A 576,716-nucleotide genomic window follows, 5' to 3' on the forward strand; every position below is an offset into this window, starting at 1 on the left:
TTTTGCACTTTTTTCAGTTTTTCGCTTATAACTCCTAAATAACGAATCCTAAGGAAAATGTTGTTCAAAGGTGTCTTTTAGTGCATTAAATTCCGCGTCGATTGATGTTAATTACGTCAAAATCGGCCGAGCCGTTTAGCCGCTGTAGCTTTTCAAAGTTGGGATATTTTCAATAACATGGCCAAAAGGTTGATTATTTGACCAGTTTTCGGCTTACAACTCCTAAACGACGCATGCTATACAAAAATGCACCTCTAGTTAGTTTGGAAAACACAAAATTCTGCGTATGATGTTTTTTTTATTAATCAATAACGTCAATTGATTGTTACCTACTTTGTATGGTCGCGATTTCATTAAAAAAGTATTATAGTTAAAGTTGGGAAATTTTACTAAAATTGGTAACAACATAGCTCCTGTCCTTAAATGGATTATGAATGATTAGATAGTGGTTTATTCAATGATGGTCATCCAGAGCTTTATCTAATAAGGTGTGATGAGAATAAGACACCCTATAAAATTTTAAGTCTAATATTTTTGTCTGAGGTTCCGAAAATTCTAGGATTCATATCCCAACCACCCATTATACAGGGTGAATTTTAATTGTCCCCCCCCCAACTTTTTTCTACATTTTTTCGAATATCAATCCCAGACCACTTCCAAACATTGTTGAGTAGTAAGTACTTCATTTTGACAAGGTGGTCATTTCCGGCCGCCATCTTGGATCCGCCATATCGGATGCAAAATATTTTTTTCAAAAGTAAAGGTGGGGTTGTGACCCAATATTTCGAACTAGATTTTTACCCTGATTACAATGCCACAAACAGTTTTTAAAAATCTTGATTCATTCCAAAGTTATGGGGGCTTTTTAAAACTTTATTTTTACCCCATTTTAACATTGTGCATGTACAAACTAAGACCATAATCTCAAAAAATAGTGCTCAAAATGGGCCACAACACCCTCTTCACATTTAAAATAATTTATCACATTTCAAAATGGCGGATCCAAGATGGCGGCCGAAAAAAATACATCAGTCATAACCAAGTGAAAATAGGTCGACAATGTCTGGTAGTGTATACTTCTCTTTATCTAGCACTATTTTGAGATTATGGTCTTAGTTTGTACATGCACAATGTTAAAATGGGGTAAAAATAAAGTTTTAAAAAGCCCCCATAATTTTGGAATGAATCAAGATTTTTAAAAACTGTTTGTGGCATTGTAATCAGGGTAAAAATCTAGTTCGAAATATTGGGTCACAACCCCACCTTTACTTTTAAAAAAAATATTTTGCATCCAATATGGCGGATCCAAGATGGCGGCCGGAAATGACCACCTTGTCAAAATGAAGTACTTACTACTTAACAATGTTTGGAAGTGGTCTGGGATTGATATTCGAAAAAATGTAGAAAAAAGTTGGGGGGGACAATTAAAACTCACCCTGTATAATGGGTGGTTGGGATATGAATCCTAGAATTTTCGGAACCTCAGACAAAAATATTAGACTTAAAATTTTATAGGGTGTCTTATTCTCATCACACCTTATTAGATAAAGCTCTGGATGACCATCATTGAATAAACCACTATCTAATCATTCATAATCCATTTAAGGACAGGAGCTATGTTGTTACCAATTTTAGTAAAATTTCCCAACTTTAACTATAATACTTTTTTTAATGAAATCGCGACCATACAAAGTAGGTAACAATCAATTGACGTTATTGATTAATAAAAAAAACATCATACGCAGAATTTTTTGTTTTCCAAACTAACTAGAGGTGCATTTTTGTATAGCATGCGTCGTTTAGGAGTTGTAAGCCGAAAACTGGTCAAATAATCAACCTTTTGGCCATGTTATTGAAAATATCCCAACTTTGAAAAGCTACAGCGGCTAAACGGCTCGGCCGATTTTGACGTAATTAACATCAATCGACGCGGAATTTAATGCACTAAAAGACACCTTTGAACAACATTTTCCTTAGGATTCGTTATTTAGGAGTTATAAGTGAAAAACTGAAAAAAGTGCAAAATTTTCATAGTTTTTCGACTCCCAAAACTTAAGCAGACGTCAGAATCCGTCGCAAACTCACAGGAGTATTATTTGGGACCCCCAAAAGGTATTAAAACACTTTCCAGCTTTAGACGATTTTTTGGGGAGCATATGTCTAATTTGCCTTGGCTATAGCCTAAATTTGCCTTAAAATAAAAAAGTGTGAAATTTAATGTTTGCTATGTCTATTGTCTACATTGAAGACGGGGATTTAAAATTTCTTTTCATTTTAAGCAATTTTTGGTACCTTTCTTGAGTATTTTCAAAAAATGCATAATGGTAGATTGTAGGAAATTTTATTCTCTTTCGGAATATTACCTTCCACTTTGATCGATTTCCTCACCATTTAAAAGTTATTTGCAAAAACGTCAAGTAACCTCCAAATTTCTAGTGTTAAAAAAAGTTGGAGATTACTTTTTAACTTTGTACAATTAAATCTACAGTTCTGATGGATAGATTTGATTAAATAATGTGTCGTTGGTAGGCATAAACTCTTTGAGTTGCTTTTTCGTTTGATGTGTATTTTATAGCGTTAAGTTTAATAGTATAAAAGTTATAAAGCGTTAAAACCGGGTGAGTCATTTTGAAACACCCGGTACAACAAATATTTTAAAATATAAACACCGGAATTGAGTTTGTGGTAACTAGTGTTTTTAGAGAGTCTGTGAGTAATGCATATAAAAACAGCATATTTTAAGTATATAAAGGATTTTTACCTTTACAATGGTGTGGATGAAACCCAAACTGCAACTTTTAAAAGTTTAGTATCTTTATGATGAATAGATGTATGGCGAAATGCATTACTACATTAGCAATTACGCTGAATGTCCTGAGGAAATGATATGGTAATCGTTCGTTAAACTGCATATACACTTAAAAATTGTTGAACAACAAAGCGGAAACACAACACAGAGCTACAGTAAAGAATTGATGCCAGTAGAAAATGATCATGTAGTAATAATTTCAAAATATGTAAGTCATCAGATTTTTGAGTTGTATTATATTTTAAGTGGAACTTTAAAATCAAGTTTACAAACTATAAACATGTTTTGACTGTTAAGCTACCAAGATAAAACTACCTATTTTAAAACAAACATCAATTAGGTAAAAGTTTCACAAGACCATAACCACATGGTGGAGACTACAAAAATGTAAAAAAAAACCAAGTTCTTTTAATTTAAGGCTTTATTAATGTACAGTAAAAAGTAACAAGTTTTGATATAAACTAAAAAAAGATTTTGTGGCATATGACTGATTCTTATAAATAGAATATTCAACGTTGCACGAATCAGACTCACTTTTTCAATAACAGAGAAATGAAACAACTATGGTGAAATACAATCACAAACTCATCACGTTGTCCATCAATCGTCAGCAATATCGCACGAATGTCAGACACTAGGAGCCATTCATTGTCACCCTTGACACATCAACAATGTGATGGTGAATACCTATAAACGGCAGCCTTAGAAACGTTTGATTTTACAATTAACGATCAATCGCACACAAATCTAAGTACTGTTATTTAATCTTGTCTTATGTATATTAGAACGTGCGGGGTTTTTATATAAAGATGTATAATTAACCATGTGAATGAATTAAGTATTTTCATGATTCTTTTGTTGAAAAGAATAGCTACTTTTGTATTAATAGCGCTAAGTGACTACTTCGTTGCTGCTCGATAACTGTAGACTCAGCTAAAGCTAAAGGTTTGTGTGGCCATAATATGTGAGAGAAGGAAAGACTGTTTGTTATCGTTATACAAACGAGATTTTTACTAATGCCATAATCAACTTATACTAACACACTGATAAACTTTTTAGTTCTCAATAAAATGTTATTTAGGTTATGTTATTTTCACACCACATGTTAGGGTTGAAACGCCATTATTCTAACCAGCTTATTTAGCTAGTGGGAATGAATAAAGCAGAAATGATCTACTTTGCGTGGATTTGCATTTATCCACTCACTTTTACGCATCCAGGCTGCGTAGTTTAATGAACAGTCTGTTAAAAATCGCCAGCCAAAGGTTTGTAGGGTATGAAGACTTTACATTAACAGAATTATTTGACATAAATTACAAATCAAATCTGAAAAAAATCCAAGCGGCTGAAAGGTCTTGTCATTATATGTCCATCACCAAAACGAAAAAAACGAGTACTCTTGGTATTCCGTTAACGTAGCAGTGAGACTGGCGACTCACGGCCGCATATAGAGGCTGGGAGCGATTGTCAGTTGTGCTATTGACAGGTATTCCACAAATAAATCCCCTTGAAAACCCCTTTTTAGGTTTGGGGGGGGGGGAGGAAATGGGAAATATCCACCAAAAACTCCAACTCTGAATCTTTTAAAAAAACAATACGGTACTTATCTATTACTAAACTCCATTACTAAACCCATCACCCCGTTATATATGTGGAGAAAGTAAAAAAATCTAGACCTATAATTATTCTTATTGGCATAAGCTTAGGTTTTACTACCGAGCCGAGGCCGAGCACATAAGAAAAGGTTATGATGTAAAAATGATGTAAACTTAACTGTTTTGTGATTGAATGAAATGGTTGCTATTGCTTCATTTGAGGATTTGTTGTGGGTGGTGTGGCTATAAGGTATAAAATATGACATGAGAAGGCCGTTACGCGACTTTCCTGGCTTGAACCGAAATATAAAATTTTTCTCTAAGACATGATAAGGTAAAAGTACAATTTATCATCTTTTATCATTTGTAAACCTTTACATAAAAGTGTATTTGTATACGTACAATCGTCTTTAATGTAACTTGCAATTTTGAAATCAAAGGAATAGTGTCAATTATTGGGGAAATGAGTACGGTTGCTACATTAACTGGGTTGTAGTGGAGCCAAGACCAACCCATGATAAATAAATTGTTAACTTTTGAGATCCTCTAGGAATCAGTTATTTGTGCTAAGATTATGTTATTGATAGGTCTATCATTAACACATTAACTAATTAAAAATCAATCTCTTATTAACATTAAATTGTGCTAATAAACAATCTCTTTTCACCAATTAATCAATGAATATCAAAACAAAAAACCCTATCATCGTTGTTTAATACCACAAAAAAGTTACATCACACTGTACCGTAGTTTTGTTAACTGTGGAATTACTATTAAATGCATTCTACTTTTACTTTTATTTCTGCCAAACATTAACAGGTAATGACCAAACATAGCATAATCAGTTTGTTTATCGGAACAAACTTTCTACATAAGACGCTCATATAGAATATGTTTAACTAATACATAACTTTATTATAGCTTACCTTGGGAAGCAGTTACTAAGAAGCTCTGATAAACTTTTGCTTGCTCTATCACCCGCTCCAACGAGTTTGTTTGATTCAACCTCCTCTTTTCAAACGATCTTCTGCTTGAATTTAATCACACTTTGTCTTTTACAGTATACCCTTGGCAAAAAATGTATTTAAACTCTAAAATGTTGTTGGATTATATAAATTACAATACATTACGAGAATTCTACCAAAAGCATAAGACACGTCCTATATTGCAGATATAAATGTATAAATGGTTCTTTGATCTGAATTTATGCTATGCAATATTATTTGATCTAAAATCCTGAATGGAATACATGATAACGGGGTTTGTCAAGTATTATGTATTTTATAAAACACAAAATTACAATATATTTATTTTATTCAGAATAATTTTCAATGGCATCCTCTTCTATAGGATATGTTTCACCTTATCACCTTAAACGATGTCCTAATACCAAATAAGATTTAATCTTAGGAAAACCTTTTTATCGGTAGTTTGATAAAATAAAACATGTTAAATTGTTGTTGGATAGGCAAAAGTATTAAATAATTTTGCAACATATGATCATGAATTGCAGTGCTATATTTTCCAAAGGTTTTTACCTTGCAGTCATAAATTGTCTAAATCATAAACCACAATACTGTGTCTTTCGCTACTGTACCTGACACTGAAACTGTATCATATATTCCATTTGCTTCGTGAAAATCTATTAATCTGTAAACAAAATATATTTTAACTGCAAAATTTGATACACTTGTGTTATCAATACCGAAAACCTATGGCAAAAATACACTAGCAGAGGAAAAAAACAACTCCAAACCTTTAAAAAACTTGTGTTTTAGGAACAATACTTATCGTAGTTGTCAGCTGATATGTTTCAATTTGTTAATATCGATATATCAAGAAAAAAATCATCGATAATAATGAATGTCAAGTACCCAATATTTAAATATGCAAAGCAAAACATAATTTATATGCTACTATAATTTAAGTTTGTAAGGACTATTGCAACATGTGTGCAAAACAAATGATATAGACAATTATTTAATGACGTGTTTCGTAGGTTCCGGCTTGTATGCTTTTTGTATGTGTCTTAAATATGTTTTCACGACATTGATGTATGAGATAAAGTGAACTTATTAGTATAAATTATTGATATACAAGATTAACTGGATTTGCTTCTAACTGATATCTATAGAAGTTGAAGGCAAGGGTTATTGTTCATATCGATGCTACCATTGACATAAAATATACAATTTTAATACATCACAGTTAAATAACTTCTTAATAATTATAAAACGTAGCCTACTATCATGGGACATTTGGCATAAATGAAGAAAGATGTTGTGCTTTGTAAGTAGCCTTTACTCTTCATCTCTTTAAACATGAAAGGTTTATTTTCTTACCCATACTGGGGAGATTATAGGGGTAAAAGACAAAACTTTATATTTGAACAACAATAAAAATCTAGTCAACTTAAATTAAATTAAAAACTTAAAGTTATTATTATTGAAATATGATTATTTTAGTACTCTATGTCTGCTCTAAAGGACCTAAAATGTTTCTGTTAAACACCTCGAATCACTGATGACCTTTGGCTATGTCTCGTGAGGTTCACGAACTCCAAACTTTACCAACTCCAATATTAAAACAAAACAGAGCAACACATGATCCCCAGATTTCATCAAGTCCAGTAAATAAAATTTAAATAATCATTTTTTCGTGTACTCCAGATTTCATGAACTCCAACCTATCTGACTTAGTTTTTCGTTTAACTTGCGATTTAACATTACCCTTAAATGAGATATGAAACATTAAAAAAACTAATTTTTCAAACTTGTTTAGACTTACTAACTTTGTTTAGACTTGTTTGTTACTTAGGTATAATAATTGAGGATCTAGTTATTATTGTAGTTTTATATAGCGCCAATACTTGAATAGGGGAAAAGTGTTGTATTAAATAACGTGACCATCCATTCAGATACAAGTTAAAGTGAGAAAAGTTATGTAACAGTTGGATGCTGTAAACAGAAATATATTCATTTATTAAGGCTTGTTTGTCCCAACTCCAACAACGACAATGAATCTTCATTCAAAGCTCGTTATCCGATGACGCAATTAAGCTCATTAGTTGAAATCTGTTTAGGCAGAGATTTTTTTTTAGAGCTACGTTTTCAGGAATACAGTTTTGTTATCTAAGTAAAATATAAGACAACAAATAGTTATAGCATAATTTTTCACCACAATGTTTAAAAGAGGAGAGGTTTATGTAATATGAGAACCTTATTCATTACGTTCCACTCGTAATAAAAAAGTATGTAGAAACATATTTGGCCCAATTAAGTTAATTTCAGTTACATAAAAAGTAAAATGTTATTCACTAAGTATATCTATCTACCAGATATACTATTTAATTCAATTTTTCTTCACTTATGATAATAGAGCTGTCAAATGAAAATAAATAATTGTTAAATCCCATCTTTGAATTCTGTGATTGCTACCAAACAATAAATCCGACAAATATAAGTTAAGCAGCTTAAGTAAATCGGATTTATATAAGTTCTGAAGGTTACCATCTGCCACAACGGATGAGAATTAATTGGATAAAGTTTAATATTATTTGTTTTATTCATATTATTGCTTTTGTATTGCCTTTATTTCATTAATAATATTGATTAGCCTATTTACTGCATTACTTTTTCAATTCAATTTGTTGATTGAATGTATTTCTTCTATGCTATCGTATATAGTTAGATACTCTCACTTTAAAAAAGGTAAAGTTTTTATAAAATGCTAGTCCAACAAAATAATATATACACGGTTAAGAAGAGGTTCTGAACTCTGAAAATATTATAAGCTATTTTGTTACTATAGCTAAGAGTACTGGTGAGAAATTATTCTTCAAAAGAAAAGTGAAAGGAAAGGAAAATAATTTCTAAAGCAGGAAATTTTATGTTAAAAGTCAAGACAGACACTGGACTCACTTGGACCTGTCATTCAGACCAAAGACTTCCCTTACACTAGGAGGGGGGAGTTGATGTATAGCTATATTGACATGTGTTCATTTAATTCATTGTTTATGTTTACTAATTTTGTACATTAGAATGGATTAAGTAAACTAATGTGTATTTCGAGTTGGATTTAATTATTTAATATACAATGTCACTTTGAGATAACAGTTCCGGGAAACCTACGTTAAACAATAGTTTAGGTCCGTGTCATGAGCGAAGTATAGTTCATTGGTGCCGCTTCTAGTCTTGTATTACTGCCACTTGGATGAGGTAAAAAAGACTAGGGAGCCTATTATCGAAGGTAATTTTCTTTTATATTTTTAGTTGATAAAAATATAAGTGAGCAATGTGTAAATCCTTTTTGTCTATGATTCATGTTCTTATGACATAAAATTGTAAACTAACCTTTATATAATTTTATTAAAAAAAAAAAAAACATGTGAGTGTGAATACAATGTGTTAACTTTGACAGATTGAAATGACATTTATTATTAAATTTACCAGGTTTTCAAGAAGATCCATGCATTGTTTTTTTTTAAATTTTTAATATTGAAGGATATTACCTGTTGCTGTTGGGCTCCATAGTCCCGTCCCTTTTAGCGTGAACTTTGTAGAGCGGTAGTAATAAAGGACCAGCCGTCACTACGGCATACAATACACAGCTTAGGACAGGGTTTCAACCCCTTGGTTCAGCAAAGGCTACCGGAACATTATTTACACTTGGTATCACTCTTGGTAACATCATTGTTTAATTACATCCCTATATGTTATTTACCTTTTGCCACTGTTAAGGATCCAATTTGCTTGGGTAAAATTGAAACCATCCAGCATTTAAAACATTAAAACCATTGAAAGCATCTTACTGGCTCCCTCGCCAGCCCGCATCCACATTTATACACCGGATTGCGCTGAGGCATCCGGTGACATCATGTAATGGGTTGCCCGGTATCCGGTTGCCGATTTGCACTCTCTATACCAGGTAAATTAATGGAATTGCCCTAGTAGTGCATTCGGCTAGCTGTGTGCCCATTCTACGCACGGGGATCTTATTGTAGTCAGTTGAAACCTTCTTATTAAGAACAGAAGTTGGTTTGCATATTTTCACTTTACACTTTACACAACCGCAATTGAAGTGCCGTCAATGAGTGGAAACCATGTTTCTAAGCTATTGGCGACGATCATTATTAAATTTAAGTTTCCCAGCCGTATACAACACTGATTCAAGGTCTTCTTTCTGGTTATCAAAACTCAAGAACAATTTATACACAAAGAATCTCTGGTTCCTGAACTGGATGATGCTTAGTTATTTAATTTCATATACGGTTACACTATTACACTATATTATTGCACTTTCGATTAATTAAATCCGTTATGTAAGAAAAACGTTTTTAATCTCACTTGGTTGGGATTTTCATTCAAAACGTGATTGAAAAAGGTTGCGGTATTTGTAAACAACATTTGTAAACATATCAGTGACGGCTAGGAAAAATAATCTTGATCCGAACAGCTGTTCGTTATTTCATTGATGATTATGCAATAAAAATTGGACAAAAACTTAACATAAATCGCACAAAACTACATTTTTGAACGTTCGTAATATTATTTACAAAGTAGTGAGGCCATATTTTAATGGCTAAAGACAATCTCACCAATCCAGTGATATTAAAATTACTTGGATCTTGATAGGTACTCTCGTTTTCCAGGAGAATATAGCGTAAAATGCCATCTTGAGTGTTAAAGACAGAGTGAAAGACGGACAGACAGACAGACAGACAGAAATTGAGATAAGACTCGTTTCTGCTTATTTAATGTACAAGACGTAAACATAACCTAAAAATATATAATTCTGTGCAATGTACAGACAAAACTCAAGTTTTATGGCAACTAAGTGACCTACAGTTTATAGTGGAATCCGAACAAAACTTTACCCTTGGTATATACGAATTATTCTAATTTTCAGGATAGTACTGCGGATAGTCATAGTACTCACTCGTGTGGACGTTAATCCAAACCAGGGAGTATCGCATCCACAGTGCATGCCTATAAATATCAAATCTTTGTCTTTTGCCTAAGTAACATTATATTTGTTCCAGGCCAGGAAATTTTGTTCCAATATGATTCACAAAGGCATAAATCTTCAAGAATCTTAAGTTGTTATTTTACTTCATATGCCTACGAGAACGCTCATTAAGCATAACAATAACGGGGAAATGTTATAATAATTGTGTACAACCGTTGTTTTAACATAAATATTTCTCGTATTCACGATGCAAATCAGGAAAAGACAACAACATAAGAAATAATATTGATCGAAAGAGTAAGATTGCTTTAAGAGTAAGAGGTTATACTATTACATCTTTATAGTTAGAAGTCCAATCAATTAACCACATTCAGGCTATTATGCTAAATCTGAAGATTGAGACTATGCGATTGATATTTTATAAGTAAATTCAGTTCTAAGTTCTGAGTTTCCATTAACGGATTAAATATAATGTATTTCATACCACTGTCATTATTATGAGGAACTAAAGAGGTAACCTAGGCAATAATCATGAGTATGTTGTTGATGTTGAGCTTTCGACATTGAGGTGTCGACATTTTAAATAACGGTTGCAAGATAAGACCGGTTTAAATAACGGTTAAATAACGGTTAAAAGCCAATTTTATCTTCGGTGGACGACCAAATTATCGTTATTATTTCATTCTTAATATACGCAAAAATCTTTTACATAAAGATGTAAAAGATTTTTGCGTAAATTAAGAATGAAATAATGACGATAATTCGGTCGTCCACCGAAGATAAAATTGGCTTTTCAAATTTAATCAAACGTAGCAAAACTTAAATTGAAGATGATTTACAGCTAAAACAAAAAACAAATTATTAGGTTAAGACGTTCCTTATTAGTAATCTTTTAGCATGTATGGTTTATTTAGACTTATATTAAATAGATTGTACAACTGCCCAAGCAAATAAAACACAAATGGGCACTATAATGAATTAATCATCATTCCAATTATACCAACCACTAAACATTTTATTAGAGTGTTATTTTATGATGACGTATTATTATTTATTTATGTTAAATTAAATGCATATAGTACAAATGATCACAGTTCATTTACGTTAGGTAGACTAAACGTCCCTGACTGACGTCTTGTCATGAACAAGCGTTATCGCAATGTTCCAGGCACCATAAATATCGATACACCGTGTAACTCACCTATTTATTAAACTCCAACATTATGCACTATGTCACATACTATAACCGTCATATACATGTTAATCCGGCTCATTTATAATATGTACAATTGATCTGAAATACAGCTATAAAATGTTAAGCGGATATACTTTTGGTAAGTATAACTCTTTTAAAAGTTGAATGTTGGATTGAACAACACAATGTGCAAATAATCAAAATTTTTTATCATCGGTCTACGTATATTTTATGTTGACCGAATGGAAAATTAGCCTTATCTATTTAATTAGGAACCTTTTCCATGTTCATTGCATGTCCAATTGAGTAATCAGTGTTAATTTAGGCTTAGGTATGCCTAACTTAATTTTACGTAACCTAAGTAAAAATGATATAAGGCTGTAAAGCCAGTATGAGAAGATTCATGTACTAAAACAGGGTTTTGGGCGAATGCATAAAACTGAGACCTTACACCTTTTGGCCGCCCATTTCTTTGATGCTGTGTGAGGAACCAAGAGATGTGTTTTACTAAAATAGTTCACTCAATCATATTTGCCCCAACTGTTTGTTTAAAAAAAATTTAACAAATATTTGTATACGTCAATGATATGAATCACAAAATTTGTAAAAAACATACGATATACGGCTATGGTACCAAATAAGCTTACTGTAAAGCTATTACTTAAGGGAAAAGTTATAATTTTTTTTTTGTGATACAGTCTTATTTTACATAAAACTAATATATTTTCTATAACTTTACTTTTACTAAGCACTAACATATTAACATTTTCTTAACTAGGTTTAATTTCCTACACTAGTTTGATCCAGCAATGAAATTTATGAAAATGTGGGTTGCAGATTAAAAATATCTTAATAAAAAAATTTATATAAATGTTTTGTGTTAAATTGTTAAATGCTATGGGTTTAATTAATGTTAAGAGGTAATTAAGAATAATAAAGTAGCTATGATCTTTTGCACTAACACAAGGAGTTTTAAAAGTAAAACATATTGATATTGTAATTTAAATCCACAATTGATAAGAATAATCAGACCCGTCAGAAGTTGATACTGCTGTAATGATTGGCGTATTATATGTGTGTAAAGCCACGAGAGTGGTGTTGTGGCCAGTTTGCAGTATAATTTCACTAAAAAGCCTCAGAGCGGATACCTGTATCTCAATCACTAACCACATTGTTTCATTTGTAATTACTTAAATCGCTCTTGACGTTGGCTTTTGATTAAATCACTCCTATATAAGATAATCAATAGGAATGCCTAATATATTTGAAAATACAGCACTAGAAAATTTGGTAAATTTTACAAATTAATTAAAAACCTATTTCATAAACGTTTTCTGCCATTAGAAATAACAAAAGATGTATTTGTCAAACTTATCTAATTTGTATTAAGTACATTTTACCATATGTGTGGTACAATCGCTAGACAGTTTTGGTCAGATTTGAAAGAGGGGCATTTAATAACAAGGCAAGGGTCTATTACAAACCTGTATGCCGTGGAAGCTCCTATAAGCTACGTCGGCCGGGTTGGTCATCTTATTGAAAATCATTTTATTTAAGGAAGTAAAAGCAAAAAAGCATAAGTTCAGTGGTGGGGCTTAATGTAACTTTTCATACAGTCACAAAGTGGGCTTCCTTGCACTGATTATAGTACAGAGAGCTGCTAATTGCTGCATTTACTTACTTTGTCGCACAGTCTTTACTTTGTCGCACACCATTATTCCAACCAAACAGCACAAAACAGCGTGCTTTTATTATACACGTAATCCGTGTACGCTTGGAAATAGGTTGGCAACACTTAAATATACTAAGACTACGATCAGCTGGTACAGCGTTTCCCATTTCGTCCAATGTTTGTAACCTAAAAACTTGTTGTACAGTGTTTGAAAGACTTATTATTTACATGATTTATAGTGCAAACTGCCTTTGCTGCACTCGATAAACTTTCCACACTCGCCTACGGCTCGTGCGTAAACATTCTCTCGTGTGCAGCAAGGTACCACTTCACCCACTAAATACACAAATAACATTTTTTTACAACAAAATTTTGGTTAAGTAAATTAGTTTTTTCTTAATACCTAATTAGTAATTGAAACTAAATATAAAGTGAAAATATAAATTATAATTCTTATTAGGTTTCTGTTAGTTCCTTGATTAATTAAAACACCAAACCTCTTTAAATTCAATTGATATAATACAGTTTAAATTTAATTGTTTTAATGTGTTATTCTTAAGATATTGTCCGAAAGAATTTTAGGGTGTAGCAATTTATTAAATGTTACGGAGTGAATTTAAGTTAATAAAATGAAGATAAAGCTAAAAGATTATTATCGTTTCTGTTTTTGAACTATGTTTGAGATCAAAAGTCGACGAATTATCCACTGATAAAAGTATTTAAAAGCTGTACAAAATAGAAAATACATTGAGCTGTTCAACAGTCAAGTGGTGGTACTAAATAATTCACAGCCATATATGGAAGTGCATCTTGTTTTCTAAGCTACAGCACCACATTAAACGCCTAAACCAGTATCAGCGATCTGCTTCATGGCAATCAGATTACAGGTCAGCTCTGTCGTGTGATCTCTACACAGCCGGACACTGATAGGCTCAGGTCTTGTTGTACTAATTGCATGGCTTGATATTTAGTACTGTACTTGTGTACTAAAAAACGTAATCCTAATGCAATATGTATTATTTTACTGATAAAACAGCAAGAGTAAGCTCCAACAAATACCTTTGTCAACAAACAATATAAAAGTTGGAATCAAGTATGTAGTCTCTTGAGAGGTCGGACTAAACTTATAAGTTGATATCACTGTAATGTATCTATAGACGAAATACACTGCTCGTAACTTTCCTTAAGAAAATACAAACTAAGTTCGACTTATACCGAACTTGTGTACAAAGATATTTTTAGTTAAGTAAGAAGTCCTATATTAGTCCGGCAGAATTGACCCGAACCTGGTTTTGTCCTATTAAGTTTTTTTATTGTTTATATGTGATATCTAGGGTAAGTAGACCCTAATACCACCGGGTACTTTTTTGGTACCCTTGGGCAACAGCTGCCATCTTGGAAAATGGCGGGAAACGTAAATTACAGTGTAAGCTTTTACTTAAACCAATGTAATAAAAAAACTATTTAAGATGGAACAATGCATGTTATTTTAAAATGTTTATGGTTAAATTCCCTACTCAGAAATACCATATATTAAATATATACAATTTGTTTTAAGGTCAGTATTACTTTTCAAAGTTTATAATTTATAAAAAAATTATGTCATATTTATTTTTATTTCACTTTTGCGCCTTAATTACTCTAAATATGACTATAATATATATTATAAAGTTTGTAGAGCTTTAAATTTGGCATCGAATACATCTATGGGATGTTTTGTTGGATCAAGGGTAACGTTAGAACAAAGCGTTAGAAAATAAATTATTTATTGATTTTCAATGAAAAATATGGATATTTTATATGTTCAATAAAATTGTAACATCTTTCCTGAGACCATCCGGTACTTCTCACTGGCCGTTTTTGGTACTAAAATGTTTGTAAAATTACCAAATTTCATTTTAACTATTACCTTTTTATATTTAAGGACATTAAGGCCAATCTATTCATCTCCACTCCAAAGAAACAATATTTTTTCAAAAAGGAAAGTTTAAATTTTGATCAAACCATTGAGTTATTATTATTAGATGGTGTATGTATTGCAATAAAAACACTCAGTAAACAACTGGCTTCCATTTGCCATAAAGATCACTGAAACTGAACGAGTCGGAGGCGAATTATAAGACTTCAACCACCAAAGATTTTAATGTTTGAATAATTTTCTTTGAATAAAAGATTGTTACTTAGAGTACTGATTGTGGAATATTATATTTTTCGATAATAATATACTCAGCAAACTTTCTGGCTTTCATTTGAGGCATTGGTCATTCAAATCTATCGGGTTTGAGGGGATTTATAGAACTTTAACCAACTAACATTAGAGTTTTTTCCAAGATTTGTCTTTAATTAAAGATATTATCTCCGGTTATAATTACGTTACATGAAATGTTATATACTAGAAATACTCAATGAGTTACTGGCTTTAATTTAAGCCATTGATTATTAAAATCGGTTGAGTTTAATATGGGTTGTGGACCCCAAAACAACAACAAAAATAGATTTTTTTACAATTTATCTTTAGTTATTGATTGTGTTTTGAAATATTTTTACGTGATATTGTATGTTTTGGTATGAAAATACTCAGTGAATTAATGCGGTTCTTTTGAGCTATTGTTTATTGAAATCTGACGTGTTTGGGGTGAGTTATAAGCTTAAACGTAGAATAAAAGTTGTTTTTTCTTAACTTTCTTCTGTATTTAAAGACATATTTCTCAGCTGCTATGTGTACTATGTTATTCGTTCTGGTCTAAAAACACTAGGCCAACTTAGAACTTTCATTTGAGATAATCTTCATTTAAATGATAATTTTCATTTAAATATGTAGACCTCTAACTAACATTAGGTTTTCAATTTTTAAGGACTGTCTTTTATTAAAGATCTATATCTCAAGATCTAAATGTGCTGTGTTATTCATTTTGGTGAAGAAAACCTCAGTAAGCTATGGGTAAACTCAGATATGAACCTAACCTGGTTTATTCCTATCAAGTTTTTTTTTTTTTGTTGCGTTTGATATACACCAGTGAACAGAACTGAAAAATATGTAGTTGCGTGAGCTCAGGCTTACCTTGCACAGTATTTTGTCATTGTGGATATAATACCTGTTTAAATAGAAAAATTCAAACTCAAGACGTCAGTGAAGACTACGACAATGTAGAATAATGAGTTAATACCCCCGCTGCAGCAAACCTGACGAATAAGCAAATTTCCATTTGCCTGGATTGATTTTCAATTAATCTATTAAATTCACATTTATGTTTAACGAGTACCTAGGTTTAAAATCAAATCAATTAAAAAATGCCTTTATTTAGCAAGCGTTCCTCAGTATAACAGTATAATACTATAAATATAAATTTTATAACAGAATAACAGGTTTGCTGCTAAAGGGAAACTAATAAAGTGTATTTTTATTAAAATATTAATAGCTTAGTATAGAATAAATAAATCTGCCAAGTTTGATCAAAATATATCCAAAAACAAGCCAACTAAAACATTTTACAATATTCTCCATAAGAATAACATGGGATTTTAAATGAAATTTTTTTTTAATTTTATATATATATATAAATTTGAGCGAAAGAGTGTTTTTGGCCTCTGGGGACATCAAAACGATGTAAATCGGTCCCGGGCCTAGGTCTTACCATGAGACCTACAGTAATAACTACTTCCCTATAGAGAAATCGCTAATAGTCACTAAGGTTACTAAAACGTTATTTACAAGTTATTTCTACATGTAGGCCTATTATGTAAGTTACAATTTTACATGAATAAAATATTTATGTTACAATACAAAACAATAAAACTCAACTATGCTGAAATCGATTTTATTAATTTTGTTAACTTATTGTATTTTTTCAATGTAACGCAAATACTAACAAGCATAGCCACAAGGGCTACGGGAATTCAGTTAACTTCAAAATCGAGTATTATTATTACATGCCATAATAATGATGTAAAGAATGTGTCTTGCTAGTAACTTATAGAAGCTCAGGTTTAAATTGGTAAAACATATATTTTGTTCGCTTATAGGTAACACTAAAACAAGGTCGTATAACAAGTTTTTTTTTTATTGGGCAAAAAATTCAGTTCTTAAAGATAAAAACCACGTTTTCCGCCGCCAGTTTGAAACAGCTTTGATATGGCTAATATCTGGTAAATGTATGAGTAACATTATAACGAGGTTTCATACTAAATTTCATGATATTCGAACTAAAAACGCATAGTTTATAGCTTAATTACCATGTTTTAAATCAATCGATTTATTTATTAATATGGACAGTTATTATCTCAAATTCTAGAAGTTGCCCAAAGGTACTTTGTAAGTACCCGCTATTTTCTGCATCTATTAAACTACCAAAATAAAATATCATCAGTAAAAAAACGTAATAGAACAAAACAGGGTTTAAGGAAAATTCCCTTTTTGGTTGCCGGACTACTCCCAATTTACAAATCAACAAATTACAAGAAAAGTTATTGATTTATTGATTGATGATCTATACCTAAAATTTTTTGAAACCCAATAATTAATATTTTCCATGAAAAACAGTACGTTACCGACTGTTTTCATATAAATACATAAAACATAACGTAATTACTAAAGATATAGGGCTTTGATGAGACTTTTTTTATAATTAAAATTACTCTTTTTTGGGGGGGCCATAACTAGCTACATCCTATGATTTGAATTATAATTAGCGTAAATTAAAGCCATTGGTTTATTGAGCATTTTTATGCCAAAAACAGTAGAAAAGAACTACAGAATATTCTTAGGAAGAATTATATAAATTATTTTCATTTATTAGATACCCCTCTTTGTCATAGAAAAAATAAATAAAAGTTATTTTTTACACATTGTTGTGACGTTATCATTGATCCAACGAAGATCCCTATAGGTGCATTGGATGCACAATTTTAAGATCTACAACTTTTATTACATGTATCATGGCCTTTTTTCAGAGATTTTAAAACAAAGTTGAAAAAAGTAGGGATAGAACATATTTTTTATCTAAATGATTAACTTTAAAAAGAAATACTGGCTTTAAAACACACAATATATAGTTAAAATATGATATTTTCCTGCATAGAATTTCACTGTGAGTATTTTAAAAGTGTTTGCACTGCTGTAGGTAGCATGGTATTTTCATAACATAGTTTTAAGTAAAAGATTACACTGTAAATTACGTTTTCCGCCATTTTCCAAGATGGCGGCTATTGCCCAAGGGTACCAAAAAAGTACCCGGTGGTTTTATGGTCTACATACCCTATATAACTCAAAACAACAATAAAAAAAACTTAATAGAACAAAACCAGGTTAGGGACAAAATCCTCATTTGGCTGCCGGACTATATAATACCATTTTTTGTTTTGTTGGTTCAAGTTTTGTAAAAGGAGATTTTTAACTTTTAACGACGATGTTTTGATATTTTAGTAGTCATGTTTTCAGTAAACATCATTTATCTTTACAACTATTTGCTGTCAACGTGGTTTAAGATTCAATTCATGTATTGTATTATTGAAAATCTGTTTATTTATTCGAACATACTAAGCGAAGAGTTAGGTGAAATATTTTGACATCAGGAGAGATATTTGATTGAAGAAAGTGTATTCCTTAGTCTATATAGCAGGAGTTGAAACACAATAGGCCTATATAAAATAACGACGACTTTCGGAAAAATCATTTATTCAAAAAATGCATTGTTTACAAAACAATCCATACAACCTTACAACAATGCATTGCAGTTTGGAATCATAGTTAATAAGTAATTTGATATTATTCCAATGTCAGAGTAGGTTGCAATGCTATAAATTTTCGTCTCTCATATTAAAAAAAGTATAATGACAATTCATCATTTTTTTTGGGGATATCTCTTATAGGTTTTAAACATAAGCAATCGATGCAGTTTTGCACTACAGATATGCTTTTTCATTTGAAAATTTAGAAATTTTTAACATATTGTTCTCTAGACACATTAACATTTCAGTTCCACAAAGTTTTGTTCTTGGCATTACCTAACTTGTTTTAAATTAACCTTACATTTGGCTACAGTTGTGAGTTAACTGATCTAATAATGGGAAATATACATACAGGATCTTCAAAAAGGTGGAGACATAATTTACATAGTTATTCCTTTGGTCGAGATATGCAAAAAAGTTTAAGTAAACATAAACTGTCATATCTTGTTCTGTTTAGCGTCTGTCCCAATGGTTGTGTTTTATGAATTTCTTTGGATATTTATATGCATTCTTTTACAAATCCATTCATGAAACCTCAACGATTTAAGATAAGACGTTAAAATCCTGCAAATATGTTATTTTTCCACACCCTATTTAGTCACTAGCTTTGTGCAAAATATTAATAAAACCCCTTCAACCGTTTAAACATGTCTATTTTAAAACGTTTATGCTAAATTCCACGAAAGCCGTTTGTTAAATGAAAAATATTGCAATAATCATATAATTTAGAACATTTTAAGCTGATTTAAACGATATCCTATCAGCTTAGTTTAGACTCAGATGAAAATATACCTACACATTTCTCAATTTAAACAATGTAAAAACAGTTTTGACGTTTGAACATTGTTTACATGGAGAAAACTGTAGGTATAGCAAGTAACTCATTTACCTCTCAGATATTCATCGTTCGAAATAGTTTATAAGACATCGTTGAAATCTGCATAAATATCTTAAATGTTATATTTCATACTACTCATTTGTTAAATTAACAGTTTTCATGGAGTTTGGTATCAACTATTTGAAATAGCCGCCAATTTTAATCGGTTGAATAAGTTATACTCATATTGTGTACAAAGGTAGCGACTGATAACTGAACATAAAACATTTGCAGAATCTCAACGCTGCAGCCCAAACCATTAACAAGTTATGATTGTTTCTGTAAAAAATCACGAACGACATGTTTAAATGCTTAAAGACGTTTTATTCATATCTTGCACAATGATAATATAAACAAAGTAACTATACAAAGCATGCATAAGGTTCATGTTTGCAGAATTTCAACCGTGGTTGTATTCCATGGTTGGTTCATGGTTGTAGCTTAAACCGTTGAGGTATTATGAATGGATTTGTAATAACACATTTAGACAGACGCTAAATAGAACGAGATATAACATATGTTTACACTTTATATATCGCTGTTCAGCGAGTGAAGTAAAAACGCATTTCTTTTTAGTAAAATGTAGATTGCGTTAGTTTTGAATAGCATCTTGTACGTGTACGGGGCCTGCTAGAATACGTTACACTCTCTAGGGTCTAACTTGTCTTTGTGTTGTGATGCCAAAACTCTATTTGTCTTTGTTTGTACTTGCCTCGTAACTGTTTCAATTCATACTGTCCTTATTTGTCACTACACTAAGCATTTAGTCAAATTGTACCCATAATTTACTTAAACAAATTAATAACGTATCGAATATTATAAAACTGTTGTTGAATTGTTGTAAAATTGTTTTATATTTATTTTATATTCGTCCTAAGGCATTGGATTAGGAGAGAATACATTTCAAACTTTAATTTATTATGTCAAATCGGATTAAGCATTCCACAAATTTAATTCATAATTATCGTTGGTTTTCAGAATTATTTTTCAATTGTTTTAAATAAACGTACCATTGGTAAACTGATTCTAAATACTATACGTTCTAGATGATACTACATACCAGTAATTTACGTTTAGTCCGTTTGAAGACGCCTCATTTAACAACTACAACCACCTACCCTAAATTCTTACTTGCTTTTATACGATGGGATCGATGGGGTTTCATAGTCATTTGTATATCCTTAATGGCTAGGTTGACATAATAATAATCGTTAACTTAAAGTTTTTCTCTTTTTTAAAAGACGCTGCTTTAGTTTAAACATTGTTTTCTTGCTTTTCGTGATATCTATACTTTTCGCTTATCTTGCAGTATTGGACCTCTCTATACAGCAGTTCTGCATAATTATTATTATGGAAATTATTATGATATTGAAAAGCCTGTTGTTAATTCTGTAGCATATAATGTAAAATACAGTATAGCAGAATAAAAATATATTTAGGGGTATGCATATGTAGATATTATAATATGGGATTAAATTGTAAACTTACCATTCGTTTTATCGTAAAGAGTAAAAAGTGTTAATCAAGTACCTCATGAGTTCAGTTATAGATTACTGTAAAGTAAGTGTATTATAGTACACATACTGGTTCATCAACAATATTTATAAGGCCTCAATATAAATTGTTGACAAGGGTTTGACAATAATTACCATGCCCATGTGACCTCGATACGCATTACTACACTAAACTGTACTGGTCTCCGGGGTTTCACTGGTCTTGTCGACTCATTTGCCGCTTAGCCGAATATACAGCTGCTTCTAACAATTAGGTAAGGGTAGTTTAACACATTATCGTGATCGTTGATAAGTTTTGAAACTATTTTCTACTTTGAATTTAATGATTGTCAAATAGATACAAACTAAAAATAACTAGTGCTATCCTTCAACTATTCCATGTTTAGTATTTTCAAAAGGAACCTATTAGTTAAATAAAAAAAAAACTGGCATAACGGCAAATGTTGAATACATTTTTTAACCAAAGTTTATTATTAAACCAGTTGTTATAAAGGAATCTAAAGGGTTCCTAAAGCAATACGATTTTAGAAAAAGCTGCGTAAGAATAGTAAAGTGTTTAAATTAATAATAAAGTTTATGGTTTGAATTAACAAAAGTGTTCGTAATTATATACATCCCTGTCATATGGAAAACTAATATCACTCCATGTACTATTTTGCAAAAGTTACAACTTGTACTCATGGAAAAAGATACTGATGATCCGTACAATAACATGACAAAAATGAAAAAAACACTGGCAAACTTTGTATGGTTTTAGTAAATAAAAAATGTCCATATTAAGAAATATTTGGAAAGCATTTGGTTGTTATTAAACTATCGGTGTTTTAGGCAATGGAGCAGTAGTTAAAGTTTATTGAATTTTCTTTTGGCTATTTTATTGCTGTCAGGAGAGGTTCCATGGATCCCAAATTTTAAGAAAAATATAGGACAAAAGTTAAAGCTCATTGTACCAGTCATCATTGCATGATCTGGTTGTATAATCACTGGTTTCTTAATAGTAACTTTTCACTTATTCACTATATGGGGAATTTCCTAACAGATGTTCACATAAAGAACATACTCATGGAGAAATGATTCAATAAAAGAGTTAATAGAATGTTAACATTTCAGGAGTGACTTAATGATTTCGTGCTTATCAATAATATAGTTACGAAAAAAATATATTGAGGGACTTTTGAACACTTAGCCTAGTCTTTTGTGTTTAGTATACTGTGGGAGGGTATTGAAAATATATCGAGGGGGTTATACAATTTTATTTGAGTCATTATACGAATTTGGCCAATGTGGGCCCCGTACACTCTATGCTACACACAGCTGCTGCCCCATCAAATCCTCTTAAGTAGTTTGAGCCAGCTAGTCAATACAACAATGTAGGCCTACATGTACAATGGGCGAGCTAAGTAACTCGGACAATATTAAGTCCTGCTTATCATACTATCAAATTAACATATATGACATATATTATAATGATAGTTTATTTAATAAATATTTTTTTTAAACAAATAAATATATAATTGATTATTACATTTTTGTAACTGATTATTTTTTATGTAAATTGAGATTTGTGGGGAGTATTAGTGAAAATCATACTTAATGTAATACCATTACTGGATTTAGGTCATCTCATACTTGTAAATAACATGATAATCACAAAAAATAATGATTATCATACTGAATTTATTGTAATTTCTATGTTTGAGTTATGTAGGTTATGGGGTATGAAGTTATGAATCGAAGCATGTGATTAAATAATGGAACATTTTCTGTATTATTTTTACCAGAGGTACAATATTACGTCCGATTCTGTAACTTGTTTACTTTTTATAGGAAACTTTTGTGACGTGTAATAAATGAGAACTGTAATACTTATTCACAATTTTTTATGCTGGCTAAAATTTTTCATAAAATAGTTACATGCCTCAGGGCCAAAGTCGACTGAGGCAGATACGCATAAAACGCAAAATAATGCTTCATGTTTGTTTTTCAATATAATAAGCACATGACATTCGAGAGCAAAATAGTTTTTGGAAACTTACTATTGGAATTTACATGTAATATTAGGGTACATTGTCATATATAATTCTCCGTGACAGTGTTAGAACGCATTACTAGGAAAGTTTGAATTTACTCCTCGATATAAAGACAAACTACACCCAGGAGGGTGATGCAGAGTGTAGTAATATGGAGTGTTGTGTTGGAAGTACAAAGTCACTAAAGTGTTCCCACGTTTAGTTTCAATAAACGACTTTTGAATAATTGATTGTTTTTCTGTAACTATCAATTATAATCAGCGGGTACTCTACCTTCTTAGAGGATACTTTCGTTAGGACTGGTTTTATGGTAAGGAACCAATACCGAGATGCAAGGAACTATTTGTGTTTTAATGACTTTAGTACTGGTTATTTCTTATTATAGTACTAATGATTAGGCTAATTCCAAAGAATAAATCAAATGTAAAACATTTCACTTAACTTTATTTACAATTTAATTAATGGCGTGACAGTATCATACAACATTAAGGGGGTTTTCTATAATCTATTTTTTAACTATTTAATCGCATGATAATGTCATTTTAAAGCTTTTGATCTAGATGATAGACTAAAAGTTTATTTTCCTTTAAGGTTTGCAATTTTAGCATTTTAGAGTTAGTTTATAAAGATTCAGTGATGCTGGTTAACTTTTGTTTGGATGTAAATTTAAATAAAGATACACAAGATTCAAATTGTAATAACGATAAAAGCCAGTTTTCAAAACTAGATATTATGGGGTAACTATTTGTACTTAAAGCTTGATTCAGGTAGTTAAACCACTTTTTATGGTGTGTATCTAAAATAAATTAAAAAAATATATTCTAAATTGTTACATACATTCAAAATATTTACCAAATGAATATCTTGAATAGGGTAATGCACTATTGTTTAGCCTACATATTTTTACGGTTTCATTTTAAAATATAATTTTTACCTGCCGTCAAGGATTTTCGTCATCATACAATGTGTAGTTTTGATCTATATATCTCAAATACTTCCGTATAATAAAATTATTTTGTAAATGCAATCAGTGTTAGTCTAAGTTTATCCCATGAACATTTCAACTTATGTTGGTAAATATTGTTTCACTAAACTATGGCTTAATCGTTAAAGTTACAAGTAAATAAGGTCAACGTGTTTATGGTTCTTTTTCTTAATGTTCAAATCTATGTATGTCAACACACCAAATTTTGGCTAGTAATGAAAATGTCAACCGTTGTAATAGGACTCTAGTAAACCGATGAAGTGCCATTTGCACCATACCATACGGAGGATATAAAATAAGAGAGAGTTAAGAGAAGTTTATAAACACCCAGATAAAAATAGCGCTGCCCAAATGTGAATGGCCAAGTGAATGATTAGATGGGCAGGCCATGCATGGAGCGTGGAGTAGAGAAGATACTTCAAGTGCTAACAGTGTATTCGAGGAGAACCATAAGGTAGACCACTTGGGAGATAAAAATGAAGTGGAAAACCCAAGTAATGAAACACATCCACTCTTCGTCATGGTGTTCCAGTCCAGAGAGCTGAAACCTTACTGGACTGAGCACGTTTTAGGAATATGTCCTCTTCGCCCAGGCAAAGGATGGAGCTAATGCAGAAACGTGTAATAACGAATGGAAATTCTGCCGCAGCCGCTGGTCAAGGTAAGGTTGGTTTGATTTCCTTTTTCACTTAGGTTGGTTATTCTGTTCATGGTTTGTCAGGTGGGTTTTTATCGTTGTATTGGGTGGATGTTGTGAGTTTGTTTATTAAATCTTGAGATGGGGCGGGGTTCTTTTGAATGTATGTAACTATTCATACTATATCTAAACTTACAAATCACAGGGTACTATACAAATATATCAATATATGGGCTAAACAGGTTATGCATACACATTTAGTCCTTACAGAAACATACACCATTTTAAATTACAGAGGCAATACATAACATAGGTTGGTTTGAGGCACTGGGCTGTGACAGATACGAAATCTCTAGACTTAAATCTAATTGAGAAGATGCAGGTGATAGAAAAGAGTAGAAGGCCAGAAACATCTTAAGATTTCACTTGCCACAGGGAAAATATAAGGCACGGTAAGTCAAAGTGAATGGAAGGTGGTATCATAGATAAAAGGAGTATAGACATACTATATGTCTATATGTCTATATGTCTATACTCCTTTTATCTATGGTGGTATGTAGCTACTGTCCTTATAATCATTGGGCGAATCAGCCGCCAATCTCACTTCATGACTTCACATAGACAACATTGCGTTTTATTGTAAGATTACCGGAATTATCATTAATTCATATCGCACCTATAATCGGATGAAAAAATAGGGTTTCACGTGACATTTGTTTACAAGATGATGCTGAACATTATAACTGCCACAATGTGTCTTTATGCGTGTAAACTAACTGTTTTTTTTATACAAACTATATACAAATTATATGTAACAAAAAGTCCACAGATCTGACTACTCGAGTACGTAGGACGGGCCTACAGCTCGTAACTAGTAAAATGGTGAATATAAAGAAATACAAAATATTCCTCTTATAAATTACTTAGTTGCATGATTTATCAAACATATCCTTAGTATTTTAACTAAACGCGTCTAACTTTACGCTTGTACTACACTCTATATCCTTTTAAAATTTACTTTTAAAAAGAATCATAGTACTGTACATATTCAATATAATAAGATTTCAATTCATAAACATACGTGCACGAATTAAATAAAAAAATCCCCTATTTGAAGCATTCAAACTTTTAAAAAAAAGCATCGAGACTCTTCATTAAATTGTAAACCTTTTTATCAAGGTTGTTTACATATATACTCTTCGGTTAGGTTGCAACAATGATTTGTCCGCAGGTAAGATAATATTAACTTTTTAAATGATAAACCAGGTTTAACAATTGTTTTTAACTGTACAAATGTAGGAACATACACTTCCATGATAATAATAATTAATATAACAATGGGAAGTAAAATAAAGTGAATCAATGACTATTTTTAGTCAAAAGTCTCAAACCTTTCAAACCGTGGCAAAGTTTGTAAACAAGTGAGTTCCCGAGAGAATCGAATAAACTTAGTTTTAACCTCAGTGATTTGTTACGGACCAATTCAACAGCCATCGATAAATTCGATAGACAATACATTGACAACATTTATAACGTTAGGATCTAGAAGCAAGACTTCTTGAAATGGTATATATCCTCTAAGAATACACTTTAAGAAAATTAAATATTAGGATTGAATTGGTCAAACTGACATATAAAACCAAAATTTACAAAATAGTTTTTATAATTAATTATACCAGCTGGCCCGACAGACGTCGTCCTGTCCTAATGTGGTTTTATGTCAAATGCTCGTTCATTTTCAAGATGAGCTCGTTCGCTGCGCTCACTTGCCTTCAGGTTAGCTCGTTCGCTACGCTAACTCGCCTGCAGGTTGAAGTTCGTTCGCTACGCTCACTCACCTTTTGGTTGCTTTTGGTTGTGTTTAGCTGTTGTCATAAATTAAAAATAAAAATAATGGTGCTGCACCCTGTCGGTAAATTTTTAATGCTATTGAGCATCACAGAATCAATATTTTTTTAGTTGAACCAGCTATTCAAGATTCTTTAATTCCATTTAAATATGAGTTCTCATAGGTTAACATGGGCAACTCCAGAGCCACTGGGACGGAGCCCTTTTGACGGATCTGCACCAAATTTCACACAAACGATCCGTGAATAATGCTTAATAATTCCTGAAAGTTTCTTTACAATCTGTCGAGTGGTTTCGGAGTCCATAAAGGACAAACAAACAAACAAACATATATTGGATTTTATGTATATAGATGTTCGTTGAAGACTGTTGAAGGTGTGGTATGATATTTATTTTCTGTGTCAATATATACCTAGCATGAACTTTGTAAAAATTAACCATAGGTCTTGTAGTTAAAATTGTACATTGGTATCAGTTTTGAGAGAAAATACAAATAATAAAATAATACATCCTCCGTTGTTTTAACCAGTATTTGTAAACAATTTGTATGTTTTAACTTGAAAATAAAAAAACAGTACAATAACGATTATTTTTATTAAAAAAAACTTGAGTAAATTAACCTAGGTTTGTAAACTGCTATAGACTGACGGTATAGTTTTCAACACGAGAGCAATTATTATCTTCAAACAAATATGGCGGCTGTAGTCCTAGGACTTTTGTTTGCTGGCGCGTCTACTTCTGATTACAACAAACATATATTTGAGGAAAGTTTGTTAAAATCCCTGCTTAATACTATTGATTTATAATGAAGTCAAACTACTTTTAAAGCATCATAAAACAAGTAATCGATTGATGAAACTAATATTTTTAGTATAATATGGAAATAATTCCAACAGAGAAAGTTTTATTTAATACAAATTTAATAAATTAACGCATCAAACTAATATACTGCATATTCCATAAACATCCTTTTTGACACTGTTTAGAGTCAATCATTTAAATCAAACATTTGATGTAATTTATTTACATATAATATTACATATTAAATATTGGCTAGAAAAATCCATCCCAAGTTTTAACCCAAAACTAATTGACTAGTGTATGGTCCCAGGGCAACTCATCTTTGAAATGTTTCTCTGGACCAAGTTGTAAAAAAACTATAGATCATAACAATTATAGATCGTTTGATTAGTGATTCATTGACTCTTTTACACAAACAATCCAATACTTTGGTTAGGATAACTGTGACATGGAAGATTTTTAAATATACTCTATAGTGTAAATACAGTCTTAAAACGAGGATGTTTTAACATTAAGTTCCATTTTAGTATCATCCGTTTCATTGCATACATGTAAAGCAAATCCAGTTATTTCAAGTGTTAGGCCTGGATTACTCCGAGAACCACAGCTAGAAGCTCGCAACATTATGTACATTACACTTCAGGCTACTGAGTAATGTATTACCTCTCTGACCACAGAGAATGACATCGCAAACTGTTTATAAACCTAACAGTTGTTTGTACTACTCCGACGCTTACTGTTAAGTTTGCCCAAGCATTCCGATATTATTTAACAAGCTAGCTTTCATTTGAATGATTAAGCTCCATGAACTCAAGTAACGAAAATCTGATGGCAACTAACTAAATAATATAATAAAAAGTAGGCGGATTAAGTATTCAAGTAATCAAGTATTTTATTGGTCGTTGAATAATCAGTGATTACAATATACCTCATCAAAGACACATTATATATGCTACTCAATAGCGATATATTATCACACTCACATTTTTTCATGCACATAAAATAGATATACTATATCACAGACTTTTCAATGAATAAATAGTTGTACAGTTATATGGATAAAATACATGCAAAGAGTTAAAAATTAATAATCCTAATAAATATAATGACTAGACTATCATGTTGGCACTTGCTACAAAAAAACTCATTCAAGTCATAACAGGGATGGTCCATAAGCCATGTGTGAACTTATGCTTGATTTGTTTGCTTGATAGACGTAGCCAGGTGTTAGGAAGGGCGTTTACAAGTTTAATGAAAACACTGCAATAACTCCTCTGGACAGTTGTTAATCTAGTATAGGGCCTATCAAGTGCCATCCTGCCTCTTGTCTGATGAGTATGAAAACGATCGTTTGTTTCTGATCGTTTTATAAAGTAGCCCTAAACCTTAAACACTATTAGTTACAACGTTATTTTCAATTATTTATTATATTATTATGGCCATGCAAGATTGCCAGCTATGGAAAATCTGTTTATAATTAAAAGAATATTTGTTATTTACGAGATATTTGAATATTTAATGAGTTCTGTATTCTGAATAAAAAGGCTCGTATAAATAATAATTATAATAATTTTATTATAATTCAAATATACTGTTTTATTGGAAAGTACAGTTTTTTTCTTTGTGTTCAGCTTACTTAAAAACAGTAAAGAAGGATATGAATGATCACAAAAGTAAATACTTGTTGAAAGGCCTGAAACTATATTTAATTGTTGTTTGATTTACTATGCAGGATGGAAATATGCAATTTTAGACATCGTCAAAACAAACATATATAAATGTTTAAAATTAACAATTTTCACGGAAAAAATTTTAGCAATTACTGAATTCTACATTTAAATAAACCTGTTTATATTCGAAGTGAAATCAAAGGTATTTATTTTGATATAAAAAACACACTTTTTAAATTTGTTTGCGTACTAACACTACTTATTTTATTGCATTTTAAGGTGTACACTTAAATGACAAAAAAATGCTAAAAGCACTAAAAATGGCTGTAGAACAAGTATAAATAATCAACGATTCTCATAAACTATGATTTTAAAACACTTATTTTTTCCCTTAATAAATAATTAAAATTTAATTAATATTTTAATTAATACGATTAATTAGTAATGTAATATAAATAAACCACTACTATGCACGTTTACCTAACTACAAATTCTATTTCTATGATCCTGGGAAATTGAGTGAAATTATTTTATCATGCGTTAGGAATCAATATTAAAAGTTTTATGCAACAAAATATTCTTTGGTGGCTTATGAATAGCATTTTCTTACTATGTAGGTAACTATGCATATTAAAAATGTCTTTCTACCGATTGTGACTCCATATTTAATCTTCATATGTTTTCAAGGTATTATTATAAAACAATTTAATTAGTAGGGATATAAAAATATCATGTGAAGGATTAGAATGCCTTTGACTGATAGATAGGATATCACAACTATAGGAATCCTACTAATTAAATACGTTGAGAGGTGTAACGGACTTACCGTCTCTTCCATCAATTCCCTCCATCCCTAGTGAAAAGGAGAATAATCCTTGATTCAAAACGAAAATGAGATCTTCCTTTTGTACTCAGCAGCCTTATTTCAAGTTTGTGTTTAATCAAAAAGTCATCATGTTTATGAAAATTGAATTAATATTATAACTTTGACGTTCAGAATAATTAATCTTTTGAACAAATGTACACGTGTTTCTTCTATATTCATACCAAATAAGTAATTGTTGCATTTTGTAAATTTAATTAAAAAAGTATCATTCTCAGTACAAAAATACTAGTGAATAAATTTACTAATTTATAATAGTATAGATTACATACACATCATGATATAAAACGGACTTTACCTACTAAACAGCAATACGTTTAATTACTTAAATTCGGTGAAATGCGTAAGTACAACGGTGGTCAGGGGACATCTACGGGTTTAATACCCATAAAATACCCAATATAAACCTCTTCAGGCATAAAATTAAATGAAAGATAATACTAAAGTATATTATGATTCAAAAAATGAAACTCTTTAATGCAATTTTGTTCTGATATGTTCCTATAACTGAAATACTGCTATGTACATTTATTTATTTTTTGGGTGAAGTAGTATGGGGTAGTTCATTGTATGGTTTGTTTTCTAAGTTATGGATAGTGTATCCTAGTAAAGAATAATTTAAAAAACGTAGTTATTAATTTCATGATTTAACTATCCATAAAACGTTTCCACAAAAAGACAACACATTCGGAACATTTCATTTCATCCATACTTTTAACATTCCTAATCCTTGTATTGTATATTTTAAGATCATAATTGCTAGGATCGTATCAACGGTTTGCAGCACAATAGCGTGCCGGGTTCTCAAAGTGATTGATGTCAAGAGGATTATGATTAAACATGGACCAGAATGAAGTTTCAAGCAGAGTTTCGTAGTTGATCAACTTCTTGTACCCATTGTTATTAAATGACGTTTATAGGATAAGTCCACTGAATTGTTCATAACGAACAGATGTCAATAATCGGAGAAAACCTAAATACTCATCAATATAGTTTGGGTATAACAGTTTTACCTTAAGAAGGTGGTTATTTATAAATTTGTTTGTAGAAATTTATTTAGAGATGTAATTATAGGAAAGTAAATCAGTTTCAATATTTTGGGCTTTAATGCTTCGTTATTAGTAGTTAAACTATAACCATCTTATACATGATGTTATTATAACAGGGAATATTTAATCTAAATGACGTTACAGTGAATGATTAAAATAATATCCTTATTCCACATGAAGAATTGACGATTGAATGAATACAATACATAGCCTAAATGCATACAAAACTACAAAATCAACAAAAGAAATTGTATTTACCTACAGTATTAGAGTTGTTGGGTGTGCAATGTGTTAGCGTGAGCTTATTGAAATAATTTAAACTATTGGCCGGTTTTAACATTGCCTTTTCGATGTGCCATTGGTCGTAAATTACCTGATGGCATAACATATGTCAGGTAAGCTTTTCATAGGTATAACTGGATTTGGAATAATAGAATAGACCTAGACTCAATTAGAAATGGTTAACGACAGACAGATGGATATTGGATAGCCACAACGAAAGTAAAGCAAATCTATAATTTTAAGAAAACTTATCACTCTGGAAAAAATATGAATTACAAACTGTAAATTATATCAAAATATTCAACATTCACACGTATGAAACTTCTCTGACCAACAATCAAAAAATATGTTAATACTTTGCAAACTATTAAGATTAATTTTTCTATTAATATTCCCATGACATTTGAGTTAAATGTTTTAAGATTTAAAATTCTTCATAGTTTATATAAAACGTAAATTTATTTTTAAAGCTATATTCAAGCTACAATACATTATAAGCACTGTAAAAAATATGGAAATTTATTTTCATAAATAAAAGGGTGTAAAAATTACATAAATAAATTGTGCACATCCAATTTTGGCGTTTTTAGGCTTAGCATCGGTTTGCGACAAACAAAGATGTCGTCGTTAGCGACTTCTGTTTTGCTCGTTTTAATGATGTCCCTTCAATTACTACCATTCTGTGATCGCTGGTTTATGACTTCCCAGCCTTGTAGCATAATATACTATTTAATATCTAAGATAAGTTTTGTAAAGAAACTGAATGAAAACATCAAATTGGATCTGAAAATAGACAATAATAGTCTGATCTAGCCCATTTATTTTATTTTTTAACTAAGGCTAACTCAATACGACTGTGCAAATTTTGTTTAAGAATAGTTTACAAGTTTTGAGGCAAAATAAAGAAGAATACTATTGAGGACCTACTGAGGGTCACAGATTTATTGACTAAGTAGTGTTGCACGCTAGACCAACTCAACACGAACTGAGTTATTTGTTTACAGTTGAAAACATGTTATGGAAGTGATTATTTGTGCCAAGATTATTGTATGCTATTGACATTAGTAACCCATAAACTCATTGCAAAGTAAGCGATATTTTACTTTAAATTCTGTTTATATACTATTCAATTTTACCAATAAATAGTTCAATAATTTAATGTCACTTGAACCACCTACCAAGTGCTCATAATAGTTTTTAAAGGTAACTACTTGCATTGAACTGCAATGTTGTTTATTACGTTTTACTTTAAACTAAAATTCAATTAAATACCGCTAAATCTTATGATGTTAAAGGTTTATCAAATTCAATTCGTTCCTAAATAAAAATGTTATTATTGTAACAACAACATGGCTATCGTTTAGAATGTTTACATAATAAGTAACTTTATTGATGTAATTTAACTTAGGTAGCTAAGAACTAAGAAGCTGAGATAATTGTATGCCTGCTCTATTATCCGCTTCGACGAGTTTGTTTAAACTTTTTACTTTTTTTGACATATATTTTTCTGACTTCTGCGCATAAACGTAAGAACCATCTCCAGTAGAGAGCAGCCCCTAAGGGACTGAGGATTCCGGTGTAGGAATAACGACTTGATTTGAGGCCACGGGCCTACACGAATATTTTAGTCGTAGGATTGGCATATAGGCCCTACCATCAGACCAATAAGGTCGTTCGTTAAAACTGAACCAAGCTCAGCAAAATCCAGATCAAGATCCCGGAACCAATACCGAAAAGAGTGTCTTAGAACCCAGGATCATAATTGTATATTTAGTATATAGAAAACCTTTTTTAAGGGATGTAGAAAAAGAGTATATAAAAGCAAGTTTTAGCAATTAAAATCTTTCACTTAGTAATCCTTACCACCCTTGACAGGGTCTTATTTCCTGAAGGAAACTTCCTCATAAACCAAACTTTACTTTACGATACACAAACGATTTTATTTTCAATTTTTGAAAAGAAATTTGAAAAATAATCTTAGTCAAGCAAAATTACTTTCATCCGCACACAAATAAATTATATAGGCCTATGGATTAAATAGATTTTTCTTAGTATGGCTAAACAATAAATAGCCTACTTTTATTTTAGTATGTTTTATTCGAAATTCATATATAGGTATGAGTTCCCAATAAATAATACGTGGCTTAAAATACCAACTTTGTATGGTCGCCATTTCAAAGAAAAGTATAAAGTATAAGTATGAATTTGTATGATTGTTTTAGCTGTAGTAATTGGTTGAAGTGATTTCATCAAAATTTTTTGTTTTGTTTTGGGTTTTTATTGGTCGATCGATGGTATATTCGCTTAGTCTGCAGTTTTGATGCGGAGGGGGTTCTTTTAACTTTATCGTTGGCTGGGTAGGTTGGTTTATTTGCAGTGTATTTGAATAGGTTTGGATGAAAAATAACCAGAGATAAATTGGTGGGTGGGTAAACATTTTACCACTAAAAAACTAACACAAACTTATAAAAATACCCAATGGTACTTTACTAAACGGATTACTCCTCATGCTTTTATAAAGACGAGTTAGTTAATTACATCCTTTTGTACACCCGACACCTCTCTTATGTGGGATACCTTGAACCAAACTGAACACAATAGGCTTGTTTTGTAACCTAGGGTGAAATTTGAAGTTTACTACGCTGGAAATAATCTAACAATGTATGGATACAGTAGATTAATAAATAAACAATTAGAGTATAACAATACACTTGTTGTATGTGAACCAGTATTGCTATTGTGAGAATAATAGATGTTTTCTTAACAAGGTTTCGATCCTTGTATAATATTTTTTCATAATTTTTAATATTGTGATAGTAGGCTTTCATTACTATATAGGTACAACATATATAATGTATTTGCAAATTATTACTATGACACTATTTAAAGCTAAAACACCAATAAAAAGCTTGCACGAAAAGCAAAGTTAAGAAAACCAATAATTTCATGGTTCTTTAAATCCACATTATAGTTATAATTAGTATTGTTAATTTATTAACATCGTATAATAATGCTAAATAGGCTAAAGCCAGTTATTAATTACATAAATTATATTCATTTATGTGTAGTGGAGAACTACCGGTTTTACCTCACTTTAGACACGTTTTTCCCATGTTATTCTTATGGGGATTATTTTTGGCCACCAAATCTAAAATCCTGATCTTTGCCTGCAAATCCCTATAAAAATTGTCAAACCTTATTTCTTAGTTATTCCCCATAAATATATTCGATATTAAGCAAAAATAAAAAAAACATTTATTGACCCATGTATGTGTATATGTATAGTAGTATAGGTTGTCGGTGCCGTTTTTTGGGGGTCGACATTTTTGGGCCAACTCCCCCCCCCTCCCCCTCACCATTCCCCTCTGCCCCACGCACAATTGCAAATACATCTACCATTCCCCTTTCCAGTTGATATATTATATTTCTATTTCAAAATCATGTATGTGCGAACTCGGCTCATGGCGCACTCCCTTGGACATCCTTAGTGGAAATCCATGAATTCTGGCTACTTGGGAACCCAAGCCATTTGACATACAATAAATCACCTTTTCTCCTAATTACCTTTTCTACTAAATACATGTCTTTATATTTGGTCTTTAACAACTCCTCTGTATAGAAGCCTCCTCTGATTATATTACCATTTTCATCTTTCAAGATATAAGTCACAGGCTTTGTATTCTTAACTTCTACTATTGTAAATAGTTCCCCTGTCCAATTTGGGGTATATCCTTTACTAAACACATGTTTATATTTGGAAATTCTCACGCTATCACCTACCTTATATCTTGGCTTTTTAACTTGCACTACTTTAGAAGTCAACCTCTCATGCACATATTTACTGTTTTTAATATTCACTTGGTTAGGCTTCATACCTATAGATCTATGCACTTTATTATTATATTTTCGAATTAACTTTGGAAGTAAATCCAACCATTTATAACTCCCCTGAGCACTAAATTCTCTATATAACCAATTCTTTAAAGTTCTCTGAAACCTCTCCACAATTGCAGCCTTAGTTGTAGAAAATGTGTGATAGTGATTAATATTTAATTTTTTCATTAGTTTGCTAAAATATTGATTAAAAAATTCTTTTCCATTGTCGGATTGAATGTTTTTAACCCCCTTTGGTAGAATGGTTTTAATGGCTTCTGTAACCACCAACCCTGTCTTATTCTTTAGTGGAGCAGCATAAGCTTTTTTAGAAAATGTATCTATTAAAGTTAAAATATATTTATTGCCAGAATTCTCTCTAGCATAGTTTTGCATATCAATTAAATCTATTTGTATGGTTTCGTTTATACCCAATACTTTAAAAGACCTTCTAATGAAATTCTTTCTTGCAGGCTTATGAAGTTCGTATGCAATTTCATTCATTTTTTATAACATCATCCTTTCCTGTAACTCTAAATACATCACCATTAGCCCCAATCAATAGATTATCTTCCATTCTTTTAAATACATAGTTTTCTGGTATATATGGTCTATTATCTATATACTTAAATCCACTCAAAGATGTGGGGTCAGCAACTAATAAATCAGGATTATATTCCATCAAATTAAAATTTTTTTCTCCATATACAAATTTTGATCCATCGTAATGCATAGATTGTGACATTAGACAAATATCATCCGAATGTTCCCCCTCTGGTAGATTCCTTATAAATATTTTTTTGGCATCCCAACATTTTTCTTTTTTATCAAAAGTTATAGTCTGTTCTTTTATAACACAGTCAGTTTCATCAATGGCAGGTTTAACACGTACTAACCTTTTATTATAAAAACTCCAATAGCCTGCTTTTATTTTTGGAACTTGTGAAACATTCACAGCATCTTTACTATCTGTACCTTCCATCAAATTGCTAAGTTTCTGTTTCTTAGCATTCCAAACACCATTCTCTGATTCTAAAAATTCATAATTATTATCATCTTGTATAAATTTACCATCTTCTTTTCGTATTAAAGTCTGTTGTAAAGTGGGCACATCATCTAAACTTTCACCCTTTTCTACATTAGTAATTTTCCGTTTCTTAGCATTCCAAACACCATTCTCTGATTCTAAAAATTCATAATTTTTATTGTCTAGTACAAATGTACCACCATCTGTTCGTATTAAAGTCTGTTGTAAAGTGGGCACATCATCTAAACTTTCACCCTTTTTCACATTAGTAATTTTCTGTTTTTTAGCATTCCAATTTTTATTCTTAGATTCTAAAAACTCATATTTAGTTTTACCTTGTAAAAAGACATCACCTTTTCTAGTTAATGTCTGTCCCAAAGTTGATACATCATCTACAAACTCCCCATCTTTAACATTACCAATTTTACGGTGTAAACAATTCCAACTATCAGCTTGTAAATTTAAAGTAGGTTCACTACTAGCCCTGGGTTCTGCAGGCTTATTATATGGATTATATAAACGATAAAATTTATCTATAAACATATTTTTATTTAATAAATAATTCCACTTTCTCTCAATTCCTCAATAATGGAATCTATTTCATTATCCACTCCTGAGTTACCAGCTTGGCGACTTAGCCAAAGAAGTCTTAACCTATCTACAAGCTCATTAGGATCATCCCAATAAATATAGTCTATTTTATTACCAGTCACTTGTCTCAAACCTTCACCAACAGATTTAAATAGAGGTTTAATTATATTAAGATATTTAGTATGTCTATTACTTGAAATTGGTGCACCATCTTTGTAACTCTTTAAATGTCCATTTGTAGCTTCTAAAATCTCTTTATAATTTTGCAAATCAGCCTGAGTATAGTTCTCAGGTTCTTTTAACGTTAACAATTCCCATAAACCTTTTGTCCCCTTGTAGGTTTTATTTGCAACTGTAACATCATCATTGGCAATATCAACTTCCTTATTTCCAATAAAAAATTTATTTGCTTCTCGTCTAATACCATATGTAGTGTCTGTCATACTACTTTTACTGAGGTAATTTCCTAAATAGTCTGATGCTAAAAGACCAAAATCTAATTTCTGTGGAGTGGATGGTTGTAATGGTTGTAATGGTTGTAATCTTGGTATCATTGATATTCTAGATGGAGTCATTGGGAGTATCTCCATTCGAGGCCTCTCTGATGTGATTTTCTTTAATTCTTGTAATGGCTCTAGTAAAGGTTGGAATGTTTGGAACCTCTCTTCAGCCTCTAGAAACTTGCCACGTTTTAAAGCTCTATATTTCTCTCTTATTTGATTTGCAGAGTCAACCAATTCTTGTTGAATATTTTTCATCTTTTATTTACATTTTATTTATCTCATTTGACAAAGGATTGTACTCAAACACTTTATCATGTATTATCAAACAATATGCAGATGTATTTGCTGGTACATTTTCTGCAGTTTCAATCTCTAATTTAATATCAACAATTCCTTCCTTCACTGTTTCGTTCTGTCTAGAACAATCTATTACGATTAGTGGATATTTCTTCATAAACTCGGCCCTACTAATCATAGGATCTGGGATAGTATTATAGTAAGTCTCTCTAAACCTCATAAACATCTCATAAGCTTTAGAGACATCTCCATTTTCAAAGTCGAGATTTAAATCACTGTAAGGATAATATTCAGAGTTTAGAAATACTTTGAGATTTTTTAATTTACAGTGATCAAATTCATCAGTTATTTTTCGTGCACTATTATCCCTAGCTGTTTGGAAACCAAATATAATATACCTAGGCTTCTCCAAACTTGAAGATGTCTTTACTGACCATGTATGTCTTGTGGTATTAGGATATGATGGAAGTTCATGCAGCTCTAAACTTCTAAATGCAATTTGCAAATTTTTATTTTGCAATAACATCTTTTGTAATTGTAACTTCTCCCCATCTGATGGTATCACATGTGGCATAACCCATTGAATTGAGTTAAGTGTAATTTTAGGAATCAAATCAGCAGTGCCACTGGCTGGAGCACTAGCGGTTGTTAATATACAATTCAAATCATTTTTTGATCTTTTCAACACCAATTCTTGTTTGACATTTACTAATACCTTATTAAAATCCTCGAATACACCCATTAACAACTCTAATGGTAAACATGTACTAAACTTGCCACCTTTATGGAACTCTTTTAAATTCGTGTCAGAATCAAATGCTACATTTGACAATTTAGTTGTTTTATTGTAAGAGCTCAATATTTTCATAAGACTAGAAATTCCTGGGTTTCTTATAATGTCTATTTCTTTACCTGCGACTTCGTATCTAATTTCATCAAATAAGAACGCAAATGCATTATTTATAAAATGACCTTTATCATGATTTTCAATTTCTCCCTTAATTTACAGATAACTTCTACATGGGAGAGTTAGCAAATCTTGATTATTAATACATATTCGAATTTCATCAGAATTATTTATTGCTAAAGTATTGTGGGGAACATAGGAGTGATTTGTAATTTTAACTACACTATCGTCGAATTGGGATTTCCCTGTAACATCTAGAAAATCTTCCATTTTTATTAATAGAAAATTTTAACTTTAGTCCTATTGACTTTAGGAACCTAGCATTTTGTACACTTATAGATAAATTCTTATAAATTCTCATATCTTTTTTATATGACAAGTAATTGTAGTTTCTTCTCCGTTAAAGTCAATTGCCTTGTCATGCTGATCGGCAAATGTAATACTGACAACATCTAAACTTCTCTTATTTACAGGAAAATATATAATATTTCTTGGAACTTCAATAATTTTGTAGCCAGGAGGAGCTTCTGGATAAAAGCTATGTATGGTGTGTGATTTGTTGCCATTTAAATAGGACCCGTTTGCAATATTACATTTTACTCTAATCACATTTACATTATTAATGTTTATTTTATTTGTAGATTCAAACTGAACACCAGGAGTAGAAACACCTTTAAATCCCAATAAAACAGACCCTAAACATGGTTTTGTAAAATCAAACACGTGGCTAGAAAGTAGTGTAGCTTTCATAGTTTTATTATTAGCTGTAAGGAAAAAGTCTGGGACTTGCTTTTGAATTTCCTTTGCAAGCTCAACCACCTCATATGTTCCTTCAGAAATTTCTATTGTAACTGGAGCATTGTGGTCATAATAGAAAACATCATCACCTTCACTAATGGTTAATTTTTTGCCTTTAAGTTGATTTAATTTTGGAATAAGCCCTTTGAATAAAAGTTTGGATTTAGTATTAATTAATGCTTCTCCATTTTTATCTATTATAACTTTAAGTTTGCCATTTAATAACTGGTTTAAATCATCAACTGAGATATCTCCTTTTGGTAATGTTATTTTCTCTACTTTGTAATATGTTAAAGTATTTAGAGGTTTTTTCACATTAAATATAGAATTATAACTTTGAAAATCTACTAATCCAATTACATAATCATCATTTAATTCTATGGGAGGGAAGAACACTGACTTTAGCTCTGACTCTGTACCCGAAAATGTTATAGTAAATGAATCCATTTTTATAAAGAAATATTTTTTATGAATGATAAACATAAAATTCCACAAATAGAACTATTTAAATCTTGTATTTGATCAGTTGTATAGTAGATTTTATATCCCTCAAAATATTTAATTACTTCTTTTAGAGGTTGGATTCCAAATGGGTCAAAATAAATTACAATATCTTTATTTTTACGATATGCTGTCCAATGTGTGCCAGATGAACTGTCTAAATTAACTATTCCGCACTCTTTTACTCTTGGTGTTAGATTTTTTAGCTCGCTTTTTAGGTACACCCCTCTGAAGTGAGGCACGTCTTTTGCGGCCTCTAACAGCTGGTAGTTGTCCATCTTTTTTATTAAATTTTAATCCCATTCCCATTTTTGCTTTTGCCTTCATCAAATTTGTCACTGCATAAGCAGCAGCTTTTTCAGCAAGACTTGCATCATTGGCTGTAACTCTAGTCCAAGCTAAGTCTGCTAATCTCATGTCTGCTTTGTTCCGAGCAGCGGTATCGGGATTATTCATGTAGAATATGTCATGCTCTTTACAATAAGAGTCTAGTTTATTTTTTGGAGGTACATTTTTAGCTAGATTCTCACGTATATTCGTTCCAGGTCCACAGTATCGATATGATGGTATGTGAAGTGGGAATGGAAGGTTATTTATAAGAGTATTCAATAACCCTCGACCTTTGTAAGGCTTTAGAAATAAACCTTTGCCCTTTTTACATGTTTTCTTATTATCATTTTTTACCATTTTTATTATATAAAAAATGTCTTTTATTCAACAAAAACACAAATTTAAAATAGTACATACTAAGGAAAATATACCAAAGAAGTTGGGTCTATTTCCTACCAATATTCGATGTGTTATTTGCGGTCCAAGTGGAAGTGGGAAGACGGTTGTAATTTACAATTTAATTGTAAGAAAGGAAGGATTAAAATTTACAAACTTATATTTAATATCTAAATCTTTAGAACAAGAAAAATATAAAAAAATAATTGAAATATTTAGTTTGTGTGATGAAGTGAAATTACACACGTTTACTGACTGTGAAATCACACCAAATGATGTAAAATCACAGTCAGTTGTTGTATTTGATGACATAAATAGTCCAAATATTACACAATTTTTCTCAATGGGTCGACATAAAAATATTAACTGTTTTTACTTGTGTCAATCTTACAGCAAAGTACACAAACATTTACGTGATAATGTAAATTTCCTAATATTATCTAAACAAGATGATTTAAATTTAAAACATGTATATCACAATCATGTTGGTAATGACTTTTCATTTGACCAATTTAAAAATCTCTGCCACCAATGTTGGGATAAAACTAAATATGGCTTTTTCGTAATAGACAAAGAAAGGTCAAAGAATAATGGCAAATATAGATTTATGTTTGACCAATTCTATCAAGAGGATGGTAAGGGTAAATAAATAAAAGACTAGAGTTTTTTAACATTTGTATTTATTATATATCTACACACACAATTTATGTTTGATCAATTTTATAATGACCAAACGCAAGAGTATTGATGCCATCTTCCAGAATAAACCTCTTGTCGTCATCAAAAGATAGTACTTTCTTGTTCATGATCAAGGTTTGAATATGATGATTTGTAGATTTAATTCTTGTCACATTCTCATAGTAATCTTGCCCAGTTGCAAGACAGTTCAAATAATGTTGATGTCTGAGGAGATGTTTAACTGTAGCACCATCAGCTCCTTTAGCTTTCTTCACCTCTAAAGCTTGCTTGTCTTCTTCATATAACCATTTTAGAGGAATATAAGAATATAACTTTGGTCTTAAACCACAATATTCATACATAATATGACCATCTAATTCGTCTTTAAACTTTCCAGTGACTTTTTTATTTTTATCAGAGTATAAGAAATGGTCTTTACTATATCCAGAGGTATCAAAATAGTGTAAGTCACATTCTATTTCCTTGTAAAAGTCCTCTGTAACTATAGCATACATTAAAGAATCTGTATCTGTCATTAGAAATCTTTTATTCTTAAATTTTGACATATAATTATAGTGGAAATCATACATTATTACTTTACTTATATCCAAAATGGTCATTCCTAAATATATTGGTTTATTAAACTTTACAACCAATTTATTTAAATGTATAGCATGTAAATTGTTATCAAACTTTTTACTACAATCAAATCTTGGATTAGTGACATATTTTGTTAATAGTGACTCATCCTTGAGATATATATCACGAAACTTTCGTTGATTCATAATTGTTCGACCAAAGAGACTATTATTTAACAATTTATAAAAGTCTTTTTCGAAATCATTTTTAGCCCATTTTCGTTTTTCAATATTAAAATTAATATAGGGTGCAAGCCATTTTGATTGTCTAAATTTTAAAATTCTATGGTATTTTGTAACAATCAAACCCAATTCCTCATATTTTTGTAATGCTTTATGATGTAAAATATATTTAGTTTTGTCATTTAAATTTGGTATTAATTTGCCATTCATTTTCTCTGGTGCTAATGGATAGTCATTATGTAAATCATGTAAGCTTTTATCATATTTTAAATCAACTTCTAAAATGTATCCAAACTCATCATTTTGATTATATTTGTAGTCCATCTCATTAGTCCAACGGAATTCATCCACAGGCAGTGGCTCGCACATAGCTGTGGAGTATAGCGAGTTACAATCTAAATATATTAAATAGACACTCTCTTGATTGGGATCATAGTGTTCACCCATATATCTATTATTTGCTTTAGCGTAACGTGTAGAAATCATACTGACTCCTCCTCGAATCGCACTTTCTATGAACAAATGCATGTCAATATCTTTGAATAATTGTAATTTTATTCCTGTTATTCTAAGACAGGCCTCCCATGTTAGTCCAGGGAGTGAATACATATGTACGGGGTCAAGTTTGTAATCCTTTAAACATAGGTCTCTAAATGTCTCGAACACATCAGCCAGTAGCAATACATCTGTTTTAAGATATAAATCATGATATTCTTGTAAATTATTTATATTAAAATGGGTCCATACATTTTTAGCATGTTCATATTCATTGGGAGAGATATGTTCTTTAGTTATAGAACTGTAAAATGTTTCAATTGGGGGTAGAGACTCTGCGAACTTATCTGGTCCCGTCATATATTCATAGGGATATACACCTTTACGTTGTAGTAGTTGATTTTGTATGAATTTAAATGTGTTCAAATTGGAAGCCAATTTATATAATGGAAGGGACAGAAAGTTGTATGAATCTAAAAATACTAAATCATCAACAGAGAATGATATATATTTTTCCATATCTTTAGCTATACAATTAATTTTACGATTATTAAATTTTCCCAAATGTTGCATTATTAAGTGTCCATCGTAATTTTTCAAGTAATGGAAGAATACTGGGATTTTCTTTGTTACTTTATAATTTAAATTACAATCATTGTGGGCAGCTCCACGGTATTGGCCAGAAGAATGGCAATGATCTCTCACCCGATCAAAATATAGGGGCTTTTCACAAATATGACAATGTGTTGAGTTTTGGAAAGATACCTCTTGCTCAGGGGTCATTTGAAGAGGAATATATATTGCCATTTGATTTTTAATATAATCATAAGTCTGAAATAATCTTTCAAAAAACACATCCATAACATTTGTGCCACTGTACAACTCTTCAGAAATAATTTTTGAATCTTTTACTACGACAAATGCAAATCCCGATGGAATATGTATATTAGAGTTTATAAAGCATTCAAAATCTGCATAAATTACATATGGGGCTTTAAGTTGATATTTATAGTTTTTAAATTGTAATGTATCTTGTTTAGACATTTCCACTCGTTGAGCATCAAAGTTTTTACAATATGTTGCATGACGTTCTAATATATCATTAGTATAAAAATGTTGCAAACACAACTTACAAAAATGCTTCTTATGGTCATCTTTTGTAGAGTGGAACATTAACTTATCAAAATCACGAATTAAACAGTAATGTGATTTACGACCTTCTTGCAATAATAATAAATCTATATGAGTATTACTAGTATTTAGTTTAGTTGTTCTTAATGGATATATAAATTTATCATATTCAACCCCAAATACATTAATACTTATATCATTCTGTGTTTCAAATTTATCTATATCAGATATTTTCACAGGATACTTTATGTTTGTCATATTCAACTGACTTTCATAGGGTACATAATTAGAAACCCTTTCAGCATTGTTTGCATACCTTGGATGTAAAGCTGCTAAAATCGACCAAAGAAAGCATCTATTGTCAGAATTCTTTATATTTAAAACAGCATGTTTTGATTGAATACTTTTTGGTGTGGGGATATATGACTTTGGAGTTAGGGGTTTATACTTGTAAACATGCAACTGCCAATATTTAGTATGGTCATATATCCATCCACTGCCTTGGGCTTGATATTTGTGTATGGAAGCATCAATCTTTGAAAGTGCATTTTCAATTTGAGGCTTTAAATCTCTCTTCTCAATAGTTAAGGTAGTAAGACTTCGAAAATCTAATATACATTCTTTTTCATTAACTAATTTACCATTTTGATCCATTGAATATTTTATAAATTTGATTCTCCTAACTAAAGTCCATTTTATCGGTAGAGGACAAGACTTGAGATTATTTTCAAGTTCAGCTCTAATCGATTCACCCACAAATTTAATCATTGTGTATGGACATTTCATGCAAGAATTAACATGTCTTTTAAAATGTCCAACAACATTTTTCTTACAAAAATTACAAGTCTTGTGACTTTGTAATATATGGGATTTTAGAGTCATGTTATTTTCACAGATTAAATCACAAACTTTACATACATTCTGTTCCGTATTCAAGCATCTACGCAACCTAGGTGAATCCAGACTTCATTCATATTTTGTTCTGACCCTTGCCCTGTCACGTGATGTCTGGCAATTCCCCCCATTCCCCATGTACTCTTCAACCCGGCATCATGTTCTCGCCATTTTCCCTAGTTTTGTATTATAATATTCCCCTACTCTATTTGTGGCATATAAATTGAACTTATATTATCGTATGTTTATCTTATGTATTTATTTGTGACACACCTAACAAAAAAGTGAACTGAATAGTTAAAAACTGTATTCAAACTGTTCTTGGTGCAACTACCGGTCGCGTACGCGAAAGCTGGCCAGCAAACATCAAGTGCGTCAACGTCAACGGTCTACTAGACATCACTTCAGTAAAAAGGAAGGTACCAAATCACATTTCTTCCTATTTAAAAGTTTATTATTTTGTGCTCACAGTGTGTCTCTAAAACTGATCTTAACATAATATATCTCACATCCCTCATTTTTTATACAGTCCACCATATCGAAGTTTACCCCCCATTCGCTGGTCCTGTCGAGCCGGACTACATTTGCCAATTAAAATATAATTGCTACAGTACAATAATTTATTTCTCAAATGAATGTTTATGATCAGTGTCACATCCCTAACTGGTAATATTTTGTCTTGTGAAACATTATTACGAACAATTTTAATGTCCATTCCTGTTTCATACCAGACAATTATTTTCATGTTCAATTTTGTCACTGCCACCTAAATCACGTCAAGTTAGGCCTACCTAGTTTGTCTTGAAATAAATCAAGCGTAGAAAATTTGTAGGATTGAATATTTATTCACATCTCATTCATAAAATCCTTTTAAATAATAAGGTCTCACAATCAATTCAGTCTTATTATTTGGGTTTATAAATAAAACTGCAAAGTTTGTTAGTAGTTATTTCCCTGAAATATTCTATCCCATTGTCCGCCATTTTGCAACAACGTTCTGTCCTTTGCGATACACCTTGGTAGTTGGTAGTTCTCAACTTCGCCAACAGATCGCTCTGCGCTACATGGCAACCAATAACCTGCAAGATTAGTGAAACGGTGGAACTGAGGACGAACCAATCACCTGTCTGCTATTAAACTGAAAACTCAACTCATCAAAACTCTGTTCATCTACATCAGCTGTTTGTTTAAATATAACCCGATATTGAATTGAAACATATCAACATAACCTGCAAGTTTGTTTATGTTGTTGAAAAATGAAGACATTATTTATTTAATCAAATACTAATTGAAAAGGGTCCTGAACTGGAGAAAACTGGTAATTATTGTTATTGCTATACTCTCTTTATTCATTATTGTAAATATTATTGTCAACAGAGATTATTGGTGATAATAACAAATTGATAATTGACTTCACTTTACTATTGAAGTTGAATTGCAAATTGATTTATGCACTTCAGTAGGCCTAGATTTATGAGATCATTATTAATTTAAGATATTGGGCTATTTTATGAAAACTCATCTATTCTTGTTGTGTGTTATTTAATTTGTTTGTTCATGATGAGATTCACTACCCTACAAAGAAAAGCAAAACTTGTTAAAAACAGGTTTCAGAAAATAAATAAATATTTGTCAAACCAACTTCCTCGAACTGAAGGTCAAGAATTGACTCCTGCTAATATACAGCGTTTACACAATTATAATGAGGAGGTCAGAGATCTATTTACTGACTTTAAAACTTTATTTAATAGAGTTGTGACTGATGACCCTGCTTCTGATTGTGATGAGGAGGAATCATTTTCAATGCATGATGAACTTTCTGACTTGTATGTAGCCCTTATAAGTGACATTAAAGTTCTTTTGCCAGTTGAACCTGTTGTAACACCTACTCCACCTCCAGCTTCTCTGCGCCTGCCTAAATTTGAGTTGCCTAAATTTAGTGGTAACTATGAAGAGTGGGTTAGTTTCTATAATATTTTTGAAGCCTCTGTCAATGCGAATAATTCTGTCTCCCCAGTGAATAAGTTTCAGTATTTGCTTAGTGCCCTGAGTGGTGAGCCCTTAGACTTGGTTAAGAGTCTTAATATTACTCCTGAAAACTATGTGGTAGCCCTTCGACTTCTCAAGGATCGCTATGAAAACAAGAGACGTATTGTCACTCAGCTTGTTACAAAAATTCTGGATTTGTCGCCCATTACTAGTGGTTCGCTTAAGAGCTTACAATCATTTCTCACTGTATATAAGGAAAATACTCAAGCCTTGAAAAACTTAAATCATGACATTACAACTGAAAACACCCTGTTAGTCTTAACACTTTTAAAGAAGATCCCAGCTGATATTAGAAAATCTTTTGAAGACTCTCGCGCCTTAAACAACGAGATCCCTCTTGTTAATGATTTAATGACCTTTCTTGAAATGGAATTCAAACGTTTAGAAGGTGCTAGTATTTGTCTCAGTTCACCATCTACCTCAAAGTATTCCACTGGCCTAAAGTGTCCTACAAACATAACTAGGCCTAATAAGTTTACGCGTGAAAGTAAGCCACATTTCACCAACCATACAAAAACTGCTCTTGTCGCCACAACCAACTCTTGTAGATTTTGTCAAGCTGCAGATCACAACATATACAAGTGTCAAGCTTTCCTAGCTAGAAGTGTGAGTGAAAGATCTGAGTTTATTCGCAAGAATAGGATTTGTACAAACTGCCTCGGTTATCTTCATAACACACTCAACTGCCCCTCAAGTAAAGTGTGTCAGATTTGTTCCAAACATCACCATACTCTATTGCATGAGCCCACACGTAGTTCACTTCAGGCACAGTCAAGCTATCAAACTAAGCTGTCTCCTCAAAATAAGACCTACACACCTAATTCATCTTCAAAGAATACAACAACTATTAATCCTACTGCTTCTACAAACGTTAACGCTTTTGTAGGATTGTCTAGTCAACTCAATCCAACTAAAACCACAATCCTTCTTGGTACATGTTTAGTTCATGTCTCTTCACAACATGGTCAACATACTGTACTCCGTGCTGTGCTCGACTCCGCTGCCCAACTTACCCTTATATCAGAGAAAGCTATTCAACTCATCAACGCCCCACGTACTCGACTCCATGATGAAATAAAAGGAATCTCTGGTGCAGTTATTAATTCTAGAGGTATCGTACATGTCAACATGTCTGCGATCAATGGAAATCCTTTGGCTAAAAACCATCCTTGTATGGTTTTGAGTAGTATCACATCACCCCTGCCTCAGATACCAGTTTCACACCAGGTTAAGGAATCTTTGAAACATTTTATCCTAGCCGATCCCTGTTTCGATCAGCCTGGAGAGATAGATTTACTTATCGGTGCAGACTTATTTGCCCTAACCCTCACAGGCGAACAGCATAGATTAGGACAAAATTTACCTCAAGCTCTTGGAACCATTTTTGGTTTTGTTGTGATGGGCCTCGCTCCTGTAGCCTCTGTAGCAGGAAACTCATCAAACACATTTCCCATCTCACTCTTGACAACTCATGATTTGGATCTTCATAATTCACTTCAAAAATTCTGGACGCTAGAAGAACCCCCAATACGGATCAAGGCTCAGACTGAGGAAGATACCCTCTGTTTACAACATTTTGAAAACACCCATAGACGTGATGACTCAGGTCGTTACATAATCGAGCTGCCCAAGAAACCAAATCATTCCCCTCTTGGTGAATCTTGTACCAAAGCACAATTGAGACTTAGCTCGATGGAAAGGAAATTCTCTAATCAACCCGAGTTACAAAGGCTCTATTCTGAATTTATGGATGACTACATTGAATCAGGTCATATGACTATTTGTAAAGAACCTCCCACCTCTGAATACTATTATTTGCCTCACCACGGTGTCTTCAAGGAGAATCCCCCGAATTCAAAAATACGTGTTGTTTTTGACGGCAGCGCTAAAACTACTAATGGCATATCATTGAACGACATTCTCATGCCTGGTCCCAAACTTCAAAATGATATCAGTGATGTTTTATTGTATTTTAGATGTCATAAAATTGTATTCACCTGTGACATACGTCAAATGTATCGTCAGATCTTGGTTTCTGATAAGGACAAAAGTTATCAAATGATATACTGGCGTGCTAGTCCAGATGATCCACTCCAAACGTACAAACTCAATACAGTTACATATGGGCTTAATTGTTCCCCTTTTATTGCAATCAAAACCTTGCACCAGCTAGTTTTGGACGAAGGTCAACCATACCCACAAGCTTCTGATATCTTGACCAAGTCTATCTTCTATGATGATATTATAGCTGGAGCTGAAGATCTTGATAAAGCTATGTCAGCTCAAAATGAACTGAAAACATTGCTGTCTAAAGGCGGTTTTGAACTCCGTAAGTGGATCAGTAATGCACCCCAACTCTTGGATCAGATTCCAGTCGAACACAAAGAATCACCAGTGGAGTTGACTGATGGTAGTGAGGCCTTCTACAGTGTATTGGGTTTAAGATGGACCCCAGAGACAGACATGCTCTCATACAAAGTAAAGAATGTTGAAGTAGGCCACTTGCTAACCAAGAGAATGATTCTCTCAACAATCGCTAAACTCTATGATCTCCCAGGATTTCTCACACCTGTAATATTTTGGGCTAAAACACTCATTCAATATCTTTGGACCACAGGTCTAAAATGGGATGATCCAATTCAAGATGAGATAAGAACAAAATGGATTTCCTTTTTAGAAGAACTACCCGTGATCCAAAACCTAAGGATCCCACGTTACATCTTTACCTCAACTCATAAGCTTGCAGAACTTCATGGTTTCAGCGATGCTTCGGAGAAAGGATATGCTGCAGTAGTCTACCTCCGTGTGATCAACTTATCGAATGATGTTAAAATTAATCTGATAATGGCCAAATCTAAAGTCGCCCCACTAAAAAGAGTATCTCTGCCTCGTCTCGAACTGTGCGGTGCTCACCTACTTGGAAAGCTCCTGCAATACTGTTCAAATCTTCTTTCGTCCCACATTAAGATTGACTCGATGTATGCATGGTGTGACTCTACCATTGTTCTTACATGGATACGCACTCACCCCTATCGCTTAAAAGTTTATGTGGCCAACCGTGTCTCAGAACTACAAGAATTAATCTCTCCTGAATCATGGCATTACGTCAAGTCCCTAGACAACCCAGCAGATTGTGCAACCCGAGGACTCTCCCCATCTCAACTCTTAAGCCACCAATTGTGGTGGAAGGGACCTGAATGGTTATACTTGTCATCAGATCTTTGACCAAAGCCCGAATTCAGTTTAATCACTGATCAAGACACTCTTGAAGTCAAACCAAATCCCTTGAATGTCCTAGTTAACGTTGAAAAGTTAGAAAATTACAGATTTGATTTACTTGAAAAATTCTCATGCTTTAGAAAACTTGTAAATGTCACTGCTTATGTTCTACGATTCATCCATAATATTTGTGGGAACGCCCGACTAGCTGGACAACTTAGTTATAAAGAGATCTCTTCTGCTAAAATGAATCTCTTCAAACTCATTCAAATTTCATCTTTCAAGGATGACATCACAGCTCTGAAAAAGGGCACTCAGTGCAGCTTAAGACTGGCTCGGTTATCACCTTACATTGACGATAACGGTTTGGTAAGAGTAGGCGGTAGGTTGAAACATTCAAACCTTACTCAAGATGCCAAATACCCAATCCTGTTACCTAAATCTCATAATGTTGTAAAACTGTTGGTCATGCACTATCATCTCAAATATTTACACGCAGGCCCTCAGTTGCTGCAATCGATCCTCACTCAAGAAGTATGGATATTATCTGCTCGTAGTGTAATCAGATCTGTAATCTTTAAATGTCAAAGATGTTTTAAGTTGAAACCTACAAATCAACCTCCACTTATGGGAGACTTACCCGAAACTCGACTACGGCCTGTAAGACCATTCTATCATACTGGCATGGATTATAGCGGTCACTTTGAAGTGAAAGTACACACCACTAGGAATTCTCAAAAGCTTAAGTCATACCTCTGCCTATTTGTTTGCTTTACCACAAAAGCGGTGCACTTGGAAGTTGTAACTGATCTCTCAGTGGACTCATTCATTGCTGCTCTTAAAAGATTTGTTTCTCGTCGTGGACTTTGTGCTCACCTATACTCTGATTGTGGAACGAACTATGTCGGTGCCTCCAAGCAACTGAATAAGACCTTCCAGAATTTCATTGATGAAAGGAATACTCAAGATGCTCTCACTAACTTCGCCCTCGATCATTCAATTAATTTTCATTTCCAACCACCAGCCGCGCCTCACCAAGGAGGCCTTTGGGAGAGTGCCATAAAGAGCTCAAAGTGCCACCTCAAGAGAGTAATTGGAGATCAAATTCTAACACTAATGGAGCTGATAACCCTTGTCACGCAGGTGGAAGCAGTATTGAACTCTCGTCCACTAACAGCTCTATCAGCAGATCCATCTGACATCACAGCACTCACCCCAGGTCATTTTCTCATCGGGACATCTCTTGTTGCAGTACCTGAAGTAAATGTATCCGATATTCCTGACAATCGACTAAAGCATTGGCAAACAGTTCAGGCTCTACATCAACGCTTCTGGAGAAGGTGGCACCAAGAGTATTTGCACCAGCTTCAACAAAGGAAAAAGTGGATAAAGCCAAACAAGAATCTTGAAGTAGGCGATTTAGTCATTATCCATGACCCAAAAACACCACCACTTCTCTGGCCTCTTGGTCGCATTGTGAAGACATCACCTGGAGCAGATGGCATCGTTCGAGTTGTCTCCATCAAGACTTCGAGAGGAATCTTCTGTCGCCCTGCTACCAAGGTGTACCCGCTCCCCTAATCACAAAATATTTCTATTTAATGTCCTATTTCATGTTTATATTTATAATTGTCATATATATCATATCTTATAATTAGGTGTGTCATCATTATCTATTGTGTATATATATCTACATTGTATTACTTGTGCCCATTTATGAGTCAATGAATCAATTTATGAATCTGTTGAACCATGTATGGTTCAAGGCGGGCGGCATGTTCCGTATTCAAGCATCTACGCAACCTAGGTGAATCCAGACTTCATTCATATTTTGTTCTGACCCTTGCCCTGTCACGTGATGTCTGGCAATTCCCCCCATTCCCCATGTACTCTTCAACCCGGCATCATGTTCTCGCCATTTTCCCTAGTTTTGTATTATAATATTCCCCTACTCTATTTGTGGCATATAAATTGAACTTATATTATCGTATGTTTATCTTATGTATTTATTTGTGACACACCTAACAAAAAAGTGAACTGAATAGTTAAAAACTGTATTCAAACTGTTCTTGGTGCAACTACCGGTCGCGTACGCGAAAGCTGGCCAGCAAACATCAAGTGCGTCAACGTCAACGGTCTACTAGACATCACTTCAGTAAAAAGGAAGGTACCAAATCACATTTCTTCCTATTTAAAAGTTTATTATTTTGTGCTCACAGTGTGTCTCTAAAACTGATCTTAACATAATATATCTCACATCCCTCATTTTTTATACAGTCCACCATATCGAAGTTTACCCCCCACATTCATTTGATGAATTACCTTGTAGTGACGAATCATATTACTTTTGGTGGAGAGCGACACGGAGCAGTGTTGACAGGTGGGCCTCATTTTTATATATAACAAAAAAAATTTGTGCCACTTCTATTTATAGACTTTTCGTACATTTCAAAATTTTGGAAATTTTAAAAATTTTCAGCTAGAAATTAAAAATTTATAAAAATTACTTCAACAGATCCAAGACTAGCAAGGAGCAAGCCCAAGTGAGTGACGTTTTCACCACGTCACCACTAGAGGCAAGAAACAACCATGAGTCAGGAGCGCGCCCGCGCCATGAGCCGAGTTCGCACATACATGATTTTGAAATAGAAATATAATATATCAACTGGAAAGGGGAATGGTAGATGTACTAGCAATTGTGCATGGGGCAGAGGGGAGTGGTGAGGGGGGAGGGGGGGGGAGTTGGCCCAAAAATGTCGACCCCCAAAAAACGGCACCGACAACCTATACTACTATACATATACACATACATGGGTCAATAAATGTTTTTTTTTATTTTTGCTTAATATCGAATATATTTATGGGGAATAACTAAGAAATAAGGTTTGACAATTTTTATAGGGATTTGCAGGCAAAGATCAGGATTTTAGATTTGGTGGCCAAAAATAATCCCCATAAGAATAACATGGGAAAAACGTGTCTAAAGTGAGGTAAAACCGGTAGTTCTCCACTACTTTTATGCTCTCCTAATTTGTGTTTGAATAGAAAAAGTATATTTCGTACCAAGGGCCGAAAATGAGGTACTCGAGATTTTTTTAAACGATCGAGAGCTGCGAAACTATTTTGGTCCGCGGTACGAACGCTATTTTTCACCAAACTATACCCTATTGCAACTATTCACCATAATTATAATGCACACTAACAGTCAAAATTACTACAACTTTATATGTGAAGAAAGAAGAAATCATTTGAGGAATCAGCAAAAATAATAATAAATAGTTGCTAGGCAATGGTGACAATAAAACAATTCTATTGCAATGCTATAGATACTGATTGTGTATTTAATTTGAAAAAATGTCTTAAGAAAGTAAGTGGGCAGCTGATTTTTGGCCCTAGGGATGTAAAAACCTGCTCGTTCCCTAAATGACGATGACAGCTGGCAGGGACATTAATACGTAGATTCCGGACTCCAATAAACGTTTGTCAATCGGTTAAAAACATTGTAGTGTAAAAGGGAATATCCATAACAAGCTGCTTTGTGTTTAGTTTGTAGACTTACAAATGTATAAATATACATTATAATATGAGTTTGTATTCTTATTTGTCTACAATTTTGCTAAATTAAAACAATTTAGCAAAAACAAACTAAGCAAAACCAATTTAATTTCAAAACTGATGTATACATATTGTTAGATTTTCAAGTTCAATTTGCAAATAGAAATGTTGATAATTCATCTTACGTGATGCGATTCTCTGTAACATATATTAGTTGTGTTTGGAATTTCTTCAATTTTTTTCCTGCTAGTAATTCGTTGTTATTTCTTCAGTGTGGCAACCCATGAGGCCCATGTTAATTTTCTGTAAAAATGTTTATCCATTTTTTGCTTATTTGCTAGCCTATTTTAACTTTTAGCGATGTAAAAAAAGGGATTCTTTTTTTACGTTGTAAATGCATGTAAATACAATGAAAAAGGGATTCTTCACACCTACAGGACAATATCTAACAATATGCGTAGATTTTTCCTGTGATGTACACGATCTGAGAAAAAAAGGTTTTAATGAAACGTGCTTGCCTATTAATATATATTTAATATTGTAGTCTCTGCAGTCTTGTTAATGTTTTTAATTTATACGTATGATTAAAAAAAAAATATTAAACTGAGAAACCGTTGGGTATAAATGAATACATATAGCCCTAACATTATCAGTTTTTAATTATATTCGGGCACAAAAAATTCTGTAAATACCCTGTAATATTACGGTGGATCTCATCACTGATTGAGGAAAACAGTCTCTTTTAATTAAACACAAAATTTACTTGAACGTTTACATACATGATGAACAAAAGTGTTTAATTAGAGGTGTATTACAAACAAAAGCTATTGAATGAGAAAACCAATTCCCGGCTCATCGAAGTATATTTTAGTGAACAAATTATTAAATTAAAATCAATATTGTGTCTACTATTATTTGTTCAGTTTTGGTCAGTTGTATCCTGTTAAAACCTAACACGCATTAATTGTGCCTTTAAGCTATTAAGGAAATTACTTTTTAAAATTATTTCCTAACATTTCAGGGGAAATATGATAAAAAATATCATGTTAAACAGATTATTTAGGTATAAGCTAAAGAAAATTGCAATTCAGCTGCTAACTAATTATTTAATTTTTTCAGTAATAAGAAGTGTTAATTGAAGTATCTATAGTATCAGATACTAATTTAAAAGATTAATATTTATTTCAAAACAATTTTTAGTCTACTAAGTTTTTGAGGAGGGAGAAGTTCTATAGCGACTAAATCTGGATGTCCAACAAGGTTTTGGGCACAACACTACCATGCCCAAGCAACTCGATACATATACCCACCACTACACCATACTTTACTGGGCTCTAGGGTGTCACTAGTCTTGCTGTTGGCTCATTTCACGCACACCCAAATATTCAATTGTCCCTGGCAGTTATGGGGTAAGCGAGTTTATTTGCGTTTCACCTTGTTGATTATTTTTTATAACATTTAATTTCATTGAATCGAATGATTGTCACACAGATCACATACCCCCGCCACAGCAATTGGTTAACTAACCCCTAACTAACGCAACCTATTGGGTCTAATGATGATTGGCGTGTCCAATCGAAATCGATAACCACTTACCATCTTTTATGTATATTTATCGTCTTGTGAGTTATCAATATACGCGTAAATATACGTTTACAGTGTTATTAGACGTATAACACTTAATGCTGATCAAGAAGTTGTGTAACATGTTTCATTCAGCAGTATTTTAAACTCATCCAAAAACGCAGTTCTCATCTATAATTAGCAACAAACATTGTGATTATTTACGAGCTTTCAATTCAATTTATGGAACGAGTTGAAACCATAGAACCCATAAAGAAAGCTTAAACTAATGGGAATAAAATGTCCTGTTTTTACAGATAATTCCTAAATTATTCAATACCTTTTCTTACCAATCACATAGTTATGATAAAACATGTTAACGATTAACCTGAATACACTTGATGATCGTGAGCTTAGTATAGGCTCTCTACATAGTGACAAAATGAGGATGTCATCAAGTTTTAAGTGAGTCATTTTCTGCCTAGTGTAGTGAGTACTTTGGCTAGTGATGTCCAATTTGACCCTGTACACTTTATGTAGCACACAGGTGCTACCCATCAAATCCTCTTAAGCAGTTTTAGCCACCTGATCCAATGCTACGGTGTACGATGGTTTGGCTAAGTAGCTCAGATAGAAAAATAGACGTCTTATTGAACTATTATACTAGTTATTTCGGATGTATATTTCACTCTTCAGCAGAGTATTAGTATGATATACGTAGTTACATATCTTTTTTTACTATTAATACAAAAGTTAAAAAGCTTTTTTTTTCTTATAACTGCATAATTACATTAAACTGTCAAATTATAACTTTTTTCTGGGAAACAAGGGTACTAATATTATAGTAAATAATTTCTTAAATGTATTTTAACTTGTTCCGTTTTGTGTTTTTTTACTCTTTTGTAATGTGGTTGTTTACTGTTGGACAAAATACGTTTTTGGCAGATATGCACAAAAACGCAGAAAGGCACCACAAAGGCATACATACATGTAAACAAATAAAAACAAAGACATTTAAGAGTAGAACGGTCCTAGGCAACATGCAATTGAGTTTTACATGTAATTGTATGGCACACTTTACTGTATAATTTTCCGTGACAGTGCTGGAATGCATTACTAGGAAAGTTTGAATTTACTCCTCGATATAAAGACAAACTACACCCAGGAGGGTGATGCAGAGTGTAGTAATATGGAGTGTTGTGTTGGAAGTGCCTACACACAAAAGTGTTCCCATGTGCAGTTTCATAAAAAAATTGAATTATTGTATTATATTTTTATTGTTTTTCCTCTTTTTTTTCTTGCACAAGTATCACATAAACTCCGGATTTCATTCGTGAGAGGAACCTTTTTTAAAGCCTGGTTTTATAAAGGGTGTTAAAAAAAGAGACACAATACTACTATCTATAAGTGTTACTTTGGAACTTTTCGTTATCTATCATAACAATGTGATCAATCAACAAGAATGAATATACCGTTTCAAAGTTTGTTTATCCTAATTTTAACTTAATTTAAAATTGTACTAGTAATTATAAAATAAGATGCATAAAGTAATGATCTGGTATATCTAACAATAAGACATATGTATAGTAATATCGCATTACTCAATAAATGTGATGTAATCACATCTGAGACGTCATACATAATGACATGATGCATAGGTAAAAGCATGTGATATATTTCAATGCTAAGTAGCATTAAAGCAATTTTTGAAATTTTAAACCTTTTTAATAATGTTAACAAGTTTCGTTGTTACGGTGGATTACATTAGGTTACATGTGGTTAAATTAGGCTTAGATACCTGAATAGATATCTGTCTGTAGGTAAGATAGTAGGTTGAAACCATTTAAAATGTTAAAACCTGCTGAACAATAATAATTGTTTTTTGACATAGATTTGACATAGAAACAGAATCGAAGTAAAGTTTCGATCACTGTATATTTTTCAGCAGAAAGCATCGAAACATTTCAACCCGTGGCAAAGTTTGTAAACAAGAAGTAAGTTCCAGAGAGAATCAAACAAACTTTGTTTTACATTCGGATCAATGATACAGACCAATTTAACAACTATCAATATATTCTTTACAAATAACGACAGAAATATGCCTCGTTACCTTAAAAGAAAAATCACAAAATATTGTAGAAAGTTATACATTGTTTAACAATAGCTTTGTGCAAAGATTTGCAATTAATCCCTGGTCAGATGAACTTACCATGGCGTAATTTTTATAATGACATAATTATAAACACGATTCAAGCCAAGACTACAGGTTTGGTATGATAACTTTGTTTCGGAGTTGATACTTAATTTCATTAAAAGGTAAGTCAGCTAACATATTACCAGTTTTTAACTAAGACAGTTTTTGGTGATCCATTGGTTACATAATCTTTTGGTAAATAAAATGTATAAATATCGACATTAAAAATTGAGATATATTAGGCTTAGTATTGTGATGTAACTAGTAGCCTTGGAAATGTGTATACTATAATGTTTTATTAAAAAAGAATGATCCAAGAAATAATTATTGTTTTTAAAATCTAAAATGATGAGCCTAAAACATATTTGGGTCTTAGCAAAATATTCTATATGGTAATACTAAAACTTGTGTGTGGGTAAACCAACATTTTGAGAAAACATGTGATGAGGAACTTAATATTACCAGTCAGAAGCTCCTTAACTAAATAAAACCAGGTTTTAATACGAAATTACTATCACATTAGTAATTACTTTTTAATAATTTATAAGGCTTAAAGCTAAGGGGTGGCTCAATACAAAGGATTCCATATTTTCCACAGAAAAAATATTGTATAAATTAAGAGTTTTTTTAGGACACAGGACACGAGCCCGGAATTGTTTTTCACATTAATTCAGGCTAGACTTAGGGGTTGCGGCATTATCATATGGATAAAATCCATTGGTGATTTTCCGGGATTTGAAACCCGGGACCTCTGCGACCGAAGTCCCGCGCTCTAACCACTGGACCAGCTCGCTCCCGGGTATAAATATACACTGGGCCCATATGTTGTTAAGTCTATTGTATGTAAATAGTTTATAATTTAAGTATTTCTATGTTCAAGGTTTATTATTTTGGGTACTAAGGAAGTGATCATATTTCATCATATGTTTGGCAATAAATTACCTAAAAATAGGTTTGTGTAGAATTTGTATATGCTAGCTACGTTCTATATTATTGAATTAGTTATACCATACAATTCGTAATTTTTTCACTTGCCCTTAAAACATTTAGGTAAGTACCTTCACTTTTAGTTATTTGAATATAGGCTACATCTTTTCTTTCTAACATAATTTTTACTAATCAAAGAAATGAAATTTCGTACATATATCTGCTGTTTTATTTCAAAGCAGCTCTCACAAAAGGATTTCAATAAGTATTAGTGCTTTTTAAGTGGTAGACAAAGTTACTTTAATTTGATTGTTGTGATAGATTTAAAGGTTTGTTTGCACATCACTGAATAGGGGCGCTAGGATCTTCTGGTATTGAAATTGTCACTGTACTGATTCAGACCCCCACAATTTTCATCAACAACACTTATCTGGACCTATCTTTTAATTTGCACCATTTTACTAGAAAACAACTATTTAGATTAATATAGTGTTTGTATTTGTTTTTAATCTCAACTAATGATGATTAGGAGTTATGTTACTTCTATCTTTAAGAGAGGACAGCATATTCTTTTACCAACAAAGGTGTCCAGACTTAAGTCCTGAAATGATAAAAAAAAACCGCAACTCGATTGGACAAAGACCTGGTTTTTTTGTTGTCATATTATCATCGGGTCAGATTAACATTTGACCTATCCTGGTCTAGATCGAATCCCGGCTAAGGTCTTCTTGGGGTGGATTCTTCCAGCGGCGAACAGGTCCACTTGTCTTCTCCTTCCACCAATAATGTGATAACAGTGTCTACTGACAGCAGTCGTATGCCGTTGAGCCTCCAGATGAGACCCTAATGCGGGCAAAGGAAATGTGTTCCCGTTGTCTTTAGTGTCCGGCAATAGATTGAATCCGGAGACAATGCTCTGCCCATTCTGAACAGGTACATCAGAATATTATCCTGACATGTCAGTGGTAAATAGTTCACCTCGATACTACAGATTGCCTGCTGGACTTATGGTGAATCGACGGCATTTTTTCTTTGGCATGACCATCGAGATTAAAACTCAATGGAACATGCGCTGTATGCGACAAGTAAGCCAAGACGCAGTTATTGATCTCTATATAATATATAATAAAGCATACATCCTCCACCATAGTACAGTATTGTGAACCAAGTGCCCTGCCGGCGTATATCTATACGGCAGCGAGGTGCAAGGTCTGGACCAACCTTAGGCGGCTTAGTGCTATATAGTTTCTATTTTAATGATTAATTTATTATGTCCTTAAAACATGCCATGTGTGTGTGTGTTCTGCATTTAATTTGTACGAACAGACGATGATATTAAGCACGTTGCAGGCTACACTGAAGAACAAGTGTGTGGGCAACAACGTGCCGTGCCAGAGCACGGCGTGCCAATAAAAAAATGGTACGGCGTGCAATGCACGTGTAGTGTGTAGGCCGCTTTAATGAATCATTTGCCTGGCTCAAGTTCTCCGTATCTCTTGCTATCAGCTCTCCTGCCAGAGCCAGATACTAGGTAAAGTAAGAAAGCGGGGACTATATGAAGTTATAAAAAAATTGATGAAAAATTTAAAAATTAATTAAACGTTTCAATATAGTTTGAAAACAATACTGGCCCACTAAACCAGTTCAAACCTCTTATCAAAAAATTCATATTACTTGTATTTATTTTTTAGAATAATTTATATTATTCTAATCCAAATTTAAAATGTTTTGGAAAAAGCTGTAATAAATAAATGTATTGATAGTATGCTCAATAATAGGCCTTTTAAATAAAGAATACGTTTCTTTGGTAAAGATTATATGCCAATAAAAAAACACACCTTATTTTACTGTTTTTTACCATCCAAAACATTAACTTTAGATTCACTTACGTTATGTTGAATACTGTATACCGTTCACCCTGTTATTTCTAATTTTACTCAGGTAACTACAGCTAGAAGCTCACAAGCTTATGTACATTATACTTCAGTATACTGAGTAGTGTATTACCTCTCTGACCACAGAGGATGACATTGCAAACTGTTCATTACGTTAACTGTTGTTTGGACAATCTGACAGTTTCTCTTTGTACAAGTCTTCCAATTAGTTTACATACAAACTTTTATTTGAGTTGTCAAGTTCCATAAACTGAAGTAACGACTAGCCCAATTGATAACAATAAAACGTAAATGGATTTGTTTGTTGAAAAATATTTTCTAAAGTAAACTCGAAACCTAAACTTCATAAAAGTGTTCTATAATGATTTATTGTATATTTTCTATGAATGATTTATATGTTTAAGAGCTACTGATAGTAAAACAAACCTTTTTATATATTTTTTATTTACCTATTTTGTGTATGGATATTTAACTTTCTTTGAATTTAAATATTAAAATGGAAAGAATAAATACTTATCCATACTATTACATACACATCTAATGGTGTCTGTCAGTATGTGTATTACGAATAGGTTCAAAAACTACTGAACCAACTGGACTTAAATTTTATAAAAATATAGCTACCATACCAAGGACCATTATAGGACTATTCACACTTCGATACTAACCGTGGGCTTTGCCCCTTTGGTCTTAAAAGTTCTGAGGTGAGGATTTTAAAAGTAAATATTGATTGGTCTCCATGGCTGCAATGAGAATACTCACAATGTTAACATTGTTTTTGACATTTCAATGTAAACAAGAAGAACAGCCAAATTGCATATTTCACAATTTAAGACAGCTGATCCAATGAAATTAAATATAATATTTCACACAATTATATGGTTGGTTTATTAAATCTTAAAATCTATCAAAGATAATTTATTTAAAAACTATGTCAATGATTATAGAAATAAAAAATATTCTAAAAGCGTTGCTGTATCAACTCAGGCTCTGCTTTCGATTTCTGTGTCTTAAGTGTTATGAAAATAATGTTATTGATATATTTTCATGGAAACAGTAAGAAAGTTACAATGTATGGATGTTTTGTATGATTTTTGAGGCTACTTTAAATAAATTCGAGCTGCTTAACAGTTTCTAAAATCAATGACATATCTGTTACAACTATGTTTACTTAATGGCAAGTGTGAAAATGTAAAGGCAATGGATGATGGAACTGATTAAAATAACTGGTTTATATATTAAGTTGTTTGTTAATATTTTTGTTGAGTACGGTAGAATCAGAGATGCAATAAAACATATACTATATTTGCTATTAATTGTTTTTCCTTGATGCTTTGATAATAATATTAGTTTTGTCTGCTGTATTTAATGCTTATTTATTTGTTTGAAATTTTTTTTAGTATAGATATAGTTTCTTTAATATTTCAAAAGACTATTTATTGGTAAGGCACACCAATACGCCTTGCACCAATATTTCTAAAGTTTATAACAGCTGATTTAGTTTTGCTAATTGATTTATTGAGTAAAGAAACTGAAGATGGAAGGATTTGTGATTTAATATGAAGAAAAGTGAAATTTAAAAAATGGTCATTTAAAGTTACTAATTAGTATTTTTGGAACTTCAAAATTAAATTTAAAATTTCAAAAATAAAGAAAAAAGATATGCAATTAAGAGAGATATAGGTAAATCGTAAAAGTTTTATTCAAAGAGTTGGTCAGCTTTTCTCAAATCCAGCCTACACAAGATTTAAAATTAATCAAAATCCAAATGGTGGTATCCACTACTTACCAGATTTAATAGTCATATCTTAAACGTTTCTATTAAGGCCATAAAAGTTGAGTTTTGTTTATTAAAGCGTTTGCGGATGTGTAACTATTATATGCAACAGATGTAAAAATTAAAATGTTTCTATTTTGTGTCCTCTTGCCGTCGCAAAGCACGGGTACAAAAGCTAGTTTATAATATTTATAATCAATTAAACTATTGTACTCATGTAGCATTCTACAAAACCTAGTATTCATTTTACTTAAATTACATTATGTAATAATTTATTTTATTGAGTTTTTTAACTACGTGTCATTTACCCACACTGTTGACTATCCAGTCTGGGACTCCTACGGTCTTCAGGCTAACAGATTACCACCTAAAAACCCTCCTATACTCTTTGGGCACAAGCCTAGATATTATTACCGCACTTCATCGGAACAAGCCTGAGTTTGCCTACATCCAGTTTTCATGTCCAGCTGTTCATTTCAAACACAACCCAGACTAAAATCCGATCTATCATTCTTTTGTATTTGTAGAATGTTTCAAAATAAGTGCCACCAGTGGTCCCAGTTGTTCTTACCCTCCAACCATGATGTCATAATTTGATTCAACCTACAGCTAACCAAAGTGTTGAGTGGACTCTAGGGGGGAACATATTACAACATTGACAGCAGTAGAATGCGCAGTAAATGCAGACGGGTAAATACTACTTGGCCATCAAATGCAGGTAAGCATATACATACCACTGTTACACCCTGAATCAGCCTGAGCGTGACCGTCCATTGGCAGACTATTGAGTATTAATAAATATTGTTATTAAAATATTGGGTGTGCACATAAATTTGTCGTAACAAATAAATGGTTTCATTGGTTCTGCCACCAATAAAACATTTGTTTACAGTTTTATCGATAGTTTTTAGTATTTTAATAACCCTTATTTATTACAAAGTGAGATCTTAGTATTGCTTACGAGTAGAAAAATCTATATATTAATTTAAACTGTTTTTCTTTGTCACAGCTAATTTGAGAGAACGGCTGGGCGTAGAAACTCGGTAGAGGTGTCTAAAGAAAGGTCTTGGTCTGTAGATGAGCCATCAAAAGAGAAACATGGTGAATTCCCTTGGGGCTCTGCCCCAGTGGCCTTTAAATTCCCATCCCATGTTATTCTTATGGAGAAAAACGGGGTTTTTGTCACAGCTAATTTGAGAGAACGGCTGGGCGTAGAAACTTGGTAGGGGTCTCTAAAGTGGTCTGTAGATGAGCCATCAAAAGAGGAACTAGGTAAATTACCTTGGGGTTCAGCCCCAGAAGCCTTTAAAGTTGCCTCTTTAGATTTGTTTACATTACGACCATATGCTTAGTTCTACACTACTTTTTAATGAAACAGCTGTTATATTTAAATTGTGATTTATTGAATTTGTTAAAATGAAGTACAGTATTTGCAATGGGGTTTTCTGATTTTAAAATTGATTTTCATCTGCATCGTGTCATGTTTTGCAATATAATGTTCTATTACCAAATCTGTGGAAAATCCTAATATCACAGTAACTCTTAAAATTATTTCTTATGGAGTTCACTTATATCTATTGTAGAGGTTGGATTCTGCCTTTTTTACCACTTCTTGGAGATTAATGTCTGTATCCAATAGGTGATATTCTCTGGAATATTGCATCCGTGAAACTTGGGTTGGTGTAATTATTACAATGGAAAAGAGTGAGATATCCTGGACAATTTGATATAGGCTAAAAATAAAACTGAATTAACAATATGCTACATTTCTTGAGCAATCATTGTAATAACCGCTTTGCAAACAATGGAAACACAGAAAAAGTCATAGAACACAACCAAGTAGAAGAAATAGAAATAAAGTTTTTTTTCATTTATAATCGTTATTATAGACAACCTAATACGGCTATGAGAGGGAACAATTTGTAGAAAACGCTAAAAAACAAGATCAGCTTTTTGAAAAAAGATAAGATATTTACAAGATAAGGTTTTGATTATATCTAACTGTTGTATAGATCGTGAGTATTTCCATAATCTTTGAGTCGCCTGTAATGCTTCGCAATTGCTCGAATTCGAGCAACAGGTACACTAGTGATTAAATTAATGTAACGTACTATTGTGTAAAACTTAAGAATTCACTAATGTGCTAATCATAAGACTATCCTGACTAGTTTTGCATATTTAATCAACTTAAACATAATATTCTGTTTTGAATAAGACCTCTTTATTGTGTTACTTAGTAATGGACCTTATATATTTGTTGTACTTTAACTGTAAAAAGGCTATAATTGCTCAAAATAGTTTTAGACAAGGCCTAATGACGTATCACATATCAAACACTTAACTAAAGATAATACTTAATGTCATATCACTAACTTTTACAATAAAATGGGATTGAAAGAGGTTATAGGTGGAATGGTGGAGTAGTGAGAGTGCATTTCACAATTGCACCTCACAACTCAAAGCCGTGACTAACATTAACTGAGGGTTTTGAGGCCATTAGCGTTCAGTTGAGCCCTTCGTGGCAATGGATCTTTGAAGATTAAAACAGTTTTTTGAAACCTTTTAAATTTATCTTCTGTAACGGTGGTACCTATTCGGTGGTTAGCATAATGGACATTATGACTGAAAACTGTACGGATCTTAAACACACAAAAATGACGTCACTGGCACGATTATGTAACGAATAACCATAACATCAGGTTTTGACATTTTACGGCAGTTCCAATTTTTACATTTTACTTTCAGAGCAATTTTTACTATCCATAACATATTTTGATCTAACACCTGTAGTGTTTAATATTGGAGTATTAATCTATGGATTTTTTTTACCCTATTTAACTTAATAAACCAAATCTGTACTGTGTCGTAAACATAATATGCAAAACAAATTATATAGAACAATAAAAAAGTTCGAGAAAGTGTAAAATAAATCAATTCGTAAGACTGTCAATATGAAAGAATGATAATAAAGTCATGTTGTAGTAAATTAAATATGGTTTTTTAACCAAACTTTAACTGCGTTTATCCTGAAAGTATCGTAACATAATTGCAAAGTATTATTAATGAGTAATAATGGATACCTAATGTAACATAATGTAAGGTAAATCCCTGCTGCATAGCTTACTCTGTAAACGAAAATAATATGGAAGATGCAATATAATTGCCCAACACAGTTGTAATTATTTCATATATCACGTTCTACCTCTACGGTATAACAAATTGTATTTGTTTGACACAGTATATGCGAGTATCAAACGAAAGAAAATAGAAAATTAAAACCATGATATTATAAAACAATAAAAAGATAAAAGTGATACTAAGCTGTAATTATAAAAAAAGGAAACTTATTAAATATCGACCTATGCAACTACAACTTTTATTTTTTCTTTACTGTAGATCTCTGTCCAATGGGTTTCGGTTGAATAGGATGTATATTTCAAATCTCACCTGATCGCAGATTTGAACAAAGCCAACTGTAACGGTTTGTTTTTATGTGTTACTTCTTTTAAATGATGTTTATTACTATATAGTATATTGTGGGGGGTGAGCTCGCTTGGCAGTGAGCACAAAGAAAGGTACTTGAGATTCGATTATACAAAATTCTATATTATATTGTCAACACAAGTATTATTTATAATTACAGAGATAAAATGAAAAATAGAATATAGATATTATATCAAGAACATAGAATGGCAAATACCAAATGACAAAATATGATTTCCAATCAAATATAATAGTTTATGTTATTATTCTCAAAATAACTATTCAACCAAAGAGGCAATAGAAATTGGTAAATATATATATATATATATTATTTCAAATAACTCTGTGTTATTAAAAGGTATGAATTTAATATGACAAGTATTAAGTGTCTTTATTAGTATTTCAAAACTATCTGTGCTCTAAGTGCAAAAATATTAAAAGAGTATAACGGCCTTACCTTGGCCAGCCGGCGCTGGTTCCTAAGGAAGAGTGAATTATTGGTAAAAGGTCTACCACCGATGGTACTTTCAATTTGGCTGCAAAGAGAGAGGGTAAGGCCATAATCAGCAATTTGTTGGGTATTGAACCTACTGAATGCAAGAAGCAGCACAAAACTGCTTACACTCAGCAATCTACTTTACACAACCAACTGCTGTAACTGATACTTCTACAATTGTTTGATTGATTGAAAATCATTTACAATATGAATTTTAAAATTTTTATTGAATTAAAATTTTCCCCAAAACGTCCTACCATTACATGCCCCCTCCTTCGGGAGACATGGTCCCCATGTCTACATATATAAATACAAAATTGCAAAAAAACTTTTAAAAGTTACCAAAATTATAACATTTTTATCTGAGTGGAATACGAATATATGTGTCTAATAGCTGAGTTTAACAAAATATAAATAAAAAATGTCACCATTTTTCACAAAGGATGAATTGTCCGAAAAAGTCCATTAGCTTGAATTAAGTGCCACTGTCCTGGATTCTTCACAAGGTCGTGTCAACAACCTGATGTAGTGAGGAAGTTGAATGAAAAAGCTGACACCTTGCAGAGAATCAGCATTTGGGTCGTGTGTGTGTTGGGTCTGGTGACGTTACACAACCATGTTATATAAAATGAAATAGTATTCCAGGTAAACGACCGCTGCCTTCAACTTAGGATGATACCACATTTTAAAATCATTACTTGCAAAATGTACATGGTATACTAAGAATTTTTCTTTGTTCTTTGTTCTACAAATTATCATTTGCCACTACAATGCATTCTGAACACGGGAGATAAGCCTGGCATGGTTTTATTTAACCTTAAAGACATATTACCATGATAATAAATAACGTACTCAAACATGTTAGCATAGCTAATAATTGATAACTATTATTCACGTTTGTACACACAATTAAAATCGGTAACTTATTTGCTAATCAAGCAGTAAAAGATTTTGGCTAGTCTTTTGGCGCTGACGCGATGGGAGGCAAAAGCTTTGTTTCAACTGTTTGAATATAATGTTAAATTTATTGGCTTGTTTACGCATCACCGGATATTATCACCAATCGAATTATTTCCTCTAATGTCTGTCCTTAATATGCATCATGTTTAAGTATTGATCCAATGGCAAACCAGGTAATTATTTAGGTGAATTAAATATGCACAACCAGATCATTTACAATAGACGCTACAATAAACAGACGCATTTTTCTAAACTGTTAATTTCAAATTACACCTACTTTTCTTTGAATAATTATTTTTCACTTTTATACTATTTTTCAAACAAATTATATCATTGATGTTTACAACAATTACTATTTAAGCCCAACAACATACATAACTGAAAATCACAAGTTGTACCAAAATAAAGTGGTAATTTAAGTGTGCACAAATGCACTGAATAATGTATTCCCTCCCATTTTAAACAACCTATTTGTTTCTGGGGTACATAGGAAATTATTTAATTGTTTATTATAAAGTGAACCACACTTTTTGATGACTTATTTGTGTGTGTACATTTACCCTCTTGCATTTTAAGGTGATTTTTAACACTACATGTCGGTTTAACTAGTATGAGTATGACTAACACATCTGCAAGATCATGCATTCTTAGAGGTCAGCAACTTAATAAAAACTATTCTTTTTTACACTATTTTATATTCTTCAAATATATCTTCTGCACCTTACTTAGATATTATAATATACACTTCACACTGACCTATAGGTTTGATATTTCAGGAAACATTACATGAGAATGATATTCACACATAATATTTAAAACTTTCTTCTAGGAAAATTGGTAACAGTCAATACATTTTCGTAAAGTATGAACCTAAACTAATTTTATTATCTCTGAACAACGGTTACTAACAACGGTTTGTACCCATGTTGACATAGTGACTAGCTATACCCAGTAGGATTTATATGTGCTATAAAGTCCTAAATGATACAATCTGAATCTCATGTTTCACTTTGGAGTTTATTGAGTAATGTATTGCACTCTTCTCTACGCAGGGACAACATCACAAACTATTAATTTAATTAACTGTTGTTCTAACAGCTCTAGCACAAAGTTGTAGGATTCCCAAATGTTTAACTAGTTTATAGGACTGCGGTTGATCAATTGATCATTATTAGCACTGACCTCCTTATAAACATTACAAAAGTATTTTGACCTATCAGATAGTTTCCAACCAAGCCTTTCATGTCTGATTTATGATTTTAATCATGGTAGAGCTGATATAAGGTTTAGATCTATATATTTAATTATTGGACTGAAAAACTGCACTTTATCTTGGTGACGTAAACCGACGGAGTTTTTTAGCAAATTAATTTATTGATTGGACCTTTTGAAAGGTCCATATTACGCATGTTAAAATAATAACTAAGACTGTCCAGAGTCAAACTTCTGTTTACATGCTTGGTTGACAACTTTAAACACTCATGAATGCATGTATGAATTCTGTTTTAATGTTGTATTCGTATTAATTCGGTTTTGGGTTGGTTAAACTATGTAAGATCATTCAATCCAACTTATTCGGTAAATTTTATGCTTCAAGCAGGATTCTAGTTTAAATCTGACATTTTCTGATAGGATTATTTGCAAATTCCTGACCTATTAGAAATCCAAATAACTTTTCACTGTGAATAACAATAACCAATAGACTGTATGGCAGTCTTTCAAACCAAACGTTTTAAGGAAAGATTCTTGTTGAGCTTTAGCTTCCTTTAAGGAGTTAACCAACTGTCTCATTTGTTCAAATGTTCTCTTAAACATAATGTTTGTTATCGTTGGAGTATAAAAATATAAGAATAGTTTTATTCAGTACCGTACTTTGTAAACGTGATGCGTGGTGAGAATTGGCAGAGGGGACGGAGTCTAGCCTCCATCTGCAATGGTGAACAAATAACCTTTAGTTTCTTATGATTTGTTGTGCTAGCATGACTTAACGTGGGCTCTTTTATATATCTGTTTTTGATCATTCCTAGAGGACGTTTGATGTTTGTAAAATAAATATCCCATTCCAAATAAATTACAAATAGTTATACATGAAAATATCTACGGAACTTTAAACGAATATTCATAGTTTTTCCTTAGCAAAGATCATCTGACAAGTGTAATCTATATTTATTATTGCAAGAGTTTACGAGTATTTTATTGTAATCTATACTTATCATTAACACGAAAACAAATTAGTTTTGCTTATTTTAAAATCGTCCGTTTTTTTAGTGACCCTTTGGCCCTTTGTATAGCTTTTGCAACTAGAAAATAATTTTGATTAAATATATACTGTATATGGAGTGAAGGTAGTAACAGACAATTTACCATTTCATCAATTCACTTCATCGCCCGTGAAAAGGCAAATAATCCTTGATTCAATACGATAATGAGATCTGCACCTTGTACTTAGCTGCCTTATCTAATATCACGTTCAATCAAATTACCATAATGTTGATGACAATTCTATAAATAGACTCGTGTCAGTTTACGTCCAGAATAACTGTGGAGACCAACCGTTTATTTCTTTTTTAATAAATTTAAAAATCAAAAGTATTTTGTTTGACAGGTATATTTTGAAATAGGTATCATCTGCTGTCGTCATACATACTAGAAATTATATTACGTTTAATCCATGAAATGGCACGGAAAAAATATAAATATGTGTATCTATATATCCCCTTAAAAGTTAAATTGGGGTGGGGGTGAGTTTCGTTAAATTGTTAAAAGTGACAAGTCTAATATAATTCATAAAACAATTCATATAACAAGTCTAAACATATGTTACATTACTTTTTGGGAGCGTTACATGATAAAATCATAATAACATAATATAAAAATAAGTCAAAGTAAAATCATATAATAATAAATCATAATGTAATATTATGATTTTTAAATAATGAATAGTTTCTTCCAAGAATAAATAGGAGTTTAAAAAATAACTAAATTAAAAAAAATTCTTATACAATACAAAATGTTATGAATTATTATTTCCATAAAACTCGCAATGGATATTGATGTTAAATGTTAATATTGTTAGGCATTGCAATAGTATATTTAATCACTTTAGCGTAAAATTACTCTTAACAAGATATTTTATTATAGGTTAACAAGATAGGTTTCTTATTGTTGCACTATTATATTATAATGCAAACCAAGCTTCTAAACGAAAATATTTTTATATCAAAATAACCTCTCAAAACGACTGCCAGCCAGTTTTTTGCTAATTCAATTTAGCAGCTGTTTAGTAAGTGATTGCAATATTAGTGAACATTACACTATCGATATGTAGAAATATTAACAAGATGCAACAATAAGTTAGAACCAATTAAAAAATCTTTATTTACTTTCGATACATTCAGTTGCTTAAAGTTGTAGTTCACAACTAAGTTAACAACAGCTTAATTTTACTCCCGAGAGTATAAAAACTCTTTTCACTCCCTAGGGTGAAAACCAGCTAAACCAATGGAAACAATTGATATTCACTTTTGATACATTCAGTTACCTACAATCGTAGTTCACAAATAAGTTAACAACTGCTGACTTTACTCCTGAGGGCATAAAAACGCTTTTCGATCCCTAGGGAGAAACCAGCTGCTTTATACCCGCAATGCATGTTTTTAAAACGACTGTGTTTGCTGCAGTATGAAGGAAGAAACAAATATATTTCAGATCTTGAACACGAGGATCGTATCAACGGTTTGTAGCACAATAGCGTGCCCGGTTCTCAAAGTGATTGATGTCAAGAGGATTATGATTAAACATGGACCAGAATGAAGTTTCGAGCAGAGTTTCGTAGTTGATCAAAACTTCTTATACCCATTGTTACCAACTGACGTTTATAGGATAAGTCAACTGAATTGTCTATTCACCTCCCACCTAAGGCAAAAAAACAGTTTTCACTACAGAACGAATTGCACATAATGACGATAATTTGTAAAACACTTATCTTCGGCATGTGCAATTCCTTTTTTCCAAATAAAGCTTTATTTATTAATGATGACGTGGTTTCTCTGGAGATATGCTAACGCAATTTTGTTTAATTACACCCTGTTATAACCATATAAACATACATTTACTAATACTAGGTATGATTTATAGTACTTGATTTGCAATAATTATTATGGATAAGTCATTAAAAGATATAAGTTATGGTACACTATTGGATATATCAGGGATAATTTTGTTGTGAAAATTTAAAAATGGAAAATCCTCATTTTATGTCTGGATGTAGATTCGGGATTATAGAAAATTACTTTTTTTGTTTTAGACAGTTAATTTCTGATTATGTTAGCAATTACATGATATTTAGTAACTATATTAATATGCAAACCAAAAGAAACCTTACTTCATGGCCTAGTTTGAGTTAGGAGTGGTAATTTTGATTTTACAACTGTGTTTATTTTAAAACTTGAAAAAATATTCTGAGATTCATACTGATTGTTATAGATTTAATATTATGTTTTATTTTCTACTGTTTTTAGTCACATGTTTTATTTTGATTAATACTTACTATTAATGATTAATAATTGAAAATGTCATATGGTTAGATAAAATGGGGAGCAAGCTGGTGTAGTGGTTAGAGTGCGGGATTTCAGTCCCTGAGGTCCCGGGTTCGATCCCCGCCAAGTCACCAATGGATTTTATGTAAGTGATAGTGCCGCAACCCCTAGGTCTAGCCTAAAGTAATGTGAAAAACAATCCCAGGCTCGTGCCTAGCGTTCGAGAAAAAAAATGATTAAATAAAATAGAAGTTTTGTTTACGTTCATATAAGAACATGAGTTATTTTATTAGATAAAAATTTAAACTATTAATTTTGAACGCTGATATTTATTGTCAAGGGGATATTATCTAGAACTAAAATACCTATATCAACAACGACTTAACAGCTGTGGGGATGTAGGGTTCAGCTTGTTGTTACGTCGGAATTACAATTACTATTAATTATTGATGAATACAGTTGCATTTCTAGCACAATTAATTTACGTCCATTACTAGAATTAATCATCTATGCTGGTATTATTAATAATGTGACTCTGTAATAGTTCGGCATGTATAATAGGACAACACAATAGCTTAAGTTATATAACAGCGCATTTTAAATACACACCTGTTTTTTGGAGTTAACCTTATATTATTCCATGCAGCCTCTAAGATTTCTAGGCAGAAAATTACTTATAAATAGAACCTAAAATTATTCTGCATCCATCCTTAGACTCTAATTATTCTGACAAGCTTGTTATTTTTTACTATTTTGTGTAATTTGAGGCCATTAAAATTTTTACATTGGTTCTAAGAACCCCAATCCCTGCTCTATATTATCTTCCACCCATCCTTTGTTAGATTTGTCATTAATTATTAGCCAAACGACAAATAATGGCATCTGGGATTTTTTCAAATCAAGCACTTTAAACCCTCCGTAACCCAGTCAAATATCTTATGTAATCGTCCGTCAAAAAATTCCTTGGAAAAAATGTTCTGTGGTATGGAAATAAAACTCTATCATATTTTCAGAAAACAAATGGTTGTGCCAACTGTTAAAATATCTACTTAGATATTGCTCATATATTACTCTTTTAAGTGCTGTATATTTTTAAAAATAAACAAGGGAAATATTTGAAGTTCTTAAAAAGCTACCTGCTGTAAACATACTGTTTGGTATAATTTAAGAAAACTGGTCTCACATCCTTTCGTACAACTTGTATTCAATATATTTTCCATTGAATAGCTTTATAATTCCTTATTTTAAATTTGTAATAAAATCAATCACTTTAAGAAAGGAACAAGGAAGTAAATGATCTAGAACCAGACGGATCCGTCAAACATTGCACAAACAATGGGACCCTAATCTTATTGCTTTATTGAATAGGAAAATTCCTACGTTTTACTTTTGGAGCTTCCTTGTAATTAAACTATTGTTCCTAAAAATTACGTATTGAATGTTTTCTACGAACTATAATGCAGAGCGAGTTTGAGTTGATTGGTAAATTAATCTTTTTAGAACTCTAAAAATATTTAAATAATTACAATTATTCATTGGTAACCTAGTTATTATTGGAAATATTCTTATGAATTAGGAAAATCAAAGTATCGCTGATAAAAGAAATTTTCGCATTATATATTTAAATCTTACGTTATTAGCTTTAAGTATAGTAAATACTTGATCTTCAAATTTTATTTTTCATATTTAAGTATTTATTGGTCGTAATCAAAATCTTGTTTTTTTTGAAAATATTAATGATGCTTCAGTGAGTGTTTCAGAACTCCCTACCAATATTTTAGGGAATTTTTCCCGGGTTAGAATCATATCTAAATATCATACCTATTTAAATTGTCCGGAAGTCCTTAGTTACTCACACAGAAACGACGCAAGCCCTGAGACTAGATAACAATACTTTTTTTATTTCACTTGTTCAATTGTTGTTAAATAAATTATACATATTTCCATTAATAATGAAAATATATAAATGTGTTTTAGTTTTACATTTATATATACAATTTACTTACCGCAACGTTGATTACTCCAATATAACCATACAAATAATTTAAGTACAAGCAGTATAATTTAGTATGCATTGTGCTTTCTCTTTTCAAATACATATTGACTACATACATGTTCTCATAGAGTATAAACTAATATTTTATACATACATATGATGTATGTATTTTTTTGTACATAAATGCCAATGAAAGTGATGAAATCAATTTGTCAAATAACTAACTTGTTGAAGACTTATAAGTATAAAACGATAGTGAGTACTTCCACATTACATGCAATATTGGGATTGTTATTATAAAAAAAGTTTGGATTCAGTCTTCCATGGAGAGTTATTTCACGGTCTACTTGATAATGTAACGAGATATTGAAATAAGCTTTGCATTAAGGAAGCAATTAAACTATTTTTAACCACCGGCAACAACCTTTTGACTTTTAAAAGACATTTTGACATTTAATTAATTATATCAACTAAAATAAGTTATTATTTAATCGTATCCATTTTTTAGAGAAAGCTTTGATCTTTATCATATCCAACAAGCCTTTATTATTGCGCTTGTGATCAAAAATTTTTAGTTAAAGAAAGTTGGACTGATTAAGAAATTCAACTGGTATTTTTAGTAAGGTAAATGTGATATCCAAATAGATTTGTTTAACTTTGTTCTACTTAAAAGAAACTAGTGGAAAAAAATTAAAATATGTTAGAGTATTTTCTTAACATGTGTCCCTGGCGTGTTGATAGTCTAGTGGTTAGCGTCTCATATTTTGGTACGGAAGAGATGGTTTTAATTCTCAGCTAATCCTTAAGAAAATTGGGTTTAGACCACTTCTTTTCATAGGGTTTATACCCTTAGTAGACTGGTAAATTTGCTAAAATATGCCGTGCATTATTTTTCTGAATGATTTTGAGTTTGGTTTTACTTTTCTCGTAGAATATTTTAAAAACAAAATGTGAGTTAATTGCTACTTTATATGTGAAATACTCTTTGATGGCAAACAATAATGATTATTATATAAACGTAATAAAATATAAACGATAAATACCGAACAGTTGTACATTTTGAACCTGGTTCCCAATAACACTACACAAGTTGAGAGTGTTGACTATATTATTACTTTGAAACAATGTAGATAACTTAACTTGAAGAATGTCCTTGCCTACAAAGCTGCCCACGAAGGAACTTTGTTTTGGGCCGTGTATTTGAATACAGAATGAAGGGAAGCATAAATTATTTCTGCTTGAGCCCGTGATCTCTCATGTATATCCAAGAGGACAGCGAAACAAAAATGTAACTCGTGTGTTAAATATGTTGTTACTTCGTGTTTCTATTTAATGCATATTATTTATATAATTGTACAAAATACTTTATAGCCACGTATAAAGTATTGTCAATTATTTTACTTGACAAATACTTGTACATATTTATTTTATGAATAATTAATATTTTTGGAGTTTTTATTTTAAAAAGATAAGAAGTTTTTTTAATTAATAAACATTACATACAACAAACATAGACCAAAAATCCAAACTAAACCTTAATTAACAAGTTATTAAAAACTTAATTTTGCAAATTGGCTTTAATTTCATTCGGATTTTGATTTGTACACTGATAAAAATTTAGATACTAAAATGCTTTTTTAAAACTATAGTTGTTTATTTTGATCGTTGAAAGATAAAAGTACATCCATTATTTGACTGCGATTCAGCTGTAGCTGGTTAGTGAAAATCTTTAGTAATCTTTATATTATTAAAGTGATACAATCAAATTTTATGTAAACTGTTAAGGCCATTTACCGAATAAAAATATAGGCATATGGCACATCTAAATGAAGCTTAGAGTATGTAGATTTGCCGAAAAGTATTGATATGGATGAATTTCTTAAGGGCTCTGCCCCACAGGCTGATTTCCAAAGGGCTACGCCAAAGGACATGCTTCTAAAGTTTAGATAATTGAATTTAATTTAGTTAATGAAACAGCTTATCAGTACAATGAACTGGTGTTTGTTCATTTACTCGAAAAAGATGTTTTTGGCGCTTTATGTAGATTGAGGAGGGTTATGTTTGGTTTTAAAGAAAGGTTGTATACGTTTTTTTAAGTATTGCTCAAAGTTTCATTTTGTATTTTTTTTTTTTTTATAAGCTACGTATAAAGAGGCTTGACTAAAATTTAAGAATTATGGTAAAACATGTCATTCATGAAGCATCAATATGAAGCAATTGTTGCTATTGCTACACTAAGGTATGTAGTCATGTTCTTTTGCATCTATTAACATTAAAAGTAGGGGTTTGAAAGTAAGTAGGTTTACACTTTTGTTAACGATTATTCGATATATCGTTGTTTCGATATATGTTGTTAAGGTTAACCTAACCTAACCAACCAAACGATATATCGAATTAAACAATCGAATGATCAATATTACTCATTCGTTTGTTTGTGCCAACAGATATGGAAGTGTACTCAAATCAGTTTATATTTTCATACTAAATCATAGAGTTGTTGTATTTTAAAACACACATCGGCACCACTTTAATAACTCTTTGGGTCACATTTTCTTCCCGTTGCAACGCACGGGTATAGCAGCTTGTACTTATTTAATACGCAAGCAGGTTTTTTGTGACAATTACTCCTCCGAAACTACAGAACCGATTTTCATGTTTTCGGTGTCATTGGAAATAGCGTAACGTGAAGTTTTGCAGGAAACTTTCTTTTTATGGAAATAATTTGAGAGTGAGGCTTTGGGGCCCTTTAAAGATTCGTATTTCTCCATAAGATTAACATGGGAAACAAACATTGTTATGAAACTCCAGCTGTTGACAGAAATTAAAAGTGAGAAGAAGAACATTTGCTAATTGTAAACAGTCAATGGGCGCGTTCTGAAAACATGTACCGGTGCACCGGTGCAGATTAACCGGTGACTTACTCAACGGTACCGCCCCGGGGCAAGAGTCTTGGTATCCCAGAACGGTTATTCGCCGGTTTACGGTACACATCGGATTATAATTTACACATTCGCCTATTATTTACTTTATAATATTTAAACCAAGCAAACTTGTACTCACAGAATAAATTATTTGAAAATTATTCACTTAATACGTACAATAACCCCCTCATAGAATAAATCATTCACTCATATGCAACATAACCTATAAAACTGATGAACATTATTTGATGGATCCGATTTTATGATACAATGGAATACAATTTATTTTCCAAATTATAATGTAAAGGTGTAATCTGTCATTTCAATATGAGTACTTAAGATAGAGGTACAATATGAGATAGGTTATCACTGGTGATAGACGAGTCCACCTCGTCAAGTGCTCCATTACCACGTGTAGTATCATAGACAAAAGGAGTATGGTAGTATGTTCGGCTTTGTGTTTAAATTCTAGAAATGGCGGGTGCACGTGATACGAGTGAAAGTTCCGAATCCCCTTTAACCATCGTTGAGAAATGTGTCGAGTGTCCGGTGTGTTTGGAAACTACAAAAGTTCCTTTTAAACAGTGCTCTAGAGGTCATATTGTATGTTTGTCATGTAACACCAAGATAAGTAAATGTCCAACATGTGAAGGGCCGTTCACACAAGAAAATTCAATTTGTATGAAAAATATACTGGAAGCTCTGCCTCGCCGGTGTATCTACAGTCAAGATGGATGTGACGAAATTGTGAAATCGGGTAATGATCATGAACAGTTCTGTGGATATAGACCAATTGTTTGTAAAATGTATGGTTGTCATGTTCAAATGCCAGTTGTGAAGGTATTGGATCATTACAAGGAACATCATAGGCACATTGATATCATTACCGAAAGATTTGTTGAAGATTGCCAATTAAAATATTGGTACACTCCAGTGCCGATATGGTTGTTTGACAGTTTATTTTGGGTTCTATGGGTTGTTGATCATAAACCAAACATAGATTTGGAAAAAATATACTTTCTGTCAACGCCAATTGGCAAGCTCGACCATGATTACTATGTTCGTGTTACAATAGAATATGGGGATTTTTTTGTAACGAACTCGCTGAAAGCTACACCTTTGGACGGAAAAATTACATTCACTGAGTTGGCGAGAAATGAAATGTCAGTTGAAAATGAAAGATTTTGTATGAGAACTTCAACCTGGCAAATAACCGATTGGGAATCGAAATCAAAGAAGAAACCAGTATTCAAATTTTCTTTCTTTAATGTGAAAAAAGATTGAAGGTATGCGATAGTTTTTAGTACATTTCAGGTTAGACCTATCATAAAGGAAATTCAGTCTTAATGATTAAATCAATTAATCATCACATTTTATAAGTGAAGCAAGGAGGAACTTAAGATGGAATCAAGTGTAAAATGAGACATTTAACAACTCATCTCCAGTTTAAGGAGCTTAGGGATATTATATGAACAATTATGATTTATTAATCGGCGTAGGTTATTTCTAAACATACAATTTATTACAAGATAAGAAGTAAAATAATAATTTTTGCCTTTGAGTTGTAGCAGCTATGATTTATTTTGCGTTTCAAGCTGCAATATTGAAGTTAGGATTTTGATTTACAGTTCTGTAGTAAACATTGCAAGTATGACCTTCTATGTAGACCAAAATATTATTTTATAAATTTTTCCATGATTATAAATAGGCCAATTGCAATCTAGGATCAAAAATATTTTTTTCAGATTTTCGCAAAATTATTTTTAAACATTATATCAAGAGTATGAATTTTAATTTAAAGACAACATTCCTCTACAGATGTTATAAATCAGTTTCAAGCTTACACACTGTAAGCTATTTTCTATGACAAGTTTTCATTATTTACAAAGGTCTACATATTTTACAGAAGATATTAATGATGCAATGTAGTAAATCTTTTGTATTATTGCTGGATGAATTAAAGGTTTATTTTGTGCAATTATTCATCATCTTATTTTTAACCATCCATTCCAGAAGCTTGTGGAATAAACAAATCTCAAACCTTAAGTTTAAATGCCATATGTTCAACACATCCCCCTAGCACTGAAGTCATATTTTTATGAATGTTTTCAAATTGAATCATAAAGTTTAAGTATTTTTAAACACGCATCAGCGCCATGAACTTGGTTGCATATTCCGCTTATCTGGCTTTAAAGATATGATATTTACTACACTAAGTTATAAGATTAAGTTTTGTTTCTAAAATGAATCATATATGTTTAACTATTCCATGACGCAGATCTGAAGAACATCATTATTCTCTTTCGCGCCCTCTTTCCGTTACAAAATATAGTTATATCAGCTTGTATTTTCTTAAAATGTTATTTCAATCGTATCAATACGTTCGTTAGCTTTGGTAAGATATATAACATGTGTGTTACGTTGAATTTACTTTACTATCACAGAAACTGATTAACGATTCACACAGGCTTAAAATAACAGTAATAGGAGTAATAGTATTGTTATAACGTTTACTAGATTTTACTGTATAACCTCAATTGTATGATAATGCGAAAGAAAACCAGACATGAGGAATTCATGTGAAATTAGTCATATCTGAGGGAAGAAAATTAAAAAGGTTTAAGCAAGGGTTCAGTAGACTCGGAAAAGGTACACCTATCCACTCTTCAATGTCGTGGGACTTAAAATTTTACTGTCTGCATTTATATGTTGGACTAGAATTTATTTAATTGAAGTTGTAATATTTCTTTTATACTGAGTGGACAACGTGCATTCAGATTTCAAGCAGAGACGACAATGGCTTGCCAAGTCTTTACATTGATTGATGTCAAGAGGATTATGATTAAACATGGACCAAAGTTTCGACAAGAGTTTGACTAGTTGCCAAACTTCCCGACCCCTTTCTTATCCGCTGACATTCATTAGAACAAATCATTCCTAGTCAATAGGTAGGCTAACTGTTATGTCAAATTCAAACTATCTGTTAAATTAACTAATATTCAATTGTCTTATCTTCTATTTATTTAATGTTTAATAGTACATCAAAGGATTTCTCCGGTGTTTTAATATAATGATCAACTCTTTGGTAATGTTTTAACCTCTACATTTCTTTAAACCTTTGTATTGCTTGGTGTATAAAAACAATATAGAAGGGAGGGGCTAATGACAGCTCTGCGATACTTTAAAATAAAACAAATAAGGAGCAGATTGACAAATTGAATTTAGTTCACTAGTAAAATGTCACAGTATGCATATTCCCTAAGTTTGTGTCGGTATTAAAGTTATTCTTTAGGTACAGTATTTTAAAATTTAATTATAGCAACCAAGATACATAAACTTGAATTTTATTAATATTTATAAACATAAACCAATTCGTCGAGATATGAAACTCATCTTTATTAATTTTGAAAGAACATAGTTCAGGTAGCCAAGCAATAGCTTTGCTCGTATTTTCCAATAACTCGAGTTCCTTCAAGAGTCTTTATACAACAGAGTTTGCCAAAGAATCTTCTATCTCATTTACTTTGTGTCGTATTTAAATTATACGTCAAATAAAAACATCATGCTAAATATCTTGTATTTTCTATAAAACCAAATAACTACAATTTTATTTCGATAATTCTTTTTTGCTAAAGTTGATTTGGGTAGGATTTGCACAAAATGATAAGGCAGATATTGATTTGTGTTTACTTTTAATCGCTTTATAGAGGCAAAGTATAATTAAAATAAATTGTTGTACATCGGTTACATGAAATAAATCAGTCGGTAGCTTACATATCAGTAAAGTAAGTTCTAAATTAAAAACCTCGTCTTTATTTCATTCAGTTTTCAAAAGTTCCAGTTCTCACATTCAACCACAAGAAAATATATTCACTCTGATAAAATTTACACTGAGATTTTTCGAACATACAATTAAACATTAGGTATATTTACAACACTATAAAACGTCATCATGGTGGCAACAAAGGATTATACCAATAATGTATATTAATAAAAGGACACTTGAATGTATAAAAACAAAATGTATAAAATAACATAGTATATTATTTACATTATCACTAAGTCCTATGTAAAGCTGTGAATTGGTTAACAACTCTTTGATAATTTCTTGGTAATTTATATCGTGGTATTTTATGTTAACGCGAGTTATGTTTTATTCAAACTATTCCAGGATAACTAGAGGAAAACAAATCATTCACAATTATTTAGATCACTATATCACTATGTAGGCCTAATTTAAATCAATGTAGTTGAATAATGTTATATACAGTAATTGTTATTACTTTTAGGTTATTTTTATCTCTACCATTTACCCTTATTATATTTTTATAAATACAATGGTTATTATGTATTTATTTCTTTTTTTATGATGATACTTGTATTTGGGGCAGACTTGGGATAGAATTGAAATAATATGGCATACAAAACGGAAATGAAGCTTTTTATCTAGTATGGCTACGATATAGTGACGAGTGTACATCAGGTTATGAAAAATATACCTGATAGAGTATTTGGCACATCAAGGTATATACAGTATTACAAACCTCCTTCACAGCTTAACACAGGATAATGATCAACTTACGAATATTTATTACAGGTATAAAATGTAGAGTAATAAACTTTCGATATAATACAAAACTCTTAAACTTTGAATGTAATAAATTACAATTCTGTAGATCAATAAACAGGTCAATAATTACATATTTATAGAATCTGACTAATATGTGACACCCTGTAAGTCGGAGATGGTGAGCGATAGCGACTGTTGTAGCGCAAGGCTTACAACTTTGTCATTAGTCAGACGGTACTTTCGCGCTTGGTGACCATAAGGGGCGACTCAGGCGCGGAGGTGGAGCCCTCCTCCTCGTGTGGTGGGGGTCGTAACGATGGCGGGGGCGGAGGCCCGCCATGGTGGTAACCTATCACCGCAGGATGTCTATACCCTGGACCACCACCCCAGTGCGGTCGAGGTAATGTCCCCGCTCCCGCGTACAGCGAGTCCACACTTCCCTGGAATACACAACGGTTTAATATCCAAAATGTCTATTATTGCTTTAATATTATTATTGATTAATGAAAACCACAAATACTCGTATAGTTCGTACGAATGGCAGATATGATACCATCCTGATATACAAAAACCTCTTGCTATTCATGCAAGAGAGCATTCTAAAAATTTTCAACAGTTTTATTCACTAAACGAATAAGAAAATTAACCAAAGACGCATCATACATAAAATTCAGACAGCTTGAGCAAACTAATCAATTGATACTTAAATATAAAACACCATCAGGTCTAAGTTTGGTATAGTATACACACATTTTTCTTTCTTTATTTTTATAAATAAATTGATTTTCTTTATTACTTCCTTATAAATCATGTATTTTTCAGTTGTACAAAGTCATATGATACGAATAATAACCCAATTTTTGTTTCTGCATTGTTGCTGATGAAGGCTTAAGCAGGAAACATAGAAAGTAATTTACTTGTTATGAAAAAGCCGTTTGGTAATACTATAAAGAGACGATATTAATGATTTAAATACTCGATTTATGAATACGTAGTGAATATTCAATTGAAGCTGATCATACTTAGTCACTGTAAACATCCGCAGCAAAAAAGTGTTCACCACTCAACAATCACTTTAGTTTAGGTAGCCTAAAAAACCTTAAACTCCACTGATACTACCTTTACATGAAAAATGTATTGGCATTATTTTTACGTTGCATATATCGTGACATCATACAGCCCTGAATGTGTATTACCTGTACATGTTTAGTAGGCAGGTTGCTGAGGTCATGTAGCGGCAGGCCGCCATTCCTCAGCGTGCAGTAGCCAGGGTAGGCACCCCCAGGCCCGTGCTGCAGAAGGGATCTACTCGGCGAGTTCCTCGTTTCTATTGTAGATATGTGCTGCCGCTTTCTTAGAAAATCTAACTGAGCTTCGTCGCTATCTATACCTGCGCAGTTAAAATTTTTTATGTAAACATATGTATCAGACTATTATGTTGTATTATTGTAATAAATGATACTTAAGCGAAGCAATCCTTAAAACGTTCGCCAACCATATATTTCCCATATGTATTTTTTACATTTCTAAGGTAGCCTAGAAATTTCTTAATTTCCTTCTGATTATTCATTTGTCCTTTACCACGACATACTTCCGGCTGTAGCAAATAATGGTTATTCGATCATATAACATGATCACTACAACACCTTTATTCATTTATCAATAAAATTAATATACATTGAAAAGGACGTATACAATCTAATAATCAATACAATCCAAAGGGTCCTTTTTATAAGCTGTTATCATTTTAATACATAGATATATAATGAGGGAAAACAAATGTTATTATTTTTACACGTTATCTCCCGTTAGGCCTGCCATACACGTTCCGTCCGGGCCTCAAGGCCTGGCCTTGAGGCCGGAACTGCACAGTTTGACCGGAGTCGTGACCTCCCCACACACGCTCAGTCCGGAACTGCACAGTTTGGAGTTTTTCAATTATCAACTCTTTTCTAAAACGCACTTCTTAAATTATTTATTTTTTTAACCACAGTGTCCTTTGTGGCTTTTGGGTCCGCCTTCTTCACAAAATCCAATAATTGTTGATAGGCTGCTTCCCTCATTTCCCTGTTATGGTACTCTTTACTTTTAATTTTCCAGATGCATTCGTGACCTCGGTATTTCTCAATGAATTCCAGTGTGAAGTCTCTTGACCAGGTAGACATGATTAATGTGGAGTACTAACGAAATCACTAAACAACACTACAGCACCAAAATCCAAAAACTATATTAACGAAACAACAAACAACACAGCTCCGATTATGCTTTCACCAGTAGTTGACTCACAATGAAGAAAGGATGCGAATGCGAGTCCAAGACAGTGCTGCTTCCCCCTCCCCCTATAAATTTTAAGCATTATCGCATTCGCATAATGCTTAAAACGGAAAGTGTATGGCAGGCCTAAGGTAGGCCTTACTATGGTGGTTAAAAATCGTTCGATGTATGCATCTTTTCCAAAGTAATTAAACAGTTTTATAACTTACAATTTCTGTAAGTGACATTTGGGCCTGGGTGGATTTTTAATGCGTACCGTATATCTTATAAGGGTTATAATATTGTAAAAAAATAATAATTGCCTGTGGGGAGGAGGGTTGTTCTATACAGTTGACCACAACTTCACTAATATGGAGGAACACGAAGCGCGCAGTTTCAGCTTGACAGATGTGCTTAAGTGTTGGGTTATTCAACAAAACTCCGAGCTTTAGAATTCTAAAGTGCCAACGTCATCTCTTTAGACGGCTGTCTCTTCCACAAACAGTTCCTTTTGAAAGAAAGTATGTTTCTTTAGAAACTTAATTTTTCTACTCTTTACGGTTTTTAGCCATTGCTTTTGGATATTCAGTCATCAACGCCATAACATTGTTCCGCTGCACTTTAGTTTACGTCCTACACTCATACGAATGAAAAATATCGATATATCGATTATTTTTTTCGGTTAGTTAGGTAAGGTTTTAACCTAACTAACCAAACTTGACATATAGAATGAAATAATCGATATATCGATCGATATTGTTCAGTAATAGGTATCAGACAGTGAAATCATCACGTCCAAATATTGAAGTCCTAGAATTGCCATATGCTATACTCTCATACGGTTCTGTTTTGAATACAAAGATTTATTGCAAATTATTTATAATGCGGAGACACTGGAAGTGCAGTATGTAAATTATTGGTTGTACAACACATTGCATAAATAATAAAGACTATAAATGTTTCTTATAATTAAAAACAGTATTCAAGCAAAACTTTTCAATGTAAATTTAACACGTTTTTTGTTCAGTCAAAGCAACTAGCACCTAGAACATTGATGTATATAAAACAAAAACAAGGATACAGTTATGCTTCTTAAATAATACTGAATCTGAAAAATAGCTTATAACTTAAACGTATAAATCTGTGCTCTAACATATATGATGCATCGAACTCTATAACTCCGAAGAATGAAGACGTGTTTGTATTTTGATCTAATGATGACTACCAAAGCCACGAGGTATCAAAAGGTATATAGCCCTTACTGACAAATGTTTGAGCTGTAGAGGTAGAAAAGGTTTGAGCACATGATTAATCAGCTAAAAATAGCTCATAAGGTAACATAACAAATACAAAGTCGAAAAAATTTACAAATCAAATAATTTGTTTGTAAATTCTTTGAGATTATAAGTTTACCATTTTAAACAATTACTAAAATAATTATGTCTAAACCCCCTTAGTTTCCGGGAAAAAATTACAAAATTTATCATATATGTTTTAAATATCTAGTAGAGAACATTTGAAATCACAATATTTTATCTGCAATTTGTTAAAAGCTCTATTTACCTCCGACAGGCTGTGGGATAACGTCAGGGTTTTTCTCGTCACTGTCGCCGCCGCTGTCCTGGCCCGCGTCCAGTTTGCTGGGACTGCCAGGCTTGTCCGCAGCGCCACACAGACTGCCAGAGGCACTGCGGGTCCGCTGGTCCAGCTTGTGGCGTTTCCTACGACCCTCGTTCCTGGAGCACTGCAGCCTCAGCACCACCGCCACCACGCAGGCCACTATAAACAGCGCGGACACCACGCCGGTCACCACGCTCATGACCGGAGTGAAGCGGAACCCGCTCCGAGGGCGACCTGTGGTGGACAAAAATATCTTAGGTTATGAAATATATGGTCCTAACTACAAAATATAAATTTTTCATGACAGCAGTTTAAAGAAAAGTGTAGGTCTACTTACGTCCATTGTAGCTTCAGATAATACTAACCAAACACAACCAATCTTTATCCCAAGGTAGTTAAAGATATGAACACTCATTAAGATTGTTCAAAATCTCTTTTGTGCTGCTCAAAAGAAAATCAGCTTTTTCTCTGTGAGGTCTTAAAGTAGATGCGACCATATATTGTCTCAAGAAACAAAAGTGACGTAAGTCAGATACGGCTTAAACTCTATGTCTAATTGAAATTATTTTTGTTAAACAATAGTTACCATATATGCTGTCGAGACTAGACACTTGAAATGCATGCGTTGCTTCTTTTTTGTCTCTCGTTTTTAAAACCTAGGCATAACTTACCGTTAATTATGTGACATATTCGTCATTAAATGTTTTGTGACTGTGATTTTTAAAACTGTTACGTGACATCATGAGTTGAAAAACCTCAAGTTATGTAAAAAGGATCTGATGATGGTATAACAATATACCGAAGCGAAATCCTGTTGGATGTTCAAGGACCACAGTCTGAAGGTATTGTAACCTTCTTATTTTGATAGTTACCATATAATTACCACCATATACTCGACCATTATATCAGCCATTATATTACCATATACCATATACTTAGTTACCATATAGATACCATATATGAGTAAGGTTTGTTGGTTTATTAAATAAACTTATTTTAGAGTCAAACAAGTGTTCTAGACAGGTTTTATGCCCAGAAAAATACAAATAATTTTAAAATCGTAATATTGGGCTTAGGCCTATGGAGTTAACAGAGAAAATGAAATAATTGTGGTAAAAACCTCCATATACATGCATAAATGCATATAAGCACTAATTCTGATAAAAGCAATATTTTGAAGACCTAATAAAAAAGTTAAATTGTATTTTAAATTACGATAGCCTACTTTATCATTTTTATCATGCTGTACTGTAACATTTAGACAGACAGATAGAATATTTTAAAGGCTCTGAGTGTTGTACGGCTGGCCACCGGACAACTATATCTCTCTCTATTGTTGGATGCGCGCTCCAACCTATTGTTATCAGCTGAGCCTTGCATTCCGTCTGACTATCCTGTCGAAGTTTGTCGAACGTTACGCCAGTATTTTTCCACGATAACTCTGCCTCAGAACAGCCAGAACTACTTGAGGAGTGACATCGCTGACTCGACTACAAGACCCATTCTTTCTACGTATGTCTACGGATTATATGGAAGCATGGTAAGCAGTATGATGGATTTTTATTTTTGTTGAAGGAAACTTTTAACTTAAACCTAGGCAAAATTCAGAACGTAACCTAAAACTCAGAAAAACAATATTTTCTCTCTAGTTTTGAAAATGGAATCTTAGTTCATGAAAGTAAAACCTGTTGTGTTTGTTCAGGAATGATTTAATGGTTTTCATCTTTAAAAACAGTTATTTCGATTTTATAATGTATTGTATCATAGTAGAATGTTTGTAAAAATTTATTGTTTCAACCTTGAAAAGCTTTGGTAAAATATCTATGAAGTCTTAACCATTATTCCAACTTGTGAAACTACTGTAACTAGGGAACAACTTTGTCAAAACCTGTCAATACGAACATGTGCTAAATTGAATTAATTTCCTTGCTGAAACATTTTACGAGGTTAGAAAATGCTTTAAAAACTAATGTAGGCTAGGCTAGTTTCAAATTATGATTTGAAACTATTGAAATCATTATGATGATTTCAATGTCAAGTGTAAATTCTTAGTTTATTTATTTGTGTTCAATTTTTAAATGTGATGTAATTTTGTAAAGTTTCATGTAGGCCTAGCCCATTCATATTCAATCTGTGGAAATTGTAAGTATGTAATTTTATGTCAAAAGGGTTTAAAAGTCATTTATGTTTGCCAAAGAGAGAAATAAAATTTAGGTTAGATTGTTGCTTTGGTAAAAACAATAATCACTTTAAGTCAAAATGTATTTTGCCAGTACTGAAAATAATTTTGTTATGTAAGAATTTAGGCTGAGACAATTTTTCAAGTTTTATAATAATATTTGATACATCTGAACTACTCTAGATTCCTTTATAATATTTCACAGACTATTTGTAAAGCAATTTCCAGTTACCACTCTCATTCAAAGTTCAAGTTACAATTTTATTCTGAACTCTTTTGCTGTCTAGTAATGTATTAAAAATACCATGTGATTTAATTGTCGTTTGCGGTAAACAACCAAATAGTTAAAAATATGCTCTGAATGTTAGAGATTTCATAATTTAAAAGATTGGTTTGGAGATACTGATACTGACTGAGGAATATTTGTGTAATATTGTGATTTTTAAAAGTTGTGTTTGTTTATCAATGTTTTGGAACAAGTATTATTACACTTTTGAATATGCAGGGTTTCTGGTTTGGAGGATGCTAGTCTGGACCCAGAGCCTCACCCTGCTGATGACTGTACCGATCTTGACCCTGCTGAAGAGGTTTACCTACTCGACTTAACCTACCCTAACCGGGACTGCGGAATTGTTTGACGAGGGACCTCCACATCCGTATAACTGACAGATGAGTGTAGCTTTAAGGATCTTAGAAGTTGGTTGGACTTTTTAAAGAACTTTCACTATTCATTACCGCAAGACCTGGATCAAAGCTACTCTAGCCTAGTGGGATACTGTTAAAATCACAATTTGAGGATAGGGTTAACTTAGAAATAGTTAATCGTAACCTGATGATTATTTGTCTGTATGTATATAGTATTTGATAACTTGTAGCTAGTAGGTATATTTGTGTAAAGTAATCTTTCCAATTTTGAAAAGAAATAAGGGCCCTTCTTAAACAAACAAAAAAAAATAAATAAATAAATAAGTAAAAAAAAAAAAAAAAAAAAAAATACAAGAAAATATTGAAAGTGCTTTCTACAAAACAAATTTTATTCAAATCATCTTACAGTTCAGTATATTGACTATGCTACCTACTTGAGTTTAGGCTCTGTTTGGGATAATTAATTAAGTATAGATATTTACGGTTGATTTTCTGTGAGAATATTTTGAAGCGTTAACGCTGAACTAGATTGTGTGTAAGAATTTTCCGAAGCGAAATCGCTGAACTAGCCTACCTTGATATTTATATGAATATTATTTGTGTTTTCAGCTGAACTATTATTAGATTAAGTCATGGTTTCTTATTTGTGTTTGTAATCCTTCAGAATGTGTGAAATGTTATTGATGTAGGTATTGAAATTTGGACAACATTATAGGATTGAAGGATAAACTATTGTTTTCATTGTGGAACCTGGTCCTAGATTAACAAACATCCATCATACTTGCTTACCATTGGTTCCTTGTTACCACTGATACACCAAGCAACTTATAACAAGGTGGCGCCCTCTCAAAAGTTATGGAATATTCTCTCCATCACACTTAGAACTCTAGAGCTCATGTTAGAAATTTTGACCCACCCCTACTCTACCAAGAAGTTCAGAATTATCTTACTGCAGGAAATTTGCAACGAGCTAGTTAGGCTACAGTACGGATACTAACTGTGTTCGTTAGTGAGTTGTTTCTCTGGTAGCCTAAGCGTGGCCGTTTGAACAACGACGGGTTCGCTGCGGCCCTTCACGTTGACTGAGAAGATGCACGCCTGGTACTGCATGCCAGGGGTGAGGCCGCCCACGCTGAACCTCGGCACCGGAGACGTTGTGTTCACCTTGAGTGCCTGACTCTCTGTCTCGCGGACCTCCACGGTGAACGACTGAGGAAGCCCGCCATTGAATCCTTCGCTGCAGCGGACCGAGAACGACGTCATCGACGTGTTGGCTATCGTGCAGTTATGCACTTGGTCAGGCCGACCTAAACATAGAATAGCACAATATATCTTTACAACTGTATAAACCAGATACTCAGTTTGTATTTCAAACATCTGAGATAACTTCATTATTAGGTATTTGGTAAAATTCCGTACTTTGAATGATATAAATAAACATCCAGATAGAGGTAAGAAGTAAATTTCGTTTTTTCAACAAGCAGGCCCTACAAGCAGGTTTGGACTTGTAGGTGGACTTGTAGGTCCTGTAAAAATAAACATACGAATATGGATTGGAATTAAAAGTTATCTTTTCTTTTTACCAAGCAGACCCCTGTAGGTTGATAAATATTGATAAATATTCCGATATTGTCTAAAAGTTATGAAGAAGTCATATTATTTGATACTTAAAATCTTAACAATAATATACAATTTTACGAGATGCATAAAACCTCCGTTATAATGCATAAGACAAATTTAATAAACCAAATCAATTTAATGAAACTTTTAACAACGCCTAATACAAAACACTGAAATGAGAAAGGCTTAACAGGTTAAGTGACAGAAAGATATATTATTATCCACCACGGTATCTATACAAATTTAATTATTTTAACAGATATTCCCTAATTTGCCGTACTAGATTAATAAAATATAATAGGTAAGTCAAATAGAACTAAAACACGTTATAAAAGGTGTTAGCTTTATTAATATCAAGCCGGTTATTTTAATAAAATATTTTTTGAATCGTAATTGTATTGTGTGTAATTAATTAAAGCTATGTTATATTGGTGAATATGTACTTTAGAATTTGATTCGTTAAGAGCCATTATATGTAGCAGTTACAATTGAGAGTCCAATTAGTGTTTAACTAACTATATAAAAATGCAATGATGATCCGACGAGATAGAAAATGTTTAAAATATCCTTACTATGAAAAATATTAATTAAATCCTAATGTCAAAATCCAATATTTTTTCCCAGAAGTTTTGTTTGAGTACAGACTGTAAACTAATTAAAATGGTAGGTAACAAAATCAATTTTTTTTTTCAAAGTGAAGAATCTTGAATCTCGTACATCATAGCTTATACTTGCAAATTTAGGTGTTTAGATACAACTATTTCACATACAGATTTGTGTTTTAATTTAACTTAAAACAATTTTAAAACAATGCAACTGACAACCTATAATTTAAAACTATACGTTGACATCAATATAAAATCTAGTTGAACGAAGAAAAAGAAAAACGAAACAAAATATTGTTATTCCGAAAACTGATGGACGTGAAGAAAGTTATTTCCGACAAAAGCGAGATACATAAAAATGTAATTTTTCCGAAACAAAGCCGTGAATTCTTCTGTGAAGTATGTTGCAGACTATAAAGCTGGCCGCGAAGCAACTTTGTTTTGACGCGAGGGTTTGAATGTAGAATGAAGGGAAGCATAAATTATTTCCGCCCGAATCTGTAAGCCCTCATGTATATCTCAAAGGACAACGCAGTGTATGCGGCACCTGCAGGGGATTGCGTTGATGTTCACTGACGTGAGATATTCCATGTGTGTCATAAGAAGCTTCCTTTATAATAAACAGACAGAATATCACTGGTAGTCTATGTTAATATTGCATGGTTTGGCTCTTATTTTCGAGAACAAAAAGTATTTTAATTTTATATTTTTTTCCGAAAAATTGTTTATCATTATAATAAAGGCTAATGAGAGTTTTCTGAATAGTGGAATTTTTAGACTGTTGGAAAATATAAGTCAAATAATGTTATTAAGTACCTATAAATAAAGATGACTATTATTATTAAAAGCAACCCATTTTAATGAGTTAGGGAGAAAAATAAAAATTATGAAAGAGGTTTCATAAGCCAAACACGATAAAAACAGTATTGGGAGCAAATTTAATTAAAGTTAAGAATCTTTGCTCTGGCATGTTTTTTATTGGTTATTCGAAGCCATATTAAAGTTGGTTTTGGCAAAGAAGTGTAACCCATTAATAATATAAGATTCCATTCTATTAAGAAATTAATACATAAAGGCTTACCAATGATTTTTTTATTGTGGTTCACATACTTAAAAAGGGAAATATTATTTTGCTCTGGATCTTACATTTTCAGGAAGTAAATATCACATCCAAGTAAAGAGTAATTAATAGATAGATAATGTACAGTAAAAAAAATAAAATATGACGGAAATGTTGTTCATGTAGCAAAAACAATGTATGGAATGTAAATGTACTGCTTTCCAACAACTTTTAAAACTTTTCTCCAGCAACAAGGTATACATATATTTTTTAAATAATTTCTACTTTGGAATAAATATTGCTTTTAGTTTTACCTTGTACGAGTGTTGATTTTGTAATATAAATGAAAATATATTACATATATTGTACCACATAACAAAATATTTAATTTAGAATAAGAACATATAGCAATTTTGTTTTGCTATTTTACTTTACTTTACACCTAGTGTTGATGAATGTGTGTATGTTTTGTCTACATCATAGTAATGCGTTCCTTTCGTCCTATCTGAACAGTATCCAAGTAATATTAAATGGTTCCTTTTATTTTAACATTTTATATTTGACATTTTTGTTTTGCTTAACCATTGAACACGGGGGGAGCAAGCTGGTCTAGTGGTTAGAGTGCGGGACTCTGGTTCCTGGGGTCCGGGTTCAAATCCCGCCAAATCACCAATGGATTTTATCTAAGTGATAATGCCGCAACCCCTAGGTCTAGCCTGGAGTAATGTGAAAAATAAGTCTGGGCTCGTGTACTAGGAAAAAAACCATTGAACATAACAGTACAGTACTTTACGTTTCTGACCTGCCGCTATGATATGGAAGACACAAGGCTGTCGCTGGTGACCGATCTTGTTGCTCGCCCAGCACAGCAGCGTGCCGTAGTCGTGCTCCGACACCGGCGTGTAAGTGACCACGCTGGAGGTGCCACTTCGCAGAATGTACTTGCTCTCTACGTCGAGGCTCTCCGCCGAGCTGTTGAACGTCCACTTGAAGTTGACGTCACGAGGATTGGCGTCCACCTCGCAAGAGATGTTGGCCCTCTCCTTCTTGGCGACTCCGTGCACCCTCGTCTGGTTGGGCTTGCACGTCGGGGCGTCTGGACAAAGAGATGGGTTGCAGTTGATATGTATTGTGGAAGTCATAGACCATGAGAGATAAAGAAAGTTGATTCAGCTATATAAAATTCAGAGAAACCCCTTATGCTTAGTAAATTTTAAGGTTGTATTTACTAAGAATGTTCACATTTTAAAAGTTTTAAGAAAACGTTTTTTATCGCTTTACAAAACAAACTACTATTATTTTTATATAGACTAGGCCTACATTTTATCTAATTTTAGTCATTTGAATTATTCAAATTAAAATATACCTATAGTTTATAAGGATATGGTTAAAACACAAAATAAATTCATTTTAAACACGCATATCAAACAACGTTGTTGGTATGCACCACATAAATTCAGCAAAGCATGTCCATAAGAAATGTATTTTAAATGTAAATATACCCTCGATCTACCGACCTCTGCAAAACTTCGACTGTTGCATTGTAGATCAGGTATTCTGATTTAAATATGTTTGCATTTGCATGTCGTATATTCAAATGTTTTAACGATGTTTTTATATGGTATATTTTACTGATTATCACCAATATAGTTTTGATGCTAAAAAGAGTTTAGATGAGTAATCTTGAAAATAGATTATATAGCTAATTATAGCCATACAATACTATATTACGTTTTTGCTCCAATAAACGGGAAATTTAATAGAATAGACAATATTCAATGTGGCCATAACGAATGTGTCTTTGTTAGTTGGTGAGCTGTTTACCAGGACCACTTTGGGTCAGCGTGTCCCGAAACTACCCAGTCACTTAATTCCTACCAACACTGTGTCACCAATAACTTTCAAACACGACACACCTTTCTCGATACTTTTAACGTGATTTCCCCAGATTTAAGCTTTTCAAGGATCATTGTTTAACTCACAAAGTACGTTGAGATAGAAAGGGTCGCTCTCGCCGTCCCCTTCAGTGTTGAACCCTACACAAGTGTAGTTGCCTGCACTGGCTCTGCTGACACCCTGCAGTACCAGACTCTGGTTGCTGATGATGATCCCGTGATTCACATTGTGGTTCAGGATCTTACCCTAGGCATAGTGATCGTAATTATTAGAATCATATTATAACCATGTACATTTTAGCTATAAATACAGTAAGTTGTTTTAAGAGTCCTTGGAGCCTAGACGCTATAGCTCATAAAACAATTACAAAACTAGAAACAGCGCACTAGATATTTAAATTACAATCACTTTGGTATTTGAACAAATGTTTTGAGAACTCTTAAGCGGCTGTTTGAAATTAACAAAATTAACATTAAGATTAACATGGACAACGAAGCAACAGTTAAAAACACTTCAAATCTCCTAACAGTTTTTAGTTTCAGTAAAAAGCAAACCTTGGTGTTGACTTCAGGAAACTATATTTTTTATTGTCAGAAAAGTACGTCCCCACGAGCTGCAAAGAAATATTGGACGCTCGTGACGACCTGGCTGATCCATGTAACACTACTTAATAGCAAATACAAGCAAATAGTTACTTAATAGAAAATATAACTAGGCCTAAATATGTCTCCTAATTCACGGTAGATATAAATCAGTACACAAACAAGAATGTGTTTTTTGGGATGGTTAACAAAAAACCTTGAGAGCTTCAACAAAAATAATCAAAATATTGACTAATATATTATTTTAGTAATATCACAACGAAAGATTTTAATTATAATAAACTGTTGTAACAATCCTTGTGGTAACATGAAATATAAATGTGATATACCAATTCTATAAAAATAAACTCTACTTTGTGCAGTAATATTGAGGAAAATGTTTAAAGCTATTGATAAAGAAGTAGGTCGTTGAAGGTTTAGCACAAGATGTCAAAGGATAAAAAAGGGATAACATTTTTTAAGGTGCCTTTGTCATATAATCGAACCTTTATATCCGTGTAATTTGATTTCGGACAGGAAAGTATCTATAACAATTATTACAAATGTGCCTTAATTACAATATACGAGTACAAAGGTCAAATACACTTACGTTATGTCTCCATTCCACCTTGTAAACCGGTGGTTCCGCTACGACCATACAGTCAAAGTAAACATCAGTCCCTTCTCTAATATTGTCTTTGTTTAACGAGGTACCTAGTGTGAGCTTTGTTTGTGGTATATCTGCAACACAACATTGGTCGATTGTAATACAAAACAAACATTGTCCGGTGATTTACCTTTGCAGTAATCACATTGCAGTAATTTAATTAAGCAGTAATCACATATTAAGTATCTGAAAAAGTTATCACATAAGCACCATACGACATATTATTCTTGCCTAAAACTAACAAAAGAGGTAAATAATACCTATAGAATTGTTTTGAAACATTATAATTTGTAATAATTAGTGCGTGATGTCCAATTGTTTGTATAAAGTATTTGATTTCACTACAATCAGCTATTTGCTTTTATTAAGAGAGAAATGTGAGATATTTCAAATTTAAACAATACAAACAAAGTAAAGTGTCACGTACAATGCACATGCAGCGTCCACGTTGTTTCTAATATTTCCGATGACACGGTGGGGTTTTCAGCCCTGCAGGTTAGGTTTTTACCAGAATCTTCTTTGGTGACGGTAAATGACAGTGTACTTGTGGTGGTGTTGCCGTCATTCGACGTCTGAAACATAGAGTAATACTAATGAGATGGTGGTACTAAAACTAGGAAAATAGCTAGGAAGTTTTTAGAAGATGGACTGTTTTAGTATAAGTTAACAAAACCTTTCAAGTCTATTAATGTGTATAGCATTGGCAAGTTTGGCAATGACAAATATTCTTGTAGGAGTATTACGTTATTTTCACTTTAGCAAGACAAAACTTAGTAGTTTCAGAGAGTATTTTACAGGTCCCTCAATTTAATAATCATATCGTTGTAGTACATCTTTACAAATTTTAAAATAAGTTCACAATGACAATAACCCATGGTCACCGTATGGTCTCAACCATATGGTGTAGGTATTATCACGGCCTTTGCACCTTACCTTTGTTTACATTTTAAAATTGTTTTCTTTTTTACCTGGAATGTTTCTTAGCTTAAACCTACAATGATTAAGTAGTAGTTATCTTAAAACCGGGTTTTTCTAGGCACGGAAGCGGAGAGCGGAGAGAGGAACGTGGAGAGCAGAAAAGAGATTAACATGGTGTTCCGCTCCGCTTCTAGGAAAACAGTTAACATTAAATGACCTAAGACAAGTGGAGTCGGCTCTCCGCGTTCCTCCCTCCGCGCTCCAATTCCGCGCCTAGGAAAACCCGGCATAAGGTTAGTAAGTTAAGTAGAGTGTTTTACCGTTTCCTTTATGCTTTCTAGCCTCTTCCCTCCCTTCCACCACGTCACCTTGGCCTGTGGTCGAGACCCAGAAGACTGGCAGAGAAGGTCATAACGACGACCCGCAGACAGCGGCTGAGAAGATTCTAGGATGTGCACGTCTAGAGGCCGAACTGGAAATTATCAATAATTATTATGGTAAAACAAATAAAAGGTTTAACGAACAGCACTTGTATCTATAGCGTACTGATTGACAAGGGAACTTATTTATTCCTAAGTACGAAAATAAAAGAAAGAGAGAAAACTAAGGTCATGAAACCCGAAAAAGAATTTCTTGAAACCATAAGTAACGAAAGTTAGTTATTTCTAATTTAATTATTGATAATAATTAGATTTTTTACTTAATAACATTTTTTATTATCAGACAGCAACACCAGATATGTACGCACACTAATCTTGAGCAAAAATGTGTAACTTTATTATGCTAAGTTGCTCACCAGTTTTTCCAGCTAGGATAACCTATTAAGAGTGAAATTATTGAGGAAAGCTGCACCCAGTTTGAAACCGTCGAAAAACTATTGTGTTTCTCAGGTGCATACCAGCAAACCTTAGGTATTCGGGCATGCACTATCATAACGCAACTAAGCAGGTATTGGAGCAAGAGGTTACAACTACCGTCATTCGTTTGATGATGCTACCATTGGTTTGGTGATTTCTTATTATAGACAAAAAAATAATATAGACTGTTAGCCGTGCTGCGGTTACCATGGTTAACATAGGTTCTGGCACACACCACTGGGAGCGCCCTGTAGTTACGTAGCACGTACGCTGTAACTACATGGCACTCCCAGTGGTGTGTGCCAGAACCTATGGTAAAAGCAGCACGACTGACGGTCTATATTCAAATCTTTTATTCTATAGTCTTATCCACATGGTAATTACAAATAAAACTCAACCTCCTCGGTGTACTCACAGTTCATGTCGACGTGCACAGTGGAGCTGAGAGGCACAGTTTTATTGTTGTTCCACGCTCTACACGTGAGCTCAGAGTGCAGATCCTCGCGTCCAAGGTCGACCAACACCACCTGGTTGGTGACAGTACCACCCTGGCTAGGCGGAGCCACCATGGTGCGGTTGGTCAGGATGTCATCCCCTCTGTACCACACTACGGCTGGTGGTGGTTTACCTGTAAACGCCGACTCTATGACTTTCTGAATAAATTAGGATAACACGTGATTTTCACAATAATACACTAAAAGAAATGATAGCTTACTAATTGTGCTAAAATTAAAAGAAAACAATTAGTGTGGATATTTTTTGTTAAACTAAGAACGTTTCGTTTGGTAATGAAGTTTTCGTTGTTGATAGTAAAATACCTTAATCAACTAGGGCAGTAACGCATAATGACCTCACCCTTTCCTATTCCTCAACTAAATTAGTGTTTAAATAAAACATAGGTATACAATTTTTTAGCCTAAAGTGTGTTTATTATTCCTTTCGCCTCAATACATAAATAAAGTACTAAGAGTTTTTAATCCACAAAAGAAATGTATACAAAAAACTTGTTTTAACTTTCTTTGCTGCAAATGTGTAAATGGGGTATTATTGTGTAAATTGCCACCCACCCCCCTTAACAAGAGCAGATGGTTAGTAACACTATGTAATTTCAACAAGAATCTTCATTTTGTATGATTCCTATTACCTAACCCAGGTAATATGAAAGTACTAATAAGCTATTTAACATAATTCAAATTTATCAGAAACTAATAAAATTTGACGCTAGGTAATTTTGTTCAGTTCCTGTATTCCAAAAGAATGATGCCCAATTAAGTTTTCCATTTCAATACGTTAAAAAATTCCATTGGTGTAGATAACCTAAATATATATATATAAACTGTATTATTTAAAAATAATACAAGTTACCTCCATATACTTCACAGGTGAGGACGAGATCTGAACCTTCCGTGTACGGACCGACGACGGACGTCCGCTCTATCCGATTTTCATCGAGTATCACCATCTTGTTTGGAGGAACTAAAATAACAAAACACGACAAGTTATATAATATTATAAATAAAGAACCCATTGAATAGAGTGACCTGGTATGCAGGGAACAAATCAAAATATAAAAATACCACGATTCCAAAGTAAACTATATCAAAACGAGACAAACACAAACATCTAAACAAGAAAGACCGTAATCACGTTATTTGTTTCTGCAGCAGACACTTGCTCCACAGGGATGAGATCTTCCTTGCTTTGGGATTTTACTTTGTACCGTTTATTGTACCACTTACCACACTGGTGCCGACCCAAATATATATATAAATACCAAATATATTGGTCGTATAAGTTCTTTAGACTGTTACGTATGCTAAAGTCACGTCTCTAAAATAAAACATTTTAAATTTGTAGTAATAGCACTATTGTTCTAAGCTAAATTCAATCCCCAATAAGGTTTGTTGATGTACATAAACCACACCAGTAGATCGGAGAAGGGGTAATGTATTTGTTTGGGCAACCTAAATGCCTTCAGGTCACTCACTCTCAGTTTGGGTCAACGATGTGTGGAAAATCCATTTGTAGACGGACCCACGATAACAATGTTTGCTGAAAACATATGTGTGAATTTCATTTGGTGTGTTCTGTGTACACATAGTTACCCTACACGGAATGGTTTGAATTATTCATGTTGAATACGTATGTTTTAATTTGAAACCTCTGGTAAGAGAGTTAGAATAAATATTTCATAAAAACTAACTTGTTTGCTTTATGTATGTGTTAATTACCTCAAAGTTTCAGTCAGTGCAATAAAATTGTGATTTAAATATCCTGATATAAAACAAAATCGATTTCCATGTGATATTCATCTGTGTACAAATTACCATTAGGGATAGTAGGATTAATGTTGGTAATCAATATAAAAATGTTCACTGTATTTGTTGTATGATAAGTAAATTTAAATTAAATTAACGAACATCTCTATGGGTTGATACAACTATCTGTATTACATTAAGGAATGTTTTCCGAGAAATTCTATTATGCAGAATGTAATCGTTAAAGTGCCGTATAATTAGGTTAGATGTTTATTTAAAGGTTTTCTCATTATGGCAATTACTGTTGTATTATGTACCTTATCAACTATAATGGACTATTGATCAAGGTACAATGTTTACTTCCAACCAATTAAAGTATGGCTTTATTTGAGCTTTACGCAGTGTATAAAAAAACCGTTCTACTACTTTAACCTTTTAAACATTTCTAAACATAAAGGTAAACTTAAAACTGTACTCGTAAAACGAAATCAAGTTAGTTACATTAACTGTATATTGGAGATACAAGTAAAACACAGAGTAAAACTGCAGACACAACTTGATACAACAAAGCAGCAAGCAAACAATAGGCCCATAATCACATTGCGTTATTGAGTAACAAAACTTGCCAGCTGAGACCTTTTACCTTTGATACTCTGGTAAAACCCTCTCTATAACCTTGTGATATTTCAATGTAAACTAATTATCTTTGTAACTAAATATTGTTATACTAATATTATCCATAATATTTTATGTTGTTTATTTAAATGCATAATTTATGTATACTATATTTTATATAGCCACGTAAAATTTAAGTGTTAATTTTGCCTCAATTCGAATGGCTAAATTAATTAAAATCTCACTACAGTCCATTTCATATGTATCTCAAGTAGAGTTTTAACAAAATAATTGTTTATCGATAGAACATAGTTTGATTCGTTTCAAGTGTAGTGGTATGATAACATCAAGCGGTAATGAATACAATACTTTTTTTGGAAGGTATTTTGTGTGTAGTGTTTGTTTTTCATTACGAGCTAGTATTTCACCACCCCAAAAAAATATTATGAGAATTTTCGTTTTCTGTTAACATTTTATGGATGGAATTGACAATAATTAAATCGAACTATGAATTTCTCACAGCTACTTAGATTATCATATGACTAAAATTTAACTAATGTGTAAAGAAATTTTTGAAAAGAGAATACAATAAATGTAGTTAAAAATAAAACGATACACACAAACTTCGATAATCACGAATTTCGATATGAGAAACTCGTTCTTTGCTCAAATGTATTTATACTTTTATCATTTTGTATTTGACCTGAAACATTTGAAAAGCTAATGAAATCAACACTGGAGGGACACCAAAGGCAACTAGAGGCTTTAGACCAAGACAAACAGGTAACAATGTTAAGTGTTTTGTTGTGTGGAAACTCCGTTTTAACTTGATTGACTCACTTCTGACCTTTCTGTCAGAGTTTGATACATTTACTGACGAAGCTAGTTAGAGGGGAACGATATACTGAGGATGATTGTTTATTCTTTGTTGTATTAACCTCTGAACAAAGCTGTTAGTATCCATGGACTTTCATAAAGGTAAGTTGTAAACGTGTTACCTTTTTACTTTTGTATGCACAGAATGATTATGTAAACTCTGATTTCCTCAGACATTTTGGTTCATTTTATTTTGATAAATTCTACCTGTTTATATATTTTATTTCCTTTAGTCTTTACAGTTACTTTCTAGCTAAATTAAAATTTTTTTTAAAATATCAATTATAATAGTAACTGGATGTTTATTAATTATTACTAGTGTCCCTGTTGTTTGAATTCGAGCAATTGCTAAGTATTACAGGCGTTATTTTAAAACAAATAACATTCATAACTTCTGATGATTTTAAAAGATTCGACTCAAAGATTATGGAAATACTCAAGATGTACCTAACAGATCGATATAATCAACATTTATTGTAAATGTGCTATCAATTTTTCAAAAGCTGGTCTTGTTTTTTAGTGTTTTCTACAAATAGCCCTACTCATAGCCCCATTAGGTTGTCCATAATAACGATAAAAAAAAAACATGTTATCAATTTCTTCTTCTTGGTGGTGGTCTATGACTTTCCTGTGTTTCCATAATCCATAGTTTGCAAATCGGCTCTTTCAATGAATACCAAGAAATGCAGCACAGTGTTAATTGAGTTTTCTTTTTTGTTTATCAATTTATTCATTGTATCCATCCTCTAGCTTTTTTCCATTGTAATATTTACGCCAACCCAAATTCAAAAAGCAATTATTTCATTTCTACCAAGTCAGTAAATGTTTGTAGCAAACTGTTAAATTAGCAAACTTATTGACTGTTTACAATCAACATATGTTCTTCTTATCACTTTTAATTTCTGACAACAGTTTCATAACAATGTTTGTTTCCCATCTTAATCTTATGGAGGAATACGAAACTTTAAAGGGCCCCACTCTCTAATTATTTCCCAAAAAAGAAAGTTTCCTGCACAACTTCAGCTTACGCTCTTTCCAATGACACCATAAACATGTCAATCAGTTCAGTAGTTTCGGAGGAGTAATTGTCACAAAAAAACATGCTTGCGTATTAAATAAGTATAGATATAGAAAATAGTGATTATGCAAAATAGTGGGTTTTCAAATTGGAAACACGTTACATCATTATTCTACGCAAGGCATTTTTTGATACATGTACATGTACATATAGTTAATAAAACTTAAATCTTTCTGTATTTTACAATGATTACTTGATTTACTCACCAATGACAGTGAGGTTGACTTTAGAGTTGCGTGTTTGTGCTGTCTTGAAGTCTACCCTGCAGCGATAGACTCCCTGGTCCCCCTCCCTGATGTGGTCTACCCCTAGCTCAGCAGGCTGCTTCTCAGGCATGAAGTACGCCCTGTTCCCGAACACGTTCTCATCTGACCACCTCTCAGCCTGCTTGAAGTCTCTCTCCCTCGCGTCCACACTATCAACACACAAGTGATGTATGTTAGTTATTTATATAACTATGTTATATAAATAATTTCTTCAGTTCCGACTTTACATTATGCTATGCTTTATTTCTAAACCATTTTTACACATTCCTTCAGACTATGCGTAGATGGTTGCGGAACTATCATTTGAATACATAATCCACGACTACCCCTATGAAAATGTTTGATCAAGATTGATCAAAACTTGGTCAAACTTGATCACTTTGGTTCAAAGTTGACCAAACTTGATCAAGTTTGGTCAGCACAGTTGATCAAGAATAATTTCTTGATCAAATTTTGACCTTGTTGATCAACTCCTCCCCCTGAGACTAACTGGGGTGAGTAGCGTAGGTCAGTCTTGCACCAACGTCCGAACGTCTATGTTGTGCATTTTTTCGTTTTACACATCTTTTTATTCAAACTGTGTACATTATTCGTTCGAGCATTAATTTAATTTTCACTAAAACAGTAGCATTATCAGCAGGTTCGTTTTAGTAAGCAGTGTTTTCTTCATGTGCATTATTACTGACATTAAAGTGTAATCAGTGAAACTCAAGTTCAATTAATTTTCATAGTGCGTCTACAGTTCAGTGCATTTTGGTACATTTAGGTATTACGACATCGGATCGCGCAAACCGTGGATAGTAAGTGTTTACGTTATAAGTGTGAGAATACAGTGACAAGTTTTCGAGCTGAATTTGACGATTTCCACTCATCGACGCGGAGAAAGTTGCAAAGGGATGGCAGTTTATTGCCCTTCAAGACCACTGCCTTTGTCATGCGTCGACTCTGGGCGAGGTCTCCAAACAATAGCCGGGGACCTGCCGGCCACCCGCGCTAATGAAGCGTAAATTGAACTTCACTCTTACAAATTATCTGATAAAAGTAAGTGTAATTTGTAACTTGACGTTAAAGATTTGAATTCGATTAGTAATTTCACGAAAAAGTAGTCCAAACACGGCGGAGTTATATCAACCAGTTATATTTACATTTGCATTGTTCTTTGTTTTAATTTTTTCTAAGTAATATTCAATGGTATTAAATCAAACTAACACAAATAAACTATTTAATAGTTGAATTTGCATAAAGGTTAACTGTAAAGGATCATAATCATTACTATATCGGGTGTTAAAGAATAATTATTAGGTATGCCTACTAAAATACATAAATAAACAGTATTTAAAATAACATAAATTCACAGGATACATTATTTTTTTCATATTAACGTCGTTATTCCCATTATTTTTATTTAAGACAGAGAAACTATACCAAAATACGAAAGGAGTTGTGTTAACAATCTATATAAAAGAATGCAGTTCATCTGATCAGCCTTACCGTGGAACCACTAACCCCACGTGAGTGACTCATGGAATAACTATTCCTGCGTGATTCACTTGAACTAAACAGACTCCATCCACGGTATTCACTGAAGGCATTTGCCGTAGTTTGTAGGTGTAAACATACTTTACCTCTTTCGGAGTCTCAGTGGAAAGCTCAGTGGAATATGAACAAATTTACTTAGGCCTAGTTTGAATATTATCGACAAAGTACTAAAAAGCACGTACTTTCGAAGCTAATAACTCACTAGTAATTAATAATTTTTACTAAAAATATTTATTCCTATTATTTGCAATATTCAATACACATCTTTTAGCACTCATCAATATTAGTTTCAATATTTTGTCAATTTCTCACTCAGTTTTTGAATCACGTTACACATTAGAGATTCACATTACACAGGATTTGATCAACCTTGAACAAAACTTGATCAACCTTGATCAACACTTGATCAAAACATGATCAATAATTGATTAATACTTGATCAACCTTGACCAATACCTGATCACAACCTGATCAACTTTGACCAATACTTGATCAAAACTGATCAACTTTGACCAATACTTGATCAATGTTTGATCTGGAAATGTCCCATAACCGGATCAGACCTGATCAAGTATTGATATTTTTTTGATCAAAATTTGATAAGATATTTTCATAGGGGTAGCGGAATTTGAACCCAGGACCTCAAAATCTTTTGCATACCAGCGATGTTCTTCACTCATTACTATTCATGTACATGGCTTATTTGTAACAAGTAATTTGTGAAATCCAATAAATAAACAAATAAATAAGATATACAACAGAATGACTGATTTTCATATTTCTAACACGTGTATAAGAAATTAAATACATGAGATAAATAAATTTACTTTGGGGGTACCTACCTTAAATTCATATAAGTTCTCACGATTAAAATAGTATACGAGATACTAAAGATTCTTGCCCCTATATATTTGCATCATATGGACATATTTTTGCAACCCCTCACACATTGAGATGTGCTTTAAGTTCGAATTTGGAATAGTAGAATACACATTTTAACCCCCTATATTTGGGTGGGTTTTTATATGAATAAGAATAAAAATAAACTTTCAGAGGCACAGTCCATTTCATGAATGTGAAAATCTCTATAAATAAAACTTATCTAGGTACAGCAATTAACATAATCCTCATTATAAACGATGTTAGGAAGGAGTCACAGATTACAAGTAAAGTGTGATGATGGCTGCATTATGTTTTACACACTTTGTAGAGTGTCGCAGTAATTATCACTATGGAGACAACTCTTCCTTTCCAAACCCTTTACATCACAACGTTGTCACGCAGCTTAGCTTTGTAAACATACGTTGGGTTTTTTAACGCGGTTTTCCCTTTTTGATTAATATTAAACTATTTACGAGCAAATGAGTAGATAAGGGTTTGTCTACTATCCTTAACTATTACTAGAGGTACCTCTTGATTAGTCGTTATACTTTTTAAGACTTATATTAAATCAAACTGACACATCTATAACAACATTCAACTAAAAAAAACATTGAAAGGTACCTACAATTTTTTAGTTTCTTTCAGTTATTTTATGTCTATAACTACGGAGTTAATTGAGGTTTATTTATATCCTAATTAATCCATAAGTAAATTTATTTGACACTTACTATTATCCTAACTAGAATCAATATGCTCTCATAATTATTTGCACTTATATTATTCCGATATATATTTTTCAGCAGATTCCTTTCAAACATTACATTACAAACATTTAGTTCTTTATTGCTCTAGTTAAAATACTCATTTTCCAAATTTATGCTTACTCCCGTTTTTATTACCACTTATACACAATAGAGTATTAGCAATACAAAAGTATACGGCTTTGTACATTTTGAACAGTACATAAAGCGTAGTTTCTAAGGTAAGGCCTCGATTTTAAGGTCAGAAAAATATTGAATTGAAGAGATGAGTAGAGGGAGAGAATACAGAGACCAACGCTTGCGCTCTGGACGTTACTGTATCGACATGGACATAATAACGAAACAACTCGCCACCTAATTCCTTTAAACCAATCTTCTTTTCTTATCTTCTATTCGTTCACAATGTGTTTCATCCAACTAATCGATTCTTGAAAAGGATATGAAGATTTGATTATAGTTCAGTACGCAGTCAATAAAATTTGTGGTTGTTTAATAATATGTTTTAACGTATTAATTTATGATTTAAAAATGTGTATGTATAAATTATAAAAGTGTAATAGTCTTAGGGTTAAATAAAGTAAAACTTGTTAACATACTCATTTGTAGTTTCTCCGTACAAGACAACAATCAAGTGAATTTTAATGTCTGTGAATGTAAAATTAAATATTTCCTAAACATTCTTGGGGACATATTTCAGTACACTTTTGCCTTAAAATCATTTACCAGTACTGATTCAACTGCACATTGACTGTTGATAATGTAAACAAATGTAATTGCTTAGCGTGTACATTTTGTTAAAGTTCCATGTATTTTCTAAAAACGTCTAAAAAGGTTTTTTTATGTTCCTTTTCTGATAAGTTTTTTACATTATCTTACAAACAACAAAAGACCAATTCTACCTCCCGATACGAGACAGACTAATCTTGAAAGATTGATGGTTTGAATTCTAGGTGGAAGGTAGAAATTTATTGTATTGCCTTCCTGTGTTGTTATTCGAGTGGTCTATTAAAGTTTCAGTACACATACAAAACACCTAATTAAATGGAATTTCGGTGAAGAAAAACTTTTTAGAGATTTAATATTGGTAATGAGTCATTTAAAGTATTGAAAGTTGCAAATAATATTAATAACTACATTTCAAACTGCGTGTGCGTTTGTTATATTTCAAATATTACAGCTATCGGAATAAACATTTATTTTCCCAATATCGTTTTATAATTTATATTAAAATGGTATGATATAAAATATCAGTAGCGTTTATATCAATTGAGCTTTACCTGGTTAATGCTAATGTACTCCGAAATTAGTTTAAGATTTTCTAAAATATCAATACAATATATGTACCTAGGCCATTTCCAGACAATAAAATAACAACATTACACAAATAGCTGTTTAAATTCTGTATTATTCAGATTATACGTAAATAAGTTAGATTTATTAAATTTTTCTTTGTTGAGTAATTGTATTTTTTTACACATATTGTGCTATTGTACTACTGCATATGATTATTAAACTTCAAATTTGTCTTTAACTTCTTAGAAGAATAAAATAAATTAAAATAAAACACTAAAATGGTTATACCTGGTGACTAATTTTAAAATAAGATAAATATAAACTATCTATAATTTTTTGTTAACAGTAATATTATTTGTAGACACGTTTACTTTAATGAGATTTATAGGTTAAATCTTCTACTTATTCATCATATGTAAATAGTGGACAGAAAACTATTTTCAATTGTATACCATCATTGACTATATACCATATGGTAAAGAAACACGCATTCAGTGCATTTATTCAAGAAATCCACTGGATCAGGCATACTAAAAGACATATGCATCCCTACAGTTATTAGTTTGCCAGAATCATATGGCAGCCACATAGTCCTAATGACATGGAGATAGCTACCGACACAACTGCCTCCATGGCTCCTCCATTAGTAATGCCTACCAATCCATCTCTAAAACCTCCTTTCATAACCTTTTACTCATTACTTTTACTTTTACAGAATAGTATTGTCTTACATGAGAATGCATTGTTGACATTTCTGACAAACACGATGAAAACAAAAATAATAAGTAAAATTATACATAACAAATGTTAATGTTTGATTTGTATCTGAAGCTCACAGATACAACTGATTAAAATATAAACTGTAACAATCTTTTGTGACACCTAGCTTACGTATTTCCTCTTCAAATAATATTAGCTTAGGGTATTTGAAGTAGGTAAGATAATTGTTTTACACGACTTGGAATTTATCATTTACAAAATGTAGCAGATTTCTTTGTTTTTATTTTTTTGTTTTTTACTTGATTTTTACTTGTTTGAATTTCCACATAAACTCATTTTCTTTAGGCTAAACAAATTGTATGTACTTTATCTCCTAAGCTGATAAATAAGATCAAATCTAAATTTAATAACGAGCACGTGTCATTTTGATGTAGTTCATAACTTACATAACTTAGGTCTAGGTCGAAAGAAAACAATAATGTCCAACCAACTGCAGGTAGTGAAATTATAAAATATCGGTTTGGATAATTAATTTAAAATCTTTTTATACCATAGAAATTGCCTTTTAGAGTTTGTAATTTCACCTTTTAAGCTAAACTAAAATAGGTTTTAATATGAGTATAGTTAATAAAAAATATAAAATAAATAAAATGTAAGTGTACACAGGTTCACATACATTTGATGTGGAATAATACAATAATACAGCAAGAAGAGTTTGATCAGAGGAAGGTTTGACGTTTAGAATGTAATCCGTAACTTTCTGACACCTATGTAAATATAAATTCAAAAGAAAACACTTTTTACCGTGTTCTTTAAAAGCGATCGATCTCCGCTATCCGAGCAGACAGATCGTCCGTCAGAGATGGATGATTCTTAGCCTGAGAAAGTAGTGACTTCATTACATTTAAACTTGTGTTCTTACAACCTAAAATGTATTTTAGCAAATAGTACCTTCTAAGTATTAAAATATCCTTGTAAGAAATTGAAATTAAATTAATGTATACCCTTGAGAATGTTCTCCACAAATTAATCTATTACTTTTCTTCATTGTAAATCATATAGCTTATTTTGTTCACACAGCCTCAGTTAATATTATAATTGTAAATATAACCTGTTCTGGAAGAAATATTTGATCTTACAAAGCATTAATGTTTTTATGAACACAAAGAGAAGTATGATGAAATAAATAAATATATTTGTAGGCTAAACTGTTGATCCTGGTTTTCTAGATTGACGCATACTCCACACCGACTACACTAAAGGCATCTTGTATATTATTATAGAATTCAATGTTGTATGAAAAAAAGACTCAAGGAATAAATAATTAAAAACTTGGTCAAAATAGGTATCCTTTTGTCTGCTGAATATCACAAACTAGTACAATAGAAAAAAGCATAGTAACGAAAATCATAAGAACATCTCACTACCTGCGGAACATTTTCAATAATGGCCTCCGTTTTATAATTTTTTTTTTCTTTTATGTTAATATAGGTTAATTTTCTATGACAGTTTGGGAACAGGTTTGTTTGGATGAAGGTAGTAGATTCATCAGTATGTCTTATGGAAAGTCATTTAAAACAGACTGTCTGAAGCAGTGTTCGATACACTTGTGCAGCGTGATTGAATCAGAAAAGTGACAGAAAGTATCATAAGAGTGTAAACTTATCTCTTAAATATGTTTTTTTTTAGATTTTGAATAACTACGAACTTTCTTCAAACAATAACACATGCAAGAATCCCTATCCTTCTCTTTCTTATAGATAAATTAATGTTGCAGAACATAATTGCTTGACAGTAATGCAAACGTTTATTTATAAAATTGACATCGATAAATTATTGTAAATCAAGATTTTTCTACAATACCAATAAAAGCAGGCTTAAAAATCCAAAAAAGGTTTACGTTATTATACTTAGTTATTCACTTGTGGCGAAAACCAGCGTTGCCCAGGGAAAAGACAATGGATAATAACAGTTATACAAAATGCAATTGAAAGTAAAACTTTCGATGTAGTATTTTGTTTCAACATTTTTCGAGTCTTGTATTACTCCGTACAAATTAGCTGGGCTGGTAGTATGTACATGTAATGATGATAATTTCTCATCAAATTACCTGCAGTTTAGTTTTTAACATTTATTTTGCATTGTACTATTTACATACTGTATTACATTTTTTTCCAATTGTAGTGCTAGGAAGTTCATCGTACTTTTTGGCATGATGCTAAAACGCTTGTTTGAATGCTGTTATTTTGTTATGGTGGCTGTTCGTACACTAATTTGTTAACTTTCATGATCCTTTTGTTTAAATGTCAGATGACGTTGACTATTTAAGCCAATTGCAATAAAAAAATATGTAAACATTGCAAGTATACCTTAGTTACTATGAAAGACTATCAATAGAACGCTGCAGTAAACTTACTTTGGACACTTAGAAGTCCTTTGGATAAAAGCAATTGTTACAGACTCTTACTAGTTTCCCATAATACTTGACACGATCTGATAACAAAATAACCTATTACGTGGTTACAAAATATTAGCTTTTTAATAAGGTGTGTGTAATTAATTGTAAAATAAAGTGTATTTGAGAGTTTTTCTATGCAAATACAAACGTCGTGAGTTTCCTTATGTTTGCTATGGCGAAAATTTTATATTTACTTTTAAAAACCTTTCTGAGAATCTTGAAAGCAACAGGGGAGAGTCCTTGAACAATTTTGAAGCAAAAATATTCTTACTTTTTAGTGCAGACCAAGAACTTTTACCACTAAAATTAGAAGTTTATGATAATGGATGGTCGTCGATAGAAATCTGGACATACCCAGATACACACTCCACCAATTTAAATTTTGCGGTTTGAATACAGACGTTAAATCGTAAGGAAAATATAGTTCAAAACTAAGTGTCTGTGCACAAAGAGCAGTTATTCTAAAGAAAAAAAAACAAGCACATTGCAAAGTTTAATCCAAATCGTATTACGTTCACTTTGTACACAACAATTAATAATATACTCGCACAATTGAAGAGCAGATCCTTTTGGAAACAAATTAATTTCTCTTGATTGCATTTCTGCTGTCTGACCTATGCCACGCTGTTATGACGTATCAAATGTATAACTCTGCCAGCTTAATATGAATTCCTATTGCTCTAGATCTGTTATTTGAATGTTCCTAGACGTTAATAATTAATATATAATTAATATGTTTCATGAATTTAAAATATTTCATAAAATATTTTAAGTATATTTAGTTAATGTTTATATTTAGGTAACGTTTGTGCAAGAAAACAAAGTTACAGTTTATATTGGTTGTGGTATGTTTGTAAATGATACTGCAACCAAATATTTATTAAAACATAAATTGTATCCTTTCATAGTCTATATACGTATTGGGGTTTTTAAATCAGCTATGTGTGTGCAAGAATAGTTTGCTGAAAATTCCATTTGTTTTATTAAACTGATCAAATAAAACATGATATGCTGAAACGAAATTGCTAATAAAATCTTAATAAAGGTAACCACTGGAATATTTCATTTAGTTAACTGAACAGGATCAACTTTTGATCTAATATAATATCGCAAAGGGAGTGCAGAAATAATTCTGCTGCCCTTGGGACTTTGACATGTAAAAGAGCCAATGTGCTAAACAAAAACAAAATTTAATTTCAGGCTTTAGTAAAACATTATTAATATTATTAAACTAACATTATTCAGAAGAGTTTGCTAAAAACTGTAGTTATTTTTGTTAGTACCTAATCATACTCCCCGGAAATACCCCTGCTTTACATCAATTTATTTCATTATAATTATGGTATATTCTACACTCACGGCAATGTGCTTGTAGGTAGTGTTTCATACTCTTGAACGTGTAAAATTAACCCTATAGGTAAATATGAAGCTGCTATCATTAAATTATGTCTATCTTTAAATTTAAAAACTCTGGTTTAGTGAGAAGTCATGGTGTGACATAAATTACAAGTTTTTACCTTGATTACTTTGGTAAACACTTAGAGTACAACACTTATGTCCGATATTAGAGTGGAAAATAATCCAAAACGTTAAAAAATTATAATACGACCGAGTAAAATGTACAAACAGTTTAAATATAAGAATAACCCCGCCGCAGCAAACCTAAAGACTAAGCGAATTATTTCCATTCACCTGGTTGGATTTTCGATAAAATCCATTTCAATAACATTATGTTAAACATGTACCTAGGTTTGCTGCTACAGGGAGTGTAATCAAGTGTGTTTTTTTTATTAAAATATGAATAGCTTAGTATTCATAAACAAGCAAGCTAATGGCAGTTAACTTATTCTCCATTAGAGTAACATGGGAATGAAAAAATACAATTTATTGAATTTTCTCCGTAACCAAATACCGGTCAAAAACACTTCAATATACTACATTATTGGTTTTTATTAACCTCTTTAAAAATGTCTAAAGAGAAATTTGGAAATTTTATGTTTTGAGGGTCAAAAATGAGAAAAAAATGTTGCCCCATAAAAGCCCCATAACACCCCGTTCCCAAGGGCTGATCATGCTGGTTCACAAACTCATTTAGTTTATTTGGCCCTACACTTTCAAGACAAATCTTATTAAAATTGAAAACATTACTCAAGTTTATCGTGTTTACAGACGTATTGTTACTTATGCAAATGTTTTAACGAAGGGTGTTTTTTAGCTTTTAGGGACATCAAATTGAAAAAGTAAATCAGTCCCGGGTCTAGGTTTTACCGTGCCGCCTACGGTAATAGCTACTTCCTCAATGGGAAATTCGCCGAAACAATGAAGGAACAAACTAAATACTATTTCACTTGTTTATAAAGATTGTTGCTTGTAAGGATGGTTATATTTACCTAAATATTGGCGTCCCAAGGTCTTCGCGGTACCACAGGACTAGAATAACCGAATCAGGGTTGCCCTGGGGGTCGTCCACTGTCGCAATATCACAGGGGAGGTAGACTGGGTCGCCGGCGACTGCCTGCACATGGTACACAGGAACTGAAACATAAACAAGTGACTTAGTTACTAGATGACAGCTTCAGGGATGAATAACAATTTAATGACTATAAACATAGTTATTTGTGCAACTAGTGAGCAAAAGGAGCAATTGACTCACTGGAGAGAAATACTTACTCAGAGTGCTGCCAACGTATAACGCGCGCATACGACCTTGTCTGCATGTTACGCTCACTATTTCGTGCCTTCACGTTGAAAATCTGGAGCGAGTGAGGCAAAGTAATTAGAGTGAGACAATGTTAACATTGTCTCACTGATGAGCGAATTGGCCACTTTGCTTTCTCAAATCAGTGAGAGAACATGTACATTGTTAGGTAACTGTAGGAAAAATAAATACTTTACAAAAACCAATTAAGTATTTTACAAAGTACAAAGTAAAAAATATTTAACATTCGTTGGTTATTATTGTGTACTCTCATTTAATTTGTGATGTAAAACTTAGTATATTCTTATTATTCCTTTTCTAAAAACACATGTTCAAAAAATTAAGAACTTCAGTCTACATTGTTATAGTTGAACTTGATTAACAATTAAGTATTATATATTGTGAAACAATAGTGGTATGAGTATTTGCAACAAGCTGAGCAATTCAGACATTCATAAAAAAATTAAGAATCCTTGAAAAACATGAGTTCTCCTAAAGAGGCTTACTTAATGTGAATAAGCATGGAAACGTAACTCAAACTGGACATTTAAATTAAATTACTTGATCCAATGTGAAGAATAAGCATTCACAAAGCCTTAGCTTGGATAATGTATTAATTTATGTGCCAATTTTATTTATTTATACGGTAAAATACAAACAAATATTGTTAAAAATATTGAATTATATTGTAAAAAATAAAAATATCAATGAAAAACTCTTATCATAAATTAACTTGTATTCAGGTTAATTTAAAACTCCAACATGGTTATCCAGATCTAAGACACATAGAATGTAGTTTTTCCCGTCTGAACTACAAAACGAGATGGGTAAAATGAGGCGAAATAGTCTGTGTCAATCAATAATTACCTTTGGGTCATCATAAAATTATTTTTCTGACAAAATTAGCTATTTTTATCTAAGAATGTAGGAAAAGTTCTTGAACATCATTAATTTAAGTTTTTTTTTATTCTGGTGCTTTTTAATTAAATGTCAACTATTGATAATAAAACCAATATCCTACTGAACATTTGAAATTCCACAAATTATATTTTAAGTACAAGTTAAGTGTAATGTATCAACTAAAAAGAATGTAAATATCAATTATAAAAAGGATAACTATTTGAAAAAAAGTTAATACAAGTGCATGTATATTTCATTAAGAATCCCATAAATGTTGCTATTTAAAAAAACTTAAAACTTATTTTTGTGTATTTTCCTTTTTCCATAAATCCATCAAACAGGCATGAATGGGTAAAACGTGAAAACCATCAAGGTATGTGAGACATGAGGTTTGGATCAGATTTGGTAAAACTCTCATTAAACTCAGCAAGAGTATTCTGGTGAGTAAAGGGCTGTAATTAGAAATGCCGTGTGTTATTCTACTTAGAGATTGCGCCGTCTGATTGTTGTTGTATTCATTAGGATATGTTTCTCTTGCTGCCATTAATTATCGTGCTCAGCCTCCATCTGTTACGATCTGTTCTAATAAATCTCGCTCTGTAGTGTACAGCACAAGATGAAACGATCATGGTGTATCCCTTTATAATAGCATTATTGGTATATTTTCCCACATTGATTAATTTTTTCATTTTAATTTTTTTTAATATATTGCAAAAAAGTAAATGCGCTTACACGCTGGTAATTAATAAAGTATTGTGAAAATATTCAGCCGAGAAAGTATTATACTAACTTATCACCGGTATTATTTAGATGAAAAAGCCAACCATTTTACTTTAATGAGCGTTGCTATCGGACACTTTTTGGTAATTTCAATATTCCAGCTTGTATAATAATTACTATATACTTAACATTATTTATTAATTACATAATTCTTTTATTATATAACATATTTTTTCATGGGTTAACTGTAGGAAGACAGTCTGTTACTTTACTGTTCAGAAATATTTCTTACTTAGGATTTGTAAAGAAACAATAATTAAACTGGGTAAATTAAATAAAGAACGTTATTTCTTTTTTCATGTTTGCGTGTACAGGAAAAAAGTATGGATGAACAAACCCCTATTTGTTAAAACATTAATTCGCCGGAGACTGGTTTACCACTTTTCCACACGAGATATCAAGAGATAATCACTGTATAAATGAGTAAATCCTGGGTTAGGCGTATTTGTGGGGAGGGGGTGTGAGAGAGTGAGTGAGGGGTGGGAGAGAGACAAGGACAAGGATGAAGTGTGGGGGGGAATGGAGCAGTAGCAGCAATGTAGTGGGTCGCAGCTATTGATCCATGCGACACAGCCACATCGCGCCGAGCCACCGCCTCTATACACTCATCTCCATATTGTTTTTCTAATTTTTTTTTTTTCAAAATAGAAAAGGTATTGATTTATCAGAGAATCACATCGTGCTTGTATAAAGCCAGATCGTATTATGAATTCCGTAGATGTTAAGAGGATTATTCATGATTTTTTTTATTTATTAACATTTATAGGTTCCTAAATTTAATTTGTATATCTTACAACTTTTCCAAAACATTTTTCTTTTATTTTAATTTAATGCCTTAAACGATACTGAAGAACCATATTAAATCTATATAACGTGGTATTTTGAGTTAATCATTTGAAATTTAAATTATGATATTACTAGTTAGTATGTTGTCCTTTCCTTTGCTAATGCTGCATATGACATTAGATATATTGATGTTAGATTTTATGCAGTCATCGAAGCGGTTTTGTACACTATAGTGAAAATATCCGTATCATTATTTAGCCTACACTTGAAAAATATCCAACTACCTCTGTTGTTTTTACTTAGGTTGTCATACAATTAGTTATTACAGCGTTTGAGAATAAAAAAAATGTTTTTATTCTAGAGTAATAAAATTATACATTGGACTTGTATCTGCTAGACTAAATGTCCCGGAAGATATTTCGCAAATTTAACGAAGAAGAAGAAGTAATTTGCGGTCTCGTAAACAACTCAGCATGGTAAACTATAAGTGTGTGTTTGGTAAACTATATACCAACTACTAAATGTAGATTAAACAAATATCATATTCTGGACTATGTGTTCACTCCCTTTGTTTACTACCATCTTGGTTACATTGTATACGCTTCCATGGCTTTCACTCAATTGAAATGTTTTTCAGTTTCCATATTTTAGGAGCTGTACACATGAAATTTATAACGTATACGTGTTTGAAATTAACGTCGGTCCTAACAGCAAGAATAAAGTAAAAGTATACTAGATGCAGTATTGCCCAAGAGTAATTGAATAAATAATTTATTTATTACAATAGTGTTAAATAAGCAAGCCTGAAACACATTTGATGCTCACGTGTTGTAAAACAATTCCTTTAAAACAATTTATACATTTTGATAGAAAAATATATTTTGTCGTGGTAGGGGGGAATTAATGCTCAGTAGTCAGTAATCAAAACATATTCTCTAATCGTACAGATGATTTAATAATGCTTCAACAAAACTATGTGATCAAATTAGACTCCTCTAATTGTCATTTGTTAAGTCTAGTACAGAAAATGAAATTTTATTTCATTCTTTCATTTAACCATTATGTATTTTTATAAGAACACGTAAATCAGTGGCGCAAAGAAAAGTAAAATAATCTTATTCCTTATTGTAATAATTATAGAAAATGTATACAATATATATCCTGAATATCCTGAAGCTATTTTTGTTTTATTTATATTCAAAAGGTTAAGGTTTGGTTGAAAACTGTTTACGATATTAACTTTCTAAAAGGAGACTTCCTGCCTCCTACATTACAATCATCCGCCCACTAGTCCCCTGTAAACTACCAAGTGGGCCAAATATACCAAGAAATTGCTCTCGAACTTGTTATCAAATTACTCGATTGCTTTAATGTTTTACAACACCTATATCTTTATATTAATTGTTATATTTTATATAATTTTACATTATATTGAGCATTACTATTACAATATATTAAAATATATATAAATCTAATTGTTGCAATTTCAACAGCGTCGATAACAAAATTAAATATGATGTAAGTAAAAATTTATTGAAGCAAGTTGTTGCAACAAAACAACTAAAATATCATTTAACCTAAAGTATTTAAGAAAAATATTTACAACAAAATCAAATAATTGTTCCGCAGGTATATCCTGTATACAGGGTGATTGATATAAGTGTGCCAGCCGTTTTATTCGAAAACTATAAGAGATATAAAAAAAGTTAAATGGTAAGTGCCTTGGATTTTTTATTTAAAAAATTGTAGTCAAGTCAAAAAAAATATTTTAGCCGCCATTTTTCCAATATGGCCACCAACTTTGATTTTTCTTACGGAACACCCTGTAATTTATGATGTATTCTGGTAGAAAATGTAATTTTAAGACGATTTTATTCCTGCGATTATTTTCACAAACCTAACCGTTTCATAGATAATAATGGTTAAAGTTCTGAAATTTCTGCTTGAGAAAGAATTTCGATAAAGGCCTAAGAAAGCATGCCAGCTGTTTTATTCAAAATCCATTCTAAATTTCACAACTTAAACCATTATTATCTTTGAAACGGTTAGGTTTATGAAAAAGATCACAGGAATAAAATCGTCTTAAAATTACATTTTCTACCAGAATACATCATAAAATACAGGGTGTTCCGTAAGAAAAATCAAAGTTGGTGGCCATATTGGAAAAATGGTGGCTAAAATAATTTTTTTGACTTGACTACAATTTTTTAAATAAAAAATCCAAGGCACTTACCATTTAACTTTTTTTGATATCTCTTATGGTTTTCGAATAAAACGGCTGGCACACTTATATCAATCACCCTGTATATACAGGGTGTCCCGGAACTCTCTACCAATATTTTTGGGCATTGATCCTGGGTAACAAACGTACCTAAATATCATATTTAAATTGTCCGGAAGTCCTTAGTTACTCACACAGCCGCCATTTTGTTTTTTTCAGTTATTAATTTTTTCTAAAGAATGGTTAAACATACGAAATGGGAACTTTGCACGAACATTTATGACAACTAGACAAAGCTACAAAAGAATTATGACGATTTTTCAAATTCATAAAACAAAATGGCGGCCATTTGAAATTTTCTTTCTTAAATAACTCAAAAACCATTGATTTTACAAAAATTTTAAATGGCCGCCATTTTGTTTTATGAATTTGAATAATATCGTGATAATTTTTTGGTAGCTTTGTTTAGTTGTCATAAATGTTTGTGCAATGTTTCCATTTCGTATGTTTAACCATTCTTTAGAAAAAAATTAATAACTAAAAAAAACAAAATGGCGGCTGTGTGAGTAACTAAGGACTTCCGGACAGTTTAAAAATGATATTTAGTTATGTTTCTTACCCAGGAGCAATGCCCTAAAATATTGGTAGAGAGTTCCGGGACACCCTGTATATATCCCGTTATGGAATATTTTTCATGCGGTGACATATACTTAATATCTAAAGAAGGTATTTCCTGTCCTGTAAATTATTGGATGAAACACCGCTATTTTATTTAGCACCTAACATTATGAACAAGAAAAGTCTGAAAAAATATAGACTAAATAACAGAGGGCACACGGTTCAGTAGGTATTACAGCGAGCTTAGAGAAATATTAGTACGATAAAGAAACTTTACTGCTTTCCTTCAGGCAAACAATTTGCCTTTTTACCTTATCTGAAAATACATTCCACGAGAAGCGATATAAGGACAACCTGGTGTACAATTTACGCAGTGAAGCTTATCGTTACGTCAAAATATTATAAACATTTCTTAATGCCTTACATTACTACAATATACTTTAACAAAATATTCTTCACTTATAGTTTTGAATGGTTTTAGTAATGTACTAATATTAGTGGTTTTATGTAATAATGGGTAGTTTTAAACTATTGTTTGTGTAAGTTACTAGTTTATTAATAAAATTATTATTTGAAATTATAATTTGAAACTATACAATAAGTTTATAACAATACAATAACTACAAATAAGTGCCCTCTTCATATTGCAGCTAGTTTTATCATACGCCAACACAGCAAATGAACTTAAGACTCACTCAAATTAAGTATGAGTTTAGAATTCACTAAAAGTCCAAAGTAAGATGTAATTACTAAAGCTCACAAAGTACACCGGCAACTCTAATTAAAATCTCGGTCCCATATCTGGCTTAGCGTTGAACAGAGTCAAAATCTCTTAACACGTGTTGTTGTTTGTAATGCCTGGTAATTAAAATGAAACTTCTAAGTCAAAATACTCAGGCACCAAAATTGGATTGAAATTTTTTTTACAACAAGCTTTCACTAGTTAAGCGTGAAAACAAACCTTGATATCCTTGATTATTTAATTCATTGCACATGAGTTAAATCATCGGCTCATCGGCTTTCCCTCTGTCCGATATTCTATTGAACATCTCCCGTATTTATTTTCTAGGTACCAAGTTTCCTTAATGAATGAAAACACCTATCATTTTAGGTGAAACTGTTAAGAAAGTTAGGAACCATAGCCTTATAAGTGTAAGAACAAGTTTTAAATGGTAAGGGATGAACAATTATATTTTATATATCAAAAACACTCATTTAACTAGAACAACTTATCTACAGATGTATATCATTTAATAGTCTTCCACCTCGACTGTAGGCCGAACAAGACCTAAAAAAGTTTGGAACAGGTCAAAATTCCATGTTGTTAGACAGATAATTTTACAGCGCCCGTGAATACTTACTTTAGTGGTCGTTCACAATGTCATGTGCACATGTGTAGTTTATTTAGTTATATATAACTATAGTATTACTATAGTACTATAGTGGGGGAGCGAGCTGGCGTAGTGGTTAGAGCGTGGGACTTCAGTCCCTGAGGTCCCGGGTTCAATCCCCGCCAAGTCACCAATGGATTTTATCTAAGTGATAATGCCGCAACCCCTAGGTCTAGCCTGAAGTAATGTGAAAAACAATCCCAAGCTCGTGCCTAGCGTCCTTAGGACAAAAAAAAAATAATAGTACTATAGTAGTGGTACTACTACTACTAGTGTGGTGGTACTAGTAGTGGTAGTGGTGGTGGTAGTAGTATAGTAGTGGTACTATAGTAGTTATATATGTGTATAGTAAGAAATGTTTGTTGTATTAAGATGTACTAAATTTTTATTTTTTTCTTGTATTGACTTGGCTAGTGCAATTTATTGTCAGTTAGGTAATAAATGATAATTGATTTATTGACTTAGTTCACAGTTATCTGTGCTCAATAAAGATTTGCAACTCACAATGTTACGTTATTTGTAAAAAGATACATAAATTGTACGTATAAAACATTAGTTTTTTATTGTTATATTATACGAACAAGGTAAGGAAATAAAATGCTATCATAAAAAAGTCATAACCACTAACATATTCATAGTGAGTTATATTTAGTTCCAATTAGTTAGATATTTACCTCGCTATTGGCCTACGTATTTGCTCATTGATAAAAGGTAGCCTTTTTGTTTAAGTTCCTTGACCAAGTAATAACAAACTACATGGTTTATTCGCTATTGACATAAGTAATCCTGAAACCTGAATAGGTCTAAAAGTAACATCAGGGCAGAGGTGAGCTATACTGCAGCAACACATCATATTCATAACTTGTAATTTTCAGTTTGATAATGATTTCAATTAAATTGCATATTTAATATAAAACTAATTTGGAATATATTATAGCATTTGACAAAATATGTATTTTTACAACTTTAATCATGTGGGCTTTTAGTCACAAAATAAATGCTATTTTTGTGAAACTCTAGTAATAAACCTTTATACTAAACCCCCACAAGATGGGTTTATCTGCTCACATTATTTACTAATATGTTTGTTTGTGCAATTCCTCACAAACCTATCCATTACCATGTTTTACTTGGCTGAAACATCGTTCCATGTTTATACACTAAGTACTGCTATCAAAAACAGGACATACTTCAATGAATCCAAAATACACTAAATATCTAATTTTCTCCATATAAAAACTGAACTTTGTGTTAAATGAACGCCTTTCCATTCAATTAATACAGCACTTTTGGTATAAAGTGATTTATATAAAAAATCCAGCTTTTAATGTCTGGCAGATATGTCATCTTTTGTATTAGCCACCAAGATAAGTTATAAAACCATTTTGTTACACAATTGTTTAATTTAATACCATTGTATTGCCTTCTATTATAACAATTTAAAGTTAGCAAAATAATTAGATTAAACTAGATTTGTACAACACCACATACCTTAAGTACTTTAAAGGTTAAGATAAGCGATTGACGAGGATGGTATATGAGAGAGCCTATTTGGAATTGACTATGATCAAATGGTTCTTAATTCAAGACCAATAATTAATAGAATACCGATCACAGACAGCTGGGTTAAAAGAAAAGAAATACAGGTTAAGTGTAAGAGAGGGCCTTATGGCCCTAACTTAGTCTGATTAAATTAATAATTTTCGTTTGATTTAATTTCATACCAATTTTTTTTTTCTGAGAATCGACCTTCAACCTTTTATATAAGGTAAGTACTATAAACTTTAAGCTAGGCCTACTAAGCAAAAACATGATAAGAATAGGACAGATCAATAAGCTATGTAACCATTATGCCAACGATTCTTGTAACAAAGTGTCCACAGCAGAAATTACTCTAGAAATTTCACCACACAGTTATAGATAATATTGGTATTTTTATATCACTATCGGTTGTATAATTTTCGGAGTGTTGTAGGAACAAACAAGCTTTGATTTACGGAATCGCCCGTATTGGGTAGTGTTGTTTCATTGACGTAGTTGTAACGTATAACTGCCGTTCCCCTGATTTACTGATGTGGTTATTTCCCAGAACGTGCCTGGGTTAGCAACATGTATTTCCGCTTTGAGGTAGAAATCATTCTTGCTGTGGCATTCAACAAAGTGAAATAAAACTATGGATTCTACAACAGTTTCTAAACACTTATACGCAAAACGTGTAGTCTAATATTTTTTAAATATGATGCCCCTTATGACTTAGGTTAGTAAATCGCTAAGGAAAGTTCAGTTAGTATTTTATAACTCTTTTTATTGATGAGAACACTAAGCCTAAAAGAAATTTTTTTACTAGAATAAATATAAAGAACATTTATGATAAGACTAATAATTAACCTAAAATGAGAAACATTTTATTTAGTCAGTTTTTTTTTTTTTTTACTTTAAGCTATATTAATACTTCATTCATTTAGATGTTTGGAAAAATAATAATATGTGAGTTTGACAATTGCATTATATAAATGTGGAAAGCAAGCTGGTCTAGTGGTTAGAGCGCGGGACTTCAGTCCCTGAGAACCAATGGATTTTATCTAAGTGATAATGCCGCAACACCTAGGTCTAGCCTGAAGTAACGTAAAAACAATCCCAGGCTCGTGCCTAGCGTCTTACAAAAAAATCATTATACAAGGTGGAAAAAGTCCTGGGACAATTTAATATTTCAACAAGTTATAAAGTTAGAGCTTCAAAACATGGTACACAGTTCCTGAACATTAAAATAATTTTAACGTATTGTTCAGTGACCTCCTCAGGGGGACTCTGCTAGGAGTCAGAAGAAAATCATTAACTTATGGATAGGTCAATATGCACATCGAATTAAAGGTCTTTATTAAAAGAATACAAAGCCGCTAATTTGAGCACAAAAGAAATACCAAATAAAAATTGGCAGAAGCTCTAAAGTTGACTGTTTGAGTAAAAATGTTCACGGTGTGTTCTACAACTAGTAAAGGCCGTTAAATTGATATGCATAGCAACTTAGGCTTAAAAGGTGTTAACCATCCCGAGACTTGTTTTTACCCTCTGAAGACAGAAAATGACCAAACGCATATAAATAAGGATTCTCAGCTCGAGTCCTAAGTATGTTTACCGAACAAAATGTATAAACAATAACAAAAACCATAATAATAAACCGTAATGTTTAACGATACTATACCTCGCTATGTATTGCCTGATATAAACTGCACAAAATGCAGCATTTGTTTGATCGTAAATTGTTGTCGTGAAAAATAAATATTGATTGTTTGTAATAAAGAATGACGGAATGTGAAGTAGGTAAGAGCAAACAGGCGCTTGTCGAAAAGTTATCGTTCATCCAACTTGACATTTATTGTTTAAGAGCACGCAAAGCTCCACTGCAGCAGCCTACAACCAGGCTTCTCTTTGTAGCGCTGCGTTGGAATGTAGTAATAGGGGGGGAAAGTGTTGATTCTTTACATTTGGTTTTATTTCACAAATTTATTTAAGAAATATATTGGAAACTTTTGGAATTTGTGGTGATAAAATTAAATAACTTCTTCATAATCATCGTACGTGTTATTAAATTACCTGAAAGCACATAAAATACATCAAACAACACTTATAGTAATATATTTAATCATATACTGTTCAGTGTTCACTCACAAGACAGCAAATACTTATAGTAGATGGTAAGTGGTGATCGATTTCGATTGGACAATCCTATCATTCGTTTATTGGGTCTCATGATGATTAGAGTGTCCAATCGAAATAAATCACCACTTACCATCTTTTATATATATTTACCGTCTTGTGAGAGAACAGTATAAATGTAAATATATTACTATAAGTGTTATTTGAGGTATTTATATGCTTTGAGGTAATACAATTTACAGTACGAATATTAGAGTGTAATTTTTTAGGGTTTGAGCATTTTTTTGGTATTGCATCTTCAGTTAATTTTTTATGCATAATGGTTATATAAAAAAATGCAGATATGTATAATGCCATAAGCTAAACCTGATTACCTGATTACCTTCCTCTTCACCAATACCAGCTTTGCCGGATAGGTTGTGTCATAATAAAATAAAAATAAAATACTAATTGATAATTTCTAATTGCAATATATACATACAATCACTTATGGCGGTGGATCATCCCTATTTATTCACTGATTCAAAAAAACAAGTGTAAGAAAATTCCTAGTGATTTCAAATAAAAAAGTTTAAATCAACACTGAATATTATTTGAAAACGCAAAAAAAATATCAAAAATGCATTATCAATATGTATTAATTTACAAAACACGTCATCCGATTTAAAATTCATATTCATGAGCAAAGATTTTTGATAAATAAAAAAAATGTTACTTTAAGAACGTGATTTAGAATAACAATTGACAGGAAATGGTTTGTATGATAAATTGTTGAAAAAGCTTCACTAAAAAACCAGTTATTGGGATCACGTTTTATTATACAATTATTTTATATTTGTGTGGAGAATCTCAAAAATCACAACGTCAGGGAGCGAGCCCCATTTCCCAGCCAATAGCAGATTGGTAAAACGACCAGCGTTGGTACGTGAGGCAATTCAGTGCTCATGATCAGCCAATAATGTTGTATTTGATTGAAACTCTTTATGAAATGCTGGGACGTATCTTAAAGCGATACCAAATGTATTATTTCTAGTTTTAGAGCTATTGCAAGGTATGTAAAACGTTTTAAGATTTTTCCTCTTTTAAAACTTCGGTTCAACAACAATTATTTTCCTTTTCCCAGTGATACAATATAAATTATTACAATTTTAAGTAAAAAATGTAATTAAAACATAAGATAACATATCATAGTTTATTAGAATTTATTGAAATATATTGGATGAAAACTGGTAATTTATTTTTGACTTAATGTTAGAGAAAAAAATGTCGGTAAATTTACGGTACATGTTACATAACAATACAACTTTTTTAGCATCTGACTATATGGATATATGATTTGTACGATAAGAAGTTTATCACCTGGTTTCAAAGGTATTTTAACTTAAATATTTGTTTTAATAAACATGCTTTCACAACAATAATAATTGTTAGTTTATTTCTGTTGGAGGCGAAGAAGTGTAATAAGATTTTTTAACAATGACGCCTTTTCAACGGTTGCGTGACCAACAAAATAACGTTAAACCATCTAAACACTAACTTTTCTTCTAGTGCTCAGTTTATATAATCATCTGTTAAGGAAAAGTTAGTTGTTTAGTTACCTTTTTACAAAGTATATCTTTATACTCTCATTTAAATTGGCTTGCTTTTAACTATAACTAGAGGCCGTCCAGCGGTCGAAAACTCGACCAAAAATATGTAAATGAAATTAAATTTAAAAAAAAATTAATTAAAAGAAAAAAATCTGTATTTATTCAGGCAAAGTTAGGGCCACATGGCCGTTTCTTACACTATTTAATGCACAGTATTAACCCCACACTGTAAATAAAACATGTGATAGGAATTTGTTTTGATTTTCTGTTTATATTTTGCTGTTATTTCGTCACCATCATGGCAACCCATAACTCCCATGTTATTTTTTTAGGTTTTCAAATTCATTTTTTGTGCTTATTTTTGAGCCTATTTTAATTTATAAAGGTACTCTGCACATCTACAGGAAAATATCTTTCCAACAGTATGCGTAGATTTTCCCTGCGATGCGCACGAGCTGAGAAAAAAGGTTTTAAAGAAACATGCTTGCCTATTAATATATAGATAGATAATTACTGTAGAGACGAATTAATTACATTTAACTAGTGTATACAATTAGTACTTAAAACTATTATAAAAAAGAAATGTTTATTTGGATAAACATTCCTAGCAAAGGAATCTATCCATAGGATAAGGAAGCTCATTTTGTAATAAAAAGAAGTGTTTGATAAAACTTATTGCGATCCAGCTTGTTAAATGTATAGTAATATAATTTTAATTCCGTAGGTTGTTGCAATAAAATAACTTGGTATGAAAGTTTTTGTGGTGTCTTTGTACTATTCAACAACGGTTCAATGTATATAGTTTATGTTGATCAACATACATCTTAATATTAAAATGATGGAATAATTTCATGACCCACAATTTACAAACAGACAAAAGATAATTTAATATGTTACGGTATATAATCTTTAACACATATTATTCAATAATGTAATAATGCTTATACTAAACAAACTAAAGCAATAGCATAAGGTCGTACATTATCAAACAGTTCCTAAATAAAGCTGTTATCGAGTATTATATTGGGGATTTTAGGATTTATGTCAGTCGTTTACGGTCTTATTGCTCGATTGCTGTCCAATTCCCTGCTGACGAAGCGAGTAATGGACGTTATTGAAAATGCTGACAACAGCAGAAGACGCTGTACCGCCCAGTACAATATTTAATGCACTTGCAAAATATTGTTTACTTGATTTTAGTACATGTATTTATCATGTATATCTAGTCGTTTATCGTTCAAAACCCACCGTACAATTCATTTTGAAATATAATTAGAAGTATTAATTTAACAATTTCCTATATTTGTGTAAGTACAAACATTGCATAAGCTCGTAATTAATTTTGCATAGAGTATATAGTATTGTTTTTACACCTATGTCAATTTTAATTTTAACTATAACAATTTAAAATATTTATCAACCGTCGGCTAAGAAAAATATATCACAATCATCAAAATAAAATTAGGTTTTTTGTAAAAGATAGTCACAACTTACGATTTTATAATTTAATAAAGCCAATACATCATTTTCATGATATACCTTTTAATAAGTGTATCAAACAATTTACAATAACTACTGTTAATTGCAATCAATACCGACTTAACTGTTTGATTCCGGCAAATTATGTAATTAAACCCCACCTGTAAGGGCCCAGCATATTATATTTGAGCACTGTTTCATATTTTAGCAACCAAAAAGAAATTCAGTACATTTTTTCTTCCTTAACTAAAAACAATTTCCAAAATCCTGTTACTAACGTTCAAATCCAATGTAAATAGCTAAAGTTTGGGAACAACACTAAAGTGAAAATCAAAAAGAGATTAGTAATTCATAACATAATTGACCAAATCAAACTCGCAAAACGTTGTACTGTAGTACATTAAAACGAAAACACTGTGTCTCCAAACAACAAGATTTACTATACCATTACACATAGCCACGTCATAAAGTTTCACCACTGGCCATAACCAGTGATATACTGGCCACTATAACCAGGAGAAAGCACGAATACATACCACAGTCACAGCTCCGGAGGGATTTGGCCTTAGACTGTTTGTCGATTTGTCGAGAACAATTCGAGTTCTAGTTTTCACCTTGGACTGCCTCACGTGTTTTATTCATGTCATGTATTTATGTAAGTGACATCTAAAATTATAACCATGGTATCCTGCACTTGTACACCTTTCGGTTACCTATTATGCACCTAAATCCTATTAGATACTTTGGTATTGTACCGACCCCACCTAATAATTTGTAACATAACCTTACCTAAGGGTGGGCTATGTTTGAGGTTAGGTTAGGTTTGGAAGATTTTGTTCTTTAAACTAATTAAAAACCTATTTGGAAGACGAAGTATCGGTGTGGTCGGTATAGTTCCGAAGTACCACATCATTACTTTCTTGCAACACCTTTGCTTTTGTGCAAAATAATGTATATGTAAATATTCAAAGATTTTATTGATCTTTAAAATGAAAGAAAGTTTACAGAATTTGACAGAATAAACTGTTCTCTCCTGTACAACAACGTAGATAATATGCATGTATTTAAAATGTCAGTAAGTGTGTTACTTTTTACGTATATTATTTTAGAATGGTGTAATAATTATGATAATATGTCTAGATGTCTCTGAACACAAGATAAGTGAGGACACAGCGTGTAGGCCTTCACAAAAAATCGTCAGTTTAAACTCCGAGGTGTCGTCTGTGAAGCTACAGCGATCTTGTTGTGATTATTCTTCACACAACGCCAAGGCTCGGGTGTATCTCTGGCTGTCTCCATAAAACTCAGTTCAAAGGGTGACACCTGAAGGTAAGCCTACTTGCTCCCTTTGAACCCTTTATGATGGTTTAATCGTCTGATTTTATTCAATGACAGTATTTATGTTTCTTTTAAAAGGGTGTTTGGTGATAAACTATCTACTCTACAGTTTTTACTACTACCTGTGTATACGCGTGGTATATATATTTTTCATTTGCATTCATTTTCATTGCTGGGTTATATACCGTGCATTTTCTGTAGTTATGACTGTTTTTGAACTTCCTTTATTAGTTAATGTACCACTAGACGAAGGTTGAGGATTTAAGAGTTAATAGATGTAAATTATTTAAACACAGATTTTTTTTTTATTTGTTAGCCTAAATGTTTGTTTAGAATGTACTCATGAATGAGTCCTATGCGTATGAGGGGAACTATATTTTGTGATGTGATAATTCAATTTCCTAAGCATAGAACAATAATAATATAACAGATCTGTCCATGTACAAAAATAGTTATCAATAATTTATATAGTGAGACAACAAATATTAATTGTACAACAAGTTTTTCTGAAGCATTAAAGTTGTTTGCAAAGATACGAAATAAAAACATTACGTATAACAATAAGTAAAAAAAATGAGACTACATGTTATTTAGTTTCAAACCCTTTAGATTATTTCTAAAAAAGGTATATTATCGAAGAATAAATCATAGTTGAATGTCAACATTTTTATTAATTAGTATTTCAACTCTACGTTTTTATTTGAGCTAAACTATTGTAAACAAAAACTGTTACATCATTGTAACTAAATTAAAAACACAGATCAACATATCTGACAATGCATAGTTACCACCATTAAGAATTCTGATTGATATACAATTAGATTTGTTGTAATGAAATTCACTTAACCTATATTTAAAAAGACAATTTCATCGTGGAAAATTGAACTATTATTTGTTTCATTTTTCGATTAGATTTGCAAAATGCTCACTGAGTAACCATGCTTAAGGAAACTATTCATATGATTGTTAGGTCGGCGAAATGTGTATTCTGTCAGCCGCGTAATTGGACGATGCTAAGCCTCTTTCAGTGGATCACCGAGTTTGCAGATGCGTAAACCAATCGTCTCCATCGTTATCATTACTTTGAAAATAGTTTATATGCTAATAACTTAAGCGCATAAACGATTATGGTAATTGTAACATATCGTAAGCCTATTGTATGAAAACTGTAAATGTTTGAAGATGATAAACTTAAGACAATGACAACAAGAATTTCCTATTCCTCAGATTTGAATGAGTAATCTATGCAACAATAAATGTTAATAATATATATTAATCTTAGCGTATTCCTTGCTATGCTAAAATAACACGATTACAGGGTGTATAAAAACTCCCTTGTGTCAGAAACATTGTATATGTTCCTTATGTTGAAATAATAATAAGATTTTGTGTTACGTTTAGCTGCCTCCCCCTAAATAGGTATTGAAAAGTAAAGGTTCTAATGAAAGATATAGTTAGTTAAATTGATACACTTAACGTGGTTTTAACATCCTAAATTCAGTGAGCGAAGGAAATCTACAGAACCAAATAACCTATCTAACTAAGAAGCAATGTTATTTTAATGCTTACAACTAGTGTACTGTATTCTGACACATTACGCTTATGATTTACATTATTATACATTCATATTAGTACAATGATTTGATTTTTAAGTGTTTGATTTGTATTACATTTCTGTATTGTTATATAATTAGTGTTTCCACTAATATTAGAAGTTAAATCTTAGTTTTTCATAGCACACAACTCTATAAACCTAATGTTTGTGTGTTTGCTGTTCCTGTACTGGGGCTAGAGTGGACTTTTGGTCTACCCAGAGCACGTTAAATAAAGAAATCGTCATTATTATTATTTATGACTGATTTATTATACAATTCAGCATTATCGGTTTAGAGTTTTAAATCCTATCATACGTAATTGGAGTATTAATTGTAATTATATATCATCTTTACATAACGTGGTCTTAAGTACATTATTTGATAATTTTCATACTATGGTTTGGGATTTAACGAACAAGGTGTTAAGTATAATGGTAAAGTGGTTTTAATTTAATAGTTTGTAATTTCATAGCCATCTGGATTTAAAATAAACCATAGAAAAAAATTTGACAAATACGTTCTTTTTACACCTCTGTGCCGGTTTTGTAATTTTGTACTAGATCAGTAAAAAATCTGTCATTTCACAAACCAATTTATCCAAGTGGCCAGTATAAGCCTCTTTTCGCTGCCGATCCATGGCAAATGTAAAACTTTACAGATTTCCTTATTACATTTTTAAAACAGTATTGGACTTAATAAATTATAATTTTTATCTATTAGACAAAATGCACTTTGTTTATAAGGTTGTATTGTATACCCAAACATTGTTTTAAAAAATGTCTGCTGCTGTACGTAGAGTAATTAAATAAATATAACTCTACGTTTTATTTAAGAAAACATGGAATATTATTTGTTCCATTGCATGTCCTACATTTTACTTAATGGTAATTAACTGGGGTACATTTGATCCATGTGTATCGGGCTTGTGTTTCCATTTTATTTTTCATTCAGTGTTTCGTATTATTCATTTCAAACAAACTGTGAATTGGATGTTAACCTCATACATAATATTGACGGAAACATATTTTTAGCAGAAAATCAATATGTAGTTTTCATTATGCATTGATTAAGAACCATGCCCCATATATAAGTATTTAAGCGTTACAGAATCTATTTGTGAACCAGATACATTCTAGTCCAAATCACAATACATGATTGTAATGAATTCAATATTGTATCAGTTTATAAAATAATAATACATTTAATGAAACAAAATTAGTTTTTCCATATCATTGAATATAAATATACATTAATTCTCAGTAATAGAACAACCTTTGATTGTAAATTTTTTATATAGGCCTACATTAGTGTGTCTGACATAAAAAATCATAATCGCAAAATGTAAAAAAACCTCTATTTATACTGTAATCACTTTGGATAAACAAATTGTTTTGGTAAAATATTACTGGCTCCATTGTTATATTTAGAAATACATTATTTGTATCGTTTCCAGGCATACTGTTGCATCGTAAAATGAAAAATCAATGTCTGCGAGTAGTGGAAACGCCCAGTACGCTTCGCTGACAGAAACGACAAGAAAATAACAATCAGTTGATTTACGAATCAGCTGTTTCTGCCAGTATTGTGCACGTTGCTTTTGTTCCTTTGATAGAGTTACAGGTTTTTGCTTTGTTTACGATGCTAGTAAATTGTGTACAAAAAAATATATTATAAATACATCAACAAATGTACGGATAAAAATAGTAATATTAATCAATTCTTTTACACAAACCTTTATATTTTTTATGTCATCGGAGACTCAAAACACCAATTGTTCGAATGGATATTTATATGTATGTGAATTTGTGTGTCTCGGTTAGCATGATGTTACGAATAAACATCTCATCATTTTGATGAAAACCTACATGCCTAAATTTATTTAAAAAAAGTCACGAACCAGCATGATTGGGCTATGGCAACAGGGTTTTATGAGGTAAAAATATTTTTTCCAAACCCTAACACTCAAAATACGAAAATTCGTTTTACATTATTTTATTAACATTTAAAACAATTGATTTTGTATGTTGAAGTGAAACCATATGCTTAAAAGTTACATAATTTAAAAGGTCTACAAATTTATAATCCTCAATATATTATTCTTTCTAAGAATAAGTAAACTGAGGTGGTTTGCTTGTTTATGGGTAAATATATATTTTAAATAAAGTTGGCAAATTGATTTCTTACTGTCCTATTAAAACTTTACTCAAATACGTATTACCTTTCATGTAGCAATAAACCTAAGTACTCGGTAAACCTAATGTTATTTATGCATGGCATGAATATGATATGCATTCCAGAATTCGTCTGGAGTTAAAATCCAATGAGACAAATCGGAATTTGCTTAGTTTATATGTTAGCTGTGGTGGTGGTATTTACTATTCTTACTAAATACGTGAAAAACCAACACATAGTTACAGCAGTGGGGCCATTATTGCCATCACCTATAAACCTCCTGAAAAGAGGACGAAGGACTTAAAGAATAGTGCATCGAGCGCAGTTATCCAGAGTTTACTAATTGATACTTAGTACTGTACATTGTTTCGTTTACTACTAAAAACCAATGCTTATATTATTAATGGGATTTTAGTTCATTAAACCAAAATAATATACATGGCCTATTTTAAGTAGTTTTAAACTGTATTTTCCTGAACATTAATTACGTCGTTACAACAATATCTTAATAGCAGGTCATCAAGAAGTGCAATCGAGTATGTGTCCATGGTTATATTTGTTTTACATGAACACTATCGAAGGTAGAAAATATGATCTGTAGCGCATTGCACTGAGGATTCTGCAAAATCCTACTACAGTAAAATAATAATAATGACTTGTATGGAACGACAACACCTTTTAGTAATACAGATAGTTTCTGAATACAGTTTATTACTAGGAAAAAATAGGAGTTAAAATAGAGCAATTGATGTAGTCACTTCCGGTATGATTGTATACAAATCTGAAACAGCGGTCGTTAACTTTTATACTCAACGAATACGGAGTTGGAGTCAAATGTACTTCTCAGAGTTTCTCGGATCAATGCAGAATGTATTTGCTGTTGGTGATTTACAACATTTTTAAGGTTTCATTCCCATGTTTATCGTCTGTAGTTGACGACGCATCATTGAATATAAATGTATGTTTCCAATGGAGCCATAACGGCAACTGAGCATCAAATGTTGTTTCAAATATAGTCTTTGTAATCATAAATCCACCCTACAATTTTTGAGTTTTGCTCCTTTTGTTTAGGAAATTCTTGAGCTGGTTTTATCTTTTTTCTTTGTGTTATTTAACTTCTTTGTCTTGCCTCAAAATTAGTGTTAATTTATTTTATTAACCTTTGGTACACAAGAGATCACATTACTTGATATTTCATCTCAAGTTTAGGAGTAAAAACCTGATTTATCAATCATATTGGAAAAATACTCTTATATAATTAATTATTCATTTTCTTATAAATTACGAGGGTTAAATGAGATCCATGGTTTATGGATCTTTATAGTGTAAAATTAGTATTAAATTTCATTAAGGGTTCCCTGGCCATATTATTTGAGGGTTACAGCGTATATTCTTAAACTCGAAAATACAAATTAGCATTTTCTTTAAAACCAAAAAGTTTTAGACATGCCTTTTAAAGGATTCTCGTTTAAATTTTAGCTATATTTAGTAATTGAAAATGTAATTTTTGTAATATTTAGTCTTATGTACTGTCCTTTTTTATAAGGCTTGCCTAATAAAAATGGACAAGTGTAATTTATTAGGGAGGACATACTACCTAGGATGAACAGCGCACAATTAGTTCTGAACAATAAAATTTCATAGGGATGATGAAGTGTATGTTGTCATTTCCCTTATTTAAATAAATTCCTCCCTCCGTACTCCATCGTTGTAAACTCAAAACTTGACATTTTGGGCTGTCACGCTTAATGAGGCCTTTACAAACGACAGTAGCGCAGTTCTGTATTTGGCAGGTCTACACTTTCTTGAAGGATGCAAATTGATGGATAATGCCTAAAGTGCTAAACTGGGGGAAATACTTAAAATTTGATGTAATTATCAAATAATAAAATAGATACAAATAATATTGCAGTTCTAAATATCACTGAATAAACGGTATCTGCAATCTGACTCATAATTTCTCCCATAAGCTTGTAAACAACCTTTGCGGTGGCATTAACTACGGTATTTTTGAGGGAAAAAACACAAAAGTTGCAATAACTTTTGAACCGTAATTGTAACAGCAATGAGGAGTTAAACGATTTTGTTTAGAATTTTAAGGACCAAAACACATAAGTTTTAATAAAACCAAGTTTTTTCCTAAAATCTTATTTGTTGTTATATTATGGGTTTTTTATGGAAAAATAAAAAAGTTACAATAACTTGGGAACCATAAGTTTTAAAAAGATGGGATTTGTACCCTTTCGTTCAAAATTTTGAGGACTATTACATACAATTTTTTTTTTTATCAAAATCGGTTTAGCCATTTTTTTAAATATCCGATTTTTCCGTTATTTTATGGATTTTCATGGGGATATTACTATTAACAATCAATATTTCGAAAATTTAAAAATTGCCTGGATATAACATGGATTAGTACCTACATAAAAATTTTCATCAAAATCAGACAAGTGTGGTCTGTAGCTCTGTAGCTCAGTATACATCTACACACACACACACAAATCACTTCGATCCACTCAAAGCTCAAACTACAAAATTTTGACGAAAACAATAGTTTCTTCGTGTATACTATGTATAGTGGGAGAAAGTAAAAATTACAATACTTTAGCAGAGATTTTTGTTTTTGTTTTTGTAAAATTATAAAGAAAAGTAAATAGAAATACGTCCAGGCCTAATAACACTTGACACAAAATATGTATAAACATTCTTTTTTTAACTGTCTTCCTAAAACAGTAAATATAAATGACAGTTAAAAAGTGGTGATTGAATTAAATTGACTCAATACACTCAATAGGCTAACCAAGAGGTGTTACATGATTGTGGAAGGTATACAGCTATAGATGAGATGAGTGTTACTGCTACTCGGGTAGTGAACAGTCCGGGGTTACGTGATTGTGGAAGGTATAGCGCTATAGTGGAGTGGAATGTCGCTGTTGCTCAGGTAATGAACAGTCCGGGGTTAAGTGATTGTGGAAGGTATAGCGCTATAGTGGAGTGGAATGTCGCTGCTGCTCAGGTAATGAACAGTCCGGGGTTACGTGATTGTGGAAGGTATAGAGCTGTAGTGGAGTGGAATGTCACTGCTGCTCAGGTAATGAACAGTCCGGGGTTACGTGATTTTGAAAGGTATAGAGCTGTAGTGGAGTGGAATGTCGCTGCTGCTCAGGTAATGAACAGTCCAGAGTTACGTGATTGTGGAAGGTATAGAGCTATAGTGGAGTGGAATGTCACTGCTGCTCAGGTAATGAACAGTCCGGGGTTACGTGATTGTGGAAGGTATAGAGCTATAGTGGAGTGGAATGTCGCTGCTGCTCAGGTAATGAACAGTCCGGGGTTACGTGATTGTGGAAGGTATAGAGCTATAGTGGGGTGGAATGTCGCTGCTGCTCAGGTAATGAACAGTCCAGAGTTACGTGATTGTGGAAGGTATAGAGCTATTGTGGAGTGGAATGTCACTGCTGCTCAGGTAATGAACAGTCCGGGGTTACGTGATTGTAGAAGGTATAGAGCTATAGTGAAGTGGAATGTCGCTGCTGCTCGGGTAATGAACAGTCCGGGGTTACGTGATTGTGGAAGGTGTAGGGCTATAGTGGAGTGGAATGTCACTGCTGCTCAGGTAATGAACAGTCCGGGGTTATGTGATTGTGGAAGGTATAGAGCTAAAGTGGAGTGGAATGTCGCTGCTGCTCAGGTAATGAACAGTCTAGAGTAACGTGATTGTGGAAGGTATAGAGCTATAGTGGAGTGGAATGTCACTGCTGCTCAGGTAATGAACAGTCCGGGGTTACGTGATTGTAGAAGGTATAGAGCTATAGTGGAGTGGAATGTCGCTGCTGCTCAGGTAATGAACAGTCCAGAGTTACGTAATTGTAGAAGGTATAGAGCTATAGTGGAGTGGAATGTCACTGCTGCTCAGGTAATGAACAGTCCGGGGTTATGTGATTGTGGAAGGTATAGAGCTATAGTGGAGTGGAATGTCGCTGCTGCTCAGGTAATGAACAGTCCGGGGTTACGTGATTGTAGAAGGTATAGAGCTATAGTGGAGTGGAATGTCACTGCTGCTCAGGTAATGAACAGTCCGGGGTTACGTGATTGTATAAGGTATAGAGCTATAGTGGAGTGGAATGTCGCTGCTGCTCAGGTAATGAACAGTCCGGGGTTACGTGATTGTAGAAGGTATAGAGCTATAGTGGAGTGGAATGTCGCTGCTGCTCAGGTAATGAACAGTCCGGGGTTACGTGATTGTAGAAGGTATAGAGCTATAGTGGAGTGGAATGTCACTGCTGCTCAGGTAATGAACAGTCCGGGGTTATGTGATTGTGGAAGGTATAGAGCTATAGTGGAGTGGAATGTCGCTGCTGCTCAGGTAATGAACAGTCCAGAGTTACGTGATTGTGGAAGGTATAGAGCTATAGTGGAGTGGAATATCACTGCTGCTCAGGTAATGAACAGTCCAGAGTTACGTGATTGTGGAAGGTATAGAGCTATAGTGGAGTGGAATGTCACTGCTGCTCAGGTAATGAACAGTCCGGGGTTACGTGATTGTAGAAGGTATAGAGCTATAGTGGAGTGGAATGTCGCTGCTGCTCAGGTAATGAACAGTCCGGGGTTACGTGATTGTGGAAGGTGTAGGGCTATAGTGGAGTGAAATGTCGCTGCTGCTCAGGTAATGAACAGTCCTGGGTTACGTGATTGTGGGAGGTATAGAGCTATAGTGGAGTGGAATGTCGCTGCTGCTCAGGTAATGAACAGTCCGGGGTTACGTGATTGTAAAAATGTATAGAGCTATAGTGGAGTGGAATGTCGCTGCTGCTCAGGTAATGAACAGTCCGTGGTTACGTGATTGTAAAAATGTATAGAGCTATAGTAAAGAGGAATGTCGCTGCTGCTCAGGTAATGAACAGTCCAGAGTTAATTGATTGTGGAAGGTATAGAGCTGTAGTGGAGTGGAATGTCACTGCTGCTCAGGTAATGAACAGTTCGGGGCTACATGATTGTAGAAGGTATAGAGCTATAGTGGAGTGGAATGTCGCTGCTGCTCAGGTAATGAACAGTCCGGAGTTACGTGATTGTGGAAGGTATAGAACTATAGTGGAGTGGAATGTCGCTGCTGCTCAGGTAATGAACAGTCCAGAGTTACGTGATTGTGGAAGGTATAGTGCTATAGTGGAGTGGAATGTCACTGCTGCTCAGGTAATGAACAGTCCGGGGTTACGTGATTGTAGAAGGTATAGAGCTATAGTGGAGTGGAATGTCACTGCTGCTCAGGTAATGAACAGTCCAGAGTTACGTGATTGTGGAAGGTATAGAGCTATAGTGGAGTGGAATGTCACTGCTGCTCAGGTAATGAACAGTCCGGGGTTACGTGATTGTAAAAATGTATAGAGCTATAGTGAAGAGGAATTTCGCTGCTGCTCAGGGAATGAACAGTCCAGAGTTACGTGATTGTGGAAGGTATAGAGCTATAGTGGAGTGGAATGTCGCTGCTGCTCAGGTAATGAACAGTCCGGGGTTACGTGATTGTGGAAGGTGTAGGGCTATAGTGGAGTGGAATGTCACTGCTGCTCAGGTAATGAACAGTCCGGGGTTATGTGATTGTGGAAGGTATAGAGCTATAGTGGAGTGGAATGTCGCTGCTGCTCAGGTAATGAACAGTCCAGAGTTACGTGATTGTGGAAGGTATAGATCTATAGTGGAGTGGAATGTCACTGCTGCTCAGGTAATGAAGAGTCCGGGGTTACGTGATTGTAGAAGGTATAAAGCTATAGTGGAGTGGAATGTCGCTGCTGCTCAGGTAATGAACAGTCCGGGGTTATGGGATTGTGGAAGGTATAGAGCTATAGTGGAGTGGAATGTCGCTGCTGCTCAGGTAATGAACAGTCCAGAGTTACGTGATTGTAAAAGGTATAGAGCTATAGTGGAGTGGAATGTCACTGCTGCTCAGGTAATGAACAGTCCGGGGTTACGTGATTGTAGAAGGTATAGAGCTATAGTCGAGTGGATTGTCGCTGCTGCTCAGGTAATGAACAGTCCGTGGTTACGTGATTGTAAAAATGTATAGAGCTATAGTGAAGAGGAATGTCGCTGCTGCTCAGGTAATGAACAGTCCAGAGTTACGTGATTGTGGAAGGTATAGAGCTATAGTGGAGTGGAATGTCACTGCTGCTCAGGTAATGAACCGTCCGGGGTTACGTGATTGTAGAAGGTATAGAGCTATAGTGGAGTGGAATGTTGCTGCTGCTCAGGTAATGAACAGTCCGGGGTTATGTGATTGTGGAAGGTATAGAGCTATAGTGGAGTGGAATGTCGCTGCTGCTCAGGTAATGAACAGTCCAGAGTTACGTGATTGTGGAAGGTATAGAGCTATAGTGGAGTGGAATGTCACTGCTGCTCAGGTAATGAACAGTCCGGGGTTACGTGATTGTAGAAGGTATAGAGCTATAGTGGAGTGGAATGTCGCTGCTGCTCAGGTAATGAACAGTCCGGGGTTACGTGATTGTGGGAGGTATAGAGCTATAGTGGAGTGGAATGTCGCTGCTGCTCAGGTAATGAACAGTCCGGGGTTACGTGATTGTAGAAGGTATAGAGCTATAGTGGAGTGGAATGTCGCTGCTGCTCAGGTAATGAACAGTCCGGGGTTACGTGATTGTGGGAGGTATAATACCTCTATATACTATAGCTCTATAATAGAGCTATAGTGGAGTGGAATGTCGCTGCTGCTCAGGTAATGAACAGTCCGGGGCTACGTGATTGTGGAAGGTATAGAGCTATAGTGAAGAGGAATGTCGCTGCTGCTCAGGTAATGAACAGTCCGGGGCTACGTGATTGTGGAAGGTATAGAGCTATAGTGAAGAGGAATGTCGCTGCTGCTCAGGTAATGAACAGTCCGGGGTTACGTGATTGTAAAAATGTATAGAGCTATAGTGGAGTGGAATGTCGCTGCTGCTCAGGTAATGAACAGTCCGTGGTTACGTGATTGTAAAAATGTATAGAGCTATAGTGAAGAGGAATGTCGCTGCTGCTCAGGTAATGAACTGTCCGGGGTTACGTGATTGTGGAAGGTATAGAGCTATATATTGGGGAGGCATGTCGCTGCTTCTCTGCTTTCTCTGACTTGTAATCAGACATCCTGCGGTTTAATTTCCGGAGTTCATTACGTTGACAAGCTTTGCTCCTAATTTATTTCTGTTTATAATCGAAGTTAACATTTAAATCAGTAGAAACGCCTTTTTTCATTTACTGGTATGATCAAACTTACATTTGTTTACTGTAGTATTTTACTTACAGCACTATACCAAGTTCTACTATTAAAACAACTCATTATAAAATAATAATCATATACTGCATCAATATTGCGTAGTATTTATTAAAACATTTTAAATTAAAACGCTTTTGTTTATTACTATGTTTCTCGTACACAATATACCACGAGTCATTACCTGGTATTACAAAGATATATTTAAATAAAAGTAGTTGATAAACTACGTTAGTCATACGGATGTAATACACAAGGACACCCGGGCCTAAATAGCACATTAATGGTAAAACCATATGGTTCAAAACGAATAATCATTCCGTCCCATTTACTTTCTAAATATTATGTTTGTTTAAGTCAGAGTTCATGGAAAAGAACTTTTATTTTTCAATTAAGTTATTTTAAATCTACACCATGAAAATTTATTACACTTCAAACAAGTTACAATTATTAAAATACTTTAGCTATTTTAAATAAATAATCATAAACTGGGTTTTCTATATTTACATTGTATATGTTGATAAAGGTGTAACTAAAAATTACTAATTAAAGTGCAATTTACATTTTGTAAAATCGGTCAAGCATAACTGTTGAAAAAGTGACGTAACAGAGAAATCGCTTACTGTTGTAAGAATATAGAAATGTTAAATTATTAAATAATGTTTACTTGTTTAAATATGTTTAATTTTTTTCGTTCATATTTTACGTCAACGATTGGCATTTTTTACGATTCAATAATTATCTTATTACATTTAAACGTTTATTTTAATTAATTAGTGTTGGACATCATACTAACTAAATATCAAAGCTTTGTAACGATGTTCACTACCAAACTATAAGATTAGCAGTCAACTTAGTTAATTACTAATATGAGTTTAGTTGTTATTAGTTATTGAACCTCTATTAAAGGTGAAGGTTGATCACTTTTTATAAAAATTATATTTTAACAATTCTTGCAGCGATTATTTTATTTACTGGTCATATTAATGCAATAAAATTATTTTTTTGTTGAAACAAAATGCCTCCACATGTTTTTTCCTTCAGCAAAGTTATTGGGCGAGCAATCTTGCAATCAGGTCGTGAACGCCTGACATCAATCCTGGAATCGTTACTATGGGACACTCTAAAACTGTGACTTACCTGGTAAAACTTTTATATCGTACTTCGGAGGGCTTGGTTGTTAATATTTTGCTTGGTTGTCAGTATTAATCCAAAAGCTCGTTTAAGAGAGTTAACTGCATTATTTTTTAGACAAGGAGATAAAATAGTGTTTCTATACATTTCTCAACTATTTGTCAGTATCACACGTTTCGAGTTATCTTACACCAAAGTTTAAATCAAACTATAAAGTGTTAGCTTAGTATTTAGACTCAAAAACGTTAGGTTCAGCTAATCTGAACTTATGCTTTAAATTATTCTAGTTTGTTATATAGATTGTAATATTTTTTTGTTGACTCACAGTCTCTTGTAGCAGCAAGAAACGACGTTTATCCATACTTATTGTGAGGGAAGATTACCTTACCTTTATATGGATGACGGGAAAATAACGTTTCTGTGAATCGGATTATTTCTTTCTGTATATGTGAAATGATGTAGTGACTGGCCATGCTTTTGCCTGTGACAGGCTCATATTACCATTTCCATCCTATTTGGTAGAGAATTTGACTTTCCATAACACATTTTTGGAAACACATTATTTGTAGGACGTTTTTCCAGTTATGCTAAAAGATTAGCACAAACTAATCTTTAATTAGTTTATTAAAGTTTATTATTCATTCCTAATTTTTAATTAAAAAAATCTGAAGAATAGGGATGTCCCTAAGCTAAGGCTAATAAAGGTTTCATTATTGGCAGTAATTAATTGCCGGACATCTAATCGTGTTATGATGGATTCTCCTGATGCAACTCAAGCTTATCATGCAACAAAGGCTCTTGACGCGGTAAATCTCAACTTTCTCGTTTATGGATCTATTTCATCTTCCAGATAAAGAACTTTATGAGCCCAGTTTATTACTTCCTAAAACCAGATTTTCACATTTTTGACCTAAGATATAAAACGCGTTTTTTCAAAAACCTACCGTGATTGCTTGGCTTATAGATTTTTTTTATTTATAAATTTAACTATGAACCTAATAAAAAAATCAGTCAGTACATTGTTACGAAGTGTAAAACCATAGTAAAATAATAGGCCTCAACATCGATCTCTCACCATCTAAACCTACATAATAGATATAGATATATTTTTTTAATACGCGACATGAGAAGTTAGTTTCCACTGCTTTTGTTCTATAGATTTTTTGTTTTAGACTTACTCACACATATCATTCATCAAAACACAAAATTGAGGTGAAATGATTTGCTAACCAAACCCTCACTATTTTACTGCCAATGGAAATTGAGATGGGGTGATACAAAATTTAACCTAAATATGAGTGGAATGTAATAGTTTTTAATAGAGGGGTAACGTATTCCGATTTTGTTTTCTTTTAAAAAATGATGATTTTTTCTGGTCAGATACATCACAAAAAATCCAAAAGAAAGAAATCATTTAAACAACATTTGTGTAGCCCCACCAAGGTGTTTAGGGGACCAAAAAACCCGATAGAAGTACATAATTGACAATGACTCAGTTTGTGAATAGTAGGTAACATTTTATGGGACTAGAATATATGGGTTTCTAGGAATGGCCAACTAATTCTGCCAAAAATCACCGTTTGTTTTTTTTCACATTGGTAGGTAAATCACATTTGATAAGGATGAATACGATTGTTCAGTGATCGTGTGAGATTTTATCTACGTTACTTTGATAGCGAAAGACGATCGAAAATGGACACTTCTGGTTCAATAAAGAGGAGAGAGCTTGGTATGATTAATATTTACCATAAGCAATGCCACACTGTCAACCAGTAAAAGAAAATAATCTGCATCAGTGTTTTTTTTTTTTACGATTGTTTAGCAATCGATCATCAGGCAATGATACATACTTAAGAACAACCTTAGACAATATAAGCAATGCCATTTAAAGAATTACCCTCTTTTCCCAGGCAAAGAAAGGGTGTATTAAGGGATAATTCAGACACCAATTACAGAGTTGAGTAAAGTATGTCTTTAATTCAAACCTTGAAGAGAGTTTTTCATACTTCACCATATAAGTCTTAAGTTTAGTTTCGTCATGCTAATACAAGGTCTTAGAACGATTTAACTTGAATAATTGTCTCTGTACTGTACTCTAAGGCACTACCATTAAGTACACATTTGTATTACGGTTAAGTAAAGGTGAACTAATCATATTTTAGTTCCTAATGTTGGACTTTCATAGTTCGAATCCGTATTTATATCAGGTAAAACTAAAAATATTCCACTTTTCTGTAATTTGACATCTAATAGACATAATATTCAAGTAAAACGTTAACGATGGTTAGTCTACAACTTCCAAAAAATGTGTATGGGCAACGCTTATAAAGGCTTCGATTCCACTAGGAAACTTATTATAGATGATAACAAAAAGCAAAAACCTTAACAACCGATGCATGGTTTTACAACAGAATATGGAACCGTGGTTTTCAGCTTCAAAGTTAAAGTATTTCATTACTTACCTTACATTGATTTCCTTATCAACATAATTGATTTATTAACAAATAAATAAATGTTAATTTTATTTTTACTGCAAAATTGATCCAGTCCCTCCATTTGTTTTAATACAGCAAACTCCCGGATTATATACTTTTTTGCGCTTGAATTAATTTCGCGAAAAATGTGTTTGCTTGTTTCAGTACTCGGTTCTGCTTTAAATTCCACTTGGTTAACTCCATTTATCGTTTATGGACGCCAACAAAGCAAAACAGTTGAAATTTAGATCAAAGTTTTCGCGCATAGTAGTCTAGTTAAGATCTTTGTTATTGTTTACCTGAAACCTGTGCGTTTTATAACAGATTTGTTGATAATAAACAGTTTATTTATATAACACGAGCTTTAATCCCTACGTAACCACTTCATATATGTATCTAATGTGTGTTTACAGTTTCCAGTGTATTTTTCAAATTGCTTGCAGGACGTAGTCACTGAAAACAGCACATAGTTTATTAATAGTTAAAACCAAACTGTTAAGAACCAAAGATATATTAAGAAATGGACTAGAAAATATATTAAGTCTGTGGAAATTACAGCGAACAGTGAACAGTGTTAGTGAGAGACTCGGTTTATCGCAGAATGTCAACAACGCGTTAATCTCGCTTTGACCACTGTAGCGCGCTGACGTTTGATCTACGGTTGAAAAATCCGCAAAACACCTCTTAAGAAACATGTTTATCGTTATTTAAAATTGAAAAGTTATATTCATAATTAAACACCTACGGTGGTAAATCTGTAGTTTGTGTTTCACAGTGTAATGATTTCCTAGTGGGCTAAATATTATTACTAAAACAACGCCATTCCCTTACGGAAACGTCACATTTATTACCGATCGATGATTGAAAGGAGTATTTTTTTTCCGTTGAGCTGTAAGAAAAAAAAATACAAGATGTATGACGAACCCAAGCCTTGATACGATCCATTAGATGCATTGACCTGTAAGATATTGTTTTGCTTCTGCCGGATCGAACAGGCTGTGCAGTGCAATAAAAAACAACTTTTATTAGGTTATCGAGGTTATATTGACCTGTGTTTTGTAAAGATTTTTTATTTTAATGACATGTTTTTACCTCAATTGTATTTCAGACTTTATACAAAACATGTTATAGTAGTTCACGCAACGATTGCGTAAAGATAGTGTTAACGACACGAGTAGAAAACTTAAGGTAAGAGCCATACACTATTTTACGCCAGTTGCGTACACTACTTTACCTACGACAGTGTTTAAGTTGCAAAAAACATTTCTCATAACTTCTAAGAGAGTTTATGTTTTCGTTTATAACCTCTAATTGCCACTGACAGTGATGCAACGAAACATTGTACCAAACACTAATTGCCACTCAACAATTAAATTGGCCTGAACAGCTGATTAGGTGAAGTTAGAATCATTGCAATTAATTGTACTTCTTCTCTCTGAATCCTTTAACCTCATTGGCCCGTTACCCGTGTTGTTATGAGTAAAACTATGCTGTTATGAAAGTAAACAATACCGTTATGAGATTCTAATAACTGTAAAAAAAAAAGGTAAAACAATTAATAGTCCAAACAATACTTGAGAATCTATGGTTTGAATTAAGTCTACCAGCAAGCCAAATTAAACTATATATTATCTCTGGGGGTTTGTAAGATTACTTTGCGCTAACTAAGGAAACGGGTATGTTGTATAAGGCTAGATAGGTATCAGGTAGTAATATCCTGCTCGCTGCAATTAACTTGCCAGGGGATTGCACTGATCCTCCTTACCTCGAGACATGATTATATAGAGGCATATATTGCTTGTTTCTTTAGATGATGTTGCATTTATGCGGTTATCATAGAAACAAAGTGTTTCAATGATCAGGAATTTACTTATAGCCTATAGATAGCTTTATACAAATTTACAAAAAAAGGAGGATAGAAACGTGTTTAAATATTAGTGTATATTATATGAAAATAGTTATTTGTGCAACTAGTGAGCAAAGTGAGCAATTGACTCACTCGAGAGAAATACTAACTAGGAATTATTTCTCGAGTGAGGCAATTGCACTTTGCACTCAAGTTGCACATTATATTTTTCCTACAGTTACCATAAAACAAATAAATTGGTAAAGAAACGTAACATATTTTTACACAGAAGTGAACTTTTAAATGCCATTTAATGATACAACAGTAAAACAGCTGACCAGCTAATTTACAGCCAGTGCTGCCAACGTATTTCGCGTGCATACGACCTTGTCTGCATTTTACGCGCTCACTATTTCGTGCCTTCACGTTGCAAATCTGGAGTGAGACAAAGTAATTAGAGTGAGTCAATGTTAACATTGTCTCACTGATGAGGGAATTGGCCACTTTGCTTTCTCAAAACAGTGAGAGAACATGTAAATTGTTAGGTAACTGTAGGAAAACAAAAGTAACCTTATTTTTCTTCTCTTTTGTCATGTCAAACATACAAAGACGCATTCTTAGTAACGAGATTGCTTGAGAATGATTCCCTCCAGAACAATACGCTGACCGACGCACATGGCTCTCTCTAGATGTGGCATTTATATCCCTCAAAAATGTTACAAGTTTTGAGAAAATGTTGAGATTGACACTTAAAAGCTGGAGTGAAGATATATTTATAAGCATTCAAAGAAATTCACGTGGTGTGTAAGTAGGCCTATATTAAATATGTTCAATGGAATTCCAGTTTCAGTGATGATGATTATATCTGTCTTGAAAAATAGCACAGAATGCATGTCATTTGTATTACATCAAATGAGTCAATGCTTTCCAATTAGCTGTCTGCGAAAAACATTCCACATACATATGTAGAAACGAATAAACACGAATAAGTAGCCATTGTAGCTGAAAACAAAAATAATCTCAAAGTGCCAACAGAAGTATTAATTAAAGAAGCAAGAAAAGTGGGTTTACAAATAAATGAAAACAAAACCAACTACATGAAAATAAGTAGGCAAGATGACGAGGAAGACCACTTAGAAGTATTAAATTATAGGTTCCAGAAAACTAGTATTTGGGAATGATGATCACAAACAATAATAGAGAAGAAATAGAAATTCAGAGCAGACTCACAGCAGCAGAAAGATCATACTGGAGTTTAATAAAATGATTCAAAAGCAAACTGCTATCAAAAACCACTAAAATAAGAATGTATAAAACTATAATGCAACCTGTATTGCTATACGGGTCAGAAACTTGGTCTTTTACCAAAAAATCCCAGAAGCGCCTTATTACTTTTGAAAACAAAATTTTGAGAAGAATTTTTGGACCAGTAAAAGAAAGAAATGCATGGAGGATAAGGAAAAATAGAGAGTTAAAAGAATTATATGGTGAACCAGATATTGTGGGAATATTTAAGAGTAGGAGGTTGAGATGGGATGGGCCATATTAACCGTAGAAGTGAGAGAGAGATGGTAAAGATGGTACTCAGAGGTATACCAGAAGGAAGGAGACCATTAGGTAGACCAAGAATGCGATGGGTTGATGAGGTGACGGAGGACTTGAGAGGAATGGGAGCAGATTTGGAGCTGGCAGAGGATAGAAGAGTTTGGAGGCACATGGTTGGCGAGGCCAAAAACCACCTAGGTTTCCAATGGCCACAGGAGTAAGTAAGAGTAAGTAAGTAAGTAGACACCAACTGCTTACTTACTATTCAATAGTTGTGCAGCATAAATGACTTACGAATAGATATTTGTACTTATACACCAAACAACAGTAGTATCATTTTTTTAATTTGGTACTAGTGTTTGAATACAACTTAATAACAACAATGTCTCGTTTGTAGTACTATCTTGTAAATTGCAGCCTCACTATTTTCTATGGGCCGTAGAGAGCATTCAAAAAGATATCAATAAATTCAAATCGAGCATTATTCAATGTGTAACATCTCCTATCGTTAAGAATGACAACTGGGTTATAAACATGCCCTTTCAATATGTGTATGATTGTTTAAATATACTTCATAAAACATATCTTAAGACGGTAAGAACTTTATTTAGGATTCATAAACGTTATTTAGACCAGAAGGACCTATAATGTTGATGGGTCGTCATATCCGTCTATCCTAACCCGTTATCAAAAAAGGATTACTGCTATTCTATCTCGATTATAAAAAGAGACACTTGTATGGAAATGTGATCAGCATTAGCCTAGCCGTTAGCCTATGAACTGTAAAAGGAAACAAGCTCGCATTGCGATTGTCGAAGAGAGAACTATTATAGCTTGAAAGAATAGTGCTGAACGACTTTATATAAAAAGGAATTTGTAAAATAAATAAAAATCCCTAGTAATATGGCAAAACCAATATCAAAGAGAATTTTCTCAATTTACACAAAAGAAAGTCAAAACAACTAATCATCCAACAACTAATTCTTGATCCTTTAAAACCTCTGGAATTCCGACGTTTAATGTTTGACTCAATAAAATTCCTCTTTAACAAACAAAAGATTCCACAGGGTTTTAATGTTAAATCCAATTAAAAAATCACTACACCAAACATATTAAATTGCAAATTCAAAGGAGAACATTTAACTTTAATGTTTTTTAAGGGTTTTTAATAAAGTCCTTCTTCAATGAGTCGTATTTTCAAAGTGTAGGCCTATTTCAATAATAAAAGTAACTATTTTTAAATAAAACGCTATTTTTATTTTATATGATATCGTTTGCAAAAGTAAATTTTGGATTGACATTTTTGTATCACACATTTGATGATAACTTAAAATCAACGCCTGCAAAATATTTATTTTAAATTAAGTATAACCTGCTGGATTTGGAGTCTATAGCTTTATAGTAAATAGGGAAGTGATGGGAAACCACTATTAACAATTGATTCATTTTATAATTGCGAAAAAGGACAACATAGCCTATAAGGTCAGAGAGGAACCTCAATTTATTGTAAATTGTGTTGTCATCTTACAAAAATATAACATATCTAAGATCACACATTATAAGTATATTATAAGAATATTTTCAACGCAAATGGTCTTAATGACTTGTGAAAACTCATTTAAAATGTGTTTGGATCAAAACAACCTAAAATTTATGTGCAATGCTTAAAACATTGCTGAACAATACAAACCATATTGACCAGACTAATATACGAGTATTTTTGTTTGTATTAATATAAAAAAATATTGAGCTCACAACCATATCATTGTTTTATTCTCTAAAGATTGCTTAAATTTATTTCAGGGTAAAAACAATTATGAAAAATGGAATTAATTGAAATTTCATACTCGTAAAAGTGGCATTGTCGGTAGGCCTAATCCAATCTTACACAGCCACCCCACCGGTAGTGGGTGCTACTTCAATATACTGTTTCCCTAAAAAAAAACTCATGTTAGGAATCAAAACTATAATCCAAGTACCCAACAAGGTGTATAATACGCCAAATACTACTCACCAAGAGATAGCAATGCAGATTAATCCAGGTAATTAACACTAAGAACATACTGGAAAGGTATACATTTATTAATACATCTGTTAATGTTTTCATGTAATAATCTGTAAAACTAAATGTTATTCTTATACCATAACATAAATTGAACCTTACTGTATGCTATTTGAATATTTGTAAACCCTTGATAATCCACAACGTTTTACTTCCCATTTAGCTTTATAATCGACTGTAATCATAACTACTAGCAACAGGCCTGGTGGGATAAACATAAACGAATAATTGGGACGATAACTTTGTCGTAACTGTTCTGATCCGGTTATTATAACATCTTTAAGCCTAATCGGCTAACGAGTTAGTTGCCTTATTTCAAACAGTTTAGAAACTAAAATGTGACAAATTATTACAATTTAGCATGATTTTGAATAACTTTTTTATTGTTACAGAAGGGTAAGTACAGTAAGGCTATTTATTTAACAAAATATTTATTAAATAACCAATAGCTTTCAGTAAATATAATAACTAAACTATTTCAAAGAAAAGGAACATACATATCTACCATCAGCTCAAATAATGCGTTTGACATATTCATCTTATTTTCTAGCAATTGAAGTAGGGCCAGCTAGCAATAAGTTCCTGGCAGAACTTAAACTATTAAATGGTCAGCTATTGATGGAATCTCGACTCTTGGCATGCAGCACTGTAGTGTGTGTGTGGGATCTTTTACATACTATTTAATTTATGCCAGTTTATATTATTCTATACAAGTTTGATATGCAGTGTAAACGTGCACAATTGATGGCTCAAATATATTTAAATCATACATTGCATATTGCGTAAAAAAACCTTTAGGAGTGGATGTAAACTATTTTAGAACTTTGACAAAATAAAATAAAAAAGGTGTTTTCCAATGCTTTAAATAATGAAATGGTTGGTTATATATTCAGCATTAATGTGTAAACTTTGACAGTTTAACTGTTGTTTTAGTAACTCCAGTTCCTTGGGCTCATTCATCAACCTTAAAAGGGAGTTCAAAACGACTTATGTTAAAGCAAATTAGGAATCAATACTGTCAGTATTGTTACAGTAGATAATATCATCTAAGTTTTTCGTATTGTTAAAAAACAATATGAAAAAACAATATGAAACAATGTGAAACAGGTAATCTGCAATTTATGACATGACAGTTTTGATATTGCAAAAATAGAACCATTCCATCACTATATAAAATAAGATAAATACGAAGATAGCATAACCTAAAATCATTAGGGGTTGAAATATACCTCATTACATTCTGGTACATCATGGTAGTATTATGAGATAGTAATATTAAAATTTTTAACAGTTATAAAATTGATCACATACGACCTTAATGGTTTAAAACATATTACATATTTTAACAAATCAGTCGATGTTGCCATCATTTTATAGTGCTACAAAAAACTGCTGTGGTTGTGCTTTTTACTCACTGCAATTTATAGAATTGAAATAAATCTAACATATATCTAAAAATAATCTTTAAAAAGAATCTTGACTTTTCAAATTACATAGATTTACTTTTAATTTCTAATTGTTATACCTTAATACGAATTTATAAACTATTGTACTCATTTATGTATGTATGTCGCTGGCTATTTTAATACTTAAAGTCACTTTCACGATTGATATTTATAATATGATATTTTTTACAGAGCCGAGTTACCCTTCTAATTTAATGGATGACCAAAGGTTGCTCCAAATATAAATTATCATCTCTCTGCTGGATTTGAAAAATGAAACATCTCCTTTAGTGGATAAAATATGATTTAACTTCACAAACAAACAGGATACAAAGGAAGCTAAAGCAAATATTAATCGAAAATGACAGCCGCTTGTAGCAGGCGCTGGAAGGAGATAGATCATCTGTCATGGCAAAACAATAGACCTTCCTATCAATAACGCTACAAAGAACAGTAATCCCGCCACCATGGAATTGTATTGCGATATTTCATTTCTTACTTTGTCAAACGATTACTCATAAATCAACAAAAACTTCGTGGAGTGACAAAAATACCAATTCTTTGAGCAGGTACTGTCAATGAATAAATGTAGAATTTAGTAGAATTATTTTGTACACATTATAACAAGTTATATTAAGCATTTTAAACGTGTAACGCATGTCTAATAGATCTAAGACACGCTTAAAACATATAATAAAATAATAGAAAATGGTTGGTAGGAGAAATCAACAAACATTATTACTAGGTACCATAAAGTATAGTGGATAGGACAAGCCAATAAGTGGTATATATAGTAGAGATAGTGGTACAGTCTTTATACAAGTTTATTTTGTTTATTGTCGTTAATTGCTAATATTGGTTACAAATGCTACATTTGTGATTAAAAAAAAAATACTACCTAAAGAGTTTATGATATAGTTTTACTGAACCGAATCAGTTAAATAATAAATCAAAGTCTGTATTGGTGTTAAGTGTAGAAATATGTAACAATTATGTTTAAAAAAAATCGTCATATGCCTTTTTGTAACACCAAAAAGGGTATAAAATAACGCTCTATTAAAATCACTATACCTGCTTATTTAATATTATCACATGATACTATGGAGTTCATTTAAGTGAATTAGCTTTACTGTATTAAAATTAAGTTTAGGCAAAAGAGATTTGTTGAAGATTACAAAGAGATATTGGTTGATGAAAGATCGCGCTATTCACAGCGAATCACAGGCAAGCCTTTGAGAGGGTCACAATGGATACCCGAGATATGACTCAAGTTATATCGTCCAACAAAGGGCATTGTCCCGGTAAAACCCAACTTTCATATTTATAGACCTTCTTTATCTTTCAGAATAGAGTAACAATGTTACCTTAGTCACGTAAAATTTCTTTATCGCTTAAATTACAACAAAGTCTTTGAGTATAAAAAAATAATGAGTAGCTATCATAACAATTTAGTTACGGTGTTAAAAAAACCAACTACTCTACAATAAAACATATGGAAAAATGGTGTTCGTAAAAATTTTTAACGTTATAAATATATATATTACTCAGAAAGAAAGATGTATATATTCGAGTGTGTGTGTGTGTGTGCGTGTATGCGTCGAACATTTTGGTAGCAGTAATTGTAGTAGTTCTTCACCTTCTGCTACTCCAATGAATTCATAAAATATGGAATATTACATATTTTCTACCTAGGAAACATTTAGATACCATGTTCTAGACTCAGGGTTAAGATTTTTTTATATAGTGTTCAAATAAGATTATGTACTTGCAATAATCATAATTTAAATTAAAAAAGATCATTAAAAACCGTTCGAGAACTAGCATAAACATAATGATATGATAAAGCTATAACACTAAGCTATAGCACTTTTTGTATTCCTGCTACCTTGGGATGAAAAGATATACAATAACCTAATATATCGTAAGTGATATTATCGGTTGAGAAACTTATTTAACCAGCTTAAACAGATCAGCTTTTGCCTTGAAAAACAAAAGCAAACGGTAAATGTATCGTTTAACAATCTATTAAAAGTCAGAGTATCAGTGAATGCGGCTCATTTAATCTTGAAACTGTAGCTATATAAAACTAATATATTTTTTTCCAATTGCCTAGTTTTTATTAAACCTGTAAGTTACCATTTTGATAGCAAAGCATTAAGTAAGACCCAGCTTGATTATAAAAATAGGCACTCAAACAATAAAATTTGATCCGTAGAAAATGTTAACTTTGGTTTGACTCACTTGACGACCTGTGAGAGTTCAGATCAAATAAAACTCCGCTGTGAATCCAAAGTAAAGCGACAAAAGTTGATAGCAATGAGTTACCTGTAAATATTGGCAGACCAAACGGAAATGTAAGTGTGCAGTGGCGGAAGTGCTCTTTGAGTATACTTTTAGCCTCTCGCCGCAAAATATTTTCTATTTACATGTTTAACACCTTAACACATAAAGAAAATCAAACCCAAATTTTTTCCGTAGCATATATAAACAAAATGTTGAATAACATTTTTCAAATATTTAAAGCTTAAAGTTAGTAGAAACCATAAAAAATATTTTAGTTAAACTAACAGTGAAAACGTTAAAACGTGTTAAAGTAACATTTGTAAATCTCACTCTCGTCTAGGTTAATAAAGGGAAGTATAAAATGTAGAAAGGTGTATTTTAAATTTATATTTTGTCTGCTGTTACGTATACAACTATTATTATTTAGTGGGATATTTACTCTTATCGTATTTCCTTTAATATAATATTTCTATCGTTGTTATTTTTTTAGTTTTATGTACAGAAAAGATTCCTTTTCCCCAGGGCAAGACTTGATCCATTTAATTTTTTTTATATAAAGTGTGAGATTATAAAATAAATACCCAAATTAAAGTTATTGTAATTTCAATTAAATACCAGGATAGCCAAGTATAACTTTTTTTCAAATTTAAAGGTAACTAGGGTTTTCAAAGGAGATCGTTTTGAAACTCAAATGTAATTTGTCCTTGAGCCATTGATTAAAATAAGGTTTTCTGTCTATTAAAATATCAACATTAAATACCAATTAGACCAGGTTTTAGAAAGTTCCCTAAAACAAATATCAAAAGTTCTAGAGTCATATAAAAATTAACACATATAAACAATTAAATAGCTACTAAATGAAAATGTAAGCTGCTTAAATGAACTCACTTGATGTTGCTAAATACTTTACAACTAGTGTTCCTTAGTTTTAATTTGTAGTTGTGCTGATTGAATAGCAAAAAAAATTACAGTTGTAACTTTTACCAAATAAAAACATTATTAACAATTTTAAATCTACCTCTGTATTTATTATTATTTAAAGCTTATATTGGAATCATTAGATAAAAAAAAATTAATATACAAACAAACACACATTTATCATCACATCACAGACCTTCAATGCCAATACTTTATAATAGTTTTGGTAGAACATAGTATTAACCTATATACATATTTATATCGCTTTTGAGGATTAAATACCGACCTTTATATAAAATACTACCAGTATATCGTTGGGTAGGGAAGTAAATCGCAATAAAATAAAATCAATAACGAAATGATGTTAGGGAGACATAATCTAGAATTGCAGAAGGCAATAGCCACGTTATAAAGTTTCACCACCGGCCATAACTGTGATAAACGCAGCCACATACTCAGCAACTGGCTATCACCAGGCTACACACCTCTTGTTCTCCTGTATTGGTGAAAATTGGAATTGGATTTTACTGCCGAGGTAGATCTTCAATTTCACCCGTTTGTGCAAAGGACAAGACCATCATTCATATAATTAAACTGGTAGTCTTGTTAGTTTAACACATAATATGTCACGATTGTATAATTTAAAATGTTTGATTAGTAATCCTTGAATAATTGAAATTTCACATTTTACTCAATATTTTTTTAAATGTTAATCAATAAGGTTTAATAGCACAGAAGAAAAGTTGAGTAGATATCAATGTACTTTAAATATCCATTACTTGACGATCAATAGGTTTTGGATTAATTTAATTAAATTCTATTTGACTCGTAACAACCATTAAGAACATAGTTTGACTTTGACCAGTCAATAAATGTCATTTCAGATATGTAAAGAAAATGTGTTTAAAATTATACAAATTGAAAATCACTAATGAAAACTTCAACTGCGTAAATCATGTGTTTGCCTCGCCACAGAAGTGTGTTTAGGTTGTTGGGGTTTGCTATGGGGACAACTATCGGGCATCGGGCTTTCATCAAGAAGTACTGAGTTCAATCTCTAGCTTATACAGCTTATTAAGAAATATGGATTACACATATATCATTAAAAACCTATAAGGTATCAGTTTAATGCTGTTAAAATACATAATTGTATTTAACGGCTATGTAAAACAATGTAATTATTATGTATAAGGTAATAAAGTTATAGTAAAACCGAAGCTACCGGTATTGAAATAACAGTAATTTTAATGATATATGCAAATAATTGAATTAAGTAATTAAACGTTTTAAAGAAGTACTTTAAAGCTAAATACACAACAATAATAGCTCTCTTTTAATCAACTTAGCTTCTTATACTTTTCAGCGGTACATTTGTCCACTTTACCTGATGATATTGTTCATTATATTTACTAGTACTCAATTAGTTCGTAGTTAAGTTTAGTAACTACTGCAAGACGAGTAAATCACAGACGTTGTGGTTTTGTTTCAAGTTATAATGTGCTCAACTTTGGCAGTTCTAACTGATGTTTAGTAACTGTTGGCGACTTTGAAGATGTTTTCACCGAATAAACTGGACAGACATTATTAAAGTTGAACAAACAAATGCTGTATAAATATGAACTTGCGATTCATATAATCTTAAGATGGTATTAAACGACCAAACTCTCAAGTAATTTATAAGGCATTATTATTATAAGTAAATTATAAGGTATTTATAAGGCATTAATTACATATATTAAACCTTAGAATTATTTTAATTGTGTCTTAAGGTTCTGTAGTACAGGAATATCAAGCATAAACTAATTATTCTGGGAGATTTTAAGAGTTAATACGGAATCTTATCATTTCAAAGCAGAAGTCGTTATTATATTATAACTATAAGATATTATTAGTCTGCAATGTGACAACAGACAAATGAATATATTAAAAGTCTGCTAAGGCAATATATTATTGTTAAATTACGTTTATAAAACTTACGATCTCATCAAAAAGATGTTAAGTCTCACCTGAAACATAAAGAAGAATTAGAATAAACATTATATAATGTAATATGAACAGTGAACACACAATATAATAGGAATACCATAAGAAACCTATAGTCTAGGTCATAAACTAAAATGTCATAAAAATTTTGAATTTTTTTACTGGAGTTAAAAGATTTAGGGATCGAGATGGTCTACTAGAGCGTGGTAATTCAGTCTCCGAGGTCACGGGTTTTAATCCCATCAAACACCAATGGATCTTGTCCAGGCTATAAATTGCCACAATCCTGAAGTGAGTTTTAAAATTGTTTCAGACTACAGCCACCCTAGGATGCATAGGTTGAACGATAAAATTTAAAGCTTTAACTGATATACCATAAATTAAACACAAAAGATGCATCTCATATAGTGAAAATTAAAATAAGTACATAAACACGAGTGTTTTATTCATGTAAAGATTTTATGTAGCAACTAAATTAGTCATAAACTGAAGTCATCAATAAAATTTATTTTTAAAATCGATATTTTATAAAAGTATACTGTACAAAAAAATATTTATCGATGTATTGTGAATTTCAGTGTTATGTAAATTTACTTTATAAGGGTAAAACAGCTCTATTAAAGTTTTTTTCTTTTTAATACAAGAAAACTAAATTATTTTTAAAGTAAAAAATACAATGTTTCACTTTAGTTTACTGGATGACTGGTTTACATTGTATTGATATCTCAGTCTTTATTCTAGTACATTCATCGTAAACATACAAGACATAAAAATATAATCTATTAACAAAATATAAAAAACACGATAAGATATTTTTATATTTCAGCAGCAAATGTATAAAAGTAAAACATAACAAAGCAATGCTGTCTCGAGCAATAGTGACGCCGTCATTTACAGATGACATAAATTTGAAGCAGAGAGGGACGGGCCGTCGTAACGGAAAATGACCACATGGCTCATACAACATTTTCAACGCCATTTACATCTCTTTTAGTAAATTAATATAATAATAAACTTTTGCTCATTATAGGACAAAATTTATTATTGTAGTAATACTGTGCTTTCAAAGATAAGTACTAACAATGAAAGGGGTTTTAGTTAACCAATTTTTCTTTGTGATAACCTTAAGCTACAAAGGATAGTTTTAACTGTAAAACAAGTCAATATAAGTGAAGGATGAGTTATTTATATCCATGAATGTATAATCAATATATTTAATAAACCATAACATAAAAAATTTTTGGGATTAATAATAACGAATATTTAGAAATACCTTACCTCTGTCAAATAAATGTGTAATTACTCAATAAAATGATTTCAAATTAATTCTGTAAACTCTGGCTACCAACCTCATTACAGTACATTCAGTCACATACTTTGAGAGAAAGATATATTAGAATGGTTAATATTATGGTTTTATTTTGTCAAAACTTAAATTAATTAATAACACCAAGGTGTTTCTTTCCTTAGCATATATATGTAAATCTTGGTATTATAGATTGTAAAAATCACTCAAATTGATAATTTATTATTATTATTCAGAAAGGTATCACACCACCTAATTGATTTATATGATTAGGGCATCATTAATTTGCAGATTAGGTTATTAAATTACTTTTAGGCATTTGCCTCCCTAAAGCTGTTATTTTATTTCTGGAGAGTGCTTCAAAGGTCTGGTTTTGCTGATTTCCTTTTTATAACAGTTTTAAAATGAAAATTTATTGCAGTTTAACAGCTAGTTACTAGATAAAAAAAAAATTTATGAAAAATTTAAAATGAGTAGCCTATGTTTATTGATTATTGAACACTAAGGTGTGTGAATTCAACTCAATATGGTATCGATATACAATAGACATAGTTTAAATATTAAAAATGACTAGCATTATTTGTTGTAATAGGTCTAATTGTCCAAAAGAATGTAAGATAATATATTAGTTCTCATGTCGTTATTTTGTCTCAGATTTTAACTTTTTCAGCTATAAAATCAATAAAATGTAAAAGATTGTTGCATTTCTCATTATAGCTCGAAGACGAACTTTTTACTCTATTAAAATGCACAATTTCTGCACGTATCCCCTCGTATATAAACTAGAGGTAGTCGAGTGGTAAAAAACTCGACCAAAATATTTAATGTAGAAACTTCTTTTTTTAACCCAAGCTGTAAATAAAACGAGTGATTAGAATTCCTTCAATTTCTTTTGATCTTCTGTTTTCGTCACCATCATGGCAGCCCAAAAGGCCCAAAAGGCCTGTGTTAATTTTTGAAATTTCAAATTATTTTATAGTGCTTATTTTTTAGCCTATTTCGTTATAAAGGGGTTCTGCTCTTCTAAAGGTAAATATCTTTCTAACAGTATGCGTAGATTTTTCATGCGATGCACACGAGCTGAGGAAAAAAGTTTTAAAGAAACATGCTTGCCAATTAATATATAGATCATCTTATCCAGCTGTAAAAACGAATTACCATTTATAACGATGATTTTCACTTTTTTGAAACAAGGCAATAGCTACTGAGATGAGAACGCAAGAAAAATGAGTGTTTTATGTAAAGAGATATCGCCTCACCTCACTGAGCGTGAGATGACAGTTCTGCTGATTTATACCTCTCCCGGGAATCATTTTCTTGTTTATATCCATTCCGACTTTCATTGCAGAAGCTGATCGCCCGTTAAATGTTTACCCTACAGTCATTCAAATATCCTGTAATACATCCCAAAATAACATAAAGTACATAAAATTATTGATAAAATGAATTATTTTAATCGATCCAAACAAAAGTATTATTGACTATTAACTATTTGCAAGCGGGGTACTGGTATGGATTAATAAAGGTGAATTGCATTATACTTCCGGAAAAGAACCCATTATCATGTAGGCATTCATGACTAAAATGTGTTAACAATAATTATCAATATTTGAGATTGCACAGGGCATACGAGAATAACTACCCTTTGAAGCATTTATACTATGTATGCACGATGTACATTTACTATGTAAAACTATGTATGCACATTGCTCAGCTACATAGGTTTAATGTAAAGAATAATTATATAAGGAATTTACATGTTTCTGACTAGTCCATTTTAAAATTTCTTGTGAATACTTAGAAATATATAGAATAGAAATTAATACTACTAGTGTACATGTTGCTCGAATTCGAGCAATTGCAAAGTATTACAGGAGTTATTTCAAAACGAATAACAGTCATATTTACAATGAATTTAAAGAGTCAACTCAAAGATTACCGGTGTGTAACTCAGACCATGTTTATCTTCGTTATTGATAACCCTAAAGCATTCCGGCAGGTTTTCTCCTTCTCAAAATGCCTCGCTGAACAGGCAACACAGGTCATTGATAGAGGGCCAAATGAGAACGAAAAGTTGTTTTGGGGTAGTGTTAGGGCCCATTTTTAACCTAATAGTTGAGCCTATTACGTGTCACTGTTCTGTAGCTGCGGTCGTTATCACGATTACGCCTCCTGTCTATGTTTCGTTGTCGTAGCGTCGGAGGCATTTGAAAGAAAAAACAACAAATAAACAAATTATAGCTACACAGAACAACGTTTAATTCACAAATTTAAGCTACAATCATACTAACACGATATGTCATAGCGACACAAAACAGCGATAAATACACAAATTTAAGATACAACCATACTAACACGATCCGTCTTGGAGGTTATGTTTACACAAACTCAAATAATAAATAAATGTACTCAATGCTTTTCATTTAATTGAAAATAAATAACAGCAATTAAATTATACAGCAGATCAAAATGTAAACAAATATGTTCTTCATAAGGATAACATGTGATCTTTCAAAGCCACTGGGGCAGAGCCCAAGGGACGTTTTCAAAAATGTGAGGTCAGTTTGCAAATCTACGCGATACGCTCTTTCCAATGAGACGTCAATGGATGAAATCGGTTAAGAAATGGTGGAGGAGTTCAACCGACAAAGTTTCATGTAGCGTATTAATTATACAGGGTGGTAAAAAAGTCCCTGGACAGTTAAATATTTTAAAAAAAATGCAGATAGAGCTACAATACTTGGTACAAAGTTACAGGGCATAAAACTCTATTTTACACATATTCAATGATCCAATAACTCTTCAGGGGGACGGCCCACAAGGAGTCGGAAGAAAATCTTAAATGGAAGCATAGGTCAATATGCACATCAAATTAAAGGTCTTTTTTAGTAAAATACAATGAAGCAAACCGCACTTTAAAAGGTTGATCCTGCGCAAAATGACAGTTGTTCAAAGATTCATTTAATTAACATTGCTATTATACGCTTACTCCACAGGGGGCACAACCCTAGGGATCGGAAGAAAATTTTTAACGTAAGCATAGGTCGATATGCACATCAAATTAAAGGTCTTCACTAGTAGATTACGATGCCGTAAGTTCAAGCTCAAAAGAATGCCTGAGTAAAAAATGGCAGTCGTTCAAATATTCAAAATGGCGGATTCAAGAAATCTTTGAACATCTGCCATTTTGCGCAGGATCAACCTTTTAAAGTGCGGTTTATGGCATTGTATTCTACTAAAAAAGACCTTTAATTTGATGTGCATATTGACCTATGCTTCTATTTAAGATTTTCTTTCGACTCCTTGTGGGCCGTCCCCCTGAAGAGTTATTGGATCACTGAATATGTGTTAAAATAGAGTTTTATGCCCTGTAACTTTGTACCAAGTATTGTAGCTCTATCTACATTATTTTTTAAAATATTTAACTGTCCAGGGACTTTTTTACCACCCTGTATAGATAGAGATATATTAATTTCGGGTTCCTCAGTTGTTTTGCATTTAATACCTAAATATACAAGCAGCAGTGTTTCCCGAAATTCAAGTCAATTTATGTAAATTACAGCTGTTAGAGCTTATGAATAGTTTCATTTAGTTATTTGCTTATTTTCTACCAATGCCATTCATTGGTTATACCTCTTTATTGTTAAATCAAATAGTTTTATCGAAAACTGATTCTGGATTCGAAGCTTATGAAAGACTAATGACTAAAAATTAAAATTAATAATGAGAAAATAATATTAAAAGGATTCATGAAATTTATATTTTTTATAAGCTTTTTTAGTTTCTTAGAGTGGACTATTTAATGAATTAAGCTGTGATCCTGGAATAAACTGTAATGGTGAACAGAATAACAAAGCATGATAAATTAGCGAGTTATCTAGATCAGGAAATTTACTATTGGGAGATTGCCTACATAATTGGGTTTCCTTTCCTAAGTTCCGGCAATGGCCCCATTTTGATTAATATGCTTTGCATTGATTAAACGCTTTGTTTCAGTTACTGTTATATTTACTGAACGGTTTTTTAGCTAACCCTTACCTAGTGATTTCGATCTGGTAAGTTAAACAAAAAATGAATGTCTTCTTTAGTTTTTTTCTTTTGTTGAATTTATTTCCTGTTGTATATTAAATAATATTTTTTGTCCTAAAACGTTAGGCATGAACCCGGGATTGTTTTTCACATGACTTCAGGCTAGACCTAAGGGTTGCGGCATTATTACTTAGATATCCACAAGTGATTTGGTAGAATTTGAACCCGGGACCTCAGGGACCAAAGTCTCGCGCTCTAATCAATAGACCAGCTCGCTCCCCCACACAATATATTAGGCATACTATGAATGTAAATTACTGTTCATGACAGTAGATAACTTTAAGACAGCCTATAATATATGGTAAAGTTGTATCAGTACTTAGTTTTTAATTAAGTAAGGTAACATATGTATTTTAACCCAAAGGTATTATCAAGCTTTGGACTAGTATTTTATGCGCATTTTGCAGCAATGCACAATGAGGTAATTTAAAAAAAAACTTGGAAAATATACAGTATAACAAAAGCTGTAGGATTGATAAACCAAGGGTTAAAACAAAATGTGTTAAGGAGGTCCGTAACCGTTATGTCATAAAGAATGAAAAAAAGTAAAGTGGTTATTGTTTAAAGTATTAGGTGCACATACAAATAGTACATGGCCTACTTCAAGGGGTTCAAAGTCGGATATGCCCTTTTTGCGTTTCGTTAAAAGACATAATGTTTTTACTGTGCTAATGATTACAATAATAAAAATGACTAAGTTCAGAATCAATATCGATTCAGAAATCTATAGATCTAAAGGTTGGTTAGCTAACTATACTCAGCTTCTGAAAAGTCTCTGTATAAATAGGTAGAGGAAACCTTACCAGTAATTTACCAAAAAGAAAAAGGAATGATTGACGATCAACACAACAATAAAAGTCAGGATGGATATGAACAGCAAAATGATTCCCTGGAGCAGTATAAATCAAGCCAAACTGTCAACTTTTACTTGGAAAGGTAGGAGCGATTTCGTTCAACTTTTAATGCATTAGTTTGACCTTGAGACACTTAATGCTATTATAAATAAAAAGATTACTTCAACTATTTTAAATTACGTCACTTGGCTGTTGGATCAACGTGTTGTAGTGAATTACCATAATTTTTTACATAATTATTGTAGACTTTAATGAACACTGTACCTTAGTTGAATCTGCATTTCTAAAACATTAAATTTGGATTTACTATCACTGGTTGCCTGACAGACCGATGCATTTGTTTAAATTGGTATTTTTATTTTAACGTTAAATTTGGTTGGCTATAATGACTCCAAAATAATACAAGTTTTTTTAATTATTTGTCTAAATTAAGTTTGAACCATTATACGCTTCCAGATCCATGTTTAGTGCTTTATCAGATAGCATTTCTTAAAGTATATACACATAATAATTCAACTATCAACTATCGCTCATACAATAGAGGTTCCACAACTCCCTATCAATTGCAGTTACTTATCTCGTTTACCATTTCAAAAGCAAACATTATGATACAAATAGTCCTGAATTCCTAGTTACACCGAAATTTACTATTCACTTTTTAGTATATAACATATGTATTACCTCATTCAAACATATACTAACCTCATATTATTCAAAAACATTTCACACTTAAATTATTATTATATAAAATAATAATATCTATACACATTTAAAATACTATATTCCAAAAGTAAAACTTAAGTAACAATAATTTTATAGTATTATTCAATATCAACCAACGTTGTGGTTAACAGAAACTGTGATACAAGCTCAGTAGGCTTTAGGTACTTAGGAACAGATGGGTATTATAATTACCGAGTTGCCATGTCCCTGGGGCGTGTAACGTTGCGCCGTAACTTCCGATGTGGAGAGGGTTATCATCAGTTTTAATTACCTCAATTATTGCGGTATACATGTTAATGTTGATTTAAATAGGTCAAAAATGTTAATAAGATTAACATAGTTATTGTGGTCTAAAATTTGTAATTAGGTTACTAATGGAGGAGTTTTCCTAGAGTTGTACATGACTTAAGTTAACGCATTTTTAGTGAAATATTTTGCATAACAAGTCGTGTTATATTGTTAGGTACAGTCAGCCTGAAACAATCGTTCATCTATTGGATTTTAAGATAGTTTCTTAAGTGATAATAGTACGTTTTAGAATCAAAGATTTGCCCTTATATTAAGGATCCATTTCCTTTTAATGTCCACTAATTATTGATTTTCTATAGACTATAGATTGAAGGAATGTGTACGAGAATATGTAGTGGGCTTAGTTTGATTAATAACTTTAAAAATAGCAAGCAAGAGAGAGAAAAGGATAATTTATTAACACATTTCCTATTTACTGATTATTCCTCTGTACTGCTTTCTTATTAATAGATTCGGTACCAAATGTACTTTTACAGCTTTTCAATCCAATTAGTTTCAAATAACAAGTATGCATAATGTATGATTATATTGTAGTTAATGGATACATAATCAATCGGAGAATCAAATATCCAATTAGAACATTAGAGATACGTTTTGGGGTTTAAAACTCATTTCTGTGAAGCATCCTTGAAACGTAATCCTGAGTAATCCTCAGGCGGATCCACAAGGGATTGATCAGCCCATTTCACTAAGCCACGAGCCAATGAGATTTGGTGTGACCCTTTCAAAATGTAATCCTTGTCAGAAAATATACTCTATAAGATGTAAGAAGTGTGTGCGTATGTGTCTCATAAATTTGTCGGTGGTTGTCCTCAACAAATGTATTCTAATACTCTTATACAAATATTTTCTTAACCTAATTTCTGAAAATTTTGAAGTTTGAGTTTATCTGGTACATAATATAAGATAGGAACTATCAACACAATTAATGGGGAACTATTTTCAAATTATCAAAAAGATCTAGCTATAAAGTACAGCAGCAACGAAAGCTTTCATTTTGCATTTTATTTGATGTATTGAGGAATATACTGTATCTATTGTGCAAAAACAGTAGGTACCTAGTGTAGGAAAAATCTAAATTCCCTTGTAATAAAAAAAGCCAAGAAAGCTCGTTTATAAAAAAATTTAGAATGAACTTTACAGTCCATTAGACTGAGATCCCCGTTATTGTTTATATATTCTGTGCTATATGTTATATTATCAGCGTCGTGTCCTATAAATTTAAAAACACTACAGTGTTCATTTTACATTAAATATCTATTTGTAAGCGAGGCTTGGTGTTTAGTTATACTACAAATCTCCACCTGAATTCCGCAACACTGCTAATAATATTTTGGGTAGTGTTATTACTTTCTCTTTGAACAATAGAGGTTGTTGAATTATTTTGAGAAAATTTATATATATATATATATATATATATATATATATAATTTTAATATGTACGGTAAAATATAATGTCTATTATAGTTGAGAGTATTTCTTTTACTAGTAAAATCAAGTTCTAAATCAGTTTAACGCTCGTAAAAATGTTGAAGCAGTTATGTTTTATGTAAGTCGAAAAGTTTTAAATGTTATTTTTGTATATCTTTTTCACCCTTATATTTTGCGATCTACGACATGACCCAGTTACATTATAATAAAGACTTTCGCTGACCGGAACAAACGACAATATCGCTAGATCAGCCGATTTACGAGTTCGATATTGCCTCCATTATTGGTAAATTTCCTGCCCACAAGTTACAGTAATAGTCTACCGTTGATTAATAGTCTGTCCTCAGCGAATGCCAGCTTTATCAGGCTTTATACAAAATGCTCTATTATTAGCTTTCTTTATGAGGCCTACAGAAATACAGACAGAATCCGTTAAATGGTAAACCGAGGTGTTTTTTTCATAAAATTAGCCGTTTTTTAGTAATCTAAGTTAAAAAATTTAAATGGCCACCAGATATCTGGTTAGCGAAGTGATTTTAGAAAAAAATGTCATGCTTGAAAATGTCTCTTTTTTTTGACCCAAGGAATCACTACGTAAATTATGTCCCCACCTTTTTTGAACACCCTGTGTAAAAAGCAATGACATAAATATACATTATTGCAGATAAAATCGAGCCTAAAAAACTATAACATATTTATGATGACTTGTAGTACGACTGCCTTTGTAGTTCACATAATCTTTTACGCTACAAAAACTATTTTCTAAAAGAAATAATTTAAGTTTACGTTTGAAATCCCTTATATCACTTTCTGACTTAAGTTTTTTGGGCAGTGAGTTGAATAGAATGGTAGCATTATCTATCTATATATTAATAGGCAAGCATGTTTCTTTAAATCCTTTTTTCTCAGCTCGTGTGCATCGCAGGGAAAATCTACGCATACTGTTGGAAAGATATTTTCCTGTAGATGTGCAGAATGCTTTTAAAAATTAAAATAGGCTAACAAATAAGAACAAAAAATGAATTTGAAAACTTCAAAAAATTAACATGGACCATTTGGGTTGTCATGATGGTGACAAAATAACAACAAAATGTAAACAGAAAATCAAAACAAATGGAAGAAATTCCAGTCACATGTTTTATTTACAGTGTGGGGAGAGAATAGAGAAGTCTGTACATTAATTATTTTTGGTCGAGTTTCGACCACAGGACGACCACTAGTTCAATTAAATATAAAGAATTGTGATAAATTAAAATACCATCTTTATAAATGATTTACTAAAGTAGCGTTACTTATTTTCTAGCAAATTTAGAATAATGAAGTATGTATGGAGAAGAAAACGTGAAAAGCTGCTATTGTTTATATCTAAAGAAATGTTTCGAGGGTAAATGAAGCTCTGCGTCGGTCAAAACTGATGCTTGAGACTCGGGCTATGTCGTACCACGAAGCACTTTGATGTGGCAAATCTAAAGTTTCAACTTATCGAACGTCATCGTCCCTCGGGGAAAACAATATTGTTCGTAAACGGTCGTTTCAACAGCATAAAGTGTCCCAATAGTCTGACTGTATTGTTGAATATGCTACTGATCTTTTGTTTTACCATAAATATTTTGTTTGTATATTTCCTCCTTACTAAGCGTCTTGCATTAATTTTCTAATGTTCTTTAGGGGCGTATATATATACATAAGTGATAAACAAAATTAATAGTGTACTGTGAGTAATGGTATGTATTTAAAGCTATTTGGTGGTCAAAAACCTATCTGCGTTTTCGTAATAAGATTTCTTTTATAAGAATTTGAAGTTAAATCAACAGAAATATTTTAAGATATATTTTTTTCTGCAAACATGAACGATTGTGCATTAAGAGTTTGTATTTAATAACAATACACAATCTTAGGTTCCATTCTAATTGAACACGAAGCAAACATCAATCGGAAAATAAAATTAAAACATTGAAAGAAACTTAATCGATACATTAATCTTTAATAAAATTATTGAATGGTGTGTACACCATAAGAACGCATTGACATCAAAAGGGTAAAATAGCTAATCATAATCGTTAAAAAAGCCATTAATTTGCATAATAACCCATCTTAACTTTGGTATTTAGGACAGGTATTTTTAATACATAGTAGGCTTGTCTAAATCACAGAACGTTCTGTATTTATGTGAATTATACGATGGTATTATTTTTTGTCATCCCTACAAATTTATTTGTATGCAGGAATGTTGAATTATATTCATAATAAAAACTATGAATACTTTTTTGTTTTTAAAAGCAGTTACATGTAAACTAACTAACAAAATCTAAGTAAAACCAGCAAAATAAAAAGAAGGTAAGGTTCAGCCAGCCATGAACGGTGGTTTTCCTACTGGAAGTTCGTGTATGTGTAAGAGGAAGAGCTATTATATTACCTACTTCACAAGTTATGCAAGTTTGCTGCTCACTGTACATTATTCGTTTTTTTTAAACCTCTGTACATGCTAATAATAAAAGAGTTATTAAAAAAAGAAAACAATGACACTAAACCATAATAAACTAATTATAAAAGTAAGTATCATTTCACCTTAATTTTGCATGCGTATACATCCTTGAGACACTCTATTTTCTGAAAAATAATATTTATATTTTTACAAGTTCCAGATCATGCCCATATTCTTTCCAGAAAAATCTTAATCTACACATCCCAAAGCATTTAACCACCTTAAAAAAACATTTTTATTATAACGGTATAGTGCTTTTCAATACATTGCCAAACTATCAAAAAATTTACTCAAGCCCTGTTATTAAAAAAAAATACCTTAGAAAGTTACTAGTGTCTAAATAATACTACACCGTGGTTTATTACTGACGGCTAGTCATGGACATATGGTGTACTTGGGTTATAAATTGTTAAATAGTGTTTAGTATACAAGTAATTTTATAATAAGACATTGTTAACTTAAGACACATTTGATTTTTAACTTTACTTTTTGACTTAGCAAATGCATTTATGTAAATCTGGACAAATAAATTACTTATTATTAGTGTCTAACATCGTTAAGGTATTTGATACAATCCGTATTATATTACATTATTTTTATGCATTTATTATTTTACGCCTATGATTATTATTATAGGCCAAAGCTTAACGAATAAAATAGAAATAAATATAATACACAAATGTATAATACTAATAACATATTCGAATACTCGAAGTATCTGTAGTTTAACAGTTTTAACATGTTATAGATGTGATAAATCACAATAGTGGGTGGTTGTAAATACAAATGTTTTGTAAAATGCCAAGCTAAGGTTCAGGAACCAAGTCACGTAATGCTACCAACAACCCTGCGACGATGAGGCTTGACTACCATTAGATGTGGTGTTAGTAATTAGAGTGGTGGTTGTAATAAACCCTCGTCGGTGTTGTTGGTTATAGCCTATGGAAAATAACGTATCATTGTTCATATAATATGGAAAAGGGTACTTACCATTTTGTAACAAATAAACAGTTCCAGTCACTAGATATGAAAGTTTGAGATCAATTAAGATAATTTATGGTTATCTTTGACAAAACATATTTCCTATAAATTAAAATCAAATCAAATCAAATCAAATCAAATTATCTTTATTTACTTCATACATTTTATATACATGGATTGTGTAAAAAACATTCAAAATTGGTTATACAATTTAATATTAAAGACTAAACCATACAACTTGACAATTATTTTAGAATGGATGGCTAATTAATTTTTGATTTTGAAACTCATCTATACTATAGGGAGCCAGATTAGTTAAGAATGATTTAAATTTCTCCAAAAATTGGGTTTGTTTTGATATTTTTTTAGTAAGGCAGGCAAGCTTCTTATGAATAAATTGGCAAAATACGAAGGCTCCACTTTTTTAAGTTTCAGCCAGAGATGACTTTTTACAATGAGATTTTTTAACCTTATATTGTATTTATGGTATACTTCAGTGTTTTTATTTTTATAAACATTCTAAATGGTTTTAAAAATATGCAAACCGTAAACTGTAAAAATTTTCATTTATTTAAAGTACTTTTTTACCGACTTCTTATCCTCAAACCTTTCAATAACTGTAATGGCCTGTTTTTGTAGTTTTAAAACCTTATTTAAATTTTTCAAATTTGTTTTTGCTGTTCCACCATAAATTGTGATTCCGTAGCCAATATGACACTTTATAAGCGAGTGGTATATAAATTTTAACACAACTTTATATATTTTAGGGTACATCGCATATTGACAAGGGAAATTTTATAATATATATTTTGAATGAAATGTGAGCTATCAAATATCATTTCTAGTTAAATTTAGTTGTATTCAAGCTTAAGCACAAAGGCATATACTTAATGTTTTTTTTTTTAGGTGTAAAATGTAAAAAAAAAAACATGTGGAACAATAACTACCTACTGCACTCTATACACTATGACAGTGTACAATTTTCACAATATCTATAAAAATATATGTTTAAAAACAGCCCAGCAGACGCACAGACAACACTTTTTTATATTTGCAGTTTTTTTTTATTTTTTTTTTATTTTTAGTAAATTATTTAGTCTATTATGTATTTGATCAGTTTATGCAGTGTATTACGTTGAATATACATGTAATATCATAGAATATCATAATATCGATGTAGTATTATGTAATATTATGTATATTGATACGTTCGATGACACGGTGTACAGAGGTTTCTGTGCTTATAGTAGTAGGTATTTAGGACAAATTATATACACATATAAATAGATTTATACGTTAGACACACTTCAATCAATATCACTAACTAAAGAAATACATCACACTAATTCAATAGATAGGCAGACTTATATGGCTCTTATTTATTTTTTTACGGATGCACCATTTTAAAGGAAAATACACGTTATCTTTGTGACAAGTAAGTAGTACAGTGCATAAGTAGTTAAAAACTGGAGACAACCAGATTTCAAGAACAAGGCAAAGTAAAGGTAACCCCAAAATAAATCTTCATTATAAATAATTTGCTTGAAAAACTAAAAAGTCCATAGATTATAAGCATCAAGAACAAAATAACATCAGAGAATAAGAATTATAGCAAAATAATAAATACCAAGCAACGTGAGTAAAAACAGGTGGAAAAACGGATACAATAAATTGAGGAACAAGTTTATTGAGCTGGGACAGGCAGGATTTAAAATCTAACTTTTTTCAGAAAGGTTCTAGAATACTTTTTGTTACTAACTATTGTTGCATAAGAATCGAAAAAAAACTTGAAACAAATAAATACTAGCAAAAAAATTCAATTTAATGGACTCTGATACAAATAGGAAATGGGCATTTTTATTGAATAATAAAATATGTATCCAATCTGGATTTTAAACGATACGATTATGTAAATACTATCTAGGAAAAATCGAGTAGTATTTTTACAGTCCCGATATTTGGTCGTAGAGACCGACGTGTTAGAAGGGATTGGATAGTGAGATCGGTCGTCACGTCACCCCGCACAAAGCCTGCCATCAATAAATCAGTAGAGGCGTGCGCGTGTTACTTGGATCATTGTTTTTTTACTTACAAACACTGTTGTTTGTTTTTATGATCAACAGTATCTCTGTTTTGACTTTGAAGAATGAGCTTGACGGCAGCTAGGAAAATACAACATTTTGTCTGTTTCATGATGTTTTACCACCATTCATTTGTTTGTAAATACGTATAACCGGCTTATAAATCGCCCAAAAAATCAATACATTCAAATTTTCATTAACTGTGTTAAAATATTGAAATATTAATATGTAACTTTTAAATAAAGTAATACGTCTTAAAAAGTTTATTTGAAGGTATACAGTGTTAAAATTCTAACATAAATGTCCACAGAATTTGTTTATACACTTTAAACAATATTTATTTGTAAACATACGACAACGACCAAGAACTTTTTCGTATACATTCATTTATAGTGAGGTAAAGTCGTGTTACTCGAATCAGTGTTAAAAATATCTATGAGATCATGAAAGTTTACGAACATGTAATAAAATACAAAAGTCCCAGAAATACTGGGGTGTTTCATTGACTGTTTTTAAAGCATAGTTATTTAAATAAGGAGTATCCTAAGACACATATGTTATTAAAATATATTCATGTTGAATTATCCTTCCCCCACGAAAACACTACTTAAACACAAAATATTGTTTATCAATTGTATATTTATTTTATGAAAACCAGTATTTTTATAGTGATGTAAGAGTGTTTATTTTTGTGTACTTTATTATATTGATTCGTAAAAAAAAGCAAAAAAATGTATCCCAGCATTGCGGGCGTTAGTAACATTAGGCTACTAATAAATTAACTATGACTACTTTTAAGGGCAAAATGTGCTTTGCTCATACCAGAGTAGATTACTAGAAACGTGAAGATCTAATAGTGGTTATAAATTACATAGTAGTTTTCGTATAGCATGTTTTTTTTATTGATACGATTTATAAAATAAAATAAAATATGGTAATGCATTAATTTAAACAGTGTTACACTATTAGTGATTACACTTAATAAGAGCTGGGACGTAAAGTAACTGACTGTAAATGGAGAACACTATTAAACAACTAACCTCTCTCCTCTCTATAAACTAAACAACAACCAACCTCTCTCCTCTCTATAAACAATCGACTATTCCTTATTAAGTCAATTTCTTAATTTTAAGGATTGCCAAACAGCAGACGACTCGATCAAATAATAGCAACGTTTGTTAAAACGTAGTGCCTAGTGTAGAGGTAATGTTGACTGGCGTCCATGATCGTGTGATATCACTTCAACAGATGATTTTCTTGGAGGATTTTTGTTTTAAATTTTATTGAAAAAGTTTAAAGACAAAACCTCCTTACTATGAGTTTTTAGGGTTTAATAACCTATTATGTTGATTTGTTTTAATTGATAACAAAATCTTTTACGTACCAGTACAGGATTATTTTTCAAAATATTAAAAAAGCCAGTTAGGCAACCAAAAAGCAACGTTCCGTCCCTTGGGCGGTTTAAGTTAGTTAAAACAACTTTGAGAAGAGAAGACAGCCATTATAACTCGTCACAGAACCAAAATTCTCTTACTTGACATAACTGAGTTAGCGTATCAACGAACCACGGAAATGTTGAGCTTAAATCAAAATCCAAGCTTCACAGTTCAGTCTTCTTTTGAATAAAATCCCTTTGCAGCCCAAAAGTTAGTATTGACAGAAAATATTTATACAGTATTTTTAAGATTTAAGGCCTGAAGTTCCTTCATTTGATTAGAAAAATATAATAGCCTTAGAAAGTATTGAAAAAATTACTATCAAAATAATGAGAATAGTTAGTTTTACTCTTATAGATTTATTCAATTACTACCTAACAAAACACGTTTTCAATTATTTTAACCAAGCAATGGCATTGGGTGTAAACGTTAGTATTATTTTGTCAGATCATCTAAGTTTAATATATACTTCATGCCTACATAGCAGATATTACTGCATATACCTAAGTAGGCGTCCTTATAAAGTTTTGACTAAACTCAGTCTTTTCGCATATTTCCACTGTTAAAGTATAAGGGAAAGAAAAAAACCGAATCTGATGTCATAGCTTAAAGAATCATAACAATTCGGCATCTCAAAATAAATCATGATTACGTGATTATATTTCATCCTGACAGCCTTTTTTGTACAAATATTCTACTGGTATATATGTATGCTTAACATGTAAATTGCCACACCGACTTTATAATATTTAACATAAAATTAAATCGCTGCAGGCAATTATGAGAGCTACTAAACCTCAGCAGTAATCCGCAGGCAGCAATGTACCACACACCACATTGCCGGTCGCTCATCCAAATCCTCCGGGTTATCGTAATTACTAGGCAAACCACCAGGTCATTTGCGACATTCAATTGTTTAATACAGGTACAATCACTTTTTTAACAGTGTTTTCGCTATATTTATTGATTCTATCATCTAACTCGTACTCAAATGTAATGTCAAATGAAAAAAAGTTGAGCCTAAAAGTAAGTATTTTAAATTTTAGGTTTAGCTAGATAATGTATTTGCTTGAACAACGAAATTTTGCACTGAATGTACCCACTTTGGCTTCGTATTCTTTATTTTATTTCCCTTTCCGATGGTTAAAACTTAAGAAATCACATTAGGTTGTATATGTACAGAATGTTGTAGAAGAAATGACTCATTGTATAGTAATTCATCCATTACATATTTATTTATTCACTGTAAAACTATTTACAACTGGTGTACATTTATATAAACACACAATATTTATGTATACAAATTTATTTGAGGCAAGAAAAACGCTTTAACTTCGCTAATAATCCAGAAATGTATTTTTTTAGTAGACTTAACAAATAAAAAAATCAAAGAAAATGTAGTAAATCTATCTAAAGGAGGGACTTAGGCGAAGATAGTTCCATTTGTGATTACCATCTTAGTTCTATTAAAATGCATTGCTATGGTTAATTGCCATCTTTACCAAATAAAAAAATCCTGCTTCGAAGTTTAAAAAGCCTAAATCCTGCAAACGCAAATATAATACACCGATAATAAGGCACTTTCAAAGAAAACAGCATTTAGGATCACAATAATATTCTTCTTGTTTTTTTACTGTACATATAAGCGATATCAGTAGTAAACTTTTAGTATTCAAATTAAAAAAAGAACAAAGAGTTGTGATATAGCATTGTTCATACACGTATCAAATAAATACAGTATTAAAAATAAATATTTCTTGACATATGTTTTACGATAAAGGCTGCGTTAAAAAAAATATTACAGTAGAAATTTCTTTTTGAACGAAAAGCATAGACACTTTGTTATATAATACAAGCATTAACATCATCGGAGAATTCACAACAAACGAAGGACAGTGATGGATTAACTCTCATAACAAAACAATAGGCTTACCTATCAACACCACGTCACTAGTGACAATAGACGAGGGGTTGGCAAAACACCATCGTAGGGAAGGGGTTTGCCATTTAAAATATTGCCAAGCGAAAATATATATTGAGTTCAAATATAATTTCAGTTACTATGTTTTTTTTTAGTTAATTTGAAAAAAATAAATATTGTTACCTGTCATTATCAAGGTGTTAAAGAGCTTTTGTGCACAAAACAAAATGATTCAACAGTATTTATATGATATATATTATCATAGTTTACACTAACAGTAAGTAAACCTTTTCCAGTAAATGGTTTTTATTCATCGCTGTAGCACATGTACGCATTACCTTACTAATATTATAAATGTAAAAGTTTATGTGTGTGTGTCTGTTTGTTTATTTGTTTGTTTTTTGTTTGTTTGAAGTTAAATCACACATTAACTACTAGTCAGAGTAGGCTGAAATTTGGTATGAAGAAATCTCGCATTCCCGATTAACATATAGACATATTCTTATCTCAAAGACCCTTTCGGGCTTCGGCCCAGTGGCTCTGGGGTTTCCCATGTTAACCTTATGAGTATGCTTGTCCTGACCTATGCAAAGTTTGCGGTATCATTACTTAATGTTAGGCAAAATTTCTGAGGGTGCAGCATCAATAAATATAAGCATTTAACAACATCCACAACTAGTGGAAATAATCACGTAGCCAAAGACAAATAAACGCACTGTATTGTGCCTGTCCGTGCCATCGTAAACCTCACGCCTGGCAAAATAAGGGATTAATTAAACAACACGATTCATAAAGCAGCAATATTTTGTTTTAATTAAAGATTTTATATCCTAAGATTTTCATATGCAAAATCAGGTGTAAAATGAGGTTTATCTCATGATAAATTCTCTTAAACTATATTCTGAAAATATCACAGTTTTTAATTACAAATAATTAACATAGCCATGAGACATCGACACTCACTCATTCCTCTCATCAAAAGGTTTTAAGGAATGAATTCACCGGTGAATTCTATCCATGCAAATCAAGGTGATGCAACAAATCTCCTCGATTGTGATATGCATACAGATAAGCTACGAACAATTCGTATTTATACATCCTTTATCTAAGTTTTTAAATCTACTCACTACGTAACGATGCTTTCCAAGAAGTTGAAAAAAATTCTGAGTTCCTTAAATTATGTAGCGGCCTTTCCTATAGGATTTAAATATCTTAGCTTTACGTAATATGTGTCTCATACTATAACGTTTTATTTGATTTATTACTCGTTATTTTATAGATTTGGACCACTGTTCCGCAAGTTTCAATGTATTGAGTAATGTTTATGTGTAACAATAAAAACATTAATATTCCCAACGCGTTTAAGATAGCTATGGATTATCCATAACATGTTTATCCTTTTACAATGTTGCATTATTTCATATTTCGGTAGAATAAAGACACTAGAAGACATTAAATTTGATGGTTTCATAGAATTAAATAAACATTTTATTTGGCCTAAAGTATATGACCTTTACATTTATGGACTGACAATTATAATTGGTATAATAGCACTTCTAAAAAGTCACTTGTTCATTGTAAATCAATGATGTTACACGTGAATGCAGGTTTACATAAACAGTAATCTGGAAAATCTAACAAAAAGATATCTCAGATATTGTGGCTTAGTGACTGTTTATTGATGGTCAGGCTTTGTATTTCGAGCCAACCAATCCATCAGTTTGACGGGTTAACCCGATTAGAAACTTAATTCAAAGAAGTAGAGAACTTTACTGCTATCTCAACTTTTTACTTGGATATTAAGGATATAACTTACAATTTACCCTAAATATAATTTATGAAACATTTTGTAATAGATGTATAACGTTTTAAAATATGACTTGTACATTTCAGTAGACTATGTCTGTACATAATGTACGGTAGGGTCAGCTGGGCAAGGTTCTGCACACTTGTGTCATAAATGTACAGTTAAGAGTTTACCCTGATGTTGTGGATGTTGAGTAGAGGCCAGGCGATGTTGCGGCGCCGCCCGGCTGCTGTTCTGTGCTCAGCTCTTGGTAACGATTTGTTAACAATGACAAACTGCCGCCTCCACACAAGCCCCTGGCCGTTCTGAGCTCCTTTTAATGTAATGCCCACAAAACAGTCGTACATACGAAATATGTTGCGTCATGAATGGCTTGGATGATTTATCTAAAGCAGAATAAAGGGATTGTAAACGCTAAACAGCGCATTCGTTGATGAATAACAGCCAATGTTCAAATGACTATCTAATAACTAGTAGTCATGTTGGCTCTGATGACACAAATATATATATATATATATATATATATATATATATATATATAGAAATGTTTATTTTTTACAAAATTACGTAGTATTATTGTTTATTAAATGTAGATGATGTGATGAGGACGCTATATGAAATTATCAAAAAGATATTGTATGTTCAGTTCTTTCACCTAATATTTTTTCTTTAGCCTGTTTAGAACAGCTGATGATTTAAAAATGATTAATAATATTGTAAAAATAAATATTCCTTTCTGTTCTTCTTGTCAACATGACTTTTATTTTTTCTCTCTTAATGTTTCATTAATTTACTCAAACACTCCACATTATTTAATGGTCCTTCGATCCAAGATATTACTTAAGCGATTTGGAATTACTTTCACCCACTAAAACTCGTCATACATCAATATTTCCTCATTTTACCCATTGTTTTCTGTGCCTTTGAACTCTTACCTAACTGAACTCTTATTTCTATATTGAAACTGTTAACTCTCTCATTTACATTTTTTGAAATTTTTACATTTATCTCATCATCTTTGTACAATGGCATCTCCAAATAGTGATTTTAAAATTGAAACTTATACACGACTCACATCTTTTATTAAAACTCGTCTCAACGAAATAAGAAACATCGTAGATCAACATGTTGAACAAGAAGAAACATTAACAGTTGTGCAACACGAAGCCTTAAAGACTCTCATGCAAGAAACCCAGAAGAAGAAAGAAGACTTTGATTCTTATTTTTATCGAATTGTAAGTACATCAAGTGAAGATGATTTGTACATTGAAACTTTATCTGAAGATGAAGACCAAAGCAGTGAACTATTCATCCACATCACCAGCTAAATTAAAGTGCTGCTTTCAAAAATTTGTTCTAACCCTTATTTGGCCAAGGTTAATTGCAGTTCAGCTCAACCTCATAAAATTACTGCAGTGCATGTAATCAACCAGAAACTCATCAAGTCCAGCTCAACCTCCGAGAACAACTGCAATGGATGTAACCAACCCGAACTCATCAAGTCCAGCTCAACCTCCGAGAACCATTGCAATGAATGTAACCAAACCAAACCCATCAAGTGAGTTTCAAACCAAAGGCATCCAGCTTATACAACCTGAAACAAAACTCATCACGAGGTTGGTGGCAAACACTATGCCTAAGCTCGCAAACTCGAAAATTAGAAATACCACAGTGTCAGTGACAAAACCTCAACCGATGAATACAGACACAACAGTGAGCTCAACTACATTGACAAGTGACAGTGCTACTATCCATCCTACCAACACTGCTGTCATACCAAGTGACCGTGCTGTTATAAACCCTACTAATAAAACTGTCACCCATCCTACTGACCAGGTTGCTATCCAAACGATAGACAGTGCTGCCGTTAACCCTACCCACAGTGCAACCACTACAGTAAAGACAGTCAAGCAATCCAGTCAAGTGGTTGTATCTTCCGATGGAGCTCTGACCAATAGCTACTCTTCATCACAAACTACAGAGGAAGCGCTCATCCTTCAATCTCAACTTTTTGAATTACTGAAACAAGAGTGCTTTGAATTGAAGAAATGTGTTATGAACTGTCAAGACTTTTTCACTTCTGTTACTCAATCTCATCATAAAACACCTAATTTCCTTCAAAACTCTGATGCTCAACATTTCAAAGAGCTAGGACTTCGGTGGTCTCCAGCAACAGTTTTTAAGGTGTTTCCCAGCAAAGATGGTATAGGTTGAAAATGAGAAGTAGAAAACTGCAAACAGCAGCTATAGCCGGCCTACAACAAATTTTGTGTTAATGTGTTTTGTTCTAAACTAAGCTTACTGTTGAAGTGAGGACACTTCAAGGCCGGGAGTATGTTCAGTTCTTTCACCTAATATTTTTTCTTTAGCCTGTTTAGAACAGCTGATGATTTAAAAATGATTAATAATATTGTAAAAATAAATATTCCTTTCTGTTCTTCTTGTCAACATGACTTTTATTTTTTCTCTCTTAATGTTTCTTTAATTTACTCAAACACTCCACATTGTATTACATCTAACGAGTATAAATGTAATGGCTGTTAGGTAAACAAATTTAGTATGTAGTTTTTTCTGAGAACTTGTACTTTAAATATTGAAATGCATTTTGACTTTTACAATATTGAGGAGCACAGTTTTCAATTGCGATATTTCCAAAAGCAATTACCACAGGAGTCACTTTAGAGTTATTATTATTTATTTTCATCTAGTTACAGATCAATTTGGTCTGGTTCATATTGGTTCTACTTTGTTTTAAACTGGTTTAAATTGGTTCGGTTAAGGAACTTGAGTAAGAATATAACTTTCGTTTGAATAAAATGTTAAAGGTTACAAAGGTTGTGTGATGAGTAAGATGCATTGCTTGAATTTTATCATCATCGTTGATAATGAATATGATGCTTGGTAAAAAAAAATTAAACTCTATGTAGTAACACGACTTGAGTAGTGGGCCGCTCTGTTGCAAAACAAGAAACCTGTAAGGTAAATTAACACACTAAAAAATTAAAAATTAAAATTAATTAATTTTAATTAAAATTAAAATTAGGTAAATTAAAACTCTAAGTAAGGTAAATTAGGTAAAGATTTTATATTACAGACGTGTTTGTCTGTAAACAAATAAAACATCAATATGAATAGTAATATGTATAGTGTTGGCTTAGTTTCAAATGTTAATAAAAATTACATGCACTACATAATAATGAAAATGTAGGGTTGAATGGCAACAGTGTCCATTCGTTAAAACACTCAAATTGATTATCCATACTACTTAAATTGAAGGTAATAGTAAAAACCTTTTAATCAACGATTTAACTATCAAAGCTATTTAGAGGAGACACGAGCTGGATAATTGTTAACGTCAGTGGTTTTGGTCCATGAGATCCTGTATTCAAGTCTTTTTAAACAACATTGAATTTAGTTATATCAACAGGTTATCAGCCAAATTTTAAATTATTTTCAATGTATTCTAGCTAGAGCCTAATGTCCTAGGATGTGAGCCATAAAATAATATATCACGTTTTCAGTCTATTTATGTGTTTCCTATATCACAAATCATTGGAATACAAGATATTTAAATCACGTCCCTTCCTTTTCCTTATCTCCCCTGTAAGGTCCTGCTTGCTCATCTTATGACCGTCACGTCCTAGGAATGGAATCACCCTTACCCGGATAAACGGATAACATGAAATGCAGGTCAGAACGAGTAAATCAAACCCCTCATAAATCTGGTTTGAATCTTTATCGCTGTCGTAGGATAAGTAAATAGGTCTGAGCAGAGACATCCAGAACTTCTTACTGTTTGTCGAAACAACATTTTTTAGAAAAATAATCATATCATATCAGAAAACATCAGGGTGTGTTAATAGGTATACCTTCTTATCAATGCGGTATTTATTACAATGCTAAATACATTAATTGTTAATGTCAAGTCTTTCCGATGACCAGTTGGATAAAATTATGTTTCAAAGTGTTTTCCCTTAACAAATTTTAACATTAGGTTGCTAGCATCAATAGTGCTAACAGTAAATATATTTCATAAACATTTTAGTTTTCTTTATGATCTTTTTGGGTGTAAAATATATACAATTTTACTATAACACGAATAGTAAAAGATTAAGTGATGCATTTGGTAGTGCATATTTTGAGGACAACTAGCTAGTAACAACATTTTTGGAAATACTGTGAATGATTCGTAGAATAAATCCTGCACAAGATAAATCAGTTACTGTCCAAGCTGACAACAATTAAGGTGATATATTTGCATCAATACATTTTCCAACTTTTCAACTTCCAGATTTAAAAATGTTCTTTCTTCTTTCTAGTTTACACGAATTAAACAATTAAAAAATATTGTTATTAATCATATTGACCCTATTAGGACAAAATGTATTAAGAGTAATTGTTTAAAATGTTAAGTAAATTAATTTTGTTATAACATATAATTATCGTTAACATTATATTTAATTAGCAACAGTTATACGTAATTAACATATTACAACCATGCATTCCTTTTAGGACCTAAGTTAAAAGTCCGAATATACTCAAAACCATCAAAACCAACTAACTCATAATAGAAACTAAAGCTTAAAAAAATTGGATAAACTGGTAATAGGCTTACAATAGAATAAAAATAAATAGTTATGGCAAACAAATTACATATAAAATTTATATTTATTTTATAAATAGTTTAAAAAGATAACCACAAATCGGGAAAACGGACGTGTATTGTATAATATAATATACATTTCCTTTACACCTACCTACCTTTACATACCTATAACTTTTTTGATATAATGTTTTACATTGCAAAACAAAACAATAATCTTGAAGAGCAAAATCTAAAAGGGTTAAGGCAAATCTAACCTGAAAATGCACTTTTAAATGACAGGTTTATTACAGATATCATCCGATAAAGGAATCAGATTGCTCATCTCTAGTCGATGAGAAATCGAGCCGAGGCTGAAAGGTAATATATATATCGAAGAGAGATATGATACGAGACAGGTGATGGCAAAGCACTGATGTATGTCAAATGTTTTCCATCTGCGTTTATACTTTAAGCGCATACCACTCATGTTTAGATCTCGACCCTTCTTTATAAGGTACTATTTCCAAGATTCATGTTGTGAGCGTTAAAGAATGGTAACGTGTATTTTATTTAGCATATTACTCTAAGGCATATCAAATTATTTTAGTAAATTTGATTTTTACTGAAGTTATTATTTAAATTTTTTGTGGGCCTAAATAACTTTCAACTTATGGCCTATTTTTAATATATATTGACCTTTTAGAATACTTTTTGACAGTCAACAAAGGAAGAACTAAATCAGTTAACGGAAGGTTATTGCAATTAAAGCCAGAACAAGAATTTGTCCTAAAAAATCAGTATAAGCCGACAAAGTCTATTACACTAGTCTCTCAATACAATTTATTTGGTAGAAATATTCTGTCTTGGGATATCCAGTTTCCTATATTTTCTTTTACATTTCAGGCTATATATTTAAGTGGTTAACAGATCTCCAAACAAAATGAAAAAAAAACAATCTCCCTAACTTCAAATGCGTTACACAATTTTAGGGTATTATATTTAATGGTTACACTCTATCCAGTCGACAGCAATCTCCTCTTAATGTTTATACAAAGGAAGATCCCATGGCCCTAGTAGGCCTATGCAGGCCCAAGGGTTGACTCGATGCAATATGTATGACATTAGTTACGCTCTATATATCCGGTACATTTATAGACTGACGTGATTTACAGTTTATCCCATGATAGAGTGTCCCCACTACCGCTACCGCTCACTGCGACCAGTTAAACGAAACGATTGTTCTAGTTTATTGTTTCATACTACAACAAAAACATTGCACTCATTACTTCTTCTAATACAATAGCTTTTTAAAGATTCGTTATTCTTTTTATCGCGACTTTGAAAATATGAAACTCTGGGATTAATGTGCATTAAAAAAAGGTTGTGCAATGTATTTATTGTTTGATAAACATTTAGCAATACATAAGCTATATATTTGAAAAGTGTTATTATAGATGAATTTTCGCTTATATGGCTTTTACAAAAAAGGTTTTTGCCAACAGCATGCATGATGAAAGTATGCTTTTTAAAGTACAGGATTTAACAAATTTATGTTCAGACTTTTTAGCAAAATGGATATAACCAACTGCATGAACATCCATTTACTTGTTAGCAATACTGAATTATAAATATAGACCAAAATAAGTTTAAAACTAAAATTAACTTATTTATATTTATTGTTAGTGTGATACAATTGTCTGGATACAACTGGCTTGGATACAATTGTCAATAACATTAAATTAAAAATTAAACGAACAAAATCCTACCGTTACCTCTCTACAGTGTTAAACCTATACGTCAATAATATCAAGATAACAATTTACTTTTGCTTAAGTGCTCGTGTATATGACTTGTTAGAATTGACTTACTTTTTAAATATAGCACAAACCTATTTAAAAATAAATACTATTATATAACCAAAGTTTGCTTGAGGTAGCTATAACTGGTGCAATATAACACCACATACTTTACTAAGAATTGGTACTATCGGAATTGGAACAGTTTTGCATTATCAGTGGTAGTGTTTCATAATGGTAGTTATACTCAGTATAGTGAACCATTTTAGTGTTGTGAGTAGTTGAGTGCAGTGTAAGTATTGAGTACTAAGCAGGGGTGTTCCCGTGATGACGATGTTGTATGTTGTTAAGTATAATGCACATTTTTAGTACATGCAGGTGTATTTCCTATGATGGTAGTGTAAGTACTTTAGTGCAGTGTAGAGTTTTAGCGCTAAGCAAGCGTGTTTGTGATATGACGATGATGTATGTTGTTAAGTGCAGTGTAGATGGCAAATGCTAAACAGGCGTGTTTCTGTTATGAGATCTAGTGCAGTGTAGATAATGAGACCAGAAGTGGTTTCGGCCATGATGATGTTGTATGTAGTTTAGTGCAGTCTGGATGTTGAGTAGGGGCAAGGCGGGATGTTGTGGCGTCGCCTGACTGCTGTCCGGACTTGATAACGATTTCTTAACAATGACAAACTGCTAGCTCTCTACCCGACTTTTGATCTAAACTGCTTTAAACATTATTATATTAATACAAAGGTGTTAAATATTAAAAAGTTAGCACATGCCGCACTTAATAGAGACATGTTTTTTTTTCAACTTCAATTTACAAACGGTGTTTTTTTTATTTTTAAATTCTTTAGGATCGGTGAGGCTTTGAATCAAATATAGATCAACATGGAAATTATTGGGTTCTAAAATTTTTCTTTGACATTAATTGTTGTAGATGTAAATTGTTTATTATATTTCAATATCTATTAGTTTTATATAAATTCTACTTTTAATAAAACGTAGGCATGATTATGTAACATTTAAACATTCATATGAAAATATTGCTTTCTATATACTTTACACTGTTTATATATAAAATCTCAAGTTTTTTTATAATAAACGATATTAAACCAGTATGTTTCTGATTACACGTAATAATATCACTAAAATATTTCGTTACTACTTTGCTGCTTGCAACGTTTGCATGGAAATAATAATGGTGATGTACTAGCCACATTATCATTTGTGGAATAGCTCAGTTAATAGAGGTACATGGTTGGCTGAGTCATAAGGGATATTAGGCAGACGTTATTCCATGCATGTGCAACAGGGCCCTTAACGTGAGCGTTATTTTTTCCTTAATGTGCTCAAAACATCTGTGTCTGTTAGTAGCTCAAAACATATGTGTGTAGTATGAATTAAACAAACCCTGTATGAGGACGGTTTTCATAAAGTAGAATCGTTGGATCTTTCTACTTAGGCTAATGATAATTTATTTCATACCATTAACTTAATATATTATTTTGCATTTGTTTTATGTACATTTGAACATATTATACATTTTGTTTTAGTGAGCATTATATCTAAGTGAGGCAGTGTATATCTAAGATACAGAATCTAAACGTACCAGGAAGATATGATTGTACAATATGTATTACCTATTTCTTTAGTTTAACATGTTTGATGCACAGTTGATTGATATAATGTCTTATAACGGTTGGCCTACATATAAATATGTAAATTTTTAATTTATTTCCGGTGTCAACGGGTGCATACAATGTTGTGATAATGCATAATACAGAGGATGCGGCAGTTTCGTGTGATGCATTTTATATAAGTACGCAAACCCCAAAGTCTCAAAATAACATTCTAGATTTAAAGTGTTTACGATGGTTGTGGTTTTACATCAGTAATAATTCAGAAAATATCGAGGTGAAGCAAATAAAAACTGCATTTAGACAAGCCCGTCGTTTGATTATCAACAAAAACAAATTTAACCACGTAATAGTTTTTAGATCAACACCAGACTAACCAACTCTGACTTGTTTGATCAGAGATACAAAGGTTTAGGCTTTGTAAGTAAAAACAGTTGACGCCTTTCAGAATGTAAAAGAGTACAATCTTTCATATTACGAAAAACAGTTTTAAGTTACCAACTCCTTAGTAAGTTTTAGTAATTAGCTAGTTAACAGGATTTACGTTTGACATACTTTTTATGTCTGATTATATTCTTGTCTTACCAATGATTTTATTACAAAAAATATTTCAAAACCGATTATATAACAAATTTAAGCTTTATTTTAAATGCTGAGCTATAATGAAATGTACCACAAAAAATATGTAGGCATATTATTGTAATATTAAAAAACCCACGTATTGCATTAGTATAACTTCATTATAGTTACCACCCAACATCACTGTTAATATCCTTGTTTCAGACCAATGTATTTTTCTCTCTTTTTACAAATCTTGTTATCTTTGTTATTGTTGAATCTAATATATTTATTGTTATTGTTGAAACTCATATATTTATTGTTTGTTGTTATTTTCACTTACTATTCTTGTTTGTTGTTCATGTTTATTGGTTGTTATTTAAAGTTTTTCTTTGTGTACGTCTATTTAATATGCTTGTACCTGATGTAAATGACCTATTTTATTTTGTAAATACTACAGTTTAAGCCCATTTTTCTCCTTTTTGATACTGCTCAAATTGTATTTACTTTACTGCAAGTCATTTTCAAAAGTTACTTTTGTATGTATGTGTTTAAGTTAGATTAAGTCATCTTGTATACCATATTGTAAATTGGTTCTTGAAAGTTGGAAGGCAAAATAAAAAATAAATAATAATAATAAACAACTAGGGATTACTTTCCAGTTTTCAGTTCAAGAATTACTTTGAAATTCCTTGCTAGAATAGTGTCTAGAAAAATTTAATAATCCCTTTAAACTTTATGAACTCCTTTAAAACTGTAGTATACAGTTTAGAGAAATACAGTAAATTACTTGAATAATAAGAAAACATACTTTTTACAGATATTATTCATTGAAATATTTCACTAAAGTATAAGAAAATACTCCAAAAACATGAAAATAGATTTGAAGTAAGTGTAGTACATGTGAATGCGACTGTAAGTGATGTTCTACTGTGGGAGTAAGATAAATGGTATCTAAAGGCGTGCATACATTAGCTCGTGATATTACCCAAGGCAGGTGGTGGCGTGGTGGTGTGATCTATGGTGTAGTGATTTCAGCGGGCTATGAATTGTGTTTTATGTACGTTGGAGTAGCAATATAAACGTCGCTGAGCTCAACAGTTTCTAACATTTACTCTTGTGACTTTTATCTGTTATTTTAGACACTCGATTTTAAATCTTATACTTAAAAACTATTATAGAAGATGTCACCGCTTTTCAAAATACTAAATAATACAAATGTGTACATTCAATCAGGAGCTTAATGACCTTGAGCGAAATTCCCATTTCATTGTTAAATACTTTTGTTAAGGTCAATTGGTTGAATTTTTTAATTAGTTATAGTAAAGTTCTTGTATTTTAGTAAATTTTAATCATACATGATTGGTGAAAACACTCATAACCTGAAACTAGTCGGCTAAATGAACAAATAGTAAATATTGATGAAGTTAAAAGTCCGTGACAGTTATTCAAGATGGGATGGTAGTTAATTGCTATTAATTTAATCAAAAGGCCTAATAAGAACCATGCCAGTAACGTTATTAAATTAGTCATTAACATTTCTTAACATTAATCTGTATTTTGCACCATGCTATCCAGATTTAATAAATTAAAAATAAATAAATAAATGGTCTCAGCATTGGAACTTTATGACGAAGTTAAATGTCTATTATTATGACATGTAGTTTATTTTATGTACATCATGATTCAACTGCATAGAGAAAGAGCAAACTGGGGGGAGAATGTAGGTCATATGGTGGTTATCGTTGAATAGGATTAGTTCCTATATTCTCTTTACCTCGATATTAAAGATGCTAAATATAACCTTATAATGACAAAGGTGTATTTACCTAAAACCTACATTCAACGACAAGTAATACATGAAGTGGGTGACTTTTTAAAGTCTATCATACCTTATTTCAATGTTTGTTTTGTACCAAAATTGTATTACGGTATATTAGGTTTTTTGATGAATTTTGCTTTCTTTTTTTACAACCTTCTGGGTTGAATTGTCCATAAATACGGGTACGTATTTTCAAACCATAAATAAAACTTTGTTTTGTTATACAATAAAGTCCAGTGATATTTGTTTTGCAGTGGTAAACTGCAACAAAAACTAGGCCGTTGTCAGTTCGTGACAGGGAGCGCCCGTGCGGAAAAGACAAACTGCTGCAGACAGGGTATGCCTTTAAAAACCTTGGCCTAAGAGCTGGGATTAATGGATTACTATTTTCAAGTTAATTTGTTAGCTTATAACACAGCCTACTTACGTCCACGGCCGTACAGTGTCATCTTCCTACGTTAGGATTTGTAGTTATCGATATTTTACAAGAATAAAAAAAAAACTAAATACCCCCGCCGCAGCAAACCTGCCGACTAAGCGAATTTCCATTTGTCTGAATTGATTTTCAGTTAAATATATTTTAATATAACATTAGGTTTAACGAGTACCTAGGTTTGCTGCTACAAGGAAACTAATAAAGTGTGTTTTTGAGTAAAATATTGATAGCTTAGTACAAAATAAATAAATTTGCCAAGTTTGATCAAAATATATCCATAAACAAGCAAACTACAACATTTGACAATATTCTCCATAAGAATAACATGGGAATTTTAAATTTACAATTTTTTTAATTTTCTCCGTTACTAATAATCGAACAAAAATACTTTTATATACTAAATTATTTGTTTTTTTAAGCTCTTTAAAAAGGTCAAAAGAGAAATCGGGAAATTTTGTGTTTTGAGGGTCAAAAGTGAGAAAAACCAATTTTTACCCCATAAAACCCCCCGTAAAGCCCCGTTCCCATGGTCCGATCATGCTGGTTCGCGAACTCATTCAAGTTTATCCCGCTTTACACCTTTAAACCAAATTTCATCAAAATCGGACAAAAATTACTCAAGTTATCGCGTTCACGGACGTATATATATATATATATATATAAGTCTATATATATATATATATATATATATACATATATAAAAATTTGAACGAATGGTGTTTTTGGCCTCTGGGGACATCAAAATGAAAAAGTAAATCGGTCCCGGGTCTAGGTCTTACCGTGCCACCTACGGTAATAGCTACTTCCCTATAGGGAAATTCGCTAATAGTAATATTTGTATAGCAATGTCTATCAGATATTATACAATCCCTGACTTTGTAGTTCTACCAGACAAATGAGGACATTGTAAGGTACAAAATTTATCAATTTATGTGATTAATATCCAGAATTAGGAAAATGAATTCTGATGTATAGAATCCTTCAAACCTGCTACAACATAGGTTACGCAATAACTTCCCCACAAAATCCACCACGTGTCCCGCAGATAATAATATTTTTTTTTAAATTTATTAGTATGCAGAGCAACTCTACTAGGATGTCTTTACTTAAAGACACTTTTGCATCTTATGAATAAACACGAGATAGACAAATTGTATCGTTATATAACATGGAGTTTTATTGTGAAAAATACCCAACAGAGTCCGTATGCAAGTTCAAAGAGTGTGACTGTACACTCTGATGTGTAAGTTTTTTTGTTTTCCCTAGATCCGGGTTCCTTAAATTTGTAACAAATCTATAAATCTATACTTATAATATGTTATATATTTTATACTGAAAGGCGACTAGAAACCTAATTTAAACCTTTCTCGGCATGAAACCAATGATTTACTTGTATTCTTGTACACCTTGAGCTTTAAAACATCATGTTGAGTCTAACTCTCAAAAAAATCTCAATAAGACTAATCCTTGTAGACAGCAAAGCAACAATGCATATCAGCTGATCCGCAATGAAGTAAAGACAACAAATAAACTAAATTTCTAAATACTTTTGTCTCTTTAGCTTCTCGTGTTACTTCAAATTAGGTTGGTTGAAAAAAAAAACAGTGGCAAAAAAGCAGTTAAACAGTAATTACAACCAACTGTGAATACTGCTGTTTCCTGTAATAGATTGCCAAATAATCCAAGTCTAGACCAACGCAGTGTATCATTTCCGTGTGGCCGCGGCCTGTCACAGCCTGACAGCACAATTTCGTCCCATAAAATTAGGAAAATTAAGCATTTAAATTTAGTTGTAAGCATTATTACAAAATTTTCTAGCTAAAGCTTCGAATTATTTCAGTTACATTACAGTTCCCTGATGTCGTCACGACGGCAGTTTTTGAGGTTGTATAAAAGGTATTCATATTCTCATCCGATAATACTAATACTTTGTGTGTGTCCGTTGACATCATATGTAAAATTATATTGCTTCTTAGTATTTTTTTCATAAACGTTAGAAAAGCCAACATCTTAATTTTTTGATACGAATTCTCGATCCAGGACAACCAAACGAGGAAAGAGAGCTATACGGTTTTTGTAAGTTTAATGTTTGTTGCTTTTAGAACAATTTCCCTTATAGAATATTTCTTATGTATTAAAAATTCAACACATTAACATGTAATGAATATGTATATTTATAATTCTACCTTTATAACTTATATGTTCAGTGCATTATATCAAAGATACCATTATGGATGATAAGCTAAATAATGTACATAATTTATTGATTGATATCATTATTTGGGGAATTTGGGTTTTTTCCCAATTTTTTTACAAGCTAAGTAAAGATTTGGTTATCCAGCCTATGCGTGTTTCTAGGTTTGAAATGTCTTTTGACATAAGAATGTGAGGTTGGCGCATTTTATAAAACAATGAGTATGGTTCATAACAATCCTAGGGAACCCCTCTATTGCAGTAATACCTGAAACTTTTTAAATTTTATAATAGGTTATATTACACCTGGCACTTAGCACACTTAGCATGTTTAAAAGAAACTAATTTGTGAACCCATTTAAAATATATTCAATATTGCATATGGTTTTATTCACAGAAAATTTAGCTAACATCTATGTAAAAATTTGAATAATCAGTGTGTGGACACAAAAAAGTCTGTATCTTTTTATGAAAAAATCAAGCAATCCTTTTCTTACCTCACTGGTTGGCACATACGCAGACTTATAGTCAAACTATTATGACATTTGTTAAAGTGATCTGTTTTTATCAAACCTTTAATCTTAGCCTCCGGGGACTGACCACCCACAGTCTAACCTTTACTGCAAATAGAATGCGCCATTTAGTACTAAATGTCGTTATATAACGCTTAAAATCAAGGAAAAAATTTGGTTTAACTCCATCCCGGCTTAACTCAATTTAAATTATGATTACACCTAAAATGCAATTGGTTGCCTGTAATTTGTTTAATCAGTATTAATTGTGTACATAAAAAAAATACTAATTAGAACCTGGTAAGGGGTGTATTTAAGAAAAGTGCCGAAAAGATTGTAAAACGTTTGTTTTATGACAAAGCTAATCTTGTAATGCAGTCAATTTGTACGATATCGAATTTGAATATATTGAATTTTTATGTTTTATGTTTTAAATTTTCTTTTTTATTTGTCAAATTTGGTCACTCTGCTCACTTAGTATAGCAAATTTACCAGTCGTTGCACTCAAAAGCTCAGAGTTGCAAATCACAAATAACTTATTTTCATGGAAAGTTGATCGTTTGACTGGATATAACAATGTTTGTTATAATACATTCGTTATATTTTCCTTGTAGTCCAGCCATGCGTCTGCACAAGATAATACGTTAGAGGGCTCTAGCGATTGCTTGAGTCAGTCAAGTGTAAGTGATGGTTCAAGGGAGTGCTTTCATGTATTACCTCTCACATCGTAAAGTTTTATCCTTACACTAAAATAAAATAGATATGTCCAATGTAAGTTATTATGGTTATTATATACATTAATAAAAAATGGTGGATTTTATCTAGACTTTAAACAGCATATGTAGCGTTTTGTTATTTGTTTGAAAAAAATTTAGGTCTACAGGCATAACTTAAACTAACTACATACTAAATTGCATACACGGTGCACAGCTGCTTTACAAAACACATGTTATGCTGCAAATTGTCAATCCGTTCGCTTTTCTTCCGTTAAAACTTTGCGTATTGAACAAAGGTTCATTAAACACCACTATTAAAGTGGGTTCCTTAAACTGGGGTCTAGCTAAAGCCATAAATGCCAGACTAAGTACGGAACAAAACTATTAGAAACTAGAGCAATCAAAACTATAAAATCAGCTAATCAATTTGTTACCATTTAAATGTCAAATCAAAAACGATGACTAAGGTCTAACCACTATTACTAAACTATCTAGTGTTTCATTAGACTGATTAGACAAAAAACTAACTATATCAATTATTTCAGTTATTTAATATGGGGACGCCACTATGTGCGTATTTTAACCCAAATATGAGCGAAGGACGAGTGTAGGATTAGTGGTGTGATCTTGTAGTGTTTTACAAAATCGATTAGAAAGATTTGAACTAACCGATAGTTATACTGGTGTTATATTTAGATTAAAAGATAAGAAATACAGCTATTTAGAACTAATTGTATCATAATAGTGATATGTAAATCGTTCTACGAATCCTAAAGTAGTACTGTATTGTGTATTTATATCAACCAAAAGTATCGCAGTAACTTATCCAAGCTGCTCTATAAAATGTTGGACATTTGGATTTGTTACTGTCCAGTTTTGTGACAAGCGCTCGGGTTTTGTACTGGCGTAACATTCTTATCCCTTTGTGTGTTTAAAATATTTCCTTTTTTTTGTAAATGATAATAATTATACTTGGCATCTTTGGATATCTAAAACTGAATCATTTGATCTGAAAATAGCTACCCATAGTTTAGTAACAAAACGTGTGTTTTCGCTATATTTATTTAGACTACAGCAGCTAAAGCTATGGCATTTACTGTACTATCGTATTTAATATATATTAAGGACTTGTCAGTGCTCGATCAGTGCATAATGCAGTTGACATAGGGCTTGTATTGGACACATCTTACATATACATGAGCCAATAACGTGGCCTGTCATTGAGGGTCGATCAGAGAGAATACACTAGTTATAAATAGACAATCCTATTAACAGAAGACGTCAGTTGAGACCAGAATCCTTATTTGGACTACCCACCTTCTAGATTATAGGTATTATCTAATCTATGACAATTGAATTACGTTATTTACATATTGATGTAAAATTTTCCATTTGTTTCCTGAAAAATAATATGCTGTGACATAGATCACAAGAAATTAACAATCCCGAAAAAAATGATTGCATAGTTTTAAAATGCATTTAATTTTAAAACCCAAATAGCTATAACATCAGTTTTACCAAGCCATCCTAAATATGGACAACAATAAAAAAATAATAAAAAAATCTAAACATACTAAGTCCTTAGATTTGTTTATCATGTATTGTGTATATCGATTTGTTATGTTTGAATACTATCTAGGAGTACTTTGTAAATCACGTATTAGATCAAAGAAGCGATAATATGTGTATAAAAAGAACGAAATAAAAATAAGATTTTTTTACACCTGTTTTCAAACAAGAATATACAAATGAAAGTGAGGTTTTGTTTGTAAGAAAATCAATTATTTCACGTTAGGTTATAATCAAGCAAAATTCAAAATGATAACTCACCCACATGCAGATGTTTGTGCTTGAAATTTGTGTCCTAGACTCAAAGGCAATCACATACACTATTGAAATCCTACTTCCTGGCAATGCTTCCTATGACGTCAACATACATATGTATATCCCTTAATGTGCCCATATATCAATGTCACCATGAAATTAAAAAGAGTGACTACTGATACTCAATGAATGAGTAATAAGCAGATTAAGTTACTTTACGCCTCATACCGTTGTATTTGAATGTATGCAATAATTGGGTATTTATTAATATCCTATACTCTAATACGATCAATGTTTGCTTGTATGTATGCTTGCTTGCTTGCTTGCTTGCTTGCTTGCTTGCAGAAAGATCTCGAAAACGGCTCCGACGATTTTTTCAAATCTTGTAAATAGTTTATTTTTGGCCTAAAAACGAGCTTCATGCAGTTATAACTCCCAACAAAAATCTAATTACGTAGAAAAACGAAACTGAAAGTCACATTTTTTAAACATTAGTCTTATGGGTTGCTAAGTAACCATGTTGGTTGAATTAAATAACAAGGAAAAAGTAAACAAAAGACTTGAAGTTGTAGCACGTGTTCATAATAAGCCAACTACCCACAGTATACTAGCAAATTACAAATACAGTACAAAAGGGAAAGCATCACTTGCTACTATTGAGCAAAGATTATACTGAAGATTGCTCGATACATTGTAGGCATTGTAAGCAGTACGAAGTGTGGGATCTGTTTATGACGATTAGATTAAGGTTATCTGCAATCCTAAAATTCTACAGGAAGGGAAGGTTTGGAAACAGGTCTGTGACGTAGGAAGTGGTGAAGGAAGTAGTAAAGGAAAGTTGTCCGGAGTGTTGGATCTGTTTATGAAAATTAGATTAAGGTATTTGCAATCAAAAAATGCTATGGGAAGGGAGGAAAACAGGTCCGTTCCGTAGGAAGTGATAAAGAAAGTAGTAAAGGCGAGCAGTCCGGAGTGTGGGAACTGTTTATGACGATAAGATTAGGGTATCTGCAATCCTAAAATGCTATGGGAAGGGAGGGAAACAGGTCCGTGACGTAGGAAGTGGTGAAGGAAGTAGTCAAGGCGAGTAGTCCGGAGTATGGGAACCTTTTATGATGATTAGATTAAGGTATATACAATCCTAAAATGCTATGGGATGGGAGGGTAACAGAGCTCCGCGACGTAGGAAGCGGTGAAGGAAGTAGTCAAAGCGATCCGTCTGGAGTGTGGGAACTGTTAATGACGATTAGATTATGGAATTTGCAATCCTAAAATGCCATGGGAAAGGAGGATAACAGGTCCGCGACGTAGGGAGGGGTGAACGAAGTAGTCAAGGCGAGTAGTCCGGAATGTGGGAACTGTTTATGACGATTTGATAAGGATATTGGCAATACTAAAATGTTATGGGAAGGGAAGGAAACAGGTCCGCGACGTAGGAAATGGTGAAGGAAGTAGTAAAGGCAAGTAGTCCGGATTATGGGAACTGTTTATGACGATTAGATTAGGGTATCTGCAATCCTAAAATGCTATGGGAAGGTAGGGAAACAGGTCCGCGACGTAGAAAGTGGTGAAGGGAGTAGTCAAGGCGAGCTGTCTGGAGTGTGGGAACTGTTTACGACGATTAGATTAAGGTATTTGCAATCCTAAAATGATATGGGAAGGGAGGAAAACAGGTCCGCGAAGTAAGAAGTGATGAAGGAAGTAGTCAAAGCGAGCTGTCTGGAGTGTGGGAACTGTTTATGACGATTAGATTAAGGTTACTGCAATCCTAAAATGCTATGGGGAGGGAAGAAACAGGTCCGCGAAGTAGGAAGTGGTGAAGGAAGTAGTCAAGGCGATCTGACCGGAGTGTGGTAACTGTTTATGACGATTAGATTAAGGTATTTCCAATCCTAAAATGCTATGGGAAGGGAGAAAAACAGGCTCGCGACGTAGGATGCGGTGAAGGAAGTAGTCAAGCCGAGCTGTCTGGAGCGTGGGAACTGTTTATGACGATTAGATTAATGTATCTGCAATTTTTATATGCAATGGGAAGGGAGGAAAACGAAAACAGGTCCGCTTCGTAGGAAGTGTTGAAGGAAGTAGTAAAGGCGAGCAGTGTGGAGTTTGGGAATGGATTTATGTATCTGCAATACTAAGACTGCTTTCAGAGCAAACTAATGATTTTCCCGAGCAAAGTTCAGTCCCCAGGTACTTTACTCTTATTTTTATACAGTTGATGTTATAGTTCAAAATGTTAAATCATGGTTATTTAAGAATAAATACACATAAACCCTAAGATTTATAGGCATACGAAGGATATGCTGTTAATTTAAACCTTACGTTTGATGAGGCTAAAAATATGAATGAAATATGAATGGGCTTTTGTAGGATTAAATAGAGGGTCTTTGTCACTAGTTATGCTTTATATCTAAATCCTATGTATGATATGATTATGATTATGATTATATGGTTATGTATGTATATGATTATAATTTAATACAATTGAGTTATTAAGAAATTAAGCATATTTTACTTGCAATAAGGGTTTACTTTCATAACACTTGGAAGAAATTAAATCTAAATGTAGGAATTGCGTTTTATTCATTGACCCCTTTTATTTCTAAGAGGCATAAAAATGCTAATGTCTATATAACCAGCTTCATCACCATAACTGTAGGTAAATGGCATAAACACCCTCAGGCTACGTATAAATAATAGGAAACAAGTTTAAAATGATTTTTAATCCTCAAAATTTTTATACGTAAAGAAATTTTTTCCCTAAGCCATACAGGAAATAAGAGTCCATTTAGTAACCATGTAACCACTAACTATCCTGAACCTTATAGGGCAAACCGTCACAATAATACTTCCTCTTGTAACAGCTTATAGCAGGACCATTCCGCATACATTATTCATGTTATACCATCAATAGTGTGGGGCCGCAACACTACTACCTCGACCTTAGTGTCAATATTTTATGTAAATGTTCTGTTGCAATAACAATGCGTTTCATTAGGCAATGATAATACTATCACTCATTAGTTTAACAGTTCATCAGTTATGGATATAATAGGGAAATATGGGTTATGTCTTAGTTTTCAGTAAAAGTTCACACGTATGCCACCAAAATGGTACGCTTATTTTGTAAACATATATTGCACTACAACTAAATCATGTGGTTCAAAGGTTTATTGCAGACATTGTCCATCACGAATGCAAAAAAAAATACACAACGTTTCGGGATCTGGAATCTGATCCCGTCCTCAGGTGAAAAAACTTAACTAACACATTACAACTAACAATACACAAACGCCCAACCTACTGCGTTCCGACCTGCGATATCTGGTCTGATGCGAGATTCCGGATCCCGAAACGTCGTGTATTATTTTTTACATTCGTGATGGAAAATGCCCGCAATAAACCTTTGAACAACATTAACTCACCATCACCAACAATGAACTTTAAACAAAGAACTAAATCATGATTTATAAATAGTAAACCTACTTTATGTATGTGAGTGCCATAGCTTGATTTAAAAAAAAATTACATAAGAGTAGTATATTGCATACTAAGCCTGTCAATCCTGTAGCCTAAACCACTTTCATCATCTCAAAATGCGTAGCCTTATTTTGGATTATATAATAACTAAGAGGTTTCGTTTTATGGAAGTGTCTTACAAATATTTTACCTGTGTCCTTTCAAATTCATCTAAATTGGCACGATACCTTCCACGTTAATAACATTCGTGCCGTATAGAAGTAACGTTTGATGTATATTTCATGAATATGAATTGGGACAAAGCAGACAATCTTGATAAGATTGTTCTATCTTTATGCATTGAGAAACAAGCCTGGCAATCATCCCGCTATTTTCTTACCGTCTCCCCATATAATTGTTATAAAATGTTTAAGTCCCTAATCTTTTTTAAATCCATACACGACTCTGCATGACCAATGTACTTTCATAAAGCTAATGTTAATAGTTTTAACTTATAGCTTCATATCTAGTGCTTAACATATGCAATAGATTATTTCACTACTCTTTCTTCGTTAACCTTTAGGCATTTCGCAAGCTTTAAGTTTGAATTCTTTACCTTTAAATATCATATGAAAAATATGTTCATTCAAGTAGAACGTAGACATTAAAATTAATTCAAATGTTTAAACGAAAAACATGAAAATGGCCAATTAAATATTTACAACTAACAAATATGTACAACGGTTCACTAATTAACAATTTTAATAACATGGCTATGATAATTTACGAGTTTAATTCGTGTAAAGTAAAAAATTGCTTTGTGTTCGATATTATGATTGTGAATTCCTCATAAGCGATCTACTGACAGTCTATGTTATTGCAATAGCTTCAGATATCTCAAATACAATTCCGTCATTGTATTGGGTCCCAACAGAGTTAGTAATAATATCAGTAGGGACTATCTAGTGTGCTATATTCTGAGCTTAAATTTATGGTCTATCGAAACTGCACTGTCGGTGGTATATATTACTATGTAACGGCCTCCAATTCACAATGACATTATGCCGGTGACTACTAATTTAGTAACTTAGTTAATTCACATATTACAAGTTATTTAAGATTGTTTTTTGTTTGCTTTTATGATACATATTATTTAAACCAAATATAGAACATACACTTTAAACATCTTTGTATAAGCAGTCTTTATAATATTTAAAGACTAAATGTGAGCTTCTTTTCAGGAAGAAGGACTCATGAAAAGTATGATTAATTTTCACATCACTATCAGCGCCGAATCATAACGTTAATTTAGTTAATTTTATTTACAACTTACGGGTATTCGACCAAATTTAGTATCGCACGGTTAGTATTTATCCTTTGGTTTTATTTAAATTCGGATGTTATACTGTATGTGTTACTTGTTTTAGTCCAATAGTTGGATTTTATTTTTTTAAGTGACTGTTTAAGGCACGTTTATTGGTCAAATCTGAATAGAAATGTACAATAAAGAGGTGTAACCGCTTAAAACCAAGTTTATTAGTCATCCTTTCTTTGCTATTAATATTTGGTAAAATTTCTTAAGATTATTTATTTCCAAATGTAACATCTCAGAAAAAACCTAATTATTGGTAATAAGTTCATTTTCTCATTATTGCTTTAACTAACTTTATTTAAATGGGTAAATCATTAAATTTGTCATTACAAATACCAGCAGACTATCTGTTGTACTATACTACTACTTATATATAGTTATTAGTTTACAATACATGATTTGAAGCGTATTCGTAACCATGAAACGGGTCGGATAAGGCCTGTGTATTAAAAAAAATCTTTTAGTATAAAACAGAGAAACAAGTTTGAGATCAAGCTACAAGTCGTGACTTGTCACTTACACTCGAGTGACTTCTGTCGCCAGCTGACAAACTTTAAGTCTTTTGGATTGAGTCAAAACTTTATTGGAGTATTTATTTTCTGAATATAGAAATACATTTTAAGTTGCACAATTTTCTCACTCATTTATCATGTACCCAAAATTGTTTCATATTGTTTAAAACCCTTTAATAAAATAGCACATGTTATCTTAGTAAGATATACAGGGTCAAAATTAGTGTTCAGGCCAGTTTATTTATATAAAAAATATAGCTAAATACATTTCCAAGTAACATTTTAGTTTGAGCCACAAATATAATGGGAAAGCCGTAATATGTAATGTAAAGACATCGTTCCACTTAGGGATTTATAATGTTTATCTACATTTATTTCTTTAAAGAATTTGACAATAAACAATACATTAAAAACTATGATGACGTTCCTTTCCAAATTTCACTTTTATTGGATTGTCATACGATTGTTGTTCTTGAGTCTTCTAAGGCTAAAGGACAGAGGCATTTATTATTATAACTACTATCTTCAACCAAACAAAACAGATGTATTTATTATAATTAAAATATTTTTTGTAATATAGATATGAGGTATTTAATATTATTGGTTTTTGTATTCTCATAGGCAATACCTAAAGCAAAGAATATCTAAAAACTCGAGTCTGGTCTCACTGAGCAAGTAATTTATTCTCAGTCCATTCTTCAAAGCCAAGTTAATCCTCCTCTGATCTCTCTGCCGTGAACCAAGAGGATTATGAATTAAATCTGATTATATAAAGGATGTATTGGTTTTTGAACGATAAAATAATAAAAGTGTAATGTTAAATACCATTTTTTACGAATAGCATAGGCCTATCAACAAGGAAAAATCTACTAAGCTCTTTAAATTATAACACTAGACCGTTCATTCAGATTCAAACCATTTTCAAATCATTTTTTTTTTCAACATGTATAGCCATATTGAAAATCTCATTAACTACAGGGTGTCCATAAAGTATTCATCGGGTTTTTAAATACTTAATTGAACTTTCAGATACATTAATCCTACTACAAATTGCGTGGATTAAAAGATAAAGTTCTCAAGTTTTGTTTGATATAACTAAAGCTGTTCAATGTGCTTTCCGATTTCAGCGAAACATGTTTCCAGGTTAGGCTGCACCTTTGCCCAAACGTTGTTATGCATATACAGGCTTACTGTTTTCACTGCAACGTGGATCCTTTCTCGGAGCTCTGGCAGGGTTTGAGCAAATGACAGGATGTATCTGTCCTCAACATAGCCCAAAAGAACAAAATCGTATACAGGTAGGTCTGGGGAACGGGGTGGCCACCTTAAGGAGAGCTAATTCATCCTCAGCATGATAGCCAATCTAACTACCAGGGTGACTTAATAAAAATTTCAGACATCGCAGTGCCAATGAGGTGGAGCCCCGTCTTGCTGGAACACAAGGTCTTCCAAGACCTATTCAAGTTAGGAAAACAACCCTTGCTCCAACATTTCCAGCTATGCAATACCAGCTACAGTTTGTTAGAAACACTGATATCATATCTTAACGCCCACAAGGTTGTTTTCTTCAATTATAGGCATATTAAAAGAACTAATAAAAGTAAACAAAAAGTAAAACGATGAACAATGAACATTAATGATAAAAAAAACATAGGAAAAATTATCTTTAACCATGTGTGAGTCACAGTGTCGTGGGACTAAGATTATATGATATATGTAATTTAACCCTGTATATATACAGAGTGAGTTTTAATTGTCCCCCCCCCAATTTTTTTCTACATTTTTTCAAATATCAATCCCAGACCACTTCCAAACATTGTTGGGTAGTAAGTACTTCATTTTGACAAGGTGGTCATTTCCGGCCGCCATCTTGGATCCACCATATTGGATGCAAAATTTTTTTTCTAATGTAAAGGTGGGGTTGTGATCCATTATTTCGAATTAGATTTTTACCCTAATTACAATGCCTCAAACGGTTTTGAAAAATATTGAATTATTCTAAAGTTATGAGGGTTTTCTAAAACTTTCTTTTTAGCCCATTATAACATTGTGCATTTACAAACTTAGAACATAATCTCAAAATAGTGCTAGATAAATATAAGTATACACTACCAGTAATTGTCGACCAATTTTCACTTGGTTATGACTGATGTATTTTTTTTTTGGCCGCCATCTTGGATCCGCCATTTTGAAATGTGATAAATTATTTTAAATATGAAGGGGGTGTTGTGACCCATCATTTCTAACTACTTTTTTAAGCTGAACTTAATTCCATTATCCGTTTTTCATTTCCATTTTTTGATTTTTAAATATTGACATTTTTTCCAAAAAAATTGCAATATTTCATAAATAAAACATGATAACAAAAAATGGATTGCGGAATTGAGTTAAGCTTAAAAAAGTAATTCGAAATGATGGGTCACAACACCCCCTTCATATTTAAAATAATTTATCATATTTCAAAATGGCAGATCCAAGATGGCGGCCGAAAAAAATACATCAGTCTTAACCAAGTGAAAATAGGTCGACAATTACTGGTAGTGTACACTTATCTTTATCTAGCACTATTTTGAGATTATGGTCTTAGTTTGTAAATGCACAATGTTAAAATGGGCTAAAAATAAAGTTTTAAAAAGCCCTCATAACTTTAGAATGAATCAAGATTTTCAAAAACAATTTGCAGCATTGTAATCAGGGTAATAATCTAGTTCGAAATAATGGGTCACAACCCCACCTTTATATTAGAAAAAAAATTTTGCATCCAATATGGCGGATCCAAGATGGCGGCCGGAAATGACCACCTTGTCAAAATGAAGTACTTACTACCCAACAATGTTTGGAAGTGGTCTGGGATTGATATTTGAAAAAATGTAGAAAAAAGTTGGGGGGGGGGACAATTAAAACTCACCCTGTATATGGACACCCTGTATAATGGTGTGTAAAGTTGTAGGTATGCACATTATGTGTGTTGTGAAGATAATTAATTCATACTCCTCATTCAAAATGTGCAAACGATAAGAGAATATATCAAATGTAAAATAACTAATTTTTTTTTTCTTTTAAGCCCATTTGAATATTGGGTACTTCAGTATTAAACGGAGGCCACATTTTGTCAGCGCGCTGCGGCGGTTATGTTAGGTTGGGTTATCGTAAATATTATGTGTGTAGGACTTTCCTCGCTTCGTTATGAATCGAACGATACTTTCTATTATGATAACCCAACCTAACATAACCGCCGCAGCGCGCTGACAAAATGTGGCCTCCGTTTAATACTGAAGTACCGAATATTGTTCGTTATAAGAAATGGCTAGTTTAGAATATTAACAATGAATATATAGTATATAACGGACATTTTTATTATTTATATCTACATTATTTCTTATTCTAATCAGTGCAGTTTAGTCCTTTGTCTAAATTAATGATTAGATTATGACTAAATAAACACTAGTGTTAGTATGTAGCTTAGTCCTATCGATATAGACTTAGTGCTAGGTGTACACTCATGCGCACATCCCTAATCAAGTTAGGGCTAAGCACCAAGCACAGTATAACATACAGTACATATATACATATATAGACTTGTTCAATAAACCTCAGTATATAATAAAGCCATCTGTCTACAAACTGATACTTGTATCAGTACTTGTCCACTTTACTGTACTGATACTTGTCCACATCCAGCGTGTATAAGGAAAATGAATCATCTGGTCACTTCAACCAACAATATAAGTTTTTTCTAAACTTTTAAAGTAAAAATCCAAAATTAGTACAAGTTTATTACGTATGTACTAGTAATTGTATATATAACTAAGCCTCTAAATCAAATTTGATCGTTCGATATGTTTTACCTTTGTAAAACATACTGCATTTTTTCCGCTCAAAACATCTCATACCTAAAGCGACCCTAGATACGCTCTTCAGACGACAAGTGTGCTTGAGATTGCACTCCCCTCTTATTACTATCGAATTACCTTTTGAAGGGCGTGTTTTGAGCGTCCTAAGATGGGTGTTGTAGGGGTGTCAAGTAGAAAGGGGTGTAACTACTCTAACATTCAATAGCAAGGAGTCAAACTATATTTTTCATGTTACCTTTGATGTAGGAGTTACAATTTTACAAGGATATTCCTGTTTTAATTGTAGTTTACGTAAACAAAATACAAACATATACGTCATTATTGCATTATTAATCAAATCCCTTTTAACTGTTATCGACCTTATAAATATGACTTTAAAGGTAATTCCAATAGGACATTTGTGTATAAAATTTATGAGTATTTTTAGATATGAAGGCCAATTTATTGTATTTCATCGGGTAACCCCCTTAGTAGTATCGCTTTTAGGTACCTAATAACTATATTATAAAATGAGAAAATAGTTGAACCTGATACAGAACATTCAACTGTTCAAAATAAAATGCCAGTGGGAGTTTATTTGTTTCATTTTACTTCATGTACAGTGAAAGTAAGTCATTAGGTGTAAATATACAGACTGTCCCAAAAGTCCCGGACCGGTTTAATATTTTCTAAACGACAACAGATAAATCAATAAGATTTTGCACATCAACACCACACCTAAAAATCTACTTTTTTAAGGAACTAGAAATTTTCTGTCATATTATGGGGACGTCCCGCAAGGAGTCAGAAGGAAATCTTAAATAGAAGCATAGGTTGATATGCACACCAAATTAAAGACCTCTACTAGCAGAATATAATGCCGCAAATTTGAACTCAAACGGATAACTTAATAAAAAATGGCAGCCGTTCAAAGATTTCTTGAATCCGCCATTTTGAATCTTTGAACGACTGCCATTTTTTACTCAGGCGTTCTTTTGAGCTTGAATTTAAGGCATTGTAATCTACTAGTGAAGACCTTTAATTTGATGTGCATATCGACCTATGCTTACGTTAACAATTTTCTTCCGATTCCTAGGGCTGTGCCCCCCGAGGAGTAAGCGTACAATAGCAATGCAAATTAAATGAATCTTTGAACCACTGTCATTCTTGACTCGGTTGTCCGTTTGAGTTCAAATTTGCGGCATTATACTCTGCTAGTAAAGACCTTTAATTTGATGTACATGTCAACCTATGCTTCTATTTAAGATTTCCTTCTGACTCCTTGTGGGACGTCCCCATGATGTGACAGAAAATTGATATTTCCTTAAAAAAGTAGATTTTTAGGTGTGGTGTTGATGTACCAAATCTTATTGATTTATCTGTTGTCGTTTGGAAAATATTAAACCGGTCCGGGACTTTTGGGACAGTCTGTATATAGTGTTGCGTTAATATGGATTTTATTAAATCCAACACAGGTGATGCACAGCTTTAAAAGCTCGTTTTCGAATAACAGTTCAAAAAGTATTTTATTATGTCTGTGTACATACACGAATAACTAACCACAAAACTATATAACATTGAAGAAGAATAGTATATAACGTACATAAATAAGAGAAGTGTTTTGGGATCAATATATGGAGAAGTGCCCAACACGGCGAGGACAATACATCTATTGTGCTGAACTTTCCCTCCGAGAGAGAAAATGTAGCTCAGAAAAAGGGAGTTTTAGAGGACCCTTCAAAAAGCTTTCAAACAGACCATCTTGAAATATATTCAAAAATATAGCCAGAAATTTAAAAAAAAATAATAAAATCTTTGTTTTAACAGTATAACCTTCCAATCGTGACTGGCCTTAGTGCAGGAGTAAAACATATTTTACCTACGACCGTTTTAAAGTAGCCGTTTCAGTTTAGTTCTCAGAATTGAAAAGTTTCACATAACAGCATTGTTTACTTTCATAACAGCATATAACTCATAACAACACGGGTAACGGACCAATGAGGTTCTAGGATTGAGAGTGAAGAAGTAAAATTTTAATGATTCGAACTTCAACTAATCAGCTGTTCAGGTCAGAGTGGTTCAATTAGTGTTTGGTACAATATTTCGTTGTATCACTGTTGCATCACCCGCCAAGGCTCCTACCTTAAATTTTCTTCTCGTGTCGTTAACCGGATCTTTACGCAATCGGTGTGTATACTACTATTAACAAGTAAAATAAAAATCCAACAACCACGAAAACAAATCATTGCTCAAACTATCAAATTTATTAATATTAGGGGTTTATATATGCTACATATAAATGGGGAAAATCAGTAAAAGTGCGACTTAAGGCATATTTAAAACATCCTTAATAACAAAAACTATTATTTTACCGATATAGTTATAATTTCGGGCAACCTACCTAATAATGTAGTTAAAAATATATATGGAGAGTATATTTGCATCTGAGTTCCTTAATTTTAATGAAACTAGCCATTTAGATCCAACTTAATAATATTTCTCATTATTTCGTTCATTCTACTTTGTTCAGCGATTGGAAATAAAATAAACAGAAAAACTAAACTCAAAGGCTTCAGTTTAAGATAAAAGTTATTTAATTTTCAAATTGCTTCTCAAGATGAAAAATCCTTACAATAAAGATTGTCAGTTAAACGTTCTCCCAGTTGAGTCTGTCCCATTTATCCTAATTAAGCTTCTTGTCTCCTCCGAACACTTATCTTCGTTATGTAGTAACGTCCCAAACATAAGAAACTCACATTGATATGGATCAATCAAACGCATTTAATGACATACAAGCTCTTATATGTATTCAAAATTATAAGTATTCTGAATATCCAATATATGCTAAATCCTATAATCCATCAACAAAATAGGATGTATAGAAAAAATATGAAAAACTATAGATTTTTATGTTGGGTAAGAATGGTACTTTTCTTACACAAGTCTCTTATAACGGTTGTTACTCTAAAACTATTGAAAAACGGTACACATTCTTTATTAGAGAGTCCTTTGTGATAAACTACATATATTGTTTAAGTTAATTAGAAACACAACATTTGCAGATTTCAATATAAGGATACTACAGTATAAACATTATACTGTAGTAATTAATTTAACTTGAAATAAGTCAATTTCGTGTTTTAAATATTTTTCTGAATATACTACTTTTAATGCGCCTACAAGTCAAATAAACCATATAGTTATCATGCATGGAACAGTTGAAATATTATTTAAATAATCTGTTTGTTGCACGAGTTCAACATAGTGAATTTTCCTCAGTTTACTTTTCAATATTGCAGAATAGTATAAATAATTGTTTATAGATGATTCTGTATTATTGATCACGTTCATTAAAAAAAGTATATGTATCTGGGCCTCTCTTTAAATGAATGATTAAGTGTATAACTCAAGTTTTACCAAAGAAAATTGTACTACTACTTTTAACATTTATTTCCTAAGATTATTTTCAACAGTTCAAAATATAAATGGATTTAACGCAATACGCAAAATATCATGGATTGAAAAACACATCATTGTGTAAAAAAAATATTTATTTTTGTTTTGTAAAAGGCAGTGAAGAGGTTCAAGTGATTTGTCAAGCAGTTAGTAATGACCGGCCCAGGTGAAAGTAATTAACCCTTATTTTTCATCTCTAAATTACAGCCTCCGCCGAATATCCAGTGAATGAGCTCCCTTCTGTGCTTCTGAGATTGTTATTCCCCAGTTAATAAACATTTTTATAACATTTTCACAATGCTTATGTTCATTGTCTTTAAGTATGCATTTAACTATTTTCCCTATTAATAAGATAGCTCTGGGTTACGTTTTAAATTCACTTTGCTTTCTTTGCCGTTTACAAATCAGTGTTTTTAGTTATAGTATGTATTTCAATAACCAAGGTACTAGTGCACGTTACATAGCAAACTACAGTTACAGTCGCCATACCTGTATCCCACAGTACTAAGATTTCCCTTCTGTTTAAAATACCATTTGATCATTTGTTACTTAAAAATTACGTATATAATAATAAATTGACAATCAAAATCAACCGTTGTATTACTTTCCAGTGTTTATATTAATAAAAAAAAAAACTGTAATTGCCCATCGACCTTTAAGAAAACCAATACAAACTACACATGGATTTGAGGAGGGCATTTTTTATTATAAACACAAAAGTTGTGTATCTTGTCTATACAACACGACATAGTTTTTAATTATATCATCTGTGCTGATATATTTTCAATACGTTTACCTATAAACATAACTCAGAACAGGATTCTGTTACTTTTATTGCAAAGTTTAATTAATTTTACTCATATGTTTGTCATATACTACAAGAATGAATGCCATAGAAGAATTTATAACTCAACTGTTAGGTCAAATCTTGCTTGTTCTCGCTGGGGAAAACAGGTGTGCTTTAAGATTTACTACAACGATCGTTTAGCCAGTACTGTGATAAATTTCTACAATGTATTGCTTAACAGCTTGCTTCTTAGAAAGATTAAGGTTATTTATTTTATACTAAAATTCTAGACATAAACAAATTAAAATTTATAGGGATAAATTCATGTAATTATATTGGTGGACAGTGTGGTAATCTATGTATTTGTTAGTAAAATCTATTATTTAGTAAAATATAAAAATATTAGTAAGGAATTAATGCACTTGTAAAAATTATATCCATGGACAAGCAAACAGAAACGAATTACTATTATCTAAAAGAAAATCATAAGAATTTCCAATTTGCAGATTTTGACCATGTTCTATACAGATGTTGTTTAATTAGGCGTACAACCAATATTATAAAATATTATTCCATTTTCGAGCTTTACAAAATGGTTTGGAAAATATCGTTAAATGTTTTGAGGGTCAAAATATGAAAAACAGTTTTCTCTTCCATAAACACCTTTTAAACCCCACCCCCATAGTACAATCATGCTGGTTCACAAACCCATTTAAATAAAAGTAGGTCTACGTTGGTATAAAATGTCATATAAATCGAATGAGTTATCGTGCTAAGGGACACAAACACACTCATAAATATAGTGCATTATAACGTATACATTATCGATGGTATATACCTATGATGGTGTTTTGGCCTAAGAAAACCAAAATGAAATATTAAATCGGGCTCTGGTCTTCCTAAGAAAAATCGGGTCTTTCTAAGAGACTTACGGTGATAACGTATTATTAGTTTATCTTCAAAATGTTTATACAGGGTGTTTTTTTTTTTTAACTTGCATCTTTATTTATTTAAAAACCACAATAGATAGAAATATTCAGTTTGCGGGAATCATCTATTGACGTAGGGGGCACAATTTTTTTTGAATTCAATGTTACATTCACATTCCCCCCCCCTTCCCCCCCTGCCCCCAACTTATTTTTTTTAAATAGCAAGGTACCCCTTGTGACATATCAAATGAGACAGCATGAAAAAAGAAAATGTTTGGTGAAAAAAATTGAAAATTGGCTCATGAATTTGTGAGATAATCCCACCCCCCTTTCTCCCTACCCATAACTTTTTTTAAAGCAAGGTGTCCCCTTGTGACATATCAAATGAAAAACAAATTTCACCAAAAATTTTCTTTCTTCATGCTCTTTCATTTGATATGTCACAAGGAGTACCTTGCGATAAAAAAAATAAGTTCTGGGGAGGGGGGAGGATATATCTCGCAAATTTATGAACCGATTTTCAATTTTTTTCATCAAACATTTTTTTTCATGCTCTTTTATTTGATATGTCACAAGGGGTACCTTGCTATTTAAAAAAAATAAGTTGGGGGAAGGGGGGAAAGGGGGGAATGTGAATGTAACGTTGAATTCAAAAAAATTGGGCCCCCTACGTCAATAGATGATTCCCGCAAACTGCATATTTCTATCTATTGCGGTTTTTACATAAATAATGATGCAAGTTTTTAAAAAAACACCCTGTATAAGTAGTCCTAATAGAGATGACGTTTGTCAAAAGATACTTTGAGACAAGATTTCCGCTATTACAAATTTAAAATTAGTTAATACGTATGTAAGTTGACATTTAGAATTCGACGACAATGTATGGATGGTTTATTTATATTATTTTTTATCAGGTAGCCTCTATAAATAATTTTAACTCCAATTTGTTTCTGCTTCAGTATTTACCGAGATAAGGGACCACATTGTAAAGTAATTATTTCATTACTGCCCAGAGAGAGGTGGAGTAGTGTCCCAAATGTGTAAGGATCAACGAAGAGGTTACAGTTGGCAGAACCTCGCCCTTTAAATCCCCTCGCTCTCCCGCCCATCTAATTTATTTGCCAGAAAATATCTCCGAGTGTTTACCAGTAATTGTCCAGTAACACTCTCATAACAGATGAGCTGAATCATTGCAAGTAACCCGCTTTGCATTGAAACGGTTTGTGAGGATTACTAAGCGTGATTGTTTGTCGGTAATATTATAAAATCCGATGATATAAAATATTTACTAACCGGCAAGCTTTATTTGTCTTTTATGACATGTACTTTTTTTGAACACCTAAATTAGCATAAATGTAATAAGGTTTTATTATAAATTAGTTTTACATTTATATGTAAAACATAGAACTTGTTTGTTTAAATTGGCTGTTTTAAATTGGCTGTTTTTTAACACATGGTACTTTTATTTTACTCAGTGAATGTTAAAAACGAGCGGATCCTAACAGTATAACATAATATGATAGATTTTTTAACAGAGACTTAACATTTTGATGATAATATATTCACCACTTATTATTCTCATTTAACAAACATAACTAAAAACAAAATTATATGAGATATGTGTAAGCTTTTAATAACATGTTTATGGTTTAGTCTACCATCAATTGAATACACACTTCCTTCAAAAACTTCTTACACACAATCACTTATTGAAATAACATAACTGTTAGTAGATGACAACGAATATAATAAAAGCCAATTAACGGATGTTTTTAAATCATAAGATTGAATATCAGGAATGCATTTACAATATTTACAATATGAATAATATACAATATTATGATTGGTTGTTATAGGGTGTTCCAGACCACCCGGCCGGCTTCTATAGCTCCAGTATGAAAGGAAATAGAAACCTAATTGCAACTGGGATCCCCTACTTTGACCCCAAGGAATTCAACTAAATTATTTTCAAACCCAAAAAGCACCTATTTTGGCGGTCTATTTTTTATACGTTTTTGAACGTAAATATGGATGAAAATAATGTAAATGTTTTTTTCCACTAAAATACTCAGGACTCAAAGACCTTTAAAATGGGGTATAACAAGACCCCCCTTTACATTTGAATATTTCCCCAAAACGAAACCCCCCCAACCCCCAAAATCTGACCTTTAGGGTTTTTTGGGTTCTAAAATAATTAAGCTTAATTCCTTGAGGTCAAAATAGGGTGTTTCAGTTGCAATTAGGGTTCTATTTGCTTTCATATTGTAGCTATAGAAGCCGGTTGGGTGGTCTGGGACACCCTGTATAAGATAACAAAATGCAAAACAAATGCTCTACATAATGTATAGTATACCAATAAAAAATTATATGTACATACATTGTCTATAAACATACAACTCCAATTAAGAATTTCCATTGATTGTATTATATGTTTAACCATAACAAATCATATTTGACTTAGGTAATTCAGGCAGGTTCTCATATAAATCTTTAGTATTTAATTTAGGGGAGCCTTATTGAATCAAACAGGAAGTTATAATTATTATTCAAGAGGCGTGAGGGCTGGTTGTCAAACGTCGAGATGAGTTGTCTGCGTGACGAGGGTGCTGATAAACTGTTAGTTTACATCATAATGCTACGCTAGCATTTATGTTAAAATCATGCATTCGGTTAGATTAAACGCGGGTAAAATAATTATGACTTATTCAAAACTATTATAATGCCCCAAAACAAACAAATAAGATTAATCTTTATTCGCTAGAACATAATTGCAGAGAAATAGTACCAAATGTTTCAGCAATTTTCTATGAACGTATGCGATGTCCTTGATATTTTGAGATGGCAGCTTAAATTGAATTCGGATGGGTTTTCTTAAACTTGAAAACTATCCTCCGTCATATGCAGTTTAAACAAGTTTTTTGAATTCTGTTTTTTTTTTTTTTTTTTTTTTTTTTTTGTCATTGTTGCCGACCAGCACTGGTAAACAAACGTAGATCAACACGTCCTAAAATGTCATCATAAGAAAAAAGGACTAATAGTTTTTATGAATACAAAATGTAAAAGCATTCCATTCGCTAACTATTAATCCACCCAAATCGTGAACCTTTGGCCCAAATTGGCAACTCAGAGTTGCATTATCTTAAACTTTTTACAGTGTCAAGTATAATCTAAGGAATCTCTGTTGAGCTTACTTAAATGTTTTTAGAAAGTTATTGAGAAGGCATGTGCTTTCCCCTGAAATAGATCAATAAGGAATATGATTGTTTCCGTTAAATTGTAGTTTTGGACCTCAAAATTTTCAGAAAAAGCTACCCTCAGTATAAAAAATTGTAATATAGTAAAATAAAGATTGGTTGATAATCTATCATTAATTTTGAGAGGGGTGGAGGAAGAAGGGCAAAAGTTAAAAAACCTGTAGTTTTATTTTAGTTAAAACGACAAAAAACTAGTTAAAATAAACATTTAGGTGTTGACATACTGAATAAAACCTTACATTTACAAAGTTACATATTCGTTGGAATGATTAGCTAGAATTCAAAAGTACAAATAAATCAGTAGCATGATATTTTACGTCAGCCAATTATGTTCTGTAAAAACTTTCAATGCAATAATAATATAATGTAATAATATAATATACATTACACATTATATAATATAATATAACAAATGTACCCTCAAATAAAAGGTATAATCCTATAGGTATATTTACTAAGAGACAAAATGAAGCGGACGGATGATATAAGTTGCCTCTCATAAAGAGAATGTTTATAACAAAAGGGTTGATAATTATTTATTAGGTCCTAATAAGTCTTCCTATTGTTCCATCCTACTCTTCATGATTTTGCTTACAGCTCTTTACACCGAAAAGGCATTGTTCAGTTTGGCACGCACAAAGAAAAATAAACTGCTTTTACGAGACGAACCCTGCATCATTAGTCCATCATTTTACCTTATATTTCCATTTTATCGTTGATACAAAACGTCTAACACGTTAAGATTTTTTGGGTACTTTCCTGTTAAAGGGAACATTAATTATTATCGATGATTTTTTTCTCGATGTATCGATATTAACAAATTGAAACATATCAGCTGACAACTACGATAAATCTGGTTCAGTACCAACAAACAATAATGAAATGAAACTGTTCTAAAAAAATAACCTAACATAACTAACCAAACTTGCTGTAACATTTAAAAATTCCGTGTTTAACTTTCCTTTTCTGTTATCATCAAACGGAATTTTCAAATGGTACAGCAATTTTGGTTTGTTATGTTAGGTTAGCTTAGAACAGTTTAATTTCTTAATCTATATAATAGACTATTTTAGCCTAAACAAGATCAGTTGTCCATTTGTAATGGATCGGAAATCGGTATCGATATATCGAAAAAATCATCGATAATAATGAATGTTTTCTTTAACAGGAAAGTACCATTTTTTGTTATCCTGTATTTATACCCTACATACTCGCATATTAATTTCCTAACTGACAACGAACAGCAAAATTTCAAGATACTTTAAATCTTTAGAATATATCTCTAGACGTAGTGGTTTTGATTTGGGATTTTTTTTTAGTATGATTGCAATAATTTGATGAAATTTAAATACCTATTCAGGATAGTAACATAATTTCTCTTGATTTTTAATTCTATATTTTAATGCAACTAAATAATGGTTTAGTATAATCTCCGTGTGAAGTTCCAATTAGTATGGATGGTTATGTTATTAGAACAATTGCCTGGCACCAAATTGAAAGCTTCACTTCGTCTCTATACTGTTTTATAGAACTTGGATCGCTTGTTAAGGTTACACAAGGGTGGAATAGTAAGATGTTGTAGTAATTTGATAGTTTTTAAAAAAGACCAATACATTGATAAATAAATGAACTAAAACTAAAAAGAAAGTATTTGTTTGTAATATTCGATATAGCAAGAACCTAAAGTTTAACCTTTGCATCAGTTCTACATGATAGCTACCATGATTAATCCGAGAAATAAAAATCGGTCGTGTAGAAGACCTAAACCGACACGGAAAAGAAACCCCAATAATGTTTGTTGTATTTACATGATATTAAAATAATAATATTTGTATTTCATGGTATGAACATCTTTAATTTTATTTAATATTATATTCTCTTTAATATTTAATGCAATTATTAAATTCATATATTGAATTAAAAAAAATATCTTACACCATTATTATGCTCTATGGTAATTTATTTATTATACATCATGCCAAAGCTTCATTAAACTTACAGTACTATATTGTACTTGTCACAATAACGTGTGAACATCTGGCTACATGTCAAGCATACCTGAAACAAAACAAAAACCATTAATTTCTACTTAACAGTTGTCTAGTGAACCCACAAATTATTCGGGAACCTATAATATGTCTCCTGACTAATGCAGAGGAATTAATATACTACTAAGTACAACGTTGTAAGATGTTATAATGTAACTCACATACAAATGTAAGTATTCAATAACTTTAAACTTACTCATCAGTATATCTTGGACAAATTTTAGTCATTGTGATAGAATGTAATTCTTTTGAAAAATAGTTTGATTAAAATATAAACAAATCTTTATTTACATTAAAGGCTTGTTATGTATAGTTAAAATATGTTAATCATTACATAATGATAAAATGGATTGTACAAGTTACTCAATAAAATAGTTAACTATTAGTGTTTTTTTTTTTTTTTAGAAATAATAATATCTTTCGTTCTTCATAATATAAATCATGGAAATAACTTATACTTTTTAATTCATATAAAGCTACAAACTATAAACAAAATTTATTTTTTTGTTCCTAATTTGATTTATTTTGTAAAAGTCAGAAGATAAGTGTAATTGCTGTCTGTTAGTCTGCTGAGTTGCTATTAGACATTTGAGTAAATCAAATCATAATTTAATAAAAAAATATACAAATCAAAATAAACTGCACCTTAAAAATATTAGTTTGGGGGAAAGAATTGTATATTGGAGCACTTAAAATATTAAATGAAAGTATAGTAACAAAATTAAACTACCCTATAACAGTATTAAAATTGGTTAATGGCCACAGTTTCTTCATTGCAGTATTTGTTTATTTTATTACAAATGTTGGTATTCATATTAAAGAAAACCAACGAATTAAAAAAAAACATGAAAATTGGACCGCCTTTCTTGAGTAGTGAACTTACACGACTTTGTTTGATATATATAGATGTTGGTAAAACTGCTTATCACACAAGTTACCAGCTTACCTGAACGTACCAGTGTGCGTCAGAGCTTACCTCACTTATTATTTTGTAAAACAGGGTGGCCTGCAGTTTAACTACTATATACTATTACAATTATCATTCTCATTTCATAATTGAAATTAAATAAGCAACGGAAGGGGTACACATAAAACAATAAAAAAAACACACTATACACGCCTGAAGAAACCTCCTTAAAATACACTACTTTAACTGTTCTGCAGTAAGGATGAAAGAGAACGCTGCAGACGTTTCGTTATGCGACCTCATTGTTTGAGATCCTTTGTTCCCGAGAGAGATTCAAGATAAATTAATATGCTGTCCTTTATAACAATAGTTGACATTTATTTGTTTTTTAAATAGGTACCTGTTGTAATAATAAAATTAAGAGTAAAACACATGTTTTTAATTGTTTATAGGCGTAGTAACCTTGCTTACCCCTAAAACTAAGCGCCACTTAAAGCTATGTAATAAGGGTCTGACATGTTTTAGATGAAAACCACCATTCTTGACTTAGAACATATTCCTTATAATAAAATTAGTTACGTCATTGAATAGAACTATTTTTAAATGTGTTGAGTAGTTGAGTCAATAAATTTACAATATCAATCCAGTTTGGTCTTATTATATTACCAAAGGTTTCCAGCTATATGTTCAAATTTTAATAATAGCCTACGTTAATAAGAGTCGTAACACAAGACCTAGGTTTTAGTGAGGAAATATGTAAAACAAAAACTATAAAACACGTGAACATCTCAAATGGTCGATATTTAATGGCATGGAGTATTTATGTGTTTTGTGAATACGTTATATTTAGGTGTAATCCATTTTGTCCCTTCATTCTTATAAACATGTAAATAGTGAATTTTAAATGTATCTCTGGAAAGACCCACGAGAAAAAGGCTCAAACGTTATTAAATATTTGATTGTGTTAATTAACCTATTAAAACCTTAAACGTAAATAAAACCGTTAAAATTATGGTGTAATCAATTTATAAAATTGGTCAACTGGATTCTTTTAATATATTAATAAAGAATAACAATGACACGTTTTGAATAGCCAAAATGTATGAAGGTTAACGTACAACACTTAAAAGCCTATACTATTTTATTGTATTTTTTATTTTTTATTTTAGTACACACAATACACAGGTAAAATTTTTAAAGTCTACAAAGGTTTTGAACTAATTAACTTATCGCATAAACTAAGTATCTGATGGTTCACCAATCACGTAATATTCGTAGAATGTGTAAATATGGCAAGGAGATTGCAAGAGGGGAAATCTCCGTGGATTTCAAAAGAGAGAAGCAAAAGCCTGGATTTAAAGCTCCATCCACTGCCCAGCCCTGTGGTACATTTGCGTATCGTATCAGTGGAAGTGGAGCTTTCAATTTTATAAATATAATGTTCATAATATACTTATTTCTTGTTAGTTAAATTGTACCTCGTAAATGTATTCAGTTGATTGTAGTTTAAACAATCTCTTACTTTTAATGACATTATTAATTAGTTTTTAAGGGGTAGGTGAATCATAGATACTACTTACTTACTTACTTAATCCCGTTGACTCCTCCTGGAGCATAGGGCCTCAACTGTTCCCCTCCACCTCACTCTGTTGGCTGCTTCTCTCTTAATCCCCTCCCAGGTCTTTCCTCTCTCCTTCAATTCTTCCAACAACGTCCTTTTCCATGTTTTCCTTGGTCTACCCACTCTCCTGCTCCCGGCGGGGTTCCATTCTAGTGCCTCTTTCGCCACATCATCATGTCCTTTCCGTAGTGTGTGCCCTACCCATCTCCATCTTCTTCTCCTTATTTCTACATCGATTGGCTCTTGGTTTGTTCGTCGCCATAGTTCTTCGTTTGTTATGGTTTCGGGCCACCTTATCTTCAATATTCTTCTCAGGCACTTGTTTATACAGGTTTGCAGCTTGCTTACTATCCCCTTACTCAGTTTCCAGGTTTCGCAGCCATACAGCAACACACTCTTCACATTTGAGTTGAAGATCCTTAACTTGCTCTTTATTGAAAAACTGTTTGACCTCCAGATCTTATTGAGGATGCTGAAAGCTCCAAGGGCTCTATTTATTCTCCTGCCTACATCGGTTTCAGTTCCCCCATTTCTATCTACAACTGAACCTAAATACAGAAAATCTTCAACTTCCTCTACTTCTTCATTTTCAAGTCTAATTACCCCTTGAGTCTCGTCATTGACCCTCATGTACTTGGTCTTCCTTTTGTTAATCTTTAGACCAATTTTTGACGCCTCTTCATTTAGTTTTTCTGTCTTTTGCTGCAGCTGCTGTCTCGTTGCGGATATCAAGCACACATCGTCTGCAAACTCTAGGTCCTCCAACTGCTCAAAAACTTTCCAAGTAATCCCTGTTCTTCTTTTGGTGCTTTCCCTCATTACATGGTCAATCATGATCAAGAACAAGGTCCCAGACAATGAGCATCCCTGCTTCACTCCACTATTACATTCGAACCCCTCCGAGATAATGCCTTGATGTATGATTTTCATTTCAAAGTCATGATAAAGAACTCTTATCATTCTCACTATCTTCTCGGGTATACCGTATTTCTGCAGAAGTCTCCATAATACACGACGATTTGCACTGTCAAATGCCTTCTCAAAATCTATGAAGAGCAGGCGAACTTTGTTTCTCCATTCAATTGACTGCTCAATAATTATCCTGAGCGTTGCTATATGGTCCGTGCAGCTTCTACTTTCTCTGAATCCGGCCTGATTCTTCCTCAGTACCCTATCAACAGGATCTTTAATTCTTCTTTGTAATACTTTAGCCAGTATTTTGCTAGCAGTGCTGAGTAGAGTTATTCCCCGCCAGTTGCCACATTGTGTAAGGTCGCCCTTTTTTGGCAGTTTGACTAGCAATCCTGTTCTCCAGTCCTCAGGTATCTTCTCCTCATCCCATATTTTTCTTAACAATTTATACATGATTTCATCTGAGATTCGTGGGCTATTTTTGAAAAACTCTGCAGGTACTTCATCTATTCCTCCGGCCTTGTGGTTCTTCATTTCTTTGATGGCTGTCTTTATTTCTTGTTTAGTTATTTCTCCGGTCTCTATCCTCAGCTCATGTAAACGCTCATCCGTCAATTCATCCATGCCTCCATCTTGGTCCCGGTTTAAAACACTTTTAAAGTGTTCTACCCATACCTTCATCTTGCTCATCTGTTATCATTTTGCCACTTCTGTCTCTTACGGGTTTATTTCCATTCTGGGATTGTCCAGCTATTCTCCGAGTGCAATTGTACACTGTCTTCATATCATTTTTCCCTGCAGCTTCTTCTGCTCTCCTCATTACATCTTCTTCAAAAATTCTTTTATCTCTTCTCGCACTCCTTTTTACTTGTCTGTTTACCATTCTATGCTGCTCTTTTAGTTCCATTTTTCTCTCATCTCTTTTTTCATTCAATAAGCTTCTCTTCAGTTCCCTTCTTTCATTCACCAAATCCCAAGTTTGCTCTGAGAGCCATTCCTTGTCTCCCCTCTTCCTAAGCCCAACTGTTTCTTCAGCTGCCTTTTTGTATGCTTCCTTTGCCTTCTTCCACATTTCATCTAAGTCAGTACATTCTGTGAAACTAGCCTCTTCCAGATTTTGTTCTAGTTCAGCATTGTATCTCAATCTTACATTTTCATCCTTAAACCTAGCAACATTAAACTTCTTCCTTGAAACTTTGTCGATCTGTCTTTTCAAGATTCTCATTTTGAGAGATGCTACCAACAGCATGTGGTCCGATCCTATGTCCGCCCCTCTGTATGCTCTTACATCTCTTAAAGTTCTTCTCCACTTCTTGGAAATTGTAAAATGGTCAATTTGGTTTCGAGTCCTGCCATCTGGGGAATGCCATGTCTCCTTATGAATCCGTTTGTGTGGGAAGATCATAGAATCATAGATAAGTCAGTTATTTTCATTTGTTCATAGATATGCTTAACTTATATTTAAACCATATTAATAGCCATTTTTCAAATTTTAAATAAATTCGTAAAACCTTTTTAAATCGGTGAATATAAATTAATAATGCTTCAACAAACTGAACTTTACTTGTCTAATAGGATAATTGCTTCGTCATGGAATCGTAGACCATTCAGTGAGTTCACATTTCAATGAAGCTCTTTTAGGTTCACATGCTAGTAGTAGTTCGCCGATGATATTAAGGTATTTGGCTCGGTGTCATTGGCTTCTGACTTTGAGCGCCTCCAACTTTCTCTCACTAACATCGACGCCTGGTGCAAGGAAAACTTCATGGAGTTCAACGTCTTGAAATGTGTCGTCATCTCCTACAAACGTGGTGCAGCCCCAGTCCAATATGACTACGTCCTCAATGGTTCTACACTGAAGAGAGTGGACAGGGTACGAGATCTCGGAGTGACAATGACCCCTTCGCTCAACCCTCACGAGCACATTGCCCACATTACAACCAAAGCTAGCTCCCTGCTTGGTTTCATATTCAGATCAACAAGGAATTTCAACTCACCCTTCACCTTGATCACGCTCTACAAGTCCCTGGTACGCCCGCTGCTGGAGTATGGGTCAATCATCTGGTCTCCCTTCCAGAAGAACCACGTCAGCCAACTGGAGAGCATACAAACCCGCTTCATACGGATGCTTGGACCGAGACTTGGTTTTACCTACCGCACTACCCCGGTTGACGATGTGGAGAAGTCCTTCGATCTTCTGCCTTTGTCATTCCGACGTCATCATGCCGACATATTCATGCTCTACAAGCTGGTTAACGGGTTTGTCGATTGCCCCAACATCCTGAGTGGTATCGACATTACCACGCCCAGAGGCACCCGCTCCAGGACTATATTCAGCAGACGCTTTCTCCCAGCCTACTACTCTTACAACAGCGGAATTAGCCGTCTACTCAAGGCTGGTAGCACGGCGGCTGCTCAACTGGATTTCTTCGGTGAGAAGCCCCTCCGGTTCAAAAAGAAGGTCTCCCTGATCACTTGAGCAACCACACTCCAGCACATCTGCACATTTGTCTTCTCATCGTTAAAACTTGCTGTTCATATTCTTTGTTGATACTCTTTTTAGTTTATTCTTCTGTTATTAATATTTGTTATTACTTTGTTATTACTATTGTTATCACTATTTGTTATTACTATTGTTATCACTATTTGTTATTACTTGCTATTACTATTTATTATCACTTTGTTATTACCATTGTTATTACTTTTCTAGTCAGTAATATTGCAAATGCCATCTAAATTGTATACACATATTTTGTAAAAAGGTGCAATCCGTTGGGAAATAAATAAATAAATAAATAAATAAATAAATAAATACTAGTTAATAAATTAATTAAAAATATAACAATACGACCCTGATTTGCCACTCACGTCGTATATAGAGACTTTTAATTTTTTGTAATTCAGTGAATACAAATTATTAATGCTTCAAGAAAAATAACTACTTCGATACCGCCTGACGTTTATAAGTACTTAACAACTTCGTCCTCTGATTAAAACGTACGACTCACAAACAAATATTTGTGAAAGAAAGTTAAGGAGAATTTCTACCCCCGAGATAAAAAAATTGAATCACTTCAGCAAACATTGTTTCCAAATAATAAATCATAACTCTTTGATGAATCATGGATCATAATCCATTATCATGCACCGTTTTTCATCAATCCTCCTTGTGGTTGGAGATTATTTGATGTTCTATTTACAATTGAATGATTTGGTAATGTTAATAAAGAATGTTGCAACTAGTTTTAAATCTGTGGAATTAGTACCATTAGCATAAAAAAGGTTGTGTCAAAAGTATTTTTAAAGATATGTTGTCATAGCTTGAATCGTAACTAACACGAAAATACAATTTTTATTAATTTACCCTCATCTAGACTCGTATTTTACGAATAATTTAATGTTTATTAACATCTTAGCTATCCAACTTTCTTTGATCTTTCATGTTAATAACTGTCTTCCATGACAGCAATGAAGATAATTGGACATGCATGTATATGAGAGCTAGTAAACAGATCGTTCACGAATATTATGCTACACTCTCTTAATTGTGTAGCATAAATTATTCATTAACACAACTTTATCCTACCTTGTACAAAGAAAATCGCAGTATAATCAAACCTCGTTCTACCACAGAATATAATTAAATAGCATAAGTACATCACACTCTAGTTCCGTTGTGTGACACTCGTGTTGATTAGGAAGTTGAAAGGTGGACTTACAAACCGAGTTCAATTCAAGTTATTAGCAGGGTTCATGCGCCTAAAATAGATCCTTGTTACTATTGTCGGAACCACGTAAGTTTGCAGTTGAAGCCTATTTACCATATGGTTTTGAATGAACCAATGAGAACAGTGTGGTGTTGCCAAATCTAATAATACCAGCTGATTTTAAAATATTACTTTGTATATTTTAATTTGTGTTGTCATTGGCGATGTGGCAACGTCGCATTGGCCTTGTCTTGTGATTGGCTGCCACCAACCGCAAACTTATGTTATCCCGCCTTTTTTTAATATATAAAATTTTCATTTCATAAAGTTACCTTTGAATGTGAGTGGATTCATTTCTCTTAACGGGTTTTGAAAATTCCCTAGTTTCATATAGCAACCTAAAAGTTTTATTTTATCATTGTTGTTTTTTGTTTAAACATGTAACTTTAAATATTTTAAACCGAGTTTTAACTGTTTTAATAGTTAAAGAAAATATCCCAAATGTATTAAATATGTATGGAACCAAACGAATCTAAAACAAATCAAGTTTGAACATTAAAGGGAGGGAAATATCGGAGTGGATTTGTAAAGATCAGCTGCGGGCCATTGTTGGCAGACCCTTGCCCCGAATGCTTCCAATACTCCGACACTTGATTTATTCAGAGACTAAATTTACTGGTTCTTTTCCAATTTGAACCGGCATGTTGAAATAATAGCTTTTGACGGTAATTTATATTGTTATAATACAGCTGCTGTTCTTCTTTGTGCCCATTTAGAACGGTTGATTTTTTACATTTTTGAATTATAATAAATAGCTACTTCTAATTTATTACGAAATCGTAGAAACTCGTTCCTTATTATGTTTGCATTTGTTTAGTAATTCTTAACAAACTTCCATAATAGGAATCCCACTTAGTGTCTATAAGAGAGAACTTAGGTTAGACAAAACGGACATATTTAGAGACTTGAGGAATTCAGGTTTCAGTTATTAGTAAGTTACTTAATATTTTAAGTATACATAAGATTTACAATGGAGTAATATTTGGTATAACTAGTAACAAGTATAGTTTTTGTATTATTACTTGCTCGTTTAAACGAACGACCATAGTTTAGGTTTGATTAGTTAAATATTGTAAGTTAACTTTTTAAGACATATTAAAAAAGTCGTATGACATACTCAATTATATTTGAAATAATTAAATAGCTTCTTGATCAGCATTGTACGTCTTATTAAATTTACGGAAAGTAAATAAAAGAAACGTCTTATAACACTTAAAATTTTAAGTGTTATAGGACGTTTCTTTTATTTACATACCGTTGAAATAATTGTTGTAAAATTAAATTTAGGGGGTTTTCATACTTTTTTTTCTTCTTTTTTTTTACTTTAACACCGTACCCACCTCTCGGTATACCGGTGTAGCAGTTCCTTTTCCATTTGTTTCGTCCAGGCTCAGTTTATTTATTTATTATTTTCATTTTGACTTTTTCCTTCTTTTTTTTATGCTGGGATGCTGGGTTTTCATACTGGGTGTTAAATTATAAGTACCGTAAGACACCTTTTAACGACAAAACAAGCTCAAATATCGGCAACCTGTTTTCCATTTTTCATTGCCAATCATCTGAAATAGATTGCTGCATAGATAAATTTTAGTGTTATTGGGAATTCATTGCGAATAAAACTCAACATGTTAGTTTGTTAATAAAAACAATATAATGTTTGTTTGTTTACATTAACTTCGTAAAATTTGTGTTTTTAACATTACGACACACGATAGTATTACTGTTCTGCTCCATATCTGATAAAATTGTACCATTAATTATAAAATACAATTAGAGATAAATTAAGTTCCTATTTAGATACCATTGTTGCTGTGTAGTTGTTTTCAACAAAACCTAAAATGTCCCACTGGTGTGTTTTATCCTCACCTTAGTGCAAAATATGGGTTGAATAAAAACAGTATAAAAAACAGTATAAATTGACTATACAAAAAGAGTCTTTTACATTTAGCTCTACTTCAAGTTATATATTAAATTAATTTTCATTTGAAGTATGTATTTATGTTCACTCTATTGACTTATGACACCCACATACAAAAAAGCCAACGATTTACGTTCAAATTAAATTCCTAAAGAAAATAAATCGTGATTTAACCCTTTTAGGCAACACATGATTTCTTTGAGCTTTCAACTCGTACATTAATTTATCGGTGGTTATCTTGCTACGGAAATATCTGGGAGCAGTTAAGAGGCACTCAGTCGTTGTTTGTAAACAGCAGTCAATCAACGACCAATTTAGACCTAGGCCAGTTGAAAGGCGGAAAGCAGAATTGAGTAGATGACTCTATATTAAGCCACTCTGAATTCTTTCTCGTTGTTCCGTAGGTCGTTTCAACCCTTGTGTTGTAATTGATAAATATAAAATAGGTACGTTCGCTTCAGTCATGTCACTGTATTCTTTAATGTTGAAAATAGTTATTTTTTTATGATCGTATTATATCGTAGTTAGTGCTTGTAATAATCAACAATATGGACGATGAAAATTTTATAGAGTATTGTGTTTTAATTTACAAATTTTAGCTGTAACATCACTGTAAATAAAGTGACGGAAGACTGACTGAAACCAGATTACTGACAGTTTGACTAAGAAATTGAAGATGCAACTGAGACTTAATTAATTGTAACGGAACTGTGCCGTAACTGTTATGTGTGAAACGACCCTTACACATCCCTCTAGGCTAGACATATTGATTCGCGGCATCATGATACATTGGTGATTGGTAAGAATTGAACCAGGGACTTCGAGGACTGAAGCTTTGACTCTAATACTAGACCAGCTCGCTACCAATATTACTATATTTTAATTGTAGCTTAAAACGCAAGAAAGATTATATAAAAAAATAAACAACAGAGACCATCACAATTTAGTATTATTTGATTTAACTTCACTAATGTTGGCAAATTGTAATGTTTTATGTTGATCCAAAATTAAAATCCAATTGTCAAATAAAAAAAATAAAAAAATTTTACAGGGTGGCGCAGATGGATCGGGTGGTTTTAAAATACTTGTCAAACTGTCAATTTTAAAGGTATTGGATTGAAATAAAGTGCAAAACGTGTAGTTACAATGGAAGTTTATTGACAAAAAATTTGTTAAGTTAGTTTTTAAAAATTACACCTATCAAATGCCTTCCTTCTCGAGTGACGCATTCTTGGAGTCGGTCCTTGAGGTTCCGCATTGCTCGCTCAAGCACATCACCAGGAATTGATGTGATTTCGTTGTGAATTGCAGCCTTCAATTCCTGAAGCAAGGGTCTACATGAACGAACCCCGGACCATTCAGGAGTTGAAGGCTGCAATTCACAACGAAATCACATCAATTCCTGGTGATGTGCTTGAGCGAGCAATGCGGAACCTCAAGGACCGACTCCAAGAATGCGTCACTCGAGAAGGAAGGCATTTGATAGGTGTAATTTTTAAAAACTAACTTAACAAATTTTTTGTCAATAAACTTCCATTGTAACTACACGTTTTGCACTTTATTTCAATCCAATACCTTTAAAATTGACAGTTTGACAAGTATTTTAAAACCACCCGATCCATCTGCGCCACCCTGTACTTATAAAATATAGTAAAAGGTCAAACTATGAATGTGTGGTTATATTGTTCTGTTATTATAATTAATTAGAACCTAGTACTTTACATTTTAAAGATTTTACAAAATGACCTTAGACTGTATTAACTTGCTCGGCTTTGTGTTATAATAGTTTAATAGTTTTTTTTTTTGCGTGGTTAAATGTTATTGTAAATTAAAATGTACTTAAAATAATAATCGTCGAGAAACAAAAACTACAGTTTTGTCACCTTGTTAAAAACAACTATGCTATTCTACTGCAAATTTAATTAATTGACGTAGCAATTGAGGCAGCCCGAGTGCTTGTCATTTCCACTCAACTTCTTACTAACAGCCACGCAAACACCAAGGCTGCCTGGTAATAATAGACGGTACGTTGTAAATAAAGCACGTGACGATGTTTGCTAAATATTGTTGTAAAAAAAAAAACTTCAAACTATATTCTATAAACAATAATATCGGAAAAAAGTAATGTAGCCTAATGCTTATAGTAAATACAGTTTTGATTAACAGTTATGTCAGATTATAGTTTCTTAGCCCATTTGTTTTATTTTAATTTGATGCTAAAAATACACATTATTCTTTTAATTTCTGGTATCTGTAGATTTTTAGTTATTAGCCTAATATCTTAGTGACTTGGTTAGACATAGGTGTGCGATGTAAAAAAAAGATTAACTATGATAAAATAAAGATTTTCTGGGACTAATGATTGTGAAATTATTATACTCAGGTCAACATTAAACAGTTGAAGCGGTGAAATGTGCATTATGCATAAATAAAAAAATCTATTTAAATAAAATGATTATTGGCAGTTGATTGTTTTACAAGATTTGCGTGAGTGTGTGGCTCAGTTGGTAACGTCACAGACTACGGGCCCAAGGCAGTGATGTCGTGTGTTCGAATCCCGGTTACTGCCACAAACATTTTATCAGTACCTTTTATACTGTAGGCCTACCGGCTCGCCCCTTGCTTTGCTGTATACATTCCATGCATAGATCTGTAGTCTATATGGACGGACAAATGCAAGGTTGAAAGAGGCCGCCAATCTCTTCTAAAAAAATGATAGACCGAAGTTTTCTACACACACAACCTTCAAGACTCCCTTTTCACCGTCGGTACTGTCGTTATTCTGTTGTAAAATATTTCAGGAATGAGGATTACTAAGAAAATGGTTCTTAAAAGGTCTTATATAGTTTTATAATGTGATTATTTACCATCTCTGGTTTGGCTTTTGCATTAAATCTATATATAAACATTGCTGTGCAAGACTATTTAAATTAAATAAAATGTGCATTCAAAAATATAATATACAATTCCTGGTATCGCAATCAGATTGCATATCATTCACACATGTTTATTTTATAGCCTAAATTTACTTAATTTATAGCATTGCATATTCGATAATTGCTGAAAAAGTATTAGGAAATATTAGTTTGAATTCGTATTCATCTTTCTGCAAAGATCAATTTCCTATATCACTAGCTGTGAACAGTTGAACCATATCAGAAAAGTGACTGGATTGGCTCATGGAAAAGTGCCAAACACAGCGCCCAACAATGCATCTATTGTGTAGAGGTTTGCACTGAAAGCAGAACATTGTCAATGGCAAAAGGTTATGAACTGTTCAATTTAACCGTAGAATTTACAAACTCAGAGAGGAAAAATAAATTAATATTCTATAAATGAATACCTATGAAGGATATTATTATATTTTATATATTAATAAATGTACCAATTATTAAAACCAGTATTATTAATAGATGGGTAAACATAGATATGGAAGTACACAACATTTTTTAATCACAGGTTACATTAACTTAGTTATCCTCAACATAACATAACAAAACTTATGAAGCAGATTACTGTAATCGGCCTAAAGGAGCTCAGGCTTGAAATGTGTTTATTTTATTAAACAGTACACATTGTTGGAAACGCCCTTTGTTTGATGTTCATTGCAGGTGATGGCGAGCTTATATTGTTTATAGGCATTTTGTCAGAGAAACTGATGAGGCTTGGCTTAGGCTGTCATCGTGGGTTGTGTTGTTTTTCTTTATTATTTATGTGTCTGTGTTTACGTTGTATATTATGTAAAACTATTATCACCCAGGTCGTTAAATTATAATATAATTGGTTGGTTATTATTGTTTTTGAATTTTTAAAACACTGCATTACATCTGTCGCAATAGTTGGGCTTTAGTCTATCTTTTAAGGTGTATGTATTTTTGCATGTTAGACTATTTTTATAACTAGATATTCCATTACAAAATTAAATTTACAACCAGTCATGAATAATATTTTACGTAGTAGAATTGAGGCAATGACAGATTGCGCTGAGGTCAATTGATGATTTCTAACGAAAACACTGACTTTTTACAAAGCATGGTAAAAGAATACCAGATTGTAAGCTGTGGCAAATAATGCTACTTGGTTAGTGTACTTTGTATGACACAGCAACTAACACAGTAACAAATAACCCCACCGCAGCTAACCTGCCGACTAATACATTTGTCTGAATTGGTTTTCAATCAAATCTATTTAAATAACATTAGGTTTAACGATTAGGTACCTAGGTTTGCCACTACAAGGAAACAAACTAGGTTTTTTTGTAAATATTAATAGCTTAGTATAAAATAAAGAAATTGGCCAAGTTTTGTTAAACTATATCTATAAACAAGCAAACTACAACGATTTACAATACAGTATTATCCTTAAGAATAACATGGAGATTTTTATTTATTTTTTCTCCGTAACCAATAACAGTACAAAAACACTTTTTTATACTAAATTATTAGTTGTTTTATTCCTTTAAAAAGGTCTAGAGAAATTGGGAAATTTTATGTTTTAAAGGGCGAAAATGAGAAAACATGTTTTCCCCATAAAACCCCCCGTAAAACCCCGTTCCCATGGTCTGATCATTCTAGTTCGTGAACTCATTCAATTGTATGCAGCCTTACACCTCTAAACCAAATTTAATCAAAATCGGACAAAAATTCCTCAAGTTATCACGTTCAAGGACGTATATATTATAATAAGCGTTGTCATGAGTTACAAATGAATATGATTCGCTATTAAACAGTCCTGATCGGATACGCAATGTTTGAGAGATTCAAGTTGATAGGTAATAATACGAGATCAAAGTGGGCTTATGGATTCTAATTTATATTGACCACCTATTTATCGAATGTTTAAAGAATGTTATGTATATTATACAATTCGGTGAAATATTCATGGAAATGCAGTTATTGTATTTACCGTCATGTAAAACTTGGATAGCAACAACTAAATACTTTTTTTATATTTAGAATTAATAACATTTTGATACCTTATCGATTCAAAGTGTTATGATGAAAACTTCAACTAAACTTTATGTAGTATAAAGTGTGTCATCCCTTACTTCGTGTAATGCACTTCATTATGATGCAAGATAAATCGATGGTGTAAGGGTTTTCCCTCCCACGGTGGATTAGGGAAGTAGCTGTTAACATCGTGTTAAGTATGCTTTTAGGGAATCCGTGAATAATTGTATACCACTAGACAAGTAATAATGTGTAAAAGATATATTTTTGACCTTTAATTATGTTAATGTTACGTATATATTTGTCATTCGGTAAACTTTTTCCGCGACTTACAATATTATTACCATGCATAAATCTGCCAATTTCTAGTTATAAATATCTAGTTAGCATTGTCTGTTTTGTAAAGGCAGGTTAGTTTAATTTATTAAATAGAGAATAAGAAACAGGGTTTCCAAAGATGTTTAAACGTTTGATTTTGTATTTGTTGCCCATTTATCCACCAAAACCGTTGAAACGATGCATAATTTAAAAAACAGTTATAAAAACATTATGGGAAATGAACCATGCCCTCGAGCCTGCCCCCAGACTAACGAAATGGAAGCGTGATCCATGCGCAGGCCCGAGAAGCGGCTCACAAAACATTACTTAACAAAATGAGAACCATGGATGGAGGTTCAAGAACAACACGCCATTTGAGAGAAACGAGCTGTAATTAACCATTAAAAAAAATAAACCACAACAACATTAACAACAATACATGAAGTAAATACTCTCAATTAAAGTTTAAATAAATTTTTGTTACCAATTTGGCCTACTGACTTACAAAGGAACATTAATTTAAAAAATTCAAAATAGGCTAAATTCAGTCAAAGTAAATTTAATCAGTTTTAACCTTAGTAAAATAAAATTTGTAAAATAGCAACAATGAATATATAAAAATCTCTTCCTTTAAATAACTGGTAACAATTTAACATTTAGGGGCCCCAAAAAGAAATTTAATTGGATATGTAAAAAATTATAAAATCTAAAAAATCAACAAGTAGCCTAGGCTAAAGAATTTAAAATTTAAAAAGAATAACAATTAATAAACTATGTATAGGCCTATAACAAATAATAATTTTTAAATAGTCTCTTGGGTTGCCTTTTTTATAAATAAAATCAAAACATAACAACAGTGGGGGTAACTTGCGGTAGGGCGTATTCAGTTCAATGGTTCTGGGCAAGCAGCACCGGAGGGGGAAACGAGCATGACGGAAGAGGGGGGCCATGATCCAGGGGTGGCCAAGAGTAGTAGAATCCACTCCGTCAATGCTGATGCGGCTGCTACATGTTCCTCCTCACGGGCCCCAAAAGGCGCGCGTGGCGCGATAAATTTATTCCATGGTCGACATTTGTCTCCTCTTGAACCAAATAGGGGCAATTAACATTAAAACCATGCCACAAACTTTAAGATGAAATCGGATAACCAAAATGAGCCGACCCGGAGTCGAGCAACGCCACACAACCTATGAGTTGCTGGCGGAAAAAGAGTAATAAGAACAAAACCCACAGCCTTGTTCGTGGGGCCGTGGAGTGACAACGAAACACTGAACTAGCCTACTATAAAAAAAAACTTGAACCATTGATCATGAGTCGTGACACTCGCCCGGTGGAAATAGTCACGGCTCAACCTCCCTCCCCAAAAGAGGACACTCCTCTCCAAAAGGGACAAACAAACAAGCCTCTCCCCCACTTCCTGAAAAGAAATTGACCTGAAAGACAACTCAGATGTCTGTGGTGGGGAACGCCAAGGGACTTCCAAACTGAGGGGAAAACTCACCCCCAGGGTTTGCTCTGGCCAGAGCTGGAAAATTTTGTGAGGGAAATTCCTTCGCAGAACACAGGGGACAGGAGAAGTGATCAGGTTCTCTGGCCCAGTGCACTTCCCACCCAGACACAAGAGGAAAGAAAATTGCCTACGGAAGAGTTCCGCGGAAGGGCTTGAGATGAGAAATGTGCGCCCTCCGGAACACTTTTCCAGTCCGCGGATCTCCAAGCTCCGCCGTGACAGGCGTCAAAAACCTCAGGATGCGGTGGGGACCTGACCACCGATGACACAACTTTGCAGCTCTCTTGTCCACAGCCGAACTGGCTGGATGAGCTTTACAAAACACCAAATCCCCCACCTGGAAAGGGTTGTCTACTCTACCACGATTGTGCTTCCTCCGGACCAATTCCCTAGCTCTGATCAAGTTTCTCCTGGCCGCTTGCCAAGTTGCCTTGACATCAGCCGCACCAGGAGGTGGCAGAAGGTCGCCAATTCCCCACACATTCGCTAACGGGTTGTTAGGCGGATAGCCTAGAAACAGCTCGAAAGGGACCGCCTTGTGACTCTCATGGTGAGCAGTATTGAAAGCAAACTGAAGCCAAGGGAGTTCCTGATCCCAGGTGGTCTGCTTGTCAGCATGGAAAGCTATGAGAGCGGAGCGAAGATTGCGATAGAACCTTTCAGCATGAGAAGGCTGTGGATAGTAAGGGGAAGTAGTCACATGGCGGATTCCGTGCCCAAAGCACATTCTTTTGAACAGATGGGAAACAAACTGTGTTCCGTTGTCGGAAACAATGGTGGCGGGTATTCCAAAATGTTGGAAGAGGTGTGTTCGAAGTACCTGCACGGTGAGCTGTGCAGTGGCATTCCTTAAGGGGAAAAGCCAACAAAACTTGGAGAAGGCATCCACACAAACAAGTAGGAACTTATTTCCTGACTTGCTACGCGGGAGAGGCCCTACATAGTCAATGAAAACCTTCTCCAAAGGTCTTTCCGCCACCTCAGATGACAACAAACCAAACTTAGAGTTTTGAGCGGGCTTGCTCAGTGAGCACGTTTGACAAGAACGCACCCTAGCAGCAAGATCCCGATCCATACCCTTCCAGATGAACATTTCCCTAACCTTCGCAATGGTCTTGTGGATACCTAGATGCCCACCCACAGGAGAAGAATGAAAATACTCAAAGACCATAGGGATTAGAAGACTAGGCAGCACAACTTTAGGTTTACCTCGCTGCCGAGCGCGACAGCAAAGGGCACCCTGGGACAGAAAATATGGGGGGTGGGCTCCCCCATTTTGAAGCTCACCAATGATCTTTGCCAGCTCAGGATCCTTCAGCTGATGGGGAATGAAATCAGAAAAGGCGAGTGGAAACTCCAAGAGCACGGCACAACCCGGTTGCTCTTGGTCAGAAGGAGGATCGTCGGGTGAATGGTACATCCTAGATAGTGTGTCCGCAATCACATTCTGAGTGCCTCGAACGTGTTGCACTTGGAACTTAAGGGACGATATTTGGACAACCCAACGACCAATTTTCCCAAGCTGGCGTGGATGTGCAAGAAGCCACGAGAGTGCCTGGTTGTCGGTTTCCAATAAAAACTCCTTGTGCTCCAAAAAGCGTCTGAATTTATTGACTCCAAACACGACAGCCAAACACTCGAGTTCATACACAGAAGAGCTTTTCTTTTCGCAGGGACTCAAAGTGCGTGAGGCGTACGCAATTGGCTGCCTAACACCATCCACCTCTTGTGACAACACAGCCGCAATAGCGACGGAGGAAGCATCTGTTTGCAAGACAAAGTTTTGATTGAAATGCGGCATCGCCAAAACAGGGGGCTGCATGATAGCCTCCTTGAGAAGATCAAAAGACGTCTGCTGCGCTTCACCCCAGACAAACTTGGCGCCCTTCTTCCGAAGCTCATTGAGAGGAGCCGCCAATTCAGCAACATTGGGTATGAAGCGTCGGTAAAAACCTACCATGCCGATGAACCTAGCAATACCCTTGACATCTCTGGGAGGAGGAAACTCCCTGATAGCCTGGGTTCTAGCGGGGTCGATGCAGACGCCTCTATGAGAGATAAGATGACCAAGGAACGAAATTTCCGGCTTTGCAAAACTAACCTTGTCAGGATTCACGGTAAGGCCAGCCCTATTCAATCTACTCATGACTTCTTCAAGATGAATCAGGTGATCTTCGAAGCTCTCACTGTACACCAAGAGATCGTCGAGGTAATTGAACACAAACTTGAACTTGACATCATGAAAGATGGAATCAAGGAGTCTGGTGAGAGTCTGGGCCCCCACAGCAAGACCCATCGGAACTCTTGTGAACTGATACAAATTCCACGGAACGCAGAAAGCAGTGAGAGGTCGAGACTCAGGTTTCAAAGGAATCTGATGATAGGCCTGATTCAGATCAAAAACAGAAAAATACTTGGCCTTACCGAACCAATCAAACGCAGAATGCAAATCGGGGAGAGGCACAGAGTCGATTTCAATTTGCGCATTCAATTTGCGATAGTCCAAAACCATTCGGGACTTGCCATTGGGTTTTGGGACGAGAAAAGCTGGACTAGCGTAGCTCGAACGGGAAGGTTCAATGACACCATTTTCCAGAAGTTCGTCAATGATTTTTCTGAGAGTTTCCATTTTGGGTGGAGCTAATTTGTATGGGTGAGAGCGAACGGGACGGGTATCTGTTAGACGAATCTCGTACTCTAACAGGTTAGTGACTCCAAGCTTTGACGTCAGCACATCTGGGAAACGAGAACACAAGGTTCTGATGGCTTCAGCCTCGCAAGTAGTCAGATGCCCTAACGGATCAATTGTTGGCTTGCTGGGTATCTCAGGCTCGACTACCGCAGCACCACCACCAATTTCATCAGCAAAAGATATTAATACCCGCCTTGCAAATCGGAAAAAACACTGACCTCTGCCTAAATCCAAAATTAGGCCAGTGTGCTTGATAAAATCCGCTCCCAAAATGACAGGGAAACAAAGGTCCTTAGCCACCCAAAAACTCCAAACCCAAGAAAAATGTTCAATTTTGAACTTGAAACGGGCTTCATAGATGATGGGAAGGGGTGAATTTGACGCAGTCCAGCAGATAGGGGTTTTTCGCTCAACTTGCTTGATAAGCCCAGACGATTCAAGTTTTTCAAAAAGGGACAAGGAAATGAGGCAACGGGCTGACCCAGAATCCACTAGGGCCTTCTGCACCGTGGAACCTATGAAGATGTTGAGACGTGGGCAAGTTGAGCGCGCCGCTTTCACGCCCATGGTAGCAAGGCCCGCAATCCCCCGCAGCAGAGGCTCGGTCACAGGCACAACACTCCCAGAAGGGGAGGCAACAGAAACATTAACTGACTTTAACTTAAACTTTGACTTACTTGAAAAAACATTCAAATTATTGCCCTTTACATTATCACCAATAACCTCACAGGAAGGATTGGGCAATTTTTCCTCCTGTGAGCAAACTAGTTTTTTGGACCACGTCCAAAATTTCCACCTTGACGGCAATGCCGCCGAATGTGACCTGGTTGCCCACAACCAAAACAAACAACAGGTTGCCTCTGCCACTGCGGCGGTTCAGGACCCAACACTCCCACGGGTGCTACGACGGCATGATGACCAGCTAGGGGAAGATGCCCCGCCGCTTGGTCTCTCTGAAAATCAGCGTCCTGGACAGATCTCGAAAGGATGGAAAGTCCGTCCAGATCCGCAAAAGATGAAGGCCGTGGTGCAAAAACCAGACGGGAGCGTTCCTCAGGCTTCAACCCCTGAAGCACAATGTCAATGAGCTCAAGCTCACTGATCCCCAAACGCAAGACCCTTTCCACCGTGCGAATGTCCCCCACGTACTGGCTGAGAGACTCGGCTGGCTGCTGAGGACGAAAAACTCTCTCAACTTTCAGCTTCTCCATGACCCGACGGGGCATGAAAAGCTCCAAAACTTCTTTATGAAAAACATCAAAGGTGACGCCTCTGCGCAAACAATCAAGCAATCTGTCCCCCAACGGTTTCAGACAGTATGGAGCAATGAGTTCCATCAAAGTTGCGTCTGACATGCCAGGGTATTCACGCATGCGCAAAACACTCTCCAGAAAAAAACAAAGACCATTCACATCTAACCCGTCCACCGGCCGGAAACCACTCAGGACAGAGGCAAGGGGATGGGGAAGTTTGCCAAAGGAGTTAGAGATGGAAGGGGAACTATGAACTTGAGAAGGAAAGGTAGATGGGGATTGGACATTCAGCGTAGCCGCAGCCAAGGTGGACGTGTGAGAGGGGGACGGTGTGACATTTGCATTTGACATTTGAACATTTGCAGGCAACTGGAGCAGTGTACTTGGCGTAGGCGGAGCCTGGGGGGTACCCACTGGAGTCACATCAACTGACCTTGGTACTTCGTTTGAAGTTTCCGAAGAACGGTTGTCTTCAAAAATTTCAACTTTCTCTTTGACAGACTTTCCTGCCTTAATACTCTCCAAAATACCTTCCAGCTCAAGGATTCTGGCCTCCACCCAACTCTTGTCTTCATCCTGGATTTCAGGTTGCCCCAAAACCAAGAGTAGACGCTTACGCCAGTGCGTCAGCTGTGTGATAGCCGAACCCTTAGCTGAGCCCATAGGCAAACTACTCCAACTATTAATTTCCCCACTTAGCTCTTCCATCCTCTCTTTACATGCCTCCAGTTCCTCATCCAAACTGAGCGACTCAACCCAAGCTTGAGGCATGCTAGAAATTTGTCTGAACTGTGTACGCAAAGTGCGTACATCAGTTCCAGGAGTCTCCCCCCGGGACCGCACCTCGTACACCAGCTCCGGCTTCCTCAAATATTCTGGCACAATTGACGCCATACCGAGTCTCAACCAGCACTTGACTCAAAACAGACAACAAAATTTTTTCACAAAATAAACACAGAAATTTAATTCCTAAGGCTTCTGGACGTTGATGCCTGCACACCTGATGGGGCCCAAAAGAAGAACCTGCCCATTCATACCGCAAGTACCGCAAGAAAACAACAACAAATGACCCACGAACGTACACACACACAAACATACACCGATACATACACTAGACAACACCTAACACTTGTGTGATGGGGTGTACACACAAACCTTTTTTTTTTTTTTTTTTTTTTTTTTTTTACACATGACCATGCTTTTGACACTCTTGCTCCCGAAGGATGCAAGTCATTACCACCGATTCCACCCGGTGCCTCGGCCAAAGGGCGAGCTCCTAATAAAAAGTGTTTACGCCCCACCACAACACAACAAGGCCCTTTTCCAAAACTGCCAGGCCAGAACATTTCCAAGAAACCAATCCATCCACGGCTCTTCAAACAAAACAAAAAATAGAACGTGGACAGTGATCGCATCCCTAAGTATCCGAGTCGTGAAACCAAGTTTCACGACAAGGCACCCAAGACGCAACCCACTAACCACGCTCTGCTACCAGATGAACCATGCCCTCGAGCCTGCCCCCAGACTAACGAAATGGAAGCGTGATCCATGCGCAGGCCCGAGAAGCGGCTCACAAAACATTACTTAACAAAATGAGAACCATGGATGGAGGTTCAAGAACAACACGCCATTTGAGAGAAACGAGCTGTAATTAACCATTAAAAAAAATAAACCACAACAACATTAACAACAATACATGAAGTAAATACTCTCAATTAAAGTTTAAATAAATTTTTGTTACCAATTTGGCCTACTGACTTACAAAGGAACATTAATTTAAAAAATTCAAAATAGGCTAAATTCAGTCAAAGTAAATTTAATCAGTTTTAACCTTAGTAAAATAAAATTTGTAAAATAGCAACAATGAATATATAAAAATCTCTTCCTTTAAATAACTGGTAACAATTTAACATTTAGGGGCCCCAAAAAGAAATTTAATTGGATATGTAAAAAATTATAAAATCTAAAAAATCAACAAGTAGCCTAGGCTAAAGAATTTAAAATTTAAAAAGAATAACAATTAATAAACTATGTATAGGCCTATAACAAATAATAATTTTTAAATAGTCTCTTGGGTTGCCTTTTTTATAAATAAAATCAAAACATAACAACAGTGGGGGTAACTTGCGGTAGGGCGTATTCAGTTCAATGGTTCTGGGCAAGCAGCACCGGAGGGGGAAACGAGCATGACGGAAGAGGGGGGCCATGATCCAGGGGTGGCCAAGAGTAGTAGAATCCACTCCGTCAATGCTGATGCGGCTGCTACATGTTCCTCCTCACGGGCCCCAAAAGGCGCGCGTGGCGCGATAAATTTATTCCATGGTCGACATTTGTCTCCTCTTGAACCAAATAGGGGCAATTAACATTAAAACCATGCCACAAACTTTAAGATGAAATCGGATAACCAAAATGAGCCGACCCGGAGTCGAGCAACGCCACACAACCTATGAGTTGCTGGCGGAAAAAGAGTAATAAGAACAAAACCCACAGCCTTGTTCGTGGGGCCGTGGAGTGACAACGAAACACTGAACTAGCCTACTATAAAAAAAAACTTGAACCATTGATCATGAGTCGTGACACTCGCCCGGTGGAAATAGTCACGGCTCAGAAAACTTCAGCTCTTTTACCCTTGTAGAAACCAAATTGTGGCATATTGAAAATATGATACAATAAAACGCTTAAATATTGTAGGAATATGTTTTAAATTGAATTGTCTTGCCTCATTTTACGGCTACAGAAATGGCAATTTTCCAACAAGATCCATGTGCCATCGATGTATAATTTTGCATAAATGGATTCCACTTTATTTTGCAAATTATGTCAATCAATTGCTAAATTACAACTATTATGACCATTGGATTGGCCGTATTTTTTTTTAGATTGGTCACCTCGATCCCCAGATTTAACAGTGTGTAACTTCTTTTTTGTGGGTGGTTACTTGAATTAACAAGTTTATACCCATGGCTTCAAGAATGATGAGAAACTAAAACGATCAATTGAAGTGGGACTTCTCCGGGTAATGCAGAATTTCTTTCTAAAGGCTTAAGATTCATTTGTTAAGCGCTGTTATCACAGTTTGAATAAATTTGAACTCTTCTTTTAGGACTTTATTAGGCTATGTTCTAGTTTCCTGATAAAAAATCCTTATTTTCCTAGAATGTGACAAGAAATATATTTGACAATACCAAAAACACTCTTTTTTACATTTTTTATGGGTTTCTTATCAATATGCCACATTTTTTCTATAAGGGTTAGAGAGCTGAAATTGTCATAGAATATTTATACAACCTACTTAATTAATCGTGAAAGGTTTCGAATGATCAGCTTATGGTTGGGCAAGAAATATAAAATCAAATACGTTTAAACCTCTTCGTTGGACACCCTGTATTTAACTACATTATCAATACATCACTTAAGTGTTTTTAATGTTTTCTTTGTACTCTGCTTTGCCGATCCTAATTTACTCGTATCCCATATCTTAAAAAAATTCCTCTTTCAACCATAAGATTTAGATACATATTTAATGATCTAATGTCTAATAAAATAAAACGACATTTTCTTTCATTGACATCTGATCTGAAAATTAATACAAATAAAATTTTAAACTAGAAAGAAATCTAAAACCTAACCCAACGGAGAGGCATGCAATAAGTCAGAAGAAACAGACAGATTGGTTCATTAGAAGTCTACAGCAATTCCTACGAAACACGAGGATCCTTTACTCTTAAGCTCAATACTCTTTATTTTCCATACCTTCAATGGATGAAAAATTTCCTTTTGAGTTATTTTTACTACTTAATGAGAACTAATTACCTTTTAATAGTTAAATTACCGTACTTTATACATTTTATCCATCCTTTTTTCTTTCATTTAGTTAAACAATTTGGAAGTAGCAATTTTCCATCCATTAATAGTAGGATAGTTTAATAGTAGTTAATTAATTAATAGTAGTTAATAGTAGTTAGTTAGTAGTTAATAGTTTTAGTATCTCTAAGACTAAAATATAAATGCTCTTTAAATTATGTTATTAATAAGTATATTGTAATAAATATAGTGTAGTGCTAATAAAAGGACGTGGAACATCATCAAGTGAAATTGTAAATGTATATAGGCCTACAAGCAAGCGTTACAAAATAGAAAATTACATGTGTTATTACTACGGAGTATGAGAAAACAACAATTCGAGAAACGGTTTCCAATAACATTATGTCCGTTTTTGGCAAAGGCAGATACATTCCCTTAGCATTTATCCGCTTTGGAAGGTTTGTCAATGACAATATTTGTACAGAATTCGTTGTTTATGAGTTTGTTCCACAATCGGTGGAACTGTGTGTTCCCTATCATGCTTTCAAACAATTCACTTGTCCCACATACAGGTGCTATACTCGTCCCATTATATCCACACCTTATGTAGTCCTACATGTAATCTGCTGCTATTATCGAATCACAAATTCGAGTTTTTATCAAAATATTTTTGTTTCCAATTATTGTAAGTTAATTTTACAAGGAGCCCGTGCAAAATAGAAGTCAGGAGCTAGCACGATGGTTAGAGAAATTATAACTTGAATCTTGCTTACTTTTTTAACCTCAGAAGGTGTCAAATTAATCAACAGCATATCCTATATAGGAGGTATGGACTTTAGGATACGTCTTAAGATTCTCGTAACTCTTTAAACCATTCTGTAACACTCATATCGTGCATACTGTTACAGAAAGCTAGAATACTTAGTAAAAATGCATTGTGAAAAAATTAACCTAGAACTATTAGAAATATTTAAGCTAACCATTCAATTGAATAGTATTCATACTTTGATACTGTACCATCATACCATTATGTAAAATATACCATATGTCAATCCCTTATTACCCAAGCTTTATTCATCCCAATTTATTACATATCCTACATATTACTTTATGTGTCTACTATTTTAAACCCATTATATTTATGTGGTGCTATATTATTAATAATTATATCAATTTTTATAATCTCACTGTTTGATTTTTTTACAAATCTAGTTAGCATACCATGTTGCATGGAACAAGCAAACAAAACCTTTTCATCGTAAATTTCAACGTGACACCCACTAAAACTACAAAAGTAGTGAGGGGAGGTTTTTCTCTCTCGACCCGTAACGGTGATGGCGGAGCTGGAGAATACATGACTCCTCAATTACCCTCTGCAGCCGGAACATCTACTCTTTCTTCTCTCGGTCTGTCTGATAAATACATTTCTCTGTCTTTAAAAAGCTTTAGTGACTTAATTAGAACACATAAGTTCTTAGATTGTAACATACATTAAAGTAGTGTACTATGATTATACTAGATATGTTATAAGAATAGTACAATTCGCAGCATTACCATATAGTAATTTACTTAATTAAGTAGGAGAAAATGTTCAATTTTTAAAGCCCTACAACAATAAAGTTTACATTTAAATTTATTAAAATTCGAATTACTCTGTAAAAATATAATTATGGCAGTTCAAGGCCTACTGGGTAATATATTGCCCTCGTGTAAATCCAATGGTTAGGTAAAAACTGTTTTAATTATCGATATTAACTGCTAATTTCCGACATAATCTTAGGAAAATATTCTCAATAATAGACATTTAACATGGATTAGGAAGGCAAATAAGTGAACAACATTACTGTCTACATTTATTAATTTGTAAAAATTTAAGATCAGTTAAACATTTTAAAAACTTGTAAATACACCAACGTCTGAAAACCATTTATTACAAACAATAATATCATTTAATAACAAAAACTCTTTTTTCACAATTCAGAGCTCTACATTTTTAGCAGCATCTACTCTACACTTTACTTTGTCTCCGCAACAGTTGGTCATGGCAATATAATAAAGCTAAAAGTCAGAGGTGGTTTGTGGTTTCTTAACCCATGACATCGGTGCTGAACACCCTTAGAGTAGCTACTGGACCTGCCAAGCCATCTTTGTTGACATTGATTTGTCATGAATTTAATATGCTCTAACGTGTTTTGGGATACACCATAATACATCCACATAAAAAAACATCCATTTCTTTCAAGTTATCAGCTTTGTTCTAAATTACGTTAAAAACTGTCTTATGCATGATAACCAAAGATAAAACATACTCCCTTGTGTTGGTTAGTCTATGAAATAACGTAAAGCTACACGATAATAGTAATGCTATATCGCATGGATAGGGGCTGTTCTATTAACATGTTGAGAGACGGTATCAGCTGATCAATTTTGGCGTATTTGTAGACTTTACTACGTCACGACGTAAGCAATACGATACACTTACTAATTACATGTTACTTGACAATTTTCAGCCCAATTTATCTTCAAAGTGCTAATTAATATGAAGGTATTAATGGCTGGCTATTACCAACTAGCTGCTACTGTCATTTAAAAAACAAATGTTCATTCGTCAATCAAATAAGTTCAGATTTTCTGAAAGGTCTTGTGACATTCGTGACAATATTGTAACACTTGTGACTGTTGCGATATTGTATCTGTACAATGAAGAAAACTCAATAAACAAAATTGTATACTGGTACTGTACATTAAATTCAACTTTATTCACTCCTACGACAAAAATCCACTTGTTATATTGCAACTGACTTAAATTTGTATCTTTACATGAAAACAACTATAACTCTTTAATGTTAGTATTGCAGTTTAGATCGTTATTTTAAGACTTTTTGGGTATAATTTCATAATAGCTGTTGTAGACAACTACATTCTCCATGTCTTATTATTTAATCTATTTACATTTTAGTCGTTGTTATTTTCTACGCCAGGGATATTGTCAATGCAATTATCACAAACCCTTTCCTAAAAGGTAATCTAAACCCTCAAAGTTTTATTTAGGGTGTTTTTAAATGTCGCGAATGTTCCAATCTCTCAGACCGAAGTCTAAGATAACAACTAGGTCATTGACACTCTCAGTTCTAGTGTATAATGGTTCACGATTACTTATTTGCTAGACATATAAATTAATTAAGTTTTTGTGTGGTTTTAATATCATGTAAAGGATAGATTTTTAGTAGATAGAGATGGTACACAAAAGTATTACTTATATCATATAGTTTGTATTTAAAATAATTACGTTATAATGAAAGAAGAAGCAAACTAGAAAATATTGACCATCGTTGAATACAATAATTAGTAATGTTTATGTATAGTTATACAATATTTTATTCCTACAGTCATCTGACAAAGTGGGCTTCCTTGCACAGATTACAGTACAGAAAGCCTTACTTTGGTGCATGGTTTTTACTTTGGCTCACAACAGTATTCCACCCACTAGTTACACAAATAATGATTTCAAACGAAGCTCAAATACCATCAATAAAATTGAACAACAGTATTTTTAGTGAGTAAGTGTATCTTCTACGCATTTGTTGTTTAGACGCAGACGTGTTCTACATCTTAAACAAGCAAATCAGTTTAAGTTAAGCCAGGTAATATTTTACAAACGATACATGTGTTTTAATCTTCTTTGTTTCACCTATGTAATGGTTAGAACCCCAATAAAAAGTGTTTTCTTTGTAGAGAGTAGGTTCAAGCGCGAATCGCTAGCGGCAACCACAAGCATTGTGTTGTTCTCAAAGTGCCCTTGTCTTGTGCGCCTGGCTGTACGATCAGAGCCAACTGTGTATTGTCGTGTAATGAATAGGAATACAACAAAGTTGACTCAACCCTTTCATAGTGCTTTTCTAATGCATTAAAAATATGTATCACTTGTTTTTTTGGCCGGCCTAGCAGCATCATAATTTTATGTGTTAGCTCTGATTTTGATTCTGTAGGGGAATTTATCATAAACTCTAACTCTTGATTTTAAGCAATTATAATTTTACACCATCAAAGTATGTGATATTAAACATCAAGGTTTTGGAACTATTTTACCTAATAGAGTTTTTGTATTAAGATCCTAGAGTAAGAAATTGGTAGACTTTACTAATGTATTATAGTGTTTTTAGAGTAATGTATTCCAAACTATATATTAATTTCCAATATAAGTTATCTCCAAATCTCTGAAATTGAATGACCTACAGTACTAAAACTATGAAAAAACTTTTCTTTTAGTTAAATAATTTGTGGTTATGAATTCAAATGGTGTCCATATCAATTACAAAATATGGCTTAAGAGACAGTATTAACTACATTTACTAGCTTAAATTTAACATACTCTGACAATTAGTTTTGTAGAATGAAACGTTTTAATATTACATGTTAATGATATTCAAGGCACTGTCTATCTTTAGTTTTAAGAATACATACTCGTATACTATTATAATTACATTAGCTTTGTATAACAATAACGATGGATGCGTGTAACATGTAAATTTAGAAACTGATATGTCACAGAGGAAGATTAATTAATTATGGTATACTCATTAATAAGTAGTTTAGTTAAAAACTAAAAAAGTGTAAAAGAAATCGGTTTAAGAATGAAAGTAGAGGACTTAGAATGAGCTTAGCAAACTATATAACCTACCCGTCCAGTTTCAAAGTCCGAAATAATGCTTGGCTCAGGTGTTTGAAACAACTGGCCATATTTTAACTCTAACTTAGTATTGTACCAACAACAAGATATATTTCTCTAAACAAGAGTCGCCTTTCTTATGTATTTTCTCTAAAAAAGGCAACTATATTGCCTTTTGAAGTGGGTACAATATTTTACTGTTATATATTTAAAGTGAAGGATATAAAGATGCATTTGAATTATTAACTGAAAGTAAGCTTAAAATTTAATAAAACTAAAAGAATTTAAACCTTAACAGGGTACATAGTCTTATGGTATATAAATGGAACTATTTGCTACATGATATTAAAAGTACGGTATTTAAATGCAATAATAATTTATTAGAAATTAATAAATGACTTAATAACTAAATGACTAATAAAAAAATGAAAGAACCTAAATAATGTATTATTAGTAATAGTAGTAAAATATTTTATTTTAATATAATTTAAAATAGTTTTAGATGGATAAACGTTGGATTGAATTGTTAGGATAAAATCAGTGGTTAAAGTTCAATGTGGTTACAACTACCTATGTTTACAGAAATGTTGTTTCCTGAATATACGACAATACATACGGGTTTTAAAATACTATGTCCAAAATTTAATCGATTCATAGTTTCCATTAACTTACAAGATGTTTTAACTGAGCAAAAATTGCATTATTTGCATCCCCTTACACAAATTTAAATCTTAATTTTGGGTCTAAAGTCAAGAGAGGGAAAATTGTACAGTAGATTTGTAAAGATCAGCTGTGGGCCATTGTTGGCAGATCCTTGGCCTTAAAGCTTCCAATACACAGACTATATTCTTTTTTTCACAAATAACACTGGTAACCTTTACATCCATTATCAAATGTCTACTATCCTTTGTTTTCTTTTGACCAAAATGAACTTATTTTGCATACTTTGTTTAGTAAAAATCTCCAAGTTAGGTGTATCGCTTTTATAACTAACACAAAACGATAAACCACCAACAACGGGATCCTAAGTCCACGAACGATTTTAGATTAATTATAAGTTTTTAAATCACATATTTATTTATAGAATATACTCTACTTTATAATAAATTGGGTATAAATCAGTTGTATGAGGAATACTTTGTTCAAATGTGTTAGAGGAATAAATCGTTTTCTTATTAGGAAGACAAACCATTAAATCAACGTTTAATCCAACTGGCTTATAAAAATTAAACATAAATCTCTCTGGTGAAGACAAGAGCAATTTACAGAACGAATCACAAGTAATAATACAATGCCTTTGAATCTAAAAAGAAGTAAAATACAAGAAACATGCAAAGAAAAATAATGATTGGCTATGGAAATATAATTAAGTATACTTATAAACATTTGCTCATGATAATAGTTTTAATTTGCATGAGTGTTCCCCATACCACAATTTTTATTTAAACACAATAAACATATTTATTCTTTGTGTCTGTACTTGTGATTGAGATGATCTTTAGGTGAAACTAGGTAAGTTATTCACGATAAAGTTTAGACTATTGACCTCTCGATAGCGGTACAGGCATTTTTGTTAGTATTTTCGTAATACCATCATGGTCAGTTTCTTTAACAGCTTCTCCAATAGGCATTGACCCACTTTCACAACAACGGTCTAAAAGCTTTTTGATTGGCGGAGCAATAAACCAGGATAACTGTGAATAAATTGTTTGTGGCTTTCATCAATCTCATCGACCACCAGATATCCAATTCATTTTGACATCAATGCAGCTTTTGTAAGCTATAAAAAATATATTAATGATAGAAAAACTGCTCTAAAACCCCAAAAAAATGTTTTAGAATAAAGCTGCTTACACATTTGTGCATAAAATTATACAAATGCGGGGACTTCCAGAGAACTTAAACTTTAAGGAAACACATAAAGGCTTTATTGATAGTATTAATTGAATTATTGGTGTAACAAGTTAGGTGTATCAATTAAACAGCAATAGAAAATATAGAAAAGGGTTCAAAGGAGTTTGAACTAAAAGCCATGGTCAGAAACAACAATTAATTAATGAGAAAAAAAAGGCATTTCACATGTTTATGAATATGCCATCTTTTCCTAATAAAACTATTGAAAATATTTTTAGAAGTCGTATTTCGTACATTGGGTGTAGTGAGTAGGTGATTTATCGCATGATAAACAATGAAGTAGAGATATACTACTACTAAGAGAAATACAAATATCAGCAGGCTGGTATTGTTCCTTCCATTGGTTCACCCCTTCATTTGACTGAGCCGTCACACGAAGAGCCCGTTTTGAGCAAGCTTAAAAGTCTACCTTCACCTAATAAAGAAAAAAACTACAATCTTGAATCAGCAAAACTATAGTGTTGCACAAACCAGTGCCAGTATGTTATAAGGTTTGATATTACCATACAAACAAACAATAGCAAATCAAAGGTTGGATAACTTGAAATGACCATCGTCATGTGTGTTTGGTTTGCATGATTGTGGTGTAGCGTGTTGCATAGCTTGTGACGTAATCAGGTCTACAATTACGCCCAGATTGATCAGTTGATACCATCTCTCAACATGTCAATAACAGCCTTCGTTCACGCGATCTGGCTTGACTCTGTACTTCCGAATAAGACATTACAAGGTTTGGTTCAGGTGATAATACAGCAGACACCGTCACTATCGTTCATAGCGAAATGGATTCAAAATTAAAAAAGAATAAGGTTTATTTATAATATTACAAATTAATATATTTGTAAATTATAAATGCTATAGCCTACAGATACAAACGTAAAAAAGACTGTATCAGTGTAATTATTTCCTGTGAGACAATTCTGAGATAATACGTCTAAGAAAATTATTGTCCGTTCTCTTTTTTTTTTTTTGCATAAATCGTGTTAGTCGGAGTTAAATGAAGGGAACGGTAATTTATTCATCCTCTTTGAGGTGGTTCTTAGCTGGTAGTAGCCCTTCTCTCTCAGCGTGGGTTGAAAGAGCCCTGCCGCTCCACCTACGCAAGCTACTGTGAGGAATTTCAATTCTTAGATCTAAGCTTTAAGATATTGAAACAACATATGCATTTAAAAGAAATACTTACTGGAAATCCAATCTACTCTATTGAAGACTTTAATGAAAAATGCATTAAAATTTAAAATTGTATTTAATACCATACCTAATTGTACTGTCGATACAATTTTATTGTCAAGACAATAAAGAATTTTTTATTTATTATTTAACTATACTTTATTTATAACATAGACGTAAAATGTTTAAGTAGTTTAGTTTCTCTATTTAGTAAACTATTTGTTTGATAGCATCAATCGAAGATAATAGTAAAATGAAAATAGCATCCTGGAACGGTGATAAAAAAATGCTACGTAGTTTCTGCTTGAGTTATCACTAAACATAATTAAGGTATTGCAAAATATTGTTTATGTCGAATCCAGAAGAATGTTTTAACAAAATATTTTAAGTAGGGGTCTATTAATTTCCATAGAAGAAATAATGTTTGCAGGAACACGTGTTTTCCTACTGGTACAAAAATTAAGATACTTTGAAATGTATCTTACATCGCATCCCTAGTTAAGAAGTGTAAGGAATGGTTTTTGCAGTAAATGTGAAACGGTGCAATCCTTCATAGCAGTGAGAAGGGCTGTGTGTCAAAAGTTAGTTGGTAAGTGACAAAACAGTTCATTAGGAGCCTTGCAGCTCTTCAAGAGAACCAAATGTTTTACCCTTGCTATGTCTTGCAGGCTCTAAACTCTAGTGAGTTTTCTTATACAAATATTTTTGAGACAATTTTTCAGGTCATGAACGTTAAATTAATTCAATTAATTAAATACATCCCGTTAACGTGCATGCGTGTGATAAAATTTAAAACTTTACCCCTAACCTTAATGAGATATGAATTGTTTTGATGTGATAAACAAACAAAAAACATTGCTTTTATTTATCGTTAAACCTTAACCAAGTAATCAAGACAATAGAATCAATATTAAAATTATTAATGATATACCAATATTTACTAAATATATAATTCCATTTACTGCAGTAGATGTGGAATTACTCTCTGAATACTTGAGTACTCTTAACAATGGAATTAGACCTGTGTGTCCCATGCCCTACCACAAACAATGCTAATTGCCTGGGAATGTCATTGTCGGAGGCACAGAGTCCTAACTAGCCTAACCAGCCCAATTAACTCTTGAACCTGATTGTACATTTATGCATTTTCTCTTAAGACTGCCAAACAAGCTTTTAGTTATTCTTATTTAATTAACTAAGATAAAGATGGTTGAATTTTTTAGAGCAGCATAAAGATAACGTTTATTTATACTCTATTTAATCTTTAAATAGGAGTTATAATTATAAATACAAAAATTGTTTATGAATATAAAACTGTTTTGGTTTATATATTTTTTGCCGAATAAATGTAAACGTCAGTTATTTTTATTTGACACTGCATAAGTCGATACTATATTTTATCAAACTTGTTAAGGTCATCAGTTTGTAATTAGGCAGTAATCACTAAAGATGATCCGGATGAAGTTCGGAAATTAATAATTACTCGCCTTAAAGTATGGAACTTCCTTTGTCTAAAATAAGGCTTTGTAATCCAGGTTGAGGATATACTGCCTCGGGAAGTCTGCCGGTGTAATGACACTAGTGGGCAATTAAAACTTATCCACTATCACCAACAATTTGCCATGCGGTGGCGACGCTCAAGCTTATCCTGGCTATGTTATCACTTTGTATATTATAAAAAAATTCTAAAAATAAATTCAAAGAAAAATTTTATTTTTATTGTATTTTTTTATATACTGTAACTGAAAAAAAGCACATTTTATCCGTGTCAATTGACTAATTATCTTTACTTGGGTAGCCTATATAATCAGAAATAATAAGAACATTGATATCAAAACTATATAATTCAATTCGTTATTGTTTATAAAAATGTTATTACATTAGTGATACTATTTTTGATTAGCTTTCAATAAACTGTATAGTATTTTTATTTACAAAGTGATATTCTAAGCCTTTTCAAGTTAAACGCAACGCTTGTTTTAACCCCTCTCTTTTAAACAACCGTGTGTTTCTTCTACTGGTCGACCTTCTTGGTCAATGTGCCATCGATTTGTTAATTATTCATCAATAATAATAATAAATAACAAAATATTATGAAACTATAAGCCGAATAACTAAAGGAAACTGGGAAAACATATTGCTCACGACCATAATATTCATCCCTCTACTAAATACACATATCTTAGATACCGTACCGAAAGGAATAAACAAAATTGAAACCAGAAAATTATTTGTGAAAATAACAGTTACATGTGCGCTATTTCTAAATTGTTCTTTGCATACATATTGAATTTTCAAACTCACGGATACAATTTAATAAATATGTTTATTGCCTCACATCATTTTTAATATCGTTTTGTTAAAGATCATTGTTTTGTTAGCTTAATGTTTAGTGATAAGTGTGTTTATAACACAAAACAGTTTATTTTTAAAGTATGTAATGTGGTATCAAAGTACAATAGTCTTACAAAGCTATCGATTTAAGCTTATAGGATGTATCATATATAACGGGAAAGTATGGTGTAAATTTTTGAAGACATTATTCACTAAAATTGCACCCAAAATACGCAATCCGGACTGTTATATCTGACACCCCTTCCTAGCCATTTTTTATTTTGTGGAATTTCTTGGCCTTTATGATTTATTCTACTATCGGCCCACATAAAGATTGTTTAATTGTTTTTTGTAGAATCAGTGTAAGCCATTCCAACGGCTAAGGTTTTAACCGTAGACTTTTGAACAGTCAAAACCTTAAAATTTTGTAAATTCGAGTTTTATAGCTAATGTGATAATTCTATAAAACAAGTGCCACAACTCGCTTAGGAAATCTTTTACGTCAATCTACAAACGTTTAACAAAATTTTGAGTGGATAAAATCAATATTTTTTTTAATGCACAATGTTGTATATTACTAAATAAAAACATAAATTAGCATTGTAATTACAGCTACATTTAAGAAGAGTAAAAAAATACGTCTTTGTACGTCTTGTTCAAGAGATGCATTTAAATTTAAGCAGTTTGCTCAAATACACTAATAAAATATGGTAAAGGTTTATCAATTTTGATTAGACAAATCATCATGACACCTAATTGGAGAAGGTTAAATTGAAATCAATCCCCACTTACCATATTATATCTTTGTTTACCAACTTTTTAGTAAACAATATAAACGTAAATGGATATTTCAAGTGTATTAGACCTACTTTAACAAGACCTTTCCATAACGTTACTTATTAAGCTATGAGAACATTAGCGTTTTTTATAGCGACTCAATGCTGTATTTTCTATTTTATAGCACAATTAAAGTTACTAGTTGAAAAAATACGCATACAATATGTATCGAATTGATTTATACAAACCAACTTATTTTCAAGCGTAGCCTACACATATTACGTACTCGCTGTTTTGTGTTGTTAAGTTGGAATACTCAAGTGCGAAAAAAATGAGTGTGTCAAAATACAAGTAAGTAAATGCAGCAAATGGCTAATTTCCGAGCTATAATCAGTGCAATGAAGCCCACTTTGTCAGGTAACTGTGGGAAAAAAATGTAACCCAGTTATATGCTACAGTACTGTTTTCTATAAAGCAGATGCCTGAGCTGTCCAAACTCAGCCAACCTTCCAGAAGGGAAGGAGAATCTGTGGAACCGTCTCTATTGTAAGCAGTCCTTTGTTCTAGAGGAAATCAAGATAAATTACTGAGCTTTCATTTGCATTACTACTACAACACTCGCTAAGATTATTTAGGTCACAGAACTGTATATCACAGATAATTTGTCGAGAAATTGTAATATTATTTTACATAATGATGTGTAATTTATATACAAAAATTCAACGTCAGAATCAAATTGATTAAAAAAAAATAATTAAGTTCCATTGATAACAAGTCTTTTAATATTTTAATAACTAAGCAAGGGCATTATCACCTGTCTTTATGTAGCGTATATTTATGCAATTAGTTTTATTATTATACTCGGCCCAGCCTCACTATTTATTTTTTATATTTAAATACATGAAACGTTATGCTAGCTGCACAACCATTAGGATCTTATTAATGGCTCCATCTTAATTCTTTATTCCATAGACAAATTCTGTACAAATCGATATTAATTTAATCAAAAGTATTTATCAAAAGACTTTACAGAATATATTTTCCCGTATTCTTTATCAGCTCGAATATATCAATCTATATAACAATTAGTAAGGGTTGATTGTACAGTAAATAAACATATTTTGAAATATAGTAATTTAGCCTACAGTAAAATACTTTGAAAAGCTATAGGCTAATACGTCACATTGTGTAGTTAGTTAATTTTAATATTCCCTGCGAATTTATTTCAAAGATTATTTTTTTTCGTTACTAAGTCCAAATGATTTTAGATCATTTGCGTATTACTGTAGCTTTTAGAGTATAACATGTAGACTAAAGAACTAAATTGCTTGTTTCCTTTACTCTTTTTTTATTAAACAAATATTTTAGTTTTCAATCTTGTCGAACAGCTACATTTATTAAAACCTCTCATAACATTCAAACTATGATGGAAATCTCCTCTCGCCTGTACACGTTCAAGGGTTTTGAGTATATTGAGCTTCAGTGTAAAGAATTTGTGAGTTCTTTCTTTTAGATATATTAAAAAGCTTAACTGTAATATTCAGATTTGCTATGCTTCATTACGTGCTTGATGTAGTTGACGTAGGACGTAGCAATAAAATACAGAATAAGATTAAATTCTTACTTGCGTAAAGAAATTATCATTTACAATATGGAAATCGTCCATAATATGGCGCACCAACAACATTTACGCCACGAATAATAAAGTGATTTTATTCCGGACGGATGATATCATATTTTATAATTTAAGAAGAACATTTGCCACACATTTATTTATAAATAAATGCTCCAAATCATTGAGTTATCCCAGAATGTAGTATCCATAATTTATTGGTACTATTATACTTTATTGAACCATTTAACAACATGAGATTTAAATCCAACATAACTACTATCTAATAAAAATCTTACATTTTTTGAACTAATTTGTCATATATTAAACTGAGGCTTATTTAAAGGACTTAGGATTAATTTGAACCTGTTTCGAGAGAAATCCCGTCAATGTAGTTTACAATCTCGTTGGAATTCACCCTTTCACGAACGCCTAACGAGCGGCTCATGAAATATTAAAGGGGTAAATTCCTTTCAAATCCAATTCTTTCTAAAAATTCAAATAAGTACGAGCGTTAAGTACTTTTACATTATAAAACTGATTTTCCCAACTCCGTCTTAGTTTTAAATACCATATTTCTCGTGCACGATTATACATTTTGAGGTGTTCACTAATGTATTTAATTTCATTTACCGCTAACCCTTTTTAACATCACAATTGTTACGTCTACTAAACTTCGTAATACGATAAATTATGATCAAGAAACAATTTCCTTTATACATAAAAAAAAAAACTGTCTTCCATCATAAGGGTCGGATAGTTTGTTGTTAGTCATATGTGTTTGACAACATATGGTATTACAATCTTGTTTATTTGGCTTTTGGTAAACATTTTGAATGTTAACTTATATAGAATGTTAGAATAAGGTATTTGTCTTTTTCAAAAATATAATTCATTTAACTCACGATAACACTACATATAGTAGGTGTAAAACAGAAACCACTGTACATGATTCTCATACTATAATGAATGAAACACATGTTTCTATACACCATACAAAGATAAATAAACATCTTAATTTATCTAAATCCCATTCAAAGAAAGGAAATCACTGAATTAGAAAACGTTTAATGATTATCACATGATTAAAGATATCTCTAAGCTAGAACGTTTGCTAGGTTATAACACAAAGCTTTTATGGAAAGGAAGAGCTTCTTTGTTTTCTTCTATTGTTTTGTCGTTTACAAAGAAATATTGAAGGTTACATCTTCGATATAATGTATTGCTGGGTAAAAATGTTATAAATGTACAGTTGCTCACCTTGTGAGTGTCTTGGCTCTATATAGCCTTGTAAAATATTAAAGTATTACAAACTATTGAGGGAGAAGAACACTTACTACTTAGAAACGCCATGGAATAACTAAAGTGACTTATACAACTTTATTTTAACAAGGTTTTGAGTAGCATTTTCAAGGCTCTATTTAATTAAAGAAGGAAGCGGCTAACTTTAATAAAATAATGGCATCAATCTATTTTAAAATATACTAATCCGTTAAAAGTGAATATATTTTGACCCTTAACTTGTCTACATTCTAATTATGTATAGAGCATGGGAATTATTTCAATCGCAGTATAACTATATCCCTTCAGCAAACATTTTTTTATTCTTATTTTTCAATATATTAACAAAACAAATCTCAGCTACCAAATACCCAGCTTCGATAAGACATATTTGTTCGTCATCTAAAAATTATAGTATATATCACACATTATAAATAAATTGCACTCACTTTGGAGTTTTTCTCTTTACATCCACTAATAATTGGTCCATAAGAAAGTCATTTATCAGTCAGTTTACATAGTAAACGAGAGAACGCCTAGGCTTTCAACGTGGCCTCCCGCAACGTCGCAAGAAAATCTAATTCCGTAATGATGTTTGCCTCTGCTCTTATCTCCAGGTAACATTCGATGTTGAAAAAGGGCTATGAAATACTGACAATATTTATACAATAATGTTTATTTACATCACGTACATTTCGTAAATTGATTTGTAAATATACACAAGGACAAGTAATTCAACTAAAAATGCTAATTAAATATTACCTTTCTAAAATAATGATATTCAGAAAATAGTTGTCATTTGAGATCCTATTTTAATTAATACTATAATTTACGTGCAGAGAACGGTACTTCTGTTATTATTTCTAAATTGGTAATACAACTAATGACCAAAATTGTATTTATAAAAAAAATATAACATTTGTATTGTTTTACACTATAATTGTTTTTTTTTTGTAAAAATTAGAAGTATATAAAACTTTATAATTAATAATCATAAGTTCTATGATCACACTAACCTTTGCTACAATATCAATGATAATATTAGAATAATGATTCATCATTCCTTATAAATAATCTAAACACTGCTAGGTTTTGTATCCTATCAAGTTCTAAAAAAAAAAAAAAAAAAAAAAACTCCTAACATATTCTCTTAAAATTCATGTTGGTATTTTTAGTTCCCAAAAATATAATAGTTGTTGTTATGAAATTAGACAATCTTAAAGTTTTGAATCACGCCTCCTGTTGTGAGTTACCATGACTAGTTTGTTTTGTAATTAAGATAAAATACAGTACATGCGACACCATCACACTAATTACCTCAACCTTAACAAGAAAACAAAACAGGTAATTAATGTTCTTAATTGTGTTTAACATGTTTAAGTATATTCCTTAGTGACCCCTATATTTGTTTGAGACTATTTAGGAAGTACCTGGTACAGCTTCCTCAAAAAGGTTTATCAAAAATTGTTAAATAATGAGGTACTAATAAATAGACTTGACTGAAATCGAAAGATTCCGGTAAAAATAGTTTTTTATCTGATGTAGTCAATTTTTAATTACTTTTAGCGAATTTTCCTATATGGAAGTAGCCATTACAGTAGGTTGCACGGTTAAAATATAGACCCGGGCCGATATAGGCATGCTTATAATATGAGGCGTTCAGAAGTCAATCTGACTAAGTCCAATTTTTTTTCAAATCAAGTTTATAACATGGTTAGATTGATTTTATAAAGAATTTTCAGTGGCCAAGACGACTAACTCCATAGTTCATTAGTTTGCCGCTAAAATGCGTTACATGTTTTACCAACTGAAACTTTCCCCAGCTGTTTCGGAGGCTAGTTTGATTAACTCCTGTTTCCATAACAACTGTCAACTAACAGATGTTTCATGTTGAACTGTCATTGTAAAAGGTTATGATTTGCTAAGTTGTTGTGCTAAGAGCTTTAAGCCGGGTTTTCCTAGGCGCGGAGTCGGCGAGCGGAGAGAGGAACGCGGAGAGCGGACTCCACTTGTCTTAGGCAATTTAATGTTACTGTTTTCCTAGAAGCGGAGCGGAATGCCATGTTAATTTCAATTCCGCTCTCCGCGTTCCTCTCTCCGCTCGCCAACTCCGCGACTAGGAAAACCCAGCTTTATAGTGCTTTTGTATGATGAGTTCTTTCATATCTTGCAAGGCGAAGTTGAGAGTGACGACGATTGCATTACCTACGCAGAATTAAGCTGCTTGTATTGGATGGAAACCCATATTTATGTTTTATTAAATGCCAAAATTTGTATTTAAATGATTTGCAATAATACTTTAGTATTTTTTATTTGATTGAGCTTTACTTTTTGTGTATTTGTTAAATAAAGTAATCTTTATACAAACCACTCAGAATGTTTTGTTAAATCTTTTCTGTTGGCAATGCGACTAACTCTATTAAAAGTGACTATTTTTTTAAATTTAAAAGAATTTGAATTTTACAATAATGTAAATATAGGCTAAAAAGTTGGCCATTATTGTAAGACATATGCTGAGCCTAATAAAAATTTGCTAAGAATTACTCAGAATTTTCCATTCAAAAATAACTTTAGTTCTCTATACTGAACATTTTCATTGATAGGACTTAGTCGGATTGACTTCTGAACGCCTCATATATGTTTAGGCCTACTGTATATAGATTTATATCTCCGTGAACGCGATAGCTTGAGTGATTTTGGTGCAGTTTTGATGAAGTTTGGCTTAAAGGTGAAGGGCTGGATAAACTTGAATGAGTTTAAGAGTAAGATGGGGTAATGAAGACGTGGTATTATGGAGTTAAAATATTTGGAAAATTTGATTTTTTCTATTTTTTTCATTTAAAACATTAAAATACAAAATGTTAATAACATCCAACGAGTAGAGCGGGGGACGAAAACATCATACGCAAAAAGATATTTTTTATCCATCTTTTTATTTTGGTTTCAAAGCCTGTTACTTCCTGAACAAAATGAGACGTTATTAATAGTTCAAAAATGTCTAAACTTATAAATTATTGTTTAAATGAAACCTTAGCCGATCGTTTTTGCTTACATTTGAGTAATAAGTAAACTAGCAATCTTGACTTACAAGTCCGTTTCCCCGGAAACGACTTTTTTAATACATATGTCCCTTTTTTCAGGAGCTATAAGAGATTGAACCATGAAACTTTCACAGAATATATTTGAAGCTATTTCACAGAAGTGGTAAAAAAATAAATAATAGAATCCACATAAGAAAAATTCTACTGCTATAAATACACACACAAATGTTAAATTTAAGGTATAAAATTATTTAGACATTAACATTGTATCGTAAGTAAATAATATTGGTACTAGTTTTATGTAAAAGAATGAATTACAACCTAAAAGAAAAATCAGGTTGATAGCTCTTAGATTTATAAGCAAATGGGACATTGAGGTCGCTAATTAAACATTGTTACCATAGGGCGTATGATGCCCTTTTAGTAACAAATAATTTTGTAAATTGAAGTAATGTTGTACAATTATTAAAGAAAACTGAGAAAAAACACTCTACTTTTTTATTCCCATGTTAATCTTGTAGAGAAAAAAAACTGTCGAATTACTTGTTTATGGACAGTGTTGATCAAATTTTGCAAATGTATTTATTTCATCTTATAATATTAACGGTTGGTCAAAAACATTTTTTACCTATCCCAAAGCAGGATGAATATTTAAAACTAAGAGGAAGTTATCTTCAAGATTCAAAAGAACGCGATCAATTGCTTTTACGAAGAAAACTTAAATTTAGAACCATCACGATTATTTTACCTTAATGACTCTGACAAGGAGCCTAGTAAAGTAAGGAACATCATGTGGAACTTTGAGTTAATAAACACTTTGCACGAAAGTGTAAAGCTTGTCTCATCCATCTTAATTATACTCAAAGAGACCGGTACACCCCTTACCATATCATGTTAGACCCACTTAAAACAAAAATAGTATACCTAAAATAAAATGGTGTACACCTTAAATTCGAATATCGCTGGAAGATTTAAGTTTTTTTTTAACCTTATATTTCTAGTAAGTGCTTATAATAACTCTTTTACACGAGGGGATCCTTGCTCGAATTGTGCAGTTTATTACGGTTGAAAACTGGTTTCTGAGGTAAACCGAATTATATGTGATACCCAAAATTCAAAATTATTATGTTGATTTTCAAAATTATTTGTTTTTGTTGATGACAGCAGTTTATTATTTGAATAACATTACTTATGTACAATATTTTAGTTTTCGTAAGTGATTTTTTAAGAGCTTCCTATTAAATAATTTTTTTTTACCTTCAAAACTTTATTTTTAATTATTTTATTTACTAACCCAATAAACCTCTCCAAAACTCATGCAGTACTTCCTAGTTATTATTTATAAAATAGAAAATCGTTTTCAGATTTACTAAAAGGGGAACAAACTACTGTGTTTTGTTTTATTTTAACAGTTTTTAAAATTCTTCTACACATTTAGTAACTCAAATAGACATTATATTCTTCTGTAAAACGATGAAACTTGTTTGTAATCAGTGATAAAACTTGCACAGTTTTAGCAACTTTATTTGTGTATACTTGATACCAGTAATTATCAATATGCCCAAATAAAGTTATTTGGTTTATATTATTGGTTTGGTATTATCTATTTGGTTTTTAGCCTATAGTAGGGGTTCTTAACATTACAAATTACTACCCTATAGGCTTTTAAAAGTATGACAACCACCCTCATTCTTGAGAAATTTAATTGTAATAAACCTTTATAGAATAAAACTTAGGTTTTATTAAGCAAAACTGAATACAAGAATTAAACAGAATAAATAAACAAATCTGACTAAAACATTAAGAATGTCAGCTGACATTTTGTACAGTACTTGGAATATCACCACATTCTTCCGCTCTAGTAAATTTTATACACATCGAATTTCTTAGGTAACACCTTTGGTCTGGTTGACCGACGTGGTGGATGAGGTTGATTGCAAGGAGCGCTGCTGGTTTGATGTTCATCATTTTCAGGAACACCATCTGACGTAGCTGGTGGTAAACATAAATCTGTATAGTTTTGAAGGAGCGGTTGTGACGAAGTAGTGTTCTGTTCCAGAAGGAGCGATTTTGACGAGGTAGTGTTCTGTTCCAACTGTTCATCACCGTCTTCGTTTTCATAAGTAAGATTTGTTGGATTTTGCATTACATTTCCTCTTGGTGCTAAATATCTTAAGGACACAATTGATTCTCTTCCTTCTTTATTGCGGACTAAAGAATATTTTGGGTTTGTCTCAATTACTTCAACCTCTTCGACCAGTGGGTCAAACTTACTGCCTCTTATGTGCTTCTTCATAAGAACTTTTCCAGGAATAGTCAGCCAAGTAGGGATAGTTTCTCCGTTGCTAGATCTTCTTTGATGTTTAAACATTCTTTCGTGCGGTGTACAATTCGTAGCTGTGCATAAGAGGGATCTGATGCAATGAAGGGCTTCATCTAAAACACTTTCCCACTGAGTTATTTTCATCCCTCTCGATTTCAATGCTAGCTGAACAGTATTCCATATTACTCCGTTGAATCGTTCAACTTGCCCATTTCCACGTGGGTTATATGGACTTGCACGACTTGTAGCTATTCCCAAATTATGTAAAAATGATTTTAGTTCTACCGACATAAAACCGCTACCCTGGTCTGTGTGTATATATGATGGTGTACCAAAAATACTGAAGACTTTGTGAAGTTGTTTGATAATAGTTCTTGAGCTCATATCAGGACAGGGGAGTGCAAAAGGATAACGTGAATATTCGTCAACTATAGTTAGAATATAGGTGTTATTTGTTACTGAAGGGATTGGCCCTTTAAAATCCATATTAAGCCTCTCAAATGGGGCCATAGCTTTGATGAGATGTCCACTAGAAGTTTTCAGGAATTTTGGTTTGATCTCTGCACATAGTGGACAGCCTGCAGTCATTTTTCGCACATCTTCGACTGAGTAAGGAAGATTGTGGGTTCGGACCCAGTGCACCATTCGAGTAACGCCTGGATGACATAGTGACTTATGTAAGTCAATTAAACTTTGATTTGGCATCGAACTGCAGAGTCGAGTGAAGGCATCAGCGACTGTATTTTGAATACCAGGCCTGTAGACAGTGTCAAAACTAAAACAAGACAGTTCTAGCCTCCATCGTTGAAGTTTCTCATTCTTTATTTTGCTACTGTGTTTTTGATCAAAAATAAATGACACCGACCTTTGATCTGTCACAATCTTGAAATGCCGTCCAACTAAGAAATGTCTCCATTTCCTGACTGCCTCGACAATAGCTGCTGCTTCCTTTTCTATTATCGAGTGTCTCTTTTCACTGTCTGATAACGATCGTGAAAAAAAAGCAACTGGACGACCCATTTGACTAAGAGTCGCTGCAAGTGCATTCTGTGATGCATCAGTTTCTACTACGAATGGGATAGATTCATCAATAGTATTAATAGCAGACTGAGCTATCTCTTGTTTCAGTTTTTCATAGTCAGAAACAACTTCTGGAGGAATTGGGAATGTTTTGCATTTAACTAATCTGTGTACTTTTTCAGAAAATTGAGGGATCCATCTTGAATAGTGAGCTAGCATTCCAACTGCACGCCTTAATAAATCAAAATTACTAGGAACAGGTAAGTTCAGAAGGGGTTCAAGTCTTTCAGGATCCGGTTTAATAGTGTTATTTTCAATTAGGTATCCCAGAAGTCTGATTGATCTTTGGGAGTATGAACATTTGTCTTGATTCAGAGTCAGCCCGTACTTGTTGGCTGCTGCCAAGAAATTTGCAAGATTTCTATCATGATCTTCTTGATCTTTACCACAAACCGTCAAATCATCTAGATAAGCAAAAACCCCTTCTAACTTTTCTTTATTGATTATACCATTAATTACACGCTGGAAACAAGCAACTCCATTGGTAACTCCAAAAGGTATTCTGTTGAAATGATATAGTTTTCCACCTGCTTCGAAGCCAGTGTATTTTTTCTCATTTTCACAAATAGGGATTTGATGGTAAGCGCTTCGGAGGTCAACTGTACTAAATACCTCATACTTAGAAATTTTTGAAACAAGATCTTCAATATTTGGTAAAGGATAAGCATCAAGGTTAGTGAAACGGTTAATAGTTTGAGAGTAATCAATGACTAACCGTCTTTTGTGATTCTCATTTTTGGTAACCAGGACTTGAGCCCTCCAAGGAGAATTGCTCTCTTCAATTATTCCTTCAGACAACAATTTACCTATTTCATTTTCTATAAATCTTGTTTCATCAAGGGAGAACCTTCGAGATTTTATTTTTATTGGGTGACAATCTGGTGAAAGATTAGCAAATAGTTCAGGAGGTTCAACAATAGCTGTAGGCAAACTGCAAGGGCCCAAAGTTAGTGCTGGCTTAGAACCGCCAAATGATATGCATAGATTTGTATACTTAGAGAGAATATCATGCCCAATTATCATGTCTGCACAGAGATTAGGCAAAACTGAAACCTTAGTTTTTATATGTTGATGCCCTAAAAGCTCAATATCAACGAAGCAGTGCCCACAGATACGGGATTGTAAGTCTACAGATGCCATAGAAATCTGGCCTCCTCCAGGAACAACTAAAAACTTTGTTTTGTCAACGAATGTTTTATTTATGAATGTTTCAGAGCTACCAGTATCTATTAGAGCATCAGCGACAACATTGTTAATCTTAACTGTAACTACAGACTTTGATAAACATCGAGGAGCGGCAGCCAGCAGTCCAGACTCATGACTTTTCTCCATGGCTGAAAGATTAGAAGATTTACCTGATTTTTTACGACGACAAACAATTGAGAAATGACCTTTTATCCCACAGTTTCGACAATCAGCATCCCTGGCTGGACAGACATTTCGAGGATGTTTGGCTTTCCCACAGAAGAAGCATTTTATTGTCCCTGAGGCAGCCAGTGATGATTCCTTATAACATTCTTCTTGATTCATCTCTTGATTTAAAGTACTGTTCAAGAATTGATTTTGATGAGTTTGTTGGTAGATTTCTGAGTGTTTCTGAGCTGATTCTAGAGCTCTTGCTTGAGCAACGGCATCCTCTAATTTCAGAGCATTGTTCTCTAGTAGTCTTTGACGTATTTGAGGAGATAATAGCCCAGTGATGAATGAGTCTCTAATGTAATCGTTTTTACTTTCTTCTGCATTAACATTACTAAAATTACAATCTTTACTCAAAAGTTTCAGTTTTTGTAAGAATTGATCTACAGACTCCCCAGGTTGTTGCTTGGAAATAGCTAATATATGCCTTGAATAAACTTCATTTTGAGGTTTCACATAGAGGGTCTGTAAAACCTTCACAGCATCTTCATAGGTCTTTGCTTCTGAAATAAATTCATATACGTTGTGACTAATGTAATTTATGAGTAGTTTTAACTTTTCTTCGTCACTTACTTTATCAACAGAGGATACAAAATTTTCAAAAGTCCTCAACCAATGTTTGAATTCAAATGCTGCTTTGGTTGTATCAGGTAGACATTCAAATCTTTCTGGTCTTAACAGTTTATCCATTTCTTTCTCTAGTATTAAGTGATTGAATAGAATGGTTTATAGGAAGCCTATAGATACTGATTCTCAGACTAATTATGATAATATTTGCTTAATAAATTGTAATAAACCTTTAGAGAATAAAACTTAGGTTTTATTAAGCAAAACTGAATACAAGAATTAAACAGAATAAATAAACAAATCTGACTAAAACATTAAGAATGTCAGCTGACATTTTGTACAGTACTTGGAATATCACCACATTAATGAAGTGGATACATTTTCAAATGGTTTGTAAATATATGAATGTAATTAATCCTGATCATAATTTTTCACACACAAATTAACCTTGTCTAAGGATATTTCAAATATAAATTTTTTTTTAGCAATTCAGAGCTTATAAAAACTGTGGTCTTATATCAGAAACCACTTATTTATGTAGTTAGTCACTTCATATGAATACCTACAGTCGTTTACATAAAAAAAAAAAAAAAAAAAAAAAAACACTCTACCGCTTTTTTCTACATTAACCGTATGAGTTGTATAACTTAATATTTAATAACGAAGCTGCGTATTATTTCCAACGAAATATGATTTATAATAAGTTGTAACGGAACGAGAGGAGAGAGGACGAGAATATCTTCTGTTCTTAACGCCATTGTAAACAGGCTTTTCTCGTATTATTAATCATTCTCACGTCAACTCTAGTTTCCTTCATCGTTGTTCCTTCCGTTTTATTGTTACATCATATTTGTAACATACAAGTGAATATAAATATATATAGGTTTGTTATCTTGATAAAATTGTTAACTTTAAATCAGCAGAATTGTTCTAATGTACGTAATTTTAGTTCGTTAATGGTAACTTCATCGGATTCAAATTGTGACAACACAATAATGTTTAATATATTCCAAACGAGTAACTGAAGCATTAATTATATTTTACAAACAAAAACACATCTGCTTGAATAAACAAACGTTGAAGGTTTTCACACCAATATTTTTCAAAATGACAATTTCGAAAGGGTTTCATTTCTTAAAAGTTAAATTCTTTTTTATTTAATCTTTACTGTATCTTACTCTTCTAAAAATACTTACTGTTGCCATGAATACAACACAAACCATCCAAGACTTATTAATATGATCCTGCAGAAAATATTTTTAAATACTGTTAATTTGTGACGATGTCAATAATAAATTGATATATTGTATATGTTGCCCTATTTTGCTTTCATTATCTTTTTGAACCCATTAAAACCAGATGTAACAATCAGTTACAGGATTTATGTATTTTCGTATTTTAAAAGCAAAAAGGGGCTAAAGTTTACCAACTTTACAACAAAGTTGATTAAGTTGATAAAGGTAATTAATTTAATTTTAATTACCATTGAAAAGTATCATAAACTATTTTTATAGATAAGTTAAAGACGAGTTTTATAATTTTTAGGCTAATAGTTGTATCTAACATATAATCAAAGAATTATATACCGGACAAACTACCGAACAAATATAAAAAAGTGAATACGACTATACATTTCTAGAATGTCTTTCTTGAAATGTTTTTTATCTATAAAATATAGACAAGCATTTTTATATCTTGTTCCAACATCAGTGATCTAAATTAATATTTAAGCATTTCCATTGAATTATAAGGTTGAAATATCCGTTACAAGGTGTAACCATGTTGGTGGATCCTTGTCAGTTTTCTTGTAAGTTGTATAAAGTGGTGATGAAGATGTTTACTCTCTGTTAATGGAAGAGATCAATTAAGAGCGCTCGCAATGACGCGTCCAAGACTCTTATGATCGTTAATAATTCACGCCACCATTACTGGAGCAGCTACCACTTAGCCGCTGTGTTTTACACCAAGTTGTGAGGCCCGTTATACTGTGTAGGCTAAACTTGACGTAAGACAGCACGGGGGCAAATTGATGGGGTTCTTTCCGTACAGAAATCCAAACACAATTAAAGAAAACTATGTTACGCGCAAGGTTTACGACGAAATTGTAACTATGATTGGTTCTAAAAATGAGGGTAAAACAATAATGACCATTGCGTACGTTACAAAATATGGTTGATTATTTCATTGCGTAGAATATTTATATTACTTCATCGTGGTTAATATAACTAAGATGATTTGTAACTGGTTACATCTCCTTTAAGAAGAAAACCATAAGATAGTATCGGAATCGTAACGGTAGATCGTAATATTTGATGGTGAAGACCTGTGTTAGGTATTCAACGACTATTGATGTTTAAGTGTTGTACAACCTGGTCAACAACTGTGCTTTTTTACTTAAAAAATTTAGTTTCAAGTATTATAATTGAGTTCAAAATATAAAAAAATTAATAATTTTTCCTGCGGGCACCTGACAAAGTGGGCTTCCTTGCATTGATTATAGCACAGCAAGCTGGTAATTGCTGCATTTACTTACTTATGTCGCACTCTTTTCGCTTTTGCCGCACTCTTTTTTCCGAACTTCAGTATTTCAACCAAACAACACAATTATTACTTTTATTGGTGCTCGTAATGAGTGTACTCTTGACAATAAGTTGGCAGCATTTAAAGGTACTACAACTACGATCCGCTGATACAGGGTTTCTCATTTCGTTCAACGCGTGAATTTAACCTAACCTATAGAAATTACTACATTATTACATTATTATTATTACTAATTGTTTTGTATAGTGTTTCTATGCTTTATAGTAACTGTATAAAAATATAATGTGAAAAACCAGCACTAATTGCCTTTGCTGCACTTGATAAACCTTCCACACTCGTGTGCGCCTTGTGCGAAAAACATTTCTCTCATGTGCAGCAAAGTGCCACTTTGCACAATAGTTCCACAACTAACTACAGTATCGTTAATTTTAGCTGTATTATTTGATTAGCTATCTTAAAGAGTTTGAATATACCTACAAAATACACCATTATATAGCATAACATTATAGCTTAGCATAAAAAATCTATAATCCTTAGTTGACATAAACGGGACGGGATTTCGAAAGAAGATTGTGTTTATAAATGATTATGAGCTGTGCTGGAGAAGTTCAATAACGTTCCCTTCCCTGGACACGACGAAACAAAAGACTTCAGACAATAGAAGTTCCTCTTGTAGACAGGCGTCGTATTACTGCCCCACCAACACTTGCTTCCACTCTTCTCTTTCTCTTTGTACAGAGTCAAGTAATTAATTATTACAATCTTCAAAGTGATCATATCTGTCTATTTAAATTGATTAAAAAAGGCTGAACAGGGTTAACACTGATTTTGACTACCTTTACTGAACTATTAATAAACAAACAAATTTACTATTATATGTTAAATATCTAATTTCCAAAATTGTACTCAACATTTTAATACTATATTAGTTATGTGGTACATAATGATTTTTGATTATATTGAAAAGTGGATCAGTTAGAGGATCGTATTCAGCTAGGTCAATAGGGAATTGAAAATAAACTTAAAAGTAATGGTGGGGATAATAATGATTTCTTGTTATTTAAGGAATTGGTTTAAGGCTAAAATATTATTATTACGATATATTATTGTTGCTGGCAATCAATAAAAACTACGTTTGGGAAAGAACAAATGATCAATATGGAAAATAAGCAATTAACATTTAGTGAAACGGTGGCTCAGTCGGTAGCGTCGCAGACTTCAGGCCTAAGGCAGCGATGTCGTGGGTTCGGATCCTGGTCACTGCCGAAAACATTTTATCAGTACAGTTCACCTTTGTACTGTACCGGCTCACTCCTTGCTTTGCTGGATACGATCCACGCACGGGTGGTTAGTCTATGTGGACGGGTAAATGCAAGGTTAAAATAGGCCGCCAACCTCTAAAAAAACTAGATGTTTTTCTGATTTTGCTTTATGATGGTTGTTCTAATCATTGGGCAATAAATACAGGATTAGGATATAAATTGACCTAATATTAGGCATTTCAAATTTGTAAAAGCCTGCTTGATGTTTTTTATCAGCATATTTAAAGCTGATTAATAATATAAACTAAAGCATACAAAAATACCATAAAATACATTCACTCTTTTGGTTATATGCTACTAAGAAAAAGGGGGAAAAATACTGCTCTCTATATGAATTTTCTTTTCAGTACTCCTCAAATGACTAAACAGTTGCAAATTTTCTAAAATCTACTAGTTCAGTGTGAAAAGACATTTCTATCATGTATATTTAATACTGATAATTCTAACAATTCAGATTCGTCTCTAGTCTTGGAGATGAAGCACGAGACTTCTATCCTAAAATTCCAACTTCAAATCTAACCAATGGAATATATAGATTGGGGTTTACATGCAGTTTTTGAATGTAAATCACTTTGAGTCGATGATTTGAATTCCACCTTAAGATATGTGAGTCGTATATAACAAATATGATTTATCTCTCCTTGATGAAGATAATAGTATTTTGAATAATAAATTATAAACATTTTTATTATTTACACGTAATAATACTAAATTTAATTTTAAATTATTCTCGTGGTAGTGTATCTTTTGAACAATTCGTTCTTCTTCAAATTGGACGGCAGCAATAAGCTTTGACACTTTGAGCCGGGACATTCTGGCTGGTTTTAAACTATAAATAAAGGGAAAGAGAATTTCGTTTGGATACAACATTGTAATATATTTCTATTATTTTATTTTATGTAATGTTTTTCGCTGTTGATAGTACAGTTTGTAAGACTACGGAAATATTTAAAAAGTTTTTTTTTTATCAATTCAATATTCATTGAAAAATATGTTTAAAAAGTATACACCTTAAGAAAAAGAATTTACGCGTATAATTATTGATAATGCAGATATTAATCACCCGGCCAAAAAAATACCATCCATAATACTAGAAATATTTGAAAAATGGTTGTACACAAGGTTTGAATACCTTTATAGGTACATACAGTAAATGACTTTTACATAAACAAATTACTGTAATAATTTAATAGTACTGTAATCAACACTAAACTTAACATTTCAAACTATATTTACTATAAAATACTTAGTGGGTCGAAATACCATGTGAATCACACGTTTTTTTAAATATTTTGGAGACACAGCTTGCAAATGTTTTTTTTAGAAAGTCAAGCAAAATACCAAATCAGCAAATGTTTCATGTACACAAACATTAAAATATTGTTACGAAAATGTATTTCTTATTTTACTCAGAGTTTTCAGTAGTTTTAGTAAATAAATAAGACACATTAATGTTATAACAGCTTAGCAATAGATATAACTTAAAGACCAGAAACGTTGCTTAGGAAAAATTTCTAACAGTTTAGTAGATTTCAAAAGTTTAAATGTTGCTAATGGGTATTTACAGAATAATGATAATTACAGAAAAACAGCAGCTCCAAATATTAGGAAGCTTGAAATTGACTTTATATTTTAATTTTCACGATATCTTAACCTTTTATGGTCTTTGAATATGTGACTAATTCTCATTTTCACATCCAATCAAGCCCTGGCGTGGACAACTTGTTGTAGTAAATGACACCTAAAAGCTACTATAGTTTTGAATGAGCTATGCGTTAAACTCCTGTCTCTAAATTACCATTTGACTGGAGTTGAAATAGATAAACGTTACATGTTACTCAGGAATTAAAGCAATAAGTAAGTAATCCTTTAATAATAAACCTTACTTTTGTAGTGAGATTGCTATTTTAATTTATTATTTAGTTTTTATTGCTTTTTCCATTCAGGTTATCAACTCCCTTCCACTTTTCAATCCAATATTATTGAATAAAATAATAATGTTACTCCTAGAAACGGTTACGGATATGCATTTTCGAATATATTAGTTTCAAACGAGATAAACCTTTCGAGTCATGTTATACTCTTGAGTATATTAACTTTGTCCATGTAAAGAGATTATTGACGTATAGAGGACAATGGAAAAGGAGCCAACATTCTTACTATACAGTGAAGAGACACTCGAGACGAACAGGCGACTTCTAGGACATCGCTGCTCTAGATCTGAAGGAGTGTTTGTGATTTTATAGGGCTATAAATAATCGATCAATCCAACATCAATACTTCCTAACATTATGCAGCCCATTTAATGGTTTATTTTGATCTAACAGAATATCTTGAGTACTTTATTTCAATCATAGGAAATTGTGGTACTTTTACTTATTAGAAAAACAAATGTTTCAAGATCCTATAATTTATAATTTATAAAACTGTAAAGGCTGTTTGTAATAGAAACCGATATCTTGGAGCAGCTAGATTAATATAGTTTAGTAAAGAGTTACAAGGTAATGATATTTAAACCTGTACTGTAGGGCCTATGATTGCTAGTAAAGCCCTATATTTTAAGTTGCTTTTATACAAGATAAGTTTCTTGTATAGGTCTTATGATAAATCTAAAGAATATTAGTTCTCTCAAATACAATTCTTTCGAAAAATTATTCAAGTCAAGCTATTTTCAGCTTTGATTGAATATAACAAAAATATCTCACTTTAGGCAAGTGTCAATGCTATGTAACAATGCTATGTTAATGCTATATGCTGCTATGTGTGCTATGTGTGTTATGTATGTTCAAAACGTAATGTGAAGTTCACAATAAAAATATTTAATTCATGATATTATTTTTTTCGAAAATTTTAATACCAAACTATTACTTTTATTCTTGCGTAAGTTTACATTTAATACATTTTTTAATTAAAGAACGCTTATATAATGAAATAAATTGAGGTATCAACACACTTGTTTAAGAACACTGCCGGTCAACTAAAGAGGGATTTAAAGTGTATGTAATATTGAAAGTGGTTGTAGGTTATGGAATATAAATTTAATTACCACCTATTAATTTACAATGTTATACCATGTGGATCCAAATGTGCTAGTATTCAGGTTACCTTTCGTTGGTTGCAATGACGATTATAACAAAAAAATTAATATAGTCTAAAATTAATATAATGAACAAATAAAATGTTTGCGGAATTTCTGAAGCCAACCATAAGATACTGAGCTAAACATAGCCACATCTGACACAGGTGAATTATATAAACCTAGGGCATGTGTTGGTAGTTACCCCTAATTATGGAGACGTTTTGAAAGCAAAGCCAGAATGAGTTGTAGTTCGGAATTCAAACGTCGTTCCCTGTGGATCTACGTGACCTGATAAGTTTCCTACGTGATATTGTTGGGCATAACTCTGCTAGATGTAGACATCAACACTTAGCTTAGAAGATTTTTGGTGTTAGTTTAAGAGTGTTCATTATTTTTTTTTAGCTAATCAGTCAATCGTTGTTATTCATCATACAAAATTGGAAATATGCATCGCATACAGTAGGTGGAAAAAACAAACAAGGTTTCTCTGCACCAACATATTATGAAAAACATTTTTATAATTAGTCAGAATTAGACACAGTTTTTGTTCTTTGAGTGTCTTTATAATTTATGGTTTTTAAAATGCCATTATTAGCATGAAATGGAGATTTGTTGTTTGGTAAACAAATTTCCTGTGATTTTAACATCAATAAAAATAGCTTAAATTTAAAGCCTACCTTTTAAAACATCTTTAGCCTATCTTTCAACAATAGGTGAGTAATTTCCAATTTTAAAATCAGTATTTTAATTAAATGTATATAGCTGTTTGTGATGTTTTGGATATCGCAGTCAATTAAGCTTCTAAAGCTAGTTTTAAATCTTAGCAATGAAAAGTCCCATGCAGGAAAGTAAGTAGCTGACTGTGTACTAAAATCATTTGTTATTGAACCCATTCAGGGTAGAAACAAGAGGAGCGATAATGCCTTATGATACGTTTTATAACGAATATTACTTTAGTGTATTACTAATACTTTATTCTCGTGTAGCATCACAAATATGAGGTAGGGTTTTAATTATATGTAGGTACATAAGAACATTGTGGAGTCATTAATAATGAAATCTACATTATTATTGTTATCAGAATATCATAAAAGTTCCTCCATATATTTCAAAGAGATGAAGCCAGCCAAATTAATGAGGGTTCGTGGGTGAAATTCTGGCAAAGTTAATTAAAAACAGATGGAAGTATAATTGAGGCTCCATGTGTGCGCTGATGAAGCCTTCAAACGAATAATTGGACTGGCCGACACTTAATTGAAACCGGCTACCATATTTAGTAAAATCAGTATTTAAGAGTTTTAAAATTGAAGATAATGCTGTACAAGGTCAGTGAGATAATCGTTTTGGCTGTTTAGCTAATAAATGGGTGAGCGGTTGCTGAGAAGAACGTTTACTTTGTTAAATTAATAATGGTTTTTTTACAATGCTAGTTGTATGCATGCATCCAATTTCAATCCAGTATTTAATATGAGCTATAAATAGTCTTCCAGACAGTAATAAATACGTTTGTTATATAAGACAGTATCGATTGATATAGGACATGTTGGTATTAACTAATGTTTTTCAACACAGTAAATCCACCCCACACTCCCCCCGATGAATGAAGAAATTAGATCTCTATGAGTTAATCTTATAACATTTTAAACCGGTTATAGCTATTTCGTCTATTTAATTCAAAGCAGCAGTACCACTTGCCTGAAATGTGATATTGTTGATACATTCAATCAAATTATATCAAAATTCCTAACTAATTGTCAGAAACAATGTTATCTGTAAAATATTTTGTTTCCATCTATTCAACAGAATATTACAACAATAATTGGATTTACTGAATTTAATGATTATCCAGAAACACATCTGCAAAGCTAAAGTAAAACACAAAGGCTTGATTCTGCTTATTTGCAAAAGTAACATACCACATTCGAAGACCGGACCTGGGCACACTGGATAACTCACCTGAAAAGAAAAAGATAACTACAGATTATTATTTCATAGTGTAAGTCATATACAAGGACACTTTATTAAATAAAATAACCTACTATATCACTCACACCTGAAAAGAAATATTGTGCTCTCATAAAGTTACTCTTATTCGATTTGACAACGCATATCCTTATTGGTTCAAATACATTATAATAAAAATAAAAACCTAAGTTAAAAATACTCTCTTCAAGTCCACAAATAATTACTTATGCGGATATGCAAATCGAAATGGTCTCGAAAAATAATCAATTTGTAGCATACATTTGCATGTAATTATATTTTATAGTTTTTATAAAGATATTATTGCAAATACATAGACTATATCAGTATTAGAAATCAATAAAGCGTATGTAAGAGGAAAACACAGTAAATTACTTACTATTGGCGAGTTTGAAGTGTTATTGATACAGTATGGAAGCCTAGTTGTTGTTGCGTGTAGCAGCTAACGCCGGCGTGTCAGCTGATACGATGTGTCAACATGTCAATAACACGTGGTGTTTGACATGAAGCTTCTATACTTCCCAATTTAAATACTCTTTCCCCTATACTAGCAGACAATAAATTGATCTTTTAAGAAAACTAATATGAATTCATAATAATAATGAAAAATTCATTCTATAAGTACAATTCGTAATTGAAAAATAATCCAGAAAAAAAGTTTACTTCCAGTCACAATTGCTTCACTTCGTTGTTTTAATTTCTTTCAAGAATGAAAGCATACAAAGAAATCGTATGATCTCAATCCAAACCCTATGCTACAATGATCCGACTTTGATCTTTGCAAGAGTCTTTCCTCGTTATTTTGACTTTTGTTGGGATCAAAACGTTAATTGCACAAAGAACAGGGAGCGCGCTGCATATTGTCTGTGTAGTTCTCTACCTTCCAAGTTTGTCAAAGTTAACTTCCTCTCTTACATTCTATTCAGTATGTAATCTTGTACAGATGTTAGGCCTATCAAGTTTCAAATTGTAAATATAAGGTTTGTAAAATTCTTGGCAGTTTTATAATTGATTAAATAAATTGAAGATAAATTTGAGGAGTCTGCAAGGTTTAAAACCAATAAAAAAAATAACCAAACTTCTTTAATTTTGTTATAAGTTATATTTTTGCGTTTTCTTTAGAAGTTTTAAGAAGTTTTGATTGATCTATTCGGGTTCCCATACTGTTTACGTAATTTATGAATTGTATTAGCTATACAAAATTAAGTGTTTTAAAATCACCATTTATGTACAAAGCATTGTATTTTATAGACAAACCATAATAAATAACTTGATGCATGTTTCTCCTGATGATTCAAACAGAGGAAAATGTTATTTAAAAACAGGATTCATAGAGAATTCTATGAATTTACAAGTTACTGCTAATATTATAATCTAATTATTTATTTCGGAAATAATTTTTTTTTTTTTCAAAATAGCCTATACAAGTGTTAAAATATTTTATTAAAGCATGGTCGTCAGGACAGATAATATTGACAGATCAATAGTTATGATGACACAACAACAGCAGTGACTGATAGAGAGGTGTTTAAGTGACAACAGCTGATGTCCAGATATGGTATCTGTGACGTCATGTGTCATGTCCAGCTGTAAGCACCTCGATATCACTCATTAAACTACAATAAGTGGTCGTCAACCCGCTAATGTATCACTCTTTATCTTAATTTATTATCCAGTAACAAAAGCCCGTTTAGTAAAAAAGCAATAAGAGATATCAGTTTCATACAAACATTATTAGTTTGATTTTAATTTTAAAGTTAATATTTAAATGATCAAGTCAATTTTTAAAGTTCGTATTCCTACATAAAATTGTTTTTACAACGATTTGAGTTATCAAAAACTAAATTAGTGAAATCTTTTTTAGACATCATTTAATGTTCAGAAAATACTTATTACAAAATAATTCTAATACATAAAATTGTGTTCGAGATATATTTCTTTCAAAAATAAATAAATTATTATTAGACTACGTTTACAGTTCTAAAAACCTCGGCCCATACAAATGAAACAATAAATCTGATAAACAATGTCTGGATTTTCCTTAGAAAGTATTTCTTTTACATTTTTAGTGATTCTTAAATCTTTTTTTTTCACAGATGGTGCGATAGTTTGTAGCATTTGAAGCAAACCAAAAGCAACCAACATAAACCAAAAGGTATGACGAATAATTTAGTGATCGGTTTATTGAGGTTTTACACTATTATAAGAGATTTGTAAAGATACAAGACATAATGAGTTTAATAATTACAATAAAAGTTATTACAATGCTATAAGAAATGGGTGATTAATGAAAATATTTTCATATAAATAATATGCATACATTCAGGTCCGTAGTCATGGCTTATGAGATAAAAACATTAAAGGCCTAATACATAATATATTTTATAACTATCTACTGTTGGCTTTAGAATATTAACAGGGGCCGGGCATTTCCACTAGGTAAACGTAAAAATTGTGTTAATACTTTTGAACAAAGAATGACGTTAAGGCTAATGTGTATCTATAAAAGAGTGTAATTATAGATAAATATGATGTCTTTTGTAAGGTTGTGCCTGACTAAAAGGATTCGGTTCTTTAGCTAGTGCTGTGCATTAAAGGTTCAATGATCAATGACCACTGTGTAGCACTTCAATTCATCAAATGCTACAGACCTTTCCGTGGAAACATCAAAACATTTCTTTTTTTGAATTGACAACCTAGCTCACTGTACAACGTAAATTTTATAGACATTTCTTATGTCAAGGTTGAGAGTAACTATAAGTTAAGAGTAGAAAAATTTTAATAACAGAAATCATAATCATTGGAGAATTGTCTATTAATTCATTGTCTTCACGGCTTCATGCGATTTAATTTTGCCATTTGTTCTATATTTTCTCCGCAAGAAAGCTCAAAAGTGAACTGCACAATAGTGCTTATCCGTTCATAAATCCTAAAATTCAGTTCAATGTGACGTTAGCATGTTTACAAATCTCACACGCAATGCTTGATGCTATCAAATAACGTTGTAGGTAAAATATTAGTACTGAATAAGCAGAAATATTTACCTAAAGGTTTCAAAAAAACATATTATAAAATAGGTCGTACCATTAAATGCAAACCATTTCAATTCACCAGTAAATACAGGCCTTTATTTTTAAAGTTTATGCTTAACTTCATAAGTTTGTCTTACTATATCGTAAAAATGTTAGTTTCTGTATCTAATAGCTTATATTAATATTATATTTTCATCATGCTTAATGTAAAATGTTATTGGCTCAGAAATCTGTTTAAAACCCCATTTAATTGCATATTTAAAAAGGGTGTGAATGTGTCTAGCCTTTTAGTTTTAAATAAAATTATTATTTGAGCTATAGTCCTCAATAAAAAAAATTATTTACCGTTATACACATGACAAAAACATATAAAATCCTATTGTTACACTAATTGAATTAAATGAAATATTCTCAATTTTCAAAAAAAGTTTTATTTATCAATAATACGAATGAAAAAAAACACATAAAATGCCATTGTTACACCAATTAATTAAGCAAAATAAAATATTCGGAATATTGGTATAATAATTTAGAATAATTGATTTTCCTGTCGTTGGGACATCTCTTTGAGAAATTACAATTCCATAAATTGTTTATCTGAATCCTCTTTGCCACTGACCATCATCCATTCGTCGAAATGAAAATCCTACAACACCTTTATTGGTTAAATACATGGTATATTAGCACCACAGTGAATATGAAATACACGTTTGGTAATCCTTACTTCGTTGCATCATAATTCATGTTTGTATATGGTAGTTGAAACCCCGATACATAATATAGTTCCCATGAAATTTTTTTTTGTAATGATTCAATTTAAATGTTGTTTATATAATGAATCCCTCAGATGTATACAGCGGTGAGGTCTACCAGCTGATCAATACAAGTAGGCCTACTCCCAGTATTGTGAATGGTGTATGGTGTTGCACGACGGGGGTTAGAGTGGTGGACTACTTAGTGTAGAGTCATGAGGGCGTGTGCCGTTCTATGTCAACAACCTCGCTGAATGTTATTTTCCTGTTTTACTACTTTCACATTATGTAATATTATTTTATTCGACCTATCTACTTACTTGTAATCCTAGAAGACTTCATAGACCATGTAATATAAACATCAGCTATTTCAACATATTCTATATATTATATTTCAAAGCATGAAAGCGCACTGTGGGCAGCTCGGTAATAAATCATTCAAGTCAATTTCACAGTAATTACTTAGCCTAAGGCCTAATGTTGTCAAGGATAATAGGGGTTTAGCGTGGGATGTGGGATGAAAAAAATCGTCAGCCATGACTTGAACACGATATCGTAGAATCGATTAGGCGCCGGTCTAAGCCGGAAGTGGCCCCTGCCGCAACATCTCCAGTTTCCTGATAGCATCTGATGTTGCGTGAGCTGCGAACATACAACCCCCCCCCCCCTCACATTTTACCATCTGTACTACGACAGTCGCTTTATTGCTGCTATGGCCAAACTGTCATTAGAAATTAGAGGCCAAATTTGCATGCGGTTTTAACTTACAGTAACGATATTGTAAAAAATAACATTAATCAGTGTGTACGTATACATAACCTGTATCGTATATTTAAATAATATACTAATGAGTTTTAGGAGAGATTTACCATTTTTGCCTGAAAATCGAAATAAATATCAAAACAGTTTGCAGCTAAAACAGACAGCATTCTAGGCTTGACTATTGTTTCGGAAAAATATAGCATATAATTTAGAACATTATCAAATATCCTAAATATATTATTTGCCTTTGTTTTGTCAACCAAATGGTGTTGATAACATAAGTTAAAACGTATTATTCATAGGATAACAATGTCAAAAAGCCTTTTATGTCAGACTACAAAAAGATAGACACTCTGCACCCGATTATTACAAGCAGATAGGGCATAATGTTCTCTGATAAGCGCAGTTATAACAACTACATTTCACACATTAAATGAGTGGTAACAAAAGTGTTTGCACGACCGCTACTGATAAGGTATCTGGTCATCGGGCTTCGTTAGATAGTGCATTTATTATTTCCCTACACTTTTATAAATAATAAAATGGCAGGTAACAATTTATTATAAACTCAACTATTAGGTTTTTTAGCTTGGTAGATATCAAAATAAAATACAGTTTTAAATATAATTTTTACTCTCAAAATGTTCCTGTTGCTGCTATAAACTTCAAATCTGTATTAGCATGAAAATCTGTATCTTGTTAAATGCATGTACACTTATCCTCAATACGTTTTTACGCTTGCAGTGTCAGCCAATTATGATATCCATAAAATTCACCTAATATACCCCCGCCGTAGCAAACCTACAAATTATTGTCTGTACAAATAACATTAATATTTTATGAGTACTTAGGTTTGCTGCTACATGGAAGGTAATAATGTCTGTTATTTATCAAAATGTTGATAGCTTAGTATGAAATAAACAAATTTGCCAAATTATTTCAAAATATATTAACAAACAAGGAAACTACAACAGTTAATTATCTTTGATAAGTATAACGTGGGAACAACCAATTTACTCCCATCCCCCCCCCCCCATAATCCCATGTATGAAATGAATATTCTTTATTTATATAGGCAAAGAATCAAGAATTAATATTTTTATTCCGTTAAACATGTACAAGTTTAACCCGTCGATAAAAATTTTGCTTTTACCATACAATGTATCCTCAAATATATGGAGAAGATTGCGTAAAATGCCATCTTGAGTGTTGCAGACAGACAGACAGACAGACAGACAGAAATTTAGATGAGACTTGTTTCGGCTTCTTTAATGTATAAAACGTAAAAATAACCTAAAAATTTATGATTCTGAGCAATGTACAGACAAAACTCTAATTTTATTTATATAGATGAGGTCGTCGTCGGGAATACACAAATTTTACATTTAACACACAAGGCTTGAAAATGTAACGTCAGTTTCGAAACTAGTTGCCTGAGACTATACTAGGATTGAAGACGTAGTAAGGTACGTAAACCTATTCATATTGTCTTAAATATATGGTATACACTTATCAACCTTTTAATCATTAAAATATAAATGACTTTAGCCGACCAGAAGTATTAACGTAGAAAATTATGTAACGATATATAATACTTTTTAGTGATGGTGTCAAATATTGAAATATTCAATACGAAATACCAAGTACAAACCATGTACCTAGCATACCTGATTGACCAACGCTAATCATCAATTTGTAGCATACATTTGCATGTTAGTTTAGTTTTTATAAAGATAGTATTGCAAATACATAGACTATATCAATATTTGAAATCAATAAAGCGTATGTAAGAGAAAACACAGTAAATGACTTATTATTGGCGAGTTTTAAGTGTTATTGATACAGTATGGAAGCCTAGTTGTTGTTGCGTGTAGCAGCTAACGCCGGCGTGTCAGCCGATACGATGTGTCAACATGTCAATAACACGTGGTGTTTGACATGAAGCTTCTCTACTTCCCAATTTAAATACTCTTTCCCCTATACTAGCAGACAATAAATTGATCTTTTAAGAAAACTAATATGAATTCATAATAATAATGAAAAATTAATTCTAATAATACAATTCGTAATTGGAAAATAATCCATAAAAAATATAACTTTCAGTCACAACTGCTCCACTTTATTGTTTTAATTTCTTTCAAGAATGAAAGCATACAAAGAAATCGTATGATCTCAATCCGAACCCTATGCTACAATGATCCGACTTTGATCTTTGCAAGAGTCTTTCCTCGTTATTTTGACTTTTGTTGGGATCAAAACGTTAATTGCACAAAGAACAGGGAGCGCGCTGCATATTGTCTGTGTAGTTCCCTGCCTTCCAAGTTTGTCAAAGTTAACTTCCTCTCTTACATTCTATTCAGTATGTAATCTTGTACAGATGTTAGGTCTATCAAGTTTCAAATTGTAAATATAAGGTTTGTGAAATTCTTGGCAGTTTTATAATTGATGAAATAAATTGAAGATAAATTTGAGGAGTCTGCAAGGTTTTAAACCAATTAAAAAATAACCAAACTTCATATAAAATTATTAATTTTGTAATAAGTTTTATTTTTGTTTTTTCCTCAGAAACACCCTAAGAAGTTTTGATTCAACTCTTCGGGTTCAAATACTGTTTAGGTATTTTGTGAATTGTATCAGCTATACAACATTTAAGTGTTTTAAAATTACCTTAAGTACAAAGCATTGTATTTTATAGACACCCCATGTTTTAACACTTGACGCATGTTTCTCCCGATGATTCAAACAGAGGAAAATGTTATTTAAAAACAGGATTCATAGATAATTCTATGAATTTACAAGTTACTGCTAATAATTATAATCTAATTATTTATTTAGGAAATAACTTTTTTTTCAAAATAGCCTATACAAGTGTTAAAATATTTCATTAAAGCATGGTCGTCATGACAGGTAATATTGAGAGATCAATAGTTATGATGACACAACAACAGCAGTGACTGATAGAGAGGTGTTTAAGTGACAACAGCTGATGTCCAGATATGGTATCTGTGACGTCATGTGTCATGTCCAGCTGTAAGCACCTCGATATCACTCATTAAACTACAATAACCGGTCGTCAACCCGCTAATGTATCACTCTTTTTCTTAATTAATTTTCCAGTAACAAAAGCCCGTTTAGTAAAAACTCAATAAGAGATATCAGTTCCATACAAACATTATTAGTTTGAATTCAATTTATAAAGTTAATTTTGGAATTATTAAGTTAATTTTTTATGTTGGTATTCCTACATAAAATAGTTTTTATGCCGATTTGAATTATCAAAAACTAAATTAGTGAACGCTTTTTTAGACATCATTTTATAATCAGAAAATACTTATTACAAATTAATTCGATTATACATCAAATTGTGTTCGAAATATATTTCTTTTATAAATAAATAAATTATTATTAGACTACGTTTACAGTTCTGATAACAGCGGCCCATACAAATTAAACAATAAATCTTATATACAATATCTGGATTTTCCTAAGAAGGTATTTCTTTTAAATTTTTAGTGATTCTTAAATCTTTTATTTTCACAGATATGGTGTGATAGTTTGTAGCATTTAAAGTTTATATTAACCAAAAGGTATGACGAATAATTTAGTGATCGATTAATGAGATTTTACACTATTATAAGGGTGTATATTTGTAAAGATACAAGACAATATGAGATTAATAATAACAATAAAAGTTATTACAATGCTATAGGAAATAGGTAATTAATAAAAATATTTTTATATAAATAATATGTATAATTACATTAAAGTCCATAGTCATGGCTTATGAGATAAAAATATTAAATGCCTAACTCATAATATATTTTATAACTATTTACTTTTGGCTCTAGAATATTAACAGGGGCCGGGTATTTCCACTAGGTAAACGTAAAAATGGGTGTTAATACTTTTGAAAAAAGAATGACGTTAAAGCTAATGTGTATCTATAAAAGAGTGTAATGAAAGATAAATATATGATGTCTTTTGTAAGGTTGTGCCTGACTAAAAGGATTCGGTTCTTTAGCTAGTGCCGTGCATTAAAGGTTCAATGATCAATGACCACTGCGTAGCACTTCAATTCATCAAATGCTACGGACCTTTCCGTGGAAACATCAAAACATTTCTTTTCTTGATATGACAACCTAGTTCACTGTACAACGTAAATATTTCTTATGTCAAGGTTGAGAGTAACCATAAGTTAAGTGTTAACAAATTTTAATAACAGAAATCATACTCATTGGAGAATTGACTATTAATTCATTGTTTTCACAGCTTCATGCGATTTAATTTTGCCATTTGTTCTATATTTTCTCCGCAAGAAAGGCTTAAAAGTGAACTGCACAATAGTGCTTATCCGTTCATAAATCCTAAAATTCAGTTCAATGTGACGTTAGCATGTTTACAAATCTCACACGCAATGCTTGATGCTATCAAATAACGTTGTAGGTAAAATATTAGTACTGAATAAGCAGAAATATTTACTTAAAGGTTTCAGAACAACCTATTATAAAATAACCATTTTAATTTTTTCCTCGGTAAACAATTAGGTAAATAATTTTTCGGTTTTAATTTTTTCATCAGTAAATACACACATTTATTTTTAAAGTTTATGGTTAACTTCATAGGTTCGTCTTACTATAGTAATCGCAAAAAAATTTTAGTTTCTGTATCTAATAGCTTATATTAATATTATATTTTCATCACGCTTAACATAAAATGTTATTGGCTCTGAAATCTGTTCAAAACCCCATTTAATTGCATATTAAAAAAAGGCGTGAATGTGTCTAGCCTTTTAGATTAAAATAAAATTATTATATAAGTTATAGTTCTTAATTGAAAAAAAAACAGTTTTATTTACACTGAAAAAACATATAAAACACCATAGTTACACCAATAAAGTTAATTAAAATATTCTCAATTTTCCAAAAAAAAGTTTTATTTACTGATTATACAAATGAAAAACACACATAAAGTGCCATTGTTACACCAATTACGTTAAATAAATATTCGGAAAATTGGTATAATAATTTAAAATAAATGATTTTCCTGTCGTTGGGACATCTCTTTGAGAAATTACAATTCCATAAATTGTTTATCTGAATCCTCTTTGCCACTGACCAACGTTCATTCGTGGAAATGAAAATCCTACAACACCTTTATTGGTTAAATACATGGTATATTAGCACCACAGTGAATATGAAATACGCGTTTTGTAATCCTTACTTCGGTGCGTCATAATTCATGTTTGTATATGGTACTTATAACCCCGATTATCGATTGTATAATCTCGATACCTACATAATATAGTTACCGTGAAAGTTTTTTTTTTTTGTAATGATTCAATTTAAATGTTGTTTATATAATGAATCTCTCAGATGTATACAGAGGTGGGGTCTACCAGCTGATCAATACAAGTAGGTCTACTCCCTGTATTGTGAATGGTGTATGGTGTTGCACGACGGGGGTTTGAGTGGTGGACTACTTTGTGTGGAGTCATGAGGGCGTGTGCCGTTCTATGTCAACAACCTCGCTGAATCTTATTTTCCTGTTTTACTACTTTCACATTATGTAATATTATTTGATTCGACCTATCTACTTACTTGCAACCCTAGAAGACTCCTTAGACCATATATTATAAAATTCAGCTATTTCAACATATTCGATAGATATTTATTTTAATTCCATGAAAGCGCACGGTGGGCAGCTCGGTAATAAATCATTCAAGTCAATTTCACAGTAATTACTTAGCCTAAGGCCTAATGTTGTCAAGGATAATAGGGGTTTAGCGTGGGATGTGGGATGAAAAAAATCGTCAGCCATGACTTGAACACGATATCGTAGAATCGATTAGGCGCCGGTCTAAGCCGGAAGTGGCCCCTGCCGCAACATCTCCAGTTTCCTGATAGCATCTGATGTTGCGTGAGCTGCGAACATACAACCCCCCCCCCCTCACATTTTACCATCTGTACTACGACAGTCGCTTTATTGCTGCTATGGCCAAACTGTCATTAGAAATTAGAGGCCAAATTTGCATGCGGTTTTAACTTACAGTAACGATATTGTAAAAAATAACATTAATCAGTGTGTACGTATACATAACCTGTATCGTATATTTAAATAATATACTAATGAGTTTTAGGAGAGATTTACCATTTTTGCCTGAAAATCGAAATAAATATCAAAACAGTTTGCAGCTAAAACAGACAGCATTCTAGGCTTGACTATTGTTTCGGAAAAATATAGCATATAATTTAGAACATTATCAAATATCCTAAATATATTATTTGCCTTTGTTTTGTCAACCAAATGGTGTTGATAACATAAGTTAAAACGTATTATTCATAGGATAACAATGTCAAAAAGCCTTTTATGTCAGACTACAAAAAGATAGACACTCTGCACCCGATTATTACAAGCAGATAGGGCATAATGTTCTCTGATAAGCGCAGTTATAACAACTACATTTCACACATTAAATGAGTGGTAACAAAAGTGTTTGCACGACCGCTACTGATAAGGTATCTGGTCATCGGGCTTCGTTAGATAGTGCATTTATTATTTCCCTACACTTTTATAAATAATAAAATGGCAGGTAACAATTTATTATAAACTCAACTATTAGGTTTTTTAGCTTGGTAGATATCAAAATAAAATACAGTTTTAAATATAATTTTTACTCTCAAAATGTTCCTGTTGCTGCTATAAACTTCAAATCTGTATTAGCATGAAAATCTGTATCTTGTTAAATGCATGTACACTTATCCTCAATACGTTTTTACGCTTGCAGTGTCAGCCAATTATGATATCCATAAAATTCACCTAATATACCCCCGCCGTAGCAAACCTACAAATTATTGTCTGTACAAATAACATTAATATTTTATGAGTACTTAGGTTTGCTGCTACATGGAAGGTAATAATGTCTGTTATTTATCAAAATGTTGATAGCTTAGTATGAAATAAACAAATTTGCCAAATTATTTCAAAATATATTAACAAACAAGGAAACTACAACAGTTAATTATCTTTGATAAGTATAACGTGGGAACAACCAATTTACTCCCATCCCCCCCCCCATAATCCCATGTATGAAATGAATATTCTTTATTTATATAGGCAAAGAATCAAGAATCAAGAATTAATATTTTTATTCCGTTAAACATGTACAAGTTTAACCCGTCGATAAAAATTTTGCTTTTACCATACAATGTATCCTCAAATATATGGAGAAGATTGCGTAAAATGCCATCTTGAGTGTTGCAGACAGACAGAAATTTAGATGAGACTTGTTTCGGCTTCTTTAATGTATAAAACGTAAAAATAACCTAAAAATTTATGATTCTGAGCAATGTACAGACAAAACTCTAATTTTATTTATATAGATGAGGTCGTCGTCGGGAATACACAAATTTTACATTTAACACACAAGGCTTGAAAATGTAACGTCAGTTTCGAAACTAGTTGCCTGAGACTATACTAGGATTGAAGACGTAGTAAGGTACGTAAACCTATTCATATTGTCTTAAATATATGGTATACACTTATCAACCTTTTAATCATTAAAATATAAATGACTTTAGCCGACCAGAAGTATTAACGTAGAAAATTATGTAACGATATATAATACTTTTTAGTGATGGTGTCAAATATTGAAATATTCAATACGAAATACCAAGTACAAACCATGTACCTAGCATACCTGATTGACCAACGCTAATCATCATAAAACCACTCTTGACCCCAACTAGTCTGTTAAAAGGATTTCTGGGTAGGGACCAAGCTATATATCAATCTCCTTGTTCGATGGTCCCCACCTAAAAATAAAACCTCACATTTTATATACAGCCACTGTTTTGTTAATCTGGTTAAAAGTACAGTGCTCTTAATATGTTAAAATAAAAAGATTTATATGATCGATAAATGAAATAACTTCCATAGTTCCGACTTTGCGTGTGCTATAATGTCTTAATTGCATTGAGTTATGACTAGCCCCTATGTATGCACATGAAATATTAACATATACAATATTCTAATTAAAATGCAAACTTAGGCTATAGGCTACCTGGTCGGTTTTTACAAATTGTGTGTATAAAGCTTTGAGCTATAGTTAATTGTGTATGTATGTTATTTTTTGTTGTGTGAATATGAAGAAACTAGGCTTAGAAGACTCATAAATATGTATTTAAATATTCTATTTGCCTTCATTTCTACTTTCTTCATACCCAACGGTGCTGACGATGCACCAATGAGATGCTGATAAATTAGAATAATGATTATCTAAAAAAAAATTAAACTATAATTTTATTAAAACTCATTTAGATACTCAAGATATTGATTTTCATTACTATAAATTTGGTTACCTTTACCATGTCCTTGTTTGTCGTTAATTAAATACTTGTTTTGTGGCAACTGCCATCTCCTCAGGATCATCTTCTTTTAAGATTTGTCATACATTTAAAATTGAGAACAAAAACACGTTGACATGACGCACCGTAACGGTTATGAAGGATAATGTATTAATTATGTACAGTTTGTGTTAAATGTGTCGTGTCAACGTGTTTTGAGTTCTCAATTTTAAATGTATAACAAATCTTAGAAGAAGATGAACCTGAGGATGTGGCTATTGCCACGAAACACGTGGTTCATTAACTACAAACAAGGATATTGTAAAGGTAACAAAATATCTCTATAATATAATTTTATACAGATGTTTAGTTATTTCTGTGTTTTATCAACCAAAATACAAATATGACCTGTGCAGTTTGTGTTATAACTATAATGTACTCTACATAATATTTTATTTTACTGTTTGTGAAATAAGCTTTAAGTTTTACATTGTTCAGGCGAATGGTCTCATGAAACCGAGAACTGGATCTGTTGATGGATGTGAAAAGCTGAGAACTTTGGTGAAATGTTTTTGCTGGATGATGAAGTAAAAGCTTTCGATTAAAAGCTTTCGGGGCTTTTAAAGAGTTGAATAACCGTTAAGTTGTGTTTTGCGAAACGACTTTTCTCCAAAAAATAGCGAATAGATCTTACTGAGAAACCAACCCATCCAAAGTTACATTTGTAAAGCAATCGCCATTAAAGCACGCTCCTGGGAATTTTTATTGACATACTCTACATAATACATTTCATTGTGTACACTTCATGGTACTACACATGGACGGTTGGCATTTAATAACACGCTTCATCAAATTTATGTTTTTGGTGAAAAATAAACTGAAAAATGTTTTAATTTTACGAACTGATTGACTTGTGCGTATACTTTTTAGTAAACATAGACCAGAATCCTCCAAGTGTATAGTCATTATTATTTTCTTTCAATAAATTTATCATATTATATCCTGTAATATTTGTATAAAATTCTTTTGATTGAACAGGATAAATTGCTTGGAGCTTATAAAGTAATTTGGCGTCTGAGAAATAGCCATCACGCCTGAGGACGAGGCGTTATCAAACAGTTTTCGTCAGAGTAAAATAAACCTCTGTCAGTTATATTATAAGGTAAAATTTCCTAATAATGATACTGTAATTGTAAACTCGCCTTTTTATAGAAAAAAGCGTGTACATTACTTTTATGCAGCAAACCTAAAAAAACAGCTTCCCTTCAAAGTAGGGAATGAAGAACAAGGGGCAAAATACTTAAAGTTCAAAAAGAAATCTATTATGACAACTTTACAGAATTTAAAAATATTTATTGGTCAAAAAATTCATATTTTCATTTAGGTGGCTCGGTCAAGTTATGTACCTAGTTAAAATTTAGGTAAACCTCAACATTTATAAGTCCTATTCGATTACATCATTTTACAGTGTTAATATTTGTAAAGTTAAACTAATCTTACTCAGTAGGTATCTTAATAGGAATACTAAAATATCTTTATTTACTATGTTGTATTATTCTACACGTGGTTTGGTAAGTATAATCAAACATGCACGGAAAACCTAATTTCCATCGTTCATTACGGTAAATTAAAATAGATATTTGTTTTAATATTTTTCGTAGGTCAGTGCAATACAATTAACTTTGTTTGGATATTTTTACAAGGTTTTTATGTACTACTTATGTATTTTTAGTAACGATTAATGATTTATTTTTATTTTTAACAGTTAACACTTTAACAGTGTCTAATTATTAATCAGGGGCGTCCTTGGAAGCACCTGCTGACTACGCCTTCGTGCAGGGTGCGTCACAAGCGCCGTCGGTTAGCACTAATTAATAAAGCCGATGGCGTGATCGGAGAAGGCTGAGCCGTATTAGCAGACACGCGAGCCGAGACAGATCATCAGCTGACATTCACACCGACGATATTGAGTGTTGAGGTACCTAATCGTGGTTAGTTTGCAGTGTTTATGTATAAGTTATATAAACATGGTGCCCTGGAACTCTACCTACATTTAGGGCGTTGTTATTAGGTAAGAAACATATCTAAATAAATATCATATTTTAATTGTCCGGAAGTCCGCATCGATCTCTATTAATACAACAATATGGTTGTATTAATAGAGATCGATGGAAGTCCGTAGTTACTCACACAGCTGCCATTTTGTTCACTTATAAATTTGTTTTTGTTTGACATATAAAATTTAAACTATGTGGAAACATTGAGGACAACTAGACAAGTCTACGAAAAATTAAGAACATTTTTCAAACTCATAAAACAAAATGGCAGGCACAAATTAAAATTCGTGTAAAATCAATGGTTTTTTAGTTATTTAAGAAACTAAATTGTAAATAACTGCCATTTTCTTGCTGTCATAAATGTTTTTGCAAAGTTTCAATTTCATACGTTTAATTTTTTTTAAGTGCATCAAAATATGGTTGGTGTCTGAGTAACCAAGGACTATCGAAAAAATTCAATATGATATTTAGATATATTTCTTACCCAGAACAATGCCCAAAAATATTAGTAGAGAGTTCTGGGACAACCTGTATAAAACTATACGAATTAACAAAAAATCCAGGTTATTTTATAATATATCCAATGACAATTGTATATCATTAGGAAAAATGTATAACCGTTTTACTAGTTTCTTGCTTATATGATTTATGAAGAGTTATTTTATGCTGAAGTATTATACATTTTGTAAACTTTCACCGTGGTAACAAGTTATGGATTGTCATCGAATCATTGTAAATTTGAGAAACCTCAAAAGTAATTAGAAATATAAATGAAAATAATGCATTATTCATTGGCAATGGTTTCGTTCTGGCCTCAGCTTCATCACGATTACAACAATTGTCCCAGCAAGGGCATGTGGAATGCAATAGTTAGGTCAATACCGTTAACCCCAATTCCGATCAACCACATCCATGCCCGGTCATTCATTGTAATTACTTATTGATCAATGGAAAGGTTGTTTCAACAATGCTCATTGGAAAAAGAATTACCAAAAATATTTTGCGAACAGTGGTTGAATTAATTCACTAGTATTTAGTTTAAACTTCCTAATATGGGTCCCTTGTTAACCCTATCACTTTAAATAGTAGAAATATAGGTCTATAATGAGTATTTTTTTAGTTTTGATTTTGAAATGAACCATGCTGGCTAACCTATTCTTTATTCTAAATTGTAACATGTTTATGATCAGATAGAAAGTCATTTTGAAGCTACCCTAAAAGCTTGATTATAGTAAAGTACTATTAATTTTTTGTTGTTCTTTGAGTAGCAGTTTTCTATCTCTTATGCTCATTTCGCCATCTTGTGTGGCATATTCAAAGCGTCTTCTTAAGTTTTCACACTAACAAGAACACATTAATCAATATATTTATAAATATTCACTTCATCGATACGCGTTTAATACGGTCGTTTTCTGTTTTCGTGATTGTATTACTTACGATTACAGGTATTTTCTGCGATTATAACACTATAATAATTATATGAGTTTATATGTGTATATTAAAGTGTATTATGCTAAACCTTATTCAATAATACATTTAAGATTGGATACATGTAATGGATTGTTAATTAGCTTCAATTGTACAATTACAGTTGCCTAGACTAATAGAAACACTACCTCAATGCAGGGAAAAATCGGGATACCTCAGAAAATAATTGTTAGAAAAATGCGGTAAAATCTAGCTCTATGAATTGCAATTGAATAAATTATACTACTTTTAACCGTTAAGTACGGATATTATCTACGGATTGATATGCCTACTGTTGTAGTCTGTACAAATGGATATGTAATAACTAGATGCGGTAAATGTATTAAAGTTATATAATATCTCAGAGCTTGGTACATAAACTCGGTGATTTTTTAACTGACTGCAGATAACCGGTTTGATCCTAAGAAAACTCAAGAGTTTTGATAGACCAAAACTGATAAGCTTTATTATTTTGTTTTTCATAAATACGCTGACTATAGAACCATCTGATCTATATAAAATCAACCAACACAGATCACCTTACTCCAGTTTTTACTAGCCGTACTTTCGAATTCAGTAAAATGCAAATATATTGCTGTCTTTTAAAGCGAAGTGACTATTTTGAGATTTTATTTATGTTTTTGTTCATGGTAGTAGTGACCTACTATGCTGTATGTAGCTTAAAATGGTAATGCAAAATTTGCTTTCCCCAAATCAGTAAAACAAACGTCAGCCTAATAATCCCGTTTCGTTATTCCAATTTTCGTTCGATTGCTTAGTTTTAACCGCAACTTAAGGGAAATATAATATATTTGTACTAAAAGGACTAAATCAGAAAAATTGATATTAATCCCTTTCTACTCATGATTCTCTAAAATAGCCTTAATGTTAGTCAAACAAGATACATGGAAATGATATTACATTTCTATATCATTTAAAATCATCACAAGATGGATAGCAAAAGCTGCTTTATTTTTTTTTTACATTTGTTTGATAAGTGTTATTTAATTTCTCCGGTTAAATTACAATAATAAGACTATTTCTTCTTTGAATGAAAATACAAGTTTAGCATATTCAATTAGTGTTATTGTTGAAAACGTTAAAATTAATATATATTTTGTGCCGAACTTTTTCCCTTTATGAGTTCATCGTCGTGTCGATGGGTTCATTTCATTCTTAGGTTGTTGTACCAAGGAAACCCCTCTTTAGGTTGATCTTTGTAAATTTGTGTGGTTTTTGTTGTATTATTATTTCTTAATCAAACGAACGGGTATTTATCGTGTTTGTTAAAAGTATCCATGTACTAATAGATTAAGATTATATTTAATGGACGAGACACCAGTTATTAGTATTAGCATTTCATGTAACGTTTATTTGTCTCAAAAAATATTCATTCTTACATTGTATTTCATTATAACGCGGATCATTTTCTTCACTTTAAGTTGGTAAATACGTTTTATGAAAATACTAGCTGTACCCGCGGGCTTTGCCCCGTTTAACTTCATAAGTGAGCTCGTTCGCATGACTCAATCACGTCCTGGTTGAAGTTAGTTCGCTACGCTCACTCACTTTTAGGTTGGAGCTCGTTCGCTGCGCTCACTTGCCTTCAGGTTGGCTCGTTCGCTACGCTAACTTGCCTCCAGATTGAAGTTCGTTCGCTACGCTACTCACCTTTTGGTTGCAGATTAGCTGTTGTCATAAATGTAAAAGAAATAATAAATGCTGCTACCTGTTGGTAATCCTTGTAACTTTAATGCTATTGCACATCATAGAACAGAAACAACATGTTTAATTGAAACAGCTGTTAAGATTCATTAATTCCATTTAAATATGAGTAGGTACTCATTAGGTTAGCATGGGAAACTCCAGAGCCACTGGGGCGGAGCCCGAGAGTCCGATCAGAATAAAAATAGCTTAGTTTTCCTATTTAATGCCTAAAGAATCAGTGTACCAAATTTCAGCCTCCTAGGTAAATGGGAAGTGGGAGAATTAGTGATGAGTGAGCCAGTCAGTGAGGGCTTTGCCTTATATATATATAGATAATATCATATTTTAAACTTCCTTTCTCATTGGGAAATATACAAATAACATGTTTTTACAATAAACGAAATTTTTAGGTAAATTTTTGTAAAAATTCTAACAATATTATTCCTTGTGACATTTTATTACATCCTACGGAACAAACACGTAAAGATGAGTGTGTTAAGTATTATATTACGGCGTTAAAACTAAATTTATTTCGTTATTCAACCAATTACAACGATTTGCGTATTTAACAAGGACATTTTCTTGTTCATGGCTTTAGCAGATCTGGAATACACCAATGAAATAAAGAAATGCTATTCCTTACACAAGTTTGATCAATAAGAGAGCATGAGGATGTCTCTAAGCTAAGGACAAGTGACAGGCCTCTTCCTGTGCTGCCTCCTTCTCGGCGCGACGTCGTCAGTCACGCATCACGCACATAGCACATAGCACATAGCACATAGCACATAGCACATAGCACATAGCACATAGCACATAGCACATAGCACATAGCATATAGCACATAGCACATAGCACATAGCACATAGCACATAGCACATAGCACATAGCACATAGCACACAGCACACAGCACATAGCACATAGCACATAGCACATAGCACATAGCACATAGCACATAGCACATAGCACATAGCACATAGCACATAGCACACAGCACACAGCACATAACACATAGCACATAGCACATAGCACATAGTACATATCACATAACACATAGCACATAGCACATAGCACATAGCACATAGCGCATATCACATAGAACATATCACATAGCACAAAGCACATAGCACATAGCACATAGCACATAGCACTTAGCTCATAGCACATAGCACACCGCAAACAATCACCTAACCAACAACACCTATGTGCAGTTGTATAGAAATGTTAATTTATTATTCTTACATCTAATAACTTTCGGTCATATCGAAATGCTAAGTAATTTAGGGAGCATAAAACTATAAGGCAATTTTAGGTCACAGGGCAAGGTATAAAAGGAAATATTACGGATAAATATTTGAATACAATAGCTACAAGTAAGGTGTACAATAGCATCGTTATTAACCTAATAGGTTATAAGACCCCCTTGAAATATTAATTTGAACCTGCTCAGCAATAACACTAATTGAATATAATAAGCTTGTATTTTCATAACAAAATCTAATTATTGTAATAGGTTAAAGCATGAATTAATCAATGCTACGAAAACATCCTAACGATACAATATACGTAGTATATGTGAACTTAGTATACAGGGTGAGTTTTAATTGTCCCCCCCCCCAATTTTTTTCTACATTTTTTCAAATATCAATCCCAGACCACTTGCAAACATTGTTGGGTAGTAAGTACTTCATTTTGACAAGGTGGTCATTTCCGGCCGCCATCTTGGATCTGCCATATTGGATGCAAAATTTTTTTTTCAAATGTAAAGGTGGGGTTGTGACCCATTATTTCGAACTATATTTTTACCCTGATTACAATGCCGCAAACTGTTTTTATAAATCTTGATTCATTCTAAAGTTATGAGGGGTTTTTAAAACTTTATTTTTAGCCCATTTTAACATTGTGCATTTACAAACTAAGACCATAATCTCAAAATAGTGCCAGATAAAGATAAGTATACACTACCAGTAATTATCGACCTATTTTCACTTGGTTATGACTGATGTATTTTTTTCGGCCGCCATCTTGGATCCGCCATTTTGAAATGTGATAAATTATTTTAAATATGAAGAGGGTGTTGTGACCCATCATTTCTAACTACTTTTTTAAGCTAAACTTAATTACATGATCCGTTTTTCATTTTCATTTTTTGATTTTTAAATATTGACATTTTTTACAAAATAATTGCAATATTTCATAAATAAAACTTGATAACAAGAAATGGATTGCGGCATTGAGTTAAGCTTAAGAAAGTAGTTCGAAATGATGGGTCACAACACCCCCTTCATATTTAAAATAATTTATCACATTTCAAAATGGCGGATCCAAGATGGCGGCCGAAAAAATACATCAGTCATAACCAAGTGAAAATATGTCGATAATTACTGGTAGTGTATACTTATCTTTATCTGGCACTATTTTGAGATTATGGTCTTAGTTTGTAAATGCACAATGTTAAAATGGGCTAAAAATAAAGTTTTAAAAAGCCCTCATAACTTTAGAATGAATCAAGATTTTTAAAAACAGTCTGCGGCATTGTAATCAAGGTAAAAATTTAGTTCGGAATAATGGGTCACAACCCCACCTTTACTTTTGAAAAAAAAATTTTGCATCCAATATGGCGGATCCAAGATGGCGGCCGGAAATGACCACCTTGTCAAAATGAAGTACTTACTACCCAACAATGTTTGGAAGTGGTCTGGGATTGATATTTGAAAAAATGTAGAAAAACATTGGGGGGGGACAATTAAAACTCACCCTGTATAAGTAATCATATTGTTAGAAATTTCCAAACCTTTAATTGATTGTTTTTGGTAATGGCTAGTTTATATTAGATAGAAATAAAAGTCTGTAGCTTAGCCTGACAGGGTAACATTTAATCCTTTAAGAGAAATTTAAGAGAAATATTACATTAGGTGTACGTCTTTCCATCAATGAAATATGAGCTAGCTGAAGTTAATCAAAATTATTATCATGTGAATGCCATCACATTAATGAATTAGATGACTGAGCATCAAATAAAGGCATCCGAGTTCTCAAAATGGTGTATAAATGGATTTCATCAGGATGATCTGATTTGGAGAGGTTTTGTCTTCAAATGCAGACAAAGCATCGACTTAGTTAACTGTAAAGTTTTGAATCATTAATTTAACAAAGGCCGACAAATGAAAGGGCTGAAAACAATATAACCCCTCCCTAGATGCTTTGTCACAAAACCGTTGGTGTCAGTGTTTTGGATTTCATCGATACCTCGCTTGGTTACAACACTTTTTGTATTTAATTCATCATAAAATAGCTTTGTGGGAAAACTCTTTCCATTTATTCACTTAATTACATTTTTAGACATTTACGGTTTTGTTATGTGCATTTTAAGCTGAATACGAGTCCAGGGTATAGATCAGTTAGCTAAGGGTGTACCCATATCGGGATCAAACCCGCTAGCTCCTATTCACCTGTATAGTACATCACTGAAGTAAATTGTCAGCAACTAAGTGAAAAATGGTCTGGCAATTGTTTACTTGTCAAAGATAATTTCTGGCCTATTTAACTTAATAATGAGTGGGTAGGAAAAATTTTACACAAATAAACATAGAAGAAAAAATAAACTAAGAGCAATATTTATTTCAACCGATTATTTTATTGCACGTTACAGAACCTGTTAATTACATTACTCAGGTCCCTATACAGTTATTTAGCAGCAATAATCGTACTTAAACTCATTAAAACTCATGCAAGTAAATAACTGCTATAGCAGACTATCTACGACTACCCAATGGTTCATGTGTTTGCACGCCTATGGTGCTTTAATCTGAATACTAGTGGTTGCCACCTTATTTAGCCTAGGATCTTCTACAGCCCTTTTACCCTCTTGTCTACAGCCTCAGGCATTTCACCTGAATCGGTTGTACGTTTCTTTAATAATGATATGTAACACGGTTCATTCTCGTGACACTTGTTTCCAGGCTTCTCTTGTCCGTCAAACCTTATTTACGTGGTTGTACGTTTCTTAGACCAGGATTCGTAGTAAATTACGTAACGCCTGCCTTCACTCACCAGACTTTGGATCCGTGAAACCTAAAAAATGTGGAGTAAGTGCTCTATACATGGATCTAGTATAATAACGTACGCATACTGGATGCGTTTCCCTTACATCAAAATTTATTATGACCGAACAGAGTGATAATGCTGTCTAAAGTGAGTTACAACTCAAGTACATACACGTACACGTATGTACGACCTAGATTCAGTCGCTACAATTGTTTACGTGATAAACATTTACCAATAAAAGCTTTAAAGCCGGGTTTTCCTAGACACGGAAGAGGAGCGCGGAGAGTGGAAAAGCGATTAACATGACATTCCGCTCCACTTCTAGGAAAACAGTAAAATTAAATTGCCAAAAACATTAAAACACAACATTTAAACTACAAGAGGAGTCCGCTCTCCGCGTTCTTCTCCCCGCGCTCCGCTTCCGCGCCCCTGAAAACCCATCATAACTTAACATGTGTTACAATTACAGCCCAATTATTAGGTACTGGTCACCCGACCCAAGCCAGGTACAACCCAAACACGAGATAAGATTGGACGTGGATGTGTCACAACCCAATTACGTGGTGTGTGTCCCTTGGCTAGGGATCAGTCATGGCACAATTACGTGATGCAGTTCCTCGCAATGTCAATTTGTTCCTGGCTTGCGTGATCGGGCGTTTCAGATATTTACGTTTTATCACGCACACAGTTATTACTTTCACATAAAATAGATCATATTTTGACATTTCAATCAATCGAATCCAAGTAATTGATTGGTTTTCGAAAATAATTGGACTAGTGATTTCACTTTGGCAAAAGCTATTGTTATTATTTCATGCAAATTCTTTGACATTCTGTTGTGCTATGTCCTGCCTGAAAATGTCAAACAATTATTTTATAAATATACTATGAACTTAAATTAAAACCAGACTTTTTAAAACCTTTTTAAACTTTTTAAAACCAGATAATTGCTGTATCATATGATGTTTCAATTCACACCAGTTAAATTTTTAATGGCCCTAAGGATATTTTTACACTGTGATCAACTACAGTTATAGTGAATTTCATCAAAGGGTTTATTTTTTCTCTCAGAAAGATAAATTATTGTTCAAAAAATAAATTACGACTCCCATTGATAACAACAGTTACATTCTTCACACGTACAATAACGTGACTGTACTGTGAAAACATTACCAAAATTGAACTGCGTTATTCGATTTCCTATTCAACCGAAGAAAACATAAAATTTTTGGCCTTACAAATATGAATATATTATAAATAAATCGTGACAAAAATCTATATTTATATATATTCCCCATGATACTACATTTTATCATTTATATTAGGTTTACCTGAGGATTGTATAATCTTCTATAATATTTTCGGAAATAAAATAAAAAAAACGTCTTATATCACTTAAAACATATATTTACGCTTATACTGTTACTGACAAGATGGAAAGTATACAAAAAAAGATGGTAAATGGTGATTTTGATTAGACACTCCAATCATAATCAGACCCAATAGGCGAATTACAATATTTTCGGAACTTTGTAATGGTAGTAATTGAAAATCCATCCGTCGGTTACATAGGGTATTTTAACTTGTAATTAACTTAAACTACCAAACCACCTGCATTTTTCGCAAAGTAAATTTTCAATTTAATTAGTTACTTTGTTTTAGACTGGAATGTTCAACAATGTGATGGATAAATAGCATAAATATTGGGGCATTTTGTCTGGATACACATGGTTAAATAATGTTTGTAATTACAAAGTCTAATATGCAGCAAGCACTTGGGTGCTTATTTACATGTGACCCGTTTTCCACAACAGGACGTTCACATTACAAGGAACACTTAGACGTGGTAACTGCACCTCCATTGCACTTTATGAATACTAACTCTAGTGCTGGTTATGAATGGTAAAAACGATTGCGCAACTCCCCCCTTTGAAATCAACGGAGATAAATGCCAATGTAACTGTAATGCAGGGTATTATTTTAGTGAACTAAATGCTACGTATATAAAAATATGCAGATTTCTTATACCTATTTAAACTATTTTTGTAGTGTTATAATTTTAATGTTACAAATATCAAAAGGAGCCCCCTCAAATGTGATACAATGGTTGAAATAAATTGTTTCAATAATATTGGAACTTTATTGTGTTCATATAGCTTACTTTTTGGAATAATTTTAATAATAAAATTGTAATGTATTATCGTAACAATTATTCATTTATGTATTTGAAATACTATTATTTTAATACTATTAATGCTCTCTTTGAGAACACTAAGAGAAAGATAAACGTGAACACTTGAATCGTGAAATTGTATAATTTTATTCAATAAATTTACTGTATCATGGGGACGATATATACGTTGCCATGTGATTTCATACTGGGGAAATACTCTTTGGTCAAACTTTGCATATATATCAGTCCGACTTTATACATTTAGTTTAAATGCAAAATGTCTGGTAAAGTATAACAAACGATCGGCAACACTGGTTAAATGCCAACAAAAATATTAAATACAAAATCTACTTTAATTCTGATTAAGGGCTTTATTGGTTAATAATTTAGTGTAGCGGTCAGGCAAAATATCTTTGTTATACGAGTAAGTTGTGTATTTTTTTATTGATATTAGAAGTAGTCATAAATACTGTTTTTGTCAGCATTTCACACTTTTACAGGTATAGACTTGACGTAATTTATTATAAGATTAGTTAGTAGCATATTAACTCTGTAAGGTAAAGTATTTAAAAGTAAAATGTATTTATTAAACGTTAAACATTAACCTTGAACTCAAAGACTGTAAATCATTTTAGTAACACTCAACGACCTGCGTGCTTGTTTCATCTTGGAAGTGATCACGCAAAACACGGCAATTATGCCGTATATATTTCTGTAGGTGATACCACAATCAGTGGAATAACACGAAATGGGCTATACCCTTACAACGAGTGATATCAGTGACTAGTAATAGGATTTCTCAACGTATAATATCCGCCCATACATTTTATTTCAAATGTTACATGTTAAGTGGTTATGTTTGTTGTCTATTTATTTGGTGATTCGTTTTCATTATTTATTTATTAATTTACCGTCCCAACTTTCCATTCTAGGACGCTATGCTCAAGCCCGGAACTGTTTTCACATTACTTCAGGTGGGTATTTTTTCGGAAATGGTCGCAGCATTATACCATTAATAAAATCATTTGGCAATTGGTGGGGTTCAAACCCCGAGACCTTAGGCTCTGAATCCCCAAGCCTTACTACTAGTCCAGCTCACTCCCTAATAAAAAGGAATCATTTTTTTAATATACGTACAGGGTTTCCATAAAGTAATGTTGGGGTTTTAACTCTCTTAAAAACTACTATACGAATAATTAAATATTCCATACCTCTGCATCCGGTAGCTCAAACAACTTTTTTGGGTTAATTAAAACAGCTGTGTTCATTGTTGTGCTAAACAACAACTTACTTATTCTTTTTATTAAGACTTCAAGTTGTATTTCTTTATAAACTTGTTTGTCGTCAAGAAAAGGCTAAGTGTGAAACTATGAGTGAACATGAGTCAGTGACTCTAGTATAACGACCATTTAGGATGTAAAAATATATGTTACTAGCTGTACCCGCGGGCTTTGCCCCGTTTAACTTCTTAATTTTCAAGATGAGCTTGTTCGCATGGCTCAATCACATCCTGATTGACGTTCGTTCGCTACGCTCACTCACCTTTACGTTGGAGCTCGTTCGCTGCGCTCACTTGCCTTCAGGTTAGCTCGTTCGCTACGCTAACTCGCCTCCAGGTTGAAATTCGTTTGCTACGCTCACTCACCTTTTGGTTGCAAATTAGCTGTGTCATAAATAAAAAAAAAAAATAGTGCTGAGCCCTGTTGGTAATCCTTGTAACTTTAATGCTATTGAACATCATAGAACAGAACCAACTTTGTTTAATTGAAACAGCTGTGTTCTTTAATTCCATTCAAATATGAGTACTCATAATGTTAACTTGGGAAACTCCAGAGCCACTGGGGCGGAGCCCGAAAGCCCGATCAGAATATAAACTACTTAGTTTTCCTATTTAATGCCCAAAGAATCGGTGTACCGAATTTCAGCCTCCTAGGTAAATGGGAAGTGGGAGAATTAGTGATGAGTGAGTGAGTGAGTCAGTCAGTCAGTCAGTGAGTCAGTGAGGCAAAGCGCCTTTTATATATATAGATTCAGAAATTTAGCCCATCTACTAGAAAACCCCAGAGATTCAGTCTCCGTTGTAACAAGAGAAATGTGCACATGTGGGCTGAAATATATCATCATTTTGACGTCTGTAGAGCACGAAATGATTGTCATGTTTAAGCATATTAGCTATGTATAGAATCCTTTTTATGTCTGGAATTCAAAACATAAATAGTTTTTTTTTATCTTTTCTCGTTTTCTTTTTATTTTATAACTAAGTCCCACCATTACTTTATGAAAACCCTCTATAAGAGTCTAAAAGCTCTGTTCAATTTCCAATTACTGGCGTATTGTGTTTTTATTATAGGTGTTTACCACAGATTAGATAAATAATATCATAATTTGTTATTTAAAAGTAATAGAATAGTATAAATGGTTTATCCTAGAAACAAGAGAGGTGTTCGCTAAGGCGTCTAAGGTGGGCAATTTCGTTTCCCGCCATTACCAATAAACTACTTTCCTTGGTCACAACCTTTAATGGAATATCGACTCGTCTCCTTTGTCCGCATTTACCAACCCAAGAAAATCCAAGTCAGGTGAAATGTCTGTGAAAGATTTACAAACGTGTTTGTTGCAGTCCTGTTATGTCGTTATTTTTAACTCGTTCAGTTAAGTATGTCTTTAATATTAACAAGAAATTTTTCTGACTATTTACTATAACATGGGATGAAAACTCATTTATTGACTGGTCTGTGTGTACAATGTTATATGCAATTTGTATTGAGAGATGGACTTAAGAATTGTTCCAATTAATGTTTTTTACATGGGAGATAGGCTATTTAAACACTTGGAAGAACCCTTATTTGTTTTTAAGTAATAAGTATAACTTTTGTTGTGACAAAATATCACGTCTAAATCCACCCCAATGTTTAAAACAACATTTTTTTTTTAATTTTCAACCGACCATTATGAAACTTGGTAGGTGTTTAAGGGTAGAATAAATCAATGCTAGAAAATAAATTAACTCGGGCTTAAAAATTGTGTAGTTTGATAGGATTGTTTTATTTTGTCATTTTTATTTTAGCACTTCGAGCTATTATAAATTTCTAGGGGATTGGCTGTTTACATGGGGTAAATTATAGATGTAATGTCAAAAAGTTGTATTCTACTTAAGGTATCCTGCCTTAACGAAACGATATAAAACAGTTGATATCTGTTTAAGTATACAGTTAAATTAACTTCAAAGGCATTGTTCAATTAAAGCATTTGTGATTTTACTATTTTATTTTGTTGTGATGTTTATGGTGAATTGATTTACTTTACCATGGAATAATGTCAGTTAATAAACTGGTAAGAAAAATCATAACGAACTTATAACTTTATATAAATACCATCAAAACATACAATTTTATATTTTTGGTTTACACAATACAAAAGAAAGATAATGATTATCAAGAAAAAAATCACATTATTTATTTATTAATTTTTAAATAAATGTAAACTGTTTTCTAAGCAAACCACATTTTACAAACTAATTTAGAGTTTGAGCAACCACACAGTTTCATTACAGACACGTTTAAAATGACAAAACTAGAGTTTGTATCACCTCTCTGCGAGGGAACTTTAACACGAAGACAACTTCAACAAGTTTAATTTAACTCATGCAACCATGTAACGTTGTAAACTAAATTAAATACCTTTGTTCTACAACAAGTGCTGTTAAAGCTATACTTTGATGGTGGGTTTGTGGGTATATCTGTAGATGAAATGGTAAGAAAATATTATTTGTGATATAAATTTACACAAATATTTTTATCCACTATATGAGCCTATATATTACTTTTAAGCATGACTTTTTCATATATGTTATTGTAATAAAGCTTACCATATTTTATCTACAAATATAGTATCATAGCTAAATTAACGTAAATTAACATAAATTAACGTTTCTTTACGCCCCCAAAGCTATGATACGATTTATATGATTCCATTGAGATTCGCGAGATCATCGGCATGCATGTAGCAAAGCTGGTAAGATCTCTACAAAGAAGGGGTTACGTTTTTATGTCACCTGTAAAAAAAAAGTTTCTGGAGCGGTTTAGGAAAATTAGGGTGTCCTAAAAAACTGTCCAATAACAGAATCAAATAATCTCACATTAATTATTTGATTGTTTAAATTCATCCATTCGTTCTTCAATTATTCTATTGTTGTGTAAAAAATTAAATTTGTGAAATGTTTTCCAAATCAACAACTATAGCATTAGCTCATTCTGTTGGTTTAAAATTAGTTTTATAGACACTAGGCTGCTATCGCACTGTTTCACGACTTACTTACAATAATAACCTGACTTGGTCTTACAATAATCAAATAACAGGAAAATTTGATGAAATCTAGAAATTTAAAAAATTCTTACATTTATTATCCGAAAGGATTTCTTGAACTCGACATTTTTGCTGCATTCTATTGGCAAATATATCCCATAACACCTGGAAGATTTGTATTGTGGAGGAAAAACAATATGTTTATTAGACATAATGCTACGTAAAATAACAATATCGTTACTTAAGATAGCTTACGCCCTCTATAAACTTATACAATAAAAAAATATTTCATAAGATTTTAAATTAATTTTGTTTAGAAATTAATTTATTTTTGAAATAACAATTGGTGAAATTATACTGAATATATTTTTTGCCTGCTGCCCGATCTTCATCTTATGTATTAAAATGTAATGGCTGATAGATGGCAGAACGTTCAAATTTTATTTGTAATCGTTAGGGTTTGCTACTATATAAGCAACTACAAGTCTACACATAATATGCATAATCATTGTTCACATAACCATACATGGAACCTACATTACCATATTCATGTAGTTGTTTGTCTTCCCTTCCTTAGGCAAGAGATATACGGAATAATTTCACTGGATTTTATCTCTTGTGTCATAAGATTGATGATACGTTTTAAACCATGCTAATCTGAAGTACTTAAATAAGCTTTGCGTTATAGAGTTTTTCATGCATACATTTAGTATATAAACAAAATATACTTAATAGTTTATTGTTTTTATGGAACGTTGTTCCCATCAGTTCTTGCCAATATTAAGGAGGAAAAAAACTGGATCATGTTAATGGGGTTTTCCAACATACATGTATTTTACCTTAACATGCGTACTAAGTTTGAAAAAGATCGACTTGAAAAATACAAAACAGTGGATATCTGGTTACCAAAGTGATGGAAAATGTTATTATTGATTTTCTCTTTATTTTGATATCTTGGAACCATTTCCGAAGTTTAACTGTTCACTCTAAATGCAGGGTATTTTTCTGAGAATCGCAACCTAAATTAAAAGTACCATCAGAAACTTTTACTGAGACAAAACAAGCTCATATGTGGGATCTCTGTTTTTTTTTTTTTTTTTTTTTTTTACTTTATGCCAATTAGATAATATTTATTTTGCATATTTATCTAAGAATGTTAGTCATATTGGGAATTTATTGTGAATAAGACTCTACATGTTGCTGTCGCAATCTTGATGACTATGTTTTGTTCACTAAAAGTAAATCATTAAGTTTTTATGCTAAGATAGGTTTAAAATAAATTTGCATGTGTGATTCCAGTACAAAAATATATACTATTTATAGAATTTTCCATAGGTTGAGGAAATTGGAGCTGTAGAAACAAAAAGAATTCAGATATACACAACAAAGACCTACTATATTAGAGCTTTGCCATAATACCAAGTTGAGTATTATCAATGAAACCAAACCTAATACATATATATGCAAAAATTAATATTTGTTTATCAAAAATGTTGTAAGAAACCCAGATACTGACGTATGAGCTGTTTTTTTTTCGTGTTGTACTTATTTGGGTTGCATTAAAAAACACTCTATACTGTATAACTTTATACATCAAAAATATGTCATTGAAATTATAAATATTGTAAGTAGTGAGAGCATTACAAATATTAAATAAAAACTGACACACACTACTTACTACATGATTTAATATAATAATTTAAAGCAAATAAGGAATCTAGTGTCACAGAACACTCTTTAAACAACCTAAACGTTTTTGTAAATACTCTAGACAGCAAATGTAATTTCATTGATGTTTTGAGTATCACTATCATTTAGTGCAGTATAATCGATTGTTTTCTAAAAAAAAAAAAAAAAAAAATTGCTAGCACATAATATCATTATAATCCATATTAAGAGTTGCAGGCCATTTTAATACAGCAGCAATTGTTGTTTGCATAAAAAATGATAAGTAAAACAACTCGCTACTTAAGTAAAACATTGATTTTGAATATAAACAATATTAGTTATTAAATGCATGCGAATGATTAATTAACCTTAACTATTAAAACAACTACTATTCATAAATAGAACAAATAATCATACAATTAATATTGCATTATAGTTTTGATTAATATTGTATAGAATGTTTAATCGGTTGTCTCAATTGCAGCCTGATATAATCGAGGAGTATTTTCAGCTATGAAACACACTATTCCAGTAATAACATAATTATATAGTGCAGATGCAAATGAAATGCGTTGATGGTATTCCCCTTATTGCTTTTGTGTTTAATAAATAAATCACATTAAGTTGTATAAAGCGTAGCTGCAGTGTTCGATACATGTGTGATATTGATTGTTGTCTGAGTGTTCTGATATGTTAGTTGTTTTGTTGAACACAGGTTTAAATTACTGTTTCTATTTTGGTTAGGGTATAGACTCGGAACACATCACATGTTTCCAAAAAGTGAGTGGCTAAGGCCTAGGACTAAGGCCTTTACGGTAACCTTAAAGGTTTTTGCTACCTAAAACTAGTTGTTCTTGCATTATTAAAGTTGAGAAGCGCTAGGAAATGTAGGTCATAATTATTAATCTTGAAATGTACAAGTTTACCGATGTCTAGTATCCAGTAGCATTATATTTAAACTGTAATTTTTTTTCAATTTCTAAAAATGTTGCCTTAAAAATTCAAGTCTTTTGACAAAAGAACTTTTTTCCATTTATATTCAAAAGTCTGCAAAAGTGCATTTTAGACATCGTACGGATGTATTAAAAACTGTTATATAAACTTACAACGGTCTTTTTCTCCTGTGGTTTAAAATATAAGAACCTTCCGAAACCGAAATGTAGAGTCCACATGGGATTTGGACATGAATGAGGGAATTTTTATATTTGAACAGAAGGGGACCATCATTTCAAAATAACTTGTCATGCGTATGTCTAGGTAAAAAAATCAATGATTGTTTTATTTGCACTTTTCATGTTAAAAATTAAATAATTCAATTACAACAAAAAAATTACCAAAACATCATAAAAAAATACTAAAACTATTAAAATATAGTTATTAGTTTTAGAAAAACGTCACTATAGGTACCTTGTAAATAAATGTAAGAAATCTACATGCAGTAAAGAACATTAGTAAATGTTTTTAAAACTTGCAAATAATATTTCTTTTTAGTTAATATCACGAATTGTAACGTGAATGTTTATAAAATCAAACAATATCCAAATCAGCATGAGCCTAAAGGTAACGTACACTATTACGCTGCGATTTACCTAGGTTGAATTATTAAAATGATAACTCTAAAGACACGTAGCAGGCTAATTTGGATTAGCCAAGTCAGTTGAGAACTTCCGGGGGAGTAAGTTAGCTCCTTCAAGCTTAAGTAGTTTGGTTTATGAATAGCTAATAGTCCTAATTCCCTTCCCTAAAGCGTTATGTTTAGAGATCGGCTTGAAATAGTTAACTTCAATAATCCATAAAATACTTCTTGAACAAAAATTAATATTTGGTTTTTATAAAAAGACTTAATTTATTAAAAATATTATTGTATTTAGCATAACCTTTTTTGTTTTCTTATCAATAGGAAACTCCTACTCCTACCTATCTCTCTATACATCTACTATTTAAAAAAAAATCTTGAACTATGATTATTTGTAAATATTCCGTGCCAAAAAAATTTCTGTAGCTTATACGATTAAATCAAACACCGGTAGGAAAAAACGTCTGTTGAGTGACAATACACACAAGGATTTTTTTGTTTCTACACCAGTGGTATTTTACAAGAGGTCGACGTGAGAATACAAAGTTTTGTGGATGTGATAGGAATAGAACCTGCTCCGTGTACTATTGTAATTATTTTAATATGGTTTTGTTCCAAGTTAGCCAAAAGTAAGCCCTGTGCAGAAAACAATCTTCACTCAAACATTTACAAATGATTTAAGGATAGTGTGGACATGACCAGGACCAGATATTGTCGTACCACCTATGACTATACTGTGAGTGGGCTGTTACAGTACCATCGTATGGGTGAATAATTATCTAACACAATTGATCAGTACAGGAAATAATACAACTAACAACTTTCACATACTTCTTTTCTATCAACGGAGAAACCGTAAGCAAAAATTCTTCAAAATAGTGTATTGACAAAGGAGTCAAATAGCATAGTAAATATCTTAAAATCTGCTTGCAAACCTCATGATTTGTGTAGGAGTTTACAATTTATAGTTCATAGTAAAGTTGCATTATGATAAGATAAATAATTCATTTATTTCAGAAAATGTTTAACAGGTACAGAATACAAACATTCCCTTGGCCAATGAATAGGTGGTAACTGATGCATCCGATTTTAGGGTAAACATCATAGGCCATAATTATACTTTTTTAGTTTCTCTAGGTATACTCAAAACTCCTTCTTGCCATCCGTCAGAGTAATTTTTAGATTCTGAGGGTATTAGTTTTGAATAAATCGAATTCCTCTAAAATTATAATTAAATTTTTAGTAACTAATTACCCTTGGATTTAGGCCTCTATCCATCGTCTAACCTAATACATAAATAAAATAAAGGTTACCCCATTCATTGACTTTACATATATCTCTCCTGGAAAGGTGTAAAGTCAATGCTTTAATCTTCCTTCGGTTAGGATTTAATTCCCAGTTTCCAAAATTGGGTATCCAACAATTTAAGACGCTATCCCCGGTGAGAGGTCTTATGTTTAAGTAGACGCTTTCCAATCTAACCCTTCGTTTTAAGCTCCTAGCTCAATTATGTCTGGGTATAATAGAAGATTTGATATTGAACGTATAAAGAAAATCCATATTGCTTTCGTCTATGAGCAAAATAGGCCTACATTTAGGGATCACACGTAGTATTTTAAATTATCAATCTGTATCGCTTTACTAAAAAAAATAGTGTTATTATACAGGTGTTCATCTGCAATGCCCTTGTTTTGAAAATTTTTTAGTAAAGTTTTTTCAAGATAGTGTTTTTTCTGTTTTAAAATTGTTATTTTATCATATTTGTCAATTTGTTAAAGTAATACACATTTTTACCAACACTTTTTTATGCAGTATTGTTAACTGATGATTCCAAGATTTTCACCAGTCACTATAATTGAAAATGATTCTTTAGGCAGTTCAAACTGGTGAAAACAAATAACATTGAGTAAATACATATACATATTTAGAATTCCAACTAAACCAGATAGAACTTACCCCTTTAAGTCACTAACACGATAACCGACTAATCAGTCATAGGGTTCCACCACAAATTCGAATGGCATCCCTTGGGATTTCAACCACTTCATTGTTATGTGACATTGCGCATCAGGTGAAGTCAATTGATGTCATACTCGCATTCGCAATTGTTGGCTTTGGGGATTGTTGGTGGGGCTGGAGTGGCTATACATGAGTGTCATAGTATGAGTTACCACAATGAAAGTTCTATAGGTGTATTCTATATAAAATAAATAATGTTTGAACTGTATTCATATTTTGGAGAACAATATTAGATCATGGATTGAAGTATAATACAGCTATTTGATACTTACAGTTGGCCAATGTTCAATTAATTATCTGCCTTTGGTATTTGGCTGGCCATTAACGTTTTAAACAACAGTTATCGCAGTTAACGCACGTAACACACTCATTTTATAAAAAAAAAAAAATCGTGTAATTAAGTGTTTTAGCTATGAAAACAATTACTAATCTACTCTGTTTCAGAGCGTACTGCTCTGAAGCCCACTCAAAATTAAGTACTCAGGAAATAAAGTCAGATTTTATACATCACATTGATATTTAGCGTAAATATCATTATCGAAATATAATAGTTTGTTAAGTACTTATCTCTAATCAAAGAGATTATTGAAACAAGCAAATAACATTGCTGAGAACCCATCACCATACGTGGAATGTGATCAACTGTATCGTATTTCATATTGTTTATTAATCATTTAAAATTTTACGATAACTAGCTATAACAAAAGTTTCCCTGGAGTGGCGAGACCAATTTTCACAGAATCACACATTTGTATTTTTTATGTGAAATTATGCATAAATATTATACCTAATGTAAAACAAAAACTAAAACGCGCATAACTCTGTAAAATTACGTATTAAACTCACACTTTGTCTTGTTATAGGACAAAAACCCACGACGACGCCGCCATTTTAGGTTAGACGATAGCAAGTGTTCTGCTCCTTCAGCTTTGAAAAATCCAAAGCATTAATATTTGTAACCAGCCTGACAACATTGAATTCTACTTTCTATAAGAGCATATATTAAACAAAGTTTTGGTACTTTTCAAATTATTTATTGTATGCGTTTCAGAGATCGAACACTTTTGTCGATTTGCCACACTAGCCCACGTAAAAATGGCTATTAAAAAATTTTTGTACCACATCAGGTTTTTTTCACCAGCTATAAACGGTTAGCTTTGTCATTATTGGTGGGTATCGATAGTAATAGAACAGTTTTAACACAGTAGATGGATTCCCACGATCAATACATTCAGAAGTAAACATACACCTTGCTTCCTGCTCTATTACAACTACATTCCAAAAACAAATATGTTTTTGTGACCTATCTTAAGTCTGTAGTTTCCTAATAGGATGAATATATATTGATTATTTGCAGGAATAAGTTAAATTAAGTACGACTTGTCTACCCATATACCGAAACGTATATTTCAGTGCACTATACTTTTGTGAGAATTAACAAGACATGAAACGTATTATAACTCAGGATAAAAATTATTTAATCAACCAATGCAATTTTTAAATATTGATAGACAATAGATATTATTGTAATATAATTAAGAATCCCAAAACAAATAATGGTAAATAAAATTGTGGTAATTAACAACGTTGGATTCAAATATAATAATGATAAATATTGTAGTTAGACATGGAAGTTAACAGTTAACTGCGTAGGTACGTACTTTGACTACCGTTCGAGTTTATTCAGTCCTGGAGTTTGTCCTAAACTGTTCCCAACAGTTGTAGGGACGAGGAACACGGGATTGGTAATTGTGAAACAGGTCTCTGGAGGCCATCGCAGAAACATCTTACTTTCAAACTTCGCTTACCGCATTACAACGTGCGCGTTAGCAAACATGTCCTCTATGTATTTAAACCAACAGTTAAGCTCAGTTTGTTTCGTTAACTAAGACGAATAAAACAGCATAATTGATTACAATACCTTTCCTGCATTAGTTTGAGATCATAGTTTTGCAGGAATGGTTTGAAATAGTTAACGATTAATCTGACAGCTTTCTGTCTGATATGACCAATTGTATTTGGTTATAGTTATATTGTATGATTTTTAAATTGAATATGCTAAATATATGGTTATATTTAAACAGAATAATTTGAATGCATTAATACATATCTATACTGTTATAAAATTGCGGTATTGCTTGTCTGTCTGTACGTCTGGACAGCTGTCACAAATAAAATACTAAACCGATACAGCCAAAATAAAGCACAAGTATGGTCCACATATCTAGGAATGTCATGGTATTATTCACTTCCCTGAGTTCCTCTCGGGCTACGCCCCTTGGATGTCCAAAGTTTCGAGGAGAGGTTTTCAAAATTAAATATTAATTGGTCTCCCTCCAGAGAAGCACGATAAAATTCCAAATGTTTTTCCTTTGCGTTGATATTTTAATGTTAACATCAGAAGTGCCAAATGCTCCATTCACAATTTCAGCCAGCTAATCCAAACTAATTAAATATATTTTACACAACTATATGGTAGGTTTATTTAGGACTATTATACAGATTTGTAATAATTTATTTACTGTAAAACATGTAATTGATTATGGAAATAAAAAAAATCTATGATTGTTAGTGTATCAACCCAGGCGCTTGTGATTTATTTAAGTGTCCAAAGCTATAAAAAAATGTTATGGGTATATGTTCATGTAAACAGTAGGACAATTACAATGTAGGCTATACTTTTTTGTATAAATTTCGTTTTTTTATATTTTTTTATTAGAACTATTTAACAAGAGTTCGGATTAGGCGGTATTAATAGTACATCTTCCCGTTGTAGTTTTTTTCATACAATCAAGGCTTTTGAAAATTCTTAGTCTTTTAATGACTATCTAAAGCTACATAACATTTTATTACACATAATAAAAGTGTTTAACAACAGTAAACGTAACATTCCCAGTAAACAAACTAAATTAATCGTGAAACCACTTAATGGCAGTACACACAGGATGTAAAAAACAATTGACAAAACTGTGAACCAATGTAATGTCGAGTAAGCGGATGATGTAACGGAGGTGGGTTAAACTAACAATTCTCGCGGGAGCATACAACAATACCCCTCAGTGTTCCATCAGGCCGGCCTTGTCGAACATGAGCGTAATAAAAGCATACATGCGCCGCTGACCACTGTCTACCCTACATCACACGCGTCACACTAATACACTACCTACACTACTCGGTACTCATGTCAACCATGTCTCATTACCGAATGGAAAACACACTCCTTGATGGATCATGGTCATTATTATGGTAGTGAAATAAATAAACAAACAACGTCTTAGCTAGCGTTCATCAGATACAAAGTTATGTTTCTATAAAAACGGTTGTTAAATAGTAGACCTACAAGTTAAAGTAGATCAGTTAATGTAAAAATCTGTATATGTATGGCCACTAGTAGGTTTGGCAGCACATTATTCTATGCAGGTAACCTTAAAAAATATTTTACCTTGTATAAGAGTCAAATTGCAAAATTTCTTAAAAATAACATTTTAGGTTGGCGCCTAGGAAAACCCGGCTTTAGGCGCGGAATCGGCGAGCGGAGAGAGGAACGCGGAGAGCGGACTCCACTTGTCTTAGGCAATTTAATGTTACTGTTTTCCTAGAAGCGGAGCGGAATGCCATTTTAATTTCAATTCCGCTCTCCGTGTTCCTCTCTCCGCTCGCCGATTCCGCGCCTAGGAAAACCCAGCTTTTTAGTTAATTGAAAAGTTGTTGCTTTATGATAAGAGAGTTATTCCATATTACAAATTCATTTATATCAGAAAACGTTTTACAGGTACAGAATACAATACTCCCTTTTCCATTCAATAGATGGTAACTGATGCATTCGATTTTAGGGCAACCTTGTGGGCCATAATATTGTATTTTTTTTTAGTTTTTTCTAGGTTTACTCAAAACTCCCTCTTGCCATCCGACAGGAAATTTTTTAGATTCTGAGGGTGTTAGTTTTGAATAAATCGAATGCCTCTAAAATTATCATTCAGTTTTTTGACTTAAGGCCTCTATCTATCGTCTAACCTAATAAATAAATGAATAAAAGTTACGCAAATCATTGAATTTACATACATCTCTCTCCTAAAAAGGTGGAAAGCCAATGCTCTAATCTTCCTTCGGTTAGGATTTAATTCCCAGTTTTAGTTATCCAGCAGTTTTAGACGCTATCCCCGGTGAGAGGTCTTGTGTTTAAGTAGACGCTTTCCAATCTAACCCTTCGTTTTAAGCTCCTAGCTCAATTACGTCTGGGTATAATAGACGATTTGAAATTGAACGTATAAAGAAAATCCATATTGATTTCGTCTGTGAGCAAAATACATTTAGGGATTACATGTAGTATTTTAAATTATCAATCTGTATCGCTTTACAAAACAAATAGTGTTTTTATACAGGTGTTCATTTGCAATGCATTTGTTTTGACCATTTTGTAGTAGAGTTTTTTTCAAGATAGTGTTTTTTGCTGTTTTAAAAATGTTTTTTTATCTTTATTCATATTAGTTTATTTACGTACGCTACATGATCATTGAGCGTTATATGTTTTTCCAGATATAAATTTTGCTGAAGTAATACACTTGTTAATTAAAACTTTATCTGCAGTATTGTTTACAGCTGGTTGAAAATTATCACCAGTCACTTTGATAGAAAATGATTATTTAGGAAGTTCATTGTGGTGAAAACAAAAAAAAAACATTGAGTAAACATTGAGTTTCTACATATACATATTTAGAATTCCAACTAAACCAAATGGAACCTACCCCTTTAAGTCACTAACACGATAACCGACTAATCAGTCATAGGGTTCCAACACAAATTCGAATGGCATCCCTTGGGATTTCAACCACTTCATTGTTATGTGACATTGCGCATCAGGTGAAGTCAATTGATGTCATACTCGCATTGGCAATTGTTGGCTTTGGGGCTTTGTTGGTGGGGCCGGAGTGGCTATACAAGTGAGTGTCATAGTATGAGTTACCACAATGAAAGCTCTATAGGTATATTCTATACACAATAAATAATTATTGAACTGTATTCATATTTTGGAGAACAATATTAGACCATGGATTGAAGTATAATACTGCAATTTGATACTTACAGTTAGCCAATTTTCAATTAATTATCTGCCTTTGGTATTTGGCTGGCCATTAACGTTGTAAACAACAGTTATATTAACACACGTAACACACTTACTTTACTTAAAAAATATATATTGTGTAATTTAGTGTTTTAGCTATGAAAACAATTACTAATCTATTCTGCTTTAAGAGCGCACTACTCTGAAGCCCACTCAAAATGAAGTACTCAGGAAATAAATTCAGTTTTCATACATTTCATTGATATTTAGCGTAAATATCATTAACGAAATAATAGTTTGTTTAGTACTTATCTTTGATCAAAGAGATTATTGGAACAAACAAATCACATGCTGAGAACCCATCACCATACGTGGAATGTGATCAACTGTATCGTATTTCATATTGTTTATTAATAATCTACATTTTACGATAACTGCAACAATAGTTTCCCTAGAAGTGGCGAGACCAATTTTCAGTATGAGCTTTGTGGAGTGACATGCTTACAGTATTTTATTGAATTTGTAAGGGGGTTATTCAAAAATCTGTATAAAATTAGTAAGTAGAGATCAACTACTGATTTCGTATATTCATTTTGTTCGTAAGGGATTCGTAGTAGAATTCAAAAATAAAAATGTAATAAACGTGAAGCGTAATGAAAATTAATTAGATATATCATTATTTACAAAAAAGGATTATGTTTCTAGATTTACCAGCAATAATACGAAAATAATTGAAAACGTCAATTTCTCCAACTACACTTTGATATATAAAAACAATCCCCCTAATAATAAATCAATATAATAAAACCATACATTTTTTAACCAATAATATGATTCTAAATAAGAATAACTAAATTAGATAAGTAAGAGAATAGTTTGTTTTCACAATAACTAAAATTTAAACATAACGACTGATCAGCTGTTGTAAGCCACAAAATTTCACAGAATCACAGATTTGTAAATTTTTATGCGAAATTATGCATAAATATTATACCTAATGTAAAACACTAAACTAAAACGCACATTACACTGTAAAATTGCGTATTAAACTCACACTTCGTCTTGTTATCGGACAAAAACTCACGGTGACACCGCCATTTTAGGTTAGACGATAGCAAGTGTTCTGCTCCTTCAGCTTTGAAAAATCCAAAGCTTTAATTTTTGTAACCAGCCTGACAACATTGAATTCTACTTTCTATCAGAGCATGTATTAAACAAAGTTTTTGTACTTTTAAAATCATTTATTGTATGCGTTTCAGAGATCGAACACTTTTGTCGATTTGCCACACTAGCCCACGTAAAGAATGGCTATTACAGAAAAACTTGATTAGCAGTTGGAATTATGACATTACACTTTATACAAAATAAAAGTTTACTTCCCCCTTGTTGGTATCACTTGGCTTTACTAGAAATAAAAATTACGTCTGCTAAGATTTTTGAAATCACTCATATTTCACGATTTCACCTTTTTACCTTTATTCAGTAAATATTCGGACTCACAAAGAGGTGCTTAATGGATCATACAGCACGTCTATAACCCACTCATAATTTCCACAGAAAACAGACGAGTATGAAGGGTACTTCACATGATAAAATCTTTTCAATCACAAAATTAAACGGATAGTCGAGTTTTGTGTGACTGCACAAGCTAAAGTTTTTTAACCTTTACGCAACAAGCCTTTATAAACCTTTACCACGGACCCATTTCTCTCCCTAGAGCTAATTGATCTGAAAGATTCTGTAGGCTGTAAGATATGACGCCAAGAGTATTTTATCGTTCCACATAATACCATATATCAGCTATCAAGAGAGTAAGACACTTAGCATCTTTTGAGGTCTGCACTTGGTCCGTTAATCCTGTATGAAGCTGTTGATGATGTTGATGTTGTAGCTTTTATCCAGGTTCAGTTTGAACCTATTAACAATTGACTAATTAAGGATATTCTGCAAGCCAGTGTAGATTTTTTCAAATGATTTTTTTCAAATGATTAGTTAAAATACTCATGAGTTGTTTAAGTTCAGAGGTTTAACTCATCAGATTTTTATCAGCTATAAACATGTAGCTTTGTCATTATTTGTGGGTATCGATAGTAATAGAATCGTTTTAACACAGTATATGGATTCCACGATCAAGACATTCTAAAGTAAAGCTCAGCTTAAGTATGTTGCTCTACATACTCCTTGCTTCCTGCTGTACTAAAACTACATTCCTAGAACAAATATGTTGTTTGTAACCTTTGTAAAGTCTGTAGTTTCATAATAGGATGAGTGAATATTTATTATTTGTAGGAATAATTTAAAATAAGTAAAATTATTTTCTACCCATATACTAAAACGCATTTATATGTATATCAATGCACTTTGCTTTTGTGACAATAATTAATAATATATGAAACGTATAATTACTCAGGATGAAAATAATTTATTCATCCAATACACCTTTTTTAAATATTGAAAGTATATATTATTGTAATATAATTATGTAACAAATAAATAAAATTGTTGTGCTTAACAACGTTGGATTCAAATATAATAATTATGGATACTGTAGTGAGACATGGAAGTTAACAGTAAACTGCGTAGGTACGTACTTTGACTACCGTTCGAGTTTATTCAGTCCTGGAGTTTGTCCTAAACTGTTCCCAACAGTTGTAGGGACGAGGAACACGGGATTGGTAATTGTGAAATAGGTCTCTGGAGGCCATCGCAGAAACATCTTACTTTCAAACTTCGCTTACCGCATTACAACGTGCGCGTTAGCAAACATGTCCTCTATGTATTTAAACCAAGAGTTAAGCTCAGTTTGTTTCGTTAACTAAGACGAATAAAACAGCATAATTGATTACAATACCTTTCCTGCATTAGTTTGAGATCATAGTTTTGCAGGAATGGTTTGAAATAGTTAACGATTAATCTGACAGCTTTCTGTTTGATATGACCAATTGTATTTGGTTATAGTTATATTGTATGATTTTTAAATTGAATATGCTAAATATATGGTTGTATTTAAACAGAATAATTTGAACTCATTAATACATATCCATACTATTATAAAATTGCGGTAGTGCTTGTCAGTCTGTACGTCTGGACAGCTGTCAAAAATAAAATACTAAACCGATACAGCAAAAATTAGGCACAAGGATGGTCCACATATATAGGGATGTCATGGTATTATTCACTTCCCTGAGTTCCTCTTGGGCTACGCCCCTTGGATGTCCAGAGAGGTTTTAAAAATTAAGTATTGATTGGTCTCGCTCCATTGAAGCACGATAAAATTCACAATGTTTTTCCTTTGCGTTGATATTTTAATGTTAACATCAGAACTGTCTAATTCACTATTTCAGCTAGTTAATCCAAACAAGTTAAATATAATATTTGACATAACTATGTGGTAGGTTTATTTAGGACTATTATACAGATTTGTAATGAATTATTTATTCTAAAACATATCATTGATTATGGAAATAGAAACAAATCGATGACCGTTGCTGTATCAACCCAGGCGCTTTCGATTTATTTAAGTGTCCTAAGCTATAAAAAAATGTTATGTGTATATGTTCATGTAAACAGTAGGACAATTACAATGTAGGCTATACTTTTTTGTATAAATTTAGTTTTTTTATATTTTTTTATTAGAACTATTTAACAAGAGTTCGGATTAGGCGGTATTAATCGTACATCTTCCCGTTGTAGTTTTTTTCATACAATCAAGGCTTTTGAACAGTCTTATTCTTTTAATGACTATCTAAAGCTACATAACATTTTATTACACATAATAAAAGTGTTTAACAACCGTAAACGTAACATTCCCAGTAAACAAACTAAATTAAACATGAAACTACCTAATGGCAGTACACACAGGATGTAAAAAACAATTGACAAAACTGTGAACCAATGTAATGTCGAGTAAGCGGATGATGTAACGGAGGTGGGTTAAACTAACAATTCCCGCGGGAGCATACAACAATATCCCTCAGTGTTCCATCAGGCCGGCCTTGTCGAACATGAGCGTAATAAAAGCATACATGTGCCGCTGACCGCTGTCTACCCTACATCACACGCGTCACACTAATACACTACCTACACTACTCTGTACTCATGTCAACCATGTCTCATTACCGAATGGAAAACACACTCCTTGATGGATCATGGTCATCATTATGGTAGTGAAATAAATAAACAACGTCTTTATTAGCTAGCGTTCATCAGATACAAAGTTATGTTTCTATAATAACTCTATCATTTCAGCCTCTGGATTGCTTATATAATCAAATAAATAAATAGTAAAGTCTTACCTTAGCAATCCTTGTTTGTTTGTTCTTACCTTAGCAACAAGGATTGCAAAGGTAAGACTTTACTATTTATTTATTTGACTATAATAACTGTTGTTAATAGTAGACCTACAAGTTAAAGTAGATCAGTTAATGTAAAAATCAGTATGTGTATGGCCACTAGTAGGTTTGGCAGCACAACATTCTATGCAGGTAACCTTTAAAAATATTATACCTTGTACAAGAGTCAAATTGAAAAATTTCCTAAAAATAACATTTTAGGTTGGCTACATAAATTTAGACATCCAAGCAAATGTTTGTAAATGTAATTGCAGCTACGATTATGAATATCAGGCCTTTTGTAATTCTACAATGATAATTTTTGTTTGAGTATAATAATAAGAATATTAAAATAAAAGGCTAGACGTAAATGCGGCTTTTTATCCTAGCCCTCTGTCGTTTCGCAGGCCATTAAGCTCTTACGATCTGGCACATATCCTTGCAGTTTTAAAGAATTAGAATTTTTTGTTTTACTAAGAGTTTATTTTTGTTAGAGATATTATAACTAGGTTTTATTTTATGTTATTATAATGCTTAAGCTACAATTAGTGAAGTTCCATGTAATTTCAATAAATACTAATAGCAATACAACAATTTATTGCATTTAAGCAATTATAGGTTATTTACAAAAATATAAATATTTGGCTTAGACCTATTGTGTTGCAACGTGAAACACCGTATAATAACAATTATTACCTTTTCATCAGGGGTTGGCAACGGTATAATTGCTGTTATTTCTACATAACAACTAAATAGATAGTGTGGTACTATCGGAGAGTCTGATCCTTAAATTTATTCCAATTTAGATCCATAGAACCGGTGACTTTAATATTGTGGTCTGAGCACTTTAACTACTCAGCCATCTAGTGATATAGAGGCTTTAAAACTTGTATTGTCGATATTTTAACTGGTTACAGACTTCTCAAATATTTTACAGTTCTGGAGAGCTGTAAGGCCGGATAGTTATAGATAATATGTTTCATGCCCTCAACTAATAGTTTTATTTCCGCAAATGTTCTACAATCACACGAATAATTATTCTGAAATGGTACCATGTTGTGAAAGTGTTAATACACACGTTTAAAAAAAATTACCGTAGTGTATATAGAAATTCAATAACAAAGATTAATAAGAAAAAAACATTTTAAGCAGTTCATTAACCTAAAATGTGTTCTTATCTAAGCCAAATATCATCATTACAAAGGATCAATGTGATCAAGGTCCGAGTAATGGGTTTAGACAGTGTTAATTGCTCATTAGATATTACTGATCCGACACATGTGATTGGATAATGAAGATGTTATACATAGGTTTAGTAACAGCTTGATGACAAACGAGTGATTAACGATACTTAACACGTTTTGAACTCTGGGATTTACATAAAAAGCGCGTATGCGTAGTGTTTACAGAAGAAGTATGTTTCCCGTTCATGCAGAACATGGAATGTGAAATATCGTTACGCATATAGTATTGTCGGGTAAAATACAACCAGTAAAGAAAAGGATGAATGCACCAAAAAAGGTCGGAGCGTGAAAAAAAGATCACCACCAAGTGAAAAGCAACAGTTTTTAATCGAGATTAAAAGTGAGGTGTGGTTTAATTAGTGTGTGATAACATGTTCCAACGCGGGCAGAATGGAGTGGAGTGGACTGGGTCAGCACAAACATTTTAATCACGGACCTCATCTCACTTGATTGCGACGACACACAGCACGCTTACCTGCATAGCTAAACACCCGTCCCCTCCCTACAGTAAATAGCATGTCATACAAGGTGAGAGTGGAGTGGTGAGTAAACAATTACAACACGATCAACAACAAGAGTAGTAGAGTATGTACAGGAGGATATAGAACATAGCGTAAATACAGTACAGTACACTGCGATGACATAGCACGCTTACCTAGCTAAATACCTGTCCCCTCCTACAGTAAATAACATGTCATACAAGCTGAGAGTGGGGTGGTGAGTAAACAATTACAGAACGATCAACAACAACAGTAGTAGAGTATGTACAGGAGGATATAGCACATTGCGTAAATACAGTACAGTACACTGCGATGACATAGCAGGCTTACCTAGCTAAACACCCGTCCCCTCCCTACAGTAAATAACATGTCATACAACCTGGGAGTGGGGTGGTAAATAAACAATTACAACACGATCAACAACAAGAGTAGTAGAGTATGTACAGGAGGATATAGCACATAGTGTAAATACAATACAGTACACTGCAATGACATAGCAGGCTTACCTAGCTAAACACCCGTCCCCTCCCTACAGTAAATAACATGTCATACAACCTGGGAGTGGGGTGGTGAGTAAACAATTACAACACGATCAACAAACAAGAGTAGTAGAGTATGTAAAGGAAGATATAACACATAGTGTAAATACAGTACAGTACACTGCAATGACATAGCACGCTTACTTAGCTAAACACCCGTTCCCTCCTACAGTAAATAACATGTCATACAACCTGGGAGTGGGGTGGTGAGTAAACAATTACAACACGATCAACAAATGAGAGTAGTAGAGTATGTACAGGAGGATATAGCACATAGCGTAGATACAGTACAGTACACTGCAATGACATAGCACGCTTACTTAGCTAAACACCCGTTCCCTCCTACAGTAAATAACATGTCATACAACCTGAGAGTGAGGTGGTGAGTAAACAATTACAACACGATCAACAAACAAGAGTAGTATAGTATGTACAGGAGGATATAGCACATAGCGTAGATACAGTACAGTACACTGCGATGACATAGCACGCTTACCTGCATAGCTAAACACCCGTCCCCTCCCTACAGTAAATAACATGTCATACAACCTGAGAGTGAGGTGGTGAGTAAACAATTACAACACGATCAACAAACAAGAGTAGTATAGTATGTACAGGAGGATATAGCACATAGCGTAGATACAGTACAGTACACTGCGATGACATAGCACGCTTACCTGCATAGCTAAACACCCGTCCCCTCCCTACAGTAAATAACATGTCATACAACCTGAGAGTGAGGTGGTGAGTAAACAATTACAACACGATCAACAAACAAGAGTAGTATAGTATGTACAGGAGGATATAGCACATAGCGTAGATACAGTACAGTACACTGCGATGACATAGCACGCTTACCTGCATAGCTAAACACCCGTCCCCTCCCTACAGTAAATAACATGTCATACAACCTGAGAGTGAGGTGGTGAGTAAACAATTACAACACGATCAACAAACAAGAGTAGTAGAGTATGTACAGGAGGATATAGCACATAGCGTAGATACAGTACAGTACACTGCGATGACATAGCACGCTTACCTGCATAGCTAAACACCCGTCCCCTCCCTACAGTAAATAACATGTCATACAACCTGAGAGTGAGGTGGTGAGTAAACAATTACAACACGATCAACAAACAAGAGTAGTAGATGTGTATCGCAGTTATGTGTATGTACAGGAGGATATAGCACATAGCGTAGATACAGTACAGTACACTGCGATGACATAGCACGCTTACCTAGCTAAACACCCGTCCTCTCCCTACAGTAAATAACATGTCATACAAACTTTGAGTGGGGTGGTGAGTAAACAATTACAAAACGATCCACAAACAATAGTAGTAGAGTATGTCAAGGAGGATATAGCACATAGCGTAGATACAGTACAGTACACTGCGATGACATAGCACGCTTACCTAGCTAAACACCCGTCCTCTCCCTACAGTAAATAACATGTCATACAAACTTTGAGTGAGGTGGTGAGTAAACAATTACAAAACGATCCACAAACAATAGTAGTAGAGTATGTCAAGGAGGATATAGTACATAGCGTAAATACAGTAGAGTACACTGCGATGACATAGCACGCTTACCTAGCTAAACACCCGTCCTCTCCCTACAGTAAATAACATGTCATACAAGCTGAGAGTGAGGTGGTGAGTAAATGGTTCCAAAAGATAAACAAGAGTAGTAGAGTATATACAGGAGGATATAGCACATAGCGTAAATACAATACAGTACACTGCGATGACATAGCACGTTTACCTAGCTAAACACATGTCCCCTCCCTACAGTAAATAACATGTCATACAAGCAGAGAGTGAGGTGGTGAGTAAACAATTACAACACGATCAACAAACAAGAGTAGTAGAGTATGTACAGGAGGATATAGCACATAGCGTAGATACAGTACAGTACACTGCGATGACATAGCACGCTTACCTGCATAGCTAAACACCCGTCCCCTCCCTACAGTAAATAACATGTCATACAACCTGAGAGTGGGGTGGTGAGTAAACAATTACAACACGATCAACAAACAAGAGTAGTAGATGTGTATCGCAGTTATGTGTATGTACAGGAGGATATAGCACATAGCGTAGATACAGTACAGTACACTGCGATGACATAGCACGCTTACCTAGCTAAACACCCGTCCCCTGCCTACAGTAAATAGCATGTCATACAAACTTTGAGTGGGGTGGTGAGTAAACAATTACAAAACTATCAACAAACAAGAGTAGTAGAGTATGTACAGGAGGATATAGCACATTGCGTAAATACAATACAGTACACTGCGATGACATAGCACGTTTACCTAGCTAAACACCCGTCCCCTGCCTACAGTAAATAACATGTCATACAAACTGTGAGTAAGGTAGTGAGTAAATAGTTCCAAAAGATAAACAAGAGTAGAGTGTGAATAACATGATGCAGTACATAGCGTAGGGAAAGTGCATTACAACGTCACTACACGTTTACCTACATAACTAAACACCCGTCATTGAATGTTGAGAGTGGAGTAGTGAGTAAACAATATCAAAACGATAGTCTACACAACCGGACATATCCCATAGCGTAGGTAAAGTACGTTATTACGTCACACCACGTTTACCTGCATAACGTAACACCAGTCATAGAATGTAGGGAGTCTGGTATTGAGTATTCAATAACAAAACAATACAAATATTATTACTCTAACTTAGTAGATGAAGTACGCGCAATATCTAAAACACCATAATAAGTCGACTTTTTAAGAATCGTATTTCTTGGTTTTAACATATTACTGATTACTTTGTTTTACTTTAGGATTGAAGTTCACTTTTAAATTATATTTTAAAAGGGGTTCTTGGATTTGGACTAAATGTCACATAGATAGGTATTCATGAACGTAAACCATAGATAGGCTAATACGAACCAAGATACCATAGTGAGTACAATACTCAGTCCAATTCGTTTCACATAGTCTTTCTTACGTTAATATTGTCACAATAATTGATATTCGGCGAGTTAATATTTGTAAAAAATGTGATTATAAATGTGATTATAAATGTTGCTAATATAATTTTTTATAACTATTAGCACACATGTGTATAGCTATTTAAAGCTGGATTGCTAATACGACCATATTTTTCTTTAAATAACTTCAGCTATTTGTTTTTAAAAATACCGGTAGTGATAAATTGATTAGGCCTGCGTGTTTGTGCATTTTTAAAGACAGTATCACAACCTAAATAAACATTGATTCGCTTACACTCTTCTTTGAATATAACACGAGTTTGAATGGGTTGTAGCCTTGTGTTTGTAGGTTGTAATGGATATGATTCAATCGTTATTCGGTTATTTAGATAAACATACTGCAAAACAAGATGGTTTTGTTCAACGGCAATACGACCGCAGTGAAACGGCCACGCCTAGTCAAGCCATTGTTGTTATTGTATTGTTTTGCATTCTTTTTGGACAGTTAAAATATACGTAAAGAACCTTAAAACTTCCCTTCATCATTGCACTTTTTTAGCTATATTAAAAACATAATTATTGCGCTAATTGAAAGACTTAAGCTACTGAAGTTGACTGTGTTGATGCTCTAGTCAACGGTATGTACGTTATATATTAATGTCAGCATTCTATACTGTGACCAATCTCAATACCCTTGAATATAAAGATATCATACCCAACTTTTTTGTAACTACTGTACATGACAAGCTTAAAACTCATTTAATATTTTTCAAATGCATGGTAAAATAGCAATCCTTATCAATTAGTTTGGTCTCTGTTTTCAGTAGGATGAAATAGTCATAAATAAAATATATTGTGTGGTATTTTTTCAAATATATCTTGCTTACTTTTGTTTTACTTAAAGGGTTTCATTATTTTAAAATGTATAAGTAAAATTGACGGACACACTAGGTATTATTTTGTTCTATCCTTATATTAATACACAAATTATTGTTTTACAGGGCCTATATTCGCCTATTTGTGTTTCGCACTGTTTAATAACTCAAAATTTTCTATTGTTACGACCACAGAGTGTTCTGTTGTGATAGTTACCATCTCTAGCGGAGTGGACAGCTCCAGCCAGTGTTGCCAACACTCCCCAGCAGACGAACAGTGTCCCCAGCCTCCACCTGGACGCGGCGACCCCGGTCCCCATGGTCCACATCCACATCTCACTACCGGTCCATCCCTACATCCTTGTCAACAACATCACACAACAACAGCATGACATGACACCCTCCACTCACTGCCACCGTTCACATGATCGCAGACGACGTAGTATCACATTTGCAGGTAGTTTCTGGCCACAGCGATTGCCACACTTTGTAAACAGTACGATCTGTCGCCGCCCCGTCGCACCGACGTGACGCCCGTCGCCTCGACACTGCCGGGGAGCCCGGTCCCAAGCTGCGCCGCGCCGCCGCGCTTGCGCCCACCCCTTAGCTACCGGGTCTATGCTGATAATAGCGTAGCCTGCCGTTAGTCTAATGAACCAATTTTGTACCCGGCCCCTCCTGAAATATTTGCACACTAGAAGAATATAATGAGATTAACAAGCTTTATAAGCTCCTAAACGGAGACAGGATTGTTTTACGTTCGATTTTGTTTATCATTAAATGTAGGCTTATATATTTTGTGCTTTGTTTATTCGTTTCTCTCTGTTTTAATACTTTTTAATGCATGCATGTGATTATGTTGGTATATAGGTTCCCCTGTAGATTGGTTGTATATTGGTACTTGCAATATATTTTTTTATTGTTTTGAAATGCTACTCTATATAAAATATCTATGTTTAAAGTATTTATTATAGCATCTGTCGTAAAATGTAATTTAAAAATTCTAATCCTACTCAGTAAATAGATGGATTCCAATTACACCAAAATTTAAAGCTATGCACTTAAACATGATCTATGATTATTAACAGCCATTGAAAAAACCTAACCGAGTACACGTAATGCAAAATTTCAAATATTTTCAAATTTACATAGTTTTTATTAATTATTCAATTTCCAATTATGATGATTTACAACAACCTCAAAACATAAGAAGTAGTTTGGTCACTTCACCTTAGAACATGTCCTTGGTACATAAACTCCCACAGTGAAACTAAATACTTGTATTTTGGTCGATTATGATTCCTAATTAGAAGTAAAATTAAATGGGATAGGGTTCTCACACTTAGATTTACACTGTGTTGGTAATTGAGCAAGGAATAATGGATAAAAATGAACAAATTAGCCCTGCTGTTTATTATTATTTAAGTTCAGTATTACCTATAGTATCCAATAGTCAATGGTAACATTAAAACGCTGCTTAGTAATTTAAAAAAGATATCAGAGTTATATGGCATGTTTAACTAGTTCGATGTGTTAAATGCTTAAAGTAGTACTTACACGAAGAAAGTTATAAAATAGTTACAATAATTACAACATCCCCAAGTAAATAATACGATAACTGATTTTAAAATGAATTGTTTTTATATTCCTGTTTACTTTATGTATGTAACCATACTGTAACTTTTGAACCATACAATATATAAGTTTGATGATATCATGTAAGACGTGTACACGTTTCCCACATGAAAGGCTTCTTGTCTGAGAGGTGTTGTCTGACACAAGGATATCACATTTCAAACGTTCTTTGTTTCCAAAATATCACTAATAGACAGAAAACTATCAATTAATTAAAAACCCACTAAAATATCAACAAATTTATAATTGTTTAGTTTCTGTGACAATAAATGTAACACACACTCTACGGACTTTGAACATAAAAAAACTATTTTCCAGTATTAAAATTGCACTACCTAGAACAACTGGACCAATAAATGGCTTTTAAGCAAGTGTGAACAATATTTAATAGTGCTGTAGCGATAAAGACTGTTTACATCTTTATATTTTTAATTGTTGCCTTATGATTGTTTCATTCATATTGCATTATCAATAAGTATAATCTGAACAGGTGTATAGTGTTATCGTATGATTTTACTAATAAAATGTATGGTATTACCCTTCCATTGATCTTCTTTACTTTTTCTGATCATTAGTCAATAGTAAACTTGAAATTTAACTTGCTCGAGCCTGTATTAGTAAGAACCTGTAATATGATTCCCCAATTAATTTACTTGTTAGTAATTTTAATGCTTATATTTTTGCATATGAAAATTTTCTGTATACACATATGTGCACTAAACTATTCTTTATTTAACAAATATAATGTTTTTAAAACAATATTAGCTTTAAAAAGTGTTACCCCCCATTTTATGCATTAAAAATATTTTAAAGTAAACAACGTATATTTTTTCCAACAGAAAATCATTATGTGTATTTTGTTAATGTGTATTTTTCGCCCATTACACCTTAACGACCCAAATGGAATATATGATTTTTGTAATAACGTTATCGGTCACACATCGGAAGGATGGACTGCGTTGTTGAAGGCAATCGTTGGCTATAATTGGATGTTGATTGTGTGTTCGGAACACAAAGACGGAGACTGACATGATATTAAAACATCGACCATCACTATCGCTTCTGCTCGTTAATTTATTGTGTTTGCCAAAATCAATAGCCTTATCAATACAAAGACAGACAGAAAATATAGCTAAACAAGCTAAATATTTTTACATTAATAGCTTTAAGTCATGTTTGCCGATTTATAATCTGTATAAATCTGTGATCAAGGCAGAAAGATGTCAATGTTAATTTGAGATCGGACCAATATAGTGATCAGCTTAGTAACAGTGAACATTTAAATAATTTAATCTATTTATCTGCACCAGTAAATATTTACTGCCGAAGAAATACCTTTCTTATATATCAATTGTAAATACTTATCGGCTTGTAAATAAGCCGTTCAATTATATGCATTATTGTAAGTGTTTATTTATTGGCGTATTTTATTTGAGGATAAGGCAATGATGTTTTAAAATTGACGTTAAACAAATATATATATTTCTTATGTTTAAAGATCCGTTCCTGCAAAAGTATAAATTATAATCCATAATATAGAAATGTATATGAACAAGATTCAAGAAATCCAACAAAAAATCTGAGTTTTAGTAACAATTTTCAACGTGGAAGAACGGTATTATAAAATATTTAGTTATACAACTTAGAAACTAATATTCAAATTAAATCGGAGTATTTATGACGTTAAAAAGAATCAATGGTTAGATAATAACTTTATTGTTTGAGAAGAAATATGACCCTCTCTGTACTGAAATAATAGTGTTTGGATCGTCTATTGAATTGGCAGCTTTAAAATACAGCGTCTAGTGTTTCGAGTCTTGATGTATAAATTCTAGAAAAACCCATATAAATATTTAATTGTTTCTGTCAGGGGTTCCTAGTTAAAAATTAATATTTATTTTGTAATATAATGAGTTAAATAATATATGTAATATATTATATGATTAGTTTTTATATAATAATATAATGATTTTGTGATATAGGTAGCTAAAGATTATATCAACTTAGCAAACCACTATATATTTCTTAAATACATAATCGTAATGCAATAAACAATCAATTTACACCGTACTGAGAAAATGGGTATCATGTGTGAGAAATTATGTTTGGTATATGTTGATCTTTAATTATTTTTAATCATAGAAAAAGTTCCTTTCTGATTTATGTTGAAGGTAAACACTAAATTTGAAGTGAATTGAATCAATTAAGGAGAAGCTAGGAAAGAGGGGACGAGTCCTTCAATTCTAATTTGGCATTCTATTAGTAAACAGAAGAGCATCGTCCTTTAATGAATCAAAAAGTCAATATAACTCACTCTTGGGAAGTTTCAAAAAGCAAACTTCACATTAAAAACACTTAGTCAAATTAAAGCAAACGAAAATATTCTCTGTGCTTAAGATATGTTCTTAAGAAGAAACGGACGATTATTCAGGCTTCTTGAAGAAAATAGTGGTTTTGAAAGCAAAGACCCAATCCATACTTTTTATAATATTCACAAATGTTATCTAGTAAATTATTACACTCAATAATTTATCCAATAATATTTAAATAACTCTTTATTCAGATATTACGCATTAATACTAGCAATTTAACCTAGTGAGATATTTACGTGTCTCCTCTGTTCTATCTCTTGTGTTATTTGCAAAAAGCACAGCAAAAAAAGTACAACAGTAGGAAAAGTACGAACCAGGAAGAACATTCTACAGTAGACTTCCCTCTTTACCGATCCTTTAATTTTAACACTTTAATCTGAAATAACGACCATACGATTTCCAAAGGGATATTGGAGACCTAGGTCGGATAATTCAAAAGCTCAGATAAATCTTTATTCTGAAGTGGTGCGTGCATTATTTACAAAATTAACTACCCTTAACTCCTATTTTTCCTATGTATTGACGATAGAAAAGTCACAAATAAACCCAAAATATGGTCAAGTCAATACATTCAGTGGAAAAATGTTTGGTTGTAGGCAATCAATAAAAATTCTAATTTAATACCATTAGTAATTGATGATTTCCAAATGTATCTCAATTCGCGGAACATTTCGTCGGAATTATCGATACGGCAACCATGATAACTGGCAATATGTGACATATTTTTTTGAATAATTAAAAAATAACGTATTGTTAATAACATTATGTCGAGTGTAGAGTATTGTTCCAATCGCCTGGCGTGGGAGCGGAAATGCCGAGATTCCTAGAAAACGTTAGTTATACCGAACTGCTCTCAAAAAAAGATCGGTTAAAACAAACCGTAATATTTTTCGAGTGATTGTGGATAATCCGATTATCGATAATGCTAGGTTTGTTAAGAGAAATTGTATTTAGGTTCACTATTTTACGTATTACAGTGTCTACATGGGTGACAAACGCACCTGTTATAAAACTCCAATATTTACACACATGGATACAGTAGTTTTTTTAACCAAGATATTATTTTCGCATTACAAATCGTTGTCGCTATTGAACATTAAAATGGTGGATATTAGACAATTAGTGAGGTGTGTTGGATTGAGTTCTGGAACACAATTATCGTAGTAACATAAAAGTGACAGGGCCTCTATTACTCACCTTGGATTAAAGTAAGTGATGAGAGATACTTTTCAAATTATTGTCCATTTATATTCTTAATTATTAACTATTAATTATTAATTTATATTATTATTAGGTCAGTATCTTCAACTGATGCTGCAAATACAGCAAAATGTCGTAAAAAACTAAGTAGTATCAATTGAAATAATTGTTTTTTATTTTTTTTATTTAGCTTAACATGATCTCCATAATTTACATTTTAACGAACTTATACAGGGTGTTTGGTACTCAGTGTGAAACAAATTTTTTGGTGTAAGTACAAAGTAAATGCAGTATGATGATGCAAATAAAATGTCCCAAGTCTAAAAATTAGCTTCCCAAAGAATTATTTTATGTTTTTAAAAAATGACTATGTTTTTAAACTTAATACAGCTATTTCTCAATTACCTGTAAATGGATTTGAGTAGACAATGTCATTTTCGTGTTCTACATTAAATTTTGAATAAGAATAATACAAAATGAAAGAGGATCAGTTGTAAAAACTCCATCGTAAATAGATTCAAAGATAAAAATTAAGATGTTTGGTAAAAATTCAAAAAACATTGGTCAATTGCAATTTGTTCACACCCTGTATACAAGAAAGTGTCGGAATATGTTAAAAACTGCGCCATTTTATAAGCTTTCCAACCATATGCTACACCATTGAGCTTTCTGTCTGCTTATGTACGCTTTCGTGGTTTGAAGACTACAAAGCATGGCGTCTTTATCATTTAAAACATAGAAAGTCAGCATGTATTAAGCAAAAGTTGTATTTTTGTTTCAGCTTGAACAGTAAAAACAGTAAAAAAGTTCCCTGTTTTCTGGCATTCAAACCACTAAAATAAACAAAAAAATATCTAAACCTCAATAGTGTAGCATATGGTTGGAAAGCTTATAAAATGGCGCAGTTTTTAACATATTCCGACACTTTCCTGTATACAGGGTGTGAACAAATGCAATTGACCAATGTTTTTTGCATTTTTATCAGACATCTTAATTTTTATCTTTGAATCTATTTACGATGGAGTTTTTACAACTGATCCTCTGTCATTTTGTATTATTCTTATTCAAAGTTTAAGGTAGAACACGAAAATGACATTGTCTACTCAAATCCATTTACAGGTAATTGAGAAATAGCTGTATTAAGTTTAAAAACATAGTTATTTTTGAAAAACATAACATAATTCTTTGGGAAGCTAATTTTTAGACTTGGGACATTTTATATGCATCATCATACTGCATTTACTTTGTACTTACAGCAAACAATTTTTTTCACACTGAGTACCAAACACCCTGTATAATGCTGTTCAGGATTTTACCGTAATTATTATTTAGATAAACAGATATGATTTTTTATCCGTATTTGTACATCCAGGCTACAATAAATCCATTATTATTATTGAGAATCCACCTTGCACCTTCACAATAACTATTGGAAACGTTCATTTATCTTACTTTTTAAAAAAAGTAGTGTCAAAATCATGTACAGTAAACAAGGTTTTATTCGTAAGTAGGAGTTGTGTTTTTAATCCTGTATACCTGTTTTAAGCGGTGTAACGAAATATATCATCCACAACTGTCCAGGGAAGGTTTTAACACACGTGAAATCACAAGAATGGCAAACCTTGTACAAACCTTGTTATGATTATGTTATCACCCGCTTCCCACCCTAGTAGCGTAATAAGCCAATAATGATGTTATCATCTTGTAAATACAATATGTGTGAAAAGTTTTTCACATATATATATATATATATATATATACTAAGGTTTTCCAAAAATGGGAATTACATGGACCATACGGCTAGTTAGTAGGCTACTTTACATACAGCATCCACAGAGGATAGCTATAGAGTAACCCTGACAGATGAGACATGTCTAAATGGTCTATAAATAATACAAATCTACTTTCCATAAACTTCAACCATATGTCTTCTCCATGTTCTATCGTAAAAAAATAATAATAAAAACACACCTCCACATGAAAAGTCAGTATTTTTAAAGGACACTACTAGACTACTACAGTTTTCTTGCGATCATACACATACACATATCAACGTGGGATAAACGTGTAACAAATTGATTTAAATAGTTATTATATAGCTGATAATAGAGGGATCTATATCCTCTATCTATTAACGAAATCTAGCTTTCATTCATATTTCCAAAAGATATCACTGACCGGTGCATGGAAAAATCTTAGTAACCAGAGTTGTTTTGAAAAGGTTCTCGCTAAATGATGGCTGTAAAATTAAAATCAAGATTGTATAAAGTAATTAAGCTAGAAGTCGGAAGTGACAATCACAACGCATGATAAATCCATCCCGATGTAATCAACCTCAAGGTACTACTGGCACTTAGCCCTTGATTGTGCTGGTTGGCCCGACACATACCTAGCTCACAGTCAATCTCTGATACTGATTGTCTACAACCGCCCAGGGATAGCATCAAACTGCTACGCTGCTCGCATCGCCTTGCTTAATTTACTGAGAGAAGTATAATGATTCAGGTATTCGATATTTCAAAGCAATTGTTTGGGATGTTTAGAAATAATAATTAAATTCAGAAAGGGACGGATAAAAACAGGGTTACAATTATTAATCATGCATTTATCGGAAGACTTTTCAAAGGTTGATTTAACAAACAAATTTGTTTAACCTGCATTCACGGAAATTTACAGCTAGCTTTCAGAACTTTCGTGATTCCTTTTCTCTTAAGTCTATATAAGTGACTATGACTGAGTGAATGATGTATTGAATTATTTGCAATAGGTGTATTTCAATAAGGAAAGTCGTAATAATTTTTCTTTCTTTTTGAGTTTGAATTTAAGTGTGGCTATGTTATTTTACTCTTGAAGGCAATACTAAACTTTGATGGTAAAACTGTAATTGAAATAATGAAATTAAAAATCAAAGTTGTCACGTAAATTGGTTGAACACATCCAGCACAGAGCTAACTGCAAAGTACAATTAAATGCATGCGGGTCTAAAATGCACGCATGCAATAATTGTGTGATTGAGGCGCTGGTAATGAGGTTCTCCATGATGCAGATTGTCCTGCCATTTAGTGATTTGCGATCAGGCACATGCAGTTTATGACCAAACTGTACCAACATATGCTTTGTACAATTTGTCTTTATTGTTTATATAAAATTTTAGTTGCAGCTCCTTACTACCTATGTTCATTTGCATTTGTAGACAAATGTTATTTTCCCATAAAAACGAAAAAAAATATTTTAGATTAAGGTCAGTTTTTATTAAAATTAATGTTGTGATCCTTAAAATGTTGAACAAAATGGTAAAGATTCCATTTCCCTAAAAAGTACGATTCAAAAGTTATTGTAATTTATGTTATTTCCCAAGAAACCCAATAAAAAGCTACATATCAGATTTTAGGAAAAAGCTGGTTTTGATAAAAATTAATTTGTTAAAAATAACACATCAACACAAAAAAACTAACAACCCCCCTATTTTTGTTTGTATAGTTCTAAAAAAATAGTGCCATTGCTGTAACTATTACCGTTCAAAAGTTATTGCAAGTTTTATGATCCATCTCTATAAAATAAAATCGTTTCTCCCACCGCTTCCCCATGACAAAGGTTGTTTACAAGCTTACGGGAGAAAGTATGTGTCAGTTTGCTGATACCGTTTATTCGTTTTATGTTGATTTTAGTTTGTGGTTTGGTGTGTTTTGTGTTGTAATTTAATAGAATACTTCGTACTTAGGACCGAAAATGAGGGTTTGCCGGCTCAAGATTAGGTTCGAGACAAAGTCGAGAGCTGCAAAACCATTTTGGACCGTGGTACGAACGCTATTTTTCATCACACTATACCCTATTACCACTATTCACTACAATAATAATGCAAACTGATAGTCAACACAACTACAATTTTAAGCCCCCCCCCCCCCTGTGAAGAAATAATTTGAGGAATCTGCAAAAAATAATAATAAATAGTTGTTAGGCAGCGGTGACGATTAAACAATTCTATTGCAATGCTATGGATACTGATTGTGTATTTAATATGCATTTATGTTTAAGAAAGTAAGCGGGCAGCTGATTTTGCGGCCCTAGGGATGTAAAAACCTGCTTGTTCACCAAATAATTATGATGACAGCTGGCATGGTCAGTAAAACGTAACTTTCAGCCACCAATTAACGTATGTAAAACGGCTAAAAGCATCATAGTATAGTGAACAATGTTTTTACCTACTTTTCTTACAAGGTTTAAATAACCAACCAACAGTTTGTGTGTTTTGATGTAAAATAACCTATGCATAAATTATATCGTGTGACAAATCGTTGGAGACATGAAAAAGTTAATTACGATCAATATGTTTTGTTTGCGTGCTATAAAGTTAACCACGCAACGACGCCTGGTTTACAGGTTACTTGTCTCGCACCCATGACGGCACCTTTATACAACGCTATGTGACGTATGAAATTGTAGTGACTTAAAAATAAATTATTTCGTTCAGAAAAATCTGCAAAAGAGCGCAGCTGGAAACAAAATTCCGATTCAATTGGTGTTCAAGGCTGAATATTATAACATTATACTTAACGGGCCTGACATGATTAGAATCCGCCTACCAGTCAGTTCTAAGAAAAGCTTATAGTTTAGTGTTATTCAGGCATTGATAACAAGCCCGGTGACGGTTATGTCAAGGTGGGTCCGTGGCACGTAACGGTTTTCAGCATTTATGTCTTCCTCAATAACCCAGGTGTAGAATACAAGGAGAAGCAAGTCACCAAATCCTTAAAATGTACCGAGGAGTATCCTAATGGTAGACAAAAAAAGCAAGAGCTGTCAATTGAAGCATCCATCAACAAGGTAGGAGTGTCACACTTTTTTGTTGCCAACAGATGGTTTAAACGGACGTTTTGGGGACCTGGGTTTTTGCAAGTAGGTACCAGATATTAACTCTCATATAGGCTAGGTTGTTATATCCAGTAGTAGAGTGATAGGAATTTTTGCAAATTCATCTAGCAAAATCAGCCTTCTCAACTTTGCGGTACACGCAACATGGCTATTTGATAAAAAGTAAAAATGGATCGGAGAAAAGATTTTCAAACCAAATTTGTCTATTGTATTTTCACGGATAAGGCCAGATTCTTCCGCTAGTTTTATGATGAGTTAGTTGTAAAATTTGATTCGTAGGTGGATCAAATTCTTTTATAATATTATACATTTATGAAAACTACATTCCGAAATTTTGCGTGAAATTATGCAAGAGAATCCAATAAGAATCAGAGCAGCTTTTATTGAGTTGTACACATTGCACCCTATATTAACAATAAGAAGAAGATAACAAAAATATTACTTTACAGGGACATGGATGCGTCAAATTAATTGTTGGAATGTACTGTAACTTATTTTTTATGTACGGTTTTGGTTATTTTGTATACTATCTAAATTTTGATATACACGCAGAATATGTTTCCTCAATCATAGTTACGATAAGGTGTTCCACATTTTGTAGTGTTAGGTCAACATTGAATGGACACTTACTCCCTGGTATACTAAATTGTCGATGATAACCACATGACTGTAGAACCCTGGGCAGATTACAAGCAAGAGGCCAATCTACACTGAATTGTCCATTTGTGTTTGAGACACTTGGCCTATAAACCCATGTTTATCCCCTTCTGCATCTATACACACTCGTATCTCTAAATATAGACATAATAGTAATGCATTGTGCTTCAAATTTTAAACATAATATTAACATACGTTATTAGTTTTAAATAGTATCACTTAAAAATACCTTTAATCTCGTATATATATACGTAAAGTTTTGTTATTTTTGTTAGCGGAATATATAAAATTACATAAAAACCACAACAGTATTTCACGATAAGTGTCCAGCTCAGTTAACTAGTAACATTGACTATTAGTAACTAGCTTCTTCAGTTCACTATCGTTTGATTCTGAAATTTAAAAGCCTACTTCTGCTAATATTTATGTAATGTTCTATTTTTGTTATATCAGATTAATGCTACTCAGTCCCACCACAGAGAATGTGATCCCATACTATTATTTTATTCAAAAGTTTACTTTGAGAAATTTACGTAACTGCGATGCTCCGTATTAATTTTGCGTTTTTAAAAAGAGGTTTCTACTCACAAAATGAATTTGTTATTTTTATTTTGTAATCTAATGTTTTCATTTAAGCCATACAATTAAGTTTTGTTTAATAGATACAATTAAATTTGAAATACATTCAAAATCATTACAGTTTGATCTATTAATACAAAATTTAAATGCTATTAGGGTTACGGTAGGTATGGAGGGTGAGACAACTCTAACATTAGCCAATGTTATAGTAAGCATATTGTAATGAGGTAATGTATTTGTAGGGAAATAAAGTGTGTACCGATACTCTAAAAGTGAATATGTTATTCTAAGTTATAAAGTTGTACTGTAAACTACCAACCCAAATGGAAAGAATATTGAATGAGTTGGGTTGAAAGACATGTAGAAGGCTTTAGGGCGTTAATGTTTATTAGATGCAGAATTTCTGCCCATACACACGGGTCACTGTTTACCTAATATGATAACAAGTCGAGCCATTAAACTTGTATTGCACTCTTTTGAGTGTGGTTTATTATTTCCCATTTACAAAGATATCAAAAGAGTTGCGATGAATAGATTTTCCAAAAACAACTTGTTTACAACAAACCTCTTCTTAGTGTAGTACATTGCTCAGTTTTACACTGGAAAATCCAGGTTTTGCTGGTGTTTAACAAATTGGAGAATTGTATAAGGTCGCAAATTGCAACGTCATTAGGAAAACATTCACAAATGCAAAGGCATCACAAACGCGTCCAACTAGCTCTGTAGCGTTGAGTTAGATATTAATCTCTTGTACGATGTTGTGTATCGGCATGTGAGATTTAACTGGTATTATTTTTATATGTATATATATATTTTCTTTGTCCTAGGATGCTAGGCACGAGCCTGGGATTGTTTTTCACATTACTTCAGGCTAGACCCAGGGGTTTCAGCATTATCACAATTTGTTAAATCCATTGGTGACTTGGCGGGGATCGAACCCGGGACCTTAGGGACTGAAGTCCCGCGCTCTAACCACTACGCCAGCTCGCTTCCCATTGTTATATATTAAGGACTTACAAACGTGTATTTATTTATTTATGAACAATATAAACTTCTTTGCAAATTTATAGTTAGTACTATTTTATTACACACCAGTGAATCACTAAATTTGAAATTTAAAATATGACTTTAAGATTTTTATTGGTTGAAATATTGAGCTAACGGTGGTAATTTAAATGATTCGGGGTATATATAAATAAAGTGCAACAGACCTTTAACATGTAATAATTGAATCATTGCCTTCCTAAAACTTTATTTTCAGTAATTTTTGAATAGGTTGAGCAAGAAAACAGTAATGGTCCTTTAAATAAAAGCAATTGCGTACTTATTTGGCACTTTTACAAACCATATAGAAAGATAAAACGAACAATTTACAGAATTTACTTTTAACTATAAGTATAGCGAACAATGACAAGAATTTCGTATATGAAAAATTATTACTCATAATCAAATACCTATGATTTCAATTGTATTTTTTCTATCCAAATAAAGTCTTTTCGAATGTTTTAAACTCTGAAAACCCCATGCTGATCAATAAATACACAATAGCCTATTCAAAACCGATATATTCATGCTCTGCGTCTCCGAAAGGAGAATTATTCACTCACTAGAAGGGGTCAGATTTCCCAGAGGATTCTACAGCTCTGAATGAAATAACATATACATTAACACGCCAATAGACTTTGAACGCGTTACAATTTTATATTCTGGTCTCAAACGGTTTTAGAATTACTAGCACAGGTGTGGTTTATTTATTATTCTTAAGTTACTTTACAATTACGCACTGCAATCATGTTTTTATATTTATTACAAAATTAAAACAACAATATTCTTTGAAATTATTTCACACGGGCAAAACAATGGATGTCTTGAAATAAACAGGAAAAGAACATCAGTCGTCTAAAACATCAGCGTCCAAAATAAATTCGAATTTATTTAAATTTGATGTCCAATAATATTGAATTAGGCCTAAATAAGAGAATTTTACTATTTTTATAATATTAACTTTCATTTACAATTCTGAATATAATTGTCAAAAAATAATAATATAAAATAATAAAAATAAATTAACAATTGTAAAAAGTAAGTTATGAATATGAATGCTGCATTTGTTAATTTGTAACAAATGACATTAACTCAAGTCTGAAAAGTTATTAGATTTACAATTATACAAAATTAACAATAAGACAAACATGTTGAAATATGAGTAGTTATAAAATGTAATTGAATTTTTTCAGATGCATGTGAGTGAGGTGGTATTTGTTGATGTTAGTGTGCACTGAGGTGGATGGGGGGAGGGGGAATATGAGAGAATGAAAAAGTATAGCTTGAATAACAGAAAAATTAACAAGAAAAAACCTTAATATTAATCTAAATATGAAAATACTGCCTATAAAACTACGATATATTTTGACTGTCTACAATATATATATACAGGGTGATTGGTACTCAGTGTGACAAAACTTTTTTGGTGTAAGTACAAAGTAAATGCAGTATGATGATGCATATAAAATGTTCCAAGTCTAACAATTAGCTTCCCAAAGAATTATTTTATGTTTTTCAAAAATAACTATGTTTTTAAACTTAATACAGCTATTTCTCAATTACCTGTAAATGGATTTGAGTAGATAATGTAATTTTCGTGTTCTACATTAAATTTTGAATAAAAATAATACAAAATGACAGAGGATCAGATGTAAAAACTCCATTGTAAATAGATCCAAAGATAAAAATTAAGATATTTGATAAAAATTTTAAAAAATAATGGTCCTGTATATGAAAAAAAACGTTTGGAGTTTTGAGGTTAAGTTAGTTTATTAACCTTACTTTTCCTCTCGAAACGTGAACCTTGTGACGGACGAGATTATCGTTTGTCGACGTTGTTCAGTCATAACTCACGTGACAATGGGAGCCGTCGTTATTGTCAACAAACTCTGACTATAAATCCCGAGTGCAGCACCCTACACTTCTTTTTGAAACTTTCAAAAACAAGGTAAAAGGTTTGACAACTTGAAAGTACATACTTTTCAGAGTAGTAATAAACAAAACTTGTATGTAATACAAAAGACTTTATTGATTTTGGTAATTGTTTTAATCTAGTTCTTTTGTAATGTAAATTATTACTTAACTTCTTGTATTTTAATATATTCTGGTAAACGAAAAAAAACGGATGACTAAGCTGTACAGTTTCACGTTACGTCGCTATTGACGATAATCGATCCAGTAATAAACAGATAAAGGTCAGTTTTTTTCTCATTATTTTCCACTTTATGTATAATGTGTAAATTAATTAAAAAAATCCAAAAAAAAGCGAATTCAAGGATGAGTATTGTACAATTAAATATTATTTAGTCATCAATAATCATACGTATCTGAACTGCACTTGGGTTAGGTAATCACTTAATGGTTAGTAACTATCCAAATCTCAATCGATAATATCGCCAGAGTCAATCAATCAATGTCATTCACACACCTCACCACCACATCTCGTGTGATGATAATGAATAATTATGGGAGATGATGTCATTCCACTGATACTTTAGTTTGTTCTTCATCTCGCTGTTGCAACATTCATTTATATTTTATTGTAAAAAAATATTAAAACACAACACGACTTTTGTTATTTAAATTTAAAAAATAATTTAATGTCGTTATAAATTCGCCCTGCCAAAAGGTTTACTCTATGTTTTCTGGATTAATATTTTATAGAATATTAACACCCTTTTAGTTTTATATTACAAACTCAATAGCACTATCCTTTAGAACTCTCTAGGTTTCTGTTATGTAAATTTTTAAACTATTATGAGAAAGCGAAATAATTCCTAGCCCAAAGATACATGAAACAGTGTACGATTAACACTTCTCAAAAAAAGGTTGTTGACTGAAGTTTAATACTCAGATAGTTTTGGCATGGGATACACATATCCTTATTCAAGGTTTTTAAAAGAAAAATAAAAAGATCTAAAAGATATTATAACATTTAAGAGTTTTCATGATTGGAGTGTCTAAGAAAGTATTTAATGGCATATTTTTAATAAGGTATTTTAGAGGTCCTGTCACAAAGCTTTACTGACTACAAACGCCAACTCAACTTATTGTTGTGTTTTTTAAAACCCCCATAGTCATTTGTATGGCTAGTAAAAAGAACATTGAATACTACTTTAGTGTTAAATTTATTACCTGACAAGGAAGGTCAACCTTTTGGTTATTTCTTGGCTCATTCTGTAATATTATGTATTATTTATACCTTGGGAAATGTCAGCTTTGCAAACTTGTTCAATGGCGGCTTGGTCAAACATTCCATTGTTAACATACCAGTTTTGCCTTGGTGCATGGAAAAGTGAACAGCTTAAAAAGAACGTGACAGGCCTTTCATGATGACGAGGTTATGAATAATAATCTTAATCGTTGTCGTGAAAACGTTGTAAATTGTTACAATACAAACCTGATTATCATCAATAGATTTTAATCAAATAAACAAATTAGGCCGATAATTTAGAATTCAACCATATTCTTCTTTAATTTTTTATATCAAAGAATAAACTAATAAGTTAATTTACTAAGTTATTTCATGGACTATATGTTACTTCGCAACCAATCTGGATCGAAAGAAAAGCGTTTTCATCCTGACAAATATTGAATACTTACTGTTTCCCTTTAAAAAATTACATGTTTTTTCAATACATTTATAGCCTACGTAATTTAAAGATAAGCATTTATTCTACCTAAATAACAATTTAGCATACGTTAAAACGATGAACATAGAATACTTTTAAGTAATGTCAAGATTGAGGATGAAACATAATAACCATAGACGATTTTTAGCCTAAAGATGTAGAGAGTTGGGTCCAGTAGTATCCAATTACCAGAGGATTAATAAAGTGGAGTTCTATATAATCACAGTTTGTGCTAAATTCAAAAATCTGAATTCATAACGCAAAAGGGCTGTACTAAACATCTACAAGCGGCAAAAGCTCGAGCTTTTATACCATGAAAAGCTTTGATTTATATTCTCAAAATGTAATTTAGGTTTTGGTGGTATAGTTTTGATAGAGAATTAATACATTTCGTGTAAACAGCGCAAGATAGTACGCTAGTTTCAACCACAAACTAACCAAAATGCAAATATGTTAGTATTAAACTGAAATCGATCTATACATTTTTCATGATAGCAAGTAAACATTCAGTTTTCAAAGTAATAATATTAAAACATAGAATATTTCCAAGTGCACACAACCAAATCCAAAGCCTTATTTCACAAATAGAAAGATTTTTATACTATTCATGACTGTATTTTCAGCTTTACAACTGCGAAATTTCTAAGAGGTTGTCACGAGCAAGCTTGAACACGTTTCCAATAAGTTCACAACCAAATATTAGTCTAGTGTGAGCCAAACCCGTTTCGCAAATACGTCAAGAACATTCCTTCCACTGTTATTGTTGGGACAATCGCTTTGCAATTATATCGAACTTAAAACATTTTAATATATATGATCATCTTCTATTTTACACCAGTTATTTTTGTGTCTTAAATTAAACAGAAATTTGTGTAGTAATTTATTAGTTGTCACGTTTCGAGTATGGTCCCAATATTGTGTTATACTGTTACTCTTTATGCCAACCTGGTATCAAGAAAACCAAGAATACCAACTTGTTCAATTTTACATCTTTATTTCGTGTCAATTTTATCTTGCTAATATTTTATATTGTTTTAGTGTTACAGTCAAACTTGTGGTCATGGTGTAAGCCCTTTTACGTAATACAAATATAGCCTTACAGGTTAAAGGTAATGCAAACAAATTAACTAATATAATCTTGGTATATTTCATGTTTAAATTAGTTTAGCTGGAGAAAAAATAATTTTCTTTATACCTGTATACGACTGTCAACTTTACTAAGGTGCAAACTTAGTCCAGTGAATACAAACTGCTAACCAGCAGTGTTTTAATTGTCCTGCATTCACTGAGCTTTTGACAGATCCAAAAATATTCAATTAAATAAATGTGCTGATAATCAACCGTATACAGAATTCACAGCGTGTTAAAATAAACATTTGTTAACTACCAAAACATAAACAACATAAACAAACATAAACTTTGTGATTTACGACTATTGCGTCTTATGATGAATTGAGTATCTAATATTAAAATCGATCACTACTTATCGTCTTAAAACTACTTACTTCTACTACTTACTTATTATAAACGCATAATAAGAATACCACTAACAAAACACACCTACAAAATATACAGTTTCCCCATTCTACTATTAAGTATATTTCTTTAGGAAAGATGTTAAATTAAATGTACAATTACATCCACACATGATATGTTAATTACATATGCAAAAGCTCAAACATGATTCCTACAGCAGATACACCTCAGCATTACACGAGATACTCACACAAATGTTTGAATATCTGTTCCTCAGCTACGAGATACAGTTCTGACTAGAAACCGTTTTTATGTTGCTCAGATTCTGTCTCGCCAATTGAATTCACAATGTAAGATATTCGACCGAATTGTTGTTAACCCTCATTGCAGAAATTCAAATCAGATACTTGTCCCACTGCACAATATATTACCAAAGAGGAGGCCAAGACTATGATTAGACTAACCAAACTAGATTTTAATTAAAAATCCTCAACCCTTCCGCCCCTTACCCTCAATATGCCTTCTTTTGATTGCAACGGCCTTGGTTGTTGACGCCGACATTCTCTCAGCCACATTAAGGTTTTCGTTTAAATAATTAGGGCTTATGAAGATTTTTCCCATATTCAGTTTGTATCCTTAAAATTAGACTGCTAACAACCAGGCTTACGCACAGCCACCTGCCCACGTAAGCCTATCCTATAATCATGGCAGATGGAATCCTAAAATTGAGCCGTGACACACCCACATGAATACCACGCTATGTCACGTCTCTCTTTTTTTTGTGCTACAGTTGGTTCGTTGCCGGATTTGGTTTGGTTTTGTGTCTCGCAGCAGAATGTCACCCGGTGATTCACTGTCCGCTGTTCTGTCACATGATTTGTCAGGAGGCCCATGGCTGTCACCGTGTAACCATGTTTGTATCTCTGCGCATATTTTTATAATTATGATCGTTCTTAAAAGTGTCATAGTTTTTGAACCCATTGTTTAGTTTTGAGCCAAAAGCGTCAGATAAGTAAGTTGATTGATTTATTCTGTTTTGTATAATTTCTGATGTAGCTTTTGCCTTCAGCCACATCGTTGCGAAGACTTTGAGTGGGTCTTGGCTTGTGAAAACAAGTATTAAGCACCTTATGAGCATAGAAATTACTTTTAATAACCAATTACTTATTTTTCAAGGCGCTAGGCCCTTTCTTGGGCTTAGACTGTTCAGGGTTTTTGTAGACTTTTGCCCGGCATTGTGTGTGGTCAAACCACAAGCATTTCTGGTAGTAGTTCTTCTTTCTTGTAGATTTTTTATAACTTTGCCCGAGGCTCTATGCCAGATATTACCCAAGAAAACTGCCTGTCAGATTTTAAGTATGGATGTTGGGTGACCACTCGCACTGTGATTATTGGAGGGGGGCATGCTTCCACTAGCTGCTCGAGTGGGGGTGGTCCGAGGGGTTCGCTCAGATGAATGTTCTTCTAGTTATTAACCTTGCTCTCTGTTTTACTAACCATTCTGTAATGTAATTGGGATAAAATTGACATAATTCATTTATTTCATTTTGTTTTACTGTATACTGACTAAAAAAGGTTTGGGGCTCTAAAAAACATTGACACTGTGGAATGAAATAAATATGGAAGCCAAAAAGAAAAAAGTGAGAAGTTAAATATACAAACAGGATAAAAAGGAAATTTGATGAATATGTATTCAATTATCAAAATTGATGTATCATATACAGAATGACTCACATCCCAGTAGCTTTTGCTTTTGAGTGTTGTCACCACTCAACAGTTATTTACAAGTTCACTTAGTATCATCATAGATTAAACATACTCTCTTGGGTATCATACAAGAGTACTGTCTAATGACTCTAAACCTTTACTGACTATAACGTACCACCTATAACTCACATGACAATGGGTCCCGTCATTACTGTCAACAAACTTTGACCATAAATACAACGGCTCTGTCAACACTGCCTCTTGCACCTTGATTAGCTCTAGTCACATATGGGTAGGAAAAAAAACCAAACTGCGAACAGCAAAGCTGTACCTAAAACCAAAGAAGAACGTATAAATACGTAAACAATTGAATTTTTTTGAATAATATTTTGTAAAGGTGTTGAATAACTTAACCAAAATCATTGTCAACTAGTTTAAAATCACTGACAAAATTTCTGTTTTATTTCAATTTGAAATCATTAATTTAATACATTTTAAGAATTAATGGTAGAGGAAAATCTGTGTTAGCAGGTTTTAATTATGTAAAACAAGTAATTTGATGTATTAATTTTATCATGAACTGTAATTCCATTACATTTTCAAGGTTTAATTTGTTAAAAGCAAAATTAACAATACACAAGGAGATGTGAGTTGATTTAGTTTGATTTTTAACACATTCAAGAGAATCTAAATAAATGTAGTTTGTTTGCATTTAGTGATTCAAATATTATAATTAATATAATGTAATTTTATTTTAATGATAATTAACTCAGCACAATTTACAAAATTTATCTTCCTTAGAATAAGTAGTCAAACAGTTTTTCACTTTTTTTAACAGCTCTTCCTCTGCTGTTACTAAGTTACTGTTGATGTTTGCAAGAAGAACTCAGCTGATGTAATTTTCACAATCCAGCGAGCAGCGGACAGTTCTACAGTGAGCTATTGTCATTGAAGTTTACTTAATAAATGGAGAGTCTTTTATTTTGTATCTTCTGTGCCTAGTGAGAAATATTTGTTTTATTTACACAAGTAAAGAGATCATCACTGCGAGACGAAAATTAATATGGCAAAAAACTTCTACTCTGCTAAGTTTAGCACTAAAACCGGGCCCTATACGGCCCGAAATTGGCCTACGATATGTGGTACTTACGTCAGCATTAACGGGGTGAGCCTTGACCAGCTGATTGAACAACAATCTATATATATAAAAGGCAAAGCCCTCACTGACTCACTCACTCACTGACTGACTCACTCACTCATCACTAATTCTCCCACATCCCATTTACCTAGGAGGCTGAAATTCGGTACACCGATGCTTTGGGTATTAAATAGGACAACTAAGTAGTTTTTATTCTGATCGGGCTTTCGGGCTCCGCCCCAGTGGCTCTGGAGTTGCCCATGTTAACCTTATGATTTTTCATATTTAAACGGAATTAATGAATCTTTACAGCTGTTTCAATTAAACAAGTTGGTTCTGTTCAATGATGTCCAATAGCATTTAAGTTACAAGGATTACCAACAGGGTGCAGCACTATTATTTTTTTTAGTTTATGACAACAGCTAATTTGCAACCAAAAGGTGAGTGTGCGTACACAAACAAACTTCAACCTGGAGGCGAGTTAGCGTAGCGAACGAGCTAACCTGAAGGCAAGTGAGCGCAGCTAACGAGCTCATCTTGAAAATTAAGAAGTTAAACGGGGCAAAGCCCGCGGGTACAGCCAGTGTAGTATAAACCTGTTATCACCTTAAAGCAGATAAGACAGTACAATAAAAATAATGCCTAAAGAAATATCAATTCCACTGTTCAATATTGGCCGCAATCTTTCTAATATGGTGCCTCACTTTAAAATTTGAATAATCTTTATTTTATAGTATTTTAAGACTGTAAATTCAGCTTGAAGACTTATTTATATTTGGCATTTTATCACCAAACCTACTCGTTTATGAGCTACAGAATGCAGAATTTACATATCAAACAGTTTTTCGTAGGTGTTACGCGCAAGAACTTGTAAACGAGTTGCTTTGGAGAAAACGTGTAAAGAATAAACACTTTTGTAAATTTGCAATTACATTCTAAAACAATCATCAAATATAGGATGTCCCACAACAAGTAGCCACCATAGTGGAAATGTACGTCAATAAAACAAATGGATATAATATTGTTTAACAACAACAAATTATTATATAAATATAATAGATTATCGGGCATAAAAGGTGACACAGTTCTGCTGCTTACTCTGTGTACATTTATACATTCAAGTTGTGTGTGAATTCTCCAATAGAGCCCCAGTTTATGTAAAGGGGTTAGACATGCTCTTATCCGCTACCCCTCGGCCAATTTCCATCGTTTCGCATATGTTACAATGTACGCTAAACACCTGCATTGCAGTATACATATTCATCATCATCCTCAACAGAAAACTATGAAAGGGACACATCATGATCAGGTTTTAATACGCTTCATTTGCAATCACGTGTATGTTTAGTACACTCATAGATACAGCCACAAGTAAACGTTTGTACCAATGAAATCTTTTATATATTTAGCAACATGAAAATATAAACTCAGCAAATGGTGCAACAATTTTAAATTATAACTATTTTTTATTGTGTAAAAAAATATGTGTAATACAGCTTAGGATGATAAGTGAAAATGAAATATTTAAGAAATTGATTTTCCTGTAGCCTTGGTTTTCACTTTCTTTGGTAATATTTGTAAACTGTTTTGTTTTTAATTTTATTTAAAATCCCATAGTAATAAATCAGTACAACCATAATGAAAGGTATTTTCAACACGTTGCCATGGACTTACATTAAATCCAGTTTTATACAGAAACCAGCAATATAATCTCTCTGGAACCGTTTTGTATATTTGTTCCTTATCGCAGCACGATGTAAGAGAACATGCAAACATGGGAATAATATGCCTGTTTTTCTGCCTGTGTGCCTGTATGTAATTTTAAAAATGTTTCTAAATAAATTGTGTCTAAATTGTAGTGAAAGGGTTCAAAAGTTATGGCAATAACTTATAAAAGTCACATACAATATGTGCACAAAACTAGTCATTTTAAGCCCACGTTTTTATTGTATTATTTCTTTCGTAGTTTTGGCCCAAGAAAAATATACAACAGGGCCCCAGAGAGTTGACATGTATACATCCTGTAAATAAATGAAATTATATAAGTTAAGTTTAATACTGAAAGACGAAGAAATTTTAAAGAGAAGTTAGCAATAATACTGTATGTAGATTGATTTTAATTGGTAGGTACAGTAGCAAATAGTATCCATCAAACTAGTTTGTACGATTTGTTAAGAAATAGTACAATGACCTCCCAATATTACCTATATAAACAATTAACATGGAAACTTCTATAGGGTCCCTGGATTTTAGGATCCATTGAAAACTCGAAAGTAAGAACTGCCAAATTAACCCTCAAATAAAGACAATTTAGTGCTGCAAATAAACTGAAATCACTGATTCCTCACGCTTGTAGTTTCATAACAGTAATTCATTTGTAGTGCAATAATTAGAAAAAAAACTGCCTAACCTAAACATACAAAGTGAAAACTAACTTTTAAACCATTAACTCTAAACGGTTCAATATAGTCCCCGTATTGTATGTTAAAATGTTACATCATTTTGAGCGTCGGGTTTTGGTGGGAAGTAGGATTACAATTATTGAAAAATTTGTAGTTTTTTGTTATTAAATATTTTGAAAAACAACTCGGTTAAGTGCAAAATACGTTATTTTAATAAATAATCTACAATACATGTCAAACGAAAATGGTCCTCTTCATAATCTATGCTCATAATTTTCAATATTAAGCCCCCCTAGAAATCAAAATCAAATTATAAATGTATAGCGTAATATGCATGTAAAATTTAAGGTACTTATTAGCAGAATACAATACCACTAATCTGAACACAAGCAGTCAAATGAGTCAAAAATGGTAGCCGTTAAAAGATGCATAAATATTGCATATTCAAGAAACCTTTCAACGACTGTAATTATTTATACGGTTGTCCATTCGAGTTCAGGTTTGCGGCAGGTTAAGCTGTTGTTAATATGTAACCATTCACTTTAATTTAAACTATAACCTAATACACACTCCCCCAAAACACGACTCTCCAAATGGTGTAAGTTTTACCATGAAATACGGGAAAAATATTGCACAACTTTTAACAACGTTGATTGCGGATACTTATACGATAGTCATTTACTCATCTTTAGAAAACACAACATGCTATTAGTTATTTTCGACGGATAATTGTTGTATTTCTTGTATCCTTACATAGTAGTTGATATAGTTTTTAGTATGCTAAAGATTTTTTAAAACCTCCTAGGTCGGTATGAGATAAAATATTTATATTAATATTAAGTCCAAGAGGTCGGTTATCTATGTGGGTTTAACATTTTGTAATAAGGAGGTAATGTCAAACCAAATAAATAGGTTTACTAAAAAATTCCACGGATATTTATAGTTTGAGTCGTAAATGACTAATTTACACCATCCGCATTTTACCATTTTACAGTTTTATATATGGAGCCACTTTGATTATTATAGCAAAAACCAAACAAAAACTAGATAAAGATTATACTAGTTGTAATTGAAATTTGTGGCAATGTTTCCCCCAAACCGAATTGACATCGTGCATTTGCGGTTGTAATTAATTAAGTCCGGCCACGTTGTAATGACAGTGCTTGTAATGTATCTATCGATTCCACGGATAAATACAATATCTATCTATGATATACGTATATTAAAAATAGTCTAAACAGAATATTTAAATACAATATTATCTATGATATACGTATATTAAAAATAGTCTAAACGGAAGATTTAAACACAATATTATCTTTGATATACGTATATTAAAAATAGTCTAAACGGAAGATTTAAATACAATATTATCTATGATATACGTATATTAAAAATAGTCTAAACGGAAGATTTAAATACAATATTATCTATGATATACGTATATTAAAAATAGTCTAAACGGAAGATTTAAACACAATATTATCTTTGATATACGTATATTAAAAATAGTCTAAACGGAAAATTTAAATACAATATTATCTATGATATACGTATATTAAAAATAGTCTAAACGGAAGATTTAAATACAATATTATCTATGATATACGTATATTAAAAATAGTCTAAACGGAATATTTAAATACAATATTATCTATGATATACGTATATTAAAAATAGTCTAAACGAAAGATTTAAATACAAGGAAGTCCTAACTTTGACAAATCAAAAGCCATAGAGAGAAGAAGATACTCATTACTTAATCTCATTCTTAAGCTTTAAAGAAATAGGTTTCTTATAAAAAAAACTTTATCATTTCCTAACAGATAAGAAATATAACTATTGATACTTATTGAACCAATGATGCCAATCAAGTTACACAAAAAGATAGTTAAAACCAGTGTGTTGTGTGTGTTTGGTTCAACCAGTGTTTTAACATAATTTTATGTCACAACTCGAAAACAATTTTATGCCGTAGTTATACAATTTATATTTTATATAATATACAGGGAGTGGCAGAAATATCTGACGGTTTTCAAGCGAGTACAGTCCGGCAGCCAAGTGGAGGAGGGAGGTGGTCAGCGGATCATTCTCTAGGCCAAGTTACCCCATTTCAGTTGCCATGGAGCAGTGGACCTGTATACATCGCGCGTTTGTCGTTGAGGCATATTTTAAAAGTGGCGATTCTGTTGTTGATACGCAACGTAAGTTTCGTAGGCATTTTAATGTGGCTCGTGGGGAACCTATCCCATCACGAAACACCATCAAATTGTGGGTGGATACCTTAAGATCCACAGGATCAACTGCAAAACGTAGGCCTACAGGCCGTCCAAGGTCAGTGAGGACGTCGAGAACGTGGAGCGAGTGCGACAAGCTGTGCTAACGAGCCCGCATCGCCCGGCGCGTAGACAAGCTGCTGCTCTTGGCATGTCTGAGCCTGAGCGCTCTATTCGACGAATTTTGCACTCAGACCTTCACTTTCACCTATAGAAAATAGCAATCGTCCAAAAACTTCAGCAAACTTCGTCGAATAGAGCGAAGGTATCCACTCACAATTTGATGGTGTTTCGGGATGGGATAGGTTCCCCACGAGCCACATTAAAATGCCTACGAAACTTACGTTGCGTATCAACAACAGAATCGCCACTTTTAAAATATGCCTCAACGACAAACGCGCGATGTATACTGGTCCACTGCTCCATGGCGACTGAAATGGGGTCACTTGGCCTAGAGAATGATCCGCTCACCACCTCCCTCCTCCACTCGGCTGCCGGACTGTACTCGCTTGAAAACCGTCAGATATTTCTGCCGCTCCCTGTATTACGTTTTAAATTTCAGATTTCCATGTAATGCCTTTTGTTTTCATTTTATAAACTTTATTTATCTTTCGTTTATATAATTTACTGTGCAAAATAATGTTATTCAATCATATTTCTATAACTCTAAAGACCTTAAAATACCCAATGATATAAACTTAATTGTACTTTGGCTACATTGAAATTGTTTTATGTTTTTACAACATGTATTTAGTTCAAGAGTGATAGGAAACAAAATTTCCGACCTGAAGTTTTTCAAAAGTTAGTTGAAAGAAAAAGTCCAGCTGATATAAGCCAAGTAGGTCAGCAATCATCATAACTAGTCGTTGTAACAAAACTGATTAAACTTTTGTATCTGTTTTTAGACTATTGAAGAATATCGTATTTTGTGAGATACTAAGGTAGGTTAACCCTAACTTTATACACCACAATATAGGTAAATAAAGACTGAATTTCCAAACTAAGTTTTTTCACAACTTATAATAAGTCCCGCTCGTAATGTGCCAATTTAACTAACCTATATCCATTTTTTTACATCGGTTACCTCCTCACTCAACTGTCCAATCCCTGATTGGATTGTAGTTTTGAGGATAAACTGTAATTCGTTTAAATAACCAATGTAACATGTAATTCCATCACCAGTTAAATAATAATGAGAGCAATTTAGACGATAAATTTAACAAGATGTTTGTGTAAATTTATACATTTTTTGGCCAGATAAACAATTCCGTATTTTATATATTAAGTTGGCCTATGGTGCAGAAAGATAATGAGGGACGAGGTGGATATAGTCTTTAATGTCATAAATAATTGGCTCTCTCATTGAGCCCTGGCGTGTATCAAAACTCTTATGATTCAATTATGACTCAATACATTCAATGCTAAATTCATAATACCCTGATTTAGTAAATCAAACCAAATCCATTCGTAAGCTTAAGTAACAAAACACGTAAATGGATTAGTTTATCATTTTATTTTTGTAGACAAACTAAAACTAGCTTCAATCAGTTATGACTATTTTCCATTTAATAAATTATGAGGTTTTTTAAATATTATCTTATCACTATTTTAACTTGTACCCACTTTGACCTTTTTTAAGGCTGGAACCAATACTCAAGAAACAATTATTTCAAGAGGCTAAATTACCTTATTTCCCACAAAGTAATCCCGATGTCGTCTGGAAGGTGATCGGTTTCGATGTCTATGGCATCTTTGTTAAACTAGACTTAGGCATCGAACGCGGTCGGTCCATCGGGATTACCTTGACGGAAATAAGGTAATTTAACATCTTACGATATTATTTAAGAAGTAATCTGGAAGGCAACACACAAAATGAAGAAACAATTATTGTCAAATTTTCGATTGAGTTTATTTTCATTAGAATGTTGCTGTTCAATCAGTCACTATAATTAATAAACTAATTATCAATGACAACAAGTAGTAATAGTTAATTAATCTGCTTTGATCTGAGTGGCCAGACCAGAGGTTATATATAAACTAACAAAAATAATGTATCTATTTCCAATGCAAACATAGTTTCAATTACTGTTGTTTCCGGGACAGTTTAGTAATCAAGGTCTGATTGATTTCTTGCATGTGATGTGTTGTGTCTCGGTGTTTAGTGTAGCCGTAGGTTGCTTTGACCACAACAATGTATAAAGCGGGTTAACCTATGAGAACTAATACGAGGTATCAATTTTTGAAAACATGATTTATGTATACCCGTTGCTTTAAGTCAAGCAATAGCTTGAATTGAAAGAGTGAATTCCAAAAAAACAACTTTACAATAATGTTAGGCTGTATCAATTTGTTAGGTTATACTTATCAAAGATAAAAGTAACTACTCGAAGTACTCACACTGTTAGTAAAAGCTTCTACTCATTATGAAGTATGCATTATACATTTGTTATAATTTTCCATTGGGTGGCATTATTTTTTATGTTTCATACTTAAATGGTCTGTGCCCTTTAATTGAATTTACTCGTCTTTCTGCCAAATATAATTGTCCATTGGAAAATGTGAAGAAAATGAATCCAGCTAGTAATATCCAACCTTTCCTACGGACCCTGTCATAGCTTAATTGTGAATTTCCGAAAATTGTGTTCTTTGAATGTTAAATAGCAGCACTTTGTCCGATAGCCTATTTTTTTCTAAAATTCTTTTCCTTCATAAGGAACCAGTCTCAACCTCACAGTCTATTCTGAAATCATGCAAAAATTTCAGACGATTTACGTTAATCATTCAAATCCTTTACTGGAATTTTGTCAAAAACTCTTTTTTTCCGTAGCAGCAAACATAAGTGTAGGTTTAATCCGATATTTGTATTTAATTGGGAATAAATATGACACGTTTAAGGGATTATTTTAGTTCATATACAATCAGGCATATTATTAGTCTGCATTTTTGCTGTGGTAGTGGTATTATTCAGCAATGATGTGTTTTTTTCTAAATGTGTGTCCTTGTTGGAGTTATAATGTAAAATCTAAATATACGTAACTGCGTAGGGTTAGAATAGCTAAAAAAGAACGAATATATATTTATTTGGATTTTTTCATATTGAGTCAAATGTTTGTATTTAAAATCATAAGCAAAATGTATATGCAAATTGACAGGGCAATATTTTGCATTCAACTAAAGTTTTTCTTGTGTCTTACTTTTCGTTTTATAGATAAACACACATAAAATTTCTCCAACGTTGATCTATTTAGATACGAAGGTGGATTACGTACATTATCAGAATGCAGAATGCATCTAGCGACCGCTCCTCCACCACAGAGCTTTTAGTGTATTTACATGTCAATATGACAATATTAACTCCGTGTTTATCGTTATCTCAAGGGACCAATTCGTATAGTACTCTAAAGAGACTTAGGTTTCAAGCACCTCAGTTGAAACGTTTATCAAAATACACTCTCCTCAGTATTTAATGTATATTTCCTAATTTGATGGATACTTCTTTAAACAAAAATATTTTTATAATCATAGGTTTAAAGAACTACAAGTACTTCGGCAAGTGCACCTATTACAAGTTAAAACTTGTTCAAAATTGTATGAATAGTGGAGCAAACTTTAAATGGCTCTCCTGAATTCAACGAATTAAAATTTCTTTGGCCAAGATAGTATTACTCTATGATTCTATTCTAAACGGAAATTGTATCTTTGTAGCCTCACTTGTATAGCTACATTATTTTATTACATTCTATAATTATATGTCAGTGAAAACGATGTTCGCGTTGTATTGGTTATATTTGTGTGTTAGCAGACATAAGACTAAACAATATTTAATGTTAGTTTTTTTGTTTTGTTTTTACTTAAATCACTGTTTATATTTTGACCAACGTAAACCGCAAAACAATATTGCCGTTCTATCACAGAAATGGAATACACTAACCACTTTGATATTGGTAGTAGGAAGTAGTATTATAGAATTGAGTTATGGGTCTTGAACACTGAAGTAAACTTATATCTCTTCTCAATTTTTTTAGCCTCCTAAAGTTGAAATTCTAAATTACTGCACTAGATTAAAGAATGTCTGCACTAATATTAACCTCTATGTATGTGCTTCGCAAAGAGAACAGGACGAGAGAAATATGCTTCGTATTTAGTGTATAAAGCAGTTATATCCATAGTTATATAACTATAGTGTAGATGTAGAATATAACTAGAGTAAGTTTCCGATATCTAAAAATGGGTATATTCATAGTTTCCTGCACATCTCCTACATTTCCTTAACTTGTATTTTATGCTTTTAGCTGCTTCATAATAAGTATATGTCTTAAATTTGGATACTATTCTACGCAAATGTAATAAAGAAACAAAAGTTTGAAATACATAAGCTTTGCGTAATTTTAGATGCATTATAATTAAGACTTAGGCCTATAATTATAACTTCCAGCATAGGTTAGAAAACATGGTTTTTAAAAACTGGAAAAAATTGGTTAGAATAAAGTTTTGAAAACTTGTATCCGAAGATATTTTTTTTTATTTTCTTAACATCCTTTTTGTTTAAAATTTCGAAAATTGTTTTCCTACACTATTAGTAAAAAGTATATTTATATAGAATAATCATTGGGACTATAGAAACAGTAATTATAAAAAAAAAGACTAAAGATTGACAATTTGTACTAAAATAAAACATAAAGCACCAATTGTAAGGAAAATATACAGTACTACACTTAATCTCTGGATATATCGTACCAATACATGCACATGTATCTTATTTTTTTAATTTACATTCCATCGGGCAGCTCTATTTTGATATTTGGTACAATTCAGTGTAATAACAAACAAGACTTGCTTAAAGCTAGTTACAATAATGTTGAGTGAAAAACAAAGAATCAGAATCAAATTATAACAAAACAAAAAAGCGAAACGGCAACAAGATGGAAAAAAAGACAAGCGGCAAGCAACAAAACGAGTGAAAAAAAAAATAGTTACAACAAAACAAATCTTAAGCGTTACAATATAAACAATAATAAATTTGATTTGAGTAGATCACAATATTTGTTAACAAAAAATAATGTTTAAATTCATTAACAAAGAAAAAAACAATAGATTAACAAATAAAAACGGTGTAAAACTAACAATGAAATAAATGTTTTCAAGAAAGACAACAATCATAGACCTATATATTAAAACGTGACAAGGTTTTTATTTCACGATCCTGAATCAGCTACTTGACGGCTTTTCATCATTTTTGTGTTGAAAGAAAAATAATTTTGAGAAATAGGGAATATCGAAGACATAATTTTAGTTTAGGGTTTCAGTCTTTTTAGAAAATAAGTTTTAAAATTTAACCAGTCTAGCAGCCGACGCTAAAATTCTACATAAGGTTTTGGTTTATTACCATTTTCTTAACAAGCGTGTGTGACACAAATTCAGCATTTGGATAATAATGACATAAATAGGGTTGACTTATTTATACTATGTGTAATGTTATACTCATTGATACGTTCATTTAATTGGTAACAGGATGACAGATTATTTAAATATGCATGGTAAAATACTAGATGTTCTAATTTATTTTTTGGAGCAGTCTAGAGAAAAAGTTACAAGCAACATCAGGACAGTACCAAACATCATCGAAATACCTGTAAGTCCACTGTTTACCATCAAAAACCATAACGTCTATTTTTCCTGACCCCAAGGCCTGAATATGAACACCTTGGCGAGCACTGTCCATCTTTTTAGGAGTATCAAATGGTTTGTAAGTGGCGAACCAGTCCCTGCGGTTTGTCACATGGTGAGAAGCACCACTGTCAACAAGCCAGTTAACTTTAAGTTTGTTTTAGTGCAATATAATTTGTTTTAACTAACAGCTGGTTGAATATAAAAATATTCTACAGAACCACGGCCGCTTTTTACTCCACGTCGCAAGTGGTGTTGTAACAGCTGTTTTGTTTGGAAGCAGCTAATGGTATTTGTGTATTTAAGAAAGATGAGAATATTGACTCCGCTTTATACCCCTACCATGTAGCCAATTAGGTAGTATACTTTAATTTAGGAAGAATCTAATTTAAGCTGGTAGTAGAAGTGAGATGAATTAAAAGACTAAGTAGGCCAAAAAAATATTATATTTTACAGTTCTCAAATTTCACAAAATACACTTTCCCAATAAAATCAATTATGCTCTTATTCTTTCCAAATATTGTACTAAATAATAAAATACTGGAAAGATCTTACTTTAATCCGAGACACTGGGTTAAATGGTCAGAACAGGCACTAGCAGATACCATGCAAACTAGAAGTGGTACAAAGAAGCTACTGGACCAAGAAGTGGTAGTACCAATCATAAGAAGAAGTGGTTGATTTCTGTCTGAAATCATCACACAAACCCGATAAAAACTATTCTCTACAAATTCTAATAATTAAAAGTGGATTTAAGATCCTTATAACACCTTGTGAAAATGTCCTTCTTATTTATAGACCATTATTTCCAGTGAACTTAACTGACAAACTTGAATTTGTTATCTAAGACCATTACCAACCCTACAAAACTAAATCTTTTAAACTGCTGGACACTATTTCTTAATCTTACTCTAGCCAATGATTTAATAATTTGATTTTGTTTTAGTTACATCAATTAAACTAATTTCCATCGGTACAGCTTAAAAATGTACAGATATTATATAGAATTTTAATTAATATTGTTTCGGTTTTCAATTATGTATGTTTTATTTTAATAAATTTATGTTCATATATTTCAATTTAAATGGATAAAGTGCGTATTAATGAGATGATGTCACCTGTGTGCCATGTTATCTTATGGGACGTCTGTCACTAAACAACACTACGTGTGACATTGCCAATTCTACCAGGCCGTGGCCTGTAGTTAAAGGTGGCCGTGATAAAAATATCAGGTTAGTTTATTATTCTGTGATTTTGCCATTGATTATAGTAGGCCTAAATAACTAAATAAGTAAGATTCTATAACCACTGATGTATAAAAATTAAGGCTCTGCCCTCGAGTCTTCAAAGGAAAGGTTATGCAAATTATTTGTATGTTCAACTTTTTGAGGAAAGAATAGGAAAATAACAATGTTTACATGTTTTAATTCATCTTGGCAGCTTTTTGTTTACAGTAAATGTTTAACTGCTTAATCTTTGCTTGGGTTAGTAATGGAAATATTGACATAACTTCAGTTATAGTTGACTACTCAATTCCCGTACGTAGGACGGGCCAACAGCTCGTATAAAGATAACAATGATAACTGAAAAATTTTAAAAATCAAACTGTGAAACTATGAAAAAAAGGAATGGACTTCATAAACATTCTTCTAATCCTTCGCTTAAATAAGGCAACACCATCCAGGAAGAAGTCAGCACCCTTAGACATGCCGTTTCCTGCTCGTTGCATGCGAGCCACAGCCCCATTTGCCTCGTAGTTCGTGCAGTGGTGTGGTCTCGCAAAGAGGTCCCTTGAACGGGTGCACGAAGGAGTTTTGAGCTGTATCTGACGTATGATTGCAGGACAGTAAATACTATTTATTATTTTATAATTTATGAAGGACTGTCAGCGATAGTCCTACGATCCTCCAGAGGCTGTAGGCCAAGGTCCCGGGACAGGTCTTCAACTGGAACCTGGTGATATGGAACTCAATCTCTGACCCCAACCATCCTGACGAATCTGCGTTGGATTCACTCTAGTTCATCACAAAGGTACTTCTGATGAGGGCTTCATACGGTTGAACAATATTCCAGGATCTGCCGCACTAATGCGCAGTACAACGTTTTCAACGCAGTCGTGTCCCTAAGATGTTTAGAGAAGCGGAGGATGAAACCAATCATTCTGTTTGCCCTTCTACTGATGGTGTGTGTGTGAGTCTCAGGGCTTAGTGTTAATGTGAAAATTATACCAAGATCCTTTATTTCCTGAACTCTGGAAAGAACCTCCCCTCGAACCCGATAATTGAAGATCAGAGGTGAAGCACAGCGATGGATAGTTATAACTTGGCATTTCAAAGTATTGAGATTCATTAGATTTTCGATGCACCAATGATCCAAGTCCTCGAGGCTCCTTTTAGTTATCAAGCAATTGTCTTGATTTGAAACAGTTGAAAACCCCTTAACATCGTCAGCAAACATGAGGGAGTAGGCATGCAGGGCTTCTGGTTCATTAATAAATAAAGAGGATAGATAAGGTCCAAGAAGAGAGCCTTGGGGCACCCCTGAGGTAGACTAAAATTTAGAGGACTGTGCACCAGCAAATTTTACGAATAGGTGACGATATGATAAATAACTGGCCAACCATCGTAACACAGAGTTTTCAAACCCAAGGGTGATTAATTATTCAAGAAACAGTACATGTTCCACCCTATCAAACGCCTTAGAAAAATCTAAGTACACCGCATCTAACTGTTTGTTCAAGGCGAAGGATTTGAGGATTTCAGACTGAAGGAGTATCAAGTTGGCCACAGTTGATCGACCCATTGTAAATCCATGCTGCTGAGGGCAGGTAATACTAGCCACTTTATGTTCAATACGGACGACGAAAAGATCTTCAAACACTTTGGCTAAAGTGGACAGAATTTGGATTGGTCTGTCGTTGGAGTCGATGTCAAGTGGACCTGATTTATGGACTGGCATAACGTAGGCCTTTTTCAAAACGTCTGGGAAAACACCAGTAGTCAGTGATCCATTGAGTAGCTTGCATATTGGATCAGCCAATATGTTCCTGCTGTACTTAAGGACCTTTGGTGGGATATCATCAGGACCCCAGCCTTTTGTCTCGTCAAGTTTAATTAGTTTTTCCCTTATCTCTCATCTTTTTCTCCCTTATCTTTTGTGGGTTGAATCTCATAGCATATGTCAAGTCACCGAGACGATCGAACCTATCGATATTGAAGAATTCAGTTGGTCGAGTGAAAATGGAGGATAAAAAGCTCTTGAACGATTTACACATATCTTGAGACACATATATTGAAAAATAATACAATATATTGATACATAAAGTGATGAAAAATAAATACAAAATGTGCACATAAATAGGCAATATAAAAACAGTGATGATAATAGTAAAAAAGAGTGAATACAAGGTAGTAAAATTGGACAAACGTTTTTGAAAATTTTACTTCTTTTGGCTGCAAATTTAAATGGATGATTACATTACGTATGCAAAGCATTTATCTTAAATTTAAACTGCTTAATAGTGTCAGAAAAAACATCTATTTTACCTTTGTGGGCATTAAATAAATGTAAGCTTGTAAAAAGTGAAAAACTGTAAAATTGAACAATGTTACAACGAGGGATAAAAAATATGACGATCTTGAATTATTACGAAGAACATAAAAAGCAATCTTACTCAACAAAAACAAACTATCGACTTGGTTATTCAGGATTTTAAACAGAAAATTCAATAATGAAACTTCCCTTCTCAATATGGTGAGAATTCGACTGAATTTTCCTCAAATTATGAATATTTCGCTACCTGATGTAACGGTTAATAAACACATTTTCCAGTGAACCCGTAGCAATGTACAATTACTTTGTATGAATAGATAGAGAATACATTGTGCTATAATGTTATCTTAATTACGCATTGTTTGTAGAGTCATAATCATTGGTTTGCAATATTTTGATTAGGCTGTATAAATGAAAAACTCTGTAGTATTTTTCTTGGATCTTATTAGTGTAAAAATTTCATGATTATATCATAGCAACTCACCTTATAATATAATAAGTGATTGTTTTTTTTTTCAAAATAGGACTTATCTGTGTAAATAATTAATTGTATGTGTATAAATGTATAATAAATAAAGGAGGAGATTGTGATAAATGTAAAAACATATTATAATCTGAGCTTGTAATACCACGGTTTAAAATGTAAATACTGTAGGCATATCACTTAACCTTGACGTATATGCAGATTTTTGTTTTAGAATGAGTACAGTGTAATTTAATGTTAGTTTGTAGCCTAAAAATAATTAGTACCAAAAATCATAAATAACATTATAATCCATTAAACTACAAAAGTGTATTAGAATTAAGTTATAATTGCATTACGTGTATTTAATATTTCAACATTAACTCTAATTCTCAGTCTCTTAATAACTAAGCTCTAATAAGCCTATCAATAAATTAATCCTTAAATAGTATTTGTAAACACAATGCGTTACCAATGTGTTTTAAGTTCACGCTAACCTAATGTTTTAACTAAAACAAAAACATTTACATTTGTTAAGAGAACACTTAGCAGTAACCATTAGTCTAAAAGGAAACATGTACTACTCTGTACGTATAATCCCTTGAGAAATCTTACCAAAACATGCACATGCATCGGATAAGAAACGCCATATGTTACTTACAAACCTCATGTGTGTGGGTTTATTGTTATTGCAATCTAAAATGGTTCCATGTTTTATTAAATGTTTGCACTTATTCATCTTAAAATAGTTTTATGTGATATAAATTTTTGCACTTTTTTGGGTATGCTGTAGTATAAAATTAAAAGGAATTACCTTAGTCACCGATTACTTTATGTTAAGCACAATAACAATAACGCTAAGTGTTTCCTTATTTTAACCGCAATAGTTACTAATTTATTATTTTCATATATATTTTACATCTTAGATGAAACAGGCTCAAACATTATACGTGCTAGGATTTTGACACAAATACTAAAATAATATTCTATTAAACGCCCATCTTGCTGATCACTTCGAAGTAATCACTACTGATGTGATTGGTATTATTATTAAATAGTATTGGTGAGGAAGTTAATTATTAAATAATAGACTTTTGGTCACAATATCAAGTAAAAGTATAGATGCAATTTAAAGGGTTAGGTAATCTAGTTTTTTGCGAATGTCCTTCCTTCAAATACCATGACGGTAAGTTCTAGAGTGAAATTGTTTTATACTTTACTCAGGGTAGGCAAAAGGTCCGTATCATTATCAAATAGGTAAAATCTATAATGTGAAAGCGGGAATCAGGTAGTAATAAAAAAGTTGTGCCTAGTTCAAAGACCATTACTTTAAATTAAAACATTTAAATAGTCACTTTTTACTGATATTTGAATTTTATCAAATGTAAGTAAATATGAATGATGTACTTACTCTTAAGTCATCAACTCAAACGAATGATTTCCCGTTAAAGAATCAATTTTCTTCCGAACTATGCTTAGCCTTTATTAACAAATATAGGTTTTTTTTTATTTACAAATAATGACATTTTTGTCAGGGGTATAATGCAAGACTACGGAAGAGTTCTGTAAGATGACGCAGTGCAGTTGTTTTGCAGATCGCGTCACCTCTGAGAAGCGATACAAACTTGATCCCAGTGGGAACTGATAACGACTTGCTTCACAATATGTTGCGAACTCATGACGGCGTCGCGAGAACATTATTAAAGCAACTGTTTTGTGCGTTGAAACGAAGTGGTATCAATAGTGAGGAGAGTTGAAAAAAATATTTACACCATTGTTTTTTACCCATGCAATATTTGAGCTGATTTGAAATTGAAAATTGTTTAGGCTACCACAAATAACATGTAAATACAAATAAGAAACATTACTTTGAATTAAAACATCGCGATGTTTGTTATTTTTAACTCACAAAATGAAATACCAAAATGCCCGATTTTAAAGATAAGTTACTGCACTATTAACAAGGCTTTATTCCTTAATAGATGTTAAAATGGTGAGATTGGTAGTTATAATTTCTTTTTAAGTTGTTAAGATGTTTTGTTTTAGATAATTCCAGATAGCAAAGTCATTAGTGGATAATGCAAAGTTTATTATATTCAAGAAATTGATAATATATATTTCCATATTGCACAGTTTGTCAATTCTGGTTTAAAATTATTTGAAGGATGGATCTACGTTTATTTGGGTTTTACTGTTGCAAAACTTGAATAAAATAAATCTAAGGGTGCACACTGGAGAAACCCGTTTCAGGAAACTGATTTCATCAAATTGGTTCCAAGGAACAAATGCACACAGAAGAAACGGGATTCCATCAGTTTCATGATATTAATTCGGATGACGATGATGTGACTATATTGGTGGAGGCTAAAGAAAACGAAAAGAAGGAAGTATTGGGTTGGCCCGTTGATTAGGGATGGTCAACACGGTAATTATATTGTAGCTCGATAATTATGCAGTGATCCTATCAAATTTTTTGATTTTTTTGAATGTCAAAGCCTCTTTTTGATCGTTTGGTGGAATTACTTAGCCCACTAATAACAAAGAAGGACACCAACTGGAGATTAGCTCTGAGTGCTGAGGAAAAATAACAATACACTGAGGTAAGTCAATAAAACCAATGGAAACGTGAAACCGAAGACTATACGAAATCTGTTTTTTGGATTTCATTTAAACCAGTTGCAAGAAACAAATGAAATTATAGTTTCATGCAACGCAGTGTGCACTGCCCTGTGTTAAACTAATCTATCTGTTGCGAGCAACTCAAGTTTCTCGTTTCATAAAAATCGGTTTCCTGAAACGGATTTCTCCAGTGTGCACCCTGCCTAACCAATAGAGTTTTAAAAACCTCAAAGAACAAAGAATTAAATTATCCTAAATCAGTAGCCAGCTACAAGAATCTTATTACTTAACGTGACTAATTTAGTCATTGCCTGTAAATTGAATTGTAAATTGAGATATTAGGCAGAGTAAGCCTATTGTGCTACCATGTTCGTTATAGCAATGACGAAACTATTTAGACACATTCAGCAACGAGAAGTATTAATTTAGGTTTTGCTATAAATCGTTGACACTAAGTAATTTTTTTGTAGTGGTACGTAAGATTACGTTGTATAGTTCATAATAACAGCTATAGATTTCTGGTGATCCCAATTTCAAGCTTGAATAATCAAAATTGAAAGTCAAACACACATTTTTATTTGTATACGAATCGATTCTTCTCTTTTTTTAACATAGATCAGTTGGTCGGTAAAGTGGCTATTCTGGTCTACATTCTATCCAACTGAATCACACTTCTATGGAACTGCATTCACTTAAAGGGTAATTTGAAACTCAATCCACAGTAAATGCCGTAGTGTCGAGAATACATGTACTTATAAAACCTTATTTGTAGAATACTTGAGAATGGGGAGATTGAGGTTTAACTTAATGTTTGTTTTTTTCAGTAATTTAATATTTAGTTGTTATGTTACAGTATTTAAATTTTGTACTCTTGAGTTATGATATTTACTCTGACAATAATTTATTTCTTATCCAAAATATACGTAAGGGACTCAGTGACTCTTGTAAATACCTCATAGCTTTGAGTTATTTCTCAAACCGTCATATTTATGTTCAGACTAATTGATCATCAAGGAGATTGATTCTTTCAATCATCCCTTCGCCTCTGGTTCAATTATCCTCTTTTGTTGCTAAAACCAAACCTAGCACATATTATTTATATAAATGAAATTAGAGTTTTATTTTTTATTTTTGGCTGTAAACGAGTGATCTAATGCACTTGCATTAAAAATATTATAGCCATTTTATTGTACTATGACCCTTGCTAATAATGACAAAGACATGTTATGTCCGACATTATTATAAATTTTAAAAATGTAAACTTTTTATTTTTGTTTTGGAGCCTCAACCGTACACGTCAGAGCTTCGAAAAAAGGTTTACAATTATTAAAATTTATTAAATGAAGAATGGTCCTATATTTATTTAAACGTTGTCTTTACTTTTTTTATCTCCTAAACCAGTTTCATATAGCAATACTATCCAAAAAATTATATATGTTACACTCAATCTCCGAATTCGGACAATGTCCGAAATTTCTACTCACTCCGCGATGTGGATAGTGTGAAATACCCACGTCGCGGAGTGAGCATTTTATTCGGACATTGGCCGAAGTAAAATGCCCAGACCGCGTTGTGGGTAAATTGATTTACTCAAATGCCGAAGTCATTACGTTCTTCGGCGATTGAGCAAATCTTAAATACCCACAACGCGATGTGTGCAAGAGGGATTGCCCACGTCGGGTTGTGGGTATTTCTAGTTTGTGCAAACGCCGAATTTACGTTTAGACATGGCACCCCCATCATTTGCACTATCTGCGATTAGGATGGACGGATCTGCACCTGCATTGTGTTTTCATTACCGTTTATGTTTTTTGTTTAGGTTGTCCTGTAGTGATACGCACGTGATCAAGTTAATATACGTTCAGTGATTACCTCTTTAGATATTGTTTTGGCCTGTCGAACGAGCCAATAAAGACGACAGAGGCCAATGTGGACGGGCAAAAAAGAGGTTAAAAGAGGTCGACAACCTCTTTAAAAAACAAAGTTTTATTAGATGTGTTTGTAAGAAGAACTTTTTGAGTAAATCATGTCAATGTATTACCGTAAGTAAAACGTAAAATGCAATTCTAAATTCCATGGCAGCACCATCTTGTGCCAATAACTAAAAGAAAGATTTAACAAGAACTGTGTGATAATCGGCGTTTTAAGGCTACTCCAAATTTTGTAAAGTGGAAAAACATAATTTCAATGTATGTGTAATGGACCTTTTTATATTTGTTTCTATTCGGTATTTTGCTGTTTTCTGGTATTTTATAAAATGCTATTTATACATTAAATAATTATAAACACAAACATAAATTTTATTTATTTTACCTAGTGATTGTGGATTTCATGTAGATTTATGGGTATACGGTGGTTGATAGAATACTAGTCGGCGTTTGCGCAAACTAGAAATACCCACTAACCGACGTGGGCAATCACTTTTGCTCACATCGCGTTGTGGGTATTTTGAATTTGCTCAATCGCCGAAGAAGGTTTTGACTTCGGCGTTTGAGTAAATGAGTTTACCCACAACGCGGTCTGGGCATTTCGTTTCGGCCAATGTCCGAAATAAAATGCTCACTCCGCGACGTGGGTATTTCACACTGTCCACATCGCGGAGTGGGTAGAAATTTCGGACATTGTCCGAATTCGGAGATTGAGTGTAACATATATATTTGCTCTTATGATTTGTGTACAAAAAAAATAGAAAATATGGACAAAATATAACGACCTGAGTTGATAATAATAATTAGATATTGTTAGATATAAATATCTAAAACCGATATTACGAGTCTTCGCATTGAACTTGGCTCTCTTGATGTTCTCACCTCACTACATTCTATCCGTTGATATCCTGTCTTTTAGAGTAACATATTACGGATAAGCCACTCCCAGAGATATGGCTATGTCACAGTTAACAACTGGTTAAGTTTTCCAATTCATCTATCAATAAATACCTTCGCCGCTGTAAACCTGCAGACTTTGCGAATTTCCATTTGTCTGGTTGGATTTCCACTGAAATATTTCCTTAAAATTGTCATATTTGTTTCATATATTAATAACATTAATTTGAACGATTGCTTAGGTTTGATGCTACAGGGAAGGTAGTAAGGTAGTTTATTTTTTATTGAAATGTTGATAGCTTAGAATAAAATAAACAAATTTGCAAAATTCATTTGATTTTGCTTAGCTAAAATCTGCATTTTAACGTCTTTAGTTAGAACTTGTTTTACGTTAATAGTTCGTTGTAATCTTATCAAAGCTCCGTATCCGATCCACTTTTCCTTTACACATCCCTTAAAAAACTAATAACAAGAAATTATTATATAAGATAGCTTGTAGCGTTGTGATCTCAAATCGGCCGGAAAAATAGAGGGGTTAGTTGGCAATATTGGCCACAACAAGCTCTCTCCAGTTTCTTTGCTCCGAAGCAATAACGTCTATCTAAACAGACATGACCCAACATATCAACAACAATACAGTAAGCATTTTAGTTTTGCTGAATACTAATAAATAATATATTTGTAGCATTAACTAGTTGTTATTCTGATTTAACTATCAATAAATATAATGTTTATAGGAGTCTTTAGATAGCTATGTCCAACGCACAGTATAAAACGTAACTTGTTAGAATTAAATGGACATAACTATCAACACAATTCTAACGTGGCAACATTAAAACAGATCGGTTTCATTCTCTTGAAATGCCGAGTACTCTTGAAACATGTAAACAAGTATGTAAGAACACAATTGTATATACACAGACAAAATTAGTTATTCAAACTCGTACAAAAAATACTATAACAAAAACTGTTTTGGAAGGTTTTCATGTATAAGAATTGGAGTTTGTGTACAAAAAGAAGTGTGTCTCAACTTACCACTCAGCCAAGGACTTGTACCTAAATAGCAAGTGGAGTGAAAAGCTCGCGTCAGGCACATTTGGTCTAGTTCTCGTATAATACTGTTTTTGTAGCTCAGTGATGTTACACTTAATTAGTAAAGGAAGCATTGGAAATGTGTTTAATGTATTAAACGGCAGGTGGAATTCTTTGAAACCTTTTGATCGTCGTAATCTTTAATAAACAAGTTAAACAAGGTTGTGTTAAAACGTAATTCAATCTTTATGATCTCTTAGTCAGATAAGGAATAAAAAAATGCTCATGAACTGTTTCAACTTTTCGGATTATACTCGTATTTTTGGTTATTGCAGTTGATCATTGAGATTATTATTTTTGTTCAGTCATTTGCTTTGGCGATCACGAAATCTTCCAGAAGGATAAGAGTTATCATAATGTTAACCCTTAAATTGTTCTGTTTTTTGCATTTTGCTACAACTTTGATTAAAAGTGTATATCCATATATCAAAATCGACCAGCCATCGATAAAAATGGATCAATTTACATAAGGAAAATACCAATAGGATTCCAATTACTTTCACCACTAAAGTGTGACCATTGAATAAACAAGTTTAAAATCATGGCTCTTACAGAAATTAGGCATTTCGCATATTTAAAACACAACCATAATTTACTAAATACTATCATGTTAATTCTAAACCGTTATTACTGTCACAAAAAACAGGATTGTAATAAATCAAAAGGTATGGAAGAAAAGACCAGTTTTTTACCGGAGTCAGATTCTGAATAGTTATAAGTATCTGACATACACCTTTATGATTTCATATGATTAATGTCTTTATATGAAGGATCATTCATATTTAAACTTATCATATATACTAGCTGGGTTTACCAAGCTAACACAGAAACAAATTTAGGGGAAGTGCTTAAAATGCTAAATTGGAAAATTTCAAAGCGATTAGAGTTCAAGAGTCATCTCGGGCGAAAAACAATGTTATGTTGATAAATTTTGTTATGATAGAGTATGAAATATGTAAAGTTTCAAATGACTAATGAATATTGCTTGAAATTCAAATGTTTTACTTTTAGGATACTTCGAGGAATTGTCTTCGTAAAACACAGTATTAGATTCAGCAACCCAGTTAACATACGGTGCATGTAATTTCCTTGTGGTGCCAGATCCATTTTGTTTATTACATTTTATCTCAAGTCCAAGTCCAAGTGTATATGATTGTGGCGACTAGCGCCACGTCTTGGGGAAGTGCCTGCTCGCTGGGAGCATATACTTCCGGTCTGCTGTGGGTCCAAGCCCTGGTAGCTCAGCTACCTGTAGACGTCAACGTCGTTCTGGGAGTTAGTCGTCGATCCGGGGGCGAAGCTGGGGAACATCCTCAGCGACCAGGTCCCTGATGTGTTCCCACGGAGAGTCATCCGCCGTCTCTTCAAGTCTCGCTCGAAGGCCGTCGACGAAGTCTCGGAGAGTTGTCACTGCTGTGGAGTCCCTGATGACGGAGTTCCTCACGTACCAGGGTGAGTCTGTCGCCTGCCGAAGAGCCTTGCTCTGGACGACGAGCAGCCTCCGTCTAGCGGTTCTGCAGGTGAGGTGGTACCATGCAGGGGCTGCGTACGTGAGGACAGGCCGGAGCAGGGCCGTGTAGAGTCGGACTCTTGCAGCCGTCGACAACTTCCGTGACCTGAGCAGCGGGCGGATGGCGCCAAGACCTTTCCTGGCGAGGTCGCAGACCCTCTCGACGTGGGGAGTCAGGGTGAGTCGCTGATCCAGCAGGACGCCGAGGTACTTCACCCGGCGCTTCCATGGGATGTCGGCCCCGTCTAGGTGGAGGTGTTGACCATCGTCCTGCCTCCTCGACCTCGTGAAGGAGATGGCCTCACTCTTGTCAGCGTTGACCTTGACTCGCCACTTCGTCAGCCACGGCAGCAACAGGTCCAGCTGTCGCTGGACATACACCCTGGACATCCTCAGGTTGGCGGAGGTGGCAGTGAAGAGCGCGTCATCTGCATAGAGCGAGAGCTGCACTCTCGGCGCCAGGGGTATGTCGTTGGTGTACCACAGGTAGAGTATCGGCCCGAGAACCGACCCCTGTGGCACACCCGAAGAGACTGGCCGTGGTGTGGAAGTCGCCCGTCCAACGGAGACCTTGAAGCGGCGAGCGGTCAGGTAGCTCTTGACGAGCCTGTAGATCGAGCCGGGTAGAGGGGAGGACGCCAGCTTGTAGAGAAGCCCCTCGTGCCAGACCCGGTCGAAGGCTTTGCTCACGTCGATCAGGACCGAGGTCGAGTGGTGCTTCCGCTCCATCGCTCCAGCGATGGTGTTGAGGACCCGCCGCAGCTGGAGGGTGGTGGAGTGGCCCCGCCTGAAGCCGTACTGCTCGGTCCTGATCGAAGTGAAGAACTCCTCGGGGAATCTCGCCAGGATGATTCGCTCCAGCATCTTGGAGAGCACAGGCAGGAGGGAGATCGGCCTGTGGTTCTCGGGGAAGATGTGGTCCTTGCCGGGCTTGGGGATGAGTATGACATTCGCCAGCTTCCAGGTGTCAGGGAAGTGGGCCAGCCTCACGCAGGAGTTGAAGAGGCAGGTGATGACAACAACCACCCAAGCCGGCAGGTTCTTCAGTGCTGGAGTCCCGAGGGAGTCCGGTCCAGGGGCCTTCTTCGGACGGAGTCGAGCGATGTGGCCCTTCACCTCGCTGACGGTCACGTGGGGGATGTCCTCGTCGTCGGAGTCCGGCTCGTAGGTCTCTACGAAGTCGTCAACAACCTCGCAGAAGTCCTCGTCGTAGACGTCCGGGTGTGGGGAAAACTGGTCTTCCAGCGAGTCTGCGAAGGTCTCTGCACGGTCTTCGGGCGAGTAGACGAGCCCGCGTCCCCCATGCAGCGGCCTGTTGTGGGTCTTCGTGCCGCGCAGAGCCTTGGCGATCTTCCAGATCCCGTCGTTGGTGTCAGCTTGTCCCTCGACGAAGTCCTCCCACTCCTGGGACCGATGCTCAGCCAGCAGTCGGGAGCACCTCCTGGCCTGCCGGTTGAAGTCCGCCTTCGCTCGAGGGCAGCGGGACTGTTGGTACGCCCTCCTCAGGCGACGTCGCAGGGCGATCTCCTCCCGCAGCCCCTGGGGAAGTGGTGGGGGGGCCCTCGGGTCAACGTCAGAGCTGGCGGCAACCACAGTGTCCTGCAGCAGCGTTGACAGGTCCAGGACTTGCTGGTCGAGCTCCTCTGCCGTCTCAGGTGGCGGGGGAGGCGGTCGAGGGGCGTTGGCCAGGAGGTTGGCGAACTTCGCCCAGTTCACCCTCTTCCTGCGGACCGGAGGGCGGTCGGGGACTCCTCCCTGCGGCAGGTCGAAGATCACCGGGACGTGGTCAGAAGAGAGGTCGGAGACGACGAAGACTTCAATCGGGCCATCGAACGAGCCAGCCAGTCCGATGTCCAGAATGTCGGGCGGGTGTCCAGCACGGGAGTAGTGCGTGGGGTCGGCCGGGGCAACCACGTTGATGTGAGGGTGGGCGGTGAGGTAGCGCCTGAGAGCAGCTCCAGTGAAGTTTCCTCTCCTGCAACCCCAGTCCAGGTGTTTGGCATTGAGGTCGCCTGCCAGAAGCGCCGGGGTGTCGGGGGGCAGCAGCAAGTCCAGGAGTCCGGGATCAAGGCGTCTCCCTGGGGGGTTGTAGGCAGAGGAGATTTCCAGCTCTGCACCGTCGTGCTGGAGGGCGATGGTCGTCACCTCGATGCCAGGCGGGAGGTTCCTGACGATCGGTCTGTGGGTGACCCGACGATGAACCAGTATCGCCGAGCCACCACTGGCACGTTGTTGCAGAGGCCTGTCTGTCCGGTGAGTGTAGTAGTTTCGGACGTTGAACCTGTCCCCACCGCGCAGATGCGTCTCCTGGATGAGGGCAACGTCAACGTCCATGTCAGTGAGGAGTTGTGTCAGCTCATGGCGTCTGTCGGCAAGCCCGTCGGCGTTCCACGTGAGGATGCGAAGTCTACGCATGATGTTGGGTCAACTGGTCAACAAGTCGCTCGACGACGACCAACATGCTCCTCAGCGTGGAGATGAGTTGAGCCAGCTCAGACTGCTGCGACGGGCTCTTGGACGACTGGGCCGGGGTTGAGGCCGGCTCGATAGGCTGGGCAGGGCGGCTGGGCTGCGGGGCAGGGCTGCTGGGCTGCGAGGCTGGGCTGCTGGGCTGCGGGGCTGGGCTGCTTGGCTGCGGGGCTGGGCTGCTGGGCTGCCGGGCAGGGCCGCTGGGCTGGCGAGGTGGGACTTCCAGGCGAGGGCGGGGAGTTCGCCTCACTCGAGGGTTCGGGGTCTCGGCCGGGGCGGCGGACTGCTCCACAGGAGGGGTGGGTGTTCGGGGTCTCGGGCCGGAAGCTCTGCCGCGGTTGTCCGGGTTTCGAGGAGCTCGACGACGTCTTCTCCGCTGAGTCCGGAAGCCCTCATCATCGACCTCAGGAGCCCCAGGCGCCTCTTCGTCCACTGGGTCAGGTCTCGGAGCCGGCGGGTCGACCCGGCGCGGTTGACGGCCCGACGGTGCCGTGGACGATTTCGCCGCAGCCGCGTACGAAGCCCGTTGCAGAGTCTTGTAGCAAGTGCAGCCCCTGTAGTTGGCAGTGTGGGCCTCACCACAGTTGCAGCACTTCGCCTGGGCTGCTGGCTCCTTGGGGCACTCGGTCGCTGGATGGGTGTCCCCGCAGCGGACACAGCGGACCTGGCGGTGGCACTGGCCCGATCCGTGGCCGAAGCCCTGGCAGCGGTGGCATTGAATGGGTCCGTTGGGCCGCTTGTACTGCCGTACCTCCACCTTGCAGTAAAAGGCTCGCCTTATTTCATACACAGTGGACGGCAGGGAGTATCCTTCCGTCCTGCGGATCGTGAGGAGCCAGAGACCAGTCGGCATTCCCCGGCGAGTCTTCATCATTTTCACTTCGGATATGTCGAAGTCGTGAAATTCCGCCATAATCTCATTTGGTGCTAGCGTTGGCGGCAGGCCCTTTACCACCACCTTGAGCAGCCGCTCGGTGCGTAGGGCGAAGGTGTGGAACGGTACTCTCTCTTGCTGCAGATACCGCTGGACGGCACGGAAGTGGGGCACAGTGTCCACCCTGATCCGCAGATTTTTCCCCGTGCATGAGGCGTCGAATTGGCCACCAACCAGTTGGCCGATGGCGACGGCGTGGGCAGGCCAGCTCCGCGGCATGTCCAGGAGGATAGGCGGAGGCCGTGGCTCGTTCCTCGTCGGGGCCGGATCATCCTCCATGTCGGAGTCAGCGGGCGTCTGGAAGGTGTCTTGGCCGGTTTTGCGGGCCTTCCGCTCGGCAGGAGGAGTCGGAGACGCTCGCCTCTTGTTGGTGGTCTGGTGGCCTTGAGAAACGCCGTTTTCTCCAGACGACGGGCAGGGGTTCGCCTGGCAACTGTTCCCCTCGCCGCCAGTGAAGACGAACGGGCCTCCGCCAGGGGTGGCAGTGGCGCACCGTTGGTCGACACCCGCTCGGGTCACCGCAGCAGCGGTCTTCCCCCAGGCACTGATCTCCGTCCCCGTGAGGGGAAGTCCCGGGGGGGTGGAGTTGCTGGGCCGGGCGGCGACAGAGTTAGAGGGCCGGGCGGCGGCTAGGCCGGGGTGAGCTCCGCCGGGGGCTTGAGACATCTGGTGGCCTTTACTAAGGCCGTTTTTCTGGTCCGCGGGTGGTTGTGAATCAAAGCTCCACACAGAAGCTGGGGGTCGGTCCGTGTCCGAAGTCGAGTCCGTGGGCGATTGCAGGGTCGTAGTCGGGCCCGACGCGCGAGGCAGGGCTGCAGAGCCAGAAGGCAAAGCAGCGGGCGCATCGGGGTGGCCTTGTAAAAGGCCGTTTTGCGGCAGGTCGCAGCTCACAGTGAGAAAAGTCACCGGAGGGGTCCCTGAAGTTCCGCCTGTATCCTCTTCTTCCATCACGAGTTAGAGATGTCCAATCTGTGCTGCGCTCCGAGGTGTTGCTCCTTCGAAGGTTGGCGATCGAATATTACATTTTATCTCCGGGGATGTATTGAATACGAAAACTGTAATAAATCCCAGAGCGGAGATTAGACACGTCCACCTCTTAGTTTGGCTGTCAGCTTAAATAAACATGGAGAGCTGTTGCTGAGAGAAGAACATTGGCCTTTAAATAATATCTCATAATGCAACGTAATGCCGTAAACCACCCACTTAAAAATTGTGTAAAGGTCTCGTTTGAAAATAATACCGTATTGTAAATACACTACAACTACACTAATAATTTATAGTTTTTATCTGTATGGCTACACTGTTGCTACTTGTTGGCATGGTTAAACAGCGATTGATTGTAAAGTATTGACATTTCCACCAGACTTAATATAGCCTTTAACTTTATAATAACGTTATAATAGGTTACAAACAAAACTAAAGTATAAATATATTGTAAATCACCTTCTCCTTATCTAATAAATAAATGCATATGTTACGCTCAAACTCCGAATTCTTACCCACTTCGCGATGTGGACCATATCTTTTCGGACATTGGCCGAAGCGAAATGCCCAGACCGTGTTGAAATAATACCTAGCATTATTGACAAAATGGCATAATCATATTTTTTTATCAAGATTTTCTGAATTAATGTGCAGACATATCTGTGTAAAAAAAGATTATTGGTTTGTTTTATTTACGTTTACTACGTAATGTTTCTGTATCAGTAATTCTGCGACAACTATTTTTTTTTTAGAATGTCTATTTTTAGTTTACAACAAAAAGTATTATATAATTATTAATGGTTTACTCTTGTCCAACCGGTCGACATGTAGAACTAATATGTTGTGACCTCACAAAATATATCTATTGATTGTATACTGTAGATGTGATTATTTATGGGTATTCTCAATAGATTTACATAAAACTTCTTAAGTACTATTAAAATGCCCGATGTATATTACTAAAATGACTGTAATCACTTTCATACATGAAGTGTTATATTCATAATTTCGTTTATGTAGTTTTATATCATTAAGTAGTTTCAAACCATTTGTTTACAGTTGAGGTTGCTTATACCACTTGAAGTAAATTAAAATAAAATATTTTAAATAAAAACACAATGCATCAAATTTAATAATTCTAGTATTTATTTAAATACTTTTCTGGTCTAGTTGGACGCTATCCAAGAAACTGTTTCAAAAAACCACTTTTACGCTCAGCAGAAATTTGCATGACGGTTGTACCTATTAACGTTTGTATTGTGGCTGAGAATTGGCGTTGAGTGAAATGTATGTTGAATGTGAATGGCCTTCTTCATTTTAAGGGAACATTTTATGTACGCAAATTGCCTTATTGTTTTTTATACTAATGGTTATAGCTTTTTGACGGGAAAAACTGATAAAATTATAAGCCTATAATTATAAACCTAATAATTAAAGAATTTTTTACAATCTTTTATATAGCCAAAAAAGGCAATTCTAATAACATTTTCCTTCTAGCCTATAAGAGAAAAACATCGTTTCCACCCCGAAATGTTGCCGAATATTGTTGCCGAAAACGTAATTATTTTGTTCATTTTACTATGTACAGTCATATGAGTATTTAAATAATAATATAATTCTAAGTGCCATTTAAAGCGAAACCAAGCAACCTAACCAAGGCTAATCCTGTAAAACGACATATTCGGGTGTGCTTAGGTTAGGTTAGAGTAGGCTAGGTTTAATTATCTGTTTACTAGTACTATTTAAAGTACTAGTATTTACTTGTAAGTACTACAACAACTTTTAGGGGAGCGAGCTGATCTAGTGGTTCCAAATCACCAATGGATTTATCTAAGTGATAATGCCGTGGGGATCGTGTTTAGTGTGCTAGGACAAAAAAAGAAAAGTATTTATAGTAATATTTATTACCGTTTTTTTTAGTGCTACTGTAAGTTCACTTAACGGGCGAAGAAGCCTACGAAGTATTTAATGGATGTAGGTGCCTTCACACGAAAGATTCACTTTGATGCCTTATCTAATATACAACATTTGGAGGTCATCAACGGTATGTCTAATGGCGTCACTCCACTATAGTAGACTTCTATTACTGTTTTGCAAAGTAAGTGAAGATGGTGAGAAGTTAAAGGATATCGTTAATAAAAAAAAAAATTTAAAAAAATCTGTTGATTACTGAAACACTTCTAAGTGATTCTATTAAAAATAATGTTTCCTTTAAATGAATTTAGTATCATTATGTGGTTATAGAGGGACTGCCAGACTAATAATGACGAAAAACGGCCTATGAGTAAATAACTATCTTCAAAATGTTAAATTTAGCTTCAGTACATTGGTTTACAAACTCCTCATAAGGAGTTCCACCATCCATAGTAGTTTCCCCACCGTAGCTGATTGACCTGTTTTATGGGCATAATGGTAGTTTGTGTGATACCATTATAAAAATAACGCTATGTTCGTAAAATAATACAGAAGTATGTGTCTTTATTTCACCGATTGATCGAGGTAATAGATCTTCATTTCTAATGGTAATTCTTGTAGGTTAAACTACTAAAATTAATGTTCAAAATATATTTTACACCACATTACACTGTTTTAATGAGTTTCCACGAAAGGATTTAGTCCATAAAACAGCTATTTGCCACCATCCTAATCAAATACGGTTTCATTACGTACTACCCTTGTACTACTGTACTATAACGTGTTTTTACCGGACACTTACCAGCTGATTATATTTGGCAATGAGTGGTTATTTTTTGGTATAAACAAAAAACATAACAACTCTTAAAGGTTATGAGTAGTAATATGGGTTCTAGTAGTTTTGTGTGTAAACAATTCAAAATTAAATACCTAATTTGGTTAATCACTTATCACTGGGAAGAATGATTTAGATGTGAATATCGATCTAACGTTTCAAGCAGTGACAGGAGGGAAATGGAAATGTAAATAAGATCAATTCTGATGCAAATACGTTTGGCCAATTTTAAACCCGGCTCCACCGTTTTACAGCCGTAGTTGTTGTCGTATTATTTTATTGAAATGTTTCCAATATTCTACACACTAGAAGCTATCAGTTATCTAAGGTGTTCTTTGTAGACCAGGAGATCGTTATTTGTAGAAATAGATCAGTAAAATCTACCAGGAAGAAAACAGATACAATGAGTTAGTTACTTCAGTAGGCTTTAATTACAGATTTGGATCTGAATCGTTTCAGTTATGGTTGCGATGTATATTTAGTAAATGCTAATCGATAAATAAGATAGTTATTTTTATATGAGAACGAAAACTATGGGTTGAAACTAAAATATTTATGATGCCTGCAGCCTATGTGAGATGAGTTACCAAATCGAATACCTCCTGCTGTAAAGATCTCAAATGACTTACCTACTGATGGGAATCGAGATATACTAAAGAAAACCTTTAAAGAATTTGTCGAGTTGTAGTCAATGGTAGGGAATGTATTTGTTTGTATTTAGACTACCTAACTACTATGTTTTACGCGTATTTAGCCTACGTTTTTGCATTTTATGTCTGCGAATGAAGAAAATAAATAAATCAATGCCACGTTATAGAATAAAGATCAAAAGGTATCATCTTCATTAGAGCAAGAAGAAAACCATAAGAACACTTCGTTTACTTATGTTATATATACATCTTCATTATGCTTAACTGTACGAGACTTCACTTTAGTTTTTTTTTAACCCCTATGTACAAATATGTTCAGTAAATTTATAATTTATGTGATCTTGGATTGAGATAAGTTTGTTTTTACCATTACAAGAGGTGTTACAATGTGTTTAATATAACTCTGCCTAAATAACATGAAATTTTATCATTGAACACATCTTTTACATCGTTTTTGTCCGTCTCGTGTTGATTTTGGCTTCAATGAAATTTTAGTTCAGTATCACCAAGCAAAACAGTTTATACCACGTATAAAATCTAGTAATTAACCTGGGATGAAGAATGTAATTTTTTTTTAATTTGGGTTGCTTGTGCGATCTTGTAATCTTTTCGAATTTATGCGAAAAAATCTTCTGTAAACATCTTGAGTAAAACATTAGATGTATTGACATAACACAATATTTCATGCTAGTACGTATCTTTTGTTTTATCAGTCGGTAATTGATCCTTAAGTAACACATTTGTCAAGGATATCTTTCAAAGAAATAATTGTAAAAATGGAAGAGCGCTGGCATAACAGTTTGTGTTCAGTTTGCCAAAACCAATTAGAAGGGAGTCGCTACGAGTAGAGGAACAATGATTGACGAGAAATTGGTTTACACGTTGTGAATGCCAAAGTGACGTAGTAACCGAACACACCAGAACAAATATTTTTTGATAGCACACAAACAATCTCCCAGACTATGATTTAAATACTCTCGCCAAGGACCCCTGCAAACTAAAAGAATTGCAATTTGTCTGATTGGATTTTTACAAATATATTTCTATTAACAAATCAAATACATTCCTGGTTTAAAATTTGTTATATTTGACAAGTGCTTAGGTTTACTGCACAATAAGCATAGCCTTGCTTGAATATTAATAAATTGTTGTTACATCGTCAGTTTTCCGTAATTCATTTGCTTGAATTTGTATAACTTATAAAAATCCCAATTGATAAATATAATAGTTCTAATTTCACTGAGGTATGACGTAATTATTTGACGTCATGATGAAAATTACTGTTAATAGCTTGTACAGGAAATGATTTTCCGACACTTTCTCCAATTAATCATTCCAGCCCTCAGCATTGCATGGTACGTGAAATTGGTGTTCCTTTGTTCATGCTTCACACACGAAGCTTGGCACGCATCGGAAAATGCCACCTATGGTACTTGTAATGAAACATAATATTCTCTTTGTTCAACATTCTTTTCAACCATTTCGGTAGCTTTTCCGAATTAACTTTGACAACCGCTTTATGTTTTACCCCAGAGGATCTTCACTAAGTGACAAGATTTGATTCAGCTGGTTAGAGAGTTCCAAGGCGATGTAAATCATGAAGACTCGTGACACCTCGAGCTATAACTTGATGACATTCAAAATCTGAAGTAATAGCCTCGAGGTAAGGTCTGTACATGATAATTTTGGATCTCGAACACATTACTATTGTAAGCAGTATGAATCCATAGCTACATTTACTAATGCGTCATCTAGATGGTTAAACCCACAGATATTTTGGAAAGTTAATTTTGACAACCACACATTTGGCCTATATGGTGTTGTAGGGATTTTCATATTGTAATCCTAAAATATACTCAAGTTAAAATTAATTAATTTATCAAAACATTGGTAACATACATCTATACATAGTAATACTGGGTTCGCAATTATATTGAAATGATGGTATATTTCATGATTTATTTATACACTTTTCCTTTAATCACGTGAATAGCCTAATACAGCGTAAAAAACTGTAGCTATTGCCGAGTGATCCTGTTTTCTGAAACCACTCTTCTACCCCCTCTATGCAATAACCTCTATAAAGAGTTCCGTATTCATTAACAACATTGGTACTCTGCTTAGGCCCTGTTGGCGTGTGCTCCCACTATCTCCGCGTTCCGCCACCTCCGAACCCAAATCTGTCCCGCCACCTCCGAAGCCTTGATGGGGCTGCGAAGCCCCGTGGATGGAAGATTTAATGAAAATATAACCCGTGGGTTAGGTTAGGTTAGGTCAGGTTAGGTTAGGTTAGGTAAGGCTAGGTTAGGTTAGGTTAGGTTAGGTTAAGTTAGGTTAGGTTAGGTTTGGACGGAAAGTCTTAACGCAGGAAGTAACCGAGGATTATAGGGGTCACTCTGAAATTCGGAGGTAGCGGTACACGGAGGTGGCGGGACGCGGAGATAGCGGGAGGTAACCCCTGTTGGAACCCTTAGGCTTGAAACTACGGTCGTTAATTGAAAAAAATATTCACTCAAAATGTATAACAGGTACTAATTTTATTTAACTAAAAAAAATATAATTATACGTAGTAATTTTGCATAAGTGTACGACGCACTACCATATATTACAATTAATACATCTATATTAGTTATACAATCTGTCAGGGTCAACAACCATAGTTTAAATCTGCAACAATTTTAAACTTTACATCAACGCATAACTATCATAAACGGCTAAGGAAGTCAATTAAAAAAAATAATAACTACTCAAATGTGTCCATCCAGAAATGCACCATCTAACTTACAAAGTTCATTTTTACACATCCATTTTTACAAAACTATATGGGTGAATTTCCCATTGTGTATTCTAGGTAGTGAGGCGTGAAATTAGAGCGGTTTGGTTTCAGAGAGCAATGACGCGTGAGGCCCTTGTTATTCTGGCCCATCGAGACTACCTTTGCTGCGGTTATGTGATAAACTGGTAATAACAAGAATATTTGAAATCTATCGTTACTTCATTTTAGATTTCAAATGAGTAGGGCCCTTATGTGATTTATTTTCCTATAACAAAATCCTTTTAGTTTATCGCTGTTACAATAATAAAAAATAAAAAAAAAAATAAAAAATTACTGTTGAAAGTTTTTTTACTAATTTAAAGTGTATTTTTTATAAGGAAAATACATGCTAAAAACAGACACGCGTTGTATATTATCGTATATTTCGTACCAAGGGCCAAAAATTAGGTTTTGCCGGCTCTAGATCACTTGTTATGCTCAAAAGGAAATCGAGAACTTCAAACAATTGAGAGTTGCAAAACGCTTTCGGTCCGTGGTACGAACGATATTCTTCGCTATACAACACTATTCAAAATTGAGAAAGTATATACAATAAGCACACTAACAGTCAACTCAACTGCAACCTTAAGGTTATTTAAAGCAATATTTAGAAGAATCACTAAAAATAATTTTAAATAATTGCTAAGAAGTGGAGACAATAAAAAGTCTATTACGATGAATATGGATAAAGCTTGTGTAATATATATACTAGAGGTCCTCCAGTGGTCGGAAACTCACCAAAAAATGCACAGACTTCTCAATTTTCACCCCACGTTGTATATAAAACATTTGATTGGAATCTCTTCTACTTGTTTTGATTTGCTGTTTATATTTCGTTGTTATTTCGTTACCAGCATGGCATCCCATAAGGACCATAAAAGTGTTGTTAATTTTTTTCCATATTTTTGAGCCTATATTAATTCATAAAGGGATTCTGCACATGTAAAGGAAAATATCTTTCTAGCCGTATGCGTATATTTTCTATGCGACGCACACGAGCTGAGAAAAAAGGTTTTCAAGAAACAAGCTTGCCTATTAATATATAGGATTATTTTTTTAAGTAAATAAGCGAACAGCTGATTTTCGGTCCTTGAGCCGCGAAAGCCTGTTCTGTCCCAACAACAAAATAGAATGAGGTATTATTTGGATTTGCCAACATTGATTCAATTAATGTCGTACACAAAGTATTTAAATAAAAATTTCGTCAATGGTTATTTCTAGTTCATGTTTGTAATGTTTGTACACCTTTAACATGTCAAATATAAGCACACACGGGATGGTCACCACTTTTACGTTTGTGTGTAGCCCAGAGTAAACCTATCATTTTTGTTTATCGTTTGCTTGACAAAGCTAACACTCAGCACGCCCGTTGATAACACTTGTATTTAAATACTTGTGCTAACTGTTCATATCAGTACTTAAAATTCATTAAGTAAATAGCTTAAACATATTTAGAATGTAGTATAATAAATAGCAAATTTGTTTGTGTGTCACATTGAGATTGTAGCGAAAACTGCTTGACTAATTGAGCTTAAATTCAGAATTAATAGTGTCAATATACCACATTATAGACAAAGGCATATTTTTATTTTCAACTCACCCACAGTAAATAGGGCACTGCTCTAACTTCCCAAGTGTTTTTCATTTCATTTTATTCTTAGAATACACTACTATAGAATAAGTTTATTAAATCAGGTACTTTGTTATGAATTTGTTTTTTGTTTTATTTACTTTGACATAATTTGTGATCTATTTATATATCACTAGGGTTATGTTTGTTCAAAAAAGGTAGAACATGTGTTGTAGATTTATATTATTTTTCTGTGAAATTTGCATAATGAGCTACGGATTGAGTGGATTGGCCAAAAATTAAAGAGTTATGGTAAACACCCTTTACATTATAAAACATTGATGTCATTGCCACACTACGGTTTGTATTTAGATTTAACAACTTATTGTTTTATTAAGTAAGTAGGTTTACAACAAAATTAATAAATATTAATTAAAATGTACTTAAAATATATTGAATAATATTTTAAAATGAAATCATACAGTTACGATACTTGTAAGCATGCTTTTGCACGACTTTTACACCACTCTAGGTTGAATAGGAAACTTATACCGATTATTCATATTTATATAGTTTTAGAGGTTTTTTCTAGCACTGTCATCCTTTGACGACGTTTGAGACTGTTTGTGACTTTTTCTTATTAAAAGGTCACTATGTCGTCATCTTTCTTTCTCTCTGATTGACTTGATATTATTCATAGAGATTGCAAACAATAGTTAAGGAGGCAACTTGATCGAATCAAACGTTTTAAAACGTTGTTTTATTCTCCTGTGCTTATGTGTGTGTACCTCAATCACATGAAACTACCTCCAAGGGGGGGAAATATAAATGTTATAGTTACGTTACTAAGTACGTCAGCATGGTATTTAATAGTACAACTCAATTAAGTATGCACCAATTTTTTGGGATAAATTATTATGGCTGTAAAAAAATGTTGTTATTTTTGATAAAGTTTATGAAAGTATTTAAGTAATTGTTCACGTAATTTAATGTTTTTAAATGCCAAAGTATTTTCTACAAACTAGAATTAAAATTAAAATTCAACTTTTATAACAAATCAGATTACAAAACAATTCCACATGGAGAAACAGAAAGTGACACCTCGTGTTTGAGGTAGCATTAAACAAATTCTATGTAATCATATTTTAAAATCAACTAAAACAATTAGGTAGGTACGCAAATTGATAAACTAAACTTTATGTAAAATATTTAATCCACGACTGTAGCTTAAGCACTTTAAACTAGGAAGTTGCTAAGAGGTTGTCACAAGCACATTTTACACATGGAAGGAACACGTTCCCAATAAGTTCACAACCAAATATTAGTCTAGTGTGACAGAAACTCGATTTGAAAATACTTCAAGGACATTCTTTCTACTGTTACTGTCGGGACAATTGCTTCAGAAGTCTAGGAAACTTTAGAATCTTCATAAAACAACATGAATACTTACTAAAGTTCGAGGTTTTAAACTTAAGAAGGATTTACGAACTTAATGAATGGTGTAGGACTATATGGTCATTTTATACAATTAACAATAAAATAATCTTCTAAATACAGATTACTACTTTTTTAGCAAAATCGGTAAGTTCTTACAGGAAAATTATGAAAACAAACAGTCAAATTATATAAATTTCTGATTAAACAAATCTATTGTTTTATTCAAGTTTATTTCATTAACTGCAGTATTTGTTTTTTTTTCTTTTATACACTTTTAACCGATATTAAATCTGGGAACAGCGAGACAGAAAAAAATCTTTATTTCTCTTAAAGCCTTAACATGATCATATTATTTAAACTTAATATGTTTACGACCTTGCCAAAAAGTGTTTTAGTATTTTTAATAAACGTTTCTGTAGTTTTGAATATAATTTTCACTAGGTGCAACACTAATCATTTATTATTATTATTACTATCATTATGAGATGGGAATGCCAATAAGGTGCGTATTTTAACCCAAATATGAGTGAAGGATGAGTGTAGAATGTTGTGAGAGGATCTGTGTAGCTTTGTTAGTGACTAAGATCAACTTTTTCACTAACCATAATCATTTATTTAAAGGCCAATTATTAAGGACAGCTGGGTCTAGTTTCGAACCATCAAAAAGCTACAACTCAGGATCGAAACGGTGACCTGTTGAATATTTGCAAACAACAATCGTCGATGACTCCTTTGTGAGTCGAAACCGGTTGCAATTTAGCAACACATTGATCATATAAATGCAGGTATTTACACCAATTATTTATGTAAATGTGATCGGATGCTAAAACTCAATAAAATGAACTCATATATAAGTTTAAAATAATTCAATAATTTAAATGAGAATGACAAAGGGACCTACCTCCCAATAAGCATAGCCTTGCTTGACCATTAATAAATTGTTAAGTCAGTTTTCCGTAACTCATTTGCTTGAATGTTTATAACTTATAAACATCCAAATTGATAAATATAATAGTTCTAATTTGACTGAGGTATGTTATTCTGTATGACGTAATTATTTGACTTCACGATGAAAATTACAGTTAATAGCTTGTACAGGAAATGATTTTCCGATACTTTCTCCAATTAATTATTCCAGCCCTCAGCATTGCATGGTACGTGAAATTGGTGTTCCTTTGTTCATGCTTCACACACGAAGCTTGGCACGCATCGGAAAATGCCATGGTACTTGTAATGAAACATAATATTCTCTTTGTACAACATTCTTTTCAACCATTTCGGTAGCTTTTCCGAATCAACTTTGACAACCGCCTTATGTTTTACCCCTGAGGATCCTCACTACGTGACAAGATTTCATTCAGCTGGTTAGAGAGTTCCAAGGCGATGTAAATCATGAAGACTCGTGACACCTCGAGCTATAACTTGATGACATTCAAAATCTGAAGTAATAGCCTCGAGGTAAGATATGTAAATGACAATTTTGGATCTCGTACACATTACTATTGTAAGCAGTATGATTCTATAGCTACACAATTTACTAATGCGTCGGCTAGATAGTTAAACCCACAGTTATTTTGGAATGTTAATTTTGACAACCACAGTGGCGTTGTTGGAATTTTCATATTGTAATCCTAAAATATACTTAAGTTAAAATTAATTAATTTATCAAAATATTGGTACCATACATCTGTACACAGTAATACTGAGATCGTAATTATATTGAAATGATGGTATATTTCATGATTTATTTATACACTTTTCCTTTAATCTCTTGAGTAGCCTAATACAGGGTAAAAAACTGTAGCTATTGCAGAGTGATCCTGTTTTCTGAAACCACCCTCCTACCCCCTCTATGCAATAACCTCTATAAAGAGTTCCGTATTCATTAACAACATTGGTACACTGCTTAGGCCCTGTTGGAGCCCTTAGGCTTGAAACCATGGTCGTTAATTGGAAAAAAATATTCACTCAAAATGTATAACAGGTACTAATTTTATAAAAAAAATATAATTATTCGTAGTAATTTTGCATTAGTGTACGACGCACTGCCACATATTACAATTAATACATCTATACTAGTGCACCTGTTGCTCAAATTCGAGTAATTGCAAAGTATTACAGGCATTCAAAACTTATAACAGTCGCGATTTCCGACTAAGAGCCAACTCAAAGATGATGTAACCATTCACTCCACTCCAGTTATCGAAACTGAAAACTAACTCACTCTGAATACGAAAGCTCTTGTGTGTATCATGTGTTTACTATGAACAGCTGTAATTAACACAAATAATTCGTCTGTTTACGTAAACAAATTCTTGTTTTCATAAGAAATACATTGGGATTTTTATGGCCTGTGGGGCTTGAGGACTTTTATTACAGGAATTGGTGAAAGGGGGCGTGTACACAAAAAATACTTCATTTTGACACATCGTTTGTAAAAATATGTCCATTATTAACGGAGGTGTAGTGTTTCGTAGAAATCGCCTTCAAGCAATATATATATGGATGGATGGATGGATTAGTTATACAATTTGTCAGGGCCAATAACCATAGTTTAAATCTGCAACAAATTTAAACTTTACATCAACGCATAACTATCATAAACGGCTAAGGAAGTCAATTAAAAAAAAAAAAAATAATAACTACTCAAATGTGTCCATCCAGAAATGCATCATCTAACTTTCAAAGTTTATTTTTACACATCCATTTTTACAAAACTATATGGGTGAATTTCCCATTGTGTATTCTAGGTAGTGGGGCGTGAAATTAGAGCGGTTTGGTTTCAGAGAGCAATGACGCGTGAGGCCCTGGTTATTTTGGCCCATCGAGACTACCTTTGCTGTGGTTATGTGATAAACTGGTAATAACAAGAATATTTGAACTCTATCGTAACTTCATTTTAGATTTCAAATAAGTAGTGCCCTAATGTGATTTATTTTCCTATAACAAAATTCTTATAGTTTATCGCTGTTACAATAATAAAATACCCCCGCCGCAGCAAACCTGCCAACTAAGCGAATTTCCATTTGTCTGAATTGATTTTCAGTTAAATATATTTTAATAACATTAGGTTTAACGAGTACCTAGGTTTGCTGCTACAAGGAACCTAATAAAGTGTGTTTTTGAGTAAAATATTGATAGCTTAGTACAAAATAAATAAATTTGCCAAGTTTGATCAAAATATATCCATAAACAAGCAAATTACAACATTTGACAATATTCTCCATAAGAATAACATGGGAATTTTAAATGTACAATTTTTTTACTTTTCTCCGTTACTAATAATCGAACAAAAATACTTTTATATACTAAATTATTTGTTTTTTAAGCTCTTTAAAAAGGTCTAAAGAGAAATTGGGAAATTTTGTGTTTTGAGGGTCAAAAGCGAGAAAAAACAATTTTTACCCCATAAAACCCCTCCTAAAGCCCCGTTCCCATGGTCCGATCATGCTGGTTCGCGAACTCATTTAAGTTTATCTCGCTTTACACCTTTAAACCAAATTTCATCAAAATCGGACCGAAATTACTCAAGTTATCGCGTTCACGGACGTATATATATATATATATATGTATATATATATATATATATATATATATATATATATATAAATTTGAACGAATGGTGTTTTTGGCCTCTAGGGACATCAAAATGAAAAAGTAAATCGGTCCCGGGTCTAGGTCTTACCGTGCCACCTACGGTAATAGCTACTTCCCTATAGGGAAATTCGCTAAAATCCAAACAAACAAAAAATTTTACTGTTTAAAGTTTTTTTACTAATTTAAAGTGTATTTTTTATAAGGAAAATACATGCTAAAAACAGACACACGTTGTATATTATCGTATATTTCGTACCGTGGGCCAAAAATGGGGTTTTGACGGCTCCAGCTCACATTTCAAGCTCAAAAGGAAATCGAGAACTTAAAACAATCGAGAGTTGCAAAACGCTTTCGATCCGTGGTACGAACGATATTCCTCTCTATACAACACTATTTAACTTTGAGAAAATGTATACAACTAGCAGAGTACCCGTCCTTCGTACGGGGTTGACATATAAGTTTAAATTGCTTATTGCAGTTATACTCAAGCTTTGCGTTTGCATTGGGGGAGGACAAAGTTTGATAAAATTTGCTTCTTTAAATTGACGGTATACTATGGTATTACACATCTACCATAGCTATAATGTTCTACCTCTTCACCTAAACAATAAAGAAAAATAAAGTATTACAAATTTAAAAAATCACAAATATTCATCCTACTTTGACAGTTCTCATTGCGTATCACAGCTGTTTGTTGCTGCTTAGTTCAAATAAGCTGTTTACATAAATGCAAAAAAAATATAGTGCTGCACCCTGTTGGTAAATCTTATAACTTTTTAATGATTTTGTATATCATAGAACCAACTTTTTTAGTTGAAACAGCTGACTAAATTCTTTAATTCCCTTTAAATATGAATACTCATAAGGTTATCATGGGGAACTACAGAGCCACTGGGGAGGAGCCCGAAGGGGTTTTTGAGATAAGAATATGCCTATATGTTAATCGGGAATGTAAACTATCATCATGCCAAATTTCAGCCCAATCCATCCAGTGGTTTATGCGTGATTGACCTTCAAACACACAAACAAACAAACACACAAACTTTCACATTTATAATATTAGTAAGATAAGCACACCAACAGTCAACTCAATTGCAACTTTAAGGTAATTTAAAGTAATATTTAGAAGAATGACTAAAAATAATAATAAATAATTGCTAAGAAGGGGGGAAAATAAAAAGTCTATTACAATGAATATGGATATAGCTTGTGTATTAAATATACTAGAGGTCGTCCAGTGGTCGGAAACTCACCAAAAAATGCACAGACTTAATTTTCACCCCAAGCTGTATATAAAACATTTGATTGGAATCTCTTCTACTTGTTTTGATTTACTGTTTATACTTCGTTGTTATTTTTTTACCACCATGGCATCCCATAGGGACCATAAAAGTTTTGTTAATTATTTGTTTCAATATTTTTGAGCCTATATTAATTCATAAAGGGATTCTGCACATCTAGAGGAAAATATCTTTCCAACAGTATGCATAGATTTTCTATGTGATGCACACGAGCTGAGAAAAAAGGTTTTCAAGAAACATGCTTTCCTATTAATATATAGGATTTATGTTTCAAGTAAATAAGCGAACAGCTGATTTTCGGCCCTAGAGCCGCAAAAGCCTGTTCGGTCCCAACACCAAAATAGAATGAGGAAATAGAATGTTTGGATTTGCCAACATCAATTCAATTAATGTCGTACACAAAGTATTTAAATAAAAATGTGGTCAATGGTAATTTCTAGTTCATGTGTGTAATGTTTGTACACCTTTAACATGTCAAATATAAGCACACGCGGGATGGTCACCACTTTTACGTTTGTTTGTAGCCCAGTGTAAACCTATCATTTTTGTTTATCGTTTGCTTTTAAAAGCTAACACTCAGCACACCCGTTGATAACACTTGTATTTAAATACTTGTGCAAACTGTACATATCAGTAACTAAAAATCATTAAGTAAATAGCTTAAACATATTCAGAATCTAGTATAATAAATAGCAAATTTGTTTGTCACATTGAGATTGTAGCGAAAACTACTTGAAGACTAATTGAGCTGAAATACAGAACTAATAGTGTCAATATACCACATACAGACATAGGCATGTTTTTATTTTCAACTCACCCACAGTAAATAGGGCACTGCTCTAACTTCCCAAGTTTTCTTCATTTCATGTTATTGTTACGAATACAATACTATTAGAATAAGTATATAAATCAGGTACTTTGTGATGGCTTTGTTCTTTGTTTTATTTACGTTGACATAATTTGTGATCTATTTATATATAACTAGGGTTTAATGCTGGAAGCTCTAGAGAACACCTTCCACGACCCGGCATACCTCATGCGTATCATAGAGGATTATCTCCGGTTCCGCCTCCTCATGTATGACCCTACAGAGGGCCCACGGACGATGAGTGTCACTTCCGGAGCTGCCCAAGGTTCCATACTCGGCCCGGACCTCTGAAATGACGCGTATGACAGCCTCCTGAGGTCTGAAATGCCTGAGGAAACTGTTTTGGTTGGGTACGCGGACGACGTTGTAGTTTTGATAGCTGCACGTAGCGTTGAGCTGGCTCAGCTAAAACTGAACCGAGTTATACGTACTATAAACGCATGGATGACAGACCACGGGCTCTCGCTTGCTTTGAGCAAAACTGAGATCGTGATATTAACAAAAAAACTAATTGACACCATCGTGCCGTTGAGGGTAGGGGCCGTCGAAGTCCAGACCGTTCGTTCTGCCAAGTACCTTGGGATTATGGTGGACAGCAAGCTTAGCTGGCGGGATCAGATTTTCCGTACGGCGGACAAGGCTGCTAGGGTGGTCTCCTCTCTTAGCCGGTTGATGGCCAATGTCGGAGGGCCTCGGTCCAGCCGTAGAAGGCTGTTAATGTCTTCTGTCCAGTCCGTACTCTTGTACGGTGCTGAGGTGTGGGCAGACGCTCTAAATAAGGAGGTATATAGGATGCGGCTCGCCCGAGTGCAGTGTCAGGCAGCACTAAGAGTTGTATCCGCCTACCGAACAGTGTCCGAACCCGCCGTCCTGGTGGTTGCTGGAGTCATCCCCGTCAAACTTTTGGCGGCGGAGAGAAAAGCAATTTATCAGCGCCGTCGGGAGGACCAGGCACGAACAGAGGAACGCACTCGCACCTACCAGCTGTGGCAGGAGAGCTGGGAACAGGAGACTCGGGGACGCTTTACCAGGCAACTGATAAAGCAAGTCCAACCTTAGGTTAATCGGCGGTGCGGAGAGGTGGACTTCTAGCTCACCCAATGTCTGATGGGTCACGGCTTTTTCAGGTCGTACCTGTTCAGGATGGGCAAAGCCGTGTCACCCGATTGCATATACTGCCCAGGCATTCCCGATGACGTGGAACACACCTTTTTCCACTGCCAGCGTTGGGAAAGGCCCCGCCTGGAGGCTCAACATTTAGTAGGACTGCTGTCGGTGGACAAGGCCATACCGATGATGACGGAGGGTGAGGATAATTGGACCTGTGTGTCACATTACATCCAGGGTATTCTCCGCGCCAAGAAGCTCGACCTTGACCGAGATGCGGTGTAGGTCATGAAGTATCCAAATGCCATAAACGGTGAGAGCCCTGGGGGTTTAGGTAACATGTTGGCCTGTCTTGAAGTAATGTGACAAACAATTCCAGGTCTGGGTCAAACAGAGTAGAGGGGGTTTTTTAGTGAGTAGTCTGCGATAGATTCAGGAGTCTCACACTACAGGCTGGCACCTGTGTGCGTAAAAGCATTTTCCCTCCTCTCCCTAAAAAAAAAAAACTAGGGTTATGTTTGTTTAATAAAGGTAGAAAATGTGTTGTAGATTTCTTTTAGTTTTCTGTGAAATTTACATAATAAGCTACGGATTAAGTGGATTGGCAAAATATTGAAGAATTATGATAAACACCCTTTACATTTTAAAACATTGATGTCATTGCCACACTACGGTTTGTATTTGGATTTAACAACTTATTGTTTGATTCAGTAAGTAGTGTGAGGAAGTTTCCTCCAGAGCACTAGGCCTTATCAAGGGTGGTAAGGGTCGATAAGTGAAAGACTCTGGGTATCTCAAACTTCCATTTTATTCCCTGATATCCTTATCCTAACACATATGTTTATATATACAATATTATATACAGTCTTGATCCTGGGTCCGTAGTCCTCCTACCAGGCAGTGTCTCCGGGCTCGTATTCAGGGGTTGGGCAGAGGTTGGATCAAGTCTTGCTTGCGCCCTTACTGGCCCGGTGGTCTACGACACTCCTAAAAGATATCCGTGTGGGTCCGCGGTCTAGATCCTTGGCACCTTCACCCCGGAATCCTCGGTCCCCTAGCTGCTGCTCTCCACTGGAGACGGTTCTGGCTTTCCAAGCACAGAAGTCAAGCTGGGCCGGTTTAATGTGCTACTGCTCTCCACTGGAGACGGTTCTGGCGTCACTTGCTCAGAAGTTAGCACTCTCTAGGCAGTCTACTCGGTCTGCAGTCCGACGTAAACTCCTTCAACACTTAGCGTATACCTATGTATATGCTTTAAAGGTGGTGGGGGACTCCAAAGTCCTCCCCTCCACCTACGACTACGGACCCGCGGGCTCAACACGCCCATGCGAGGGTGTCGGTGGCTCAACACGCCCGTCCGACAGTGCTGGTGGCTCAACACGCCCGTTCAGCGGTACCCGTGGCTCAACACGCCCATCAGGTGTCCCGCGGGCTCAACACGCCCATGCGGGGTGTCGGGGGCTCAACACGCCCATCCGACGGTGCTGGTGGCTCAACACGCCCATCCAGCGGTACCCGTGGCTCAACACGCCCATCAGGTAACTCGCGGGCTCAACACGCCCATGCGAGGGTGCCGGGGGCTCAACACGCCCGTCCGACGGTGCCGGGGGCTCAACACGCCCGTCCAGCGTACCTGTGGCTCAGCACGCCCATCAGGTGTCTCGCGGGCTCAACACGCCCATGCGAGGGTGCCGGGGGCTCAACACGCCCGTCCGACGGTGCCGGGGGCTCAACACGCCCGTCCAGCGTACCTGTGGCTCAACACGCCCATCAGGTAACTCGCGGGCTCAACACGCCCATGCCGACGGTGCCGGGGGCTCAACACGCCCGTCCAGCGTACCCGGGGCTCAGCACGCCCATCAGGTAACTCGCGGGCTCAACACGCCCATGCGAGGGTGCCGGGGGCTCAACACGCCCGTCCGACGGTGCCGGGGGCTCAACACGCCCGTCCAGCGTACCTGTGGCTCAGCACGCCCATCAGGTGTCTCGCGGGCTCAACACGCCCATGCGAGGGTGCCGGGGGCTCAACACGCCCGTCCGACGGTGCCGGGGGCTCAACACGCCCGTCCAGCGTACCTGGGGCTCAGCACGCCCATCAGGTGTCTCGCGGGCTCAACACGCCCTTGCGAGGGTGCCGGGGGCTCAACACGCCCGTCCGACGGTGCCGGGGGCTCAACACGCCCTTCCAGCGTACCTGTGGCTCAACACGCCCGTCAGGTGACTCGCGGGCTCAACACGCCCATGCGAGGGTGTCGGGGGCTCAACACGCCCGTCCGACGGTGCCGGGGGCTCAACACGCCCGTCCAGCGTACCTGTGGCTCAGCACGCCCATCAGGTGTCTCGCGGGCTCAACACGCCCATGCGAGGGTGTCGGGGGCTCAACACGCCCGTCCGACGGTGCCGGGGGCTCAACACGCCCGTCCAGCGTACCCGGGGCTCAGCACGCCCATCAGGTAACTCGCGGGCTCAACACGCCCATGCGAGGGTGCCGGGGGCTCAACACGCCCGTCCGACGGTGCCGGGGGCTCAACACGCCCGTCCAGCGTACCTGTGGCTCAGCACGCCCATCAGGTGTCTCGCGGGCTCAACACGCCCATGCGAGGGTGCCGGGGGCTCAACACGCCCGTCCGACGGTGCCCGGGGCTCAACACGCCCATCGGCCCCACACCGGTGGCTCAGCACGCCCATCCGGCGGGGTTGGGCCCGGAGGCCCAACTGACTTCTCGGTGCCAAACACCCTGGTTAAGTACCCGCCGAATGGTACCCAAGTGGTGGGGGTAGAGTACCTTACCTCCCCTTCGGAGCATCTTTCCCCTCCTTAGGAGTCATTTTCGTGTCTCCGAGTACTTTTGTACCTTTAACCTCAAAAGTCTCTAGGGAGTCAAAAACACTTCTTTACACTCTCCCTTTTCTTCCCAATGAGGAAAAAAATATCCATCTTTTCTTTTTACATCACACTGTCATAATCAAAATTAGATTTTTCAAAATAGCATCCATCTAAAAAAAAAATCTTCGGCATTAGCCACAAAATTAGGGAGTGTCCACAAAAATAAAAAGTAACACTGAAGTAACTAACTCTTGAAACGAAATGAAGATTCTTCTAACAAAACTTAAAACTGTCTCTTAGTTTTTAACAGATGAATAACAAATAAAAAATCCTTCTTCGTGACTGGTCTCACATATGACCTATTGTCGAGAACTGGGTGGCCCTTGTCTCTCTGGATCTCTTCTGTAGTTTATTCCTTTAGAACAGCTACAGTTCCCTGATCTACCCTCGGCTCCACAAAACCTACACGAGGACGGTTTCTTAGGGAGATGACAATCCCTGAATAAGTGACCTGGCTTATCGCAATTATAGCACCTAAGCTTTGAATCTCGTTGTCCATAGCCATGGCGGTTGTCTCTGTGCTCATAACTTTGAGGACGGTACCCGTCACCCTGTTTTTGAGGTCGACTGATCGTGGGCCATGGTAGTTTGTCTCTTCTCTTATATGCTATGTCCGGATACATGGATTGTGCAGCGTTCATGGGAGGGTGAAAATTGTTGGCTGATTGTTTGATGGACTCGTACTCCTTTGCAGCTGTCATTAGTTCCTCCATAGTTTTTATGTCCCATCCGAGACCATATAGCTTATACTCTGGGAGCATGTTTTCGTAAATCTGATTAAATTGTTGCTCAGAAGAATACTTTCCATATCGCCGCATCAGGGTTTGAACACTGATTGCGTAGTCATTAAATAGTTCGTTTTGACCTTGAGTACGAGCTCTTATTTCGGAGTCCAGTTTTTCCCTGTAACGCTGGGGCAGAAATTGATTTTCTAGATGGACGAGAAATTCACCCCAAGTGTTCCAATAAGACTTGTAGTTCCGGTACCAGAGAAGCGATGATCCTGGAAGATCCTGGTGGTGAGGTAGCTAACGCTGGTCTGTATTCTCCTCTGATGAAACTGCTAAACATACGACGATCAGCTCTCACTGTTCCTGAAGACTGAAGTCCAAATTTCCTTAACTCCTCGACTAATTCCGCCTTCTTGAGGGTATATATCCAACCTGTCCTCGGGTTCCTCTTTTCTTCCTCGACTATGCTTCCGTTGTCCGATTCACTGTCAGACGGCATTTTTCTATTCTTCAATAACGGAGTATTATTTACAATATTTACAGTGTCCGGGTCGTTCTTATCCTTTTCACAATTTCACTAAAGTCTTCACTTTAGTCCCTGTTCGGGCGCCAAAATCTTGTGAGGAAGTTTCCTCCAGAGCACTAGGCCTTATCAAGGGTGGTAAGGGTCGATAAGTGAAAGACTCTGGGTATCTCAAACTTCCATTTTATTCCCTGATATCCTTATCCTAACACATATGTTTATATATACAATATTATATACAGTCTTGATCCTGGGTCCGTAGTCCTCCTACCAGGCAGTGTCTCCGGGCTCGTATTCAGGGGTTGGGCAGAGGTTGGATCAAGTCTTGCTTGCGCCCTTACTGGCCCGGTGGTCTACGACACTCCTAAAAGATATCCGTGTGGGTCCGCGGTCTAGATCCTTGGCACCTTCACCCCGGAATCCTCGGTCCCCTAGCTGCTGCTCTCCACTGGAGACGGTTCTGGCTTTCCAAGCACAGAAGTCAAGCTGGGCCGGTTTAATGTGCTACTGCTCTCCACTGGAGACGGTTCTGGCGTCACTTGCTCAGAAGTTAGCACTCTCTAGGCAGTCTACTCGGTCTGCAGTCCGACGTAAACTCCTTCAACACTTAGCGTATACCTATGTATATGCTTTAAAGGTGGTGGGGGACTCCAAAGTCCTCCCCTCCACCTACGACTACGGACCCGCGGGCTCAACACGCCCATGCGAGGGTGTCGGTGGCTCAACACGCCCGTCCGACAGTGCTGGTGGCTCAACACGCCCGTTCAGCGGTACCCGTGGCTCAACACGCCCATCAGGTGTCCCGCGGGCTCAACACGCCCATGCGGGGTGTCGGGGGCTCAACACGCCCATCCGACGGTGCTGGTGGCTCAACACGCCCATCCAGCGGTACCCGTGGCTCAACACGCCCATCAGGTAACTCGCGGGCTCAACACGCCCATGCGAGGGTGCCGGGGGCTCAACACGCCCGTCCGACGGTGCCGGGGGCTCAACACGCCCGTCCAGCGTACCTGTGGCTCAGCACGCCCATCAGGTGTCTCGCGGGCTCAACACGCCCATGCGAGGGTGCCGGGGGCTCAACACGCCCGTCCGACGGTGCCGGGGGCTCAACACGCCCGTCCAGCGTACCTGTGGCTCAACACGCCCATCAGGTAACTCGCGGGCTCAACACGCCCATGCGAGGGTGCCGGGGGCTCAACACGCCCGTCCGACGGTGCCGGGGGCTCAACACGCCCGTCCAGCGTACCCGGGGCTCAGCACGCCCATCAGGTAACTCGCGGGCTCAACACGCCCATGCGAGGGTGCCGGGGGCTCAACACGCCCGTCCGACGGTGCCGGGGGCTCAACACGCCCGTCCAGCGTACCTGTGGCTCAGCACGCCCATCAGGTGTCTCGCGGGCTCAACACGCCCATGCGAGGGTGCCGGGGGCTCAACACGCCCGTCCGACGGTGCCGGGGGCTCAACACGCCCGTCCAGCGTACCTGGGGCTCAGCACGCCCATCAGGTGTCTCGCGGGCTCAACACGCCCATGCGAGGGTGCCGGGGGCTCAACACGCCCGTCCGACGGTGCCGGGGGCTCAACACGCCCGTCCAGCGTACCTGTGGCTCAACACGCCCGTCAGGTGACTCGCGGGCTCAACACGCCCATGCGAGGGTGCCGGGGGCTCAACACGCCCGTCCAGCGTACCTGTGGCTCAGCACGCCCATCAGGTGTCTCGCGGGCTCAACACGCCCATGCGAGGGTGTCGGGGGCTCAACACGCCCGTCCGACGGTGCCGGGGGCTCAACACGCCCGTCCAGCGTACCCGGGGCTCAGCACGCCCATCAGGTAACTCGCGGGCTCAACACGCCCATGCGAGGGTGCCGGGGGCTCAACACGCCCGTCCGACGGTGCCGGGGGCTCAACACGCCCGTCCAGCGTACCTGTGGCTCAGCACGCCCATCAGGTGTCTCGCGGGCTCAACACGCCCATGCGAGGGTGCCGGGGGCTCAACACGCCCGTCCGACGGTGCCCGGGGCTCAACACGCCCATCGGCCCCACACCGGTGGCTCAGCACGCCCATCCGGCGGGGTTGGGCCCGGAGGCCCAACTGACTTCTCGGTGCCAAACACCCTGGTTAAGTACCCGCCGAATGGTACCCAAGTGGTGGGGGTAGAGTACCTTACCTCCCCTTCGGAGCATCTTTCCCCTCCTTAGGAGTCATTTTCGTGTCTCCGAGTACTTTTGTACCTTTAACCTCAAAATTCTCTAGGGAGTCAAAAACACTTCTTTACAGTAGGTTTACAAAGTTAATAAAATATATTTTAATATAATATTTTAAAATGAAATCATACAGTTACGTTACTTGTAAGCATCCTTTTGCACGACTTATACACCGTTCTAGGTTTAATAGGAAACTTATACCGATTAATCATATTTATATAGTTTTAGAGGTTTTTCTAGCACTGTCATCCTTTGACAAAGTTTGAGACGGATTGTGACTTTTTGTTATTAAAAGGTCAAGATTTCCTCTTTTTTCTCTCTTATTGACTTTATATTATTCATAGAGATTGCAAACAAAGGTAGCAACTTAATCGAATCAAAAGTGTTTAAACCATTATTTTATTCTCCTGTGCTTATGTGTGTGTATCTCAATCACCTAAAACTACCTCCAAGGGGGAAAATAAAAAAGTTGTATTTATGTTATTGGTAAGTACGTCAGCATGGTGTAAAGGACAACTCACCTAAGTATGCATAATTTTTTTGAGCTAAATAATTATGGCTTTAAAAAATATAGTTGTATTTCTGTTTTGTTATTTTTGATCAAATTTAGGTGATAATATTTAGGTGATAATATTTATTTCATAGTTTTTTATATACACAAAAATCAAAATACCAAATATATTTTTATAAGAAATCAGATTTCAATATAATTCTACATGGAGAAACAGAAAGTTACAACCCATTATTGTGGTTGCATAATACAAATTCAATTTAATCATATTTTAAAAACAACTTAAACAATTAGGTACACAAATTTATTGACGAAACTATGTGTAAAACGTTTAATCCACGACTGTAGTTTAAGCATTTTAAACTGGGAAATTGCTAAGAGGTTGTCACAAGCACATTTCTACACATGGAAGGAACACGTTCCCAATAAGTTCACAACCAAATATTAGTCTAGTGTGACAGAAACTCGATTTGAAAATACTTCAGGGACATTCTTTCCACTGTTACTGTCGGGACAATTGCCTCAGAAGTATAGTAAACTTTAAAATCTCCATAAAACAACATGAATACTTACTACAAGTTGAGGTTTTGAACTCAAGAAAGATTTATGAACTAGTGTATACGGTGTATATGGTCATTGTATAAAATTCTCAACAATAAAATAATCATCTAAATGCAGATTACTATTGTATTTTTAGTAAAATCGGTATATTCTTATAGGAAACGTATGAAAGCAAACATAGTCATATTATAACACTTGCTGATAAAACAAATAGACCTACAGGGTGATCAACTCAAGGAGGCCACCATTGGGATATCGGAAACGGTAAGAATTAGAGAAAACTTTAAATAGATTTAATAATAATATTTTGAATAATATTTTTTGTGGCAGTTAAAAATAGGATTTTATTTTTAAAAATTCAGCCACCATTTACCAAAATGGTGGCCAACTTTGACATTTCTTATGGCACACCCTATATTTTATCATGTTTTCGAATATAAAAGGCAATTTAAAAACTTTTTTATTCCTGACATTTTGTCGATAAACCCACTCGTTTAGGAGTTACAGCCTATGGAAAAATGACTTCCGATGTACATTTTACATCATGTAGCTCCTAAACAAGTAGGTTTATAGCGAAAATAAGAGGAGTAAATAAGTCAAAGAAGTCTTAATATTGCATCCACATTCCATAAAGACCATAAAATACACAGTTTTCCACTTTTCTAGTTTGCCGCCATTTTGGAAAATGGCCGTCATTTTCAAAATAATAGAATTAATAGTTATAAAAAATGTTATGGTCTTTTTGGAATGTGGATGCAATTAATAACCAAGTTGACTTTATTCAAATTCATTAAAACTCTACAACACAGCTTTTAATAACTACGACATTTGATTTATTTCATACGGAAGCACCATTATTACAATAATATACATTGGCAGACTGCACTGTTTTGCATGAAAATATAATAACAATAACAAAATAATTGGAAAAAATAGCACTATACAAAAATAACAAGAATAGCAATAACAAACATAACGAGAATCAACAAGAACCACAATAACACATTGTACTAAACATAAGAACATAAGAAGTATAAAAACCAAGTTTGTCATTTTGAATAATGTAATTAGGAATAAGGATAGTATTCCTTAGTAAAATTCAATAATATAATTTTGTATAAATTTATGAAAATGGACTTTAAATAGCCTATGATAATTTTGGTGATAATTGTAGCTTCATTGAGGTAGGCCAATCACTATATGGTACAGATATACAAACAATAAACGTAATTCTTGAAAATTAGTAGATCTTTTTACACTTAATACCTGTTTAAAACATAAATAATGTTGAAAGATTAAAGGGTATTGGATTATTCTTTTGGCCTTGGAAAAAGTATTTCAACTCCGTAAAATTCTGAAATTTGCGCAGGGTGGGTCCCCTCGTTTTTTTATTTCCATTAAAGAATCAAACAATTAATTAATACCAAAATGTAAATTTTTGATCACCTTTTAAAAGTAACCGTGCCATTACCTAAAAAAGAATTATATTATATATACAGGATAATTAAATTTATGTAAATATTTAATTCTATGTGGTTTTTTGGTTGTAAGGGGGTCTTGTACAGACAAAGATTCTTTCACCTGAAGGATTTTTTGTTATTTTTAACGGACTTACGCAATTAAAGGTCGACGAGCCTTGAACTGCTGCTACATTTCAGAAATTATTCGACTTCACAACCCATGGATCAGCGTAATCTTACAACACCCTGTATAATAATTATACCCCTTACCCCTTTAACTGTCCTAGTTCTTAAAATAGCCCAAATATTAATATATATAAATATTGGTTCTTTGCGTATTCGTTCTTTCCTTATATGTGTAGATTTCCGAGTTAACATCGTGAACTTGTATACAATAGCGAACACTTAAGGAAGCAATTCACTAACCAATTTACTTAGAAACTTTTTCCGATACAACACAAGTCTATTCGAAAACTAATTACAACTTTACTTGTCTCGTTTCGTTCCGGTATGATGTGAAGAGGCTATGTTGCACTTTAAACTTTTAAATGATGCCCTTCCTATACCCTACTCAGTAACTGTAGAGGTAGAATGTATCCTCAACGATATACAAATAAAAGAAACTTTATAACTGCCGCCGCTAAGAAATACAGTTACGTTGTAAGATTTGAACAAGTATGAGACATAGTATTGGTGTATTATAGTCGACGCTTTACTTGAGTTGCCACGGATTTTTATATGTAAAAATAATTTGTCATAAACACAACACCGATAAAATATATCAAAATCCTATCCTATCCTATATCCTATATTCTAATACGAGCTATGTCTGTTTGTCTGTCAGTCTGTCTGTCTTTCTGCCTATCTAACCGTCTGTATGTCTGTACATTGGCCTTATGGGTTGCTAAGTTGCTATGTTGGTCAAATAAAATAACAAGAAAAAAGTAATCAATATACTTGTATGGTAACATGTGCTTATAACAAGACATCTACAGTACTAGCCAAACTACATAATACAGTAATAGGGGAAAAATAATCAGTTGTAAATGGTTGTAACTATTAAGCAAAGATTACATTGAATATTACTCGATATAGGGGAAAATAGAGCGAGTGTCAACGAGTGTTTCGTGTTGGTGATGTTTGAGTGCACTGGCGTCAACTCTATGTTTCACTCTTATTTAAGGGTAGATTTTGTAATTTGTATGAATCTTTTTATAGTGTATATAATTTGGATAGCTGTGTATTTAGGAAAATTTCCATAATAAATTGAAATTCCACTAAAACCTAAATAATCAATGTCAAAATTAGTTGTACAGATGACGTAAGTTTCCTTTATATTGTGTTTACAATAGAAATCAACTATAACGAGCCATAGCTTGGTCTCCTGGTACTATTACTGCTATTTACTACGTTATATACAATAAATCCAATTTTACCAGAATCAACCATTATTACGTATCACTACTGTTATTTAACCACAAATAAGCTATTTATTATCATTATCGTCATTATTATTATTATTATTATTATTATTATTATTATTATTATTATTATTATTATTATTATTATTATTATTATTATTATTATTATTATTATTATTATTATTATTATTATTATTATTATTATTATTATTATTATTATTATTATTATTATTATTATTATTATTATTATTATTATTATTATTATTATTATTATTATTATTATTATTATTATTATTATTATTATTATTATTATTATTATTATTATTATTATTATTATTATTATTATTTAAACGAATAAACATACAAACGAGCAATTTACTCTAATATCATCTGAACACAACTTAATACAAATTAACATTCAGATCGATATTCTCTTCTACCCGTCGTATTCCAGTAAAAGTCTGTACACAGAAATAGCAGCTCAGCGGCGATTTACCGCCAGCCGCCGAGGACCGGTAACGATTTCACCAGTTACAAAACATAATAGCTTCTATAAAGAGGAGATGCCGTAGACCAGCTAGGGTAGGAATTAAATATAGTCTGTAAACCTAAAACGTCTACAGTTTTACTGGTTTAGTTGGAGAGCAGTGTGAAACAATCAACTGGATTTTAAAATATCGATTAGTTTTCCCTTATAATATTATAAATCATAATATCAATTTTGTACATAATTCATTTTAAATATTTGACAATCATTATTAATTAAAGCTCTTCAATAATTCCTGCAACCAGATTGGAGCAGTGTGTATGCAGAGCTAAAAAAGGTATACCCAGTTTGAGATGACAATTAATTATTTTTATAAACATAGTTTCAATTACTATTGTTTCCGGGTACATTGCAGCAATCGAGGTCTTATTGATTTCTTGCATACGATGTGTTATGTATCGGTGTTTATGATATTTGTAAGATGCTTTAACCACTTCAATGTATAAATAAGTTATTTAATCAACAAAAAGATCCTGTTAAATGTATTCCTGTGCAAATGTCCTTTTTGCGTATAGCATTATAAATAAATATAAAAAATCGTTCAACGGTTAGTTTTGCATATTGAAAAATTATTGGAATCGCAAGTATTTGAAAAGTAGTGTATAATGTGTCTTTCTTATGGAAATAACACAATTTCTCATGAAATGCTTATTATTTAGAATACATAGAGGTTTAATAGCTGGGGTGTGTAACCAACGATCATGTCACTGTATAACACAGCTTTGACAATTTAACTTAAACCGAGATCACCGACGTGACATAGTAAGCATTTCCTTGAAGGGAAAGTAATAATAATATAATGTTGAACGATTACCCTATGTAACGGTAGGTACCTCTTGGTGAAGGTACACACTGTTACTTTGGGTGACGTAGCTCAGGAATAAAACTCAGCACTCACTTACAAAACCCAACTTTAATAAAACCCAAAACAACACAAAGAAAACAAAGATAAAAACTTCACAATTACGACATTCGAGCGTTTCACTGCTGCCCCAAACCACACTGCAATGCCAAGTAAAACTGATCAGAAAATGCACCAAACTGGTTGTTACAAATAATTTAAAAAATCATCTTTAGAATACAACTAATTGTTCCTACAGTCAACTAAAAAAGTGGGTCTCCTTGCTCGGATTATAGTACAGAAAGCCCTACTTTGTTGCACAGTTTTTACTTTGGCACTCACCAGTTTTCCAACTATACAACACAAAACAGCGTGCTTTTATTATGCAAGTAATTCGTGTAGACTTGAAAATAAGCTGGCAACACTAAGTAAAGATATTGCGACTACGATCAGCCGGTGCAGCGTTTCACATTTCGTTCAATGTTTGTATTTAACCTAACCTAAAAACGTGTTGTACAGTGTTTGAAAGACTAATTATTTATATGATTTATAGTAACTGTAGGAAAAATATATTGTGTAACGTGAGTGCAAACTGTAACTAGTTACACAAATTACTATTGTTAACACTACTAGAACACCAAAAACTAAAGCAAATTTTATGTCAAAAGGGTACCAGGATCGAAGTTTTGTAAAAAAATTACAAAACCCCTTCAAGCCTCTGCCACTTGTCACGGTGGGTAGGATTGTGGAGGTACCCTCTGTTACTTTGGGTGACGTAGCTCAGAAATAAAATTCAGCACTCGCTTACGAAACCCAACTTTAATATAACCCCAAAGAACACAAAGATTAATATCAAACAAAAAGGTGGAGTAGAATGGAACTGTATAAATAATTAACTTAAAAACTGAAACCCCAATTTGTCTTACCTGGACCCTGTCCTCCGGTGCACCACACTCACCACTACACACCAAATCTCCGCCAAAATCAAGTGCACTGGCCTACTTAAAGCAACAACCTTCTGTAGGTCAGCACAACAAGTTATTGTTTAACAACAGTACCAGCCTACTCACACAACTATGCTAAACACTTCCTCTTCAAAATATCTGACCCCTCAACCTAAAAATAACCTAAAATACCTGGAGACCTAAAAAGCATTTTAAAAGATTAACTTCAGATCAACATTTGAAATACATGTACAAAATTGTGTTTCTATTATCAGAAAACTCCTTAATTAATTAATTTATTTAATTATAAATACTTGTAGAGCGGTGTGTTCTTGGATTACTTCTTTACTGTGGTTACAGACTGTTCTAAGGAGTAGGTTTACGATACCTTAAATGGTAGCCTTCCATGGTTGTCATTCAAGCAGGAAAATATTATGTTTTAAACTAACGTTGTTTTAATTTGTTATAATCACTAATAAATCCCTAAGTACTCGTATGCTTATTAAACCTGAAAAATTTTCAAGGTAACCCGTTAAATTACACGTGTTTTTGAGTGCTTGTAAACATTGATATTTTTAAACTAGTAATTTAGCCTATATTTTTACTTATAACTTTTGTTATTAGACCACACTAATTTTAGAAAAATGTGTATACAAATTTAGAGGCATAGTAGTTGATTTTTTAAGCCTTTGAACAATGACCAAATGACTTGAGCAGATATATTTGACTTTATACTTGATGCTATCATACGACAGGTTCTGTAGACATTTATAACACAAAATGTATTGCAATATTGTTGTCAACTATAGAGCGAATGACCCTTCAACCTGTAAAGAAATATACATGAACATGAAAAAGGAGGAGCTCAACTCGTGGTCAGCATGTGAAATGTCACCGTAAACCCAAAACATTTCTGCACAGAGAAAATGTAAGCATATAAGTTATATAAAAAATGTACCTAGCCTGTGTATGAACAATACAATTTGATACCCATCACAATCATATAAACGAATTTTTGAAATACATTTTTAAATCAAATTATTGGTCCATATTGCTTATATTGACTGAATATTGTGCTGCTAAGGAGTATGTGTGTGTATATATAGTACTACTTTAGTGTATACTTTAAAAACGTATGAATAAATCGCAAACGATTATCGTGATGTATAATTCAGTTTGCTTTTGTGACTTAAACTACATATTTCAAAGGATGTTTGGCACAAAGCAATCGTGAGAAAAGCCGATTGATCTAATCATTTAGATTCAAGATAGAAGCCCCGAAGCTCCTCTTCGGCTTTGACATAATGACAAGTTGGGAAATCTAGCCCAGGGCATCAGTTGTATTTATGAGTAGCCAAGTATTTTGTTATCATCGAAATGTTCAAACACTCGTATTGTAGCCTAATTCCTATTTGCAGTGCTATTAATAAATGTAACGTAAGGAAAAAAACATTTACAACCAAATAATTTCATTTTACGGTATCGTTTCTATTTTTTATATTTCTAGTTCATGATACCTACACTTGTATCTGTTTTAGTTAATAAACAAATGTAAAAACACCAGAATATGCTGATGGCACTTTTGAATGGGATACAACTTTGGAAATCTTTTTACCAGTTCCTTGTACAACACGAGTCCAAAATAAAATTACCTTTTTCATAGACATTACTTGGCCTAAATCTAACATTAAAATAATATTGTGTCCTCAATGGGTGTTTAGTAATTCATGACGCCGTCATTGTGAAAACGATCTGTATCATAAAAACCATAAACTTATCAGATAAGTAGGCCTAATGCTTGGTCTTTCAAACACGTATAATCTTTCCGTGAAGCAAAGGGTAACACGGTATACAACTATGTTTTTTTTGTATAATTTTGTAATCTGTTATTTTATTTGTATCTTATTGTGTTATGTATCTGTATTACTATCCTCTTAGACTCCGTTCAAACCATTTTCTAGACTAGCTAGTTTTAAAGTTATTCAAAACCCTATAATTGAATTATATCTAAATTGACTATACCTAAGTAATATTTTATTATTTATTTACATACTTAAACGGTCGCACGTATTTGATTTTTTCCGACATTCTTCTTAAAAAACTAATCAGTCTTGTAAGATATTTTGTTTAAAAAAGAATAGCATGTAAAACATCCAGGCTAGAGGTAGGCTATACATCAATAAAAGAGTTTGCTTGAAAGTTGAATAACAACATTTTATATATTTAGTATACTTCAATTGTATTTTTTGTAATGTGTTTTTACGAACCTCAGTAAAATGAAGTAGCTTGGGCCAGCTGCTGCACTCTGTGGCCAGACAACTAATAATGACCACCATCACTCCTGTCTACCTTTATTGAGACATCAGTATCCCTGCTGGGTACACTCACTTACCAACCTTCTAGGAACTTTATGTCGAATTCAGGTATTGGTAGCTACCCCAAACTTTATGTATAACCTTAGATAAAACATATTCCCTTGTGTTGGTTAGTCTATGGTATAACTGAATGATTCATGTATCTAACTAATTCATATACCTAAAAAAAAAATATTTGGATAACTAGGTAAATATCAAATCAAATCAAACAATTTAGTAAGCAACTTCCCTGAAGTTGTCATAATTGATTGTATTCATTATAGAAAAAGGATGGAGAAAGGATACAGCCAAAAGTTAAATAATATCTTTGGTTAATAGAATGTTTGGTATAACTTATATATGACGTATGCTAAATAATGAGCAAACTACGTGACTTCTTGTATTATGTTTCACATCATTACATTTAATTTAGACTCATTAAATTATTGTTTAAATAATTACTACGTGTTAACATTGCTTATAACCTTCTTAGTTAATAATTGTCTATATATTTAAGGAGTTTTTATTGAAGTTTGTTTACCCATACACTACAACATAACTAGATCTTTTTATGGCTGAAAACTGTCCGACACCTCCATAACAGATTAATAAGAGATTTTTTCGTAACAAATCATCTAACCTATCAGCAACTAATCAGCAACTATCATGAGTTGCTTCTTTTAGTAAACATGCCAGAACGGTGTTTTTTACTTGTAGTCTGAGGTTTTTCTATTAACTCGTTTTAATACTGTGTAAGTTAACGATTAATTACGTTTTCATTGTGTTTACGTAGGCCGGAAACTACATTGGCTTTGTAATACAAGATTTTCCTAAAGATTAATGGCAAATAAATTAGGAACATTCGATTAACAAAATTTAAGAAATAATTAAATATTAAAAAATGTGTTTATAATCTTATTGCTTCCTACAATATACAATTTGAAAACCACGTGGTCAACATCAAATAGTTTACACTACCGTGTGCGACAATCGCTGAATTTTACATTTGTATCTATCTACTGCCAATAAGTTAATTTTAATATAATTATTTTCTATATATTGCAACATATAAAATATCTATCATATAGTTTAAAGTTATCATGAGCATTTCAAAAGTTTTACCTAAGGTGTTTTATTAACTAGCTGTTTCAGTTCAGTTCTTAGAAATTAAAAGATTCACATGATTATATTTTCTAATTATTTAACACCATTGTTGTTTTACTGTACAACACGAGTAACGGACCAATAAGGTTCAAGAATTGAGAGAAAAAAAGTAAAATTGTTATACTTCGAACGTCAACTTATCAGCTGTTAAGACCAATTTGATTTCTTAAACAATGAGTGAGTCAATGGTTGGGATAATAAGTCGTTGCATCACAATCAGTGGCTGGGAGAGGTTATAAACAAATACATAACCTCTCTTGGAAGTTATGAGTAGTGATAACTAGTAAAGTAGCGGTCTCGTAGGTAAAGTAGTGTATGCAACTAGTGTAATTAGCCTTAACGACATTCGTAGAATATTTAAAGCCACTCACCAAGGTTCGTACAGTACCTTAAATTTTCTACTCGTGTCGTTATGACTATCCTAACGCTATAGTTGCTTAAACTACTATGAACGAATCGGCGAAACGTGTTAAGTTTGGCTACTTTCTTTTGATCTTATTGATGTATATAATATGTTAACAAGGTTATGCAATATTAAACTAAACTAATTAAAATGGTATTGCAGTGACTTAAGAATATTTATCAAAATTAAATTGTATCCTTAAAAAGAAAAACACGTCAATTTTGTAAACAACGTCCTGGTGGCAAGTCCATTACACACCTTTCTTCTAGGAGTTATTTAGAAATATGGTCTTGCCCTTAGATTATTTGACATATTAAATAATCATAGAATAGGTAATTTATTTGTTATTTGACTACACCTGGAAAATTAAATTCGGATAACCCGGTATGCTTCATGTTAATTTAAAAACTAAATAAAATCAAATGAATACAACTTAATGAAGGTAATTTGAAATTACTTAGTATACGAAATAAAATCTGTGAATTCTTATTGTTCGAGTATTTATAATATTGATATGATACAGGGTGATTGATATAAGTGTGCCAGCCGTTTTATTCGAAAACTATAAGAGATATCAAAAAAAGTTAAATAGTAAGTGCCTTGGATTTGTTATTTAAAAAATTGTAGTCAAGTCAAACAAATTATTTAAGCCGCCATTTTTCCAATATGGCCGCCAACTTTGATTTTTCTTATAGAACAGCCTGTATTTTATGATATATTCTGGTAGAAAATGTGATTTTAAGACGATTTTATTCATGTAATTTTTTTCATAAACCTAACCGTTTCAAAGATAATAATGGTTAAAGTTTTGAAATTTCTGCATGAGAAAGAGTTTCGATAAAGGCCTAAGCAAGCATGCCAGCTGTTTTATTCGAAAACCATTCAAAATTTTACAACTTAAACCATTATTATCTTTGAAACGGTTAGGTTTATGAAAAAAAATCACAAGAGTAAAATCGTCTTAAAATTACATTTTCTACCAGAATACATCATAAAATACAGGGTGTTAAATAATAAAAATCAAAGTTGGTGGCCATATTGGAAAAATGGCGGCTAAAATATTTTTTTTCGACTTTACTACAATTTTTTAAATAAAAAGTCCAAGGCACTTACCATTTAACTTTTTTTGATATCTCTTATGGTTTTCGAATAAAACGGCTGGCACACTTTTATATCAATCACCCTGTATACAATATTTTTGATATCTCCTTACCATATGAGCAATGGTGTTTGCCGGTGATATTTCATAAACGTCTTATAGTAGTTACGTTTGGTTACGCAATATATATTCATTTAACTATACGTCTTCCCTCTGCATAGTTTCCCAAACTGCACTACAGTCCATACATATTCCTAAACACACTTTGATAATTACATAATGACAGTATATAGGCAAACCTCAATCAATAATATGGCCAAATCCAATCGCTCAACGTCATATGCACACCTTAGCATCATATCCAGGGTGATGAATAATTACTTTGTGACAAACCAGAAGAAGCTTTCAGAGTATACGTTGACCATTTCAAAGGTAAAGGTTCATTGTATAAAGTCATGTTATTTTTTATTATAAAGTATCATTCAACCATGTATAATTGATACAAGCTCATAATTCCAATGAATAGTGAAAAAAATTGGTCGAACCAGTTTATGTAAAACCTAAATGAGGTTTGGGTTAAAGTTAATCTACGTAACTAGAATCTTAAGTACTAAAGAGTAACTATTCAATACAAACGCAACACAACTATTAAAATCGGCAAATAACACATTTTTGAACTAAAGATTAATTTTTACCCGGGAAAAATACATACTGTGACTTATCGCTTAAGGAAAATGTAATGGGTGATGTTTTTGTAGAAGAAAGTTGAAGTTGAACCGTCAAAACATCGTGTGTGACGGAGTTGACTACAGCAGCTCATAGTATAGGTATTGGCCGTCTGTTTGTGCATTCACATTCCACAGTTCAGTCTCCTAAATCTAAGCTTATAAGCAGCCAGGGTAATTCGGTGGCCCTATTTGTCCCGTCATTCGAGGATTGCGAATGATAATTCGGATAACCAGGAAATTGTTAGAGGATAGGAGTAGGCAGCTTACAATTTTGTACTTAAACGCAAGAGCTGGCCTTGAATATCTAGAAGGGCTTTAGCGTGAGTTATGCTCCCTACTCAATCTGACATTATCCTACCCTGCTGTTATATGTAACGTGCGTATATAATACCTAATGTATATGACATTATTAAGTCCAGTTTTTTTTTACTTTTTGAAAATACATAAGAATATTACTTGAGGGCCAGTTTGTCTATTCGTGGATTGATAAAAAGGTTCGAGTGTCTTATACCGTAAGTATTTGTACATTTGTTTTGGTTTGAACAATTATCATCAGGGGATTAAATTAAGCATAAATTAATGTAGGCTACATTTGATTTCGATCCATACTTATTCCTTAATTTTATATTGAAAGTGCAGAACGCATTGCGCCACAAATCATGCTATCTCTATGTTCATAAAACGTGTTTACGAAATTGTTTTAACGAAATAGATAAATTAGCTTTTAACCGAGAAGGCTCGGTCCCGGGTCCTCGATACTAATACTGCCCATTGATTTCTTGTTAATTTCCTAATGTGAAGCATTATTTCAGTAAACTCTACAAACTAATATTATAAATACGCTTAGTTTTCTGGCGTATAACTGAGGTATATTCCTACAATGTGATTTGTATGATGGTCAATGATTCAGCAAGCCATCGCTATCTAGCATCACCACGCAGACGCTTATGTCGTAAATCTTGCTTCGTTACTTTATCGTGAACACCTATAACCGCTTGGCACTTTAGTGTCTTACACCTTAGTTAAGATTTTTAGTTGCAGATTTGCTATTCTTTCCGCTCTGTGAATATATAGTTTGGGTTAGTTTTAATTTTTTTTTATTTGCTCTAATTGAACTATGATACGTGATTTAAACACGCTTGTATATTTTATAGTTTTTTTTTATATATATAATTAAGAATGTTAACTAAAAATTTCATTTTAATACGTTTTGGAATGTATCTCATATGTTGCAAATACAAATCAAAATCTAAAGTCAATATATATTCTACAAAATTGATAATACAGTTTTTAAAATATATTGTATTCAGTAAAATGTTTTCTTTATATTTATTTTATATACGTCTGAGTATTTTTAGAAAAAAGGCATTTAGTATAACAATCACGACATATGTTTAGGTTTAAATACCCTTGCATACTCTTAAGTATAATTTTCACTAATAGATCCATGAGAATATCGCAAAACATTGCTGCTAGCTTGCTTTTGCATTGTATAGGCTGTTAAATGTTTATAACCTGTTGATAAAGTTTTCATTCTTCAAATAGATGCCTAATAAATAAAGTATTTTTTTAAAGGAAACAACTACCATGTGCATTATACATAAAAATAAATTTTTACTTTTGTTTTGTCGTCAACCAAGTCAAACAAAACTATATTTTTTTACTTGTATTCAATCCATGATTCAAACATTTACAACGGTTGACACAACTCTCCGTGGCGGGCATGAAACTACAGACAATCAGATTAAGTAGGCACAGTGATTACTTTTGTAAAAATACAAACTTTAAAGATTACTACACTTATTTCAAATCATTTCACATAAATTATGTATAGTCATGTAACTCATACAAATATTATACTCAAACCGAATGGAACGCCATTTTTAAGTAATAGTATTTTTATTTACAGGACTATTAAATAATCTAAAGAAAAACAATTATAATAGACTAAGTAACAAAAATGTAACTAATGTATAAAAAAGTATGTTTGACAGGACTTTTACGATTACCTCGATCTTAGCAAATAAATTGTTAGAAAATTAATTATGGCATTTATAGTCTCATTTTTCGTATGTACCACAATATATTGAAAGCAAAATTTGGTATATTGCCTAAGTTCTTGGAAAAAATATCCATTCAATTAATAGTTTATTCCCATCTTTCGATTATGTTTGCTAAGATTTACAACAATATTTTACGAATGATGCATTTATTTTACAATACAAAAAATTGCTGGAGTGCAGAGAATATAAAACAGCTATTATGACATAATTAGTTACAAGTTGTAACTAGGCATTTTTGAATAAACAAATTACTGTATTTATATACCTGTTAATAACCTGTTTAAATATCTTCAGGCCAAAATACTCCTTTGGAAAGCCTTTTAATAATAATTACTATTACCAGATAGGACTCTTACTTAACTTCACATTATAAACCAAACGCAAAAAGCTATAAAACATTACGAGGAGGATAATGTAAACACGCAATGTTCAAACGCATGTTTTTAGTAATTTATAATCATTTTTATTAAATAAAGAATATAATTATACTAACCTCTTATGGCAGATATTTGCGAATTAATGTGATAACCTATTCACCTGTTCCTCCAGACGATCGTCCCTACGTGACAAGACTTGATTCAGATAGTTTGAAAGTTCCAAAGCTATGTAAATCATGAAGACTTGTAACATCTCAAGCCATAACCTTATAACACTGTAAAACTGAAGGAATAGCCTCAAGGTACGAGTTTGCATGATCAAGTGATTACTGTCGGCATTTATATGCTAAGTTAGCTATATGTTGATATAACTATTAATATAGACATTGAATTGGATCTTAAATAATTAGCTATAATTTAAATTTATTGATTTCTGATTTACATTTATATATTTAATGGCACAAAGAAATCTTAACCTAACCTTAACCAACTTGTAAGGATATTATAAACATACTAGTTGGTCTGCCCGTGCTTCGCTACGGGTTGAGAATGCAGAAAAGAATACCGGTTTTACTTTAAGATAGGTACTATAATATACTCTAAGAAACATCTACAACACACTTACCAGGTAACATATAGGCAGAGACTTGATCGCGCTTATTGATTATTTAAATGAAGATCTCTTAATGTATTACAGTACTATCATTTTATATAGTGTATAGCATTTAAAGTATATACAAAAGTATAATTCATTGACTACATGGCACCAAGAAACAATTCTCCTTGTATACAAATAAAATTTAATAGCAGAACAGCATTTCTGACAACAGCTGGTGTTTTATAACAATGTCTGTTTCCCATGTTAATCTTATGGAGAAATACGAAACTTTAAAGTGCCCCATAGGGCCTCACTCTCTAATTATTTCCCTAAAAAGAAGGTTTCCTGCACAACTTCACGATACGCTCTTTCCAATGACACCAAAAACATGTCAATCAGTTCAGTAGTTTCGGAGGAGTAATTGTCACAAAAAACCTGCTTGCGTATTAAATAAGTATAGATATATAATAATAAATAACCAGCCATTGATACTTAACATTAACGTTAGCACTATAATTTTAAACGTACCTATAATTACACTGTCCCCAATATAAGGCTATATTTAAATAAGATAATATGCAAGTGTATGGTATATCCAAACTAATGGTCGCTTTGGATTTTAGTTTTGAGCTCGTAATTTCAACATAAAAGTTTCGTTATTAAGTAATAGTTATTTGTGTAACTAGTTTGTGAAGTGGCACTTTGCTACACACGAGAGAAATGTTTACGCACGAGTTGCAGGCGAAAGTTAAAAATGGTGTTAAGTTTTTAGAGTGCAGCAAATGCACTTTGCACTCGCATTACACATTATATTTTTCCTACAGTTACTATAAGGCATATAAATAACTAGTCTTTCAAACACTATACAACACGTTTTTAGGTTAGGTTAAATCCAGGCGTTGAACGAAATGGGAAACGATGCACCAGCTAATCGTAGTCGTAGTATATTTAGTTGCAAACTTATTTCAAAGCGTACACGCATTAAGTGTCCAATAAATTACACTGTTTTAATGTTGTTTGATTGGAATACTGGAGTGCGGTAAACAAATTGTGTGGCAAAAACAGAAATAAGTGAGGAAAAAGTAAGTAGCCTAACTGCAGAGATTACCGTAGCTACTTTGCGTGCTACAATCAATGCAAAGAAGCCTACTTTGTCAGATCTGTAGGAAAAACTTTGTTGTATTCGTTTAATGTTAAAATGCCAAATATAAGCACACACATGGATGTTCCACCACTTTTACGTGTGATTGTGGCCTCTTGTAAACCTATCCCTTTTGTTAATCGTTTACCTTTACCAAAGTCAACACTCAGCACAAACGTTGATTACACGCGTGAAACAATCGTAGAAACAATAAGCAACTTCTTAATCAGCATTGTTTGAGTTATTTTTATCACACAAAGTAAATAAAAAAGTATAATTACACAATCATAAATTACACTTGGTACTACTTACCACATTTCATGTGTATTTACCGTTATCCTAAAACAGTATAAGAGTAAATACATGTTTTAGTGTTATCAGAAAAATTTGTATATGCTTCTTCACTTAAAATACAACAGCACTGTTTGAAATCAAACCGCTGAATAATTTAGCAATACGCAATCACCTCCTACTTAATTGTAAACTTACACTATAAATTAACCAACCAAACCTCAGCTACAGTAGCTATAAAACTGCGTCATCTATGGTCAAAATAAAACATTTATGGTACTAAACATTGAGTTCAAATATATTTGTTAACATTTAACAACATTACAACAATAAAATCACTTAAGCAAGTATTGTGTAAAATGTATATTATTAATTGAATTCTATAATAGAATTTAATCTTTTATGGTGTATTTGTTAAACGATGAACTGTTCGTTATACGTATACCTACTCGTAAAAAAGCGAATTGAATTGCAAATTAATCCTGTTGATCGACTATGTAGCAGTAATTAAATTTGATTGACATTTTTTTGATAAATGATTCACCAACTCTATTATAGGAAAGCGGACCAACCGCCCAAATGATTGTAGATATGCAAGGATCGAATAAGTCACTCTTACATCCCGGAGGTCAACACGAACTCCCAGGCTACCAAAATAATTCGTTTTAAAATACTCTTTAGGTTCAACCATTCAATAATCTGCATAATATATAAACATAATAGTGTCCTTTTTACTTTACTGACAATTTGTTCAAGTTACAAGATAAGTAGTGAGCCAATACAGAAACATTTGAAATATTTAATATTTTTTTACTATGAAAATGTAATCTATGAACTATTATTAACCTTCCCATTTAGAACTCAACTGATTTTGTAGTCCATCATTAAATAAAAAAAGTTTTTTTGCTACCTAAATCAACTAAAACTATACAGCTTTCGAATAAATGAACTGTTTAAACATTCATAACACAGCTGTACTTCTGTACTTTTTTTCAAACCAAAAAGTTGCTAAGAAGCTGTCACGAACACACTTTTCCACATGGAAGGAACACGTTTCCAATAAGTTCACAACCAAATATTAGTCTAGTGTGAGCCAAACTCGTTTCGCAAATACGTCAAGAACATTCCTCCCACTGTTATTGTTGGGACAATCGCTTCGCAACTTCATCGAACTTAAAATGTATTAACATTTTTATCGTATATGTGAATATTGTATATGAGAGTTAAAATGGATAACATAGAAATTAATACATATTAATTTAATAAGCCATATTTAGGCTACCTAGGATACAAAACCAATGATATATTTAAGGTATAATAAAAGAACTTGTATAATGGTTTGGACTGTAAACGAAAATCTATCACAATAGTTCCAAACCTGTCAATAGGGTAGTTTTCTAACATATTTAAGGGAAATTTAAATCAGGCAAATGGAAATTCGCTTAGTATAGGTTTGCTGCAGCAGGGATATTAAATTACTGTTTACACAAAAATAAATATAAAACATTATTCTCATACAACTAAGGATAAGGGCCTAGGTTGATACGGCAATGATTATAGAATCTTAATTATTTCATATATCCATGAATAATTTCTTTTTACAATGAAATATTCCCTGAAAAATATTATTACAGCATTTCACAAATATTAGAACATTGAGCCTAATATTCAAGAACCAATTTTCTAACTAACTAACTTACTAACTTACTAACTAACTAACTTAACAGAATGTCCTAACTCCCAGTACAATGAGATGTTAAGTGTCAACGCCACTCCGTGACATGTTCACTTAATATTGGAAACGAGTGTTGCTTCGTATATCTCAACCTTCATTGGCTTTAATCAACAAATCGTACATCATACATAACGGGACAATGGGTCCTGTCGTTTTTGTCAACAAAAACATACATACTAATGTTTGAAAGCTCCATTTAAGTAATGTTAAATAATGTTTACATTTGGGCTAGTGACATCATCATTTTAAATTCATAATCCTTACCCTTTCTGTTCTAATATTCGTGCAGTGTTAAATATGTTTAAACCAGCTGTGTGGTATTGTGAAATCAAAATTTTATTCATTTGACGGTTAGTTCTGCTTGTTTATATTTTTAAACTTTGTAGGTTTGTTCGTTGTTACCATGGATACCATCAATCAATGTTTACTTTTAAATCTCTCACATTTTTCAAAGCCCAGGACAATATCGAAGCGGGAATAGTTCTATATGTATCCTCGGAGCTGTAGCTTCATTTGTGTGCAATTTGAGCCCAGTTGGTTCAGTAGTTTTTGAGATTATCTCATACAAACACACAGACACACACACAGACACCACCTTTTCTTTATAATAGTATATATATATTTCTATTGAAAACAAGCAGCTGTTCAGTAACATTTTAATTTCGTCTATTGCCATTTCATTTGTGTTCATTGTAATATATATATATCGATATGTCAAGCTATTGATTCATCAGTAGAATTTATGAATACAGTATCTGAGGCTTTTAGTACAAACTGTTTCCCCGTGTATCTTATTCTTGTTATTATTGTTATATATTGCATCGTCTTAGATTCAACGTAAACAAGTTTGAATCCAGTCAAAAACAAGGCAACAATCAACTAAAATCGATTGAAACAAAGTTACCAAGGGAGTAAAATGTACTGCTGACGTCATTGACTCCAGCTTTTTTTTATACAGAACTGGTTTAGATCCATAATTTTCCAAAGAATGGGTTGAAACATCTGTTTTTGCTTAACAATTAAATTTTTACTACAATAATATTTCGTTTCTCATAAAACCTACATTATACCTGATAACTGTTACCATACCACCGTAATAAAAACACATCATATATTCATTTATTTTCGTTTACTGTTTGTAACTTAACGATGTATTTACAGTAAATGCATCAGAAAAGATCGAAACATGAGAGACATGATCGTCTCAAATTAGTTTTGACTTTGTCATTGTGACCTATTTGTGTACACAATTTAGCAAAAAGATAACAGAAAATAAATTGTTATAATAGAAACACGTTATAAAGGCATTATGCTGTCATGACAATCCATATCAATAATTTTCTGTAGGTCTTATGATAATAACAAGTTTGACTAACTTTTGCTAAATATTTTTAGGTACAACTGGATTAAAGGACAAAAACATTAAAACTGCAGTGCAGATGGTGGATACATTTTTCCCATCAAAGTTTCTCCTACGTTTTTGTTTAATATGTACATTACGATGAAACATGTCCTGTAACCACCGAGCATGACAGTTTTGATGTTGAAGTACCTCATTTGCTTGCAAACTCCATTTTTAACGTAAAGTTCAGTAGATATTAAACTACTCTATTACCAAACTGCATTATAACTGTCAAGAAATGATGTATAAGTATTTTTAACAGGAAATAATGTAAGTATGGTACATTTTTACGACCTTTCTACAGCGTTAGCTGTAACCATATACTATTTAGATGAAAATATGTCTCAGAGGATAGTTTAAGGTTGACGGAACGCAGCAATAAACCTTGATACCCAGGGAAGGTTTTGGTAATTATGCATAGTAAGTTTACCATGGGAACCTATAGTAATGTATAAAGATGTCTCAGAACCCCTTTACATTTGAAAATTTCCCGAAAACTACCCCCAATCCCATAAATCTGCCCTTTTGGGTGCTTCTTTGTGTTTTAAATTAATTAATTATTTAATCTTTTTTTTATGTTACACTTAGGAACAATCTGCACTTCACTATTTTTTTACGAGTTCGCGAGCCAGCATGATCGGACTATGGGAACAGTGGTTTATGGGGTTTCTATGGGGTAAAACTAGTTTTTCCTATTTTTGGCAGAAAAAAAAAGCAATTTCTTTCCAAACCCTTTTGTAAAGCTCAAAAAACAAATGATTTAGTATAATGAAGCGTTATTATGCACCGAATGGTTACTGAGAAAGTTCCAAAAATGTTTTAATTAAAAATTCTCACGCTATTCTAAAGGAGGGTAAGAAAGCTGAAGTTTGCTCGCTTATGAACATATAGTATATCGAATTTGGAAAATGCATTTGTTTCTTACTAAACTATTAACATTTTACAAAAAAAAAACACCTTTTTACCCTCCCTGTTGCAGCGAACCTGAGTACTCGTTAAGGTAATTAGTTTTAAATAGGGAATAAATGTGATATTTTAAGTTTGACAAGTTTTGTGTAAATCCAATCAGGCAAATCGAAATTCTCTTAATCTGCAGGCTTGCTGCGACGGGGATACTTTATTGTCTTAGGGTTGTTCTCATTTTCTAAACGAACCATTAATCCTAAGTTTGTCTTTTATTTACAAATCACAGTAAAGACAACAGGGACAGACATACAAGAATTATTAAGTTTTCAACTTAGTATTATGAAAGTATTTAGCACTAACAAAGTTTAATGCAATATAAAAAGAATATTTTAAATCATGGTATATATTAAAAACAATTAACTCTAAGAGATTTTTTTCTCTAATAGACTTATACTATTGGAGAGTCTTTTATGCTTATGGTTAACTGTAAAACGAACCGAATTTTAAAATGAAAAACTTATCAGAATGTCCTAACTCTCAGTACACTGAGATGTTAAGTGTCAACGCCACTCCATGACATGATCACATAATATTGGAAACGAGTGTTGCTTCGTATATCTCAACCTTCATTGGCTATAATCAACAAATCGTACATCATACATAACGGGACAATGGGTCCTGTCGTTTTTGTCAACAAACTTTGGTCATAGATCTATCGGCTTCTACAGCACTTCCTGTAACATCTCGAGAGCGTTTTTCAAATGACTGTAACGACCTCAAGCCAGAAATGGCAAGAATAGTTTTTTTTATAATCCAAAAATTCAAATAAAACTTAAGCTCAAACTATACAGGGTTGGGCAAATGTGTGGATACCCCTAGTTAACTTTTTAATGGGTGACACCAGGAAAACTAAGCTCCACATACCTTCATAAAAAATTAAACTGCACTTTTTGGACGGTATCCCAATTTTTCCCGGGACCCAAAAATGGGGTATTTTGGGGTAGCTCCAAAATGTTAAACGTAAAGCCCCATCGAGTGACACCTCATTTTAAAGGCCTTTATTAAAGAAGAATATCAGCGAAAACTAGAGGTGTCTATCTCAAGCCAGTACGACATGGCGGTCATTTGAAAATTCATCGTACAATTTAACCTCATTAAAAGTTTCTCTCAGACTGATGAAAATTTAAAATGACCGCCATGTCATACTGGGATGAGATAGAGACCTCTAGTTTTCGCTGATATTCTTCTATAATAAAGGCCTTTAAAATGAGATGTCACTCGATGGGGCATTACCTTAAAATTTTTGGAGCTACCCCCCCAAAATACCCCATTTTGGAGTCCCGGGAAAAATTGGGATAGCGTCCAAAAAGTGCAGTTTAATTTTTTTATGATGGTATAAGGAGTTTAGTTTTCCTGGTGTCACCCATTAAAAAGTTAACTAGGGGTATCTACACATTTGCCCAACCCTATATAGGCCACTAAGGTTTATTGTTTATTTCAAACGTCATCTAAGCAACTGAATAAGATATATGCCTACTATTGGACGAAAAATAAATACAACGAGGGGAGCAGTTTGCGCATTATATTAGGGGTTGGAATTCGATGCGGGGTAAACGAATAATCAAATACATTTACTTTGTGATGATCATGTTGGTTTGATTCAAGATAAGCTGATAAAACTACTAATTAAGAATAATTTATTTTACTGTTAAGATCCATACCATAAAGAGTGATCGACCTGTCTCAATCTGGTTAAAATTATCAAAACAAGTAGCCTATCTAGAATCAATTTTCATTAACTTGTTGACTCTTTATCACAATTTGACAGTTCACACAAGTTCGTTCATAGCCGTTGTAAAAATGTTAGTCAGCAACACTGAAGATTTGAATGCGAATTTTAGAAATAAATAAAACGCTTGGGGAGTAAGGTCCTACAGGAACTTCAATATTGTTTTGTTACCATTCATCATTTCGCTAGACTATAAGCTATAAAATGACACCTTAATCGCATAAAAATGTATGTTAGAGATAAAAACCTTAGCCTTGTATAGATGTTATTGAGCGGAGCGAAGCTCTTATACTACACTCCTACTTTTGTTTTACAAATACTCCTCCTGAACGGCTCAAGCGGTCTGCACGAAATTTAGCACAGTCATAGTAACTAACCATGGGAAAGTATAAATCTGAAATGGTACAAATCGGACAACAGGGGTTTTCCTTACATAAGTTTAAGCTTTTAGAAATATAACATGGGCCTTATGGGTTATTAGTTACCGTGACATTATTTGCGATATAACAATAAAAAGGTAAACAAGAGTGCCGCAACAAATGTTAGGCGACGAATAATCTAAAATAGCACATTACAAATACAATACAGAGAAAAAGGGAAGAACAATTTGACTGACAGCATTGAGCATAATTTTACTACAAAATCAATAACCAATAATTAGGGTCGCCGGAATTAGGCTGATGGGAGATTGACTTTAAATACCCTAAGTAGGCATTCCATTTCTGTGAACCAAATTTATGCCAACCATTGAGTTTGGATACACTCAATTTATGGAATCAAATAAAACATTGATTTAGTATACTGCAAGTAGACAATCACGATAATTTACGTGAACCAAGTAAACCAAATACATCATTGACATTGGATGCTGCAAATAGACATTTATTTTTGAGAATCAGATGAAACATAAGACTTTGGTTCCTGCAAGTAGACAATTCATTCACTTGAACTAGGCTTACAATTAACTTGGGATACTGCAAATAGACATTCCATTTATGTGAACCAAATATACCATTGACATTGGATACTGCAAGTATATATATTCTCATTTACGAGAAACATATGTAGCATTGACTTAAGAAAAGTATTTTATTAATATGCTAGCTCCACTCAATATTGTGTTGATTAGCACGATAATTAGAGCGATGATTATGGCTTGATTTAAACATATATTTAACAGGAACATGTAGGGCTAGAATATGTCATGAGTTCAGGACAGAAAGATTTAATTATAGAGGTGTCTTTAAATTTTGAAAAATGTTACTCTTAAAATAGAATTTTCCCAATTAAATGTTAATGTGCACATCAAATACTTAGAGTGTTAACATAATTATTTTGAAGCGTTGTTGTAAGCTTTTTGATATTATTACGGAACAAACTAGGCCTACATTTTACATTTTCTTTTGATTTTAAGTGGTAATAGGCAAACTGTAGTAGTTTGCTTGTTTATGGATATAATTTGATCAAATTCGGCAAACTTATTTATTGCATTCTGTATACTAAACTGATGATAAAACAAAGCTCTTCTTTCCTTCCTTGCTGTAACTAGCTTAAGTTCTCTTTAAAGCTAATGAAAAGGGAATTGTTATGAAATGTTTAAGGAAATATTTTGGTAAAATCCAATTATGTTGGCAAATGATGATTCTCCGTTATTCTGCATGTTTGAAATGAAATGAAATGAAATGAAAATCCTTTATTTCAACAGGCAAAGTTAGGGCCACATAGCCCTTTCTTACACTTAACCTGCATACATAATTATAAATAGAAAATAGAAAATACAATTTAACACATTATTTACACAAAAACAATACTTTTTTGATAAAACGAAAACAAAATGCCTAACAACAACAAAAAAAGTCTCACACACTCAGTCAGCAATTACGCAAGTGCCAAAACAGTCCTAGGACGCACCAGCCGAGGCCATACGCTCAAAATACATTTTTTCAGTGCCGCCACGAACCGAGGACGACTATCAAGCATTTTGATGGATAAAGGTAAGTTGTTCCAAAGACGGCAGGCAGTTACAACAAAGGCCCTGTCATATGCTGTACTCCTATGATGAGGTATGCGTAGATGCAGTGCGTGAATTCCTCAAGCTACCTTCGGCTACAAAGCTAAAGTCCCCATGTTTGCTGCAGCATATACTATTGCATTGCAGCAATTATTTGAAAATCTTTGTTGGATTATGAATAATGGTAAATAAATAAAATTCCCTTTCCTAAATTCTTGAATTCCTAAATTTTTAAAGGTGTAATCATTTAAGTATAAAAATAGTAGTATTAGTACAGTTTTATTACAGTTACAATTAATGGCAATATTTATCCAAACTTGAACTAACATCATTAGTTTGTGGTTGAATCTAATTAAGTCTAGCCACGTTATACTGTAATGTCATTGACTGCAGTTCATACTGATTTCATCAATAAATTAAACTAGCGATGACCAATCAAATTAAGATCAAATAAAATAAATACAGATTCTTTACAAATGTAATGTTAGTAGGGTTCAAATGTTGTATATTATATTTTAACATTCAATACTGATAGCATAGTATTGTGAATTTTACAATTTAAATGGTTATGAATTTGTTTATCTAATATATGTATCGTTTCACTTTTAAATCTAATTAGGTTTTAAATGGCTTAAATTACTAATGTAGACAATGTTACAATGTTATTATTGTGACAATTTAGGTAAATAATCTCCAAAGTCCAAACAAAAAGATATTTTCACAATAAGCATCAAGCTAATTTATATATATTTTTCATCAATAAACGAGCCATAAAGAAATTTGTAGAGCTGTGGTTTTTAGTTAAATTCTTTACGACTCTGCAATGCAGCCTTCAATAACCACGACAATGTACTGCACTTTCATATGACACAATATCACGCAAACAAAATATGAAAACAAATCTGTGAATAAGGTCGTGCATGTAAACTTGATATAAAAAGGATAGTAGAAGTAACTAATAGCTAAAGAACACATGAGAATTGCCCTTTAGATTTTCTTCGACAATGTTACTGACAATAAAACATAATAATAACATTACATAATATTATTAACATTCCTTTTTTGATCATTCATTTGTCACGAATTATTGCAATTAAATAATCAGTAACAAAAAAATGTTCAAAATCATGTCTAGTTTTATTGTAAATCATCTGTAAAATCTAAATTATATTGACACATAAAAAACTATATAATAATAACGGTTAAAAATAACTCCATGGTTTGATGTTTGAAAATTTACTCCATTCGAACATGTAACTTTTACAAAATATAATAATTATTTCAGGGTGCTCAGTTGTGCTTTATTTACTACTTTATTATATCAGCAGCCCTATTTCGCGAAACCCTAAACTAAAATATTAATATTCCATATAAAAAACTTAATAACCAGATAACAAATTTGCATTTTTAATGAGAGTTCCTCCTTTTTAACCAAACTGCAGACATAATAGAAATGTCTAAATCACATATTGAAACAATAATATCATTAATTATTAACGTACGACTTTTAGAGGAGAAAAATCATCCAATTAATTATAAAAACGTACTCTTTAGATGCAAGACCTGCCATATTGAGTTTTGTGTATATTTAACACTATGAGATAGCTGACATAGCAGCTTAAGATCAGTGGGCTAAATATATAGTGCCTTTCGAGCCTAAGCGAAAGGCACTGGTTTTAAATTAAACGTGTTTTAATGTGTGCTTTGGGACCTTCCTGATGTATACAACTTTAAAAAGTTAACATAGTGAACTTCTATAGAATACAGGCAATTCAGAAAGCAATTTGCAAACCAATTTACTTAGAAACTTTTCCGATACAACACAAATCTATGTGAAAAACTAATTACAACTTTACTTGCTTCGTTTCGTTCCAGTATTATGAGAAGAAGCCGTCTTGTATTTAAAACTTTCAAATGCTCCTCTTTGACCTACTTTATAACTGTAAAGTTAGGATGTTTCCTCATTGCATTCCAAGTACTCTTATTAAGGTTGTTCAGGTTGGAATTAAAATCAAACTCGCAATGAGGTTTTTAAAAACACATATTACTGTATCTGTAATATTGAAATATTTTAACGATTTGGGTTCAGCTATTGTTTTTTTTTATTACTGTTATCACTTTTCCATGATATAAACTATCACGAATTCAAAATATTCCCTACAAAAACGTTATCTGCTCGCAATCCTAAATCGTATTTAACTGTGTCTACTTTATACAGGGTGAATTAGACCACCCGTACACATACTTTTACGGGAGTATATTTTCTCCTGGAAAATATAATCAAAATTATTCTCCCCTAAACCACATATGAAAAATCCATTTAAAATACTTATAAGATGATCCCAGGGTATACCAGAAATGAAGGTCACGGGTTTGAATCTCGAAATTTGCTTATGTCAACCTGTGTGTTGCTTAAGTCACGTGAACATTTTTAGAAAGGGTTTGTTTAGAGCAACATTTTGGTGAAAAAAGAAATGGCGGCCATGTTTGGGATTTTTTCGTATTGACGGAATAACCTGTTTTTTACCGCTAAAAGTCTTTCGTCCTGATTAAAATTTTGTAATCCTGGATTTTTTGAAAAAATCATTTTTGTGATGTTGGTAACCCTGTAAATAAAAAAGTTTGCAACATATGTCAAATAGCATATCATTTTAAGCGTCTTAGTAAGATAAAGAACTTTCGAATTTACACCTACAGTACTGTTAATTTTTTTTAGTATTTGAGTAGGCCTAATAAACCAAAAACTAAATTTTCTCAAATAAAATGAATGTTACTTTCAAAAGCCTAAAACTAAAAATAAAATAAGTGGTATTGTTTGGTAATGCTATTACATGCATTTATGTTATATGGGTAGTGTGTGTACGGGTGGTTTGCCTCACCCCATATTAATTCTGCAGCAAGCTAAAACATTTAAAATTATGTGGACATCGGAGATACTGCACTTTGTAGGTACGACCACATTAGACCACTGGTCGTGCACTTGTGATATTGCCAGTTAAGGTAAGGTTGTTTTAGGTTGGTTCGGTTGGGGTTTGATTAGTTATACCAACCTAAATATACACATAATTAACTTAAAACAACATCATCATACACTTCTTCTTTTAGAGACATGAGAGCAATGCAAGTAACAAAACGTTTATTTCAATGAACGGGACACACGCAGCTATTTATTCATTCAATGAACACGTGTCAAAAGCCAATTTTATATGCTGTTTTAATATTTAATGTTTAAAATATTTAATGGCTTTCAGAGAAAAGTGAGAATAGTTAGTTACTTCTGAACACTATATTTTTATTGAGTTGTCTAAGGTTATAGGCAAAGAATAAATTTTTTCATTTCAAGTTCGAATTGCCTTCTCATTGTTGTATTCACTATTCATTTTTTAGGGCGCATTTACCACAAACATAAGAGGACAATAAATATAAATCAATTAATTTTATCTCAATGCTCTGAGGGTTGCAGTATATATGCAACTTAAAGATACACAATTGTCAATGCAATCATAGTTTCAATTACTGTTGTTTCCAGGTACATTGCAGTAATCAAGGCCTGATTGATTTCTTGCATGTGATGTGTTGTGTCTCGGTGTTTAGTGTAGCCGTAGGTTGCTTTGACCACAACAATCTATAAAGCGGTTGTTCAACCGATAAGAAAGAGGAAATCATTCAATGAAATCCAGTGCAAAGGTCCTATCGTGGTGAGATTTTCTCGTGTTGAACTGTGCCTTTGGGCACGTTTCTTCATAAATAGTAATTGTATTCGTGATAGCCCGTTTAATGATATCAAGCTGCTCAGTTAGGCTTAGAATGGTAGATAATGCATATAAAAAATGTTTATCCCCACGAAATGCGTTTTAAAATTTTGTAGAGTAATTGCAGATAGAATCTCTTCCATTGAGCTGCTCTCGGGGTCATTTATGTCATAGCGTCTATATCCCCAACATAACCAAACATAAATCTAAATTTCCCACACCAGAAACGATTGAATCGAAATCCTAAGATCTTTCAAAACCCTTACTTAAAATTTGAGTTTAATACATATTATAGACCATATTTGCGTTCATACACTAAGGTGTTTACACGCAATCAAGCAGATAAAAAAATAAAATTGTATTATTTATCGTTCATATTTTTTTAACAATCTTTACTGAGCCTTAACGAGTAATTTTTAAGAGTAAATTATTCTTCGTTAAAATAATATCAAAATCTAGCGAAAATACGTTTTCCTTGCAGGATAATGTTTTTAACTATATCATAACATTTTCGAGTGCACTAGAGAAAATATTTCACTTAATCAACGGCCTAAAGTAGATTTACAGACTATGTGATATCGGTTTGACTCAGTCAGCAATTCAGATGACCCAGTGTCTACATGAGCACAGTTTTCTGGATCTGCTGAGCAATCACAAACTGATTGATTTCCTACTTGTGATGTGTCCTTGCAAGCTTGAGCCAACTACATCCCGTTAATCACTGTAGACTGCTAATATGTACGAGTATCAATGTTATTCAGGTTTTATTGTACTATAACTTCTCCCATTTTTTTAGTTTTAATAATGTTAGGTATGATCATCCAATTTAAAACCTCATTTTTTCGGTAGTCTAAATCCAACACTTGATGGTTGTGCATGGATATTTATATTGGAGGCAATATAATTTTAGGAGGAAACTAAACAATTATGAGAGGAATTGAATTTCAAAGCCACGAATTGTATGTGTATTTTTTTTTTTTCAGAAACTTGATTTTAGTTTTTAAAAGGTCTAGTAGACAGTGTTAGGCTTTTTGAAGTGAGTTTTCTGATGCAAGAGGGTGACACACAGGCTGGCGACCTGTTTCCGTAAAATAATTTTCCCCCCTGTCCCTTGAAAAAGTAGTCGACGTTGACATGTATATTTGTTTTCAATATGATAAACAACTGCGAACATTTAGCACTTGGGACGCAAGAACAGAATTTTGAAAATATTACACGTGTAGTGTTAATTAATTTATAAAATGACTATTGACATAAACCCAATGCCATGAAATTAGTTGTTCGACTGGTATCAGGATGTAGCAACATGCATATGCCTGGTTTAATAAGCAGCATATATAACGCAATTGACTGAAAGGATAAGTATGATCACACATTGCAAATAAAAGGAAAAACATGCTTTAGGATAATCTGCGGACTACAAATCTTATAAATAAAGATAAAACTGTTGTTAAACAATTAAACTTGTCGTTATCAAATCTTAGTTTCAATTAGTTCAAAATTTAATAGCTTAAGAGATAGTTAAGGTAGGTTCTAGTAATCAATTAAACTAAGGTAAAAGTCTATTGACGCATGTTTAACCCTAACTATAAAACCAGTGACGCTCTGACGCTGTTTAGAAAATACTGAAACATGAAAAAGGAGGAGTTCAACTCGTGGTCAGCATATGGATTGTCATCATAAACTCTAAGCGTGGCTGCAACAGAAAGGACAAATGCAGTCATAACGTTTGAGCAATAAAAATTTATATTTTAGCTGAGTTTGAAAAAATCATAAATGTAGAGTGCCACAACTTGCATTATTGTAATACTTGTGAATTATTGTAAATAATTGATTTGGTCATATTATTTACTATACTTAATTAGAATGTTATTATCGGTTTCGGTATATGACCAATGAAAACATTATCTACTGGTATACATACTAAACGTTTGAAGTAATGTTCTTTGAATATCTTTTAAATAAACCTTTATAGGTAATGCATTTGAACCTAATTTAGTTTGCAATTTGTAAAATATGTAGCCTAATCTAAAGTCAGTAACAGCAGTGTCACAACATTACAGGGTAGATATATTGTTTGTAAACATTCCGAAAAATAAATTCACAAGACAAAGACGACAAACCATTCTCACAAAGGTGAACCTATCCCAGTCTTGTCATATTTAACTTGGTCAACAGCTGAAAATATCTTTTATGAAGTTAAATTTATAATTCATAGAAGGTTTTTGGGGTTAGTTTAACATATCGTAAGAAATAGCACTCGAAAATGAACCTGTTAAGTAACTAGCATATGTATAGCAGTATACACCTATTTGCAAGCTTAACTATTTAATAATTTCTATGTATCAATTTAATAAATATCACGCACTAAAGAGTACCCCGTATGCCTCAAATATATCAATAACATACTTGGATGTAAGCAAAATTCATTTTACTGGCTCCTGGACTATGTTGTTAAGTCAATAATAGGTTTTACGTACCTCCGTCAAATAGTCCAACGATTAAGATTGCTCAGTAGCCTACATGTTTTGTTGTAAATACAAAATTTTCAATCTTGAAACTTGTCAAAAACACAACTAAATGCTAACTTACTATGACAAGTTTGTTGTATGGTTATATGAGATAAGAACCATAGTAGTATAAGAAATACTAGTGAATAATCACAATGAGATCTTTCTCACCCTGTTGCAAGGCATTGGCAGAGTAACTAGTAATATATAACTAATTATATGTTAACTGCAATGTGTATGTCTTTCACTTCAATAGAAAGCATGCATAAATGTCATCATTATATTTACACCACTACGGTACTTCCAGATACTACAGCCGAACTATTGTTTGGTCCTTAAAGGCGAGTAAGTTGTTGAGTAAATAATTACCAGGCCTATAGTTTAAAAAGTAATACCCTTAGGAATTAACTGCAATTCGTATTATCACCTAGATTTCGTTGTGTTTTTTATCCGCAATTGTTTTTGCATCTGTACACATTAAGTAATGCAATCAAGTAGAGAAACAGTTTATGCTAAAGATTTATAACAACCGGCTTAGCGGGCGGCTGCGCTTGGATAATGTTCCTGAAATATAATTACATTACAGAGCTGAGAATAAGGTCTGTAAAATGTTTTATTGCAGCGTTTGCAGGAAACATTCTCTCGTTATTATTCCTTTTCGTAAATGTTCAAATAAAATAATAAAGGAAGACGACTGCTTATAATATTTAAGTATTTTTTCTTCCTGCAAATCAACAATGGACGATATTGTAAAACAAAAGTTGACAACTGTATTTGCTGTAATTTAGTTCTAGGTTATAGTTTTAGAAACAGTTCAACTGAGATAAAATAATTGTCTATTAATTAGGTCTTAACATGGTATTTAAAATTTATACACTTTATCATTTTATATAGCTTTAGATAAAATCTCCCTTTGACTAAAAACTAAAAATATATGTTATATTTTAAAAAAATAAGTATAAAGTTCTAGTTTTTAATTTACTTGCAAATAGACATGAACAGAACCACACGGGACATTTCCTCCTGTTAACAAATTGAATGCCAAATCACATCTGAAGGACCTTTGTATTCTTCTCCTCCAACCTCGCACTTCCTCATTTCATCAGTCTAAAATGAAGACCAAAAATGTCAAAATCCTTAATATAATACATTAAACATAATTTATATGTGTACGCATATTTTATATAGACTCTTAGTTTAATTTATAGTCAATTTTCTACTTTAAAACATATTGTTTGTTTATCCACACCATAGCATTCAACCTACTTTTTGTAGGTTTCTAACTACTGAGTTAAGTTTTTCCTAAAATGTGAACAGCCCCAAATCACAGAAAACGTACTACTATAACCCCAAATATATGCTTAATACGATCTGCTAAGATAGATAGCTCATTTAATAAAGGGTGCGCCAAAATAACCTGACGGTTTTTAATATTAAATAATTTAAGAACAAAATACAATTTTATGTATTAAATAATATTATATTGTACACACTACTATGCCATTTTCATTTATGCACAATTATATCACTTAGAACCTTCTCCTAATCGCAGGCTTCCCCCTTTTTTTTTGCATATTTGCAGTCACCTTAGCCCGATGAATAGAAGCAATCTCTTCCCGGATACACTGCTTGAGTTCATGGATGGTTCGAAATGTTGAAACAAACATTTTGCTTTTTAAGTATACCGATAGCCAACAGTAACACGAAATTAAGTCTGGGGATCAAGCTGACCACGCACATTACCAAACCGTGAGATCACTTTACCGGGGAAAAATTCACGCAAAACTGTCATTGAATAATTGGCTGTATGATAAGTTACACCGTCCTGTTGAAACCACGCGTTGGTCATGTCTATTCCTCCTAACATTCGCAGTTGTGGAACCAAAAACCCCCTCAGGATGTCCACATAGCGTTCCGAGTTTACAGTGACAGTGGGTGTTCCCCCTTTTTCGTCCTCAAAAACATATGGTTCGATGACTCCAAGCCGTGCCACACCACACTAGACAGTAACTTTCTTTCAATGAAGTGATGTTTCACCAAACATAAACTAAAATGGCATAACATAAGCAATCGTTCACTACAACAATGAGGCCTGTAGCTTGTATAACAGCTGACTTATTACAAAACATAAACCGTCAGGTTTTTTTGGCGCACCCTTTACCTCATTCTAGATCTTCCGGTAAGAAGTTGAGTCATATTGGTACTGGATTTAGGTTATGTACACATTTACAATACCAGACGTTTCGCTCATTATACTATGTGGCACCATCAGTGCTTCACCAGACCTAGGATATATCACTGTTCACTTATAAAGTTCATTCTATCATTTAGATTATTTGTTTCTTTTGTTTTTGCTGGCTAACTAGTATTATTAAGTTATACATTAAGTTGGGTCGGCGTATTCGTAGAAAACATAATTTAAAACACTCTGAATTATTTAAATGTGGTTTACTTTTTTTTGGTAGAGTACTTACATTAATAAAATAAAAGACTACATTATAAGTTTCAATTTTAATAGACGATTACAAATGGAACTGTGCGTATTTAAATGGAAAGGCGCATTTAAAAAGGGTTCAAAACCTGTTTCGTTGAAACAAATTAGTAAACACCCTTTTACCTTTAAGAGAAAATTTATTTTTGATAAATATTATGTACATAATGCTTGTAAATTCGGTAAAACTTTCATTTATGATCCACACTTTAAAGAGTGATTTATCTAACCAAATAAGGTTACAGTATTATAAAGAAAATCCTATTTATCAATAGTTTTCATAAAATTCTTTGTTTACAGTTTCATTTGGATGAGCTGTTAAACTACAATTTACATTTAAACAGTATTATAGTCAACATCATCGAATCTTTAAAAGAAAACTGTTGAAAGAAATCAAATTCTAAGGGGCAATCCTAATGGAAATTATCTTTACACTTACCATTTGTCACTCCACGAGAAACTATCATAGGATTTTTAATCCTAACAATATTTTTGTAGTCGTAACAGAGTGCTAACCAATTAAAAATCCCTTTAAGTATTTTATTTACAAAAAATACTTCATTGAAAAGTAGCATATTCGCTATTTCAAAAATTATATTTGGCCTAAGGATAACGATAAATGTGACCCAGCTTGTACTCCTTTCGTCCTAACTGTTGATTAAGACTTTTCCAATAATATAGGTCTAATAGACGGATATTTCCTGTGAAATGTTTGATAGGCTTAGTAATTTAATTAAACTTAGCATAGCCTTGTGGGTGATTTTATAAAATAAGAAAGCAGTTGCTGGTTGTTTTGTTTGCTTGTAAATTAGTTAACTTGACAGCCAGAATGCTGTCGAAGGCGAGGTACATGAATTGTTACTGACTGTTGATTTCCCTTGGCATTAGTATACAAACTAACACTTCGTATCTTGCTTGTGTTAATAAAAAAAAATTTAAAGAAATGCGAGGGCCTTTAAACTAACTTCTACGATTGGTGTTTTAATAATCTTAAATAATTTATACATAAAGATAAGATTTTTTAACGTTCAATATTCGTATATAAAAATAGAGTATTTAACAAATAGTGTACCAAAGTTAACTGAAGAGCTCCAGGCGAAAACAAATTTGTTGATCAGTTTCTTATTCCTCCACAGACAAGTTTTCAACATTTTTACCAAATCCATTAAAAATTAAAATTGCGGGTACTTATATTTTTCCTAAGGTATATTTTCGTTGACCACGGGGATAGCTTTTCAGTATATCTAAAACTTGGTATCAGAAATTTTTAACAATTTATCGGTGTATAACATTACATAGTCTTAAAAATAAAGAATTAGCAGCATATAGTATAAAAGGCAAATAATCCAAGTATAAGAGATCGAAGTAAAATATTTGCAGTGCAAATACTACCGTGTAGTATGTAGAAGTAGTAATATGTATGTAGTTGTATGTAGTTGTGCGATATGTGGAAAGCTTATATGATTTCATTGAAACTACTCGTACAAAATGAAATGTGATTAAGGGGGGGGGGGGGGAGTATGTAAGTTTCTTATACCGTATATAATGATAATACATATAATATTGTTAATGTTGATATTTAACATATGTTGTTGTTGTATTATTAGTTTAATGTAGGTTATAAGACAATTTTGTAGACTACAAACATGTACAGTTAATGCCAAGTAATGGTTCTATAGTATTAAGTGTTGAGTGGTATTTAAATATTTTAATTTTCATACCAGAATCCAGATTTTCTTTTGTTTTGATAACATTCCAAGGCAACAGCATTCGTGTAATTATCTCCGCACAGTTCAGATGAGAAACAGCTTAATACAAGAGATTTACTGCAACGGCTTAGCGGGCATCTAGATTATCCATTGTTAACTAGAAAGCATTTTATATTCCATTTCATGCGATTGTAGAGTAAGTTTTTATGTCAAGTAATATCAGACAATAAGAAAATTGTAGTAGTACGATAATAGCTTCACGTAAACTGTCCACTATAACAACAGTTAATAATAATAATAAAATGCCTTTATATAAAACGGTCTTTAGTCAAAACTGGTTTTCAAGACAACTTAAGTCACAAACAGAACATTTTAGTTATAATGTTCACCTTCACATCCTAGGACGCTAGATTCTAGCAAATAACTATTATTGAACATCAATTTAGTCCATTCATGTAGGGTGTTGGCATTTTCACAAACAGTAGTTAAAATCCATTGGAAACAGGCATATTTTGAACCCGAGACATCAGGCTCCGAAGCCCCTTCATCTACTTCTAAACCAGATCATTCTCTAATTATCTATACTATTATAAAATAAAGGTGGTGTCCGTCTGTCTGCCTGTCTGTGTGGCTCTCACGACTAAAATACTAAAACGATACACCTATAATTAAGCATAAAGATGGTCCACATAACTAGGAATTTCTTAGGCCTATTCCCTGAGTTCTCTTGGATGTCCACAGTTTTAAGGCGAGGTTTTCAAAAGTAAATATTAATTAGCTCCCATGGAAGCATGAGAAAATTAACAATGTTTACTTTTGTGTTGACATTTCAATGTTAACAACCAGAACTGTAAAATTCTTACCTATTACACAATTTCAGACAGCTGATCCAAATTAATTAAAACTATGTAGTAAAATTAACCTAAAAAGTTATCATAGACTATTTATTTTAAATCCATGTCAATGATTATCAAACTTATTTATATTCTCATTGCGAAGCAGGGGTGCAGCAGCAAAATGAATCAAATATTTAATTGATCTATTTATTTTTTAAAGATGAATGATTTTGGTGTTTCTAACAATGGTATAAGGGAGGTGCTGTAAAAGCCAAATTTCTTTCATGTTAAAATAAAACGACAAAAAAATTTGCAATCTCATTAAACTAGTATTGAGAAATATCATTTGGTGTTTGATTGTGTGGTACCTATTGTTCCACCGCCCATCTTACGACTTCCAGACAGTAAATTTTAAACATCATCAAGTTTTGCCTAAATGAACAAATTAAGTGAGCAATTTTCTATACTCAAAACTTTTTTTTTGAAAGGTAATATTAATGTTACAACAACTTTAAAAGTTGTTCAACAAACTTGAACTGATGATTATATTTTATTGTTTGGGACGATGAGATTTTCAGGTGGATGATTGATTCTTATGGAATAGGCAAGTCACTTAATAACACATGAGCTTAACTATGATAAGTGAAGCCTGTCAGTGATGTCGTTCACCTCTGAGAGACCAACGCTTGATAGAATGGTGTATGAATATTTATGTGCTGTTTGAAAGCAATCTCTATGCAGAAGTCATCAAACACACGTGGTTTACTGAGAATGGCCAATGTGATTTACACCTAATGTTGTTGAATAGCTTGTACATGTCTAAAAACTATAGAAAACTGATATTTAAAAGATTATGTCAAGGTCCATTATTTTTATAGTTTAATTTGATTAAGGGTGGTTGGTAATATAAATTTACGTTTTATTTTTATGACGTTTAAATAATGTTATTATCGCTCAAAATATTTATATGGTTATTTTCTTTCGACACTACATTTGGCCAAAAGCACGTGACACAACAGGAAGTAATGTGGAACGACGTCTGAAAGACAAACGAAAATATATTTATAAATGCTGATATAAACAGTTGTTGTTTGTTTTGACATCTACATCGCTTTATACATAATTTAATCTGTATATCTCAGGACTACATGAAACTATCATCCACAGATAACCAATTACTGCACTAACAATAGCACAAACGTAAATCCTATCAATATGGGTACTGGGTAGGCTAGCGTAATCTTAGACTACATGAATGACTTAGTAAATCTGTGTTGCCTATGAATCTGCAGTATTGTAACCAACATAATTGTTTATTGAACTTCCAAAAAGTAACATTTAAATTTATAATAATGAAAATTTCTGGTAGTATTACTAAAAAGTTGTACCTTACCTAGGACCAAATTTGTATACTTCTCTCTATGTTGAAGCATAATGCTATTATAATTGAGGTAATACTTAATTGACACTTTTTATTTAATTCTTCAATAATTAATTGAGATCCATAATTGTTTCGATAATGAACCTCATCGTGAGCTGTGTTCTCTTTACACTTGGTAACGATATAAAATCTGGTCCAATTGGTAATAGTATTTGAATGGGTTGGTACGAACAAATCTGTTCGTAGTGTCATAATTCTTTCGAGTGAGGATTAACGTTAAAACCTGGTTGTGGATTAAAATTATTGTTTTGATGTTTCAACAAGCAGAACAATTGCGCTTGGTTGAGATTTACTTTATGAATTACGTTTTAAAGAAATTTATCCATGTACCTCTTAAGCTGATTTTACAAAATTATACTTTGGGATTTTCAATACATATATTTTAGTGAAAATGTATTAAAAAAACTAATAATTATTAATTATAACTTGAACTTATAAGACTAAAATGGGAAATAGTTTATTTATAAGCTATGATAGATTATAAAAAGAAAGATAAACATTCTATGATTATTTTAAATGTTATAAATGATTACTTTGGTAGTTGTGATAATAATATCCCATTTGAATAAATTTTTGTTATAATTAAACAATTTAAAACATTAAGGTATGTCTTAAAGTTTTGTGAACTTTCCATGAGCACGAGAAACAAGATACATAATTCCAATATCATAATTGTATGTATTTCCATACGATAAATATTTACTTTTTCTTTTTACACGGTTATAAGTAAAACCTTAGATCTCGAAACTAAACAAAAATTGTTTTGCTATCATAAACATAAAAATGCTCAGTGTACATTATATGTTGGCGACAAAGCTTAAAATATCACTATCAACACCTGGGACTTTCGGGGTGTGAAAATAGCATAAGTTAGTCGTGCACTAACGGTAAAGCTTCTAGCATAGTAATTAATTTGATATTCTTTCATTTTACACATTATTTTATTGTATTTATAAGTCTTACATTTAATAATTTTATTAATTAATTTAACTAGATGACTTCTTGATCATCATCATACGTGTTAATAAATTACCTGAAAGCACAAAAAATAAGTTAAATAACTCCTATAATAATATATCTACCCTTATACTGTTTACTCACAAGACGGGAAGTACATATAAAGATACAGGGTGGCTGAAAAGTAACTTGCACCCCCCATTAAATTTTCAACCATTTGAGATATTTGAAATTGGTTTGCGGCAACCTTCTTAAATATGAGGGGCCACAATATTTATGGTCAATTTTGAAAATTTTGCCCTAAGGGGTAGCGGGGGTAGGGGGTAGCTCAAAATTTTCAAATGACAAGTATAGTCAAGTTTGGCATCATTTTACAGTTCTTGACGAAACATGAACATTGACATAAAGAAAACCAAAATCGGCACACTAACAACAAAATGGCGACCTAAAAGATTTCAAATCCAAATAACCATGAGGGTGGCAAAAAATTAAATTGCACCCTCTTTAACTTTTTAACTATTTGAGATATTTGAAATCGGTTCACGGCAAATTGTTTTAAAATAAAAGGCTACAATAATTATGGTCAGTTTTGAAAATTGTGCCCTTAGGGGAAGCGGTGGTAGGGGGTAGCTCAAAATTTTCAAATAGCAAGTATAGTCGAGTTTGGTATAATTTTGTAGGTCCTAACAAAACATAACAATTAACATAAAGATAATAGAAATCGGACCATTAATAACAAAATGGCAGCTCAAAATTACTTTAAATAACCATTGTCTCAATCATTTTTAGCTGCCATTTTATTATTAATGGTCCGATTTCTATTTTCTTTATGTTAATTGTTATGTTTCGTCAAGACCTACAAAATGATACCAAACTCGACTATAGTTGCTATTTGAAAATTTTGAGCTACCTCCTACCCCCACTACCCGTAAGGGCAACATTTGTAAAACTGACCATAATTATTGTAGCCCTTCATTTCCAAAGAAGTTGCCGCAAACCGATTTCAAACATCTCAAATATCTAAAAAGTTAAAGAGAGTACAAGTTATTTTTTTGCCACCCTCATGGTTATTTGGATTTGAAACGTTTTAGGGCGCCATTTTGTTATTGAGTTTATTGTGAGCCGATTTTGGTTTTCTTTATGTCAATGTTCATGTTTTGTCCATACCTAAAAAATGATACCAAACTCGACTATACTGGTCATTTGAAAATTTTGAGCTACCCCCTACCCTTGCTACCCATAAGGGCAAAATTTTCAATATTGACCATAATTATTGTAGCCCCGTTGCCACAAACCGATTTCAAATATCTCAATATGGTTGAAAAGTTAAGTGGGGGTGCAAGTTACTTTTCAGCCACCCTGTATATAACACACATAATACACATCCAAGAGACATACACACATACACACATACACATACATATAAGAGAGGTTTTTATGGTGAGTGGCTGGACACTCCAATTATCACCAAACCCAATAGGTGAATGTTGGTGTGTGTATGTTTGTGCTTTCAGATTAATTTAATTAGATTTCAAACACCTATGTTTGTACTTTTAATTGTTTGTTGAATTAGACGTTCCTTCTAAGAGTGCATTGAAAATTTAGATTGAATCTTTTTTTAAGATTCTTTATTTTTTTTATAAACGTAATCTACTTCTGGTTATCAGCGTGCACCTGCATTTATTTTAAAAATTAAATACACTACTACCATTGGATAAACTACTCACATTTTTGTGAGTTTTATATTTTGTTTGACATTCCAATTTGTTTCTTATTAAATTATTAGTGTGCATATGATCTCTTATTACCACTAGACTAATTTGACTACTACCTTACCACTAGACTTACCACAAGACTAAGTTGATTAATCTTATTATATTTTTTTCTAAGTGTAATCAACAACGTAATGAGGTTCGCAACAGTTCATAAAGTAACTACTTTCAAACCATGTGATTTTACCAGTTCGTCTGTATTTTCCAGTAATTATAATTTAAATAGTTTAGTATTTATTTCAACCTATTTTAAACTTACTTTTCAATTAGTTAATTACTATAAATTTTAATAGTACATTAAGTGGTTCTTTCTGGAGGATTTTTAGTTAAATTGCCAATGATACGAACAAAGCAAATAATGTCACAAAATAAAAAATAATATTGAAAGGAATTCATCCCATTTAAAAAAATGAAAACATCGTTTATTATTAACATCCAATTTATTTTCTCCTGGCTTCGTTACCATCTGCTTTATTGTAATGTTGATGTACAAACAAGAAAACACTGTAGACTAATGGATTGCAGTCCAACTAACTACTTCTTGCTCAGCATCGTCTGACTGTATTGTCTTAACATTGTATCACATGTTGCAAGATATTATGTCAACATCAAATAAATTGTTTGACAAGCTTGATGTCTCGGGACCAGTTAAACCATTCGTTCATTCAAATAAATCGGTAAGTGTGATGACCGATCGATGTTGCTGTTTGTAAGCAATATATTTTCCTCACTGAAGTCTTATGAATAGTTTGTGGAAGGAAAGAACACTCATGATTCGTGCCTATTTTTTTAATACTTGTATATCTGTGTTGTTTGATTAATTAAATTAATATAAAGTAAATTAAGAAAAAAGAAAAACATCAAGTAAAATAATAAAATCATTCGCCTAGTCTGAGGATGGTGCAGGGTGTTTGGTAGTCAGTGGGAAAATTCAAGGCAATATTATGCACGCTAATATATGTATCGTTTCGCTTTTAAATCTAATTAGATTTAAATGGCTTAAATTACTAATGTAGACTATGTTACATTGTTATTATTATGACTATTTAGGTAAACAATGGCCTAAATTAATACAAGAAGATATTTTCAAAATAAGCATCGTACTAATTTACATGTATATATTTTTTCAATAAGCCAGCTATGAAGAAATTTTTAGAGTTGTGGTTTTTAGTTAAACTCTTTACGACTCTGCAATGCAGCCTTCAATAACCACGACAATGTACTGCACTTTCATATGACACAATATCACGCAAACGAAATATGAAAACAAATCTGTGAATAAGGTCGTGCATGTAAACTTGGTATAAAAAGGATGGTAGAAGTAACTAATAACTAAAGAACACATGAGAAACGCCCTTTAGATTTTCTTCAACAATGTTACTGACAATAAAACATAGTAGTAAAATTGCATAACCGTATTAACATTACTTTTTTTGTCATGAACTTTTTACCAAATTTTACAGATAATCAGTTACCAACATATTTTCCAAATCTTGTCTAGTTTTATAAATTATGTGTATAACCTAAATTATATTTACATTTAACAAACAATGTAAACCAAGGTTAAGTATTTATTGTTCTTTGAAGTTTGAAAAAGTACTCTAACCGAAACATATCACTTCTACAAAATATAATCATTATTTCAGGGTGCTCAGTTGTGCTTTATTGCCTACTTTAATACTACCAGCCCCTTTAAAATACCTCGTGACATCTAAATTAAAATATTAACATAAAAAACTTAACAATTGGGGAAAAAATTGGCATTTTAAATGAGAGTTCTTTATTTTTAACCAAACTGCAGACATAATACAAATGTCTAAATCACATATCAAAATAATAACATCATTAATAATTAACGTAACATTTTTAATGGAGAAAATCCTCCAATTAATTATAAAAAAGTACTTTTTAGATGCAAGACCTGCTATATTGAGTTTTTTTGTATATTTAACACTATGAGATAGCTAACATTTTAGCTTAAGATCAGTGGCCTTAATATATCTTGGCTTTTCGAACCTAAGGGAAAAGCAATTAAATATGGTTTAATGTGTGCTTTTGGACCTTCCTAATGTATACAACTTTGCAAAGTTAACATAGTGAACTTATATAGAATACAGGCAATTCAGAAAGCAATTTGCAAACCAATTTACTTAGAAACTTTTCCGATACAACACAAATCTATGTGAAAAACTAATTACAACTTTACTTGCTTCGTTTCGTTCCAGTATTATGAGAAGAAGCCGTATTGTATTTAAAACTTTCAAATGCTCTTCTTTGACCTACTTTATAACTGTAAAGTTAGGATGTTTCCTCAATTCATTCCAAGTACTCTTATTAAGGTTGTTCAGGTTGGAATTAAAATCAAACTCGCAATGGGGTTTTAAAAAACACATAAATTACTCTATCTGTTATATTTATATACTTTAATGACTTGGGTACAGTTATGGTTTTTTACTGTTATCACTTTTTCATCACAAATTCAAAATATCCCCATCAAAAACGTAATCTGCTCGCAATCTTAAATCGTATTTAACTGTGTCTACTTTATACAGGGTGAATCAGACCACCCGTACACATACTTTTACGGGAGTATATTTTCTCATAGAAAACAGAATCAAAATGATTCTCCCCTAAACCACATATGAAGAATCCATTTAAAATACTTAGAACATTATCCCAGGGTGTAGCAGAAATGAAGGCCACGGGTTTGAATCTCGAAATTTGCTTATGTCAACCTGTATCACATTGTACATTTTTAGAAAGGGTTTGTTTAGAGCAACATTTTGGTGAAAAAATAAATGGTGGCCATGTTTGGGATTTTTTGCGTATTGACGGGATAACCTGTTTTTTTACCGCTAAAATTTGTTCTTTCTGATTGATATTTCGTAATCCTGGTAAACACAACTTCACATGTAGTGTTTTTCAAAAAAACTCTTTTTTTTCGAAAAAAAACTTTTTGGTGATTTTGGTAACCCTGTAAATAAAAAGTCAAATGGCAACATATGTCAAATAGCATATCATTTTATGCGTCTTAGTAAGATAAAGAACTTTCGAATTTACACCTACTGTCCATTTTAGTTGGCCTAATATATCAAAAACCAAATTTTCTCAAATAAAATGCTTGTTACTTTCAAAAGCCTAAAACTAAAAATAGAATAAATGGTATTGTTTGGTAATGCTATTACATGCATTTATTGTATATGGGTAGTGTGTGTACGGGTGGTTTGCTTCACCCTGTATTAATTCTGCAGCGAGCGAAAACATATAAAATTATGTGGACATCGGACATACTGAACTTTTTAGGTACGAAGACCAAATGAGACCACTGGTCGTGCACTGGTGAAATGGCCAGTTAAGCTTAGTCTATTAGGTTGGTAAGGTTATGGTTTGATTACTTATACTTATACCAACCTAAATATAAACATAAATAAACTTAAAATAGCATCATCATACAGTTCTTACTTTAGAGACATGAGAGCAATGCAAGTAACAAGAAACGGGACACGCGCAGTTATTCATTCATTCAAAGAACACGTGTTAAAAGCCAATTTTAAACGCTGTTTTAAAATGAATAGAATTTGATTGAATTTTACTTTTCATATCTTCATTTTACAAGGTATACAGTCACCACACTCGTGCTCGTAACTGAAAATAAATTCGACGGTATGAAATCACATTATTACAAATAAATTTAAGTATCGGACAATCACGATGGTTGTTGTTATCATTGTGTATTTAATGGCTTTAAGAGAAAAGTGAGAATATTTAGTTACTTCTGAACACTATATTTTTATTGAGTTGTCTAAGGTTATAGGCTAAGAATAAATTGTATAATTTCAAGTTCGAATTGCCTTCTCATTGTTGTATTTACTATTCATTTTTGGGGTGCATTTACCACAAACATAAGAGGACAATAAATATAAATCAATTTATTGAATCTCAATGCTCTGAGCGTAGCAGTGTGTATGCAACTTAAAGATACACAATTGTCAGGGCAAACATAGTTTCAATTACTGTTGTTTCCGGGCACAGTGGAGTAATCAAGGTCTGATTGATTCTTGCATGTGATGTGTTGTGTCTTGGTGTTTAGTGTAGCCGTAGGTTGCTTTGACCACAACAATATATAAAGCGGTTGTTCAACCGATAAGAAAGAGGAAATCATTTAATGAAATCCAGTGCAAAGGCTCTATCGTGGATGTGATTTTATCGCGTTGAACTCTGCTTTTGGACAAGTTTCTTCATAAATAATAATCGTATTCGTGATAGCCCGTTTAAAGATATCAATCTGTTAAGTTAGGCTTAGAATGGTAGATAATGCATATAAAAAATGTTTATCCCCACGAAATGCGTTTTAAAATTTTGTAGAGTAATTGCAGATAGAAGCCCTTCCATTGGGCTGCTCTCGGTGTCATTTATGTAATAGCGTCTATATCATTAACATAACCAAACATAAATCTAAATTTCCCACACCAGAAACGATTGAATTGAAATTCTAAGATCTTCCAAAAAACTTATTTAAAATTTGAGTTTAATACATATTATAGACCCTATTTGCGTTCATACACTAAGGTGTTCACACGCAATCGAGCAGATTAAAGAAGGAAATTGTATTATTTATCGTTCATATTTTTTAATAATTTTTACTAAACCTAAACGAGTAATTTTTTAGAGTAAATTATTCTTCGTTAGAATCATATCAGAGTCTAGCAAACATACGTTTTCCTTGCAGGATAGTGTGTTTAACTATATCATCACGTTTTCGAGTGCACTAGAGAAAATATTTTACTTAATCAACGGCCTAAAGTAGATTTGCAGACTATGTGATATTGGTTTGAGTCAGTCAGCAGTTCGGATGACCCAGAGTCTACATGAGCACAGTTTCCTGGATCTGCTGAGCAACCACAGACTGATTGATTTCCTACTTGTGATGTGTCCTTGCAAGCTTGAGCCAACTACATCCCATTAATCACTGTAATAATAAGTACGAGTTACAATGTTATTCAGGTTTTATTGTACTATAACTTCTCCCATTTTTTTTTTTTTTTTTTTTTATAATGTTAGGTATGCTCATGATCCTCCTATTTAAAACCTCATGTTTTTTTTCCATATATACTAAATCCAACACTTGATGGGTGTGCATGGATATTCTATTGGAGGAAAGATTATGAGAGGGAATTAAATAATTACGAGAGGAATTGAATTTCAAAGCCACGAATTTTATGTGTATTGAAGTTTTTTCAGAAACTTGATGTTGGTTTTTAAAAAGGTCTAGTAGACGGAGTTAGGCTTTTTGTAGTAAGTTTTCTGATGCAAGAGTCTGACACACAGGCTGGTCACCTACTTCCGTAAAAGAATTTTCCCGCCTGTCTCTTGAAAAAAGTAGTCGACGTTGACATTTATATTCATTTTCAATATGATACCATTTATTAACTGAATCACTGTGAACATTTAGCACTTGGGACACAAGAATTTCGAAAAATATTTTACGTGTAGTGTTAATTAGTTTATAAAATTGCTATTGGCATAAACCCGATGCCATAAATTAGTTGTTGTTCGATTGGTATCAGAATGGGGCAACATGCATATGTCTCGTTTATTAAGCAACATATATAACGCAATTAGTATATATTACGAAAGAATAAGTATTTTTTTATTAAAAAATCACACAATGAAAACAAAAGGAAAAACGTGCATTAGGATAATATGCGGACTACAAATCTTATAAATAAAGGAAAAACTGTTGTTAAACAATTTAACTTTGTGTTATCAAATCTAAGTTTCAATCATTTCGAAATTTGATAGGTGAAGAGATAGGTTAAGATAGGTTCTAGTGATCAATTAAACTAAGGCAAAAGTCTATTGACGCATGTTGAACCCTAACTATAAAACCAGTGATGCTCTGACGCTGTTTAGAAAATACTGAAACATGAAAAAGGAGGAGTTCAACTCGTGGTCAACATATGGATTGTCATCATAAACTCTAAGCGTGGCTGCAACAGAAAGGACCAGTGCAGTCATAACGTTTGAGCAATCAAAAAGTCTATTTTAGCAGAGTTTGAAAACATCATAGCTGTAGAGTCCCACAATCAACTTACATTATTGTAATACTTGTGCATTATTGTAAATAATTGGTTGGGTCATATTATTTACTATACCTAAGCAGAATATTATTATCGGTTTCGGTATATGACCAATTAAAACATTATCTACTGGTATACATACTAAACGTTTGAAGTAATGTTTTTTGACAATAAACCTTTATAGGTAATACATTTGAACCTACTTTAGTTTTCTATTTGTAAAATATGTAGCCTAATCTACAGTCAGTAATGGCAGTGTCACAACATTACAGAGTAGATATATTATTTGTAAACATTCCGAAAAATAAATTCACTCGACGAAGACGACAAATCATTCTCACAAAGGTGAACCTATCCCAGTCTTGTCATATTTAACTCGGTCAACAGCTGAAAATATCTTTTATGAAGTTAAATTTATAACTCATAGAAGGTTTTTAGGGTTAGTTTTACGTATCGTAAGAAATATCACTCAAAAATGAACTTGTTAAGTCACTATCAATATGTATAGCAGTATACACCTATTTGCAAGCTTAACTATTTAATAATTTCTATGTATCAATTTAATAAATATCACGCACTAAAGAGTACCCCGTATGCCTAAAATATATCAATAACATACTTGAATATAAGCAAAATTCATTTTTTGGCCCCTGGACTATGTCGTTAAGTCAATAATAGGTTTTACGTACCTCCGTCAAATAGTCCAACGATTAGGATTGCTCAGTTGCCTTCATTTTTTGTTGTGAATACAAAATGTTCAATCTTGAAACTCGTCAAAAACACAACTAAATGCTAACTTACTATGACAAGTTTGTTGTATGGTTATATGAGATAAGAACCATAGTAGTATAAGAAATACTAGTGAATAATCACAATGATATCTTTCTCACCCTGTTGCAAGGCATTGGCAGAGTAACTAGTATATAACTATTATTATATGTTCACTGCAATGTGTATGTCTTTCACTTCAATAGAAAACATACATAAATGTCATCATCATATTTACACCACATCGGTACTTCCAGATACTACATCCGTACTATTATTTGGCCCTTAAAGGTGAGTAAGTTCTTGAGTAAATAATTACCAGGCCTATAGTTTGAAAAGTAATATCGTCAAATGAAATGAAGGAATTAACTGCCATTCATATTATCACCTATATCGTTGTGTGTTTTTTTATCCGCACTTGTTTTTAGATTTGTACACTTTAAGTAATGCAATCAAGTAGAGAAACGGTTTATGCTAAAGATTTATAACGACCAGCTTAGCGGGCGGCTGCGCTTGGATAACGTTCCTGAAATATAATTACATTACAGAGCTGAGAATAAGGTCTGTAAAATGTTTTATTGCAGCGTTTGCAGGAAACATTCTCTCGTTATTATTCCTTTTCGTAAATGCTCAAATAAAATAATAAAGGAAGACAACTGCTTTAAGTATTTTTTATTCCTGTAAGTTAACAATAGACGATATTGTAAAACAAAAGTTGACAACTGTATTTACTGTCATTTAGTGCTGGGTGGATTTTAGAAATACTTAAACTGAGTGATAATAATGGTTTTATTAATAAATACACCTAGTTTCAAATTTACATACTTGCTCATGTTGTACATCATTGTTTTATTGTTGGCACCATTTCTATGCATGTACCATTTCTCTCTCTCTCTCTCTCTCTCTCTCTCTATATATATATATATATATATATATATATATATATATATTTAGTTAACATCTCCCTTTGACTAAAAACTAAAAATATATGTTATATTTCAAAAAATATGTATAAAGTTCTATTTATTAATTTACTTGCAAATAGACATGAACAGAACCACAAGGGACATTTCCTCCTGTTAACAAATTGAATGTCAAATCACATCTGAAGGACCTTTGTATTCCTCTCCTCCAACCTCGCACTTCCTCATTTCATCAGTCTAAAATGAAGACCAAAAATTTCAAAATCCTTAATATAATACATTAAACATAGTTTATATTTGTACAAATATTTTGTATAGACTCTTAATTAAATGTAGAGTCCATTTTCTACTCTTATCTATATATATATATTTTGTATCCACACCATAGCATTCAAACTACTTTTTGTATGCTTTTAACTACTGAGTAAAGTTTTTTCTAAAATGTGAACATCCATAAATTTATGCTTAATAAGTTCTGATAAAATAGATATATCATTCAATACTACATTATAGATCTTCTGGTGAGATGCTGCGTCTAATCATTGGTATTTAGGTTATGAACTTTATTTACAATACCATAAATTTCGCTTGTTCTACGATGTGGCATCCTCATTGCTTCACTACTAAAACCTAAAATATATCACTGGCCACTTAAGCCAACAAAATAGTTTTTATTCTATCATTTACATTTTACCTTTTTGTTTTTTGTTTTTGCTAGCTAAAAAGTATTTTTTATCTTATAAATTTTAGTTGGGTCGGCGTATTCGTAGAAAACCTAATCTAAAAAACTCAGAATTATTCAAACGTGGTTTACTTGTCATTAAGTTGAGTACTATCATCCATAAAATAACTTAAGACTATATGATAAGTTCCAATTGTATTAGACGATAACGACAGAAAACGACAGAACGATGCTCTGCTCGAATTTGCATTAAAAAGGGTTCAAAACTTGTTTTGATCATAAATATAAATCAATACTCTCAACACCTTTCAAAGTTGAAGTTTATTTGTGACAATCATTAGGTAAAAAAATGCTACTAATTTAAAATACATTATATTTTTTTAATTTAAGATCCACACCATAAAGAGTAATTTATATAATCAAAGAAGGTTACAATATAAAAAAAAAATCCTATTTATAAATCATTTTCATAAAATTGTTTGTTTACAGTTTCATTTGGTTAAACATTTAGCTAAAAGGATGAGCTGTTGAATTACAATTTACATTTAAACCGTTTTAAAGAAATATGGTCAGCATCATTGAATCTTTAAAAGAAAACTCTTGAAAGAAATCAAATGCTATCAATCCTAATGTAAATTATCTTTACTTTTACCATTTGTCCCTTCACGAGAAAATCTCAAATGGTTATAAATCCTAACAATATTTTTCAAATCTTAACAGGTTGCAAACAATTTAAAAATCACTATAAATCTTTTATAAAAAATACACTTCTTTGAAAGCGCCCTAAGTATCATATTTGCTATTTAAAAAAAATAAATTGGGCCTAAGCATAAAGATAAATGTGTTCCAGCTTGTACTCCTTTCGTCCTAACTTTTGATTAAGACTTTTCCAATAATATGGGTCGAATAAACGGATATTTCCTGTGAAAAATTTGATAGATTAAGTAATTTAATTAAACTTAGCCTTGTGAGTGGTTTTGTGAAAAAATAAAGCAGTTGCTGGTTGTTTTGTCGGCTTGTAAATTAGTTAACTTGACAGCCTGAATGCTGTCGAAGGCGAGGTACATGAATTGTTACTGACTGTTGATTTCCCTTGGCATTAGTATACAAACTAACACTTCGTATCTTACTTGTGTTAATAAAAAAAAAATATTTAAAGAAATGTGAGCTAGGGCCTTGAAACTAACTTCTACGATTGGTGTTTTAATAATCTTAAATAATTTATACATAAATTATAAGATTTTTTAACGTTCAATATTCCAATGAAAAAAATTGAGTATTTAACAAATAATGTACCAAAGTTAACTTAAGAGCTCCAAGCGAAAACAAATTTGTTGATCAGTTTTCTATTTCTCCACGGACAAGTTTTCAAAATTTTAACCAATCCATCAAAAATAAAAATGGCGGGTACTTATATTTTTCCTAAGGTATATTTTTGTTGACCACGGGGATAGCTTTTCAATATATATAAAATTTGGTATCAGCAATTTTTAACAATTTATTGGTGTATAACATTACATAGTCAAAAAAATTAATAATTAGCAATATATAGTACTAGCTGTAACCCGCGGGCTTTGCCCCGTTTAACTCCTTAATTTTCAAGATGATCTCGTTCGCATGGCTCAATCACGTCCTGGTTGAAGTTCGTTCGCTACGCTCACTCACCTTTAGGTTGGAGCTCGTTCGCTGCGCTCACTTGCCTTCAGGTTAGCTCGTTCGCTACGCTCACTTGCCTTCAGGTTAGCTCGTTCGCTACGCTCACTTGCCTTCAGGTTAGCTCGTTCACTACGCTAACTCGCCTCCAGGTTGAAGGTCGTTCGCTATGCTCACCCACTTTTTGGTTTTAAATTAGCTGTTGTCATAAATGTAAAAGAAATAATAGTGATGTACCCTGTTGGTAATCCTTGTAACTTTGATGCTATTGAACATCATAGAACAGAACCAACTTGTTTAATTGAAACAGCTGTTAAGATTCATTAATTCCATTTCTCTTAAGGTTAACATGGGAAACCCTAGAGCCACTGGGGCGGAGCCGATTGGACGGATCACGAAATTGATGGTGTATAAACCTATTCCATGAAATTCTACACGTATATACCAAGTTTCGTGGCAATCGGCTCAGCGGTGTCTGAGTTTATGACTGCCAAATATATATATATATATATATATATATATATACAAACATCCTCTTTTATACTTATAGATGAAAGGGAAATAATCCAAGTAAAAGAGATCGAAGTAAAATATTTGCAGTGCAACTTACGATCGATAAGTTACTCTAATATACTATTGCTGACTACCGTGTAGTATGTAGATGTAGTAAGTAGTTTTGCGATATGTGGAAAGCTTATTTGATTTCGTTGATACTACGAGATTGAGTGGGGGGAATGTGTAAGTTTCTTATACTATATATAATGACAATACAAATAATATTTATGATGTTGATATTTAACATTTGTTGTTGTTGTATTATTATTTTAATGTAGGTTAAGACAATTTTGGTAGACTACAAACATGTACAGTTAATGTCAAGTAATGGTTCTAAAGTATTAAGTGTTGAGTGGTATTTAAATATTTTAAGACAATATAAAATAGTTTACGTACCTTTACGTCTTCAATCCTAGGTTAGTCTTTTTAGCGACTAGTTTCGAAACTGACGTTTTATTTTCAAGCCTTGTCAAACATAAAATTACTTGAACATAATTTCGTCGTCAAAGTACACCAATATAACATGTTTGACAAGGCTTGAAAATGAAACGTCAGTTTCGAAACTAGTCGCTAAAAAGACTAACCTAGGATTGACGACGTAAAGGTACGTAACCTATTTTATATTGTCTTACATCAATCCTGGAGGCAATTAATTCTTAATAAATATTTTAATTTTCATACCAAAATCCAGATTTTCTTTTGTTTTAATAACATTTCAAGGCAACAGCATTTGTGTAATTAACTCCGCACAGTTCAGATGAGAAACAGCTTAATACAACAGATTTACTGCAACGGCTTGGCGGGCATCTAGATTATCCATTGTTAACTAGTTTAAAGTATTTTATATTCAATTTTATGCGATTGTAGGGTAAGTTTTTATGTCAAGTAATATCAGACAATAAGATTATTGTAGTAGTACGATAATAGCTTTACGTACACTGTACACTATAAACCCAGTTAATAATAATAATAATAAAATGCCTTTATTTAAAACGGTCTTTAGTCAAAACTGGTTTTCAAGACAACTTAAGTCACATAAAGTACATTTTAGTTATAATGTTCACCTTCACATCCTAGGATTCTAAGAAGGAACTATTATTGAACATAAGTTTAGTCCAATCGTCTTGGCATTTTCACAAACAGTTGTTAAAATCCACTGTAGACCGGCATATTTTCAACCCGATACATCAAGCTCCGGAGCCCCTTCCTCTATTTCTAAACCAGATCATTCTCTAATTATCTATACCTACTATAATAAAATTAAGGTGGTGTCCGTGTGTATGTCTGTCTCTGCGGCTCTCACGACTAAAATACTAAAACGATACACATTTAATAAAGCACAAAGATGGTCCACATAACTAGGAATTTCTTAGGCCTATTCACTTCCCAGAGTTCTCTTGGATGTCCACAGTTTTGAGGCGAGGTTTTAAAAAGTAAATTTTAATTAGTTCCTATGGAAGCATGAGAAAATTCACAATGTTTACTTTTGTGTTGACATTTCATCGTAAACAACCAGAACTGTAAAATGCTTACCTATTCCACGATTTCAGACAGCTGATCCAAATTAATTAAAACTATGTGGTAGAATTAACCTTAAAAGTTATCATAGATTATTTATTCTAAATCCATGTCAATGATTATCAAACTGATTTATATTCTCCTTGCGAAGCAAGGGTGCAGCAGCAAAATGAATCATATATTTAATTGATCTATTTGATTTTGGTGTTTCTAACAATGGTATAAGGGAGGTGCCGTAAAAGCAAAATTTCTTTCATGTAAAAAAAACCACACATAAAATGTGCAATCTCATTAAACTAGTATTGAGGAATATCATTTGGTGTTTGATTGTGTGGTACCTATTGTTCGACCGCCCATCGTATGACTTTCAGACAGTAAATTTTAAACAGTATCAAGTTTTGCCTAAATGAACAAATTAAGTGAGCAATTTGCTATACTAAAAACTTTTGATTTGAAAGGTAATATTAATGTTACAACAACTTTAAACGTTGTTCAACAAACTTGATCTAATGATTATATTTTAGCGTTTGGCACGGTGAGATGTTCAGGTTGATGATCGATTCTTATGTGATATTAAGTCACTTAATAATACATGAGCTTAAGTATGATAAGTGAAGCCTGACAGTGATGTCGTTCACCTCTGAGAGACCAACGCTTGATAGAATGGCGTATGAATATTTATGTGCTGTTTGAAAGCAATCTCTATGCAGAAGTCATCAAACACACGTGGTTTACTGAAAATGGCCAATGTGATTTACACATAATGTTGTTGAAGCGCTTGTACATGTCTAAAAACTATAGAAGAAGCTAGCTTGACTGATATTTAAAAGATTATGTCAAGGTCCATTATTTTCAAAGTTTAATTTGATTAAGGGTGGTTGGTAATATAAATTTACGTTTTATTTTTATAACGTTTAAATAATGTTATTATCGTTTAAAATATTTAAGTGGTAATTTCTTTTTCAACACTACATTTGGCCAAAAGCACGTGACACAACAGGAAGTAATGTGGAACGACGTCTGAAAGACAAACGAAAATATATTTATAAATGCTGATATAAACAGTTGTTGTTTGTTTTGACATCTACATCGTTCTATACATTATGTAATCTGTATATCTCAGGACTACATTGGACTATCATCCACAGATAACCTATTACTGAACTAACAATAGCACAAACGTAAATCCTATCAATATGGGTACTGGGTAAGCTAGCGTAATCTTAGACTACATGAATGACTTAGTAAATCTGTGTAGCCAATGTATCTGCAGTATTGTAACCAACATAATTGTTTATTGAGCTTTCAAAAAGTAACATTTAAATTTATAATAATGAAAATTTCTGGTAATATAACTAAACACTTGAACCTTACCTAGGACCAAATTCGTATACTTCTCTCTTTGTTGAATCATAATGCTATTATAATTGAGCTAATACTCAATTAACAGTTTTTATTTTATTCTTCAATAATTAATTGAGATCCATAATTGTTTCGAAAATGAACCTCATCGTGAGCTGCGTTCTCTTTACACTAGGTAACGATATAAAATCTGGTCCAATTGGTAATAGTGTTTTAATGGGTTGGTACGAACAAATCTGTCCGTAGTGTCATAATTCTTTCGAGTGAGGATTAACGTTAAAACCTGGTTGTGGATTAAAATTATTGTTTTTTTGTTTAAACAAGCAGAACAATTGCGCTTGGTTGAGATTTACTTTACGAATCACATTGTAAAAAAAATATCCATGTACCTCTTAAGTTTATTTTAATAAATTATACTTTGGGATTTTCAATAGATAGATTTTAGTTAAAATGTATTAAAACAACTAATAATATTTAATTATAACTTGAACTTATATGACTAAATGTGAATCAATTTTTATTATAATTAAAAAATTTAAAACATTAAGGTATGTCTTAAAGTTTTGTGAACTTTCCATGAGCATAAGAAACAAGATACCTAATTCCAATATCATAAATATATGTATTTCCATACGATAAGTATTTACTTTTTTCTGCTTACACGGTTATAAGTAAAACCTTAGATCTCGCAACTAAACAAAAATAGTTTTTCAATCATAAACATAAAAATGCTCAGTGTACATTATATGTAAGCGACAAAACTTAAAATATCACTCTCAAAACCTCTGGGACTTTCGGGGGTGATAATGGCATAAGTTAGTCGTGCACTAACGGTAAAGCTTCTATCATAGTAATTAATTTGATATTCTTTCATTTTACACATTATTTTATTGTATTTATAAGTCTTACATTTAATAATTTTATTAATTAATATAACTAGATGACTTCTTGATCATCATCATACGTGTTATTAAATTACCTGAAGCACAAAAAACGTTAAATAACCCTTATAATAATATATCTACCCTTATACTGTTTACTCACAAGACGGGAAGTACATATAAAAGATGGTGAGTGGCTGGACACTCCAATTATCACCAAACCCAATAGGTGAATGTTGGTTTGTGTATGTTTGTGCTTTTAGGTTAATTTGATTAGATTTTAAACACGTATATTTGTACTTTTAATTGCTTGTTGAATTAGACGTTTTTACTTAGAATGCATTAAAAATGTAGATTAAATCGTTTGTTAAGATTCTTAATTTTTTGTATAAACGTAATCTACTTCTGGTCATATCAGCGTGTTCTGCATGTATTTTTAAAATTAAATAGACTACCACCATTGGATAAACAACTCACATTTTGTTTAAGTTTAATATTTTGTTTGATCTTCTAATTTGGCTCTTATTAGTGTGCATATGGTCTCTTATTACCAGTTGATAAACGTTATTATTTTTATTTCTTTATGTAATCAACAATGTAATGAGGTTCGCAACAGTTCATAAAGTAACTAATTTCAAACCATGTGATATGACCAGTTTGTCTGCATTTTCCAGTAATTATAATTTATATAGTGTTTATTTCAACCTATTTTAAACTTACTTTTCAATTAGTTAATTACTATAAGTTTTAATAATAGAACATTTCTTTCTGGAGGATATTTAGTTAAATTGCCAATGATACAAACAAAGCGAATAATGTCACAAAATAAGAAATAATATTGAAAGGAATTCATCCCATTTAGAAAAATGAAAACATCGTTTATTATTAACATCCAATTTATTTTCTCCTGGCTTCGTTACCATCTGCTTTATTGTAATGTTGATGTACAAACAAGAAAACACTGTAGACTAATGGATTGCAACAAACTACTTCTTGCTCAGCATCATCTGACTGTAATGTCTTAACATTTTATTACATGCTGCAAGATATTATGTCAACATCAAATAAATTGTTGACAAGCTTGATGTCTCGGGATCAGTTAAACCATTCGTTCATTCACATAAATCGGTAAGTGTGAGGACCGATCGATGTTGCTGTTTGACTACGTAAGCAACAGATTTTCCTCACTGAAGTCTTATGAATAGTTTGTGGAAGGAAAGAACACTCATGATTTGTGTATATTTTTTAAATACTTGTATATCTGTGTTGTTTAAGTAATTAAATTTATATAAAGTAAATTACGAAAAAAGAAAAACATTAAGTAAAATAATAAAATCATTCGCCTAGTCTGAGGATGGTGCAGGTGTTTGAGTCTGTGTTTGTGTCTGAGGTGTTTGGTAGTCAGTGGGAAAATTCAAGGCATTATTATGCACGCTAATTAATAAAAATACGTAATTTGGATAGTTATATCGCTATGCTACACCGTTTTTAAAATTTCCACAATTGCTTTATATTTTCTAATAAAATAAGCTTTTCAACTGTTCTTATTTAAATGGCCTTTTGTAAAATCTGCATTAAATATTCTATCAGAAAACGTAAAGTATGTTACAGGAAAATCAATATAATCCATTCATATTCAACTTGAATAACAAATAATTTGGAAAAATCAATAAAAAGTGCACCACAACTTTCTCAGGATTTGTGTATACGTCTGTGTATCCTCAACATATTTACATTTTAAGTCCACATAAGGGGGTGCATATTACATTAAACATCAAATCAATCACTTTTCAATAACTACCATTAATTTCATGAACACATTTAGTGAAGGTCGTGAATAGAGTTGTTGTATCGCTAAGTAAACTTGTTAAATCTAATATTTTAGTACAGCTCAAACTATGCGTAGTGCTTTATAAATATGCTGTTGGTCATTAAAAACTATTTTACCAAACAAATTTTTAAATACAAGTATCATTTAATTGAATTGAAAACATATAAAACTCGTGGGACAACTGCTCCTTAAAAATCCTAAATATGTGGTTAAAACTAACTGCATCAATATCTGATGAATGTTCTTGATGCAAATATTTACTGCGCTCTTACGGTTCCACTGGACTAATACCATAGCTATAACTGTGCATCTCAAGCACACAGCAGTAATTATTTTATTAAAACATAACTTTTATGATTTGTTAAAAGAAAGCAAACTACAAGTCAAGTTTTAACTATACATGAATAAGGAAAAAGTCCCTTATGAAGTATATGGTATGTTTCAATACTTTATGGCCTTACAACATATTATTTTTAGTACTAACAATTAATTATTGTAATTTTAAAGGTTTGATATCATCCTTCTTGTCTAACAGTTGTAACGAATCCTCAAAACTTGAACAGAAAACTATAAAATGGATTTCGATTAGAATTTTGCCTGACACTCACAACGGGAATCAACAAAATAGCAATGCAAAATATCCATCGTACGTGTGGTGATAAAGAGAAGAAATATTATAAGTTATAAGTTGATTGGATCAAAACCGTCAAACTCATGAGATGAGGCTAAAATGTATCATTTCATGTATAACTAATTGGTAATGCTTCTGAGGTTTCCTTAGTTAATGATTAACTGTAATACAACAAAGTAGTGGCAATATGATGGTCCTATGACACTTTAGGCACGTTTTCCCCATAAGAATAACATGGTGAGCTTTTTTTGACCACTTTTTTAAAAATCCAGCTCTCGGCCTATACAAGCCTATATAAATGTTCAATACCATTGTACAACACTATTATTATTTCAAATCCACATGCATTCACATGTATATTCTCAAAATCATCAACTTGACAGTGCGAGGTTTGTATGCGAACTTGGGCGCGCTCCCGGCTCATGGCATGCTCCCTTGGACATCCTTAGTGGAAATCCATGAGTTCTGGCTACTTGGGAACCCAAGCCATTTGACATATAATAAATCACCTTTTCTCCTAATAACCTTTTCTATCAAATACATGTCTTTATATTTGGTCTTTAACAATTCCTCTGTATAGAAGCCTCCCCTGATTATATTACCATTTTCATCTTTCAAGATATAAGTCACAGGCTTTGTATTCTTTACTTCTGCTATTGTAAATAGCTCCCCTGTCCAATTCGGGGTATATCCTTTACTAAAAACATGTTTATACTTGGAAATTCTCACACTATCACCTACCTTATATCTTGGCTTTTTAACTTGCACTACTTTAGAAGTCAACCTCTCATGCACATATTTACTGTTCTTAATATTCACTTGGTTAGGCTTCATTCCTATAGATCTATGCACCTTATTATTATATTTTCGAATTAACTTTGGAAGTAAATCCAACCATTTATAACTCCCCTGAGCACTAAATTCCCTATATAACCAATTCTTTAAAGTTCTCTGAAACCTCTCCACAATTGCAGCCTTAGTTGTAGAAAATGTGTGATAGTGATTAATATTTAATTGTTTCATTAGTTTGCTAAAATATTGATTAAAAAATTCTTTTCCATTGTCAGATTGAATGTTTTTAACCCCCTTTGGTAGAATGGTTTTAATGGCTTCTGTAACCACCAAACCCGTCTTATTCTTTAGCGGAGCAGCATAAGCTTTTTTAGAAAATGTATCTATTAAAGTTAAAATATATTTATTGCCAGAATTCTCTCTAGCATAGTTTTGCATATCAATTAAATCTATTTGTACAGTTTCGTTTATACCTAATACTTTAAAAGACCTTCTAATGAAATTCTTTCTTGCAGGCTTATGAAGTTCGTATGCAATTTCATTCATTTTTTATAACATCACTCTTTCCTTGTACTGTAAATATATTACCATTAGCCCCAATCAATAGATTATCTTCCATTCTTTTAAATACATAGTTTTCTGGTATATATGGTCTATTATCTATATACTTAAATCCACTCAAAGATGTGGGGTCGGCAACTAATAAATCAGGATTGTATTCCATCAAATTAAATTTTCTTCCTCCATATACAAATTTTGATCCATCATAATACATAGCTTGTGACATTAAACAAATATCATCTAAATATTCCCCCATTGGCAGATTTCTTATATATTGTTTTTTGGCATCCCAACATTTTTCTTTTTTATCAAAAGTTATAGTCTGTTCTTTTGTAACACAGTCAGTGTCATCAACGGCAGGTTTAACACGTACTAACCTTTTATTATTAAAATCCCAATAGCCTGCTTCCATTTTTGGAACTTGTGAAACATTCACAGCATCCTTACTATCTGTACCTTCTATCAAATTGCTAAGTTTCTGTTTCTTAGCATTCCAAACACCATTCTCTGATTCTAAAAATTCATAATTATTATCGTCTTGTACAAATTTACCATCTTCTTTTCGTATTAAAGTCTGTTGTAAAGTGGGCACATCATTTAAACTTTCACCCTTTTCTACATTAGTAATTTTCCGTTTCTTAGCATTCCAAACACCATTCTCTAATTCTAAAAATTCATAATTTTTATTGTCTTGTACAAATGTACCACCATCTGTTCGTATTAAAGTCTGTTGTAAAGTGGGCACATCATCTAAACTTTCACCCTTTTCCACATTAGTAATTTTCTGTTTTTTAGCATTCCAATTTTTATTCTTAGATTCTAAAAACTCATATTTAGTTTTACCTTGTAAAAATACATCACCTTTTCTAGTTAATGTCTGACCCAAAGTTGATACATCATCTACAAACTCCCCATCTTTAACATTACCAATTTTACGGTTTAAACAATTCCAACTATCGTCTTGTAAATTTAAAGTAGGTTCATTACTAGCCCTGGGTTCTGTAGGCTTATTATATGGATTATATAAACGATAAAATTTATCTATAAACATATTTTTATTTAATAAATAATTCCACTTTCTCTTAATTCCTCAATAATGGAATCTATTTCATTATCCACTCCTGAGTTACCGGCTTGGCGACTTAGCCAAAGAAGTCTTAACCTATCTACAAGCTCATTAGGATCATCCCAATAAATATAGTCTATTTTATTACCAGTCACTTGTCTCAAACCTTCACCAACAGATTTAAAAAGAGGTTTAATTATATTAAGATATTTAGTATGTCTATTACTTGAAATTGGTGCACCATCTTTGTAACTCTTTAAATGTCCATTTGTGGCTTCCAAAATCTCTTTATAATTTTGCAAATCAACCTGAGTATAATCCTCAGGTTCTTTTAAAGTTAACAACTGCCACAAGCCTTTTGTCCCCTTGTAGGTTTTATTTGCAACTGTGACATCATCATTGGCAATATCAACTTCCTTATTTCCAATAAAAAATTTATTTGCTTCTCGTCTAATACCATATGTAGTGTCTGTCATACTACTTTTACTGAGGTAATTTCCTAAATAGTCTGATGCTAAAAGACCAAAATCTAATTTCTGTGGAGTGGATTGCTGTAATGGTTGTAATGGTTGTAATCTTGGTATCATTGATATTCTAGATGGAGTCATTGGGAGTATCTCCATTTGAGGCCTCTCTGTTTTGCCAATAGCTGTGATTTTTTTTAATTCTTGTAATGGCTCTATTAAAGGTTGGAATGTTTGGAACCTCTCTTCAGCCTCTAGAAACTTGCCACGTTTTAAAGCTCTATATTTCTCTCGTATTTGATTTGCAGAGTCAATCAATTCTTGTTGAATGTTTTTCATCTTTTATTTACATTTTATTTATCTCATTTGACAAAGGATTGTACTCAAACACTTTATCATGTATTATCAAACAATATGCAGATGTATTTGCTGGCACATTGTCTGCAGTTTCAATCTCTAATTTAATATCAACAATTCCTTCCTTCACTGTTTCATTCTGTCTAGAACAGTCTATTATAATTAGTGGATATTTCTTCATAAACTCAGCCCTACTAATCATAGGATCTGGGATAGTATTATAGTAAGTCTCTCTAAACCTCATAAACATCTCATAAGCTTTAGAGACATCTCCATTTTCAAAGTCAAGATTTAAATCACTATAAGGATAATATTCAGAGTTTAGAAATACTTTGAGATTTTTTAATTTACAGTGATCAAATTCGTCAGTTCTTTTTCGTGCACTATTATCCCTAGCTGTTTGGAAACCAAATATAATATACCTAGGCTTCTCCAAACTTGAAGATGTCTTTACTGACCATGTATGTCTTGTGGTATTGGGATATGATGGAAGTTCATGCAACTCTAAACTTCTAAATGCAATTTGCAAATTTTTATTTTGCAATAACATCTTTTGTAATTGTAACTTCTCCCCATCTGATGGTATCACATGTGGCATGACCCATTGAATAGAGTTAAGTGTAATTTTGGGAATTGTATCAGCAGTGCCACTGGCTGGAGCACTAGTGGTTGTTAATATACAATTCAAATCATTTTTGGATCTTTTCAACACCAATTCTTGTTTGACATTTACTAATACCTTATTAAAATCCTCGAATACACCCATTAACAACTCTAATGGCAAACAAGTACTGAACTTGCCACCTTTATGGAACTCTTTTAAATTCGTGTCAGAATCAAATGCTACATTTGACAATTTAGTAGTTTTATTGTAAGAGCTCAATATTTTCATAAGACTAGAAATTCCTGGGTTTCTTACAATGTCTATTTCTTTACCTGCAACTTCGTATCTAATTTCATCAAATAAGAACGCAAATGCATTATTTATAAAATGACCTTTATCATGACTTTCAATTTCTCCCTTAATATACAGATAACTCCTACATGGGAGAGTTAGCAAATCTTGATTATTAATACATATTCGAATTTCATCAGAATTATTTATTGCCAAAGTGTTGTGGGGAACATAGGAGTGATTTGTAATTTTAACCACACTATCGTCGAATTGGGATTTCCCTGTAACGTCTAGAAAATCTTCCATTTTTATTAATAGAAAATTTTAAATTTAGTCCTATTGACTTTAGGAACCTAGCATTTTGTACACTTATAGATAAATTCTTATAAATTCTCATATCTTTTTTATATGACAAGTAATTGTAGTTTCTTCTCCGTTAAAGTCAATTGCCTTGTCATGTTGATCGGCAAATGTAATACTGACAACATCTAAACTTCTCTTATTTACAGGAAAATATATAATATTTCTTGGAACTTCAATAATTTTGTAGCTAGGAGGAGCTTCTGGATAAAAGCTATGTATGGTGTGTGATTTGTTGCCATTTAAATAGGACCCGTTTGCAATATTACATTTTACTCTAATCACATTTACATTATTAATGTTTATTTTATTTGTAGATTCAAACTGAACACCAGGAGTAGAAACACCTTTAAATCCCAATAAGACAGACCCTAAACATGGTTTTGTAAAATCAAACACAAGGCTAGAAAGTAATGTCGCTTTCATAGTTTTATTATTAGCTGTAAGGAAAAAGTCTGGGATTTGCTTTTGAATTTCCTTTGCAAGCTCAACCACCTCATATGTTCCTTCAGAAATTTCTATTGTAACTGGAGCATTGTGATCATAATAGAAAACATCATCACCTTCTCCAATGGTTAATTTGTTGCCTTTAAGTTGATTTAATTTTGGAATAAGCCCTTTGAATAAAAGTTTGGATTTAGTATTAATTAATGCGTCTCCATTTTTATCTATTATAACTTTAAGTTTACCATCTAATAACTGGTTTAAATCATCAACTGAGATATCTCCTTTTGGTAATGTTTTTTTCTCTACTTTATAATATGTTAAAGTATTTAGAGGTTTTTTAACATTAAATATAGAATTATAACTTTGAAAATCTACTAATCCAATTACATAATCATCATTTAATTCTATGGGAGGAAAGAACACTGACTTAAGCTCTGGCTCTGTACCCGAAAATGTTATAGTAAATGAATCCATTTTTATAAACAAAAATTTTTTATGAATGATAAACATAAAATTCCACAAATAGAACTATTTAAATCTTGTATTTGATCGGTTGTATAGAAGATTTTATATCCCTCAAAATATTTAATTACTTCTTTTGGAGGTTGGATTCCAAATGGGTCAAAATAAATTACAATATCTTTCTTTTTACGATATGCTGTCCAATGTGTGCCAGATGAGCTATCTAAATTAACTATTCCGCATTCTTTTACTCTTGGTTTTAGATTTTTTAGCTCGTTTTTTAGGTACACCCCCCTGAAGTGAGGCACGTCTTTTGCGGCCTCTAACAGCTGGTAGTTGTCCATCTTTTTTATTAAATTTTAATCCCATTCCCATTTTTGCTTTTGCCTTCATCAAATTTGTCACGGCATAAGCAGCAGCTTTTTCAGCAAGACTTGCGTCCTTGGCCGTAACTCTAGTCCAAGCTAAGTCTGCTAATCTCATGTCTGCTTTGTTCCGAGCAGCGGTATCGGGATTATTCATGTAGAATATGTCATGCTCTTTACAATAAGAGTCTAGTTTATTTTTTGGAGGTACATTTTTGGCTAGATTCCCACGTATATTCGTTCCAGGTCCACAGTACTGATATGATGGTATGTGAAGTGGGAATGGAAGGTTATTTATAAGAGTATTCAATAACCCTCGACCCCTGTAAGGCTTTAGGAATAAACCTTTGCCCTTTTTACATGTTTTCTTATTATCATTTTTTACCATTTTTATTATATAAAAATGTCTTTTATTCAACAAAAACATAAATTTAAAATAGTACATACTAAGGAAAATATACCAAAGAAGTTGGGTCTATTTCCTACCAATATTCGATGTGTTATTTGTGGTCCAAGTGGAAGTGGGAAGACGGTTGTAATTTACAATTTAATTGTAAGAAAGGAAGGATTAAAATTTACAAACTTATATTTAATATCTAAATCTTTAGAACAAGAAAAATATAAAAAAATAATTGAAATATTTAGTTTGTGTGACGAAGTCAAATTACACACGTTTACTGACTGTGAAATCACACCAAATGATGTAAAATCACAGTCAGTTGTTGTATTTGATGACATAAATAGTCCAAATATTACACAATTTTTCTCAATGGGTCGACACAAAAATATTAACTGTTTTTACTTGTGTCAATCTTACAGCAAAGTACACAAACATTTACGTGATAATGTAAATTTCCTAATATTATTCAAACAAGATGATTTAAATTTAAAACATGTATATCACAATCATGTTGGTAATGACTTTTCATTTGACCAATTTAAAAATCTCTGTCATCAATGTTGGGATAAAACTAAATATGGCTTTTTTGTAATAGACAAAGAAAGGTCAAAGAATAATGGCAAATATAGATTTATGTTTGACCAATTCTATCAAGAGGATGGTAAGGGTAAATAAATAAAAGACTTTTATCTATGAAAGTTTTTTTAACATTTGTATTTATTATATATCTACATACATTTGAACATAACTATGTTTGATCAATTTTATAATGACCAAGCGCAAGAGTATTGATACCATCTTCCAGAATAAACCTCTTGTCATCATCAAAGGATAGTACTTTCTTATTCATGGTCAAGGTTTGAAGATGATGATTTGTAGATTTAATTCTTGTCACATTCTCATAGTAATCTTGCCCAGTTGCAAGACAGTTCAAATAATGTTGATGTCTGAGGAGATGTTTTACTGTAGCACCATCAGCTCCCTTAGCTTTCTTCACCTCTAAAGCTTGCTTGTCTTCTTCATATAACCATTTTAGAGGAATGTAAGAGTATAACTTTGGTCTTAAACCACAATATTCATACATAATATGACCATCCAATTCGTCTTTAAACTTTCCAGTGACTTTTTTATTTTTATCAGAGTATAAGAAATGGTCTTTACTATATCCAGAGGTATCAAAATAGTGCAAGTCACATTCTATTTCCTTGTAAAAGTCCTCTGTAACTATAGCATACATTAAAGAATCTGTATCTGTCATTAGAAATCTTTTATTCTTAAATTTTGACATATAATTATAGTGGAAATCATACATTATTACTTTACTAATATCCAAAATGGTCATTCCCAAATATATTGGTTTATTAAACTTTACAACTAATTTATTTAAATGTATAGCATGTAAATTGTTATCAAACTTTTTGCTACAATCAAACCTTGGATTAGTGACATATTTTGTTAATAGTGACTCATCCTTGAGATATATATCACGAAACTTTCGTTGATTCATAATTGTTCGACCAAAGAGACTATTATTTAACAATTTGTAAAAGTCTTTTTCGAAATCATTATTAGCACTTTTTCGTTTTTCAATATTAAAATTAATATAGGGTGCAAGCCATTTTGATTGTCTAAATTTTAAAATTCTATGGTATTTTGTAACAACCAACCCCAATTCCTCATATTTTTGTAATGCTTTATAATGTAAAATATATTTAGTTTTGTCATTTAAATTTGGTATTAATTTCCCATTCATTTTCTCTGGTGCCAATGGATAGTCATTATGTAAATCATGTAAGCTTTTATCATATTTTAAATCAACTTCTAAAATGTAACCAAACTCATAATTTTGATTGTATTTGTAGTCTATCTCATTAGTCCAACGGAATTCATCCACAGGCAGTGGCTCGCACATTGCTGTAGAGTATAGCGAGTTACAATCTAAATATATTAAATACACACTCTCTTGATTGGGATCATAGTGTTCACCCATATATCTATTATTGGCTTTAGCATAACGTGTGGAAATCATACTGACTCCTCCTCTGATTGCACTTTCTATGAACAAATGCATGTCAATATCTTGAAATAATTGTAATTTTATACCAGTCATTCTAAGACAGGCCTCCCATGTTAATCCAGGAAGTGAATACATATGTACGGGGTCAAGTTTATAATCCTTTAAACACAGGTCTCTAAAAGTCTCAAAGACATCAGCCAGTAGCAATACATCTGTTTTAAGATATAAATCATGATATTCTTGTAAATTATTTATATTAAAATGGGTCCAGACATTTTTAGCATGTTCATATTCAATGGGAGAGATATGTTCTTTAGTTAGAGTACTGTAAAATGCTTCAATTGGGGGTAGAGACTCTGCAAACTTATCTGGTCCCGTCATATATTCATAGGGAAATACACCTTTACGCTGTAGTAGAGGATTGTCTATGAATCTAAATGTATTTAAATTGGAAGCCAATTTATATAATGAAAGTGACAGAAAGTTATAGGAATCTAAAAATATTAAATCATCAACAGAGAATGAAATGTACTTTTCCATATCTTTGGCTATGCAATTTAATTTACGATCATATTTTCCCAAGTGTTGCATTATTAAATGTCCATCGTAATTTTTCAAGTTATGGAAGAATACTGGGATTTTCTTTGTTACTTTATAGTTTAAATTACAATCATTGTGGGCAGCTCCACGGTATCGGCCAGATGAATGACAATGATCTCGCACCCTATCAAAATATAGGGGTTTTTCACAAATATGACAATGCGTTGAGTTTTGGAAAGATGCCTCTTGTTCAGGAGTCATTACAAGAGGAATATATATCGACATTTGACGTTTAATGAAGTCATAAGTCTCAAATAACCTTTTGAAAAATACATCCATAACATTTGCACCACTATATAACTCTTCAGAAATAATCTTAGAATCTCTCACTACAACAAATGCAAATCCAGATGGAATATGGTTGTTAGAGTTTATAAAGCACTCAAAATCAGCATAAATTACAAATGGGGCTTTAAGTTGATATTTATAATTTTTAAATTGTAATGTATCTTGTTTCGACATTTCCACTCGTTGGGCATCAAAGTTTTTACAATATGTTATATGACGTTCTAATTTATCATTAGTGTAAAAATGTTGCAAACACAACTTGCAAAAATGTTTCTTATTCATATGTTTTGTAGAGTGGAACATTAACTTATTAAAATCACAAATTAAACAGTAATGTGATTTACGACCTTCTTGTAATAATAATAAATCTACATGAGTATTACTATTTAGTTTGGTCGTTCTTAATGGATATATACATTTCTGGTCTTCAACTCCAAATACATTAACACTTATATTATTCTGTCTTTCGAATTTATCTATATCAGATATTTTTACGGGATATTTTATATTTGTCATATTCAACTGTGTTTCATAGGGTGCATAGCTAGAGACTCTTTTAACATTTTGATGTGTATTATTCATTGGATATAAAGCTGCTAAAATTGACCAAAGGAAGCATTTATTGTCTGAATTTTTTATATTTAGAACTGCTTTTGTCAATTTAATACTTTCTGGTGTGGGGATATATGACTTTGGAGTTAGGGGCTTATACTTATAAACATGCAGTTGCCAATATTTAGTATGATCATATATCCATCCACTGCCTTGGGCTTGATATTTGTGCATGGATGCATCAATCTTTAAAAGTGCATTTTCAATTTGGTGTATTAAATCTCTTTTCTCAATAGTTAAGGTGGTAAGGCTTCTAAAATCTGCAATACATTCTTTTTCATTAACTAATTGCCCATTTTGATCCATTGAATATTTTATAAATTTAATTCTCCTTACTAAAGTCCATTTTATCGGAAGAGGACAAGACTGAAGAGTATTTTTAAGTTCAGTTCTAATCGATTCACCAACAAATTCAATCATTGTATATGGACAATTATTGCAAGAATTGACATGTCTTTTAAAATGACCAACCACATTTTTCTTACAAAAATTACAATTCTTATGACTTTGTAATATATGCGATTTTAGAACCACATTATCATCACAGATTAAATCACATACCTTGCACAGTTTCACCTTCATTTGATGTACTAGCTTGTAGTGGCGGACCAAATTGCTCTTCTTGGACAGCGAGGCGGAGCAGTGTTGACAGGTCGGCATCACGCACGAGAATGAAATATCACCCGGATGCCACTTCTATATATAGGCTCGTCCCCGGTGACGTCACACGCCTGGGGATTCCCCAGTCGCATGACCGCTTCACTTGGCCCTTGTGACAGTGCCCATAAAACTATCTAAAAACGCTTATATCTCGAAAACGGCTTGAGATACGGCAAAACGGTTGAAATTCTGGCAAACGTAGTGGGTGTCAACTTTTGATTATAAACAATATTACAACATAAAAAAATCAAAAAGTAAGAAAAAATTTAACATTATTTTATATGGGTAGCATGCATTTTATATGTGGGAGCACGCACGAGTTCGCGTGCAAACCTCGCTCGATTTTGTGAATGGATGTGGATTTGAAATAGTAATAGTGTTGTACAATGGTATTGAACATTTATATAGGCTTGTATAGGCCGAGAGCTGGATTTTTAAAAAAGTGGTCAAAAAAAGCTCACCATGTTATTCTTATGGGGAAAACGTGCCTAAAGTGTCATAGGACCATCATATTGCCACTACTCAACAATTACTATTTTAGATACAATCAAAGCCCACAAGGTTGCATTATTAATAAATTCAAAACAATATTTCTTGTTTAGGTGACCTAATTTTTTATAATAACACTTTTTACGTCCATTTAGCAAATTTACCACCCATGAAGCGTATTTGATTTGAATATCTTTATCATGTCTAGCATTGTTGTTACTTTACAGTAATTTGTGTTAGGAAAAGACCATGTGTTTGACCATTTACGTTTTATTTTTTCTCTAACATTAAATTCAAAGAAGGTGTTAAATTTATGAATGACGCCTTACTGTATTGACTTATCACTAATGTATTTCTAATATTCCTAATAGACCGTTATGATAAAACAAGCTAACTTGTAATTCAGACACAATGCAATGAGTTAGTATTTTTTCACTCAATGACAAGAAACATAATCACAATCTACAGTAACATTACGGAAGCAATATTTTTAATATATTTTCATATATTATTGATGATATTAAGCTTGTTTAGTTGCATTATAGCATTATCAGTAAGTATCATCATCGACTATTGCATACTGAAGTTGTACATAGTCAAAAGCATCATAGAGGATGAAGATACGTGACATAACATTTTATATTAATTGGAGTTGTAAAAGAAAAGAATATATTTTAATAATTTCAAAGGCATTATTTGTATATTGTTATATTTAAACTTGTAACAACACATGTTTATATTCTTATGTAACTGTGGTTACAGAATGCTTTTAAGTTAACAAAGTAAGATATTGTTTCTCCGTGCTGAAGTTGTTTCCAAGACCAGTGTAGAAGTGGAATGGAATGGTACGCAATAAATGTAAATGAAAGTGGCCTCGGGCTCTTCACTCGGCCACGCTTTATCGTTGAATCATTTATTTGCTTGCCTATCGTTTTACTACTCATAAATGTGTTTGTAAGAATTCAATACTAGGTCTATTATATCCTCCTATCAGACCCTGAACAGTTATTACAGTTATAATTGCATTAAACGTAGTTGACATAAGTAAAATAATACCATACCTTTCCATAAAGGTGGTCAGTGTTATGCAATATCAAAACCTTAAGCTAAGTAGAAAATGAATCATAAATATACAAATTTACAACAAATAAATTGTCAAACCGATTCTTTAAACCGGATGGAGCTATTAAAACGACGATACAAGTTAATAAATGTCTAGCATAATAAAATTAACCATCATTTGACATATAATGACTCTTTGTAATTTAGTAGATAAGTTATAACGCCTCTATCAGTCAAAAACTAGTGAATTTTGGTTGATTTTATTTCATGATACCAGTATCGTATTATCTTGTTAAAGAATTCATCGATGGGAATACAATACAAAATATTTATAACTGACAGTCACTTTTTTGGTTGGCACTGTTCAGAAGGAAAATATATTATTATTTATGATGTTATACATGAACATCAATGTCTTTTTACAAACTTATAGTAGATAACATAGTTGGTCAAAGCCTATTCCCTCAAAATTTCACATTCAGTTCAATTTTTGTACAAAAAAATCTGAGAGATAATTTCTCTTTGCAAAGAACGGAACTCAATGTTTACATTTACTGTAGTATTTATTTCCGATTTAAATGTGGATTAAAAACGGATAGGATGTGTAACAATTTTACATTATAACAGATATAATCACTAAACAATTATAAGAGTGTTTAGTATTGGGGTAAATGCAATCATAAGTTAACCGTGTCAACTAATTGACTTCGATGTCAGAGTGCCATTAACCTAAACTTGGGTAAGGACCCATAACTTTGTCATTAGGCTGTACCTCTTAGGCCAGTATAGCATTGTTTGTTATGTCCTCCTGTTTTACGCTGGAGTAAGAAACAAATAAAATGTTTAGCCTGTCTACGAACTAAAATAAAAATACTCCAAGGAAAGATAGTTTTGTTAATTAATAATGATCCTTAATACCTATTCTTATTTTCGAACATAAAAAAAACTCATGGTTAATTTTTAATCACGAAATGCTAGATTAGTATAAGTAGTTAACTTATTGTATTCTCAACCTATAAAATATGTCTTTCTGCAATAATATTCTTATTCAAATAAAATGAGTAGTATCAGCATTCTGTCCGACACATACCTACTTTCTCCCATTATCCTGTCAACAACTAACTCTCTTTATGAAAAAGAAGTGGACTAGCCATATTTCATGGGGGAAATCACAACATTTGCAATAACATTTAAACAGTTATTTTGATAGCATTGGGGTTTGTACGGGTTTGTTTAAAATTGAAAGGACCATAACATACTAAGTTTTAATCAAAATCATTTAGACAGTTTCTAACGGGTCGGGTTTTCCGTTATTTATGGGTTCTAAACTCCCCAATTAAAATCTAAATTTACAAAAGAATTAAAACCTTTGGACACAAATGGCATCTTACACATACCACAGGTGCACTCTCTAGCTCTGCACACATCCACACACACATTCAAACACACACACACACAGCCACAATTTAGGAAACCAGAGTTTCAGATTAAGAAGGACCTAAAAATCTAACTCGAAGATTTTGACAAAAACAATTCTTTCTCCATACACTATGTATAGGTAGAGTAAGTAAAAGTTTGTTGCGTTGTAAGGCAGTTTGACACTAGTTGTGTTCGCGTTTTTGATTGTGGTGATGTTTTGGTGATTAGTGTCGCTTCAGTTCGATGTTATGGATCCCTTACAAGCAAATTGAATGTAACCACACATCTGCATTGCTAACGGTCTATTTGTGCCGTTCTCTACCTACACACTAGCTTGTAATAAATTGAAAGTACACTACACAAGTCATTGTTTGTCAAGTTCATTATTGGGATTACGTACTAAAACTTTGGATATTAAATGATTGGTAAGTCATAGGAGATTGAACCACAGAGTGCTAACCTAGTTAACAGATGGTTAAAATATAGTAATGTGACATGTTCTGTGTTGACAGAATATCATTACAAAATTGCATTTTCTAGACTAAGCTCTTTTATTTGAACTATTTTCTAAATTATACAAATACAGTTTAAATACGCGTAAAACTAATGATCGTCATATTACCGATAAAGGGAAATATCAATGATTAATGGAAGTATAAACTTAATGCTTAAGAGTGCAGTTCAATGTCCGTATAATTTATACCCAGAGGAAGGCCTACATACCTCAACATACACAGATATAGTATTTCCCTATTTGAATCACAGGCCACAAAACTAAAAGATGCTTTTGATTTAATTGTTTGAAGAAACAGTGATAACATTTTTCTACTTTTTGATTGGAAGACAATGACAACCAAGGATAGGTAGAATAATTTTCACTTAGTATGCTCTCTTCCGATCAAAAAATTATTAATTTCTCGAGTCACCCAATACGTTTCCTAAGGTGTGCTAAATTCAAAGATGTACAAAAATATAATATAACTCCCCACCACAGCGAACCTGGATTTCCATTTTCGTGATTGGATTAAAGTAAAATAGTTTTTTAAACATGTCCGATTTGCTCATTTTTTAAATACTATTCCATTTAAGGAGTACTTAAGTTTGCTCCATGTATGAAACATGTATTGCTTTTAACATTATGACAGTTTCCAAAAAAATAAAAATTTTCCTTATTTTATACAATTCAATTTATTATTTTCCATAAGTTTAAGACATACAGTTTTTTTTTGGAATTTCTCCGTAACCATCAACCATCCAACAACACTTCAATATACAATGTATATTTGTTTTATTAAGCTGTTTAAAGTGGTCTTAAAAGAAATAGTAACATTTTATACTTAAAGGCTTAGGAAGCCCTATTACCACCTATATTTCCCCATAAAACCTAGTTCGCTTGTTAGAATCATGTTTGAATAGTCGTAGAATGTGTTACCTAATTCCATATTTTTGGCTTCTAGAGACGTCAAATAGAGAACAGCGACTTCGAGGATAGGTCTCACCTAGAAACCTGCAAGAACATCTTCTTCTTCCCTATAGGGAGAATTCATTAAAAAAACAGTTTTATTTACTTAAATTTTCACTATATGAATTATATAACTTATGTATATAGATAACTTCAAAATCTCCATATTGAACAATGAAGTTATTAAAAGATTACTAGGATCATATTATAAATACTTTTCTAAGAATATTATACCAAGAAATATTAAAAGAATGCAGTGGTTAAGGGGAGTTGTGAGTAGTATAGACGGCTAGACGAGAATGGTGTCATCGCTCTTATCTTAGATTGAATCATGGTTTTCGAGAGTTTATTTCTCTGATTTATTACGAATAATAATAAATAACTTTCAACGGATAGTAACACAAAATTATATTTTAAACAGTGAAATTTGTCTCCTAAGTGGGCTAAATGATGACCAATAAATCAACAAAAGTGTTTGAGGTACGCCAACTGAAACTGACACAAAGATTCAAATGATGACACAAAGAGCGGCGTTTTCCGAGTTCGACTTGTCTGCAATGCAGCTTCTATTGTTTAACATGTTTGAACCGCACAAGTTTGTTCAGTAAGGAATAACTGAATTCCTCAGAGGCTTTGTAGGATCGTAGGATACAATTTAAAAAAAAAATTTGAAACTCATTAGCATAATATACCAGTTGCTTGATTGGGAGTTCTGTTTTAGAGTGCAATTTCTTTTTGTACTGACTTCAATAAATGTGTTTTTAGTATTCAAAGAAAATCTTCTCCAGTGACCAAATACTTTAAGAACCAGGCCTATGTCTATATTAATTTCTTGTACAAGGTAAAATGTATAACCGAAATCAAAGCACTTTACAAGAACCACCTATAAAAAATACCTTATATCCTATTGGAAACTTATAATAAGGAATATCCGTTATGTGAGATTTGGTGATAACAAAACAAAAACACTCAAAGCAAAACCATTTTAACTAGGTTTATTTCAATAACATTGTATAAGTTTACACTGATTTTATCGTGCATATCTAGCTGTGCAATTAGCATTTTATTATGTAATGGGTCAAAATTATAGAGGGATTAATTTTTTGTATTTATTATTTAATTATCAGAAGGCCTATTCCCTACCTGGTTGGTGATAGTGGTAAACCTATCATGGTAAGGTAAATAGGCTGTTTTAGGCCTATCCTAGGGTTGAAGTAGGGATAACCTCACTTTTGGCAAAATCCCTAAAGACACTACTTTTGAGATTCACAAGTCACATTATCGCATCGTTGTGTACAAAACGAGTGATAAACCGTTTCCGTGTAACCCCCATGCCTAATATACACCTTTTGGAAGTACGGTTAAAGTTGTTGTTTAGGCTAGGGTGGTGAACCGCGATCACGAATTCAATATCACGTACGTAACATGCAAACACTTTGTCGCACACTAAGCTACACGTCACGGGTGGAAATTATACCTTTTGTTTAAACCAGCAACGATATTAAAGTTCTGCCGTATAATTTCACAGTCGGCGCAGGTGAATAACAACATTAACAACATAACCTGTACTACTAGTCGGCTGTCTTGGCGTATTGTTGTGACAGCGCCAAGTTTGAACTCGTGACGTCACCGATCAGCTGGTAATTGAATCAGCTGATTCCCCATCCCTAGAGGATTAGGGAGGGGGAAGTAGTGGAGATCCCTTGTGGGCTAGGGATGCGACGACTTTCTAATTCTGCGATTTACAGCGTTAGGACGTGACTTAGAGTGATTGTAGTGATTTTTGCTAAACGTGTGCTTGAGTGTGTCTTAGTGGAGATTCCTGGAGTATACAGGTAATTCACCGTTTGTTTTAATAGTGTTTACTATTGTTCATAGTTATTACTTAGCAATTAACCCTCATTTTATTCTTTTGGACATAAAACACACGGTAGGGTCTTTGTCGGGTGTTCGAACCTGTATAAGTCCGCTTTAGCGTATGCTAGGGCACCCGTGGGTGGCGATAGCCTAAAGATTTTGGCGATAAATATTTCGTTTAATATTGTGTTTACAATATATATTGAGGGTGATGGGGTTGGCCGAATATTTTGCCGGGATATTCAGTAGGTGTTGAACTGCTGCGGCAAAGCGGGCACAGTTGAACCCGTCTCTGCAGGTCGTGCAAACACGAGGTCGGGTGGAGCACGCTAAGTATATTCACTATTTAGCTAGTAATAATATTCTAAGTGTTGAGGTTGACGAAACTGCAACATTAAGTTGTTACAAAATTTCGTTGAATCGTTTTTCATTATTTTTAAATTTAATTTAATTAGCTGTTCCCAGGTGTGAACGATGATGATGGTACAGTAGCGTTGTTGGTTACCGGTACTGAGTTCACACCTGATTCACACTACATTTTTTCGTGAATACAAATCTGTACCTGTGCTAGGTTGTTGAGTTAATTAAATAAATTATTTTTATCTGAACCCTGGAAACTTCCCAGCACGCCGACTTGAGCGATCCGCTGGCGAGAGTTGGTGACGTCTTTCCCGCTTTAACTACGGAATAGCGCATATATTCCGAGCGGGAAAAACGGCACGTTACAATTAGGCCTGACTTTTTTGTAGGGAAACAGTCCAACTACTAATATTGTAACTACATAACGTCAACCTGTTGGTATAAATGATAATAAATTTTATATCTCAACGACATCTGGGTCTGGTAACAATATTGCTTGTAATCTAACTAGCGACCTTCAGATTTGATGGTAGCAATTAATACAGCCCAACCCCTTGGCTAACCTATGAATTAAGCACACTTTTGTTAAATGTTTAAATAACTAATAAACACTCTATAGCCTATTGTATGATGTTACAACGACAAAACGCACTTTATCGAATCTCTCCCTGTCCAGCTGGCTGAACAGCTGTGAACAGCGATCGGTTATGGTGGTTATATGTGAATACGTTGATTTACAATCCTTTACTAAACATACGTGTTCGTCCTTAAGTCTGAGTTTGATTTTAGGGCTCTTTTATACTGTTTAAAAACATCATTGATTTATATACATAAAACATCTAAGAGGCTAACAGCACATTACTTTGTAGTAACATTGTAATAATTTACTATCATTATTAGAATAAAAATATTAGTTCGTGTTAAATGTTAAGCATTTATTCAAACACATTTTGCAGTTATAAGTTTTACAAAGAAAGTTTTAAGTTTAAATGCATATTTTGGTAATGAATAAGAAAAACATATTGCAGACATAATACATAGAACCTAGCCAGAATGGGGACATATAGAACTATTTTGCAAACATATAAGTTGGTAAGCTTTTGTTTTCAGGACATTTTATAAGGTTTGATTTGTTGAGCAGTTTTTGTTTTTTTTGTACCGTGGTAATCCATTCTTTAGTTTTGCAAAACAGCTCAACTCAAAAATAAAATAAAATAGGTATATTATCTATTGAAATGTTAAAAGTACTCTTCCATAATACTAGTATTGAAATTAAAGGTACGGTATACGTAACGGCAAACGAATATTGTCAATTACAAAACTTGATATTTATAATGAGTGGCTTAAATTAAACTAGCTTACGTAATAATCTTACCTGAGTACATTAGCAGCTTGGTGAAATCAGCAAAACGCTAATGCTTTAATTATGAATACGAATTAGAATTTCCTTACAGCTGAATTAATATGCACTGCTTGTTTATTTTATTTTCCTTGTTTCTGGTCGTTGCATCAACACACTTTCATCATAGAATTCAATACTTCTGACAAATTACGTTCTCTGATATTTTTTTAGTCTTTTTACAGAGACATATGTATGGATAGATATTGTTAGCACTTTTTATGAAAAAATACTGATTAAATATTATCACTGGTTCTGTTAAATAGCAATATAAATATTCAGGGTGGTTGAAAAGTAACTTGCACCCCCTTAACATTTTAACTATCCGAGATATATGAAATCAGTTTGTAGCACGATTACTAGAAAAATACCGGTATGGATCATAAACATAAACAAATGACGATTTTAGCCCGAAAATAAACATAGCCTAATTTACATTGCTTAAATGGAACTGACAAAACATATGTTCAATGCTATTAGTATAGGATTCGGGCCAACAACGTCATTTTGTTTATGTTTATGATCCATACCGGTTTGTAGCAACCTTCTTAGATATAATGGGGCACAATAATCATTGTTTATTTGAAAAATTTAACCTAGTGGGGGTAGGGGTTGCTCAAAATTTTCAAGTGGAAAGTATAGTTGAATTCGGAAGGATTTTACAGGTCTTGATAAAAATAAACAGTTGACAAAAGAAACATATAAATCGGACTTTTCAAGAATTTATCCTTTTAAATCCTTATCAAGAATAAAAAGGTTGGCTCATAAGAAACATTAAATAAGCAGATAAGAAAATATATTCATAAAAATAACAATTAACTACGCGAAAACTGCTGTGACCACAGGTGCGCACTGCTCCAAAGGATACTGGAAATTTAAAATATACTATTTTAAATCATTTTAGTGTACATATATTACTGAAACTGTCCACTATATCTGATGATCCGCGCTCTAATATAGTTTTATGGTCCCTCCATGTGTCTGTACATGGAAAGTGCATAGAACCATAAGTTCAGTTTACAGGGTAATCGACTACTATGTTGGTTTAATCTGAAGTAGGATTTAAGAGCCTATAACTTGACTATCAGTTCAATCTTTACGAGGAACAATGAATTACTCTTCAATTAATAATCGTAGTTGGACATTAAAATAATATCAGAATGCAAGTGTTGCTGTTAAATTAGGTAAAGTTACAGAAGAAATAAAAACCCACTATAATTTTTACTTCTATATATACATATTTATGAATATATAACACATTTAGCATAGTATTTAAATTAGGATCGGTAAAGATTTAACCACACAAACTTTCCTGAGATTAAACTTTCTCTAAACCATTTAACACGGTATAAATTTAATTTAAAATGTATCTATTAATTGTTTAAGTGTGAACATCTGTTTGATAGTATAATAAAACGAAATATATTTTTTCACACAACATTGGCAGGTTAGTTTAAATTAAACGTTATATATTTGTTGATGATTGCTCATTCACATTATATTTCATTAAAGTATCTGATCGTAGTTTATTTGTAAATCTATGATTACGACCTATAGCAATAATGAATAGTTAGGAAACCCCACATTATTCCATAGGCTACAAAAACCATTGAAGCCAACAGTTGTTTTTGTTTTAACTATCTCAATCAAAATTGTTTAATAATGGTAACAGATTAAAAACTCTTACTTTTTATTTTTGTTTATAAAATTCAAAATATTCATATTGCAAAAACGGCAGGATGTTTAGCTGTCTTCATCTTTGTTAAAATCCCACTTACTGGAGATAAGGCAATTTCTCCAACACTCAAAGTAAATCGCTCTCATCTACATAAGAACTCAACTGTAACACGCTGTTGGATTGAATTTTCATTGCTTTTATGGAATGAATCAAGAGTTAAGATTTCTATTGCCTCTGTTTTTATATTACCTTTCAGCCATGATTACAATAATTAAAGTGAATATATTTGTTTATTTTATATTTATTAATAGTTTTTCCGAAACAATCGACGAGGAATTAACAAAGTTTTTGAGAAAATTTTATCGATTATATTCTTCAAATATTTTGAAATTTCATAAAGTGTGATAAATTCATCTGAACTATAAAGTTAATAAAAACAAACGCTGATAATATTTCACTTTTTATTTTTCAAGTTATTAGAATCAGGGCTGACACATATTGCTGTTTACCTTGCAATAAAAAACAACGGAAAATGTCATTACTAATGTTTTACAACTACATTCTTTTTTTGGTAAAAATTGGCAACAGCTGGGTCATATAGATGGGATGTCTAATTCTTTATCCAATAGTCAATGTAGCTACTGCCAGCACTATTAATTAATTAATGAACTTGTTATTTATTAGTGCATTAGTTAAATTATATTAAATGAAAAAAATCAAAATATAGAATATGCAATTTACAATAACGATAAAAATATACAATAAATTGGCTTATAACAACGCATAATATACTGAAGTACTCTTTACAGGCTAGAAAGTCGTTTACAGAAATGGATCAGTATATCAGTCATATATCAGTCATAGACATAGTTATATATCAGTCATCTCGAGTGTCAACGTACAGTATATTCATAGTCTTATTATTGTATGTGTAGTTTGTATTTTACTTACCCTGTACCCTTGCTGTACAGGGTACAGGGGTGGGGGGGGGGGTTTGCTTACTCTGTGCACTTACGATACTCTTGGTGGTATTTCGGCGAAAAGTATCGTACGCGACTCATTCAGGAAACTTTTTACGAATTCCCGTACTCAGCAAATCTCGCACGGAACCGCAGTGCAATCCTATTCGTACTGTAAACACTTACTCCTCGTGTCATTGTAGTGAAACATACTATGTCGTCACACCATACAGTAAACAGATTTGTTGTACTCTTTGTAGACCAGTAAACCAGAAACCCATTGTTTACAGAAAGGTTCTGTTATAAAGTGAGCTAAAGGACGGAAAAATAAGCTGCAGGACAGTAAATTTACCCTTGACTCTTACATTCACATGACACATTAAAAAAAAGTTTCTTCATCGGCTCTGAACAAAGCTAGACAATAAGTAATATAGGCTACGTGTTTAGTATTGGATTTCTCATTGTGCTTTCCCATATGGGAATAACGATTGATGACACGGTACACTTTTTCGTTAGAATTATTAAGTGTGTGAACATGATAACAGGAGGAAGATCGGTCAAATTTATTGAAAACTTGAAAACTTTAAAAATTCTTACTGACTAGAGTTCAAAAATACTGGATGAAAAGTAAAATGAAGTAGTTAACCTGTTATGGATATATTTATTTTCAAAAATGGGGAAATAAATTATTTATTTTTTTATATACTATTAACATAAAAAAACGTTGTTCCTGCAAACCTTCTACAGGTTAAAGGCATACTACTCCTTAAGCCCACAGCTTTTAAAATATTTAATAAATTTAACATATTCAACACGTTTAAAACGACAAATTTGAGGTATTATACAGATTTATAATCATAATTAGAACTTAGCTCAGTTTGTAGTTTTGCAGCAGAGTGGATTCAATTCGAATACCGAGGGGTAGTAATTTTTGTGTACGTTTATCTCTTAGTAAAAAATATAATTTCTTTAAAAATCTTAAGCTTGACAGACTTAAGCTGAACAGTTCCATTGTTTCTGTGAAGTTCAACGTTATGTTTTACTTTCCGACGTACTTTAGTTGCTTTTTCAGTCTTACACAAATATTTTAAAACACAACATATCTATGTCAAGTGAAAGTGCTACATTGTCAGTTAAAACCTTTTATCTCAGTGCTAAAATATAAAATAAAATAACAAAAAACAATAATGGAAAACATCCTTAGGGGAGATCCAAAATCTGCAACGGATGAAGTGCCTTCTTCTCCAGGGAAGGGGAAGAATACTGCTTAGTGCTCGTGGTCCTTGAGGGGTTGCTTTTAGAGTATCTAATTTATAAGATTATAAGATTTAAAAAACACGGAAAATATTTGTATTGCTGTTTTTGACATTGACAGCTGATCACCTGTTCTAAATGGCAAGATAGTATTTCATTCCATCGGTTTGTTTTCCCCCTAAAGTTTTAATATTTAGGATTATATGGAAATATAACACAGTTCTACATGAAGATAATTGATACCAGACGTAAAGGTTATAAATTGAAACCTAACCACAAGATCGCTTGCAGCAGAGATTAATATTAATCTATCACCTCTAAAGTGTAAGCTGGCACACAATACTTACTTACCTTTATTCAAAGGTAATTAATGCATTCTCAGATTAAATCATTATGATGTTAGATTCTAAATTTTGAAACAACCTGTATGAACTAATAAGCCACTCTGACTCTAACCGGTGCGACGGTAGGTTGACCAGAGTTGCATTTTTATCAATTTGCACACTTAAACTATTGATTATGTAATGTTTCGTTATTTGATTTGAAATTTTTAGATAACTCAGTTTTATTAAGTTTTCTCTAACTAAAACATAAAACTAAGCTTCACAAAACCATTCAAGGCACATTGAGATATTTATACAGATATTGTGACATTTTGATTACCAAACATTATGTGAAATACATCAAAAGAGCGAGAACTAATAAGTTCGACTATTAAGTAATTGATTGATTGTTTATTTTACGCTTGAGCTAGATTGTACAGAAAAGCTGAAAAAACGTATCAATATCAATTTTTGGTAGTTTTAACACCAGAAGAAGGTGCAAATAACAGGTGGGGTGTGGGTATTTAGTCTGTTTCGTATTTCGCATGGATGGATCCATGTATGTATACTCAGATGAGCCTGGAGCAGTCCAATTGGTCAGTAAACCTCCATAGAGGCATTATTTACCTACAGTATAGTTTTAGTCTGAAAAGCAAATTGGAAAGACACGCTTACTTAAGTAATGTGACTTCAGATTAAGTGGTCGACATCGTTAAAGATTTCAGGCCTAAAATCAACAATTTTGATACAATAAATGTAACGAACCAAAGTACATTTCATACTTTATTTACAAGTATAACATATTAAATAGCAAGTACAGGGTGACACAAAAGAAAACCGTAAGTTTTTTAATTAAGTAGTACACAGTAGTTAAAAGGTATAAAATTGTTTTAATACTGTACATAGAGAGGTAAACATTTGCCATTTGTTACAAAACAGTCATTTTATGAAAATGACGTCATGCATATGGCGGCCATGTACTTATCTACAAATGTTCATTCTGGTCTAAAAATCATCTGAAACTCGGGTCAGGAGGTCATGTTCATTGCCATTGATATCTTTTGTGATTGCAAACTTCAAATCCTCTAGAGTGCGTGGTTTGTGAGCATGAATACGCTCCTTAAGAAACCCCTAAAGGATATAATCACGAGTGGACAATCCAGGTGATCTTGGTGGCCACGGTATGTCACCAAAGCGAGATCACCTTGTTACGAAACATTCATTCAACACTCTGAAGCATTTCTGCTCTCACTCTGGCGATGTTTTCGGGTGTTCTTGAAGATCTAACAAGGTCTGGTGGTTTCTTTCTTTTTATATTACCAGTTGTTTGGAACCCTGAAACCCATCTTAATAGCGTGTTCCGGCTTGGGACCGTTCCATGGCGTTCAATATTAAAATGTCGACTAAATTCCCGCTGGATTTGACGACGGATTCACCATTTCGGACCAAAGTATCGTATGCGAAAACGCGATGGTCTAGACTCCACTGAGCCATTTCAACAAAAATGGCAATCCTCACTGAAGGTAATGACACAACTTCAATCTTCCTACCACGTGCGGCAACAATGGAACAGCTGTTTAAAAACGTCCGGTTCCTTTGTGTGACCCATATTGCTAGCGTATCTTACCAATATGTGATTGTGGGTTGTATGAAGTAGGCTGGATGACACTGTCATTCTTATTCTTCAATGTCATTATTGAAAAACATGTAAAAAAAACTCTGATACCGTCGTAATTTATTCCAAATCAGGGTGTAAAATTTTTGATAACATATTCATAAGTTTCTTTACAATAAGACCTGTATGTACCAGTCCATTGCCTAATTATACTCCATGTCGGTTTTAATATTTTTTACCCATATTGTAATCCAATATCCATTTATCTAAAAAAAAACATTGGACAGCTTTTGAATATAACCTCGATTTATTAAATATGTAAAGTGGATAAAACCAGACATTCTGGAATTTGTTTATATGATAACTAAAAATAACATATAGCGATTTCATTGGACATAGTTCTGCATAATTTTAAAACTTCCATAGTGTCCTTTATAATATAATCTGTAAAAACCAACTTTAAACTAACTTTTTAATGACGCTTTCAAAAGATTCACCTCGTAATGTGGTTTTAATCCAAGTAATGAGATATTGACAAGACGCAGGAATACTGTAACAGCAGATGAAAGTTGTATCAAAGGTAAATCCAAAAGATTGGGTTTATATACAGGATGTCCATAAAAATGTTTCAGGGCTTTGGAAAATAAATCCCCATACTAAAAGGAAGAAAAAAGTTTATGGGAAGGTATGTCCGAAAATGCATATTAACTCAGATATCCGCCATTTTGTTTTTTATACAAAAATATTATTATCTGTGAAGTCTTTTATTCGATGATTATGCAATTTGGTAAAAATGTTAATATACACAAGAACTATAATAGAAAAAAAATAAAGTTGTTCCGATTGTAAATTTCAAAATGGCGGCCGTTTGAATTTTTCTAACTTAAATAACTCAAAAACGGCTAATTCTATGAAAAAATGACTAAGAAACCTTTTAGTATAATTTTTAATTTTCTATCAAACTATACCAAGATCAAAATGATCGAACGAAAGATAACTGAGATATAACGTTTTTGTGTAAAAATAAGGCAAAAAACGGCCGCCATTTTTAAATTATAATCGGAACAACTTTATTATTTTTTCTATTATAGGTCTTGTGTATGAGTAGACGTCGCGCCCCGCTGGCAGAAATTGACCTTGAGATGATCTAGGTGTAGATAGGGTACTCTCAGCTGATTAGTTGACCGCAGCTGACCATGTGACGTCAGTAGGTGTTTGTATTTTGTGGATAAAAAGTGTTGGCTTGACCGGGTTTCGAACTCGGTTCTTTTTATTGGTAGTCGGAGTCGTTACTATTTGAGCTACAACAGCAGTGTTATGGGTATAGGTTTTATATCGGTAAATGACACCTTAACTTATAGAGTGTGTCAACTTACAGGGTGTGTAAATATTGGAGGTTTAATCCTAGCCTATGCTAGAGGTTCATGCGTTCAATCCTAACCTATCATTTGGAGATTCATGGGTTCAATCCTAACCTATGCTAGAGGTTCACGGGTTCGAATCTAACCTAACATAAAATATGTTATTAGAGGTTTATGGGTTCAATCCTGGATGTAATCTAATCACAGCTGTTTATTAGCTGATCATGTGACGTCACCTGGTTTAGAGGTTCATGGGTTCAAACCTATCCCAGTAGGATTTGTAAAAAAAAACACTTTATATAGTGTATAATGTTTAAACCTTACCATTGAGCATAAAAGACTAGTATACCAAATCTGTAGTAGCATTGGAGGTTGGCATGCTGTAGTGTATAATAAATATAAAACAGCTGAAAGAAGGCTTAACTTTACCATTAAAGGCTACTAAATATCATATGTTAAATGAGTTATTTTGGGTTGTTTTTTTTTGTAGTGAGAGGTTCATGGGTTCGATTCCTAGTTGGTTATATGACTTTCATGACCTTGTATTGTATATGCATTCCACCAATTAACATATTCTCACTCTATGTACTGTGTATGTATGTTGTCTGTTTTCCCGCTAACGGTTTCTGCTATAACCTTATTTAAGTACATAGGAGTTATCATCTGATAATGTAACCCTTCCGCCAAATGATATTACCTAGGAGCTGTTATCTGCTTTAGTAACATAATCATACCTATGTACGTAAATTAAATATTAAATTATGAATAGAAGTGTGTACCTTGATCGGGTATCAAACCTTAATATTTAAGGTAATGGTCAAATTTTCTTAGCTATTGAGCTATGATCGCAACTAATAGCTTATGTTATTATGGATGAGGTAACGATTATGGGTAAAAAGTGGCCTCATGTCTCATGCCTGGGGCAAGATGGCCTCTAACTAATAGAGTTTAAATGAATGGAAATAGCTAGCTAGCGGTATCCACAAGAAATAATGTGTAACCTATGTATCCTGTTATCCCAAAGGAAAGATAACAAAACCGAGGAAAACGTTGTGATTCAAATATCCTTATCTAACCATATCCTGTGCAGCGATAAGTTACTTGTCATCAAGAAGTTGCTCTCTGTGTTATAAAACGAGTTTATTAATTTATATTTGTGATACCGGAGCGCTAGTGTCAATGAAATATGCCTTAGGCAATTTCTATTGATGTATTGAATAACACAACATCTGCAGATCACCTGACAAAACTATTTTATAGTATGAATGTATATACTAACTTACTTGTAACTAGCTAACCGAAGATTCACTATAATGGATTACACCAACTTTAGATATGCGAGCGATGTCTGGAGTAGCTTTTATTGACTTTTTTATGAAAACAATATTTATGTACTACCTCAACTTTTAACTTCTGGTACACTTAGAGAAATAACCATGTAACAAGACAATAGTTAAATTACCTATGTCTAATGGTTGAGTAATCTTTTATAGGAATTTGATGAATTATATCTTCAGTACTTATGAGCTGGTAGATATTATATTAACAAAACAAATAACTGTGCGGTACCTAGGTATAATTTAATAGAACACGTGTGTCGTGTATATTATGGGTTAGAACGTTTTGATGTAGCTGAAAATCTTGTTTGTTGCACCATTATAACAAGCTTAGTATACTTTTGTGAAGTGTTTAACATAATAATATATATTTCTATAATGAGGGTGAGCATTGCATCTGTCTATGCTGTCATATCTCCTTGGTGTAGAAGAAATTTTAGTCACTTTTCCAAAAATAATTATCCACCAGAAACAAATCTGTAAAACAATTCAGTTCTGATGGGGGCTGTGGAAAAATTAATGTCCACTTAAATATAACTAAATGTAGCATTTTTATGTGGAGAAGTATATTGTCATCCTTGTGGTAATAAATAGCAACAACTATACATGTACTCAAAGTTACTGATGAAAATTTATGCAGGGATAAAAATAGCAGTTTATTTATGTTAGGTTTCTATTCCCCATAAGAGCCCATGTTAAAGTGTTGACCCCGACTACTCATATCTTCTGCCAAGGTATGTATGTAATAGTTTTTATGATTATTCAGCTTTGTAGTGAGTGGAGACCAAACACACACATTATAACACGATGTCCTTACCGGAAGCTTGATAACCGCTATGATGCAAATACCCCCACTTAGTATTATTAAGCAACATGTTGAAAGATATGATAGACATACTGCTATACAATAATATATCCAAACTATAGCACCTAAACAAGCAATGTTCTTAATGCTTTTTGTTATTGTTTAGTTCAAATTAACTGTTGTAATAAATGTAAAAAGTAATTATTTGTGTAGGTAAACCTTTTTAAACAACTGAACCTATAGATAGAACCAACTTGTATTGTTGAAACAGCTGGAAAAACTTTTTAATCTATAAAATAGGAACTATGTTATGGATTCCAAAACAGAATGTATGAATCATTTAGGCATTATTTAAGGATGGTTTGTGTAGGTTTGTCAAGAGGGCTCCAATGTCGGACTTTAGTAACTACAAGGTTTATAAATAATTTAAAGCAGATGTTTACTTATACTAGATGTTTTTTAGGTTAGAATAATTGCATCATTCTGTAATAGTCATGATTTGAAATCGTATCACAATGTTCTCACAGTATAAAACTATTTTACTTCTGGTTATGTACAACCGCAGCACACTTGTGCACTCAACAAAGCTTAAATCCCTCAATATTAAAAAAAATAATAAGAAAGATGTAAAAACCTTTATCAAAGTGATGGAATTGCTTTAATATTTGTTCCATACCTATATAACTTAACCTAAATTATTAAGTGAATAATAACCGTGGGTGCTACCTCAGGTATTCAAATGCCTCTCAATTTGCCTTTTAACCCACCACATTAATACCATTAAAAGAAGGAATTTCAATTATGTGAAACTTAAACCCGCCGAAGCTGTGCAACGTTACTACACTAACAATTTAGAAAATGTCACCAAAATTGATAGGAGCTAAAAATATTAGTGGTAAGTTTAAAGGAGAAAACATCTTCGGTAAATAATATATTTTATTTTTTGAATCATAGTTCCAAGTGACCGATACGTAAAAGGTGCTAATCTGAAATATACCTGAAAAAACTTTTTATCCACAGACAGTCACGTAAAATAAATATTCTATTTCTGTTTTTGGTATACATTCTTATTATTTGACGTAATTTACTAATTACCGATTAAAATAATAATTGTTCAGCGCAGCAACAGGGTAACTGCTAGTTTCTTTTAAACATGAATATTGAAGTCCAACATGGGGGCTATAGAGCCGTTTGGGAAAGGATTTCTGTGGTAAGAATATGTTAATCAGGAATGTGAGCTATTATCATACAAAAATTTAACCCAATTTAACCAGGGCGTGATTGAACTTCAAACATACAAACTTTCACATTTATTAGTACAATCTCTAGAGATTACTAGGGTTATGATATATTTAAACTAGTGGAAACTTTAAAAGTGGTTTAAACAAGCATCAGATATCCGTAAAATAAATCACATTATTCTTTTTATGACTTTAAAATGTCAAAATGCCTGCTAGACAGGACCTGATTAAATATGGGATAATGTTTATCACCAAACCCAACATATAACCCACCTTAACAATAAACACAAATATGAATAGTTGTAAAACCGTAATAAGCTCACACGACTCGCCACAGGTAAACTGTTTGTCATACAAGTATTCCAGGAATTAAGGTCTCCAGGAATTGTTATAGCTGTAGGTTTGGAAAGTAGCCCTAATTCCCTACAACAATTGCTTTAAACACAGTTTTATAGTTTGTTGTAGATGATAGTGAATAAATACTTAAGCTCCTCCGATGTGAACGATATTATATGACACGAATCCACAGTTAAAACTTTAGTGTCTATACCAACACACACCTTCACCTTCGATAATACCTTTTAATAGTGTGAAAGGTTTAAACAACTAAAAAATATTAACATAACTATACCATAGGTCCTTATAAATAGCTATCCTAAATACCTATCCTTATAAATATTGTTTCTTCATAATATTGCCAAACGGCTTAATCATTTTCAAAATAAACTTATCACACACTTTTATAGAAATTTCTATATTTCGGCATTAGCCTTCTTCAGGAACAAACACAATAACAAATAGAAGTGTTTACCACTCTGAATCATATGGTTTTAGCAAAAATCCAAAATACATATAATTTATGAAGAAGTAAAAAAGAAAATGTTTTGATAGAAAGAAAGAAAAAAATTAATATATATATGTATATATATACTATCTCAAATTTAGACCGGAAGGTGTTTTAGATTTAAGTATTAATTGATGAGCTTGCTCAAGCTGTCTTAATTTCAAGTCTGGTGCGTCTTTTGCCAATTTTCTTATTCCTTTTAATGAATAACATTGTTCAAAATTTTGAGAATGCTCTCTCGCATGAATAGCCACAGGTTTTTGTTTATCAGGATGGTTTACATCATATCTGTGGCCATTCATACGAACTCTTAGAGCATTGGTGGTTTTGCCAATGTAGTCTTTAGGACAATTTTTGCATGAAATTTGGTAAATTACATTAGTAGACTCACAGGTGATGTTACTATTTATGTTATAACATCTTTTTGTTTGCCTGCTTGTGAAAGTTTTTGATGGGATGATTAATTTGCAAGTGTCACATCGTGGTTTGTTGCATTGATTACAGCCCGAAGGTTTTGCTGAGGGTTGGGAAGTGGGAGGTAGTTTGGGTTTTGAAAGAATGTCTTTTAAGTTAGGAGCTTTTTTGTATATTAGTCTTGGGGGTTTGGAAAACAAATTATGGGTCAGAGGTGAATTTGAAAGAATATTATGTGCCACTCTTAAAACATTATTAACTTTGTAAAGGCCAGGAAAGTATTGGGTGATGAATTTTGGATCTTTTTTGAAATTATCTGTGTTAGGATTTTTTGAGCTTTTTATTTGACTGTCTATTAAATTTTTAGGATAACCTCTTCTGTTAAGTGAATTGCTGAGTTTTTCAATATAATTTTGGTAATCACGATTTTCAGAACAAAGGTTTTTTGCTCGTATTGATAGGCTTTTTGGTATGGATTTTTTAATGTGTGCAGGATGACAGCTTGAGTAAGCTAAGTAATCCATTGTATTCGTATCCTTTACATGGATTTTGGATTTTAACATACCATCTCTAACAAAAACGTCAACATCCAAAAAAATAACAATATCTTTTGAGAAGTTCCAGGTAAATTTAAGGATTGAGAATTGATTTAGATTTTCAAGGAAAGTTTGCAGGTTTTCTAGTCCATGTTCCCAAACCATGAAAATGTCATCAATAAACCTATACCAAATTGAAGGTTTCAACATTTGTGAATTTAGAAAAAGTTCTTCAACATGCCCAACAAATGAGTTTGCAAAAGAAGGTGCCATACGTGTGCCCATAGCTGTCCCTTTCACTTGAAGGTAATTTTGATCAAGGAATTTAAAATTGTTCATGGTTAAAACAAAATGAATTAAGTTTATAATAAAATTTGCACTAGGTTTGGAGTTAACTGGACGTTTTTCTAGGTATTTCTTTACAGATTTTTCTCCTTCTTCATGTGGGATGTTAGTATATAGTGAAACTACATCAATTGTCACCAATATAGTATTGTCCGTTAGTGGGGTGTTTAAGTTCTTAATTTTATTAAGGAAGTCTTTGGAGTCTCTTATATATGACGGTAAAGTTTTCACTATTGGTTGGAGGGTGTCATCAACGAATGCTGAAATCCTTTCAGTGGGTGATCCATATCCAGATACGATAGGTCTTCCAGGTGGTGGTCGAATGGGTTTGTGGACTTTAGGTAAAAGATAAAAAATTGGTGTTCTTGGATTTAGAGGGCTCAAAAGTTTTATAGTTTCTTGACTTAGGTCTTCATTTGGTCCATATTTTTGCAAAAATTTAGAAATGTCATCATTGAAAGTTAAGGTAGGGTCATTTGGGATTTTTTTGTAGAATTCAGCGTCATTCAGTTGTCTTTCTGCTTCTTTTATATAATCTTCACGATTCAAGATTACTGTACTGTTGCCTTTATCTGCTTTTACAATTATTATGGAAGAATTTTCTTTCAATGAACGTATAGCTTCCAATTTTTTATCTTTTACCTAAAGTCCACAAACCCATTCGACCACCACCTGGAAGACCTATCGTATCTGGATATGGATCACCCACTGAAAGGATTTCAGCATTCGTTGATGACACCCTCCAACCAATAGTGAAAACTTTACCGTCATATATAAGAGACTCCAAAGACTTCCTTAATAAAATTAAGAACTTAAACACCCCACTAACGGACAATACTATATTGGTGACAATTGATGTAGTTTCACTATATACTAACATCCCACATGAAGAAGGAGAAAAATCTGTAAAGAAATACCTAGAAAAACGTCCAGTTAACTCCAAACCTAGTGCAAATTTTATTATAAACTTAATTCATTTTGTTTTAACCATGAACAATTTTAAATTCCTTGATCAAAATTACCTTCAAGTGAAAGGGACAGCTATGGGCACACGTATGGCACCTTCTTTTGCAAACTTATTTGTTGGGCATGTTGAAGAACTTTTTCTAAATTCACAAATGTTGAAACCTTCAATTTGGTATAGGTTTATTGATGACATTTTCATGGTTTGGGAACATGGACTAGAAAACCTGCAAACTTTCCTTGAAAATCTAAATCAATTCTCAATCCTTAAATTTACCTGGAACTTCTCAAAAGATATTGTTACTTTTTTGGATGTTGACGTTTTTGTTAGAGATGGTATGTTAAAATCCAAAATCCATGTAAAGGATACGAATACAATGGATTACTTAGCTTACTCAAGCTGTCATCCTGCACACATTAAAAAATCCATACCAAAAAGCCTATCAATACGAGCAAAAAACCTTTGTTCTGAAAATCGTGATTACCAAAATTATATTGAAAAACTCAGCAATTCACTTAACAGAAGAGGTTATCCTAAAAATTTAATAGACAGTCAAATAAAAAGCTCAAAAAATCCTAACACAGATAATTTCAAAAAAGATCCAAAATTCATCACCCAATACTTTCCTGGCCTTTACAAAGTTAATAATGTTTTAAGAGTGGCACATAATATTCTTTCAAATTCACCTCTGACCCATAATTTGTTTTCCAAACCCCCAAGACTAATATACAAAAAAGCTCCTAACTTAAAAGACATTCTTTCAAAACCCAAACTACCTACCACTTCCCAACCCTCAGCAAAACCTTCGGGCTGTAATCAATGCAACAAACCACGATGTGCCACTTGCAAATTAATCATCCCATCAAAAACTTTCACAAGCAGGCAAACAAAAAGATGTTATAACATAAATAGTAACATCACCTGTGAGTCTACTAATGTAATTTACCAAATTTCATGCAAAAATTGTCCTAAAGACTACATTGGCAAAACCACCAATGCTCTAAGAGTTCGTATGAATGGCCACAGATATGATGTAAACCATCCTGATAAACAAAAACCTGTGGCTATTCATGCGAGAGAGCATTCTCAAAATTTTGAACAATGTTATTCATTAAAAGGAATAAGAAAATTGGCAAAAGACGCACCAGACTTGAAATTAAGACAGCTTGAGCAAGCTCATCAATTAATACTTAAATCTAAAACACCTTCCGGTCTAAATTTGAGATAGTATATATATACATATATATATTAATTTTTTTCTTTCTTTCTATCAAAACATTTTCTTTTTTACTTCTTCATAAATTATATGTATTTTGGATTTTTGCTAAAACCATATGATTCAGAGTGGTAAACACTTCTATTTGTTATTGTGTTTGTTCCTGAAGAAGGCTAATGCCGAAATATAGAAATTTCTATAAAAGTGTGTGATAAGTTTATCCTTATAAATAGCTATTATAAGGAAAAAAACTAGACTCAATTCTACTCACATTCTAGAAGCTGATAAACTTCATAGGTTTATTTTATGATTTCAATGCCATACAACTTTGATGTATGGTCAAAATTATCTTAGTAAACCTAATTTTATTCTAACAACTCTGATTAAATACATTACAGCAATTTTCAAATAGTTCTCATCTACGATAAAGTAAAAAACCAAATTTTTCTTTTTATATTAACACCTTAACCTCCCGCATAGTAGGACCCATTGTTAATTGTGTAAAATTGATTTTTGATACTATGAGAGGAATATGTATGCAAATTCTCAACTTCTAGGTACTATGGTTTTACATGTATGTTGATTGGAATTTAGCATTTATATATCTAGTACTATGACATCGTAAATTATGTAGATCCCAAATATGTTTTTAGTTTCTTAATTAAAAAAGCCTTATAAAAATTCATGTTTTAATTGATCAGGAATATTGTTCTACAGTGTTGTAAAAACTATGGAGATAACAACGCGCCCCACCCTTCCTCTCAGGCTTGAGAAGCCTGTTGCGGTTGTAGTTAGTTCAGTTTAGACGTTTTGGTATGCTCAGGCTGTATTCAGTGTAGCTACTGTCTTTTTTCTTGGATACTGGTATTGTTGCTTAAATTATATCTTGTCTTGGACAAATATTTTAACTGTGTTGTGGTTATCTGATATTTTGTTCATTTAATATTACTAGTGAGGATACATTAATAAATAGCTATTCTTGGTCAACGTTAAGTTCAGTTTTCTCTTTGGGCTGGTTATTTGAAACACCGGTGAGGGAAATACATCTGGGATCCAATAGGTAAGTGATTAATTAAACCTACAAATTAGATTATACATTTACAAAGTTGTACCTCTAAAAGTAAAAAAAAACAATAATTATTAAATTTAACTTCTTGGGTTTGATCTATTAGGCAAACAACTGATTGCTGTAAATATTCTAAAATTGTAGCATATAGTAGGCATATTACAGATACTAACTGTTGTTACCATTGGGCTTCAAGTATACAGTGAAACAATCAAGTAATGACACCTGAGTTTATTAAGTTGAGTACAACTGAGGTATTTTTAAAATTTTGTATATGCAATTTAAGGAATCACGACTTTACACGGCCTTAATGGGTAGTTTTGCACAAGGTTTCTAAATTTAATTATAAGGGTGTGGTTCTTTCAAAAGTCCATGGGTACTTTAGGATTTATCTAGAAATTAGCCTGTAATGTCTACAAACAATTAACAGGGTTTTTCATTAGATACTTGGAAAAATGGGTAAAAGTTTAAAAATGTTGCTATGCTCTTTTGTTAACACAGTCATTGATAAATATATTGTATTGATTTTTAGGAAATTGTCTTTGTTACAATTAACAAGCTTAGAGTTTAATGCTCTTTTATGTGTTTGACAGATGCAAACTCTATGACAAAGTCAGCGAGCATCAGTGGCAGAGGTCTACAGCTGAGTCAACGGCAGACGTCTATGACAGAGGTCTACGGCAGACGTCTACGGCAGAGGTCTACGGTAGAGGTCTATGGCAGAGGTCTATGGTTGCACACCTGAAGTTAAGCAGCTCACGAGGTGAAGGACTGGTAAGTGTTGTATTCCATAGTAGACTTTAGATGCATCTTAATTATTATCACCCACATAGATAAAACATTAAACACCAACAACTGGCCTTTAACTAAAAAGCTTAACAATACTATTTAAACCATTGATATATCCAACAGGTTCGCTTTAGGTGTCCAAACACTGTTATTTAGCGTTGATATATAATAGTACCAAGGAGTTTAAAAACCACTTATCCTGTAGAAAAAAAGGAGATGTCTAAAGAGTCTGTCCATGTATTCAAAATATTGCTTAACATAAAACCAATAGTTATTTTACTCATTTGATAAAAATAGTACCTTACTCCAACACATTAAAAACAAATAAATTTATTAACTTAAAAAGAGAATTACATAAATGGTCTTGATTACTAAATTGAACTTTATACTTATGTAACCAATTAAGTTATGACTGAAATGAGATGTAAAGTGAGCAGGTAGCTTTTACCAAACGTAGGTAGGTGGTTGTTATAATCCTTGGTTAATTTCTAAATGCTGTCATTAGGCCGATTCCGTACAAACTAACGTTAAAATGTATGTTTAGACAACATGTATCAACATTTTAATAGCTAAGAAAAATAAAAAAGTAAAGCATTATTCATACAATTATTTAACTGACTGCAGTACGGCAAAATGATATATGTATTGGCATTATGCAATACAAATAATTTTCTTACCGTTTTTTGTAGTAACTTGTTTGAATATGAACTGCATACAGTAAAAATCTATCTAGTACTGATACTGTAATTTTAAATATCACCCTTAAGTGTTAGCTCTTGTATAACAAACAACCTTTAATAAGGAAAATGCAAACCATTGGTTATAAGACACAATGTAAATACAAGCAGTGGATCTTTTGTTTGGATAAAAATAATTACCAGTCCTTTTATTGCGTGTACTGTAACTAGATTAAAATGTTTAGTGAAATTATTAAGAGAAAACTTGATAAAATAGTGTAGAATTGGATTATTTGCAAATTAGGAAAAATTAATCACACTATTAAAATTGATTTTGCTTTTTTCCGCCATCAAACTTTCTATGTTTTTGAAAGTTGTATTCTCTTAGACTTGGTGCCCCATTTGTGCCGTCAGTTGTCTAATAAACTGCAGTTCCATTGTAATATAGTACAGAGCTTAATGCTGAAATCAAGTACATAAGCAACAATTCTGTTATGAGATAGGATATTTATTTACTGTATCGTTCTGAAGAGTTTAGCGTATTTTTCTCATCGCAGAGCATGAGAGCTGAAATGCTGGGGTTCCTTAGAAAACAGCGGCCCGAATAAAACCTACGCAAAACACACTCAAAGCAGCACAGCGTTCTTGTCACTATCATGTTATAAGTACTGTATGGTATTTTACAGTAACTTTGTACTTTTCTAGTGATATTATGTTGAAATGGTAACCATATAAATGTAGGTATTTAGAAATGAGTGTAGGGTTAATTAATAGTTTGAACCAAGAACTATGATAAGCATAACTACACCCTAATAATGATAAACATTTACACTATTGTTTTTAGTGTTAAATGTATGGTAAAGATCATATGTCTGTGAATTTATGACAAAGTAAGCATACACAGTATTTATACCATTAGTCACGACAAACATAAGTACGAATCAGAAACACTAAACTGGAAGGTATATCTGACTTAGAGTAATTGAGGTCTTATCATACAATTATTACGTAGTCACACGTATCGTGGATGTAGTTTGGTCATTACATATTAGATACATATTTAGAGAATAAGTTGAATATCAGTAGTTTTTGTGTCATAAAAGAGGTTTTTTTTATTTATTCAAAGTATGTTGAATCTTGATAACAGTAAAAGGAGCTTAGGACTTCAAGTGTATTCTATGTCAATCTAAAAAACATCTCCATTAAAACTATTACTTAACATTAAGTTTTTTTCAACACAGTGTCAACTTAAAAAAGTCGTAGACAATATGTATTGCATTAAATTTATAGCTAGGAGCAATATGGAACATTAGGGTAGAGATTGCTATAATAAAACATATTTACAATAGTCTTTACAACCATTATGGTAGACGGGTTAAAAACCTACCTATTAAAACATGGAATAAACTATTAATTGTAGCTTAGAAAAAGTACATAAATAGAATTTGGTATTTAATTTTTGGCTTCTTGGCTGATAGAAACATACTTTTACTAGACTCAGGACGGATATAGGGTTATTGAATATGCCTAATAGCTGGAATTTAATCAATAAAAACATGTCTCCAAAGGTCAGTCACCGAAGGCAATGATGACGTTTTTGCAAGACTACTTTATTAATACTTTTCAATGAACCTACTCGCAAGCGCTGGAACTAACATTTTCGTGACCATGGGGTATGGCTGTACGAATTCTCATATCATTATGCACATACTGTTTTACTGGGAAATCTATAAGATTTAGCTATCATCGTTGTACTACAGTAATAGGTTATTGGTGATCGGTAATTTAAATGTAGGTTTATAAATTAACTACCAATACATGACTTAGAAAATATGTTCAAATACAGAGCAAGAAAGTGATGTAGGACTGTGCAACAGTATCTACAGGAAATGAGATAGCAGTATCAAATGACCGCGAAACACACTCAAACCTTCTACACTGACAAAACATTCCATGTTCTATGTAGTATTTCTATAGTTGGTATGAATAACACTCTATTTGGTTAGGGTAATTATCAATTATGGTGCATATATACATACAGCCTAGAAAGAACTACTGTATTGTGGGGCGTTTAGATTAGTGAATGTTCGTATTATGGGGATTGATATAGCTCTTGGGTTGAGCTTTTTATTTAAATGAAGGTTCTTAGTACTAGAATTACATTGAATTGTTTAAATTGTCTTTTTAGTGTAATCTCTATGACCATACTCATTAAGCAACATGCATTCATTTTGGATGCAAACTAATTGAGCTCTCTCTCTCTTCCTAAAATATTCAATTATCTTCATTTTTATGTACAAATAGCTGTGTATGGATAGAATCATGTTGATTTTCTCATAATCGGAACAATCTTTTGCATTTTAGTGTGCATTTTTCCGGATATATAGGCTAAACTCTGTATTCCGGTTAAGCTCAAGTACAATTTGATAAACACAGAATCTCCAATTGGCAGCCCAAATAATGCATAGAAATTTCATTTATGGTTACACATTATAGCCCTTGTGATTAATTAAACGTAAGAAAAACTTTTTTAATCTCATTTGGGTGTACTTACAAAACATGTTTGGTAACGGTTGCAGTATGTGTAAACAAAATTTAATGCAAACATATAAGTGACAACAAAATAAATCCATCCAAACAGATGTTCATTACATCATAGACATCCAAACATATGAGTATTTCATAAATGGTAAAAGTTAAGAGAAACTTGACAAAATAGTGTAGAATTTGCAAAGTAGTGGTATCATATTACAATGGATAGAAATTAAGATAACACAAATCGGTTTCTCAATATATCGTAAAAATAAGCAAAAATTATATAATTCTGAGCAATGTATAGACAAAACTGTAATTTTTTATACATAATCACACAGGATAAAATTATATGTTTTAGCGATTTTAAACTAATCCAAGAGCATCTTTAGATTTTAATATCCTAATAACATGTATTTATTTTTAAAATTAAATCACATTCCCTTTATAACACCTACTTGTTGGTTGTGTCTTACATAGTGTCATCATTCATGTAACATTTGCGGTTTGAGACGTAACTTTTTAAATTTTACTTGCTCGCTTGTTTCTCTAGACTACCTTATCTCGGGTTGATCCTTACCAATCACCAAAGATTTTATTTCCTGTTGGGGTGATATGTTGATTTTTGGTATGGTATTGTATTATAGTTAACCGTTTTTATATGAACCTATGATCCTAGAGGTTCACGGGATCGATTCTTACCAATTAACAAACGTTTTATTTCTGGTTGGGGTGATATGTTGATTTTTGGTATAGTGTTGTATTGTAGTGAGAGTAGCGTGAGTCCTTAATCTCAGAGGTATGCGGGTTCGATTCATGCCAAACGTTTCATTTCCGGTTGGGGTGATATATTGGTTTTTGGTAAGGTGTTGTATTGTAGTGGTAGTCCTTGATCTCAGAGGTTTACGGGTTCGATCCTTACCAATCACCGATCATTTCTGGTTGAGGTGTTTTTAGTATGGTATTGTATCATAGTGTGAGTCCTTGATCTCAGAGGTTTACGGGTTCAATCCATACCAAACGTTTCATTTCTGGTTGGGGTGATATGTTGATTTTGGTATAGTTTTGTATTGTAGTAGGAGTCCTTGATCTCAGAGGTTTTCAGGTTCGATCCTTACCAGATACCAAACATTTTATTTCCGGTTGGGGTGTTTTTTTTTTTTTTGTATGATGTTGTGCTATAGTCTCTTGTTTGTGTATGGATGTTTGATCCCAGAGGTTTGAGGGTCCGAATCTTACTAATCACTAATCATTTCGAGTGGGGGTGTTTTTAGTATTATATCATAGTGTGAGTCTTTGTTCTTAGAGGTTTACGGGTTCAATCATTACCAGTTACCATAAACGTTTCATTTCCGGTGTATTTTATGATGTTGTGTTGTAGTCTCTTGTTTGTGTATGAATGTTTGATCCCAGAGGTTTGAGGGTCCTAATCACCAATCATTTCCGGTTGAGGTGTTTTAGTATGGTTTTATATCGTAGTGTGAGTCCTTAATCTTAGAGGTTTGCGGGTTCGGTCCTTACTAGCCACAGTTTGTATTATATCTAGCTGGAGTGATTTTTAGTGTTGTATATTAGTGTTATGATTGTATATGAGACTAGGGTTCAAATCTTCTAATTTCCGATCAAGTTAATATTTTATGTGGGATAATATAGGTAGTTTATCGAGTAATTTAGATCTGGTATAAATATTTAATGGTGGAAATAATATATATATTTACACCTCTTTTAGCTTTATATTGGATAGGGTTTGAGACTATCCCCTCATTAAGTGAGGCCAGGTTAAGCGTTTATAGCCAATCCAGTTTATAATATTATATACCAGTTTATAATATTATATAATATTATATTGGTAGATGCTTTAAACGCCCTCTCCCTTATTTATAAAGCTTTTTTTTTGTCAAGTCTATAGATTTAGTTATATAACCCTGCCAAGAAAGTTAACAATCAAGGTTTACAGGCTTTTTAGTCAGCCATGCCAGTGACCTTCACTCATGGTTTACGGGCTGTTTAGTTGGCCTCGCCAGTGACCAATAACATTCATACAAGTACAAAGAGGGGCACAGGTTCTATCCAATCTGAACCCCTCAGTGTACACACATTCACACAAGTACAAGGCATAGCACAGGTTCTTCTAAATCTAAACTACTCAATGTACACACACTCACACCTTGGTCAGGTTACATAAGTATATATCTATAGACTTGTTTTTTTTTTACTAGGAGAGCTATATACATTAATATACAGTGAAAATTACAAAATTATTTACAAAGAAGTTTACATTTACAATACACTTTATGTGGCCCTTTGAACTTTTCTATATCCAAAAGGTAAAGTATCATATTGACCTTCATACCTCCTTTTAGGACCAGTTATTTTAAACACTTTGCTCTCAGCGATGGTGACGATGTCTCTGTCTCTAGTCCTTCTGATTCTACTTTCTTCAATTTCAACAGTCTGTTTTGCTTCACTCAGAACCATCTCTTTTAATTTTTCAAAATTTACAATTTTTGATGTTTTAAAGTTAAGGGTGAGGCCCTTGATTTTACATATTGGGATCAATTTTTGTTGATTGGTTGACCAGACAAGGTACGCGTAAGTTTTAGGCCCCCCAGAGACAAACTCAGTGATATAAGAGCCAGGTCCATACTCTACTAATTCGTCAGTCATTTCACCGAGGTAATCTCCTGTAGACACCCTATAAAGACCGTTTCCATATATGTAAACAACACTGTCAGTATCATAATATAATACTTGAGCTCCTAGGGCCTCAAGGTGTTCATAGAGCTTGAGTCTCGCCTGCGAGGTAGTGTAGGCCGCGATACAAACGTTTATGTTACCAAGAGGTTCACCTACCTCCATCAGGTATTCCCATGAAACTACAACAACCTCATCATTAACAATCTGAAGTCTGTTTACTTTAATTTCTGGGCTAGAGAGCATTTGAAATAATGTTTTTGAGTCTCTAACAATAGTAGCCTTAGTTTGATTCTCTCTCTGTCCAAATTTTCCCCAAAAACTATTTAACATTAATTTTGCCAAAGATCTCAAACCCCCATTCTTAACAATTTTATCTTTCTCCAGCTTAATTCCCTCATGTCTCAAATACTCTGCAATATATTTGTTTTTGTCCTCCTCAGTTTTGCACCATTCTGGATAGCCTGAAGCTTCCTGTTTCATCTTAAGAAATTTATTGATAAAATCGGTGAACAAACCCCCATTTTCATAAGTCGCTACTTGGTACTCCCACAACTCATACATGTCCAATACAATATACCCTTTCTCTACTGCCTTTCTGATCTCATCCATAGTCCATGTCCCAACTAATGCTCTATTATCACTGTCATGATTACACTCTCCCTGATACATCATTTCCCCACATGTTCTACACAATACAAACATCAATTTATCATTCATTTTTGTAGGGAGTACGGGATGGTAGAGATCACGAGGCGGCAATACTTTACATTTTAACAAACCCTCTACACCCATACCTCTCTCACGACACTCTCTGTCTCCTACATAGATGGTTGGATGGCCTATAGGGTACTTCCCATACTTACAAACATAAGGGTACAGAGAACAAACATCAACATACTGTATAGATTCTCCCTCAGCGCATTTGTGATAGGATTTTGCATTACCTGTCCTACCTCCAAAGAAAGCCTGCCTCGGGTCAAGTGGGAGATTGTTTAAGATAGGCAAACTGTCCAGATATTTAAGCTGCAGATCTTTTTTCTGTTTACGAAATTCGCATTCCCACATCTCTACTAGTGCGTGTTCTGTAAACTTTGCATTTTTAGCCTTGGTTCGCTCATAGCGAAGATGTAGGCTATCAGAAGGGTCCTCTTTTAAAGGAGCGTGACGGTTGTAAGGAAAGCATTTAGGACACCCATGGAAATAACAGCCATGAAATTCGTAGATGTTTCTGCCATCAAACCCATCTACTTTCATTCCATTGACTTTAACTTCTTTACCTCGACCTGCGTGGTCAATCCTAATCCCGTTGGTTTCCTCGACCCAAGAAAGCCATTGGAGCGCTATATTTGATTGATTGTCTACTAATCGATAGCCGTTTTTAGGGATAAGTCCGATAGTATTGGGTTTCAAGAAATTACGGCGGAAAGCTAGATTACAAGCACTAGCAATAGTAACAGCCTCGAGAAACGGGTCAACATTACACTCTTTTAGAAAAATTGAGCGAAACTTTAGACAGGCTTGAGCCAAGATATCAACATCTGAAATACAATACGCTAGGATCTCGTTTTTGAAGTTGAACTCATAGTTGTTTGCCATCTGGTCGCTGTACCATTTTTCAAAGTCATTGTAAGATTTCTCAAACATAGATTCGGGACAGTAGTACTTTTTGTCTGGCATAGGGCCTACATAGTCTTGGTTTGCCGGAGTGTTGAACAAATGGGGAAAATAGCCTTTCTTTTTCTCTGGAGGTAGGTCAAAGGCTTTAGGCAGAGCAGACAAAGCCATAGGGAAGTAGCTAAGTGAGTCGACAAACCTCACATTATCGATTTCCATCAAGATAATCTTAGTTCCCCGCATTACAAGTTCTGGTGTGAATTTTGTTTCTTCCAACAAATACTTTAGCAAAAATTGAAAGTCAAATCCCTGCCCATTGTGTGCAATTACACAGATTTTTTTAAACTGTTTCCTCACTGACATGACATAGTTCATAAACTGATTAATAGGGTCAGAGTCAAACACTCGTGTACGGTTTTTACATGCTATACAAAATTTTGCCTCAATACATTGGTAACAAAATTGCTGGGACACACACAAGTTTACTTTATGCACTTTACTTTCAGGGTCAGAGGGAAAGGACTCATCCTGACGGGTTTCCAAGTCAAAAAAATAAAAGCATAATCTTTAGATTTAGGTTTTCCCTCATTAAGTTTCATGTAACATTTATGGTTAGGATCTTTATATTCTCCACAAGGTTTACAAAATACCTCTCCACACTTGTGAGGCTTGGACCTCTCTTTAAAAAAAAACTAGTTTCCCACAGTCAAGACATTTCTTCACATGTTTACACCTATCAACCTGATGTGCAATGAAACAGCGTTGGTTTTTATAAGTTAGATTGCATTTAGGACACAAGATTCCCCCATACACCTCTACACAAGGAGGTGAAATGGTTTGGCAACAGGGACAAATGTTTGAGCATCTGTGGGCTCCTTTGTGATCATACGGGATATGACAGGCCTCACAGAAATATTTACAAGCAAAAGCAGCTGTCAAGCTAGTAATTACGTTATAGTGCCGGTTGTGAAACAACAAGTTAATTTTAAACTTAAAGGGTTCTCTACATTTCCCTCAAAATACACATCACGACCTTTAGCATTATAGTTGTACACAGTGATTTTGTAGTCTTTAAGCAGATGTTGAAATTTTTCAAGTTCAGGAATGCCTGCACCACCCTCAGGCATCACAACTCTTGCTCTACGTACAAGTTCTTGGGCCCTAACAGTCTGTCTTTTTCTATCATCTTGTCTCACAGCTTTGTATTCGGGGTCTTTAGTTAAATTAGCTATAGCCACTACAATAGCACGGGGAAGACACAAGTTATCTTTATTATTAATTACAACAATCCCTTTCCTTGCCTTGCATTCTTCATCAAAAGTATTAAAAAGTCCAGGCCTAACTCTACGAGAACCTACAGGGAGATTAACTCGGGTACATTCAACTTGAAACGTGTCTGTGGACTTGATAGATTCAGCGTTTGATTGCACAATTCCCCCAAAGATTTGCCACAAGACATCCTCATTTACTTCATTTGCTGGGCGAAAAGCAACAAACCCTGGCTCTTTACTTTTTAGGTTAAGTGAACGCAAAGTAAATCCCAATTGATCGCCCTCCTGACAAACTTCTTTCATTTCATTTACAATTTGACCAAACCCTTGTCTTAGCCAATCAATCTCACTAGTTTCAGGTGGAGGGTTAGAAAACTTAAAAACAGTATTAATTCCATGAATTCTAAATCTCTTTACATAATTTTCATGTTTATCTAGAATATTTACAGGGACAATTACTTCAACAGAATCTTCTACAACATTTACAGGTTCATTACTATCAACAGATTCATTGGAATCCACTGGAGCAGAGTTACTTACATCCATCATCTTGAAGCACTGGGAGCAAAGTGATGCAATAATGGCAGGGTTGCGATAAGGGTTTATATAGGGACAAGGATGACCACAAATGTGGTTATCAAAGGTGACGTGGTACACAAGAGGAAGTGATAGCTGATGTTTTAGATGATGCAATACCACAAAAGTGGTTATCAAAGGTGGTTATCCGGTTGTGATTTGGTACACAAGAAGTGATAGTTGCTGTTTTAGATGATGCAATACCACACAGGATGTCGACATTATATTTGATATTATATACTATATAATTATTATATACTAATTATGTTTATTGTTTGTTTCAGATGGCTGCCCCTCTCCTCCTCCTCTACTAGCATTAAGTATTTAGTTATAAGTTTGTGTAAATAATATAAAATAGAGTAATATAAGTGTTAGTATAAATAAATCCATATTTAGCTTTCACATATGTTTTCATTATTCTTTCAACTGAATATCCAACAGGTTTTAAAATTACATCATCTAATAGGAGAAGCAGTCCACCAGCTAAAACAGCCAGCAGAAAAATTGGCGGGAAAACAGATAACACAATACATAAAGTGAGGTTATGTTACATATACAATATAATCAGTAGTTGGTAGCTCTAGTGCTGCAACCTAGTAGATAATTTGTAAACTAATACCTCAACTCAGAGTAACATACTGTCAACACTTAGTAATAAATTAATAAGTAAAAAGTGAGGTTATGTTACATATACAATATAATCAGTAGTTGGTAGCACTAGTGCTGCAACCTAATAGAGAATTTGTAAACTAATACCTCAACTCAGAGTAATCTGTTATGATGAATCTTATATCAAGTTAATCATTATTATAATCATACCGTCAACACTGGTACTCCAGTGGTGGATTAACAAACTGGTTTGGGTAAAAAGTAAGGTTATGTTACATATACAAAATATCACATGATCAAACCTCCTGGACTCATATACAAACAGTTAACTATACCAACAAAAAAAAACCACCCCAACCGGAAATGATCGGTGATTGATAAGAATCAAACCCCTGAACCTCTAATAACATGTTTTGTGATTGGTTAGATTCGATCCCGTAATCCTCTAATAATAGGTTAGGATTAAACCCATAGACCTCTCACTATAATACAATACCATTAGTGGTTGGTTAGATTCGAACCCGTGAACCTCTAAAACTAACTCATAGGGTTAGGATTGAACCCACAGACCTCCAAATAATAGGTTAGGATTGAACCCCTAAACCTCCAGAAATACCAAAAACAAATTTTTTTACACACCTCAAAACATAACATCCAACATTTATCAATTATAATCTACAGTAAAGTTCCACTTAAGCATTATACACTATGTAAAGTTTTTTTACAAATCCTACTAGGATAGGATTGAACCCATAAACCTCCCACTATAATACAATACCATTAGTAGTTGGTTAGATTTGAACCCGTGAACCTCTAATAACATGTTTTGTATTAGGTTAGAATCAAACCCGTGAACCTCCAATAATAGGTTAGAATTAAACCCATAGACCTCTAAACCAGGTGACGTGATCAGCTAATCAACTGAAATAAACAACTGTGTGTTAGGATTGAACCCATAGACCTCTTAATGATAAGTTAGGATTAAACCCATAGACCTCTAAACCAGGTGACGTGATCAGCTAATCAGCTGAAATAAACAGCTGTAGTTAGATTACATCCGGCATTGAACCCGATAACCGGAAATGATATATTTTATATTAGGTTAGATTCAAACCCGTGAACCTCTCACTATAATACAATACCATTAGTGGTTGGTTAGATTCAAACCCGTGAACCTCTTACATAGGTTAGAATTAAACCCATAAACCTCTAATAACATGTTAGTTAGCATTAAACCCAAAACATATGTTAGGATCGAACCCATAGACCTCTAAATGATAGGTTAGGATTAAACCCATAAACCACTCACTATAATACCATTTAGTAGTTAGTTAGATTCAAACCCATGAACCTCTAGCATAGGCTAGGATTAAACCTCCAATATTTACACACCCTGTAAGTTGACACACTCTATAAGTTAAGGTGTCATTTACCGATATAAAACCTATACCCATAACACTGCTGTTGTAGCTCAAATAGTAACGACTCCGACTACCAATAAAAAGAACCGAGTTCGAAACCCGGTCAAGCCAACACTTTTTATCCACAAAATACAAACACCTACTGACGTCACATGGTCAGCTGCGGTCAACTAATCAGCTGAGAGTACCCTATCTACACCTAGATCATCTCAAGGTCAATTTCTGCCAGCGGGGCGCGACGTCTACTTGTATGTTAACATTTTTATCAAATTTCATAATCATCGAATAAAAAACTTCACAGATAATAATATTTTTGTATAAAAATAAAATGGCGGATATCTGGGTTAATATGCATTTTCGGACATACATTCCCAAAACTGTTTTCTTCCTTTTAGTATGGGGATTCATTTCCCAAAGTCCTGAAACGTTTCTTATGGACACCCTGTATACTGTAGATTTATTTAATTATTTTAAAAGTTTACATTGATTTACCAATGCGTAATAAATAAACCATTCCGTAAACGGGTTCCTTTAGATATCGGCCCTATTAAAATTCAGATAGGTGTCGTTGTAGGCCTACTTCTCCCTCTACCACTCACCCTTTCCTCGTTGTGACAGAGTCGTCAACTAAACTGATCTGCAAGCCCAATCGACCAGTGTAATTGATTCTAGCAAAAACAAACATCCCAGATGCAAGGTAAACAGTCAACCGAATCTCTCAATGAGATTAAGAAAGGGGGAGGGGGTGGTAATCAGAAGAGGGGGTGAATTAGATACTTGAATATCCATTAATTCACAGGGTTTACGGTGATACCGTCTTACCAATCCGCTGTGAAAAAATTTGAACTCGATGGTTTATAAATTTCAGTAGTTAAAAACAATAATATTACCTTCGTTTGAAACCGAACCAATATTGCTACTGTACAATGCAAATGTTATTAGCAATTTCAAAAATATTAATAAATCTTTTCTAGCTATCAAGCTGTCGATCACTTGTACTCCATTATGAACCTGTTTCTAGTATGTTTTAAAATTTATTTAGAGCAGATATTAACAAAGATAGCATTGTCCAGGAAGGTAGTATTGGATTATATATCTCCCATCATCATTCGTACTCTCCTTGTTGCGTAATATTCTTTACCTACATTTATCTACAACCAATGAGCAAGCGTAGTTCATTAATGCAAACACACAGACTCCTTAGTTTTTAAATTCATAGTTTAAACTAAAACTCAAAGCATGCCACCAAGGCAAGGTCTTTCCACGGTTTAAGAACTCAAAGTTCTTACAGAAGGCTCCTTTAAGAATTTCTTAAGGAAAGAAATTACAGCTGGCTCTAAAATTATAAAAAGAATTCCTTAAAAAACATCGCTTATTATTCCAGGTAAGACATGTCTATAGGCCTACTGTAGTATATAGATATAGCTCACTGATTTTACTGTGTATTTTAATGTGTAAGAGTGGTGTATAAGTGTATCTTTTCAACCGCAATAACAATTCCACAAATTGTAGACTTTTTTTCTATCACACGATTTACAAGCTTTTGCTTAGTCCGTAAATCGTAACGAATAAAAGAAAAATTTAAAATATTTATGATCGTAAAAATTTAGCTAGTCCATATGGAAATTGCTTAAAAATTGGAAAATCAAATTAGTATAGGTTGGTATGGGTAGGTAAAGAATCTTGCCATTACCTAATCTTTGCCTAATCTCAGCACAAACGTTGATTACACGCGTAAAACAATCGTAGAAACAATAAGCAACTTTCTAATCAGCATTGTTTGAGTTATTTTTATCACACAAATTAAATAAAAAAGTATAATTACACAATCTTGAATTACACTTGGTACTACTTACCACATTTCATGTGTATTTACCGTTATACTAAAACAGTATAAGAGTAAAATACATGTTTTAGTGTTATCAAAAAATATTTTATATGCTTCTTCACTTAAAATACAACAGCAATGTTTGAAATCAAACCGCTGAAAAATTTGGCAATACGCAATCACCTTCTACTTAATTGTATACTTGTTGTTGTATTAATAGTTAAAGCTTACACTTTAAATTAACCAACTAAACCTCAGCTAGCTATAAAACTGTGTCATCTTTGATCAGAGTAAAACAGTTATGGTTCTAAACATTGAATTCAAATACATTTGTAAACATTTAACAACATTATAGTAATAAAATCACTTAAGCAAGATAAAAATATTGTGTAAAATGTCTATTGTTAATTGAATTCCATAATAGAATTTAACCTTTTATGGTGTAGTTGTTAAACTATGAACTGTTCGTTATACGTATACCTACTCGTGAAAAGTGAATTGAATTGCAAATTAATCCTGTTGATCGAATATGTAGAAGTAATTAAATTTGATTGAAATTTTTTTTATAAATGATTCACCAACTCTATTATAGGAAAGCAGACCAACCACCCAAATGATTGTAGATATGCAAGGATCGAATAAATCACTCTTACATCCCGGAGGTCAACACAAACTCCCAGGCTACAAAAATAACTCGTTTTTTCTATACCCTATAGGTTCAACCATTCAATAATCTGCACAACTATATAAACATAAGTGTCCTTGTTACGTTACTGACATTTTTAGCCCAAGCAAATTAGGAAAAATAGAGGAACAAATCTATGTACTCCCGAGTTTTTTCAAAAATGTGTCGGGGAGGGTCCCCTAATGAATATATGATAGGTGAGAATAAAATCACCCTGCCGCTCTCTGGTGGTGGGAGGTGTAAATGCCCCAATTTGCGGTTTTTCGGTTATAACTTGAAAACAGCGAGTCGTAGCTTAAATTGTTAAATGTAAAAGTTAAAGCTTATTGAATTTGCTACAAATTTGATCATATACATTATTCCGCACTCAAAAAAATAAAATAATGTTAAAAAAAATTTCATCTCACATTTTTTGTTAAAATCTTATTTGTTTCTCCTTCTCTGTTATTTTTCAGAAATATTGACGGAAAGAAGGTTGTAGATAATTAAATTGACTTCAAATAGTAAATAGTATATACAAATATGTAAATAGATAAGAAATAGGTATAAAGTTACAGTATTTTTAAGATTAAAAGATAAAACTATGAATTACACAAATAGTCGCAAAGTTTTGATTTTTTTATCATTGCATGATTTGTATGGTTTCTGATAATTGTTTAGGCCAAATAAGTATATTTAAGGTAAAAATTGTTAATAGTTATGTAAATAACAATTTGACAAAATAAAAAGGTTATCTATTTATACGACGATCCAAGTTAAAACAATTAAAACATACCAAATAAATTCATACTTAATTATAGAACTAATGTTGACTAAGCCTTTGTTCTTGCAAAAACAAAGGCTAAGGTAACATTAGTTCTATAATTAAATATTCTAGTTCTTGCTACTGAGAAATACATCACAAATTCATGTTACGATAAAGATTGATCTTATTCTTTTCATTCTCTTCTTCATCGTCATCTTCACATTGTTGTTGCATGGTTCAGGCAAGCTTCCTCGCAGGTACATACCTGGGAACAGTGGATGCCGTTTTTTCTGCATCCACACCTGGATCCACATTCAGTAGGCTCAGTCAACATTAGTTCTATAATTAAATATGAATTTATTTTGTATGTTTTAATTGTTTTAACTTGGATCATCAAAATAAATAGATAACATTTTGTTTTGTCAAATTGTTATTTACATAACTATTACCAATTTTTTCCTTAAATATACTTATATTTGGCCTAAACAATTATCAGAAACCATACAAATCGTGCAATGATAAAAAATCAAAACTTTGTAACTATTTGTGTAATTCGTGATTTTCTCTTTTAATTTTAAAAACGCTGTAACTTTATACCTACATCTTATCTATTTACATATTTGTATATACTATTGAAGTAAATTTAATTATCTACAACCTTCTTTCCGTCAATATTTGAGAAAAATAACAGAGAAGGAGAAACAAATAATATTTTACAAAAAATGTGAGTTGAACATTTTTTTCGAATTTTTTTCTTTTTTTTTTGAGCGCGGATATCTCAGAAACTATGCGTCTTTCACTAATAATGTATATGATCAAAGTTGTAGCAAATTTAATAAGCTTTAACCTTTACATTTAATAATTTAAGCAACGACACGCCGTTTTTAAGTTATAAGCAAAAAACCGCCAATTGGGGCATTTACACCTCCCACCACCAGAGAGCGGCAGGGTGATTTTATTTTCACCTATCATATAATATTCATTAGGGGACCGTCCCTGACACATTTTTGAAAAAATTGGGAATACATAGATTTGTTCCTCTATTTTTCCTTATTTGGACTTATTTGCTTGAACTATTTTTCCAATCTACAAGATTAGTAGTGAGCCAATATAAAAACATTAAAAAACTTAATATTTTTTTAAATCATGAACATTTCTACTCTATTATTTATCTTACCATAAAGAACTCAACTGATTTTCGAGTCCATCATTAAAATAAAATAAAGTTTTTTTTGGCAACCTAAATGAACTAAAACTATACAGCTTTCGAATAAATACACTGTTTAAACATTTATAACACAACTGTACTTCTGTATATTTTTCAAACCAAAAAGTTGCTAAGAGGTTGTCACGAGCAAGCTCGAACACGTTTCCAATAAGTTCACAACCAAATATTAGTCTAGTGTGAGCCAAACTCGTTTCGCAAATACGTCAGGAACATTCCTCCCACTGTTATTGTTGGGACAATCGCTTCCCAACTTCATCGAACTTAAAATTTATTAACATTTTATCGTATATACTTATAGATGTGAATATTGTATATGAGAGTAAAAGTGGATAACACAGAAATTACCAGCGTTTATAAATTTCACTTGTATTTATATTGTATATTGTATTTGTATTTTTTGCACTACGAAAAATTATAAAATAATAATACTAAATTTTTTTGACAAAAGCATTAAGTGGCTCTTTACGAAAAATGTTCCAGTTTAACGACAGAGAAAAATACGAGGGTTAAAAAGACAAAATATTTCATCAAATACACTATTAAACCAAGCAAATTAAGTTACAAAACAGAAATAGTTTTTTTTCCTATTCAATGATAAGCTTCTAAAATAACTTCTGTATTGTTTTATTAAATATATATATATTGAAAACAAGGAGCTGTTCAGTAAAATTATAATTTCGTCTAATGCCATTTCATTTGTGTCCATTGTAATATTTATATATATCGATATGTTAAGCTATTGATTCATCAGTAGAATTTATGAATACAGTATCTGAGGCTTTTATGACAAACTGTTTCCCGTGTTATCCATCGTCTTAGATTCAATGGAAACAAGTTTGAATCCAGTCAAAACAAGGGAACAATCAACTAAAATCGATTGAAACAAAGTTACCAAATGAGTAAAATGTACTGCTGACGTCACTGACTCCAGCTTTTTTTCGCTACAGAAAAAACCGCTGCTTTAGATCCGTAATTTACAAAGAATGGGTTAAAACATGTATGTTTTCGCTTCAGTTAAATCTTTAATATATTATTTTGGTTCATGATAAAACGTACATTATATCTGATAATTTGTACCATACCACTGTAATAAAAACACTTTATTTATGTTCATTTATTTCCTTTTACTCTTGTTACCGACCGATGTATTTAAAGAATGCATCAGAAAAGATGGAAACATGAGAGACATGATTGTCTGAAATTATTTTTGACATTGTAACCTATTTGTGTACACAAGCGAAAAGATAAGAGAAAATAAATCTGTATAATAGAAACACGTTATAAAGACATTATTTTGTCACGACAATCCATATCCCTAATTTTCTGTAGGTCTTATGATAAATTACAAGTTTGACTAACTTGTGCTAAATATATTTAGGTACAACTGGATTTAAGGACAAAAACATTAAAACTGCAGATGGTGGATTTAAATATTGCCTGTCAAAGTTTCTGTTGCGTTTTTGTTTATTATGTACATTACGATGAAACATCTACTGTAACCACCGAGCATGACAGTTTTGATGTTGAAGTACCTCATTTGCTTGCAAACTCCATTTTTAACGTTAAGTTCAGTAGATATTAAATTACTCTATTACCAAACTGCCTTATAACTGTCAAGAAATGATGTATAGGTATTTTTGATACAGGAAATATTATACAGGAAATAATATAGGTATGATACATCTTTACGACCTTTCTACAGCTTTAGTTGTAACCATATACTATTTAGATGCAAAGATGTCTCAGAGGATAGTTTAAGGTTGACGGAACGCAGCAATAAACCTTGATACCTGGGGAAGGTTTTCGGTAATTATGCATAGTAAGTTTACCATGGGAACCTATAGTAATGTATACAGATGTCTCAGAATCCCTTTACATTTGAAATTTTCCCAAAAACTACCCCACCCCTAAATCTGCCCTTTTGGGTGCTTCTTTGGGTTTAAATTAATTTTGCTTTAATTTTTGTATTTTTCTTTAATGTTACACTTAGGAACAATCTGCACTTCACTATTTTTTTACGAGTTCGCAAGCCAGCATGATCGGACTATGGGAACAGGGGTATATGGGGTTTTTATTAGATAAGACTAGTTTTCCTATTTTTTGGCAAAAAAAAATTTCTTTCCAAACCATTTTGTAGAGCTTTAAAAACAAATGATTTAGTATAATGAAGCGTTATTATGGGCCTAATGATTACTGAGAAAATTCCAAAAAATTGTAAATTTGAAATTCTTATGTTATTCTCTTGGAGAGTAAGTCAACTGTTTATGCTGATTGTTTGCTTATGTGGGTTTGCTTGTTTATGAACATATTTTGATCACATTTGGAAGATGCATTTATTTCGTACTAAGCTATTACCATTTTACAAAAAAGAACACTTGTTTACCCTCCCTGATGCAGTGAACCTAAGTTCTCGTGAACTAATTGTTTTTAAATAGGGAATAAATGTGATATTTTTAAGGAAACATTTTAGTCCAAATCCAATCAGGCAAATGGAAATTCGCTTTATCTGAAGGTTTGCTGCGCTGGGGGTATTTTATGTTTCATACTATGAATGGTTTGTGCCCTTTAATTGAATTTACTCGTCTTGCTACCAAATAAAGTAGTCTATTGGAAAATGTGGGGAATGTAAATATCCAGCTAGTAATATCCAACCTTTGCTACCGATTAACCCAGGGCCTTAAATGTCACAGCTTAGGTGTGAATTTCCGAAAATTGAGTTCTTTGAATGTAAAATAGCAGCACTTTGTCTTATAAACTTATTTTAAATGAGACATTCTAGTGTAAATCCAATGAGGCAAAGGGAAATTCGCTTAATCTGCAGGTTTGCTACGGCGGGGGTATTTTATTCTCTTAGGGTTGTTCTTATTTTTTTAAACGAACCATCAATCCTTAGTTTGTCTTTTATTTACAAATCACAGTAAAGACAACAGAGACAGACATACAAGAATTATTAAGTTTTCAGCTTGTATTATTAAAGTATTTAGAATTAACAAAGTTAAATGCAATATAAAAAGATTATTTTAAATCATAGTAGATAGATGGTAGATGATATGGATTCTCTTCTCTAATATACTTATACTATTAGAGCGTTTTTAAAGCTTATGGTTAACTGTAAAACGAACCGAATTATAAAATAGAAAACTTATCAGAATGTCCTAACTCCCAGTACACTGAGATGTAAAGTGTCAACGCCACTCCATGATATGATCACTTAATATTGGAAACCAGTGTTGCTTCTTAAATCTCAACCTTCATTGGCTATAATCAACAAATCGTACATCATACATGATGGGACAATGGGTCCCGTCGTTTTTGTCAACAAACTTTTGTCATAGATCTATCAGCTTCTACAGCACTTCCTGTTACATCTCGAGAGCGTTTTTCAAATAACTGTAACGACCTCAAACCAGAAATGGCAAGAACAGTTTATTATAATCCAAAAAAATCATAGATTAGCTTTTTGGGATTAGGCATTTGTGAGTGTGTCTGTCAGTGTCGATTAGTGCGATAATTAGAGCGATTGTGCCTTTATTTAAAAATACATTATACAGAAACATGTAGGGCTAGAACATGTCATGAGCTCAGGACAGAAAGTTTAAACTATGGAGTTGTCTTTAAAATTTAGAAAAAATTTTCCCTTAAAATATAATTTGTCCAATTGAATGTTAATGTGTACATCTATCACTTAGAGTGTTTAAAACAAATAATTTAGTAAATTAAAGCGTTGTTGTAAGCTTTTTGATATTATTACGTAACAAAATAGGCCTACATTTTACATTTTCTTTTGATTTTAATTGGTAATAGTCAAGCTGTAGTAGTTTGCTTATTTATGGATATAATTTGATCAAATTCGGCAAACTTATTTATTCCATTCTGTATACTAAACTAATACAACAAAGCTCTTTTTTCCTTCCTTGCTGTAACTAGCTTAAGTTCTCTTTAAAGCTAATGAAAAGGGAATTGTTATAAAATGTTTAAGGAAATATTTTAGTAAAATCCAATTATGTAGGCAAATGATGATTCTCTGTTATTCTGCATGTTTGCTGCAGCATATTTCATTGCATTACAGCAGTTATTTGAAAATCTTTGTTGGATGGATTATGAATAATGGTTAAAGAAATAAAATTCCCATTCCTAAATTCTTGAAAACCCTTAATGTACTTTAATAGTGTAAACATTTAAGTATATAAATAGTAGTATTGGTACAGTTGTATCACAGTTAGAATTAATGGTATTATTTATCCAAACTTGAACTAACATCATTAGTTTGTGGTTGGATCTAATAAAGTCCAGCCACGTTATACTGTAGTGTCATTGCCTGCAGTTCATATTGATTCCATCAATGAATAAAACTCAAAATAAAGATCAAAATACAATAAATTAGGATTCGTTAAAAATGTAATGTTAGTAGGGTTTTAATTTTGTATAATACGATTTGACATTCAATACTAATAGCATAGTATTGTGAATTTTGCAATTTAAATTGTTATGAAATTGTTTATCTAATATATGCATCGTTTCGCTTTTAAATCTAATTAGGTTTTTAATGGCTTAAATTACTAATGTAGACAATGATACAATGCTATTTTTGTGACAATTTTGGTAAATAATCTCAAAATTCCAAACAAAAAGATATTTTCAAAATAAGCACCAAGCTAATTTATATATACTTTTTCATCAATAAACGAGCCATGAAGAAATTTGTAGAGTTGTGGTTTTTAGTTAAATTCTTTACGACTCTGCAATGCAGCCTTCAATAACCACGACAATGTACTGCACTTTCATATGACACTATATCACGCAAACAAAATATGAAAACAAATCTGTGAATAAGGTCGTGCATGTACACTTGATATAAAAAGGATGTTAGAAGTAACTAATAGCTAAAGAACACATGAGAAATGCCCTTTAGGTTTTCTTCGACAATGTTACTGACAATAAAACATAATAGTAATATTACATAATAGTATTAGCATTCCTTTTTTTATCATTCATTAGTCACCAAATATTACAATTAAATAATCAGTAACTAACAAATTTTCCAAATCATGTCTAGTTTTATTATAAATCATCTGTAAAATCTAAATTATATTGACACAAAAAAGATGTAAAAATAACAATTAAAAATAACTCCATGATTTGATGTTTGAATATTTACTCCCTTCGAACATGTAACTTATATCAGCAGCCCTATTTCGTGAAGACCTAAACTAAAATATTAATATTCCATATAAAAAAACTTAACAACCAAATAAAAAAGTTGCATTTTTAATGAGAGTTCTTCCTTTTTAACCAAACTACAGACATAATACAAATGTGTAAATCACATATTAAAACAATAACATCATTAATTATTAACGTACGACTGTTGGAGGAGAAAAATCATCCAATTAATTATAAAAAATTACTCTTTAGATGCAAGACCTGCCATATTGAGTTTTGTGTATATTTAACATTATGAGATAGCTGACATTTTAGCTTAAGATCAGTGGGCTAAATATATACCTAGTGCCTTTTCGAGCCTAAGCGAAAAGCAATTAAACATGTTTTAATGTGTGCTTTGGGACCTTCCTGATGTATACAACTTTAAAAAGTTAACATAGTGAACTTCTATAGAATACAGGCAATTCAGAAAGCAATTTGCAAACCAATTTACTTAGAAACTTTTCCGATACAACACAAATCTATATGAAAAACTAATTACAACTTTACTTGCTTCGTTTCGTTCCAGTATTATGAGAAGAAGCCGTCTTGTATTTAAAACTTTCAAATGCTCTTCTTTGACCTACTTTATAACTGTAAAGTTAGGATGTTTCCTCAATGCATTCCAAGTACTCTTATTAAGGTTGTTCAGGTTGGAATTAAAATCAAACTCGCAATGGGATTTTAAAAAACACGTAAATTACTCTATCTGTTATATTTATATACGTTAACGACTTGGGTACAGTTATGGTTTATTTTTTTTTACTTTTATCATTTTTCCATCACAAATTCAAAATATCCCCATCAAAAACGTAATCTGCGCGCAATTCTAAATCGTATTTAACTGTGTCTACTTTATACAGGGTGAATCAGACCACCCGTACACGGTACACATACTTTTACGGGAGTATATATTCTCCTAGAAAAGAGAATCAAAATTATTCTCCCCTAAACCACATATAAAGAATCCATTTAAAAAACTTAGAACATGGTCCCAGGGTGAAGCAGAAATGAAGGTCACGGGTTTGAATCTCGAAATTTTCTTATGTCAACCTGTATCACATTGTGCATTTTTACAAAAGGGTTTTTTTAGAGCAACATTGTGGTGAAAAAAGAAATGGTGGCCATGTTTGGAATTTTTTGCGTATTGACGGAATAACCAGTTTTTTACAGCTATTTTTTTCGTTGTGATTGAAATTTCGTAATCCTGGTAAACACAACTTCACATGTAATGATTTTTAAGAAAATTTTTTTCGAAAAAACCTGTTTGGTGATGTTGGTAACCCTGTAAATAAAAAAGTCAAATTGCAACATATGTCAAATAGCATATCATTTTAAGCGTCTTAGTAAGATAAAGAACTTTCGAATTTACACCTACAGTACTGTTCATTTTTTTTAGTATTTGAGTAGGCCTAATAAACCAAAAACTAAATTTTCTCAAATAAAATGCATGTTACTTTCAAAAGCCTAAAACTAAAAATAAAATAATTGGTATTGTTTGGTAATGCTATTACATACATTTATTTTATATGGGTAGTGTGTGTACGGGTGGTTTGCTTCACCCCATATTAATTCTGCAGCAAGCTAAAACAATTAAAATTATGTGGACATCGGACATACTGAACTTTGTAGGTACAAAGACCACATGAGACCACTGGTCGTGCACTTTCGTGCAGATTACTGGTGGTGGCCAGTTAAGCTTAGTCTGTTAGGTTGGTAATGTTATGGTTTGATTGCTTATACCAACCTAAATATACACATAAATAAACTTAAAATAACATCATCATACAATTCTTACTTTAGAGACATGAGAGCAATGCAAGTAACAAAACGTTTATTTCAATGAACGGGACACACGCAGTTATTTATTCATTCAATGTACGCAAATGTGTGTATGCAACTTAAAGATACATAATTGTCAACGCAAACATAGTTTCAATTACTGTTGTTTCCGGGCACAGTGGAGTACCTAATCAAGGTCTGATTGATTCTTGCATGTGATGTGTGTCTCGGTGTTTAGTGTAGCCGTAGGTTGCTTTGACCACAACAATGTATAACATATGTATATACATATGTGTGTACATATGTATATATGTATGTATGTATGTGTTCAACCGATAAGAAAGAGAAAATCATTTAATGAAATCCAGTGCAAAGGCTCTATCGTGGATGAGATTTTCTCGTGTTGAACTTTGCCTTTGAACAAGTTTCTTCATAAATAATAATTGTATTCGTGATAGCCCGTTTAAAGATATCAAGCTGCTCAGTTAGGCTTAGAGTGGTAAATAATTCATGTAAAAATGTTTATCCCCACGAAATGCGTTTTAAAATTTTGTAGAGTATAGTAATTGCAGATAGAAGCTCTTCCATTGAGCTGCTCTTGGTGTCATTTATGTCATAGCGTCTAAATCACCAACATAACCAAACACAAATCTAAATTTCCCACACCAGAAACGATTGAATTGAAATTCTAAGATCTTCCAAAAAACTTACTTAAAATTTGAGTTTAATACATATTATAGGCCCTATTTGCGTTCATACACTAAGGCGTTCACACGCAATCAAGCAAATTAAAAAAGAAAATTGTACTATAGTTCATATTTTTTAAATTAATTTTTACTAAACCTTAACGAGTAATTTTTAAGAGTAAATTATTCTTCGTAAGAATCATATAAAAATCTAGCAAACATACGTTTTCCTTGCAGGATAATGTGTTTAACTATATCATCACATTTTCCAGTGTACTAGAGAAAATATTTTACTTAATCAACGGCCTAAAGTAGATTTTCAGACTATGTGATGGTTTGACTCAGTCAGCAATTCAGATGACCCAGTGTCTACATGAGCACAGTTTCCTGGATCTGCTGAGCAACCACAGACTGATTGATTTCCTACTTGTGATGTGTCCTTGCAAGCTTGAGCCAACTACATCCCATTAACTACTGTGCAAATAAGTACGAGTTACAATGCTATTCAAGTTTTATTGTATGCACAAACTTCTACCATTTTTTGTTTTGTTTTAATAATGTTAGGTATGCTCATGATCCTCCAATTTAAAACCTCATGTTTTCGGTAGTCTAAATCCAACACTTGATAGGTGTGCATGGATATTCTATTGGAGGAAAGATCATTTTGAGAGGAAATTAAATAATTATTAAAGGAATTTAACAAATTTCATTTGTATTAAAGTTTTTTTCAGAATCTTGGTTTCAGTTTTTAAAAGGTCTAGTAGACAGTGTTAGGCTCTTTGAAATTAGTTTTCTGATGCAAGAGGGTGACAAACAGGCTGGCCACCTGTTTCCGTAAAATAATTTTCCCCCCTGTCCCTTGAAAATGTAGTCACCGTTGTCATTTATATTCGTTTTCAATATGATACCATTTTTATTTACTAAACCACTGCTAGCACTTGGGACACAAGAACAGAATTTTGAAAAATATTTCACGTGTAGTGTTAATTAATTTATAAAATGGCTATTGGCATAAACCCGATGCCATGGAATTAGTTGTTGTTCAACTGGTATCAGGATGTGGCAACATGCATATGTCTGGTTTAATTAGTAGCATATATAACGCAATTGAGTATACATTACGAAAGAATAAGTATGTTATTCGTAAAAGAATCACACATTGCAAACAAAAGGAAAACGTGCTTTAGGATGTCTGCGGACTACAAATTTTATAAATAAAGATAAAACTGTTGTTAAACAATTAAACTTGTCGTTATCAAAACTAAGTTTCAAAATTTAATAGTTTAAGAGGTAGTTAAGATAGCTTCTAGTAATCAATTAAACTAAGGCAAAAGTCTATTGACGCCTGTTTAACCCTAACTATAAAACAGTGATGCTCTGACGCTGTTTAGAAAATACTGAAACATGAAAAAGGAGGAGTTCAACTCTTGGTCAACATATGGATTGTCATCATAAACTCTAAGCGTGGCTGCAACAGAAAGGACCAGTGCAGTCATAACGTTTGAGCAATCGAAAAGTCTATTTTAGCAGAGTTTGAAAACATCATAGCTGTAGAGTGCCACAGTCAACTTATACTATTGTAATACTTGTGAATTATTGTAAAATAATTGGGTAAATTATTAACTATACTTTAGTAGCATATTATTATCGGTTTCGGTATATGACCATAATGAAAAGATTATCTACTGGTATATATACTAAAAGTTCGAAGTAATGTTCTTTGAATATCTTTTAAATAAACCTTTATAGGTAATGCATTTGAACCTACTTTAGTTTGCAATTTGTAAAATATGTAGCCTAATCTAAAGTCAGTAACGTCAGTGTCACAATATTACAAAGTAGATATATTGTTTGTAAACATTCCGAAAAATAAATTCACTCAAGACGACAAACCATTTTCACAAAGGTGAACCTATCCCAGTCTTGTCATATTTAACTTGGTCAACAGCTGAAAATATCTTTTATGAAGTTAAATTTATAACACATAGAAGGTTTTTAGGGTTAGTTTAACGTATCGTAAGAAATAGCACTCGAAAATGAACCTGTTAAGTAACTAGCAATATGTATAGCAGTATACACCTAATTGCAAGCTTAACTATTTAATAGTTTATATGTATCAATTTAATAAATATCACGCACTAAAGAGTACCCCGTATGCCTAAAATATATCAATAACATACTTGAATATAAGCAAAATTCATTTCACTGGCCCCTGGACTATGTTGTTAAGTCAATAATAGGTTTTAAGTACCTCCGTCAAATAGTCCAACGATTAAGATTGCTCAGTAGCCTACATGTTTTGTTGTGAATACAAAATTTTCAATCTTGAAACTCGTCAAAAACACAACTAAATGCTAACTTACTATGACAAGTTTGTTGTATGGTTATATGAGACAAGAACCATAGTAGTATAAGAAATACTAGTGAATAATCACAATGATATCTTTCTCACCCTGTTGCAAGGCATTGGCAGAGTAACTAGTAATATATAACTATTATTATATGTTCACTGCAATGTGTATGTTTTTCACTTTAATAGAAAGCATGCATAAATGGCATCATTATATTTACACCACTACGGTACTTCCAGATACTACAGCCGTACTATTATTTGGTCCTTAAAGGTGAGTAAGTTCTTGAGTAAATAATTACCAGGCCTATAGTTTAAAAAGTAATATCGTCAAATGAAATTGAGGAATTAACTGTCATTCGTATTATCACCTAGATATCGTTGTGTTTTTTATCCGCACTTGTTTTTAGATTTCTACACTTTAAGTAATGCAATCAAGTAGAGAAACAGTTTATGCTAAAGATTTATAACGGCCAGCTTAGCGGGCGGCTGCGCTTGGATAACGTTCATGAAATATAATTACATTACAGAGCTGAGAATAAGGTCTGTAAAATGTTTTATTGCAGCGTTTGCAGGAAACATTCTCTCGTTATTATTCCTTTTCGTAAATGCTCAAATAAAATAATAAAGGAAGACGACTGCTTACAATATTTAAGTATTTTTTCTTCCTGCAAATCAACAATGGACGATATTGTAAAACGAAAGTTGACAACTGTATTTAATGTTATTTGGTTCTAGGTTATAGCTTTAGAAACAGTTCAACCAGTTCCACTGAGATAAAAAAATGTCTTTAATTAAAACTTAACTAAACATGATATTTTAAATTTACACACTTGATCATGTTATATAGATTTAGATAAAATCTCCCCTTGACTAAAAACAAAAAATATATGTTATATTTTAAAAAATATGTATAAAGTTCTAGTTATTAACTTGCTTGCAAATAGACATGAACACAACACCAAGGGACATTTCCTCCTGTTAACAAATTGAATGTCAAATCACATCTGAAGGACCTTTGTATTCCTCTCCTCCAACCTCGCATTTCCTCATTTCATCAGTCTAAAATGAAGAACAAAAATGTCAAAATTTTTAATATAATACATTAATCATAGTTTGTATTTGTACACATATTTTTATAGACTCTTAATTATAAGAGTCCATTTTCTACTCGTATCCATATTTTATCCACACCATAGCATTGAAACTACTTTTTGTATGCTTTTAACTACTGAGTTAAGTTTTTTTCTAAAATGTGAACATCCTGTGGAGTGTTTGAGTAAATTAATGAAAAATTAAGAGAGAAAAAATTAAAGTCATGTTTTCAAGAAGAACAAAAATGAAGAAAGGAATGATGTTTATTTATATAATACAATGGATTATCTTTAAATCATCAGCTGTTTTAGTAATTTAAAAATTCTAAACAGGCTAAAGAAAAATTTTAGATAAAGGAACTGAACATACTCCCGGCCTTGAAGTGTCCTCACTTCAACAGTTAGTTTAGAATAAAACACATTAACACAGTTTGTCGTAGGCTGGCTATAGCAGCTGGTTGCTTTTTTCTACTTCTGCTTTACAACCTAAGCCATCTTTGCTGGGGATACAACTTAAATACGTTTGCTGGAGACCACTGAAGTCCTAATACGTTGAAATTATGATCATCAGACTTTTGAAGACCCTTTAGAGTTTCATTATGAGACTGAAGAATATAAGTTGAAAACAAGTCTTTAGAGTTCATAACACATTTCTTCAATTAAAAAAATGCTTGGTTTAATAATTCAACGAGTTGTGATTGTAAGGTGAGTACTTTTTCTGTAGTTTGTAATGAAGAGTAGCTATTGGTCAGAGCTCCATCGGAAGATATAACCACTTGACTGAATTGCTGGACTGTCTTTACTGTAGTGGTTGCACTGTGGGTTGGGTTAACGGCAGCACTGTCTGTCTTTTGGATAGCAACCCGGTCAGTAGGATGGGTGACAGCATTATCAGTAGGGTTTATAACAGCATGGTCACTTGGGATGACAGCAGTGTTAGTTGGTTGGATCAATAGTAGAACTGTCACTTGTCAAGGTAGTTGAGGTCACTGTTGTATCTGTCGGTTGAGGTTTTGTTACTGTCACTGTGGTATTTCTAATTTTAGAATTTGCGAACTTAGGCATAGTGTTTGCCACCGACCTCTTTATTGTGATGAGTTTTGTTTCAGGTTGTTTAAGCTGGATGCCTTTGGTTTGAAACTCACTTGATTGGTTTGGTTTGGTTACATTCATTGCGGTGGTTCTCTGGGGTTGAGCTGGACTTGATGAGTTCGGTTTGGTTACATTCATTGCAGTTGTTCTCTGAGGTTGAGCTGGACTTTATGAGTTCGGGTTGATTACATGCACTGCAGTAGTTTTATGAGGTTGAGCTGAACTGCAATTAACCTTGGCCAAATAAGGGTTAGAACCAATTTTTGACAGCAGCACTTCAATGTAGCTGGTGATGTGGATGAATAGTTCACTGATTTGGTCTTCATCTTCAGCTAAAGTTTCAATGTTCAAATCATCTTCACTTGATGTACTTACAATTCGATAAAAATAAGAATCAAAGTCTTCTTTCTTCTTCTGGGTTTCTTGCATGAGAGTCTTTAAGGCTTCGTGTTGCACAACTGTTAATGTTTCTTCTTGTTCAACATGTTAATCTAGATGTTTCTTATTTCGTTGAGACGAGTTTTAATAAAAGATGTGTATTAAGTCCTTAAATTATATAATAAACATAATACAAGAGAATGTACAACCTATTTTATTCAACCATTTTAACTGAATGACAATTATATAAACACAAACATAAACATTAGAAAACAATAACAAAAATCATGTGTATTAAGAAATCAGATGTTGATGACAACTCCTTATTAATCCTCCCCCTCAAATTTACACGGCCGAATGTGGTTAATATGCCTTCTCCAAACCTGCCCATTGTCCATCTCGATTTGATAATGTATCAATCCTTCTCTCCTTCTCACAATTCCAAATTTCCACTTTCCGTCTTTTCCAAAATTGCGTACCTGAACCCTGTTCCCCGCCCGAAACTCTCTTTTGATTTTAGTACATCCGTCGGGCATTCCTGTGTGATCTTGGGGTTTCTTCATAAGATCCAGCCTTGTCCTTATCCGTCTCCCAAACATAAGTTCATATGCCGAGGACCCTGTAGCATTTGTGGCATTCCTTAGTGATATTAGGATGTGATTTATCTTGAAGTGCAAATCTCCTCCATCATTCTCCATCGCTATTAACTGTTTCTTTACAGTCTGAACAAATCTCTCTGCTTGTCCGTTGGTTGCAGGGTGATAGGGGGCAGAGAATTTGTGTGTGACGCCACAAGCTTGCAGAAATTGGTTGAAGATGGATGATGTGAAGTTAGGGCCATTGTCAGAGACTAACGTTAACGGGTAACCAAAGGTAGAGAAGAGTTTTCTGAGCTGTTGAATGCACCAATTAGATGTTGCAGTTTTGGTTGGTATGACTTCAACCCACTTTGAATAGGCGTCAACGATAACAAAAAGGTGCGAGACATATAGTCGGCATTACCATGTGATTTGGTGTTCCTATATTCAATAGTATAATCAAAGCCAGAGAGGAAGTGAGCGTAATTGAAAATACGAGTGGCAGTCATAGTAGGTAAGGTTCTGTATGGGTCAAAAATTGAAACAAGTGGCTTATGATCTGTTACAAGGATAAACTTTCTGCCATAACAATACTGATAGAACTTCTTCAATCCCCAGTAGATCGCCAGTGCCTCTTTGTCTATCTGACTGTACTTTTTCTCACTTGCAGTGAGAGATCGAGAAGCGAATGAAATTGGCCGTTCAGTACCATCTTTGTAGCGATGAGAAAGAACAATTCCTAATCCGACTGGAGAAGCGTCTGTGGCTAGCACTAAGGATTCATTTGGATCAAAATGAGCAAGGACCCGGTCACTAGCTATCTCAGCCTTAACTTTTTCAACACATTTATCACATTCTCTGGTCCAAACGAACTTAGTGTGCGCCTTTAATAGATTGTGTAGAGGATTCAAGATTGTGTTCAAGTTGGGGATAAATTTCTGGTAGTAATTCGTCAAACCCAGGAATGTTCGTAGCTCTGACACATTTGACGGTTTTGGTGATTTTAAGATTGCTTCCACTTTGTCCTTGTTCTTGTGTAGACCATTTTGATCTATAGTATGTCCAAGGTAATCGATTTGTGTTTGAAAAAACTTGCATTTGTCTTTATTTAGTTTGAGGTTGTGTCTCCTGATGACTTTCAAAACACTTTCTAGCCTTGTTAGGGCCTCAGACTCAGTCGAACCTTGAATAATAATATCGTCAAAAAAAACACTGAACGCCATCGATTCCAGAAAGTATTTTGTCCATAAACCCTTGCCATAGGGCCGGAGCAGTCTTAATTCCGAACATGAGTCGATTTACCTTATACTGTCCTTTATGTGTACTGATTGTTTGAAGTAGCGCACTTTCTTGGTCCATTGCCATGTGTAAATAAGCGTTGCTGATGTCTAGTGTACAAAAGTACTTACCACCACTCATTTTGGCAAAAATGTCCTCAATACGTGGTATAGGGTATTTGATGTCCTTAATTTGTTTATTTAAAGTCACTTTGAAATCTGCACAGATTCTGATCTTGCCGCTGGGTTTCACGACTGGAACGATTGGAGTTCCCCAATCACTTTGTTCGACCTTCGAGATGATTCCTATTTTTTCCAATCTGTCCAGTTCTTCTTCAACTTTAGGTCTTAAAGCATATGGCACTAAACGAGGTTTCATGTAAACCGGTTTGGCATCTTCAAGTAGTTGTATATGACCTTCTACCTCAGGAATAACACCAATATTTTGATCAAATACATCCTTGTAATTCTCAATCAGTCTATCGATATCTGCATGCATGTGAGAACTTGTAATACTCCTAAGATCAGCCCAATCTAGTTTAACTTCCCTTATCCAATCACGTCCAAAGATAGGATCGACCTTCCTGTTGATCACGTATAGTTTACCAATGAAATTGTGATTTTTGTACGTGCATTTCACAAATACATATCCAACAGGCTCGAAAACCTCCCCAGTATAAGTACGAAGTTCCACTTTTGTTTTGTGAATGGATTTGTTCAATCCTAGATTCCTGTAATCCTTGTAAGATATAGTGCTCAATGCGGCCCCAGTATCTAGTTCCATCGTAATTTCATTTCCCTCAATGTCCACCTTCAAATTAAACTTATCTGAGTTTTTTGAAGTTATTAAGTTCATTTCATAAGACTCATCATCTTCAAGTAAGACATCAGCTTGACATGTGTTTCTCGAGTTCTTAAATTTTGTTATGGAATTCTCGCTCAGACACACTCGAGCGATGTGACCCATCTTTCCACATTTTCTACACCAGTGTTCAGTAAATTTACATTTGTTAGCTTTATGATTTTCGTCACCGCATCTGTAACACTTTCCCTTAAGTGATTGGAATGTGAATGAAATGTTGTGTCCTGTACATTTAGTTCTCATTTCACTGTTTGTATTGAATTGTTTATTAGTAGGCTTTGAGATCACTTGATTGATTTCGGCTTTATGTTGTGAAGATGTAATCATTGTATTTTCAGTTTTAGATAGTTCCATTATCTTAGCAGTATTTATGACTTCCTGGAAGGTCTTGTCTGATTCTACTTGTAGTAGTTTCGTTCTTATCTCAGCGTCTCGCAATCCCCTGATGAACTGTAAACGTAGCATAGTTTCAGCTGTAGATTTTCCACAAGAACATTTGAATTCACAAGGAGTAACAAGTTTCTTTAGTTCAACTGTAAAATCTGTAACGGATTCACCTATCATTTGCTCTCGTACTATGAAATTATGTTGCCGTGCCCAAACACTTGGTTGAGGATCCAAGTATTGCTTTAATAAAACTATGAGGTCATCATAATCTTTCTGAAGTGGCGTGTCAGGTGCACAGATGTTGTAGAGCTTTTGATGTAACGTAGGAGGTAGGGCATTAAGTAGGGTGAATGTCTTTGTAGTTTCATCTGATATGTGTTTCAGGTGCATAAATACTTCAAGTCTTTTTGTAAAATTGTCAAAAGATTCATCTTCACTGAAAGGTACAAATGAAATATGGGATGTTGAAGCTGTATTGCCAGTAGAGTTGCTTGCATTACCATTGATTTCTTGAGTTGTATTCGAAAGTGAAATCGGTTTCAACTGCTTCAACATAATCTTCAACTTAATGAATACTTCTTCAATGTCCATCTTGTAATTTACTTCTTCATCCAGTTCTGTGTCGTTTATTATTAGTTCTATTTTCTCTTGTACTTCAAGAAATCTAGTCCATGTTGAGTCCAGAAGTTCTAGACGTTCGTCAACTTGCCTAGGATCAATTTCATGATTGTTCAGCTTGTTTGTTAATTTAGTCAATTGTGCCTTGATTGATGTTCTAATCCTTTTGTAACTGTTTAAATGTAATGTAATGTCAGTTGACTCCATTTTGGTTTTCCTCGTCGCCAGTTATTAAGTCCTTAAATTATATAATAAACATAATACAAGAGAATGTACAACCTATTTTATTCAACCATTTTAACTGAATGACAATTATATAAACACAAACATAAACATTAGAAAACAATAACAAAAATCATGTGTATTAAGAAATCAGATGTTGATGACAACTCCTTATTAATGTGAGTCGTGTATAAGTTTCAGTTTTAAAATCACTATTTGGAGATGCCATTGTACAAAGATGATGAGATAAATGTAAAAAATTCACAAAGTTTAAATAAGTGGGTTAAGAGTTCCAATGTGGAAATAAAGAGTTCAAATGGGCAAGAGTTCAGAGTCACAGAAAACAATGGGTAAAATGAGGAAATATTGATGTATGAAGAGTTTTAGTGGTGGAAGTAATTCCAAATCTCTTAAGTAATATCTTGGATCGAAGGACCAATTAATAATGTGGAGTGTTTGAGTAAATTAATGAAAAATTAAGAGACAAAAAATAAAAGTCATGTTTTCAAGAAGAACAGAAAGGAATGATGTTTATTTATATAATACAATGGATTATCTATAAATCATCAGCTGTTTTAGTAATTCAAAAATTCTAAACAGGCTAAAGAAAAATTTTAGATAAAGGAACTGAACACATCTATAAATGTATGCTTAATAAGTTTTGCTAAAATAGATATATCAATACTACATTATAGATCTTCCGGTGAGATGCCGCGTCTAATTGGTCTTTAGGTTATGAACATTATTTACAATACCATAAATTTCGCTTGTTCTACGATGTGGCATCCTCAGTGCTTCACTACTAAAACCTAAAATATATCACTGGCCACTTAAACCTACAAAATGGATTTTATTCTATCACTTACATTTTACCTTTTTTCCTTTTTTGTTTTTGAACGAGTATTTTTTAACTTATAAATTTTAGTTGGGTCGGCGTATTAGTAGAAACCCTAATCTAAAAAATTCAAAATTATTCAAATGTGGTTTGTTTGTCTTTAAGTTGAGTACTAACATCAATAAAATAACTTAAGACTATATGATAAGTTCCAATTGTATTAGACGATAACGACAGGAACTGTGCTCGAATTTGCATTAAAAAGGGTTCAAAACTTGTTTTGATTATAAAAATAAATCAATACCCTCAACACCTTTCAAAGTTGAAGTTTATTTGTGACAGCCATTAGGTAAAAAAATGCTACTAATTTAAAATACATTATATTTTTAATTTAAGATTCACACCATAAAGAGTAATTTATCTAATCAAAGAAGGTTACAATATTAAAACAAAATCCTATTTATAAATCATTTTTCATAAAATTGTTTGTTTACAGTTTCATTTGGTTAAACATTTAGCTAAAGGATGAGCTGTTGAATTACAATTTACATTTAAACCGTTTTAAAGGAATATGTTCAGCATCATTGAATCTTTAAAGGAAAACTCTTGAAGGAAATCAAATGCTAGGTGGCTACCCTAATGTAAATAATCTTTACACTTACCATTATTGTCCCTTCACGAGAAAATCTCAAATGGTTTTAAAACCTAACAATATTTTCCAAATCTTAACAGGTTGTAAACAATTTAAAAATCACTATAAATCTTTTATAAAAAATACACTTCTTTGAAAGCACCCTAAGTATTTTGCTATTTTCAAAAATAAATTGGGCCTAAGCATAAAGATAAATGTGTTACAGCTTGTACTCCTTTCGTCCTAACTTTTGATAAAGACTTTACCAATAATATGGGTCTAATAAACGGATATTTCCTGTGAAAAATTTGATAGATTAAGTAATTTAATCAAACTTAGCATAGCCTTGTGGGTGATTTTATAAAAAAAGAAAGCAGGCGTTGGTTGTTTTGTTTGCTTGTAAATTAGTTAACTTGACAGCCAGAATGCTGTCGAAGGCGAGGAACATGAATTGTTACTGACTGTTGATTTCCCTTGGCATTAGTATACAAACTAACACTTCGTATCTTACTTGTGTTAGTAAAAAAAAATATTTAAAGAAATGTGAGGGCCTTAAATTAATTTCAACAATTGGTGTTTATTAATCTTAAATAATTTATACATAAATTATAAGATTTTTTAACGTTCATTATTCATGTGAAAAATATTGATTATTTAACAAATAATGTACCAAAGTTAACTTAAGAGCTCCAAGCGAAAACAAATTTGTTGATCAGTTTTCTTTCAAAATTTTAACCAATCCATCAAAAATAAAAATTGGGGGTACTTATATTTTTCCTAAGGTATATATTTTTGTTGACCACGGGGATAGCTTTTCAATACATCTAAAATTTGGTATCAGCAATTTTTAACAATTTACATTACATAGTCTAAAGAGTTAATAATTAGCAGTATATAGTATGAAAGGAAAATAATCCAAGTAAAAGTGATCGAAGTAAAATATTTGCAGTGCAACTTACGATCGATAAGTTACTCTAATATACTATTGCTGACTACCGTGTAGAATGTAGAAGTAGTAAGTGGTTTTGCGATATGTGAAAAGCTTGTTTGATTTCGTTGAAACTACGAGATTGAGGGGGGGGGGAATGTGAAAGTTTCTTATACTATATAAATATTTTTTTTTTTAGGGTGAGGAGGGAAAATGCTTTTACGCACACAGGTAGCCAGCCTGTAGTGTGAGACTCCTGAGTTTATCACAGACTACTCACTAAAAAACCCCCTCGTACTCTGTTGGACACAGACCTGGAATTGTTTGTTACATTACTTCAAGTCAGGCCAACATGTGACCTAAGCCCACAGGGCTCGCAACGTTTCTGGCATTATTTATTTTTTTGACCTACACCGCTTCCCGGTCGAGGTCAAGCTTCTTGGCGCGGAGAACACCCTGGATGTAAAGTGACACACAGGTCCAATTGTCCTCACCCTCCATCATCATCGGTATGACCGTGTCCACTGACAGCAGTCCTACGAACTGTTGAGCCTCTAGGCGGGGCCTTTCCCAATGCTGGCAGTGGAAGAAAGTGTGTTCCACGTCATCGGGAATGCCTGGCAGTATATGCAATCGGGTGACACGGCTTTGCCCATCCTGAACAAGTACGACCGGAAAAAGCCGTGACCCGTCAGAAATTGGGTGAGGTAGAAGTTCACCTCTCCGCACCGCCGATTAACCCAAGGTTGGACCTGTTGTATCAGTCGCCTGGTCCAGAGCCCCCTTGTCTCCTGTTCCCAGCTTTACTGCCACAGCTGTAAGGTCCGGGCGCGTTTCTCAATTCTTGCCTGGTCCTCCCCACGGCGCTGATAAATTGCCTTCCTCTCCGCCGCCAAAAGTTTGACGGGGGTGACTCCAGCAACCACCAGGACGGCGGGTTCGGACACTGTTCGATAGGCAGATGCTACCCTTAGTGCTGCCTGACGCTGCACTCGGGCGAGCCGCATCCTATATATCTCCTTATTGAGAGCATCTGCCCAGACTTCCGCACCGTACAGACGCACGGACTGGACCGCAGACATCAACAGCCTTCTGCGGCTGGACCGCGGACCTCCGACATTGGCCATTAACCGACTAAGGGAAGAAACCATTTTAGCAGCCTTGTCCGCCGTACGGGTGATCTGGTCTCGCCAGCTGAGCTTGCTGTCCACCATGACCCCAAGGTACTTTGCGGCACGAGTGGTTTGGACTTCAACGTTCCCCACCATCAAAGGCACGATGGTGTCAATCCTCTTTTTAGTCAGAATCACAATCTCAGTTTTGCTCAGAGCGAGCGAGAGACCATGTTCTGCCATCCATGCGTTAATGGTTCGCATGACTCGATTTAGTTTCAGCTGGGCAAGCTCAATGCTACGTGCAGCTATTAGAGCCGCAACGTCATCTGCATACCCAACTAGGACAGTTTCCTCAGGCATCTCGGATCTCAAGAGGCTGTCGTAGGCGACGTTCCAGAGGTCCGGGCCCAGTATGGATCCTTGAGCAGCACCAGAAGTTACATCCATCGTCCTGGAGCCTTCTGTAGTGTCGTAAATGATGAGGCGGTACCGGAGGTAGTCCTCTATCATGCGCATGAGGTATGCCGGGACGTGGGAAGTGTTCTCCAGTGCGTCCAGCATATCGCACCACCTCGCGGAATTAAATGCGTTTCGCACATCAAGTGTTACAAGCAGCACAACCCGACGAGAATAGTTGTTAAACTCCTCAGCTCTCATTACGGCTCGCTTTACCTCCTCAATAGCGTCAACCGTTGACCGTCCCTTCCTGAAGCCGTACTGACGAGGGGATAGATTTCCTGCAGCAACCACGGCTGAATTCAGTCGGGAACGGATCAACTTTTCCAAGACTTTCCCAGCAGTGTCCAACATACAGAGAGGTCTGTAAGAGGAGGGTAGGTCTGGGTTTCCTTTCCCTTCCCCACGAGCACAAGCCTAGCTGTTTTCCAGCAGAAGGGAAACTTCCCTCGGCCAGACAGGCATTGTACGTGCTCAAAAGGATTTGTGGATTTATTGAAAAGACTTTCTTCAGGGCCTCACCAGGTACCCCATCCGGTCCAGGAGCCTTGTTGTTCTTCAGGGATAGAACGGCCGCCTCCAACTCCTCGAGACTGAACAGCGGTACGTCGTCCACCCTTCCGAACTCCCGCAATGGGCGCAGTGTGTGAGTCGGGAAAAGGGACTTAACGATCCTCTCCATAGAGGCCCCGTCCATAACGGAAGGTGGAGAGCGGGTGCCAAGCTTCTTGGTTACTACCGACTTGTAACCCAGGCCCCACGGATCGGAATCGACATCGTCCCTTAATTTCTCCCAGCAACTGTGTTTGCTCCGGTTAATGGCCCGGCGAAGAGACTTCCTAGCCACCTTGTAAGCGTCAGACTTAAAACGTCTATCTTCAGGTTCTCTGGCCCTGGTAGCAAGACGTCTGGCTCTCAATGCTGCCCGTCGCAGTTCTGCGATCTCGGTTGTCCACCAGTACACAGGTCGCTTATCGCATCGGGATCTCCTGCAAGGCATTGACTCTTCGCAGGCCGAGACTATCAGCCTCATCAATGATGTAACTGATGTCTCTGCGTGAGCCACGCCAGATGCAGCAGGTACCACTGGCTCTCCCCGTAGTATGACTTCGGTGAATTTGGCCACGTCCAGCTTTTTGGTGTTCCACCGAACGGGCACCTGCCGAGACACGGTAGCTTGTCTCTGATGACTATCCAGGACATCAAAAATGATGTACTGGTGGTCACTGGCCGTATAATCCTCTAGGACTCTCCAGGCTCGTATCCTCGGCAAGAGGGACTCAGATGCAAGCGTGATGTCTGGGATCGTTCCCCTCATTCCGGGACGCTGGAAAGTTGGTGTGTTGCCCTCGTTTATGACAACAAGTCCAGCCCTGGCAGCAAAGTCCAGGATGTACTTCCCCCGGGAATTAGTGAGAGTCATTCCCCACTCGACAGCCCTAGCATTGAAATCCCCCGCCACGACAACGTGCCTGGCGGTATCGCGCACGCTCTCTTCCAGGTGGTCTATCTTTCCACGAAAGTCACGGATAGCCTCGTTGGGGGTGAGGTATACACTAAAGTAAGTGACATCCCCGCACCGGACCCAAACGAATCCTCGGCCCTTCGCGTGACTCCTCACCTGCACTTTAGCTGTATTACGAACCCAGATTGCAGCAGTACCAAGACTATCAGGGAATCAAAAAGCTGGGTCCCTATCACGGGACTGGTACTGTTCGCTGACTAAAAGCGCGTCGACATCGTGTTCTAGAGCAAGCTGACTTAGAAGTGCGTCAGCCGTCCTGGATCGCTCAAGATTGCATTGAAGGATTCTTATCTTCGTGGGAGGGCTTTCGCTTGTTGAAGTGCAGATTTAAATACACTGCACTTTCCAGACCCAGCTATATGATTCAAGTGTTTTATACTATATAATGACGATACATATAATATTGATAATGTTGATATTTAACATTTGTTGTTGTATTATTAGTTTAATGTAGGTTATAAGACAATTTGGTAGACAACAAAACATGTACGGTTACTGCCAAGTAATGGTTCTAAAGTATTAAGTTTTAAGTGGTATTTAAATATTTTAATTTCCATACCAGAATCTAGATTTTCTTTTGTTTTGATAACATTCCAAGGCAACAGCATTTGTGTAATTATCTCCGCACAGTTCAGATGAGAAACAGCTTAATACAAGAGATTTACTGCAACGGCTTGGCGGGCATCTAGATTATCCATTGTTAACTAGAAAGTATTTTATATTCCATTTTATGCGATTGTAGGGTAAGTTTTTATGTCAAGTAATATCAGACAATAAGATTATTGTAGTAGTATTACTATTATTATTGTAATAGCTTTACGTACTCAGTACACTATAACAACAGTTAATAATAATAATAATAAAATGCCTTCATTTAAAACGGTCTTTAGTCAAAACTGGTTTTTAAGACAACTTAAGTCACAAACAGTACATTTTAGTTATAATGTTCACCTTCACATCCTAGAACGCTAGATTCTAGCAAGGAACTATAATTGAGCGGAGCGAGCGAAGCGAGCGAAGCTCTTATACGTCGACTTTTATGCATTTCGTAATACGCAAACTCCTCCTAGACGGCTGAATCAATCGTTTTCAAATTTTGGATGGTGATAAATACCATATCGGTGAGTGCCAACATCTATATGGCGTTAAAAATAACTCTCAGGAATCCGCCCCACTGGGTCTCAAAGTTTCAATGTAATCCTTATGGAAGCAGTATTTGACACGTAAACAAAGACATATGATCAGCTGTTGACTTTTGAATGCAGTAGATATAGAAATAGCTGATAGCATTAATCCACAGATATTAGAACAGAAACGGTATGGATCATAAATATAATCAAATGACGACACTAGCTTGGGGTCCGTGACGTATGAAGTAATTAAGGATGTAATAAAGGTGAGCAGTTTGGAGTATGGAAACTGTTTATGACGATTAGATTTAGGTATCTGCATTCCTAAAATTCTATGTGAAGGGAGGAAAACGGGTCCACGACGTAGGAAGTGGTGAAGGAAGTAGGCAAAGCAAGCTGTCCGGAGTGTGGGAACTGTTTATGGCGATTAGATTAAGGTATCTGCAATCATAAAATGCTATTGGAAGGGAGGAAAACGGGTCCGCGACGTAGGAAGTGATGAAGGAAGTAGTCAAAGCGAGCTGTCCGGAGTGTGGGAACTGCTTATGACCATTATATTAAGGTTTGCAATCCTATGATGCTATGGGAAGGGAGGGAAACAGGTCCGTGACGTAGGAAGTGGTGAAGGAAGTAGTAAAGGCGAGCTGTCCGGAGTGTGGGAACTGTTTAAGACGATTAGATTAAGGTATCTGCAATCATAAAATGCTATGGGAAGGGAGGAAAACGGGTCCGCGACGTAGGAAGTGATGAAGGAAGTAGTCAAGGCGAGCTGTCCGGAGTGTGGGAACTGTTTATGACGATTAGATTAAGGAATCTGCGATCATAAAATGTTATGGAAAGTGAGGGAAACAGGTCCGTGGCGTTGGAAGTGGCGAAGGTGTAGTAAAGGTGAGCAGTCCGGAGTGTGGAAACTGTTTATGACGATTAGATTAAGGTATCTGCAATCATAAAATGCTATGGGAAGGGAGGAAAACGGGTCCGCGACGTAGGAAGTGGTGAAGGAAAAAGTCAAGGCGAGCTGTCTGGAGTGTGGGAACTGTTTATGACCATTAGATTAAGGTATTTGCAATCCTATGATGCTATGGGAAGGGAGGGAAACGGGTCCGCCACGTAGGAAGTGGTGAAGGAAGTAGTAAATGCGAGCAGTCCGGAGTGTGGGAACTGTTTATGTCGATTAGATTAAGGTATCTGCAATTATAAAATGCCATAGGAAGGGAGTAAAAACGGGTCTGCAACGTAGGAAGTGGTGAAGGAAGTAGTCAAGGCGAGCTGTCCGGAGTGTGAGAACTGTTTATGACGATTAGATTAAGGTATCTGCAATCATAAAATGCTGTGGGAAGGGAGGAAAAAAGGTCCACGATGTAGGAGGTGGTGAAGGAAGTAGTCAAAGCAAGCTGTCCGGAGTGTGGGAACTGTTTATGACGATTAAATTAAGGTATCTGCAATCATAAAATGCTGTGGGAAGGGAGGAAAACAGGTCCACGATGTAGGAAGTGGTGAAGGAAGTAGGCAAAGCAAGCTGTCCGGAGTGTGGGAACTGTTTATGGCGATTAGATTAAGGTATCTGCAATCATAAAATGCTGTGGGAAGGGAGAAAAAGGGGTCCGCGAAGTAGGAAGTGATGAAGGAAGTAGTCAAGGCGAGGTGTCCGGAGTGTGGGAACTGTTTATGACGATTAGAATGAGGTATCTGCAATCATAAAATGCTGTGGGAAGGGAGGAAAACAGGTCCACGATGTAGGAAGTGGTGAAGGAAGAAGTCAAGGCAAGCTGTCCGGAGTGTGGGAACTGTTTATGACCATTGGATCAAGGTATCTGCAATCCTAAAATGCTATGGAAAGGGAGGTAAACAGGTCCGTGACGTAGGAAGTGGTGAAGGAAGTAGTAAATGCGAGCAGTCCGGAGTGTGGGAACGGTTTATGACGATTAGATTAAGGGATCTGCAATCCTAAAATGCTATGGGAAGGGAGAGAAACTGTCCGAGACGTATGAAGTGGTGAAGGCAGTATTCAAGGTGAGCTGTCCGGAGTGTGGAATCTGTTTATGACGATTAGATTAAGGTATCTACAATCTTTAAGTTCTATTGGAAGAGAGGGAAACAGGTCCGCGACGTAAGAAGAGGTGAAGGAAGTAGTAAGGTGAGCAGTGTGGAGTGTGTGAACTGGAAACTTTTTGTAGCAGTTAGATTAATGTATCTGCAATGCTAAAATGCTATGAGAAGGGATGGAACATCCCCACGACATAGAAAAAGGTGAAAGAAGTAGTAAAGGCTAGCAGTGCGGAGTGTGGGGAATGATTGTGGCAATTAGATTAACGTATCTAAAATACTAAATTACTATGGAAAGTGGTGAAAACAGCTCCACGATGTAGGAAATGCTTAGAAAGTAGTAAAGTATGAGCATAGTGTGAAAACCGTCTGTTGTAGTTAGATTAATGTATCTTTAATCCAAAAATGCTATGAGAAGGGAAGGAAACAAGTCTATGTCGTAGGAAATGGTGAAGGAAGTAGTAAGGCTTGCAGTGCAGAGTTTGGGAACTATCTTTGGCAATTACATTAATTTATCTGCAATCCTAAAATGCTATTGGAAGAGAGGGAAATAGGTCCACGACGTTGGGGGTGGTTAATGTATCTGCAATGCTAAAACGCTATGGGAAGAGACTGTAGACTGTAGAGACTGTATTTTAACTGTAGGTTAAAATAATTACGAAGCACGAATCGATACATATTTCGATACAATGCAATCGTTTACAAAAGAAATTTACAATTGAGTTGACAACAGCTGATTTTTACTCCATAGAGGATAAAAACTATTTTTACTTCCTAAAAAGTAAAAATGCTACTTTAGACCCGCAACGCATGCTTTAAAAACGACTGGTATTACTGTAGTATGACCAAAACAATATAATATAAACCCTTGATGACTCCGCTCAATTTTGTGGATGCCTCTGCGAACGCCACCTAGTTGAACAACAATTTAGTCCATTCATAGAGGGTCTTGGCATTTTCACAAACAGTAGTTAAAATCCACTGGATACCGGCATATTTTCAACCCGATACATCAAGCTCCGGAGCCCCTTCCTCTACTTCTAAACCAGATCATTCTCTAATTATCTGTACCTACTGTTATAAAATTAAAGTGGTGTCCGTGTGTATGTCTGTCTCAGCGGCTCTCACGACTAAAATACTAAAACGATACACATTTAATAAAGCACAAAGATGGTCCACATATCTAGGGATTTCTTAGGCCTATTCACTTCCCTGAGTTCCTATTGGGCTACGTGGTTTTCAAAAAAGTAAAAAGCCTTTTTTTAATTAAATCCCATGGAAGCATGAGAAAATTAAGATGTTAACCTTTGTGTTGAGATTTCTATGTAAACAATTAGAACTGTAAAATGCTTATTTCACAATTTCAGACAGCTGATCCAAAGAAATTAAATATATTTTACACAACTCTGTGGTGGAATTATTTAATTTTAAACCCAATCGTAGGTTAATTATTCTAAATCCATGTCAATGATTATCAAACTGATTTTTAATCTCATTGCAAAGCAGGGGTGCAGCAGCAAAATGAATCATATATTTAATTGATCTATTTATTTTTTAAAGATGAATGATTTTGGTGTTTCTAACAATGGTATAAGGGAGGTGGTGTAAAAGCCAAATGTCTTTTATGTTAAAATAAAACGACAAAGAAAATGTGCAATCTCATTAAACTAGTATTGAAAAATATCATTTGGTGTTTCATTGTGTGGTACCTATTGTTCCATCTTACGACTTTCAGACAGTAAATTTTAAGCAGTATCAAGTTTTGCCTAATTGGACAAACTAAGTGAGCAATTTTCTATAATCAAAACTTTTGATTTGAAAGGTAATATTAATGTTACAACAACTTTAAACGTAGTTCAACAAACGTGAACTGATGATTATATTTTAGCGTTTGGCACGGTGAGATGTACAGGTTGATGATCGATTCTTATGTAATATTAAGTCACTTAATAACACATGAGCTTAAGTATGATAAGTGAAGCCTGTCAGTGATGTCGTTCACCTCTGAGAGACCAACGCTTGATAGAATGGTGTATGAATATTTATGTGCTGTTTGAAAGCAATCTCTATGCAGAAGTCATCAAACACACGTGGTTTACTGAGAATGGCCAATGTGATTTACACATAATGTTGTTGAAACGCTTGTACATGTCTAAAAACTATAGAAGACTGATATTTAAAAGATTATGTCAACGTTATTTCTAAAGTTTAATTGGATTAAGGGTGGTTGGTACTATAAATTTTATGTTTTATTTTTAAAACGTTTAAATAATGTTATAATCGCTCAAAATATTTAAGTGGTTATTTTCTTTCAACACTACATTTGGCCAAAAGCACGTGACACAACAGGAAGTAATGTGGAACGACGTCTGAAAGACAAACGAAAATATATTTATAAATGCTGATATAAACAGTTGTTGTTTGTTTTGACATCTACATCACTCCATACATAATTTAATCTGTATATCTCAGGACCACATGAAACTATCATCCACAGATAGCCTATTACTGCACTAACAATAGCACAAACGTAAATCCTATCAATATGGGTACTGGGTAGGCTAGCGTAATCTTAGACTACATGAATGACTTAGTAAATCAGTGTAGCCTATGTATCTGCAGTATTGTAACCAACATAATTGTTTATTGAACTTCCAAAAAGTAACATTTAAATTTATAATAATGAAAATTTCTGGCAATATTACTAAACACTTGAACCTTACCTAGGACCAAATTCGTATACTTCTCTCTTTGTTGAAGCATAATGCTATTATAATTGAGCAAATACTTAATTAACAGTTTTTATTTGATTCTTCAATAATTAATTGAGATCCATAATTGTTTCGAAAATGAACCTCATTGTGAGCTGCGTTCTCTTTACACTAGGTAACGATATAAAATCTGGTCCAATTGGTAATAGTATTTGAATGGGTTGGTACGAACAAATCTGTTCGTAGTGTCATAATTCTTTCGAGTGAGGATTAACGTTAAAACCTGGTTGTGGATTAAAATTATTGTTTTATTGTTTAAACAAGCAGAACAATTGCGCTTGGTTGAGATTTACTTTACGAATCACGTTACAAAAAAAATGTATCCATGTAACTCTTAAGTTTATGTTACAAAATTATACTTTGGGATTTTCAATGGATAGATTTTAGTTAAAATGTATTAAAAAACTAATAATAATTAATTATAACTTGAACTTATAAGACTAAATTTGAATAAATTTGTATTATAACTAAACAATTTAAAACATTAAGGTATGTCTTAAAGTTTTGTGAACTTTCCATGAGCACAATAAACAAGATAAATAATTCCAATATCATAATTGTATGTATTTCCATACGATAAATATTTAATTTTTTCTGTTTACACGGTTATAAGTAAAACCTTAGATCTCGCAACTAAACAAAAATAGTTTTGCAATCATAAACATAAAAATGCTCAGTGTACATTATACGTTGGCGACAAAGCTTAAAATATCACGCATAGTTAGTCCAGTAAGAGCGGAGTAAATATGTGCATTCAGTAACATTCATTAGACATTAAGACAGTTAGTTTTAACCACATATTTAGGATTTTTAAGGAGCAGTTGTCCCACGAGTTTTATATGTTTTCAATTCAATTAAATAATAACATTGTATTTAAAAATTTGTTTGGTAAAATAGTTTTTAATGACCAATAGCATATTTATAAAGCACTACGCATAGTTCGAGCTGTACTAAAATACAGTATTAGATTTAACAAGTTTACTTAGCGATACAACAACTCTATTCACGACCTTCACTAAATGCGTTCTTGAAATTAATGGTTATTGAAAAATGATTGATTTGATGTTAAATACAATATGCACCCCCTTAGATGGAATTAAAATGTAAATATGTTAAGGATGATCATACTATTTGAGAGTTTTAAACAAGACGTATACAAAAATCCTGAGAAAGTTGTGGTGCACTTTTTATTGATTTTTTCAAATTATTTGTTATTCAAGTTGAATATGAATGGATTATATGGATTTTCCTGTAACATACTTTACGTTTTCTGATAGAATATTTAATGCAGATTTTACAAAAGGCCATTTAAATATGAAAACAGTTGAAAAACTTATTTTATTAGAAAATATAAAAAATTGTGGAAAATTTAAAAACGGTGTAGCATAGCGATATAACTATCCAAATTACGTATTTTCATCAATTAGCGTGCATAATTATGCCTTAAACTTTCCCACTGACTACCAACGCCCTGCACCATCCTCAGACTAGGCGAATGATTTTATTATTTTACTTAATGTTTTTCTTTTTTCTTAATTTACTTTATATAAATTTAATTACATAAACAACACAGTTATACAAGTATTTTAAAAAAAATAGACACAAATCATGAGTGTTCTTTCCTTCCACAAACTATTCATAAGACTTCAGTGAGGAAAATATATTGCTTAAGTAGTCAAACAGCAACATCGATCGGTCATCACACTTACCGATTTATGTGAATGAACGAATGGTTTAACTGATCCCGAGACATGAAGCTTGTCGACAATTTATTTGATGTTGACATAATATCTTGCAGCATGTGATACAATGTTAAGTCATTACAGTCAGACGATGCTGAGCAAGAAGTAGTTTGTTGTAATCCATTAGTCTACAGTGTTTTCTTGTTTGTACATCAACATTACAATAAAGCAGATGGTAACGAAGCCAGGAGAAAATAAATTGGATGTTAATAATAAACGATGTTTTCATTTTTCTAAATGGGATGAATTCCTTTCAATATTATTTCTTATTTTGTGACATTATTCGCTTTGTTCGTATCATTGGCAATTTAACTAAATATCCTCCAGAAAGAACCACTTTATGTACTATTAAAATTTATAGTAATGAACTAATTGTAAAGTAAGTTTAAAATAGGTTGAAATAAATGCATTACTATATGAATTAAAATGATTGGTAAATACGGACAAACCTGTCATATAACATGGTTTTGAAAGTAGTTACTTTATGAACTGTTGCGAACCTCATTACGTTGTTGATTACACTTAGAAAAAATTATAATAACGTTAATCAACTGGTAATAAGAGATCATATGCACACTAATAATTTAATAAGAAACAAATTAGAATATCAAACAAAATATAAAACTCACAAGTTTATCCAATGGTAGTAGTGTATTTAATTTTTAAAATACATGCAGGAGCACGCTGATAACCAGAAGTAGATTACGTTTATACAAAAAAAAATAAATAAATAATATTAACAAAAGATTTAATCTACATTTTTAATGCATTCTAAGTAAAAACGTCTAAAAACGCAATCCAAGTAAGTAAAAACAAACATAGGTGTTTAAAATCTAATTAAATTAACCTGAAAGCACAAACATACACAAACCAACATTCACCTATTGGGTTTTGTGATAATTGGAGAGTCCAGCCACTCACTATAAAAACCTCTCTTATATGTACGTGTCTTATATGTATTGTGTATGTGTGTATGTCTCTTGTATGTGTATTATGTGTGTTATATGTATGGATCATTATATGTACTTCCGACTTGTGAGTAAACAGTATATGGGTAGATATATTATTGTAAGGGTTATTTAACGTATTTTTTGTCCTTTCAGGTAATTGAATAACACGTATATTGATGATCAAGAAGTCAAATAGTTAAATTAATTAATAAAATTAATGTAAGACTTATAAATACAATAAGATAATGTGTAAAATGAAACAATATCAAATGAATTACTATCCTAGATACTTTACCGTTATTGCACGACTAACTTATGCCATTTTCACCCCCCGAAAGTCCCAGGGGTGTTGATAGTTGCCTCTCAAGCAGACAGCAGTAATTATTTTACTAAAACATAATTCAAACTGTTAGTAGAATCAAGAAAATTACACAAAATTACAAGTCAAGTTTTAGTAATACATGAATTAGGAAAAAGTCCCTTATGAAGTATATGGTATGTTTCAATACTTTGCGGCCTTACAACATATTATTTTTAGTACTAACAATTGATTATTGTAATTTAAAGGTTTAATATCATCCTTCTTGTCTGAAAATTGTAACGAATCCTCAAAATTTGAACAGAAAACTATAAAATGGATTTCAATTAGAATTTTGCCAGACACTCACAACGGGAATCAACAAAATAGCAATGCAAAATATCCATCGTACGTATGGTGATAAAGAGAAGAAATATTATAAGTTATGAGTTGATTGATCAAAACCGGTAAAGTCAGGTTTAATTTCATGTATAACTAAATGGTAACGCTTCTGAGGTCTCCTTAGTTAATTATCAACTCTTAAACAACAATTACTATTTTAGATACAATCAGAGCCTACATAGTTGCTTTATTAATAAATTAAAAACAATATTGTTCTTGTTTGGGTGACCTCATTTTTTATAATAACACTTTTTACATCCATTAAGCCAATTTAGCCAATTTACCACCCATGAAGCCATGTATTTTGTTTGAATATCTTTATCATGTCTAGCATTGTTGTTACTTTACAGTAATTTGTGTTAGGAAAAGACCATGTGTTTGACCATTAACGTTTTATTTTTTCTCTGGCATTAAATTCGAAGAAGGTGTTAACTTTATGAACGACGCCTTACTGTATTGACTTATCACTAATGTCTTTATAATATTCCTAATGGACCGTTGTGAGCAAACAAGTTTACTTGTAAATTAATTCAGACACATTGCAATGGTTTTGAATTTTATTCATTCACTCAATAAACCAAAAAAATAATCACAACCTAGAATAACATTATGGAAGCAATATGTTTAACATATGTGCATGTATTATAGCATTTTCGGTAAGTATCATCATCTACTATTGCATACTGAAGTTGTACATAGTCAAAGGCATCATAGAGGATGAAGATACGTGACATAACATTGTATATTAATTGGAGTTGTAAAAGAAAAGAATATATTTTAATAAGTTAAAAGGTATATTGTTATATTTAAACTGGTAACAACACATGTTTATATTCTTATGTAACTGTGGTTACAGAATGCTTTTAAGTTAACAAAGTAAGATATTGTTTCTCCGTGCTGAAGCTGTTTCCAAGACCAGTGTAGAAGTGGAGTGGAATGGTACGCAATAAATGTAAATGAAAGTAGCCTCGGGCTCTTCACTCGGCCACGCTTTATCGTCGAATCATTTATTTGCTTGCCTATCGTTTTACTACTCATAAATGTGTTTGTAAGAATTCAATACTAGGTCTATTATCCTCCTATCAGACCCTGAGTAGTTTTAAACGTAGTTGACATAAGTAAAATCATACCATACCTTTCCATAAATGCGGTCAGTGTTATGCAATAGTAGAGAGTAAATGTCTGTTCTGGAACTTGATTTTTGGAAAAACACTGTCTCTTCTGGAACCGAGCTTTTTGTTTCAAAAGGCGAGTGCATTATTTACTTGAGGTTTTCATATAGGTTTGTTGGATTATAGAGTAGTATCAGAGCGATTGCTGCGCAACCTAGTAGAAATGTAACAAACTAATCGAGAATAAAGTTCACAATATGAATAGTAAAGCGCTTGCTGCGCAACCTATCAGAAATATAATGAACTATTCGAGCAAAAAGTTCATAAAATGAGATCAAGTGAGCAATGCCTTGGTTCCCTACCACTTTGAGTCTAATACTTTGGCACTGAGCTAACTTGATCTCTGATAAGCATCCCTAAACAGTTGCTATTATATTGCATTATATGGTAATTGCCATTTATTAATGAGATTTCATGGTGAACAGACTATAATGTCTCAGCAAGACAATCAGCAGCAGCCTCAAAGAAACCCTCCTGGCCAGGATTTAAGAAGGAACCTTTACCTGGATTTTCCTCTCCCATATCAAAGGCAATACGAACGTCAAGCTGATTCTAGCTCAGGGCGACCTGTTCAGAGTGGGTTTGTTTCTTCAACTAGCTGGTCACCTGGTGATGCAACGATGTACAAAGCACAGACAAAGTATGCACCGTCAGAGAGGAGTAGTGAACCATTACAAGATCGTAAAGTAACATGTGTTCAGGAGGAAGATGCTAATCATTTTGTGAGAGATTTGTTAAGTGATTTTTAGTTATAAAATAAAGCTTGTTTTTTGGTATAAAAGTGTGTATTATTTGCTATATCATTTAGTATAGTTCTTGACGCCCATTAAGAAGGATGGAGGAAGAAAGAATGTTCAATATCTCTGAAAACTTTAGGGTTTTACTGAGAGAAGTTAATGATAAAACATATATTGCTTTTGAATCTAATGGTGATAATTTTGTTATCTATGCTCAAGCATGGGAAAAACTAAAACCATATCTACATGAAATTGATCAAGAGTTTATTAAAAGGCATGATTTTAAAAAGGAGCAAAACAAAGTGTTTTCAATTGTGGATAATTTTAAGATAGTAGTTGGGGATAATAAAACTAATGCATATGTAAAAATAGAGTTGGGAGATAGTGTAATTCAATTGGATAGTGAAAGATGGAAAAAATTTCAAGAAATATTTCCTACAATCAGTGAAGCATTTGAGGAACGTTATAACAACTAATTAACTTATCTGACATGAACTTTGGATGTGCTTATTTAGCTTAACCATGAACTTTGACTTATATTTGCGTCATAATTACACGTGATTTACTGGTATATAAGTGGTGTGATAGTTGAGTGATATATGTTATTTTGCATCACGGACTTCAAGCTGCTGTTTGAGTGCTCAGGTAAATTTTAGAATGGATTTGTTTAAAAGTTTTATTATTACTCATGATATGAAAGTGGAATTTAGAAATGTTCAGACTGATACAAAAATTATTATAACAATTAATTCTCCACTGGGAAGACAAAGTATTTCTTTGGATGTAGATAAATGGACAGAATTAAAGAAATCAATTACCGATATAGACAAAGAGTTTTATAAAAGATTTAATTACCAGTATTCAGACTTAAATGGAAGCTTTTATGAGGATGGGGAATAAATTATATCATATAATTTACAGGTTCAATGGAGTTTATTTTGGATTTCCAAGGATTCAAGAATAAGGATAATGAATTCATCATTAAGGAGCTAGCAATTATATCTACAGATGGGCAGATATACGAGCTTCAGCTTTTTCTACCCCCCTGCAGTCTACACGAGTTACCAAAGACAGTGAGGAAACAAGTACACTGGGTTGAACGACATTTGCATGGTCTATATTGGAGTTCAGGATTCAAAGGTTACTCTCAGATTAAAGATATATTTAAATATATTGATATAAAAGGAAATGTGTATGTTAAGGGTTTGGAAAAGAAACATTTTATTGCTCAACTTCTGTCTGAGTTCGAGGTTAAGGTGTTCAATCTAGAAGATTTGGGGTGTCCAAAGCTATCAGATCTAAAAGCAAGAGTGCACTTAGGTTCTTTCAAAACTTGCAGTTTTAGCCATTCCCCAACTAACTGTGCATACATTAATGTTCACGTTTTACTGCAATGGTGGAATATTGAGAAGCAGGTTGCTATTTACACTAGTAAAAATATAGATTTAGCTATAAAAGAATGGGTTGAAAAAGGATATGTGATGCAGGATGAGTTGGTTAAGTATCTGCCAAAACAGTTTATCATTAACTATGTGAATGTCTTAGAATATATCTATCACAAACTTCCACTGCATTTGCAGTCTGATCCAGACATCATAGAAAACTTGCGTTGCCAAGAACACTATCAGTTTGCTAATGAAGGTGATGCAATTGATGGACCAGTTATCAAAAGAAAATATTGCTATTTTTGCAAACATAAGATAACCTTTGATCTACTTGCTAAAAATGAAAACACATTACTTGATTCAGTGGCTAATGCACCATGATGGAGTCACCAACTTCAGCATCTTGTTCCTCAACATCTAGTAATTCAGGTGAAGCTTCATGTTGCAACTTATTTAATTTAAAAAAAAGTGATTTGATTAAATCTGGATTTTATAGAACTAAATTATTTGAAAATATTGTTTGTTGTGGATGTGGATGGGAATCTGGCTCTAGAAAGTTAACATTAAAACACATTAATTTTGTACATAAATTAACAAATCCAGATTGTGAAATGAGTAAAAATGTGTCTTTGGATTTTAAAAATTATAGCCAATTAAAGGGAAGTGTAAGGGAAATGGAAGATGTGATGAGAGAGACATTTCTAGCGTACCCTAAAGCTTATCCAAACATAGAGAAGATGGTTCAAGCTGGATTCTACTATACTGGTATTGATGATGCTACTACTTGTGTAAGCTGTGGCCTTATGTTAGATCAGTGGAATCCTGATGAAGATCCAATGGTGGAACACAAAAAAGCATCACCATATTGTGATTTATTGTAAATACATAAAAGGTTTTTGATAATTGTTTTATTTGATCTGTTGTAAAATAAATAATTTGATGTTAAAAGTGTTCTGTAGCAATTATTTTCATCATTCCCTTTCAAGCACTGTAGTAAAATGTCAAATATCAGAGCTGAGATTGCTAGTGAGTTACACAAACAGTCAAGAAAAAACTTTCCAACCCGGTATGTAGAGTTAAAAGGTATTAATGATCTTTATCAAGCTGATTTAGTAGAAATGATACCTTTTTCATCAGTGAACAATGGATATAAATACATTTTGACTATGATTAATTGTTTTTCAAAATATGCAATTGCTGTTCCTTTAAAATCAAAAACTGCTAAAGAAGTTGTTATTGCATTAAAACCTATTTTGGAAGTTCATAAAATGAAGCATTTTCAAACTGATCAAGGAAAAGAATGGTTTAACTCACAAATTCAATCTTTATTAAGAAGTTTTAATATAAATCATTATTATACTTACTCAGATAAAAAAGCATCAATAGTTGAAAGATTTAATAGAACTTTAAAAGGTGAAATGTGGAAATTATTTACTGTACAAGGTAATTTTAAATGGTTGCAAATTCTTCCTGACATAATTAAACGTTATAACAATAAAGTACATAGAACAATTGGTATAAAGCCTGTTGATGTTAACAAAGATAATGAAAAACAAATTCTCTTGAGAATTGTAAGAAGTAGAAAATTAAAAGTGTATAAGCAAAAGTTTAAGGTGGGAGATAAAGTTAGAATAAGTTTAAGATTCAAACAATTGTCAAAAGGTTACTGGCCAAGGTGGAGCAATGAGGTTTATACAGTGTCAAAAGTTCAACCAACTAACCCGCCAACTTATATTCTGAAAGACTCCAAAGGAGAAGTGTTGAAAGGTGGGTTTTATCAAGAAGAACTAAGTAAAACTAAGTTTTCAGATATTTACTTAGTTCAAAAAGTTATAAGGAGAAAGGGGGACAGGCTATTAGTGCGGTGGCTGGGTTTTGACAAGTCACATGATAGTTGGATTAGCCAGAGTGAGTTAGTGTGAAGTAAGATATGAAATTTACCAAACAAAAAAATTCTTTTAGTGTTGTTAATCTAGATAAGGTTATTAGAGTCAACGATAAAAATAAATCATCCAGCAAAAAGCATGGTGTTCTCCTTCCAAATACTATCAGGTGCATTATTTGTGGACCATCAAACTGTGGAAAAACTAATTTGATGTTAAATCTTCTTTTCTCACCAAGTGGATTGTATTTTAAAAATGTATACATTTTTTCTAAATCCTTATATCAGCCTAAATACAAATTTCTTGAGTGTGTTATGAAACAAATTGAAGAAATTGGGTTTTACATGTTTTCAGATAATGATGAAGTTTTGCATCCTTCTGAAATCATTCCTAATTCAATAATGATATTTGATGATGTTGCATGTGAAAAACTGCAAAATATTAAAAATTACTTTTCAATGGGGAGACATAACAATATTGATACGTTTTATATTTGCCAAACATACAGCTATGTACCAAAACAATTGGTTAGGGATAACGCTAATTTTATTGTTTTATTCAAACAAGACAATAGAAACTTACAACATATTTATCATGACCATGTTAACACTGATATGACTTTTGGAACTTTTAAAGAAATGTGTTTAAAAGTGTGGAGTAGTGGGAAAAATTCATTTGTAGTGATAGACAAAGACAGAGAAATGGGTAAAGGTCGCTATCGAAATGGATTAGACGTTTTTATCAAAGTTTGATAATAGTGGTGGGGAGAAGATATAACTCTCTACCATGTTACATTTTAACCATTACCAGTACATATGTTGACAGCAAACAATGGCTGAACAATTTTATGATGATTGGGTTAAAGATAAAACAAAGGAAGAAATGGTTAAGGAGATTAGTGAACTTAGAAGGAATATTAAATTAAAACATCAAGCGCTACAGCGCCAATTAACCGATAATAGTGAATTACTGGAAAAGCAGTGGAAACCTGTTGCTGAACCTTTGATTAAACTACTAGAGGAACAGGAAGAAAGTAAATCAGAGAAGGATAAATTGAATAATCGCAAGAGAAAACCTACTGAAAATTTTGAAGAAGCAACCCCAGTTAAACATTTTATACGCGCACCCGATCAAGGAGTGAAACGTAAACAAAAGATTAATCTGCCTACGCGAGAGGATTATGAAAGTGACTATGAATATGATGATGGAAATGAAGGTCTACCACCTTCCAAACGTTCAGCAATCCCTAGTACCACATTTGATACAAATGAAATGGAGTATGAAAATCAAGGAGATGATGAACAAAGTATTGAAGAAATGCAACATGAGCCAGTGGTTTATGAAACAACAAGTACAGGTGAGGCTCTTTTAAAAACACCAAAAGGAAGACACTATGCTAAGGAATTTGTTGAACATACTTTCACAGGCAATATAGCTAAAGATTATTTTCTCAAATTAATTAGAGGGGGTAAACCTATTGACCACAACTATGGTGTTCGTGTAGAGGGAAATGACTGGATGATTGGTGATAAAAAAGTTGAAATTGATGAAAATGACATTATAATAAATGGTGTGAGGTATTTAGGAACAAGAGGGCTTTATGAGCTGATATTTATGAATTCACCAAACCAATACATTTATACTGAAGAAGATTTAAAAAGTTATGCTGGTATTTTAAAAGATACTAATGTTTATCGAGTGAATTATTCAGCACTTGGTAGACGAAGGTCTAACAGGGGTCATAAGTATTTGCATATAATTGCTCCAATATTAAATGAATGGGATAATAATGGTGCAAGTGGTAGTGGTGTTTTAAAAACTACTCCAAAAAGTAGAAAAAATAAATTACCACAGCAAGATTATGTTATTAAAGCAAATCCAATGACAACATATCCTGATCTGCTTGCTCCACAATCAGATTCACACGGAGTTACATTAGGCAATGGAAAGCCGGAATATATTTACTTTGATGATCCAAATGAGCTTGTTGACCGTCTGCGCCTCCTATATGGATCACAAGAAGCAGGAAATAATGGACATAAAAATGAAATAAATTCTATTATTGAGGAATTGTTGGAATTGGAAAACAATGGTGTTATTAATGTTTAATTTTCAATAAATAACCAAATAATTGTAATTAAACTGATTGTTTTATTATCTCTACCCTCATTTCAGTTCTGAACTTCATGATGAGTGTTGATAAATTTGGACGCTACTCGAGCTCTGGTAATGCTCAAATTGCACAAGGTCAAAAGGGTCCTAAAGGTGATGGTTTTAATCTTACAGATGATGGTGATTATGATATCCAACTCAAAAGGATTTGTAATGTTGGAACACCAACAGAGATTGGGGATGCTGTAAATCTTTTTACACTTAATACATCTGTTGGAAATTGTTTATTGGTGAATGAAAAGAAAGAGTATGATGCGAAAGGGCTTAGAGTAAGCAATTTGGATGTACCAATTAGTGATGGTGATGCTGTTAATAAATTATATTTTACTTCTAATTCACCGGTAAAACTGCTTGACAGTTACTCTTTTCACCAATTCAGAGTGCAAGATATAAGCTTTCCTATAGCGGATGGTGATGCAGTAAACTATAGAACTTTAAAGGAAAATGCTTTACTAGTCGATAAAAGTGTGTTTAATGCAAAGAATTTAAATATTTGTAATGTAAAAGATCCAAAACTGTCACATGATGCTGTAAATCTTCGTTATTTACAAGTTAATACTCTAGCCTTAAAAGAAAATAAAGAATATGATGCTAAGGGAAATGTTATAAAAAACATAGGTTTTCCTAAAGCAAAAGGAGATGCAATAAGCTATTCATTTATTGCTGATGTATTGGCTGAAATGTCTTTTGCGATTCATAATAATTTGAAAAAGAAAAACAAACCAAAGCTTACTAAAGAGGAATGGAAAAAAAGAGTAAATAAATCGTTGCATACTTGTGATTGGAGCGATTTGTTTGGAGTGAGTGAAAACGCTTTGGTGCAACCAAAAGCTAATACGCCTGCACCAGTGATAATAAATAAAGACAAATCAGGAGCTGAAAATCATTAATAAATATGATGTTCTCCCGACCTGGTCGCATCAGTTATCCAAGAGGCTCCGGCCTGATCAGTAGTCTTACAGGCGCAGCTGGGAACATTTTAAACCGTGCTATAGACATCTTACCAACGGAACTGCATTTGCCAGGCTATCAGTACTGTGGTCCTGGAACGGATTTAAAGACTCGATTGGCTCGTGGTGATCCAGGTATCAACAAATTAGACTCAGCCTGTAAACTGCATGATATTGCATATTCCAAATTTTCTGATAGTAAAAACAGATCTATTGCTGACAAACAGTTAGCTGAGCAGGCTTGGGAACGAGTGAAAGCTTCTGATTCAAGTTTCGGTGAAAAGGCAGCAGCTTGGACTATTACAAATATAATGAAAGCTAAAAATAAACTTGGTGCTGGTAGAAAAAAACAGGTAAAGAAAAAGAGAAGATGTAAATGCAAAAATAAGAAAAATACAAGAAAAGCTAATGCAACTAAAAGAAAAGGTAAAGGCTTATATCTAAGACCCTATAAAGGATCAGGATGTGCAAAGAAAAAAAAAAGATCGTCTACTTAACAAAGGAGATAAATAGTATTCCTAACAGACCGCTTAGTAACAAGGATATTTTAAAGTGGGTTTCACGTTTAAATATACCTAATTTTAGAGGAGTGTTTATGCGGGATTTACTGCCTCATAATATAAGTGAAAAGGAAACTGGAATTGTTAATTTGGATGACAACAATGGAAAGGGGACACATTGGGTGTGTTATACAAAAAATGGTTTCAGAGTCCAATATTTTGACAGCTTTGGAAATCTCAAACCACCAGTTGAACTTCAACGCTACTTTAACAGTGGACCTTACCACACTGAGGTTAGATATAATTATTTTCCTATACAAAAGGAGGATGAAGTGAACTGTGGTCATTTGTGTTTAGACTTTCTAGCCAGTCATACATAATGATTTGCATAAAAGGGAGTTCATCACGTATTAGGTATACGCTGTTTCCACCATTTGATTTATCAACATCAAATGAATGGGAAATGGGGTTCCATGATTTGTTGACCTATAATTCAATACCCAACGTGGAGGAGAATGAAAATAATAAATTATATTTTTCAAATGGAGATGTGATTAGCCTTCCTACAGGATCATATGAAATTGAAAGTATAAACGAGTTTATTAATAAGCAAATAGAAAGGCAGCAACTTGACATTAAATTTAAACTTGTTGCTAACAATAACACTTTAAAATGTGAAATATTCTGTGACAAGGGAATAGACTTCACAAAAAAAAGGAACATTAGGGTCTCTCCTTGGATTTAGCGACAAAATCATGGTTGAGCCAAATAAATGGACTGAATCACCCAATCAAGTTTCCATTAACAAAGTAGATGTCATACGGATCACTTGTAATATTGTAAGAGGATCTTATATTGACGGTGTTGAAGGACATGTATTACATGAGTTCTATCCAACTGTAGCACCGGGGTTTAAAATTGTTGAGAAACCAAATACAATAACTTATCTTCCAATAAACAAACAAAATAGTTTGGAAGAGTTTATAATTGCTTTAGAAGATCAAAACGGAGAGTTAGTTAATCTGAGAGGGGAAAATATAAATATACGTATAGTTATAAGAGAAAAGCAGCGCAGATAAAAAATGGGATTAGTCTTTTTTAGGAATTATAATCAAAAAAGAGAACCATTTATACATAAATATCCCAGCATTCAACATACAGTCATTGAGGAAAGAGCAGCCCTGCCATCCACATCCAACTTTACAGTGCGTAGTAACAATAAGTTTATCAAAACTTTATCCCCTGAAAATTTATTATTTTTGCAAAATATTGGGATATTCAAGAAGAAATGAATCGAATATTAAATATAAATTCTGAATCAAGCTTTGACAACAGTGTCATTGACTTTCAATTCCATTCTCACAATCCTTATTCATCAAACACTTTTGGAAACAGTGATGAAATAAGAATACCAATTCACCAGCAAGATGTATATACGTTACCAAGTGAGAGTTATATTTTAATTGAGGGAACTTTGAAAAAACAGGATGGAAATGATGATACTACAACTAATCTTATAAATAATGCAATCGCATTTCTATTCGAAGAAATAAGATATGAGCTATGTGGAACAGAAATAGATCGAGTAAAAAATGTTGGAATAACTACTACAATGAAAAATATACTTACATCACGTCCTGGAGATGTTCACTGGATGGGGAACGCTGGCTGGACATTACCTAAGATTGATGTACTTGAAGATAAAACCAACTTTTCATTTTGTGTACCACTCAAGCTGTTGCTTGGTTTTGCTGAAGATTTTAAAGAGATTTTGCTAAATGTGAAACAAGAACTAGTATTGTTAAGATCTTCATCAGACAAAAATGCAATATTGCAAGCTGCAGCATCTTTACAAACTGTTAAATTTGTAATAACCAAACTTATCTGGAAAATGCCTTATGTGAAAATTGATGATGAAATTAAACTATCACTTCTAAAACTAGTGGAAAAAGATCAACCTTTAAGAATTGCCTTTAGGAGGTGGCAAATGCATGAGTACCCTGTGCTACCTCAAACCACTTCTCAAACATGGACTGTTAAGACACTATCAGTTATTGAGAAACCTAGATATGTTATTGTAGGTTTCCAAACTGAACGTAAAGAAAAAAATAATAAAAATGCATCACATTTTGATTTTTGTGATTTAAATAACATAAGGCTTTATTTAAATGGAATATACTACCCATATGATCCATTGAATGGAAACAAAGCTTTGTTATATGAGTACTATGCAAAGTTTCAATCTTCTTTCTATGCAGGAAGTGATGATCAACCATGTATAAGCAAAAAAGACTTCATTGAGAGTTCACCATTATTTGTATGTGATTGTTCTAAACAATCTGAAACTTTAAAAAGTGGCACAATTGATGTACGTCTTGAAATTGAAACTACAAAAGCAGTTCCGGCAAATACTGCTGCATATTGTTTGATTATAAGTGATGGATTAGTGTATTACTCTCCATTGTCTGGAACTGTCAAAAAGGTTATGTAAATAGTGTATTATATAAATAAATCTTGTTTTAAAAATATGTTGTTATATGTTAACCTTATACCATTATAATAAAGGAAATTAAAAACACAAATTAATATCATATATACAAGTTTATTTACATATTTCACTGACATAATTTAAAATGTCCATAAGCTAAGGTGTTAATACCATCATCTAGAATATGTCTTTTGTCATCATTTGCATTCATTGCAATTTTATTGATAGTAATAGTGCTAATTCTATGATCTTTTGACCGAAACAGAGTTTGTTTCTTACAAATATTCAAGTCCCTATTAAACAAACATTTTTTAAAATCATCAAAATTGATGGCTTTTTCCACAACCTTTTTGTTAACACCTTTAGCTTTTTTCCTAACAACCTGTTCAAATATGTCATAACAGTAAAGCTTTGGACGCAAACCTACATACTCAATAATTATTTTGCCAGAACATTCATCCTTAAATTTACCTAGCACTTTCTTGTTACTAGCTGAAAAGCATGGATGATTCTTACAAAAATTAGAAGTATCAAAATACTGTTTTAGTTCAGGGCTATTCATGTCTACATATATATCATTAATGATAATTTCATAAAAAAGTGAATCTGTGTCAGAATACAAGAGTTTAACATTTGAACCAAAAAACCGTTTTATGATTTGGTAGTGAAAATCGTACATATGAAGTTTACTCAGCTCTAGCACTGTAAACCCAATATAAATGGGTTTATTAAAAACAATACTTTCTTTTGAACAAGAGACAGCAGCTAAGGATTCACTGTAAATAGTTCTATTCAAAAATGTAGGCTTACAAACTAATTTATCCAAACGTTTTTGTGATGTCACCAGTTCAAGAGACATTCTTTTACGTATATTTTCAATACTCTTACCAAACATTGCATTGTTCATTTTTTTATACAAGTCTTCCTCAAAAGGGTTTTTAGCTAATGTTCTTTTTGCAGTATTCCAATCTATGTAGGGTTTAAGCCAAGGGCTTTGATTGAATTTTAAGACTCTATGGACTTTTGTTACTTTCAAGCCTAGTTGAATAGCCTGTTTAAGGTTTAAATAATGGGTAACGTATCTTTCCTTATTTTCTAAAGTAGTTAACAGTTTGGTTTGCTTAGAATTTGGTGGTGGTTTATTTTCAGGAAAAAGTGGTAAGTCATTGTATGAATCATGGAGATAAATTGGATATTCAACATCAACTTCCAAAACAAAACCAACAGAAGAGTCATCAGGAATATCATCTACTCTAAAAGATGCTATGTCTTGTTTGTTCATCCATTCAAATGAATTTAGTGGCATAGATTTACTCATGGCTAGGCCATAGAGGTTATTGGCATCAAAATACATTAGATAAGAACTTTCTACTTTTGGATCATAAAACTCTTTCATATATTTATTGTTAGCACGAGCATATCTTTTAGAGCAGGATGTGATTCCACCTCTTACACCTTTTTCAATAAACAAATACATATCATAGTTTGTAAACAGTTCTAATTCTACTTTTGTGTATTTTAACATAGCATCAAATGTTAAACCTGGCAAAGAAAAGTAATGAGCACAATCCAATCCATAATTTTCAACACAAATTGATCGAAAGTTCTCAAATGTATCACAAAGTAGTAGTACATCTACTTTAAGATAGAGATCACTATAGCTTCCTAAGTCCCTACATTTAAAATGTGACCAGACTGTTTTTGCATGCTGATATTCATTTTCATCAATCGGTTCTAGTTGATAAGGGTACGAATCATTTTCTGGATCAACCATCGTTGGATCTCCCAAACCCTTGTAAAAGAAGGATTTGTCTGGCAATTTTTTGTCATTTAGTTTTTCCCAGCTATCCGTATACTGGTAAGGGTACACTCCCTTACGAGTGACCAGAGGTAAATCAGATTCATGAAAAAACTTTTTAGTATGGGAAAAGTTTTCTTTTGGCAAGTTATTAGCCAACTCACTTAATGATCGATCCATAAAACGATAAGTATCCACAAATCTTAAAGTAATGCCTGATTGAGTATATTTGGAAAATGTAACATATTTTTCCTTTGAATTAGGTATTACACCGACTCTGTAACTATCACACCCTAATTCTCTTATTACAAAATGGTTGTCATAGTTAGAACTTCCATGCATAAATACTGGTAAAAATTTCTGAGATTGTCTCTTAAGATTACATTGTGAACACAGCACATTCCTAAATCGTCCACTAAAGTGGCAGTGATCACGAACTGGACAGTTAATTAATGTAAATTCACAGTCACACAGGTCACAGTTTGAGGCATTTTTAAACCGTTGTTTCTCATCATTTGTTAAAGGCAACATAGGGACATTTAATTGGGTTAAATCACCAATTAAATTAGCCAGAGTTTTCATGTAATGCATAAATTTTGCTGGAGCATCTAACCCTCGATAAATGTATGGTTCTTTAGGCAAATAGTTAGCTATATAAGAAGGCAGAGAATCATCATAAGCAACATACACCCCAAAGCTCATTGGTTCATGAACATTATTAACATAGGTCTTATCAGAAACTTTTTTGTTTGTTTTTAATAACAAACATTCAAAATCAGCATAACAAACAATTGGCAGTTTAAATAAATAGTGATGATTTTTGAACTTCAAAATGTTTGACGGGTCAGATTGATTATTTACTGAAGGTTTGGATGGCATTACTACTCTTGCTGGGGTCTGTTTGGAACAGTCAGTTAAATGGGCAGTTAGATTTACTTTCCTCTTAGGACCTTGGTAATGTTTAAAACATCGTTTACAGATAGACAATTTTCCAGTGTTGGTAGTTAATTGTTTCCTTATTAATCTACTCAAATCTTTAATATAACAGTAATGGTTAACACCATTTTTTGAGATAAAAAGCAAGTCAAAATGGTTAGGTTTTTCTTCATTGGTTATTCTTAAAGGATAGACTATGTTCTGTTGATTTAAACCATAAACGTTAACACTGGTTCCGGGATTTTGTTTTTCAAATTTACTTATTTGTTTGATTGGTGTGGGAAAGGAAATTCCTGTGAAGTTGAATTTGTGTCTATGTTCTAAAGTTTTAGCAGTTATTCTACAATCATTTGTGTATTTTACTAGGAGAGACCATTCAAAACAGTTCATATCCCGATGGTTCTTAGGATTGATGACGGCTTTCTTTAATGCGATTTCCTTTGGTAGAGGAATATAGGTGCTTCCTCGCAATGGTCTATACCTGCTAAATCTCAGAAGCAATCCATCAACAGTTGACAGCGTCCACCCCGATCCCTTCCCTTCGTATTCATGTTCTTCATAACACAGCTTACTAAACATTTTTCTCAAAATTGAGTTTATTGAAGAGCTTTCCAGCACAGCCTTGTTTTTGGTTTTAAATGTTCTTAGTTGAATTTCATCTGTCACTGGTTTAATATAAGTACATTCACTAACTATATTGAACTTTAAAGCCCCATAGTCACTTAAAAGGTTTTGAATAATACTTTTAATTTTTGATTCCACAGAAATTAACAAAAAACACAAGTCCTTATTTTCCTCATCACCGTTTTTAAGATAAAATGTTTTCAAGTTCCCGCTGAATGCATTTCTTAATTCAACAAATTCATTAAATGGTCCAGAACACGACCGGTAAAATCTAGAATGTGTTCGAGCAACACTTTCATCGTCCGTTTCCATCTCCCCTTCCGAGCTTACCTCCATCCTGTGGATTAACAAAACTATTTAGAATGGTTTCTCCTCTACAATTGTGTAACTAACACCACTATTTATAAGTTATTTGTAATAAGCTAACTATCTAATAACGTACTACGCCTACAAACAATTACTAATTAATTAGTAATTGTGTTAGTAATTAATTAGCAATTAACAATTGCTTGTTAATTAGTTTTCCTATCCAGCTTAACCTCCTCACACTCTACTCCAGGCGTTTCTTTTATTGCTCTTCCTACATCATACAAAACATTCCTAATCTTTTTGAAAATGTGAGTTTTTGGCTCTGTCAAAAAAACAGCTTTAGTTGATACTTTAGTCCAAAACTTGCTTGTTGGACATTTCTTAAGATCTTTAGTGTCGGTTAGCTCTATTTTAATCATGTAACGACCCTCCTCACCGGGTGTAATAAGTTTCTTCCTCAATCTTTTCTTTTGAGTTTGAAATGTTTGTCTAATGTTAGAGGATTTTTTTGTGGACTTTACAACAAACAACCTATCAAACTTGTCTGAGTTATCTGATTCGGATCCAGAATCAGAAGCCTCGGAATGTTCATCACCCGATGATGCTTCAGATGACTCAGATGGAGATGGTGAACGATTTCTTTTCCTCTTAAGGGAAACCTTAACACTGGGCTCATGGGTTCTTTTTGGAACTGAAGGTTTATCATTATCATCATCTTCAATCAAGCTAACCTCAGGCTCTGGTAAACCACAATTAAAAACAGCCAAAGCATCTTCCACTGTACTACTCAAAAAATTGCTGGTTTCAATTGAGAAGAACCTATCACTGAAATTTTTTTCTTTAGCAAAGGTTTGACGCATTTAATTAGATCTTTAGATGAGATTTCCTTAGCCAAGAGTCTTGGGAGTTTTTCTTGTGATAGATCATTAGGGAAAAATTCAAATAGTTTTGAATGTAAATGTTGAGATATTTGAGTTAGCAGCAATTGGAGATTCGCAAGTTCGGGATGAGAATAGAATCGTTCAGAGTCTCTTAATTTTGGAATTATATTCAGCCATCGTTCTACTGAATTTAATCCAAGAGTAATTAGATTTTGTACTATTTGTAGTAAACTGATCATGCCCACTGCAGATTTTACAACGCCCTCTTCAACTGACTGTTTAGATGGTGTCTGAGAATTCATGACTGCAAATATGTAAAAAAAATGTTACAATTTTTAAACTTGCAATAGCATTTCATGAAACAGTAATATTTGATTTTGAGCTTTGGGTTTTAAAGTTAAATGTAGTTTACATTCTCACAACTAACCCACTAAAAATCTATTGAATTACTAACACAAGAAACCTGTCTATCCAGAAATCTTATTTTACAATTAGCTTATGAAACTTTTTCTTATATTTTTTAAATATCTACAATATTTTAATTTGATATTTTGAAGCTATGCCTTCTTGTTTTGGCCGTGTTGGAGCCATTACTGTAAATAAGTAAAACTACTAATGTTATTATTATTACACAAGTAATATAGTAATAATATTAAACTGTTAATAAAATGTATTGTTAAATAAAAATTAAATTTCCCATCCTAGACTTCTGTTACATTACAGATTGCAATCTATCGTCCAGTAGAACCAAAACCTCCTGCACCCCTTTCTGTTTCATCTATACAAACTAGTTCATACACCTGCGGATAGCAAATCTTTTCGCAAATTAATTGCGCGATTCTGTCTCCCCTTTCTACCATATAATCCTCATCTGAATGATTGCACAGTATAACCCCTATGTTACCAGCGAAATCCGCATCAATCACTCCGCCTGCCACATCAATACATTCTTTTAACGCGAGACCAGATCTCGGTGCAATTCTGCCATAACAATTGGCAGGGAGTGTAACTGCTAGATCTAACAACACACAAGCTCTCCCATTTGCAGGAATAGTAACCCTAATTGGTGATCTTAGGTCTAAGCCTGCTGCTTTGTTTGTGTGTCTATACGGGATGAAAGCGAGCTCGGACAGCTTTAGAAACCCAATTGAATTCATTCTGAAATTAAGAATAAGATACAATTGTAAACGTTGGCATGTTTAAACCTATTAATAGTTTATGGTATTTTAAACAGAATTTTTAATAATTTAACTATGCACATACCTGATTAATTGAGAGTTTAGAAGTCTGGGAGATAAAAGTGGTTAAAGAGTAAGGCTGGAGGTTGAGCGAAGGCCGGAGGTTGAGCGAAGGCTGGAGGTTGAGCGAAGGCTGGAGGTTGAGCGAAGGCTGGAGGTTGAGCGAAGGTCGGAGGTTGAGCAAATTTACACACGCAGATTCCTGAAACCATAACAGTAAATTAGTAAGCTGTAATCAGTAATATATAATAGTTTAGTTTATATTCAAACCAACTGAGATGGTTCAAACCTTTATTAAGCGTAAATTAATTAAGCTCAAGTATTGAATTTGAAATGCAGCAAAAATAAAATAGATATTTATGTTGCAGGGATGGTGAGATACAAAAATTATTGTTATTAAGATATTTTGGCCTAGTTATGTTACATGGTAGTCAATTGTAAAACTAAAGCTAGTAACTATTGTATTTTATCAGGGTTACAGTTTATAACACAATATACAAGTTAAATAAAAACATTAATATGTGTGTTAAAATCCAATAAGCATATAATTTTAATGGCATTATAGTTTTGATATTAAATTAATATAAATGTTAAAATGTGTGTGCTAAAAAACAGAAACATAATGGAATAGTTAACAAACAAAAATTAAGTTTACGTAAAAATAATTACTTGAACATTACAAACTTACTTAAAGTTTTACGGTGTAGAGCGTATGGACGTAGTGGAGTAGCGCTGAGCAACAAGATGGTGTAGGATGGTAGATGGTGTACTAAGCCGGAACTAAGCAGCAAGATGTTCAAACTGGAATCAACCAATATTATTAGATCACTATTACTTTGCATTTAAAAATATAAGTTTATTACTAACTAAGAAAATAAAGAAGCTAATCATGTTTCACATATTTAAACTCTGTGTTTACTAAGTTACAAAAATAATGAAACAAATGTTATTCCATAGTAAAAACACATATTAGCATTTTAGAAATATTCATTTAATAATTTAAAAGAATTTTCAGTACAAAACTATCCTACACTAAAACGTTTAGTAAACAACTTAGCTAACCTAACAAACCAATATTGTGCTTTTGCAAAGTTAGTTTAAGAATTATTTTTCAATAAGCAATCAAACAATAATTAATATCAAACAACTAGTAAACACTTGGCAAGTTAAGTTATTCTTACAGAATAAAATTAAAAAAGTTTGATTAAAAATTAACCAACTTTTCAAATGTTATTTTGACTTTAAGTTATAAAATAATTAAACCAACATTAAAGTTTTAAGTTAAAAATATGTTAAAGTATTTTAGTTTAACAATAAGTCTTAATAAACTTACATGGTTTGGAGCTTGAAGGCGTAGTGAGGGTTGACGAACTGGAGCAACTGAGTGTTCAAGCTGAATGCTCCATCGTTTTAGCCATTATTTATAGTAACACTCGTGCGTCACTAAATGATTGCTTATGTGATCAGAGTACAAATTACATCAGCAAAAGGCTGATGTGAGCAGAGTACAAGTTGCATCAGAAAAGCTGATGTGGGCAGAGTACAAGTTGTATCAACATAGTCACTGAAGTAATATAGTTAAATACGCAGAAAATAAACAAAAATAATTTGGAAAAAGTATTAAGGTACTATGATATAGTAGGAAACATTTGAAACAAAACTCAAACAAATTAACTAATTTTTAAAACAAAAATATTGAAGAAAAGATTTAGAAAAATTCTGAAACAGTTATCCGGCTGGCAGAATGTAGTAGGAATATAGTTACAATAATATCGAACTGTATAAATCGATTTTCGAAATTAATATCGATATATCAAATCGAACTAAATATCGATATATCGAATCGAACTAAATACCGATATATCGAAGTTAACAGATGTTTTTACTGTTTTGGGTATCAGGGCAACAGAATGCTGTAGCAATCTTTAGCTATCAGCGGCGCGCTGACCTCCAGGTCACCATGTTTGATTACCAATCACTCATTAGCGCATTTGCGAACTTCTGTACTTCCATGGAAAATTTTATTGCACAGTGGACTGTAAACACCACGTGCGTCCTTTACAACATGCTCGTGATTATCACTCATTTGCGTCAGCCGAAATTGTGATAGATTGGGTACATTACTTGTTGTCTCTATTCAATCAAGTTGTGGTTTTGTGTTAGCTTCAGTGAGCACCTCCTTTCACTAACTTGGTGAGTAAAACACAATTTAAGAATTAGAATCATTTTGAAACTTAAATATTTTTTGAAACTTTAACTTTTTTGAAACTTATACTTAAATTTAATTTTGTTTTTACCAATAAATTCTTTAATCGCTTATATCTTGGAAACGGTAAGAGATAGAGCAAAAATAAGAAAATTTTTAAGAAATTCCAAAAAGAAGGTTTTCATATATGAGCCATATACTGATATAACTTCCATTCCTCTGGGACGTGTTTAGGCTGGACTTAACTATTGACCTTTGCCCAATGCTTAATATATACGTTATTATTTGGCCTATCGAGTTGAAATTTGGTATGTAGGACGGTTAGAGCCTCTAGTTTGTTTTAGTGCAAACAAAATTCGGAATGGTTGATAAGCTTGCACACTACACACGATCATGTGAATTTTTAAAAGTTGCCTTGCGTTTGGTTATTTACTAACCGATTTATATGAAATTTTGTACATATGTTAAGGACATAAAATACAGTTGACTCGCATGCAAGGATTTGAAAAAAAATCATAAATGTAGGACTTGGGCTTAACTATTTACCTTCACCTTACAATTAATATCTCCATAACCATTTGAGATATAGAGTTGAAATTTGGTATGTAGGATAGTTGCAGTCTCTAGTTAGGATAAATGTAAAAAAATTCTGCAACGCTACACTACTTAAACCTCATCAGCGGAGCTCTTGCCTCCCAGCTTCAACCAGCACTCGCCTTTTGAAACAAAAAGCTCGGTTCCAGAAGAGACAGTGTTTTTCCAAAAATCAAGTTCCAGAACAGACATTTACTCTCTACTTGCAATGTCAAAACCTTAAGCTCAGTAGAAAATAAAACATAAATATACAAATTTACAATAAATAAATTGTCAAACCGATTCTTTAAACCAGCTGGGATATTAGCTAGTAAAACGACGATAAAAGTTAATAAATGTCTTGCATAATAAAATTAACCATCATTTGACATACAATAGCTCTTTGTAATTTGGTATACTATACATTCTAAAGCCTTGATCAGTCAAAAACTAGAGAATTTTGGTTGATTTTATTTCATGATACCTGTATCGTATTATCTTGTTGGAGAATTCATCGATGGGAATACAATACAAAATAGTTATAACTGACAGTCACTTTTTTGGTTGGCACTGTTCAGAAGGAAAATATATTATTATTTATGATGTTATACATGAACATCAATGTCTTTTTACAAACTTTATAGTATATAGTTGATCAAAGCCTATTCTCTAAAAATTTCACATTCAGATTAATTTTCGTACAAAAAATCTGATAGATGATTTCTCTTTGCAAAGAACGGAACTTAATGTTTACATTTAGTATTCATTTCCGATTTAAATTTGGGTTAAAAACGGATAGGATGTGTAACAATTTTACATTATAAAAGATATAATGATTAAACAATTATTAGAATCGTTAGTATTGGGGGTAAATGCAATCATAAGTTAACTGAGTCAACTAATTGACTTCGATGTCAGAGTGCCATTAACCTAAACTTGGGTAAGGACCCATAACTTTGTCATTAGGCTGTACCTCTTAGGCCAGTATAGCATTGTTTGTTATGTCCTCCTATTTTACGCTGGAGTAAGAAACAAATAAAATCATTAGCCTGGCTACGAACTAAAATAAAAATACTCCAAGGAAAAATATTTTCGTTCATTAATAAAGGCCCTTGATACCTATTCTTATTTTCGAACATAAAAAAAAACTCATGGTTTATTTTAAATCACAAAATGCTAGATTAGTAAAGGTAGTTAACTTATTGTATTCTCAACCTATAAAATATGTCTTTCTTCAATAATTTTCTTATTCAAATAAAATTAGTAATATCAGCATTCTGTCCGACAAATACCTACTTTCTCCCATTATCCTGTCAACAACTCTCTATATGAATAAGGAGTGGACTAGCCATATTTCATGGGGGAAATCACAAAATTTGCAATAACCTTTAAACAGTTATTTTGACAGCATTGGGGTTTGTACGGGTTTGTTTAAAATTGAAAGGACCATAACATACTAAGTTTTAACCAAAATCATTTAGACAGTTTCTAACGGATCGGGTTTTCCGTTATTTTATGGGTTCTAAACTCCCCAATGAAAATCTAAATTTACAAAACAATTAAAACCTTTGGACACAAATGGTATCTAACAGATACCACAGGTGTACTCTCTAGCTCTGTACACATCCACACACACATTCAGACACCCATACACACACATACCATTTAGGAAATCAGAGTTTTGCATATATAAGAACCCAAAAATCTAACTCGAAGATTTTGACAAAAACAATTCTTTCTACATACACTATGTATAGGTAGAGTAAGTAAAAGTTTGTTGCTTTGTAAGGCAGTTTGACACTAGTTGTGTTCGCGTTTTTGATTGTGGTGATGTTTTGGTGATTAGTGTCGCTTCAGTTGGATGTTATGGATCCCTTACAAGCAAATTGAATGTAACCACACATCTGCATTGCTAACTGTCTATTTGTGTTCTCTACCTACACACTAGCTTGTAATAAATTACAAGAACACTACTAGTGTCATTGTTTGTCAAGTTGTCATTATTTATTGGGATTACGTACTGGATATTAAATAACTGGTATGTCATAGGAGATTGAACCACAGAGTGCCAACCTAGTTAACAGATGGTTAAGAGATAGTAATGTGACATATTCTGTGTTGACATGTTCTATGTATATCATTAAATTTTTTTTCGGTTAAAAGTTCTTATATTTTAACTATTTTCTAAATTATACAAAAACAGTTTAAATACGCGTAAAACTAATGATCGTCATATTACCGATAAAGGGAAATATCAATGATTAAAGGAAGTATAAACTTAATGCTTAAGAGTGCTGTTTAATGTCCGTATAATTTATACACAGAGGTAGGCCTACGTACCTCAACATACACAGATATAGTATTTCCCTATTTGAATCACAGGCCACAAAACTAAAAGATTGCTTTTGATTTAATTGTTTGTAGAAACAGTGATAAAATTTTTTTTTACTTTTTGACTGGAAGACAATGACAACCAAAGATAGGTAGAATAATTTTCGCTTATATGCTCTCTTTCGATCAACAAATTATTAATTTCTCGAGTCACCCAGTAGGTTCCCTAAGGTGTGATAAATTCAAAGATGTACAAAATATATGTATAACTACCCACTACAGCGAACCTGGGTTCCCATTTTCGTGATTGGATCATAGTAAAATATCAAAGGATTAAAAATTGCCTTATTTAACACAATTCAGTATATTATTTTCCATAAGTTTAAAACATACATTTTTTTTTAATTTTCCCGTAACCATCAACCATCCAACAACACTTCAATATACAATGTATATTTGTTTTATTAAGCTGTTTAAAGTGGTCTTAAAAGAAATAGAAACATTTTATATTTAAAGGCTTAGGAAGCCCTAATACCACATATATTTCCCCATAAAACCTAGTTCGCTTGTTAGAATCATGTTTGAATAAATGTAGAAAGTGTTACCTAAATCCATATTTTTTGCTTCTAGAGTCGTCAAAATAATAGAGAACAGCGGCTTCGGGAATAGGTCTTACCTAGAAACCTGCAGTAACATCTTCTTCTTCCCTATAGGGATAATTCATTGAAAAAAAAAAAAAACAGTTTTATTTACTTAAATATTTACTATAATGAATAATATAACTTATATAGATAACTTCAAAATCTCCATATTGCAAAAAGAAGTTATCAAAAGATTACTTGTAGGTTCATATTATAAATACTTTTCTAAGAATATTATAGCAAGAAATATTAAAAGAATGCAGTGGTTAAGGGGAGTTGTGAGTAGTAGACACAGCTAGACGAGATTAGTGTTATCGCTCTTATCTTGGATGGAATCATGGTTTTCGAGAGTTTATCCCTCTGATTTATTACGAATAATAATAAATAACTTTCAACGGATAGTAACATTTACTTAGCCTTAGCCAAAATTTGATTTTAAACAGTGAAATTTGTCTCCTAAGTGGGCTAAATGATGACCAATAAATCAACAAAAGTGTTTGAGGTACGCCAACTGAAACTGACACAAAGATTCAAGTGATGAAACAAAGAGCGGCGTTTTCCGAGTTTGACTTGCCTGCAATGCAGCTTCTATTGTTTACCATGTTTGAACCGCACAAGTTTGTTCAGAAAGGAATAACTGAATTCCTCGGAGGATATGTTTTGTGGGGCTTTGTCAAGTAGTAATGGTGAGATTGTAGCACAACGGATTGAGTAATCAAATAATTAAATAACTTACGTCATCAATCCATAAATTGCTGTGGAGTACGCGTTTCAACCATCAGGTCATCCTCAGCTCCACTGTCACTAGGTTGAATTTGCTTCTATGTTGCATTATAGCAACAGCGTCGATATATTAAATAAATAGTCCAAACATATTTTACATTTATCACACATACACGACACGTACGAAACATTTAGATAACAAATACTGTGATAACACCGTGCGCACGGCTGGACGGGCTCAGGTTTGCGGCTACACTCTATGAGTTAACTATGAGTGTAGCCGCAAACCTGAGCCCGTCCAGCCGTGCGCACGGTGTTATCACAGTATTTGTTATCTAAATGTTTCGTACGTGTCGTGTATGTGTGATAAATGTAAAATATGTTTGGACTATTTATTTAATATATCGACGCTGTTGCTATAATGCAACATAGAAGCAAATTCAACCTAGTGACAGTGGAGCTGAGGATGACCTGATGGTTGAAACGCGTACTCCACAGCAATTTATGGATTGATGACGTAAGTTATTTAATTATTTGTCAAGTAGGATGCAATTTATAAACATTATGTGAAACTCATTAGCACAATATACCAGTTGCTTGATTGGGAGTTCTGTTGCAAGTGCAATTTTTTTTGTACGGACTTCAATAAATGTGTTTTTAGTATTCAAAGAAAATCTTCTCCAGTGACCAAATACTTTAAGAACCAGGCCTATGTCTATATTAATTTCTTGTACAAGGTAAAATGTATAACCGAAATCAAAGCACTTAACAAGAACCAACTATAAAAAAATACATTATATCCTATTGGAAACTTATAATAAGGAATATCCGTTGTATGAGATTTGGTGATAACAAAACAAAAACACGCTCAAAGGACAAAACCATTTTAACTAGGTTTATTTAAATAATAATGTATAAGTTTACACCGATTTTATCGTGCATATCTATCCGTGCAATTAGCATTTTATTAGGCATAACTTTTTTTGTAGAGAAACAGTCCAACTACTAATATTGTAACTACATAACGTCAACCTGTTGGTATAAACCATCATCAATTTTATATCTCAACGACATCTGGGTCTGGTAACAATATTGCTTGGAATCTAACTAGCGACCTTCAGATTTGATGGTAGCAATACAACCCAACCCCTCGGCTAACCTATGAATTAAGCAAACCGGTTATTATTTTGTTAAATGTTTAAGTAACTAGTGAACACTCTATAGCATATTGTATGATGATATAACTACAAAGAATGTATTAATTTATCTTAATGTCCCGCCAAAAAGCACTTTATCGAATCTCTCCCTGTCCAGCTGGCTGAACAGCTGTGAACAGCGATCGGTTATGGTGGTTATATGTGAATACATTGATTTACAATCCTTTTCTAAACATACGTTCGTCCTTAAGTCAGAGTTTGATTTTAGGGCTCTTTTATACTGCTAAAAAACATCATTGATTTATATACATAAAACATCTAGAAGGCTATCTAACAGCACATTACTTTGTAGTAACATTGCAATAATTTACTATCATTATTAGAATAAAAATAGTAGTTCGTGTTAATGTCAAACATTTACTCAAACACTTTTTGCAGTTATAAGTTTTACAAAAAGAGTTTTAAGTTGAAATGCATATTTTGGTAATGAAGAAGAAAAACATGTAGCAGACATAACAAATAGAACCTAGCCAGAATAGAAACATATAGAACTATTTTGCAAACATATAAGTTGGTAAGGTTTTGTTTTCAGGACATTTTATGAAGTTTGATTTGTTGAGCAGGTTTTTTACCATGGTAATCCATTCTTTAGTTTTGCAAAACAAATCGACTCAAAAATAAAATTAAATAGTTACATTATCGATTGAAATGTTAAACGTACTCTTCCATACTACTAGTATTGAAATTAAAGATACGGTATACGTAACGGCAAACGAATATTGTCAGTTACAAATCATGATATTTATAATGAGTGGCTTAAATTAAACTAGCTTACGTAATAATCTTGCCTGAGTACATTAGCAGCTTGGTGAAATCAGCAAAATGCTAATGCTTTAATTATGAATACAAATTAGGGTTTCCTTAGAGCTGATTTAATATGCACTGCTTGTTTATTTTCCTTTTTTCTGGTCGTTGCATCAACATACTTTCATCGAAGAATTCATTTTTTTTCTGACAAATTACGTTCTCTGATATTTTTTTTTGTCTTTTGACAGAGACATGTGTATAGATAGATATTGATAGCACTTTGTATGAATAAATACTGATTAAATATTATCACTGGTTCTGAAATAACAATATAAATATTCAGGGTGGTTGAAAAGTAACTTGCAAACCCTTAACATTTTAACTACCCGAGATATTTGAAATCAGTTTGTAGCAACCTTCTTAGATATAATGGGGCACAATAATCATGGTTTATTTGAAAAATTTACCCTAGTGGGGACAGGGGTTGCTCAAAATGTTCAAGTGGGAAGTATATTTGAATTCGGTAGAATTTTACAGGGCTTGATAAAAATTAACAATTGACAAAAGAAACATATAAATCAGACTTTTCAAGAATTTATCTTTTTAAATCCTTATCAAGAATAACAAGGTTGGCTCATAAGAAACATTAAATAAGCAGATAAGAAAATGTAGGCCTATTCATAAAAATAACAATTAAACACGCGAAAACTGCTGTGACTACAGGTGCGCACTGCTCCTAATGGTACTGGAAATTTAAAATATACTACTTTTAATAATTTTAGTGTGCAGATATTACTGAAACTGTCCACTTTATCTGATGATCCGCGCTCTAATATAGTTTTATGCTCCCTCCATGTGTCTGTACATGGAAAGTGCATAGAACCATAAGTTCAGTTTACAGGGTAATCGACTACTATGTTGGTTTAATCTGAAGTAGGATTTAAGAGCCTATAACTTGACTATCAGTTCAATCTTAACAATGAATTACTCTTCAATTAATAATCGTAGTTGGACATTAAAATAATATCAGAATGCAAGTGTAGCTGTTAAATTAGGTAAAGTTATAGAAGAAATGAAAACATTATTCTATGATTTTTACATCTATATATACATATTTATGAATATATAACACATTAGGATCGGGAAAGATTTAACCACACAAACTTTCTTGAGATTAAATTTTCTCTAAACAATTTACATAGATCAAATTTAAAATGTAAATATTAATTGTTTAAATGTGAATATCTGTTTGATAGTATAGTAGAACGAACTATATTTTGTTACACAACATTGGCAGGCTCGTTTGAAGTCAACGATATAACATATTTTTTAATGATTGGTTTTTCACATTATATTTCATTAAAGTATCTGAGAATGTTTTATTTTGTAAATCCATGATTACGATCTATAAAAATAATTAATAGTTAGGAAAACTCATATTATGGCATAGGTTACAAAAATCATAGAAGCCACCAGTAGAATTTTGTCTTAAATATCTCAATAAAATGGCTCAATAAAGCTAACAAATTAAAAACGCTTGCTTTTAATTTTTTTGATTATAAAATTCAAAACATTTATATTGCAAAAACGCCAGGATGTTTAGCTGTCTTCATCTTTGTTAAAATCCCACTTACTGGAGATAAGGCAATTTCTCCAACACTCAAAGTAAATCGCTCTCATCTACATAAGAACTCAACTATAACACGCTGTTGGCTTGAATTTTCATTGCTTTTATGGAATGAATCAAGAGTTAAGATTTCTATTGCCTCTGTTTTATATTACCTTTCAGCCATGATTGCAATAATTAAAGTGAATATATTTGTTTATTTTATATTTATTAATAGTTTTTCCAAAACAATCGACAAGGAATTAACAACGTTTTTGAGAAATTTGTATCGATTATATTCTTCAAATATTTTGAAATTTCATGAAGTGTGATGAATTCATCTGAACTATTAAGTTAATAAAAACAAACGCTGATAATATTTCACTTCTTATTTTTCAAGTTATTAGAATCAGGGCTGACACATATTACTGTTTACCTTACAATAAAAAACAACGGAAAATGTCATTACTAATATTTTACAACTACATTCTTTTTTTGGAAAAAATTGGCAACAGCTGGGTCATATAGATGGGATGTCTAATTCTTTATCCAATAGTCAATGCAGCTACTGCAAGCACTATTTATTTATTAATGAACTTGTTATGTATTAGTGCAATAGTTAGATTAAATCAAATGAAAAAAAATTTAATATAGAATATGCAATGTATAATGTCAATAAAAATAAAATAAATTCGCTTATGGCAAACTATAATCACTGAAGTACTCTTTACAGACTAGAAAGTAGTTTACAGAAATGGATTAGTATAGTAAGCTCGAGTGTCAACGAACAGTATATTACTTACCCTGTACCCTTGCTGTACAGGGTGCAGGGGGGGGTTTGCTTACCCTGTACACTTACGATACTCTTGCTGGTATTCCGGTGAAAAGTATCGTACGTGACTCATTCAGGAAACTTTTTACGTAATCCCGTACTCAGCAAATCTCGTACGACAACACAGTACAATTCTATTCGTACTGTAAACACTTACTTCTCGTGTCATTTTATTGTAACATACTATGTCGTCACACCATACAGTAAACAGATGTTTTGTACTCTTTGTAGACCAGTTAACCAGAAAACCGTTGTTTACAGAAAGGCATACAGAGAGCTTAAAGACGGAAAAATAAGGTGCAGTACGGTAAATTTACCCTTGACTCTCACATTCACATGACACTTTAAAAATACGTTTCTTCATCGGCTCTGAACAAAGCTAGACAATAATTAATGTACGTGTTTAGTATTGGATTTCTCATGGTGCTTTCCCATATAACGATTGATGACACGGTACACTTTTTCGTTAGAATTATTAAGTGTGTGAACAGGAGAAAGATGGGTCAAATTTATTGAAAACTTGAAAAATTATTACTGTGTAGAGTTCGAAAATACTGGATGAAAAGTAAATTGAAGTAGTTAACCTGTTATGGATATATATATATATATATATATATATATTTATTTATATATATATATATATATATATATATATATATATATATATATATATATATATATATATATTTATATATATATATTTATATATATATATATATATATATATATATATATATATATAATGGGAAAATCATTTTTTTACATATATAGGCTACTATTAACATTTAAAATAAAACCTTGTTACTGTCCTGTTCCTGCAAACCTCCTACAGTTTTAAAGCATGCTACTCCTTGAGCCCAAAGATCTTTTTTAATTTAATAAATTTAACATGTTTAACATGTTTGAAACAAAAAATTTTAGGTATCATAAAGATTTAGAATCATAATTAGAAATTATCTCAGTCCGTAGTTTTGCAGCTGAGTGGATTCAATTCGAATACTGAGGGTTAGTTATTTTTGTGCACGTTAATCTCTTAGTAAATACATCATTTCTTTAAACATCTTAAGCTGAACAGTTACATTGTCTCTGTGAAGTTCAACGTTATGTTTTACTTTCCGATGTACTTAAGTTGCTTTTTCAGTCTTACACAAATATTTTAAAACACAATATATCCATGTAAAGTGAAAGTGCTTCATCATCAATTAGAACCTTTTATCTCAGTGCTAAAATAAAATAACAAAAAACAATAATGGAAAACATCCTGAGGGGAGATCCAAAATCTGCAACGGATGAAGTGCCTTCACCTCCAGGGAAGGGGAAGAATACTGCTTAGTGCTCGTGGTCCTTGAGGGGTTGCTTTTAGAGTATCTAATTTATAAGATTATAAGATTTTAAAAACACGGAAAATATTTGTATTGCTGTTTCAGACATTGGCAGCTGTTCACCTATTCTAAATGGCAAGATAGTATTTCATGCCATCGGTTTGTTTTCCCCCTAAAGTTGTAATGATTAGGATTATATGGAAATATAACACAGTTCTTCATGAAGATAATTGATACCAGACGTAAAGGTATATTTAAGGTATACGTAAAGGTATAAGGCATCTTGTTTAATTTAAACCTAACCAAAAGATCGCTTGCGGCAGAAGTTAACATTAATCTGTCACCTCTAAAGTGTAAGTTAGCACACAATACGTTCTTACCTTTGAATGCAGATTGCGAATCATTTTGTTGTTAGATTCTAAATTTTGAAACAACCTTTATGGACAAATGAGCCACTCTGACACTAACCGACGGCAGGTTGACCATAGTTGCAGTTTTAACAATTTGCACACTTAAATTACTGATGATTAATGTTCCGTTATTTGATTTGAAATTTTCAGATGACTCAGTTTCATTAAGTTTTCTCTGACTAAAATATAAATCTAAGCTGTATAAAAATATTCAAGGCACATTGAGATATTTGTACAGATATTGTAACATTTTGATTACCAAACATTATGTGAAACACATCAGAAGAGCGAGAATTAATAAGTTCGACTATTAAGTAATTGATTGATGGTTTATTTTATGCTTGAGCTAGATTGTTAAGAAAAGTTGCAAAAAAAGTATCATTATCATTTTTGGTAGTTTTAACACCCGTATGCTGAGAAGAATGTGTAAATCACAGGTGGGGTGTGGGTATTTAGTCTGTTTCGTATTTCGCATGGATGGATCCATGTATGTATACTCAGATGTGCCTCGTGTAGTCCAATTGGTCAGTAACCCTTCATAGAGCATTATACCTACTGTATAATTTTAGTCTAAAAGCAAATTCATAGAGGCATTATACCTACTGTATAATTTTAGTCTGAAAAGCAAATTCATAGAGGCATTATACATACTGTATAATTTTAGTCTGAAAAGCAAATTGGAAATAAACGCTTACTTAAGTAATATGACTTCAGATTAGGTGATCGACATCGTTTAAGATTTCGTGCCTGAAATCAACAATTGTGATACAATAAATGTAACGAAACAAAGTACATACAGCTATTTCATACTTTATTTACAAGTATAACATATTCATAAGTTTCTTTACAATATGACCTGTATGTACCAGTCCTTTGCCTAATTATACTCCATGTCGGTTTCAATATTTTGTTACCTATATTGTAATCCAATATCCATTTATCTAAAAAAACATTGGACAACTTTTGAATACAACCTTGTTTTATTAAATATGTAAAGTGGATAAAACCAGATATTCTGGAATTTGTTTATATGATAACTAATAATAACATATCATAGCGATTTCATTGGACGTAATTCTGCATAATTTTAAAAGCTCCATAGTGTCCTTTATAATATAATCTGTAAAAACTAACTTTAAACTAACTGTTTTAAGATGCTTTCAAAAGACTCACCTGACATAATAAGGTTTTAATCCAAGTAATAAGATATTGGCAAGACGTAGGAATACTGTAACAGCAGATGAAAGTTTTATCAAAGGTAAATCCAAAAGATTAGGTTTATACATATTGTAGATTTAATTTATTATTTTAAAAAGTTTACATTAATTTACCAATGTGTATTAAATAAACTATTCCGTAAAATGGGTCCCTTTAGGTATCGGCCCTATTAATATTCAGAAAGGTGTCGTTGTAGGCCAACTTCTCCTTCTACCACTCACCCTTTCCTCGTTGTGACAGAGTTGTCAGCTAAACTGATCTGCAAGCCCAATCGACCAGTGTAATTGATTCTAGCAAAAACAAACATCCCTGATGCAAGGTAAACAGTCAACCGAATCTCTCAGTGAGATTAAGAGAGGAGGGAGGGGTAGTAATCAGAAGAGGGAATGAATTAGATACTTGAATATCCAATAATTCACAGGTTTACTGTAATACCACCTTACCAATCCGTGGTAAAACAAATTGAACTCGATGGTTTATAAATTTCAGTAGTTAAAAACAATAATTTTACCTTCGTTTGAAACTAAACCAATATTGCTATTGTACAATGCAAATTTTATCAGCAATTAAAAAAAAAAATTCTAGTTATCAAGCTGTCGATTCCTTATACTCAATATGAATCTGTTCCTAGTGTGTTTTAAAATTTATTGAGAGCAGATATTAACGAAGATAGCATTGTCCAGGAAGGTAGTATTGGATTATATATCTCCCATCATCATTCGTACTCTCTCACTTTTTGTGGGATAATCTTTACCTACTTTTATCTACAAATCCAATGATCAAGCGTAGTTCATTAATGCAAACACACAGACTCCTTAGTTTTTAAATTCATAGTTTAAACTAAAACTCAAAGCATGCCACCAAGGCAAGGTTTGTCCACGGTTCGAGAACTCAAAGTTATGGATTACAGCTGGCTCTAAAATTATAGAAAGAATTCCATAAAAAACATCACTTATTATTCCAGGTAGGACATGTCTATAGGCCTACTGTATTATAATAGGTATTAGGTAGTATATAGGTATAGCTCACTGATTTTACTGTGTATTGTAATGTGTAAGAGTTTTGTATAAGTGTATCTTTTCAACCGCAATAACGATTGCACAAATTGTAGATTTTTTCCATCAAACGATTTACAAGCTTTTGCTTAGTCCGTAAATCGTAATGAATAAAGGAAAAATGTTAAATATTTAAGATCGTAAAAATTTAGCTAGCCCATATGGAATTGCTTAAAAATTGGAAAAGCAAATTAGTATAGGTTTGTATGGTAGGTATGGGTAGGTAAAGAATCTTACCATTACCTAATCTTTACCTAACCTGTAGCTTTCTTATTTAATAGTGATTGATGAATTTTAGCCTCCGGATTACTGTATGGCACTTAAAGGGGTTTAAATACCTGCATTTAAGTAATACAATTCGTTGCTTTATGTTGCAATCAGGTTCAACTCCGTTTTGAAATTCTATTAAGATTTACTTTTCTGAACTCAAAAAACCAACTTCCTCAATTTATCCCTGTTTTACATACTATAAGCAGCGTTCCGGGTGAAAATATTCAGCCTTTTTCTTATGTTGGGATAGTGATCATTGAAATCATCAGGAACTAGGTAAAACCCGTCGAAATCGACGGTTACTTTGAAGGGTTACGATAATTCATCTAACTGCTGTAGATAGAGTAAGGTTATCAGAACTTTTAAAATTTAGCTTTGTTAAATGAGTAATACATAAGTGTAAAACTAATAATGATAGTTTAGTTAAACAAATTGCATAACTTGAGTTATGTTTACCGTAGATAAAATGTGCAAAATCGAAATCAAAAGAACTCTGCCCCAAATTTTCCAAATATTATTAGTCTGGACACTGACATACTCTTAGGGTCGTAAAACAACAGAATTTTTAACTTATTTTCATCAAATCCTCACCAGGAGGAAAGGAACAGCAACAAGTTCCCTAGGGCAATGTGAGCCCAAGAACACGTAAATTGGACGTGTTTATTTCCTGCTGTCAGACGACTTTGTTGCAGTCCACTTCATCACTGGGTATGGGTTTCATGGCAATGAAGTATAATAAAACCTACAACTAAATCCGTATTGGGTTAAAGTTATTGCAAGTCCCAGTCAAGATACCTGCCAAGAATCCTGATCTATTATTTTTAATTTTTATTGTTCATTAAAATTTAATTTAAAGATAGTCAAGTAGTAATAAAAACCCCCTTGTTTAGTTAAAGAAAAACTAAAATAATTACTAGGTTTGCAATCTTATTTATTGTGTTTTCATACCAATTTAAATGGACTCAACACAAATGTCACAGTGACTAGTACCAAAACCAAATTATAGATTTGTCGAGCAAAGAAACATATAAATATAAACATTGTTTCCCATGAATATTCTAGACTCAACTAGGGTAGTTAGGTCTAATCTGGTTGTAAAATAGTTCATGAATAGCAAAATGCAGTAAACACAATGAATTATCTACCCCTGATGCAATTCCCTTTTAGTTTATTGTGAAACTGTATTTGACCTAACTAAACCTAACATTCTTAGTATTAAATAAACTCTCTACTATAGGTGAGCTCTTTCCGTGTAACATTAATTAATTAAATACACCATTTGACCAATCAGTACCAGTAATAATTTTAAATAAATGTTTTTTTGAACAATTCTAAAGCAACATTTTAATTTGCAAATGTAAACTATCAATGTGCGCGATAGGAGTTTTAACTGGTTGCGTGGATTACCTATTAATTTCAATTGTACTATCACAAAATTGTTTTTACAATTCTTATTTGTAATCATACTTGAAATATGAATGCATCTTCTTAGCGTGAAATGTGCCTACCAGGTGCATAGCATTAGATTATTAATCTAGGAGAATACATTTATTTTGTCTGCTTCTGTAGAAATATTTTACAAACTAAAATGTTAAAAGCATTTTACTTTAAACTATGATAATCATATAAACTTATGTAAGTGAATATGGAGACGATTTGTATTCAAAAATTTGATTGACAACTCACAGCCATTTGGGTTAAATGAAGGCTGCATAGTCTGACATATCTACCGCATATTTGTAATGCTAAATGCTAAAAAATTTGGTTTTTTCTTTATTGGTCGCAGTTAGATGAATGAGTGATGAATGAATTAGCTTTAAAGTAACTCTCGATTTCGACGGGTTTCACTTAGTATTTAAATAACCCTCAATCCATACATTAGTAGCACTCGTAATGTTTGTTTATCTCGTTCGTTTTATATAGTTCTTTATTTTCAGTGCGTTATTCAGATTTTTAGTAAAGTGGGAGAATCACAAAATATAAATTTTTAAAAAGGCATATTCTACTTGTTGATACATTTAAATTATAATTTTTTTTCAATAACATGGATTGCAGTTAAACAGAAAAAATATTAGGCTCAGCTTTAGCAACAAATAGACTTATAACATCAATGTACAAACGAATATTGTATTTTAATAGAAATTTTAATTTATTCAGTGGTATAAGGAATTGAAATCATTGGAAAAACGACAAGTCATAATTGTATAAGCAACCTCTCAATCGTCACTAACTGTTTTTAGTGTAAGTATTCTGTTGGCAAAGTTAGGCCTACTCATCAACTGTTCACTGTAGACGAACTCGACTTATACTTGCTATTGACGAGTATTAGTTTAAAACTATTTGATATTCTGGCCACGCTACTCCTTGTTACCTTTCCCTATTGTCGACCCTCACAAATTGGTGTCAGCATTGGAAATCGAATTTGACGCACCATTAACTCGAGACAAAGTAAACTATATCCCCCAATAAATTCCAAAAGGGTGGTTGCAGGTTTTCAATGCCTGTTTACAAACATAAAAAAATATTGGCACGTGCTAAGTGTTTAATATATTATCCGAAACTACGGTATATTCAATTACTGATTCAGTCGTGTTTGTTTCAAAATTATTTGGATTATCATATTCAATTTAAAATACACTTTTTCAAAATTATTGGTATTTTTATTTTTTTAGTTTTACCAAGAAAATTATAGGTACTGTACTTTCCTCTTAAAGGGAACATTCATTATTATCGATGATTTTTTCTCGATAAATATATATTAACAAATTGAAACATATCAGTTGACAGCTACGGTAAATAAATATTGTTCAGAATCGACAAACGAAAATTAAAAAAAAATATTGAAATAAAACTGTGCTAAGCTAAACCAACAAAACTAACCAAACTTGCTGTAAGATTTAAAAACTCCATTTAATATTCTCCACTCGCCTTTTCTGTTATCAAACGGAATGTTTTAATGGTACAGCAAGTTTGGTTGGTTATGTTAGGTTAGCTTCGAACAGGTTCATTTCTTTCCATATAATAGACTATATATTTTAACCTAAATATCAGCTGTCAATTTGTAATGTATCGTAAAGGAAAAAATCGATATATCGAAAAAAATCATCGATAATAATGAATGTTCCCTTTAACATAAAAGTACCAAATTATATTTCTAAACATTGATTCCGTTGTCATTTGTAGTGGCCTTTAAATAAAATAAACATACCTTAAAGGGAAACAAAAACTATGTTTTAATTTAAAAAAAGTCCGAATGTGAATTTTCAGCACAGCGGACACAAACAGGCAGACAGCGACACCAATAGAAGCATCAGCAACGCAAAAATGCATTTAGAGCAGGAAGGTTCCAACATACCAACCTCATGTGGGCATTACAATGTGTCTAAGTATACATATACACACTACACAGTGCGAAACATACTAGGCTATACAACGAATAAAAGACAAACTGAAATCAGATAAAAACTATAAAACCTTCTACCAAAAAGCAAATCGAATAAAAAAGACATTTTTGATTAGGCCTATTCCCCTAAATACAGTGTAAGTACAGTATATATGACTACTGAATGTAAACGGATATTGGCAACTAAAAGCAAATTAGTACATGAGATGCTGTTAAAGAAGATGGTTTGCAAGTTTAACCTTGTGGTGCCTATGAGGGAATGGTAGTCTAAAGTTTATGTTTTGCTGAACTATCTAATCCAAGTAGAACTAAAATTCGAAACACTTCCCTTATGTAGACACTTGTTAATCAGGCAAGTTCGGGGCTTTGGTGTTTCCGAATTAATGAAAGTTCCAAATTATTGAACGTCTTCTATAACCGCCGTTATTGTGAGACTAACGTAAATCAAGTTAAATAAAGAATCCAGTCTACTTCTGCCGATTGCTAACGACGACGTCTAAACGATGGCTGCTACTGACATTAATTTGTTGATTGCTTTAAAATTACATAAAAATGCATTAACAAACTTTCAAAATGCATTAAAAGTACCGGATTATCAAATGCCGGATTAGTGGGATATTCAATTTAAATTACTCCAGGACTTAAGGGACATTTTAAATACTGTTAAAATTATTTGTCGAAGAAGGAAACTGCTTCCAGTTAATCTTAATAAGAAATAAGAAAGTATTTAATATCCTTCGAATAATATATTTTGTTTTTGATCAAGAGAAAATTCGTAATTTTTTACTGATCACATCTTTCTTGTACTACTACAAATATCAATGAACAATACATATTAATGTCTTTCTATAATACATAAGCCAACATACCTAGTTGTTGATAAGAGTTTGTTAACTGCCCTACATTAGGGTATATGAGGCCCAACCATTGTATTCAAACCATCTAAGTGTTGGTTAGAATTGCAGATGAGCTGTTAGCCTCAAATAAGCCACCGACGGGACTACCGCCTCGGTAGTGAATTGCCTACGTCAATTTATAATTATGTTTTCATTAAATATTCGTCCGAAATAGTCTCTTTTTCAAAACTGGCTATAGAAAAAAACAAGCTTTTTTCAAGCACGCGGTATGTTTTTCTGTACGGATATATTTATAAATCATGTACCTTTAAATTGGTGTAAGAAGAAGGTTAATATTATAACAGGGTTTTAACTTTTTCTTTCTACGAGTCAGGCTTAAAACTCCTCTCAAATACTAATTAATTTTTTTCCTTTTTTAATTAAATAAAAATGTGTTATATTAAAAAAAACAAGCAAATTTTCTTCAGGAATAATTTTATATTTCAAATTATTTTTAAGAATACAGTGTTATAATTTGTCACATTAATAAAATTAACTAATTAAGTAACTGTTAATCATCCTAATTCCATTTATTTCGTCTTTATTTTCTATGGCCAACTATAGCTTTGAAACTGTCGCGAAGTAACCTATATTTATTTATGATTTGACCATGATATTTCGTGCCGAGTATTTCTTGTGAATGCCGTAAAAAACTTCATTGGTAGTCGCGTGCAATACACTTCGACACACTACCAACAAAAACAATGAAGGTAGGGAAAAACCTATTATTAAAACCGCAAAACCATTCACTTTCTTAAACTATTTTGACTTAACTTTTTACATCTTTGAAAAGGTAAGGTTTTCAAAATCGTCCAATATTTATTGTGAGAGTGAAATTTAAACTGTTGTAATTTCTTATATCTTAATAAGAAAATTGATTAATTAATGGCTTCTTTGAAAACCAATGGGGAAAATCTCGCATAGCCAAAAAATTGCGCCATTAGAGTTATTGGTGAAGTTGGCTACAACTGATTTGAACACACATCAACAATAACTGTCATGTCCAAACTAACCAAGAACTGGCAGCTATCTAGTGAGTCGAAAAAGTTTACTGAACCACGTTGTAAAAATGTTCAAAACAATATGTTATGTGAGATCGTTTGGATTTCTTGAACAAAAGGTCAGTCATTTAGGAGGGGAGGGTAGGTATTGGGCAGTTTAAGACCACTCTTCAGTCTAAAGCTGGGTTCCCCAGTGGTAACGGTATAATTATCTTATGACATGTTTTTTTTTGTTCTGAACAACTTTAAATTGGAATTCCTAAATTCCCATTTGTTAAATTTCCAGATTATACACACAGTAAATGTGACCAATGAGTAATGAATGTTAAACTAAACCCTCTAACGATCTGCGCACTAAATGTTTTGAGAATAAAATACAACACAATTCAATATTAACATATATTAAAAGTTCTTCTGTTTAATTGTGTTTTTTTCATTTCTACTAACAACTGCTATTCGAGAGTAGAATTATTACGTATGGTAATTATACGTGATTACGTATGGTAATTAAAACTAAATGTATTTCACGTAGCATTTTATCAACGCCATATTGCTCAAGGGTTATAAAGATAAGTTTACAAAACCAAAGTTTTTGTCTACTTGTATCTACGCTATTTGTTCATAATATTTGGCCTAGGCAATAATATTGTAAAGCAATCTCGCACAATTTTTTTTTTAAGATATTCTATTATATAAATCAGTGTTGTTTTGTGTCAGTAATTAGTTTACAACCCTAAGCCCTCCAAATATTCTTTCAGCTTGGGAGCCTCAAAGTCGTATTTTCTTATTCAAAAAAAACCTCATAAACAATTACAATTTATTCCTGGAAACGAATCCGAATTACAAATTATATTAAGTTTAAAGAGAGACAAATGGAAAGACAACAGCAGTGGCTCCGCAGGCATCTCTGTTTTATTGCTTGGTTCATCTTATTGAATCACTTCTTGAAAACGTGCTCACCAAACATTAAACCTTTTTTGATCTGGTAGCTCAGGGTTTTTTTCATTTAGTTTAAAATAATAAATTTCTTGCTAAAAAAAGTTCTCATATGTTTTTGTTACTATACGTTTAATTCACCATTGCAACTATGCCTCTACTGCCTTATTCAGAACTGAGCAAAATATTAGCAAATTTGTAATACTAACTTCACATACTCCTTATTAAGACAATTTTCAATTCATGATATATCTAATTTGCCAAAGTAGATAAAAATAAAAAAATGAAATGCTCAACTTAAATGTGTTTGGCTCAACCGCAAGCAATTTAGCATGTATTTAAGAAACTATATTTTCAGTTTTTTTTTTCCTAATCCAAAATGTATCAAAAGATTGACAGACTACATTATACTTGACACTTTGACACACCAAAATTATTACTAATTTAATACTTAACAGTTTTATTGAATAATTTCTAAAATATTAAAACATTGTTATAAAATCATGATTAATTTTGCTGTTATAAACTACCAATATGAGGCGTATTTACATTATGCATAGTATATTTATGGTAAATGATTTCAGGACCAAACGAATCCAATACAATTGAATATTTTTTGTGTAGACGCCCCCTTTTACCAATCCCTGTAATAAAAATCCTCGGGCTTTGCCCCACAGGCCACCAACGTTGGAGTTTCTCCCATAAGATTAACATGGGGGAATCTAAATATTTAATTGGAAACTTTGTCCCCACTAATTTGAGAGAACTGCTGGGCGTAGAAACTTGGTAGAGGTGTCCAAAGAAAGGTCTTGGTCTGTAGATGAGTTATCAAAAATAAAACTAAGCAAAATCCCTTAAGACTCTGTCCCATAAGCCTTTAAAGATCCCTTCACAGAGTTGTTTACATTTTGGCCATATAAATAATACTTTTTAATAAAACAGCTGTTCATTTTTAATTTGTATTTCAAACAACACATATTTATTGGGATCTACTGAATTCTACCAAGTAAGTATTTGCAATGTTATTTTCTGATTTTAAAATTGATTTTCTTCTTTATCATGTCATGTTTTGCAATATAACGTTCCATTACGAAATCAGTGGAAAATCCTTTTATCACATCAATTCTTAAATTATTTATTATTGAACTATCTTATATCTATTGTATGGTTTGGTATCTTTCTCATTCACCACTTTTGCCTACATTTTATAATATTATTCTACACATATAAAATACTTATATAGAAATATCTGCTCTTATCGTGTCTAATAAAATCCAAACATGGAAACCTTGCCTAAAATGGTACCCATCTTGACAAATTATTTGCACCTGCCTATATTAAGGACTTTGGCCCACTGGGTTGGTAACATTATTGAAAATAACACGACATTTTGGCTGTAAAATATGGTACAAAGAGAAAATACTATTTAAGCAGCTACTGTCATGACAGAAAGGTTATATTCCTTTTAAACTAGATCAAATAATCCTTTATAAGATACGTTGATTAACAACATGTAAACGTCAATATATACGTAACAGCCAATTTACAGTATCTTTGCTTTTTGGAAATGTCCCATTGCTATGTCATTTGCATTATTTGTTGCCAATGAAGCCACAAGGCCGTATGAACTAGGAGGCCCCTAACAGTTCAAGAATAAAATCCAACTTCACTTCAAGTATTCCACTACACCTAACATTCCATAGAGAGATTATATTAACAACTTTATGTTTTTGATAAGACTGAGACAACAAACTGACACCCCCATGTCAAGGAATTCCAGCTTTAACAGTAACCCCACAATCAATTTCTCAAAACTATGCTAGAGGGTTCATTCATTTTCACAGAATTACTATATGAACTGACGTGACGTGATGAAGGGAAAATCAAACTTACACAGTAACGGATATACCTCCCTTTGAAATTAGAATATGTCTTCCCAAAAAATATTTTCTTTTAAATTAAAATCATATTACACTGATGAAATCACGGAAGTGTTTAACTACAAAAGATCCACCAATACGATTTTTATACTATTTAAAGGTTCTTCCAAAGGAAGAGATACCAGATAACATACTAATAATAACTCCGATGACGTACGGTATGGGGAATGTTTCATTCATTGAATGATCAACAAAATTTGGCAACTAACGCAATTAATATCATTATATTGTTTTTACACTTATTACTCTTTAAACAATGCTAAATGCTCAAAATATGTATATTTCCCCAAATTTATCGCAGTTAGATTAACCTAAGCCTTGAAAGTAACCGTCGATTTCGACGGGTTTCACCTAGTAATTTTGAAATACGCGATCACCTTCTACTTAATTGTATACTTACACTTTAAATTTATCAAATAAACCTCAGCTAGCTATAAAACTGCGTCATCTTTGATCAAAATAAAACAATTACGGTACTAAACATTGAGTTAAAATATATTTGTAAACATTTAGCAACATTACAATAATGATTTCACTTAACTAAGAAAATGTCTATAATTAATTGAATTCCATTATAGAATTTCACTTTTGATGGTGTAGCGGTCAAACGATAAACTGTCTGTTATACTTATACCTACTCGTGAAAAGTGAATTGAATCGCAAATTAATCCTTTTGATCAACTGTGTCAAATATCTGTAGCAGTTATTAAATTTGATTGAAATTTTTAAATAAATGATTCACCAACTCTATTAAAGGAAAGCGGACCAACCGCCCAAAAGATTGTAGATATGCAAGGATCGAATAAGTCACTCTTACATCCCGGAGGTCAACACGAACTTTCAGGCTACCAAAATAACTCGTTTTTACAATACTCTATAGGTTCAACCATTCAAAAATCTGCATAATATAAACATAATAGTGTTCTTTTTACGTAACTGACATTTTGTTGAAGTTACAAGATAAGTAGTGAGCCAATATATAAACATTTGAAATATTTAATTTTTTTATTATGAAAATGTATGAATGTATGTATGTATGTGAATGTATGAATGTATGATGTTATTTATCTTACCAATTAGAACTCAACAGATTTTCTAGTCCAACATTAGAATAACATTTTTTTGGCAACCTAATCAACTAAAACGATACAGCTTGCGAATAAACTGTTTTAACATTCATAACACAACTGTACTTCTGTACTTTTTTTAACCAAACAGTTGCTAAGAAGCTGTCACGAACACATTTTTCCACATGGAAGGAACACGTTTCCAATAAGTTCACAACCAAATATTAGTCTAGTGTGAGCCAAACTCGTTTCGCAAATACGTCAAGAACATTCCTCCCACTGTTATTTTTGGGACAATCGCTTCGCAACTTCATCGAACTTAAAATTTATTAACATTTTTATCGTATATGTGAATATTGTATAACATTGTATAATATTGTAATATGTGAGTTAAAATGGATAACATAGAAATCATCCCCGTTTAAAGATATGATTGGTTTATGCACTACAAGAAATCTAAAAATAATAATAGTAAATTTCTTGGACAAAAGCATAAATTGACTCTTTACGACACATGTTCCAGTTTAACGACATAGGAAAATAAGAGGGTTAAAAAGGCACTTTTTAACGTGTGATAAACAAATATTTCATCAAATATACTATTAAACCAAGCAAACTAAGTTACAAAACAGAAATTTTTTTTATATTTTTCTTATGTAATGATAAGCTTTTGAAATATCTTCTGTCTTGTTTTATTAAATATGAAATATTAAATATTGAAAACAAGCAGCTGTTCAGTAAAGTTATAATTTCGTCTATTGCTATTTCATTTGTGTCAACTGTAATATTTATATGTCAAACTATTGATTCATCAGTACAATTTATGAATACAGTATCTGAGGCTTTTAGTACAAACTGTTTCCCCGTGTTATCTATCGTCTTGGATTCAACGTAAACAAGTTTGAATCCAGTAAAAACAAGGCAACAATAAACTAAAATCGATTGAAACTGAGTTACCAAGTGAGTAAAATTTACTGCTGGCGTCATTGACTCTAGCTTTTTTTACTACAGAAAAAGAGCTGCTTTAGATCCGTAATTTACAAATAATGGTTTGAAACATATGTTTTCGCTTCAGTATGCCAAACAATTAAGTTTTTACTACAATAATATTTCGTTGATAAAACCTACACTAGGCCTATACCTAAAAACTTGTACTATACCACCATGATAAATACACTTTATTTATATTCATTTATTTCATTTTACTCTTTGTTACTGACCGATATATTTACAGTAAATGCATCAGAAAAGATCGAAACATGAGAGACATGATCGTCTCAATTTAGTTTTAACTTGCTCGTTGTGATCTATTTGTGTACACAACTTAGCGAACACATAAGAGAAAATAAATCTGTATAATAGAAACACGTTATAAAGGCATTATGTAGTCACGACAATCCAAATCCCTAATTTTCGGTAGGTCTAATGATAATTACAAGTTTGACTAACTTTTGCTAAATATATTTAGGTACAACTGGATTAAAGGACAAAAACATTAAAACTGCAGTGTAGGTGGTGGATTTACATATTACCTATCAAATTTTCTCCTACTTTTTTGTTTATTATGTACATTACGATGAAACATCTCCTGTAACCACCGAGCGTGACAGTTTTTATGTTGAAGTACCTCATTTGGTTGCAAACTCTATTTTTAACGTAAAGCTCAGTAGATAGGCCTATAAAATTACCCTATTACCAAACTGCATTACAACTGTCAAGAAATAATGTTTAAGTATTAATATAAGTATGATACATCTTTACGACCTTTCTACAGCGTTAGCTGTAACCATATACTATTTTGATGAAAATATGTCTCAGAGGATAGTTTCAGGTTGTCGGAACGCAGCAATAAACCTTGGTACCCGGGGAAGGTTTTGGTAATTATGCATAGTAAGTTTACCATACAAACCTATAGTAATGTATACAGATGTCTCAGAACCCCTTTACATTGGAAATTTCCTGAAAACTACAGCCACCCCCCTAAATCTGCCCTTTTGGGTGTTTCTTTAGGTGTTTAATTAATGTTTATAATTGTTTGAATGTAAAACTTAGGAACAATCTGCACTTCACTACTTTTTTCGTTCAAATTTTTATAAATGTATATAGATACTAGCTGACCCGGCGAACTTCGTATCGCCTAAGTTATAGGTTTCCCCTAAGACAGACCGATGGAAAGAAAGTACCGTTACGTTTAATTTTCAAGATGATCTCGTTCGCATCGCTCAATCACGTCCTGGTTGAAGTTCGTTCGCTACGCTCACTCACCTTTGGGTAGGAGCTCGTTCGCTACGCTCACTAACCTTTAGGTTGGAGCTCGTTCGCTGCGCTCACTTGGATTCAGGTTAGCTCGTTCGCTACGCTCACTCGCCTCCAGGTTGAAGTTCGTTCGCTACGCTCACTCACCTTTTGGTTGCAAATTAGCTGTTGTCATAAATGTAAAAGAAATAATAGTGCTACACCCTGTTGGTAATCTTTGTAACTTTAATGCTATTGAACATCATAGAACAGAACCAACTTGTTTAATTGAAACAGCTGTTAAGATTCATTAATTCCATTTCTCATAAGGTTAACATGGGAAACTCCAGAGCCACTGGGGCGGAGCCCTTTTAAGAATTTCGAAACGGGAAATAGTTTACGTCCGATTCGCATACCTACAGAATTTACACACCAAATTTCATAACGATCGGTGAAGTCGTTCCGGAGGAGTTTGCAGACAAACACTGTGACACGAGAATTTTATATATTAGATTTAAATGTAAAACTTAGGAACAATCTGCACTTCACTACTTTTTTCGTTCAAATTTTTATAAATGTATATAGATATGTGAGTGTGTGTGTGTGTGTGTCCATGAACACGATAACTTAAGTCATTTTTGTCCGATTATGATGAAATTTTGTTTAAAGGTATAAGGCGGGATAAACTTGAATGAGTTCGCGAGCCATCATGGTCGGACTATGGGAGCAGGGGATTATAGGGTTTTTATGGGGTAAAACTGGTTTTCCCTATTTTTGGCCAAAAAAATTTCAATTTCTTTCCATTTTGTAGGGCTTAAAAAATAAATGATTTAGTATAATGAAGCGTAATTATGCTCCTAATGGTTACTGAGAAAGTTCCAAAAAAATTTAAATTAAAAATTCTCACGCTATTCTAAAGGAGGGTAAGAAAACTGAAGTTTGCTCGCTTATGAACATATAGTGTATCAAATTTGGAAAATGCATTTGTTTCTTACCAAACTATTAACATTTTACAAAAAAAGAACACCTTTTTACCCTCCCTGTTGCAGCGAACCTGAGTACTCGTTAAACTAATTAGTTTTAAATAGGGAATAAATGTGATATTTTAAGTTAGACATGCTAGTGTAGATCCAATCAAGCAAATGGAAATTCTCTTAATCTGCAGGTTTGCTGTGGCGGGGGTATTTTATTCTCTCAGGGTTGTTCTTATTTTTCTAAACGAACCATCAATCCTTAGTTTGTCTTTTATTTACAAGTCACAGTGAAGACAACAGAGACAGACATACAATAATTATCAATTATTCATCTTAGTATTATTTAAGTATTTAGTTATAACAAAGTTTAAAGCAATATAAACAGAGTTTTTTTAAATCATGGTATATATTAAAAACAACTAACTCTAAGAGATTCTTTTCTCTAATGGACTTGTACTATTAGAGCGTTTTTTATGCTTATGGTCAACTGTAAAACGAACCGAATTATAAAATAAAAAACTTATCAGAATGTCCTAACTCCCAGTACACTGAGAAGTGTCAACGCCACTCCGTGACATGTTCACTTAATATTGAAAACGAGTGTTGCTTCATATATCTCAACCTTCATTTGCTATAATCAACAAATCGTACATCATACATCATGGGACAATGGGTCCCGTTGTTTTGTCAACAAACTTTGCTCATAGATCTATCGGCTTCTACAGCACTTCCTGTAACATCTCGAGAGCGTTTTTCAAATAACTGTAATGACCTCAAACCAGAAAATGGCAAGAATAGTTTTTTATAATCCAAAATGTCAAATAAAACTTAAGCTCAAACTATATAAGCCACTAAGGTTTATGGTTTATTTCAACCGTCATCTGAGCAACTGAATAAGGTGTATGCATACTATTGAAGGAAAATAAATACAACAAGTGGACCTGTGCGCAGTTTGCGAATTTTATTGGGGGTTAAAATTCGATGCGGGGTAAAATGAATAATCAAATACATTTTACTTTGTGATAATCATGTTGGTTTGATTCAAGATAAGCTGATAAAACTACTAATTAAGAATTATTTATTTTACTTTAAGATCCATACCATAAAGAGTGATCGACCTGTCTCAATCTGGTTAAAATTATCAAAACAAGTAGCCTATCTAGAATCCATTTATATTAACTTTTTTAACTCTTTATTACAATCTGACAGTTCACACAAGTTCGTTCATAGCCGTTGTAAAAATGCAACACTAAAGCTTTGAATGCGAACTTTAGAAATAGATAAAACGCTTGGGGGTTCCTACCTTTGGGGTCCTACAGGAACTTCAATATTGTTTTGTTACCATTCATCATTTCGCCAGACTATAAGCTATAAAATGACACCTTAATCGCATAAAAATGTATGTTAGAGATAAAAACCTTAGCCTTGTATAGATGTTATTGAGCGGAGCGAAGCTCTTATAGTACACTCCTGCTTTTGTTTTACAAATACTCCTCCTGAACAGCTCAAGCGATCTGCACAAAATTTAGCACAGTCATAGTAACCAACCATTGGAAAGTATAAATCTGAAATGGTACAAATCGGACAACAGGGCTTTTCCTTTTTCAACCAGGACGTGATTGAGCCATGCGAACGAGCTCATCTTGAAAATGAACGAGCATTTGACATAAACCCACATTAGGACAGGACCACGTCTGTCGGGCCAGCTAGTAACAATATAAAGGCAAACAAGAGTGCCGCAACAAATGTTAGGTGACCAATCATCTAAAATAGCACATTACAAATACCATACAGAGAATAATTTATTTTTTAAAAAAATACAACCGACTTCAAACGCTCTAAAAAGAATGAAATAATTTCAATAAAGTAAACTTTTGTATTAGGCAAGCTCACGTATTTTAAGTCGGCGCGGCTCTATGATGATTTTTGATACACAATTGAAAGAGGGTGTCCATATTGCAGGTGACTATAACTAAAGTTGTTAATCTGCATGTCTTTTTCATAGTCATGCGTTAACTGTTATTTTATTACCGTAATCATAATTTTATATATTTATGTTATCCAGCTACAATTTATTGATTTTCAAAATACACACACAATTTTTAATTTCAATCATATTTGCAGTTTGAGCCGCGCCGACTTGAAATACGTGAGCTTGCCTAATACAAAAGTTTTCTTTATTGAAATTATTTCATTCTTTTTAGAGCGTTTGAAGTCGGTTGTATTTTTTTACAAAAATAAATTATTTCATGATTTTTAGTGACTGTATAATTTTTTATATATTAATTACTTGAGGTTTTTTGACAAACAAAACTGTATAAAACAATCAAAAGTTCCACAGAACAATCATTATTTTAAAACTGCTTGAGTCACCTGTTAAGGTTACATAATCAATGGGTATGAAAATAAACATATTTAGATATTCCTTAAGAAAGAAAGAGTTGTCCATAACATTAGGCCTAATGAAAAACTAATTGTCTTTTCTTGATACATTGAAATGTCAGACATTATCGTTTCCTGCAATCGGTGTACTTCTACATTATAAAAAGAAATACAGTAACGTATCAAGCCTTTTGGAACAATACGAAAGTTATTCCTCAGCTACAAAAATCTCTCAAAAGTGGAAAATTGGTCGATAACACGTATAGTACCTTTGGAAAATATTTTATGAAAGATTGGTTCAGCTAAAAGTAGTGCAAGCCATGTAGGTGGTTTTGTTTGATCAAGATATAGCCTAGTCGAAATTGCAAATCATCTTCCTCTAGGACTTTCCGAAGCAGGCATAATAGTATTGATATGATATAGTAACTGGGTAGAGAATATCAATAAACATTCCACATCTGCAAATGCATGTTTAGTAATTAAAATATTTAACACTTTTAAGACAATTGACGATTATGCACTGTCACAATTCTTAGGTCGTGTAAGGAATAATTGCATTTAATTTATATTTAGACCTGTTTTACGAATGCTTTGGTTTTCACAATACACCTTTATTTGTCAATATCATACAGCTATTCACTGAAACATTTATGTTTTTTTTAAGTCAGAATATTCAATACTAAAAACAGAATTACTGTATACACAAATCAGATCAAACGTTAAAATACATTTTTTATAGTAACCAAAACAAAATGCATGGCAAGAAATAGTTTATTGATCAATATGAAGCAACTGTTTCATGAAGAATTGTCTCTAGCTTCATTGAAATGGTTTCAACTAACAGCTGTAGGAATTTTATCATTATTTATTGCCTTCTCTGCAAAAATGTAAACAATCTGCACAAATGTAAACAAAATAAATGTTGAATATTTAAGGTTTTCAGAATTTTTTACCGAAAAAAATATTATACTTAAACATAATATATAAGGTACCAAATAAAAACTCTCCTGGTTATTTTGGTGGTGGAACCACACTGATCGGTAAAAGAATCACAGAGAAATTGGTGAACATACATAGAAAAAAAAAACATCGCCACAAACAAATTGAGAACCTCCTCCTTTTGTTGGTAGTGGGGAAGTCGGTTAAAAAGGGAAGAAAAATTTGACTGACAGCAAGTAGCATAATTTTACTACAAAATGAAAAACCAATAATTAGGGTCGCCGGAATGAGGCTGATGCTCCATTGACTTTAAATACCCTAAGTAGCCATTCCATTTCTATGAACAAAATATTGGCTTACCATTGAGTATGGATACACTCCATTTATGGAATCAAATAAACCATTGACTTAGGATACTGCAAGTAGGCAATCACGGTAATTTACGTGAACCAAATGTACCATTGAGTTTGGATACTGCAATTAAACAATTCGTTTATGTGAACCCGACATATACTTGACATTGAATACTGCAATCAGATGTAAGCCTACCATTGTCCTTGGATACTGCAAATAGGCATCTTATTTATTTGAACCAAATGGACCATTCGGGCTTTGGATACTGCTAGTAAATTTATCATTTATGTGAAGCAGGTGTACCATTGATTTATGATACTGCAAGTAACCAAATAGATTACGTGAACCAGACGTACCATTGACTTTAGATACTATAAATAGGCATTTGATTCATGCAAACCAAATACATCATTGACATTGGATGCTGCAAGTAGACATTTATTTTTGAGAACCAGATGAAACATAAGACTCTGGTTCCTGCAAGTAGACAATTCATTCACTTGAACCAGGCTTATAATTGACTTAGGATACTGCAAATAGACATTCCATTTATGTGAACCAATTATACCATTGACATTGGATACTGCAAGTATATATCTCATTTACGAGAAAAAGATGTAGCATTGACTTTAAAAAAGTATTGGATCAATATGCTAGCTCCGCTCAATATTGCAAGTAAACAACTGTTTTGTACACCTAAATAAATAAATGATATAAATGTTTTAGTAATGTTATAACAGTTAAAAATGTAATCAAGTCGTCATATGTTTACTTCAATAAATCGAGAGGGCACGCTATCAATATACCATAGCAAATGTCATCTCTGCTAGTACAGATTTCATTTGGTTTTTTTACGTAGTAAAGATAATACGTTTATTTTAAATTAAAAATTGTACAAACACTATACCTAGTAGATTAGCTTGTTGTGATTAGGTATGTGTAAGTGTGTCTGTAAGTGTCGATTAGTGCGATAATTAGAGTGATTGTGCCTCGATTTTAAAATACATTATACAGAAACATGTAGGGCTAGAATATGTCATGAGTTCAGTACAGAAAGTTTAAATTATGGAGGTGTCTTAAACATTTTGAAAAATGTTACCCTTGAAAGATAGTTTGCCCAATTAAATATTAATGTGTAAAACAATCACTTACAGTGTTTAAGACCAATAACTTAGTAAATTGAAGCGTTGTTGTAAGCGTTTTGATATTATTACAGAACAAAATACATTTTAAATTTTCTTTTGGTTTTAATAGGTAATACGTAAACTGTAGTATTTTGCTTGTTTATGGATATCGTTTGATCAAATTCGGCAAACTTATTTATTGCATTATGTATACTAAAATAATAATAAAACAAAGCTCTTCTTTCCTTCCTTGCTGTAACTAGCTTGAGTTATCTTTAAAGCTAATGAAAAGGGAATGGTTATGAAATATTTTATTAAAATCCAATTAGGTAGGCAAATTATTATTCCTGGTTATTCTGCAGGTTTGCTGCAGAATATTTAATTGCATTACAGTAATTATTTGAAAATCTTTGTTGGATTATGAATACTGGTTTAAAAAATAAAATGCCCATTCCTAAATTCTTGAAAACCCTTTATGTACACTTAAAAGTGCTTAAACATTTAAGTATAAAAATAGTAGTATTGTTACAGTTGTATCACAGTTAGAATTAATGGTAATATTTATCTAAACTTGAACTAACATCATTAGTTTGTGGTTGAATCTAATTAAGTCCAGCCACGTTATACTGTAGTGTCATTGCCTGCAGTTCATATTGATTCCATCAATAAATTAAACTCAAAATAAAAGTCTAACTACAATAAATTAAGATTTTTTAAAAATGTAATGTTAGTAGGGTTTTAATGTTATATAATACGATTTTAATTCAATACTAATAGCATAGTATTGTGAATTTTGCAATTTAAATGGTTATGAATTTGTTTATCTAATATATGTGTCGTTTCGCTTTTAAATCTAATTAGGTTTTAAATGGCTTAAATTACTAATGTAGACAATGTTACATTGTTATTATTATGACTATTTAGGTAAACAATGGCCTAAGTCAATACAAAAAGATATTTTCAAAATAGGCATCAAGCTAATCTATGTATATTTTTTTATCAATAAACGAGCCATGAAGAAATGTGGTTTTTAGTTAAATTCTTTACTACTCTGCAATGCAGCCTTCAATAACCACGACATTGTACTGCACTTTCATATGACACAATATCACGCAAACAAAATATGAAAACAAATCTGTGAATAAGGTCGTGCATGTAAACTTGATATAAAAAGGATGGTAGAAGTAACTAATAGCTAAAGAACACATGAGAAATGCCCTTTAGATTTTCTTCGACAATGTTACTGACAATAAAACATAATAGTAAAATTCATATCAGTATTAACATTACTTTTTTTGTCATTCATTTTTTACCAAATTTTACAATTAATCAGTTACCAACAAATTTTCCAAATCCTGTCTAGTTTTATAAATTATCTGTATAACCTAAATTATATTTACATATAACAAACAATGTAAACCAAGGTTAAGTATTGATTGTTATTTGAAGTTTGATAAAAAAATGTACTTTAACCGAAACATATTACTTCTACAAAATATAATAATTATTTCAAGGTGCTCAATTGTGCTTTATTACCTACTTTAATATTATACTGTATATATCAGCAGCCCTATTTCGTGAACACCTAGACTAAAATAATAATATTCCATATAAAAACTTAACAACCAGAAAACAAATTTGCATTTTTAATGACTGTTCTTTCCTTTTTAACCAAACTGCAGACATAATAGAAATGTCTAAATCACATATTAAAACAATAACATCATTGATTATTAACGTACGACTATTGGTGGAGAAAATCCTCCAAATAATTATAAAGAGTACTATTTAGGTGCGAGACCTGCCATATTGAGTTTTGTGTATATTTAACACTATGAGATAGCTAACATTTTAGCTTAAGATCAGTAGCCTTAATATACCGTGTCTTTTCGAAAATAAACAAAAAGCAATTAAACATGTTTTAATGTGTGCTTTGGGACCTTCCTGATGTATACAACTTTAAAAAGTTAACATAGTGAACTTCTATAGAATACAGGCAATTCAGAAAGCAATTTGCAAACCAATTTACTTAGAAACTTTTCCGATACAACACAAATCTATGTGAAAAACGAATTACAACTTTACTTGCTTCGTTTCGTTCCAGTATTATGAGAAGAAGCCGTCTTGTATTTAAAACTTTCAAATGCTCTTCTTTGACCTACTTTATAACTGTAAAGTTAGGACGTTTCCTCAATGCATTCCAAGTACTCTTATTAAGGTTGTTCAGGTTGGAATTAAAATCAAACTCGCAATGGGGTTTTAAAAAACACATAAATTACTCTATCCATATATATTTATAGATCTATATATATATATCTATATTTATATACTTTACGACTTGGGTACAGTTATGGTTTTTTTACTGTTATCACTTTTCCATCACAAATTCAAAATATCCCCATCAAAAACGTAATCTGCTCGCAATCTTAAATCGTATTTAACTGTGTCTACTTTATACAGGGTGAACCAGACCACCCGTACACATACTATTACGGGAGTACATTTTCTCCTGGAAAATATAATCAAAATTATTCTCCCCTAAACCACATATGAAGAATCCATTTAAAATACTTAGAACATGATCCCAATGTATACCAGAAATGAAGGTCACGGGTTTGAATCTCGAAATTTGCTTATGTCAACCTGTATTACATTGTACATTTTTAGAAAGAGTTTGTTTAGAGCAACATTTTGGTGAAAAAAGAAATCAATTATCTCAATTCGCTTCAAAATGATGGCCATGTTTGTGATTTTTGCGTATTGACGGAATAACCTGTTTTTTACCACAAAAAAATGTTTCGTTCTGATTAAAATTTCGTAATCCTGGGAAACAAAACTTCACATGTTATGATTTTCAAAAGAAAATCTTATTTCGAGAAAAACCCTTTTTGTTGATGTTGGTAACCCTGTAAATAAAAAAGTCAAATCGCAACATATGTCAAATATCATTCTTAATCGTCTTAGTAAGATAAAAAAACTTTCGAATGTACACCTACTGTCCATTTTTTTAGTATTTGAGTAGGCCTAATAAACCAAAAAATAAATTTTCTCAAATAAAATGCATGCTACTTTCAAAAGCCTAAAACTAAAAATAAAATAAGTGGTATTGTTTGGTAATGCTATTACATGCATTTATTTTGCAACAATTATTAACTACCCATATGGGTAGTGTGTGTACGGGTGGTTTGCTTCACCCCATATTAATTCTGCAGCAAGCTAAAACATTTAAAATTATGTGGACATCGGACATACTGCACTTTGTAGGTACGACCACATTAGACCACTGGTCGTGCACTGGTGATATGGCCAGTTGAGCTTAGTCTGTTAGGTTGGTAAGGTTATGGTTTGATAACTTATACCAACCTAAATATACACATAAATAAACTTGAAATAACATCATCATACAATTCTTACTTTATAGACATGAGAACAATGCAAGTAACAAAACGTTTATTTCAATGAACGGGACACACGCAGTTATTCATTCATTCGATGAACACGTGTTAAAAGCCAATTTTAAACGCTATTTTAAAATGAATAGAATTTGATTGAATTTTACTTGTTATATCTTCATTTTATAAGGTATAAAGGGACCAAGCACGTACCGGTACTCGTAACTGAAAATAATTCGACATTATAAATTCAAGGTAATAGACATTACTTTCACTTAACCCCTAATTTTGGCTTCTCTTCACCCGTATGTACATTATTCATACAAATAAATATTGGTATCTGTCAAATTCATTGTCCAAAATTTGGTGTTATCATGATGTATATTGGCTTTCAAAGAAAATTGAGAATATTTAGTTACTTCTGAACACTATATTTTTATTGAGTTGTCAAAAGATTATAGGCAAAGAAAATTTTTTTTAATTCACGTTCGATTGTTGTATTCGCTATTAATTTTTTGTTGTGCATTTACCACAAACATAAGAGGACGATAAATGTAAATCAATTTATTGGATCTCAATGCTCTGAGGCAGTGCGTATGCAACTTAAAGATACACAATTGTCAATGCAAACATAGTTTCAATTACTGTTGGTTCCGGCCACAGTGGAGTAATCAAGGCCTGATTGATTTCTTGCATGTGATGTGTTGTGTCTCGGTGTTTAGTGTAGCCCTAGGTTGCTTAGACCACAACAATGTATAAAGCGGTTGTTCAACCGATAAGAAAGAGGAAATCATTTAATGAAATCCAGTGCAAAGGCCCTTTCGTGGATGAGATTTTCTCGTGTTGATCTTTGCCTTTGGACAAGTTTGTTCATAAATAATAATCGTATTCGTGATAGCCCGTTTAAAGACATCAAGTTACATGTGCTCAGTGACATGTGTGCTCAGTTAGGCTTAGAGTGGTAGATAATTCATATAAAAGAAGTATATCCCCACGAAATGCGTTTGAAAATTTTGTACAGCATAGTAATTATTGCAGATAGAAGCTATCTTCCATTGAGCTGCTCTCGGTGTCATTTATGTCATAGCGTCTATATCACCAACATAACCAAACACAAACCTAAATTCCCCACACCAGAAACGATTGAATCGAAATCCTAAGATCTTTAAAAAACCTTACTTAAAATTTGAGTTGAATACATATTATAGACCCTATTTGCGTCCATACACTAAGGTGTTCACACGCAATGAAGCAGATCAAAGAATAAAATTGTATTATTTATCGTTCATATTTTTTTAAATAATTTGTACTGAACCTTAACGAGTAATTTTTAAAAATAAATTATCCTTCGTTAGAATCATATCAAAATCTAGCAAACATACGTTTTCCTTGCAGGATACTGTGTTTAACTATATCATCACATTTTCGAGTGTACTAGAGAAAATATTTTACTTGATCAATGGCCTAAAGTAGATTTGCAGACTATGTGATATCGGTTTGAGTCAGTCAGCAATTCAGATGACCCAGTGTCTACATGAGCACAGTTTCCTGGATCTGCTGAGCAACCACAGACTGATTGATTTCATACTTGTGATGTGTCCTTGCAAGCTTGAGCCAACTAAATCCTATTGATCACTGTAGACTACTAATATGTACGAGTATCAATGTTATTCAAGTATGACTTTTTAATGTACTATTAACTTGGCTAATTTCTTTTTTTAGTTTTATGAATGTTAGGTATTCTCATAATCCTCCTATTTAAAACCTCATGATATTTGGTCCATATAGTCTAAATTCCGGTGTTGGTGAGTTGCGGCCCAAACCTCATTTTGCGTATGAGCTGCGGCCCAGACTGAAAAAGGTTTTGTACGAGTTGCGGCCCGAGTATATACAGATTAATTTCCAATTATATGATTGGTTTAATGGTACATAAAATAATCATACATAATTTAAGAAATCAGTTTGTTGTGTTAGTTTGGTTTGAGCTCCATTGTACATAAGCTTATTGTGTTGGCTCAAAATCTATGAAAACTTTAGGGGAGAAGGTAAAATTAAGAGAAGCACATTCAGTAGCTACACATTTCAGTGCCAAAGAGTATGATTTCTTAGTTTTTTCAGACAGAAAGAAAAATATCAATGTGTGTTAATCATACGTTTCATTTACCAATCCATGAAGAGTGAACATTTGTGTGAACAATTAAGGACAACTCTTGAAAGTTCCATCCTCTTACACCTTTTCCACCTTTTCAAAAACTTTCAAATTGAGCTTGGTAGAAAACCCTATAATAGAATTCTGTTCATCGTTGACAAGTAAAAGGTTCTCACCAGTGTTAGTTTTGATTTTCATAGAACTTAAGGCCGGATGGGTTTCTTTAGCACTTTTTGGAACAGACAAACTAGCTCGGTGAATGTTATGCCGAATAAGACTCATACTTGGAATATCCTCTTTTCTTAACTCTGCTTTGATAAGGCCTAACACTAATTTCTTCAACTGCTTTTCGTGTTAAGTTATTATTTAGCTTTTGCCTATTCCTGTAGGTTTATACTTGGGCCGCAACTCACCTGTCTCTCTTGGAGAGATTAGTGTCCCGGCCGCAAATCACCTTTAGCCCTAAATTCAACACTTGACGGGTGTGCATGGATTTTCTATTGGAGGCAAGATAATTTTAGGAGGATATTAAATCATTTATAAGAGGAATTGAATTTCAAGGACACAAATTTTATTTTTATTTTATTTATTTATTTATTTATTTATTTGATTTTAGTTTTTAAAAGGTCTAGTAGACGGTGTTAGGCTTTTTGAAGTGAGTTGTCTGATGTAATACGTAAAGAGTTCGACACACACACAGGCTGGCCACCTGTTCCCGTGTAAAAGAATTTTCCCTCCCATCCCTTGGAAAAAGTAGTCGACGTTGAAATTTATATTCGTTTTCAATATGATACCATTTATTAACAGAACAACTGCGAACATTTAGCAATCCTAGGACACAAGAACAGAATTATGAAAAATGTTACACATGTAGTTTTAAATAATTTATATAATGACTAGCTGTACCCGCGGGCTTTGCTCCATTTGACTTGACAAGTGAGCTCGTTCGCATGGCTCAATCATGTCCTGGTTGAAGTTCGTTCGCTACGCTCACTCACCTTTAGGTTGGAGC

The 576,716-nt window shown here is 33.0% G+C and overlaps 3 protein-coding genes across 3 annotated transcripts; 2 read left to right on the top strand and 1 right to left on the bottom strand.

The window, feature by feature from the left end:
- The first annotated feature begins 45,779 nt into the window (after positions 1-45,779).
- LOC129002019 (uncharacterized) lies at positions 45,780-50,057 on the top strand. Its single transcript, XM_054429512.1, has 2 exons — positions 45,780-46,101; positions 46,535-50,057. The coding sequence occupies exon 2, from the start codon at positions 46,587-46,589 to the stop codon at positions 50,055-50,057; it is 3,471 nt and encodes a 1,156-aa protein (XP_054285487.1). The 5' UTR covers positions 45,780-46,101; positions 46,535-46,586.
- A 678-nt stretch (positions 50,058-50,735) lies between these two features.
- Positions 50,736-51,632, top strand: LOC129002025 (uncharacterized). Its single transcript, XM_054429524.1, has one exon. It carries the CDS (start codon positions 50,736-50,738, stop codon positions 51,630-51,632), a length of 897 nt encoding a protein of 298 aa, XP_054285499.1.
- A 28,405-nt stretch (positions 51,633-80,037) lies between these two features.
- Positions 80,038-312,600, bottom strand: LOC128988386 (hemicentin-2-like). Its single transcript, XM_054409636.1, has 14 exons — positions 312,283-312,600; positions 110,964-111,108; positions 100,861-101,069; positions 97,193-97,303; positions 96,243-96,455; positions 95,291-95,442; positions 94,480-94,624; positions 93,996-94,126; positions 92,891-93,050; positions 91,711-92,004; positions 88,622-88,930; positions 84,743-85,033; positions 82,123-82,316; positions 80,038-81,366 (listed from the first exon to the last, which is right to left on the bottom strand). The coding sequence occupies exons 1-14, from the start codon at positions 312,398-312,400 to the stop codon at positions 81,154-81,156; spliced, it is 2,685 nt and encodes an 894-aa protein (XP_054265611.1). The 5' UTR covers positions 312,401-312,600; the 3' UTR covers positions 80,038-81,153.
- Between the last annotated feature and the right edge of the window lie 264,116 nt (positions 312,601-576,716).

Source organism: Macrosteles quadrilineatus, unplaced genomic scaffold (assembly GCF_028750875.1).
Source record: "Macrosteles quadrilineatus isolate MER2022 unplaced genomic scaffold, UCM_ALF_1.0 Scaffold_1__1_contigs__length_201487025, whole genome shotgun sequence".
NCBI classification, from domain to species: Eukaryota; Metazoa; Arthropoda; class Insecta; order Hemiptera; family Cicadellidae; genus Macrosteles; species Macrosteles quadrilineatus.

Bases quoted from the DNA above. Each gene is read 5' to 3' on its own strand.
- LOC129002019 (XM_054429512.1), top strand. From the start codon at position 46,587: ATGCATGATGAACTTTCTGACTTGTATGTAGCCCTTATAAGTGACATT.
- LOC129002025 (XM_054429524.1), top strand. From the start codon at position 50,736: ATGGATTATAGCGGTCACTTTGAAGTGAAAGTACACACCACTAGGAAT.
- LOC128988386 (XM_054409636.1), bottom strand. From the start codon at position 312,400: ATGTGGATGTGGACCATGGGGACCGGGGTCGCCGCGTCCAGGTGGAGG. The intron at 94,625-95,290 runs GTAAAACACTCT...TCTATGTTTCAG, and splicing joins TAGAAAGCATAAAGGAAACG to ACGTCGAATGACGGCAACAC. The intron at 88,931-91,710 runs GTCAGAAACGTA...TTCTATGTTTAG, and splicing joins CTTCCATATCATAGCGGCAG to GTCGGCCTGACCAAGTGCAT.